The 475,168-nt window shown below is 33.0% G+C and overlaps 2 protein-coding genes across 4 annotated transcripts; one reads left to right on the top strand and one right to left on the bottom strand.

Annotated features, from left to right (window-relative positions):
- Positions 1-73,684: 73,684 nt before the first annotated feature.
- On the top strand, positions 73,685-409,136 carry ara (araucan). Of its 3 annotated transcripts, none has more exons than XR_011951429.1 (8): positions 73,685-74,240; positions 213,517-213,546; positions 282,403-282,741; positions 344,678-344,796; positions 373,069-373,382; positions 387,154-387,734; positions 389,763-389,839; positions 404,645-409,136. XR_011951429.1 is itself a non-coding variant. In XM_072537947.1 (8 exons), exons 1-7 carry the CDS (start codon positions 73,980-73,982, stop codon positions 389,800-389,802), a joined length of 1,680 nt encoding a protein of 559 aa, XP_072394048.1. In that variant the 5' UTR covers positions 73,686-73,979; the 3' UTR covers positions 389,803-389,839; positions 404,645-409,136. The 3 variants fall into 3 exon arrangements, 2 of the variants coding, with proteins under 2 accessions (XP_072394048.1, XP_072394049.1); XM_072537947.1 differs by having other exon boundaries at positions 73,686-74,240; positions 387,154-387,730; XM_072537948.1 differs by lacking the exons at positions 73,685-74,240; positions 213,517-213,546 and adding an exon at positions 257,595-257,902 and having other exon boundaries at positions 387,154-387,730.
- A 44,276-nt stretch (positions 409,137-453,412) lies between these two features.
- On the bottom strand, positions 453,413-458,689 carry LOC140446588 (uncharacterized). Its single transcript, XM_072539155.1, has 3 exons — positions 458,366-458,689; positions 455,909-457,663; positions 453,413-455,347 (listed from the first exon to the last, which is right to left on the bottom strand). Exons 1-3 carry the CDS (start codon positions 458,687-458,689, stop codon positions 453,413-453,415), a joined length of 4,014 nt encoding a protein of 1,337 aa, XP_072395256.1.
- Positions 458,690-475,168: the final 16,479 nt, after the last annotated feature.

Genomic DNA, 475,168 nt, shown 5'->3' with positions numbered 1-475,168 from the left:
TCACAAAATGGCAAATGGCAAGGGGTCCGATCTCGGTATTGGAGGAATGGGTGGAGTGCAAATAAAAAAACACGAATTACTTCACGGAATCCCTCAGGCGACACCGGTCATTTAGAGCATACCTTGAGAGGATAGTCAAGGCAGTATATGGTAGCTGTATGGAATGCCGATTAAGCAACATAGCAGAACACTGTGTGTTCGAATGCAATAAGTTTAATGACGAAACAGCGGAGATATATGCAAGTGTTGGAGCAGACAATTTCATGACCGTAGTGGGAAGGGGAGAAAATGAGTTTAAAGAAGAAATGCTGGAGGTCATGACAAAAATTGTTAAAATAGCTTTTAGAAAGAGAGAGACTAGAGGCGTAAAATAAGTAACATAAGTAACAGAGAGAAAAAAGAAAAGAGAATGGAAAGGATGGCTGTGTGTGCGAAAGAACTATCTGGATAGAAGTGCCACGCACATAAGCCGGCAGTGGTCTTAGTTGGTAAGCATAGTACCATGTATAGCACGTATTTCTAGTTAGAACATTTCTCTCAAGAAATTTTCTAACGTAATTTCATGCCGACTATAACTGTACCTACTTGGTTACCCATAAAAAGTGGTTGTAACCATTCAAAAGTAATTATTTATTGGTTAAGTCCTTTTGTTGATTTTATTGTGTTTTAAAAATATATTTAAAACGTGTATCGAGTATGAGACTTCATACTAATTGTTACCTTTCTCGTGATGATGTTCCAGGAAGACATTTTTTTTCTCTATCCATAATTTGGCACGTAAATGACTTAGACCTAAAATTGAATATAAATTAGTTTTCTAAAATATAATGGAGACTTAAATAGTTAACATAATTATTACGGTAAGTTTGACCGTTTTATTTAAACATGTTATAAGGTTACAATTATGGAAAACATGGAGAAAATATTTGCGTACAGAAAATTTCGTAATCAATCGGGCATTTTTCCGGTATGAATAAGGAGGGGGCTGCAAGCTGTTTTATAGGGCTCCACAGTTATGACGCAGCTGCAATTTCTGCGTAAATAACCTTGATAGTTTTTCCAGAGTTAGAACAAAACACTGCTACTGCTACCTAACTTCACATAGGTATGTCACTTTTTATGAACAAAAGATTTGTTTAATGATGTACAATACAGTAATGTTTTGTAGATTTATTTCTGTATTGTATTATGTAACTGTTGCAAAATCTAATTTGTAAGCGATGTATTAACTAAGCTTTAACTTAGTTTCTTGTCCATTAATGTAAGTATGTAAGTTTGGTAAAGTGATGCGCCAATTTAAACGTTTATTCGACTTTCAAAACAAGTTTAAATAAAATCTAGTGTCTGGTATCGATATCAAACATCATCGTGTTCTTTTAATTCGACAGCTTATCTTTTAAAATATTTTCAAACTAAAACTATACTTATTTTCAATGCCCTAAGAAAGTAGCAAATGGCGAAATAAGAAACTAAATTAATCTTACATAGAGAAGGTCGGTCAAAAATATCGTTTAGCAGACTTCTCGACCATCACTAATTGCAGGTGTCATGTACGGCTCAAGATACGTTCGTCGATTACAAAAAGGTACCCAAAATGTTTAATTAAATGCATTTCCCGTTGTAATATCATATTTTAATCAGATAACCATGCAACATGGCAGCCAATTTGTGCCAGTTGACCCAAAAGAGTTAGAGAAATCGTACCTATATGAAATATTTATTACGGCAATCGTGAAAATGATTCACGGCATAAAAATCATAAAAGTAACGAAACTATAACACACATATATATGTATATGACATATTATAATAAGGCAGTTGGAAGAGAAATCATTAGGAGGCAAAAACTGACCTATCTATGTTTCTTGGACCTTAAGAAGGCATTTGACGGGGTCAAATTAAGGGACGTTATCCACTTATTGTATGCAAGAGAGATACCTTTAGAAATAATCAAAACGATCGAAAATATCTACCAAAACAACACAATAAAAGTAAAAGTAGAAGAAGAACTAATTGACCCCATTGAAGTTGGCAATGGGATAAGATAGGGAGATTCCCTGAGCCCTCTATTGTTCAACCTGATTATGGATGAAATAATAAAAAAAGTAAGAACTGAAAAAGGAAAATAATCTGCTATGTAGACGACTTAACAGTGGGGTAGTTAGCATGGGTGACACCCGGGACGGTAATCGATGGTGTCACCCCAAGTCCTAAAAATAAAGATTGTTAAAATGAACGAAAATCCGATAAACGTATGTTTTGAATAATGAAAAAATTAAGAATTATAGTTAACGAAATTGAAGTAAATAGTATATAACAGTTTATTTTTTTTTGTTTTACAAAGTAAATTAGTGTTTTGTTTATGTTGTTTATGTTTTGTGTTGCTTCATGTTCGATAGTTCATAAACCGAGTTTATTTAGCCTTGTTTGCGTCATTGTTGCTCACAAGTAATTTTTGATTAACTTTAGCTTACTAAAACTTCTCTCACATGAAGCAACTGATACACAAATGGTCAAACAATTTTAATACGACTATTAAGTTTGGGAGGGATTCCATGAAATCCCATTCTACAGTGAATTTTAAAAAGTCTACAGCTAACCATTTAGAAGTTGTAATATTGGCCGCTAGTAAATGTCTTCTGATCCTTGGTATTTCTAGCAAGAGGTCTGCTTCTGATACCTTTTCATGGTAAAAGTCACAAAATGTTGAAACAGCTAATTTCAACTGTTCATAATCGGTAGAGATCGTGTCTAATCGTGCAATAGAAACAACATGCAACGTCGCATCGTGAAGACGGTAAGGAAGCAAACGGCACTGATTCTCGAGTATTTTCCAATTTAAGCCAGTGGAGTCCACATCTGAATCTGAATTGTGATTTTTCCGACAAAAAACTCGATTTCATGTATTTACAAAATAATATCGAATTGTATTTTGATTGTAACCTGAGTAAAGTTATAAATTAACGATTCATTCTTTGTGATCGGATCTCTCGGGTGTCACCCCAAACGGGTGACACCCGGGGCAGATCCCACCCTAACTATGCCACTGCGACTCAATACTACTCTCTCAAAGTGAAGATGATTTACAACGTATGCTGCACCAATTTAATATAACCACCAGAAAATTTAAGATGTTAATTTTCCCAAAAAAAGACAAAATGCATGGTTATAACAGCAAATTTACCAAGATGTAAATTGGAGCTGGAAGATCAGATAATAGAGCAAGTGATGGAGTTTAAAATCTAGGCACTACATTATCTACCTACGGAAAGCTCTAAACAGAAGTGGAAGATAAAGTGAGTGACAGGTTGCCTGAATGAAACAATATGGAGAAATAAAAATTCTCCTTCTTGACTGGCTTTAATACTCGGGGTGAGTCTTCGCCGCGTCCACTATAGCCCATTATCTTATACCATCTAGCGCTTACATTTTCCATTGTTGTAACCCAATCCTAGATAAATCAGCTTCAAAATCATCCCTCTATTTTTTTCTGGGACGGTCTACTGATCTTCTACCGCCTGGTCTCTAAAAAAAAACTGTCTTTAGCGCTCTGTCTTCCTCTGATCTTAGAAATAAAAATATCGGGAAAGAAATGAAAGGCAGAATTTACAAAACAGTCATCAGATCAATAATTACACATGCGGCAGAAATACGACCTGGCACAAAAAGGGCAAAAAGAATGTTAGAAACATCAGAGATGAAAACACTTAGAAAAATTGATGGTTAAACACTATGGGACAGAGCTAGAAGTACAGATATATGACTTAGTTGCAAGGTGGAGAACATTAAGGACTGGGTAAGAAATAGAAGAGTAGAATAGAACAATCATATAAGCCGAATGATAAGAAATAGAGTGATAAAGACGGCAAGAGACGGTTCCCCAAGGAAGACGATCAGTAGGAAGACCACGAAAACGATGAAACGACAACTTACTGGAGGATCATTGAAAAACAGGCAGTCATGTCTACATAAAAAGAAGAAGACGAGATTATACATAGTTTTGGACATAATGTGCCCACTTATCTGCCCACTTATAATTGTGAATTTAATCCCATTGAACATGTTTTGAAATATGCAAAACTTACTACGATAACTAAATTGGGCGTAACGGTTACAGTGACGCAGCAGTTTTAGGAACATGACACGAAGCATTGAATACTGCTACTTCTGCAATTTGGGAAAAAAAGTATGCGAAAATATGAAAAGTTAATAGAAGAATCTTGGATGTGTGAAAATAGGAGCAATTAACCCAGTCATCATTTACAATCCAAATGAAGGTACCGACGATAATGATTATAAGTATGGATCTAATTCAGAATTGAACTATAAGGTAATATGTTTTCATTTTCTGATTAAGAAAAATTTTGAGTCCCACTGTTATTATTTTATTAGTAAATATGTACCACTAGAATATAGAAACAATAGGTTTTGTAATTTTTGATACATTTTTGCACTAATAATTATATAATTCTCTAAATAAATGTCGAATACATCATCAGTTAAAAAAGTATTTTGGTTGTATTCGACAGTACTTTAAATATTGGGAGAATTTACTATCAACTTTCTCAGCACAGTGGACTGTTTAAGTCAAAGCTTTCATCCCCAATCTAAATTAGTTACCAAATTCATGAAATATACTTTGTGTAACAATAAAACACTGAAAACTTTGTTTTCAAAACTTCCACAACATTTATTATAAAATCTTAACACTACAGCTGTTTCGGCTGATTGCCTTTCTCAAGTGATCTATTTTTGGCATGCGTTTACACTGTATAGTCTTTAATGAAATAGGTTGAGGAGGGGAGAACTGTTTATCTCAAGTTGGTCATTCAGAATTATATATGTGTTTTTTAATTTGTAAATTTTCATAGATTCTAACAAGGATAGCTTAAGGCCTTTATTTTGAATGTGAAGAATTTAAAATTTGTCATTAAAAGAATGATTATGATCTAGAAGGTGAAGTGCGTTTATAGAATCTGTTTTTCTATTATTGAAAGCCTTTTATGTTCTGATATTCGTTTATTAAAATTTCAACCAGTTTGACAGATGTAAGTTTTTGGGCAGTCGCCACATTTAAGTTTGTATACACCACTGTGAAAGTGCTTTTTATTTTGGCTCTTGTTGTTTTTAATATATTTCCCAAGTTGTTATTTGTTCTGAAAGCTGTTGTTATTCTTTTCCTTTTGATGTGTTTGGCTATTTTTGTTGATATTTTGCCTGTATATGTAATCGAGCAGAAGGTACTGGGTTTTTTCTCTGGTGGTGGAAATACTAATTTCAGGGCTTTCCTGTGTAGTTTTTGATTTAACATTTTATTAATTGTTTGTTCGTTATATCCATCGTTTACTGCTATTTGCTTAATGATATTTAATTCTGTCTCAAAGTTGTATTTTGACATCGGAATTTTTGTTAATCTATGTAACATACTATGATAGGCTGCCAGTTTATGTTGTGTGGGATGGGATGATGAATTGTGTATAGTCGTGTCATTTTAGGTAGATTTGTGAGTATGTAGTAAGAAGTTTATGTAGTAAAAATTATCAGACTTAAAAACTGTTTGAATATGGGATTTTTGAAATCTTTGTCTCTAGATGATCCATAATATACTTTATTTGCCGAGTACTACATCACTTTCTCCGCCTCTAATTAATATTACTAGAGTTCACGTGTTACAAAGAGCATACATTGATGACCCTCCTAATAATGACATAAATGTAATAAATAATAAAATCAGATCCATTTACCGTTACCAATGTTCTCGCCGGAAATATAAGGAAAAGTTGCAATTTTTTTCACACAGCTAGCTTGTCGTGACACTATTGCATTATTGTACCAGTAGGAACACAAAATAATAGAAATCGCGTGGTGGATGCTTTTAAATAATAAAATAAATATAATAATTACTTATTTTTCCAGACTTATCGTGATAATAGATGATTGTTGTCAACTAATTATTCAGGACCGATTGCGTCTAATTAACTTAGACGTGCTTTTTTATAATAATTGTGTGCAATCTCTGTTTATTAAATCAGTGCATATTGCAACCAACATGCAATCTTGACAATACACTGTAATGTATGCAATGTACAGGATCGTTGTGCTCATTTTCAAAATACTTTTATTCTATATATCGAGCATTAAAACAATTTTTTTATTTCCGAAAAATTTTAAGGTAAATATATAAAGAATTTTATACCAATATCTGATAGGGTAGCTATGCTGAAAATTAATACTATTCCGCGAATTATTAATTTTATTAAATTAAATTCTCATATTAAGAGCTTTTCATATCCAAGTTTGGATATAGGATCCCTCTAACTTCTATTTTTCTCTATTCATTGCAATTTTTATCGAATTTGGACCAGCATATCCTTTTAAATTTCATCTGTGGTAAATCCGGAAACTAATTGTCGAAACCTGTCTGGATTCATGATCAGATGTCGCTATTGCGTCCATATCGAAGCCATTTTAGTGTTGCTTCTACTACGATAGGAAAGATTGTTTGCACGTTCAGAGCGTTTGTAAATAGCCGCTCCAAAGATTCCTTTTAGGATGAAATACGTATAAGCGGATATACAGACGTACTATACGTGAAATCAAATCTTAACTGTCTTTCCTATTATCTGTGGTCTTCGTTTGGGTTTTTTGATTAGGATTTGGATTTTCAGGGTCTTTAGTTCAGCTTTTGTTTGTTTCATCTATCGTGCTTCGGCCTAATGTTATGGTCTGCAAATTTCCACTTTCTGTGTGTTGTCTTTTTTACGACACATTTAACCTTAGTAACTACCTCTTATGTTTTCGGTCTCTCAAGCCTATTCCCAACATTCGTCTTTCCATTGCTCTCTGTGTCTTCGCTAATTTATCGTATCATATTTGGCATCCACATGTCATCACATACAGGCCCCATTGGTCAAAGAGTTTTGTTGTTGATCTTTTAAAGACCGTACCAGGTCGTGTCAAGTTGAGGATGCCCTGGCGTGTGTTGGATTCAGGGCGAAAAGGTTCATCCACACTCAGTCCTTCCAGAGGAGTTTTCTCTCTTTTTCTCTCTCTTAACTTTGCTGTAGACTCCTCTCTTATATTTCTTTCTTTCTGACAATTTGAGTTATTGTTTCCAGTATTGCGTTGGTTTCAGTCTTTCTCCTCATTGCTACATGCATTATTGTTTTTCAGCTTACCCTGACTACCTTCCTGTGCAATTTGTTTCTATCAGCATTGAGGATTCCAAATTCTATCACACAGTGCTCGGCCGTATCAGACACTCCATCTTCTGTGCAGTTTCCATCCGCTTCTTTTCCTTTCCTTTGGAATTAATACCCTCGTCCAGGCCACCCTATGCCCGTTTGTCGATTCTACCTGCTACTTCGTTATGCTGCTATTCCTAGCTACTATTTTCTCTTGCTCATCTATTCCATAGGTTTTCGCCGTTTCTTTCACCATCAGGTGGATGGGTAACAGAGCCGCGATCACTTGTATGGCCACTGTTGATGTTGTTCTACGTGATATCCTTAGCTTTTCTTTGAGCTTTTCTTTAAGTACTTGTTGCTATATGGTAGAGTGGACCTCTTCCATTAAAATGTTCCTTTTGGTAGTCTCTGGTTCTCTCACATTGAGCATAATTCTTGTCAGCGCTTTGCAAATGACGTACTTCACCTCTTCACCAAAGATTCGCCTCGTATCTAGGACTACCACCAAGTACTTCATTTTTTTGGCAGGTACGATCAGTTCTCCCTCCAGTACAAAAACTATGTGATCTCTGGCTGTTGGACCTTTGGGTACTCTGGCTCAAGTCTTCTCGGCGATCAGTATAAGGTCCCTTCTTCCCATTCTCGTCTTCACTTTGTTGAGGGCTAGATTCGCTCTATGAATGATTGACCAGTTTTCTTTTTGCTCAACCAGCTCCACTAAGTCATCCGCATATGTTATTGCCTGTACACTAATGCCAAAATCTCGTATAGAACATTCAAAAGCAATATCCTCAGGACGAAAGGCCGGCGGCACTCTCGCCGTGGTCTACATAGGGTTACCACTCGCAGTATTGAAGCAACTATCTGTAAAGTAGTTTCTGACCAAGTTTTAGAGATAGGGAGATATCCAGTCTATATAGGGTTGACAACGCCCAACAACATTATACATGTAGCTATGATCAACAAGGAGAACTTGGAATGGACCACATAACGGAGACCATGAAAAGATAGACCATACTTGAAAGGGCTAAACAAGCCAGGTGAGAGAGGTTTTTTCTCGGACTACACAAGGAAATACCCATAAATAAATTTATCTTTACCTCACTTTTTTCTGCTTTGAATATATCTATAGCAGGTACACTTGTTACCTACAAACAACCTTTTTTCCTAATTCTCTTCGACTTAATATACACAGAGCAGCTACATTTGTTACCTACAAACAACCTTTTTTCCTAATTCTCTTCGACTTAATATAGACAGAGCAGCTACACCGGATATATACGTCATACAAATTAGAATAATAATTAAATAGACAACAATAGTAAAAAATTACTTACGCATACCCCCATTCTTGGTACTCAGCGACAAGAACTCCTTTAGTGCGAAAACTACAGTGGAAAACTAATCTGTCCTAATCTTGTTCTGGTAGGAACCAGCTTCCATATCGACAGGTAACCAGAGACACTAAGGGTGCAGACTTTTCTCTTTGTTTCATCTTCCTCTTCTTCTTCATTCAATAATAACATCAGTTTTTCGAAGCTCTTTCCCCTTTTCCTTCCGAAAAGGAATCAGGCCCTCCCCTAGGTGTGTGCCGTTATTAGGTATACATCGTAGGACAAGTCCTAAGACCTTCTACAAGAACACCCTTCCAGACAACGCGAGATGTCCACATGTTTCGTTCTCTAATGAACTCGTACGGATATATTCACGGTCGAAGAGAGAGTGGTTTTAGTTGGTAGGCGACCTAACAGGGGCGCACGATAGGTGCCCGGATTTCGTGTGAACTATGTGCCGTTCTCGTGTGGTCCTGCCCTTTCTGGTTGAATCCAGCAGTACTAGGGACACCTTTCCTAGTCGGTTTCGAACTTTTTCACCTCATTCAAAAAAAAAAAGGTTTATTAAATCTATTAAATCCACTTTATTTTTTCATCGAGTGTTTCATTGCAAAAAATACGGTTCGTATTATGATCTGAAAGACATCAAATAAAGAATGTATTTTGTACTTACTATTGAATTATATACCAGAAGAAATAGTTTCAGAACCGTCTCTTAATACGGTCCTGAGAATAACTGATTGCCTATCGGAAACTTCTGTTTTTCCTATTTGTGATTAAGTGATAATTACTGTTTTTAACTAAAATATCATGGGAGTTTATCACGATATTAATGTTATTAAATAATTGAATTCATCTGCGGTAATTACTCCTACAGTCGAAAGATTGTTATAAAGGTTTCTCAAGAACTAAGAATTCTTAAATTCGTTAGAGTTAATTACGTATAGGACACAGATTTTAATAAACTGTCAACTGTTTAAGCACAGTAAACAGGAGATTCTATATCGATATTGAAAATTGATTAAATTTTGAGATAGATTTTCACTTCGCAGTTAAATCAGCAGTTATATGAATTGTCAGCAGCAGGTGATGAGCACCTGAACTGATTACAAACGCAAAACTCAGTTGGTAGCTATTGATTTGCGTATTTTGGAATGCTAAAGGTATTTTGTTCATTAATTACCTTGAGAAAGAAAGAAGCAGCAATAATAAAATTATATAGCGCATAAATTTAAACGAAGGAGTTTCAAAAAATCCGATAGATGAAGAAAAAAAAATATTTTTTTTCTTGTTCATTTGGGATAATAAATTATCCATCTGCCGAAACATCTCTCATAATCTTTTTGTTATTTTCATAAATCTAATAAATTTTGTAATGTATTCATTTTTTTATTTCAACCAACTGTTAATGTAATTATATATTTATATGGTATTATCCTATAAATAATAGGTTTATATCAATACTGGATTCATCGTTCCTATAAATCGTAATTTAACTGCGTAAATTAAACTGTATATTTTACTTTATCTAAACTATTTCCGTTGATAGTTTTCAAAATTTTGTAAGCGATATTCATTATTTATAGTTATTGCAAATACATGCTTTATTTTTTTTATGTTTGAATACTTGGTGAATTCTTTAAAGTATTAATATATTATTCGTATACATTACTAATTGAATCGGTGTAAACTAAAACGTCCTAAGTCATTTTTTTTTTTTCATTTTTGACATTTTGATGGAAAATTGTTCTATGAACAGAATTGCATCTTTTGGTTCAAAAACATTCTAAGTCTGCACTCTCCATATAATGTTAAATAGAAAGCTGAAATATATCATTGTAAACTAAAAGATTATAATGTCAGTGACTCAGAATCTTTTTCTAGACAACACTATCAACATCTACGTATTGTATTGTATTATTGCATTCTGTGAGTCCCTCATAAAATTAAATAACCATTTTGATTGTTTTTAGAGGATAAAGTTGTATTTAGCATCATTCTATTGTATTTTTGTAACAATTGCGATGGATGAAGAAACTAAGTGGAAAAGAAATGTCATAAGATATGCTAGACTCAAAGGTAAAAACTACATTGATTACAAAGATAGAGTTGTACCAGCTGTCACTGTTGGCCCTGATTGCAGGTAAGATACGTTTTGCAGTCTGTATAGCTTAATCATAAAATTATTATGACTTTGGTATTAAAATAACGTTCAATGAATATAGCCTATGTTGGCATTTTGATGTTTTTACGTAATAAACTAAGGCTTATTTCATCGAAACATTTTTAGATTTCAGATGTAAGGAAAGTGTACAGACCGCTTGTGCACAACCAAGCTGAAGAGGTATTCGTTCATTTGAGAACATTGGAAACTAAGAACGAGCAGGATATTTGTAGAAAATCCATTGTCTTTTCTACAATAGTTTGTTTATTAAAAAAACAATAATAATTTAATTATTTCAATTTTCCATTTCACTAAATTTAAGACCTACGATCAGCACGGCATGCCTTCTTCATGCTGTTTCGTGTCTCCTGCGCCTGTCAGTTTTTTTACATTCAAACCAAACTACCCTTAACTCGCTTCGTCTTTTTCGTAGTCAAACTCCCTTTTTAGCTTCTCAAATAGAAGCAAGTAAATAGTTCATCTTACGCTTCTCAAATAGAAGCAGATTTCAAATTAATTTTATTTTATTAAATAGTTAACTTAATTAAATTCAGAGTTATGCATCTAATATGTAATTACCTGAAATTATTCTTTAAAACAGAAGGAAATCGACAGTTTTTGTGCCAATATTTTGTAAATGTCATTCCGACAAATTACAGGATTGCCGGATATGCAACTAAATTTTTTGGTCTATAAATCGCATTTATTTATGTAGTTTTAAAAACATTTTATTTGAAGATTTATGCTTTTTATTATGATGCAAAAGGGTGATTTGCTGGCAATTCCGATACTGCTATCCCTTTCCGGTCGCGCGTATACGATCGTGCGTTCATTTTCGATAGTAAAAAATCAAGGTCATCAATCTAATTTTTGGAAACTGAGACAGCAAGCGACGATCATACGGTTCCTATTTTAAACGAGAGGTAAAACATAGAAAAACCGAACACATGTGTTCGGTTGTTCTCTGGTAAAAGTATTGCTTCAGTGTGCATCTAGGTGGCGACAAATAGGGATGCCTTTTTGACCAACAACTCGGTAAACATAAGTAAATATTTTTTACTCTTCTAATTCGAAATAATGAAAACTATTACATTTGTTTCATTAACTAATGAATTGGCGCTGGAATTAATAAATGATGGCAATAATTTTGAAATAGAAGACACGTTCGATGAGGATGTTGACGACCCGTCTGAACTTTTTTCGGTGCCTGATTATGAGTGTGATCGAATACCCGATACTGAAGATAATACTTTGTTGAATGAAGCTGCTTCGACTAGCAACATTCCTGTACAGAAAAAAAAAGAAAAAATGCCTTTAAAAATATGGAAAGAAGGCGTATTTCAACAAAAAGGTCATAGTTTTCCTAATCAAGACCTATAACCCGTACGAAAGCCGATGAAATATTCTGAGGACTACCTAAATGATGATTTTTTTAAAGACGCAGTTAATTACACAACCAATTATCACATGCGTAAAGCGGGCTATCTTCTCAATACTAATATGAGCGAATTAAAGATTTTCGTTGGTGCCCATTTGATAATGGTATGTATCCCAGATTACATATGTATTGGAGACAAGAAATGCAACTTGATATGATAATAAAACACATTACACGCAAGCGTTTTAATACTTTACGTACAGCTTTTCATGTAATTGATAGAGACTCTGGAAGATACAGTCGGTTATAACCAGAGTAAAGAGGGCTTGTGATAAACTGCTAAGAGTTCCATCATATTATTCCATCGATGAACAGATAATACCTTTCTGTGGAACATGCCCAAAAAGCTTACGCCAGGTAGTCAAAAATAAACCGCGTCCACAGGGGTTAAAAATGTTTGTAGCGACAACCAGTGACGGCATTATGATAGATTTTGAAGTCTACCAAGGAGTGAGAACACCTTTTCCTGATAAATCGCTTGGAGTAGGAGCTGCTGTCATACTGCATCTATCCAAGTCAATTCCTCCTGGAAGTTGTATCTATTTCGATAGATATTTTAATTTTTTACTGCAATTCCATTGTTGGAACGCATGTCAGAATTGGGAATGCATGTTTCTGGAACGTTAATGTTTAACAGATTGGCTGAACGAAAACGTATACCTTTTAAAAAAGACCGCCAGATGAATCGGGGTGAATTACAACAGTTTTTCTGTAATGATATGGTCATCGTTAAATGGATGGACAACAAACCAGTATTGGTAGTATCCAACTACACGTCAGCTGACGAAACAGTTAAAGTGAAACGATGGAATAAAAAGTAAAAACAATACATTGATATTACTATGCCAAAACTTATTAACAACTATAACCAACATAGGGGAGGCGTAGATGTGTTTGATCAATGTATGGAATACTACCGTACATACATAAAAACAAAGAAATAGACTCTGAAGGTAATACTTCATTTTATAGATTTATCGGTCGTGAATGCTTGGCGTCTGTACAAAAAGAAAATTAAAGATTTTTTTGAATTTCGACTTGAAATAGCTGAATGTCTGATAGGAGCACCAGCAAAAAAACGTGTTTTAACGGATGAAACTAACCTACAGATTGAGAATGTATATCCAGATCTAAATCCTAAAAGATACAGACCATGTCTTCAACCATCAGAAGTAAGACGATACGACGGATATGAACATTTTCCGCTGTTTGACCAAATTGATAGTCCCAGATCATGCAGACTTGAAAACTGTGGCAGCATAACTAAAATAAGATGTGAAAAATGCGATGTATATCTATCGTGCGTTCATGATCTATTAGCCCAGAACGCACGAACGTGGCATAGCTGTATTTGTGGAGGGGAGGACATGATATTTTTTTAAAGATTATTTTATGTTCTTTAGTGTTTAAATATAACATATAACAAGCAAAAAATATAATTTTTACAAAATAAAGTCTTGGGCCTGAAAGGGTATTTATGTATGTAAATATTAAAATAAAAATATTTCTACCAGAATTCTTATTTTAATTATTCTATTTTCAATTTTACTATTTACTACATTATTAATAATCCGTAATTTTGCGACCTATTGGCCGCTGGCCTTCGAGATTTGTATCTATTTTTTATCTACCAAATATAGGAAGGTGAGACTATAATTTTTTAAATATTTGCTTTTAAATCATCGAACCAGCTACTTATCATCCTTTCCCTTACAATATTTTTTTACAATCATTGATTACCTACAACAATGTAAAAACCCATAGACCCAGAAAAGAAAATGCAGAAGCGAGAGCTGCTCGTAATGTTTATTTTACATACGAGGTAATTGTGGGTGAAACCAGGGAAAAGGTATGTGTAGAAACATTTAAGTCGCTTTATGGCAGTAAAATAAGTTGTATTAGAAGGCTTCGCTCATTATTATTAATGGGTAAAACACCGAAGGATCTTCGTGGGAAGAAATTGGGCACTCATGCAATCAGTGGTCATACCAGGTAAATAATAAGACAACGTGAAAGTTATCAATTAAAAGCAAGTAAATACGCAGAAAAGACTATAAACTATTTTCACGCAAGACTGAACGTTACAATTTTATGCAATATGTTTAAAGAGAAATACCCCGAGTCAAAATGCAGCTATGAGTTTTTCTTAAGGTTTTTCAAGGACAACTTCAATTTCTAGTTTTAAGTCCTCATCTTAGTGATGCAGCAAAAAGAAATGTTGCTAGTGAATTGATGATTTACAAGCGTAGATCAAAAAATTCTACAATGAATTAAGAAGGGAAAATAACCAAGAAATATTCCACTGCCTATGATTCCAGTACAGTAAACTTTTTATTTGAGGCAACTAACCATTTTTGGCATTCATGATGTAAAAAGCAATAAGTCTAATATTTATCTATACCACGAAGGGACCGCCAGAAAAAGTCCTGATTAAGGTTATGCTAGCACAACTATGCTTCTCCTCAATTTACGGAAGTCCACGTTTATTCGGATAACTGCAGAGGTCAAAATAAGAACCATATAATAAACAAAGTGTTTTAGCCCTTACCGACAGTGGTTGGTTTGATCGAATTAAACAGTATTACCCCATTAGAGGACACTCCTACCTACCTTGTGACAGGGATTTTTCAATCGTCAAGAGAAAACTAAAAAGACATAATAGGGTGTACACCTTACACGAGATTATTACTTCGAGTAATATAATAGGTAAGTTTACAGTCGAAGAAGTTAGCACAGAAGATATACTAGATTTCCAATATTGGTGGCCAGCCTTCTATAAAAAGATTTGCATTTCTGAGGAAAAAAGAGGAAACAGTGTTCCTGCTAAGGATAAGATATCTTTTAAAATAAGTTCCTTCGTGCATTTTACCTATGAAACAGCTAAAGGTGTGATTGTTTGTAGGTCTTTTATTGATAGGTTCATGGAACAAACCCATAAACTTTCTCAAATCAACAATCAAACAATTGAATTTCAAACAATAATTTGTTATCCAAACGGTAAAGTAACACTTAAAAAATGAGGGTCGAAGATGCTGGTAAGCTGTTATCTTATATACCTGGTAGTACCAGACAGTTTTATGACGAATTAATGGAGTGGCCAAAAACTGATAATCCCAATGCTGGAGAAGATGAACACGATATCCAGTAGGAGGAAACATGGCATTTTGAAGCATTCAAAAGATGACTGAATATTTGAATATTTAATACTTTTATCTAAAATTGTATTTTTGTAGGTTAAATATATTTTTCTTGACCAAAATGAAGGTTTGTTTTGCCATCTTAAAAATGTAAACAGAAAAAGTCGACAAAATTTGAATATTTATATCATAAATATACACATATTATTTTACACTAAGAAATATCAAACGTTACATCTAAAAGTGTCAAAAATACTCCCAAATTGTTTGGTATTTATTTAAATGAGTAATACAGTTTTTTCCAGTTTTCCGAAAAAATCGGTTTCATGACTTAAAACGTTTTTGTTGACACCGATTTAATTATGGATTATACTACTAAAAAGATTATCATTTGGAAGGTATATAATTTCGAACTTAACACTACAATATATGCTAATTTTCTAGACTTTGAATTGCGTGTGTAGAATCTAAGTATGTCGCTTTAGAGTCTGTTTTTAAAGAGACTGTATCTTTTTTTATGCGAGATATGCTATAATTGCTAATTAGTCACATGATCTTTCTTATATTTGCTGCTGCTTTAAATTTGCTGCTATCTTCACATAATTATCGTAAATTTTAAAACGAAATTGTTAAAACTAAATAACTTTCTTTGAAACTGTCACCGCCTAGAGATTAACAAAAGAATGTTGCGATGTCTTCTCTATACATACGGCTATATTATTCATATTTCAAATGCCTCATATTTGTTACCACAACTCAAAACTGAAATTTCATGTCATAGGTTTTAAATATTGATCTCTAAACATGGAAATTTTACTACATGTCTTCTCTATACATACGACTATATTATTCATATTTCAAATGCCTCATATTTGTTACAACAACTCAAAACTGAAATTTCATGTCATAGGTTTTAAATATTGATCTCTAAACATGGAAATTTTACTACAACTGGTCAATGAAAAAGATCAATTTTATAGATCTCACCAGAATCGTAAAAAATGGCAAAAATCGCGCCACGTTTATTTATTTAACACCTGTATAAAATCTGCAAAATCCAAAAACTGCATAAGAAAGCTGCACTCTTTGCCTTTAAAACGCATCTTGATTTTTGTCGATAGGACATTTGGATCAAAAGATATCAAATTGTTACCGTCGAGCTGATACAAATTTTATTGAACATTGATTTCGCGCAAGTACCTGACATGCAAAATCGACGGTTGCTTCAAGCGTTGTTTTTAAGAGAACGGTTCATTCTTCACAAAAAATGCTTAAAAACATTTTTGTTTAAAATTATCTCATCTACATTTTTTATTTGAAACATTTTTTTCTACGGTGCGTGTATAGATTCTTGGTAAATTGATTTTTTTTGTGTTTTTGCCCCCCTGCGAGAGGGTTTTAGGGGGAAGCCCGGTGGTAAAAGTGGTTAACTTTTTTGCATCTTTCTTAGCTTCCTAAAATTGACATTTTTGTAAAATTCGGCTTGTTTGTATGATTTTTAGAGGTTCAGTGCTATTTTCGCCACTGACTACTGGAGTATATGTTCTATGGTCTGAAACTTTGACTATTCGGTCACAAAGCTCCAGAAAGTCGATGTATTTGAGATGTGGTGGTCGATGTGTTTGCGAACACGACGGTCATCGACTTTGTTCAGAGCCATTGACTCTACAAACACAAATATAAACATGGAAACCAATGAAAACCAATGACAGAATTTAGTTGACTGTATTAGGAGAAATCACGATCCTCAGTAACTGGGCAACGACAATAGACAGATAAAGATAGATATGTGTGATAGATATATATGAATTAATATTCTCTGCAAAATTTAGCTTGTTCGTATGATTTTTATGGCTCAACTTTATGACTATATAGATACATGTATATATATATATATATATATATATATATATATATATATTTATATACCATTTTTGGTTTTCTGTTTTGCGAGACATGCCATTACTTTTTACTTTTATTATTCACTCGCATTATCCTTTTCCATTTTCTATATATACATATATACACTAGCTGACCTGACCACGCTTTGCTGTGGCTTGGTTATTAATCGAATAATAATATGTGCAACTTAAATTTGGTAAAAGAAATAAAATTAAATAAAAAAGACATTAGCTTGTCAAATTTACTTCTAAAAAGTCTAGTAGACAACAAAAAAACTCAATTTTTACCAGTTCCTCTCCTACAAAGTGATGTACTGCCAATAAGTGCCCCCTGTTAAATTTAATGTCTGTTTTGTCCTTTTAATTGTGTTCTGTTTGTCCTTAAGTGTCCTTAATTGTTTTAGTTTTAATAATTTTAACATATCTGACATTACAATTTTCTGATAAAAAAGGAATCAAATTTACTTTATCAAAAAAATTTGATAATTACAAGTTACAGAAATTGCACACCCACAAAATTGTACATCTAATTTCGTTCATACAACTGTCGTTTTATTATAAAAAAATTTCAATAAATTAACACACATTTCTAAAATATATCTTTTGAATAAATATAAATAACTTTTAATAATTTTAATTATATAAAACATCACTTTCATTTAACAAACAATCACATAATACCTTATTCCTATTTCATTTGTTAACATCTCTCCCCTCAAGAAACTTCCCCGCTAATTCTCAAACAGTTACAATAAAAACCGAAGATCATCCATCATCAGCAATACAGGATAGTTTGAACTATGTTACCCGAATCATTAACTAATAATTCTTGTACCGACATGTAAGTAGTATTTTGTTTTTTACTAATTTATTACAATTCGATAAATTATCTCATACCAATTTGTGGGTTTTTACTTTGTCTACTTAATCAATTTTATTCATATTAATAAACACAGACATGTAATATTGGCATAATTACTGTAATGTTTTACCTTTATCTTTATAAGACAGCACCCTTATATGGGCTTTTTATAATTTCAGCATTTAATTTATTTTGTACCGTTTGACCTGAAGATGGTTTGCAAAGTGCAGAAAGCGAAACCGGTCGTTTTGGTAGTAAAATTAAATTGATTGTGAGTAAGTCTTATTTTATTTCTTTTACCTATTTGAAATGGACTCACACAAGCAACACATTCATGATGTTCAATTTATTTAACAGAGTTAAGTAAATATCATGAAATCCGTGATGGAATCCCCGTTATATCCAGAGAATTCAAAAATTCTTTACGATAATTTACGGCTTCGTCTTCATTAACAATACTGTCAACTGGTGTAAAAGATATCAGATCACCTGGTAACAGCTCTTGAATCTGGAAGTTAAGCCAAAATTGCGCCCTCAATAAGCCGATTATGATTCAAGTAATTATTCAGTATAGCCGGAAAGACACTTACAATTAATTATTCATGTTTGGTCTCAAGAAAAAGTACAGAAATTATCTAGAAGTTTGATGCATTGTGTATTTGAATGTACATAGTTTTATTTTACCGTTACCAATATTTAGCAAACGTTTGGAAAATATTTGCACCAATAGATCATTTTGCACTTGTACTCTTATCTTAATGGTCAATCGAACTGTTTCGACATTTCGCCACAAAAACGATTGTGTTAAATATGCATTAATCTCATCCGCATATGTAAAGAGAGGAATAACCGATAAGGATAACCTTTCTGTAAGAAACACGCAATTTGGAAAATTGTTTCCATTTAAAAATTTTCTTTATAAATTAAGCTCAAACGTTGTAGCACAGAGTGTAGGCATCTCTTTCCTTCCGAATGCGTTCTCACCTAATTTTCTACGCAGAGGGCAAGATCGCCAAGTCTTAAGCTATATTTGACGAGTAGTGCTTATTATGATCCCAATATAAGATCACTTTATCCATGTTTATCAAAACATAGTTTTTTTGGAAAATCCGCTATATCGAATGAGAGTAGGAAGATTAATAACAAACATTGCTGTTCTCACGAGGCCTCTGTAAATGATATTAATATTTTACCTCGTATATTCCGTCTGAGACGTCAGTATTTTTAATACAGTTTTATCAACGATGATGTATAATATCCTACATGTAATTAGTATTTTAAAAATATTTACAAGAGATTCCTTCAGATTTAAGTTTGCGTCGAAAATTTATCTGATAAACAATCCCATATTTCATTGTTTCCAGTTAAACAATTTCCTGTTAATTTGATTTAACAACGCAAGTGCCATAAATTTCTTTATATTAAAGAAACCATAAACATTTTATTCATGAAAGTATTTCTCGTTAGCGGCTTATGGTAAAAAAGTTGTAAATAAAATTTAAATTTCCGAAATGCTCTATAATTAAGATAACAGCCTTGTCAGCGAATTATTAAAAAATCATAAATTAACATAAATTAAAACTTCATCAAAAAGTGCACTCTGGATGAATAATAATTTTCGCGAAATAATGCACCATACACGTAGAGTGATTAAAAAAATATGATTAAGAAAATGTGGATGCAAAATTTAATTAAAAGTAACAACTATATATACGCAGATAATATCGGATTTATTCAAAAGCTAATTTAAAATTTTAACGAACCTGATATCCTGGATGCGTCTAAAAATAATATCTCACATCACCCCCACATAATCGACCACAAAGTGAAAATAATATGTATGTGGCTAATTGGTATGATACATAATATTTTTCCTGTCTATAAGAGATTTAAGGGTTTAGCAAATAATTTAGATGTAATAGGAAGCAGTAAGTACTGTCTGTAGAAGCCGATCTCATAGGGTGGTTAACCTGATTTGGATATCATTATCTACTATTTTTTTCAATTTGAGAACATATTTCTTAGATAGTTGTTAAAATTTCCCCGCTTATTAATCCGTAACCGGTGAGCTGGAGTCACGCAGACTTCTAGTATTTTAAATGTTGTTGTAACTTTTTCCCGTGACCTTGAATCTTGCGCGCGCTCATATACCTTCAAGTCATCCTTCAAATCACTATTGGTTTTGTTATTGGTATTCAGTGGGTATTTAGCTGGACGTGTACGAACTCATCACTATATAGCCCCTCATAAAATTATTAGACCCTCGGAGATATAGTAAACTGATCACCGGCATCCTTTGGAGATTGGTAAACTCGTCACCGCAGATAGGTAAACTCATCACCGGGATTTTTGCCTGGTTTCTAATGCGAAAGATTGCCTCTTACCTGTTATGCTTCTCGTTTATGTGATAATTTAATAAATTCAGAAATTATTTTAAGCAAGTTGCTTTAAAATTTAACTGAGATATTAATATGTCTCACGGTGTGGCCTATTAGACACATCTGCCAATCTAAATGGTTTTGAGATCTAAAAATTTAGTTGCATAGGATTTCGATAGTGAACTTTAAAATGAAAAAAATATTTGTCAACATGTGCTATTTTTGTTTATATCGGAGGTAGTCCCCAACTTCGTTATTTGATTTTCATTGCATTTTTATATTTCTTATTGAATTCTCGAGATAATTTGTTAAGCATACATTCGGTCTAAATCTTACCGTGTTGGCGTTATTTGACTATCTTAAAAATAATAGACGATTTTGGACAGTTAGTAAATATAAAATATCTAAAAAATAGGAAAAGCTGAAAACTTGAGTGTGCTATTAGTGCATAGAAGTCGAAGTTAAATTTAATTTTTGACACGTGCAAAGCTTTACATTTTATGGCATCATTGGCGGAAATTTTTAAATTTATAGTAATTAGCAATGCATTTATTGTGACAGAATGCATCAAAATGCTTAAGTACAGTTTGCTGTACTTTATCTTTTAATGACTTGTACAAAGATCCCACAACTACAGTGCTTTTAAAAGCAATTTTTTTACATTTTTTGGTTAGTTTTCGCCATTATTTGTAGGAGTCAGATGAGATGTCCAATTCATTTTATAAACATCATGACAACTAACCTCAATTAGGGTAAGATACAAAATAATTTTTATTCTGTAATTTGTACTAATTTTGTTTATTGTAGAACCCTGATGATGCAAATAAAGATTTGCGAAAGCTTGGTAGACAAAAAAGAGAACTTCTTTGTACTATCTTCGGCTGCACACCCAAATAGTCGTGTTTTGAGTAGTCTAACTGATCAGCGTTGACTACAAGCGTTTATCGCTTTTTCAGTATATATATATATATATATATATATATATATATATATATATATATATATATATATATATATATATATATATATATATATATATATATATATATATATATATATATATATATATATATATATATAAATAAGGAGTCCAATTAAGCCGGTACCAGTTTTATGAAAAAAAATTTAATCTCTAGTTCCGTCGTATCTCGTGGTTGAAAAATCTCCGACAATGGTTTGGGATGACCTCAGCGGAGCTGTTTCGCAGAGCAGTCAACAAAACCATGATAGCCTTGATGATCGCCAACATCCGGACCGGATAAGGCACTGAAGAAGAAGAAGAAGAAGTTCTGAATGATCTAGAACTTCAATTATCAGAATCAAATATTAGTATTCTTCAGTCATTTAGGCGGTTCGGTAAACAACATGAATTTTATTAAGACTTGAGAATATCCGCAATTCATCTTTTTTTGACAAACCGCGTATACAACTAAAAAAATTTAATATCTGATCATTGTATGCTAGGTTTTAGATCATTCAAAACTTTTTATGTAACATAATCATTTCAAATTCATAAAACTAAAAATAAAAAGGTTTCACATATGGTGCCGACTTAATTGGATACCCTATATATATATATATATATATATATATATATATATATATATATATATATATATATATATATATATATATATATATATATATATATATATATATATATAACAATGCGATTTTAATAATTTAATGAGAAATCTCAGAATGTAATAAATATCAGAAAAGGTAATTTACAGCAACAAAGTAATATTATGCCTTACCTACAAGAAACATCTTCTACAGTTAACTGATATTACGCTGATTTTTTTCTGTTGGATCAGGATGATTCGCGAAAACCAGTGCGAAACAACAAAACAATAACGGTATAAAATTTCTACTCACCAGTTGTATGACATTTAGCCTTACACCCTTTCGTCGCACAAGTTCACAAAAGGCAATTCGATTTTTTTAGAGTCTTTCGCAATTGAAATTTGAAATTATTCATAACCATCATTTTTTGTCCGCTTTCATTCACAACGTAATCAATTAGCAGTTCACTATCCATGTTGAAGAAACAAGGGCAAATGAAGAGAAATTTTTCTTTTCGCATGATTTTACGTAGCTATTAATAGAATTTTGTGGAATCATAAAATAAAAACCAATAAATTGCAGTTGCATTTAAGACATCTGGATTTGGATTATTCTGTGAAATTACCAGAAACTAGCCGTTTGCAAGGATTTTATGGTCTATACCTGATCCGGGGTGCAGGTAGGCCAGTGATCAGTTTACCAATCTCCTAGGGTCTATTTTGAAAACCCTACTTTTATGGCGGTGATGAGTTTGTACTATGTACGAGGGTATTTATGGTAATTGGTGATGAGTTTACGTGTACCCATTTAGCTAGTGTACTGTGAACACGTTCAAATTACAAATCTCTGAGTCTCAGCGACTCAGAGTTAGGGTAAGTTTAGTAATTGTTATAAAATTAAAGAATTTTGTGTAAAACCTGTTATTTTTAGATGGATTTGGTTCCTAGTATATCAAAAGAGTTAATCCATTAGACAATAATTTTGAAAGTACTGTTTTAAGATGGTATAATGAGGAAGAATCTGACCTGTCTGATACAGAAGATAGATATGATATCGAAGAAGAACATGAATATCGACCTTCAAGTGAAAGTGATGATAATGAACAATCTTTTTCAAATGATAAAAATATTAATGAAGAATTAGACTAAGAGAATGAAGATGCAATTGGTAAAAAGTACTATTATGGGAAAGATCTACAAAAGTAGGCGGTAAATGAACCTGTAAAATGTGCGAACTCCACAACATAGTATAGTCATAGCCCTACCAGTCAAGTCACTGCAGAAGATATATGGAACCTTCCCATCTCTAAAGCTATGATAAATACCATAGTGCAGTATACAAATATAAAGATTGCAGAAATTCGAACAAGGTTTGCTGTAGAGACACGAACAGATTTGAAAGATACGTATAGTACTGAAATACGAGCTTTGATGGGTCTACTAATATATACCGCGATTTATAAATCTAATGATGAAGATATTGACGCCATGTTTACTGCAGATGTAACTGGAAGAGAGATTTTTAGGACTGTTATGAGCAGAAAACGATTTGGTGTTTTGATAAATTGCTTGAGGTTTGATGATGCCACATCTAGGAAAGACAAACTGAAAGAAACACCAGCGGTTCATATTAATGACATATTTGAAATGTTTTTTGAAAATTGTCAAGATGTATTTACCATTGGGAAAAATGCATGCATTGATGAGATGTTAATCGGGGTTAGGGCCCGGTGCAAATTCTGGATGTACATACCAAATAGGCCACGAAAATATGGCATAACACTGATGTTGATAACTGATACTAAGACTCAATTTACCTATAATGGCTGTATATATAGTGGAAAAGATTCGGATGGAATTGGTCGTTCAAATTAAAAAAAAAATTAACCAAATCCACACAATCGGTAATTCGTCTATCAAAACCTCTATTTGGCAGTATTAGGAACATTACCGAAGATAATTGGTTTTCTTTTCTTTAGTTAGTGAAAGAGTTACAGTCCAGAGGCCTTACCTATGTTAAAACCATAAGAATATCAAAAAGGGAAATACCTCCAGAATTTCAGGCAAATAAACAAAATCAAGTTGGTTTTGCATTATATGGATTTTCAAAACATGAAACGCCAGTTTCATAGATTCCTATGAGAAACAAGGATGTAACCCCCATTTCCTCTAAGTATCACTGTTATGCTACGGATGTTGAGACGTTGAGAGTAACAAACCTGAAAAAATATCATTCTATAATTCAACAAGAGGAGTCTAGTGCATCAACATTCACGTTGATGCACTAGATGCAAAATGCATAATTTACAGCTCTACAAGGACATCTCCTACAGCAGACAAAACGAAGAGGAAATAGAACAATTCTATAATACTTTAAACGAGGTGATAAAAACAACAAAGAGACAACACATTAACATAATAATGGGCGATCTGAACGCCAAAGTAGGTTAGGGTAAAGTTGGAGAAAATGTCGGTGAATATGACTTAGGTAACAGAAATGAAAGGGGTGAACGTTTATTCAGTTTTGTCAAAGTGTAGATTTAATAATAACTAATACTTTAAATTACCCCCAAGGCGACTGTATACATGGACGTCACCTCAACACACTCAAGAAAAAGTAAGCAGAAACCAAATAGATTACATAATGGTGACAAAAAGATACCGTAATGCCGTGAAATCTACTAAAACTTATCCTGGAGCTGATATCGGTTCGGATCATAATCCAGTAGTATCTGTGATATAAGCTAGACCAAAGAAAATAAGAAAAACCATCATTCCAGCGTTAGACTTAAGTCAGCTAAAAAGTGAACACTTCCAACAAACAGTGCAAGAAGAAATAAACACCAACCTCAGAATAGTAGAATGTCAAATCCGCAGAACAGACAACATAGATGAAAAACTTAAGTATATAAACACTACAATAAGAACAACGGGAAATAAATACCTAACCAGATCTGCAAAGAAACACAAGGTATGGATGACACCCAACATACTAGAACTAATGGATGAAAGACGTAAAATGAAGAATAAAGCACAAAAATACAGAAAAGTTGATAAGAACATAAAGCAATGAATAAAGAAGGTCAAAGAATTATGGATTGAAGAACAATGTGTACAAATGGAAAATTATGAAAGAAAATATGACACATTCAATGTATATAAAAAAAGTAAAAGAAATTACAGGAACTCAAAGAAGACATCAAACAAGTTTGCTTAAGAACAAAGACGGAAAGATTATTATAGATTTAAAAGAAAAAATTAATAGATGGAGTGAATACATAAGAGAATTGTTTGAGGACAACAGAAATAATATTGTTCAGGTAAATGGTGAAACGGGACCTGAAATCCTAAAATGTGAAGTAGAAGTGGCACTTAGAAATTCCAAAACTGGAAAGACAAATGGACCTGATGAGGTTCCTACTGAATTGCTAAAGCTCTTGAATGATGACTCAATAGGTATAATATTGCACTTATTTAACACAATATACAAAACTGGTATTATACCTCAAGAGTGGCTGTTGTCTATATTCGTTACACTGTCAAAGAAATCCAATGCAAAAGAATGTTTAGAACATCGAATAATATCTTTAATGAGCCATCTACTAAAGATATTTCCAAAAGTCATCCACAACCGAGTTTATCAAAAGTGGGATTCAGATATTAGTGATACACAAATAGGGTTCAGAAAGGGACTAGGTACTCGAGAAGCTCTCTTCGGTTTGAATGTTCTTACACAAAGATGCCTAGACGTTAATCAGGAAGTACATGCATGTTTTATTAATTTTGAAAAAGCATTTGACAGAGTACGCCATGATAAGCTAAGAGACATTCTTGAAAGAAAGGACATAGATAATAAAGATCTGCGAATAATTCTCAAGCTATATTGTAATCAGAAAGCTAACATCAAAATAGACAATGAGATATCACAAGCAATAGAAATACGTAGAGGATTATGACAGGGATGCTTTTTGTCACCGCTGCTATTTAATGTTTATAGTGAAAGCATCTGCCAGGAAACCCTTTTGCAAGCAAACAAAGGAATCGTAATCAATGGAGAGGTTGTAAATAATATTCGATACGCAGACGACACTGTACTAGTTGCAAGAACAGTAGAAGAATTACAACGATTACTTACAAATATAAATGTTGCCTGCAACAATTATGGCATAAGTATCAATATCAATAAAACCAAGTATATGGTCTTCAGTAAAACCTGACACAACCAGCACATATTAGTATAAACGGCATTCAAATTGAAAACGTATCAAGTTACAAATACTTGGGGACCTTAATAAACGAAACTGGAGACCAAAACAATGAAATTGACAGGGCCACTTTCATAAAGATGAGGAAATTCTTCTGCAACAGAGATATAAGCATCCCTCTACGATTAAGAATGCTAAGGGGCTACGTATTTAACACGCTATTATACGGTGTAGAGGCCTGGACTCTCAAACAGAACAAAATAAAAAATATTGAAAGTTTCGAGATGTGGTGCTACCGTCGAATGCTGAAGATAAGTTGAGTTGAAAGATTCACAAACTTTGAAGTAATGCGAAGGATAGGAAAAGACTCAGAAATTTTGTCAACGATCAAACGAAGAAAACTCGAATATTTGGGTCACCTGATGAGCGGACATAAATACGCATAACTTCAAAATATAATGCAAGGAAAAATAGAAGGAAAACGGAATCCAGGCCGTAGAAGAATGTTATGGTTGCGTAATTTGAGAGAGTGGTTTGGCTGTTCCACTAATGAACTGTTTAGGTCAGCTGTAAACAAGGTCAGGATAGCCTTGATGATTTCCAATCTCCGATAGAAGTGACACAAGAAGAAGAAGAATGATATCTCGACGTTGGTCAATGGATATTTTTATTAAATATTAGACATGAGTTGTGTCAATGCATTTGTCATATCTAACTGTTTCTAGCGAAAAGCGTGACAGAACCTTTTATGAGGAAATGATTTGAAAATCCTTGAATTAGCTTAGATATAAATAAGACACTCGATAAGAAGAATACTTGCACTCGAAAAATCAGTAAAATGTCAACCCGAAGAAAAATGAGAGATTCGGAAATATTATTATATGCCCATCTAAACTTGTATATGTTTATCATGAAGTAAGAAAATATGCACAAAATGTGCTTCCAAATAATCGTAACCAAAATAAATGTTTAAAATTAGTGTAGTTCACCTGTTGTCAGAATTTTTTTACTGAACAAATTTGTTTTTTTTGCATAAAAATTAATTATTTGTATTCCCTCAAACCTTATATATACATATTCCAAACTTCTAAAAAAAACAGTTTTTATTTTAATTGATGAAATTGTGGAGGCTTGTTATAACAAGGAGACATTTTAGTACTATTGTAAAATAAAGGTATATTAATAACTTTTTTTATATAATACTTATATACCTATGAGCGAATAAAGTTCATCCAGTTGTAACTTATTTCAGTGAAATTTTTTCAAATAGGTATCTAAATGTTTTTTTTTTATTTTTTAAAAAGGAGTCCGTGGGACTCCATATCACGCAACAATGTAACTGAAATTGCACTTCACCGGTTACGTGTTAAGTTAAACCTAGGAGCTGTCTTAAGGTTGATATTTTGCTTGATTTCTAGAGATTAAGGTTAAAAATAAAAAGAGAAAAAAAAAGAAAAAGGCTAATAAAAACACAAAAACTTGTTCGACAAAAACGAAATATTACTCATGAAATGTTACATATTCATGTATTTGTCTATTGCTATATTTAATGACAAAAATTGTAGCCATATAAATCATTTGCATTTTATACCCATACTTAATAAATTACACAATATTGCCAGTAACTGAGAAATGTCATTCGTAACTCCCAAATTAAAATATTTTTGCTACTATTTTTATAGAGAGTCGCAAAAAATATGTAAATATTGAGGTTTGTGAATTAGCTGTTGTACTTACACATTTTGTAAAAGTTACTATTCAGGTGTTATGACACAGAAACATATTTTTTATATTATTTCCACACCCGAAATACATCAACCGACGGTCACACAATAAAAATATGTAACAGCGCGACAATAATTAGGAACCTGTTTGCCTCGTCTAGAATTTAGTTGATATGGTTATGAAATATACAATGGAAATATTGTCTTACAACTCATTAACATTGCCGAAAACAATGTTAATAGAACAACATTTGTTACAGCGATAATCCTGTTTTTTTTATTGCCACTCGTTTTGTTCTTTATTGATACCGACGACAGAACACTTTGTAGTTGATAATGTCAGGTAATGTTCGAACAATCAATAAAATCTTTTTACTGCTGCTATCATTAAACATTTTACTTATGCATATAATTAATTGCAATGGATATCTGCAATAGAGATTAGATGTGATATCGCATCTTTTATTGAATCTTTCGATAAGAAAGAAAACACCTAAGATGTGTTAATATTACTAAAGTCTGGTCACAGTTGACCAATTTTCAATTCTTCTTTGAAGTAAATTGAGCATTAACGATGTTCATTAATATTTTATTCTGGAATCTCTGGATGATCTGGATATTATTTGACTTGGCACAGCCCCAGAGTTGGCAACCGTACGTCCATACTCGTCTCAGTATTTTGTTTGTGTAGCAGTTGTTTATTATGTATGGACAATGCTGAGTTTCTTTCCATCAGCCAATACATTTTTTTGTTACGGATACCTAATTAGTCCCTTTTCTTTTTAATATGGACTTTCCAGCGAAGTCTTGCATCAAGTATGAATTTTAAGTATTTTGCGGAAGATGCATATGGTATTTGGGCATCATATACTCTAATTGGAATTTTTTGGATGTTTTATTTCTAAAATTAACGTGAATTGATTAAGATATATTTAATTTGATTTTCCATTTTTTAGTCCAATTATGGATTTTTATTTATCGGCAACTGTAACTTTTCTGCTGCTGCTTCGCTGCTATCACCTGCTGCTAGGAAAGCAGGATCATCTGGAAATGTGGCCATAGTATCATTTTATAGTCTGGTATATCGTAAGTGTATAATAGGTAAAGGACCGGACCTAATACGTTCGTTTAAACGCATGTTATAAATTATTTAAACTTCATTTATTATTAAAAATTTATTTTTATCCTTTCAGAAATAACGTGACATGATGGTACACAAAATGTAACGTCAGACTAGCAGTCCGCAAATCTAGAAAAGGTCCAAAAAACAAATATTTTCGGAAAAACAGTCTGGAAATCTCAGTCTCAGGTCCAAAACGACAAATGCCGATATGGATGGCAAGCCCAAGAAACTATCCAACATCTTACCGGGGACTGCCAGGCATTTGCTGCAACTGAATATAAGGAACGGCATGACTCAGTAGGGAAGATCCTCCATCAAAAGAAAGCTTTTAAACTGGGACTGTTACAAACAAACCATCTCCCATATTATCAATACGTTCCTGAGAGTGAGAATGACAACTACAAGCTATACTGGGATCCCACTGTGCTCACAGACCAAACTGTAGCACATAATAGACCAGATCTCGTGCTAGTTAATAAACTAACAAGACAAACAACGCTAATCGATGTGGCGATACCTAACAACAATAATCTACGTATTAAGTACAACGAAAAGATCGCCAAGTACAGAGATCTGGAAATACAAATAAGGAGACAATGGAGAATGGAAAGTACCCAGACGATACCTATTATCCTTTCTACCACTGGAGTCATTCCGAAGAACCTCCTAGAAAACATAAAAAAGCTGGGTCTAAATGAACATCTATATAAGATCATGCAAAAAGCTGTGCTACTTTCGACGTCCAGATGCGTGCGAAAATTTTTGGGAGATACACCGACGTACCAAGTCACTTAGGACTTGATAACATGGAAAGAGTCCCACCAGAGCTCAATCCTTTTGATACCGTAAGTATCTGGGATGAGTGAATTTTCCCCTTAGAGGGAGTGTGAGCCGTATGGCTAAATCTGGATAATAATATATTAATATTATTATTATAGACAAAAAAACTTGTGTTTAAACTCATGCTTTGAAAATAAAAGTTAACAGATATATCTTTTTTACATTTTGAGTACTATAAAACACAAAAACCCAAATTAAACAAATAAAAAACAACTATTTCTAAGAAATTAAACAAAGACTAAATACAAAACAAATTTTTGAGATGCGCAAAGTAGATACATGAATGAACGGAAATAAGTCAATCTTCGCTGTTGTCTTCGGAAATACCATCCAGTAGACCTAGACAGTCGGAGCAAATGCATTTGGAGTGTTCTAAGCATACAAATTTTTGGCATTTTTGACAGGTATATCTGGTTGGCCTATTTTTTGTCTACTACAGTAAAAACTACTACCTTGACGATTAGGCTGTGGATTTGGGGATGGAACAATTTTTCTTCTTCAATACGGCAAATATCTTTTATTCTTTACCTAATTGATCTAGGAATACGTTTATTAAAAAATTGACGTTGCAGATGATCGTTTACTAGTTCCATACCAAGAGCTTCTAGAAAATGTCTTCTAGGCATTTTATCTATCTCATTAGATTTATATTTGTTTACTACAAATGAATTGATACCGGCTACATTCATTGCAGCATAAAAAATGACCATAGGCCATCGGCAAGTGGCTCGAGCGCAATTGTAGGCGGCACACATTTTATCAATTAGATCTACTCCTCCTTTGGATTTAGTATAGTCAATGATGATTTCTGGCTTACTCTTTAATTCGTCTAGCAAATCATCGTGGTGCGTCGTTGAGAGTAAAATAACGTTTTGTTTTTTCTGGGTATATACGACACAATCGTACATTTTTCTCTAAAAGCAAACATACTTGTTTTTCTGGTCTCTTAGGATCAATAAATTGAAGTGGAAGCTCTCTTTTGTTTTTTCTCATAGTGGCTATCATAGTCAGATGATGCTCGTTCAAAAGAAGGTCGTCCAGGCAGAAGCTCATAAAAAAATTGTCCATTGTTACATTTCTGTGAGAACCAGAGTTTGTTTATTATCAAAATGGATTTATCTGAGCAAAAACTTGCACCGTGCAAGGGACATTGTCAATCTAAAAATCTCTGGCGACGAACCGTTTGTCCTAAAGAGATCTTCTGCATTTCTATGGTTATTTTTGGTTAAACCAGATATATATAAAAGACTTAATAGTGCCCTAAGTTCTAAAATATCTGTCCATTTGCAGATTTATTACTGAGATTTTAAGAACCGATTTCCATAAAGATATTCGTGTTGTCTACAATGCTTTGTAAAATCTCTTCAGTAAAAAAACAACTCCAAATCTTTGATGCGCTTTTCATATGTCGTACTTCGCTAGTTACCCCAGAAATTTTTACCTTCATTAAATTCTTACTGCGAGTTCGTATCCGGCGGTTTCCTACATGTTTCTTCCATTTAGTTGTTCCATCCTTACCAATGAAATGCGGTACTCTTTGTGGAACATTCAAGTTTATTGAGATTAGCTCCTCAATTTCTTTCTTTATTTTTAGCTAAAAACCCCTATTTTTAGCATGGCCATTCCATGATGGAATGCGGTTCTATCCATGCGCAAATAGAAAAAAACTCGAGATGTAGACATTTTTGATCCATCTGGTTGATATACGATTATCAGCACAGCCTCCAGAAATTTACAGTACAGAGTAATTTGATTTTAATAGCTTGATACAGAAAACTCTACATAATAAAAGAAACTAGGTACAAATGGCAACAAAATCAATTGGCTTAAAGTCGTTTGGTTTCAGTTTAAAAAAGGAAGCCCAAACACAGTGTTTTTAAATACGAAATGGATTCACAAGCTTTTGTAGAATTTGATATTTCAACTAATGTATCCCTAAGACGAAGCTTACGCACAGAACAAAAAGTAGAATTGTTTCTGGGAAGAATGTATACAAGTACCATGGCTATCTTCTCTGAAAAACATAAAAATCTTATGGAGTTTTGTCAAGATGTTATTACCAAAACATATTATGCTTGTATGCTTCTTTAAACGAGTGTCATGAAACAGACAGGCATGAAAGCATAACCGATCAAGACGATATTGATTAACCCTTTCTATCCTCGGGTTTTTTCATGCTTAGAATTCCATTGCTTAATATGTACGTCGCATATGAATAAACAAATAACTGACCAAAAAATGTTCTTTAATGAATTTTTTTTTTAACAAACTTAAACGTTTTCTTTTCAAAAGTACTCATCAGAGAGCAAAACGAACTTAAAAAATGTAACTAACTTAAAAAAAATAATGTAATGTAAATTAACATTAAATTTTGTGTGCTATTCCTTAAAACATGGTACTACGCAAAGGCCGACTCCGCATCTTGCACACATGTATCTTGATTCGCTTCTTTTTTTCTGCTCTTTTCTGTGGCTACAAACGACACATCGCTTCACTTATCAGGAACTGAACTAGGAAAATGTTGCCCTTTGAGCCTTTGAGGATTATTGATTAAAGAGTTTATACTTCTGTTTTTTACATGTTTATGTCTAACACAGGATGAAGAAACAAGTGCACAATAAAAATAAACAATTATTACAAATTTACCTATCAAAAAGTGCCCCTATAATGGTAAGTTAATAATCTGCAAGAGGTAGCCTTTCTGAAGATTGACTCAAATAGAGTGCATGTGCGTTGAGAAAACACAGATCAACCATGTGGAAAAATAGCTTTTTAATCCATTTTTGGTTCCAGCTCAACATCATATCTGATCGATCTATTGTACCCATATTTTCGTTGTAATCTACAACAACCGCTGGTTTTTGTATGGGTTCTTTCGTCTTGAAATCTAGACGATCTTCATAAAAAGTAGTCAGCATCATAACATCACGCCTATCCTTTCATTTCACCCAAAGCAGATATTCGGCACACATCGAGATAGATTCGCCTTTAAATAATTTTTGAGTTACGTTGGGCATCTGCTTACGATTAACATGGATTGTACCGCAGGAATTAGTCTTATGTTTATGCAGATAGGTACACAAAGTAGGGCTAGTGTACTAGTTGTCTGTATACAGGTTATGGCCTTTATTCAAATATGGTTCCATAAGATTTGCTACAACTGAGCCTGGAACAGAGTAATATCTGTCGATTTTCCAATATAGACAATAATACCTAATACATATCCTGTCTCGCAGTCACATATTAGAAAAAGTTTTATTCCAAAGCGATGGAGTTTGGTCTTTATGTACTGTTTAAATCTCAAACTCCCCTTGAAAAGAACTAAGCTCTCGTCGATAGCAAGATTTTGAAATGGAGTGAAGTACTTTTGGAACCGTGTTGTAATTTTATTGAACACTGTTCGCAGTTTATGAAAAGAATCACTTTCTTTTTGCTCAGCATTATCTGAAAAGTGTAGCATGCAAAGGATTGCTTGGAAACGATTCCTTGACATTATTTCGGAAAATATTGGTGTATGAAGCAACTTATCAGTTGACCAGTTTTCTCTTACTTTATTTTTTCCATGTCGTGAGGATAGGAACATCCAAATACCCAAACACACGTAAAATTTATTTACATACATTTATTTTTTTTATTTGCATAAACCTCGGAAGCATATTTGTTAGTTTTAGAGACAAAAATCTCAACTATCTCTGTGTCTATAAATAAAAGAAAATAACTTAAAGCATCTGATTTATCTCCTATGGAGTCCAAATATGCGCCGGTCTCTCTAGCATCAAAATCATGCACTACGGGAATAAACGGTGTTTTGTTCCATTTCAGAACCAAATTTTGTTTTAGTGCCAAATTATCTTGAATTACTTCAGGTGATTTATTATTTGCGTTTCTGTTTTCATCATCAACGGGATTTTCTTCGTCAGATAATTGATTATTGCTTTTTTCGACCTCATCGAATATAACTTCATTTATCGCGTCATCTTCGTCCGAATCGGGATTATACTCACTGTCACTAGAGACATATGGCTCTTCATCGGAGTCTATCATCGCGAAAATATCGTCATATTCCTGTTTTGATAGCTCACAAAAGTTTCCATACTCATCATACCATTTACGCTTAGACGTGCTTTACTCATATTCGCGCACGCACGATTGCGACTGTTATTCCCGAAATTATTTGGTTGATCGTGAACCAACACGTGAAATCGTTCAACTGACCTGCAGCAGAGAACTACGAACACACATATATATATATATATATATATATATATACAGCAATGGGTCCGCATGATCTGTCTTAGGTGCCAACATTTTGCGGCTTTGGGAACAATAATTGAATATTTTCGGACATATTTCTACGGCATTGGGACACCAATGGGTCTAAAATTTTATAAGCAACGCATATTTTCGGCTTTGGTACATTGACACCATAAAGGTACGTTTATACTAGAGATTTTATTCCTTACATTTCTCTCTGCAATAAAATATATCAAATGTAAACCTTGGTGATAGAAGTTAGCCGAGATTTATCCGAACAGCTGAAAGAAAATGATCGAGAAAAAATGTCGTAAATGTAAATAACGCTGAGACAAGTCTCAACTAGTTTCTGATAGATCTCGCAGAAAGCGCACTTTCAAATGATGAGTATGATATCTTCGGTTCGTTTATTGGTGAACTTAGGGCATGGCGTCACGATTTTTGAAAAGAAAATTAAAGAGAGGGATTTAGAAACTCGCTTTGGAAATTGCAGAGGAGGATGAAGAAATGAGTTCCTTGGTATAATTTTCAAATACCCCATCGACTTCCACTACATCAACTTTTGACTATAATCCTCCACCCAATTTAAGTCAGAGCTCTGTGTATACTTTGCCAAATGAGTATACTGAATAGTTTATTACATCAATAATAATTGATTCTAGTAAGCAATTAATGTAGAGTCCATTTAGTTTAATAAAGGTTTCTTTAATTTAAAATCACTTATCTTTAAATAATTCTTTAAGCCAATGGCAATGGCTTGACCCACTTCATAAACTATACCCGATATTGCAGACTTTGATATGCGAAATAGATAGCTCAAGCTAATGTAGCTGCCACCTAAAATTTATTGTTTTTTTTTTATTTCTGTTATCACAGAAAAATAAAACTTTCATACCTGTGGCTAAATATCTTAAGGTGACAAGCACCCTTTCATTAACTGAAATTGCTTCTCTCATTTTGGTGTCATTTTTTTGGATCAATGGCCCCACCAAATTTATTAAATTATCGATATCTGTTGACGACATTCTGGCGAAATTTTCTAATTGTATTGGATCTTCAACTTTTAGCTCATTAATTAACTGAGTGTAAGCCCGTGCAGTACTTCTTCTCAATAACCAGTTCTTCACTCACACTTTCTTTTTCCTTCTTTTTTTATCATCATCATCATCACCACGTAGCGCTACAACCTTAGGTGGGTCTTGGCTGACTGTACAACTTTTTTCCAATTTGTTCGGTCTTCCATTAACCTAGGGTCAAATGGAATGTTCATTTTCCGGAGATCTGCTTGGATGTTATCTCTCCATCGCATTCTGGGACGCCCGAGTGGTCTTTTGCCTGTGGGAATCTCTTTCCATACCAGTTTTACAAGTCTATCGTTATGCAGTCTGTGCACGTGACCTGCCCATCTTAGTCGCTGTGATTTAATTTCTTGGACAATATCGGCGTCATTCGTCATCGTCCAATAATAAAATTATTATTGCAGCAGCCTGACTTTTTTTTATAGCCCTTTTTCTATCCGAATTGTCGAATAACGTTTAACACAAGCTATATTAAAATTTTAACTGAAACTTGAGACGGTAGGCAGACAGAAAAAGTGTCGAGAGATCTTAATTCTCTTATGTGTCTAAACAGCACAGCAATATTTCAAATAAATGTATCAGGTATTTTATTGCGTGACACTTATGTCTGATACCTGAGATATCTACAATGATATAAATCTCTAGTATAACGTACCTTTACACCTCGAACGTCTATATACGGCGCCTGGGACTACAGACCCACTTTTTAAAAAACATATATATGCGGCGTTAGGACAGAAAGAGTTAATATTAATTTTTTTTTTTCAATTTTTTTGTCATTTGGCTTAATAAATACTTTTTATTTTTTTATAATTGATTTAATAATACAAATCAATTACTTAAGGTTAAACGTATCTACTTTTCTAGTGTAACAAAAACGTACCTACCTATAGGAGTAACTAAATAATACAAAAAAAATAAAATAATACATTTTAATACAAAGCCTATTTCTCATAACGTTGTTTCATACTAAAGAACAGTTTTGGCTGGTATAAATCCATTAAATATTTAGTAATTTGCATTTAATCTGTTTTAAAAGCCTTTTTTTTTCACTTTATTGAAAATTGTGTTGGTTTTGTGCCACTATGGTTCTAAACCATCGATTTATTTACCAGCTTTATAGAAACTGACTTCAGTTACAACAAATTGCAAAAATTGCATATGACATATGGAGTCTTCATATGGAGTCTTTTACCGCCGAGTTGATACAAATTTTATTTAAAAAATTGATTTCGGGCATGTAACTGACATTTAAAATCGCCAATCCCTTCAGGCGTTGTTTCTGAGAAAACGGTTCATTCTACACAAAAAGTGGTTATAAACATTTTTGTTCAAAATTATCTCAGCTACATTTTTTGTTTGAAATTATTTTTTTCTACTGTGTACCAATTTTTGGTAAATCAATGTTTTCCATTTCCCTCTCCTACGAGGGGCTTTTAAGGGGAAACCCGGGAGAAGGAGTGACAAACTTTTTTGCATCTTGTTTGGGATCCCAAAATTAATATTCTCAGCAAAATTAGGCTTGTTCGTATGATTTTTAGAGGTTAAATCTCGAGTGGACGGTAAAGTAAGTGAAGAATGTTGATGCTTTTATTTTATCATACACATACGGTATATCTTTCTCAACACGATAGATTACTAAAAGGAATAACGCTACTTCTCAAATATTTCTAGTTCTTCCTTCATGCATTATTATTATTACGATATATTTGGAACAGGTCTTGTTCGCTAGCGTCTTGAAATCCACACACAAATATTAAAAACTGGAATTTTTCTCACGGAACTAGCTGCCCAGTTATTTGCATAAGTAGGTACTATTTTTATTCGCGCTACCAACTACATCAAACTCGTTCGTATGACTGAGTAACCTATAGAAAAGTCCACTAAAATAAATTATAGCCATTTCCTCAAACTACATGACAATTACATTAAAAGTCAAGTACTTTTTCTAGTTTTTACTCTTAGCTGTGGATGCATTTCCGTAAGTGAGTAACAAACAATACTTAATGTCTCTGATTATACTGCCACTATCTTAATGATTTAACTTGTAAAAGGTTTATAATTGCTATGGAGAATTAGATTTTCTAAGTGATTTATTTTTTCATTATTTTTTGTCTTGATGTCCAATAATTGCACTTTGTTTATATGCACTTATGTAGAAAAGTTGTGTCCCGTAACCGTCATTCGTCTGTGAATACCAATTATCCTTGAATTTTTATTTCATTTGTTTGTAGGTAAATGGTTTGCAAATCTATATCCAAAGTGTATTTAATTTATTTTTATAATTTATAAAAAAAAAATTTATAATTTATAAAAAAAAAGCTCAGAAAATAAAAAATATAGAAACAAAGGACTTAGACCCTGAAAGTCTGTATGAAGTAATTAAAAAATATATTCATGAAGCGGCAAATGAAGCACTGGGAAAAGTTGAAAATCGGAAAAAAGGAAACCCTGAATGGTTGTCAACGGAACTAGAAGAGAAAGTTCTCAAGAAAAAACAAGCATATAACATATGGCTTCAATCCAAAGATCCTCAAGACAGAGAAATATACGCTAAATGGAATAGAGAAGTTAAAAAAGACGTGTATAAGGCGAAAAATATAAACTGGGAGGCTAAGTGTGATGAACTGGACAGATTTATGGGTGGAACAAAAGTGGCGCAAGCTTGGAAAACATTAAAGCAGTTTAGGAAAAATGAGAAAAATGAAGACAACATTTCTCTCATAAAGTTAAATGAATGGAAAGAATATTATACGAAACTGCTGAAAGAGGATAGAGTAGAGTACAGATGGGAAAAGATAAGGGAATTAATAGACAACAGAGACGAAAGACAGGAAATCCCTATAATAACATTATCTGAATTGACGGAAACCTTAAAAGAGGTTAAAAACGGAAAAGCCGCAGGGCCTGGAGACATTCCCATAGAGCTGGTTAAATATGGGCCGACTGAACTTTTCAATAAATGTATGTGTGGAGACCAGGAAATTCCTAAAGATTGAAATAAATCTTATATAAGCTCCATATATAAGAGAGGGAATAAAAGAGACTGTTCCAATTATAGAGGTATTTGTGTGTCGAGCTCTGTGGGCCGGTTGTACGGCAGAATACTAAAGAAGAGGGTTGAAAGACAGATACAAGATATTGAAGAACAAAGCGGCTTTCGTACCGGGAGATCCTGCCTTGATAATATATTTATCCTACGACAAATAATTGAAAAGCGTGTCGAAAGAAGTAGAGAGACCCATTTGGTATTTATAGACCTTGAGAAAGCATATGATAGTGTCCCGTTAAAGAAAATGTTTGAGGTCCTCAAAAGGTCCGGATTGGATTCGACGTATATCCGAGCGATATATAAATTGTACGAAAATGCAGTTAGTTGTGTAAAAATTGGAACCAGAACCTCAAATGAATTTAAAGTCACTAAAGGCCTAAAGCAAGGATGCTGTTTGTCACCGACACTCTTTAAAATATACGTCCAAGAAGCATTGAGGAATTGGAGAAATAAATGTAGATTTATGGGCATCGAAGTGGGACAAGAAACTCTGTATACATTGTTGTTTGCAGATGATCAGGTGGTGGTTGCAACCGATGAGGAAGATATAAATTATATGAATCGAGAATTATTTGAGGAATATGCCAAATGGGGGCTTACTGTAAATATAAGCAAAACAGAATATTTAAAAATTGGAGGAAATACCACAGATCTGAGGCTTGAAAACGCAGTCATAAAAGGCTGCAACCAGTATAAATATCTAGGAAGCATCATATCAGCAGATGGCAGAGTTAAGATAGATGTACAAAACCGAATAACCCAAGGGAAAAAATGCATCCGAATACTGAATTCATTACTGTAATCTAATAAAATAAAGATGCATACCAAACTTCGCGTATACAGAGCAATTGTAGAACCAATTACCACATATGTTGCCGAATGTTGGACGATGACAAAGAATGAACGAGATAAAGTAGACGTTGTGGAAATGGATTATCTTAGAAGGTCATGTCGAGTATCGAGAATGGAAAGAATCAGGAATGAGGAAATACGAAACCGTACAGGAATTAGAGATACTCTTTCAGATAGAATACAAGGAAGGCAATTACAATGGTATGGTCACGTGATGAGAATGGAGGAGGAGCAGTGGCCAAAGAAAGCCTTAATGTATGTTCCGCCAGAAAGAAGGAAAAGGGGAAGACCACCAAATTCCTGGAAAAGAGAAATTACAAAAACAATGCAATCTAGAGGCTTAGAAGAGGAAGGGGCTTAAAAAAAAAGGGAGAAGGAAAAAGACGTCACAAGAAGAGGAAGTTTTCGAACAAAACTGGGAAGAAATAAACATGGAGGAGTTGGAGGTGGGATTGTTTTTTATTATTATTATATAACAAATGAGGGCAGAGAAGCGAGCCCTATTTTGTCAAAAAAAAAACAAAGAAAAATATCCTTACATCATACAAAAATTGTGAAACAATAAATAAATAATGCGATCCTAAAATAACACAATCCTATAAATAAAATAAAGCGCTATTAAGTTTATTTTTAAAGATGTTAACACTAGTTGCCGATATGGTGTCTTGATCCAAATTGTTCCAGATATTAAATATTCTATTTGGCAAGAAGTTCACCCTGGATCTTGAAGTAGTTTGTTCCCTCTTTAATTTGTAACGATGGCCGCTTAATCTTTCGTCTTGATTTAAAGTGAATATGGTGTTTAGGTTCCCAAAATTATGTTTAAATATACGGAAGGACATAATTAGGTCACCTCGTAGACGTCGCTGCTCGAATGTCGTGAGATGAGCCCTGGATAGTCTATCTTCATAATTTGGTCTTACACGGCCGTATGAAGGTCTTGTGGCTTTACGCTGAACATTTTCAATTAGGATTTTATAGCGACTGAGATCTGGATTCCACACTGGCCCGGCAAACTTAAGAATAACGTAGAATAGGTCTAACAGAGGTTAGAGATATATGTGTAAAACATTTACGGATCAAAAACAGTTTCGAGTTTGCACGTTTACACACCGACACTATGTAATTAGAGCAATTTAAGCCATTATTAATTATCACTTCGAGATCGTTGTGGGAGGTTAGCGAGTTTGAGGGATGTCCATTAATAAAGTGCGGTAGTGATGGGTTATTTTTGCCGATATGTAAAACAACAGATTTTTCAATAAGCGGAAGTAATCATTCTGAGGACCATTTGAATAATGCATCAAGAACGTGTTGAAGAACATGTTGGGTGATAGTTGGATTCACATCTAATTTCTTATCATCAGCGTAAATGGAAACCTTACTTGATACAATGAGCGGAAGATCACTAGTGTAGATACAAAAAAGTAGCGCTCCAAGTGTTGATCCTTGTGGGACTTTACTCTTGACTTGCTTATCTAGTAAGTGGTCTTCCCCAACACGAACCCTGAAGTATCTGTCGGATAGAAAATCTTTAATCCAAATGTTTAACTTTCCTCGGATACCATAGTGATCCAATTTAGCTAATAATCGACGTTTTGGAACATGGGCGAAAGCTTTGGAGAAGTCTAATAGACTACATAGACCTGATGCCGATTGTTTAAAGATAATGACCAATCATTTACAATATAGTAAGTTTGTGATCGTTAAACGACCTTTGCTGTTGCCATGCTGTTGGTTTGGGATGACATTTTCTTGAAAAAGAAACTCAGACATAGCTTCCGAAATAATCGATTCCATGACCTTGCCGACAAAGGGAACCAGGCTGATTAAACGATAATTATTGCAATCAAGTTTATTTCCTTTCTTGAATATAGGAGTAACCGAAGCCAATTTCCAGGACGAGGGGAGAGAACCTTGATTAAAAGAAGCATTCATTATGAGAGATACAGGGATGGCTACAGATTCTGCACATTGTTTGAGGAAAATAGAGGTGAGTCAGTCTAATCCAGGTGATGACTTATTGCGTAGTTTCCATTTAATTGCATCCGTTGTGAAAGATATATTATCAAGAGATTTAGACAAACGTGGGTACATTATTTCAGGAATGGTATCGTTGGGTTCATTTGTAAAAACCTAAGAAAAGGATAACGATAAACAATCCGAATATTTGTTATTCGAAGAACATAAAGACCCGTCAGTTTTTTGAAGTAATGGTATGGAGACTTTAGAAGATAAATATGTGGGAATGTACCGATCAACTTTTTTACTATTAGCACTTGCAATGTTAGATTCTTCATGTTCTGTTCTTAACTTTAGCAACGATTGTTTGACTCGGTTAGAAAAATAACGGTGGGCGAGAAAATCATCAAGGGAATCAGCAAGTTTATATGTTCGCCAAAGCTTTCGCTTATGTCGAATTAAATGGGTAGCTGAGAGGTTAATCTAAGGTTATCAGGAATTAAGACAAAAAAAGCGATAAAAGCGGACGATATCGATCCTTAAATGGTTACGTGGATAGGGAAGGAAGGTAAAAAATGGCCACTAGAAATTCTGAGAGGGCCATGAAGAACAGTAAAAATACCAAAAAACTGGGAAAAGAATTTAATAGTATCTATTTACAAAAAAGGAAAAGAAAATTATAAGGCCATTTATTTGTCATCTATAACATTCAAACTCTATAAAAGAATAATATAAAAAAGACTACGCGTAGCAATAGAGAAAAAAATTGGACGAGGAACAAACTGCATTTAGACAGGGAAGGTGTATAACAGATAATACATCACATTTATAGATTTAAAAGCGGCATTCGATACAATAGATAGAAGGAGAATATGAAAAATCCTAGAAAAACAAGACGTCCCGAGGAAAATAATAAACTTAATTAAAAGCACTTTATGTACAAGACCAAATGAATTTAATATTAAAAAGGGAATAAAGCAAGGTGACAGCCTTAACCCAGTACTATTCATCCTATCAATGGATGAAATTCTGAAAAATACTAAAAGACTACTACACAAACACAAAGAATGAAAAGAGTAATGGAATCCAAGAGATACGGGAAGAGACGAAAGGGGATGGAAAAACTGAATGGACGAAATAGGATATATGGGTAGAACCTTAGACAAGGAAGAGAGTGGATGCGTAATCGTATGGAATTGACTGATGCCTAAACCGGCACCAGAGGGGTTGCCAGATCATAATTTATTACCGATACCTTCTACCTTTATTGTACTATTAACTCGCATTAACCTTTTTCTTGTTGTTTGAAGCGTTCTATACGTTTGACATTCCTTTCCTCAGGTAGCTGAGCTTCCTCCGTGGATGTGTTAATTGTTTCTCTGGAAACCTCGGAGTCTTCTAACATTATTGCCACAAATTGGTCGCATTGCTCCTGTAGTGATCCTTTCCCAAGTTAACATGCTCCTTTTCTAACATGACTGCACCGTACTGAAGACGACCAATAGTCAGAAATGCGTATATACGGTTGCCTTCCATCTTATACACATATTTTATTATATTTTTTTCCTTTATTGCGACCTATGCCGATACCTTTGTCCTTTATTTTATTATATATTTAAATAAATATATATATATATATATATATATATATATATATATATATATATATATATATATATATATATATTTCCCATATCTCCCAGATTTTATTGTCTACCTAAAATACATAAGCCCACATTGAGCATGAGGCCAATTGTTTCCTCCATTAATTCACCAAATACTAATATTGAAAAATTTTTAACTGACATCTTATCTAAATCTTATAATTATAATAACAACTTTAATATTGTTGATTCTTTTCACTTTAGTGAATTTATTAATAATTTTGAACTTCCACAAGGCTACATTTTAGTGAGTTTTGATGTGGTATCTCTTTTCACTAATTTACCTCTTTCGAGCGTTATTACCTCCCTAAGAAATCACTGGAACTCCATCCAACCAAACTGTCCTGTATCCTGGGATGTTTTTGCAGAACTTTTACAATTAATATTTGACACTAATTTTTTGGTCTTCAACGACAAATATTACCTTCAAATTTTTGGGACACCTATGGGTTCCTCAATCTCTCCCATCCTAGTTAATTATGTACTGGATGATTTAGTATCTGACCGTCTGGGTCTTTTAGATTTCCAAATCCCTTTTATTAAACGGTATGTTGATGACTTATTACTAGCCTTACCTCCAGACAAGATTCAGGCCACCTTGTCTTTATTCAATGAGTTTGATCCTCATTTACAGTTCACTGTTGAACTTGAGGACCCCAACACAAATAGTATTCCCTTCTTAGACATGCGTGTCATTAGAATGGGAGATAACACCCTTACTACAAGTTGGTACAGGAAACCAATGGCCTCTAATAGGTTTCTCAACTACCATTCTTGTCATCCCTTTAAATATAAATTAAACCTTATTAAAGCTTTAAGCTGCAGGCTAAATAGACTGATACATCCGATTAATCGAAGGGAATCCTTTCAATTACTTAAAAATATTCTGATTGAGAATTCCTATCCATCCTCCCTTATTAATAAATACCTTTTCGTTCAAAGCTATGGTTCTTCTTTAAATGATATACCCAATGGTGACCAACTTAGAATGATATCAAATAATTCAATTAATAACACTGTTCTGCCTATTACTGTACTTGGGAATCCAACTACCCATTACTCCTCTTTACCTTATTTTCCTCAAGTTACTGAGAAACTCGTTAAATTGTACAAACATAATAACGTACCTGTTAAAATTGCTATTAAGAATGCTAAGACTGTCAGGAATTTGTTCTCTAAAACTAAAACACCTCTGTCCCTTCTGGAACAAGTGAATGTAATATATCATATACCTTGTGCTGAGTGTGACTCATGTTACATCGGTCAGACTGGGAGATCACTGAGAGGGCGTCTTACGACACACCGCAGTGATATCAATTTATCTAAGCATACTTGTGCTCTTGCCCAACATGCCATTAACACTAAGCATGAAGTAAACTTTAATGAAGTTAAAATTCTTGGCACTGAACGCAATCTCGTTAAAAGACAGTTTTTAGAAATGTGTGCAATATTAAAACATCCTAATACTCTTAATAAGAGAACGGACATTAGTAATTTGAGCCAAATTTATCATGCATTAATTTTACAGAATTAGGCTTGATATGTTGTTTACTTAAATTTTGTCCCATTTTGGGGTTTTCTTTATCACATTTTCTTATAATAAATTTAAATAAAAATAAAAATAAAATATAAATAAATTATTCCTTCTTTAATTAAGATTTATCAACTTACTTTTTATTAATTACTTGTCAATATCACTTTTACATAATTAAGTAATTGTTCTTTTTGATGAACTTGTTTGATAAAATTTTAAATTGAATCTGATTCATAGAATCCTTTTCATTACGGTCCTTAATGTTTGAACCTTTGGACTGTGGAAATTTTTATTAATCTTCACCTGTTAGCTGGCTAACTAGTGACGTCATAATATTATAATATATGTTATATTGGATTGACTTCTCTTGCTTTGTTCTTTGTTGACAGATCAATCACTGTAGGGTAAATGGTGTTCTCAACCACCTTTTCCTTTCACTGCTTGGTTTTTTAACGACAAGTTGTCAACCAAATTTATCACATTCTTTGAATATACCGCCTTAATTCATAGAGGTTGGTAGCTTGCCTTGCTGTTTATGTCATTGTGACTTCAAGGCCACTTCTATTCACGTTGTTGTACGTGGGTGTCAAAACTTTTAAATTCATTTACTAACGAGCCTCAGTAAGCTAAAGACTGGTAACTTCATTTTATCTTTATTACTATTAATCTTTAATAACTTATAATGTTACCTAAAGTTAAAATTAAAATATAATTTTTCAAATAAATTTGTTGGAAGTGCAATCTAATGATCTTTCAAGTTCTTTACACTTTAAAATAATCCACAATGTTTTTTACTAAGTTTTTATAATAATTTTTTTATATATACATGTATTTTTATCACATGTTCTTTTGCTGTGCTAATTTTTGTCTAATTGCAAACTTTACCTAGTTTCAATTAATTGTTATATACAACGTTAACTCTAAATGTCCAGCTTTGTAAGCTTTTTCATATTTTTAACATCACTGACTGCTACATGTCTTTGTAAGGTAACACACTTTGGTTATAACTTTTCTATGGATGTTTGGTTTCATATTGTTCTTTTTAGATGAACTGATGATGCTTTCTGAGCAGAAAGCGAAACGTCTTCAATAAATAGATGAAGTAGCCATCTTCTTTGTCTTTTATTTCTCCACTTTGACCGAAAAACCCACCACTCTTCGAGTGTACCTTAGTTTATATTGGATTGACGGTCGTACTCCTTTTCTCTCTCTCTATATATATATATATATATATATATATATATATATATATATATATATATATCTATATATATAAAATAAAGTTTTATTTTGAGGTTGCAGTCATTAATAGGGCAGGAAAGTGAAACTCTTTGTTCTTCTATCAAGCTTTCGCAAAATTTATTTGTTTCTTTAGTATATGCTAAAATATGGTATCAGTAAATACAATGAAATTAGAATTAAATAACATTGTATAAAAACAAAGAGTTTCACTTTCCTGCCCTATTAATGACTGCAACCTCAAAATAAAACTTTATTTTACATAACGTGTCAGTCAATAATACCTAACTACTTTATGTATATATATATATATATATATATATATATATATATATATATATAAATATTTATATATATATTGTTATGATTGTTTATTTTGACTTTAATCTTAGTTTATTGAGCCAATAAAAAAGAATTAGAACTTATTTGTTATCAAAAATAAAATAATCCTTATATTACCTGTGTTCAATGGATTCAAAAGATTTTCTAGTCTTTTATCGGGATAGAGAAGAAAAGGATAAGAATACAAATATATTATATTACAAAGATTTACGTTTCTTTATTTTATATGAACGAATAAAACAATTATTAAATTCTGTCGTTATCTTATCAATCAGCATACAAGAAAATAAATCAAATTTTTATAATAATAAGATTATAAAGCTACATACATTTATATTACGTGAAAACCAATTTTACTTAAAATTTTCTTTACTTGAAACAAAAAACAACAAAACTTTAAACTTTTGATTAGCCTAACAAAACCTCAATTCTTAAATTTGAATGCTAATGACCATGATGTCAAACCGATCCTTCACACATATAAAATTCAATTGTACAAACACTTACAGCTTATTTTCTTCTTGAGTTGTATGTTGGAACATACCCAGAAAAGTCCAGTCTCCTCAACGATGTGATCTCTCCTCTTTGGCACCTCGGCTCCTTCTTAACGTCTCTGCACCTCCTGCAGACTACACAAAAAACACCTGATTCACTTCTCCAAACTCAGCTACTTATTTATGACACCAGGACCTTCTTTTGTCAACTTGATGCCGTAAGAATACTTTCACATATACTTTATAAAATGCCCACGGTAGATACAAGGACCTCTTTTAATCTACTTGTTATCTCCTTCTGCAAACTATTCACTTCTTTTCGTTACGCCGGTATCCAAACTCACGAACCACACCCTATCTTGAGACAAACGACTGTTTCCTTTCGATGACCAAAATATCACTAACCCCTCCGGTCTCCTCATCGGCTCACACATTCCCCTTTTAAAAACGACCGTCCAATCAAAAGCTCAAATTGTGTTTACCATGATTTTGGAAAAGCCTAATTTCGGTTTCAGAGAAAAACTAAATAGCTTACTTTAAAATTGGTTTTGTCAATACATCATTTATACATATTTCAAAAGATTAAAATATGGTCATTTAATACTCGACTATACAAACAATGAAAAGATTAACTTACAGGTAAAATGTCTTCTAATTCTAAACAAAAGTTTTTTGATAATTTTGTTTGAAACGGAAAAAGGTCGTTTGCCAAACAAATTTCTATTCTTATCTACACTAAATCTTATCTTAAATTACTATATACATTTTTGTTTATAATGATATCTTAAAATTTTATTCCGATGGATATTTTTATTTATTTTTCTTTGGTTGGGAAAGAAAAAGTATGACAAATCCCCGCCTTTGCATATGATAAAAATTACTGAATTATGCAGGGATTTTTCTCTATGCAAAAACAATACCAGTATTTTATTCATAATATTTGTAAACATCGTTGATATTATAAATTCCCCTAATCTTGTCTGATTCTATGTGCTTCAACTCATAACTATTTATCCCATTCTCATTGTTTACTATGTACGGACCCTCAAAAACAGGCATTAACTTTCCGCACACGTTGCTAGGTATGTTGAACACGCGCAATGCTCTCACCATAACCTTCTCACCTTTTTTGAAAGTAATTGGTCTTCTTTTCCTATTTTGGTCTTGCCTCTGGATATATTTTTCGTTTGCTCTGCGCAATCTTTTCTGCACATTTTCCATTATCTGTGTGTATTCCTTTTGTTCTCTATCTTCCCATGGTCTTAGTGGCATTATACCCTTCATTATATATTCTGGGGTCTCTTTCGTTACGGTGCTCGGGATGGTATTTAGATACGTTTCTACTTCGGCGACTTTCCTATCCCATCGTCGATGTTGACCCTCTGTTGTAATCCGTAGAAACTTCGTCACTTCCTGTATAAACCGTTCCGAAGGATTACTCTGTGGATGCTGTCTGATGCTAACAAAATTTGTCTCTATTCCCCGTTCTCGAAGTTGTCCCTTGAAACGATCATTTCTAAAATATGTTGCATTGTCTAGAAGAATCCTTCTTGGTGTTCCTACGGTGGCTATAAAATTGTCGATTTTTCTCATTATTTCTTCCCCTTTCGTGGTACGGCAACTGTATAATTTTACATATTTGGAAAACACATCTACCATGACTAAAACATGTTTATTCCTCTTCGTCGTCATAATTAGATCGCTTAACATATCTATTGCTACAATATCTAATTTGTTCCGGGATATAATATTTTTGTAACGTTTTCATTTTTGAAATTTCTAATTTTATATTTTTGACAGATCTGGCACTTTTGTGTAATTTCTTTTGCGATGCGGTAATCTTGTCGGCAAATATAATTTTCTCGAAAAACCAGCCAGACTTTTCTGCTACCGATATGTCCATTGTCTTCTTGTAAATTTTTTACAATCTTCTCTGCCAATGTTTGTGTCACCAAATATAGTTCCCTTCCGTCTATTCTCTTGAATTATATGTCGTTTTCTATATCCGCTCTTCTTTTTTCTCTTTCCTCCAATTCTCCTTGGTCTCTTCTTATTTCATTTAATGAGAATACACCTTCTTCTTGTGTCAAGATATTTAGTCCCACATGTAACGTAATTGCTTCCTTTTTTCCTGTGTCTTCATCCCGTGTTAGCGCGTCGGCTATGATATTGTCTTTTCCTTTGATATACCGGAATTCAAAATTGTACTCCTGTAGTAATAGAATGCCTCTATGTATCCGATTATTCACCAATCGGTTCTTCATGATGTGAACCAAAGCGGCATGATCCGTCTCGATTGTGAATTTAGCTCCCAGTAAGTAATATCTTAATTTGTTTACACAAAATAGTACACTGGCAAATTCCAATTCTGTCACACTATATTTTCTTTCGTGAGTTTTGGTCACCCGAGATATAAAACATATTGGCACTTTTTGGTCGTTTTGTATCTGTGACAAAACTCCTGCAAACTTTTGTATTGACGCATCAGTTCGGAGTATGAATGGTAGATTATAATTGGGGTGGTATATTTTTGTTCCTTTTGCAAATTCTTGTTTTAATATTTGAAAAGCCTTCTCCTGTTCTTCTTTCCAATTCCATTTTATCCCTTTCTTCAGCAATTTTATTAGAGGAATTTCCTTTTGGCTTAAATTGGGGAATTAGTTTTTTAAAATAATTGATCGTGCCAAGAAAACCTCTCAATGTTTTCAAATTCGTTGGTCTTGGATATTCATCAATGAGCTTGACTCGGTCTTCGGCTAAGCTAACTGTTGTAGTGTCCAATTGAAAACCTAGATAAATTACTTCCTTTTGGAGAAATTGACATTTTTCGATGTTTAATTTTAATCCCGCTCTGTCCAATTCTTCCAGAATTATCTTTATATGTTTCATATGGCTCTGTATATCTCGTGAAAAAATCAACAAATCATCGATGTAATGAACTATGAAACCTTCGTATCGATTTAAAATAGAATGTAGAGCCCGTACCAATGCTGCACAAGCGCTTTGTAAACCAAAAGGCACTACCTTGAACCTGTATACAATACCATCAATTGAGAACGCGGTATAGTTTCTACATTTTTCAGCTAAAGGTATCAACCAAAAACTATGCTTTAAATCAATTTTAGAGAATATGTGTGATCCTGTAATTCTTCCAAATATGGCCTCGATGTTTAGAGGTGATTCATATTGTGATACCGTGTGCTGGTTGATATTTCTGGCATCTAAACAGTCTTAATTCTCCACTACTTTTTTTTACTATTACAATTGGATTAATATACGGTGAATCACATCGTTCAATTATTTGATCTTCCAACATTTTATTAATTTCTTCTTTCACCTGTTGTCGATATTTATATGGGATCGGGTAAGTCTTCGATCGAAAGTTTCCCAAGTTTTTTACCTCAAAAGAATGTTCGTACTTTTTTGCCACTCTGTTTTCCTCATTTATTAAAGTTTCGTGTTCTTTTAACATCAAACGCACCTCATTTTCTTTTTCTTCTCCACATATCAATTTTCTTTCTTTTTCCTCAGATTCTTGACACATATTTATCGCACATTTTTCCTCCTCTTTTTCATCAATCTCTTCCATAAATACCACTGTTTCAATCATATCCTTTTCATTTTCCTTTGTTGACACTATTTCTTCTTCTTCTTCGGGGCTCATTCCTTCTTTTGAGGAATCTCCGGTATTGACTTCCTTTATCCTTTTCTTAAGTTTTCTTCCTTTTCCTCTTTGTCCTTGCTTCGTTGCCAAATTCATTGCCAATGTCCGTTTATTTGCACCCACCAAATTTACCCTTGGTATTTTGTAAATTAAATTTGTCAAACTCACTTCTTCTATTAATTTTCTGTTTACCAATGTTATTTCTGAACCGGTGTCTATCAAAATTTTGATTGGTCTATTTTTTATGAAACCATCTACAAATTTTAAATTAACTCCTCTTCTTTCCTCATTATTTCCTGCTAATTTAATGAATTCCTTCGGGTGACAAAAAATTCCTGCCTGGTTTTTTGGTTTTAGTGGGTGCTTTCGTGAAAAACCGTCTGTTGTTCTTCCGTATTTCTTCTTTCATCGCTGTGTCTTTCATTTTCATTTTCCTCTATTTGTGTATGATTTACCTCTCTTCTGTTTTCTTTTGGTCTGTCATATCCGTTCCGGTTTCCACGATATTCCTGTTCATTTCGTCTATTGTAATTTCTGTTTTCGGGATATGCGCGTGTGTTATTTCTGTTGTGATTTTCTCGATATCTGTCCTCATTCCATAGCCGATTTCTGAAATCATCATTTCCTCTTCTGTTTTCCCTATTTTCGTTTTCCCTCCTGGGAATAAATTCTCGTCTAGTGTAATCCCTCCTAAATTTTTGTCCTCTCTCTCTGTATTCCTGAGTTTCTCGGTGTCTGTAATTTTCTTGTGACCTTCTTGCTCTTTTTTCCTGTATCCGTGGTGCCCTTATTTGTAGGAATTGGCATAAACTATCGATGTCTTTGTAGTTTTGTAGATTGATTTGATCTTCAATTGTGTCATCAAAGTGTCTTGCAATCAACTCTACTAATTGCTCGGATGAATAATTGTATTGCAGATGTTTTGCGTTATTGTACATTTGCAATGCGTATGTTTTTTCTGATATACCCATCCTCTCATGGTATTTCCCATTTTGCAATTCCTTGTTTATCTGTAATTGCTCTGTCTTTCCCCAGAAAAAACTCAGAAATTTATTTTCAAATTCTTGCCAATTTTCAAATTCCTCCGCTTTGCTGTCGAACCATAGACCCGCCTCATCTTTGAGATGATTTCTGATCATTTCCTTAGCTGTCTCAAAGTTTCCCATGTATTGTATCTTCTTCTTTAGATTATTCATGAACGGTAAGGGGTGAAGTTTTCTTACATCCCCGCCAAACTGTAATTTTACCTCGCTTGTTCCCTGGATAAACATTTCCCTTCTCTCCCCGAAATTTTGTTCCTTTTTGATTTCCTCCATTTTTCTTTCTATTTCTCGCATGTCTTCTTGTAAAGCCATTTCAAATTTTGTTTCTAACTGTTCTAATTCCTTTTTCTGTACAGTCTTAATTTCCTTCATCTTATTTTCTACTTTCTTTTCTTGTTCTTCCATTTTATTTTTAATTTCATTAATCTCTTCTATTTGTTGTATCAGTTCTTTCTTTATCCCCTCAACACATCCTTTAATTTCCTGTTCATAGTTTTCCAAACGCTGCTCTATATTGCTCATTGTTTGTTTTGTTTCTTGTTGATTTCTATCCATTGTTTGTTTTGTTTCATCCATTTTTAGTGATGTTTCTTGTTGGTTTTTCTCTATTGTTTGTGTCTGTATTTGCATCATTGCTAATAATTTTTCTAACATCCCTGTTTCTTTTCTTTCCTCCATTATTGTAGCATTTCCTTCATTATCCGATCCTTCTTCAACACTTGTTTCTTCTAATCTGTTATCCTCCTTTCTTTCTTGCATTTTGCTTTGACTCCTTGTGGTCGACATGTTCGTTAGATTATTTATCCCCGCCAAATATGAAGCTTTGAAATTTGTGCAATAATATCCCCGCCAAATATGAAATTCGAGTAATTTGGCAAAGACGAAAACTTTTCCTCTTATCCCAAATGCAATAAATTCAAATAAATGCAATAAAATTTTAAAACTTTTGTCAGTTGTAAAAATCAATCAAATATCATAAATTATATCATGTAAAAATTTGTACCTAGAGAAATTTGAAATGAAATGTCATAAAAGCAAATATTATAAACTTTAACCATCGGCAAATAAATTTTCAATCAATCTGCTTTCTTTCTCTATCCGTTTAAATTTTAACTAGAAATACTTTCTACGCCTTACACGTTGGGGGCCATTTGTTATGATTGTTTATTTTGACTTTAATCTTAGTTTATTGAGCCAATAAAAAAGAATTATAACTTATTTGTTATCAAAAGTAAAATAATCCTTATATTACCTGTGTTCGATGGATTCAAAAGATTTTCTAGTTGTCTTTTATCGGGATAGAGAAGAAAAGGATAAGAATACAAATATATTATATTACAAAGATTTACGTTTCTTTATTTTATATGAACGAATAAAACAATTATTAAATTCTGTCGTTATCTTATCAATCAGCATACAAGAAAATAAATCAAATTTTTATAATAATAAGATTATAAAGCTACATACATTTATATTACGTGAAAACCAATTTTACTTAAAATTTTCTTTACTTGAAACAAAAAACAACAAAACTTTAAACTTTTGATTAGCCTAACAAAACCTCAGTTCTTAAATTTGAATGCTAATGACCATGATGTCAAACCGATCCTTCACAGATATAAAATTCAATTGTACAAACACTTACAGCTTATTTTCTTCTTGAGTTGTATGTTGGAACATACCCAGAAAAGTCCAGTCTCCTCAACGATGTGATCTCTCCTCTTTGGCACCTCGGCTCCTTCTTAACGTCTCTGCACCTCCTGCAGACTACACAAAAAACACCTGATTCACTTCTCCAAACTCAGCTACTTATTTATGACACCAAGACCTCCTTTTGTCAACTTGATGCCTTAAGAATACTTTCACATATACTTTATAAAATGCCCACGGTAGATACAAGGACCTCTTTTAATCTACTTGTTATCTCCTTCTGCAAACTATTCACTTCTTTTCGTTACGCCGGTATCCAAACTCACGAACCACACCCTATATTGAGACAAATGACTGTTTCCTTTCGATGACCAAAATATCACTAACCCCTCCGGTCTCCTCATCGGCTCACACATTCCCCTTTTAAAAACGACCGTCCAATCAAAAGCTCAAATTGTGTTTACCATGATTTTGGAAAAGCCTAATTTCGGTTTCAGAGAAAAACTAAATAGCTTACTTTAAAATTGGTTTTGTCAATACATCATTTATACATATTTCAAAAGATTAGAATATGGTCATTTAATACTCGACTATACAAACAATGAAAAGATTAACTTACAGGTAAAATGTCTTCTAATTTTAAACAAAAGTTTTTTGATAATTTTGTTTGAAACGGAAAAAGGTCGTTTGCCAAACAAATTTCTATTCTTATCTACACTAAATCTTATCTTAAATTACTATATACATTTTTGTTTATAATGATATCTTAAAATTTTATTCCGATGGATATTTTTATTTATTTTTCTTTGGTTGGGAAAGAAAAAGTATGACAAATCCCCGCCTTTGCATATGATAAAAATTACTGAATTATGCAGGGATTTTTCTCTATGCAAAAACAATACCAGTATTTTATTCATAATATTTGTAAACATCGTTGATATTATAAATTCCCCTAATCTTGTCTGATTCTATGTGCTTCAACTCATAACTATTTATCCCATTCTCATTGTTTACTATGTACGGACCCTCAAAAACAGGCATTAACTTTCCGCACACGTTGCTAGGTATATTGGACACGCGCAATGCTCTCACCATAACCTTCTCACCTTTTTTGAAAGTAATTGGTCTTCTTTTCCTATTTTGGTCTTGCCTCTGGATATATTTTTCGTTTGCTCTCCGCAATCTTTTCTGCACATTTTCCATTATCTGTGTGTATTCCTTTTGTTCTCTATCTTCCCATGGTCTTAGTGGCATTATACCCTTTATTATATATTCTGGGGTCTCTTTCGTTACGGTGCTCGGGATGGTATTTAGATACGTTTCTACTTCGGCGACTTTCCTATCCCATCGTCGATGTTGACCCTCTGTTGTAATCCGTAGAAACTTCGTCACTTCCTGTATAAACCGTTCCGAGGGATTACTCTGTGGATGCTGTCTGATGCTAACAAAATTTGTCTCTATTCTGTTTTTTAAGTAAGTACCGTTTTGGAATTAAAAAAAGACGTGCAAAGATATGGCAATAATTTTATTTTTACATGAAAGCTACTTGCTAAAGTACCTTAATCTACTTTTCTACATCATTTTCGTGAATATTGAGGCACTTGTCATAACGTGGCACCAGTTTTTGAATACCCTCCTGATAAAATTCTGCTGCCTGACTTGTTAACCACTGCATTACATCGCCATTCCATGAATTGTTGTTTCGATTCTGGTGTGACGTAGGCCACCCACGTTTCGTCACCAGTAACAATTTGGTCTAAAAAATCTTCACCTTCACTGTGGTACCGCTCAAGGAAAGTCAATGCACTGCCTAAACGTTGGATTTCAATCCGTCAACATTTTTGGAACCCAACGTGAACACAATTTCCGGTAATTCAAGTTCTCGATAACAATGCGATACAAAACACTACGAGAATACTGAGGAAAGCAGTCGGACAATGATGAAATTGTAAAGCGTCTGTTTTCTCTCACCTTTTCGTCCATTTTCTGCACCAAATTTTCATTAACGACCGAAGGCCGTCCACTCCGTTCTTCATCATGCTCATTTGTGCGGCCATCTTTAAATGCTCTCACCCATTTCCTTACCATTCCATCACTCATAATGTTTTGTCCGTAAACTTCAACGATCTCACGATGAATATCGATCGGTTTTACGCCTTTAGCACTAAGAAATCGTATAACAGCCCGTACTTCACAATCAGCGTGACTCACGATTGTTGGAGGCATCTTAAACACTGGAGTAAACAAGTATACAATGAAGAGTCAGACTGTTATGGCGTCAGTGCGTAGACAACAGATGTAGGTAACCAGCGCTCATGCGCGGAACGCCGACCGTAGCGCTGCGGCGGCGGAATCGCAAAACGGTACTTACTTAAAAAACATGCCTCGTATATATATATATATATATATATATATATATATATATATATATATATAATATATAAATATATATATATATATATATATATATATATATATATATATATATATCAATAAATGGATTTTTTCCAACATTAAAAGACAAGACTCCAACTCTTTATAGAAGTAATGTTATCTAAAAGTTGCCTTGTTCGGATTGTCAGAGCTGTTATGTCGGTCAAAGGTCACAATGGCTCAAACAGAGAATAGCACAACACAAAAGTGTTGTGCTTTATCTACAAAAAAAAAATTGCAGTTGACCAACATTTACAAACTGGACAAGAAAATAGTTATAAAAAAATTGGTTTTAAAAATGTGCCACATCAATAAAGAAAACGAGTCAATAAATTGCAAGGCAGATACGGGACAGTTAAGCAATATTAACTGTAATATTCTGAATAATTTAAATTAAGTTTACTGTATAAACAATAAAACGTTTTAACCATTATGTATATTTTTAACATGTATAAAATTGACTATTTCTATTGCTTGTTTAATATGTACTTGTGTTTTTTTGTGTTTGCTTTTTGTGTTTTTTAATCACTAATTATAATTATACACCCAAGTAATATTGTCTGTCAGTACTGTTGAAAATGTTAAAATACTCTTAATTTACTACAAAATTATCAAAATTATATATATATATATATATATATATATATATATATATATATATATATATATATATATATATTAAGGATCACTCAGAAGAGTGGTGGGTTTTTTCGGTCAAAAGGTGGAGAAAAAAGACAAAGTTGATGGCTACTTCATGTATTTATTGAAGACGTTTCGCTTTCTTAATCAGAAAGCATCATCAGTTCATCTAAAAAGAACAATATGAAAAAACCACACAAGCATGGAAAAGTTTTTACATGTGTTACCTTAAAAAGATATGTAGCAGTCAGTGATATTAAAGTTGTAAAGACGCTTAAGTATATATTATATAATATATATATATATATATATATATATATATATATATATATATATATATATCTATATATATATATATATATATATCTATATATATATATATATATATATATATATATATATATATATATATATATATATATATATGTATATAGATATATATATATATGCATTAACAATTTTACATTAATCGTTGCAACATCTATAAAAACTAATATATATGCTTTATTGCTATATCAACTGTAAACAACAAAAACTATCTAAAGAGATCTTAATTGTACAATAAATTGTTGCTGTTCAAACCTTGGTCGTTTTTTCCCGTATAACAATCCTTATATATTGTACCATCACCCACTCGTACGTGTAGTAGAGGTCTCGACATTTCTTTATATTTCTTCTTTTTAACCTTCTTCATTCATTATAGTGAAAGGACATGGAGCCAAATGAAATATCGTGCAGTATTATTTTCATGAATGATGGTCGGATTTTTTAATCAATATGAAGAACAATTTGGATTCGAGTTTAAATAATATACGTAGACAATTAAAGTATTACTACAAGTATATACCAAAGTTAAACTAAAAATTGTTACTTACTGGACACAAATTTTTGAAAATTAATTTGCACTAAAACTTTCAAAATTTTCAATCATAAATATGAACATATCTAAAAAAATAAACTTCTTTTAGAAATTTCTAAAGATTGGTGGTTGAAACGAAAGTATTCAGATAATCTTAAAATTATAATAGTGTGTATTTTAGTAAAACCTAAGGAACAACCTGACTTACCTGCCTTACTTCGTCCTACCTACCTATTTCATTATTATCTTGTATTACAAAAACTTTTGAAAGGTTTATAAAATTTAGACTCGACCATTTTGTCGAAAGCAGATCACTTTTATCAAAAAATCAGTATGGATTTCGTAGAGGCATAGGTACAATTGATGCAATCTCCCATTTAGTTACAGACGCCCAATTATGTCTATCAAAAAATAATTACACGTTATGGCTTTTTGTGGGCCTTTATGGGGCTTATGATGTGGTAGATTTGACAATACTATATTTAAAAATGGTGGCGTTTGGTATTAATAAAAGAGTCTCTATAAATATTTTAAATTTGTTTGCTAATAGAAAAATGTTTTTGCGAAATTATTCAATACGCGGACGATTTATGCATACACATGATAGGTAGCTATGATCGCTGCATGATAGACTTTCGAAAAGTTACAAAACTAGATCGTCGATATAGATTTTTAGTGTTTGACCAGAAAAGACAGTTCTGATGTACCTCACAAGGCACATCATATCAGTTAGTTAATAATTGCCCTTTACGTAAATACGGTATCCCTATGGTAAACGAATATAAATATTTAGGTATAATTATGGATAAAAATATTTAATGGACTAGTCACACTACGTAGGGTAGGGTGGCCTATATTGGACCGGCTTCTAAATTGGACCTTTGCAGATTAAATTAAAACAGTCCCATTTAGTTCTTGATAGATTTATTTTTTATTTCAGAATGTCTTCACGTGGTAAATACGGCAAATGGAGCACGGAAGGTTTAAGCAGTGCTATTTTTGCTTTTCGTAATGGTTCTTATAGGCTTATTGAATGTGCAAGGTTGTTTAAAGTACCTATAGCTACCCTAAAAAGATATCTCAAAGAGAAAAACAAACGGGCAAATAATGCAATTAAAAAAATGGGCAGGTTTATTGTACTAAATGAAGAAGTTGAAGCAGAATTGGCTAAGCATATTTTGATTTTCGAAGAGCGAATGTTCGGGATGGGCATACGAGACGTCCGCAAACTGGCATTTGAATTAGCAACAAGAAACAATTTAAAACACAATTTTAACACAGATAAACGTATGGCAAGCAAGGAGTGGTATTATGGCTACATGTCAAGAAATAAAGAAATATCGTTACAGCAGCCGGAGAAAACATCAATGGCACCTGCAGGATTTAGCAAGCACGAGTTGATAATTTATATGAACTTTTACAATGAATTTGTAAAGAGAGGAAAAATTGACCGCCACACGCATATTCAACGTCGAATAGACAGGCTGCTCAACCGTACAACGGCAATGTCAGAAAATATTAGCTAAGAAGGGAAAACATCAAATTTGGAGCGTTTCTAGTGGAGAGAGGGGGGTAAATATTACTGTGGTTTGTAGTGCTAGTGCAGCAGGGCAGTTTTGTACCACAGATGATAATTTTCAAGAGGAAACGTTTTTCAGAGGAACTTTCATTAGGTGCTCCGCCTGGCAGCATTGTCACTATTCGCGATACTGGACATATCAGTAGCGATCTGTTTGTTACATGGCTTAATCATTTAATTGAAACAGTTAAGCCAAGCCCTAAGGCCCCTGTTTTGTTAAACGGCCACAGCACCCACAGTAAAAACCTAAAAGCTCTACAAATTGCCAGTGATAATGGAATAAGATTATTGCAGTTACCAAGTCACACCACACACAGACTTTAACCGTTGGATGTTGGATTTTTCAGAGCCTTGTAAAATGTGTATGTATAATGCATTCAAAAATGGTTGCGGAATAACGTGTGTGAACTGAATCAATGTTTTAGGTTTTCTAGATAATTGCAGAGGCTTATGGGTTTGCTGCAATAATGAGAAATGAACAGAACGCTTTTCGTGCTAGTGACATTTGGTCTATAGATGAAATTGTTTTTAAAGAAACTGATTTTGCAGCTTTAATGATGTTTATCAGTGCATCAAACTCTAACCATGAATCCCAACAGAAATCATCCTCTTCTGAAGGGTTAATATTCAATTGGCAGAACAAACGAAGAGAGCAGCATTAACTTCCCTTGATATTATTTCAGTTCAGGATATTTCGCCGTTACCTATAAAGAAATCAAAATCATCAAAAGTTTGCCGCAGCCAGGATGCAGTTGAATTGACTAGTTCCCCGTACAAAACGAACTTGAAGCATGAGCTGAAGCATCTAAAGTAAAATCGGTTAAAACTACTTTCAAATTGTAAAAAAATTTTTGTGAAAAAAAGGTAGCAAAATTAGATGTAGCTAAATCTGACAGCTGGTATTGTGAAATATTCGAGTCTGAATCAGTCGAAGAAATGATCCAATGTCTTAAATGTAAAATTTTATTTCATGCAAAATGTGCCAATGTATCGTTAAGAACTAAGATATTTTATTTTTCAAATTGTAAAACTTAAGATTGAGATTCATAATATTACATGGCAATACAGATTTTTTACATTTAGCTTAAGTTTATCAGTTACAAAACGTTGAATATTAGTTTATGTTGTGTTAATATATAATATTTTTTACCGCTTTCCTCATGTTTAAATATAGGTTTTAACATCGGTCTAAATGTTCTATATATCTCATAAACTACCATGTATCTATTATTTGTGATTTTTTGGAATATAAACAGTATTTAGTAAATGATTTTTATGAAAAAATTTTATGTAATACAATAGGTATTTGAAAAGTGATCCAAATTAAAATCCCTATATCAAACAAAGATGTGAAAAGAAAAATTAATGTTCTGCGTGTTCTCTCCAAACGGAGCTGGGGCGCGGATCGACAAATTTCCTAATTGTTCTACAAGTGTTATATTCGCTCTATATACATCTAACACGAACCATTGGGAGCCATGGTATCTTCGCCAAACCGTGCCATTCTCAAGAACTTCCTCTTAGTTTCTCGAAGGCAATAACTTAGTTAGCTAATAAAAGTCTATTAAAATATAGATGTTACATCAGTGATTCGACCGCAAAAATTAACTTTCTTGTAATTGAAAAGTTAACAAATCATTATTGGAAAACAAACAACTCCCTTCCTTTGGCAGATGCATTTATTGATATTGTTTAACTTAATAAAATACCAGTGTATGCACAAAATTTCGATTCTATAATTGACAAACCTACCACCATATTCTCTCAGTATTCACATTGTGATATCTTAAACCAAGCGATGATAAAATCCATTCGGAATAGCCTCACATGGAACTTAACAAAAATGTATACAGATGGGTCAAAAACCATCGTATACATTCGTTCCATTTTTACCACCGATTCCTTTGCCATTGAACATGCATTAAAATAGTATGCAATTCCAACATGCACCAATGTAGCAATAATTTCAGACTCAAAGTCAACATTACAAGCTATTAGCGGTTATCCACTAAATCAATTCCGAAATCCCTTAATTTTAAACATAAAAAAATTATTTATAGAACAAGCAAAATAATTTAACTGTTTCGTTTATTTGGACGAATAAACATTGCGGAGTGGATTGGAGTGGACATTGTGGATATGACCACAAAAGGTATTTCGCAGTTGACATCATATTGACAAAGTATTTAACTTATAAGATTTAAATATTGCTCTTAAACCTAATATCAGTTGTATATGGGAAGCTAATTACAAAAAATTGCAAATAAACTCAAAAATCATTATTTTAGCATTCATCTTACACTTCCAATAAATTCCTCATTTGACCTATAATTATATTAAAGCACAATTGTCAGTATTGACTTGTTTAAAATTAAACCATGGTCTCTTATATAAAATTGGAACACTTAACTCTCCTTCTCTCTATTTGTGACAACGTTTCTATGGATGATCTAAATCATATATATTCCTCGAATGTTCTCTGAACTCTCAGTTCTCTTAAATTCTGTATTATCAACTAATTCATAATGAGTGTCCATTGCCGCTAAATATACAGCTCTCATGTCTTCCTCAAATAAATCTGTACTTGATTCCATGCAAACCAACTTCTGACGACGATTTAAAGTTTGAAGTATCTTTTAGCTAGATTTGAATGCATAGGTATTTAATGTTTAATGTTTTTAGTACTCAAATATACGTTGCACTAAGCTTGTAATAACGTAATAAAATTTTCGATTATCCTCTGTGTTATCATTATTATGTTCAATTACAATTGGGTAAGTCATATGCTTATTTCTCGCATATGAGAGGTAAGTCAAACAAATATTGCTTTAAATATATTTTGTTCCCAAATACTCAGCAAAAAAATGTTAACCCATTTAGGAAAAGTACATGTAATAAAAAAATATTAATAATTTAAGTAAATTATCATTCTAAACAACTGTAAAAAAATCATTTTTTGGTAAAATTTTAAAAAGTGTTTTTCTCGTTTTCAAGTTTTATGACTTGTCCCCGTTTTATGCGCAACAGCGATAATTTTTATGTTTTGTGGCAAATAGATTTTGTCTGATGTAATGATCCCACATAAACACATATGAACGTATAAACAAAAGTGAATATGTTATTATTATCATCAAATTATATATTTTTTAAATAATGTATTAATTAAATGCAACATTAAACTTTTAAATTTATAAATACGTTATTAAATTTTTGCATTAATGCAAAATACTTTAAAAATTGGCTTAATTTTGTTGAAATTGTAATTTTGAATGAAGTTCGTGTCATGTAATCACTCTAAAAGGCAACAGTTCAAGAAAAAATTAGACTTGTACTTAGGTTAGAGTTTATCATCTCTACTATTTAATTTATATTTAGGGAACATTTTTTTAACTATAGTAACAGAAATTATAAACCTTTTAAATATAGGAATAAAGTTCATTCGTTTAGCAAATTCCCATCTGCCAACATAAGCACGTGTTGATATTCGCCGTCTCATTCGTCAAGAGGCTATTAAATATAATTTATTGCCTTAAGCCAGACAGATTCTCATGTTACACATCCAAACTTGCCAGCATGTTTAAATTCAAATTGTATCGTGTTGATTTTTAAGTTAATATATTGTGTTATATTTATGTTATAGTTATTGTTAAGTTATTTACTGGTCGTGTTATTTTTTAGAGTTGAGTTTAATTGTGATTTAATAATTAAATTTCAAGAAATTCTTACACTAATAGTTTCAAAAGTAAATATTTTTAAAATCATATGATACACATCAGTACGACCCTGTTTGGCTTTCACGTGCTTCTATTGACAATTGGGAATATGTAAAATGAATACGGTTTACAGAATATAGATTTAAATTAACCCTCTCTCCGTCCATAAAGTTTTCAATTTATTTAAAAACCAATATTTTTTTTTTAATTATTAAAATAAATCAAATACATAAATATAAATCTATATTTTATTAAAGCTTGACAACTATGAATATCGTTTCTGACAAACGATTAAAGTCATTTGAATTACTTAAACTCAGTCGTCGATGTCTTGTAAAAGTTCATAAAGTGAAATATTTTTGGTTTTAAATTAGAAATTTCCAGACCGTTTTTTATCCGAACGAAATGGATCTTAAAAATTCCTGCTTTTTCATCAAACAATGATATTAAAAAAAATTAAGTATTCTGTAGTTTTCCAAAATTTTTCATTTACGACTTGCATTCAAAATAAATGGTAACTTTTAAAATAAAAAATGCTTCTAAAAAATCAATCAATTTCCTTAACAGCTATTCCAGCCATCGTTGGATGTAAGCCTCCCTTAGATGTGTCTATTATATTCGGTTCGTTGTTTTTTGCATCTATTCGTGACCAGCTATGTGATTGATGTCATCATTCCATCTGGTTTGAGGTCCGCCTCTACTACTCTTATTTGCTCTTGGTCCCAGTTTAACAATTCGCTTCTTTCAACGGCTATCTTTCATTCTTTCTATGTGTCCTGTCCAGTTCCATTTTTTCATGGCATTCTTTTGGATTGTATCTATTATTTTGATTATATTATTTCTTCATTGGATATGTGATTGCTGAGCTTAATGTTAAACATTTTTTTTTGTAGAGTATGTTGTTGTTATTGTTGTTAAAAATCCATGTTTCAGTTCCGTATGACAGAACTGGCAATATATATGAGAAATATTTTTACTTTTCGACCACTTTTGTAGGAAGAGATTCGCAGATTTTCACCAAATTTTAGAATAGCATTGTACCTTAAAAATGAAGCCTATAGCCCTATTTTCTTAGCCCTTTAGGTGCCGCTGGGCCTAAGAATTGCTTCTCGGAAGGGTCAAAAATAGCACTTTTTACCCTATAGTATTTGAAGAGATATGTCTCTGAGCCCAGTCGACCCGTTTTAATTCACAAGGTCTCATTTTTTTGATATAATGCCAACTTTTTGATGTAATAATTTACAAAACCACAAAAGATAGGTTTGATGTTATAGGTTAAAAGAAAACTTAAAAAATTTTATGATTTTCAATTAATTTTCAAAATTTAATCAAAACGTGGAAAAAAATTGTAGAACAGCTAAGTTAAAGAATTTTTAAATACCTTTAAAATGAGTATTCCTAAATTATAATCCATTTAGTAGATTCGAAGATACAGCTCAGACAAAATATCTACAAATACCACAAACAAATTCTTATGTACAAGTAAATACAATAGCATCTCCACTTAGGATTGACAGTAGAGAAGTAAAACAAGTATGTCAAATGTTGAAAAACGGAAAATCATCAGGTCTAGGTAATCCCAGCAGAACTACTAAAATACCGAACCGACAAACTATGCAGGCATTCTCTTTAATGATGTATAAAAAAGCTAAGCAACATCCAGTCCAGGATTCATACTCGTAGGGGGCGGGACATTGGAATCCGAGAGATGACTAAGATTAGACTGGCCGAGAGATTAGTTTCAATCGGTCAGTGGCAGCAAGAGTGAAGACGAAGTCAATAATTCCGAACCTTCGATGCTGGGTAAACTGTGGGCATAGGCAGCTGGATTATTATCTGACGCAAATGCTCACAGGCCATGGCTGCTTCTGCAGCTACCTTTTCAGGCTTAAAAGGGCTCAGTCCAATCAGTGCCTTTCGCCATATCGCCTTATTACCGGTCCTATCCTAAATTATTGACAGACTTATAAAAACTCGTTGTCCTTTCTCGTTAAAAATAACATTTTATCACAAAGTCAGTTCTTTTTATCTAATAAATGTACCAGTGATGCTTTGTTTTCTGTACTACATGAAGTCCATCAAGCACTAAACAATCATCTTTACACTGCCACTGTTTTTGTGACTATGACAAAGCTTTTGATTGTGTAAGTCACGACATTTTGTTAAAAATAACTAAATTTTTACGGAATTCAAGGTATTTCTTTGAATCGGTTTCAATCTTACTTGAGAAATAGGAAAAAACTAGTTAGAGCAAATTATATTGACTCTAGGCACAAAAGCATTGTATGTGGAGTACCATAAGTTTCAGTATTGGCTCCTCTACTTTTCCTTATCTTTATAAATGGCATCACTAACTTAAAAATCGATGGAAATATTTTTCTTTTTGCTGATGATACCAGTATCACCTGGAGGAACTTTAATATTGCAACTCTTCATGCAACTACAAAGTCTGATCTACTTAAAATAAAAACCTGGTCCGACTCTAATTTACTCTCTCTTAACGTGGATAAGACAGTAGCATTATCCTATAAAGGAGCTCTTCAACCCTTGCTTCTTAATAACAGCCAGAATAGTATCGTTGATTCTGTAAAATTTCTTGGTATTTTTATAGACTGTAACCTTAAATGGACCATTCATATCTAATTGTTAAGTAAGAAACTAGCCTCAGCCTGCTATGCAATAAGATCTGTTTCGAAGGAAATCAATTTAGCATCTTCCAAAATAACATATTTTTCATTGTTCAAGTCTCATCTTCGATATTGTCTTCTTTTTGGGGTTCTAGTATAGCTGCCCAATCTGATATTATTTTTAAATTACAAAAAAAAAGAGCAATACGGTATCCTTTTGGTCTCAGTAGAATAACACATTGCAGAAGCTACTTAAAAAATCACGGGATTTTAACTCTTTCCTCTTTATATATTTTAGAAACGGTTTGCATAATTCGTAAACACCTACATGTTTTTCCAGCAAGACCTAATCATGACTACTTCACCAGAAATTCAACCTTTGATGTGTATTTACCGATCCCGTTCACTGAATTAGTAAAGAAATCTATATTATATTTCGCAAAAAAATTATACAACCATCTCTCAATTCAAAGAATTACCTCCTTTTAAATGTAGTTACATTGGGTTTTTCGATTAACCTTGGGTAAACCTTTGCGTTTTAAGTTCAAAGCTACCATACATTTCCAACGTTAAAAAAAAAACTTTTTTTGCACATAGTAACAAAAAACACCACTATGTTGTTACTAGCAAAGTTTTTTAACATTCTAACTCTACAATTCTAAGTTACGGTAAGATCAATAATGTTTTTAATAGATAATTATATGGTAGCTAATTATAATTTATTCTCTTTCAGCCCTGAAGAAGCCAAATTAATTCTCTTTTGCGAAAACATTCTACGAAACAATTAATAGAGTCTTATTAGAGTCTTTCTTGCAGATTTCCCCAATATTTAAGAGTTTACTATTTAACTTATCTGCAAAGATTAAATTTTTTTTCTATATATATATATATATATATATATATATATATATATATATATATATATATATATATATATATATATGGGTAACACATACAGCAACTTAAACTTATTAGTGCGTAAGGTTTTATTATGTAATTTGCAATTTATTTAAATTTTGCAGTGGATTGTGTATTTTATTATCTTTTATTTTGTGATATTGACGATTTATGTCATTTCAGTAAATTTTTAATTGTTATTGTTATTTTTCTGCCTTTTTGTAAGCTTTGTCTATGAAATTGTAAAATTTTCAGTTTCAATAAAGCAAATTCTAGTCTATTTTATTCTATAGACATGGAAGCAAAATATGACCAAAAACGCAAAAAATGTTCGTACATATTTTAGGAGAATTTTTCCTTCTCGACAAACCTTGAACTTTTTAAAAGTAGAACGCAAATAGATAGTTTGGAACGTGACTGTTTACCTTACAATATAGTTACAACGTATAAATTACACATATTTTGATTGTATCAATTATATTCAATTATACTATAATTTTACAAGTGCGTCGTCGACATGATAGTTTTCTTTGTATTTGTCTAATAATGACATAATTTGATTTTCTTTATCAAATAACAACATAATCCATTAGTGGTTGGTTTCTTATCTGGAACATAAATATCTTGTTACGGTCACTTAGTATTTTCAAGACACCACATAAAAAGCTAACGTTTTTGCATAATTAACCTCTCCATCGGATCGACCAATGAGGGAAAGGCAACGGACTGTTGTTTTGCAAGAGAAACGGTGAATAGAGAGCACATATAACATATCATAGCTCGGGAGCCAGAACGTTTCAAGGATATATTTATGTTCATTTCAAATAAAACTGTACTTTATTAACAACGATAATAATCAAAAATATTGATTTTCTTTTATTTTGTTTCCTCCATTAATTTGGTTTCAAAATTAATGTACACACTTTGATATTATTAAACAGTGCAAATACCTGCTTCCTATTATATTTTTAGTCCTAATATTTTCTAAATTCCTTACTATTGTTCGATAATTTTACCACCTAATTAATTTTTGCATGTAGCATTTTTGTTTTTTTTTTTAAACGTTAAAATATTTGACGTTGCTAATTACAGATTAAAAGAAACAAATTATATAGCCACCAAACCAAGCAGATTCTTTTCGTTCTGTGTCTCCAACTTACTGTAATGTGTAAGCTTATAGAAAAAATTATAAATAAACGTTTACTATGGTGTCTAAAAGAAAATAACCAACTAATTAATGGAGAATCGTCGACAAGTACCTAATGATTTCGTCCCTTAAAATCGACCACCGACAATTTAGTAGATATAGAAACACATTAATAATAATTTCTGCAATAACCAAAAATGTATTGCAAGTTTGGCATCACAACATAATACCAACACTGGAACCATGGAGCTATAAAGGAAATATACTTGCTTTTATTAAAAATGATCTCCTAAATAGAAATTTCAAGGTAAAAGTAAACGGTCTTCTATCTAATGTGAGATACCAAAAAATAGCACACCTCAAGGCTCGGTAATCAGTCCTACGCTTTTCCTTATAGGTATTAATGATATGATAAATCAATAAATAAATCAATTCATGCTAGATTATATGCAGATGATCTTATAATATTCTTAATGGAAAATAATATACAGAGCATGGCCAAACTACTACAAGTTCAACTTGATAAATTTATAGCATGGTCTAAAAGGAGAGGTTTTCGCAAGTAAAACTCGCTGTATCATATTCTAAAAGAAACCCAAGCAGATAAAGGAAATACCTTCTTTAAAACTTGGGGATCAGACACTTGAATATGTAAAATCAATTAAATATCTAGGTTTAAAATTTGATCAAGCTCTAACCTGGAAGGACCACATCAAATATATATACACATCGGTTTAGAACGTCTTTCGACGTTTTCCGATACCTCAACACCATCTCTTCCTATCTTCGCAGTCGTTTGTTGTTAAATTTCTTTCGCTCATGGACTTGTTTACGCCGTGTTGCCATTCTAATCTGGGTCTTCCTCTTTTCCGTCGACCTATCGGTTGCCATTCTATTACTTTTTTGGGGAGTCTTGATGCTGGCATCCGTTGGCATCGATGTGGCAACCACATCAAATATATTTCAGCAAAATGTCAAAAAAGACTAAATATCTTGAAATGTCTTCCTGGTACGAACTGGGAAGCGGACGGTAGAACTTTATTGGCTCCAAGATCGATTATGAATGCCATGGTTACTCGTCTGCTTCAACAACAACTCCAAAATTTTAGACACCATTCAAAATAACGCTCTTAGAATAATATGTGGTGCATTTAAAATAACTCCGATCCATCGCTTCTAATATTCAGTACGCAAAAATCGTATTCCCTTTTATGAAAGATGCAGACGAATCATAATTGAATTAAACCTTAAAGTCCCCGAAATCTATCCTAGCAAGATACCAACTCTCTCTTCTCGGTTAATGTCTTTTCCTTGTATAAATTTGGATCTATAGTCAGAAAATAGGACAAATCAAAAATAACCGTCATTTAATTAGTTGTAAATATTAAGCATTAATTTCTCAATTTTCTTCCGATGGATCTAAGACGGAACATTGAGTAGAATCTGCCTTTGTAACAAAGGGTGAAATAGAAAAATATAAACTAGCGGTTACTATTACCATCTTAACAGGAGAACTTTTTGCGATAAATATTATTTGTATAAATCCATATGTTACGTTACAAAAAGTCCTGAAATTAACTTCCTAATAATTACTGACTCACTAAATTCTCTAGAAATTATCTTTAATATCTTCCCATGTTGTGGCCAAACAAATTAGATAAGAATTTCACAATTGATATTACAGAAACATTGCTTTTCTGTAGGTGACATCTCATATTGGAATCACGGGAAACAATCTGGCAGATAAATATGCACGAGAAGCCTTAAAGGATGCAACTATTAAGGTATATCCAAAAACTCCAGCAACAGATCTCAATCATATTTCCACAGAAAAATAGTTGACATATTATGGAATAGCACATGGCACAAAAACAGGCGAAATTACCTGAGATAAAGCCAACATTTCAACCATATTCTAATAGTTCGACTAATCGTTTTTCTTAGGTAATCATCACGCGAATGCGGCTTGGTTATAGTCGCCTTATGCATGGATAGCTAATGACACGAGATCCTCAACGGGAGTCTTATGCTTGCGAGACCACTCCAACAATAAAACACCTTTTTAGTGGAGTACCCGCTATACAGTGCAGAAAGAGGTGAATTGGAAATAATGGAGAATTTGAAAGAACTATTCTTAAAGTGCGGTGCCCAAATGATTATTCAATATTTAAAAGCAATAAAAATTTGATTGTTGTACTTCACTATGGATATTAATATTCTTTTTTTTTTGCTAATAGCCATGTAGGCTGTTGCGAGTATTTAAATAAAAAATATTAAAGCATGTTCGTACAAGACTGTCAATATTTACAAGACTGTCAATATATTAGTCTTTCAATTTCTAGAGGTTGCATATTCTTAAAGATCTTAAACATACCACGATAAATTTCGTCTCTTATTGGATAATACTCTGAAAAGACAAACTGCATCTTTCAAATACTACATTATATGTTTTTCCTTTTCTTCTTTAGTGAATTGAAGTGAATTTTTACATTTATTATTATTGGCCGACATAGGCATGCCTGAGGGATGAATGATTTGCCATACGTTTCTGAGGTATGCGTAACATAAACAAAATATTTGGAAATTACTAATACAATCTTTTTATTTCAAACATGTATCTATGTAGAGAAGTTTTGATTATTGTTTTTATCTGTAATAGAAAATTTGATGAACCTTTCCTTGTATAAGTTAATAGTAACTAATTAGACGTTTTTTTTTTTATAAAATTGTCTAATCTCTGCTCCCAATTAATGTTTTATACATCACTGCTGCTTGTCCAAATGAATTTCCTTGAGTGCTCGTTCAAAATTTTTCTGAACATCTCCCATTTTCTGTGTTGTATTTTTTTTGTCACAGGACTTTTTACATCATTGGCTCAAAGTATTGCTCAAATTCTTGTTACTGTTAATAGCATAGTTAGTCCATCTAGAAAAGTTCTTAGTTTATGTGTGGAATTTTTTTTTGCGTTCCAAAAATTAAAAAAAAGACAAAGAGAAGGGATGAAATCTCTGCAAAACTAGGCAAATATGGAGATGAATACCAAGCTAATTCAATCACAAGATGATAGCAAGAGTTATATGGGAAGAAAGGCAAATGCCCTTTGCATTTCATCCATTAGACAATCTATATATATATATATATATATATATATATATATATATATATATATATTCTCTAATATAAATGACACACGTCTGAGCCCATACTGTGAGAATACTGGTTAAAAATCAAAGTAAATACAGATCTTGACGACTAACAGTGGATCTTTCGTAATACATCTTCGTTTTAAAAAATAGATACTTGAAAAACCAAGAATTTAGATTATGACACCTTTCACCTGTTTGTAATTTTTAGAGTAGCATATAATACCTACTTTAAGTAGCTTACAAAGCTTTAACATCGGTTACTACAATTTTACGGTTTGTACGAAGAATGAAAAAAAGAGAAAGATAAAGCAATACTCAACACTATAAAGAAAAGAAAAATGAGCTACTTTGGTCTCATACTAAGAAACGAGAAATACGAGTTGATGCGGCTGGTCATACAAGGGAAGGTGGAAGGCGAAAGAGTAACGGGGAGAAGACGCACGTCCTGGCTGAAAAATCTGAGACAATGGAGTGGGAAAACGTCAACAGAACTTTTCAGAACCGCTGCAGATTGAGTCATTCACAAATCTCTTATCTATGAAGTATGGTTAACACTACAACCATAATATCAGAACCATAATATACCAGAATATTCTAATAGCGACCTCTATCGAGAAAAAATCGAATCCTCCTCGCCCAAGTTTATAACTCTTTCTATTTCTTCAGATATTTGTATACTCGTAATTTGCGAAAATTTCGACCAGAATAGAACTTACACAAAAAAGCTTTATTAACTAGCGTTCTGTATTGTGTAGTAGAAGTCTGTCATTGACCACACGTAAGAGTATTGAAGTTCTACGTCTGGTCCGTTTTGTTTTATGGATGTTAAAACTGTACAACAAAAATAAAACATCTGAACAAATTAGAAGCATTTGAGTTGTGGTTTTACCGTCGCATGCGCAGAATTCCGTGGATAGCAAACATATCTAACGATCGTGTACTAGAGACCATGCACAAATAGAGGGAATTGATCATTAAAATGGTCCAATACTTCGGTCATTTAATGAGATGACCTAAATATCGCTTACTCCATTTGATCATTTAGGGCAAAATCAACGATAAACGCTAGGTCAAAAGAAAACAACTGTCCTGGCTGTGTAACATTTGACAATGGACAGGTCGAACAGTCGAGGGACTGTTTCATGTAGCTGCCGACCGAGAAACATATTAAGACGATAGTGAACGCTTCAAAATAAGAACCGCACACAAAGAAGAAGAATATTTGTAGGTCATCTCAATAGAGAAGAATTTGCAGAAGTCATTGACAACCTCCATTAGAGATAGCACCTCAAGAAGAAGAATATCGCACAAATAATGACCATTTTTTAGACGAAATATTTTATTTAGGCACTTACATACTAAGATAGTCCACTTTAATCTTTAGTTTTAATTATAAGTACTTGTTCTTTTACAGTTTCTCTTAGCATATTTGAAACACTTTATTTAAAAAATCAATATATGCTATAATCTGATCAAACACACAATATAAACCTGAAAGGACATTTGACTTTTCGTTAATTGACGCTATAGACAGACCAATATACTAAGCATACTTTTACGTCAAATGCTTCTAATTTACATAATTTGATTGGTTGGAGACTGAGCATATTCGAATTGGTCATTCTCTCGTTCGTCCTTTATGCATTTGTACTACTTTATGTGCGTAGAACACCTGGAAACATACAAAATCGTCCCAAACTTTCAATTTGGATTCAGAACTGGTCACTCCATTCAAAACGCATTGTCAGAAGCAGAAACCTTAACATCTCAGGCAATTAATGAGCACAACAGGCAAGCTATAAGCATCTTTCTCTATGTACAAAAAGCATTCGAAAAGGTATGGCACGCTGGTTTGATCGAAAATCTTTGCTCTTACTTATCCGCCCGGAAAATACTAGTTAAAGTCGCTGATAAACTATCCACTTTGTTTACTTCTTTAGCAAGAGTACCACAGGGCTCAATATTAGCGCCAATACTCTATACAGTCTACAACAGTGACCTCCACACCTCGTCTGAAAGTATCCTGGTATATGCTGACAACACGGCCCTATTCTCCGTAGGTCCCCCAATGGCCAATTATATAGAACGCTCTGTATTCGAAAAATCATAAGATCAACTCGATTTAATAGTCAAGTGGTGCAAGAAAAAACTCTTAACCCAGCTAGAACACAACACATTTTATTAAGAAATCCCAAATGTTCTCTCTCAGTACTAGAACAGGACAACCACATCTTGCTCAACAAAGAACGGCTCGATTTCAGACCGTCAGTGTTCTACTTCGAATTCCCAAAGACACTCAACTGGAACGCCGACTTTTAAAACATCCTTAATAGGGTAAAAACAGAGCCAATCTTCTAAGTGGTAAATTGGGAACACTAACCACGTTACTCTTCTCCATACTTATAAAACGTTCATTAGGCCTATTATCGAATACTGAGCTAAAATCTACATAGAACTCAACAAAAGTCAACTTAATCAAGTTATGACTATTGAAAGAAAGATCCTGAGGAGAATCATGGGCAAATAACGTGATAATCCATCAGCATTAATACACCAAATAGCAAACACCTCAATATTTATGATATGATACTAAGCCTCAGCAAAAGATACGTTCTCTGCATTATACAAAGCTCGAGCAACAGAGCAAAGGAGATATTTAAAAAGACATACCACCGACGACGACAAGTCCTCATCAGATTTCCTAAAACTAAAGTTCCCTTCTTGTCACAATCAAAACAATCCTCCTATAAATATCACAGGCAATTGCCAAAAATGCTGATACAAAAGTCGCTCCTAAACATATAGCTGTGCGAAAATGTAAATGGTAACCAACTAACCAACTTCAACCTAAGCGAGTACTAAGAACTAAAAGCACACCCTCCCTAGCATCTACCACAATACACACATGTATTTTTACAAATGTCCTATCTAGATCCCCAGTAATAAAAAAAGAGCCTATAAAGTTTATAACGAGGTCATCATAACGTTTGCTACAAGTCTCGCAATAAGAAGATACTCATTTGATACTATCTACCCTGTGTAGTACTGATATTAATCACATTTAAGTAACATTGAACTAAGAAAAGGTAAGAACAAATAAAGATTTGAAACCTATTTTTACGATTTAAAAAAAAGCATTAGATAATATTAATCCGTTATGTAGAAAATCGCAATATCAATATAACACTCCGGATAAGAATGCTTTGATGTTATATTTTCTCCACTCTTTTGTATGGGGTTGAGGCCTGGACACTAAAACAATCCAATATTAAAAGTTCAATTGAACTATTTAGGCGCTTAATCAACAAAATTATAATTGCCAGAATGATTTCTCCAATCTCCAATCGACCGATTTCTGATAGGAGCGGAACTTAAAGAAAAAGAAGAATGTAGACAATACTTTCCTCCTTTAGGAGATCTGAATTTATATATATTAATATTACTACACCTCATTCTAAAAATAAAATTTATATGTCATTTGGGTTTTTATTCAATACTTGCATTTTCTTTAAAACTTGAGAAAAGATTATTATTCTTCAGTAATTAGAAATCACCTGCTGAAAGATTTAAATTTAATCGACGAATATATCAAATAGAAGAAGTAGAAAGAAAGATATTTGCTATTTTATTTGTGATCAATTATATGTAGAGATATAGAATTGTGTCGATAAAATTTTTTGATTGAATTTTTAAAACAAATTTTGAGTTTGAGTGTAATAGTTTGTTGCTGGAATATAAGCGATTTTGTATGTTTATGAACATGATATGTTATAAAAATGAAGTGAACTTGCTCTCGGTCTAATAGTAGGCAAAGACCCGCGGGGTCGCTCATGTACATCGTGCAGCTAATTATAATAGTGTTCGGGGGGTTGGCACGGTGCATCCACGGTGGGGATAGAGGGGGGCGGTCACCACCGACCTCACGCAGTCTCTCACGTTGCCTACGGAACCGCTGTCCTCCACACACATTGTTACACTGAGCCTTCCTCTACCCATACGCTCTGGACACGTACAAACTTCCGACCTCTACGCCGGTAACTCACTGTGACTCCAGTGCCGTGCTTGTGACTGTGCTCCCGAACTTCGGAAATTGTGTCTGAGGTGCCGTGCGCCCCGTCGAAGTGACACTAACAACAACAATAAGAGTTCGTGACAAAAATAAAGTTGTTTTTTTTTTGACAAAATGCGACACCGCGTCCATATCTAATTAATTGTTCACGGTGGGCCGATCACTTCGTGGGTGTTTTTCAAGATGGAGGATGGCTGGGAATCCCACGTATCCCCTTTGATGATGGGCGTGGGGATGGGTGAGATGCAAAATATGGGAGAGATGCAGACGCATGGACAGGATATGTCGGGAGATATGTCGATGCAGCATCATCACGAGATGAGCGCGCACACCGACATTAGCCAGGATTTACATCAGGATCTTGAGCAAGAAATACACCACGACTTAAGGAATCATCATGGTGACAGCATGGCAGGATCCAGTGGGGATTATTATTCTCACCAGGTAATTTTATGGTATTATTATTTATAAATAAGAAGTATCTTAATATGCACACTACAATTAATTTTACGAAACAGAATCATCGAAAAACACGCTTTGTAAAATTAGGTAACACTTTTGAGAAGACCCACTTATAAAATGTACTGTCATCAGTGATATGAGTATATATATATATATATATATATATATATATATATATATATATATATATATATATATATATATACGTGGATATCAGATCCTTTTTTTATTAGCGGGTATTTAATGATTACAATATATTTGTCATAAGTATAAATACGTCAATGTCCTTAAGACATTTAATTCTATTGGATAAGTTGTAGTTCAATATATTTTTAAACTGACTTAGTTCTTCGGAAATGTTATTGATGCCTTGGTCATACGAGTAAAGTAGTCATTCTGTAAGTATGTACTGGACTGTTTTTTGGCATCTAGAGTACGACCATTCTGGTAGTAGCTGTTTCGTTAATAAGTGTTTATGGGTTATTGTTGTATGACCAATTCTTAGACGATTTATAACCACCTATATTCTTCTTTTTTCTGGAAGTTGGAGGCAGATACCGATAGAAGGTTTAATCACTTTAAAATGTGAGGTATTCGAATCCCAACAATGATGAAAAACTTGTGTACAGTATTGTTTGATATTAAGGTAGATATCGGTAACTGGAATTTATTGATAATGTCACTGCGTTCGTATGAGGTTGCCTTATCTTCTAATGCGTCAACCTTTTCATTACCTGGAATATCTATATGAAGACCAGAGCAAATAACTTGATAAGTCACATTTTTTATTTTGTTCAGGAGAACATTTTTAAAGTTTAAAACTATGTGATTATGTTAAAATACATCTTACAATTAATCAGTAATAAAAAGATAAAAATTTGTTATATTTACTGTTGGTTTACGTTTTAAGTTTTTGTAATTTATATCGCATATTAATGGTATTATTTGTTTTTTATTCATCTACATAGACTTAACAAGTTTTGTCCTGTAAAGAAGGACTTATCACGATATTTCCCTATAAAATCATTGACTGTCTATTTTTACTAAAAAATAAAACAGAAATAGAGCAAATATATTTTTAATGCAAAAAGTATCAAAGGAAACATTGTCATAAAAAACTTTTATTTTACAATATAATTCCAATTTTCCATGTTGCATTCCATTGTTGTCAACTACTAGGATTACCTGGACTTATCATCGTTTTCCCCTGTTTGCAATGGACATGTCAAGTTCTTTCCCTGTACTGGGTTTTTTCAAACACTTATTATTTTTGACTTATCAAGTTATTACTCTGTATTGTGTTACTCTTAGAAACCATGTAATTAAAGCTATAAAGTGGTATTAAAAACGAGAAATGTCAAAAATTGGACTTATCAAGTTCTTTTCCTGTGGTCTTTATATGGGATAGTATCCCTAGGAAGTGAATGTTTATATTTTTGTTTTGCAGGTATAAAACAAGTCTTTGAATAGACTTGTTTTATAATAGACTTGTTTTATGCTTTGGAGTACTAATAATAAATCTAAGATAAACAAAAGATTAGTACCTATCTGTATATTTTTAACAAAAAAATACGCTGTAAGAAGTATGTATTCTTATGACATATTCGATAGCATCTGTGATAAGGCTGTGGCACTTTTTGCGCGTCTGTTTTTGATGCGTCGTAGAAAATAATGTCATATTTTGATAGAATTTCTTGATATAAGGTACTAACGAGATGTTAGGAGTATGAATTGCCCCAGGAGGTTCAGCTGCATATGTTGATAGCGAGTATGTCATTAAATTGGTGTTATCCATGATTCATTATGACTTCTTTAAAGGTTACATATTTTGAGTGTCTGCTACTTTTGTGGGAAATGTTATTTGTATATAGGAGCAGGTAGTTGGGATTGTTAGTATGGCTAGCTATGCAGTTAAGCAACGTATCATAGTTTGATATGCTGGTTTTTTATAAATAAAAGTCATTTGTTTAGTGCAGCTTAAAGACTTCCTACTGGACTTTTGTGCTGTACTGACTGTGCTTTTGATAATGTCTAATACCTTAAAAACTTTTTTACTAGCAGCTGAATAGCATATTGCGCCATGATTTAATTTACTACGGATAATTTTTTTTATGATCGGTTCATTTCAACTAACTGTCGAATATCAATCCTAAAAAGCCTGTTGAATCTACTTTTTTTATGATAATACCATTAAGAATTAGGGTACGTCTAGGGTACGTTTGCTATTGGTTTTACTTTTATTATATTTTCACCGGAAAAAGCAAAACCACATTTTTTGGGGCGATATTCCCAGTTTGTAAAGAAATGACTGAAGGATTTTTGTAGCAAGAGAGATATTACAACTTTTATTGTAAGCTATTAGATCGTCAAAATACAAATTTGCTTTTAATGGTAATTCTATATCTTCTTCTTCTTCTTCTTCTTTTTATGTAGACATGTCTGTCTGTTTTTCAATGTGCCTCCAGTAAGTTGTCGTTCCATTGTTTTCGTGGTCTTCCTACTTATCAGTTTCCTATTGATGAACCGTCTATTATTGAACCGTATTATGATCGTTCTATTCAACTCTTCTATTTTTTACCCAGTTCTTGATGTTCTTCACCTTGCATCTATGTCGTGTATCTTTACTTTTAACTCTGTCCCGTAGTGTCTTACCGTGAATTTTTTTTAGTCTTTTCATCTATGCTGTGTCTAACATCCTTTTTGTCCTCTCTGTGTCAGGTCGTGTTTCTGTCATTATTGGTCTGATGACTGTTTTGTAAATTCTGCCTTTCATTTCTTTCCCGATATTTTTATTTCTCCATATTGGCAGCCCGGTTTGCTCTATTCATCTGATCTTCCACTTCAGTTTTGAGCTTTCCGTAGCTAGATAACGTGATGCCTACATATTTAAACCATCACTTGTTCTATTATATGACGTTCCAGCTTCAATTTACATCTTAGTAAATTTGCTGTTAGAACCATGCATTTTGTATTTTTTGGGGAAATTAACATGTTAAATTTTCTGGGGTCTTATTAAATTGGTATAGCATACATTGTAAATCATCTTCAGTTTGAGAGAGCAGTATTGCGTCGTCTACGTAGCAGATTATTTTAAGTTGTTTTTCTCCTATTTGGTATCCTTGTTTAGTTCTTACTTTTTTATTATTTCATCCATAATCAGGTTGAACAATAGAGGACTCAAGGAATCTCTCTGTCTTATCCCATTGCCAGCCAATTCAATTCCATTCCTTGTGCCCTATTATTGATAACTAATAAGAAAAGTACAGGGCTTAAAGTGGAACCTTGTGGATTTCCGTTTTGTAAATGGTCAGCCTTTGAATTGATGTCATTAGCGCAGACTTAAAATATCTTATTTCTCATGAAATTTTTACCAAAGTCTAGAAAGTTTCCTTGTATGCCGCAGAAATTTACTTTTTTTTAATGCGATGTCGCCATGCAATATCAAAGGCTTTATTTATATCGAAAAATATGAAAATGACTTGTTGATTATTCCTAAAATATTCTCATATGTTATTTACGAAAGATATAGATTGTCATTTGTCGATAACTATTTTCTAAATCCATTTTGGATCGAGGGCAGTGGCAGGTTTTTCTCTAAAAACCAAACTAATCTATTAATGAATATAGATTGACACCAGATAGATCGTAAGTTCTTGTATTTTTTGTCACGGTTATTAAATTATTTATAATATCTTTTTTCTAATGATACTTCCATTGATTTTTATTTTTCATGAGTTTGTATTTGTCATGTCAAAATACATATATTTTATCTCCTGTAATTCGTTTTGTAAAATCCAGTCATGTATTTATAAAAAGTAGTATGAAAAAGTGGTTATTTAATTCCCGAAAAACCATTAGAGATTTCAAAAATATTAATTTCAATATCTAATTAATATATATATATATATATATATATATATATATATATATATATATATATATATATATATATATATAAAAGATTGATACATTTTTTTAGATAAGGTAGAAATGAACGAAAATATAAAAAAAATATCTAAAATGATTACTAATATTGCTTGCTAGAAAAATTACAAACTTCGACATGTGAGCAAGCAGGATAAGACTCCATGCCTCAATGACTATAAGGAAATAACCAAATTGGTTACAAACTAAACAACACCACGAATAGGATCAATAAAGTTGGACTGCAACCGGTATTTTGAAATGCTTTATTGTTTTACGGTACCTTATGCCGTAGTCTGGAATTATTTCTTCTTGTCGTTTAATCTTCAACTAGAACAGTCATTATCAACTTTAGGATAACGGTCATAACTGTGAGCAGCTAACTGACAGGTAACCGAAAACACAGGTAGCAATGGATCATTACTAATAAGGTACCATAACAAGTTTTTGATTAAGAGTTAATGAATAAATAAACGAGACGGAAATTACAATAGTTTAAGAAGAAGAATACAAAAAAAGAGTAAATGCTGGGGAGAAAAAAGTATAATCAAAGATTAAGATACTAAACCAACTACTGGATAAATCAATAAATCAATTAACTATGAAAGTATGTTAATCTATGTACAGCTGGTTCCTAAAAAACTGATACGACTCTTCAAGCGTATTTTGTAGAAAATTGAGCAGTGTATTTTGAAGAATAATACTTATTATTTACATACTGTCACTGTCACTGCCAAATTTTAGAATTTGTCAGTTAACTTATTCTATTTAACCTCAAAAAATTGCTCCACGTGCTAGCAAAGAACTAAAAACAAGAATTGTAACGAAATTAGAAGATAGTTGGTCACTATCTGCCGTAGCGAACCATTTTAGCGTAAGCAGAACAACAGTTTTTTTATAATATTAATAAAAGATGGGGAGAACAAGAAGAACAAGATGCAAAAATTGCAAGAATTATGTCACAGTTTTCGGGAGAAAAGACAACAACTTGCCACAGAATTAAAGCATCGCATCTTAGGTACCGAACTGCAGCAAAAAAATAAGTTCTTACACCACAACAGAAGCAATCAAGACTTATATTTGCTTTGAACCATCAGCTACAAAATCAAGATTTTTGAGACAGAGTAATATTTACAGATGAGAAAATTTTTCAATCTTCTAAAAAGGGCAAAATTGGGGAGTATAGACCAGATAATAATATATTTAATCCTCTATAATGTTGATAGATATCGAGCAGCTGGTCATTTTAGCGCCAATGTATGGGGATGAATTTCATCTAGAGGAATAGAAATGATATGGCGTATTGATGGCAAGTTCGCCAGTGTTAGTTATGCCTGTCCAGTTTTTTATGTTCCGTATCCACAACATTTGTTTGCGACCTACTCCTGTTGAGTATCCCATTGGTCATTCATCATCATTCCCAAGTATTTAAATATTTTCACTTGATGGATTGGAGCATTATCTCCTTGCAGTTATATTCTTAAAAGTGCGTTTTGTCTTATTGCTATGCATTTAGTTTTTCCAGCATTTATCTTCAAGCCATATATTTTTCCTACGGTGTTTATTTTATTTAACATCAGCTGCATATCATGTTCGTTGTCTGTTATTATCGCGGTGTCATCGGTGTAACGAATGTTATTGATCGGGAATCCGTTTACCGTTCTTCCACACTCAGAGCCTTTCAGTGCCTCTGCAAAAATGTTCTCCACATAGAGATTGAAGTGCATAGGAGACAAAATACACCCCTGTCGCACCCCTCTTAAAATTTAAAATTCTTCTGTGTTGGTTGATTTATTCAGTCTTACTCGTGCTTTTTGATTCCAATAAAGATTCTGGATAACTCTTATATCTTTCTCGTTAATGTTAGCGTTGTATAGCATTTTTATCATTGCGTCATGTTTTACGGTGTCAAACGCTTTTTCATAATCGAGGAATGTTATGACTATATCCTTTCGACCTTTATCTTTTAATTTGGTTACAATTCTTGCTTTGATATATTGTTGAGTTAAGTCGTTTGTTTTATTCATTAATAATAATAAAAATAATAACAACAACCCAGTTTTATGTAAAAACTATCATTTATATACTCAAAATGCAGGAATTCAAAATAATATCAAAATTTAGACCTTAATAATTATTACAATTTATGAATTAACATAATATGTAATCAATTGTTTGTTGTTTGTTTGTTTGTTTATTTTATTATTTGTCTGTCATAATAAATATAATATAATGTCAGACCAAATACACTGCTCAAAATGATCAAATCTTACTAAGAGTCGTATCAGATTTTTTTTAGGAACCAGCTGTCGTTGGCTAATGATTTACAGAAAAATATACCTTTTGAAAAAAAAAATGTGGCTATTGATCAACTAAAACCTATTAATTACAATATTGTTCTTTCTTAGAATTTTTTCAGAACTCTCTTCTGTTATATTATTTATCTCAACAGTTTCCGTTCTTGAAATTTATATATTATACTTTATTGTTTGTTTTTATTCCAAACAATTGCTTTATATGGGGTAATTATTTACACTAAACAACTTAATCTATCATTTTTGTAGTCTTTCTGGTATTTTTTATGTTACACATTATCAAATACAACTTTGTGTTGTAACTGTTTTTACTTATAGTAATATGTTTATAATGGTAGAGGTATCTAGGTATCTAATGGAATAGAGCTATGTAGGAAGCTTTCGATTTTAGTCGCCTTCTTGGTAGCTAGTGCCCATATAATAGTCGTTGCACCTCATTAGTTTCCTTCTTTTCTTTCGATGTTGGCCAAAGTAATACGTCTAATGCTCGGAGTTCTATACCGACCAAATATTGAAACTTATTTATTGGGTTTGTTCTTAAATATCCAGCAGATCGCAATTTTTCTGCAGATCTCGTTTAATGCCGTATCTAATTGTTATGCAGATTTTGAGAGATCGGACAAGTAAATTCTGCTACAGAGTAACATAAGACCAGTTAGCACTAACGGATTGGCTCTCCATTTACTTCCAGTAATCTTTCGGATGTTGTTAAGGGCAGCTACTTTATTCTTTGTTTTTGCACAGTGCGTTTTGTTTGTGAGAGTACGGTCCAATAACTCCTATTTAGGTATTTCGAGAAAAAAGTGTGTTTTAGTTCTACTCCCACGCAACTCTCAGTTTTCTTTGAGCTTTGTTACTTTTTAGATAGAAATCTGATACCTGAATTTTCTTGATAGTATTAAGTAAATTTACCAAACGCGATGCTGAGGTATTGTTCTACGGTTCGAAAGTCCTTTGCCTGTATCGCCGATGTCAGATCATAGCGTATTAGAAGCTTATTAAATTTTGTGGTTATGGTTATTTATTGGTATAGATTTTAAAAATATTGGAGACAGGAGTCTTTCTTACGGAAGCTTAATCTCAATCTGCCCTCTTTCAGTGAACTTGGTCAAATTAAGAATGCACTTAAGTTGACCAAGGCTACTCAATACAATTTGTGCTGTATAGTTTTTATTGTGTCTAGTACCTGCTTGTTGTGAGATCAACATTGTATCAGCTATGCTATTTAGGTGGTTGAGCAACAATCTCTCGGATATCTTGTACATGTGGCCAAGTAAGGAGATGGACAGTTTTTGGGTTTGTTTCTTTGCCTGAATTTATGACTATGAGCTTTATCGTTTTTGTCCATGCGTTTATTGTAAATCATTAAGATTTTTTGACGCTTCGAAAGTGTTTGCGCAGAGGGTCTCCTTGCAGTAAATCCCTTAAAAGTTTTGCATTTATATACCTTTATTTTCTGTTGCATTTAGCAATGTTCTTAGCAATTTCTGTTCCAATATTTGCAAAGTTTATTTCTCTCCTTGGCAGATCCTTTAATATTCGTTGGTAGATCTAAATCTCAAAGGTCCCCAATTTTTTCATTAATAATTTTTTCATATACATTTTAAAACCTTTTCAAACATACAGAAGATTTTTAAGTTAAATTGATGATTTTTTCACAGTTTGACTGGTGTATATTCAGACAAAACAATACACTATTTAAATACACACAAAACACTATTCAAACTATTTATGATTATTGCCAGATCGACGGTTTTCACAGTTGATCAAAGAAAAACTTTCCAGTCTCATATTTTCTGCCTATAAACAAATATTCCGTTATGACATTTTTAATTAGTGAAAGAAATTGCAGCTTGCTGTTTTTTCTTTGGCTCGCTGATTGATAAACTACATTAATACGATTAACGATAATAAGTCGAATTAAATAATACTTAACAATAACAATTATACTACAAGTTAAAATATTTATGTTTTAAAAGGAATGTTCTTTTTAATTTTTTTGTGTTTCATAAAAATGTTACTAAAAATATTCTAAATTATGTGGCAGACTTTTACTTGTGTATCTAACAAACGATCTAGCAGGTGTCTGGATGCGAAGAACAAGAAAAAATAGGACGAAGGAAAGATGAAACGATTTTGTTTCTGATATAAATACATATTGCCCGTTTTCCTCCCTAGCCGAGTCCTTTTGTTAAAGATATTTAATTATTTCAACCCAACCTTACTTAATGATTACCATGAGGATGATAAAAGAATATTTAAATGAGCAAATAAACCATATATATTATCCAGATAATTAGCAAGGTTTGTTTATGGTTTTCTTTTTGTGTCACACGATACCAGCGTATAGTTTACTAATAACATAAGTCTAATTTATTTTTCGTTAGAATATACATGTGCTTGTATTTATTATTTAAATGTTTACCATTTATAAATACATTTTTTATTGTACATATATTTATGTATATATCTAAAAAATACTACACCTAATTAGTAGATTTAAATTTCTATCGATTATTTGTTGCAAACGTAGATAATGGAAATAAATGAAAAATAGGAGGAAAATGGAGTCCAGGCTATAGAAGAATATCATGGTTGCGAAATTTGAGAGATGTTTGGCTGCTTCGCGAATGAGATTCTTAGATTAGTTATAAATAAGATCAGCATAGTCTTAACGTCTTACAATCTCCGATAGTATTGGCACAAGAAGAATAAGAAGAAGAAGAAGACACAAATAATCCTGCATTAAGATAGGGTATCCGCGTGATGAAGATCGGGGATAACGTGAAAGAAATAAAAAAAATGAAATGGCACTGGGCCGGTCACATAGCCATAGCAGGCTATGACGATAACAGGTCGATACGAATAATCCTAAAATGGGGACAAGGAGGACGACAAGAAGCAAAAAAGACCTCAAAAGAGATGGGTAGATGGCATAAGATCAGTGGCAGGCAAACAGTGGATTAGTTTGGCGCAAGTTAGGGAAAGATGGAAGCAATTGGGAGAGAGAGACCTGCATTCAGGAGTGGATTGAAAATGGTTGACGAAGAAGAAGATCCGCGTGGTTAAGGAGGTGGATTTGAAATTAATTGGAATCTGCATGCTCGTTTTAATCCCGTTCAAAGCGTAAACTTTTTATTTTTATTTTTATACAAAACTATTATATAATATTTAATGGCAAGGGATTCATATTTTTAGAATTACTAGTAATCCCGGCGAATACGGCGGCGAATAATACGGCGAAAACACAAAGACTACTGGAAACAACAGAAATGAAAGTCTTACGAAAAATAACAAACCAAACTCTAAGAGACAGAGTAATAAGTGAGGAAATACGAGCGAGATGTGGTATAGAGGAAATAAACGCGTGGACCAAAAGAAGAAAAGTGAAATGGAATCAACACATCGAAAGAATGACAGAAAATAGAATAGTACGAATAGCAAGAGACAAATCGCCAAATGAAAGAAGATCATTGGGACGACCGAGGAAAAGATGGTCAGACAACGTCAATTGAGGCTAAAAACCGAAGTAAAACAGAAATTAAGCCTATTTATAAAGTAGGAAGAAGAAGAAGACTAGTAATCCCATGTTGTATGAACTACTTATAAACTTTTATCAGTTGACAAAGTCAACTGATAAAAGTTATTGACAACTTGATTGTGTATCAAGTTGACATTGTCTTCCTTTAATCTATTATCCTGCTTCCAGTTTCCTAATTCATTGTTAGGTTTGAAACTTCTTCGTTTTTGAATTTATTATATTTTGGGTTATGTTCAATTTTAAACTAAACCTCATAATCATCAAATGTTGGAATATGGCGGATATTGTTTAATGCCTCCGCCAAAATCATAGTAACAAGAAAATAAAAACAAAAATAGTTGATTGAAGTTGTAAAATTGTTGAATTATAAAAATAGAAAAAAATATAGCAACATACGGTCCAACGGAAGACAGTCCAGCCAATGAGAAAGAACGATTTATCGAACAACTTCAAGAACAAATGGATAAGAGAAAACCTAAACAAGAAATAATAATAGTGGGGGATCTAAATGGAAGAGTCGGAAGAAAAGACAATGACAGAACAGTTGGTCCATTTGGAGAAGACACAATTAACGACAACGGAGAAAGATTGGTAGAACTATGTGAAGTAAATGATTTGAAAATTATGAACGGATTCTACAAACACAAAAATATACATAAGTACACATGGACTCAAGAGACAAGAAAACTAAGATCCATTATTGACTACATTATCATGAACCACAAAAGCTCCATCAAAGTGAAAGACACCAGAGTGAAAAGAGGGGCAGAGTGTGGAACAGATCACAAACTTGTGGTGGCATGGATGGAATTCCCCTATATCTGGACAAAACAAAAACATACATCGATTGTTACAACGGGAACGACAATAAACGAAAAGAGGCTCAAATTACATCTATTGCAGGAAGAATCAATAAAAGATTTATACAAAAGAAGACTAGACCAAAAACTAGAAGAATTCAGATATGACACGTTAGATGAAATGCATGAACACATAAAAACCTGCCTGATTTCAGCGGCCTTAAAAGCTCTTGGAGAAGACGACCAAAGGAACACCCATCAGAATATCAAATTAAGGGAAGACACATTGAAATGCATAAAAGAAAAGAAAAAACTACACATAAAATACCTAAACACCAAAAAACAGGAAGACTTAGACCTATATAGAGCGAAAAACAGAGAGGTAAAGAAAAGAGTAACAAATGAAAAGAACGAACGATGGGAACAAGCATGCACAGAGATAGAACGACATATCGGAGGAACGAGAAATTCAGAATCATGGCGAATATTAAAAGCACTTCAACGAAATAAGACATAGAAAACCCAGATCGGCAAAATTAGTGAAAACGAGTGGCAAGAATACTACGTAGAACTACTTACAGAAAACCGTCCCCAATTTCAGGAAGAGAATATAGAACATGCAGGAAATGGGGCATACGACCAGATAGAAATAAGCCTGGCAGAAGTTAAGAGAGCAATCAAGACATTGAAGAACAAAAAAGCCAAAGGACCCGGAGGAATACCAAACGAACTAATTAAAAACGGAACGGAAAAGTTATTCCGCATGCTACATAGAATGTTCGAAAGAGGACTAAATGGAGAAGAAATACCTGCGGAATGGACACAAGCATACATCACATCCATACATAAGAAAGGAAACAGGAAAAAATGTGAAAACTATAGAGGAATTAGTATAATATCGTCGGTAGGTAGACTTTACGGGAAAATTATTAAAGAAAAACTAGAAACTGAAATAATAGGAAAAATTGGAGAATACCAAGCAGGGTTCACAGTAGGAAAATCATGCCTAGATCATACGTACACATTAGAACAACTGATAGAGAAGAAAATGGCAAAAGGTAGACCGGTCCATCTGGCCGTTGTTGATCTAAAGAAAGCATATGACTCAACACCTAGAGTCAAATTATGGGAAGCAATGAATGATCTCGGAATCCGACAAACACTAATAAAAGCAGTTAAAGCACTATACAAAGAAAACAAAGTAGCTATTAAATGTGGAAATAAAGCCTACAATCCATTTAAGACGACAAAAGGACTTCTACAAGGCTGTGCTACGTCCCCTACTCTGTTTAAAATATTTTTGGAAAAGACACTCAAACCATGGAGAAAAAAGTGCGAAGGAATGGGCATACCAGTAAGAGACGAATACCTATACACCTTAAGTTTTGCCGACGATCAAGTAGTCATCGCACAAGATGAAGAAGATCTCAGCTTTATGCTCAGAAAACTAGAAGAAGAATATAAAAACAACGGAATGGAAATAAACTTAGAGAAAACCGAATACCTAACAACAGAAAACAAGGATATGAGAAACCTAGAGATAGACGAGGGAAGACAAATAAATGGAACAGATAAATTCAAGTATTTAGGAACCATAATATCGAACCAGAGAACAACAGAAGAAGATATAAACAACAGACTGAGACAAACAAGAAACTGTATAAGACAACTAAACTCAGTGTTGTGGGATAAGAACATTACGATAAAGACAAAAAAGAGAATATATAATACCCTGACAAGAAGTATCCTGACATATGGGTCCGAAAACTGGACAATAAACAAGAGAAATAGAGGTAGAATAAGAGCAGTAGAAATGGAGTTCCTGAGGAGAAGCTGTAGACTTACCAAAAGAGACAGAATTGAAAACGCAGAGATTAAGCGGAGAATGGGAGTGCAATCAGACATAATCGACTATATAGAGGAGAAGAGACTATCCTGGTACGGCCACGTCAGAAGAGCGGACAGAGGACGCTGGATAAACAAAATCACAGAATGGAGCCCGATTGGAAGAAGAAAGAGAGGAAGACCCCGAAGGTCATTCAGAGATGAAATCGACGAGGCTATGGAGAAAAGAACCCTGCGAGATGGAGACTGGAATGACAGGGAAAATTGGAGAAAACGGTTGAGTGAAGGAAGACAGTGAAAACTGTGGAAATCCATAGTAGTAGTAGTAGTAGAAAAAAAAATATATAATTAAATCTAACTATCTCGACCACATACTTCAAAACGACAAATACTCTCTTCTGCGCGTCATCATGCAAGGAAGGGCAGAGGGAAGAAAAGGCTTGGGAAGAAAGAAGAAATCTTGGCTGAGGAATATCAGAGATTGGACTAACCTCAGTGTTGAACAGATATTTCATGTTGCAAAAAAGGGAAGCGTTTAAATAAGTGATCGCCAAACTTCGTTAGAAGATGGTACAATAAAAAGAAGATATATGAACTACCATATGTAATGTCTGATTAAAAGTTTGTATTTTGAGAACGATTTCCGAAGTGGAAATTGAACGTCAATAAACGTACTTTAACTTTTAATTGTGGCTTATTCCCATTTAAATAGTAATTACTTTAAAATGCCACAAGAAAATAGCTTCAGAACAATATTAAGAAACCGTTATGGGCCCAGCGTTATTCAAAATTTTCGATTGGAAATTCTATACAAGAAACTGGCACATTGTCAAAATTCAATCAAATTTTTACGAAGATGTAGAGACAAAAACCTAATACCAAAGGGCTTGAAGTTACGTCCAGCATATTCAGGCAGAAGGTTGGAAAACATTCTACATAGAGCCAGCTTGTCCATGATCCGCGAAAGATTACAATATCATAGATCTAATTTATTTTTTGTTGAACAAGATATTGTAAGTATTGAAGATTTGCTTTTCGATGTAATATCAAATTCTGATTTTGATCAAATTATTTTTTTTAGTGTACATATAGTATATGAAAATTCATATATTAAAAAAGGGATATACATCTGATTAATTTGTATCAGTTTATGCGGATGACTTAACAATGGTTTATCGCGATAAGGACATTTAAAAGATAAAATAACAAATTCACTGAAGAACTTCTCTGACTGGTCCAGTAATCAGTCGCTCCTGTTCAATGTTTCAAAAACTAAATTAATATCATTTACACCCCGTGTAATCTTTACTAAACCTGATCCAAGTATTACCATCAATGGTGAGAGTATTTTGTATTCATTAGTAGTGAAGTTTTTGTGAGTGTAAAAACTAAATTCTAAGGGTTTTTATTAAGAAATTTGAGTGGAATACGTAGTCAGTACCATATTCGTCTTTTTTATTCTGCTGGAGAAGTTAACAATAAGTTATGGGGTACTATTTGGGGGAGCTCTTTAAGTATAAAGGACATTTTTAAAGTCCAAAAGCGTATTTAAGGTTTGAAATATATCGTGTATTTTTGAATTATTGATACTAATTTATAAGAATCAAAGAACTTTTTATGTAACATATGTGATATTGACTCACCCAACACAAGAAATCAGAGACAGTTTGTAGTACCCTATCGAAATTTAGAAATAAGTAGACAGTCATATAATGTCTGTGGCTTACTACTGTCTAATAAAATTCCTCAAAAATTTAAAAATCAATAATTCAACTACAACTTTTGTACAAGGTACTTTTTTACAAGTACCTTGTGACCATGTGCCTTTACACACTGGGTGAATTTTACGAGAGTGCATCTGTCAATGTCCAATTGAATTAAAACTATTTACTGCCACTTTTTGACTTGCAACATGTTATCAAAGTATTTTATTCTTAAATGTATGTAAAAATTTGAGTTTGATTAACTACGTTATGAACGTGGGATCTCGTACTAATAACTGCTTACAGATTTGAAATCAAAAATTCAAATAGATTATGTGAAAAGGTACAATCTAGCAGAAATATTTGATAAACTCGAGTGAATTCCATAAAATTTTATTTCATAAATAAATCACTAAAAGTTGCTCTTAACCCGCAACATAAGTTTAGAAATAAACTCAACTTTTGTAAAATCTATTTTTGAATAGCCTTTCAGCGTAAAATTTGAATTGTGTGGGTGTTCTCCTATTTAGTTCGGTATATATCATAGGCACAGGCAATATCAAAATAGCAGAGTGTGTTTTCCCATTCTTCCTACATCGGTGTAATACCTTACAAAGTCGCTGAATACATGGAAGTCCCAAATTAAAACCGACTTCATTTTAATACTTCTTTTAAAGATTGCTATATAGACAAGGCGAAAAGCTCGGGTTCGTTCGGAAAAATATTCCCATGAGATTGTTATGCATAATCAATTTTATGAGCCAATAGGTCGTCCAGGCGAAAAGTCGTTAAAAATTTTTTTTAAACAATTTTTTTTAAACAAATTGTAAAAATAAATTTTTTTGACCCGGACAAACTTTTTGGATTATTCTGAACAAACCAGGTCTCTTGTAGTTTTTCTGTAAACTCAATCTTTTTCGAGTTATGAATAATTTAAAACTAAGAAAAACGCAAAATTACGATTTTCATGTCTCAAAAATACAAGTAAAAAACATTATTTTTGAATTCACCAAGGCGCTAAATTCAAGTTCAAACTGTGTTCTATCATTTCTTGATAAGTATTTTGGGCATATTTCCATTAAACATTGTTTTTTAATCGTTAATAAAACGCTTATAATGCTCTTTTGGTGCATAAATAACTATTAAACCATTGTTTTTTAATTAAGAATAAAGTGCGCATGGCAGGGCGCGCGCTCATTTATACAATGAAAGTTTAAAACACCAAAAATGTGTGTCCTATATCTTGTTTCTCTCTCTTATACACGCCGCAGCCCGAGCGCCCGTTCTGTCATAAGCGCTTCGTTAACGATTAAAAAACAATGTTTTCAAATGAAATAAACCCAAAATGTTATCGGAAATAATAGAACAAGCTTTGAACTTGAATTTAGGTCCTTGGTGAATTCAAAATTAATGCTTTTTACTCGTGTTTTTCTTCTTCTTCTTCTACTTCTTGGAGATCTTCCGATCTGTTTAATTTTGAAGCTGCCTCTGGTTAATTTCCTGGGAGGTAGATTGCCAACTATCCCTGTCTTGAACCGGGCGGGTTGTTTTCTAGGGCAATTTTTGGGAATCTATTCTCATCCATTCGTCTTAAATGATTGTACCACATCCTCTTACGCTGCATTCCCCATCTTACAATATCTTGAATTTTGCACTGCTCTCTGATGTTTGTATTTCTCACCCTGTCTCTTCTTGTTTTGCCCACTATTGTTCTTAGGGTTTTCATTTCGGCAACCCTTAGCATCTGTTTCGTTTTGTTGGTATCTTCGCGCACTTCTATGCCATATGTCATGATCGGTCGTATGCAAGTCTTGTAGATTCTAATTTTACTATCTGTGCGCATATACGGATTTGACCAGACTATCTGCCGCAGACATCCCGACAATGCGGATGCAATACGTTAAACAAGAAGGGGTTTAAACTGTCGCCTTGTCTAATTCCTCCCGGTGTTGAAATATTTTCAGTGAATTGGTCTCCTGCTCTAACTTTGGTTACATTGTTGTTATTTAGGTTATGCACTATCTTTGTTATGTTGGTCGGTATTTTATATTTTCGTCAGATCAATGAAGCAAATATACGCTGGCATGCCGAACTCTATAACTTTTTCTTTTATTTGTTTTATTATGAATACTGCATTTGTTATAAAACCTTGTTGTTCATTAGTGATTTGCCTTTCCAATTTGTCCTTAATAATACTCATGAAAAGTTTCATCGTTGTATTTAAGAGGGTTATTCCTCTGTAGTTTTGTGGGCAAGTTTTTTGTCCTTTTTTAAATATGGAGATTGTGATGTTCTTATGCCATTCCTCTGATGTTTCTGTGTTGTTTAAGATTTTGTTAAATAGTTGTGACAGTTTACTTGTAAGTTCGGGGTCTCCATATTTTAAGAGTTCATTGGGTATACCACCTGTTACAGGTGATTTTCTGTTTTTTAGCTTCTTGATCTTTGCTTTTACCTCTTTGTCATTGATTGTAGCACTTATATCTGCTTCGTATTCATTTATATGCAGAGTTTCTTCTGCATCATATAGCTCCTTAAAATACTGTTACCATGTCTCTATAGGTACTCCCTTGGTCTGCACGAACTCGTTAACTGATTTTTTCCTGTTCCGATGCATTTTCCATACTTTCTTTGGGCACCATGTAGGTCGTAGTCCATGTCACTGGTGAATTTAGCCCAATGTTCTATATTGATTAATTTTATTCTTGCGTTTACTTCGTTTCTTACTTGGACATATTCTGCGAGAGCTTCTTCCTATTGTGTGCTTTTATATCTCAGATAGCATTTGCGTTTTAATTCGCAGAGTTCCTTTACCTCTTGACAAAACCACGGTTCGGTGTGGTTTATCACCCTCGTGTTAATTTTTCGCTTTCCAATTGCTTTTTCTGCTTCTTGGTTGTCGCATTTCCTGATTTTTTGTCAAGTATCTTCTATTCCCCATTCTGGTTGTAACTCGATCTCTTTTAGTTTGCTGGTTATCCTGTTCTCATAAAGGAGTTTTGTACTCTCTGTTTTTAGCGACTCTATATTGTATTTTTCGATGAGGATTGGGGTTTTCTGTTTCGTTGCGGACGTTCTAGTAGCATCTTGCATAAAACAAGGTTGTGATCGGTCCCCAGGTTAGCAGATGTTAGGGCTCTGACATCAAGTACTTGTGACGGTGTTATCACTCGATTTATGATTATAAAATCTATCATTGATCGCTAACCTCGATTATTGTTAAGAGTGTATTTATGTTGGTCTTTATGAAGAAAGTATGTGTTGTTGATTCTCATTTCATTTCTAGCGCAAAAGTCTATTCTATTAGTGCTTCGCCGTTTTCATTAATTATTTCTTCGTTGTACTTTTGTTTTATACCTGGTATGATATCGTTTCCGATCCGTGCATTAAGATCCCGAATACGATAATTTTGTGTTTAACATTTATGTTTTCTTCGGTGTTTTGTAGTTGCTGAGAGAAATTTTCAGTTTCTGCTGTCAGCTTAGTTATGTCTGGGGAATATGTGCTTATCAGGTGTGTTGTAATGTTACGCATTTTTATAGAGATTTTTAATAACCTATCGTTGATGTATTCGATATCTTTGATACTTTGCGTGTATTTATCGTGCAGCAAAATTCCGACTCCTCAATGTGCTCTTTCTTGTTTAGTTTTTCCGCTGTATATGAGTATAAACGTTCCGTATTTTGATGTTCCTTGGCCTTTTTTCTTTGTTTCGAAGATTGCGCAGATGTCAATATTGTGTTTCTTCATTTCTATTATCATCTCCTGGCCTCTTCCGTTCCACGACGTTATGTTCCAGCACGCGATTCTTGTGATGGGGTGTTAGGTTTTCGTTTACCAATTCGTTTCTCCGTTGTCATAGAGCAAGTCGTCATCTAATAGTTCCGTCCAGTATCCGAGGCTGTATCTTCAGTTCTGTGAACCAGTATGGATTCTTTAACCCAGATAGGTGGCTGACCTCACCTTAGGAACCCTCCTCCTTTATCCGGGCTTGGTACCGGCAGTGTCATCCGATGAGCTACTCAATCCACCCATTAGACAACTCAGGCACAAGAGTTACTTGTGTTTTTGAGCCTTGAAAATTGTAATTTTGTGCTGTTTTCAGTTTTAAACTATTTATAACTTGTAAAAAATCAGATCAAAAAAAATCAAGAGTCTTGTTCAGAATGGTTCGAAAAAATCAAAAAAAATTTGTCCGAGACAAAAAAATTGATTAGTACAATTTATTTAAAAAAAATTGAACATTTTTGCTCCTGGGCGACCTCTTGAACCTTATTATGGGATATCTCATGAAAGAAATTATGCAAAAAAGTCTCATGGGAATATTTTTCCGAACGAACCCGAGCTTTTCGCTTTGTCCAATAGAAACACAATGCTTTGTCGTTCTTTCAAAGTGTATCAATGTTTTACATTCCTTCCATTCAGTTGCAAAGGTATTTCTGACTATCGATTTTTAAACTTTAAAATTAAAGAAAGGTGTGTAATGCGAATTCCAATTGTTTAAGGCAAATTTTTTTAGAGTTTTGATAAATTGATAAATTTAAACTAGATAAAAGACAAATATTGCGTAAGAAATAAATACAATCACAAAAAACCGGTATAGGGTTGTACATTCCAACCCCAAGGTTTCTCTTACAAAAGAAAAATCTTTCCTTAAATGTTTTTGGCTTCCTTTTAATTTATTTTTATAACAACACACCAAGCATAGTCTTAACTGCATATTAAGCAGCACCAAGCATAGTTAAATTGCATATCCTAAAAATAGTACAATTAAACGATTTAATATGTTAGTACATTTTTAATTATATCCAGTCAATTAATCATTTATGATTTAACAATAGATCTTATTTCACTCATTTATTGTTGCGTATGAAGTAAGCGTAAATGACGAATTTCCAATTGGGATATCGAAATCAAGTCAAAGATGTATGAATAAAACAATGGGTACAGCTTTCACATTAGCATTTTCTCTTTTTGTAAACAGTAAAGTTGTGAAATTTAAAATCAAGCGATCTCTTTATAAGTATATATTTACAAGAATAATAGTAATTAAAATTGACTACATATATATTTAAACTAACCCTTGCGAAGTTTAAAACATAAATCAAACAAGGATATACGTTTTTCCCTAATTTATTGCCGTTAAATCATTAGAAGGGAAGAGGTGTTTTTGAATTTATTTTCTTACATATTGTAACTTTTATTTATTTTTATGATCTTACTCGACTAATTTAATGTATTTCGCTGTCGTTATTAATACCTACTGACTATAAGGTTTTTTGAATGTTATTTTGGACTTTCTTAGGACTATTTGTTAGGTCCATTTATTCACACATGGCATGAGAGTGCCTCACCCTCATACCTCAAGTTGTTTTAGTTCATCAGACTTTCCCATTCTTACTCCATACAATGATTTCTTTTGTTAAAGTCATATAAAGTATCGGAGATTTTTTTGTAAGTGCTAAAAATCTTGCTCCTAGGAAATATATTGTAAAAAGCGGATATGGTGATACGCAATTGGTTATTTTTTATTTGATCCATTGTTTTCGTGATTCTGTTACCTTATTGTATCAAGCTTTTGATATTCAAAGTTGTTGTATTAAGCTTCAACACGAAGATCCCTAAATACAGCAGTTTTAATATATGATTTATTGATAGATTTCATAGAAACTGTTGCAGATGATTTTGACAAATTAGAAGAAAATTGGGAAAAAGTTAAAGATATTACATATATTATATAATAATGATAAAAACGGAAGAAAATACTATTTTACTATAACTATTTTTTGATGGGGAATAATGGGAGACTTTAACGCCAAAATTGGAAGTAAGATTGAAGACTCTGAAAGCAAGATTGGAAATTTTGGATTCGGTACAAGAAACACAAGAGGAGAAAAACTCATAGAATTCCTGGAACAAGAAAACATGTATATTATAAATACCTTCTACAAAAAGAAACTTAACAGAAAATGGACATGGATACGGAACTACCAAAAATGAAATAGACTATTTTCTCTCGAACAACAAAGGTATATTTGAAGACGTCACAACAATAAACAACGTAACAACGGGTAGTGACTATCGTATAGTTAGAGCAAAAATAAATATTAACATGAAAGAAGTGAGAAAAAGGATTTTTAAAACAACAACGAGGATAGATGCCTTTAAACTAAGAACAAATGAAGAGCAATTCCGAGAGGTGTTAGCGGATAAGTTCCGCTGAGAATCTGATCCTTCACATAATCAAGATCAAATTGACGAGATTAATAAAAAGATAAATAAAAACCTTCTCGCAGCAGGACTACAGGTCGCAAAGAAAACAAGGACTAAAGAAGACAAAATAAGCAATGAAATTAAACAGCTAATGACGGAAAGATGACAACTACTAGCGCAAAACAAACGCTATACTCAAGAATACAGAGAACTTAATAAAACAATTAGAAAAGAACTAAAACGCGACATACAAAAATGGAACGAGAACTTAATAGAGCGAGTCATTGAAAACAACAGAGGCTTAAAATGTCTAAGACCCGCACTGGGAGTTCAAAAAATCATCAAAATTAAAGACGCCAACAATAAGGAAGATAAGGACAACTATAAAATAAAAAATATTGTCGAAGACTTCTACACATCCTTATACAGCTCGCCAGGCCAGCCTAATGAAACAACAAAAGAGAATGTCAAAAGAAAAATAAAAACGTGGGATCAGAAGTACTACCAAATATAAAGGGATTCGAAATAGAAAAAAACTTTAAAAGAGCTAAAAAATAATAAAGCTCTCTCTAACTCTGTACTAACAGAGCTATTTAATAGATGTCTCCATAATAGCAAGATCCCTAAAGACTGGAACGAGAGTCTAGTAATACTCTTACACAAAAAAGGGGACAAATGTGATCTACAGAATTATAGACCTATATCGTTGCTCAGTCAAGTATACAAACTATTTATGAGAGTTATTAACAACCAGTTAACCTACAAAATGGACAATTACCAACCGGTTGAACAGGCTGGCTTCCGCAAAGGATGTAGTACATCAAAACATCTGCTTACAATGAGAACATTGATAGAGAAGGCAAATGAATACCTACCAACTACCCGTATTTCTTGCCTTTGTCGACTATGAAAAGGCGTTTGATAGTATCGAGATGTGGGCCATAGAACAAGCCAAATCCTGAAACTTGACAAAGAGAACCAAAGTGCGGAAATTACTAGAAGAGCAAGACTAGCATGGGTAGGATTTGGAAAACTTAGTTGGATACTTAAGAACCGCAAAATACCCCAATACTTGAGGAGCAAAGTGTTCAATCAATGCATCCTTCCTGTCATGACATATGGATGTCAAACTTGGACCCTAACCAAGGCAAACATAAATAAACTAGCCACAACAGAAAGAACAATGGAAACCGCAATGTTAGATATACGACTGTCAGATAAAAAGAGGAACGACTGGGTAAGAGCCAAAACAAAAGTCGAGGATATAACAACAAAAATTGCCAAACTTAAATGGAGCTTCGCGGGCCATACTGCTAGACAAAAAGACCAACCTTGGAATAGTACAATACAACATTGGAGACCTTACAAAAGTAAACGACCAAGAGGAAGACCACAGATGAGATGGGTTGATGACATTAAAAGAATAACCGGAGCAAATTGGAAATATGTTGCTCAGGATGGAATGGACCGATGGACCGATGGAAGGAGTTGGAAAGAGTTGAAACATGGACGACAGAAGACTAAGAAGAAGAAGAAGATTTTATGATGAAATTCCAGAATATTAAAATAAGATTCAGTGGCAAAGACCTTTTGAAAGTTAATAATTTTTTGTTATATACGATTCTTTAATTAGCAACATTAAAAAAAGATCTAAAGAGATATAAAACTATTAACAATAAATTTAAAACCAATTTTTATATTGGTGATGTCATGGTGGTGTATTGGTGATAACTCTTCAATAGAGGAATTAAAATGTCGTGAACAAGATTTAAACTACTAGCAGAACTGAAAAATTTAGTATTACAATTTAAGATTTGACATTTTTCGCCTGTATTCATGTAATTATTTATTCATTCCCAAATTTAAACACGATTTTGAGAATTTTTTTAATCATTTCAATAAGCAATACCAACAGTAAAAAATAATTAACAGTAATGGTCGGAAAAAAAGTTATTTAAAAAAAAGGAATGAAATTATCCCAAAAAAAAAAGATCGACAGTAGTCCTAAAAAAATTAAATAGTTTATCATTACTTTATACAGTGTGTCCGTAAAGTATGGAATAAATTAGATATTTCCTAAATGAAAAGCCTTTTTAAAAAAATCTAAAACACGCCGATTTTTAAGTTAAATGTTTTACATTTTACAAAAAAATTTTATTATACAAGGTGATACACATTAAGGTGATGACGTCATCGGTTCTTTTTTTAAATGTAACAACCTGTATCTGTATCTGTAGAGTAGGGAGGGCGAGTTAAGTTTCACAGCACCTAGGCCACAATTGACCGATTGTACATCCTCCCAGGGAGCTGTTACCCTTAGCTCATTGTCCATCCTGCCATTTCTAGGAAGGTGGACAAGTCACTAGGAGACATCTCTCTTATGTGGGCAGGTGTGGGTCAGGACTCGCCGAACTCGTACTCTCGTATTAACGATAACTCTGGGCATTCACACAGGACTTGCTCTACAGTTTCGTCTTCTCTACATAGAGGTGTGTCTACTAGCCCCAGTGTGTGCAGGTGTTTGCTTAGTTGACAATGACCAGTTAAAAAACCAATTGACAAACGTAGGTTTTCCCCGGTCAATCCCAAGTACTTCTTTGATGTTGACTCTTCAAGGTTACTTAGTGTTACCCTGGCGAGTTTACATCCTTGCCGTTCTTCCCATCTTTTTACGGTTTGCGTATGGGAGTGACATTTGACAATTTCCGCGATTGCTGTAATTGACCAAACAAAAAGATCTCCAGGTCCTAAGAGTCTTAGGCCTGCCGCCTTCCTAGATAATTGGTCAGCAATACGGTTGCGTTTATTCCTATTGTGTCCTTTAACCCACCTCAGGATGATGGTATTACCATCCGAAGCTTGAGTTAGTGTAACACCCTGTATTTTAGGACATTTTTAGATCGATAAATATGAGCTCATTCCAAAAATGTACAATATTGGGAGTCTAACAGATATAATTTGAAAGATATGGGCTTAGAAAATTAATTGTTATTGATTTATAATATTAACAAATTATAAATAAATTATAATAAATATCTAAATAAAAAGTAATCCAATAATTAATACATGACTTTATCTTAAATATACGAATTGTAGCCCTTGTTGTATTTGACAGTAACCGAAACTTTGTACAAATCCTTGTACAAGCTTGTTTATGTTCTCTAGAGAAATATTGTTTATTCCTTTACAAATTCTTGTTTTTAAGTCTTCAATATTTGTAGGTTTCGTTTTATAAATAACATTTTTCAAATGACCTCACATAAAATAATCCAAGGGATTGAGGTCTGGCTACCTCGCTGGCTATTCAATACAGCATAATGCAAAAGTACCATCCTGTTGAAACCATAAACTTTCATCAAAACGTCCAGGATTAATTCTACTGGGGAATAAATTAACTAAAGTAGGTACGAGATACCTCCTTAAAAAATGAAGGTATGCTGACTTGTTTAAATTACCTTCGAAAAAGTAGGGTCCGATGATTTTACAATGCCAGCCCATTCGTTTACCTTTTGCGGGTATTGTGGGGGGTTTTACAGTTGGAGTTTTCTTTTGCCCAGTATATACAATTCTGATGTTTGACCTCGCCATTTAATATGAATGTAGCCTCATCAGAAAAAATAATATTTTGTACCAAGAGGGGGTTTAGAGGGTTTACGAACAGAAGTGTGCGCATTAGATTTTTTTAAAAAAGGCTTTTCATTTACAAACACTGTATAGAAAATAAGAATATATATATATATACCCGGTATTTTAGGCGTCACGCCCTTCCGGTAGGGATCTATGGAAGAGTATCACCGAGCCGCAAGCCCTTATCTCTTGCCGTACTGCTCCACCATAGGCCGATCAGACACCAACATATTCTAGTCTAAGATAACTCTTTTAATTATGACAAACAAATTGTCGAGTTAATTAAAATTGAGAATAAAGGCAATATAACTAATTAATCAGGGTATATTTATAAAAAATTATGTTTCTTTAATTTTTGTAAGTATATGTATATTATATTTTTCCTTTTTTTCTTGGAATCCGATAATTAAATAGAAATTAATACATACTTGTCATCTTGTCTCGGTTGTTTGCTCTGAAAGACCCCTAAGCATTCGTGTATCCCAGTTATTATACCTTATTAACTAATGATACAATTCAATTTGAAATTCCAATAATATCCAATTCCATTGTTGGGGTGTATATTCTAATGCGAGAATAAACCTTGATCATTTCTTTGGTAAACAATCTAGAGACATTTTGTTTTTTTTTTAACAAGCATTCGCGTATCATTCTTAAAACTTTGGCTATCCTACTCAGTGGAGCTATCCCACTGTTAGAGCATACCTGCCATAGAGCTTTTTCCCTGGACAAAACATTTTTTTAATGGCTTTGATTTGCTTGATCCAAACAGTACAATACATTGTACTGTTCGTTAGAATATTATAAAAACAATACAAAGTATAAACATAAGATCGACCACTAGGTATACCTACTCAGTATTCAGGGGCCTAACCAACTTAAATGTAGACAAAACTCTGCCGAAACAGTTTGAGTGATAAAAACATTATAATAAATTTTGTGGAAGTTTTGAAAACAGAAGATTTCAGTGTTTTATTGTTATACAAAATATTGATATTCGAAATTTCTTCTTCTTCTTCTGGTTCCTATCCGTTTAGGATGTTGGAAATCATATTGGCAATCATGATCTTGCTCGCTGCGGCTCGAAACAGCTCCGTTGAGGTTTTCTTAAACCATGTTCTTAAATTCCGCAGCCATGATATTCTCCTTCTACCGGGTCCCCGCTTACCTTTGACTTTACCTTGCAATATAGACTGCAGCAAGGAGTAAATTTGAAATTTAGAGCATACTTAAAATTGAAAAAATATAGCTGAATTCACTAATAACCACCTAGTTCTTTGTTAACTAAATTTGACACTCTAAAGACCCACTTGTGTCAGACGAATCATCTACAAAACTGTTAGTTAAAATATTAAAAAAGTTTAAATTATATATAATTTGATAGTATAGAAAATTTTAGTTACCGATGATTTCTTGATAAATGAACAAAAAAGGTGTCCTATATAAACCAAAATTCGAAACACGCTCATCGTTACCGGACATTGAAATGTAGTAGCCAATCACAGCCGTAGTCGAGTCTTGTCGTGAGCCAAAGCGTCAAACAGTGAATATTAATCGATTCACACTGTATTAAACATGTCACGCGATGTTCGATTTTTGTTTATTTGTTAGCTTGCATTATTGTCTCCTTTCAGGTTACGTTGTTTTTCAGACAATAGCGAAAAATGGTATTGTCAATGGAACATTCGAAGACTGTTAATAAGCTTACTTAACTTTAAAACATTATCTTGCCAATATTTTAGTGTTCACTGTGGTGCATATTAATTAGTACTTTATATAAATGAAATGATAAAATTCATACATCAAAAATGTCTAAAAGCACCATTATTATTCCACTTTTTCAATAAAAACTTTTTTGTCAATACATACAATCAATGCAAAAGTTACAACTTCTCAAATTCGTACGAATTGCTTTAAATTATAAAGAAAAAGTACTTCAAATTTAAAATATTATTTGCAGAATATTTAGAAAATATATTTACTTCAAATTTAGGTCCAAACATAAATGACTATGTAGTTAGCGAATATTTAGATGCACCCTGTCAACTATCACCTCAAATAAAAGCATTCTCCCCATTTGAAGTTCGCAGAATAATAATAATAGGTACCAACTCTCATAAATCCCCAGGATACGATTTAATCGATGGGAGAATCTTAAAACATCTAACCAGGAAAGCAGTTCTCATGCTTACTATTTTCTACAATAAAATGCAGTAGTTAAGCCATTTTCCAATCCAGTGAAAATATGCTCATATTTTAATGATTATAAAGCCAGGTAAATTGCCTACAGAACCTTATTCCTGTCGTCCGATAAGCTTTTTACCTTTGATGTCCAAGATATTTGCAAGACTCCTGCTAAGTAGAATAAGCGAAACTGTACCACTCGATAATATAAAACACGAACATCAGTTTGGTTTCCATCAAAAATATTTAACAATCCAACAGTTTTTTATCGATCGTACATAAGATCAATCATAGATTATGGATGTGTTTTGTATGGTTCAACAGCTAAGTATATCTTGGGAAAAATAGACGTATTTCAAAATACAATACTACGTATTTGCCAAGGTACTATGAAATCAACTCCAACCAATTCGTTATATGTTGAAGCACTAGAATTTCCACTCAAATGTAGAAGAGAATATCTTAGTCAAAAATTTCTGATTAATATTCGTCATAGAAACCTCTCTCTTTACTGCAGTATTAGCAAACTTAATAATGCAGATTTAACAAATAAATATTGGATCCACAAAAATTCTCCTCCACTTTGTGACGCTTTTAGAAATCTCTCAAATTGCAATAACACCAACTCATACACATATGATAATTCAAACTTTGAAGAATTTTATGCTTTTTTGCAAACTATTACGGTAATTAAACCAAGGTACCATGTAAATACTGCAATCAGCTACAATATTTTAAGGAATTTATTAGAAAACTGGCTAGCATCAACAGTTATTTATACAGACGCATCAAAGTCTTCTCTCTCTGAAAACATGTTTATTTTGGATCATAATTTTTCAATTTTTACTGCTGAAGCTATAGCAATTTATGAAGCATTAAAGTATTTTAAGAATTCCAGTAACAACTCCGCAATAATTGCATCTTATTCTTTGTCGGTTCTTATAGCCATTGAGACTATATCTTTTCCTAACAAAAGCACAAATATTTACATCCTTCTAATCAAAAAAATTATTTTTGAACTACATCAGGAACAAAGAACAGTTAGATTTTTGTGGATTAAAGCTCACATAGGGCTTGAGCATAATGAGTATGTAGATATATTAGCTAAGAAAGCCATTGATTCTGGTGCGAAAACAGATTATAAGCTCTGCATCCCAGATTTATTTGTAACAATCAAGAATATTGTAAACAATCAGTGGAAACAAGAATATCATGAATACAGTCAACACTCTAAATCACAATATGCACTCATACAACCCTCAATTCCGAGTGAATTTTGGTTTAAAAATTACTCTGTTCCACGTAAATACATTACATCTATTATCAGAATGAAATCAGGACACGCATGTTATCCTCTTATCTGGCAAAAACTTTAAATTGTAAATTCCAATTTATGCGAAGTTTGTCAAAAAGAAGCAAACTTAAACCACATTTTCTTTGAATGTACAAAATATATACAACAAACTGACGACTTAATAAAAAATTTAATCAAACATAAAATCCTTCCACTCTATAACATTTGTTACCTTTTGTCATTAAATAACAAAAATGTATATAACTAATATATATATAACAGAATTTATTTCGAAAAGTAATCTCAATTTGTAAGTTCAGTCAAAAAAATAGTAACCTTTGTTTTATTCCATTTGTTTTAAACCTATTATCCGTGACCCTGTCTAGTTTGTGTTTTAATTTAATGTCTTCATGGGTCCCAAGACGAGAAGCGAGTAACCATGTTTGTTCCATGGATAACCAAATAACCAATAATAAATATATTGTGATAATTATTTTCTTTTCTTTCCTTTGGGAAGAACTTAAAAAAATTGTGACTGGCTGAATGGCAAATGCCTATGCCAAAAAAAAAGTGTCATAGAATAGTAAATAAAATCAAGAAAAGTTTGGAAGAAAAGACCATGATTGACAAACAAAGACCCAGACATAGCATCTGAAAAGCTGCAAAATTAATTACTTGCATACGTTAGAGAATTGGTTGAAAAAATCAGCCCAAATCACATTTACAACAAGAAGGATGCACTTATCCACAAGTTAGTCTAAACAATGCCTCCATTCAAACCGCCTTCAGGTTAGCAAAAACATCTTTAACTTCAAAAAGTTCAGTAATGTCTTCATTTAGCAAATCATCTTCAAAATTGTTTTAATTTTGATTCCTTCCCTTGCATACAAAAAAAAGTTATGTTACAAATCTGGTTCTGATATGAAATTACTTATAGAAATTGAATTGTTTAGTGGACTTCTTAAAAATGGCTTTACTTTATAATCAGAATCTCCTTGTAAGAACCCATTTCTATTATCTCCATTTAAACTTTTTATCAAGAATACAGAATTATTTATTCCTACCTGGTAGGTACCTAGAAAAACATATTCAAGAAGTATTACTAAATTGTCAAAATTTTAAATCAATAATCCATATACTATATGGCAGATATATTGAAAGTTTTGAAAATTTCCTACTACACTATAGATATTTTGTATGCTTACTGAAGTCTTTTTTATATATAATTAAATGTATCTTATAATAATTATTAAAAGAATCTGACAACCTAGGTAATACGTCCATATTTTACATTTTGGAATCCGATACTACTATTATTGAATAAATAGCACCAATATCTCGTGCAAATGGTTAATTAATCCATTTTTTAATTATCAAGATTATGAAAATATTGAATCCCTAAACTAAGTAAATGAAAATATGTATACACCTACTTTTATAATCATTTATTAACAACTATTTACAATATTTTCGTATTACATAGTATTAATTGCGGAAACTGCAGAAAAACTGAAATACAACTTAGAGAAATGGAACCTAGAAGCAAGCAAATACAACTTAAACGTAAACAAAGAGAAGACTCAAATAATGAAAATATCAAGGAAACAAGGGACGGAAGATCAAATAGAAGTAATGATAGACCAACAAAAAATAATACAGACAAATTCATACAAATACTTAAGAACAGTAATCAACAACAAAGGAGACATCGAGGATGATCTTAACAACAGAATGAAAAAAAAAGAAAAATTATTCCAAGCACTAAATAGAGGATTCCTTAATAACAAAGAAATATCAACAAAGACCAAGATGACAATATACAAAACAATATATAGGCCTACAGTGACATGGAGCAGAAAATTGGATATTAAACAAAAGACATCAGAGCAGAATTCAGGCAGCAGAGATGAAATACCTCAGAAGAACGATAGGAGTAAAAAGAACTGATAGAATCAGAAATGAAGAAATAAGAGAAAGACTCAAAATCAAACCTATACTCGAGTCAATCAAAGAGAAAAAATTGGCATGGTTCGGACATCTAACCCGGATGGACAATAATAGACAAGTAAAAAGAGTGTGGGACGCCAAACCAATAGGGAAGAACAGAAGAGGAAGACCCATTAAAGAATGGAACAGTGACATCTCGCAGATACTGCAGAGTAAGGGTAAGACTTGGCAGCAAGCAACACAGATGGCATCCAATAGGAAGGAATGGAGAAAGTTCTTTAAGAGCTAGCACACCTCAGAAGACTGTCACATATTGGAATTAAATGAATTGTATTTTAAACGGTACAAATCACCAACACCGAAAGGTACAAATGGGTCTACTGATTAAGTAAAGTAAAGTACAATATTTTCTCAGAATATAGATCTCGATCGGTTTACTTAATTTTAACCTTTTAAAAAAGTTTCCATCATTACAAAAATTAAAATGTTAAATTCTGCATCAAATATTATATTCTCGCACTAAGTTTATAAACATTAAACATCATACTGATCATACTCTCACATTTCACTAAATCTTTTAATATCAATGTCTCCAATCTACACTAAACAACAATACACAGGTTAAATTTTTGATTTCGAGATAACTTACAACAATAACGAATAAAAATAAACACAATTTATTTTCCAGATAACTTTTTATTCAGTACTTTATTTGGCAAATAAATATTTTATATTTTATATGTCAGATATTTTTACTTTATTTTATCTGTCAGTTTATCTGTTCAGTTTTCTTTCCTAGGTGAAGCTAGAATTTTAAATCTAAACTAACATAATTTTGTATTAAATCGTAGCTTAAAAATATTATTAATATTATTTATTAATTATATTAATATATAATTAATATTTTTGGCCTTAATAATTAAACGTATCATTTCAAAAACAAGTGAATTATGATTGACTCGCAGGTGGAAATGTCAGTGGTTCAGATTTCTTTGTTCAGATGACGTTAGGATTTTAAATCTAAACTGACATCAAGCTTTATATTATTTTGTATTAAATTCTATCTTAAAAATATTATTAAAATTAATCATTAATTATATTAATAAACAATTAATACAGTATTATTATATGAGTGAAATGTCAAATGGTGGTAGTTCAGATTTCTTTCCTAGATAGCGTCGTTAGTTTACTGGACAAACGGTGTAACTTGTCATCATAACCTTTTATATACATAGATTAAATAAATTTGTATATTACTTCGATAAATATAAATGAGATTTTCTTCAAAATTCATTTCAGCACAAAGATTTAACAGCTAATATTTTAAAGCCGTTTGTTTAAAAGCCAGTGGTATATATAATTTTCACTACAGAGATACGTTGAGAAATTTGACGTAACTGTACCTCTAATTTCAGGCAGTTTAAATGCAACAACATGTATTCATAATTACCTTGTTCTTCCATACGTTAAACTCCAAAGTTGTAGGGAATTTTATTTAAAATTTAAAGTTCCCAACAACTTTCCTTGCTGAAGAGGGAATTAGTGAGGTTACCCGAAGGCATCACGTTAATTTAGAGGGGTTTCACATATTCCTCTGGAATTCTCGATACTGCGGTGAAACTTTGTTCGGTTTACATATTTCTTGGAATAGTGAAGAGGGTTCGCTTAGGTGTACATGGAATAGTTCTTATTATATAAAAGGAAATTGTGAAGTCATTTATTCTAAACTAAATGCAAAAATTAATCATTTGAGAAAGAGATTTAGATTAGGCGCAATAAGTATGTATTAAAAAACCAGAATGACTCATGTAACAAGATCCTTCCCAACTATTCAGTAGAATATGCTGTTAAGAGCATAATGGCAATCGTATTGTATCATAGATAGTGAACTAACTTACTAAGATGTAAACTTAGAACTTCTTCTTCTTGTAGTGCCTATCCGTTTCTGATGTTGGCGACCATCATGACAACCTGTATTTTGCAAACTGCTGATCTGAAAAGATTTGTGGTTGTTGTGTTAAACAACGTACGTAGATTTTTCAGACAGAAAATCCTTCGCCTTCCTGGTCCTCATTTTCCTTCTACTTTTCCTTGTAGAATTAATTGCAGCAACTTATATCTTTCGCTGTTCGTCATGATGTGACCGAGATATTCAATTTTTGCTGTTTAATATAACGTCCTGGTTAGTAACGTGGCTAGTATAGGATGTCTCCAGGATTCGACGATAAAGCCACATTTCGAAAGCCTCAATTTTCTTGCAGGTAGCGTCTGTGAGAGTTCACGACTCAACTCCGTACAACAGTATAGGAAAGATATCGTAGTAACCTGTTTTTTTATGGGTACTGATAAATCATGGCATTTGAATAGCTGATCCGCTTTTTTTAAATGCAGTACTTGCTTTCTCTATCCTACATTTTATTTCTAGAGAATAGTCCCAATTTTTATTGACCTTCGTACCAAGGTGTATGTTTTTACTTTTGCTATTGGTTGACCATTCCCACTGATTTGCTGTTCCTTCTTAGAGATCATCATACATTTTGATTTCTTAATGTTCAGTGAAAGTCCATATCTCTGACTCACTTCTGTGATTCTATTCATTAACTCCTGGAGGGCTTCATAACTGTCGGCGAATTCCACCGTGTCATCCGCGTATTTATATTATTGATACATTCTCCATTAATTCGAATTCCCGCTTCAACATCCTCTACTGCTTCTTGAAAGATTTCGTCAGGGTATATGTTAAACAGCAAGGGTGATAGTATACATCCCTGTCGGACTCCACGTTTGATTTTGATTAATTAATTAATTAATTTTGATTAATTATTGATTTTTCTGGAGTAAATCTGGCCTGGTATTTTCCAACTATGCCAACTGTGTACCCTTGTAGCCTTTTGTAGAGAATATTCGCTAGTATTTTGTAAGCAGTTATTAATACTTCTGTAGTTGTCACACTGGTGCTGTAGCTGTATGGTTATGTAACGGGAAACTTGAGGCCATTCACAGGGCATGGTCCCATTTTTTTTTCAGACAAGAACTAAAAGTTTATTCAGTGCTTGTAGCAGGTCGTCCCACCATTATTGTAGAGCTTACTACTTTGATCAGTTCATGGTGCTTTATTATTTTTAAGCTTTTTAACGGCTTGGGCAACCTCTTCAATGGTAGGTCGTCTTTCGCTTGGGTCGAATAGATTCCAATCATTTCGATCTGCTACTGTGTTATCTGATTCTTCGATATAGTGGCCGTTAAATATTGCATTGAAAAATTCAAGAGTTCAAGATTACGTCCTACACTTAGGATATTTCCTTCTCCATCCTCGCAGCTTCCTATTCTTGGCTTAAACTCTTTACTCAATTTGTTTACTCGAGAGTAGAACTCTCGAGTTTCGTAACGAAGAAATGCAAATTAGAAGTTAAACTGGAATGATATCAAAATAAACTAATGAACAGTGCAGGGGAATGAGTGGAATGAAATGAAAACAGAATGGTAAAACTCAATATTACCTAGAATATCCCCTATAGGAAGATCAATTGTAGAACAACTAGAATATTACATGATGACCTGTGCCCGATACAAGGCCCGAACCGGAACAAGTAACAAGCTGTATTATACAAGTTCAAAGAAGAAAAAATAGACTTTTGTTTTAGTTTAATTGTTCCTTTGCACTTTTTTATAAATGGCTATAGCAATAGATATACAGATTGAATATAATTGAGCAAAAATTTGTTTTATTTGAAATGAATACAGTATAGACCTAGTATTAGTAAAATTGTTCATTCAAGTAAATCTTGAAATATAAATTATGTTTAATATAAGCCAGAATTTTTTCACCTGAGAGTATTAATTTCAACAGTTCCCCAACCACTCATAAAATCCTAAAAAAGGAAAGTTGTGTGCGTTTGTCGGGCCACGCAGATTGTGTTTTGTTTCCATTGTGTCCCCATCTGTCATATTTAGCTAATTCCATATGCGTATGCCGTGCAGGCTGGACATAATCGTACTCAAACTGCGGCGCGACTGTCACGTTTTCTTTAATTAGTCGTCGGCTGACAGCTACTCTGATGGATTCGAGATTACCAGAACGCAAAATGTCTATTTCATTTAGCGGAAAAAGCGCGACGCTTCGGAATGCGGGTTAGAGTGGTTGAAAACAAGGATTACATAGTTGCTTTAATGGTGTTATTATTTTCTCTACATATTTGTTTCCCGAGCATTTTAACGAAGCACTATTACGCCATAAATATTTTGCTATTACTTCTACTCATCCTCCGATCGTCACAGTTGTCTTAATATTTGCATTTATCCATAGGGTTTAAATTATCCAGGTAACCATTACCAATATGTCTGTCCGGTTTTATTTATTATGAGCTATTTGAGGTATTTAAACCTCTCCATCGATTAGAAATCAACAATTTGTCTGATGCTGGACAGATCGCGGTTTCTTATCACGATTTGGTTATTTTTTTCAGCAAACGACCAGATTCTCTACTAATCGGGTACACCTTTATCTTTTATTTCTTCACGACTTTTACACTATTCTTATCACTTTTAAAAATGTAAAGGTAGCTGTTGGTATTCTATTGTTATTGTCTTGTTCTTGTTGATGTGAGTAAACTGTCAAGTCGAATCAAGTGTCAAACACAATTTGAATTGCGTTGATTTAATCTCAAGAATTATGGTTGTAAATCCCGAAACAGTGGCTGCTATTGTTGTGTTGCTTCAAGACACAAGGTTTCTTGGCAACCGAAGTTTACACTAGACGACTTGGAATCGGTTTCCAACAAAGAACTAGTGTCCATGATGATCGTTTCATTCTCTTACACAGTTTACGAGATCGTCGTGCAACTGTACAAATCCGAAATCATTTTCAGTACATCCAGAATACTAACGAAAGTGAACCTGCGAAGGAAAGCTGCAGCAGGTCTACAACTTCCCAGGTGCCATCGAGTTGCGCGACTTGAGTCCAGGTTTACCTTGCGGTCTCCAGATGATCGTGAGGGAGTATGGCGAAGACCACATGGGTGTTTTGCAGAATGTACCTTCAGTACCTGCTAGGGTAGGCTGTCAAGGGGGTTCAATTATGGTGTGGGCTGGAATTTTTCTAGAGGCACGTACAAAATTGAACATCGTTCCGATAACAGCTGCCAGGTACATTGATGATATTCTCTAAGATTGTGTTGTGTCTTATGCTGGTTTTGTTGGAAATGACTTTGTTCTGATACAATGTAACGATAAGACTACCAAAGAGAATTGAAGTAATATTATAAAAATAGTATCTCAATCAACCATGGGAGCTTATCGTCTATGCCTTACCTAGCTCAGTATCTCAAGTGTGAGTTCGTCTTGTCTTAAACTAGGAATTAAACCTGAACCCTTAGATGATAGCAAATAAAACAAATTTTAACCAATCATGTTAAAAAAAACAAGTAACAATAATTAACCCTAACAAAGCTTAACAATAAACTAGTGAGGACGATACTTATGGCTTCGATGGGATGCTTGTGTGTCCTCCCAATTAAATGTTATGTCCTCTGGAGAGCTGCAGTAACATGTGGATGTAGCCTCCTGATTAAGTTTAGTTAAGTCCTGTGGTTAGGTCCTCAAATGGTCAATAAACTTTCATGATTTTATTAGAATTTAGGTTAAGTCCTCTAATGGTCTTGAATAAAATTGTTAATCAACACGTGGATATAGTAAATACAATATGGTCTTGAATAGAATCGCCAATAAAGCCGCCAATAAACTAAAATATCAGAAACAGCTTGTATTAGAGACATGTCATAAAGGGTTTAATTTCCTTGCCATTACAAAATTACAATTAAACAAATAGCGTATGGCAAGGATAAAATGAAATATAATTATTATTACTTAGTTATATTCTGTTAACAACTCCTACATGCATATAATTAAGAACAAATCATAATCAAGAAACGTGGTTTCGAAAGAAGTAATGTTATGAATATTGAGAAGGCTGTCAGAATTATGGAATAAAAATTACAATGAAAGTACTCACCCCAAGAGAATGTTGTAGACCATAAAATGAAGCTTATAATAATTTTTGCCTTCTTTCATAAATTTTAATTATAGACAAAAAAACATATCCCACTATATCAGAAAAGCTGATAGAAACTAAGTAGGAGATTGAAATGAAGTTAGCGCAGATGACATAGGACGTAAGCCTATGATAGAAGTAGCTTTTCTGTCAACATGGAACAGAATATCTAGTCTACCGGACAGAAAGACAGAAAAAGAAAGACAGAGGGCGCCAACTATTTTTTGAAGAAAAAATAGTAAAAAAGAAACTAAATGTAAAGGAATTAATTAATTAATAAAGAAATTAAAATAAAGTAATTATTTAAATATAAATTAATAAAGATGTGAGACGTTTATAACGTTACAATATGATAATGCCAAACCTCACAGTGCGAGAATTACTCAATAGTTTTTAAATGAAGTAAACATTTCTGTAATGGATTGGCCAGCATTGAGTCCAGATGCAAACCCAATCGAACATGTTTGGGACATGCTTGGGAGATTTCTGAAGTTGTGTTCCTGTTCCTTTAACCTTAAATTAGTTAGAAGAAGCCCAATTAGAGGAATGGAATCTTATTCCTCATCAGGACATTTCTCATTTGATTTTAGGCATGGCACGGAAAATTCAGGCAATAATTCGAGCACGTGGAGAAAACATTCATTATTAAAATCATTTTGTCCGGGCACATGATTGAAGTTTTCGTTAATTGAGCGTCATTTTGTTACAACATTTACTTATGTTGTTTTGATTAATTTTTTAATTTGTTATCTACTGAAAGAGTTCTTTGTTAAAAAGTTAAATTTTTATTAGAAACTACTTTTAAGTTTTTATTTTAAAAATGCAAGTGCTCTGCTTTTCGTACCGGTGAGTGTATTTTTTATTTTTTTTTATTTATTCCATTGCTTTAATAACATAGTTACATAACAAGGGTAGTACAATTAAACAGCAAACGTACAAATATCGTTAATAAAAAAAATAAAGAAGAAAACTATGCAATAACAAGATTTACAATACAGAATAAAGTGCCGATATTATCCATTGATTATAAATGCCCTACGTTTAAGCACACTAGAGATAAAATTAAAAATTGCTTAAGCGGAACCAGATGTTGGATTATTAAGAGAAAGAACAAAATTATTTAAACTGGATAAACAGTCCTCACTTTCAGGTTTTATTAATACCTAAATTGGACAATTAAATAGAAGTTATTCGATTGTCTCAAATTATTTACTATTACAAAATAGTGCTAATTTCATTTGGACTGATGCCGTGAGTTACTCCACTAAGAGTAAGTTTAGGCCGAAATCCTGACTAACATTCTGGAAGTACAGAAAATTGCTCGCACCATGGCATGAGACGGTTATATAAAATGTGCATAAACACTTTACATTAGCAACTTTACTAACGCAATGCCTCGGTAATTATTAGGGTCTTCCTTTGGTCCTTTTTTATGTATCATTGTTGTGATTATATTACTCCAGGATGAAGGAACTTGCTTTTAGGAAATATTAGTGATTCGCATCAAAGAAAGATGTATTTTCTCTAATAATTATTTTTTGAGAATTTCTGAAAAATTGTTCCCATAAAACAACCGTTTTTTCTTTCTCCTTAATAAATTTGTATTCTTTTTTTTTTAAGAGACATGGTCAAACAACGCTGTTGTATTCGGTTATTATCATTATTACTATTTATTTGCAATGTACAAATTAGAAATACAGACGGAACTCATAGAAGCTACAAAAGCTCTGTATAAAGAAAATAAAGTGTCCATTAAAATGGGAACAAGAATCATAGGAGACTTCACCACAACAAAAGGGCTCCTGCAGGGTTGTTCCACATCTCCAACCCTATTCAAAATATACTTAGAGAAAGCCTTGACTACATGGAAAAGAAAATGCGAAGGCATGGGAGTACCGGTACGGAACGAATACCTATATACGTTAAGTTTTGCAGACGATCAAGTAGTGACTGCACAAGACCAAGACGACCTCAGCTACATGATGAAGAAACTACAAGAAGAATATACCAAGGCTGGCCTAGATATTAACCTCGCGAAAACAGAGTACCTATCTACAAGTGAAGAAGACATAGAAGATCTACAGATTGATGACAACGTAACAATCAAAGGAAAGGATAAATTCAAATACCTGGGGTTTATAATCACGAAAAAGGCAACAACAGAGGAAGAAATTACACAAAGATTAGGACAAACAAGAACAGCAATCCGACAACTTAACTCAGTATGGTGGGATAGACACCTAAATATGAAGACAAAAACGCAGATTTATAAAACATTAGTGCGAAGTATTATGACATATGGGGCCGAAAATTGGATCATAAACAAGAAAAACAGCAGTAAGATAATAGCAACAGAGATGGAATGCCTGCGAAGATGCTGCAGAGTAACAAGAATGGATAGGAGAAGTAATGACGAAATAAAGCAAAAAACATCAATAGAAACAGACATACTAACATATTTAGAACAAAAAAGACTAAAGTGGTATGGACATGTAAGAAGAGCTAGCGATAGCAGATGGATAAAGAGAATAACCGAATGGAGCCCCATAGGAAGGAGGAACAAAGGACGACCCCGAAAATCCTGGAGGAACAAAGTAGACGACGCCATGAGTAAGAGAGGACTAAACGATGGGGAATGGAACAACAGAGAGAGATGGAAAAGGTTGAGCGAGGGAAGGCAGTGAATACTGTAGAATCCCTAAATATATATATACTATTTATTTTAAAAATAAGAAGTTTCAGTTCAGTGGCAGTTTCGTTTACTGCGTCAAAAAAATTAATAAATGTAAGCATTTATTGTAATTTCCCCTTAAGATATGTCCCAGATAAGACATTTTCCGCATTCAGCATTTGTAATTTCCCCTTAAGATATGTCCCAGATAAGACATTTTCCGGTGTTCAACAGTCTTTTAAGTAATTTTAGTAAGTCTTAGTCTTAGTAGTCTTCGTAATTTTCTATATCTGTTGACCCTCCTTAATACTTCTTTGATAGCTTTCCTTGCCGTCCAAGATATCTTCAAATCAGTATATAAATCGTCATTTTTAATGCTTCAATTCTGTTCATGCTTGATAATTGTAGTGTCTGCACTTCTGCTCTGTACAAAAGTACAGACCGAACATAGCACTTAACCGTTCTTTGTCTTAGTTCTAAATATCTTCATTTTCAGAAAAATGGTTTTGGTCATTGCTATTTTACATTTTATTTCTACGTACGGATCTAGTTGGTCCGTTATATAGAAACCCCTGGATCTGATAGAGTTTACTGGCTTCAATTTTATGGTAAGGCAAAATTTAAGCAGCTTATGGACAGAAACGTCTATCACTGGGTAAACTGTAACATGTGTTTATAACTAACTTCAAACGCGTTTCGATTAGTGTATAATCTACCTGGTTTCTATAAAGGTCTGTTGGTGAGGTCTATGTAGAGAGATGGCGAAGATGATGTTTAAAGACTGCATTTGTGATGATCATTTGACTATCTGTATGACCTTGTTCTTACCAACTTATTTGTCGTAAAGCAGTTGGTCAATAAGTAATATATTGCTTATACTCGTCAGTCACTCGGTCTGTATCAACGTGAACAAATTTATTAGATGTCTTCTACGACAATAAGATGCAGACGAAAAAAAAATTTATTAAGGGTAAGACATTATAGGCATTTTAAAACCCCTCCAGAGCTTTAAAAGACGTTTCGATCTTTAGTAACTGGTCCAGTTGGTCTGTGTCGTTTTAACTGACAACCACGTGTTCAAGTCGAGCACTATCCATTGTCATCGACCTAGGGTCGCATTAGAATTTAAATTTAAATATGTAAAACCATATATTGATGTCTCCGCTACAATTTTAGTGTTAGTTTCAAGTACCATAAGAAGGCACTGAGGATGATCTGAGCTAAATCGTTACGTTACTTTATGCACCTGTAAATTTTGGACGACACTTTTAACAAGTTTTAAATTAAACTAGCGACCAACTCGACATCGAGTTTTGATGTAAGTTTTGCTGATATTTAAGAGGGGCGGAGTCTAACGATTCATCGTTTCCGTCGCCTGGTGTAAATTTTCCAAAAATCCTAAAAATAAACTGTATCGACGCCAATTTTTTTAAATTGAAAATCGATACAGTAGTTTTTTAGGATTTTCAGGAAGATTTACATTAGGAAACGGAAACAATATGATTGTTAGACTCCGCCCCTCTTAAATAAAAAACGGAAGTAAAACCGGAAGTATTTTTTTTTGCATATTTTAGATTGTAAAATGCCACGTTTAAGAAAAAGAAGTCGGTTTGAGAACTCTAACTAACTAACTAACTAAATTTATATTTAAATATTATTTAAATTTAAAAAATACAGAAAACAGTATGATGCTCCGCGCTAGTCTACACTACCGCCTACTGTTCCACCTTTTTGAGAATACGCCACAATTTTACTTTATAATAAGTTTATTTTTTATTTATTTATTTAAAATAAACCTAATTTAAAGTAAAATTGTGGCTTATCCCCAACAAAATTAATAATATATTTCTAACTAATAAATTAAAAACAAAGTAATGCTTACCTCATTATTTAATTCTTCAAGTATTAAACTCTAAATCTCTAAATATCAATCACAATACCTCACACACGCTGCACTTGTTGGAAACAGAATACTTTCTAACTAAACATAAAAATAAAAAAAATACCAACTCATCAGATAGTGTAAAACAGACCCCATAAATTAAAATCGGAGACAGGAGGATTCCGAATTTTGAGTGGTCATTATCGTTATTCCTTAAGTGGAAACACTTGTTGGTGCATTCCAGTATTCGAGAATTGACGCGTTGTTGCATTGTATATTTATATATTTATATTTTTCAATCAGTAAGTATAAGAAAAAAGTAGACGCGGGCATATTTTAAAAATACATTGAAAATTAGGACTTTAAATTTTGAAGAATGAAACCTGTAAAATTCCTATACTTTACTATAGGAAAAATTCATTTTATGGCCTCCATTTTTAAACCGTTTCGAATTTTTTAAATTTTAAACCTTAGGGGGAATCTACTCAACAATCTGTTTAATTATTCCAAAAAATTATTCTCCTATCTATCACCGTTTAGGAGGAGTATTGCGCACAAGAAAAGGGCTTAGCCTTTTAGTATATAAGATGTTTTTATACCAAGATACAAATTTGAAGTTTTTTACTTCTGTATAAGATTTTTAACTACGGTATACAGCCAATTACTAGGATTTTTCCATTAATTTTTGTGTTCTTTTTCTTTGAATGTTGTTCATAGAATGCAACTTTATCTTGTCTGGTATCTGTGGCATTTTCTATTGGTGCATGAACATTTATTACGCTTATATTTCGTTGATCACCTTTTAACCTGATTGTACACATTCTATGTGGTATCGGCTTGAAATTTATGACTCTGTTTTTCCATCTTTTCTGTATCATAAACCTTAATTACATACTCCTTCAAATAACATTTTTACTAATTATCGTCCATCCAAATATCCAATTTAGTCAGTGTATTATATAGTTATCGATTGTCTAGTTATTTATAGAAAATATTCGTATATAAATTCAAACGGTAACTGTGGTAATGATAATGGTAATTGTATGAAAAACTTCGATGGAAACAATAGATTGTTCGGCAGTGGCACGAACCACTGATTTTGAAGGAATACTAATTTCCTAAATTCATGTAGGTCTCGTGTCTGTGGTATAATGCAACTGGTACATGAAACGTGTTTGAATAATTTGTTTTGAAAATATAAATTCGTTTCCAAATTTGGAATGTTACAGGACTGAATAAAGAAATCGATTTTTTAAAGTAACTACTCAAAAATTAAAATACAATAATAAAATTAACGGAAAGAAAGAGAAAGATGAATACCAAGAGTATTGCAGAAATTTTATTACAGAGGTTTGTTATCTTATAATACCCAATTAAGTAACAGAGAGCATACAAGATTGAGGAAGAAAAAAAGAAAAAACAAAAAGTAAAATTGGACAAGAAAATATTGGCTTATACTCATAGGGCAAGAATGTCTTTATAAACAAGGCGTTTTATAACGAGAAAATTTTTGTGAGTCGGTTAAATCAATTATATCATTCTTTATGGGATTGATTTTCTACTTTAGATCCAAACTACAAAAACATAACATCACATACAAAAATATAATCGTCTATTAATTTGTGCGACTAGTTTGGATCGGTTAGTGATTTGAGGAGGACATTTGATAGTAGTCCGTCTGCCACGTCTTGGGTTTGGTTTTTGATTGTTTATAGTTTGTACTTATTTAAGCTGCTTTTTATTCAATTGGGAAGTCTGGATGTATTTATGATTATTTATTAATCATTTGATGCACGTATATATATATATATATATATATATATATATATATATATATATATATATATATGTATATGTATATAACGAGTTTATTACAGCTGCCGCCGTTTCTCGCAACCTAGCTTCCAACGCTTGCGATCGTTCCAGTCATCTACTTGTAGACCCCTATCTTCCATTGCACCTTTCATCCACTGTAACATTCTCTCTGGCCATCGTTGATCATTCATCCTTTCTACATGGCCATACCATTTCAGCCTTTTGCATTCTATAGTTTCCAGGACGTCAATGTCTATGCCCATACGCTCTCTGATTTCAGTATTCCTTACTCTATCTCTTCTAGTGAGTTGGCAACATCTTCTCCAATAATTCATTTCCATTGCTTTTATTTTGAATGCGTCATTTTTATTTATTACCCAAAGCTCTGAACCATATGTAGCAATGCTTTCTATGATACTTTTGTATATCCTAATTTTTGTGTTTCGGGTGATGTGGTTGTTCCAAAGTATACTATTCAATTGACGTATTGCTGAATTTCCTTGACCAATTCTAGTAGCTATTTCTTTTGTATTCCGACCATTGTTTGTAATGTTTACACCGAGATATTTATAGCTATCAGTATTTTGAATTTGTTTGCTTCCTAGTTCTAAGGGCTTTCCTTCACCTCCCACTACTACGTACTCTGTTTTTGATGGATTAATTGATAAGCCCCACTTAATATATTCTTCATCTATTTTTCGTAACATGTAGTGGATATCATCTTGATCTTCTGCAAGTATTACTTGGTCATCAGCAAAATGCAAGCTGTACAGTGTATGGTCTCCAATTTTAACACCCATAGGTTCACATTTTCTTTTCCAAATATCCAAAACCCCCTCCAAATAAATCTTAAAGAGTGTAGGTGCAATGCAGCAGCCTTGGCGAAGTCCTTTGGTCACTTTTATCTTTTTTGTCACTTTTTGTCCAATCTTTATTACACTCGTCATATCATCGTACAACTCCCTTACAGCATTAATGTAAATCGGTGGAATATTCTTGTCTTCTAGCACCTGCCATAGCTTGGCTAATGGGACACTGTCATACGCTTTTTGAAGATCAATAAATACCATGTGTGTCTCCATATTATGTTCCAAACGCTTTTCTATTGTTTGTTTTAGGCAGAACACATTGTCTATACAAGAACGACCAGTACGAAAGCCACTCTGATCTTCAGCGTCTTCCCAACAATCTTCAATTCGGCTTTTAATTATCTTCCCGTAGACTCTACAGATTGAGTTAGTTACACTAAGCCCTCGGTAGTTCTTACAATCTTTTCTGTCGCCTTTATTTTTGTATAGATTGCTGATATATGCAGTTTTCCATTCTGGAGGTAGCTCTTCTCCTCTCAAGAATAAATTAAAAGTATAGGCCAATAGCTGAAATAGTTTGTCAGGGCCATATTTAATCAGTCCAATGGGTACTCCCCCCGGTCCTGGAGCCTTTCCATTTTGTATAGCGTTGGCGTGTTTTTTAATTTCTTCTGGTGTTATTTCAGTTTCTTCGCGGTAGGAAATATCATATTTTTGGTAGCCAATATCTTGGAATTCTGTTCGATCTTCTGTCAGCATTTGTTCATAATATTCGACCCATAATTCTGGGGCTATTAGAGTTAACCTACTGCATTCTTTTCTATCTGTTCTACTACCTCTAATTATTTTCCAGGCTTCTTTACTTCTTGCTGTACCCATAAAATTTTCTACGTTATCGCAGGCTTTATTCCACATCTCATTTTTGGCTTTATTTACCTCTTTTTTTACTTCTTTGTTTAAGCTGTTGTACTGTTGTCGATCGTAAGGGTCCTTTGTTGCTAGCCATTTGTTATACATATTCTTCTTCTTCCCCACAAGATCTTCTATTTCTTTATTCCACCATTCATTTCTATTTTTTTGCTATCCACTTCTCTAACAGCTTCCATTGCAGCTTCGTCAAAAGCTTTCATAATTTCGTTGTGCGTATTAATTGGTGAGGAGTAACAAACATCGTACAATTTCAGATTCAACCTCATTCGATACAGAAACTGGGTAGACTCATTTTCAAAACCTTGTAGATTATATCTCTTTGTTGAAATGTCTTGAAGTATCATTGAACTTTCGTTTTCATTTTGTCGTTGGCTTCCTTTAAATGTAAATAGTAGTGACGCTTTAAGCAAGTGGTGATCAGATCCACATTCTGCTCCTCGATGGACTCTAACGTTATTAACCTTTATTGTGGAGTTTTCTTTGCATATACAGTAATCGATTATTGATTTCAAATTCCTCGTATGCACGTATATACGTATAATTAAAATATATATGATATTATTAACAACAATAATTTCATAGTGTACAAAACAAATAGAAAAAATGACGTTGACCGCCCGACAGGCGTTGATCAGCAGACAGAGTGCGAGTAATCTTTTTTTGCTAACATAAATTATGGAAAATAAACCAGGACCTTAAAAAATGGTAAAATATGATTCTAAAAAACACCGTAAACTAACAGAAGCTGAACTATCAGCTGCTTTGGAAAAATCGGACAACGAGATAAACCCCTTCGAAAATAGTAGCGATGATCCAGATTATTTGAGCGAAAGCGATAATGAGTCCGAAGAAGACTTAATTTTACAACCTTCACAAATTCCCGGTTGGTCATCTACCCCCACAGTTTTCTGTAGTTGTTCATCTACCCCTACAGTTTCCCCAGACATGAAGAATATTGCACAAAATGATTGGAGTTTTACTGAAATTACTGAGTTATTTTATCTTGATTTAACTGTTGTGCTTTATTCGTAGTAGGTACTGCACTACATTATCGATTTTCTCATATTTTTGCTACGTACCCAATTGTGACAATACAAAGTAGAAACAGACCAAACCTGGGCGGGACTTTATCGTACTCTCACGGCTGTCAATATCGAAGTCTCCGATGACAATGAAAGCGACCGTTTCTTACGGCCGCTCCCCCGAGAAGTGAAATCGTCACCAAAATCATTCTCCTGCCAGCATAAGCAGTAAGATTCTTATTTATTTCCTGCGTAATTATCTAGGGGGAACCTAGATCAGACGAAAGAGCAATTTGCTTATTATAAATAGACTCCAAATGTTAAGATTATCAATATCAGAAACGTAAACACATTAAAAATCTTTTTCAGTTTTTGTGATATTGATATAGGTGTGAAACGAAACTGCAACAAACTGTCGTCGTCGTCACCGGAAATCAGTCGAATATGTCTTTAATCTGCACGAATAGACTAATATATTTTAAAGGCTAAGTGAACAAAAGCATATTTTTTGATCATCGGCAGAGAAAAGTGCATAGCACCAGAGTACTCCTTAGCAGGAATTGCTATATCCTATCTCCTATTTTACTAAAGACGGGTAAGAAGATATTCGGAAAAACACCAACTGTCATGAAGAACTATCTAAATGAATATTAATACTCTCCTTATACTGAGAGAGACAGAGAGAGAGAGAGAGAGAAAGTGCGAAAGAGGGACAGGTAAAGGAAGAAGGAACCATGCATGTCAATGAAACTTCACAATTAATAAACTAATTAATTTCTTTAAAGTAGAAGTAAAAATCACGGAATTAAATGAATTTGTTTTTTATTCCATTTTATTTTTCTTTTCATAGATATAAATATCGAGAACAAAAACGAAAAAACTGGTGTAGATAGTTTAAGAATGTAGTCAACCCTAAGAGTCCGATATATTATACGTTGAAAGAATTATTGGCTTTATCCAAATGAACACAGACACATCGATGGTCTGCACATTCATGAAGAAATTTATTAATCGACAGTTGAAAACCTTACAAGATTATTAATTTAATAACTTCGTAAACTTGTTTGCGGATTTTAAATTTCATTTTGAGTTGATTAATGTTTCAAGCGTACTTCGATACGTACCGCTTTTCGAATTGAAGAAAAATAAAAGATTACAATAATTAAAGAGTTTATTTCAAAAACAACCAATGTCAAAAAAGTAAATTTTCAGAAATTAATAAAAACTTAATAAACTGGTAATATTCAAGCCAATGTTTTTTTTTGTATGAATTAGGATATACAAACATATTTTTTTTTTATTTATTTATGCTTGAACCTCATAGGGTCATTGGCGTTGTACAATTTAGAGTTTTACAATTTATTTTGAAGTTTCTCCATGCAATATAAAGGACACTCCAGTAAATATGGCGAACACTGACAAAAAAATATTATTTAATATACTAGGTGCCAAAATGGTATTTACTTTTTGAAAAAATAATGAAAAACACTTTGACATTGGCTGTTTTTGACTGAAATACAAAAAAATCCAACGTTTTGCTGTAAATAATTTATTAACCAGAACATAGATGACAACATAGTATGTTATTTTTTTAAATTTGAGTTACTCTCATCCACTGTTATGCCATCTTCATCAACGTCAACAGTTGGTGCCGGTTCAGTGATTCGAAATTTTTTATAAAAGGGAACGCTTTTAAGGTTTTTTAAAAATGCAGATAGTGATACAATATCCTGAATTTTCACAGAACTAATAGCAATCGGTCACTCATATAACTTATCCAAGTCTATAGCATTGGCCAATACTCTCTTATTCCGAACAGCACAGTGAGTCCATGGACTAGAATATGTACTACGCGTTTTAACGTATGGAGAATATATAGATATCTTAATAATACATGCTTCTCTAAGACCTAAACTTGGTCTTGGGCTCTTTAGAAAGTATTGGGAACATATTTTATTTATATCGAAAAAAATTTTCCTGAGTCTGGCTTTTATCTTGATTGACGTATGAGTTTATCCCAATCTTCTGGAACCTTTGGACTACATATTATCTTTTTTTTTTCTTCGGAGGGAAGGAATGGCCCCTGATGGGAAATATGTGGTTATTTTTTTAAAAATCTTTAAAGAATGCACCAGCATATATTGTAAATAAACCATAACATGGTTTTTGTTCTGGCCAGAATATCCATCACTAAAGATAACTAAATGATCATTAGATAGATCTTTATGATTAAGATAATGCAAAAGCATAGAAGTTACATCGTTCGACCCTTTCCTTGCAATAATTTCAGTATAGATGTACATTGATGCTGAATCATCCGTCATATCGTGAATGCCAAATAGATAGTATCACAGTTGACTTTTAAAAAATACATCGCTAGTTCTTATGTGTGTTAATGGTAGGTTTTGTTTTATAATTGATAATGTATTTTTAATTCAGTAAATTTACTGGCTATTCTTAAGTGCAACTCTTTTTCCAATACCAGCTCATTTTGAATAATATCATCACTACTGATTTCTATTTTTAAAATCAGTTCATCACAACGTGAACAAGTGTCTCTTCTTGGCACACCAAAGAAAATGTTGAAGTCGTCCGTAAAAACATTATAATAAACATGATGAGACACGTTAATTTGGATTTCCTGCAAAAACATTTTGTGCATTTTTTTTACACTTAGCTCCTCAGGTAAAAACACTTTGTCAGGATTATGTCGCCTTAAGTAATGAGACTGCCTGGCCCTGAAAGATTTAATGTGTTGTCGTATAAGGTATAGAACTGCATCTGGGGTTTTAGAAGGCATATTGTCATGCTTTCCACGTCCATCGGAAGGTGGTATTCCAGAAGTTTTAATAGAATCCTGAATTCTCCTGAGTCGACCTCTGGCAATACCACGGAAGCTTTAAAAAGCAGTGTGACACACCTGTTCTTCCTTATCTTGATTCCACACTTTATAATACAAGGCTACAGAATAATTAAAAGAAGAACCGTTGTCTTCATCTGCATTATGATCATGTCGCGGTCTTCTTTGTTTGCGTTTTGAACTGAAATAAGACCAGAAAGGTAGCAATCTTGCTCATGCTGTGAAGATAAGGAATTGAATTTTTCCATTATAAGTGTCCGTTATTCAGGCTCAATTTTCTCGAAGCACTTATAACGTTTACATATAAAACAAAGAAAGTATTCTTTCACTAAGTACGCAGTAAATAGGCTATCAAACGCCTGCATGTAAGTAAATATATTATTAGACCGTTAAAATTCTTATCTGCAGTCTATTCATGTAACTCTGGATCTGGAAGTCATTTCAATGCTCTTATGGTTAACATAAAGGTGGGTACACATATGCGAGCAGAACTGTTCGCGAACCGTTTGTAAACGCTATATTCGTCTATTTGTACGACGGGACGAACCGCTTGCGAGCTGTTCGTTCGTTGCTCGTCAGGAACCACGGCCTGTCGGTTTTTGGGACGAACACAAAGAATGTTCGCAGTTAAATTTGGACGGTGTTCGAGACTATAAATTGTTTCTGCTAAGTGTGCGATGAGATCATTCGGTTAAACAAAATTGCTGAACGAGCGCGGCTTATTCAAAACTAACGAGAGAAATTAATAACAGATAATGTAAACAAAATACCGAAATATTTAGAATAACGAAGTAAATTAATTCTCGGTTTGTTATTAGATACTTAGGGTACCCAATAAGATTCTTCCGATACCTTTTTTTTATGATACCATCACTTTTTCTCGGCTTTCTTTTACGTTTAACCGGCCACTCAACATTCGATTCAGGGTCTCTTGTCTCAACACTCTTGATAATATAGCGAAAATAATTCTTACTTATACTCCAAACAATAATATAATATGATAAACAAAACTATACATATGCACGTTATTACCTCAATAACTCAAGCTATACTAAAACAAACATAAACATTGCAAATTAAGAGCAAAGACTGCCGATGGCATTGCCGAAACATTGGTTATTGCTGACAAAATAATATACTGACATTGGTTGTTTATATAAAAACGGCGTTTTTAAAACTCGTCGTAATTTTAAGTTAAAATTCAATAAAATTGGCATTAGTTGTTTTTGAAATAAACAATTCAATTTAAAACGAAGACTATTGGAAATTTAAAAGTTACTTTAGACGGCAAGAGAGTTTAAAAATTAATTTTAGGTTATAGCTATTGCTACGCATTTATCTAACAAGGTTTAAAGGCCAAGGGCATAGAATTATCATCATCAGCCCGTTTTAAGTCCATTGCAGGACTGGGCCTCTCCTGTTTGTCACCAGAATATGTACACGATCTTTTGTAGTATGGATCCAATTTTTCGTCATCTTTCGCAAATTTCGTTTATTTGTTCTTGGTCTCCATTCGGTTAACTTGCGTGTTCGCCTTCCGTTCTTCATCCTTGCCACCTGGCCAGTTTATCTCCGTTTCAATCTGCAAACTCTCTCCACAACATCTGTAACTATGGTTCTGTTTAGTAGGTCTTCGTTTGTGATCTTAGTGGACAAGTTAGTTAGAACAAACCAATACACTTCGCTTTGTCATCGTGTTGGAATAACAAAGTTGTATCTGCTATTTTTCTGCCGTTTTTGCATCTGCAAAAATGTGTTGAATATAACATACCTATTTACAACTTGTATATCGATTTCAAAAAGGCGTTTGATGGAGTAGATCGACAAAAGATGTTAAAGCAACTATCTATGTTAGGGATACCCAATAAGTTGGTTAAACTTATACGAATGACTCTGGAGGGTTCCAAAGCTATGGTGAGAATAGATGGAGATATGACGCAGGCCTTTGATATTGAAAATGGAGTTAGACAAGGGGATGCCTTATCAACAACACTTTTTAATCTAACTTTAGAAGCTGTTGTTAGAAAACTGGATATAAACGGCTGTATTAATACAAGATCTATGCAAATATGCGCATATGCGGATGATGTTGCCATAATAAGCCGCAACAAAAGTGTATTAAGCGAAAAAGTTATAGAACTGAAACGAGAAGCTGCTACGTTTGGTCTATATATAAATGAAAGCAAAACAAAATATATGGAGTGCACAAAATCGAATGAACATGAGAATCTGAAGGTAGACAACCATACCTACAAATATGCCTCCACTTTTCCCTACCTAGGCTCAATAATAAATGACAACAACAACATCAGTCAAGAAATACAAGCACGGATTCTTAGCGGTAATAAGTGCTTTTATGCATACAAAGACTTAATGAAAAGTAAGTTACTGAATCGTGAGTCTAAGCTGAGAATATTTGAGCGCAAAATACTAAGGAAGATATTTGGACCAACCCAATGCAGCGATGGTTCGTGGAGAATTAAAATGAATCACGAGCTGGATGAACTAATGCAGAGCGCAGATATTGTCAGATTTGTAAAGTCACAAAGACTAAACTAGCTTGGTCAAATAGAAAGAATGCCAGATAATCGAGCTGTAAAAGTAGTCCAGAGATGGAAGCCTCAAGGAAACAGAACAAGAGGAAGGCCCCGTAAAAGATGGATAGACGACGTAGAGAGGGATCTTAAAACCATGAACATCAGGCAGTGGCGAAGGAAAGTATCCGACAGGGCAGAATGGAAGAACATTGTTAAGCAGGCCAAGACTCACAAAGGGTTGTAGCGCCATTAGAAGAAGAAGAAGAAGAAGATCTGCTATTTTTATCCAAAATGAGTTATTTGTAGAATATAATTTTAATTATAGTTTTGCATTAAGTATGAAGATATCAGCACCACCTACTCAACGATAGTTGTTTAAATAATTGCAAATTTTCGAGGAAGAGGCATAAGAGGCTTTTAATACATACTGCAGTTTGTCTCAAAACGAAAAATATATATATATTTGAGTCATGCTACAAAAAAAAGTTTAGAAGTCAGAGGCACTACGCAAGAGCATTCACGGCGGATGTATACATTTTCGTATTTTATGCTGAGTGGTGTTATGCTGAGGGCAAATTCGGGTATGTAAAAATTATCTTTTGAGAACATTAAGTATTTTACAAAAACCAATATACATGGGCCATGAAGAAGGATCCGCACCTAAGAAAGATAGGAGAGGTAAAACAAGTAGTACGAGTAGATCGATATCTGATGATAAAAGGGAAAACGTTAAAACCCATATTAACTTATTTCCTAAACAACGACTAAATGGAAACCAGTTTAAGTGTAGCAAAATTATATGACTTATACTTGAAGTTGTGTGAAGAACTAGGAAAAGATCCAGCTAAATTATCCTATTACCGATTTGTGTTCAACAATGAGTTCAATTGTGGTTTTCATATCCCTAAAAAGGACCCTTGTGTAAAATGTGAAGACTACGAATTTAAAAGTCGTAACAAACTTTTAACAGAAGAAGAACACCGGAAGTTTGAAGAACACATTGAAATAAAAAATATTATAAGGCTAGAAAGAAATACTGATAGGAAAAACAGAACACCTGTTCTGAGTTTTGATTTACAGAATGTGATAACGTGTCCAAGATCGGAAGTTGGCAATTTCTTTTATTTTCAAAAATTAAACATCTATAACTTGACTGTATATTACTCTATAACCAAAACTGTTTATTGTGTCACATGGACAGAAGAAAAACAAGTAAGGACCGGTCACGTGCTGGCTAGTGCTTATCATAAAATTTTGGATAGAGTTTTGGAAGATAATAAACTAATCTAGTCACATAAAGTGATTCTTGTATATCTCTGAATCGGAACTCATTTATTTCATTTTCTGTTATGAAAGCGCTGAGACAGCATCCGGAATTAGAAAGTCTTACAATGAAATTTTCTACGCCAGGTCATGGAGCAATTTAAGAAGTGGGTAATGTGCATAGTAACATTGAAAGATTTATGGAAAAAGTGGAATTTTATTCACCACTTTCATTTATACGCAATTTGAAGTCTGTGAATAAAAGACATCCTTATATTATTTTGCAATTAAAAGATCACGATTTTAAAGACTATGAAACCTATGAAAATTTAGCAGAAGCAGAATAAAAGGTCTCTCACTCAGAAAACATATTTACAAAAGTATCTCTACGGAATAGTATACCACAATATGTTCCTCATTCCAAACGCGGTGGTCCAAGAACTCGTGGCAGAAATGCTTCTCAACATGGCATTATTACTAATCGGAGAGAACACTGCCCTGTTTTCAATAATATACCAATGCTCTTACCTCCAAAAACTGAGCTCTCTAAAGATAAGGTGAAAGCAATTGAAAAAATGAATATGAGTATGCTCGATATTGATAAACAAGATTTTCAAGCGTTTCTGAATTCTTTAAAATAAACTGTTTCATGAAGCTGCACTAGATGAAAGCATCCCTGTGTCACACATGCTAACAAGAAACGACCATAAAACCTCCATTAAAAAACATATTACCAACTTATGGCAGAGTAACTGGAATTCCACATCCAACAAATTAAAAGATGTTATAGAAACTGTCGACACCACCTTACCACTCCCACTCAAACGTTGTGAATAAGTGATAATAACACGACTACGATTAGGACATACTATACCAACCCATATTCACTTAGTAAATAAAGAAGCCATCCCTTTCTGCCACAACTGCAAGATCCGAATCACTGTGAAACATATTCTGTTAGAATGCAAAACATACACCCAAGAAAGAAGGAAAAATAACCTCTCTACCAACATGAAGGATCTACTAAGCTGCCAGTTTAACCAAGTGCTGAAATATTTGAAAGACATTAAATTTTACAGTGTTTAATAGAATATATTTAAGTTATATATACATTGTAAGAAATTTAATACTTATAATTTGTGTTTGTACCCCTGCTAATAACTCTTAGTAGTTGATGCAGGGTCATTTTTGTTTAAATAAAAAAGTTTAAAAAAAAAACTGTTTCATTTTCAAATATTATGCATTAAGTATAGGTATAATAGTAAAGTATTATACAAATAATAAAATAAAGCAGTTAAACGCTACGATGTCGGTTATTCGTTCGATTCATTAAGCGCAGCAACGATATTCAAATGACGTCCTTACATACACTTAAAATTCTGAACAAAAGTGTAAAGAACTTTGAACATTTCGGACCTTAAGCCTTATCTTATCAACGTCCTGTACACAAGCTACCATAAAGCATTTAAAATTTAAATCGTTTCTAAAATGCCAATTAATTAAGGAACACACAGGCAGGTACACAAGCGAAAGGCACTACAATAAAATAAGAAGAGTGAGAAGAGTAATTAAAGCGGTTACGTGATTTTATGTTTTAGCTTTTTTCTTTATTCCCGATCGGTTGGTTAATGGTTCGACGTTTTTCTAGGTTATATTAAATTAAATATCTACCTTCCTTTTACCGGTATCTCTTTACTTACCGCTCTGCACAATTAACCGTATTTGTTAATAACATCTAGAATACTTTGGTATTTTATAATTATACAGCATTGAATTTTTTTTTATTTATTTTGCTTCAACCACTTAGGGTTATTAGCATAAGAAAAATATAAAAAGTGATAAAGACATACATGGGCATATACAAAATATCAATTACATTATAATGTATACTATATTTTAATTATTGATGTATTGTATTAAATTTTATTAAAAAAGTTTATAGATTTCAAGAATTCTATCAAGTCAGTTACGCATTTTGATTCTCCTAGAAGTTCTTTTAATGTTTTTGGAATGTGGTGATATAGTCTTTCAACTGAGTATATTGGACAGTCAATCAAAATGTGCTTCACTGTCACTTTACATTCACAAAAAAAACACACTGGTTCCTCTCCTGTCTTCAACAAGTATTCATGTGTTGTAGAAGTGTGTCCTAATCTGAGACGTGTTATCAGGACTTGATGTTGTCGCTTTGAAGGCCAGAAGTTCCATGGAAGGACGGAAGATTTTATTTCTATCAATTTAGTGGTTCTTCTACTCCATTGGTTTTGCCAAACATCGTGCAATTTTTATTTTAAGTAAGGTTTTAAATCTAAATGTACCGTTAGATTTTCCACTAATGCAGCTGTATTGGTTACTGCGAACCTAGCTAGACTATCTGCCTTTTCGTTACCATCTATTCCAACGTGTGACGGTACCCAGAGGAACTCACTGTCAAATTGTTTTGGTATATACGGTATAAAATTAACCTATTCTGCTGTAATGTTGGATGGGAGGGATAAATCTGAGAAATTGATGTCAGACAACTAAGTAAATCAGATATTAAAAGAGATTTGGGATGTTTGTTGTCTAGAATAAAGGTTAGAGCCTCATTGATGGCAAATAGTTCTGCTGTAAAAATACTTGTCTTGTCAGACAATTTATAGATGGAATGTTCATGTGATATCACAAAGCATGCTCCTACTCCATTTATGATCTTAGATGCGTCCGTATATATAAAATGGTAATTTTTGTACTGTGTGAGAACATGGAGAAAGTGAGTTTTAAAAAAATTGGGTATCACGTTATTTTTGATATATGCTGTAAGTTTAAGGTTACAGAGCGGAGAGAGAACAACCCAAGGAGAACATAAATTTATTTCACAGGTATGATAAATGGGAGGTAGTTCAATATTAAAATCTAATAAGTATCTATTAGCTCGTTCATAGAAAGGTACAGGACCCCTAATTCTTTTTTGATAGACCTTCTGGAACCTGTTAGCAACAACATGATGAAGAGTTGGATTTCTTGTGTTAGATTTTATATTCGAGACATACGATAGAGTTAAGTATTTTCTTCTTAGGTTTAAGGGTGGCTCTCTAGTTTCACAGAGTATACTGTCCACAGGACTGGTGCAATATGCTCCTAGAGCAAGTCTAACGGCTAAACTCTGAAGAGTATCCAAAGTTTTGAGCAATGCTTGATTTGCGGTGTTATACACAACACATCCGTAGTCCAGTTTTGATCTAATGTAAGCTCTATATAAATTTATTAGAGTTGGAAAATCTGCTCCCCAATTTTTATGTGATACAGATTTCATAATGTTTAGTCCAGCTTGGCACGATAGTCTTAGCGAGTGTATTTGACTTGTCCAACTTAATTTTGAGTCCAGTTGCATCCCTAGGAATTTTAATTCTTTTGTATATTCTATAGGAGAATTGTATAAAAATAGATTTGGGAGCTTTTGTGGATTTGATTTTCGTGAAAAATGTATAGCTTTTGTTTTTGTGGTGAAAAACTGGAGCCCAATATTGTTAGACCACAATTCTATCGACTTAAGAGCTGCAGCAATACGATTATGAGCAGATAATATGTTTTTATTTCTTGCTAGAATTGCCAGATCATCAGCATACAAAAAAATTTTAATTGTGCCATTGCAGTACGAAACAACATTGTTAATAGCAGTTAAAAATAGCGCTACGCTTAGATTCGAGCCCTGTGGAATTCCATTTCTCTGTAATTTAGATTCAGACAAATGGGTATTGATTCGAACTTGGAAATATCGTTGCCGTAGAAATATTGAAATAAGAGAAAACATGTTACCGTGAATCTTCCAATTGTGGAGTGTAGTTAAAATATCATGGCGCCATACTGTACTGCCTTTTTTACATCAAAGAATATGGCTAAACATTCTTGATTGCATATAAATGCTTCGTGAATTTCTGATTCCAATGATATTAAGTTATCTAATGTTGATCTATTTTTCCTAAATCCACTTTGTTCGGGTATAATAAGATGTTTATGTTCAATATACCACATGAGTCGATTGGCAATGATCTTTTCCAGCAACTTACACATTGCATTCGTGAGAGAGATTGGTCTATAGGATTCTGCTTAAAATTTAGGTTTACCTGGTTTGTGTATTGAAACTATGATTGACGAGTGCCATATGTGTGGGAATACCTTATTGATCCATATAAAATTGAATAGTTGCAATAATAGTTCTTGGCCTACTAGTGGTAGGTTCTGTAGAAAAAGCACAGGTATATTATCTGGTCCTGGACTAGTATTTCTAACGGAGTTAAGAGTTTCAATAAGTTCAGTAAAGCTTATAGGATTGTTTATTGGTGAAGTGTCATTGATTAATGGTATTCCTTTATTTTCTTCAAATCGTTTCTTATTTACGAATTCTATTGAATAGCTTTCATCACTAGAAGCGGTACAATATTGATTTGCCATTATTTTAGATATATTGCATTCGGACGTAAATGTCTGATTGTCTTTTATTAAGTATGTACTTTATAGAGTGTTGTGAATTTTTTCCAGATATACTTCTAATCATGTTCCAGATTTGACCAATTGGAGTAGATCTATTGATTTCTGAAACAAACTTTTGCCATGACTCTTGCTTGCTTTTTTTAATAATAAATCTACATTTAGCTCTTATTCTTTTAAATTCCAAATGATTTTCAGTAGTTTTATATCGTTTATATCTATTAAATGCCAATTTAGATTCCCTTATTGCCTGTTTGCACGCATCGTTCCACCACGGTACAGGTGAATGTTTTGGATGAAAAGCTATTTTTCCAATGGATTTATTCGCTGCATCAATGATGACTTGTCGATCGGATAGCCAAGCGGGCTGGGCGGCTGGCTTCTCCTTCGCTTCAATGCGAGAGATGTCAGTTCAAATCCCCGGCTCGGTGAACAGAAAACAAAAAGGCTAACGCAGTAGTTTAAAATTCTAAAATGAATCTGCGGCTTAGTCTAGAATATGCTGGTATCTGATCGGCCTATGGTGGAGCAGTACGGCAAGAGATAAGGGCTTGCGGCTAGGTGATACTCCTCCATAGATCCCTACCGGAAGGGCGTGGAACGCCTAAATACCGGGTATATATATATATATATATATATATATATATATATATATATATATATATATATATATATATATATATATATCAATGATGACTTTATTGAAAAAGGATGTTTTCTCATTAATATCTTGTTCTGAGCCTAATATTTCTCTAAGATTCATAGCTGATGAAGAAATCAATGTTGAGAACAGTGTCCAGTTGGCTTTATTTAAGGACTATTTGGAGATATGTGTATTGTGCTTATGGTACAACAGACTGTTGATAGACTAAGATAGGAAAGTGATCACTTTCATATAGATCAGGTAAAGCGTCCCACAATAAAATTAGGTTGCATGTTTGGTTCACAAATTGACAAATCCATTGCTGAAAACTCTCCTGTTGCTGCATTATATCAGTTTTCCTGCCGTCATTAAGTAGATTTAATTTTTTAGGATAGTTTCTATTTTTCTTCTAATTTTTGTCAATTTTTTTGAACCCCATAATAAATAAAATGTCATTAAAATGTGCATTAAAATCTCCCAGTATAATTCGAGGTGTAGGAATCTGACATAAAAGATTAGAAATGTCTGCTATACTTGGATCAGAATTAGGAGCGATGTAAAGACTGCAGATGTTAACTTTTAGTGGACCTACTAAGCATACCGCTGCAGCTTCTTGATTTGTTATTAGAGGAATACTGCAATATTCATAGGAATTCTCAATAAAAATTGAAACTATACCACTGGCATGTTCTTGATTTTGCCTAATTTTAGATACGCTTGTATAATTTCTCAAATTATGAATTTTATTATTTTTAAAATGAGTTTCTTGTAAACAAATTATAGAAGGAGAATTTTGAGCAATTATTAATTGTAACATTTCTAAACGGGTATAATAACCGTTCAAATTCCACTGTAGAATAGACTTGAATGTGAGCTTATGTAGAAGGTTCTATGGAGGAGTCGCTATCGAGATGAGGTTTTAGTTATCGAGTAATTGAATTAATTATTTTAGTACATCGCGATTTCATTTTTTTTATATATAATGTGGGGATAGATTTCTTTTAACAAATTAAGTAAGCCTAATGTGTCTTCTGCATAAGTTTTAGGTAGACTCAATTTATCTGGAGATACTAAAGCATTTTCAAAAAAATCAGTTAGTTGTTCAAAATTTAATATCGGTGTTATAGGTTTATTAGTAATAAAATCTTTTACAGGTTCCATACTTAGTCTTACCAATAGTCTTAGAATTATCAATAGTTTTGGATTTTTTAAGTTTTTGTATTGGTTTTGTAAAATTTTCTTTAGGTTCTTGTAAAGGTAGGGTTAAATTTTCATCAAGGCTGCGCTTAGCTGTGTTTAGTTCTTTACTAGGTGTATTAATTATTTCAAGTGTATCGGTGGTATCTATTGATATGCTATTGATAGGGCATGCAAGTGTTGAGGAAGAGTTTGGGATTCCAAACATTAGGTGTTGTTGATAATTGGGTAGTTGTTATATTTGTATCTGTGTTATATAAGCATAGAATTTTGTATATATATATATATATATAGAAAAGAAAATAAATTTAATCTTTGCAGATAAGTTAAATAGTAAACTCTTAAATATTGGGGAAATCTGCAAGAAAGACTCTAATGAGTATCAATTGTTTCGCCGAACGTTTTCGCCAAAGATAATTAATTTGGTTTCTTCAGGGCTAAAAGAGAAGAAATTATAATTAGCTATATATAATTTCGGTTTACAACGTTCTTCGACGTCTTCCGATTTCCAATCTCCATCTCATTCTATCGTTCCATAGATCGTCTTCCAGTTCTCTTTCTCTGATTTCTTTATCAACTCCTTCTCTCCAACTTCTTCTAGGCCTTCCTGGTCTTCGCCTACCTCTTGGTTGCCATTCAAGAATTTATAATTAGCTACCGTATATTATCTATTTACAAACACTGGAGATCTTACCGTAACTTGTAGAGTTAGGATGTTAAAACAAAAAAACTTAACTAGTAACAACATAGTGGTTTTTTTGTTACTATGTGAAAAAAGTTATCGTTGCAAATGGATGGTAGCTATGAACTTGAAAAGTAAAGGTGTACCCAAGACTGACTGAAAAAACTTCGAGGTTCTGTTTTACCAGAACGCATGCGCTGACAAGTCAAAGTAGTTCTTATGATTCCTTATAAAGTCATTAAGGTTCATTGGTATAACATTCATTGTTATGTCAGAATTAAGTATTTTCTTTTAAATGTAGTTGCATTAGCTTTTTCGATCAGCATTGGGTAGACCATTACTTTTCAAGTTCATAGCGACCATACATTTCAAACGATAACTTTTTTTACATAGTAACAAAAAAACCACTATGTTGTTACTAGTTAAGTTTTTTGTTTTAACATCCTATTTCTACAATTCTAAGTTACGGTAAGACTTTAATTTAGACTTCAATTGTGACAAAAATAGCTTCAGAACAATAAAAAAAACTGTTTAGTTTGCTCCCGAATTATTCATAAACAACAAAGATCAAGTGTCTTGTGAAAACTATGGAATTAAAACGGGGTTATGTGCTCCAACGACAGGTCACAATTTTTTCGCATACCATACCATATTTTTCATGGAATTCCATCCAAAAGAAAGCGTTTTCATTATAAAAGAAGTTCAGTCCATACTAGCCGCAAATTTTTCTCTACTCATTAACTTTTACGATTATTTAAATTTTCATTTTATTTCCATATATTTTGTGTTCTTAAAAAACCGCAACGATTACCTTAAAACCGATAAGCGCGCAACTAATAAATGTCTTTGTACTGCCGGAATCTTCTAGGGCCTGTTGGAAGGACAGATCATATAAAAATCGTTGAGTCCTTCTGCAGGACCTAACCTCTATCCAACTGTCCTGCTGGAAGCTTCTGGCAGAACAAATCACACTACGTTCTGTTATTAATCATATTTCGAACTATTTATATGTTAATAATATTTTTATCTTTTGGAACACTCTTCATTTTTATTTTTTTTTTTTCTTGTCATTTCTAGCCCAACCTAAAAGAATTTTTTTAACAAATCTAGAATACATTAATTAAGACTCTATGTTAGTATTAAACAAAACTTTATTGTTCAAACCGTTATAATTCTTTTTACGTATTGATACGGGCCTGATATTCCGTGCCTTCGTGAGCAATAAACAAACACCTTGTAATACCCTTTGTGCCCCATACTGACCCGCATATAACATTGCCAGTCGTGGCTGCTTGTTTTACAAAATAATAAAAGCATCTAAGTTCAAGAAAAGGAATGCAGGGAAAATACAACGTATTGTATTCATGGAGCCATAAAATTCAAGTAGCTAATTTGGCGAAAAGAAAAGAATGACTGTTGGCGATGATTTATTTCTTTTAAATTGTCGGTTGACTCAAATTTTATGAGCGAAGGTTTATGAGGTAGAGAAATTAATGCATAATCGGCAACATTTATTTAATTAAAAACTTATAAGTTGAAATATGAACTACAAGAAGAAATTCTCAGACAAAAAACAAAGAAAACTTGTAATTTTGAGGATGTATTTGAAATTTTCTAAACCATACCAATATTTAAGAGCAGTCTATTGCACAGAAGGAAACATATTTAGAATATTCTATCTACAGCCCATTATATATTCGAGAAGATAAATCAGAAATCGAATTCAGAATTCGGCCCAAATCTGTATTTTCTAATGTTCGCTCTCCACTTGCGATTTTTAGTCGTGGCGACAAAAAAATCACTGTCGTAGAAAATCTAGATGGTGCCTCCACTGCGATTTATAAATCGCTGAATTACATCAGTTTTCCAATGGATGACATCGAAACTACTTGTGTAAACGACGAAAGCATTCATCCTTTAAGAAATCAAAGAGTTTTTAGAGGATAGTTTTACATGTTATTTGAACAATAGTACTTAAAATCAGAATCAATAGTACTCAGAATGTACCCAACATTTCCTGCATATTCCTAGTTGTATGACATTAAAAAAAATTGAAAATTAAATATTTATTAAAATACACTATGCTCAGCTGGCGTAAGAATCGCAACAGAACAATCGTAAGTGGATACATGTCTATTCTTGTCCGTATGACTCATTGTGCTGGGCAACTATCGCGTCGCAGTAAAAATAAGACAGGTTGCGTTTTCTTAATCGCTGTAATTATTTAGTCGCAAAAGGATTGATCGCAAAACAATGTGTTCAATTTTTGCGACTAAACAATCGCGCGACTACAAATCGCAAGTGTAAGGCTAGCCTAAAGTTGCAAAACAAAAAGACGACGAATGCACCGAAATGCACTGGCACGGTGATTCATGATTTGTATGCACTTTATACACGCTGTAATGAACTAATGAACTAGCATAAATATTGTCCTTATAAATATCGAATATATAATGTATAAGATTTATTTGATACACCCCTGGCTGTTATGTATAAAAATTACTTGAAGTTTGTTTATACAAGTGTTTTTGCGACACATATGAGAGAAATTTTACTACGTAGATAACTAGATAACATTTTTAAAGCCCAGCGCTCTTAAGGTCCATAATCGTATAAAAAGCGTCATTAGTAAAAATTCCGATTGGCCAGGAGAAAAAACTGGTCGGGAGAGGTTACGAAGGTCTACTAAACCGAGAGGAAAAAAATAGTTAAGTTTGGATTGAGATTCAGAAGAATTAGCTTGCGGGTGTAGTCTTCAAAGAAGGCAAATTTTTTTTAATTTGAAAGGTGACTTTGTACTCATAATGCGATCACCGATTTGTTTGTGCTGTACTTTATCTGAAAGATTTGTAAGACGGCGTTTCCAACAATTTGAGAGGTCCATATGGTTTAGAGAAGAAATTAAGTGGCCGAGTTTGGAAGATTGCAGTTTTTTGTCATCCAGGATAATCCGAAGCTCGAATCAGTTCCAACTTCTCAAGAATTGGCCATTTATATGGTCCAATTGTCCATTTTTATGTTCCATTATTTGTATGGGACACAGTTGTGATTGTTGCAGTGTTTTGGTTCAATTCCGATCCCAAAAAACTAAAGGAAATATATCAGCCAGAGTGATAGAAGGTACTTTTTGTTAAATTTTTCTATATATATATATATATATATATATATATATATATATATATATATATATATATATATATATATATTACAGGATCCAACTTGTAAATACAATACATTTTGAAGACGGCTATCGCCGTATTCCCGTTCTCCTCCGCCAATCCTCCCGGTCCAAGGCATGCTCCTCCTCCAAACCTTTCGATTCCATCGCTCTTCTATTTCCTTCATTCCATGAGCGTCGAGGTCTACCTCTTTTTCTTCTTTCAGGGTCTTCCATCTGTGAAGTTTTTGGAGCCAACGTTCGTCAGGCATTCTCAATAGGTGTCCAAATCATTTTAAACCTCTTCTTTCTATTCTGTCAATACCCGTTTATGTAGCATTCATGTTATTTCTTATAGATTCGTTGGTCTTCCTTTCCAGCCTTGATGTTCTAGCACTTCTTCTCAAATAATCCATTTCAACTGCCATCTGCATCCTTGTCTTAGTCCTTTAGTTACTTTTATTGACTCTGATAGTCTATTTCCGATATTAGGTAGGTAGTGTTATCCTTGTATACTTCTGTGATTATTCCTGAAAGGTATTGACTAATGCCGAGTTGTGGTAAAGCTTGCCACAAAGAAATCATAGCAAGAAGATCATAAATAAAATATTTTTAAATCAAGTAAATAGATTAAACAAATAACATACATACACAAAATTATATATACATTTAATAAATCCTTTATATCTACAAATTAAAATACAAGTGGTAAAGATACAAAAACCAGTACCTATTTATAATGAATTGACGCAAAAAAACCACATTGGATTGGGCTCCAGGAAGGAGGAAAAGAGGTAGACCCCGAAGATCATGGAGGGATGAAGTGGACGAGGCCATGGAAAGATGAGACCTTAGAGATGGAGAATGGCAAAACAGAAAGGACTGGAGACGTTGGCTGAAAGAAGGAAGGCGGAAGAAACATTCTTTTGAAAATTCGGTTCCCCAGGAAGAAATGGCTAAGAAACACTACTATTTCTACTCCAGAATAATTTATTCAAGACGTACAGCTTCTTCCACAAAAACATGTACAGAAGATGGACCTGAGAAATTTCAATCGGTAGAACAAGGAACGAAATCGACAATATCATAAGTGACAAAAAACAAATAATTAAAGATGTAGCAGTACTTAACAAGTTCAATACATGCAGTAACCACAGAATGATACGAGCGAAAGTCCAAATCAACATAAAAAGAGAAAGGAACATAGTGATTAAAAATAAATCTCATGGCATCTTGACACCCCCATCAAACAGGAATACAAACAGCCATTTCAAAGAAGATCATGAATCAAGGTTCCGAACTAATGCCAGAGATAAAGGTAGATGAGATTCGACAAGCATTAAGAAAAATGAAAAATACCAAAAAGCCCCAGAAAAGGATGGAATTGTAATAGAAGCTATCGTAAATGGAGGAGATATGCTATTAAATAAATTAAGGAAACTGTTTAATCTATGTTTGCAACAAAGAGAGGTGGCCAAAGAATGGAACAACGCTATAACCAACTATTTGCATAAAAAAGGAGATAGAACGGACCTAGAAAATTATAGACCTATTAGCCTGTCGAACCACACAAGCTTTTCACTAGGTTAGTGACTTTAAGATTGGAGAAAAAATTAGATTTCTACCAACCGAGAGAGCAGGCAGGATTCCGTTCAAATTATGGTACCAATGATCACCTCTATACAGTAAAGACACTCATTGAAAATTTTATAGAATACAACATACTTTTTGCTTTTTAGAAATAATTCATAACAGTATTGTTCTGAAACTATTTTCTTGTGGCATTTTAAAGTAATTACTATTTAAATGGGAATAAGCCACAATTAAAGGTTAAAGTACGTTTATTGACGTTTCAATTTCCACTTCGGAAATCGTTCTCAAAATACAAACAATATTTAATTTACTAATGTTTGTATTTTGAGAACGATTTCTGAAGTGGAAATTGAAACGTCAATAAACGTACTTTAATCTTTAATTGTGGCTTATTCCCATTTAAATAGTAATTAATTTATAACAGTATTAGAATATGCCTTTAATATGGTCAATTGGGACCACAGAGAAATAACAATAGACGGCGAAAAGCTTAACCTTCTCCTTTTTGTAGATGACATTGTCCTTATCACAGATAATTTAGGAGAAACCATAGATATGTTAAATGAATTGGACTTTGCATGTTCGAAGGCAGGCTTTAGAATGAACTTGACCAAAACTAAGTTTATGTCAAATATGGTCCTCAACAACAGTTTAACTATTCAAGACAAAGTGGTAGACTGGTGGAGAAATATACGTATTTGGGTCATGATGTCATGAAATAAGAATCAGCAGAGATAACCAAACATGCGAAATCCAAACACGAATTACTCTAGCGTGGGCAGCCTTTGGAAAATTGCGAGACACACTTAGCGCCAACATATCAATTAGCCTCAAAAGAAAAGTATTTGACCAATGCGTATTACCGGTCATGACCTAAGGTGCGGAAACTATGATTCTAACCAAGACTACGGCTTCGAAATTGAGTGTGGCACAGAGATGAATGGAACGGTCTATGCTGGGTGTGACGTTGCGGGACCGAATAAGAAAAGAGGATCTGCTAAGAAGAACGAGTATGTCTGGTAATTTGCCGTAATTTGTATATCTGGTTAAAAAATGAGGTGATAATGACAACACTCTCATTATCTAATAGTTGTAACAATTCTGCAGGTATTTCGTCACGACCAGAAACCTTCCGTTAGTTCGCTTTTGAACTTCTGAACTTCTGAGATTAGAATCAGTGAGCTTGGATCTCGGTTAGATGTTATTCCTTGGTAGATTATTTGATTATCTTTAAATACTTCTATTATGTAATTTTTCCATTTGGTACAGCACTCTTTAATAACACTTTAACATTTCAATAACAATTTTACATCCAGTGTTCTTGTAATATATTTTGCCAGTGAATTTTGCTTTTGCCTGTTAATTATATTAGTTTTTTATGTAAATGGAAGCTATCATTTCGTTGCTCCAGTTTTTCGATTTCATCATTTATTCAGTGTAGCCATCGATCTTTTATTTTCCGGATTTCTTTATGTATTTCATTGTATTTTTCTCTTTTCCTTATGTATTTCATTGTATTTTCTCTTTCTACTTTTTTATGGATTTGTAGTGGCTTCGCATATCCATTAAATCTAAGATATCTTGTGTCATCCACTTATTTTTAACTGTTCGTTGTCTTAGCAGATTCTGAGCATGCGACGGTAACAATATAGATTGAGATCACTGCATCTTGAGATGCAGTAGTTATTGTCGTTTTCATTTGTTCCCAGCAATCATCTGTGTCTCTGTCTTTTGTCTAATTTCGTGGAACTTTTCGTCGAAATTTCGTGGAATCTAGTCTGGTGCTTTTCTATTATTCGTTCTGCATATGGTGTCATACGCTGGAATAGTACTATGGAGAATATTTTATACCTACGCTTCATTTAGAATATTAATTCCTCTGCAGTTAGAGCATTCAAAGATATCTTCTTTTTTGTATATGGTGCAATTTATTACAATATTCCAATAACTGGAGAGGAATTTCTGTGTCCATATTTCTGTGTCATACGTCCATGTTTCAAGCTCTTCTTCTTCTTCTTCTTAACATGCCATACACCAAAGTGCGTAGGCGACTATCTCATTACTAGAATTCTGTTCTTGGCGGCGTGACACAGCTCGCCTGTATTGTGTATTCCTGTCCATTCTTTAATATTCCTTAACCAGGATAATTGTTTGCGGTTGGCTCCTCTCCTACATTCGATCTTCCCTTGTAGGATTAACTGTGGTATTTCATATTTTGCTCCTCTCAATATGTGACCAAGGTAACCAATCTTGCGTTTTTTAATTAATTCAAAGAGTTCTCTTTCCACGCCAGCTCTCTTAAGGACGTCATCGTTTCGAACTTTATCCACCCAAGGTATGCGCATCATTCTTCTCAATGACCACATTTCAAATGCTTCAAGTTTGTTGATAGATGTTTTTTTCAAAGTCCACGTTTCCATGCCATAAAGCGAGATGGACCATATGTAGCACTTGACCATTCTGTAGCGTATTTCGAAATTTAGGTTTTGATTACATAGGAGCGGTCTGAATTTCACAAAAGCTTGTCTTGCCATTTGTATTCGGGTTTTTATCTCTTGTTGTGGATCCGATTGGTCATTGATTGTATTGCCAAGGTATTTAAAAGTTTTCACGCGTTTTATACGATCGTCACCTATGCATATTATCGGATTTTCTGGAGGGTTTCTGCTAATGACCATATATTTCGTTTTCAAAATGTTGATTTTGAGGCCATATTTTTTACCTATGCTATTCACCCTATTAAGTAATAACTGCTAATCTTCCAAATTATCAGTTATAATCACTGTGTCGTCCGCATAGCGTAGGTTGCTAATTGGTATGCCGTTCACCTTAATGCCTAATTCCGTGTCTTCTAAAGTATGCAGCCTTGGCGGACACCTTTCCGGATTTCAAATTCATCCGTATATTGGTCTTGATCAATCCTCACCTTTGCCATTTGGTTCCAGTATAGATTCTGAATAATTCTGATCTCCTTCTAGTCAATGTTGGCCCTATGTAGTAGTTCCATCATGATATCATGTTTAACATTGTCAAATGCCTTCTCGTAGTCGATGAAGGTGAGGTAGACATCTTTTCGTTGATCTAAACAGTTTTGTATTAAGGTGTTAAAACATAAAATTGCCTCTCTTGTTCCTAGTCCTCCCTTAAAACCGAATTGTGTTGACCCGCTAAGTTCTTCTAAGTAGTATCTTGTACATTCTTGAGTGTAATATCCTAAGGAAGAGTTTCAGCAAGTGACTCATTAAACTGATTAAGTGGTGTTCATTGCATTTTGTGGCATTAGCTGTTTTTGGGATCATCACAAAGGATGACTGCAGCCATTCTCGCGGAATGTAACCAGTATCATAAATTCTATTGAACAGCTTTACCAAGATTTCGATATTCTCCTCGTCTAGTAGTTTTATTGCTTCTATATTAATTTCATCTGGACCTGTTGCTTTATGCATCTTTGTGGTTCTAACTGCATATTCTATTTCACTTCGCATTATTGATGGCCCTGATAAGTTTTCGGAAGGAAGTTTGCGCGTTGGTTGTGTTGGTCTTTCGTCATTAAAAAGTCTTTCTGCGTATTCTTTCCAGGCCATTGCTATCTCCTCTTCTGACTCTATGTATTCGTTTCTGTCGTTGCGTATTCTTGTTCTGTGGTGGCTTTTGTGTATATTCGATATTTCTTTGATCTTCTTATGTAGTCCGAAACTATCTCCTTTTTCCTGCAATTGTTCTATTTCGTTGCACCTTTCCACCATCCAACGTTCTTTTGCTTTCTTAATTTTCTGGCGAATTTCTTTGTGTATCTGTTTGTATTTGTCTTGATTACGTTGTTCTTTATGTTGCCTTCGCTTTTCCATTAGATCCATAATTTCGTCCGTCATCCATTCGTTATGCTTTTTCTTTCTGATCTGTGTTTTAACTTCCCTATTTACTGCCAGAATCGTTCCTTTAATATCATTGACCATCTCTTGGATATCATCATTTTGTTCTATTATTCGCATTCTTTCATTAATTTGATTTGCATAACTCTTCTTCAGATTTTCGTCTCTCATCAGTTCTCTTGTATTTATAGGCGTGCTGGTGTTTGTATTTGTTCTCTTAATTTTTGCTAGTTTTAACCTCACATCTGCTATTAGCGGATTATGATCGGATGCAATATCAGCACCTGGATATGCACCTTTCAAGCTCTATAGTTCTGTTATTTTTCAATCTTTGGTTTTTAAAAGGTAATATTAGATTGGTATATTCGTATAAGTTTAATTTGTTTTTAGCATCCATCATATTACATCACAAAATGAAGTCGTTACCATGCTTTATCTACATCAATTATCCCATTACTACTGACTTTAACTTAATCTGAATTCATGGTGTGGGATTCACTATTTAAATTTTCAATTAGGATATTTAAATAAAAGTTTTTTCTCCCATCTTAGTAACGTGAACAGTGATTATTCCATTTGAAAAATGAATTTTTAATATCGCCCCAGTTAAACCTCATACACAGTATGCCATCGTATTCCGACAGCTGGCCACGTTGCTGTATAAACCTTATTAATTACAAAAATAATGAACTTAATTTATTTTCTTACTAATTAGACGAAGGTATTTTATCATAATAAAATAGATTCCGAGTGCAGATAATTTTAACGTTTATAAAATGTTTATTTCCGTAATTTCTGTTATAAAATACGCGCAGGGTTTTATAATTGGCCGGCTATTAATACTAATATGAGGCGTTAGTAAAATAAATGTCGCATTTTGTTTAACAAAATTATACACATTGTAAAATGTAATAAATCTTTTGTGGAAGTTATAATCAACCATATTAATATTTATATTTAATTAAAGCTGTTTATGGAAGTATTGACGTTCAAATAATGCAAATCAATTAAAATTATACACAAAAATATATATCTATCGCTGCAAGATATCGATAGCATCGAGTAACTGAAAGTCTAATGACGTGTTTTTTTACTGTCTTTATTACGAGTCTGATAGAGATACAGTACATTCAACCAACTTACATCTCTAAACGATTAATGGAATTCGTAGAAAACGTTTCGTTGTAATAAAAGGCACGGTAAACTGCACTGGAGTTCTTCAAAATTTTTTTAATTACTTACTTTGTTTAGAATATGTATGCCTTCATTATCAGTTAGAGTTAATTTGTATAAAATGAAGAGCAAAAATTTAAATGGAATTTTAAACATTATTATTTATTTGGCTAATAATGAATGTATAAATATAATGGTTAACCTGCTGTACAATTATTTTGTAAATAACATTATAATAGTGTATTTACTGATTATTTAAATTTATAAATTATCATCATCGTCACTAAATTCACTACCGCTATCATTATGTAAATCTATAATCACTGGAATAATTTCACTAATTTTATTTTCCCGGATCCACCATTCTTCTATTAACTTTTCACATTTATTCATAACCTCACGTGGACGAGAATTATTAAAAAGTATTAATGAGAATCATTTAATTCCTTTCTCTACTGGAGAGCCTACGTATTGGCCTACTGATAGACAAAAAATTCCTGATCTTATTGATTTTGTTATAGTAAAAGGAATATCACATACCTACCTCCAAATTTCTCCTTCATTTGACCTCTCATCAGATCATTCCCCTTTCTTCATAGATCTACAAAGCCAAATTCATAACTGTTCTAAACATTTAACACGCTCTAATAAAACAACAAACTGGAACAGATATAGAGAAGAAATAAAAACATCCATCAATATAAACTTGACTCTTAAAAATGATAGTGACATAGAAAATGCAGTTGCTCACTTAACTACAGTTATTCAGCAAGCTGCTTGGACGTCCACCCCAGAAATTTATTACAAACACAACTCCGAGTCCTATCCTGCACACATAAATATAGTCATATTGGAAAAAAGAAAACTGCGAAAGATATGGCAGCTCACTAGGCATCCAGAAGATAAAGCAAATCTGAATAGAGCTTTCAGACTACTCAAAAGAAAACTGATCCAACATAAAGACAGTGGAATCAACAAATATTTAAAGAACCTCTCACCTGCAGATGATACGAACTATTCGCTGTGGAAACTAACAAAAAAACTTAAACACAACGAACAAATGAATATGCCAATCAGGAAACAAAATGGCACTTGGGCTAAAACTGACATAGATAAAGCATATACTTTTGCAAACCATCTACGCGAGGTATTTCAATCGCATCAGAGGGAAGTCTCAGTTGAAGAAGAACAAGCTATCCATGAAGTCGTAAATGCACCATATCAAATGGCTCCACCTATTAAACCTGTTAAGAAATCTGAAATCAAAGAAATAATTGATAATCTGGAAATTAAAAAGTCACCTGGATATGACTTAATATCTAGTTTAGTACTAAAAAATCTACCCAACGAAGGCGTAATTTTAATTACTTATATATTTAATTCAATATTAAAAACAGGTTATTTTCCACTCCAATGGAAAGTTGCTCAAATTGTTCTTATTCCTAAACCTAATAAGGATCACACGGAAGTATCTTCATACCGCCCTATTAGCTTGTTGCCTATTATATCCAAAGTATTTGAACGGCTTTTTCTGAGAAGACTGGAGCTTATTTTATATGACAGTAATGTTTTACCGAATTATCAGTTTGGGTTTAGGAAACAACATGGTACTATCGAGCAAATTCATAGGGTGGTAAAGACTATCAGAAATTCACTTGAACAAAAAAATTACTGTACTGCTGCATTTCTAGATGTCTGTCAAGCATTCGACAAAGTTTCGCATGTAGGTCTCATCTCCAAAATAAAATGTATATTTCCTCATCCCATAAGTTCACTTTTAAGATCCTACCTGACAGATCGATTCTTTCAAGTCAAAAGAGGTGGGGAAATCACTAACCTGTTTCCAATTTGTTCCGGAGTTCCACAAGGAAGCATACTAGGATCCACCCTCTACTTAATATACACATCAGATTTCCCAACGACGACCAATACAACAATCGCTACATATGCCGATGACACAGTTATCATGGCTTCAAATTCTACAGCAGCTGAAGCAGCCCAGGTATTACAAAATCGCCTACTTAAACTAGAGAGCTGGCTTAAGCTGTGGCGAGTCCAAGTTAACAGTTTAAAATCAACACAAATAACGTTTACTTTAAAAAAAGGTGTCGCGCCACCAGTTTATATAAACAACACTCCACTACCAGTTAATACCGTCGTTAAATACTTAGGAATCCATTTGGATAGCAAACTTAATTGGGGCATCCACATCTGGAAGAAACGCCTTCAACTCAGCTTAATCTACAGGAAAATGTATTGGTACATGAGTCGAAAATCAAATCTTAGCCTGGAGAACAAACTTCTGATATATAAATGTATTTTAAAACCGGTATGACAATATGTAGCACAAATCTGGGGTACAGCAAGTAATACCAACATACAAAAACTGCAACGTTTCCAATCGAAAGTACTGCGCCAGATCTGTAATGCCCCTTGGTATATCACTAACCACAGATTACATCACGATTTACAGCTACCAACAGTTTGCGAAGCAATATCTGCTGTAAACTCTGTATACAAGAACAGACTATCCTGCCATCCAAATCCGCTGGCCACGGATCTGCTCAACGCGTAAGAAGATTAAAACGACCAGACCCTTTGGACTTCTAGTAAATCAGGAGAAATCGAGCATAGTGTCATGGTGCGGTGAAATAACAAGTTTCTATTCTGGTGTTTTTCTGAATCTTTCCTTAATTTGTGTTTTTTAGCCTTGTAATTCTCATATGTGTGTCAGTGATGTTTATCTGTAGTAAACTCTGTTTGTTAAGTGAAAGTTTAAATAATTGTTATATCATAGATTATATTTATATTATATTTTACCTGGGTGCTCGCCACTGGGCAGCTTCTCACTATGTTATTGTACATAAATTATACATATTGCTTATTGTTTGTAATGAGACAGATTGCAATAAACATTGGATGTTAAATAAAAAAAAACTGTATCCACTCCATCCAACGTAATTATCATAAAACGTTTCACATATACCCCAGATGTGTTCGATGGGATTAAACTGGCAGTGATACGACTGTAACCGTAGTACTTGATGTCCATAACTTGATACAATTTGGTCAACTATATAAACTGTTGGTTTTTCATTACGTTTCGAAATTTCCAGTAACTCTGATTTGAAGCCGTATTCCGGAAAATTGATATTATTTTTAATTAACCAATTTTTTATGCTCAGTACGTTCCACGACTGTTTTGGTTGTTTCTCTAAAATCTCCGAATGGTAAGGTACATTATCTAAAACTATACCTGATGGTTCACTCAGACTAGGTAACAGTTTCTCCTCAAGATATTTAACAAACATATCTGCATTCATGTTTTCATGGTAAACAGCAGATTTTGATTTTGAAGAAAAAATCAAATCTGCGTTTTTTATAAAGCCATCTTTCGGGCTTTATAGAAAGATTGTTATCGTTGATTTATACATAATAATGACTTTAAAGGTCCACCATTGCCTCTTTTCATGGTAAAGAGAAAACTTACATCTAGGCATGATGGTCACTTGAAACTACACGTTTGAATTACAATATATTGAGTTTAGATCAATATGACAGAAACTTTCTAACTGTTATGCTTGAGAGGTAAAATATAATAGAACCGCTTACAAAGATCCTAAACACATTAAGCAAATTAGCCTAATGATCATTAGGAAGGCCGATTGTAATTTAATTATGTTTGATATAAAGTTTAGAAATGGTTGAAAACCATACATAAACAAGTGAAAATGTTTCCCACAATTATTTTATTTTTAGTACAAGTATTTTCATTTGAAAATAAAAGTTAAATATATTTACCAAAACCCTAACTTTATCCGTAATCGTAGACGTCTCAAAAACGGTACACTCTAACAGATGGCCAATCTAATCACCATTATTTAAATTGACAAAATGTTCCAGGTTACTCCGAAGTATTTTTTAAAAAAATTTATAAGTCATATTTTAGTACTTTGTATATCTACTTTGAATATAAATTATCCTTAGCACGGTAGTATTTGTTGCAGAAAAAACTTGTTAAACAATTAGGTGAAAGAAATTTACGTTAAATAACATTATGCAAGAATACTATTTATTAAAAAAATGTAACAAAATATGCAAAACTATGAACATTATGGAGAAAACCAGTGCAGTTTACTGTGCCTTTTACTACAACGAAAGGTTTTCTGGGAATTCCGTTAATCGTTTAGAGGTAAGTTGGTTGAATGTACTGTAGTAACCTATCTATATATATAAAGCCCTTTTTACATTCAATCGCGAATATAGCCCTCCCTCTCTGACTTACATTTTTCTCTGTCCATTACGATTTTAATCCATCTTGGACCAGCATGTCTTTTTAAATCATCTGCTCAGCTGATCAGTGGCCTTCCTTTGTGTCGTTTTAATTCCCAGTGCAGCCCTTGTTTGTTTCAGCTATCGTCCTTTTGCCTAATGTTATATCCTGTAAATTTACTCCTCACCCCAAGAAATTGTTACACTTACATGTCATTTCCTAAGAGGTGTGCATGTCTCACAGGCTGCAATCGATTCTATTGCTTGCTTGTTTGCTCTACATATTTGTTTATGAAATTAGTCGATAAACTATACAAAGGGGTCCTCGAAACTATTGATAAAAAAATAAACTACGTCAGTAGTAGGCTATGCAGGACATGATTTAAAGATTGATGTTGATCAGGAATACTCATTCTTCGTGTGATTCCCTCTGCTATAGCTACAAAAAGGAAAAACACACACAGACTGAAAACAAATGTTTCGTTAAAGCATTTGAAAAGAATGGCACACAAACTTGTAAATAGATATCTAGAAGACAAATAGCTGTATATAGATACAACATTGTCACATATTCAGCTGGTAAATCTTTTAAAAAACATGGCAGTTGATAGATACTCCAACCCTCTAAATCTGATAAACGTTTCTTATACTGCAAATAAATAAAAATAATATGCGGTTTTAACGTAGGAAAAATTCCCATGAAAATATTATATCACACGTGTTGGTCACAATTAACTAACTTCCGGAAATTGTCAAGCTAAAACATCCCTTGCATGTTAACAAACTAAAAAGACACCTGTACCCTTCTCGTCAGGTCGAAGTAGCTGGCACTTATCGAACCACTTAACACACTTCTTTTTAACAGACATTCCGCTCTTGAGCCGTTTTTTATTCTAATTAGTATGCAAGACGGATAATTCCTCATTAATGTAACTATGAAACTCTAATTACCGGTCTATCAGTAAATGTATTAATACGTGAGAATATTAGATCGCTTTATTATATATTTTACTTCACTTGAAAAGTGAATTACTGTAGCAAGAAGGAACTTATTTGCGTTTTTGGTATTAGGACTTTTATTATAGAGACATATTGTATATATTAATAACCGAGTTTTTCTAAAGTTTTTCAATAATTACAAAAAAAGGGGTCAATCGTTTGGTATTAGATATCCGAGATGGTTGAGGTTGCTGAAGCCTTGACTGCGTTAAAACTTGTAGAAATGTACACAGTTCAGTAGGACGTACTGACAAATCCTACTTTTATGCCCTCGCCGTGACCTCTGCGTAATGCATGGCGTACAATAGCTAACGGAAGAGTAAAAAAGGCAAGCTTTTGGCGTCAAAAAACTGGAACGGTTCAGCTAAGGGAGAAAACGCTGACAAAAAATCTTGATCCTCCAAGTAGGGGTTGAAACGATGGGCCACTCCTCATTTTTCGGAAAAACTCTTAAATGATTAAAAACTTCAATCAAAAGCCTCGGAATAAGGAAAGATCAACGAAACGAAATTGGTAAAGAAAACGGACAATGAATAAGGTTACCCGGAGGTTACTAGGTATTGGTAAAAAAAATAGGCGGTATTTAAAGAGCTGCCAAGAATAGAATTTGATGTCGCAATACTTATTGAAAGGTAGAGGACATGAAATTATTGCCAATTATAGACACTTTTACAGAGGAGTAACTAAGATCGAAAGAAGAAAGAGTCCATTGCTATACAAAAACAATGCAAAAACAACATTAACAGTTGGAATGAGAAAAATGAAAGAATAATAATAACGTTAGAACTTAAGAAAAACCACCGAGACAAATTGTTATTTTCGGAGTATACTCACTTAATTTTAGGAAAAACTGACACAAGATCTAATATAAACAACAGAAGAAAAAAGGTCATTTTAGGAGATCTTAAAGCACAAACGAGAAAAGCCAACAACAGTAGAGTCATTGGAAAATGTGGAGAAGATATTAAAAATGACAGTGGCTAAAGATTGATATATTTATGTGCGAGTTTACTATTAAAAATTATGAACGGTTTCTTCCTACACAAACCTATTCATAAATACAAGTGGTGTCAACCACAAAAATTAGAAAAGCGTTATTGATTGTGCGATTTAAACGCAAAAATCACAGCTTATAATTAAGGACGTAAGGGTACATAAAGATTTTGAATGTGGACCATTTTATGGTAAGAGCTAATATATACATCCCATATCAAAAATAACATAACAAAGATAACCAATATCGAAGAAAAAAAAAGCTTACAGTACCCACAATACAGTGTGCAAATTATGAGTCAGTACAATTTCTTAATAAATGAAGACTGACTGCAAAAATAAATAACATTGTTAAATTTTTCTTCGGCTATGTGCCTAACGTCTGACATTTTAAAAAGACACATTTTTTGATGCAACGTGATTTTTGACTTAGAATTTCTCAATCGGATTTAGTTCAGAGTGGTATGGAGAAAGACGAAATACAATGTTTCCTTGTTTCGTCATTATTTTGTCTACATATATACCACCCGGCAATTTAACGTAAGATATAGAAAACACAGTTATCTTGAGAAATAAAAAGAGATGAAACTCGTAGAGGTGAGAAATAGTCGATAGAAACCTATAATTTACATTACATTACATTACCTCTATCGATAGTCTCACACCTTTAGACGTTAGCTTCGAGCTAAATCTACTCGGTCATAATTATTATGTGTAACGTCGTATGTGTGACGTGGTATTTACATTTTTTAATTTCGCATAAAGTAAAAACTGATTGACCACAATAAAGCAAAAATGTGAATAAAATAATTTAATTAATAGTGATTATTTAATCTAAAGTTTTAAATTATTAACTAAGAATAATTTCTACTATGATTTGAACAGCAGCAGAACAATAACCCAAACTGTCACTAAATAATTATAAAAGTCTGGTGGATCAGAGTTCAAGGCACGATGTTCTCATCCAGGCGGTCAGGGTTCGAATCCAACATGGAGGTTTTACTTTTTTAAAATTAAAATTTGAAATTATGCAGATAGTATATCGTTTTGCTTTAAATCACTAAACATTTATTTCAGTCTTTATTAGAAGTGTTTATAGTAAAACCTGAAAATCTTATTGAAAAAACAATGCACCTTCGAAAATAAAGTAAAAATTCTTCAAACATAAAAGAACGTTCTAAATAAATGTACTTACAAAAATATGTTTAAATAGGTAGAAATTCTATAAAAATATTCTAAATAAACGTATTTTATTCTAATGAAATGTATTTACAAAAAATGTTCGAATAAGCCTCCATTAGCAGCAGAACAATAACCCAATCTATTATAAAAGTTTCGTCTAACATTAGTTAATGTTTCTGGACTAATACCTCTCATTGAATCAAAGATCTTTTCTCTTAATTCTTGAAAAGAATTAGGCCTATCGTCTTCAATTCCATATAGTTTGGACTTGATATATCCCCACATAAAAAATCACCAGGTGCAAGATCAGGTGATCTTGCAGGCCAAAAAATATCTCCGTGACCACTAATCAATCGATTAGGAAAAGTCGCACTGAGATATTCACTGAGGATGCGAGAATTATGTGCAGGACAACCATCGTGTTGAAACCATATGGAATCGAAAGGTATTGGTAAATTACGAAGGGCTGGGACAATTTGATTTTGCAGAAGTTCCAAGTATTTCCGCCCAGTCAACATACCGTCTATAAAAAATGGACCAATAACATGATTCCCTAATATGTCTCCCCAAACATTTACTTTTCGAGGACGCTGGGTACGAGCGACATAAATCTGACGAGGATTTCCTCGAGACCAATACCGAGCATTCATTGAATTGTGACGGCCCTGCAATGAAAACGTACATTCAGCGGTGAACATAACGTTCTCTAAAAAATGTTCATCTTGATGTGACATTTCCATTGCAGTTTGACAAAATTCTAAACGTCTATATTGATCCCCAGGGAATTGTTCGTTGGATTTATGAAGTTTATAGGGACGATATCCATGTCTTTTCAAAATTTTACCATCTCTAAATCTTGAAATTCCATATTGTTCTCCGAGACGAGATGTTGATTGGGTAGGATTTTGCTCAATACTTGCACAAATCAAAGTGTCCCTTAGTTCCAAATCTGGATTTACCTCCCTTCGTCTACGAACTCCTCTTGGAGCGAACACTGATCCATAAGTAAAAAAAATTACGGATAATAGACTGAATTGTTGATCGTGCTGGAGCCGGCCTATTTGGAAACATATTTACAAATTGTTGTCTAATCATGTTGTCTGATAATCTATTCACATTCCAGACAACAATTTGCACTTTTTGCTCGGCAGTTAAAACCATTTTTACGAATTATTTTTTCAATAAAAAGTTTCTGTTTACCGTGCAAAAACACTTCTCGATATGTTATTATTTGATGGCTGAAGGCTTGATGATTTGGTTAGCTGTAAAGCAGGCGCATCCATTACAATGTTGTCAATTGTTTTGAAAATCATTACCTGTATAGAGGAATTGATATTATCACTGTGAATTTAGTGATGGATTTGACATTAAACAGTCTTCACCGGATTATTTTGCATTCACAACTAAAGACTGTAAAACTGGAATTGAATTTGAATTATTTTGTATTTCTATTTTATAACATTGGAATAAAAATAAATTGTAAATAATGAGTTTTTCGAAAACTTGTTACCTAATATGTATCATATTTTTTATTATTTTTTGATTGAATAAAACAAAAATTTTATCCTTGGTGTGAATTGAACCCCAACCTTCTTGTCAATAGACCACGTCTCTAACTATTACACCAATTCCACATACAATAATTGTTTTCGGACAGAACATACCTACCTTTAGTTTAGTCAAATATTTCAGTTGAGTTATTTTTATTATTAACTAACTTAAAGATTTATGATTTAAAATCGCTACTAATTAATGTTTTTTACTATAATATATCTTAATTTATTCAATCATTTATTCTAACATCAGAAACTATTAAAATAAAATATTTTCGAGGTCATCCGTATAATTATGACTGAAGTCAAATAGCCACGTCTATAACTAGTTTATCTCGTACTATCTCACAACTTAATCTATCTTCTATCCTTTCCGCTATTTTGCCGGGTGGTAAGACACTCATCACTGTATATATATATATATATATATATATATATATATATATATATATATATATATATATTCTTAGATAATCTGTTCTTTTGTCTCGAATATCCGTTTTTTCCATCGCCATTATTAATCAAAATTAAGAGTTGGCGCAATGATATGAAATTAGATGAATCTATTCATGTAAATTTTATTACATTTAAGTGACCTTTTATTTTCTATAAGATGTGTACTATCTCCTTTTCAGTAATATATTATTATAAAGTGATTAAATAATCGGCATTAACGACATTAACAAAAACTGATTACCATTCGCCTTTTTTATCCTTAAAAAGTTATAAAAATATAGCTGACTCTAATTGCTTTAATTAATTAATTTATTTATTTTAAGCAATAGCATTTATTACAAAGGAATAAGGAAAGAACTCTCAGTAAAAATAATATTATCTGTTGAGTCATGGTTTACAGTTTTACTTACAGTGAAGTATAATAATTGGACTCTTGAAAAAGACACGACCATCTGGGTGGTTACTTACTGTCAACTACGTGTGGGCTCAGCCTTACACTCATACATATTTAAATGTCTTAAAATCTTCAACCATTGTTTTTACTAATGCTTTCCGTTCATTTCTTAAAGTATTATGTCTATGTATAGATACCAAAAGCACAATACAATATATGGTTAAATATAAATTTAAAAATTCTTCTTCATTCAAATTTAAAAAAAAACTATGAGGTGTTATGTTCTTCTATAGAAACAGCATCCATCAGGTCCAAACAGATTCAAAACATAATAATAATTGGTTTAAAAGAATCAATACATCAAATAAATTTATAAAAGTTATGGATGCAAAGTGGAACAGTAAATAGATTCTGAGATGTACCATATGTTCGAAGCTATGTTTCTTTTGAACCGCAGATTGGATTTCAATGATTTTTATTTCACATTCAAGGAATATTTCTAAGGAATAACTGTTCCAATTCTTTTTGAGAAATGTCAACGTTTTAATCACATACGGGGTGTAAAAATAAAGTTGTGTTTTTTCATCCTAATTCGTAACATAATATCATCATTATTCTGGCTTTACAACCCTGCGTGAGTCCTAGTCTCCTCAAGAATTTCTCTCCAGTCGTCCCTATCCATCGCCTTCCTCCGCCAAGCACGTATTCCAATATTTCTCATGTCTTCATCGATGTTATCAAGGAACCTTGTTCTGGGTCTTTCTCTTCTTCTCTGATCAATGGGTCTTCCTCTTCTTCTCTGATCAATGGGTCTGTCAAGGAGCGTTTTTCTAGCTGGCTCATTTTGTTCCATCCGCATTACATGCCCTATCCACCTCAGACGTCCTATCTTAATATGTTTTACGATATCAGGTTCCTGGTATATTCTATAAAGTTCGAAGTTGTATCGTCTTCTCCAGGCTCCATTTTCATTCACTGCTCCATAGGTTCGCCTTAGTACTTTTCTTTCGAAACATCCTAACCTGTTTTCATTATTTTTTTAGAGTCCAGGTCTCTGAACCATATGTTAGGACTGGGCGTATTATTGTTTTGTAGAGTTTTATTTTTGTATTTCTCGATATAATTGAGAATTTAAGAAGACTGAGCCCAAAATAGCATCTGTTGGCCGTGCAAATTCTGCGGTTTATCTCTGCGGTAGTATTATTTTTAGTGTTAAAGAGCGCTCCCAGGTATACAAATCAGTTTACTGCTTCGATGATGACCTCCTTTTCTATAACAAGCGGTCGTAGGATTTCTGGTTGCGTGCTTATTTTCATATACTTCGTTTGGTTAGTGTTTATTACTAAACTCATTTTTGTAGCTGATTCTTTTAATGCTACATACGCTTCTCGTAACATCCTGCGCAATTTATTAGAAAAAAAAAAATCTAAATATTAATAATATTGTGAGATAACTTTCTCTTATCCTCATTATTTTCAAAAAAAAATTATTTAAAAATACTTATAATAATAAAGGAAAAGTACGTTCAAGGCATAACGTTATTTTATTGAATTGTAATACGCATTAATGGAATATAAGCCGTGGTTAGCTATAAAAAACGAAAAACTTTGATGAGACAGTTTTAGACTGACAATATTATCTACAATTCAATAAATTGTTTTGCTGCTTTGCGTATTATAGTCAGTTAACATGGACCTTATTTCAAGAAATATAAGCCACGATGAATGTGTACAGGCCATTAGTTTGTCTGATTTAGAATTAGGTTATCGTGAAATAGGCTTGAGATTAGGCCTCATACTACAATATCAAAAATCGTTGAACGTTTTCGTGAAATAAACGACCATACGATTCTGCCTGGACAAGGAAGAAGACTTTATTCAATGGAGGATCTACAATGGTTTGAGGACGAATATCTCTTATATCAAGAACGGAGTTGCCTTGTTGCTTTACGAAGAGATTACTTAACAAGTGAAAGGTATATTACAGACATTTTGTCTAACCATGTAGGTCCTTTTATCCGTATATAAGAAATTATTATTTTAACGCATCATAATGCACGACTATATATTACACGTGTAGCCCGTGATTATTTGGACGAGGTTGGTATTCAAACCATGAACTGGCCACCCTTCAGCCCTGATCTAAACCCCATGTAGAATTTGTTAGTGTTGAAATATTAACATACTTTGTTGCTACTTTAATTTAAGTCTAAATTTCGCTGACAAAAGCATTTTGCTATCGAACGATATAGACTTGTTTGAAACAATGCACAATAAAAGCCGTTGTGCTAATAGCGTATAGTTAGCGGTAGTGAAATCTGGACGTAGTTATAATTATAATCAAAAGACAGACAGTCTTTGTATAAGGTTACCTATTAATTAGAAAGAAATATATGTACATTGATATTTCATTCACTCGCCGACCGCCGCGCTGTTCAGAATATACACAAAATAACTTTTAAAATTATTCTCTCATTTTAACACACAAAGAAAACGTCTCTATTTTCCTGCGTTTAGTATTGTTGTTATAACATAGCGTAGTAGTAAATCGTTTGTTGGTAAAGTCAACGTAAAGATTTAATATTGTGCATTTTTACTTGTAGTGCATATTAATTTGGTAGAAGTTTTCCCAATCGGAGAAAAAATATTTCAACCCATCTTATGGTGTGAGATTAGAACAGGATCTGTAGTGTGGGATATTATTGATCTTTAACCTAGGAGCTATCGACCTTAGGGTGGGAGAAGTCTAAATTGTAATTGATCAAGATCAAATATAAAGCTTGATTTTTAAGTATGCCTAGTCGATGTGAAGAAGTAATTCGAAATACAGTCGGAAATACGTTTTTGAGAGACGGAACTTGTTAGAGATTACTTAGGTTATGTTTACTTAGGCTTTAGCTGTTTAAAATGTTAAAAAACTTTATGTTTTACTTACTTTCATATGCTTTAAATGTATATAAAAACTTGTTACATTTAATTTAATTAAAAATTTGTATAATCTTTGATAATAGTGATATCCAGATGATTTTTTTTTACGAAAAGTTGAGAAAAGATAAACCAAGATATAGATTGTTTCTAATACATTACACAGGGTGTTGCAAAATGAGATGAAAAAACACAACTTTATTTTGACACTCCGTATATGGGTAAAACGTATATATATATATATTTATATATATATATATATATATATATATATATATATATATATATATATAGTCTTCTAACTCTAATGCCACAAATTGGTCGCATTGCTCCAGTAGTGATCCTTTCTCAAGTTAACATGCTCCTTTTCTAACTTATCTGCTCCGTACTGAAAACAACCAATAGTCAGAAATACGTATATACAGTTGCTTTTTTGTTTTTCTGTTTTGCGAGACATGCCATTTATTTTACTATATATATATACTATATTACTATATATACATATACATATACATATATATATATATATATATATATATATATATATATATATATGTATATATATATATATATATATATATATATATATATATATATATAATCCTCTCTCTTTACCACCATCATTGTTAGTTGATAGAATATTTATTTTGTTAGTTTAGGAAAATCAAATAATTAATAATAATAACAGCCCTTTTCTAGATGGAGATTAGGTCGTAGGACCTAATTATTAATGGGCGAAGGTTTAGCCATGCGTAACATGTTGGCCAATGTGAATTGGTAGGTGGTCGTTTTATTATATGACTAATTCGAGGGGATCCGAATGTAATTTTAGGGCGGGATATGTTTTTCTTAGGTAAAAACATTATAAACAAGACCACTTTGTTGTTTTTTTATTAAATTTGTTCACCACCAGGAGCCAATTTGTGTCAGCTTTTTTATATAAAATTAATTTTTTATAAATAAAATACAAAGAATTGTTATTTGTATATGTATGGACGTTATAAATAAATACAAACGGATGAATATAAAGATATATGGACGGACTTTTATATATTTTACACACCATTTCCATTTATTTGACGTGTATAGATTGTTCTAGGTTTAAATAATTTGCATAATATTCGTTACCATAGATTTTTACAAATTTCTAGAGTGACAAGGAATCCCATCTGATTTTGTAATTAATTATAGTAGTGATGCATACAAGAAAATAAAAAGACCATGATTTCATATGGCATATGCCATAATAACCTGATGAAGAACAAAAAATGCGTGTGGTAGAAATAAGAATGTTAAGATGGATGAATGGAGGGATAAAAACCGATAAAATTAAAAATAAGTATATGAGTCTAGAGGTGTCACCAATTGATGCAGAGAGAAGACAGCATAGCTTAAGCTACATTTATGGTGGTCAGGACCACCATAAAATAATCATTTGAAGATGTGAACAACACTTTTATTTTTCAAAATAAAACAACTACCAAAAATAAGTGGATAACAGAAGAAATATTATAGATGAGTGAATAACGAAGGCATGTAAGATTAGCCAGGACCAGGTAGGGTACCGTAATATACACAGCAAAATTCGTAAAGAAATTAGGGCAGCCAAGGAGATCTGGATGACTACACTGTGCATCAAAGCTGAAAACCTACATAAACTAGGAGACAGTTTCAATCTACACCAGAAAACTAAGGAAATTGATTGGATTTTCAGTAAAAAACAACTCACTGGTATACATAATCACCTAGATGAACTAATAATGGACCCTCGCGATATAGTTAATACCCAGAAAATGTACACAGCTAATTTGTTCCACGATCACAGAACACAGAAGCCACCACAATTGGGAGATTATTTGAATGGCCAAAGTATTTTGAGAGCTGAGCTGAGGGAGTGTGAGCCGTATGGCTAAATCTGGATAATAATAATAATTAATTAATAATTGATGTGGCGATACCAACACCAATAATTTGCGAATTAAGTACAACGAAAAGATCGCCAAGTACAGAGATCTAGAAATACAAATTAGGAGACAATGGAGAATGGAAAGTACCCAGATAGTACAAATAATTCTATCTACTTTGGGTGTTATTCCCTAAAACCCCATAGAGAACATAAAACAACTGGCTACTCAACTCTACAACAACTCTAAATGGATATCTCTATAAGGCCATGCAGAAAGCGACCAGGTCCCGCGACGTCCAGGAGTGTACGAAAATTTTTGGGAGATACTCCAGCATACCAAGTCACCTAGGGCTCGATAACACGAAAATAGTCCCACCAGAGCTCAATCCTTTTGATACCGTAGGTATCTGGGTATCTAGAGTGAATTTTCCCCTTAGGGGGACTGTGAGCCGTATGGCTGAATCTGGATAATAATAATATTGTTTATTTAAGAAGCTAACATTATAATATAGCTTACAAGAAACGAAAAATGTACTAAATACTAAATAAACATAAAAACTCACTGAAGTAGAGCTACCATAAAAGTAGCACCCATTGTGCGTAAGACTTAAATTCAAACAAAGAAATATTTAACAAATATATAAATTTAAAGAGTAAGTTACATATGCGCACTTAACAAAAATACATTAATTTTGATATGTGTGCAAGAATCAAGTTACCTTATGAAGAAAATCTAAACATTATTGTGAAGCTCTTTAATATTATCCACGATATGAGCCAGATTCCAAAAAATTAGCTTCGCTCTACATTTATCGCTTTACCCACCTCCAAGGGAGAATAGTCATTGTTTTGTCTGACAAGGAAGCATCTATTGGTTAGGTAAGATTTTAGTAGGAGAAACTGGGGGTATATGAGCAGCTTCTTAATTTTGTAGAAGAGTCCAGTATGCCAGACCTTGTCGAAATCATCATGATTCTTGTTTACGATTCTTTGTACTTACTCAAGTTCTTAGTTTAAGATTCAGAGCAGGACTTGGAACGAGGGAAACACTTTTTAGTTTGCAAGTTCTAATACAGAGAGCCAGGGATGCCAACTGCAATGTGTATGCATGTCTCATTGATTTCGAGAAAGCATTTGATAAGATACACCATGGGAAACTAATCGATATTATAAAAACATCAGGATTCGATGGTAAGGATATAAGACTGATCTCAAACTTATATCTCCAACAAAAAGCAACCGTGTGATTAGAAAATGAATTGTCCGAGATCTTAACAGTCGAAAAAGGACTTAAACAGGGTTGCATATTGTCACCGGCATTATTTATCATATACTCTGAAAACATCTTTAGGCAGGTCTTGGACGAATCAGAAGATGGGATTACTAAATGGCCAACTTATAAACAATATTAGATATGCAGACGATACAGTGTTGCTGGCAGATAGTGCGCAGAGCTCCAAAGGATGATGGATAACATTATAGAAACATGTAACAAATACGGCCTAAAACTAAATTGCAAGAAGACAAAAATAATGATGTAGAAACACCAACATAAACGGCCAAATTATAATAGGCGATACACCGTTAGAAAGAATGGATAAAATATGCTATTTGGGCTACAATATTAAGTATACTTTAGATCATAGCTACGAAATAAAAACTCGTATTGAAAACGCCAGAAGCTCTTTCAATAACTTTAGGAAGATTATCTGCAACTTATCTTTAAGTATCAATATACGCATAAGAATTCTTAGATGATACGTCTTTAGTATCCTCCTCTAAAGAAAGCTGGAGCCTTACAGAAGATGCCATAAAACGATTAGAGGTATTTGAAATGTGGTGCTACCGACGTATGATGAGGGTCTCATATGTACACCACACAAGTAACATATTTATATTCCAGAGGCTAGGAAAGACAAAGAAATTATTAACACCGTAAAGAACAGAAAATTGGCTTACTTCGGCCACATCATGAGTAATAATAAATACCGACTTGAACAGTTGATTCTACAAAGCAAAATTGAAGGTAAGAGAAGAACTGAACATAAACGTATATCCTGGCTGGCCAATCTTAGGAAGTGGTCTATTCCAATGTCAACTGATCTATTTCGAGCTGCTGTAAATAGAATAAGATGGGTCAATGTGGTCGCCAATATCTCTAGAAGATAGGTACATCTAGAAGAAGTACTTCTTCTTCTTCTTCTTCTTCTTTTTCTTCTTAAAGTGCCTATCCGTTCCGGATGTTGGCGATCATCACGGCTATCTTTACTTTGTTTATTGCAGCACGGAACATTTCAGTGGTAGTCGTGTTATATCACTTTCGTAAATTTTAAAGCCAGGAAATGCGTCTTCTTCCCGGTCCTCTCTTACCATTTACTTTCCCTTGGAGAAGGCCGTAACGTTCTTGATTTCTCGTTACATGTCCTAGATATTCCAGCTTTTTAGTTTTGACGGTCATGAGAATTTCACATTCTTTCCCCATTCTACGCAGGACCTTCACATTAGTAACTCTGTCAACCCAGGATATACGTAAGATACGCCTATAACACCACATTTCGGAAGCTTCGAGCCGATTCATAGATGCAACAGTCAGTGTCCATGCTTCCATTCCGTAGAGCAGAACTGTGAATATGTAGCAGTTCAATAGGCATTTTGTTTTTAATGATATGTCTCGACTGTTGAAAATGGTTCTCATTCTAACGAATGCTGCTTTTGCTTTTATTATTCGCTGTTTAATTTCTGTTGAGTGGTCCCATTGTCTATTTAAATTGGTGCCTAGATATGTATATTGCTCGACTCTTTCGATATTCTGTTGGTTGATTGTAAGTTGAGCGTTTAGTATTGGTTTTTTACTAATTGTCATAAATTTGGTTTTAAAGCTTCCTTAAATACCCATTCAGAATAAATATTGAACAACAATGGAGACAAAATACAGCCCTGTCGTACTCCACGTTCTATTGCAATTTTATCAGTTAACTGGTCTTCTATTTTGATTTTGGCCGTTTGATTGTAGTAAATGTTTCTGATAATTCTAAGATCTTTGTTGTCAATTCCAATTTCTTGCATTAGAGTCATTAATTTGTCATGTTTTACTCTGTCAAATGCCTTCTGGTAATCTATAAAAATATGTTACAATTCACATCCCTGCATCTCTAAGAAGTACTTACTCACGTTAATATAAATGCAGACGAAAGTCTTAAAATACTTGAAAAGCTGAAGAACACAAAAGTAGCAGACGAAAGTCTTAAAATACTTGAAAAGCTGAAAAACACAAAAGTAGCAGGTAAAGACGGGATACAAACAAATTACTGAAATATTGTGGAGCAGCAATGGCAGAAAAATTAACAACAGTAATTCATAAAATTATAAAATACAATAAAATGCCGAAAGAATGAAGAACAAGCGAACTAATTCTGCTATTCAAAAAAAGAGATAAAAACAGCCAGAAAACTACAGAGGCATAAACTTGTATAAATACTATCCTAAAACTTACAACTAAAATTTTACAAGTACTAATTTATCACAGGGTAAGTTTAGCAGATGAACACCAGGGTTTTCTTAGTGGAAGATCGTGTACAGATGCAATATTCGTTATAAAGTAAATTACTGAGAAATCACTAGAGTATAATATATCAGAATTTCTCTATCTGGTTGACTTAAAGAAAGCATTTGACAGAGTAAGACTCAAATATGTAATCCATGTTCTGTATAATAGAGAAGTTCCCCTAAAGATTATAAAAACTAAAACATCTACCAAAACACAAAATAAAAGTCAGAATAGATGGACAACTTATAGAACCTATAGAAATAGGCAGCAAAATAAGACAAGGGGACGCAAGGGGCCTATGCTCTTCAATTTAATCGTGGATGAAATCATCAAAAGCGTTAACAAAGGAACAGAATACAGAATGGGAAACAAAGAAATAAAAATACTCTATTACACAGACGATGCAATATTGATAGCCCAAAATGAAGATAGTCTGCAAAGACTATCAGTCTATCAGACTATCAGAAGTGAGAGATCAAGTACAAAAAGCAAATAGACTGGCAGTATGCCTTAAAAACACTATATGGCGAAACAGATACATTAACACTGAGATGAAGTCAAGAATTTATAAAACCAGTGTAAGACCAATAATAACATATGCCTTAGAAACAAGACTTGACACAGCCATAACACAAAGGCTACTGAAAACGGCATAGATGAGAGTACTGAGAAGAATTACAGGAAATACGCTAAGAGATCGAAAGAGGAGTGAAGACATTAGAAGAAAATGTATTGTACAGTGTATAGATGAATGGACATAAAATAGAAAAAAAGAATGGAATAACCACATAAGTAGAATGGGCGAGACCCGTGTCGTCAAAATAGCAAGAGATAAGTCACCAATCGGCAGAAGAAGTATCGGACGACCGCACAAAAGATGGAGTGACAACCTTCCATAGAGGTATTAATTTGCCAATGAACAAGCAGAATTGCTTATAAGGAGAAAGAAGAAGAAGAATAAGAAGAAGAATATATATAATAAGGGTGGCTATGTTTCAACTGAAGAACTTAAGCAACTTAAGAACATCTATTGAGAATAATGAGATGAGATAAGATTCGACAAAGTATAAAGAAATATTCAGTTTGTGAGCAATAAACATAAAACTTTTTACCATCTGATAACAATTTTTCATTTTCTTTCTTCACGTTGGATACTACTTGTATATTTTAATGTCTACATTCGTAGTGACCATTTTTTATTACCAAGTAATTAGTTGTATTTTAACACTCGTGTATTACAACCCTTAAACATTTGTTTCAATTTGTATGCTGATTACAAAAATGTTTTGGTTTTATCAGATTTATCATCATTACGTGCAAGAGCGTACTTGTTTGGAGATTTAATTATCATATAGAAGTCATTAATAATCGTTTTTGTCCCGGTAATCTTATGGTAGATCTATGCAAATCGTAAAGGATTTTGTGTGTTGTGCTTCACACTATATAAAATAAATAAAAATTATAATTTACATAAAAAATAACACATGTTTAACAACAATATATTCACGGTCATTTAAATAGTATGTTCTTTAGAAATATTTACATCTTAAAATCTACTATTCATATTAAAGTTATAATTAGAGCTATGAATGCAGATAACATAAAACATACAATTTTATTGTATTTCTTTACATTTGAATACTATGCTGGAACAACGTTGTAAACGCCATATCATATTTTGTCGACAAATTAAAAAAAAAACATCTTATAATTGATTATTTTGAAAAAAAATATTTATGAGCGTAATATGATAGACTATAGGATGCATAACATTAATATTAACAAAAATAATCTTGTTATACAAAACAGGCATTTGTGAATATAAAATTATGCTATATTTTAATAAAACGACGTGTTAAATCCCCGGCGGTTAAAACGTTGTTGTGTGGAAGTAAGGCGGTTAAAACGTTGTTTTAGAAATAAAAATGAAGTACACGTGAAATTAAGAAACGTACATATTATTAACAAATTACTTATACACATGTTTTATATGATGTAAATACCAAAATAATATTATTCACTCTTAAGATTATGATAGTAGCTTACATACTGTAGTGGAATATATTCGGCAATATTTAATAAATTGGCACGTTTTTCTTAATTATTAGTGGCCCTTCATAGGCTTCTGTAAGTTCAGCAAGAGTGACTCGAGTTATAGGGGTCTTAGTTGACTTTAAAGAATAAGATGACCATGGTTCAATAGTATTGTGGGATTTTCTTAACCGAATAGTATTTGGATCATCTAAGCTAATTTGTATCCAAACTGCCTGAGTTATTTTGCACTTTGGATCTTTCCATACTACATTTTCTGCGTTGATAAAATTTTTAAAAGATGTTTGATGCATGCCGATAAATTTGAATGGGTTTTTAACTCTAGCTTTTGCTATTACATCTGTCCACTGAAACGGGATATAAACCGATGAAAGTTTCTTGTTGCGTTGTATGAGGGCAAAGTCTCGATTACAGGGCAGAAAGCTGCGCCCACTAGTTAGAAACTTTTGCTCAATTTGGGTGAAGTATTAGTCTAACAGTAGTAGTCGAAGTAATGTTATGACGTTCCAACTGTTATTTTGCCGACACATCTATCTGACCAAATAACAAGTTTTCAATCTTAGCCTGGATCAAGACGATTGAAGTTTTCTGTTACATAAAGTGGCAATGCTGATGGTGGCTATCTCAGTCAGTGGAGCTTCGATGCGCCATTACGTTGTTCCACAGCATCTTTCTAGCAGTATTACTCCCCATATTATGAACAGCGTAGTTATACGAAGAAAGTTGTCGCTGGTAGAAGATTGATGAGTAAGTTAGATTAGGGCAAAATAGAACTTGTTGCAAATCAGTACATAAAACGACATACTTACCATTTACTTTTGCAATTTCAGTTTCTTGTCTTAATGTTTTGTAACCTGCTTCCGCTTGCATATGATGAATTTTACTTTCAATTTCTATTTTCTTTCTTTCACCTTCATCGCTATCAGAAGAAAGTTTGATAAAGAGCTTGTCACAATATGAACAAGTATCTGATACCAAAAGTCCAAAACGCAAGTTAAATTTACTTTTAAAAATGTCATGATAGGTTCGTAGAGCGATCTTTGTATCAGGGTACATTTTAAAAAATAATCTGTACTTTTTTGGGACGATTAGTATGTTTGCCACGTTGATCATTTAGATTTACTCCTGCTTTCATTTTATCAACAAGGTACAAAAAAAATAAAGATGTGTTACTGTACTACCACGATGATATGTATGGTGGTCTTTTTGAGACTTGGTTTGAAAAACTCTTCTTCTAAAATTGACCAAAAATAGCGTAATTGGCATGAAGAATGCTTCATACCATTCCAGATTAATTAAAAAAAATTAAAAAAATACCGAATTCTACTTGGAACAAATCTAAAATCCAAAAATTTCTATCTGAGGTTACTCAAAGTAAGCAATTTTAAAAGAAATATATTTTTGATGACTGTGCTCTCAATAATGGACATACCGGGCTTAGACTAGCTCCTTATTTTTGTATGTTAAATCCAATATAATTAATATGGGTGCAACTAAAACGAAACTAGTGGCTGTTCTCCAATTAACTGCAGAAGAAGTAAAAAAATTACTGCGACAAGTTAGAAAAACTTATTTAATTATAACTATAGACAATACCAGTGATGAGAGTGATATACAGTATTGTGCGAGTTAATGAAATCATTGTAACATTATTCAATATTCACAGTTGGCAACACTGTCCACTCATTTACAACTGACCAAGCATTGAAAACATAACCTTACTTTTCTCTGCCTTTTATTTGAGGGTGTTTTAGGACATTTCCCACTAAGTTTATGTTGTTTTGTACTATTTGTTGTTTTCGGTAATTAGTGAGTGTGTTTCGTTTAATTCCACCATAGATATTACGCCTAGGTAAGATTATCATGTTAAGTGAACAAACTTCTATGTCACAAAGAGAAATCGCAAGAACATGTGAAGTGACTCAAGTGGTAGCAAGCAAGATTTTGAAGCGTAAACGAGAAACAGAATCAATTGATGTGAAAAGTTTAGGAAAATATGGAAGAAAAAGAAAAACAATACCAGTAGATGAAAGACTTTTACTTCGAAAGAGCAAATTGGACCCAAGAAGAACAAGCCAGAACTTCCAAAAAGATCTAGCAGCATCAGGTCTAGTAATTCATGACTCAACTGTTCGGAAAAGACTATTGGAAAATGATAAAAAGGCAATGCGTCCACAGAAAAAACAGCTTCTAACTGAACGAACGAAGAAACAAAGGCTGTTGTGGACCAAAAATACGCTAAATGGACTATAGACGACTGGAAAAAGTTCTAATATGATTCAAAAATAAAAATGATAGAAAAGATCATTCATCTGGGAACTGTCAGAAGCTCGTAAAATCTATGCCAGCCAAAACGGGTAAAAGCAGCAATTGCAGCCAAAAGGGGATATATTTTCTACTAAATGATGTAAGTTGACCTGTATAATTTTGTCAAAATATAATTTTTTTCTAAATAAACTGTTTATTCATTAAAACAGTCTACGATTTCATTAATTCGCACAGTGCTATAATGTGCGACAGTCATTCTGAATAGAGTTGTAAGTAATTAGATCCTTATTTACTGTAGCATTTATTCTTGGTTTAATATATTTTATATTTAATTGATTCGACCGTTACTTGATGGAAATTCATTTTATGTAACAATAAAACACTGAAAACTTTGTTTTCAACACTTCCACAAAATTTATTTTAAACTCTTATCACTGCAGTTTGTCTCAAGTTGGTTATTCAGAATTATATCCGTGTTTTTTAATTTGTTGATTTCCATAGATTATAACAATGATAGCTTAAGATCTTTATTTTGAATGTGAAGAATTTTAAATTCGTCATTAAAAGAATGATTATGATCTGGAAGGTGAAATGCGTATGTAGAATCTGTTTTTCTATTATTGAAAGTCCTTTTATGTTCTGCTATTCGTTTATTAAAATTTCTACCAGTTTGACCGATGTAAGTTTTTGGGCAGTCGCCACATTTAAGTTTGTACACAACACACAGTGTTGTGTATTGTGCATTGTGTTGTGTTTTTTATTTTGGCTCTTGTTGTTTTTAATATATTTGCCTAGGTTGTTATTTGTTCTGAAAGCTGGTGTTATTCCTTTGTTTTTTATGTGTTTGGCTATTTTTGTTAATATTTTGCCTGTATATGTAATCAAGCAGAAGGTACTGAGTTTTTTCTCTGGTGGTGGAAATACTAATTTCAGGGCTTTCTTATGTAGTTTTTGATTAATTTTGATTTTGGTGGTGGAAATTAGTATTTTCACCACCAGAGAAAAAACCCAGACCATGGGAAAAATCACCTACAGTTTTTCGTGCATGGGAGCAAGAGAACTCAAGTAGTAGTAGAGAAAGTGTAGTAGTCAACAATCTTTTAAGTGTAAGTGATACAAAAAATAATGACTGTAGAAACTGTCGACAACAACTGTAGAAAAGTTAGACTTCCAAAGAAAAGGATTGTTTTGAATGAACAATCTAAGAGAATTTGTATAAACGTTTACAAAAATCTTCAAAGTAATCCTGAAAATAGTTGTAAAGGCAGTAATTTAATTCGATATGAACTATCAGAGATTACAAGTGCCAATTTAGGACAAGGACAATTATTTTCAAACAGTGGACAGTGGACGTATTATTAATCTAGTGGATAGTGACGATGATGAGAGCTCGTCTGCAGGAGAAGTATTTTAGACAAGGTACGCTAATATGATGATTATTTCAATTAAAACAACTCAGTTTTTCATTATAAATTGCTAACTTTGTTTAAAACAATATTTTTTTAAATGTAAAATACTTTTCCACAGTTTCGTCTATGTACAACATCGTTAAACGCTAATAGGGCTTCTCATATATTTCAGGCACTTGTCATATGTGGTATAATTTTAATATATCTACGTCATACGTTATTGGTATATAGTATATACCAATAACTATACATACCAAAGACGTATGACGTAGATATATTAAAATTGTATGACATATAACAAGGGCCTGAAACAAATGAGAAGCGTTGAAAAGCCCTATAGAAGATGCAGTGGTAGAGTGACAATTTTTTTTAGATTTCACTTTTAACCGTTTAAAAAAAAAGAAATATAACGTTTTGTTCGTTATTCCAAAATGAGATTTTCTGCTCTTTGACTATAATATACACATTACACATTATTATTTTATGATTTAATACTTGCAAGTTGTGAGAAATGTAACAGAAAATGTAACAGTTGCAAGAAGTGAGAAATGTAAACGTAAGTTTATGTACATTTAGAAGGCGACTTCACGCTGATGGTTTATCTTCTCAAACTAGAGTAAGTGGGCCGTCGCTTTCCCGGCTGCGAATTGTTTTCCGATGAATTCAGATTCTCTCTTACAGGCTCAGACAAACGTGTACTCGTACGAAAGTGGCGACGTCCAGGCATGAGATGTGCTCAACCATGTGTTGCCGAGCGACTTCCATTGGGTTCTGCGACTTCAGTTATGGCACGGGGAAGCATATCGTTTGAAGCTTGCTCGCACGGAGTTAGTCTAATCGAGAATAAGACATTGCCTACGCATTGGTACTTGACACAGCTTCTAGAAGAGCATGTTTTACCGTTTATGGTTATTCTTGGAGACAACGTAATATTGATGCATGATAATGCACGGCCCCATACTGCTCGGATAGTTACTGTATCTTGGCAAGGTTCAAATCACATGTTTTGTGTGGCTTGCTCCCAGTCCAGATATCAATCCCATAGTCATATGCCGGCTACCAGAAATTTAAAAGAGTTTCGCGACATATTGGTGCAGGAATGGAACAATACTTCGCAGAATGTGATCCAAAATCGGATCCAAAGCAAGCTGTTATCACTGCCAGAGGAGGGAGCACTCGCTACTGAAATGTTTAGTATATCAAAAGAACATTGTTCATTTTCATTACTTTCAATAAACTTTGAAGGACAAAAACAATGTTTTATTTAAGCAATCCAGTAGTAAACGTTGTTACAAACGAAAATAGTTAAACTAGAATAATGTCTAAAATAAATACAAATTACGGGACGGTCCTAATTTGATGCTCAGCAGTGTATTATAAATATTACAATAAATGTTATCAACACATTTGTGTCGGTGAAACAACCAATATCGCGATACGTCCCTGGACATCGGTTACTCGAATTTCATAACATATAAATATTATCTGTTTGAATTTGCCGACGGACGAAATATCGATGGACCCGACTTTACCATAACTGCAATCTAACTGTGGCTTCTACTAGAGAGTTATTACCCATATCGATCTCAAAATTGCTGATTGTCTTTCTAAAATGGATTTTATTTAACCTCTATAATGTTCTATTACAAATTCTTTTGGACAAAATCGGCATCGCCGCGCTGAAAACTCCCAAGAGGAATGCATTGCCCCATGTTCCGCTTACTGTAAAGTCAAGGTAAGATAGACTGTCATTCCTATTCATTACCAACCATTCACAATTAAATAAATATTTTTTACAGTTGATTTAATATACAACTAATAATTACTCTACAAACAAATTAAAACCAAGCAACAAATTGAAGCATGTGTTCGGGGGTTGTAATACATGGCTGTTAAAATATGTTTAATTAGTACCTGTAATATATGTAGTTTGGAAGTTAGCCGTTTTGTTCCGGCCATTAGCATTTACAAACTACATAGAAAAATAATTGCCGATTGTCTATGTTGGTCTACAAATTATTCCAGCTTGTATGTGTATCTACTTATACACTAAGTATCTGCTAAAACAGGAAAAAAACGCATAAAAATTATAATAAGCTTAATTCAAAGCCGTAACGAAATGATAATAAATAATCCGTGCGGATGGAGATAAATTAGTTTAATATATTCATAGCTGCTTTGTTATATTGCTTCATTAAAAATTATACACTGATAAACATATAACGATACATTAGAATAAGATTTTTACAGAAGGATAACACTCCTTACCATAATACGGAAATTACTGGTCTACAAAAGACGATCAGAAGGCATAACTACTAACAGATAAAGACAATATAATCCATAACGTCTCTTATTGTTATGTCTTTTCAATGATCTTAAATTTCGTATTTTTGAAATTTAAATAAGCCCGGCCTCTTTTTTACTATCTACAATCTTATTCATCAGATTCTTCCATTCTTCAACCGACTCTGCGATTACTAACGTATCATCGGCGTATCTGATGTTATTTATAGGTTCTCCGTTGACTTTAATTTCACTTGATGTTTCTTTTAGTGCTTTCTGAACTATTTCTTCTGAATATAGGTTAAAGAATAGCGGAGAAAATTTGCGTCCCTGCCTTACCCATCGTTGTATTTCTATTTCGTTTAAAAGCCTCCCTTTACGAATGCAACTTGATTAAAGTAAAGGTTTGATATTATTCTAATATCTTTCGTTTCCAGGTTTTTATCTTAAAGTAGCTGTAGGAAGCGACTATATAGGACTTAGTCAAATGCTTTGATGTAATCAAGAGAGAGATTGGTTAATATCCATACGTTTTTGCGTCAATACATTAAGGGCAAACAAGGCTTTTCTTGTACCGATTGTACCCATACAAACTGAGTGTTACTAAAACCTTGTTCCAGTTTTCTGAAAATCCTTTGATGTATAATTTTCAAGAATATCTGTAGTGTGGCTCATTAAGCTTATCGTTCGGTGCATTCTCTAGCGTTAGCCTTTTTCGGTAAAGTTATGAACATCGACTATGACGCCTGTATCATAATGGTATTGTACAAGTCTTTTAATAGAACTATTTGATCTTCTGCGATTAATTTAATAATTTCTGCTAGTGTTTCGTCAGTGCCTGTAGCTTTAATATCTTTTGCCAATTTTACTGCATGTATAACTTCTTCTTTTGTTATACAGGGCCCAGTTTCTCTACTGTTGCATAGTTCTATGTTTCATGTTTGCCTTTCTCTTGATTGTATTGTTTCCATCTTTCTATTTTTTTGTTGTTGTCAAGGATAATTGTACCTTTTTCATCTAATAGGATACTACTGTGGTTTGTTTTTCGGATGCCGCCAGTTCTTTTAGCTTCCTATGTAGATTAAAGTCATTATGCCTTTCCAATAGTACTTCGATTTCCTCACACTTGTTTGAGTACCATTTTTCCTTGGCTTCTTTTATTTCTTTTCTAATTACATTATACATGCCTTTATACATTTCTATATCTGCGTTCTTAATAAATGGTCCAACCACGTGTTGGTACTGCTTAGTCTTTCCTAAGATTATAATTAGGTTTTTATACAATACCAATGGTATGCCCTTATCTGTTACTAGAGGGGCCTAGGATTCGTTAAGTGGATGCCGTACGGAACACCTGATACTCCAGTCGTCATACGAGACGAAAATGCCACTGCACCTCTAAAAATCATACGAACAAGCTGAATTTTTCCGAAAATGTCAATTTTAGGATGCTTAAACAGATACAAAAATTTTACTACTCTTACCCCTGGGCTTTCCCCTAAAATGCCCCACGTAGAGAGGACAAAACGGAAAAAATCTATTTACCAAAAATCTGTACACCATAGAAAAAAATATTTTAAATGAAAAATTTACTACGATAATTTTAAACAAAAACATTTATTAGCATTTTTTTGTGTAAAATGAACCGTTCTCTCAGAAACAACGATTGAACCGATCGGCGATTTTGAATATCAGTTACAAGCTCGAAATCAATGCTTAATAAAATTTGTATCAGCTCGAAGATAAAAATTCAATATCTTTTGATTCGAGTATCCTATCAACAAAAATCAAGATGCATTTTAAAGGTAAAGCATGCAGCTTTTGTATGCAATTTTTGTGTTTTGCCGCAAATGAACTCAGTTTTTATAAAAGTGATAAATAAATAAATGTGGCGCGATTTTTGCCATTTTTTATGATTGTCATGACATCAATACAATTAATCCCTTTTAGTGACTAGCCACTATGGAGTTTCCATAACTAAAATCTAATCTTCAAAACCTATATCATGAAATTTTAGTTTTGAGTTTTAGCAACAAATATGAGGCATTTGAAATATGCTTAAAAACGCTGAATTTTCACATTACAAACGGTCTAAAACGTTTCAAACTGCTTTTTTCATTTCCACTAGTAAGTTTTTCAAAAGTACTTAACTTCTACTATAAATTACACCCAAAACCGTCTTCTTGGATGTATTTCCCGTGACATGCGATTGTTTGTAATGTAAAAGTTTAAATTCTGCGTTTTTAGTCGTATTTCAAATATCTTAATCACATTTTCATATTATAGGTTTTAAAGACTGGTCTCCAGTAATGAAAATTTCACGACGATCGGTCAATGAAAGTAATAAATTTAATTGACCTCAAGAGAATCGTAAAAAATGGCAAAAATCGCGCAAAGTTTATTTATTGAACAGCTTTATAAAAACTGACTTCATTTGCGGCAAAACACAAAAATTGCATACGAAAGCTGCACTCTTCGCCTTTAAAACGCATTTTGATGTTTGTCGATAGAACATTCTGATCAAAAGATATCGATTTTTTACCGTCGAGTTACAAATTTTATTTAACATTGATTTCGCGCAGGCACCTGACATTCAAAATCACCGGCCGCTTCAAGAGAACGGTTCATTCTACGCAAAAAGTGCCAATAAACATTTTTCTTTAAAATTATCTCAGCTATATTTTTTATTTGAAATATTTTTTTCTACTTTCTTTCTTTTTCTGACATTTTCTGATATTTTTGCGTTTTTAGCCCCCTACGAGGGGGTTTTAGGGAAAGTCCGGGTTTAAAGTAGTAAACTGTTTTGCATCTTGTTTGGAGTCCCAAAATTGATTTTCTTGATAAAATTCAGCTTTTTCGTATAATTTTTAGGGGTCAAATCTCTGAGGAATGGACTATGAATAGAATTCCTTTTTTTGTAGAGCCATCTACAATCTGAATTGATTTAAATAAAGATAAAAATGCAATAAAATGATTTAAAAAAAAATTTGAAAGATAATGAAATGATTTAAATTAAAAATGATAATAAAATGATTAAAAAAAATAATTAAGACGATTAAATGATTTATAGCGGTACTTACAATGTGTTTTTCAAAATGCACGACAAACGATCCCATGCTTTCACTTTCACAAAACAAGTGACATACATTTTTGGGAAATAACCGAACGAAATTGATCATTCGTCGTGTTTCGGGGGTTGGGGGATGCGCTGTACCAATCATAATGATCTAATTGGCGACGATCAACAACGTGATCAATAACGTGCTTTGTTTTGTCGCGGGAACTAATAGTTTTAGCCGGGAATTTTAAATTTACGGGGTTCGTTCCAAATAGTTTAAGACAAACTTGTTAAAAGCAAATAACCCGATTTCTATTAGATTTTATCGATTTAATTTCGATGTTCAGTTTGACCGTTACACGTTGTGTATTTTTCCGGCTTCTTAAATTGCTTTAATATTCCAGGTAGCGATCTTTGCATCTTTATTCTTTTTGTAGGGTGTTTGCAGGTTAACGACCGGGGTATCCCTACAGTCTTCTGGTTATCTACCTTTGCCGGACCTTTGATGACTAAAAATCATGATAAGTAACTTGACATAATGATTAACATGGTACGGTGTAGTAGCCAATTTTTGTAATATTCAGATTCATCTGTAGCATACTTCACTCCTATATATATATATATATATATATATATATATATATATATATATATATATATATATATATATATATATATATATATATATATATATATATACAAGGATTTCCACAGTTTTCACTGTATTCCTTCACTCAACCGTTTTCTCCAATTTTTCCTGTTTAGCCAGTCCCCTTCCTGTAGGTTTCTTCTACTCATTGTTTCGTCCACTTCATCTCTGAAAGATCTTCGGGGTCTGCCTCTCTTTCTTCTTCCTATCGGGCTCCACTCTGTTATTCTATTTATCCACCGATTTTGGTGTGCTCTTCTGACATGTCCGTACCAGGTTAACCTCTTCTGTTCGATGTAGTCTATTATGTCGGAGTTCATTCCCATTCTCCTCTTAATCTCCATGTTATTTATTCTATCTCTTCTTGTTACTCTGCGCAGCTTCTCCTTAGGAATTCCATCTCTGTTGCTCTTATTTTGTTTTTGGTTTTCTTATTTATTGTCCAATTTTCACACCCATAAGTGAGGATACTTCTTGTCATGGTATTATATATTTTTTTCTTTGTTTTCATGCTGATGTTCTTATCCCATAGTACCGGGTTCAATTTTCGTATGCAGTCTCTTGTTTGTCCTAGTCTATTTTTTATATCTTCCTCCGTTGTTCCTTTGTTTGATATTATGAAACCTAAATACTTATACTTGTCTGTTCCTTTGATTTGTTTACCTTCGTCTATTTCCAGCTGTTTTATTTCTGTATTCTCCGTTGTTAGGTATTCAGTTTTCTTTAGGTTTATTTCCATCCCATTCTTTGTATATTCCTGCTCCAGTTTTCTCATCATAAAACTGAGGTCATCCTCGTCTTGTGCGATCACTATTTGGTCGTCGGCAAAACTTAGCGTATATAGATATTCGTTCTTTACTTGTATACCCATTCCTTCGCACTTTCTTTTCCATGGTTTCAGGGTTTTTTCCAGGAATATTTTGAACAGGGTGGGGGATGTGGAGCAACCCTGTAGTAGTCCCTTTGTCGTCTTAAATGGACTGCATATTCTATTGCCCGTTTTGATAGCTACTTCGTTATTCTTGTAGAGTACTTTTACCGCGTTTATTAATCTTCGTGGAACTTCGATGTCTTCCATTGCTTCCCATAGCTTGGTTCTAGGTATTGAGTCATATGCCTTCTTAAGATCAACAAAAGCCAGATGGACGGATCTATTTTTGGCCATTCTTTTTTCTATTAGTTGTTCGACCGTGTAAATGTGATCTAAGCATGCTTTCCCCGCTGTGAAACCTGCCTGGTCTTCTCCGATTTTATCTTGTATATATATTTCTAATTTTTCCTTTATGGTCTTTCCATACAGTCTGCCTATAGACGATATAATGCTGATTCCCCGATAGTTTTCGCAGTTTTTTCTATTTCCTTTCTTGTATATTGATGTCATATATGCTTGGGTCCATTCTGCCGGAAAGTCTTCTTCATTCAGTGCTCTCTCAAACATTTTATGTATCATACGAAATAAATTTTCCGGTTCGTTTTTTATCAATTCATTTTTTATTCCGCCGGGACTATCTGCTTTTTTGTTCTTTAGAGAAAATCAAGATCGGTCAAATCAAAGAAAACGAATGGCAAGAATACTATAAAAAAATGCTAACTGAAGACCGCCCCGAATTCAAAGAATCAGAAATAGACGGAATAGAAATCTACACACATGACGAAATCGAATTAAGCCTAGCTGAGGTAAAAAGAACGATCAAAACTCTAAAGAACTTCACTCCTAAGCCTAGGTAATTCTTTTTGGTAGAAATCAAGCACTGATCTCTTCGTTAAATATCACATTATCATTTTTACATTATTTCCATATTTACATAAAGAAATTCTTATTCCAATACACACTTAAAGACCCACTGGCTCAGATTACACTATATTTTAGAGGATCATTCGTCTAGAATTTCTTTTATACTGAATAAGAAATTGCTAATCGAACACTATCAGCTATATTCATTGGATATATTATCGAAGTAACTATATGTCATGTTTTCACGCTGGAATATGCATCTAACTTTAAAATACAGTTAAACAAGTTTAATGTATAATTAAATCTTGTAATATTAATTACATATGAAGTTGTAATGTAATTTGATGTATTACATTTTTTTTTTCAAGAAACAAAACTCTCACGAGTCATTACGTGGTATCGGAACATTGCAAACGTCATGTCAACTTAGCCTACTTTACCATTGTGATGGGAAACTACACAGGAATAATTAATAAATAACATCTACTTCATTTTAATCTCATAAATACGTTTGTAGCAGCCTGACGTTTCAAATAATTATTCACCATGAAAATTAAAACAAATTTCATGCATATTCATAAATACATTTACTGTTTTAATTGTGGTATAAATTTACCAGCTTCGTTAACCAACAATGATTGTATAAGGTGAGTTCATCTGGACTTGCAGAACCGTCTTTGGAAGAAACATAATATACTATTTACTACTATACAGTGATGAGTGCCTTAAGAACCGGCAAAATAACGCAAAAGATAGAAAATATAATACGTTGTGAAATAAAAAGAGATGAAAGTAGTAGAGGTGGGAAATAATCGGTAGAAACCTATAATTAACATTATAAATCGATAGTCTCACACCTTTAGACGTTAGCTTCGAGCTAAATTACCTCGGTCATAATTATTATGTGTAACGTATGTGTGACGTATTTCCATTTTTTAATTTCACATAAAGTAAAAACTGATTGACCACAATAAAGCAAAAATGTGAATAAAATAATTTAATTAATAGTAATTATTTAATCTAAAGTTTTAAATTATTAACCAAGAATAATTTCTATTATGATGTGAGGAGTTTCATACACTCTTGTCACGGAATAATCACTATCCTTCGTGGATTAGTGGTAAGAATTCGGCAAAGACGTCGCAGACGATTAGAGTTCAAAACCCACATGTGGTTTTCTTTTTTTTTTTTAATAATTTGAAATTATGCAGAGATCGTTTTGCTTTGAATCGTTAAACATTTATGTCAGTCGTTACTAGTATTAGAAGTGTTTAAAGTTAAACACAAATATCTTATTGAAAAAAAAGTATCGCCGTACTTTCGAAAATAAAGTAAAAATTCTTCAAAATTAAAAGAACGTTTAAAGAATGTTTAAATAAGTAAAAATTCTACAACAATAAAAAAAATATTGTAAATAAACGTATTTACAATATGTTCAAATAAGCCTTCATTAGCAGCAGAACAATATCCCAAACTGTCACTGAAGAAATATAAAAGTTTGATGGATCAGAGTTCAAGTCACGATGTTCTCATGCAGGCGCTCAGGGTTCAAATCTCACATGAAGGTTTTACTTTTTTAAAAATTTGAAATTATGCAGACATTATATCGTTTTGCTTTAAATTACTAGACATTTATTTCAGTTTTTATTAGAAGTGTTTATAGTAAAACATGAAAATCTTGAATGAAAAACAATGTCGTACTTTCGAAAATAAAGTAATAATTCTTTAAACATAAAAGAACGTTCTAAATAAATGTACTTCCAAAAATATTTAAATAGGTAGAAATTCTATAAAAATAAAAAAAAATATTCCAATGAAATGTATTTACAATAAATGTTCGAATAAGCCTCCATTAGCAGCAGAACAATAACCCAATCTATTATAAAAGTTTCGTCTAACATTAGTTAATGTTTCTGGACTAATACCTCTCATTGAATCAGAGATCTTTTCTCTTAATTCTTGGAGAGAATTAGGCCTATCGTCTTCAATTCCATATAGCTTGGACTTGATATATCCCCACATAAAAAAATCACAAGGTGCAAGATCAGGTGATCTTGCAGGCCAAAAAATATCTCCGTGGCCACTAATCAATCGATTAGGAAAAGTCGCACTGAGATATTCACTGACGATGCGAGAATTATGTGCGGGACAACCATCGTGTTGAAACCATATGGAATCGAAAGGTATTGGTAAATTACGAAGGGCTGGGAAAATTTGATTTTGCAGAAGTTCCAAGTATTTTCGCCCAGTCAACATACCGTCTATAAAAAATGAACCAATGACATGATTCCCTATTATGCCTCCCCAAACATTTACTTTTCGAGGATGCTGGGTACGAGCGACATAAATCTGACGAGGATTTCCTCGAGACCAATACCGAGCATTCATTGAATTGTGACGGCCCTGCAATGAAAACGTACATTCATCGGTGAACATAACGTTCTCTAAAAAATGTTCAACTTGATGTGACATTTCCATTGCAGTTTGACAAAATTCTAAACGTCTATATTGATCCCCAGGGAATTGTTCGTTGGATTTATGAAGTTTATAGGGACGGTATCCATGTCTTTTCAAAATTTTACCTACTCTAAATCTTGAAATTCCATATTGTTCTCCGAGACGAGATGTTGATTGGGTAGGATTTTGCTCAATACTTGCACAAATCAAAGTGTCCCTTAGTTCCAAATCTGGATTTACCTCCCTTCGTCTACGAACTCCTCTTGGAGTGAACACGGATCCATAAGTAAAAAAATTACGTATAATAGACTGAATTTTTAATCGTGCTGGAGCCGGCCTATTTGGAAACATATTTACAAATTGTTGTCTAATCATGTTGTCTGATAATCCATTCACATGCCAGACAACAATTTGCACTTTTTCCTTGACCGTTAAAACCATTTTCACGAATTGTTTTTTCAATAAAAAGTTTCTGTTTACCGTGCAAAAACAATTCTCGGTATGTTATTATTTTTGATGGCTTGATGATTTGTTTAGCTGTAAAGCAGGCAGCTGTTCGCGCGCATCCATTACAATGTTGTTAATTGTTTTGAAAATCATTACCTGTACAGAGGAATTGATATTAACACTGAGAATTTAGTGATGGATTTGGCATTAAACAGTCTTAACCGGATTATTTTGCAATCACAACTGAAGACTGTAAAACTGAAATTGAATTATTTTGTATTTCTATTTTTTAACATTGGAATAAGAATAAATTGTAAATAATGAGTTTTTCGAAAACTTTTTACCTAATATGTATCATATTTTCTATTATTTTTTGATTGACTAAAACAAAAATTTTATCCTTGGTGTGAATTGAACCTCCAATCTTCTTGTCACTAGACCACGTCTCTAACTATTACGCCAATTCCACACACAATTGTTTTAGAATAGAACATACCTACCTTTAGTTTAATCAAATATTTCAGTTAAGTTATTATTATTATTAAATAAACTTAAAAATTAATAATTTAAAATCGCTAATAATTAATGTATCAATGTATAATTTTACTATAATATATCTTAATTTATTCAATCATTTATTCTAACATCAGAAATTATTAAAATAAAATATTTTCGAGGTCATCCGTATAATTATGACTGAAGTGAAATAGCCACGTCAAGAACTAGCTTTATCTCATACTATCTCACAACTTAATCTGTCTTCTATCCTTTCCGCTATTTTTCCGGGTGGTAAGACACTCATAACTGTATAACTTTCGTTGTCCTCATAGAGCAGGTTTTTTTAAGAAAGTATCAAACTTTGCTAGATATCATTTAATACAAAAAACAAAAATTAATCAGTTGAAATTAAACTTTTATAAGACAATACGATAAAGAATAATTATAATGTCAAGAATACTTTAGCCGTACGAATAAAAGCCCAGAGTTAGATCAAATAGTGTGATGGAGCTGAACAAAAGTTGTTAGAAATTAAAGTCTGTCTTCAACTTTGTAAACGAACAGAACTAACATAATAAAAAACGAGTCTGTTCTGGTTTATAGAATTTGAACAAAAATTATATTTAATCATAATTATTCAGTAGTCGCCAAATATGAAGAATCAAAGGCGCGCATTTATGATACTTAGATCACGCCCACCGGTTGATACAATTGGTACATAGGTCACTTAGAACATTGTGAAATAGTGGCGTGCATATTTTGAGACACGAAATAAATGGGTACAGCTATGGAATAAAATAAAAATGCATTATTTTTGGGAAATATATTTTCAACCAAAATTACTATAATAATTTTATTTTTTAGCTTCACTTAAACCCTACTTATCTTAATCATTCAATTGAAAAAAAGAATATTTTATAACTTAACAGAAAAGTGAAAAGTGGCTGTTGTGTGGTATTTTTATAAAAAAAATACAGAAATTATATTTTCAAGGACTATTTAGATTATCTAATGCAGAGTTATATACTTTGTAGTTAAATATATTACAACACCCTCCCTAATATCCATCGATGTTGACCCCCAAGTAGCATCAGGAAACCTTCAAATACACCTGAACCTACTTCACGACTGGATGGATAGATGGAAAATCAAAGTTAACCATACTAAGTCTAATCGTTATCAAATTACATTCACCAACAGGAACATCATATGTCCGAGAATCAGACTGAACAACATATTACTACCAGTAAAAACAGAAGTCAAATACCTGGGAATGACACTTGATCAAAAGCTCACTTGGAAAGCACACATCTTGGCAAAAAAAATCCAAATCAACACGAAACTACGTCAAATGAATTGGCTAATAGGCCTAAAATCACAGTTATCTACAGATAATAAACTTCTCTTATATAAGTGCATAATAAAGCCTATATGGACATATGGAGTGCAACTATGGAGCTGTGCAAAGCCTTCTAATACCAAAAGCATTCATAGAATCCAATCCAAAATACTCAGAATGATTTTCAACGCGCCGTGGTACGTTAGTAACAAAACACTGCATTATGACTCTGGTATATCGTTCGTTGAAGACGAAATTAACAGACTAACAAGAAATTATTTAGAACCTCTGCCAGCCCACCCCAACGAGGAAACAAGACAACTACACCTCCAATTAGAAGTCAAACGAAGATTGAAGATACAGTGGCCAACAGACTTTATTCACTAATTTTAATTTTCATTTCTATTTTAGTTTAAATTATAATCCTACATTAATTTAATTTGTTAGTGTTAGTATTGGGAGTGTTATCAGTGGATAATTTCTCCTCTCATGTATTTGCAATACTCACATTTACTAATAGCTTGTAATAGCAGATTGTAAATTTGCAAATTTATAATCTATTTCTAATGAGTGTAGAGTAATAAAATCTCATGAAGTATTCAAAAGCGCTACAGGGTAATCCGTCAATAATCCGTCAATAAATTCCGTCCGCATTGCAAAATTCTGTCGTTTCATAAAGAGCAGGTAGGTATCACCCTGTTTTAAGGGATTAGTCCATTGTTATCGACAGATAAACACTGAGCCAGAGGCGCGCTAGTGGGTTAATTGACAAAAGAATATGCATTCTTAAAAATCATATTAAAGGAAATAAAAATGTAATACAGCAGAACAGTGTTATTAAAAAAATATAAAATGTAACAATAAAATATATACGAACCGAAATCGGGAAATACTCACAAACACACACGAATAAACTTTACATATTGAAACACTTGTGGGGAGTTTAAATCAATTTATTCACAAAAACTACAAAAACTTTACTGGATACGTTATTACAATTCTACATCACTATAGTCTTCATCCGAAGAACTGTCATCATCCCCTGGTGTTATAATTATAGGGTCAACCACCTGATCGACCAAGTTGTCCAGTTCCCACATTTTATCTTCCTCTTTTAAAACATGCTGGATTGCTTTTTGCCAGTTTTCTGATGTGATTTCCATAATGGCTTGATCAAACAATACCTTGACATCTTTCATTTTAAATGTGGTATTGTGCCTTGCAACATATCCTTTAACTTGTGCCCATATAAGTTCTATGGGATTTAATTCGCAATGATATGGCGGTAGGCGTAGCACAGTTACTTTATACTTTTCTGCTACATCTTCTACGGCATATTTTATGAAGCGAGATTTATGTTGTTTTACTACGGCTAGTAGTTCCTTCTTTATTGAATTCGTCTCAAACTGAATACCTTTATTTGACAGCCAGTTAATAATTTCTTGCTTTCTCCAAGCTGAAGTTGGTACCTTCTCTATGCGCCTTGAATGGTAGCTTGCATTATCCATAACCACGACCGAATCAGCTGGAAGAAATTTTAACATTTCCCCGAAGTAGTCTTCGAAGACATCCGAATTCATGTCCTCATGATAATCTCCCGTCCGACACGACTCAAAGCTTAACAAACCTTCTTTTAAAAATCCTTCTTCGCTTCCAATGTGAGCAATTATAAGCCTCTTCCCTTTTCCCGAAGGCACTTTAATACCCGTCGAAAGGCCTTCTATGAAAGCTTGGCGAGCACTTGTTACATTTTTATCTTGCCACATTTTTTGGACTATATCACCTTCGTTTATCCACGTCTCATCAAGATAAAAAATTTTCTTGTGCTCTCTGCGGTACTGTTTTATAGTTCTCAAATATTTTCGTCTCCAGCAAATGATTTCATCACTTTCCAGTAATAGTGCCTTTCGATTGTGCTTTTCCCAGGAAAAATTCATACTTTTTAAAGTTTTCCATAAAAGTTTTCTGGATATCAAAGGAATATCGTTATCTTGGCTTATCTCCATTAGTATTTTGTCAAGGGTGGGTATTTCCTTTTTAAAATAAAACGAATGAACTTTTCTTCGAATGTCACGTTTGGTGTCTTCACCTAAGATTTTTATTGGTCTTCCTGATTTTCTCTTGCATGGACTTAACTGGCCTGATATCTTTCTTTCTCGCAATAATTTAAAAATCGTGGACTGTCCAATTCCAGTCATTCGGGCACATCGCTCAACACTTTCTTGCACAGACAAACTAGGGTGATCGTGTTTTATGCAATCATATACATTTAAAATTATAACTTTTTCACTAACAGATAGCGGAGAATTTTTTACACCTCTTTTCTTTGGAGTAAATGTCGCCATTTTATAACTTTTTCACTATTTCTATATCACAATATTACTGTACGTTTAATTGGTGTAGCAACAATTACTAACTCGAATGTCGAATGTCGAATGATAATAATAAAATAAAAGAGGGATTATAATGAAAGTGTAAGTAAAACCTCATTACGCGTTATTAGTCTTCATGTTGATTTATTTTAGTTCTTAGTAATATTAGGAGGTGCGTCATACCCTTATCAGTTTCTTCTAATGCTTTTATTCGTTCAGTAAGGAAGTGAATTTGTTTTTATAAATAAAAATGTAATTAGCTTTAATGACCATATAATGGAATACGAGTTTGAAGAATAAGTTAATCGAAAAATTAAATAAAATTGGTTATCACAAAATATCCAAAATATGATATTTTGAGGTACATCAATTTTTGACGACGAAGTTGACATCCGTCCATTTGCCTACGCCCATGACGACACCGAAATTCAGGCAAATTTTATGACACTTCATGATTTATTACTCTACACTCATTTGAAACCAAAAAATATTACAACACAACTTGAAAAACTAATAATCATGTTTAAAAGCATAACAACCTAAATTATTTACAAGTATTAACATTATACATACTACACTAGTAATATTCATATGTCTTCGTCAGAAGAAGACTCACAGTTACTGTCACTCGAATAGTCCCCGAAAGATTAATGACGATAGGATTAATTTCCGAGTATAGATTAGTTTGTATTTCTCTTTCAAAATATTCATCTTCTATCTTTGATCTTTGTAATATGATTGCACCGTTTTTTCCATTCTTCAATGCCGATTTTATTAAATTCTTCTTCTGCCCAAATTAATTTGATTGGGTTCAAGTCTGGGTGATACGAGGGTAACCGTAAAGCGACGTGACCATATTCTCGGCACAACTTATCAAATGCGTATGTTACGTATCGGTCTTAAACTCGTTGGAATAAAAGGTATATTGTGTTGTGCCAACCATTTAATCATTTCATTCTTTAAACAATTGGAATTAGGCGCTCGATTTATCTGTACATTGTGATAACTAGCAATATCACAAACTATCACTGAAATAGGGGGTATGTTGGGTATTAACTTCTCTCTTAGCCATTTCTTGTAATTTACCGAATTCATTTCGAAATGATAATCTCCAGATGTGGTCCCTGATTATCTGAATGATGATTTGAATATCAACAAACTATTTTTATTAAAACCTATTTCTCCTCCAGCGTGAACTATTATAAGCCTTTGGACTTTAGAAATAACAAAACATAAACCTTTTGTGGAATCGTTTGTAAAATTTTTCGAAGAAGTATGTACGCTGTTTATATATGTTTCATCTAAATAAACGATTGGTCTATTTTGCCTTCTGAAATATCTGTCTCAAATTTTTTATTCGTAAAGTTCTTATTTCCATTTTTGGGATATTTCTTTCTACCATTTCCTGTTTTTTCCTTGCGTTGAGTATTAATTGCAGTATCCAGTATATGCTACCTCTCATTATATGTCCCAGATATTCAATTATATTTCTATTTTTTATCATCTTAGTCAAGTCACCGTCGCCTTGGCCTATTCTGTTTAAGACTACTATGTTTGAGATGCGTTAAACCCACCATATGACCACATCTCGAAAGCTTCTAATTTGTTCATCATATTAACCTTCATAATCCTGGTTTCACATCAATATATTACTACAGGATACACATAACATTTTAGGTTTTTTTATTGAATGTACAGGTGGTATTAGTATAAAGATAATATAAGCAGTACTTACTACATTCCGGTACAAAGTCTATCGTTAAGATGACGTGTTTTAAATGCTCATTTTTGCTAACGTATCGTCTGTGGGTTTTCAACATAATATACATCGACCTGAAAATGGAGGATGTTCCTTTCAAGAAAACCTCGATCTTTTTCTGGTTCCAAACTTCGTTTGTTATGGCAATCCTTGCGAAATTCATTATATCTAGATTTTGGCCGATATTTTCTTGTTCAGATCTTTCTAGCTGTTTTTTTTATTACGATTTATCTTATTTACAGCATTTCCAAGAGTCGATTATTAGGTTTCTTCTGAGTTTTCGTAGCTTTTATTCTTTTTAGTTTTATTTTGAATCCAGCACAGAGCAGATTATGATTAGTTGCTGCGTTTGCACATATATTTGCATATGTTTTTGTAGATGTAACACTGTTTCTAAACCTTCTATGAATGATAATGTAATCAATTTAATTTATGAGTATCTTTCCCTCTTGATCAGCTGGAGATTTCCAGGTATTTAGTCGTCTTTTAGGTTGCTGAAACAAACTAGAACTGTCTTAGTCTGTGCCTGCTTTCGTTTCTTTCTCCAAGTCCATACTTTCTGGTTATATCTTATGTGATTTCAGCACCAACTTTTGAGTTAAAATCTCCCATAATAATAGTAGGTTCATGTTTCTTTGTGCTCCGGAGAATTTGTTTAATTTGGCTGTAGAACTACTAAATTTTTTCATATGATTTGTAAGCTGTTGGTGCATAGACTTGTATTATATTAATATTCAGTAATTTATTTTGCAGCTGTATCATCATGATGCGATCACTGAAAGGAACTTTTCGAATACAGTTATGAATCTCTTTTTTAACAATGATTGCGATTCCGTTTTATCTCTTCTGCTTTTCCCGAGAGGTATGCAATGTATCCATTACTCTCAAATATGTTTAACCCTGATCATTTCGTGTCGCAGATACCTAGGATGGGAATGTCTAGTCTGGCCATTTCTAGCTGAATATTTTATAATTTCGGAGCTTCAAACAGAGTTGTTACTTTTCAGTTTCCACCTTGTGGACTTCCACGAAACGACATAGGGGTTTCGTGTTTATCATGAACATCTGTATTTAAGATATCCACAAGAATCTTTAATGTATTGGTTTCTCCTGGCCTTCTACATCCTGATAACGTTGACTATTTCTTGGTCCCTCCGCCTTTGAGATCGATTTCGCGGTCTTAGAACAACAGAGTACCCTATCACTCAACAACTTATCTGCTCGAAGCCGTTGTTCAATAAGAATCATTTGGTGAGAAGTAGTTATAGAAGAAGTGCTATCTATCTATCTATACAGCCCTTGCTGTTCAATTTTGGACATAGGCCTCCTCTTCCTTCTACCACGTCTCTCTATTGTAGGCAGTTTGTATGAACTTCGGGCCTGCGTGTTTCTTCAAGTCATCTGACCATCTCATTTGTTGCCTTTCTCTTTTTCGTTTGTAACTATATGGTCTCCAGTGTATATTTATCTTATTCCATCTATCGTCTTTCTGTCTTATGGTATTTCCAGCGAACTTCCACTTAAGTTTTGCTATCTGCGTTAATACATCAGTCACTTTTGTTTTGTTGCGGATCTGTTGCGAAGTATTTCTTTTCTTGTCTGATATCCTGATGTTAAGCATTTGCTTTTCCATGGCTCTTTAGGTCTTTGCTATTTTTTCCATGTTTTCCTTTGTACACGTCCAAGTTTGAGAACCGTAGATGAGAACAGGAAGTATACATTGGTTGAAGAATCTTGTTTTTAAATATTGGGGGTATTTTCTATTTATTAGTATATAGGAAAGTGTTCCGAAGGATACCCAAGCCAACCGTATCCTTCTCTTTATTTCTCCGGTCTGATTTATGAGAAAATCATACCGGAAATCAGAAGAAGTGCTAGAAGTAGAAAATAGTGACTCGTCTGCCATCGGAAACTAATTACCATTTGGGTTCGAAAATAGTAAAAATTGGCCAAGTGAGGCCTATAGGAAAGATTAAAGACATTTTACTTAAGGCAAGTTGAAGGAGAGGAAAATGTGAAGGCTTGATTCGTTAGATGTGATTCATGAAAGTATGAATATTTTTCACCTTTTGTTCCCGCTCATTCATCGGGGTGTTGACTACAGACTATATGGCTCGTCCAGCATGTCATAGCATGAGGTATCCAGATGTATGCCCTCCCATAGAATTTGGAGCCCACATACCCCGAAACACCATGGCCTGACCGATCTTTTTTTTGCTGAGATTATTATATTATATTTTTGTTTGTTGTATTGAAAATGTGTGTTAATCTTTGTAGGTCTTTTCGGTCTCGGCTACTAGTGTAACAGCGTCTACATAGGATATTATTCGAATCTTTCTGTTGTCCATTCCGTAACCGTGACCTTGACGTACTGCTTGTACTATTTCGTACAGGCTGTGTTAGTTTTCCATTTATCTTTCCATTCATTCGATTATGTGAGTAGATGTTTTCCATGGTTTATACATTATTAATTGATAAGACATTTCCAGCAATGAACACACGCCCTCATCTGGTCAATACTATCAAAATTAGAAAGACGTCATATCTAGGACACATAATGCGCCATAGGGAATTTAAGCAGCTCCAGGTAATATTAGAGGGCAAGATTGAAGGTAAAAGGGGCATAGGACGAAAGAAAAAATCTTGACTACGAAACATCAGAGATTGGACCCACACAAAAGGAAATGAATTAATTCATCAAGCCCAGAACAGAGAGAAATTTTGCCATATTGATCGCCAACCTCAACAGAGAAGGCACTTGGGAGGAGGTGGAAGACATTTCCAACTTGGATGTATTCTAAAAACTTTCTTAGGTCTACAAACCATAAAAATGTCAGTTTATTATGTTCAATGACCTTTTCTGTAAATTAAAAGTATAAACACGGCGTCTACGCACGATCTTCCGGATCTGAATCCTTGTTATTCATCTGATATTGTTAATAATTTTTTGATTCTGTTTGTTAAGACTTTTGCAGTAAGTTTGAGTGTGGTGTTAGTAGATTTATACTCCTAAATTTGTTGGTGTTTTCTTTATCTCCTTTTTTGAAGATATGTATCAATATGCTATATCTCCATGAATGTGGTATGTTGTGCTGTAATCTCAATCTCCTCTTTATCTAGGAAAATTGATGAAATGTAAATTCCTAAAAAGAGTAAAAGATGACGATCAATCTGTGAAGTAGATTGGTGTTATTGGATCCAAAAGAGAAACTTCTGGAGGTATATAATTAAAGGACCTTACCCAGCATAGTGATAAAAGCGAAGATAAAGGTGGTATGTTAGAGTAAAGATTTGGGAAATTAAGTTCATTGTTAGCCCTGCGTACACTTTGTCTCAAAAGAATTTAATATCTTTAGTTTAGTCTGGGTAATTTTTTATAATTGTTTAAATACTAAAAATAATATAACTTGATATGTTTGAGTTGGATTTTGAATTGACAAGTAGGATTACATCTGGATGGCAAACTGGATGGCAAAAGTGGCTGAAACATATTAAAAAAAAACCTTAATACTTTAACTGAATTATAAAAAGCTGCATTAGTTATTACTTATTAGGAAGAAGCTCACAACTTCTAATATCTTATTACTATACAAACAAATACTCAAACTAGCATGGTCCTAAGGTCTGCAAATATGGGGGTGTACTAGTAAGAGAATTTGCTTATCTTACAAGAGTTCAAAACGAGTACCAAGGAAATTAGTCAACGCTCCATAGTATCTTCGCAATAAAGACTCATATCGTGAACTCCACATGGAAAGAAATAAGAAAAGTGTAAGGGATGACGAAGAATAACTCTTTAACCATATAAACAGTAAAGTTTTGGAACTTCTAGATAGTCAAGTCCGCAGACGCCAACACACCAAACCTTTCAAACTTGTGTAGTGTCGGTTTAAACTCTGGCAGTGAAGCCAGCTACATCATTGAGTGTGCAAAATCAATCATAAGTTTCTAGGTGAACCATTGTGAATACCTATCGTAGGATTAGGTCTTCTTCTTCTTCCTACTTTATAAATACGCAAAATGCCTGTTTTACTTCGGTTTTTAGCCTCAATTGACGTTGTCTGACCATCTTTTCCTCGGTCGTTCTAATGATCTTCTTCCATTTGGCGATTTGTCTCTTTCTAGTCGTACTATTCTTTTTCTGTCATTCTTTCGATGTGTTGATTCCATTTCACTTTTCTTCTTTTGGTCCACGCACTTATTTCCTCTATACCACATCTCGCTCGTATTTCCTCACTTCTTACTCTGTCTCTTAGAGTTTGGTTTGTTATTTTTTGTAAGACTTTCATTTCTGTTGTTTCCAGTAGTCTTTGTATTTTCGCCGTATCTGCTCTTGTTTCCGCTGTGTACGTCATTATCGGTCTTATTGTTGATTTATATATCCTGGTTTTCGTTTCCGTTGTGAGGTATTTGTTTCTCCAGATTGTGTTGTTGAGACATCCTGCTACTCTGTCTGCCATGTTCACTTGTTTTTGTACTTCTTCTTCCACTTTTCCGTAGCTTGACAGTTTTATTCCCAAGTATTCAGTTTCCATCACTTGTTCTATTATTTTGTTATTTACTACTAGTTTACATCGTCTCGGTTCCGCTGATATCAGTATCGCTTTAGTTTTCTCAGTTGAGATCTCCATGTTGTATATGGGCGGCTTATCTTCGAATTCTTTAATTAATCTTTGTAGGTCATCTTCATTTTCGGCTGTTATTATGGCGTCGTCATTCTATATCCTCTTCTTTTTTTAACTTTCTTTATGATTTTATCCATTATCAGATTAGTAGGATCAGGTGTACGGTTTTATTTTAATAACAAAAAAATTATTGTGTTAATTGTGTTACGAGACGAGACAAGCAATGAAAAACACAAAAGAAATCTGTAATCTTCCAAGCAACAAGGAAACCTACCCTTGTCAATATTTCTTATACATATGTATTGAACTTTTGGTCAGTATTTTTATTAAACTCAACGATTTTTTGATTTCCATTTCAAAGCACCGTATACTTTAGAGACCACCTATTACCTCTACAAATTCTTATTCCGTCGGGTAAATACATGTTTATGTATATAAAAACGAAATTAATAATTCAATAAAAGTAAAAATGTTTTGTTGTTCATTAATTGTTCGTTTTTCAGAAGTTACCCGCACACGTGCCAATCAAAAATATAAAGTATATAATGCATTAATTTATATTCCTAACAGTCATATTCCATCGACCAGATGTTTTTAGGTTCATCGCCTGTCGGTATTTAAAAGAAAATTATGTAGTTTTAATTGAATATTTTAAGTTTGGAAGCTTTAAAGACTATTAATGGCGGTCTTAACTTTTGATGGTGTCAAAATATTTATTTTTACTATATTTTTAGAAGAGTTTTTTCTTATCTAATGGAGAATACCGATTAGGGATCTTCTGTTCGATTCAATCCTTTTACGGAGACCGACACGACGTAACTTTTAAGAACTGAAAACATATAAAGATAATTATATCCTTAAAAATATATTATGGAAACCACCTGATTACTATTTGCCTCACAAATCCTTATTTACTTGGTATTTTCATTACAAAAGGTGTGAGAGAATACTACAGTAATTGAAGAGATACTACAAAATATTTTTTTATTAAATCCTGTAAAATTAATATTACAATATGTGCAAAGTATAACAAGAATCTAGGAAATGCCGGTTTTCTGCTCAGAATTCGTTCTATATGCATGGATTTTGTTTGAAATTTTGACAGTAGTTAAAAAATAGCTCAAAGATCAAAATCTACCCTATGGCAATATGTGCTTTTCGACTGGCCACACCAACGAGGGTGGAAAAACTTTTAAAAAAATTACGGTAATAGCAAGAATAGGGAATTTTAAGATAAAATATCTTTATATATAAAGTTTTTTTCGAAAAGTTAATATTTTTGGAATTATTCGTGACTAAAAGTTTACAAACTATAAGTCTAAAAAGCATATTTTTAAACGGTTTTTCACGGAAACGGAAAAGTCTTTGAATAAAAAATTAAGCATATAAGACAAACATATTTGTTTTTGTTATAACAGTAAACTTGATATTAAAAAAGTTATGGTTGTTCGAAGTTAGAGTTTTATTCATAGAATACAAAAATCCAAATATTTATGATGTTGAATAACTGAAAAACGATAAGTTTTTTATTGAAAACCATTTAAAGTATCCACAAGGAAAATAATTCCTGTAGCTGGCTGTATACCACGTATAACAAAAGAGGTTAGTCTTTGTATGTGGGTATATTTTATTTTATAAAAACCCTTAAAAGGGCAACATTACAAGCACGAACGTTTTCGGAACAACTGTTCCATCATCAGGTTAAAATGCCTAAAATAAGTATAAACCATTTAGTTACAACAAACGTGGTTTAAAATTTTGACTAAGGTTAAAAACAATAAAATGGTTATACTTACAGGTTAACATGCCTGAGCCACCAAAATATTTGGGTAAAAACCCTTTAAATTGAAAAATGTTACCGAAGAATGTACATGATGTTTATAATATTATATGATGTTTAATATTTTAATTAGATTTTACTTCAGGTAACATACACCCATGCTTAAGTGAGTTCCAGTGTCCGGAGAGTACACCTCTTCAAACGGACTACGGTTGGCAACTGATTGATGAAATACTCATGAGCGGTGTCAGAAACAAAATGTCAATGAACCATGAAACAGTGTTAGTTAAACATTATATTACTACAGCCAAAAGATTAAAAAACTTTGATGATGTTAAAATGATAACAGTAATCCAGGTGTTGGAATTTAAAAATTTCTCTATAATTATTTAATATTGGATGTAAAAGATGTAAATTACTGGTGTTGTTGAAGGTCATGTTTAAGAAGATGACGTATGTATTAGGCAGCTTATTTTACTCTTTATCGTATGGAGTGTGGTCTAACAGGTGTAATTTGTGAAGAATTAGCTGAAATATATGGAAATGTCCTTTTATGTTGCTAACATCTAGGACAAAGGAAGAATAATTAGTATATATTTGTAGCTAATGTAAGACTTTTTTGAGTAGATGAAATTGTTTAATACTGCTAGTATCGTAAAAATTTTTTAATATAAGTGAGTCCAATAGTTTGAGAAAAAATGATTGAAAATCTTCCGGCTGAAGGAATTAAAGTTATAATTTATGTGATTAAATTTAAAAATTTTATGGAAAGACTGAGATCCTCAGAGACCTGGCAGGAGTAACAGTAAATGGAATGACTAAAGAATAAAGGGGAATGGGTTAAAGGGAAATGAATGAGTTAATCAACAAAATTAGAGATGATAGAGGTCCTTCATGCTTAAAGCATCTAGCACCCTGAACAAAATATATTTTGGTTATGTTAAAATCTGATACATAAGAGTTTGAAATTTTATTTGTGAGTATGGTGTACTAAGTTGTTGACTAAGAGAGGGGGGAGCAATGGTTGATTAAAGGTTTAGGTAAAGTGGGAGAAAGTGAATTCTGATGAATTGCTGGATTGTGTTTAAATGTTTACTGAGTTTGGAACTAATGGGTGGATGGTAGATATATGAAAAGACAGAGAACTAGCAAAAGAAAAAAGAATGGACAGGAATATGGTGCAAAAGTGGAGATTGTAAAATAATGAAATAGTGAGGTATAAAAGATATGATGTTAACAATAGGGGGCTGAAAATTCTTTTGGAGGGAGTGTTTTGACAGTAGTGTAGAGAGAATGGTTGTTTTTAAAAAACAATAATTGTTGAGAAGGATTAAGGTGTTGACATTTATAGAGGAAAGACGGATGAAGAAGATGGGGTAAATTTGAGAAGTGTGGGTTATGAAAAGAGTTGTCGGTGTAAGGGTTGAAAGTCACGGTTGAAAGATACATGGCGATTAACGCAGTTGGGGCTTCTTTGCTTTTCCTTGACTATTTCCAAGTCTTCATATAAATCTAATTTTAGAAAATTTTTTTGGGGTATATTATGTAACAAAGAGACGTCTTCTGGTATGTTGAGGGTATGTTTATGTTGTGCAAGATGTTGTGAGAAGGTGGAAGTGTTCTCTTTTTTAGTGTGTTCTTGGGAACGGGAAGTTAGTGATCTACAGGTTCTACCTATATATGTAGCATCACAATCAGAGCACTGTAATTTGTAAACACCACTACGATCCATGTAGTTGATGCAATCTTTTGAATTGGTTAAACATTGTCCTAGATTGTTCAGGACTTTAAAAGAAATGTGGGTATTCTCAACAGATCTTTTTAGAATATATCTGATATCTCCAGAAAGACGTTCTTGAAGGTAAGGTAAGGAAGCATAATGAGGTTTAATGGTCAAGTCTCTGGGGAACGCAGCCTCTCTCAAAAGTTTGAATTGTTTTTTATTAATAAGTTTGTTAATGAGGTTGGGGTCATACCCATTGTTGGATGCTATTTGTTTTAGAATATTGAGTTCTGTTTGGTAGTTAGATTGTGATAGTGGGATTGTTTCTAGGCGGTGAATATAACTATGGAAGGCTGCATATTTATGTGACATTGGGTGGTTGGAAGATAAAGGTATGATATGATCGGTTTGTGTAGGTTTCCTATAGATACTGAAATCGAAATGGTCGTTTAATCTGGTAATAGTAAGGTCGAGGAAATTAATTGATTGAGACGACTCTAGTTCCATGGTGAACTTTATATTTGGGTGGATTTGATTTATTTTGGAGAGTAATAGATCAGCTGAATTCGAGTTACCTGATATGAAGACTAAACAGTCATCAACATATCGAAACCAATGGAGAATTTCAGGATTTTTCATAATGTGTGTGGATTCTAAGTGATCCATAAATATATCAGCTAGGAGAGGGGAAAGGCAACTACCCATGGCTAAGCCATCAGGTTGTCTGTAAAATTTACTATTGAAAACAAAAAAGTCTTGAGCTAGACAAGTTTGTAATAATTGAATAATTGAGTTAGTGGTAGACATAGTGATAGAATTTGCTCGTAGAAGAGAGTGGACCAGATTAATAGTTTCTTGTTTGGGGACTGAAGTAAACAAATTGCTGACATCAAATGAAAGCATTGTGATGTTGGGATGAAGATTTATTTGTTGGAGATTGTTGACTAGATGAATTGTATTTTTGACTGAAAAGCGAGGGGTGAAGTTCGTCATATTGTTAATGAGATTCAATATGAATTTTGACAGGATAGAAACTGGAGTGTTTATAAAACTAACAACAGGACGAATGGGAATTCCCTCTTTGTGTATCTTAGGTAAACCATACAATCTGGGTGTTAATGGGTTGCTAGGTATTTTATAATATGGAGCATCATGTTCTGACAAAAATTCTGTGAAAAGTTTATTGGTAGCTTTGATTTTATTAATGAACTTTTTTGTTGGATCTTCGGGGAGTGGAGTGAAATTGTTATCTGAAAGAAATGTAGTGACCTTGTCGTTATATAACTTCTGATCAAGAATGACTAGACAATTGCCTTTGTCTGCTTTACTAATGATTAAATTATGGGATTTAATTTTGTTTTGAATAGACTTGAGGATATGGAGTTGTCTTTCTGTTTTTTGTATGAAAATTGTGGAAAAGGAACGTTGAATGAGTAATTTTGAGAAGTAGAAGGTAGGTTGATGGATGATGAGTTGTGGGATGTGTTAGATGTTGTGTTGGTAGTAGAGATATTGAAAGAAGTAGAAGTTGATGGGAAATTTTTGTTTTTGAATTTGAAGATGGTTTTGTAGCAGGAGTTTCTAATTGAAGTTTTTTGGTTTAGAGGGACTGAGAGATTCTGTATGATAACATCTAGCTCAATGGAGAGACTCTGAAGGTCCTTTTCAGAAACCTTCCTCGGAATTGAGTATTTGAGACCTAGACCAATAAGAACTCGACTTATTGAATCTAGGTCTCAAATACTCAATTCCGAGGAAGGTTTCTGAAAAGGACCTTCAGAGTCTCTCCATTGAGCTAGATGTTATCATACAGAATCTCTCAGTCCCTCTAAACCAAAAAACTTCAATTAGAAACTCCTGCTACAAAACCATCTTCAAATTCAAAAACAAAAATTTCCCATCAACTTCTACTTCTTTCAATATCTCTACTACCAACACAACATCTAACACATCCCACAACTCATCATCCATCAACCTACCTTCTACTTCTCAAAATTACTCATTCAACGTTCCTTTTCCACAATTTTCATACAAAAAACAGAAAGACCAACTCCATATCCTCAAGTCTATTCAAAACAAAATTAAATCCCATAATTTAATCATTAGTAAAGCAGACAAAGGCAATTGTCTAGTCATTCTTGATCAGAAGTTATATAACGACAAGGTCACTACATTTCTTTCAGATAACAATTTCACTCCACTCCCCGAAGATCCAACAAAAAAGTTCATTAATAAAATCAAAGCTACCAATAAACTTTTCACAGAATTTTTGTCAGAACATGATGCTCCATATTATAAAATACCTAGCAACCCATTAACACCCAGATTGTATGGTTTACCTAAGATACACAAAGAGGGAATTCCCATTCGTCCTGTTGTTAGTTTTATAAACACTCCAGTTTCTATCCTGTCAAAATTCATATTGAATCTCATTAACAATATGACGAACTTCACCCCTCGCTTTTCAGTCAAAAATACAATTCATCTAGTCAACAATCTCCAACAAATAAATCTTCATCCCAACATCACAATGCTTTCATTTGATGTCAGCAATTTGTTTACTTCAGTCCCCAAACAAGAAACTATTAATCTGGTCCACTCTCTTCTACGAGCAAATTCTATCACTATGTCTACCACTAACTCAATTATTCAATTATTACAAACTTGTCTAGCTCAAGACTTTTTTGTTTTCAATAGTAAATTTTACAGACAACCTGATGGCTTAGCCATGGGTAGTTGCCTTTCCCCTCTCCTAGCTGATATATTTATGGATCACTTAGAATCCACACACATTATGAAAAATCCTGAAATTCTCCATTGGTTTCGATATGTTGATGACTGTTTAGTCTTCATATCAGGTAACTCGAATTCAGCTGATCTATTACTCTCCAAAATAAATCAAATCCACCCAAATATAAAGTTCACCATGGAACTAGAGTCGTCTCAATCAATTAATTTCCTCGACCTTACTATTACCAGATTAAACGACCATTTCGATTTCAGTATCTATAGGAAACCTACACAAACCGATCATATCATACCTTTATCTTCCAACCACCCAATGTCACATAAATATGCAGCCTTCCATAGTTATATTCACCGCCTAGAAACAATCCCACTATCACAATCTAACTACCAAACAGAACTCAATATTCTAAAACAAATAGCATCCAACAATGGGTATGACCCCAACCTCATTAACAAACTTATTAATAAAAAACAACTCAAACTTTTGAGAGAGGCTGCGTTCCCCAGAGACTTGACCATTAAACCTCATTATGCTTCCTTACCTTACCTTCAAGAACGTCTTTCTGGAGATATCAGATATATTCTAAAAAGATCTGTTGAGAATACCCACATTTCTTTTAAAGTCCTGAACAATCTAGGACAATGTTTAACCAATTCAAAAGATTGCATCAACTACATGGATCGTAGTGGTGTTTACAAATTACAGTGCTCTGATTGTGATGCTACATATATAGGTAGAACCTGTAGATCACTAACTTCCCGTTCCCAAGAACACACTAAAAAAGAGAACACTTCCACCTTCTCACAACATCTTGCACAACATAAACATACCCTCAACATACCAGAAGACGTCTCTTTGTTACATAATATACCCCAAAAAAATTTTCTAAAATTAGATTTATATGAAGACTTGGAAATAGTCAAGGAAAAGCAAAGAAGCCCCAACTGCGTTAATCGCCATGTATCTTTCAACCGTGACTTTCAACCCTTACACCGACAACTCTTTTCATAACCCACACTTCTCAAATTTACCCCATCTTCTTCATCCGTCTTTCCTCTATAAATGTCAACACCTTAATCCTTCTCAACAATTATTGTTTTTTAAAAACAACCATTCTCTCTACACTACTGTCAAAACACTCCCTCCAAAAGAATTTTCAGCCCCCTATTGTTAACATCATATCTTTTATACCTCACTATTTCATTATTTTACAATCTCCACTTTTGCACCATATTCCTGTCCATTCTTTTTTCTTTTGCTAGTTCTCTGTCTTTTCATATATCTACCATCCACCCATTAGTTCCAAACTCAGTAAACATTTAAACACAATCCAGCAATTCATCAGAATTCACTTTCTCCCACTTTACCTAAACCTTTAATCAACCATTGCTCCCCCCTCTCTTAGTCAACAACTTAGTACACCATACTCACAAATAAAATTTCAAACTCTTATGTATCAGATTTTAACATAACCAAAATATATTTTGTTCAGGGTGCTAGATGCTTTAAGCATGAAGGACCTCTATCATCTCTAATTTTGTTGATTAACTCATTCATTTCCCTTTAACCCATTCCCCTTTATTCTTTAGTCATTCCATTTACTGTTACTCCTGCCAGGTCTCTGAGGATCTCAGTCTTTCCATAAAATTTTTAAATTTAATCACATAAATTATAACTTTAATTCCTTCAGCCGGAAGATTTTCAATCATTTTTTCTCAAACTATTGGACTCACTTATATTAAAAAATTTTTACGATACTAGCAGTATTAAACAATTTCATCTACTCAAAAAAGTCTTACATTAGCTACAAATATATACTAATTATTCTTCCTTTGTCCTAGATGTTAGCAACATAAAAGGACATTTCCATATATTTCAGCTAATTCTTCACAAATTACACCTGTTAGACCACACTCCATACGATAAAGAGTAAAATAAGCTGCCTAATACATACGTCATCTTCTTAAACATGACCTTCAACAACACCAGTAATTTACATCTTTTACATCCAATATTAAATAATTATAGAGAAATTTTTAAATTCCAACACCTGGATTACTGTTATCATTTTAACATCATCAAAGTTTTTTAATCTTTTGGCTGTAGTAATATAATGTTTAACTAACACTGTTTCATGGTTCATTGACATTTTGTTTCTGACACCGCTCATGAGTATTTCATCAATCAGTTGCCAACCGTAGTCCGTTTGAAGAGGTGTACTCTCCGGACACTGGAACTCACTTAAGCATGGGTGTATGTTACCTGAAGTAAAATCTAATTAAAATATTAAACATCATATAATATTATAAACATCATGTACATTCTTCGGTAACATTTTTCAATTTAAAGGGTTTTTACCCAAATATTTTGGTGGCTCAGGCATGTTAACCTGTAAGTATAACCATTTTATTGTTTTTAACCTTAGTCAAAATTTTAAACCACGTTTGTTGTAACTAAATGGTTTATACTTATTTTAGGCATTTTAACCTGATGATGGAACAGTTGTTCCGAAAACGTTCGTGCTTGTAATGTTGCCCTTTTAAGGGTTTTTATAAAATAAAATATACCCACATACAAAGACTAACCTCTTTCATTTAAAGTGGCCACTGGTAAAAGTGATTTGTATGAAAACTAAGATAATTTATAACTAAAATAATGTCCCATTATATTTTTTGGGACCCAGAAAGTAACAAAATCACCCCCACCAAAACCACCCTGGTTGAAACTATTCGTTGTTCATTTACAATTTACTTCATTCGAATACAAACATTATATTTGAAAAGTTTAAGTGGTCTTAGTAGTGTTCTGAATTTAGTATTGGTTTTAGGTTTAGTTTTGAAAAACTCCGAGTTTAAAGTAAAGAAAGACACTATTTTCGGAATTTCTCAAATAATCTACATGTTTAAAAAAGATAGAAAATATTTGATGTTTTTTATTTATTCTTTTTTTTTCTCTTTTTTTTATGTAGACATGATTCTGTGTGTTTTTCAATGTGCCTCTAATAAGTTGTCGTTGCATCGTTTTCGTGGTCTTCCTACTGATCGTTCTATTGGGTAACCGTCTCTTGCTGTCTTTACTATATAATCATATGTTGCCATTGTGTCCAGTTGTATTCCAGTTTTTAAGAAGCTGAGTGTCAAATTTTGCGTCCCACTGAACAACTTCCAGCCTCATTTTGTTTTTCCTAAGCCGTTTCATAATATTTCCGCAGTTTGGAGGTGCATTTGTTTGGTTTGCAGTGTACGTCCAGTTCCTAACCCTAGAAATTTTAAAGAAATTTTAGTGAAATCCAGGTAACTTCTTTTGTTGAACTTTTAAATAAACCATTTCTGATCATAATTGCTTTGTTACTCCCGTGCAAATTTCCGATTCACTCCCGTGCAAATTTCCAAAGTCGAACGCGCGTATAGAAGTATAACTTCAAAAACCAACAACTCGGATTACGTTGTAAATTTTCATTTTATTTTAAAATTTAGCATTTTTGCGTATATTACATATATTTAATAAAATTAACGTGGGGTTTTTAAATATTTCAAAAATAAAAAAGAAAATTCATATTGGTATTCGAACTCACATACACCAGCGTATGAACCAAACACGTAAAATATTTGCCAATTAGACATAACACAAACATATTTCAAAATTGACAGTTCTCGGTCATACAGTGATTTATTGAGATTTTGATAAAGAATATATATTTTGAATATATATACAAAAGGAACATTTTTATTCTCGAGAGAGGAAGAGAGAGAGAAAATATATCTTTTGTCTCTCTTTTACTCATTATCTTACATATGTAATGATTTCAAAGATTCACTCCCGTACAAATTTCCAACGTTGAGGACGCGTATAGAAGTAAACTTCAAAAATTACGGTAATAGCAAGAATAGGGAATTTTAAGATAAAATATCTTTATATATAAAAATTTTTCGAAAAGTTAATATTTTTGGAATTATTCGTGACAAAAAGTTTACAAATTATATTTAAGTCCAAAAAGCATATTTTTAAACGGTTTTTCGCAAATAACCTAAAATTTATACTTTGTCGGAAAAGTCTTTGGATAAAAAATGAAGCATATAAGACAAACAGTAAACTTGATATTAACAAAGTTATGGTTTTTCGAAGTTAGACTTTTATTCATAGAATACAAAAATCCAAACATTTATGATGTTGAATAACTGAAAAACGATAAGTTTTTAATTGAAAACTTATAAAAACTATTTTAAAGCTCTTTGAAAACCGTTTAAAGTGGCCACTGGTAAAACTGATTTGCATGAAAACTAAGGTAATTTATAACTAAAATAAAGTCCCATTATATTTTTTGGGACCCAGAAAGTAACAAAATCACCCCCACCAAAACCACCCGGGTTGAAACTATTCGTATTTTAAAAGTTTAAGTGGTTTTAGTATTGTTCTGAATTTAGTATTGGTTTTATGTTTAGTTTTGAAAAACTCCGAGTTTAAAGTGAAGAAAGACACTATTTTCGGAATTTCTCAAATAATCTACAGTTTTGAAAAAGATAGAAAAGATTTGATGTTTTTTATTTATTTTTTTTTCTCTTCTTCTTTTTATGTAGACATGGTTCTGTATGTTTTTCAATGTGCCTCTAATAAGTTGTCGTTGCATCGTTTTCGTGGTCTTCCTACTGATCGTCGTCTTTCTATTGGGTAACCGTCTCTTGCTGTCTTTACTACTCTTGTAGCATTTTTATATTCTTTCGTGTGTGAAATCACCCCGTTAAAATATCGAAAAAGTATTTTCAATCCTTTTTGCGTCGACGAGTTGATAATAAACACATTTTAAAGTTTGTTTATATATCACAGATGTGTATTTCCTTTTTTTTTCTTTGATCTTTAAGCCGCTTAAATATTGCGCCTGAAATAAACATCCACTTAGATCGCTGAGAAGGTTTTACTGTTTTCACAACTTTACTTACTAAACGAAAGAACGAGATGAACAATACATTAAACTTTATCATTAATAACAAAATATTGAAATGGTTCGGTCTAGTGTAAACTTTAAATTGTAATTGTAATCTCAAAAGATCTGTGAAGTTTCCCAAAGGAATTATAATTTTGAGCTGCATGTCATTAGTGGGTCTAGAAAGCTATGAGGTGGTGGAAGGCATAATTAACGCAGCAAAGTATCAAGAAATTTAAAAAAATAGTACTCAGGATCTCTAGCAGGACTTGAATTTTATATTCCAGCAGGACGGTGCTGCATGCCATACAGCTAAAACAACTAAAAAATGGTTTGAAGATAATAAAATTAAAGTTCTCTTATGGTTTTCGAACAGTCCAAACCTTGATGTTATTGAGACATTGTGGCAAAAGGTAAAACAGAAATTGAGTAACGATCCCCAGAGAACCGTCCCCGATTTGAACAGTAAATTTGGTGAATTAGGAAGAGTATTGACCTTGACTTGTGTAAATCCTTAGTACAAACAATGGCATACAGGATTGCCGAAGTTGTAAAGTCGATGTCGATGTAACCCCATATTAAAATAGTAATTTTTTTAATTGTCCGAACATTTAGTTGTCACGTTATGCAACATTTTCGTTTATTTTGCCGCCAACGCTGCAATTCAAAGTTTATTAAGCTAGAGCTATTTCATATATATATTTAGGGATTCTACAGTATTCACTGCCTTCCCTCGCTCAACCGTTTCCATCTCTCTCTGTTGTTCCATTCTCCATCGTTCAGTCCTCTCTTACTCATGGCGTCGTCTACTTCGTTCCTCCAGGATTTTCGGGGTCGTCCTCTTTTCCTCCTTCCTATGGGGCTCCATTCGGTTATTTTCTTTATCCATCTGCTGTCGCTAGTTCTTCTTACATGTCCATACCACTTTAGTCTTTTTTGTTCTATATATGTTAGTATGTCTGTTTCTATTGATGTTCTTTGCTTTATTTCGTTATTACTTCTCCTATCCATTCTTGTTACTCTGCAGCATCTTCGTAGGCATTCCATCTCTGTTGCTACTATCTTACTGCTGGTTTTCTTATTTATGATCCAATTTTCAGCCCCATATGTCATAATACTTCGCACTAATGTTTTATAAATCTGCGTTTTTGTCTTCATATTTAGGTGTCTATCCCACCATACTGAGTTAAGTTGTCGGATTGCTGTTCTTGTTTGTCCTAATCTTTGTGTAATTTCTTACTCTGTTGTTGCCTTTTTCGTGATTATAAACCCCAGGTATTTGAATTTATCCTTTCCTTTGATTGTTACGTTGTCATCAATCTGTAGATCTTCTATGTCTTCTTCACTTGTAGATAGGTACTCTGTTTTCGCGAGGTTAATATCTAGGCCAGCCTTGGTATATTCTTCTTGTAGTTTTTTCATCATGTAGCTGAGGTCGTCTTGGTCTTGTGCAATCACTACTTGATCGTCTGCAAAACTTAATGTATATAGGTATTCGTTCCGTACCGGTACTCCCATGCCTTCGCATTTTCTTTTCCATGTAGTCAAGGCTTTCTCTAAGTATATTTTGAATAGGGTTGGAGATGTGGAACAACCCTGCAGGAGCCCTTTTGTTGTGGTGAAGTCTCCTATGATTCTTGTTCCCATTTTAATGGACACTTTATTTTCTTTATACAGAGCTTTTGTAGCTTCTATGAGTTCCGTCTGTATTTCTAATTTGTACATTGCCTCCCATAGTTCTGACCTTGGTACAGAGTCATACGCCTTTCTCAGGTCCACAAATGCCAAGTGTATATCTCTATTTTTTGCTTTTTTCTTTTCCAACAGTTGTTCCAGTGTGTATATGTGGTCTATGCATGATCTTCCTGCCGTGAAGCTTGCCTGATCCTCTCCGATTTTGCCTTTTATCGCTTGCTCTATCTTTTCTCGTAGTATCTTCCCATATAATCTTCCTATTGATGATATTGCGCTTATTCCTCTGTAGTTTTCGCATCGTTTTCTATCTCCTTTCTTAAATATAGATGTCATATATGCCGCCGTCCATTCCTTTGGGAGCTGTTCTCCATTTATGGCTTTTTGAAATATCCATTGTATCATCCGGTGTAATTTTTTTGATCCGTATTTTATAAGCTCAGGTGAGTAGAGCTATTTCAATATTTTGTTATTAATGGTAGAGTCAGTTGAATATAACATTTTGTTATTAATGGTAGAGTCAGTTGAATATAACATAGATACACACCATCTCTTAGTCGACTTAAAAGCAGCCCACGACAGTGTGAAGTTAGTTAAGTTGACCCAACTAACAATGCAAAACGTAAGTTCATGCGCTAGAATTGAAGGAGAAAACTCTACGTTATTTGACATTAATAATGGTCTAAGACAGAGGGACGCGCTGACGTATCTCCTCTTTAATATTGCCTTGGAAAAGGCAATCAGACAATTAAATATTAGAATGAATTGAACTATTTTTAATAGATCGACCCAAATTCTCGCATTCGTTGACGATATAGTTATAGTGGGCAGAAGTATGAGATATATGGTGCAGTGTTTTACAAGGCTTGGGGACGGGGCAAGTGAATTAGGACTTGTGGTAAACGAGGAAAAAACCAAATATATGTTGGTTTCAAAAAACTCCCGAAATATCCAACATAGAATTCAAATTAACAACCATACCTTTGAGCAAGTCAAAAAATTCACATCTTAGATCGCTAGTAAACTGAACAAACACGACAAGCGACGAAATAAAAAGACGCATAGCAATAGTAAACAGAACTGTTCACGGTTTCCAGACAAATTTTAAAAATAACTTGCGGTAAAGCTCAATATAATATATAAGACCTTAATAAGACCGGTTTTGATATATGGGGTTGAAACGTGGACCTTATCTCAAAATGATGAAAGAATTCTTGGTAATTTTGAGAGAAAAATTCTTAGAAAAATTTTGGTGGCCGTATGAAAATGGGCTATGACATCGAAGATATAACTTTGAACTATATCAGTTATACATCGATCCAGATATTGTGGAATTCGTTAAAGTGCAGAGACTTAGGTGGGCTGGACACATTGCTAAGATGTCAGATTACAAACACACGAAGATTTTCAAAACCAGAGACCTTTGGAAAAAGATCTACAGATTCTAAGGGTCAGAAGATGGAGGGAAGTTGCCAGAAATCGACAGGAGTGGCAACTTCTTTGTGAGCAGGCCAAGATCCACAACGGATTTTCGAGCCACTTATGATGAATGATAGAATTTAATATATTATTGATCTCGTTCTTTGGTTCAACAAGAAAGATCGTGAAGATCAACGTTTTCAATAAATTTTCGTTTGTCCGAACATTTGTTACGGGTCGTAAAGTCGTCAAATTATATAGACATTGTCATGTTATCCAAGTTCTTTGTAGTTTCCCTTATGGTAAAGGAGCTTTCGTTAATCAGAGTCTATAAGATAATGTATACAATATTTCAATGATTCACTCAGTAAAATTTACCTTTGACTGACCTTTATTTTCTGCTTATATATTTATATTTTTTTATCCCATTATCTGTGAAAAAATCAGCTTATTTACGCCACTAAAACACTTTCGTTGTGAACAACATATTTTTTTCAAAGTAAACTTTCTTTTCTTGGCAATGGCTTTGTTCGAAAAGGAAATAAATCACTACCTGTTTATTCAAGAATTATCACTAAAATAACAATTTCCGGTTGTACCCATTTTGCTAATTCCTGTCATTTAACTTTTAAGACTTAATCCGACGAGAGGACGGACTTGGGTTGTCCCGTATTATTATTATCGTCTTGTACTACAAGTTTATGGTTTACCAACCACAGTTATCCTTTGTGTAAACGCAGGTATTTACGGTGGATAATGAGTTTGGTAAATATTTTAAGATGCTTTACACCTGTTCATTGATGCCAAAAAGGGAAAAGTAAAGCCTTATTCGCAAAAAAAACGAATATAAAAGTTATATTTACGTATAATTTTCGATGGATGTGTTTAAAATTCACATTAAAACTGCGATTCAAAATTCTATTTATCAAGAACAAAAACGTTAAAAAGACATTAATACTTGTAGTCGTTTTTAATGAATAAGTATTTAACCTAAAGTATATTTTATAAATTTGCGGCTTAAGCTGAAACTTAAACGGTTCGCTGTGCTGAGAAAGTTGATAGCAAATTCTCCCAATATCTGAAGCACTGTCGAAGACAGTACTTCATTTAGAGAAGTCATTTAAAGAAATATACAATTATTATTGTAGATAGAAAAACCGAAACTGAACAAGTTAAGTTCTGTGTGTGCTGTAATTTTGTTAAAATTTTCGGGTATAAACAAAACTGTTCTATCTAATATTGGAACCATACAGTTGATGGAATACAGTGACTCGTGAAATGATGTTATAACCGCCTCAAAGTGTACATTAGTTAAGTTGTACATTAGTTAATTGAGGCGGTGGCTAGAATAAGGGCCTATAGCATGATACTATAACAAACATATTTGTTATAATACCATAGGCCTATAGGCCTATGAGTCCTTCTTCCGGAGAACACAAAATTGAATTTTTTGTTGTTGTTCTCTGTCAGTGTCTACCAATTTTTCTACAGTATTACGTTTTTTTTTACGTTGGTAGAACACGTGAAGTGTTGGCACAGCTGAGAAAGATTTGTGCCTCTAACTCAACTCTGTTTTGGTGAATTTCTGACACTGTGATTACGGTTATGTTATATTTTAAACTGTAAGTTTAAGTATATTTTAAAGCAATGACTAGACGTAAAGCTATTTTAGATAACGCGGTATCAAAAGGTGCCAAAAAGAAAATTGTTCAGAAAGACCATGGGACAGAAAACGTGGCAAAATCTAAGAGACAGAGTGGACAAGAGTATGTGTCAATACGGAAAAAACTGTACAGAGTCAGGTATTTTCTGTTGTTCATAAGTGTTGTGTAGAAAAATGTTTTGCAAAAATAACTTCTCAAGATAAAAAGCGTTTACTTGACTCTTTTTACGATAATGGCTCAAAAAAAAAAGAACAAGACACTCTTCTAGCAGGTTGTATGGCATTCGGGGAGCCTGCAGAAAGGTATAGAAAGATAGAAAATCCCAAAATTAGCAGATAGTATCACTGAAAATACAGGCTTAAAACTTCTGTTTGTATTGTGCCCGTGCGCCGTTTTTTTTGCTGACTTATATGAAGTAGGAGTGAAGCGTGTATTTCATCATTATTTAACCCGGATCTAGCCACTGCTGGATATAGGTCTCCCTCAGTCTTTTCCATGTATTTCTGTTTTGTGCTGTTTGCATCCAATTTTTGTCGATCCGTTTTATGTCATCAGACCATCTTGTTGGTGGACGACCTCTACTTCGATGTGCTTCTTGTCTCGGTCTCCACTGTATTATTCGCTGTGTCCATCTGTTATCTGACATTCTAGCTATGTGCCCCGCCCAGTTCCACTTAAGGGTCATAATTCTTTCTATGGCATCTGTCGCTCCTGTTCTCCATCTTATTTCCTTGTTCGTGATCCGATCCCTACGAGAAATGCCTAACATCGATCGTTCCATGGCTCTTTGGGTAACACAAATTTTATTTCTTACTTTCTTGGTTAGTGTTAATGTCTCTGCACCATATGTAAGTACTGGCAACACGCACTGATTAAAGACTTTTCTTTTAAGACACATAGGCAGTTCTGATTTAAGAACATAGCTTAGCTTGCCGAATGCCACCCAAGTGAGTCCTATGCGGCGGCTTAGTTCGCACGTTTGATTATCTCTTCCTATGCGTATCTCATGTCCTAAGTACTTATATGAGGTGGTTTCTTCAATATGCATGCCATTTACTGAAATCTTTTCGCTTAACACAAGATTTGTCATGATTTGTGTTTTTGTGTGGTTGATTTTTAATCCTACTTGTAGGGAGGCTAGGTATAGTTTCTCCAGTTGCGATACTGCATCATCGATTCTGTCAGCAAAAGGGACAATATCGCTAGCAAACCTCAAATGACTAAGCATTTCTCCATTGACATTTATTCCTTTTTCACTCAGATTTGCGTTCTTAAACATATGCTCTAATAATGTTGTAAACAATTTTGGCGAAATTGTGTCTCTCTGTCGCACTCCCCGTTTTATTTTAAATACGTTGGTCTTTTTATCTGCCAGTTTCACACTTGCTGTCCCATTTTGATAGATGTATTTTATCATGTTTATATAGCGATGATCTATACGGCACTCTGTTAAGGCTTTTAATATATAATTTTCCGGTTTAATAACCGGAATGTATTTATATTACAGAAAAAAATTGTTGGGAAAACTCCACTTGATAAAAAACGTAGAAAGCACGGAAACCAAAGAAAAATGTCAGATGATGTTTATTCTATGGCTTTAGAACATTTAAAATCTATTCACCCTAAAAAACACATCTGAAAGTCATTACACATCTGAAAATACAAACAGATTGTACTTCGACAACCCAGACCTAACGATTAAGAACATTTTGGAGCAGTTTCAAAAGTTGTTTAAAGACACTAGGGAATAATCTTGCCATGAAATACAAAACCTATTTCAAGTTTTTCAGTGAAACTAATTTTATGTTCAAAAATCCGAAGACTGACACATGCGATTATTGTCGTGAGTGTGAAATCAAACTAGAAAATAACCGGAATGATGGATGCCGTGTTGATTACAATCTCCATAAAAAGAGATTCGAGGTATATTCCAGTCTAAAAAATGATTACGTGAGAAAGACAACAGATGATAGTGGCATGCTTGTCCTGGAATTTGATTACGCACAAAATCTACCGTTGCCAAAGCTCAGCATAAGAAAACAGTTCTATAAAAGACTATTATGGATGTACGTTTTCAATATACACGTGTATAATGATGGATCATCATATATATATATATATATATATATATATATATATATATATATATATATATATATATATATATATATATTCCTTTATAGAATTTTAATGTAAAAAGTAGTGTTGCTTCATTCATCTTTGACTGTATTTACAATAAATTAGCAGATTATCCTAATACCAAGCATATTGGATCGAAAATAACAGTAATATAACTTACTTATGCCCATCATATACAAATGTCCCTTCAGTTTCTACAGAGAATCTATCAACAATCGAAATACCATCCCCACCTGTCCCTAGAAGAAAGAGAGCCTTTTTGAATTCAGTGGATTCCGTTGTAATCAATGTGTCAGAAACACAAGAAGAAATTTAATCTGCAATGTTCCTACTTATCAAGGTACAAACAGAAAACCAATGAAACAAGCTAAGAAGAAGTTAAAAAAAGATTCATCTGACAGTTCCAAAATCACGGATACATTGAAAGAAGCAATAAAAGACTATTTTAGTAAGTCATCACACTCTTTTTCCACTTATGTAGACAAGTTTTCTTAAAAAGAGTTACGGGAGGCATCTAAACATTCCGTATATGTATTTGGCACCTAGGACTTTTCTATTGGTCTTTTGCGGCACGCGTGCATGTTTCAACCAATAGGCGACGAGGTGCCAAACACGTATATGGAATGTTACTTTGGTACGAAATTCATATATGGAATGGTATACATTAGCGAGACATTATTTCTTTCTGTTACTACATTTAATACATTTGTATGAAGGTTTCGCCTTCGCGGCATTTTTAAAGACTTGCACGTGCTGTTTAGATCTTTGTTTATTTACAGAATGGATTTGCCAAAAAGTTTCAAATACAGTGTTATTAATGAAAATAAGTACAGAGTAGATATTAGAAATGAAGAAAACATATATAAATGGCTAAATGAATATAAAAGTATTTATTTTTCAAGCAGGAGAGCTACAAATACGAAAGAAAAATCGCAGTGGAAGAAATATATTACTGAATATTGGAAAAGAAAGGAAGATTGGTGCCTCGCTTATACGGACGCATTAACACATGGCCACCAAGCCAACAATTTCAGTAAAATAACAGTAAGGATGTTTAAAGACGGAGTTAAATCCATTCGGAGAAACTGATACCTTACTTTAGCGATACTCCCAAACCGGTTGCAAATTAATGGTATCCAAATAAGTTTGTCATAGCAGTACTTGTGATTGGAAAGAGCTTTTTTGTGTATTGACAGCGAAAATGGCGAGACGTGTTTTAGGTATCAATTAAGTAATATTTAACTTGCACGATTATTTTACTTGTGAAAAGCCAATGGAAGCCCATTGAAACCAGTTTGCAATAATCTTTTCCTCTATCCCATTTTCCTTAAATATAAATTTAGAGCCGGTTTTTATTTATTTCTTACGAATTCTGTATGTAACCATACCAAAAGTATAGATTATTTTCTTTACTATTTGACGATCTTATATTTATGATCGATAATCTATATTAAAGATTATCCAGTTATCGATAGATACCCATTATATCGATATTTTATTAAAATAACATGTAAATAATTCATAAATAAAACACCAAGAAGAAAAATTTTCTATCGATTATACATCTTCACAAGAATAATATTTAAAAAAACATAAAAACATTTTATAATTCTTGCCACCTACTCAAAAAATATTCGTTTTCCACCTAATATTCTTTTGATTGCCGCTAAACACTCCCTTTATCATATTTATGAAGTTATACTTCAAAAACGGATAGTGTAATTTTAAAAATTAATAGAGGCGCGTCACCTGCCCCATAATGATGGGTTCTATCCTCCAGCTCTTTGGAGCGATCAACATAATCACCAGTTGGTTACCCGAGTGTCATTACGGCAAGAAGATAGTAGCTACTTGAAAATTATACGTTTTATGTGGTTTTATCTGATTCGTTTCAAGTCAATGTAATGAATACAACTGTTTTCGGGGACTGCACTTAAATATCATTTACTTTCTTAAAAAATAATTTCACTGATGTAAAGACTAGCAGTGTTTATTATTATCTATGTACACAAAAATGTCTGTTGATCAGATTAATCAGAAATATTATTTCACTTTTGTTCTAAATAACATTATTTAAAACAAAATTCTTTTAGCAATACTAAACATTTTGCAATTTTTTGATAACAAAACTGAATTGATAATAACTTTTTTTCTTTTTTTCTTCTTCTTCCTCTTCTTCTTTTTCTTCTTCTTATGCTTCTTCTTCTTCTACTTCTACTTTTTCTACTTCTTCTACTTCTTCTAATTCTTCTACTTCTTCTTTTTCTTCTTCTTCTTCTTCTTCTTCTTCTTCTTCTTCTTCTCTTAACACTTTTCTATTTTTTTCTATTTCTCGACATCATTTTCCTCTCTTTGTAGTACATACTTCTTTATTTACCTGCTTTTATTATTTCAGATATCCAACTTTTATTTGGTTGGCATTCGTTTATTTACTCTTTTAGTTTCTAATATGTGGGACAAGTAAGAAGTGTAATAAAAGAAAGCAAACTGCATGGTGAAATAAAGAAGTAAAACAATAAATTAAAATAAAGAAAATTGCATGAAAAATACACTTACAAAATAAAACACCAGAAAGCTTTGAAGAATATAAAAAATATAGAAGATTAGTAAAAGAATGTGTTATATATATACAAGCCCGAAGAAACTGAAGCTGTTTTCACTTAAAGATCCTTATTGTGTGGGGATCATCTCATTCTGGGTTTGGTTTTACAGTTTCTGGTGTGACTTCGCTGTTTCCACTACTTTTCTCCATTCTTCCCTCTCTTGGATTGTCCTTTCTATATTTCTAATTTCCATACTCCTTAAGTCTTTTTCAACTTGTTGTCTAGATCTCAGTTTAGGTCTGCCTCTGGTTCTTTTACCTGGTCGTATCCATTCCGGTATAACTCTTAACGGATTGATTGCTGTTCTCTCTTCTCATTTCCCTCTTTGATTCCAGTATTTTTCTGATAAAGTTCCTCTCAAAAACTTTCAATTGCTCTTCTTTTCTTGCTGTTAATGTAAATGTTACTGCAGCATATACTACTATTGGTCTTATGGTCGTTTTGTAGATTTTCATTTTTGTGTTACGGCTTATCTTCTTATCTCTAAACATTCTTTTATTTCTATAAAACGCTGTATTTCCTGCTTGAAATCTTCTTTTCATATCTACACTTTCATTTCTTCTGTTGACTAGTACTCCCAAATATTTGAATGTTTCAACCTCTTCGGAACTGTGTGCATCTATTGTCAGTTCTGTCATCTGTGTCTTCTTTTTCTTGCTTACGTTCATGTATTTTGTTTTATTTTCATTTATTTTTTAGTCCTCTCAGTTTGACTTCGTTTTCTATTTCTTGGAAGGTTTTCTTTAATACCTTTTTATCTGTTGCTACTATGGTTACATCCTCCGCATATCCTATTATTTGTACTGCATTCATGTTTATAGTTCCTGCGTTTGACAGCTTTTTTATTATCTTGTCTAGTGATAGAACAAATAGTACCGTTGAGGGCGCATCTCCTTGTCTTACCTCATTTTTTATTTTTATTATTTCTGTTCTTTCTTTCCTATTATTGCTTGGGAATCTCGCATTGTTATTTTTATCATTCTTATAATTTTCTTTGGTATGTTACTCTGTTGTAAGTCTTGGATCATTTTTCTTCTGTTTAGTTTGTCAAACGCCTGTTTAAAGTCTAGAAAAAGTATGTGTATTTCCTCATCTTAGTCATACTCGTATGTTTTCTCTATTACTTGTTTTAGCGTATGTATAGCGTCTATCGTGGATTTTCCTTTTCTAAAACCGTACTGGTAATTCCCTATGCCCTGTTCTGTATATATTGTTAGTCTGTCTCTAATTATACCAGTCATTACTTTATATGTTCATCATCATCATATAGCGGGGGTCCTACGGCGATTGCCGCTGCCCGCATTTCAGCCTCCATCTTTTCCTATTTCTCCAATCTCCCTCTTCCAAGCCTCTAGATTGCATTGTTTTTGTAATTTCTCTTCTCCAGGAATTTGGTGGTCTTCCCGTTTTCCTTCTTTCTGGCGGAACATACATTAAGGCTTTCTTTGGCCACCGCTCCTCCTCCATTCTCATCACGTGACCATACCATTGTAATTGCCTTCCTTGTATTCTATCTGAAAGAGTATCTCTAATTCCTGTACGGTTTCGTATTTCCTCATTCCTGATTCTTTCCATTCTCGATACTCGACATGACCTACTAAGATAATCCATTTCCACAACGTCTACTTTATCTCGTTCATTGTTTGTCATCGTCCAACATTCGGCACCATATGTGGTAATTGGTTCTACAATTGCTCTGTATACGCGAAGTTTGGTATGCATCTTTATTTTATTAGACCACAGTAATGAATTCAGTATTCGGATGCATTTTTTCCCTTGGGTTATTCGGTTTTATACATCTATCTTAACTCTGCCATCTGCTGATATGATGCTTCCTAGATATTTATACTGGTTGCAGCCTTTTATGACTGCGTTTTCAAGCCTCAGATCTGTGGTATTTCCTCCAATTTTTAAATATTCTGTTTTGCTTATGTTTACAGTAAGCCCCCATTTGGCATATTCCTCAAATAATTTTCGATTCATATAATTTATATCTTCCTCATCGGTTGCAACCACCACCTGATCATCTGCAAACAACGTATACAGAGTTTCTTGTCCCACTTCTATGCCCATAAATCTACATTTATTTCTCCAATTCCTCAATGCTTCTTGGACCTATATTTTAAAGAGTGTCGGTGACAAACAGCATCCTTGCTTTAGGTTTTTAGTGACTTTAAATTCATTTGAGGTTCTGGTTCCAATTTTTACACAACTAACTGCATTTTCGTACAATTTTGAGGACCTCAAACATTTTCTTTAACGGGACACTATCATATGCTTTCTCAAGGTCTATAAATACCAAATGGGTCTCTCTACTTCTTTAGACACGCTTTTCAATTATTTGTCGTATGATAAATATATTATCAAGGCAGGATCTCCCGGTACGAAAGCCGCTTTGTTCTTCAATATCTTGTATCTGTCTTTCAACCCTCTTCTTTAATATTCTGCCGTACAACCGGCCCACAGAGCTCGTCACACTAATATCTCTATAATTGGAACAGTCTCTTTTATTCCCTCTCTTATATATGGAGCTTATATAAGATTTATTCCAATCTCTAGGAATTTCCTGGTCTCCACACATACATTTATTGAAAAGGTCTACTATTAATTCTAAAAGTGCAGTCGGCCCATATTTAACCAGCTCTATGGGAATGTCTCCAGGCCCTGCGGCTTTTCCGTTTTTAATCTCTTTTAAGGTTTTCTTCTTCTTCTTCATCATCTTGTTCTGTGTGTGTTATTGTTTCTCTTTCTTCTTCTCTATCCGTTTTTTGATATATTTTTTCTAAATTTTTCTGGTTCTATAGTTATATTACCTGTCCGTTTTCGGTTACCTAGTTTTAAGTTTTGGTATAATGGTTTTGAGTTGTGTCTTTTATTTTCTGTTCCTATTTCGTTCATAATTTCTTCTACTTTTTGATTTTTTTTTTCGATTAAAATAATTTCTTTGTCTTTTTCCTTTGATTTTTGTATTTTTTTCGTTCCTCTTTTTGCTTGTGCTTAAAGACTGTGTTACAAAAGCAAAAAAGAACAAATGGGCAGAATTAAAAAAAAAAGGTGGAAACAAACAGTAAAGAGAGTTTGAGAGAGAGTATGGAGTTTTAAAATCAATAGGAAAAGAAAAAATGAAAGACATAAAAAACTTCTTAAGAAGAACTTCTCTTCTAAAGAACTTCTCAAAAATGAAAATGAAATATTCAACAGATTGAGAGAATATTTTCAAGAGATGCTACAAACACACTGCTATCAAGAAGAAAACAATCTGCTGAACCATAGAATAGAAGATGATAATGTATACGCATCTCTTTCATGCTTCTTTTTTGTCACTGATGGCCGCTTTTACTCAGTTCGTCACCATAATATATTATTTCTTTTAATTTCTTGCATTTTTCTTCTAGTGAGTTCTCTTTTCTAATCTTTGTGAATTTGTAAACTGTTTTAATAGCTTCGTCTGATATCAATCAAGCTCAATATTTAGTTATTAAACATCGTATTTTCTAGAATGAAAGTAAGATGTACTTTTTTTCTGGGCAATAACACATAAACTATGTAATAGTTTTTTATTGATAATGGTACTAACGTATTATGTTTTACGTTTAAAAAAATTGGTATAGTAGCTTATATAGATAATTTTTTACGTCAATATAGCAAAAAATATTTTATTCCTGACAGCTATTTGTTAAAACGTAATTATTTTGATTCACTAACCTTGGTACCCCTTAGTAGAGTCTGTTGTCCGTTTTCTAAAAGCTATGTTTTTTTCTCCGTTATAATTGGTTATAATATGTTGGATATACTTCTCGGTCATACATAATATATTATATTTCTTTAAAAAGTTTTATCATTACATTCTTTGTCTACCTTTCTGAACAGCGCCATGACAAAAAAGTAAACGTGGATTTTAAATTTAGAGCTTTGAGTTGATTTTGAGAAAAGTAAGGAAAAAAATATTGAATGTGACTTCGCTTCGTTTAAAATGCCACAACCCTTGTATACATTTCAGTTACATCTCTCTAACCTTTAAATTTGCATATTGTGACACACAAAAATACTTTTAGGTCAGATAAATTAGTAAAATGTTGACCTAAGAGAGTGTTTACAGGAGGATCGTGCTCACTCAATCATTGAAGGAAACATGTACAGCAACTGTGTACAATTAGAGCCACTGGAAAGGGTCAATTCCGAATGCCTAAATCACACAAATGACTAAAACTGATTCTGTCAGGAAGTGAACAGAGAATTGTTTTTTATGTATGTAAATGTATAAGTTGCACTGGATATTTTTTGTAATAATTCGGAATCTACATGAATTATAAAAATAGTTATTACCTTGGTTAACAGAGTAAACACACAAATAAAATGAAAATCAAGATTATTTTTATAAATATCTTCTCTAAATATATATATATATATGTATATATATATATATATATATATATATATATATATATATATATATGTATATATGCTGTGGTTTTTCGGGTTTGAGAGAATAATGTTGCGAAAGATTTCCGCGGTTAGTACAATTAAACCTAGAGCTAAGATTAATACTATTACAAAAATTAATATTAAACTCAACAGTCCTCCGGGTTGAACCCGCATCGATTATCATTGCGCCGAGCTTTCGACATCTTCTTTGATGTCTTCTTCAGGGCTTCCGAGGTCTCAGTCTCCCGAGCCCCTAAAGTACTACACTTACCACTAACCAATGCATTACTGTAATCCATTCAGTTAAGATTAAGGGATAAAGAAAAAAAGATGAGATGACTGATTAAAAAAAGCATAAATAAATTTTTTCCAGAATATAATTGAAGCGAAGCTTCTATACTGGTGTTGTTTACTTTTTCTCTATAGTAAAATGCTGATGCGAGCGTCACGGAAGTAGCACCCAGAAATAGTCTACCACCTGGTTTGTAGTCATAGTAAACAGTTGGAAGAGTCCATTTACTTGACGAGACGAGTCACTTATACAACATAAAAACTTTTTCTGTTTTATTAAAATTTATAAAAAATCTATAAAAAAATAATAAATTCGAAAAGAAGGCTCTGAAAAGAGCCATACACAACTAGCATTTGGTCGACATTAATATGATTGTATATATCTATTGTCTATGTCATGATTCATAAATTACTGCTTTATGGTAAGTAATTGGCCTAATCAACTGGTTTAGCAGTATCAATTTTTCTATAATGTATAATACATTATCTTTTTGTTTCATTCGCGTGACATAAACAATTTAAATCAAATGATTCATCAATTTCTATTGAGAATATAGCTATATCTTCTTATAAAATGACATAAGTAAATGTTTTTAATTTAATTCATATGATTGTGTAGTCTATTCTATGTATTATAATATTGTCTCTTTTCAGGATGGAGTATACAGCTACCAGAACAAAGAGGTAAGAGTTTTCGTCATTTAATATGTATGTTATTTTTACATAATATATATATATATATATATATATATATATATATATATATATACATATATATATATATATATATTTAGATGATATAAATATAATTTTTGTCATAAGTGAGTAAACTGGATCCAAAAGCAAAACTTATAATGTGATAAAGGTCGATGTGATAAAGGTTGGCACTCAGAAGGTTGCTGCTTCCTGTAATTCTTCTCAGGACTCTCGCCGTTTTCAGTATCCTTTGCGTTGTGGCTGTGTCGGGTCTTGTTTCTGAGGCATATGTCATTATTGGTCTTACACTGGCTTTATAAATTCTTGACTTCATCTCAGTGTTAATGTGTCTATTTCGCCAATAGTGTTATTAAGGCATCCTGCCAGTCTATTTGCTTTTTGTACTTGATCTCTCACTTCTTTGTCCAGGTCTCCATAGCTAGATAGAGTGATTCCCAGGTATTTTATTCCCATTAATTTTTCAATACTGATGCCATCAATTTCTATTTTACATCGGGTTGGTTCATTGCTTACTACTATTGTTTTCTGAGATGAGATTGTCATATTAAATTATTTTGCTCTTATGTTTAATATGTGGACCAGTCTTTGCAGACTCTGCGTAACGGAGTATTTTATTTCTTTCTTTCCAGTTTTGTATCCTCTTCCTTTGTTAATGCTTTTGATGATTTAATCCATGATCAAATTGAAGAGCATGAGGCTCAATGATCCCCTTGTCTTATTGCGCTGCCTATTTCTATAGGTTCTGTAAGTTGTCCATCTATTCTGACTTCCATTTTGTTGTTTTGGTAGATGTTTCGACAGTTTTTATAATATTTAGGGGAACTTCTCTATTATACAGAAGTTTTAAGTAGAGAAGAGTAAGACAGAGTCTTACTCTGTCAAACCTTTCTTTAGGTCAATCAGACACAGAAATGCTAGTCTATTATACTCTAGTGATTTCTCAGTAATTTGTTTTATAACGAATATTGCATCTGTACACGATCTTCCACTACGAAAAACCTGTTATCCATCTGCTAAACTTATCCTCTGATTTATTAGCGCTTGTAAAGTTTTAGTTTGAATAGTAGAATTAGTTCACTTCTTCTAAATTCTTCCGGTATTTTATTGTGTTTTATAATTTTATTAATTAATGTTGTTAATTGTTCTGTCACTGCTGCTCCACAATATTTTAGTAACTCGTTTGATATCCCATCTTTACCTGCTGCTTTTCTACTGTTTAGGTTTTAAGTATTTTCCGAACTTTCTGTACATTTATATTAAGTTCTTCATTTGTGGTAATTTCTGGTGTTTCCGGTTATAGCGTCGTTTGTTCTTCCTCTGCAGATAGCTCTTTTAGGTAGTCAATCCACGTAATTCTTTTCTATCTGTTTTGGTTCTATTAGATCCTTTACCTACGTTCTTTGACCTCTTATGAAGCGCCATATTTCCTTTTGCAGGTCGTAAAAATCATGTTCCATTTCTTTCGAAAAGTTTTCCCAGCGATCATTTTTTATGTTTTTTTTACAAATGCATCTGTTTCGTTTCTAATTGTCTTGTAATTATGGTATGCCTCTTGTGTTTTGGTTGACATGTATTTTTTAGCTATAAGCTTTTTTCTTCTCTTTACATTTTTCCTTCACTTCTGTAAAAAACCATGAAGTTCCCCGCCTTGAAAACGATTTATTTTTATTTATATTTCTTTCAACAAGAACTTCCTTGGTCGAGGCTAAGATATTAGACTTAATTTTTGCTCAGCTTTCTTCGACTCCATCACTTTCTGTGATATATGTGTTTCTGCTTTTTTAGGTTATTCTTTTTTGGAATAGGCATCTTGTGGAGTCATCCTCTAAGCTTTCGACTTTTAGTTTTGTTGTTTATTCTGGTATTTTGTTATCACATATATGTGTTTTCATTTGGCATGCACAAAAGTGAAGGGAGGCGAAAGAAAACTGGATGTCAACAAAATGCCTAGAAATCAAACAACTTTAGGAAAAATACGACACCTTTAATATTCATAATATTAAAGGTGTCGAGTTCGAATTAAAGAAATAATTATGGATACAGAAGAGAGAGAGAGATAGAGAGATGAAAAGAATACATACAAACTCTTTTTGACGACGATAGACCTCGTTCTCCACCATCCACAGATAACCGAATAAATGAAAAAGGTCCAGAAATAACCAAAGAAGAAGTGATTCACGCAGTAAAATCTCAGAAAGATGGAAAAGCCACCGATCCAGATAATATGTAGTTGCAGATAACGAAAGTAAAAGCTTAGATTTAATAACAGCACTATTCAATAAGATATATGACACAGGTAAAATACCAACAGACTGGCTAAAATCAACATTTGTAGCATTACCAAAAAAATCGAATTCCTTACAATGCGATGATTATCGAATATTAAGCGTGATGTCTCATGTCCTTAAAACTTTTCTCAGAATTATCCATACACGAATTTACAAGAAGTGCGAGTTCCAGATGAGTGACACTCAATTCGGATTTCGAAACGGATTGGGAACACGAGAGGCTCTTTTTGCTTTAAATATATTAAAGCAACGATGCAGAGACATGAATGTAGATATATATGCACGTTTTATTAACTAACAAAAAGCATTTGACTGCGTTAACCATCAAAATATGATCGAAGTTGAGAGAGGAAAGAGAGAAAAGAGAGGAAAATGCAATACTTGGGTCATGTGTTGAGAGGCGAAGTTATACTGGAAGGAAAAGTACAGAGCAAAAGATCAGTAGGAAGACGCCAGAACTCGTGGCTAAAAGGCCTGAGGAGATGGTTCGACCGCTCATACGCAGAAATCTTTCGCGCAGCAGTTTCCAGAACTACAATTGCAATTTGGATCGCCAACCTTCGAAAGGAGACGGCGTCATGAGAAGAAGATGCACAATACCAATTTATGATCACTTCCTATTTCTGCTCATGTTATTGCTCTTACATCCAAGATTTGAGAGGACTGTAACTCTATTCGACAAAATATAGTCTGTCATATATAGTTGTTCTCTACTGGTTTTAAAAGTGTATTTGTATTGTTCTTTGTGAGAGAAAAATGTATTATTAATACGTATCTCGTTTATGCTGCAGAGGTCCGTCAGAAGGTCTCCGTTTTCTTTTCTGATAATTTCGTTATATCGCTGTTTTATTCCTGGAACTGTATCGTTGCCAACACGGGCGTTGAAATGACCCATAATGATTATATATTCATCATTTGGGTTCTCGTTTATTACAGTCTGAAGGTGTTCGTAGAAGCTTTCCCTTGTGGTGGTATCTCTGTTGTTCTCTGATGCATAGATTGCTATCACATTCAGAGGTTTGACATCCAGTTTAACTTTTACACTTACTATTCTTTCAGAGGTGTATTTACATTCTTGTACTTGGTGTACTAACAGGGCGACTCTTTCTTTGGCTCTGGTTTCTTTCGCAACACCACTGTAAATTATCAGATAGTTATCTAGCATAATTTGATCCTTTCCTTTTTTCTTCGTCTTTTGTAGTGTACATATGTCTATATTTTTTTCTAGAAGTTCTTTTGTAATTTCCTGCTCGCTTGTGTTATGTTTGTCAAATATAAAATTGCTTTCGAAGGAAGATACTTTAGAACTCTGTTAGTGATTTTGTCTGGACCACTTGCTTTCTTTGGTGAGCTTTTTTTCATTTATTTCTCTTGGTGATGTGGGATTTATTATTTCTTCTTGTTCTTCGGGCGTTTCTAGTTTTGTTTCTTTGACATCTTCGATAAAGTCTATGTCTTCGTCTTAGTGATAATTCAGTGTACACTCTCTCTTAAGAGTCCTTCTCATCACCTTAGCTTTTCCTTCTATACGTAGACGATTTCGGTTTCTCCGTGTAGTGGGAATGGGTTTTCTATCGTTTGTTAAAGTTCTTTAAAGACTCCATAACTGACGAAAATGAAATGGAGGAAATTGTTTAAAAATTGGAGGACCGCTAAGGAGAAACTGTCCTTAAATAAACCACATCTTAGAATAAAAGTGTCATCTTTGAATAATTTTGTTTTGTTATATCAGCCACAATATGAACATGCACATGAACATTCTTAAGGTAAATGATATTACATAAATTTGTTAACATTGTTATCTTATTGGTTACTAAAACTGCAATTCACTAATCAAAATGAATTGTTTATTTAGGTATTTTAACCTAAAATAATCTTTAATGACTTAGTCGTCAGTTATCAAAATATTTTCAATTTCTACGTCCATCAATTTTCTAAAATGCTTGGAATTCTACTGTAAATTTCTCTTAATAAGTTATGAATGAGCAGATTTTTACTACCCCCTGAGACGACGGTAATCTTTAGTATTACAATAAGGTTTGTGGTTATTTAGAAAACCAGTGTTGTCATTACTTGTTACAACTGCTAAATCCAATATCCTTAAGGATTATTCCTAATCACCGAGAAGTGTTTGAAAACACAAGTTTGGGAATTATATTAAGAATTCACTTGAAGAAGTATTATCGTATTAAGGTAGTCATTGTGACAACACTTGCCTTATGAATTTTTTCGTTTCCAAAATTCATTAATGTGGTTTATAAGAAAATGCATTTACGATAATATATTTGCTTGACGGTTCATTAAGATAAATGAGTTTAGAAATAGCTTTTTCTTACCTAATGTCAGTGGTCCATGTTTATTAAGTAATAAGTATATTTAATTAGAATGATTACCTTGGGACAGAATTTTGTCTGGCCTTTTATTTTTAAGTTTTGTCAATCATTCTTTTTAATGTGTAGAAAATGCAGTACTTGAGAAGCGGAAACTTCTGTCAAGAACAACAACCACGAGATAACTGTGAATATTGGGATATTACAATAGCTATTCTTTACAAGCCCCTGCTCTCATCTGACCTACACATATCTTTAATCCCTACGAACACTCAGCCCCATACGTAGGGGATTTTAATAGTCACTGTGAGATATGGAAGTACTCTGATAGTGATAAAAATGACTCGTTCCTTTTGCAGTGGTCAGAAGAACACGGTATCTACCTCTTATTTGACGCCAAGGATAAAAGCACTTTTAGATCAGCAGCTTAAAAGAGGGAGGGAGTATAACCCCGATCTTTGTTTTCTTATCACTGACGACAAAGAGCAATCTCTATCAGCATCAAAGAAGGTCATATCCGATTTCTCTCATAGCCAGCACCACCCTATGCTGATCAAAATCGGCATTAGCATTCCAATTATAAGATCATTTCCATGCACTAGATGGAACTTCACGAAAGCTAACTGGCCTGCTTTCTCTAATAATCTTGATAAATGTTTGGTTGGATCCCTTCAAAAAGCATAATCTACAAGAGACAGGAGCAATAATAACGTCAGCAAAAGCAGCAATTGTACAAACACATTGTACAAAAATCCATTCTAAAATACAATTGCACAAAACTCTACTAAGACCCTTGTGACGTATTGAGTTTGATGAAGTAAGATCTGAAAATTCTCTGCAAATGACCATCACTGCTATAAATCATCATTTTGTGTAATTTTTTTAAATTACGCAAAATTCTTGATTTGAATTATTAATTGATGCAACAATACATGAATTGTTTTCCACATTTTAAACAATGAACAGTATGTCAGAATGCATTCGCACAATGTCCGAGCCTATGTGTTAACATTGGAACATTCCATACAGCTTTATCATTATTGTAATTCAGTTTTTAGTGTAAGGAAACTAGGTTTATTGTCTTAATCCCAACACCAACAGTCCGTGAAGAGACTTGCATCTCGGGACAGCTAGTGCAGACTGGGATTTAGTGCGTCTTTCAATGCCAGGAATTTAACGCTTACAAGTAAAACAACGCAAAATGACCCTATAGACTGTTTTGGTACGAGAATATACAAAAAAACTAAACTACAAACTTTAGTAAGGAAAGTACCCGGATAATCCCTATTATTCTTTCTACTACTGGAGTAATTCCAAAGAACCTCCTTGAAAACATGAAAAAGCTTTGTCTAAATGAACATCTCTATAAGACCATGCAAAAAGCTGTGCTACTCTCGACATCCAAATATCCAACCTTCGATTGTGAGACGGTACTTAAAGAACGTGTTAACTAGAACGTATGATGGGCTAAATTTGTAGAGCTCAAAACCGGTCGTCTTACTTGCAAGATCAATTGTAAGGGCCCAGTACACGTTTGGCCAACTAGTTGTGCCAATAGGTTGGCCTTTTTTATTGGGTGTACTGTGATTGTAGATGAGGAGACTGTGATGATTCCACGTTTTCACCTTGTTTAGGCTCTGTTGCCTCTTCAACGATGAGTTTTTTTTTATTTATTGGATAAACATTAATCTGCATATTGCCGCTCTCCGGGACTAAGTGGAAACTGTAAAGCAGAAGTGTCAGAAAGATTTCCTACCTTTTGGACGCCGGCTGGACCAAGCCCGCCACTAAGTACAAGTTCTATTGGGAAAAACGGTCCTTATCGGATTGTTGGTCTTTTTGTTTTGTTAGGTTTAAACGCGTGAAGGATAGCTGTGGCTGTGTCCTCACCTAGGATCAGGTATCGTTGTGCAATGAGATTGGGAAACCACAGTAAACCAATCTCCCCCCGCCCTTGTGATTTTGAATATGACTCTTAAGGAGTGTAAGGGTTGCTCGCTGTTTAGTGTTTGGTGTGTGTGGATGTGCGAATTTGTGTAGTTATTGGTTGTGTGTTGTTGGCTTGTTTCTTTTTTGGTGTTTGTATGTTTATGATTTGTAAGCTTGGTCAAGGTAAAGTGTGTGTGTGTGTGTAGGTAAATGATAAGTGTATATATGAATGTGGGTGTTGTATTGTGTATTTATGTCCAGAGTTGAGTGAAGGTTAGGTTTATGGAGTTATTGTAACAGGAGGTTGATATGGCGTACCCATACAATGCATTGGACATTTGATTTAAATAGCAGATTGAGTCATTCCTCTTTTCAGGGAAGACAATAAAAAGGATCATGGACATGAAGTGGACTAGGGATTTCATGTCCGAGGATAGGTCGTATGAGGGGATTTGTTTGGAAGTGTGTATGGGTTGTGTTTGTTTTGTGCCTTTTGATTGGATTCTTCGGTGTGGGCATTTTTGTGAAAATGCCGGGTGGCCTCCATTACAGTTGGGACATTTGGGAACACCTATCATAGGGCATGCAGTAGACCTGTGTTGTTATCCGCAGAATGAACAGATAAAGTGGAGACAGTAGCAGCCGCCGCAATTTATTTGTACAGAGCTGTTAATTTTTATTAAAAATTACACCAAACGAAAGTGATTAAACAAAAATGGCGTTAAAACTTCTTCACCATTACAAACCGCCATTTTAGCTCGTAAATAGACTTCTTACGTACCAAAAATATCTAACAGTACCGGAGAAAAAAAATAACTCAACGATCAACATGTGAACGGTGTTTGGCAGATCGCGCCAATTTCCTTTGATATCCAAAAACCGACAGCATTCGGTTTGTACTTGTAGACCAACATTGGCCACCAATCCCGAAGTTACTCCAAGTACGCCAAGTTGTTCTGTATACGTTAGCCCAAGTTGGCCACACGTCTGTGTACTGAGGCCTTAAGTCGTTTTTTTTTACCTTCCATAAGAAAACTTAGAAAAATTTGTATTTCTATATTACGATAGATCATTAAATATTCCTAGATTTATGTTCTCTTTTATTTTTATAGATTAAAAATTGCTATAAAGTAAAAAAAGTGAAGTGTGATTAATAAATTACTTAGATTATTATAAAATGGGATAAGTTATTCACTAGATAAAAGTGTTATTCTGCAAGATTGAAAATTTGCGGCTCTTTTGATGTTTTACCGCCATTTTTTTTATTGTTTACGTAAACTTTATATAAGATTTTGTTTTAAATGTTACTGATATCATATCTTTAAATTCTGAAGTATCATTAAACATGGCTTATTTTATTAACGAACATTATCTAAAAGTGTTACTATAGACACTTACAGAAATCAATTATCATCATAATGAATACTCCAATGTATAATATATATATATATATATATATATATATATATATATATATATATATATATATATATATATATATTATATATATATATATATATATATATATATATATATATATTTGGCTGGGTTATTCTTTCAAATGGGCTGAACTTAAAAATAAGTTTTCCAAACTTACTTAAATATGTTGAATATCTTCAACTTTCAAGAAACAAAGAGTTATAAGCTATCACTACCTTTGTGTTGTAAAGGTACATTATTATGAGTGTTTATGTGCCATGTTCTGGAATTATTTGTTTCTGATCTTTCGTCTGCAAGTGCGGCAGACATTATGATATGAAAGGCATTGCGGGCTGCAGGAGTGGACTAAGGCCTGACCTTGTTTCATTCCCACCACCATTGATGATATTACTGGAGAACTTGAAGTATCTGTAGCCGTAGTGTGTCTTTAGCGATCTGTCAGTTAGTCCAAGTTGATATTAAATGTTCGCTGCGCCTGGGAAAGTTTTTGTATTTCGTATTGTTGAGTCAAGCAGTTAGTGTAGATCAAGTATCCTAATACCTCTCTTCATAAAGGGGGACAAATCGGATCCGGAAGATTACAGAGGAATTAATTTATTAAAAACAACACTGAAATTAGATAACAACCAAAGTGATAACAAATAAACTGAATGAAATTATATCACTAGCAGAAGAACAAGGTTTTAGCTTGAAAAGAGCATGCACCGACGCTATATTTATAATTAAGCAAGTGCAAGGGAAATCATTAGAATACAACAAACCGGCATATCTATGTTTCTTGGACCTTAAGACGGCATTTGACTGGGTCAAATTAAAGGACATTATCGACTTATTGTACTCAAGAGAGATACCTCTAAGAAGAATCAAAACGATCGAAAATATCTACCAAAACAACACAATAAACGTAAAAGTAGAAGAAGAACTAACCGACCCTACTGAAGCTGGCAATGGGATAAGACAGGGAGATTCCCTGAGTCCTTTATTGTTCAACCTGATTATGGATGAAATAGTAAAAAAAGAGCTAAAAAAGGATACCAAATAGGAGAAAAACAACTTAAAATAATCTGCTATGCAGACGACGCAATACTATTCTTTCAAAGTGAAGATGATTTACGACGTATGCTGCACCAATTTAATATAACCGCCAGAAAATTTAACATCTTAATTTATCAAAAAAAGACAAAATGCATGGTTATAACAGCAAATTTTCTAAGATGTAAATTGGAGCTGAAAGTTCAGATAATAAAACAAGTGATGGAACTATTTAGATACGGAAACTGAAGTGGAAGATCAAGTGAATAGAGCAAACAGAGCCGCAGGTAACCTGAATAACATAATATGGAGAAATCAAAATAACGGAAAAGAAATGAAAGGCAGAGTTTACAAAACAGTCATCAGACCAATAATGACATACGCGGCAGAAACACGACCTGACACAGAGAGGACGAAAGGGATGTTAGAAACAGCAGAGATGAAAACACTTAGAAAAATTAATGGTAAGACACTATGGGACAGAGCTAGAAGTACAGATATACGACGTAGATCCAAGGTGGAGAACATCAAGAACTGAGTAAAAAATAGAAGAGTAGAATGAAATGATCATACAAGCCGAATGACAACAAATAGAGTAGCAAAGACGGCAAAAGACGGTTCCCCAATAGGAAAATGATCAGTAGGATGACCACGAAAACTATGAAACTTACTGGAGACGCATTGAAAAACAGACAGGATTCATATCTACATATAAAGAAGAAAAAGAAGTATTGTTGAGTAGAGACGGCAAAAATGATTATACATCGATATATTATAACATATGATACATCGAATGAAGATATCGATATACGATATATATCGGCGAAAATATATCGATATATGCAATATATCCAGTAAATCGAACGAATTTTCTTTAGGATTCCTTACAGAAAGAACGAGATATATAGTTGGAGCTTCCTCTTTTTCTTTGTGTTAACTACTTTTCTGTGATAGATCCATATATCTACATTTAACCTTCAGTCTTAGACGCAGATGCTGATTCCTCTATGAGTTTTATTTCATGTCTTGCGCATTGTATTCGCAAGCGTCACCGAATTTTGAGGACGTATGGTTTATATGTACTTTGCGCCCACTACTGTTGCAATTGCTGGAATTATGAATTGTTTAATGGTCCAAATTTGTCTTTAATTTCTTTTTTATTTCGGACTTTTGACTTTTGTGTAAGTTCACACTATATTTCTTGACCTTTAATGGTTAAAAAGACGGTAAAATAAAAAGAAAGGGCTAATGCGAGTTAAACTAAGGTAAAAAGTATTGACACATCTCGCAAAAAGGAAAAAACACCATAGGTATAAGATGGAAGGCAACTGTAAATACGTATTTCGAACTATTTGGTCAACATTGCTTTAAACGTTCTAAACGTTTGGTATTCCTTTTCTCAACGTTATAAACGTTTTCAGACGTTCTAAACCTTTAGTTTCCCCCGTGGATGTGTTAGTTGTTGCTCTGAAAATTCAGGGTCTTCTAACGTTATTGCCACAAAAATAGAGGAATAAATTTATAGTTTTTTTAATGTGTTAAAACTGATATTATACTTATTATAGACTGATACAACATTAATACCATATTTTGCCAACATTTTTAACATTTGTTGAACACACAAATACCTGCAAAGCAGTGGCGGATCCAAGGGGTGGTCACGGGGGTCATGACCACCCCCAAAACAAAATTAAATATCAATCAAATAATCCTAAAAAAATAATTTAAAACCCATCAACCCTATAAGCAGGAAGTCAAAGAGTTGAAATGATTCAAACTCATTTATTCTAGGGGTAAGTGTAGAATTATACGGAAGCCTTTTTAAATTGCTCTTTAAAAAAATCAACAATTCTAAATACAGTAATACCTCGACTAAGACTTCCACGAATTCAGAGTTACGCGATTTCAAATTTTGTCAATTTGTCATTTGAGTGCCAGAGGCTCGTATAGTTTCTCGTCAAACCTGTCGTCAAAACCAATCTGCTAACTCTTGCGCAGAATATTTCCGAAGATCCATTTATTTACCCCTTTTAGACAATATCTTAACTGATTTAGAAGAACGACTTTCACCGAAAGTTATGAATCTATTTAATCTTCAAGTCGTTTTACCTAAAACTGATAACACACCAGAATATAAAGTTGCATTAAAAAAATTGTTGACACCAGAATATTATTGAACCAACTACTTACTGCATATTCCACAGTAGAACAAGAGTTTTCACTGTGGATTCAAAAGTGGAAAAGAGTCGTGCAAAATAATGGAAAATTTGCAGATTGTTTTTAGAAGTATTAGAAAACTGCGATATTCATATGTATCCAAATATCAGAATATTTCTGCAAATATTAATTACACTGCCAGTCAGTGCAGCAACAACAGAGCGTTCTACGCTTAAGCGTCTAAAGACTTGGCTTAGAAATAGAAAGGTTAACTGGTTTAGCACTCATCAATGTGCATCCTGAAATTTCTCTAGATGTTGATGCAATCATAGAGCGATTTGCTAAATCGGATAGGCGAAAAGAATACATTTTTATAAAATTATATAATATTTACTTATCTTATTCTTTTAGTATTTTTAATCACTGAACTTTTATTTACCACTCGTTGCCGGCTATTGCTGACAATTCGTGAGAAAAATTTCAAATACCGAGTAAAAAATATTTTACTCACTTATAGCCTAATATGCCTAATTATAGAAATAACTATTCCTTAATTATATTATGTTTTTTGTTGAATACTACTACTACTTGTCGGTTTATAACGTTCTCCGCCGTTTTCCGACTTCCAATCGACATTTAGTCCGGTTGTTCCATAGGTCTTCTTCTATGGACCTCTCTCTGTTCTTTATTGATTGTCTACTTTGCCTCGGTCTACCTCGTTTTCTCTTTCCTTTTGGTCGCCATTTTAATATTTTCTTTGGTATTCGTTATTCACCCATTCTTTGTATGTGTCCGAACCAGATTAGGTTTTTTTGTTGTTAGGTAATCTGTGATTGTTCTTTGATTACCATTATTTCTCTAATGCGTTCGTTGGTAATCCTTTCTCTTCTAGATCTTCCTGCAGCTCTTCTCCAAAAATCCTTTTTAGTCGCTTTCAGCTGAATTTCATTTTTTGTTGAATAAATTAATTTAAATAAAATGCTGTTTACACTTATTCTTAAGGTTTCTTCATCATTGCGGAAGGGTGGCTATAACTACAGCAAATTGCTCTCTATCTTAAGCTGTTCTTAGTGTCGAATGTGTGTCCATGCCTGTCCAGTCTCTTACATTCTTCGGCCAGGAGCATTTTTTTCTTCCTGGACCTCTTCCTTCTACTTTCCCTTCCATTATGAGTCGTAGAAAGTTATATTTTTCTTCTCTGTAAATATGTCCTAGATAACTCGTTTTTCTGTTGTTTACAATATTTAGGAGTTCTCTCTCAGTTCTCATTCTTCTCAGCACCTCGTTATTGGTCACATGTGCTCTGTCCACGAAATCTTGAGCATTCTTCGAAAAACACACATTTCAAACGCTTCTATACGCCTCATACTTGTAATTCTGAGAGTCCATGTTTCCACTTCGTATAGCAATAAGGAATAAATGAATGTTTTTACAAATTGATATCGAATATCCAACGATAAGATAGAGTTTATTAGGAATGTTAAATACATTCATTAATGTTTATCCTTGGTTTGTCCTTGATTTTGTAGCTATAGAATAGGTGGGTTTAAATTAATTGTCTTTAAAATACCTAGTTTAAATTGACAGTCCTTGATTTTTCAGTATTTATATTTTAATAACTTTCCTTTGGTTTAATAGTCTTGTACACTTGATTTTACTGTCATAGCTTTAGAAATATAAAGCGAAACGTCTTCGAGAAACGTATGAAGTAGTTGACTTCTTTTTTTATTTGCCAACAGTGCTGCCAGGTCTACCGTTTTTACGGTAGATCTACCGTTTTCCACCTCGATCTACCGCTCTACCGTTTTAACACCTTATTCTACCGCATTTTTTTAATTTAAAGCATTTGACAAAACATAATATACATATACATAATATACAGGAGATGTATTTTGGTTCTGACATTTCTACGTCTAGTGTAGATAAAAATGATTTAGAGTTTGTAAAGTTAAAGTGTTTAGAATTTTATATAGAGGGTCTGGACCAATTATTAAAAAGTTTTCCCATAAAAAATAACATCTTGAAAGATTTGCAGTGCATATATCCTGATTTGGTGCGAAGTAGAAAAATTAATTCAATTGCACATAGTTCACCAAAATTGGGCAATATTGGGATAAATCAGGGCGATCTTCAATCATTAGATAATGAGTGGAGACTTTTACGAAACACTGAGTTGCCTGAATCTAATGATATACTAGCATTTTGGAGTCAAGTAAGTGAAATGAATTATGGTAGTGGACTAAATATGTTCCCCAATTTATCCCTACTTGTTTTTAATGTATTGAACTTACCGCATTCGAGTGCAAATGTAGAAAGAATTTTTTCCCATTCGAGTGCAAATGTAGAAAGAAGATACATTAAAAAATAAGCAGAGAAATACATTAATCACAAAGCCTCTTTAGGCACTACTACATAGTAAGAGAATAGTTGGCTCAGACGGAAGTTGCTATAATTTTAAGGTAGAAAATGATATAGGAAAACTTCTTAATAAAAACATTTACGAGCAGAACTCGGATATTGACGAGATCTAATGGTTGATTTTTTTATAATTGTGTTGTGTTTTGTTTTACCATATTTTTCAGGTTTAGTTTGGATTTCAATTAATGTTTTTAAATTTTATTTTGCTTAATTTTTTAATAAAAATTATGTTTTTAAACATTTTGTATGTATTTTCTGGTGAAAATTATTTACAAATGAACGTAGTGTTATAAAAAGGCATTTAAATAGACCATTGGCATTAGATAATGTAAAAACCAACAAATTTGACATTTTTATGGTATTTCTACCGTTTTCTACCGTATTTTTCAAGTTCGCCCTACCGCAAAATGGTTCATGTCACCTGGCAACACTGTTTGCCAACCTGAATGACCGATTAAACCTCTGAATTCACTAGTTGAATACTTTAGAAATATAAATTGACGGTCGTAGTTTTTTACAATATATATATATATATATATATATATATATATATATATATATATATATATATATATATATATATATATATGTATATATATATATATAGATATATATATATATATATATATATATATATATATATATATATATATATATGTATATGTATATATATACATATATATACATATATATATATATATATATATATATATATATATATATATATATATATATATATATGTTTGTTTTGAGGTTTCCGCGGGAGCTATATGTGCTGTCACTATTTTTCCGGGTTTGACTCCGCGTTGTAAAATGCTGGTTTTCTTGAAAACCATTGTTTTGGCGACGTTTCGGCAAGGTCTCACTTGCCATTCTCAAGCCTGGTGGAACTACTTCTCGTCGTTACTCGATTAGTACTAATCGAGTAACGACGAGAAGTAGTTCCACCAGGCTTGAGAATGGCAAGTGAGACCTTGCCGAAACGTCGCCAAAACAATGGTTTTCAAGAAAACCAGCATTTTACAACGCGGAGTCAAACCCGGAAAAATAGTGACAGCATATATATATATATATATATATATATATATAGCATATATATATATATATATATATATATATATATATATATATATATATATATATATAGCATATATATATATATATATATATATATATATACGTAAAATTTTATATTTTAAAATACTGTTAATATTTTCATTTTCTTCTCTTTATTTTTGTATACATTATCGGATTTAAAAATCATGTTTATCGTTAGTATATTGAGTTAAGTTACGTCACTGAAAGAAATCTACAAGTTCTATTTCGCATCTAACCTATAAACACATAAACAGGTCAGAAGACATAAAATTTATTGTGTAAAATTCGAAGCTGTCATTTAAATCAGTGTCTATGGCGCCAATGGACCATACGCTTCACTGGCGCCGTCGGAAGTACCCCATCAATAAATTGAAAAGTTTTACAGTTTTACTACTGGGATTTTGACCTACGAGTTTCAAGGAATCCTTAAATTAAGGGTAGTACGTTGACGAAGAAGACAATTTCGAGAAGTACCTGCCTTTTTCTTTTAAATAATTTACGCAGATGTTGCATAAGAACATACAGGTGGAATAGAAAAGTGCAACTGCAAAATCAGCGAAACTTTTCATTTTTACTTTTAATTAATATTTTTATAGAAAAATCGGTGAAACCAGCCTGTGAAAAAATTGCTGTCTGTTAATTATAAATGCATCATTATTTTAGGTATAATCTCTTTAATTACTTTTTCGAACATTATATTAAATACAACCCTTGTCAAAGAATTTCCGTGTTTTAAACGATGGTTGATTGATTTGAAACATTTTCTTCAATCATAACTCTATTACTGTGTTGATAAATCTCATTATAACTACTCGTAGTCGCAATTGCAGAAAAGTACATTTTTCTACCATTCCTAACAATCTCATTAAATCATAACTTATCATGTTCTGTTATAGTTCTAAGTCATAGGCTTGCTTAAAGTAGATAAATATATTTGGCGACTTTTAGCAACTAAACCCTTTAGGAAGCAAGAGACTGTTGTTTACGTAATTTATTACAAAAAAAACAATTGTTTTGAGGTGGGAAATATTTATCCCAAACAACTATAATGCTTTCTGCTTTCACATAAATTTCAGTGGGATAATAATTCCCCGATAAAAACATGGTTATAAGTTCCACAAGCTTCCCATATAAAGATATACACAAAATTACATGGATTTCACCAGACGGAACCACAACCAATCAAATCGACCATGTGCTGATAGACAAAAGAGCAGCCAGTAGTATCTCAGATGTGAGAATACGACGAGGAGCGTACTGTGGATCAGACCATCTTTTACTGCATACCAAATTTAGATGCAGAGTTAACAAAGAAAGAAACGAAAGACAACAAAGAACAAACAAACTGTACTCGGATAAACTGAAGATTCAGGAATGTAAAGAGATGTTCAACTGGCCGCTTATGCCGATAATATTAATATTATAAATAGAACATCTACAGGAGCACAGGAAACATACGCAGTGTTAAAAACGCAAACAAAAGGGCTAGGTCTGGAAATAAACACAGAAAAAAACAAAAATAATGATACAGACGAGAAGAAATATAGTCTCACAAAACATTATATATGAAGATGACATTGAAATGGTTATAAAGTTTACATACCTGGAAGTAGAAATATATGCCGACGGATCAGATGGAGAAATACGAAAGAGAATAACGCAGACAAACAGAGCTTATTTTGCCCTCTCCCATATATTTCGGTCTTAAAATGTCCACCGAAATACAAAGATGAGAATCTATAAAACCTTAATTCGCCCAATAGCATGCTATGGCAGTGAAGCATTGGTCCTAAAAGAAACATCCAAAAGTAAACGCAACACATTTAAAAGAATGGTACTGAGGAGAATACTAAGACCTGTGAGAGAAAACAGAATCTTCATTGACTCATCTATTGCTATATTCTGTGATGTATTGTAAACACGTGCAAATGTCTCCTTCAAGTGATTTGTGAGTGGACGTAATTTGTAAAGTTTGTCGAATCTTTTAGTCTTTTAATCTCAGTCTTTCTGTGGCATCTTCGTGTTGTCGTTTAGGTTAATAAACTTCATAATTTTCAGACATCTCTTTAGGGGAATAATTCTTCCAATTCTTTCGGAATGAAAGCTTTCATCATTGGACCAACATAGTTTCATACTAGGAAGGTAATTGAACCCCATGTATAAAAATATGCCAATAAATGCATTTAAGTTTTCTAATGAAAATTCCAATTCGGTGTTTTTTTGATGAGGATATAAGTGTATTTGGGTCACATAGTTGTTTTGAGCTGCATCCAAACCATTCTCTCGGGTTTTTAAGCCATGAAATTCGTCTTGCATTATGAGTCGCAGGATACCATACTTATCGCCCCGCATCACATGTCCGAGATAATGTAGCTTTCTTTCTTTAATTGTAAGTTTAACTTCCTTCTCTTTACCTATTCTTCAAGTACTACTATGACTTTATTAGGGTACCATTAACTTGCAACAAGTTTAAGAGTATCGCTAAAGTACTGTATCAGCTTCTCCAAATTGTCAAAAACTCAAGTACAGGCTGTGAGAGATTCAAGGGATTCACACTAAAATCGAATGTAGAGGACTCCCCGAAGGTGACTGGAATAATGGCGTCTGAGATACAAGAAGCGACATTAACCATTTAAGTGGTTTTGAGAAATAGTTTCCCACTTCTAATATCTTGCAAACGTTTAGGAGTTACAGGGAATATTGTATCCCAGTCAATAAGATTCATTTCGATAATTTACAGAATATTGTAAAATACGGTGTGGGTGATAATCTTCCCACAAGTTGTAAGTTAGTAATTTTGACCATCTTGAAAATTTTTCGAGTAAACATTGTCTTATTACAATGTCTCATATTACAATTGTCTCATTAACTATTACTTATAGTGCTTCTTACTGAACATTTAAATTTATTTGAAAGTAAGTACATAATTTTGGCTACTTATTAAAGCAATTTTATTAATAAAAAAGTTGTTTGTTAACTATTGAAAAGTTGAGATTATAATGTAAAATAGATACAATATACGTTTATGGTTATGTACGGATTTTCGGTATTGATTGTTTAAAATATTTTTTAGCAAAATTCATTAAAATATTTCAGTCTACAATTCACTTAAAAAAAGTGTTTCGGCTAGGACAATATTTCATGATAATTTCACGGCATATTCCGAATTTTGTGTAAGTCATAAGCTAACTCTAAGAAATATATATATATATATATATATATATATATATATATATATATATATATATATATATATATATTGTTATGATGTGTTTTTTGTTTGAATTATGAGCAATGAGTATTTTTAATATTATAATATATAGGGTTTTTATCGCGGTTCTCAAAGAATTAGCTTGTAAGTACTTTTTTAAATTATCTTTATTATTACTATTATGAAACACACATATATATCTAACCTAGTCAATGTAAATTTAAAATAAACTATCTTTAAACTGATATTCTTATAAAACTAATTAAATTCTATAGACAATCTAAAATTTAAACAAACTATCTTCAAAATTGAAATTGTTATGACACTAACTAAATTATATTAACAAAATTTTGTACCTTTCTTTCACTGAATGCCTAAATGAAATGTTTTCTACTATATAGATTCTAATCACCACTGAATGTCTTCGTACTTCAGTTATCCTTGTTTTTTTTTGTGAAATTACTTTTTCCAATTATCAGCTTCTACCAATTTAAGATATAGTTTTCTTCACCAGCATTTATACACCACCAACCAAACCAGCAAACAGCATTTATATTTATTCTTCTTTTCAATATACCAATATCCACTTATTATAAGTTGATTTATACTAATCTCCAACCATAATATAATTTAATTTCTTCCAATATACCTTTTTTAATCTTCAATAATTATTTGTGTATAATTATAAATGTGCATTAAATTATATGCATAATTTTTAATCTTCATTTAACTCACTATATTAAACAATTGGACTATCTCCAACTAACTTTCATATTTCTTATAAAACTGCTTGACTGATTTACTAAAACTGTGAACAATTGACTTCACTAATTAATTGTGTCTATCTTCTACTAACTTTCATAATAAACTGCTTGACTTCTAACTAAAAACTTAAAAACTCCCTCTTGAATCCAAATCACGGGTATTTATATGTTTTTGGATTTCTAGAACCATCTCGTAAGATATCATGTTCCAATTTGTTCCATTAACTACTTGTCTGAATTTTCTGGAACAAACCATTTCGCAAACATGGCCATCTCCGGAGATCCAGAGAATTCCATTCTTTTCTATTAATAATTTTGTTGACATTTAGGCTTTTCAGATCAGAATAAACATTCAAATTAGTAACTAACACTCTAATTTAATAAAATACACATTTCAAACAATATAACCCCACTTATATTCGTAATTATGATTCTTAATTTGACACTTGGAGTATGTATAGTTGGTTGCCTAGGCACATGGCTCACTTAAATCTATTTACAACATTAAAATTACTAAAATACAACTTTTTACAATTATTATATGCTAATTTATTAAAAATGCCCTCACATAAATAATTTTTATTAAATTCTCTAGTATATAACTTATTTAAAATAATCAAATACTTTTTTATATCTAATATTATGTAGTATATAACTTATAAATTATTTTCTATAAACCCTAATCGTATCAATACCTTAAAATAAATAATTTACTTATTATTTTTTTAAATATTAATTTTCTCATACCTTATTAAATTTAATAAATCAATTTTTTTTATTTAAAATGTGTTAACAACATCCCTGTTCGCTGTCTATGTCAAAACAGAGAACAACGGAGCACAGTTCGGCTATTCTATGGTCAAACTGTCATGTCAAATGGAGCAATGGATGCGATATCAGAGAATAAAATATAACCTTAATTAAAAATATAATAGATATGGTGTTCTGTTTATTTATAGACAAAATCTAGGAATTATTTCCATTCAAAATAACTTCATCAATATAAATTGGTAAGTTTTTCCACTTTATTATATTAGAAAGACATTTTTATAGCAATTATAGTATCTAACCCCAAATTATGATTTTTAGGGTACCAAACAATTTCCATATATACAAAATTCAACAAGTATGATGTCAAATTTATTCACAACAATGAAATCTACCATCTATCTATGAAATGGATCTATCAGTAAGTTATTAGTGTTATTATATTTGTGTTAAAGGTATAGAAATCATTATTCAATCTCTTCATGATATTGAAAAATGTCGTTGATATGAAATATGCCTCTTAGTCTGTTCTCTGCATCTATTAACACATAACTATTTAGTCCATTCTGATTTTCAATTGTATATGGACCTTCAAACATTGGTTGTAATTTCTTACAACGGTTTTCTTTAACATTACTTTTTCTAAGTGAACGAATTAACACTAGGTCTCCTTTTTGAAATGTGATTGGTTTTTTTATATTTCGATTTTGTCTTCTGATATATTTTTCAGCTTTCCTCCTAATTCGGTTATTCACTTTCTGCATTACTTGTTCTAACATATCCTGATTATATTCACTAATCCACTTTCTGTTTCCTATATGGCCAAACATTAAATATTCTGGTACTTCCTCTGTATTCAAATTATGTGTATTATTTAAAAAATATTCTACTTGTGGTATATGTTGCTGCCAAGTTTCGTGTTGATTTTGACACAGTATCCTTAAATATTTTATAACTTCTTTAATATATCTTTCTGCAGGATTTGCCTGAGGATGTCTGATACTTGTAAAATGAATGTTGATTCCCTTTTTCTCACAAAATGTCCGAAATTTTTGGTTGTTAAAATATGTAGCATTATCTATTATGCAATTTCTAAATGGTCCTATTTCTTCGAAAAATTGATTAATATATAATTTTAATGTTTTAACATTTGTTCTAGAGCAGGGATATAGTTTAATAAATTTTGTATATAAATCAACTATCACTAGTATATGCTTTTTTCCTGTTGGACTGAGAACTAAATTTGAAATAAAATCCATAGAAACTGTATTTAGTTTTTCATATACAACATTAGATTTATATGTGTTCTGGTTTTTGAAATTCTTTTCTTTGTTTAGTTGACATATTGGGCATTGGGTAGTAATTTCCTTTGCTATACTTATGTCATTCTTTGCAAAATAATTGTCCCTAAATAGCATCCATAGCTTTCTTGAACCAATATGCATATAATTGTTATGTAAATTTTTCAATATTTTCTTTGCTAAAGTTCTAGTTATTACATATACTTCTATGCCATTTATTATTTTATAATATACTCCATCTTTCCTAAGGACCTTTTGTTTTTCACTCAAATTGATCTGATCTCTTATAATTTCTTCTTTAGAATATAATCCAGTATTTTCTACTAATTGATTTAATCCAATTTTTATTGTTCGCTGCCCTTTTTGTGGTGTATTTTCTAACCTTGATAAAGCATCTGCCACTATATTGGATTTTCCAGAAATGTATTTGATTTCAAAGCAGTATTCACTAAGTATTAGACTCCACCGATGTATTCTACTGTTTCCATATTTGTTATTTAATATAGACGTTAAAGCTTGGTGATCTGTTTCTATTGTAAATTCATTACCCAACAAATAAAATCTTAATTTTGTGACACAGTGTATTATACTTGCTAGTTCTAATTCTGAAACTGAGTAACCCTTTTCATGTGGCTTTGTAATTCTTGAAATGAATTGTATTGGGTATTCGACCCCATCATGTATTTGCAATAATACCCCTGATAATCTCTCTATTGATGCATCTGTTCTTAGTATGAATGGCTGTGTATAGTCAGGATAGTATATTTTCAAATTTGACAGAAAAATGTTTTTAATTTCTTGGAATGCTAGTTCTCTTCTCTGATCCCATCTCCATTTTACACCTTTTCTCAGTAGTTCAAGTAATGGAATTTCTTTTATACTTAGATCTGGTATCATCCTTTTATAATAATTAATTATTCCAATAAATCCTCTTAAAGTTCTTAAATTGTGTGGTGTTTTATATTCCTGAATGACTTGTGTCCGTTCTGGATCCATTTCGATTCCCTTAGTGTTAAGTTTATAACCTAGATATATGACTTCTTTTTGAAAAAATGTACATTTTTCTTGATTTATTTTTAGTCCCACTTTGTCTAATCTATTTATTATAATTTTTAGGTGTTTCTCATGATCTTCAGCCGTTTTAGAAAAAATTAAGATATCATCAATGTAGTGAATTACAAAATGTTCATATTGATCCAAAATATCATGAAGACATCTACATAGAGCACTGCAAGATGATTGAAGTCCAAATGGTACTACTTTGAATTGATATACTACTCCATCTATCTGAAATCCTGTATACTGTCTACTTTTTCTTTCTAGAGGTATTAACCAGAAACTATGCTGTAAATCGATTTTAGTGAAAAATGACATTCCTGTAATTCTTCCTAATATTCCATCTATACTCATTGGTGCTTCAAATTGCTTTTCAGTAATCTTGTTAATATTCCTTGCATCCAAACATAACCTGATTTCACCTGATCTTTTTCGTACTACTACTATGGGGTTAATAAAACGTGTGTCTGCCTTCTCAATGATCCCATCTTCTAACATATTATTAATTGTTTTGTTTACTTCTTCTCTGTATTTATATGGTATTGGGTATGATTTTGTTTTAAAATCTTTTTCTTCTTTAACTTTTATACTATGGATATAATTTTTTGCAATTCTATTTTCTTTATTGACAAGTCCCCTGTGTTGCTGCAATATGGAAATGACTATTGATTTATATTCTTCAGGGCAATTTAAAACTTTCATTATATCTTCTTCTTTACAAATAAAATTATTCTTCATTATGTACTCATTATTCCTTGCTTCCAATTTTACGCACTCCGCCTCGTAGGCATCCATCTGCTTAAAATTTCCATTCCTTAAATATTCACTACAATAATTATTCTTTACATTCTTTTTGGACATAGCCCTATCATCAAAATACATTTCTTCTTCATAAACATCATTATTTTCTTTTAATAATATCCTATCAACTCTTATTCCTTCTTCTACCTCATCTTTCTGCATAAATTTAATTATTTGCCCTTCCAAAGTTACCATTTTTTCTTCAAAATCTATCTTTACTTTCTTCTTTTCCAATTCATCATTTCCCATTAATATATCAACACATAAATCCTTGACAATAAATCCTTGCATATTAATTTCTTTATTAAGAATATTAATTTTAAAATTGGCTAGTTTATCAATTTCACCCAACTTCTTATTATTTGCACCAATAATTTTAATTTTTGGAATCTTTATTATATCTGATAGTTTTAATGTATTAAAAATAAAATTCTCCGAGACTAATGTACTTTCTGAACCAGTATCTATCATAATTTTAATCATTTTATTTTTGGCCAAAGCATTTATATAAATTAAATTAATAGATTCAATAATTTTCTCTTCATCTAAAGAAATAAATTCAGAAGGTTTTTCATAATAGCAATGGCCTAACTTGTAATTCAGAAAGTTTACTGCACAAAATTTTGATTATTAGAATTGTCAGATTGTATCTGACCACTTGGATCTGATGTCCTATGTCTTTCCCTACTATGACTTCTACTCACATTTTCCTGCCTTGTACTATTTTGTTCCCTGTCTTCGCAGCTTCTATTCCTTCGAACACAATTTACCTGTCTGTTATAGTTAGGTCGCTCTGTATTTCTTCCATTGTTAAAATCTTGTCTATTATTATTAGTACTGTTATTAAAATGTTGTCTATTATAATTAGTATTATTATTAAAGTTCTGTCTATTTGGATTACTGTTAGTATTATTAAAATTTTGTAAATTATCACCATACCTAGTGTTATTGTTATATGATTGTCTATATTGTTGAAAGTTATTATTGTTTTTTCTGTTGTTATTATTACTTGTCATATTGCCTCTTTGTATTCTTTGAATAAAATTAATAAAACTATCTATTGTTTGAATATTTTGTACAGTTACGGTTTGCACAACATCAGCATCAAAATGTCTAGATACATTTAAGACTGTTTCATCCTCTCTAAGTGGTGGTTCTAAATATTTTGCAACTGTTATCAATTTCAATGCATAATCTACCATATTTGATTTTAAATTTTGATTATACTTTCCAAAATATAGAATTTCTCTAAACTTGGCTTGCTCTAATTCACCCCAATAATAATTTAAAAATTTATTTTCAAATGTTTGAAAATTATCTAAATCATTCTCAATACTAGCAAACCAAGTTGCTGCATTGTCATTTAATGTCACTCTAATATAATCTTTAATATCATTAATATTATTCACCAATCTTAATTTATGTTTTAAACTATTTATGTATACTCTAGGATGCAAATTTTTTATATTACCAGAGAATTTAATCCCAGTCTCATTTGTTAAATTTAAGTAAGGTCTCCCTATGTCTCTCATTTGTGAAATATCATCTATTCTCTGTTCCACATTTCTTATTTGATTACTATTTATTTGGATATTTTGTTGTATATCGTCTAATTTTTCTTCTGTGTTTCTCCTGTCTTCATTAATTTTTACTTCTAAGTTACATTTCTCCAACTCTATTTTCTGTTCTATATCTATTTTATTATCTTGAATAATCCTCTTTACTTCTGTCCTCTCATTTTCTATCCTTTTCTTGTAGTCATTCCGTATACTTTTTATTTCATTTGCTACTTTTTTCTCTGCAGTTTGAAGTTTTTTATCCATTTGTTTTTCTATTTGCTTTACAATTTTATTATTATTATCTTCTATTTTCTTTTCTAATTTTCTATAATTCTCTTCCAATTTCTGTTCCATTTTTTTTCATGTCTTCTTTGACTTCTTTTGAATTCTCTTCCATTTTTTTCGTATTCTCTTCCATTGTCTTGTTCATCTGCATCATTAATGACATCAAAGCTGCCATATTGACATTTTCCTCTCTTTCTGGATTCATTTCTGCAGTATCTTGTGGAACTTGAACTAAACTCTCCTCTTGTATAGGTTGTGTTTCTACTCCCACATCTTCTTCATTCTTTTTGCTTCTTGTACCTTTCTTTCCTTGAGACATTTTGAGACTTTACTTGTTCAAATATAATTAAAAATAAAATCTATAATTTTTTCTTTCTACTGATAATTAATTTAATTATATGAGAGCACTTATCTTCCCAAACTAATTCTTTTAAATAGAGAGCCACCGCGTTGGGTGCCAAATTGTTATGATGTGTTTTTTGTTTGAATTATGAGCAATGAGTATTTTTAATATTATAATATATAGGGTTTTTATCGCGGTTCTCAAAGAATTAGCTTGTAAGTACTTTTTTAAATTATCTTTATTATTACTATTATGAAACACACATATATATCTAACCTAGTCAATGTAAATTTAAAATAAACTATCTTTAAACTGATATTCTTATAAAACTAATTAAATTCTATAGACAATCTAAAATTTAAACAAACTATCTTCAAAATTGAAATTGTTATGACACTAACTAAATTATATTAACAAAATTTTGTACCTTTCTTTCACTGAATGCCTAAATGAAATGTTTTCTACTATATAGATTCTAATCACCACTGAATGTCTTCGTACTTCAGTTATCCTTGTTTTTTTTTGTGAAATTACTTTTTCCAATTATCAGCTTCTACCAATTTAAGATATAGTTTTCTTCACCAGCATTTATACACCACCAACCAAACCAGCAAACAGCATTTATATTTATTCTTCTTTTCAATATACCAATATCCACTTATTATAAGTTGATTTATACTAATCTCCAACCATAATATAATTTAATTTCTTCCAATATACCTTTTTTAATCTTCAATAATTATTTGTGTATAATTATAAATGTGCATTAAATTATATGCATAATTTTTAATCTTCATTTAACTCACTATATTAAACAATTGGACTATCTCCAACTAACTTTCATATTTCTTATAAAACTGCTTGACTGATTTACTAAAACTGTGAACAATTGACTTCACTAATTAATTGTGTCTATCTTCTACTAACTTTCATAATAAACTGCTTGACTTCTAACTAAAAACTTAAAAACTCCCTCTTGAATCCAAATCACGGGTATTTATATGTTTTTGGATTTCTAGAACCATCTCGTAAGATATCATGTTCCAATTTGTTCCATTAACTACTTGTCTGAATTTTCTGGAACAAACCATTTCGCAAACATGGCCATCTCCGGAGATCCAGAGAATTCCATTCTTTTCTATTAATAATTTTGTTGACATTTAGGCTTTTCAGATCAGAATAAACATTCAAATTAGTAACTAACACTCTAATTTAATAAAATACACATTTCAAACAATATAACCCCACTTATATTCGTAATTATGATTCTTAATTTGACACTTGGAGTATGTATAGTTGGTTGCCTAGGCACATGGCTCACTTAAATCTATTTACAACATTAAAATTACTAAAATACAACTTTTTACAATTATTATATGCTAATTTATTAAAAATGCCCTCACATAAATAATTTTTATTAAATTCTCTAGTATATAACTTATTTAAAATAATCAAATACTTTTTTATATCTAATATTATGTAGTATATAACTTATAAATTATTTTCTATAAACCCTAATCGTATCAATATATATATATATATATATATATATATATATATTACTATTTCTATCATTTTAGAGACTATGTCGTGGAAAGACAATCTGAAAAGACGGCTCACAGAATAAGAACTGAGGGACATAGTGACATCAATTGAATGTGGTGGAGATGATTTCGGGATACCTGACGTCATGGCCATCGATTACGATTTCTGATGAGAATTCTGAAGCGGAAGACATTTTACCTCAACTTCGTTTTCAACTCCAAATGTCTTTATAAATAACATTTTAGCGATGAGTTTTCTGAGGATTCAGATAATATAGTTGCAGATCCTTACCATAAGGAAGAAGTTAGTTCATGCAAAAGACGTGTTGGTACACTTTAATCGTCTGACATGGAAAGCGATTCTGACGAAGAGATGCAGCCACCTGCCACAAAATATGACTGAAATTGCTTACTTGCATCCAGAATATATCACGAGCGATATATTGAGCGAAGGAAGCCAAACGCAAGAGCTTTTGAAAAATTAATGACTCGTTTTGTTCGCACTGGGTCAGTTGTATATGAAAATAAAAATGAGAGAACCAAAACTGTTCTATGTGAAGAAAAGGAATGTGATGTACTGATAGCTACTACTGAAGATTCCCACATCAGCACTCGTGAAATTTTACGTCAACATGACATTAGTCAAACTTCGGCGGCAAAAATCCTTCGTAAACATAAACTGCATTGCAGAATGACGGTATTAGATTTTTGTTTTGATACAGTGCAGCAACAACCGCTGATACGTATTTCGAAGGTCGAAATACGTATCAGCGGTTGTTGCTGCACTGTATCAAAACAAAAATCTAATACCGTCATTCTGTTTTGTTATTTACTTCTTTTGAAGTACCAGAAACTGAATTCACTACGAATTTTGACCAGGATGAACGGCTTTTGGAATGCAATTTTAGATTCCCTTTCCGAGTAATTTATCCAGCTGTTTGTTTCGCAAATTTTAGGAAACACAGTGGTTAAGATTTGAATTCGGTTTCGCTAAGTAGAAATCGTTTGATTTCTCTTTTTGTTTTTAGATGGCGTAGTTACGTCCGTATATAGTTATTTTAATAACTATTGTCTAGGACGGGAGAGATTTTTGTTTTGGTTCAGAGCAGTGACTATACCGTTCTGAAGAGACCTAAGAAGGTCGAAATACGTATCAGCGGTTGTTGCTGCACTGTATCAAAACAAAAATCTAATACCATCATTCTGTTTTGTTATTTACTTCATTTGAAGTACCAGAAACTGAATTCACTACGAATTTTGACCAGGATGAACGGCTTGTGGAATGCAATTTTAGATTCCCTTGCCGAGTAATTTATCCAGCTGTTTGTTTCGCAAATTTTAGGAAACACAATGGTTAAGATTTGAATTCGGTTTCGCTAAGTAGAAATCGTTTGATTTCTCCTTTTGTTTTATAAACTGCATTCTCACCGCATACAGTTACATATAAAATTGACAGTCGATTATTATAAATGCAGATTAGCTTTTTGTCAGTGGTCAAGTGGTCAAGTGCAAAGAGACCGATTTTTTTCGATTATGTGCTTTTTGGAGATGAGGCTACATATCACAAAAATGGAACGGTGAATCGGCATAATTTTCATTACTATGCATCAGGCAATCCCTATTTTGTTAACACTCATAGTCAAACTAGGTGGTCTATAAATTTTTGGGATGGTATTGTTGGCGATTATGTAATTGGCTCACATTTGTTTGACGGTCGTGTCATATATCTGGATTTTCTAAATAATCATTTGCCAATACTACTGCTCTTATTCATAATCATCTAAATAATAACTTTTCTGAGAGGTGGATAGGCAGAGAAGGACCAACTGTTTGGCCACCGCGATCCCCGGAATTCTTTAACATTAATTTTTTCATGTGAGGCTATAAAAAAGAACTTGTATACCATAATCTGGTATACCTCCAACAACGCCAGATGATATGAAAAATAGAATAAGAGAAGGTTTTAATAAAATTGGCTTACAAATGTTAAGAAATGTGGCTCGGTCATTTGAATATCGGTTACAAACTTGTATAGACGTTGAAGGTGGGCATTTTGAACATTTACTTTAGACTTATTTCCTTAATATTACATTAACTGTTACATTCATTACATATTATTATGGTTTATATTTTTTGTTAGTTACTTATTGAATAAAAATAATTTTATTATATTATCACTCAATACTCAATACTTATTTCTACTTACAAAAATTAAATGCGTTCCCGAAATTTGAAGAAAACTAAAAATATCTCGGAAAATAATGAGTTTAGGTGTAGGGAATGCTATATAAAAATGAAAGAGTATCATAAATACAATATTTCTAAAAAATAAAATACAGGATGATCCATTTAAAAAAATTGAGAAAATCGTAATTTAGTTTTGTAGTTCACTCTGTATACAAATTTTAGTCAATGATTTTAATTAAACTTAATTTAAAAACTAAAATATATTGTTTACCTTGTATACCGACAATAGTGATTATGAGTGTGGATCTACATCTTTTAATTCATGATTGAACTGTAAGGTAATATGTTTTCATTTTCTGATTAAGAAAAATTTTGAGTCCCATTGTGATTATTTTACCATTAAAAATTTACCACTACAATTTAGAAACAATAGAATTTGTAATTTTCCTATATTTTTGCACAATTATATATTTTTCTAAAAGAACATAAGATACATTATCAGTTAAAACCGTATTTTTGCTTGTCTTTGATAGTGCTTCAAATATTAGGAGAATTTGTTATTCTTTTTTTCTCGTGAAATGTACTATAGAGCAGAGGACGCTCTACATAGCAACCATTATAATCCACATGCTTTGATTTAAAAATTCCACTCTTATCAAGGTATTTAATCGTGCCTTTGGTAAGTAGAGAAAGAGAGATAACAGGAGGATTTAAAAGATAGTGTTATCAAAGATAGAAGTAAATAGTTTAGAATTCTTTTATAAAAATGTTTCACATAGATTATGTATATAAAGTGCAGCATTTATGTTTTTGCTTAGGATATATTGAGAGTGTGCCAGCTTTACAAAACTTTACTTTGGTATTATTAAAAAGTTTCTGGTCTTGAACAAGACGCTCTCATTAAAAAAAATATTGTTTGTAGGATGTTATTTTGTTTATGCCCTTATTATATAATGCTACATACAAAGTTTTACTTTTGTTAAATATGTTTAAAGATATTCTGGGAGCGAAAGTTATTTTAAATCATAAATGTTTATTTTTAATTAACCTGATATTAATATTCTTAAGTACGAATGTCTTGTTCTAAGGCTGGTTTTCACGCTACGATTTGTTATACGTTTTGTAGGGTATACAAAATGTACGAGAAAATGTACGTTTTGTCTAGTATATACATAGTACGTGTTTTCTCTTTAGCTTTCTACCTCAATTTCAATCCAGAGTCTTGAGTTGTCTCTTTTTGACTGACATTGTTTTAATTATGGAGGAAACACGACTGCTTTATTATATTTTTTAACTATAACGATACACCGACTGAGGGAAAAGGAGATAAAGAAAGAAAAGACAAATGACAAATGGCGTGGCTTCTGAATTCCTAAGTCTCGTTACTGAAAAATCTGAGAGACTAACCTGATGACTAGCGCTAAGCCTATTGTCAATTGCTAGAATTGGTAACACAATACATACTGAAACAAGACACTTGCATGAGAAAAACCATTACACCCCGTGAAAGATAGCAACTCTCAGATATCGTCTGAGACTCCTCGTCATCGCTTATAGTTTCTTGTGGCGTCCTTAGTATATTTTGGTCGTTTAAAAATTGTATGGTATCTATATATGATTTGCTATCGTATCTATTCTTTGTATTTTTCCTCGTACACTACGTTTTTTTATTACGGTCACTACAGTCTTTATTTTTCACTTGCCACAAACATGGAAAACTTTTATATATTTCAATGAATTCCCCGAGAAAATCTTGGGTGCATTATCGCAAGTCTGATGTTACTAGGTTTTTTGGGAAAAATGTAAGCAAATTGGAATGGAACTAGCCGTGAACTGAGCCAATATCGGACGTATTTTCTGCATATGAGTCTACAGGTTTCGATTTATCCTACAAATTTCCGAAAAATGATTCTTCTACCATCAGTTGTTCAATCTGACCTTGGATTTTATTTCGATTCTACATGACGTACGTTTTGCTGTTAACACGCCAGGTTTTCTTGGATAGGCTTTGTCCTATCCCACAAAACGTACAATAAGATGTAGCCTGAAAACTGGCAAGGTTTTTCAATATTTAACAGAGATGAGTGTTGACTTAAATAAAATGTCCTAAGAATTATATTATTTATTTTACTAGTTAATTGTTTAAAAAAGCTGAAGAAATTCTAACTAAAGATCTAGAAGCTACAGGAAGCTTCATCGATGTGGCGGACCATCATCAGTGAAACATTTCGAGATTAGTTGAAATTTTTATTAATATAGGTGTAAAAACCTTTACATTACATGAAAATCATATTGTATTAAAAAATTGTAAGGACACAGGGTCGATGTTATAGGATATCACTTTAGGGGAACATATATTTTCCCTGCTAGAAAGAAAGACAACCCTGTCCAACAGTTAGAACCAGACAACTAAGGCTGGTTGGCAAACCAGGTTGGCAACTAAGGCTTCAGTTGGCTGGTTCTAACCGTTAGACGAAGTTGTCCTTCTTTAGAAGAATTAGAAGATTGACAAATTTGAAGAAAAAAAGGAGATGGCAAGGATTAAATGAATTTAATAATTATTAAACAAATTAGTTTAATCAAATAAAGATTATATATGCATATACAATTCATAAAATTAAAACGTGGCTTGGAGTTTGTGTATAAAAATGAAGTCAAAAAATACGACCTGGCGTTACATATATTTTGGAATTAGTTAGGCTATAAGCAGGTAGATTGTATAATAGGTCAGTTGTCAAAAGCTAGATCTGTCGTTAGAAGTGAGCTGTATGTAATAGCTTAGAATATATTGGTTTTATGTGATTTATTTTTTACTGATTCGATAAAAATCAGAGTACGATTTGAGTAAGTATTATAAAACCAATTTCTTTTTTACTTATGCAACATTATAAATGTATTTGTTAAGCTAATAGTTCTATTTACATGTTAGCTTAGATATTTTTCAAAACTGATGATCACGGAGGAATCACTTGAAGGTGGACAGCGCATTCCTCACAGCATCTGAGGACGCCATAGCTAGCATGCTACTTGTTGGAGTGCTAAATGAAGACAGGAAGACCCTTTATCGGCAAAGAGAATCAACTACAACACTACCTTGATGAACTGAGTAGAAGAAAACGACAAAACAGCGTGCGTCGATAGCAAATGTAGTGGGATTCTTCATCAACGGGCAGGATTGTCTTCTTAAATCACAGGTGAATATTTGAATGAACCGCAAGCAAATTTAGAATCAACTTTGGAGTAAAGTATATACATCATAGGAGCAAAGAATCAAAATAAGTGGAAATTAAAGTTGAAGAATAAAGATAAGATAGAATATTTAGTTGATAGAAGAGTTGAGCGTCAAATATTTTCGGAAGAAAACGAATAAAACAAAATAGGAAGTTAAGAAATGAATGAAATCGAAAGAAATTAAAATAAAATAATTATTTGAAGAAAAATAACAAACATAATGTTTATAACGTCAGATTCTCATTGTAAATGAAATAGTTATAACAAATTATTTTCAACTATATTTTTATCGTTATTTTGTATTTTAAAAAAACTACAATAAAATTCCATTCAACATTTTTTTACACTCTGCCAAATTTTGTTGTTGTGATTTACAATCTGTCGGTTTAAATTTTTGATTGTGTGTTTGATTTAATCTAAAATCTTTTATAAAGCTACGCCTAAATACCGCCTTCCCGTAATAAATTTCTAAAAACATAAAACTATCATTTCAATTTACACAACTGTTGTAATGAAAACGACTTCATCCTCTTCGTACGTTCTTCCTGGTATAGAATAATCTTTGTTTTGTTTTCTTGTACAGAAACTTATACCTTATTTATTACCATTATGGTGGGTCCATTTGCTGTAAACAATGAAACCGTGGCATAGAATTCAAATTACACCCAACTGTTTTTTAATAAGCGGTAAGTGGATGTAGTACGAAGACAATGCTTTCTTGATATATTCGAGAGTTTTATCATGAATTAGTAATAACAAGTGATTTATCATTGAGTTAATAATATTATGGACTAATCTATTATTAGTTTGGAGGCACTAATCCATGCTTTGCCTACTTTTTAAATAAACTAAAGTCCACTAAATTAGGTAAATTGTTATTATATTTTAAAAGGTATACAAGCCCTGACAACTGTGTATTACTACAAACTAAAATACATGCATACTTCAGATAGTTAACTGTTTATTTTTCTAATAATATCTTTTAATACTATAAACCTGTGTAATTAGTTAATTACTAATAATATAGGTTCAATCAGCAATACAAAACAAAACATACTTACCTTAATAGAACTAATTATTATTGTAATAATAAAAAATATTTATTTTGTTGGCAATTAAAGATTGAGATATACAACCAAAATTTATTTTTAAAACGTAGTAGGATCATCCTTTGGACATTATGACCGCCCGAATTCCGTTGGGCATTAATAATTCCAAAAAGGGTTTGCACTGTTTAAAGGTATTTGCTATGTCTAAATTCGGGAGAGCGACACCTAGTATCATAGATCAGCGAAATTATTAGCACTTTATATATATGACTCGTATGTAAACTGCAAATAAAATGACCAAAACTTGTTTATTTATACAATAATTATTGTAATTTATATCAATATTTAACTATAGTCCGACAATTTTCAATTAAAAGTGACTAATCTACAAATTAAACCAAGAGCTAACGGCAACCATGCGAAATCTCAGAAGTAAATTCTTACCGTGGTCATGTTTATTGTGTATGATTCGCCCATGTAAATAAGTGAAAAAGTAAGTTAGTTCCATAAAATTTGCCCCCGTAACAATATAAATTGGTGCAATTCACGAGCGTATAGTTAGACAAGTTTATTAAATAGTTTGAAACATCGATAAACTTATCAACATTTCGCTGGTCCATATATATTTACGTTTTCAGAAAGAATGGGAATGAGAGAAATATGATATTTTAGTTTATTCGTTCCACATTCAATATGTGCATAGGCGTAGTGTGTTATATTTCTTGGGAATATATGTATTAAATAGACTTTATTATTAACTTTAAAATAGTATTAAGGTAAGTAAAGTAAATTTGGGGTAAGTTTATCCTTTTTATAGTATTCACCCATTAGGGCTATATAATAAACAAAGAGCAATTTGACAATTCATTTATTAGATTGAATTAAAAACACATAAATTAGGACTAATTTACAACCAAAAGATTTTTTTTCTCATTTTCAAGGAAAAACAGTACAATTTTTAATGAAGGAACATATTATAATAATAGCGTTTATAATAATAATAGCGTTTATTGTCCAACAGAATCCATTTATAGGACAAAATACAATACTAAAATTAAATGATATATTAATAATTCATAAGTACTAACTAAATAATACATTTTTCGAGTATTTTACCTTAACATAAAGAAACTACTCAATCACCTAGGTAGATCTCAGCCATCCTAGTAAGCTGCTTTAAACTGCAGTGAAATATATCGCAGTAAGCACTTAAGGAATTATAATAGTTGCACATGAGAAATAGAGGAGAATTTAACATAAGATTAGTTCTAGCTTGTGTATTTCTGAACGTAATCGAATTTCTCACTGGATAAGATGGAACGTTAAAATTTATTTGTCGAAGAATATCAGGGCAGTCAATGAGATTATGTAGTAGCTTGTACAGGAATATTGGGGAGGCATTAATTCGTCTAGATTCTAATGATACTACGTCTAAACCGCTACACAACTCACTATTGCTGATGCCCCTCTTGGGATATATGCCGTTAATTTTGAAAGACAAAAATTTTTTAAATTTACGCTGCACCTGCTCTATAAGTTGGATATGTACATCATAAAAAGGTGACCAAATGACAGAGGCATATTCCAGTTTACATCGTACAAAAGTGTAATAAAGTAATTTAATTGCCTTAATATTAGTGAGATTTCGACTATTTCTAATTATGAATCCATAGGATTTAAGTGCTTCTTTAACCTTTAAATTTACATGTTCAACAAAGGTGAGTTTATAATCAAATGTAACTCCAAGGTCTTTAATTTTATTTAAACGTTCAAGTTCATTGCCATTGATAATATAAGGATGGTATAAATTAGACTGTTTCCTAGAGTAACTAACTACTTTGCACTTATTGGCATTAAGATTCAAATGATTTGCATTACACCATTCATGTACACGATTCAGTTCACTCTGCAAAAAATGACAATCATTAAGGTCACTTATCAATGAATAAATCTTTAAATCATCGGCATAACATAAACATGGTGCAGAAATTAGTTCACACAGATCGTTAATAAATAACAAGAACAATAATGGACCTAGATTAGAACCTTGTGGAACCCCTGAAGAAGCTAGGTACTTTTCCGATTTGTAACCATTATAAGCAACAAACTGCGTTCTATTTGACAAGTAAGACATCATAAAAGTCACGGCATCCTCAGAAAGACCAAAGAGACACAATTTAGAAAGTAATACGCCGTGGTGAATTCTGTCGAACGCCTTCGTATATATTGTATCTTAAATGTTAATTAAATTTTAAGGTGAAAATTTTCAAAACATTCGGGGTGTAGATGCACTCTACACCTTTTACATAAATAAATAGTATGTATTGCATTTGCACATCCGACATGCTTGCACTATTATCTCTTTTTGCAATGTGGCCAATATTGTCGAATCTGGTTTCATCTGGTAAAGCAAATTTAGATTGATGTCCATGTACTAAGTTTGACACTGATGTAGCGGTTTCTTCACTATTATAAATATAAATCTATGTCGGCTCGTGCTTTCTCTTATAATGTGTACTTCTTTATCCTCATCCTTCTACCAATATAATAATATATCAACTTAAAGCAGAGTGTAAACCAGAGAATATACATATGCCAATAAATTTTTTTAATCTATGTCATTCATTTCAAAATCGTGACGGTTATTCTGCGATGCATAAATATTTGTAAAATATAGAATGCTGTCAATTACTTGTTTATCAAAAAAGAGTGAAAAAACTTCAATATTTGTCTTGCCTCCATGGTTGGCTTTTATATTGTCTAACTAAATATCAATCAGACTGATGTTGAATTACTAGTGAGCACGAAGGAATATCTGTTGTTACAACTTGAGACAAATTTGGATTTACTATTTTTGCCTGGTTTTTTCTTTGGACGTTTTATCTGTGGTTCAGAGGAATATCATAATCAGAATCGTCAATCACTTGTATTTCATATGTACCTGCAATATCCGATTTTATTGATTATTCACAAATAATATTATCATCAATGTCTACATCGGAAATTTCGAATTCCGGCGGCAAATAACCCACATTAAATGAGTCAGCATTTTCACAATCTGAGTCTTCTTCTAACAAAGCTATTAACTCTTTAGTAGTTAGTGTCTAGTGTCATCTTCATTTCATATTTGAAAAATTTACTCAAACAAACAAATGTAATACTATATGCCCGCATTCACATGATAATAGTTTAGCTTACTTCATTTTAATTTATATGTTAAAGTTAAAGAAAAACAAATATAACGTTTACAGCACACAGCAATTCTAAAGTGCTTCGTTAAGTGCGATGTTGCCAATTAATCGCATTCAATTAAAAATTGTTTTAGTATACGAAAAAGTTTTTATTTAATTTTTCATTCTAAAAATGGATAAATATATCTTTTACGTTTAGATTTCATTTGAACATTAAAGATAGAGGTCCATTTCGGAAGAGGGACACCTAGTATCATAAATCGGCGAAGATTTTAGTAAACTGGAAATAAAATGGCCTGTTTGCTCAATGTAATAAACTTGTTTATTTAATACAATAATTATTGTAATTTACATTAGAAAACCACTTTTCTTTTTGCCTTAATTTTTTCTTATAATTATGAAATGAATAGAACTTCAATTGACTATCTCCTGTTCTATTTTTACAATTCATAATACAACTTTTATTGTGAAATCCCATTTTCTTCAATGATAGTATAGGATAGGGAATTAGGACCAGTAGTGTATTGTATTTTTATACCTCATACTTTCCAGTCACACAACAGTACGTACATTTTTTGATGATAACTCAATTTCATCAACACACGAAGATTTTATTGTAGCCACTTTAAAACCACTATATTTTTCTGATGGAAGATTGGATAGAAATTGGAAATTTTAAGTAAACATAACCAAATTAAAATATGTAACTTCTGCCTTAAGCAAGAAGCAGTTCCCACACCCTAAATAACAAATTAATTTGAAAAGTACAGTATGGACAAAAATGTACAGTACTGGTTTTCGCGTAGCCTCCATGTGCCACCCTGCCACCATATGTAACGTTATCACGTTGTGCTCTGTGATGAGCAAAGTGGAGTATTATGTTCACTTACAGCAACATACACTCTATCGTTACAAAATTTCATCGTATGGGTTTACGAGTAGTCTATAGAGTCAACGGAAAGAAATGAAAATCATGGACGTGTTCTCAACCAGATGTTAGTGTCACCAAAGCGAAGTCTTCCACGCATAGGCCTGTAATTAAACATTACAAACAAACAAAATTCCTAAACCAGATTAAAATTTCTAATGAAATTTCTAAATCCACACATAAATAAGATATGCCAAAATTTTATTAGATTTAGAGTTAAGTTGAGTTCTGGCAGATGAAACAAAGATAAAAATTATGTATCTTTTTAATTTATAAGAGCAAACGGAAATGTTTTTTCCTTTATTTAACTTTTTAATTATATTTTCAGGATCTGATCAGTCTATGATTCGTTGGTATAGCAATATTGCCCCATTTTCTACTTCTTGTAATCATTTTAATAGCTTTTTTAATATCTAGCATCACCCACGTGTACCTTTTTTAAACTATCAGTTGGTTTTTCGTCCTGTATTCATTGAGATTATCCACAAGCTAATCCAACTACTTTCAGATGGTACATGAAACAAACCAAGATAGAATGTGATTTTCCCAAATTAGGATGTATTTTTACCACATAATAATAATATAGGTACATGGTGATAGTAATAGGGACGTGTACGAACTCATCACTTTTTAGCCCCCCATTAAATTATTAGACCCTCCGAGATATAGTAAACTGATCACCTGCATCCTTTGGAGATAGGTAAACTCATCACCGCTGATAGGTAAACTCATTACCAGCATTTTTGCCACAAGACGCTGGTTTCTAATGCGGAAAATTACCTGTTACCTGTTACACTTCTCGTTTATGTGGTAATTTATTAAATTCAGAAATTATTTTTAGCAAATTGCTTTAAAATAGATATTAATATCGGGTTTCTTACAGTGTGGCCTATTAGACGTACCTATCTGCCAATCTAAACGGTTCTGAGAGATCTGAAAATTCAGTTGCATAGGTTTTCGCTAGTGAACGCTAGAAAACATTTATGAAAAACAGTTGGAAAAATGGGAATGAAACAATTCGCATGATTTGTGGTCAAATGTATATGGCTAGACTGGGATACACAAAGAGTTAGAGGGAAAAGAGACTCATTACTTATGTAATTTTCTACTATATAATCGGCCATTTTCATAAATGAAGGCAGGTTAGGGATATCCACATGATATCGTTGACAAAACAATCGCCGACTCGTTCTGGGTCCAAAAATTGCAAGCCAAATAAGTGGTGCAGTCACTTGCTGTTGGAATCTCCCCTCTTGTAAGTGGTTACCAAACCAAGTTTTTGGATTGTGCGATACCAACACACGATATAAGAAACACATAATGCTCATTTAATAAGCCATGGATGGTAAATAATTGCAAGAAAAATTTTGGAGCATATTAAAATATACCATCCATGTAATATGCCTCTGCTGTCGCCAAGTAATGTATATTTTCAAGAATGCCAAAAATAATAATATTTTATTGCGAATCGTTATGCAACACAAAACATTTATTGCGGTCCGTATTTAGATTTATCTGTCGGATTGTTTGATGCTCTTCCCCATTATTATCGGAGCAGGTGGCATAAAAGACAAACAGATTTTTGATGGCCTCTCCGATAAGTCCTCTTGAGTTTTCATCTTGCAGGAGTTGCTGATGACTTGACGGCTTAGTTTTCGAAGGTCGCTTAAGTGATTGTATTCCAACTAAAACAATTATAGAAATATAAACACATACTGGTCATTTTTAGACAACTTTTATTTATTCCATAAATTAAAGTCTTCTTTAGTTTTAAAATTTTAATAAGTTCTTTGCATATTTTTACGTTTCATGTCAAAAATTACTTTATTGAATTATAAAAGTGATCGATTTGTGGTTAAGTCAAAAAATATGTGGATATTCAGCTGGTATTGCAAAACTTATTATAAAAGTAATATTGCAATTATACACAGAAATTATAATCTATTTCTAATGAGTGTAGAGTAATAAAATCTCATGAAGTATTCAAAAGCGCTACAGGGTAATCCGTCAATAATCCGTCAATAAATTCCGTCCGCATTGCAAAATTCTGTCGTTTCATAAAGAGCAGGTAGGTATCACCCTGTTTTAAGGGATTAGTCCATTGTTATCGACAGATAAACACTGAGCCAGAGGCGCGCTAGTGGGTTAATTGACAAAAGAATATGCATTCTTAAAAATCATATTAAAGGAAATAAAAATGTAATACAGCAGAACAGTGTTATTAAAAAAATATAAAATGTAACAATAAAATATATACGAACCGAAATCGGGAAATACTCACAAACACACACGAATGAACTTTACATATTGAAACACTTGTGGGGAGTTTAAATCAATGTATTTACAAAAACTACAAAAACTTTACTGGATACGTTATTACAATTCTACATCACTATAGTCTTCATCCGAAGAACTGTCATCATCCCCTGGTGTTATAATTATAGGGTCAACCACCTGATCGACCAAGTTGTCCAGTTCCCACATTTTATCTTCCTCTTTTAAAACATGCTGGATTGCTTTTTGCCAGTTTTCTGATGTGATTTCCATAATGGCTTGATCAAACAATACCTTGACATCTTTCATTTTAAATGTGGTATTGTGCCTTGCAACATATCCTTTAACTTGTGCCCATATAAGTTCTATGGGATTTAATTCGCAATGATATGGCGGTAGGCGTAGCACAGTTACTTTATACTTTTCTGCTACATCTTCTACGGCATATTTTATGAAGCGAGATTTATGTTGTTTTACTACGGCTAGTAGTTCCTTCTTTATTGAATTCGTCTCAAACTGAATACCTTTATTTGACAGCCAGTTAATAATTTCTTGCTTTCTCCAAGCTGAAGTTGGTACCTTCTCTATGCGCCTTGAATGGTAGCTTGCATTATCCATAACCACGACCGAATCAGCTGGAAGAAATTTTAACATTTCCCCGAAGTAGTCTTCGAAGACATCCGAATTCATGTCCTCATGATAATCTCCCGTCCGACACGACTCAAAGCTTAACAAACCTTCTTTTAAAAATCCTTCTTCCCTTCCAATGTGAGCAATTATAAGCCTCTTCCCTTTTCCCGAAGGCACTTTAATACCCGTCGAAAGGCCTTCTATGAAAGCTTGGCGAGCACTTGTTACATTTTTATCTTGCCACATTTTTTGGACTATATAACCTTCGTTTATCCACGTCTCATCAAGATAAAAAATTTTCTTGTGCTCTCTGCGGTACTGTTTTATAGTTCTCAAATATTTTCGTCTCCAGCAAATGATTTCATCACTTTCCAGTAATAGTGCCTTTCGATTGTGCTTTTCCCAGGAAAAATTCATACTTTTTAAAGTTTTCCATAAAAGTTTTCTGAATATCAAAGGAATATCGTTATCTTGGCTTATCTCCATTAGTATTTTGTCAAGGGTGGGTATTTCCTTTTTAAAATAAAACGAATGAACTTTTCTTCGAATGTCACGTTTGGTGTCTTCACCTAAGATTTTTATTGGTCTTCCTGATTTTCTCTTGCATGGACTTAACTGGCCTGAAATCTTTCTTTCTCGCAATAATTTAAAAATCGTGGACTGTCCAATTCCAGTCATTCGGGCACATCGCTCAACACTTTCTTGCACAGACAAACTAGGGTGATCGTGTTTTATGCAATCATATACATTTAAAATTATAACTTTTTCACTAACAGATAGCGGAGAATTTTTTACACCTCTTTTCTTTGGAGTAAATGTCGCCATTTTATAACTTTTTCACTATTTCTATATCACAATATTACTGTACGTTTAATTGGTGTAGTAAAAATTACTAACTCGAATGTCGAATGTCGAATGATAATAATAAAATAAAAGAGGGATTATAATGAAAGTGTAAGTAAAACCTCATTACGCGTTATTAGTCTTCATGTTGATTTATTTTAGTTCTTAGTAATATTAGGAGGTGCGTCATACCCTTATCAGTTTCTTCTAATGCTTTTATTCGTTCAGTAAGGAAGTGAATTTGTTTTTATAAATAAAAATGTAATTAGCTTTAATGACCATATAATGGAATACGAGTTTGAAGAATAAGTTAATCGAAAAATTAAATAAAATTGGTTATCACAAAATATCCAAAATATGATATTTTGAGGTACATCAATTTTTGACGACGAAGTTGACATCCGTCCATTTGCCTACGCCCATGACGACACCGAAATTCAGGCAAATTTTATGACACTTCATGATTTATTACTCTACACTCATTTGAAACCAATTATAGTTATTTATACTAAATGATTTTCCAATCCTGGCACTTTGAATTTTGGTCAAAAATATCTAGCTAGAGAAATATAGAGTATTTCTTAACAAACTTTAAAGAACAATATTGACATATATTTGTGTTTAGATTTAAACTTCTAAATATGGAGGGTGTTTCACTGAAAATTGTGTCAAGTAAGAAAAATAGCGAAGTTCTCTAGAATTAGTGGTCTATCGCCAAAAATTATTTTCGGGTATACAAGATGTATACACTTATTATTATTAACGTACTTTTCTCAAAATCGATAATGCATAAGTAACACACATATTTTATATACATAATTTGGTTTGTATCTAACAGTTTTGTAAATATTAATTTTCTTATTCTTATTGCAATTAAAATCTAGAAAATTTAACCAACAATCAAACTTAATTAATTAAATGTTGTCTGATGTAAAACTGTCATAATAAAAAAAACCAAAAATCTTTTGCTTCACATCCATACGTAAAAAGTCAGGTTAATATCTAGCATACTTTTAGAGATATTCAATGGTTTAGTGATGTACCTACCTAAAATCTAAAACTGCGACAATGTGACTTTTGCAATTTAATTAGAAATTTAAAAATGTAATATCAGAAAGGGTAATTAAAGCAGCAAAGTAATATTATGCCTTGTCTACAAGAAACATCTTGTACAGTTGACTTAAAGAACTTAATTAAGCTGATTTTTTTCTGTTTAATTAGAATGATCCGCCACCAGTGCTAAACACCTAAAAAAACGTTATAAAATCTATTCACCAGTTGTATGACATTTAGCTTTACACCTTTTTGTCGAACAAGTCCACAAAAGGCAATTTGATTTTAGAGTCTTTAGCTAAAATTTGAAATTATTGACAACTATTATTTTTCGTCCGCGTTGGCTAAAAATCAATGAGCAGTTCACTATCCATGTTAAAGGAACAAGGGCAAATGAAGAGAAAGTTTTCTTTTCGCATAGTTTCAGGTAGCTATCAATAATATTTTGTGGAATTCCCAAATAAAAACCAATGAATTGCATATTATAATACACCTAGTTTAAATTTATTCTGTCAAATTACCAACTCTTAGAGGTTTGCAAGGGGTTTATGGTCTATACCTACCACGGAGTTCAGGTAGGGTAGTGATGAGTTTACCAATCTCTTCTGGTCTATTTTAAAATCCCTACTTTTATGGCGGTGATGAGTTTGTACTATGTACAAGGATTTTTATGGCAATTGGTAATGAGTTTACGTATACCCCCGAGGGACAGCAAACGATCACCAGCATCCTTTGGACTAAACTGATCGAACGAATAAGCCACAATTGAAGGTTAAAATAATATTATTGACGTTTCAATTTCCACTTTGGAAATCGTTCTCAAAATACAAACAATAATAAATTAAACAAATTTTGTTTTTTGTTACTTGGTGAAAAATTCTTCTAATGATTTAATTTTATCTGACTCATTTATATTGACTATTCAGACATATTATATTATACATTTTAAAGTAGACGACTTTAAAATGATATGCCAATATTGCTGAGTTGCGTTCCTGAGACGATTTTATTAGATAGTTCATTCGATTACTTGAAATCAACTTTATCAATTTAAGTTAACAATATGCGCCAGAAAAAATCATTGCATGTGATTCGTCTTTTTGCATGTCATTTGTCTTTAAAAAGACAACCGCATGCCATGGTGACAGTCAAATTCTCCTGTTAGTGATTCCATAGTAAATCATGAGGAAAACGCAGAAAAAAAACCTCATAATACTATCCCGAGATGGTAGAAGTATTTGTTTGGTCTTACATCTAACACTAAATGGGATTGATGTTTCACCTAAATAAAATTTAAGTACATGATCAAAGGTCATTTTATAGTTTTTACCTGTCAGGATGTCCAGTGATTAGTTTATAAATCTCTTCAGGCCTATTTTAAAATCCTCGTTTTATTATGGTAATGAGTTTGTACCATCTATGACATTTATGCTAATTGTTCATGAGTTTACTTATATCCAATAATAGTACCTACTACCTGTGAGACGGATCATTGATACCTAATGATCTTCCTGCTAGTGACTGTGAAGATCATTAGGTACCAAGAAGTGACCGTGTCACTAGCTAGAAGTGAAATGAAGTCAATTATTTATATTATAGTAATAATATTTATAATCGTCTTCATTTCACTTCATAATAAGTGTTAAAGGCGATTATTTCATACACATAAAAGTTTTATTTATTTTTTTATTTTATAATCAATAGCCTACTTCCTACAAAGATTTTTATGTCTTTGAAAAACTCAAATTATCGATAAGGGTATCGATAGACTAGGTCCGATCTAGATCCGACTAGATCCGACATCGAATCTTAAACACCTAAAAAACAAGCCTTATTGATATGACGCAGGTAACCAAACAAATCAGGTTTATTATCAACAAATTGAGTTTAATACCTTGTCCATTTAATAAACATATCTGAGCATATTCGCTTCTATCTGTAAAGACACGTGTGACAATAAGAGTCTAAGAGCACAAGGTGTAAAGTGGGTTTCCATGTAAAAACCGGAGCATCATTCGTCCGAATCAGAATACAAATGATGAGAGCGATTCATTCCGACAAACACCTTGTATCCAATAAATTCAGTTAGCGTTTTTGTTGCTCTGAAGTGGGATTTGTCCGGATCTATGGAGCCCCATAAACAAGATAGTCACGCGTGTTTTGCCCCCTCCATTGGCACGAAGGCGGGAAGACACTCCCTAATATAGTCAGCAAAATAGTGGGGCACCAATGTCGGCTGACGCTGCGCCGTAAGCTCCGGCTTTTCCATGTAGTTGTTGGTTGTAACGTTTGTCAACACCCCAAAGTGCGGGTGAAGGGGGCAGACCATTTCCGTTTGATTCTCCAGTCGCTCACGATCCCAGTCGCTATCAGATCGCCTCGGATCCAACCTCGCAAACCGTATATTCTTTATTGATGAGACGAACGAGGGGTAATTTTGGACACACCAAAGACAAAATTAGTGTGATTGTGCTTATGAAGGGATTACATTTTGTGTTGTGAGTGACTGTGTTAGCTATTACGGACTATTATCGGTATTTTAGACTAATAAGACAATTTAGTGAGATGGCAGCCTATGCTCAATTTGGCTACTCTTATCCGACGGCATCACAGGTATTTAGAATATTTTTTATCTTTATTAGAAATTGTTTCTACATGTTAACAAGTAAACTCAATTGTTCATTCAAGGAATATCATGTGCTAAATTGAAAATGTTTCTCCTTTTCTTAATATTTTGATTAGGTAGCTATCTGTTACGATTATAGATAACAAGAAAACTAATAATTTTCTGGGATACGGAATAATTAATAAATATGAACTTATAATAAATCTATCGATTACCTACATGACTAACTAACTAACTACATGAAAAATTATACTTATTCAAATTTTAATTAATACAATCTTCGGTTTCATGCTTTCATTATTTCTATTTTTAAATTGTATTTTGATAATTGAAATTAAAATAGTTTAAAATATGTATAAATAATTCTACCAGGTATTTTAAATTTTAAAAGCAAAACAGGTTTAACAGATAGGTATCAAAATATGTAGGACCTATGCCATACTTTGACTTTTTGTTAAGGTACAAAAAAGATGAATTACTTGTTAAAGTACTTGAAATAATTTTAATAATGTATACAACAAGGTATTGTTAAAATACTTTCCTAATACACTTAATGATTGAGATTGTCTATCATGTGAAATTAAAGACCTGTCCTGTCATTATTTTTTGAAGATTAAGGTAGCACCTTATCCCTTAACTACTCACTAACATTTTTACTACTTAATTGAACAGATCTAAATTATACCGTGTATCCCATTTTTTGTTTATATATGTTTGCGTCAGAGATATAACTAAGTTATAACAAAAGACTTTCAGTGTGTCATATTGGTGTTGTGATGTTGGCTAGATCACTACCAATGGGTAGTATTATTATATCCTAATTCGTAAGTTTTCGGTTTTTTACCTCAGTATCATCACCACAAGTATTTTTGATTTTGTTTTTAATTTTCTTTAGAATTAATCTTGTTTTTATGTTACTTTTGATAGTTTTGTTTCTTTTCTATTTGTTAATACTCTTGTTTTTTAGTTTTACCAACCAGTCATAACAATCTATTGTTTTGGTATTCTTTTTTTCGTTAACCGATATTTGTAATTGTTAATGTACTTTACATATTATTTCGTGTCAATTAAGAAGAGTCCGTACTACTACAGATTACCTACTTGTTCGTTTTTCATATCCATTAAGTATACATTTTTCCAGTATTTCTTTTGTTACAGCTCTATCGTCGAATTATTTTACATTGTATTTCATAACTAAATACAAATTTCAGCGCCTTAAACATATCTATCCTTGCTTTATAACAATTTTTATTTTCAGTAAACTGTACCTATATCTGTATATTTTTATCATTTTGGTGGATTTGAACGATGAACTATATATAAATATGTACAATGGATTCTACAAACTGCCGTAGCAACGTCTGCGGAACTGAATTATTTTTCTGGTATTGTTATTCATAATAGTAAAGGAAAAACAGTCAAATTAATATTCATATTGCTGTAGAAACAGCTATTTAAGCTGAAGCTTTAAGTCCTTCAGCCATTGTTGATATTGTTCTGAAGCTATTTTCTTGTGACATTTTAAAGTAATTACTATTTTAATGGGAATAAGCCACAATTGAAAGTTAAAATAGGTTTATTGGCGGTAATTAATGTTAATAATGTTAACATTAATGTTTGTATTTTGAAAACTATTTCCGAAGTTGAGATTGAAACGTCAATAAACTTATTTTAACTTTCAATTGTGGCTTAATGCCATTGAAATAGTAATTACCATTGTTGGTGTAAATGTATATAAAGTATATACTGTTCAACCTGTTTCTATTAAAGGAAGTATATTATTTGTTGCTGGTAAATATATACTCCATTGAATGGTATATTATTTGTAGAAGTTTTAATGAACAGCGGTTGATAATATTCCTTGTTGTGTTCAAGATATAGGTTAATTCCAAGAATTAGAAATACTAATCTATTCCTATACCCTGCACCTAAAGGTATTACCGTAAGTTTCATCAAGTAATTATCGCAAAAGATGAAGACGATCTTCTATGATTAAAATGAAAACAATAGGTACATAAGAAATGGAAAAGAGATAAAAACAAGAAAAAACCAAGTACTTGACAGCAGAAAGCAACTATATAAGGCAGCTGAATTATATAGACGTCAGAAGACAAATCAAAGGAACGGACAAACTTAAATGATCAGTTTTCATAATCTCAAACAGAAAAACGACTGAAGAAAGTATAAAAATAATATACATATTAATATAAACACAGGTTTACAAGAAAAGTCAGTTTGATCGAACAAAAAAAGCATTAGATATACCTACAGGAAATAAATTGGGAGTATACATATGAAAATAAGCTAAACAATCACAAATTAAGACCCCAAAGATAGAAAGGTTCTTAAACTGTTTTCTTGTGGCATGTTAAATAATATTTTGTACGAGAGTAAACCGCAATTTATTGTAATGAGAAGTATATTTTACATTTGTTTTGAAAAAAAAATTTAAAATATTTATTTATGACTGTTAAAATGTAAACCTGTAAATCTTTTATCTGTACAGATGTAATGGTACTCGTAAATCATCAATTAGCATAAATGCACTGGTAGATAGTACAAACTCATTACCACAATAAAACAACGGATTTTTTAATAGACCTGGAAACATTTGCAAACTGATCACTGACCTACCTGCACCCCGTGACAGGTAAAGACCATAAAATGCTTTGATAATTTAAAAGAATAATCCATGTCCCGATGTATAAAATGCAAATGCATGCAATGGCTGGTATTTGGAATTTCCACTAAATTCTATTGACAGCTGTCTAAAATTATTTGAACAGAACAATGTCTCTTCATTTGCCCTTGCTCGTTTAACATGTATAGTGAGATACCCGAAATAAATAAACATATCAGTTATATTCTAAAGCAAAATTTGCTTAAAATAGTTTTTGAATTTAATTACCACGTAAACAAGAAGTGTAACAGGTAACAGGAATTCTACCGCATTAGAAACCAGCGCTTGAAAAATGCTGGTGATGAGTTTACCTATCTGAGGTGATCAGTTTACGGGTCTCTTTACGAATAATAAAGTGATGAGTTCGCACACGTGCCAGATGTAAAACGTAATTTTCATGACATTCCATATAAAATAATTTTTAACAGAGATGGAATTTCTAAGGAAGAAGTAGCCGGAAGACGTGATAAAATAAAGGATGTAGAGATTAAAATACATATTAGTATGGACTCCAAAGAGCAGACTAAGAATGCTGGGTAAAGCAAAGAAGGACTCGACAAAATGAGAGTGACAGGATAGACAGAGCTTAAGAGAACCGATAAGAGAAGTATTTCTTCCTCGTAAAACGGTATAAAACGTTGTATAAACGTATAATACTTTAGTAGTAATATGTTTTTATGTCAAATATTTATTGATATCCTAGTATTGATAACAATTTTGCAATCTATGAAGTTTTTTCTGTTGAATATGCTTTATAAAAGTATTGTAATTTACTTTAAATAAATAACATTCTCATTAACCTTATGGAATGGATCGTAAAAATTAGAAATAAATGAAATAAAGGGACATTTTAGACATCAATTACGCTATATATTATACAATACTCATCACCCAGCCCCAAAAGTCCACTGCTAAACATAGACCCCTTCCTTGTGTTTTTTGTTCTTTGTTCCAGTTTTTGTTAGCCATCTTAAAATCATCGTGAAGATGGTCGACCGACGCTTTCATTTTTCTCCAGTCCAATAACCTCTGTGTGCATCGCTCATCTGTCATTCTAGATATGTGTCCTGCCCATCTCCATGTTAGTCTGGCTATCCTTTCGATGACGTCAGTCATCTTGGTTCTTCTTTGTGATTCTTAGTTTATTATTTAATAAACACTGTTATATTAATATATTATAAACACAATGTTAATTATGAAATAAATAAAAAAATAAATCCATCGTTCCCAATCATCTAAGTAATTGATCGATGCTCTAAATATGATGCAAACTTTAAATGCTTCAAAATGTGTAGTTATATTATAATATTAAAATGTCGCGGATTGTCGGAAAACTTTTTAGAAATGTATAAAGCCAAAAATTAATAAACGAAGTGAACATCATTTAAACGACAGAATAATTCTTCCGTGTTCCGTTCTTCCGTGTCAGAAATTACATAAAAAATAACTATTGAAAGTAATAATTAAAGGTGAAAAGGGACAAGAGAAAATATCGTGCTTAAAAAATTTGTGCCAAAGGTATGAACAACCACACTATGCTTGGTTTTATTAATTTTTTATATATTTGATCTTATGAGTGAATGAATTTGAATAACTGTTTTTAGACCTACCGCGTGTTGTAACCAAAACGTGTGTCACTACTACTGAAGATACTATAATATATCATGAGTGAGTAGTAATATTTTCAATATCTGAAGCTTTAATATCTAATATCGATTCGATAAGGACATTTTTCTTATTTAATATGCCGCTTTACAATATGATTGTTCCGCTTTTGACGACCCAGACTAAAAAATGAAAAAATGGTCGTGAAAAGAAGAAAACTGCAACTGGCAAATACCATATTCATCGTTTGACTGGTCTCTTGGGTGTCAAGTTTCACTGTCGATAATTATATACTTTGATTTATGGGTGTAAACTATTTAAATTTTATATGAACTTGAAAATTTGAGTGCTTTGCGCCTGTCGGTTGATTGTAAAAGAATCTAATCTTATAAATAATTTTTTATTTGAATTTCAATATCGAAAATAAAAATATTCTCCAAGTACATAGATGTGTACAAATTGTTATTGTAAATATTTTTGAGAGAGATTGTTTTTGTACGAGAAACCACCAATATCAGAAGGTAATTATCCCCAATTCATTTGATACTGTCTCGTGTCAATGATTCAACTTTTAGTGTTGTTTATAAACATTTATAAATTACCAAGAATTATTGCAATTATACTTATCACCATAAATATAAAAACAAACATATAAATTTAATTATTGAATAAAATATGCCATCGTTTATAAATAAAAAATTTAAGGCTTTAATCTAGAATTATAGAAGAAGAATATCACGCAGTTTCAGAAAAAGTTCTGTTTCATTGCAAGAGACGCAAATTAATATTTAATATATTTTTTGGTGAGTCATAGAGAAAATTTAGTATTCTATTCGCTAGTTTAACTGTGTGACGAAATGGATGATGTAATATCTAGGCACGACTTTTTACAAAAATGCCGTGATCAAAGAAAATATGTCTTTGCGTGCTTTGTGGATTTCGCAAAGACATTAGATTAACTGCAGTATGTGAAATTAATGCAGATGCTAAAAAATATAAGAATATATGAAGATTTTTGTGTTATTAAGAATCTGTAGTGGAAGCAAACTGTTATCGTGAAAATTGGAGATATCTACACCAACAAATCTCCATACAACGAGAAGTCAGACAATGTTGCATCTTGTCCCCAACATTCTTAAATTTTTTACTCTGAGCATTTTGAAATCTACGATTCCACTCTATCCGTTATAGAAACTTAACAAAAGTGCTATTTGTTTCTCTGTATTCTTTCAAAGCATTGGACTGACAACTGCGTTGTCCATTAAGCACAACCTTGTCGAAGACCCTTAATTGTAAATTCTCCGGTCGTGTGAACTTCAAGTTTAACTGTCCGTTTAGTTTCTTGGTAAAGCTTATTTTACGCATTATAAAAATGTGTTTATATACTGTCCATAATTTTGTTTTATTTGAGAATGTTCTACAATTTCTTTAGTGATATATTGTCGATCAGATTGATGAACCAGAACACTTAAGGTATTTTTGCAAATTTTTTGCCACACAAAACCAGAGAGGCAGTAGAGGCGCTGTTTTGTATGCGCGTTCTTCGACAAAAACTTTGTGAATTCCAAAAGAACGAATACGTCTGCTTCGAAAGGGCAATCAGCCGGTTCTAACCTGATACAGTTTTTAAATGCCTACAATTGACAACTAAGATTGCATTAAGACTGCTAAAATATCGTAAAATAATCAATCTTTTCAAATTAAAAACAGTCATACTCGAAAACTAACCATTAAATGTGGAGTACTACAAGGCTGTGTTTGTCAGTCGGTCTTTGAATATCAGTCTCAGTATTTATATGATAGACAGGAAGGAGTAAGAATAGACGGAGAAATATTTAACAATATAAAATGCGCTGACGATACAGCCATTTTCACACAGAACTTAGAAGACTTCCAAACATTAGTAAACCTGGTCAATGAAGCAAGTTGCCCAAGGGACCTCAAAATTAACATTTCAAAAATAAAAGTGGATGACAGTTGAGAAGGTGAATGTAGATAAGTGACAGCCTAGGTTATATAAATTGAGGATAGAACGCGAAAACCCTTTTTTATATATTGGCAACTGGTTGCATGTGAATGGTGAGTCTGATGAAGAGATAGGCCTTTATATCATGGAAATCTGGTGAGGAGGTCCTGATATGCTATGTGTAGTCAATCCTTTTATAGGGCTACGAGGCATGGACATTAAAAATTTCAATGCTGAACAAATTGTGATGCTATTCCTGGATCCTAAAGATATTTTGCGATCTCGAACATCTTCAATGAAGATGTTCTTTGAATGATAAATATAGACTAACTGCTCTTAAACATTGTAGAGAAAAGGAGAAACAAAATACTTCAGTTGTATACCTAGACAAAGTATATACCATCTACTTCGACTTGTACAAGAAAAAATGGAAGGAAAAAGATTGTGCGAAATAAGCTCTAATGGTTGCGTAATATCAGGCGGTGGTGTTGTTTTATGTTGGAAGAATTATTTCACCCAACCAATAAGCGAAGATTTCGGGAAACGGAAAAAATCGATTTACCAAGAATCTGTATGACGTGGAAAAAATCTTTCTAATAAAAAATTTAGCATCGTTCAGCATCATGTAGCATCATCTAAAATCATTTTGAACAAAAATGATTATTAGCACTTTGTGTAGAAAAAACCGTTCTCTTAGAAACAACGCTTGAAGCTACCGGACGATTTAGCGCGCGAAATAAATCAATTTCAAATAAAATTTGTATCAACTCGTCGGTAAAAATTCGATATCTTTTGATCGGAGTGTCCTATAGACTAAAAACCAAAGGCTAAGAGTGCAATTTTTAGCATTTTGCCGTAATTGTCACTTTCTATAAATCTGTTCAATAAATAAACAAGATTCTCATGAGGTCAATAAAATTTATCACTTTCATTGACAATCGTAGTGGAAGTTCTATTGTTAGAGATTAATCTTCAAAATCTATTACATGAAATTTTGTTGTTGAGTTTTGGCAACAAATATAAGGCATTCGAAATATGCCTAAATCCACCAAATTTAAACTTTTACATTACAAACGATCACACGTGACAGGAAATGCCTCCACGAGATGGTATTTACTGTAATTTGTAGTTAGAATTGTAGTCTTGAAAAACGTACTTTACGTACGTACCAAATATGAAAAACGGACCAAATGCGAAAAATGTCCCAAATTTTAGTTAAAATTGATTTGACATAAGTAACTGACATTCAAAATCGCCGGTTGCTTCAAGCGTTGTTTCTGGGGAAACCGTTCATTCTACACAAAAAGTGCTAATTTATATTTTTGTAGAAAATCGTTTCAGCTACCTACAATTTTTATTTGAAACATTTTTTTCGACGGCGTACAGATTCTTGGTAAATTGATTTTTTCCGTTTCCACCCCCTACGAGGAGGGTTTTAGTGAGAAGCCAGGGGTAGGAGTGGTAAAGTTTTTTGCATATTTTTGGGGTTCCAAAATTGACATTCTAAGCAAAATTTAGCTTGTTTGTATGCTTTTTGGAGGTTCAGTGGCATTTTCGTCTCTGACGACTGGAGAATTTTGACAAAATATTTTGTTATTTCCAATCTTTATAATTGTTACTTTCCTCTCAGACCAACATTTCGATTAGTATCTTCATCACTACAAAGAAAGAAAGTTCAATTGTTATCCCTCTTCCATTAGGAATCCTTTTGTATGACAGTGGCACAGGACCGACAATAACGCGAGGTAGTAGTTAACATGGTAAAGAGTTTTAATGCCATTGACGACAGTGATACGATGGATACAATGGACAATGCGCAAAAATAATTGCTTTTTTAACTATATTTATGATATTCCAATAAGATCCCACATTTATCATAGCCCCAGTAAACAGAAAAAGTCATAAGGTCTATTATTCACCAAATGAAACAAGAGCAGCTATGCCGTTGTGCGTAGTTACAGACTCAAAAAATCTTCTCAACAAGCCGTTTTATTAACGTTGGCTCATTTTTATTTTAAGGCAGTGTTTTCGCATTTTTAGAGGTTCAGTGGCATTTTCATCTCTGACGACTGGAATATTTTGACAAAATATATTATAATTTCCAATCTTTATGACGTTCCTCTTCTCTCAGACAGTTCTTTGAAAAGATCAGTATCTTTATCACTATAAAGAAAGACAGAACGAAGTCTTTCTACAAAGAAAGACAGTTCAATTGTTATCTCTCTTGGATTAGTAACCTATCTTTTTGTATTTCGTTTTTATTAATTATTTCATAACGTCTTGTGTTTTTAGATTTATCACTGCCATTTCACAATGTTAATGCAGATAATTTATATCTGTGAATTCAGTTCGTATTTCTGTTAACAGTTAATGCTAATTGCTTTTACTATTCTTATCCTGAATGCTTTTAGCGTTTCCACATTTGTCGTACTTTTGTATGTCCTATTGTCTTTTGTACACATTTCATTACATCTTCTGTCCAGTATTGATTTTAATTATATCTTTTTTAATCATCTTTGTACCTATTGTATAATAGTCGATTTCGTTGTCTGTTGTTGTATTTCGTTGTCATTATAGATGTCTTATCATTCCTTAAAAAGAAAAAAAGTAAAATAGTAGGTAGGTACCAATGCGGCTACTTTTATATACGAAGAAAAAACTAGATTTAAACAAAATCTACATAAAGACTTCCCCTCGTATTTTGTAGAAAACTAACTGAAGTTTTCCATGACTTGTAAAGTACCTAACCGAAAATACGACATAGTATTTCGGTGATTTACTAGCTGCTTTTCAGAATGTTATGCTCCAATTTGACGTAGTAAATTATTTCAAATGGCTGCTTTCATTTCAACCGCGCCGAAAATTATAAGGTGTTTATTTTCGTTTCAGTGCTTCGCCCACAAAGAAGAAATGTTGGCTTAACTGTTTAGAGTGACATTTATGAACAACAAATTGTCTTTAAGATTTCTCATCTAGAAAATTATTGGAATGTCTTGGTGTATATTATCGGAATGTTGGGTTAAAAACAATGATGATATATAAACAGTGGCGCACCCGGGGGCGTTTTGGGGGTTAAACCACCCCCCAGGACCCTATTCCGACACTGTTACTCACACATTTTAAGGACTCAAAATGGAGGTAGCATCATAAAAAAAATTCGGTGACCAACCAAACCCCCCCTCCCCCAGAGGCAAATTCTAGGTGCGCTACTGTATGTAAAGATGTGATTACAAATTTTAAAAGACTCAAACATCAAATAAAGAGTAATATCGCAATACACGAGGCCTGCGCAAGAGCGACGTATCTCAAACTCAAAACAATCTAAAATAACACAATAATGACAATTGCTGAAATGGAAATTAAAATGAATGATCAGAAGAGTAATTCTGCTAGACAGAGCTCCAAAAGTATCAAAATAAAATTAAAAGGTGAAAGTTGCTGCTAAATAGGTAAAATCAAAAGAGAAAATTAAGAAATATCGTAGCCAGAATGGACCCATTCAAAGAAATAAGCCCAATAAGTAAGTGTGAAATCTTGCGAAGAAATAAGCTTGCTGATTATAATAATAACATAATTTTAAACCCATAAGTTGAACAATAATTATAAATCAATAAAAATGGAAGTGGCTTATGTTTACACGAACAATCTTGAAAAAATATTTTATAGCGTGGTTCCATCATCATCCAGCCTCAAAAGTCCATTGCTAAAGATAGGCCTCTTCGTCGTGTTTCCCACCCCATCTTTGTTGCAGCGCTCTCATCCAGTTTTTATTTGGACTTCTTAAATTGTCAGCCCATTGTGTAGGTGGTGATCGCGGTTTCGCTTGTTTTTCACTGGTCTTCATTCTAAGTCCATCGCCCATCTGTCATTCTAGTCACCTTGGTTCTTTCCTAATCTCATCCATTTTTATTTTGTCTCGCAGAGTTATTCCTCACACAAATCGCTCAATTGTTCTCTCTGTAATTCTGTTTTGTATCCGAGGCTTTTGTTAAGGTAAGTGTTTCTGTTGCGTATGTCAACACTAGGAAGACGCATTGATCAAATGATTTTCTTTTTAGGCATGTCGGCAGCTCACTTTTAAATGTTTCTTTCTCTACGTTTTCCATATGCTGCCCATCAAAGACCGATTTTTCTCTTCAGTCCATGGGTCTGATTATCCCTGTCAATCATAACTGCATGTCCTAGATATTTGTATTTGTCTACGAGTTCTATTTCGTGCCCACCAATACTGATGTTCTGGTTGGGTACCAAATTTTTCATTATTTTTGGTTTCGAAACAAAAACTTTGTATTTATATTTAAACCTATATTTTCTATAGCCACGAGTTCCACTCTCTTGCCATTCCTAGATCCTCACAGCTACTATGACTATATCATCGGCGAAACGTAAGTTGTTTATCGATATTTTTTATCTATTGTTATTCAATTTGTCAGCCAATCTAAATTCTTAAAAGTATGTTCCAGCACCGTATTAAAAAGTTTACGTGACATTGGATCTCCTTGTCTAACCCCGGCTCTATTTTGATGTGATTACTAGTAGTATCTAATTTAACAGCAGATGTTGCCTGTAGATATATATTTTATAATAATTTTATATACCTATAGTCTAGCCTGCATTCTTTAAGCGCCTGTAGTATTTTGCTTGGCATCAACTGTCTCAAAGGCTTTGAGAACATCAGTAAATATTAGCGCTATAATTGTATTCCACTACTTTCTCTATTAGAGTTTTTATGCTTTATAGATGGTCATTAGTTCAGCAACTTCTTCGGAATCCTGCCTGTTCTCTTGGTCAGTAAGTCTCTAATTTTCTTACCATTCAATTAACTATTATTCGTGTAGGAGGTTAATCGGTCTGTAATTCTCTAAATTTCATGTATTTCGTCAGTCGTTTCTGTTCATCGCCAACCGTTTCCAGTTTGCTGGGTCTATCTTCCTCGCGTCCTCGTCCACACCATTTCTCTATCTCAGTCCTGGTCTACCTCTACTTCTATTTCCTACTGGTGTCGCTAATAGATTTTTTTCTGGGTGGGTAATTTTCATTTGATTTCGACACATGTCCAGCCCATCTAAGCCTACCTATTTTTATGAAAGATATTACATCTGTACCTTTAACTATTTCTTTATACTCTCGTACAATTCGCCTTCCCCAAATACCATTCTCATAGATTCCGCCCATTATTCTGCGTAATATCTTCCTTTCGAAGACGAGCAGTCGATCTGCGTCTGTTTTGGAGATGGCGTCAAGTAATATATCTCCTCCAATTTTTAGTACTACTGACACTATTCCATCTTCACCTTGGGGTTAGTGGTGAAATAGCGTGGTTTATATTCCACCAATTCTGTACATAATTTGTAAGTTTAGCTACAATTTGCAGCTAATCTGTTTAACTTTAATAATACTTGGTTTAAAAGTTATTTAACAAATTAAAGAAGCTTTTGGACGAATAAAAAAATAAGTGACAAATAAATATGAAATATATAAAATTACGGGTATGAGAACGCAAAATCACTCGAGTTAAATATGGTCATTGCAGAGTTAGCGTGACAAACAAATGAGGGTGCAGATAAGTCAAAGAGCTAGAGGATCTCTTCGGAAAGAACAATCTAGGGAGGTGCATAACGTCCAATAGACGAAATTGAGCAGAAGTAATGACAGTCTAAGGGAATCTGGTGGAAATAGGATTAGTGAGAAACAGTAGTACAGAACCTACAATAATGTAAGGTAGTAGTAAACGTCGCAAACAGTCACGAAGATTTATAATGCCACTGATGAGACAATACGCAAAAATAATTGCGATAAAACCATATTTATGATATTCCAAGAAAATTCCACATTTATCAACCGACCAAGCAAAAAGAGAAGTCATAGGATATATTATTCAGCAAATAAAAAAAAAAAGTAGTGGCTCTTCAGTATCTTCTTGAACTATACTTTGGACAACTGTGCACTTATGGCAGATCATTTGGAAGCTTCATTGTATTCGTTGGTATATAAATTTTTGTCTGGTTACAATTTTGAGACATGGTTGTTACAATTAGTACAAGATAATTGTGCATTGAATATCATTTATCTTGCAAAGGAGAAATACTAATATTTCTGTGATACTAGATGAAACATTTGACCAAATTAGTTTTTGGTACAACAGACCATAGACCTTCAATTTCTCCCTGTAATAAGCAGGCTTCTTGTATAAAAATGATCGGATCTTAATTAGCAGCAAAGATGTCAAATTGGCTTTACTGTGCTGAATGTTCGCCTGTACGACCTGATCAGGGTCATTGAAATATTTGGAGTTATCTTGAGAGCAGAGAGAGAGAGAGAGAGAGAGAGAGATTCCGCGACCGGGGACGTCCCTTTATATTTTTAGAAGTGAAGTCATCTCTTTTTTATCTTGTCTACTTGTCCGTTTTATTCCAACCAGTTGGGACAAAAACTGTCAGGAACGTCAGTGTGACCATAACGTGGCAAGGCTGTAATCTATCAGCGTTTGTCCGCTCTCTTTGAAATCGCTTAGGAAATACTTTTCCACTATAACTCATAGGCAGGATGGTGTTGTACCTCAGGATTATGGAACGTAGTAGCCGCAACATAAATCTCTCCGTTTGATCACTTCATTGTGGTGCAGCTGTCAAAAGATCTATAGTGAATACCATAGCTGCTATGTCATGTTCTGAATTAATCCGCGGATGTTTGTTCCGTTGTGGGTATTATCATATGTTCCTATGATCCATTGGGAGGCGTGTCAGAGTTGAGTTCTCCACATCTCCACCTAGTATGTCCTGCGCAGAGTACTGGAAAAGCTCCTACTCAATCCAGAATTTCCCAGAGCATTATCAGATCAACACAGCATAGAGAAGTTTGGAGGTAAAATGCTCTCAAAAATTCATAACTAGTTCCAAAAATGGATCTTTATATTCTTTATGGATTATTAGATAAGTAAAATCATATCAATTTACCAGATAAAAATATGATCTTATGATTAAAATTATGTATTATTATATATAAATTTTTTTTCGATTATTGATAATAAAAAAAAACCAATAGTAATTTTGTCGATCGAAAGTTTTTCATTATATTGTAATCTTTTCCTTTACGAATAAATAAAATCGAAAAAGTTCTGTATAATCAAACTCATATTTATTATAATCGAAGCACCGTTTCAATATTGATACGGAATTTTATTCGCTAGAAATTTAATAAACAGATGTTTGAACTAGAGTATGCGTTTTATCATTCATTATGTGTAATGTGACAGAAAGTGATGGAGTATCCTGCTCAAAATGGAAAATTGATGTATATCCTCTTCACATGATTCTCTCGAAATGTTTTCAAAACAAATATCTCGATGGTTGTTGGAATGTTTCCTAATGGAGGGATTTAGATAGTCTTATTTTCATATTGATAACTAATTTGTTGATAGTGTTGAGAGTACTTGACTTAATTTTACCCGACGGTGTGATTCTCATTATACCAGATACCAAAAAACTTAAAAAAAAGAAAAAGAGCGTTTCATTTTTTACATTTTTTAAATAAAAAGATATAAAGTGAGGGTAGAATTATTTAAACAGCTGTGAGGCTTATATTTCCAATAAAGACAAAAATATATAGGTATAAAAAAATTCAGGTTTACATCGTTCTCGTACAACTCATTCTTTCTTTTTTCTATTACTTACTTGATTTTCTATTTTTTAATATTCCGTATATCGTCCACTTCAATTAGTGTCTCATTTAATTCAATATTTCTTAAATCTTTTTTATTACTTTTTTATCTAACCCTCATGATAATACCCAAAGAGAGCAGGGCACAAAGCTACGAAGACCAGAAACTGTTTAACATTTTTGATAATTCAAAAGCTTTTTGGCTGTCCATCTTCTTTTTGTGTAACCTTTTGACTCAGGTTTTAGTGTTATTTATTACTTACGTAACCGGGACCTACGGGCCCTCCGTAGTACGGTAGTTGTTCATTTAAATTAGAAATTGAAAAATTTAGTGTCTATACAGGGAATCGAACCCCATACGTCTGGCCTGGTAAGCCAGTACCAGTGTCCACTGAGTTACTGCCACCACAAATTTAAAGAATTAAGCGAACATACCCAATTTGGTTAGAGACACACTCCACAGTGTTACCTAAGATGTCACAATTGTATGCCACAGAAAAAATATAAATTAAGATTAATACTTATGGGAAAATATGAGGCAAAAGAGGCTCTCGACGCAAAAAACATTTGTAACTTCGAGGCAGAAGGATCTTGGTGTGGAGTGAGAAATGTGGAGACTATATCCAGGACGGCAGAGGAAGCACATTTCGCATAGTTAACGAACACGTTAGTAAACGTCTACAAACTGTAAGCCTTAGACACTCAGAAGAAGAAAACTACCTTTTTCTGAAATTTTCCGTTGCGTTCTTTAATTTTTTAATTTTTTTTACTAATGTTATGTAGTTCTTTCATATTTTGATTTTTTTTAGATTGCAAAGTAATGAAACGACTCATATTACGCTACGCCAATGACTTTATTAAACGAAGCGATTCCAATATAAACAATATAAGTTTACCTAATTTAATAGATGATCTCTTTCAATTATCGTTATTTATTTTAACTAACAAACAATAACAAATTTTCTTTTAGAGAGCCGAATCACTTAAGGTTTTATTAGAAAAGTTTAATATAAATATTTTTGCTTACGTCATTGTTTAAACTCCAATGAAAATAATAAACAAATTTTGGACTCTATACGAACTTCGTTCGTTGTAATAATTATTAAATTCATACACTTTTGTAGTAATGCCTATAGAAATGGATAATAATTATATTTAACTCAGAAGAGAAGATTCTCACTTCTCACTCTACTCTATTTCAGTCTCAGTGTACTGTCTCAGCGGTTCTTTTCGGTAAAGAGCAATTTTATCATACGTCTTCTTACACAACTAATTAGATTATCAAAGTGATATAAGGTTGAAAGCTCGAATAAATGTATGTTAATCAAATAAAAGGCAGATATCGAGCGGTTTTTGTTCGGTTCGTTGAGCGGTTCGTGTTGTTATACATTTTATTTAACCCTGCACTGGTGGCGCCCCATATCGGAATACCAGTAGTGGCGCCCCATATTGGAATACCAGTAGTGGCGCCAAGTCTGACAGACCCAAAATTCAATAATTTATTAATTAGAAAATCAAAACAGTACTGGTGTATTATCTAGCTTTACTTCTTTATGAATATCATTTAAACAATAAAATGTAATTTGGGCCCAGTAAATAATAAAACCTTCCAAAATAATTAATAAATGATCATGAATTGTGCAACACATTAAAATATAAGATTTATGGGCATTAAGGGCATGTGTTTAAACAAATAAATTTTTTGCACATTTGACAAACATAACGAGTCTTTACTGTCTTTAACGCAAAAACTACATTGTTTTTTAATATTTTTCCCAATTTTCGGGATTACCTCTTGGAAGTCCACTTGAAGTTTCAGTTTCAGATCTAGAACAATTTTTGCTCTGATTAGTCTATGGTCGCTGCCTGTTTAAAATTTATTTATTACACTGACATCTTTTATTGTTGTAGCAATATTGTTGGTTAGAATGAAGTCAATTTTTTCTTAGTGATTCCATTTGGCGCTATCCAAGTCCATTTTCTGTTCGATTTTTTCTTAAAGAATGTATTTGCAATATATATATTAAATTAAATTTGTTATGATATTCAAGGGCCAACGAATTATTTCATGTTTAATGTGAGTATAATATGCGAAGTGGTTAACAAATTTGTAGACATTCCCATAACTCAATTACTCTTGTATATTACTTCCACTAACGACATTGACATAGTATGTACATTTATATCGACATGATGGTAGTATAATTATGACTTTAATTATTTTTTAATCTCGCAGCAATATGCAAATGTGGGTAATGTGAACATTAGTATAGCAATTTCCTGACGATTTAAAATTTACACCCGTATAGATAATGAGTACTTCTAGTTTGTTGTACAGGTACTAAAGAAGTGTTAAATAAAGATTGTTTAAACATAAAAACTGCATTTTATTTATAAATTATTTATAAGTTACATATATTTTCATAGTTTTTTTCAATATGTTTTCTTTATTTCTTTATCTCTTTCTTTGAACATAAATATTTTTTTATTTTTGTTTTTTCTGTGGATGCAGTTTTCATATGGTTAAACCCTAGCAAACAAAATATGAAATTAGTCATTAAAAATCACGCGTGGTAACTGATCGAAAATAGGCGAAATCACGTGTCAATTATGTATTCTCGGAAATTTTGAATTCTATCATTGGCAGCGCGTAAGAAAATATGTTTTCTTGCTGGTCTAATAGATTCTTATATTTATGCTTATAATAATAAAAATATAACATTAGATCTAGTTTGTAAGATAAGTTTTTATGAATCATATTGTTGAAAATACAATCCTCTCCGCAATTGATACGTATTCGGCAGTAAACAGAACAAACGGCCATTATCAACATTCGCAGTGTATTTCTGAGAAAACTTGAATTCTGTTAAGTGTTAGAATAACCGAGTTAGTCTATTTAATAGCAGAATTAATCAATGTCCTGACGTTATGTCGAAATGTGTTTACACAGCAACATAAAGAAACAACAGATCAATCAACAGCCAAATTAACAGCTAAACCAGCAAATACTTTCATTTTTTAAGCGTCAAAGGAATAATTGAAATACAAAGTAAACGTTTAACTTGCATGGTATGGAACAGAAATGATAACAGAGCCTAACAAAATGAAAAAATTTCATACTTGTAAAATAACGAATTTTAAATATTTTTGATATTCGAAAACCTCTACTTCCATAATCGAATACAGGCAAAGATAAATGGAAAACTAACACTGGGTATGCCAGTACAAAGCGGAGTCAGACAGGGTGACTCGTTAAGCCCACTTCTCTTTGATATAATAATGGACGAAATAGGACAAGCAGTACGCAAAGGTCATGGTTACAGAATGGGGAACAAAGAAATCCAAATATTATGGTTATGCAGACGTCGCCGCATTAATCGCCGAAATAGAAGACGAGCTCCAAAGATTACCACACATGTTCAATACAACAGCCAAGAAATACAATATGATAATATCAGCAGAAAAAACCAAATGTATGACAACATCTAAATACGCACTAATACGATGTAAAATGTGTTCGAAGTATTTGGTCTAGATATTTATTCCACATAGCCTCCATGTTCCCTGAGTCTGCCGTAATTTTAATATCGTCCAAAATGCCCCTCACATCACGTAACGTAAGATCAGACCACATTATGGTTTTAGGGAAAATCTTACTCAAAATACCACTAAAGAAAAAATAACCCCCAAAATATATGTAAAAAATAAATATCGAGAACCTTAACTCGATCAAAGATGGGAAACAATAAAAAAGAACGTAATAAACGATGCTAAAGAAAGCACGCGAACACGGAAGGACGGAAGGTTAGTGTAAATGGTGAAAGGAAGATCAAACCATGGTTCACCAACGAAATTCAAATTTTAGCCTATGAAAAACAAAAAGCGTATATCCACTATCAAAGTAATAAGACACCCACAAATTACCAGCACTATTTAACCAAACGGAATGATGTCAACTCGCAAATAAGAAAATTAAAGAGGGAATACTGGTCTACATTTAGAAATGAACTAGGACGTGATTTATAGGTTGCACAACGAAAAGTATGGAAGATGGTGAAAGGAAGGAAAAAAGCTATTAACGAGTATAACAACATAAACAGTATACAAGGAGAACTATGGAAAAAGTATATAGAACAGCTTTACAATGTCGAAAAAAGAGAGATCGATGAAGAAAACGGAGAGGCAGTAGACGAGCTGGTAACAATAACTGAAAAAGAGGTAATAAAAATTAAGGAAGATTAAAAAACCGAAAAGCCCCAGGTCCGGATACGATTATAAATTGAACTACTAAAATATGGAGGAAGAGCATTAACAGAAAATATTACGAAACTATTCCAAAACATATTTGAAGTAACAAACTAATAGAAAAAGTAAAAAGTCAGGAACAGGGTACAAAATGGGCAACAGAGCAATAAAGATTCTATGCTACACAGATGACAGATGATTCTATGAACGCAAATATCGTATTATGGAAACATCTCCGAAGGAACCCACATACAAGCTAATAAAGCAGCGCAGGTGTGATAGAAGGAAAAACAAGCATAACATAAGTTTTCTGTAAGAAACAGAATCCCTAATACACAAATCAGAGACATGTCTTAAGTACATGATATCGTCAGATTGGGACGCCAAAAAAAGCGAGAATGGAACCAACACATCAACAGAATGAAAACAATCGCAAATACTGCTAAATCAGACCGGAAACAATAGGCCAAAAATAGCAACAAAAAAAAATGACCCTATAGTTTATGCATTTTTTAACATTGTTTTGTTTTATAAACACATACTAATACACTGCTTCTCCATTCGTCTATTTGTCACACTTTTATAGCCGATGCTAATAATCATTATTATTATATCTTGGTGTTAGTGTTGATATTGTTTGGTAACATAAATCTTTGCAATAGTATTTAAAAAAAACTTCCTGCAGAATATTTTAAATGTCAAAAAGCAATTAATCAAATGGAAAACCGAATCTAAACACTTTAATTCTTAATTAACCCCTATTCTATCATTATACGTCGGCTTTCAAAGATCAGAAAGCTGATAATGGATATTGCAAACTAGCTTCAAAGTGCTGGGCAAATGTTTGCTACCCTTTACGTGTTCCTAGTTGCTTTGTTTACTCATCACTCAGACCACGTGAACTCGGTAGCATTATGACAAAGGTTAATATCTGCGTTGGTTTAAATGAAGACAAATGCAAGTACATATATATGCGTTCACATGCTATTTGTTTTATCTCAATTAAAAATGTTTTCTGTGGAAGTTTTAACGTCACCTATAAAACGGACAAAAGCCAACACCAATAATATCTTCGTATCTTTTGCAGTAATGTGTAATTGTTTGTGATCACGTTGTACTCTACCATAATAAATATGTCTCTCATGTTACATTGCAAAAATTACCCTAATTTTTTGTACTAATTGTAAACTTTGTTCACTCTTTTTCTCTAACATTTTAACAATAATACTTTACGATTTCCTACTTTCTCAATTCTTTTACGACACTCGTAGAAGAGTAGAATTGCTTAAACGATTGCACTTGTTGCATTTTTTTCCATGAGGGGTTTCCACTTTACTGTGGTTGTTTTGATCTCCGCTACCAGTTCAAGTTTTCCATATATATCATCTTCACTTTATGATTACTTTTTATAAGTCACAGACTCTGGTCATGATCGGGATAAATCTGGAAAGAAGTGGCAAGAAGAAGTCTTAGAGATGTGAGCCGATTAGGGTAGGTTAGGTTCATTATGAGTGGGTGCTTAACCACTCGACTGAAGAGGTCTATTGTGGCTAATGAGACGATTGTAAACCGTTAAAACAAGTATTGAACCGAGAGAAATCGTTACATTCTTGTAAGTTTCTGATTGTTATCAAGAGCACAGAATTTTTTCGTTAAGTTTAATGAAAAGCCTTGGTTTGTTACAAAGATATCACGAGTAAAAGAAAACAAAAATCATATTGACGCTGAGCCGCAGCATCAACAATCGATTGAGAGGTTTACTAAACACCGTATAAAGTAGTATCGGCACTATCTGATGTGTTACTATAAAAACTATATCCAAATATTTACACATTGTTGCAAATATTGGCTACCATACCTTTTTAATGGGAAGGAGATGCTAAATCTTCTAAAGACCATACTAGGCCATGACCTGTTGGGAGAGTACATATGTACGTAGTTCTCCCAGAGAAATCGTGCCTGCAGATGCATTGATAGTTCCCTACCTACCAACTAAAGTCTACCGCCTCAACTGGAATACACATGCGGTAGGTCTCCTCCAGACCGGTGAATCACATGAATAGCTCGTCTTTTCTCTTCCTCTCTCTCAATCTCTCTGTCTCTCTTTTTCCCATCTGCCTCTTTCTTCCTCTCTCTTTTTCTCTTTTCTCTCTTTCTCTCTCGTTCTTTTTTCTTTCTCTCTTTCTCATACCCTTGCTGCAAATTCCTCTCTACTCTTTCCTTCTTTCTGACGATTTCAGTCTTTCCCATCATTGCTAGTTTCAGTTTTATCCACGCCTACACTTTGTTGAGGGCTCGGTTCGCTTCATGAATTTTTTTGTGCTCCAACAGCATCACCACGTCATCCGCAACGCTATTATTGCCTGTACACTAATGCCCAGGCCGGCCTTCAAAATCTCGTTGTAAAGAACATTCCAAAGCAATGATCCTAGGACGGAGCACTGCGGCACTCCCGCCGTGGTCCTCTTAGAGTTACCCCTCGCAATATTGATGCACCTATCCTTGAAATAATTCCCAACCAAGTTCTGCAGACAGAGATATATCCCCAAGTTACCCAGTAGTTGGACGATAATTTTCCATCTAGCGCTATTAAAGCTTATATCGAGAAAGAAAGCCACCATCCACATATGGATATCTCCCTCTTGATTCTACGTATGGCGTCTACCGCAGATTTTCCTTTCCTGAACACATACTGGCGGTCGGATATGCCACCCTTTTCCGTTATCTCCCTCTCCAGCCTTGTCTTTACAAGAATGTCAAAGACCTTGCCTGTATTTAACAGGCATATAGATCTGTACGCTGCAGGCTCCTCTAATTCATTTCCCGGTTTCGGGATAAGTATGAGATTTACCGTTTTCTAATCTCCTGGGAACTCTTGACTTTTTAGCAAGTTGTTCCTAATATACTATGCACATTACACTTTCTCCTCGATGATGATTTTTATTATCTCGGGTGTTACCTTATTAGCTCCAGGTGCTTTTCCCTGCTTTGAGCGTTTTGCCAGCTTCTGTCACCTCCTACCTTGTAAATTCAGTCACGGGTGTCTCCACTAGGAGGAGCGTAAAGCTTACTTCCTCCCTCTCTGGAAAAAGAGCCTTGACCAGTTCTTCCCCATACCTGTTTCTACTGCTATCCCAGAAAGAACTTTTTCAAGCCAAAGAAGACTTAAAAACTACTTGCGCAACCCGACGAGTGAAAACGGCCTAAACGACTTTACCACTTGACACTCTGATTCGTTTCTCACGGCTTCATAAGTTCGAGCAAGCCAAAGATCTCACCCATTTAAAGTTTGAGGTCGTTTTGACCCCAATGCCTCTAATTATTCTCTTTACCGGATGAAACTCGTACGGAACGAGCGCTAGCTATCCTAAGGGAAACTTCGGAGGGACCCAGCTACTAGATGGTTCGATTAGTCTTTCGCCCCTATACCCAGTTCCGATGATCGATTTCTACATCAGAATCGCTACGGACTTCCATCAGGGTTTTCCCTGACTTCGTCCTGACCAGGTATAAGTTCACCATCTTTCGGGTCTCAGCGTGTACGCTCTTGATGCTCCTCTGCTTGCAATAAAAATGAGACACGCTGGGAGTGCGAAACGGCCACTTTTAAGGACAAACCGCTTATCGTGCCTCGGTCTACGCAAGGTAAACCTTTACTTTCATTACGCCTTTAGGTTTAGTTATATCCCAATGACTCATTCCCATGATAATTCACTTTATGATAGAAATTGATGCGAATAAAGTAGCAGATATATATATAAAAACTAATTCTGTAATGCGTACCTATATGTATATAACACAACTATTTTTTTTATATAGCCTATACTGTCCCACTGCTCGAAAAAGGACTCCCCCGAATTCAAGAGCTTTTTTTATATCTATTTTTTATATCTTCAATATTTTTCTTATGAATGCATGTAGTTAATTGTACCTATGTATTTTATATTTTATTGTCTTAAACACTTAATGCGATTGCGGTTTTTATAACATTGCAGTTACAATGTAGAAAACATATGTTTCCTTACGAATGATATATTACATTGTATGTATTATTCAAAAACAAATTATATAAACATTTATATTCATATAACATAATTTCAAATTTTCTCGTATTCACCTAATCTCAGATATCATTCGCCTATTCCAATTATGTAAATGTTAGTGCATTGTCTTTAAATGTCATGATTTAAAATAGTACGTTAATTTGATATTCATATCTTATAAATATATTAGGAACTAATCAAGTCATTCTTATCAGAATTTAGATCTGATTACTCATATTTATGACTGTCAAGATTCGAACAGTGCACATAAATAATCTGAAGGCTTTCTCTCAATGCGTTTAAAAATTCAATCATTGTTTTCTGAACTATATAAATTTAAATTGTTGTTGATAAACAAGAATTGTTCATTTAGATAGCAAATCGAGTTCATGCTTATATTAACGTTTGTAGATATATAAAAGATGTGGCTTATTTTTATGCATCTTTCGTAATTAAAAATGCAACAAGTTGTAGTTAAGATCTTAGTAATAAGAACTTAATACAAAAATAGTTGAGCCAGAAAGAGAAGTGGTTTTTATTGCTGCTACTTTCCGTTTAATTACCAAAAATTTTTCTAATTCTGCTAATAAAGATTCTTGAAACTCTGCTTTTTTGAAAGAGCAATTGGTTTATTATAAACAAACTCCAAAGTGTTTAGATTATCAATCTCAGAGGCACAAAAAGATTAAGAATCGTTTTCGGTGTTTTATGATATACGGGGTGAAACGAAAATGCTATAAAATAATGAAAAATGGAACATAAGCCTCCTCTAACAATTTCTATTCAGATTTCGTTTCGATTAGGTCATCTCGGGGGTGGGTGGTCTCCCCGGTTTCGTCTATCCGACATTTTATCTTGTATCACCATGTATTTCCATGTCATTGTATGACTGATCTAATGCCTCCCTTCACATGGCAGTTTAAATTTCTACTGCTTCTTCAATGTACGTTTTAAATCGTATTTTAAAGTAGTCTTAAGGTCCGATTTTATTTCTGATTCCTCTTTATATTATGTTTAACCCTTAAACTATTGATTTTTAAAAATTTTCTGAAACAAATGTTGATGGATCGCAGTTTCAGGAAAAACGAAAAAAATAATTAAAAAATTCCTAGGTATTTATACCAATGTTCATTTTCTCGGAAAATGGATATGTTGCCTGATGGACTAATGATATGTAGAAAATTATTCCAATGAACTGTATGATATCCGCGGAATTAAAAGAATCTTTTCTATTTGGATTACTTTGAACTACGTAAAGATTAGTCTCACCAGTGATGTTTGTTAACATTTCTTCAGTGACGAAATAAGTGAAAAATTGGTAATCTGTTTCTCATGCTAACATGCTTCATTCAGATTTGTTTCACCATGAAACTCTAATTGTTTTTCATTCAAGCGCAAGCCCTTCTTTTTCCAAACGATCCTCTGTCTGGGAACTTTTTTCATTACCATCTTAAAGTTATTTGAATTTGATTTGGAAGTGGAAGGCAAAGGTACAAAATATTTCAGTGGCCACAGTTGCTTCTTCTACACCATCTTCATTCTTAACTTCTATCTCTGAATTATCGCTTTAATCAGGACAAAATGGGGGGAGGTTTGCAATACTATATGTGTCTGACAGATCAGCATCGTCATTACTTTCCAGGCCAGTGAAATTCTCAAAATATTCTTTCAGTTCTTTTTGCGTTAAACGACGACTCAGTCTAAAAGGACTTATATGTATAAAAAGATGTCCGAATACGTAGTGTTGCCAAAAAGTAACAAAGCAAATGATAAATAAAATAGAAAGTTCACATCTTACCTTTTATTTAGAGTATTTTGCACTCAAAAATTCTAAATAAATTCACGAACTTCATCAACAATTAACAAGGCAGTAAGTAAGGTTAGTTTATGATATAAACACGTGAAACATTGCGAACGAAATAAAAACACATAGAACGCATCGAATGACATCGATGTTTTTCCACAACATCATGCATTCGGTTGCAAATAAACGCCGCCGTACGGGTTTTATATTAATTAAAATATCTGTTATCTAACGGCGACATGATGCATTTAAGAGCTAAGTCTTAATAGTATGCTCTTTTGGCTAAACTTACGAATCAGTTGTTGTGTGAGTACCAAAGAGAGTCTCAATTGCAATAGAATTTTTTCTAATCCAGTTCTTATATACCTTGTTTATTGTTTGATTAAAATTAAATATTCTTAAACAATTTTTTTTCTATTTTGGTTACAATGATTACCGATTTTGGCTGTTACTCAAATATGTACATGTTATATATTGTTTTTCAGCTGTTAGTTTCTGGTCAGCCGACAACCAACTCAGGTTCCTCCCCAGTCTCAGGTGGTGGATCACTTAGCCCTGGCGGATCAGCTGGTATTCCGGGTGCATTGTCTCCAGGTGGAACCTCTTCCACGGGTCCAACACAATGCTGCGAATCCGGGCGACCTCTAGTAACAGATCCAGTAACAGGTCAGAGCGTATGCTCCTGTCAGTATGATTCGGCTCGATTAGCAGCTCTACAGTATAGAAACGCTAGTGTAGGCGTTTATGGGACGCCGTATCCTTCTACCGACCAAAACCCTTATCCTAGTATAGGCGTGGAAAGTTCTGCGTTTTATTCACCTTTGGTAAGTTTATTTAACTTTTAATTTTTTTTAATGGTTTTTCACTAACATCTACCATACTAGAGTATATTATGGTAACGATATCTTTATCATTTGTTGAAGGTTGTTGATGCGTAAGTCAGTCATGAAAATTTAACACCATAGTTTTAGAGAATAGGAGCCTTCTTTAAGTTCTTTTTTTTTATATTTAGTTTGATGGCCTTGGCCGAGCCAATTAGCCAATTAGTTCTTCTTCTTCCTGTTTATAAGCAATTCTGCTTGTTCATTGGCGGAGTAATACCTTTATGGAAGGTTGTCACTCCATCTTTTGCGCGGTCGTCCGATACTTCTTCTGCCGATTGGTGGCTATTTCCTGTAATTCTTCTTAGTACTCTCATCTCTGTCGTTTCCAATAGCCTTTGCGTTGTAGCTGTGTCGGGTATTATTTCTGAGGCATATGTCATTATTGCGCTTACACTGGCTTTATAAATTCTTAACTTCGTCTATAATCTATTTCTAATGTGTGTAGAGTAATAAAATCTCATGAAGTATTCAAAAGCGCTACAGGGTAATCCGTCAATAATCCGTCAATAAATTCCGTCCGCATTGCAAAATTCTGTCGTTTCATAAAGAGCAGGTAGGTATCACCCTGTTTTAAGGGATTAGTCCATTGTTATCGACAGATAAACACTGAGCCAGAGGCGCGCTAGTGGGTTAATTGACAAAAGAATATGCATTCTTAAAAATCATATTAAAGGAAATAAAAATGTAATACAGCAGAACAGTGTTATTAAAAAAATATAAAATGTAACAATAAAATATATACGAACCGAAATCGGGAAATACTCACAAACACACACGAATGAACTTTACATATTGAAACACTTGTGGGGAGTTTAAATCAATTTATTCACAAAAACTACAAAAACTTTACTGGATACGTTATTACAATTCTACATCACTATAGTCTTCATCCGAAGAACTGTCATCATCCCCTGGTGTTATAATTATAGGCTCAACCACCTGATCGACCAAGTTGTCCAGTTCCCACATTTTATCTTCCTCTTTTAAAACATGCTGGATTGTTTTTTGCCAGTTTTCTGATGTGATTTCCATAATGGCTTGATCAAACAATACCTTGACATCTTTCATTTTAAATGTGGTATTGTGCCTTGCAACATATCCTTTAACTTGTGCCCATATAAGTTCTATGGGATTTAATTCGCAATGATATGGCGGTAGGCGTAGCACAGTTACTTTATACTTTTCTGCTACATCTTCTACGGCATATTTTATGAAGCGAGATTTATGTTGTTTTACTACGGCTAGTAGTTCCTTCTTTATTGAATTCGTCTCAAACTGAATACCTTTATTTGACAGCCAGTTAATAATTTCTTGCTTTCTCCAAGCTGAAGTTGGTACCTTCTCTATGCGCCTTGAATGGTAGCTTGCATTATCCATAACCACGACCGAATCAGCTGGAAGAAATTTTAACATTTCCCCGAAGTAGTCTTCGAAGACATCCGAATTCATGTCCTCATGATAATCTCCCGTCCGACACGACTCAAAGCTTAACAAACCTTCTTTTAAAAATCCTTCTTCGCTTCCAATGTGAGCAATTATAAGCCTCTTCCCTTTTCCCGAAGGCACTTTAATACCCGTCGAAAGGCCTTCTATGAAAGCTTGGCGAGCACTTGTTACATTTTTATCTTGCCACATTTTTTGGACTATATAACCTTCGTTTATCCACGTTTCATCAAGATAAAAAATTTTCTTGTGCTCTCTGCGGTACTGTTTTATAGTTCTCAAATATTTTCGTCTCCAGCAAATGATTTCATCACTTTCCAGTAATAGTGCCTTTCGATTGTGCTTTTCCCAGGAAAAATTAATACTTTTTAAAGTTTTCCATAAAAGTTTTCTGGATATCAAAGGAATATCGTTATCTTGGCTTATCTCCATTAGTATTTTGTCAAGGGTGGGTATTTCCTTTTTAAAATAAAACGAATGAACTTTTCTTCGAATCTCACGTTTGGTGTCTTCACCTAAGATTTTTATTGGTCTTCCTGATTTTCTTTTGCATGGACTTAACTGGCCTGATATCTTTCTTTCTCGCAATAATTTAAAAATCGTGGACTGTCCAATTCCAGTCATTCGGGCACATCGCTCAACACTTTCTTGCACAGACAAACTAGGGTGATCGTGTTTTATGCAATCATATACATTTAAAATTATAACTTTTTCACTAACAGATAGCGGAGAATTTTTTACACCTCTTTTGGAGTAAATGTCACCATTTTATAACTTTTTCACTATTTCTATATCACAATATTACTGTACGTTTAATTGGTGTAGTAACAATTACTAACTCGAATGTCGAATGTCGAATGATAATAATAAAATAAAAGAGGGATTATAATGAAAGTGTAAGTAAAACCTCATTACGCGTTATTAGTCTTCATGTTGATTTATTTTAGTTCTTAGTAATATTAGGAGGTGCGTCATACCCTTATCAGTTTCTTCTAATGCTTTTATTCGTTCAGTAAGGAAGTGAATTTGTTTTTATAAATAAAAATGTAATTAGCTTTAATGACCATATAATGGAATACGAGTTTGAAGAATAAGTTAATCGAAAAATTAAATAAAAGTGGTTATCACAAAATATCCAAAATATGATATTTTGAGGTACATCAATTTTTGACGACGAAGTTGACATCCGTCCATTTGCCTACGCCCATGACGACACCGAAATTCAGGCAAATTTTATGACACTTCATGATTTATTACTCTACACTCATTTGAAACCAATTATAAGTGTTAATGTGTCTGTTTCGCCATATAGTGTTATTAAGGCATCCTGCCAGTCTATTTGCTTTTTGTACTTGATCTCTAAGTTCTTTGTCCAGGTCTCCATTGCTAGACCGTGCAATTCCCAGGTATTTTATTTACATTACTTGTTTAATACTGATGCCATCAATTTCTATTTTACATCTGATTGTTTCTTTGCTGTCTACTATTATTTTAGTTTTCTGAGATGAGATTGTCATATTAAATTCTTTTCCTCTAAACTACAAATGCGATAAAACATATATTAAGCTTAGATAAACTTTATTAAAAAGTAATTGATCATAAACAGTTTACATTCCAGTCCACACGATAATCGATAATAAGAGCTGAAACGCGAATATTTCTATCATTAAATGACTGTTTTGATATGATATTCTTAGACAACCCGGACTACTAACGTTGGCATCGTTGGTTTCCTAAGGTGTAGAGACGATCATTACCATCGTCATGTCATGGTATTATTAACACATGTGTATTTAATGTATCTTAAAATGAAAGATAATAAAAAGTCTGTTAGAGTTTAATAATATTAGAAATATTAAAAAAATATCACCATTACAATGAATGTCATTTCAATAATGAAGCTTGCATCTTTAAAAAATATCTACGAATAAACGAAATACGATTTCTACCACCTGTGATAAAGCACAGTATTTGTACAGTGTAAAAAAGTTTTTAGTATATCGAATATAATGCCGCTCAAACACCGGACAGCTCAAAAATACAACTCTCTAGTTAAAAATAAACAAAACAAGTCGGTGTAGAACAAAAGACAAAAAGGGACCGAAAAAAGTAGAATCAATATTTTGTGTACGAGCCCCGAAAAGCCTTTCAAGTGGACAGGACATAATCCATTAAGTACCATACAAGTATAAAAGCCGGATACTACAAGTCTGAGCAAACTAATGTGAAATACGAGTATGCTACACTCGCCGAGGGACTCTGGGAGAAGTTTTTCTCCGATTTAAATTAGATTTATAGACAGGTACTTAGGGCTGGCTTAATATCTCGTCCCTACTATCTCTTCTTTGTATCTTTATACATACTTGAAAAGTTATATAAATACAGTTTAAATTCTTGTGTACTCAACGATTTGTTTTGGTTGTGTTCTGTTAGTTTTTAGTTTAAAACTTAATAACAGTCATTACTAAAGTTCTGTTGTAGTAAGTATCTAACTTTATTGCTTTTTTGTATTATAGGTGTTTTCGATATATATGTTACATATTCCTTTTATTTTTTAGTGCATTTTAAAAAGATTAACATTATTTGAGGCGATATAAAATTTTTGTTTTCTTTTGAGGAACATTTGTTTACCTCTAACTGAACCATTATTTCTGATCTCTTCATTAATCTTTTTCCTGCTAAAATGATCATACCATTTGGTTATTTTTCAAGCTCGTTTTCTTTATTTATCCTTGCTTCATGTCCAACCTCTTCCTTATTTATTTTTTATTATTATTTTTTAATGACATAAACATTAGGCATTCAGGCAGTTGTAATAGATTCTTTAATCAGACAAATACACAATCCTATCCCTAATGGACGGAATAATCTCTTCCATTTTGGTTATACTGCTTATCCATGTTATGCATTCCTTATCCTAATCCATCTTGTGAGTTTCGTATCTGCCAGTAAAGACCTATGTTCCATCACGCTTATTTTCCTTCAAGTTGTAATTCCTTTGCTCCTGCTCTTCATTATGAAAAACAGATGAATCAACAGCTGGATTAGTAGGTAAATCAACGATTGCTGCATCTACGCAACAAAGCAAATACTTTCATTTTACAAGAGTCAACAGAAAACTGAAAATTCCGCCAAAGGAAGAACTGGAATACAAAGTAAACGCCTAACTTGCATGGTTTGGAACAGGAATGGTAACAGCGGATAATTCAGTGATACTGCTATAAAATGCAAGAGGTTTGTTCAAGAATCGAACAGACTAGAGCATTCTTTTCATAATATCTACCAGTTTTGTCTAGTGATGAGTTTAAAACGAATATCAATTCAAGTTATTCTTCTATATTAAGTATTTATAATACGACATAAAAGCGACTCCGGCTGATGTTATGTTTATAAAATTATATAATTGAAAGCAATTGAGGTGTGATATTATCATATGATGTTTAAAGTATCATGAGTAGACCGAATATGACGATTTAATGAAAGGGGGCTCAGTGTTGGAGGCGTGTAAAAGAATATTCTTTAGTTTTATGGGGTCAGTCCAAAGATACCTTTAACTGGTACTAACGGCATTATTTGTAACCCATTTATCTTTCTATTAGGAGTAGCAAATCCGTAAATAGTCTTTCGCTCATTTTTAGCAGATTTTTCCTACTGGTTAATGTAATGATATCACAAACTGAATAAAATATTCAATTAATCGTCAAAACAAAAAAAAGCACGCCACAATTTTAATTTATTTGTTAAAAACATAAATGCATTATGTTAATTTCCGTTATATTTTGCCCTAATACAGACAGCTGCCTTTTTAAATAAAAACGATTTTAAAGGTCTTTGAGTAGTAGCTAAATATTTTGTCTGCGTATGTACAATAAGATTACTTTTGTGTGGTCTGGTATTAGATATATATTTTCATGATGGTAAATATTTGTTCATGTCGACTCACTGATAAGTTTCTCTTTTTGGGTCCTTTCCGACATTACTTCAGATCTGTTATCGATGTATTTGTTCAAACAAATTGTTATCCATCACGGTGACAGATTCACTGATTTTCTTCTAGTTATTATTGTGATATGCAGTTTATGTTACAACGATTACTGTTGACCTATTGCGGCAATACTTTGATGCAAATCTCGCGGGAATCAACATCCCAGTTTTCTTTGTTGGCATGGATTAACCACGTCTGTTTGCTTATTACCTAATATTTATTTTTGTGTCATCACTTTAAAAATCAGTTTTGCTCATATGTTTTCAGTTGGTAGGTTGGTGATATTTTCATTATTAATCCATTTAGTTACGTTTTTACATACTTCACGGCTATCCCCCTTGCTGTTCAGGTATTACAATTCATGGGAGCGAGGTGTATTAATTCGTGTAAGAACAGGAATCACTCCACCGCTCTCAAATGCTCCAGACAATCTATCTGCACAACTATCAGCCAAATGCTCTTCCAACATAATTCTCTAACCGATCAATGCAGGCTATCGTTAGGCGATTTATTCCTGTTATCTTCTTGTGACTTCCGCGAATCTGAATTGCTTGCTCGGTCCTCAAATCTTCGCTCCGGGCTACTCCCAATTTGGCGACTTGGTGCTCTAGGGTTTGCTCTTGGTTTGCTCTTATTTATTTATTTATTATTTTTTTTAAGGTTGTTAATATTTGTAGTATGATGCTATTTATTAGTTTTATCTTTGTTTTTGTTCTTAATTTGCTTTTTCTAGCTGCAAGTCCTCTTATTGACGCTTTTGCCATATTTGCTTTTTATTCTACATGTTTTTTGAAAGTTAGTCCTTTATCCATTATGACTCTCAGGTACTTAGCTTAACTTTTCCATTCTACGGGATTGTTTTGCACCGTTCTTCAATGTTGTCCAACGCTGTTTGTAAGTTGTTTACTGCACTGTCTACATGCCTGTGCTTGGCCGCTATCGCCGTGTCGTTGACTTTGCATGTATTCTTGGAACATCGGCGGTGTATATTGTATACAGTAGTGGTGACAGGATCGCTCCCTGTGGTACTCCAGCCTCCGAGGTTTCAAGTTCGGATAGGACTTGTCCTATTGCTCCGGTTGTCCAAGTGGGAAGAGATTAGTCTGGTCATTTCCCCACTGTATTCATAGGAAGGCTGCTCCTGTAGTTCTTGAAATTCTGAATTTGTGTTAATCGTTGTTCCTGAAGGAATATAGGAAAATTAAAACATTAATAAATGTTAGACAAACATTAATTTACAATAGAATAGAAGCTCGCAAGAAGAACTGGTAATAAATTAACTAAAATATTAGAACTGATGTTTTTAGCGATCTACACTATACGTAAAATTTTGTTAACGTAAAGAAACCGTGGATTTAATAACGCATATTGATGTATTGCCATTACGAAATTAATAAGATAATCTCGCGTGGTATTCATGCGAGCATTGCATTAAATTTTATCAAACCGTTTTATTCTACACGCCCAGTTGTTCAAAAACAACGACATATCGATTAGTAAAGAAGAAGCTAGCGAGATATCGCAGTAGGCAGAACGAAATATAAATTGTAGAATAATAGCCAACTTAGATTAAAAGAGCTTGTAGGTTGTTAATAGCTCGTCCACAAATTATATTTGTATTGATTGTCCGTTTGTTTTTAGATCGAAGATAATACACATGATTTATGTATGTTCAGTAACGTTTCTATATGGACTTTCGATTAATATCTACCTTTTATACGAGGTGAAACAAAATTTTTTTTATGATTTATATTAAAGTTTCTGTATTTTTTTATCGACATTTTATTCGACGTAATTTATTGTTGTTGTATTCTACATACTAATCGATGTCAAGTTTCTATAAAAATTAACTTACTAAAAAATTTCTTATATACACAATATAACCATACACGTACTGTAACATGTCAAAAAACCGGTTGTTATAGCCTGTTCAATTTTCGTTATTTTATTATAAAATACCGAAATTTTATTTTACCCTGTACATACATTATTATTCATATAAATATCTTCTCATGAAAATAGTTTAAAACTCATCTGAGTAACCATTAGGTCCGGTGGCACTTACCTTTGGGTGTTTTTTTACCCACGTCGCTGTCGGTTGCTTTTGTTTGCAAATAAAGAATATGATCTCTCAAAGACGAACGATAAATTTGAATCTTTTAGTTTTTATTAGACTGTCCAGCCCACAGATCTAAAGTTCCGTTAGATAAAGTTTACTTCCGGCCTACCTAATCTTCTTCTTCTTCTAGTGCCGTCTCCACTAATGAAGGTTGCCGATAACCATTGCAAATTCGTCTCTATTTTCTGCTTTTCTTAAGAGCGTCTTTGTGTTTAACCGGTCCAGTCGCGAATGTTTTTCAGCCAGGATATTTGTCGTCCTGTCGGATATTTTACCCTTCATAATCAGCTGCAACAACTCGTACTTATCATTTCTAAGTATGTGCCCCAAATATGCTGTCTTTCATGGTGGTCAAAAGTTCTCTGTCTCTTCCCATTCTGTGCATCACCATTTCGTTCGTAATATGATCGGTCCATGGATCCTTGTAATGACTTTGTCCCTCTTACTGATAACCATGGTTTTTGTTTTCTTTATGTTTATTGTTAAACCAAACTGTTCCCCAGTATCACAAATTGTGTTTAGTAACGTCTGCAGGTCTGTCTCACTTTCAGCGATAATGACTGTATCGTCAGCATAACGGATGTTATTTATATTTTCACCATTTATCTTGATCCCTTCTGTACAGTTTTCAAGTGCTTGCGTAAATAACTCTTCGGAATATATATTAAATAGTAATGGTGAAAGTACACAGCCCTGTCTCACTCCTCTACTTATCTGTTGCGCATCCGTTCTATTTCCATCTAATGTTACCACAGCCTGTTGGTTCCAATAGAGATTTCTCACTATGTTAATGTCATTTTTATCGAGTCCTTTTCTTTTTAGACATTCCAGGAGAATGTTATGTCTAACTTTGTCGAAAGCTTTCTCATAGTCTATAAACGCAACGAAAAGATCTGTTTGTTGGTCTCGACATTTTTGAGCAAGAGTTGTGAAACTATACAGAGTTTCCACTGTTCCGAAGCCGTTACTAAAGCCTAACTGTCTATTACTCATATCCGCTTCACACTTTCTGAATATTCTTGCATGTACCTATCTATCTAGTAGTTTCGTCAAATATACACTATCCACCAACCAAACAGAATTTGGGTAATTACCTATCAATAGGCCAACTTTGGTTGTCCTATTCATTTCCATTAAAATTTGAGTTGTGAAGAGTCGTTTTCGCCCGTTGCATATTGCAATTTGTGTCACGCCTCTGTTGGTTAAATTACCCAATTCATTTTGGTAAATTTGGTAAATTGAATTGGGTAATTTATTTCTTAATATGTCTCTTTTTTTTTCTTACAGCTTTCACACTTTTCCTTTATTCTTCGTCTCTCCGTCGATCCGAATCTCACTGTTATTGTATTAGAGGGTTCAAAATTTATCTGGTGTACAAGCCATATTCTTCTACAATTAATTACTATTTTAATGGGAATAAGCCACAATTGAAGGTTATAATAAGTTTATTGACGTTTCAATTTCGTTTCAATCAAAGTTAACAAATTTTATTTATTTTTTACTTAGTGAAAAATTTTTCCAATAATTTAATTTTATCTGACTCATTTATATTGACAATTCAGACATATATTATACGTTTTAACGCAGACGACTTTAAAATGATATTGCCATATTTTATTAACTTTTTTTAAGAAAGTTAATCCATTAAACAACGGACTGAGGTAGTTATATCTAAAGTGATTCTCTATATATCTAAAGTAGTCCTGATGTGTTACAGTCCAAACTAATCTGGATTTTAGAGGTTCCACTATAAGAATGAACTTTTAGGAAAAAAAGAATAATTTGGTAAAAAATTGCAGTTCTTTATTACAGTTCTAAGTAATCTTTTCACCAATACATCAAATGAATAGGCTGTGGCTGGTATGTTGGAATCTTTTACCTGTTTTTTAAATAAAACTCTCGGATTAGCGCAACTTATAAGATATAATAAATAAAAAGAAATGTTGTATTCATGACTATTTCTTTTTGCTTATATTAAAATCGTTTTCATATCCGAAATGTTTTATCACACTAATCACTTCGATCAATGACTGATTATACATCGTTAAGCTGATAAGTTGGGAAGAATAAAATTAGTATAGATTGGCCTTTTATTTAAGATACTGTCGATGCGAAACAAAGAACCGATTTCTAAAATTAACCAGATGGTTTCCGAGTGTCCCATACCTGTCCATGATCAATGTTGTGTAAGACTTGAGATTGCTGAAAAGGTGTTTGGAACTGCATATTTATGCTAATCAGCGATCTCGCGATATCTTTAAAACATTCAATACTAATGGGATGACTTTTGAAGCCACGCTGTTGAAATTTCAAATTTGGAGACCGCCAAGTTTTTTCTAGAAATAAAAAAATACCGAACGATATATATGAGGTGCGATAGATTCCAGGTATATGTGAAATTTTTTTATAATGTTTTGGAGAATACAAGAATTCTTGTTAAGGTGGGAATGAAAAAATGGGTCTTTTGTTACCAAAATAACGACGTTTATTTTTTATTCACCTGTGATTCCTCTCAATGAATTTTTTATTGATATAAGGTTGAATACTCGAATAAATGAACGTTGATCAAATGAAAAGCAGATATCGAGCACAGTTTTATTAATTAAATCTTGCCCAAGTACTTTCGCTTCCTAGAGCATCTTCAGGGGTATTTCGTCAATTTTGGCCTATCCAACAATCACAGAATGTCATCAACATAAAATTTTAAACTCTTTGTCCATGTGTAGTGTAGTGTTATGTACAATTTTATGTTTATGACATTCTGTGATTGTTGAATAGGCCAAAATTGACGAAATACCCCTGAAGATGCTCTAGGAAGCGAAGGTACTTGGACAAGATTTAATTAATAAAACTGTGCTCGATATCTGCCTTTCATTTGATAAAAGAATTTTTTATTGTTAAAAGAGTTAATAGAAGGTAATAAATAATATAAATAATATAAGAGCTTTATTAAAATTTAGTTGACATTGTTATTTTAAGATTTGACTAAGCTAGACTCCAACTAAATGATAATCCAACAAAAAAGAAAATATACAAAGTACACTTATCTACAAACTTTGAAGCAGAAATTACAAAAATATGAATTAGGAATGAAAACACGGAGCTAACGACATTAAAAAGTACTACGAGATGTGTTGGATATCTCTTCACCAACTCGAAAGGCGTCTTCTTGAATCTGATCAAATCACATTGTCTAGGAGCTGGATCGCCTCGGGGTTACTGTGATTAAGAAGTCGTTTTTCGTGACCTCCGGCAAATTGACCGACGGTCTAATTTAGCAGTGTCTATCTCCCTTTGTAGGTCACTTTTTATCAAATACCAAGGGGAATTTAAGGTGTTCCTTAACACTTCATTCTGAAAACGCTGGGTTATGTCTATATTGCTTTTGCTGACACAACCTCACATACCTTTGCTGGATACCATATTTATGTCCATACAGGTTTAAGAATTTGTTAGTACAGAAGAATTTTATATGAGAGCATACAACAAATCGGCATATCTCGTGGACCTTAAGAAGGCATTTGACAGGGTCAAATTAAAAGACGTTATCCACTTACTGTACGCAAGAGAGAGACCTTTAGGAATAATTAAAACGATCGAAAATATCTACCAAAATAACACAATAAAAGTAGAAGAAGGACTAACCGACCCTATTGAAGCTGGCAATGAGATAAGACGGGGAGATTCCTGAGTCCTCTAATGCTCAACCTGATTAAGAATGAAATAATAAAAAAAGTAAAAACTAAAAAACGATAACAAATGAGAGAAAAACAACTTAAAATAATCTGCTATGCGGGCGACTCAATACTACTCTCTCAAAGTGAAGATGATTTGCAACGTATGCTGCACCAATTTAATATAACCGCCAGAAAATTTAACATGTTAATTTTCTCAAAAAACACAAAATGCATGGTTACAACAGCAGATTTACTAAGATGTAAATTGGAGCTGGAAGGTCAGATAATAGAGTGTGATGGAGTTTAAATATCTAGGCATCACATTATCTAGCTACATAAAGCTCGAAACTTAAGTGGAAGATTAAGTGAATAGAGCAAACAGAGCCGCAGGCTGCCTGAATGAACAATATGGAGAAATAATGGGAATCAGACCAATAATGTCATACGCGGCAGAAACATGACCTGACACAGAGAGGACAGAAAGGTGTTAGAAATGGCAGAGAGGAAAACATTTAGAAAAATTGATGGCAAGACACTATGGGACAGAGCTAGAAGTACAGATATACGACGTAGATGCAAGGTGGAGAACATCAAGAAATAGAAGAGTAAAATGGAACGATCATATAAGTCGAATGAGATAGAGTAGTAAAGAGGGCAAGAGACGGTTGCCCAATAGGAAAACGATTAGTAGGAAGACCACGAAAACGATACAACGACGACTTACTGGAGGCACATTGAAAAACAGACAGAGTCAGGTCTATATAAAAAGAAGAAGAAAAAGAATTTTATTGCTGATTGACATGGTAAAACATCTTCCCGATAACCAATACATTTTTGTGTATCTCATACCGAGCTCTGTTTGTTTTTTCTTTACGTGGGCTTTCCAGCGTAGCCTTGCTTCGAGAGTGATACCCAAATATTTGGCTGTGTCTGCATAAGTTATCTGGATATTACTTTTGATAACCGGAATGTGTCTTTTATTTTTATTTGTTGAGTTGATAAGGACATACCTACAATAGTTTCGTTCAACTTAATTTGCCACAGTTTAGTCCATTCATTAATTTGATTAATGGAAGTTTGCAGATTTTTACTGGATGCTTCTTGGTGATCTTTGCCTCCAGCCAAGAGGGCAGTATCGTTTGCGAAGGTGGCTAGAGTGTCATGTTTTAATTTATTGAATATCACTCGTATAAAGCAGAAAGAGAACTGGGCACAACACCTGCATTAATATATTTTAATTCGAAATAGGCTTGTTCATGCTTGACTCTAAAAACTCGACTTATATGTATGATTCCAACAACTGTGTATATTATTTGGACAAAAGCTTACTTAATTTGCATATCAGCCCCTTATGCCATATCTTATCAAAAGCCTGTGCCACATCAAAGAAGACAGTGGAGCAGACTTTTCCTCCTAACGTTTTTTCAATTATGTCCGTTATTCTGTGGACTTCATCTATGGTCAAGTGCCTTTCTCTGAAGGCAAACTGGTGAGATGGAATTAAGTTTTTGTCCTCTATAATTATTGGTTGCAACCTTTTGAGAAATAATTTTCGTACAGCTGAAAGTTTTTCCAATTGGTCGGTTTACTAAAGAGTCTAGGAGCAAAGTATTGGGGAGAAAACAAAAAAAAATCCTAAAGACTATCAAAATTAGAGTTGCGTCAATATTAGTTGCAATATTTGAACTGCTGCAGGTGATCACACAGGAAAAAATACAAGGACAAAGAAGCCGAGGTACAAAACGAGTTTCATGGTTAAACCATCTAACAACGTGGTTCAATTGCAGTTCTACTGAAGTATTTAGAGATTTTAATCGCTATGATGATTAACCTTCTGAGAGAGGCGGCACGTAAAGAAGAAGATCTTGGTCGCTGTTCGAGTACAAAGTAAAACAATATAGCCTTTAACAATTTGCTTAGGTCTGAGGTACTGGTACTTAGGTACTGTAGAAAATAAACGGAAATCAGCTCTGAGTCATAACACACTTACTTACTGGACATTCCAGGCAAGGAACACTGCATACAAAACCTGAAACAGTTAATACTGCTAAGCACTAAATCGCATGCGGCAATCACTTTTTGGACTACCAAGTGACTTCAAAAATATATGATACCAATCCACTAGATCTGTAGAAGCTGGTACAGATGCAAAATTGGCTGTAGTAACACCGGCTTATAACAGATATCTTAAAAGAACAATGTGTCCACGTGGTTTGAGACTAAAATTTTAATTTTTGTTTATGTATTGTTGACCACAGTACTAATATTAAAGAAATCATCTTAACTAAGCTACAGATTCCATTCTCTACTGTATTCATACATAATAAACTTTTATGACCAGTTTAGTGAACGACCGAAACAAACGTTAATTACCAAATAATCGTTTCCCTTTCATATCTACTTTTTTAATAATTTATTGCAATACTTAATTTTTCAGCAGTTGTCAGCTTACATTCATAAAAAAGTTATAAAAACAACTCCGAAATTGTTTTAATTTCTGTTTCTCAGCAGGATACCTGTAAAAATTTATTTATACTGAGATAAAAAGCGAGTTCTAATAGATTATTTAAATGAATTTGTTTGGAACCACAGAATAAATAAGACAAGGATCAGTTAATTTGGTTATAATTATTATGAATTGCCGAGATATGATCTTACATATATGATATTAATAATTCACTATATATATTATTGACATTTGCTCGTTAAGAAATGTATTAAGGAATTTGTAATTAATAAATTACACTATTTCAACTTTCTCGTTTAATTAATTACCACCTGAAATGGCTACTGGAGCATTAGGAAGGCGTGCTACAAACAAATAGAAACAAGTCGGAATTTGTCCTAAATGATTACTTCCATTTTTGACTTATATGTAAAAGTTGTTATGTTAAGAATCATATAACTTACTCTCTGATTATGATTTTTTTTTAGTTGAAACAGTACTCAATAATATTGACAGCAGTATTCACAATAATATAAACTTATATTCTTTAAATATTCATATTTTTGCGTAGGATAACGGACTCAGGAGGACGTGAGTTTTAGCCTCAAGTATTTCTCTTCACTCATTCCCATCTATCGCCCTCCTATGGCAAGCACACTCAGTTGCTCTTTACTGCTTGCCAATATTTGGCAATCTCCTGCCACTGTGGCATAGCTCCGCTGTCCAGCCACTCATAGACTATGTTTAGATCTGGATCGTTTTTTTTTGCTCACTTCTTCTTTAAGTGCCATCTCCGCGACGAAGGTTGGCAATCATCATGGCTATTCTGACCTTCGAGGCAGCTGCTCTGAACAACTGCCTTGAGCTGCAACCAAACCACTCTTTATTGTTTTGCTCACTGTCTAGCTTTATATCTGGATCTTTCGTCGACTCGAGAACTAGCTTTACTATCTGTATCTTTCTTTTGCTCACGGACTAGATTTAGATCTGGATCGTTTTTTTGCTCACGGACTAGGTTTAGATCTAGATTTTTCTTTCCTCGTTACTTCCGCCCTCTATAGTTGTCGAATCTGCCCCCCCCCCCGTTCTTCTTGGCGCTCGCAGACTCGTTCTCGAGAGGGCTTAGTTATTCCCATGACTTCTTGCTCGGTGAGTATTAAGTCCATCGACGTCTAAACTGTCACTGGTTCGTCTTACTGTGGATATTAAGAATGTGGGACTGCGTTGTTGTTGTGAAAATGGCGTGCTGGTCGATTTTCTGTCCTCTGCTCTTATACTTTGTCTGCAATCACGTTGAAGGTGGCCTTCCAATTCACAATTGTAATACTTTGGGCGCCGTTGACGTTTTTGTTTTAAAGAATCAGCTATTGGGCCAAGATATTTCTCGAATTGTTCAGCTAACACCAGGGGTTTTACTTGATGGCAGGACACATTCTTCATGGCTTCATACTACAATGCTGCGACAATAGCGTTCTTCAATATTTGGTCCTAGTCGTAATGTCTGGTGGAGATCTACATCGCGCAGGCCATCAAGGAAACATTGAATGATGAATTGGTGTAGGAACTTGTGGTTTCGACATTCATTTTCTGTACTGAGTACGCATATGCTGTAATGATGTATATTTATTTTTTTGCTGTCTGCAACAATTATCAGAATAAAATATAAAGTCCAGTTCTCTACGACGGTATAGAGATTTCCTGCTCGCAATCCTCAGCATTTGTTGCCATAGCAACAACTAATCGCCCACGACTCGGGTATTGAACCTTAAAATGAATCAAGTAATAATATTAGATTAAGTATATAGGTAATTGATGTAAGAATGTCACAAAGAGTGGAAGTAACTTGTAACCTCGGAAACCTTTTTTGGATGGTGCTAGAAAGGTCACCAATGGAGACACTGCGGACGGCAGCCAGATGGTTGGTGGAGAGCGAGTCGTGGGTTCGAAACTAGCTTTTGGAACTAGGAATGGGTCCAACGGACGAAATAAAAAAAGGTACGATAAGAGATATTGGAAAAGATACAGAAATAAACAAAAAGATAGGTGGGTAAAATTACCAAAGATAAGATAGGGAACAGGGCGCCACTTAATTTTTTGGGGTTTAAGGAGAAAATTAAGAAACCTTAGAGAAAAAAAGAGATAAGGAAAGATATTTAGGTTCAGAGGTCAACACTCTACACAAACAAAAAAATAGATATATCAGGTATTACACTTACTTACCTACGAAACTTAATCAGCCTGATCTTTCTACTGGTCAAAGGTATAGTTATATTTAAAGGTAAAAAGCAAATATTCAAAGTTATGGTTATATCAGGGAACTTTGTTAGGAGTCGACAAATAAAATACATACATAAAACAATAACAATATATTCAACAACAAAATTATGACGCAGCTGAATGCAACACAAGTAATAAAAATACACAAACAACTATGAAATGGTGGTAGGTATACATATAAAAATAAGCAGAAATATAATTAGAAAATACCTTTACAAAGATATAAGTATAACACAATCATGCACAAATAAAGTTTTGGCGTATCTCGAGATATTACAGCAAAAAAATGAATAAAAAATTATAACAAACACCAAAGATAACAAAAATTAATAAAATCTAAATTTACAAAAATACAAAAAAGTTACTGAAGTGAAAACATAAAAATTTAACCAAACCGCACTTGGTTAAGTCGATTATTTGATTCGTAACAAAATACTTACTGACTGTTCTTTAAATTTAATGCAATTTAATACATTTGAAGACATGTATGAACTTTAGGTACGTCCAGATAATGGAAGATGATATGATGCCATACCATGTTACTCGCCAAGATAAGTGGAGATACTTAGATTATAGTAACTTACGGTAATTCCTGCCGACTGCTGCTTTAAGTCACTGAAGTTAATACTATACCGGTATTAAACACTGCATTTAATTACCCTTAAAGGTGCTTTACAACTATACTTAAGCTAATATAGTGGAAGATAAAAAACTCTAATAAACAAGTGTATACACAGAGACGGTAAGGTAGCAGATACAATAATGTGAGTTAAGCGTCTTAACTCGACGAATGCCCACCGGTAAGTAACTTGGTTCCTCTAAAATTTTACCAAACTATCCAAGAAAAGGTGAGGGTATCTCCCCTCAAAAATCATAGGCCAGTTGTATGTATTTCTGAGAAGGTAAAAAGTTCTTACTAACATTGAACATAACGGTATCCTTCTACCTACAAACGTGACGAAATATCAAGTCTCCTAGATTAGGTTTTTCCCGAAAAACATTACAACGGCGTTCGACGACAATTACTGAATTTAGAAAAAAGAACCCGGAAAAGGATTAACGAAGGATTCGCCAAACCGGCGTCTTTAAATAAATACTTAGGTAGATTCTTCAGTCCTATTTCGATACGTTTCCCAATAAAAATTTCTGATCATAAACACCACCATCAGCGTATCATCCACATGGGTAAAAGGAATTAAAAATAATTTAATATGTTAATAAAAAAAATGTTACAAACTCTAAATTTATAAAATAAAGTAGTTGGTAAGCTTTCTTAATAACACTGCAACACATTTTAAATGAGTTATTACTACCCGGTGATCGACAAATAGATAATGATTAATAAATGTTTTATAAACCACAACAAAAATGATTTAAAGTGATGATTCAACAATAATGTACCATGTCAAAAATAATGAACTGAACCAATAATAGTGTCGTTAGTAAAAATATTAATTTAAAAAGTGCTGGTGTAAATCAGTAATAGTGTAATACATAACTAGAATAACAACAATGTTATGGTTAGGTCCAAATCAACAAGACTCGAAATATAGCTATGGAAGTTACATACCTAATTCAGCAATAACGTGGAAACTCGAAGTGATGAGCAAAGCAACACGTGCGTTCCCGATCACTATTGGTCGCAACTAAAGATGACGCGATATTGTGAGGGGGGTGACGATAGTTGGTCAGTCATGAATAACGTCTTACGGCGTCATCTCTTATTCATTTATTGCACTATTAAAACGACAGTTTTATTGACTTATAGGGAATTGAATTTTACATGTGAACATAGTGTTATGTCAATTTCGAAACATTTTGAGTTGCGATACTATTGTATTATTAGTGCGATATATATATATATATATATATATATATATATATATATATATATATATATATATATATATATATATATATATATATATATATATATATATATATATATATACCTAACCTAACCGATAAACAAGCTCTGTACTGTTATCTGAATGATCACTCATTCAGATTTTATTTCCTTTACTATATTGTTTAAAAACGTATAGGTACAATAATCCAAAGCAGTGTAATTTGTAGTTATTCTAGAAACTCCAAAGAATTATCATGGCAAGTGCTAATTGAAATTACCTTTTTAGAGTATATTGTTATTAGCCTCACAGTATTCGCGAATATCGTTAAAGTAAAATTTATAATCGCGAACAAGGTAAATATTTATTAGCTTGACTTTACAAAAGCAGCAATTTGTAGTAGTTGTTCGCGCATGGACTTATAGGGCAATTCTTGGATTCATGAGAATTGAACGTTGGAAGTTTTCTGCTTAGTTTAAAGGTAGGTACGACTATTTTAAAACGTATTTTATGTGTTCAATGCGAAACTCGTTCTTTTACTTCACCTAAACACCTCTTATAGCTCTTAACAACAATTAATTAATAAAAGTTGATCATTATAATTATGAAAAGATACCTAATTACTGATACCAATTGCATAGCTTCAAGGTTAGTATTAGGGTTAAGTTTTATTTAAATATGCAGCTAATATTAGGGTTTTTATTTACCATCTATGCATACGCGCATTAGGAAATTAAGTAGAGCAATATACATTTGGTCGTTAAGAAAGATTCTTATATAGTAAAGGAATTACGGAAAAAGTATTCTTGACTATGACATATTATACTCTCATGGACAAAAATATATAATAATTTAAAACAAATTTTGTAGAAGTGTTGAAAACAAAAGTTTTCAGTCTTTAATTGTTAGATAAAATTAATTTCCATCAAGTAACGGTCCAATACATCACATGACGATGATATAAAAAACTTCCACATTCTTCAGCTATACTTGCATATTGCTCACAATGTTTTTAACAAATATTCTGACAGGAGACTCATCAATCAGCCAATCACGTCCACTGCTGAACATATGCCTCCCTCAGTTCTTTCCAGTGTTCTCTACACTGGGCTGCTTGTAGCCAGTTTCCCGCTACACGTTTTATATCATGGGTCCATCTAGTCGGTGGTCATCCTCGGCTTCTTCTATAGTTTCTGGGCCTCCATTCCATAATACGTCTTGTCCACCATACTGGTGTTCTGGCTAAGTGCCCTGCCCAGTTCCACGTAAGCGTCGTGGTTCTTTCGATGACGTTTTGACCTTCTGATCCTTGCCTGATTTGTTGGTTTGTTATGTGGTTTTGAAGGATCACGTTCAGCATTGCACGTTTCATGGCTCGTTGTGTAACTCTGAGTTTATTCGCAGATTTGAGTGTTAAAGTCTCTGCTCCATAAGTTCGTACAGGCAAAACACATTGGTTATAAACCTTTCGCTTGAGACACATGGGAATTGAACTTTTTAGATATGGCTTAATTTGCCAAATGCTGCCCATGTCAGGCCTATTCGCCTCTGTATTTTATGTGTTTGATTGTCTCTGCTTATTTTTATCTCGTGACCCAGATATTTGTGTCTGTTTGTTGTATGGTATTATTGTCTATAGTTATATTTCCACTCATTACGAGATTTGTCATAAGTTTAGTTTTCTCAAAGTTTATCTTTAATCCTTCTCTTTCAGACAGACTTTTAAGCGAATATATCATAGAAACTGTATCTGCGATTAATACAACATCATCTGCAAACCTTAGATGATTTAATCTTTCTCCATCTATATTGATGCCCATATCTTGCCATTGAGTGTTCTTAAATATCGACTCTAAAGCTGCCGTGAACAATTTTGGTGAAATATTGTCTCCTTGTCTAACTCCCCAGGAGACTGATCAGTAATTATTAGATAGTCCATGCACCCAGTCCTTTGGCATTCATTCGTCTCTCCAGACCGTACACATTAATGTAGCAATTTTCTTATGTAATTATTTTTCTCCTTCCTTCAATAACTCTGCATTAATTTGTTCAATCTTGGCCATAACTATTATAGTAAATCTAAAACTAAAACTAAGAGACAACTTTCTGGTAAAACTAATTCATTTCAGGTTCGTTGAACTGTCTAAAACAGTATCTGTAAGTTCGTAGTGTTATTCTAATATTTCAAATCCACGTTATCAAGATCCTAACTGCATCCATGATTCATCCAATTAAACATTTAATATATTTCCGTTTTACACGATTTAATTAAATGAGCATACTTTGGAGATAGTTGGTCCTAATTAGTCCATTGATTATGGAAATAAATTCTTGCTGGACATGCTTGATTACGTTTTTAATTTAAATTTCGAACAAAATTCTATAAAATAAAAATACCTGTTATACAAATTAGTCAAGAACAAACGTTGACAAAGTTTTTGTAATCGATATAACGATCATAATTTATAAACTCGGACGTTTGATCAATCTTATAGCTAATATATTTTTTAACACGTTAAAAAAGTTGTTCAAATGAGTATTTATGATTATTAGAAGAATATAAATTAAGGAGGCAACAGAACTTATATGATTATTGGTTGGAAAAGACGTAAATAGAGAGATGATAGATGGAAAAAATAAGCTGATATACAATAATGCGATTAGCCCTTTATGCTACAAATTTAATGTTCTAAACCTAGAAAATAAATTGCGTTAATTACGGAAACCAGACAGTTCAAACTGAAAATAATAAAACACCAATGACTTTTGAAATGTGAGGAACTTTGAAAAAATATAGCTTCGCTATATCTGGTCCTAGCCAGTGAACTACTTCTAACGCAGCACATTATGTATATAGACCGATAACTCTAGGTAGAGTGTAGGTCGCTCAATGCCGTGAGCGTCCGCATGTATACCTTAGGCTATTTTTCAAAGATTTGTAGTTTTTATCTGTATGTTACTAGCTGTTTCCACCCTCTCCGTGCTGAATTTTTTTTCTCCAGTTTGAAATTTCCATCTTTGATAAATATATCCTCTACCAGTTGGTCTTTCCATCGTATTTTTGTTGGTCTTCCTCCTATTTATTACTAGTTTCCATTTCTTTATCCAACTAATTAGTGCGTCTTATTCTCTTCTTTGTATGTATCCAAGCCATCTCAGTTTTTCTACTGTAATAAATTTTACTATGTCTTCCCTTCCGTTATATTTATTATTCCATGGTTCATCAGTCTTCTATATTCTCTTTGTTCTGACTTTATCTACCGTGTATTCTTCTCATAATTTGTCTTTCCATTATTTTTAGTTTTTCTTCATCTTTTTTCGTAAGATACATAACTTCCGCTCCATATGCTGTCACCGGTCTAATTGCTGCTTTATATATTTTTGTCTTTGTTTTTTGCTCAGGTTTTTGTCTTTAAGTAGTCATACTTAACTCTTGCTCATGAGTTCTTCATTGTCATTCTGATCAGCCTTATTAACTTTGCTGGTATTCCCATCCTTTTTATTTCCTCTAATAATTGTTGTCTGTATATGCTATCGAAGACCGGTTGGAAGTCAATAAAGTTGTATGTATGTAGTTCTGTCATCTTCGTAGCTTTTTTTGATGGTTTGCGTTAGTACGTGTATTGCGTCTATTTATATATAGGATGTTTCGAAAGAAAAATACTAAGGCAAATCTATGGAGCGGTAAATGAAAATGGTGTCTGGAGAAGACGATACAACTTCGAACTCTATAGAATATACCAGGAACCAGATATCGTAAAACACATTAAGATAGGACGTCTGAGGTGGGTAGGCCATGTAATGCGGAGCCATGTAATGAAGCAAACCGACCCAGCTAGAAAAACGCTCCTTAATAGACCTATTGGTCAAAGAAGAAGAGGAAGACCCAGAACAAGATTCCTAGATAACATAGATCAAGATATGAGAAATATGGAAATGCGTGCTTGGTGGAGGAAGGCGATGGATAGGGACGACTAGAAAAAAATTCTTCGGGAGGCTAGGACCCACACAGGGTTGTAAAGCCAAAATGATGATGATGACTAGGCAAACAAACATTTCCGCGTATAAATTATAGGATCAAAGGATTTACTGTAAATAACCTTTTATTGATACTGTAAACAAAAGTACAAAAAGGATTTTTTAAATTTAATTTAGAAATTACCTACTTGTTTCGTATTTTCATGACTAGAGCAATTTACTTTCGTACTTCTTATGCTGTATAGTAGAGTGGACCATTGACTGTCGAGTGTCTAGCCATAATCCAAAACGGTCACAAATTCGTAAAATACTGTATAACTTCTTACATTTTCCATAAGATCTCAAGATAAGTACGTAATACACCCAAGAAATTCAATAAAATGCCTTGTCTGTTAATATTATCGGATTTTTTGTCGCTCTTTGTTAAAGAACGGCTAGAGAGAGAAAGAGCGGGGGAAAGAAGGATCTTAGTTAATATTTACTTTGTCGGGTTCCATTACTGCATGGTGTAATTTTTTGACGAAGATAAGATAAGTGAAAGTCATAATTTAAGATTTTCACGTTTTAATACAAATAGGAGATTGAGATGTTGTTACAAAATGGCAGAATGAAAATGGCGGTATTTTTTCATTTTTTATACACTTATATTGACGGATTGGATTTAATAAAAAGTAAATGGTAAACTAGAAACATTTGGCATCAATAGATTACAGAAATAGGTACAGTTGATCCGCTTGATCTTTGCAAATTGTCATTCGTATTATAGGAAAGAAACCAAAACATGTGAGCCACACATACAACTTGTACGTGGGTTACAAAAATTAGAAAATGGCTAATCTTACAATGGACGTTGTTATACTTCTCTTATTATTTCACTTATTGCATTTTGAAAACTGGGTATACATTTATGTTTTGTGTAAAACGTACTGACGTCGCTGTTTAAACGATTAGAATAATAACGAAAAAAATGCGATAGTCTGTGTATAAATTAGCAATTAATTGAAAAATCACAAAATAATACATACTTTTATGTTTTTATCAAATAAATGACATTAAATAATAAATAAAAATACTTGCAATCATTTTTCATGCATTATAAATAAAAAATGATTGCAAGTATTTTTATTTATTATTAATGTCATTTATTTGCTAAAAATATATAAAAGTATGTAGTATTTTGTTATTTTTGTCAACATACCATTCAAATTTCCCAATCTCACAACCTCGTTGACAGCTGTCAACAGCATGGCATCGATGACAGTTGACAGCCGCGATCTGGTTGACTCCCGTCAACGAATTTACATAAGCTTGGCGCAATCCGGCAGATGATGTCCTGATCGGTGATAATTCCGCGTCCGACCAAGCAGATCTTGCAGAAAGTTCAGAAGCAGTCGTTGTGTCAGTGGCGTTCCTCAAAAGAGATGAATTTGGTGCCTCCGATACCGGTGATGGGCTTTATGGGCATAACCTTGGTGTATTCTCCACTGAAAATTAATATAGTAAATATAGTAAGCAAGATCTACTAGGAGATCATCACAGCTAGTACACTTCAATGACGAAGGGTTTGGGACACCGATTTTCCTAATCTAGGGGCAGCGACACTGACTATGGATAGGTTTTTGACAATGAGCACATATAATATTGGGCGAAGTGGGTTTTGCTAAGCCTAAGTCGAGAGCTACTTGGTTTCGTCTAGAAACAAAATCTTCTTGGAATTTCCTCAGAAGGCAGAGTGGAATAATATTGGTCTACCTGTCTAGCAATAGTAAGACCAGGAGGCACGAAGGTGTATCTAGCGTCTAGCCCATAATAGGTTGCTACGAAGCCGAGTGGCGATCGAGCTCCATGCTATCCACTATCTCTTATCCGTCTTTTGAGCACTTGCAACGATTGCATGTTTTTTTCGATTTGTGTTGTGTTGAAGACCTCTTAACACGATTATCAATGTTTTTTGCTTACCTCAGAGAAAACTGTATGAATCTAATAAACCCGGGAGGAATCATGGCGATAGATGAATGCCTTCTATTATATAAGGGACCCCTTCATTTCACAGAGTTTATAAAAACCGAAAGGTCGCGTTTTGGCTTGAAACTTTTGTGTCTCTGTCCCAGTGATCCTCAGTTTCGTGGTTAGACTTATAATTTTTCGTTGTATATTGGAAAGGACATTTATACAATAGACCATATTCCTAATACAGAGCATCTAATTATGTCAGAATGGGTTGTCATTTACTTGTTTTAAACTTTGTTGGATGAGGGAAGAGAAATTATTCTTGATAACTGATACATGTCATTACGCCTAGCCGATTTTCTCCTTCGACGAAATAAGTATGTTAGTGGTACGATTCGTGTCAACAGGGGAGTGCCAAAAGAGCTCACTCAAATTCCACTTGACATTTCAATCTTGTTTTATTAAAAAGGGCGACATTCTAATGGTACGTTTCAAAGATAAAAGGGACGTGTATGTACTAACTACAAAACAGCAGAATTTATCGAAAAAGAACGTTATCAAGCTAGAACCAGCATGAATATATCAGTCCTAAAACATGAAGTGATTGAACACTACAACCAAAATATGGGAGTAGAGGATGCTATAGATCAAGATATTGAGCCCTACGATATTACTAGAAAAAGTTACACGTGGTTCAAAAAAGTTGGTTTTCATATGATCCAACGCATGGTAGTAAATGCAAAAACGTTTTATACAATTGTGCATAACAAACAAATTAGTTTTTAGTGGATTTTGAGAAACAGTTAGTGAATGACTTCATTCACCGTCTTACCAAAAACTGAAAATAGCTTATAAGAATTTGGCTAAAGAAAAATCTTATAAGGATGTTATGGCTTCTCAGTCAAAAGAAGAAGGAACAAGACGAAAGAGAAAGTGTTGTAAAGTATGTTACGCAAATGAGAAGAAAAGGAAACTAACATCAAATTTTAGCACGATGTGTCCTGATTTTTCATCTTTTTATTCAAATGAGCATTTCAGTGAATTTCGTTGCAATGAATAAATAACTTGAAAACATTGTTAGAGTAAGATTTTTTTGTGATAAGATTGTGATTTTTTATTTGTATTAGAAAATTTGTTTATTTCTTCCCTTTATGAAACATTTGAAAAATTATTTTATTTTGTCTTATATCTCATTTCTACGCCACTGATCAATAAGCTTTTGCATAAAAATGTATAAAACTAACACAAAAATATAAAATCGCATCCAAAATACTCGTATATAACAAAAATGTTAACAGTTGTAATTAAAGGCAGGCATTTTTTATTTATTTATAATTTTTGTTTTTATATGGGTTGTCCCTTAGTACGGCGCCTATGGTAAATTAATACTTTTTTAAGTAATAAAAAATGCTCTCTAAGGCATCAAAAATTTAAATGGACCACGCAAAACAATGTTTTCAAAAAGTTGTTTTTTTTTTCGCTAAATTTGGTATAATACTACTGTGCAACTCATCTTCAAGTCTGGCAGCGAAGGGGTTAAATAACTTATGTCAATTTATAGATTAGAATAAATATTATATTATTCGTCACTAGCTAATAAATAAATTTTTTCCCTAATAAATCGAACACAAAGATAACGGTTAGTAATTATACCAACTGTTTGTTAAAAAATATAATATATTGTATGTTAAGTACGAAAAAGGATTGAATATTTAAATAAAACGAAAATAATTTATAAACACACTGTAAACGCTGTCAAAACAAAATTGAAATTGCGCCATTACTTGAATCAATCACGGATCCTCTTCCTATTGTTGCTGTTGTGTTTGCACAGGCGGTTTAAGTTGTTCGATTTAGTTTCTACCATTAGGAAAGAGACGTAATATAAAAAATTCGTGAATAATGTCATACTTGTGCAAAGATCTAACGGATGGACTTACTTGTATGTACATAATTAAAAAAAGTAATTATAAGAATTTTAATATTATTCTTGCTGATGAAATACACTCTGAGGAAAAATAAATTTTAGAGATAGCAATCAAGTGTTTGTGAAGCAGATAACATACGAGACCTACCAGTTGTTATTACCATATTTGAAGTAAAAACATTCGCTAATGTAAGCCTTATTAGTAACATCAGAAAAAAATTATAAAAGTTAACTCAACCATCAGAAAATCGTCAATATTGATTAATTCAATTTATAACCGTTTTTTAATAAATTGAATAAGCAATTATGTTCATTTATGGCAGAAACATCATTATTATTATTATAAAATTACCTTTTTTATGGAGACTATTAGTATTTAACGAGCAGAAGTAATATAAACTAAAAAGTAAGAATCTTGGTTGTTATGTTTAGTTATAGGTATACGTTTTCTTTAATTAATCAATTACGGTTTTTCAAACATATAATGCATAACAGCCTAGGTAAAAAGTTTTGCAAATTCTAATTTCACAGCTTTATCTTTACATAGTTAATAGTTTCTTATTGATTCCCTGAACTGAAAAGACTTTGAGAAAAAAGCCTAAAAAGGACAGGAAGGGAACACCCAAGTAAAATATAGATAGAAATAAGGTTGAAAATCTTGCTGGTCCAAGAGAGAAATAATTGAAATATTTAGTAATGGTTTTCGGATCTGAAGCCATGCTTAATGACATAATTACTGTAACAAAACATGTAAAAGAATAAAAGAACTCATTAACGCCCCAATTATTTGACTGCTTTATCGTTATATAGTTAATAGTTTTTTTTTCGCTTATTGTCGCTTGGGATGTGATATGTGATGTTAATGTATTCTTCGTTAGTTTGTGTGTGTCCTGTCTTAGGTGGCTTTTGTCATCTCTTCAGGACGTGGTTTGTTTCTTTGTGGTGGCACTGGTGCTGTTTCGGTGGTGAAATTTCGATGTCCTACGGAGGAGGTCGTCTTAAGAGGATGGTCAGGGAAAAGGCTTGGATGCTATAAAATGGTTCTTTTCTGAAATTTTGTTTTATTATTTATTATTAATGTAATATTTTTAAGGGATGTAGAGAGTTATTTCGCGTTTAGGGCAACTGTGGCTGTATCCTCCCTATTAACTGGTATAATTGTGCAATGGAATTGAGAAACCACAGAAACCTGATCGCTCCCTCTCTGTGAGCAAAGCTTAAAGTGAGCTATTAGTTTTAAACAACTTTGTTTAACAAAAATATTTCGTTTTTCGATTCTTTTTCCGTCCACAGTCACCACACCTTCCAACTGCTCCAGGAGCACGACATCTTCATCCAAATGACAGATCCCCTTTAGTCGAATCCTTATTTGTCTTGGGTATAGACATTGTGGCATCGATTCTTCTGGTGGTTGTACATAAGACTAAATGCTAAATTTGTCAAAACTTCTCGTCGGGTTTTTGTGGAATTTTGAATGTTACAATTGTAAATGACAAAGGAATTTGTTGCTGTAATATTTAAAAGACTGTACAAAAGAACCATAGGCCATCTTTTACTACAACGTGCAACATCATATTGTGCGCATAATTTATCTACGGTATCAACACCACTTTTTGTGCTGTTATTTGCTAATATGATTTCCGATTTTCCAGTTACCGGATCAACGTCGTCCCCATGATGCATAGTGGAATATAACAGAACGTTTTAGTTTTTTTTTTGGTTTATATGACACTAGTGTTTCTCTTGAACCAAATCCAAATGTACTAGAGCCAATAGGTCGTTCTTGATTGTTAGAGAAATATGCTTGTTAGATATGGAATTTATCTTCTATTTATTTTTATTGTTCCCAAGAGAGTTAAACCATTTTCAAGCTTATACCAAGATCAACGCTGGTGTCAATGTTACACAGTCGATAAATGTACCTATCAAAAGAAGGTACAGAGCCGGAGAATCTCGAAAGCTTCCGATTGCCGTTAGAATTGATCGTCATTGACTCCCGCCGGTCTCCTAGACAAGCTGCGTCTACTGAAAGGTTAAATAGTTTCTTTTTTATTTCTTCATTTTTTAATTAGTTCGTCATTGTGTAGTAATAGTGCTTCTTAGGAGCTTGTTATATATATATATATATATATATATATATATATATATATATATATATATATATATATATATTTCTCTTATATAACAGAAGACATTTTCCTATCAGAGTAAATTGAAAATCCAGAAATACAACTTTATTCACGTGATATCGATCAATCACTCTTTATCCCGTTCTAGAGTCAACAATTTCCTGGTCTATAAATTCGATCGAAGCCGTAGTTCCATGTAAAATAAAAAATTCGTATTGCTCGAACATTGTTCTACATATAATGTGAGTGTTGTCGCCATATATACCACTGTCGTGCCATCTGAAACTAATGGATGAAGTAACTAATTATATACACTGTAAAAGACTGTAGACGAATGCTGAAAAACTGCGAACAATGAAGTTTAGCTCGCGGCTAAAAATCGCTCTCGGTTTTAGACTTTGTTTACCGACGACCGACAGGAATGTGAAAATTGAATTTTTATTGTCACGCCGTTGGCTCATAACAATACTTCTCCGAAGAGTCTTCTGCTTTTTTGCGAAATTCTCGGCCGACGAAGCGAGAATCACAGAATCATAATTCACCGCGGTGATATAGTCACGTCAAAGGGGTAATTATAATGGAAATAATTCAAACATTTAATTTTCTAATTTTAATTTGCTGGAAAAGATACATACTTTGTCAACTGCATTACAATATCTTTTTCAATATAAAAAATCAAAACAAATCGAAAGAATATTGATCGATATGGAATTTTTGTATACCTTGACATTTTTCTACAGTTTTTTCCCACTTTCTTTTTTTCCTCGGTCTTGTAACATGTCAAAATTCGCTACGTTACATCCAACGTATCGGACAACCGCGTAAAAGATAGAGTGACCAGAATTGCTTATAAAGAGGAAAAAGAAGAAGAAGAAGTTATTTCATTGCATAGAGGCCCTAGTTCTCATCTGTTCAATTCTGTACCGTATCCATTTTCGTCTATATATAATCTTTATTGAGTTTCTTAGCTCTACAAACAACCTCGCCCATATTCTATTTAGTACTGAGCAACGGAGCCTTCGAGCCTATTGTTTACCGATGTCCTAAGATAAATTCCTCATAATCTAGATCACTAAATGTGATAAACCCTTAGTTACTCATTCCCCTTTAGTTTCCGTAAATCTTCCTAGGACAGGACCGGCCACATATTCCTGTTTTCATTTCACATATGACAACAACAAATCCTTGGTCCATTTTTCAGATGATCCTACTAACTCAATATTAAAATTAATGGGAAAATCCCAGTAGTTGGCTGTATACCATAGTTAAAAAACTTGTACAGAAGTAAAAACCTTCAAAATTTGTATATTGGTATAAAACCAATTAATTAAAACTTGTTAAAAGTGTCGTCCAAAATTTATAGATGCATAACGTTTTCGATCTAGCTCAGATTATCCTCAGTGCCTTCTTTTGGTACCTGAAGCTAACACTAAAATTGTAGTGGAGACATCAGTATATGGTTTACATATTTTAATTTAAATTATAATGTTACCCTAGGTCGATGACAATGGTTGTAAATGTTAATACTTAAAGAGCAACATGCTTCCTTGCTCGACTTGAACACGTGTTTCTTGTCAGTTAAAACGAATTGGTCTATGTCGTTTACATTTTTGGTCTCCACCAATCATTGTTTTTAAGTCTAACTCACTCCGCTTCCAAATTTTCAATATATTTCCTTCTTTTTTATTCGCAATCTAGGTTTAGTTATAAAGTTCTGTGAGTTGGATCACTGTTCGATATGTTTTTAATTTTGCCACCCTTTCCCTCGCGATAACTGTCTCACTTTCATGACTCTCTTTCTCTTTATTTATTAGGTTAATCCGTAAATACTTTTGACCCTTGTTTAAACAATACTCTAAATCGGAAAATCCCGGAAAAATCAGTTAATTAAATTTTTCCATAAAAAAGTTGAATTTTACTATTATTTCGTAATAAATACTTAAATTTTTATTGATTAACGTGTATTATTTATATAAATATATAATAATTATTATTATTTCGTAAAATTCAACAACTTTTTTATGGACAAAATTTCTGATTTTTCCTGCAGGAGAAAACATTCTGTATTCAATAAAAGGCGAGATGTGGCAAATTTTTCCAGCGCGCTTCAATTTGAAGTTCTATTTAAAAACAAACGGAGCTTGGAAAGTTCTTCCCTCCACTTTACGGTGGCGGTATTTTACGAGTACGACCACTTTAACGGTTTGTACCTTTTTACACCTCTGTACATGCCATCATGTAATCTCTTCAATTTTCAGCTCTTAATGTTAATTAATAAACAATGGAAGTATGATTTTAAGAAAAAATGCTATTTTGGTTCCTATTGGTTCTTTTTTTAAAGATTGTGTTTGTTCACCATCTTTTCAGTGAGCTTACTTACAAGCGAGTGACGTAAAAAATACCAAAGTTATTTTAAATTTTTAATTTAATAATTTAATTTAATAACCTAAAAAGGCATCAATTTTTTAAACGATTGTTTAATCAAAATATTAATAAATTGTTGATATCTTTTTTATATTTTTTAAAATTGAAGCCTCAAAAAACCGATTGCGATCTGCTAAATATCTCTAGAGTCACTGCTTGGACACGTACAGTTGTTTAAATAATCGCTTTCCGGGATAAACAAATTTAATATCCTGGATCTAGCTGAGATGTAGTAAACTTCAATAGCTCATTAATTGTCATAATTTCAGGTAGTTATGTTACATGTCATTATTCAAAAAACAAAACTATTAACATTTATAAATTACTGAAAAAATAAGGGTTGTTTGCAGTTATCTCGGTCAATTGGTTATACAGTGTGTAAAAGCCAAATGGAATAAATTCATTATTTAGGTTACTGTACATATTTATAAAAAATCCCGAAACACGCCAAATTTAAATTATAACTTGACATTTTTTAACGTGAAAATGCAACCCCTACCTTGAACCCCCTTAGAATGACAGGTACAACCCCCAATTTTTAAAATAGGAAGTATAGGCTTGTAATATATCGTTTAAAAGGTCTTTTCATTCTCCATTCAAAAATGTTGTCGCTTTCAAGTTTATTAAGATTAATTAAGATAAAATAAATTAAAATCATGTGGTTACCGAAATTCGCTACAATACAATCAAAAACTAAAATGTAATGCAAAACGTAATAAAATGTAGAACACGAAAAAGAACCATGAATGTTAATGAAGTAGATGTTCAAAATGTTCACCGCGAACGTCTTGGCAACATCCTAATCTCAAATAAAACTATCTTCTAACATTATTTAACATAACAGGCGTGATCGACCTAATCGCAAGCGTTATTCGTTCTTTTAAGTTATTTAAATCAGAAGGTTTAGTTTTGTACACATGGCTCTTCACATATCCCCATAAAAAGAAATCTGATAATGTAAGATCAGGTGATCGCGCTGGCCATTCAATCGATCCTCGCCTCCCTATCCACCGATTGGGAAATATTGTATCGAGGTACTGCCGGACATTAAGTTGGTAATGTGGTGGCGCTCCATCCTGCTGAAACCATATCGTATTCGCTGGAACTTGAGGGTTTCCTGGATCAGGATATAAATTTGCCAACGTTGGAATGACATCATTTTGAAGTAGTGCCAAATAATTGTTGCCATTCAAGTTGCCCTCAATGAAAAAGGGACCAATGATATTGTTTCCTACAATCCCTGCCCAACCATTAACCTTTTGAGGGTATTGAGTGTGTTCTTCTCTCATCCAGTGAGGATTTTCCGTGGCCCAGTAGCGGCAATTTTGCCGATTAGCATGACCGTTAAGTGAAAAAGTACACTCATCAGAAAACTTAACGTCTTCTAATTGGATAATATTGTTATCCAACATGTCCATCATTTGCTCACAAAAAAAAAGTTCTCCTATCAAAATCGTCTTCCATGAGCTCCTGAGTAGGTATCATCTTATAGGGATGCAATTTATTTTCTTTTAATATGTTTACTATCGATGTATGGCTAGCATTGAATGTAGTGGATGCCTGTCTACTCGATGTATGTGGATTTTCCTGAAACTCAAGCAACACATCTAATTTGAGTTCATCACTTAGTGCATTGGCAGCTGCTTTTTTATCTGCCTTACATGACCAAACTCGCGAAACTGCTTCTCTATTTTACTTATTGTTCGTTGGGATATAGGCGGTAAATTAGGAAATTTCTCATGAAATAGGCGAGTTACTTCCTGTTGTGTTCGGGTGTTACCTCCGTAACCAATCATTTGTAAAACTGTTATTTTATGCGTTTCCGTTAATCTAACCATTTTTCAGAATTGAATTGAACGAACTTTTTACTTAAATTAAAATACTGACAACTTAAATAAAACAATTTACTAATGCGTGTTAAAATAACGTTGCCACGGAAATTCTTTAAAGTTTTTTAATGGTTACCATCTAAAAACCACATTGCTATGGTTTTTGTTCATTTTCTCATTATCAAGACCTAAACGGGATATACGTTTTGAGTATATTTTAGCGAATTTCGGTAACCACATGATTTTAATTTATTTTATCTTAATTAATCTTAATAAACTTGAAAGCGACAACATTTTTGAATGGAGAATGAAAAGACCTTTCAAACGATATATCACAAGCCTATACTTCCTATTTTAAAAATTGGGGGTTGTACCTGGCATTCTAAGGGGGTTGAAGGTAGGGGTTGCATTTTCACGTTAAAGAATGTCAAGTTATAATTTAAATTTGACGTGTTTCGGGATTTTTTATAAATATGTACAGTAACCTAAATAATGAATTTATTCCATTTGGCTTTTACACACTGTATATTTTAATTTAGAAACTGGTAAATTAAAGAATTTTATAAGACCTACAACTTTTATTTGTACTATTTTTGTCTAAAATGTATGAGAAGGGTTTTATAGACAAAAAATGATTTTTTCACTTTTTTTGATTGTTTAAAAGAACAAAGCAAAATCAGCTGTACCTATGTATTCAAGAATTTGTCATATACCTTTTAGAAAAACCTTTATACGTGAAATCGATGATTTTTTCACAGATTGACTTGGGTAAAAGTGTAGTTCCGTTTATATGGACACAACATAAACTTGTGTTTTTATAAAATCCATTAGTCACTTAAAATTTAGCAACCTTCATATGTTTTTATTAAATTATATAACCAATTTTGAATGAAAACTATAAATACGTACTATAATTTTCACCGAGGTCATCACAGCAGTAGCACATTAACAATACAACCGCATTTTGATTTTATAATATCCTTAATTCCCTGTAATGAGCAATAATTAATAATTCCATTCAAAGAGCGTGCACGAGAGTGACAACCTGGCGTGCAAATAATTTTTATTTCACCGACACAATATTCGAACAATTATAATTGTGTTTACAATGCTCCAGCGATGTGTACTACATATCAAATTGCCTTATATCATTACATCGACATACAAGCTCGCCAGTTTCGTTTTTACACAGTAATAAAATATAATAAGCTTATTTTAAACAGGGTGGTTTAACTACCGACAAAAATAATTGAACAAATTACCTTTAATCGGTAAAACATTTGCATACATCAATAAAAGTTTATTACAGCATTTACTGACGTTCCCCTTGGTTAAGACTTTAAGAGAATTTAAAATCCAGTCGGTACTAAGCTGTTGAACAGTATCACTTAGAGCTTATCGTAATTTTCTTTGCCTAAATTTCCTTATAATAAGTTTTTTTTTAAATAATATTTCTCTACTTTACTCTAAACATTAGTATCACCTTGGTTTATAAACCTGTTTCATTCAACTATCTTGAATCCAAAATGTATTTTCTAGATTCTCTCATCTACTATTTTTATTAACTGAACCGGTTTTTTGTCCTCCTCCTCCTAAGTGCCTTCTCTGTTGAGGTTGGCGATCAATATGGCAAATTTCTCTCTATTCTGGGCTTGATGAATTAATTCATTTCCTTTTGTGTGGGTCCAATCTCTGATGTTTCGTAGCCAAGATTTTTTCTTTCGTCGTATACCCCTTTTACCTTCAATCTTGACTTCTAATATTACTTGGAGCTGCTCAAATTCCCTATGGCACATTATGTGTCCTAGATATGACGTCTTTCTAATTTTGATAGTGTTGAACAGATGAGGGCGTGTGTTCATTGCTCTCAGTACTTCTTCATTCGTGGTTCTGCTGGTCCAGCTTATTCTTAGCATTCGGCGGTACATCCACATTTCAAATGAATTTAATTTGTTGACGTCATACTGTTTTAATGTCCAGGTCTCACAGCCATGTAGTAATAGAGACCACACATAACACTTTAGTGTTCTCAATCTTATTGAGACTGATAGCTTGGGGTTACAGAGCATTTTACGCATATTCATGAAACCAGATCTTGCTATTTCAATGAGTCTTCTAATTTCTTTTGAGTGGTCTAGTTGACTATTTAGTTCTCTGTCCAGGTATATGAAGCTTTGGGAACTCTGAAGGGTGATACCATTTATTTGTAAGTTAGATGTAACTTGTTCGTGGGGGTTTTTGTGGAATACCAGAATTTTGGTTTTGGAAAAGTTAATGTCCAAGTCCAGCCTGTGACTTTCTTTCAAGCTCTGATTATATGTTCGGCATATACCTTAAATAATAGTGGGGATAAAATGCACCCTTAATGCACTCCTCGTTCTATGTTAATGTACTTTTGTTTCCGTTCTCTGTTCAACCGCATCCTGTGTGGTTCCAGTATGTATTACTTATGATAGCTATGTCGTGTCCGTCCAACCCTACTTCTTTTAGCACCGATCGATCAATTTTCCGTGTTTGATGCTGTCAAAGGCTTTTCTATAATCGACAAAGCACACATACAGCCGTTTTTGAACCTCAAGATACCTTTCCGCCATCAGTGTCAATCCCATAATTGCTTTTCTAGTGCTGTACCCTTTCTAAAGCCATATTGAGAACGACTCAGGTATTCTTCAGAATTATTTTGAATTCAGTTATAAATTATTCGCATAAAAATCTTAGCGGCATGACTCATTAGGGATACAGTTCGGTGGTCTTCACATTTCCTTGCTTTTTGTTTCTTAGGAAGAGCTATATATGTGGATGTTAGCCATTCATGCGGTATTATGCCATGTTCATATGTAATGTAGAGGGTTTTTGTAATTTTGAATAAATATTTTTTCTTTTAAAATTTAAAATACTTTTATATACCAGAAACAAATTTCGCAAAGAACAGTATCACTTAGAGCTTATCGTAATTTTCTTTGCCTATATTTCCTTGCGAAATAAGTTTTTTTAAATAATATTTCTCTACTTTGCTCTAAACATTAGTATCAACTTTGTTCACAAACCTGTTTGATTCAACTATCTTGAATCCAAAATATATTTTCTAGATTCTCTCATCTACTATTTTTATTAACTGAACTAATTTTCTTGTAACTTTCAATAAACATATTTTTTCTTTTAAAATTTAAAATACTTTTATCTACCAGAAACAAATTTCGGAAAGAATTGCTGGAGTGAGGCCATATTTACTATCTTCTTCCCGTGCCATATCAGAATTATCCTACGTTAGCGATCACCATTGCAAAAGGCTTCTCGATCTTCTGCCACATGGAATAATTTTATTGCTAAAAGAAAGAAACCTGTTTTCTTCGTACACCTCTAAGGCTTTCTATTTTGCCTTTAAGGATCAGTTGTATTCGATAGCTATAGATTTTCCCTAACTATGTCCCAGATAAGATATTTTCCCGTATTTAGCAGTCTTTAAGCATTAAAAAAACTTAAATACGTGAAGTAAAAACTTTCTTTTGTAAACATGTAGGTATAAAATTTTTTAAAAATTATCAAAAATGGATTTATACATTTTCAGAACGTTTTTGATTCTATCAGATCATCATCAGTGAAAAACCCACAAATAAGTATAACCACTTAAAAATGAAAACAAAAGAGTAAAATTTTGACTTTTAAATTAAAAACGCGGTTAATACTTACGTCTATAAAGTAGCCACATAATGAGGTCAGATACCCTTAAATTACCTAATTTTAGTAACGAACATTTAGGAACATAACGAATACACAACAAACTTAAGCAGGACATAATTTGGATGGACATGACACACAATTTGGATTTAGAAATGCACTGGGAACGAGGGAAGCCTTCTTCACTGTGAATGTACTTGTGCAAAGGTGCATGGATGTTAATCAGTCAGTATATATGTGTTTCTTGGATTACAACAAAGCCTTCGATAAGGTCAGACTTAACCGTCTTATCGAATTACTTGAAAAGAAAAACTTAGATATGAGAGACGTCAGGATCATTAGCGCTATCTATTATAATCAGATCGCTGTGGTAAAAGAGAACAACGTCTTTTCAAATGAAATACAGATTGAGAGGGGCGTCAGGCAGGGCTGTGTCTTGTCTCCTACTTTGTTTAATTTGTATTCAGAGGAAATAATCTAGGAAGCACTAGAAGAACTAACTATGGGAATAAAAGTAAATGGCCGACCAATCAATAATATACGGTTTGCCGACGACACTATTTTATTAGCGGAATGTCTTGAGGATTTACAACAAATGGTTGACAGAGTGTAGAAGTCAGTGAAGAAAACGGACTGTCCCTAAACACAAAAAAGACACAATTTATGGTAATTACAAAAACCAAACAGCGCCAAGAAAACATAACAATACATGGAGAACAAATTAAAAAAGTTGAAAAATATAAATATTTGGGTACAATAATTAACGAAAATAATGAGTACACAGAAGAGATTAAGGCAAGAATAGGACAGGCAAGAAATTCTTTCAACAAACTGAAAAAAGTACTCTGCAGTAGGCACATTTCAATTTCTTTAAAGATAAGACTTCTGAGATGCTACGTGTTCTCCGTATTATTTTATAGGTTAGAGGCTTGGGCTTTAAAGAAAGATGTTTCGGACAGATTGGAAGCCTTATGGGCCTACATAAGTATATTAAGAATAAGATGGGTATATAGAGTCACGAATGTCGAGGTGTCGAGAAGAATGGGAAAAGAAGAGGTTTTAAATACAATTAAAGTCATAAAATTGCAATATCTGGGACATGTCATGAGGGGCGAGCGTTATAACTTGTTGTCGCGTTGTTGTAAGTCACGGAAGAAGACGCATCTCCTGGTTAAATAATTTGAGAGCTTGGTTTAACTGCACTTCTGCTGACCTCTTTAGAGCAGCGGCGTCGAAAGTGCGAATTGCCATGATGGTTGCCAACCTTCTTAGAGGAGATGGCACGTGAAGAAGAAGTAACGAACATTACATTTCTTAATACGCTAGGTCGATGATAAAGGATTATATGATAAAGGGACCCAAGATATACCGTCTTGAAAAACTGTTTTCCTTTACATTATTGAAGATATTTTTACGTCAAAAAATCCTATTAGTTTCTTAAATTTATTATTTAAAAAATAAACTTTAGGTAGCTTAAGTAAGTACTAGCACTAATAAAATTCCGAGCATAACTCGGAGTTGCAGTTAGCATAACTCGGAATGATATATTTTTTAAGATTTTTTAAATGCATTTACTTCTGTTCTGCAAGTTGTGCATGAAGAACTGAACTGTATATAATGAGAACCACCATGTAACATCATCACATTATTACGGTTTGCCGCAACGTGGAAAATATGCATCAACAGTTAAGCGAATGCATTTTGTCGATTTACAAGACTGAAATAGCAGCGTCTGATCTTTGTCTGAATAGCAAACATTCTTACATTTCAGAGGGTAATATATACTTCATTGCCATGTTATAGCCATCATTTTTATCTAAACGGTACTAGACAACTTTAAATTAAGTCTTTCGTTGAAAGGGTTATTTTATCGTAGAATGTATAAACGGCAATGATTAGATTGTGATGACGGAGAATATTGAGCCGTGATTTTTGTGTTGTTTGTTTTCAATATATTTTTGTAGACCATGTGGTTTCATACTCTGTTATATCTTGAACATTTTCCTGTTATTTGTCTTTTAATATATGCGAAATGCATTTTTTTGCATATCTATATTTTGCATAAATTTGATATTTTTACAAGAAATTGCATATATCTGCATATTTTTCTAAAAAAAAGTGTATAAACCAATATTTTCTGAATGTGTCTAGCTTTTTTTGAACTATTTACTGTCGAGTTAACCCTGTACTGCCCATTTTTTTAAGCGCAAAAAAATTTGCTTCCAGAATAGGATCAAATTAAAACATTTTGGATTTTTTTTTAAATTCTTTATTACCTTTGTTTTAATAGATAGATTTAATAGTTTGTGACTATCAAGTTACAATGGGAAAAAAGTTTAATTTTTATGAAAGTTCACAAAGAAATTAGAATTAGGTGTAAAGCACAAATTTACATCATTATATACAATTACAGTAAAACACATATTACTTTTGGCACGATTAAGTATCCCAGTTTCGTGCAACGACCGCGTTTTTCTGAAAATTTAGGCCAATGGCCTATTCCGTTTTTCCGTATTTTTCTCTCCGGCGAGAAGGGATAGGTCCTCTTTTCCTTGTTTGCTTTATATCTTGTTTTAGATCTTTATATCTTGTTATAGATAGACTGGGCTTTCTCCTCTTTTGAGTCTCTCTTTACCCTCTTGACAAAGGCAAGCGGCAATAGATGCTTTGAAATCTAAAACACGTTGAGTTCATCGTTTTTTTTATACCAAGTAGGTGGGTGTCTCTTCTATAAAGTAACCAAGCATTCACAACTGCTAAGTCGAATATATGGAACACAATGCGGAGGTACCACTTTTTAGAACGAATCCTAGTTCTATATAAAGCCATCGATGAGTCCATTAAGTCCACTCCGCCCATACATTTATTGTAAAACGTTACAATGTTAGGACATTCTCCACAAGAGTGGTTTCTTTCTTTGCTTTGTCCCAACTTTGAACTTGACTTGTAGAATACGTGCCTACAAACGAACTCAGTAAATGTACCGGCTTGTTTCATTTGACTGCTCTAAGGGCTTTCTTGTAGTCAAGTTCTTTGAAACTTCCCCTTTCTTTTTTTTCATATCTTGGACGGTAGATAAATTACATCCTTTCAATCTGTTAGGATCCACCGTACCTACAGTGGTCATATCCAACTTGTCCAGTTCAATTTGCAATTGCATACTTGTAAACCAGTTATCAAAATATATCGTATGGTAAGCATTTCTTGGAATTATTGCGACCAATCGAAGAATTACAACATTTGGTAAATATTCTGGATGCTCTTCTTTACCTGTATACAGTTCAAAATTATAGACAATTCCGTTGGTATCGCATAGGAGAAACGCTTTATAGCTCCACTTTTTTTGGTTTTTTTTTTTTAATTTTTAGACTATATTTTCCTTTGAAAGGAATAACCTGAAAGGAATAATCCACTGATAGTTTTTCTGTCGTTGGAATTTTCCGAAATTTCGCTATAACTGGTTCTAAAAGCGGTTTGATTTTGTATAACTTATCTCCGGGAATTATCTGACTATTTTCATTGAAGTGGTTATTATTTTTTATTTGTTCCCAGCGATTCCGACTCATAATTTCTGCAACAACTGAAATTTGAGTAGACGCTTTCCAGTACATTCTAGTTGAGGGTAAATCATACACTGACATAAACAAACATACGCTGAAAAACTGTTCTATTTCGTTCTTGTCCACATTTAAAGATTTTTCGGTGTTGTTTTGGGTATAAAACAGATTCGTTTTATAAACGATATTGTCCAAAATATTGTCATCTATCAGCGTTCTAAAATACTTGATTATCCGTGTTTCTACTTTTGTAAACTACCTTTCCAAGGTTGAGTTGGCTGTGCAGAACGGCTATTAATTTGTTTCCATGTGATATTCTGATGATTGGGCACGTCATTTTCGTCGTCATTGTCATACTCTTTTTCATTATTATCTTCCTGGTTCTCATTATTGTCTTCCACATCTCTCACGCTCACTTCTTCCGAACAAACATTTTATGAAATATGGATATTTCACCATCGTCACTGTTGGATAGAATGGAACCTTCAGAGTCATACCCACACATGTTTCTAATTTGAACATTATTTAATTCTTTTTTGCTATGAAATGATTTTACACAATTTGGTTCCATTTCTCTTACAACCTGCAAAAAAAAAATTATATTATACATTATGGACCATTGTAATTTTAAAAAGTTACACATTTTTTACTCACAAAATACCTAATATTTTATTATCAGACCATATGTATATTTGCAACAATAAGAGTCACAATGTACTTACTTTTCCTTATGTTACTTATCTCATCAACGAGGGAGGTTTTAGTGCAAAGCCCGGGAGTATTCTCATTTTTTTGGGATCCCAAAATTGACATACTCATCAAAATTCAGCTGGTTCGTACGATTTTTAGAAGTTTAGTGGAATTTTTGTCCCTGACTACTGGAGTAGGTTATAGTATTGCCCAGATTTCAATAGTTAAAATGTCGATAAGTTGTTTTTACGAAAATAAATCTGATTTAAAATAAATAAAAATCAATTATATATAAACAATTTTCTACTACCTACTTTATAAAACTTCTATAGGAATATAATTTATGGATTATTAATTAACTCTGTTTACCTACTTTTACGATTTGGCAATAGTCACACGGGAATGTATGAAAAACCCAGTAATGACTTCCGTTTTATCCCCAGTGGACTACAATATGAACCTGGAATTCATACTCTAGATTTAATTATTAGTATTACAGTTTAGTAAAGGTAAGTAGAGGTATTTCTCTTAATTTGTACCAATACTAGTATGTTTTTTCTCGTCGATTGAATAATTAATTATTAATAAATAATTAATCACTGGAATGTGGATTTCAAATTTAATTAGCAAACTATGTAATGATTGCTATTTAAAAACCTTTAAATATATAATGATCACCTTAAACTATCCACTTATTACTACTTAAAAACTATTGAATATGTATTGATTACCTTAAACAGGAAAGTAATTTTAACAAGGTTTAATTTTGTAACGCCCTGCTAAAACAACATTCCTACATATTGGTAACACATCATTAAGACATAAAAAAATACAGTCTTAATACTTGAATGGATGTCACTAAAATCACGTCATTGCAGCAGATTATCTCAATTTCTAATTGCCACAAATGAACAGGAACTAATGTGTCATTTGTCCTCCAACATTTCGGCCTTCTGACTTAACTTCCTTAATATTTCTGTATAATTTTAAAATTTTCTTCAGTCTCTACAGTTTCGAGAGTAAAAGTTCTACAGTCTACAGTTCTTCAGTGAAGCAGAATGAAATGTCATTTAGAGATCAAATAAACACATACGAAAGCAGAGAACCGCAAAAATCGAGCGACAATTAATTCAAAGTGAAATATATCTGGTACCAAATGGGTTTTAGAAAATTGACGGGCTTAGGATTGGACAAGTTCTAGTTCATATATATAAAAAGATAGCTCTATCAGTCGCAATTAAATGGTGAACCAAAAGATTATCTTGACAAAATATCTAGAGTTATTTTTTTTTAATTTTCCTATTAAACCAAAAACTTTTGAACAGTAAAACTATGTATAAGGAAGCACCCCTTAATTAGTCAGTTATTCGATTGAAATATTAACCATAATAAAGTGCCAGCGATAGACGGAATTTCGTCAAAATTATTAAATCGTGGAGGATCCGCACTATGGAAAAGAATTAATTACCTAATAATATTGATATGGACCAAGGAGCAAATTCCGGAGGAACGGATTCAAAAATCATTTTAATTCGGAAAGCAGTAACTTTTATGCGACCTTGCATAAGGTTGCAATCTACGCATTACAAATCTCCGAAGAAAACATTTTAGTGTTTATTTTCAAATTATCTTGCCAACGCTTTCTCTTGGAGTCCAATAAGTGACACTTATGGTTGTTGTTAGGACTAATTGGTCAAAATGATCACACGATTAAGCCTACAGCGTAATTTTGGCAAGGGAGCGTAATTTTGGTAAGGTTTTCAACAAGACTGGATCATTCCATTTCGATACTTAAAATAAGAATTAATACATTGTGCTATCTGCGAAAAAGTTCATCATCATTCATCAGAAGGAAAAAATAAATATCTTTAAATATTTAACTGCTTGGGTTTTCTTCGTTAAAATTTCTTATGATGGACGTAACGTCAAATAGACGTCAGGTTGACGTGCGATATGGATATACTTAATATTCCGATGTATAGCCGGTTGCGTTAAAAACATTTTGGAGTCTTTTTACCCAAAGATGGCCATTTACCTTAACGAATGGCCGTTATAAGAAGCAAGATTTCAAAGTTTAATAACTCTTTAATTATTTTAATATTCATTAAATGTTTACTTTGTTATTTTAGAATGATAATAGATCCAAAAATTGAATTGCAATTTGACATGTTAATACAGAAATCACATGTTAAATAAACAGCAAATTTGCATTATCTTTTCCTAATTTATTTTACATATATGAAGGTTTTTCTTGATTTCTCGGCAAATAAAGAACAATTTAATTAAATTTAGTTTATACATAACACTTTTGTAAATGTAGGTCAGAGGTAAATATTTTATTAAATCTCTCTACCCAATAGTATATTTATTTAGTTTGCTTCGCTGGAAATATAATTATTAATTTCTTTTTAGAATTTGTTATAGAGATTGTATTTAAATTTAGGTACAGCTAGTTCCTAAAAAAACTGATACGATTCTTAGTAAGATTTGATCATTTTGAGCACTGTATTTCATTCTGACAGTATATTATATTTATTATGACAGACAAATCATAAAATCAACAAGCAAACAACAAACAGTTAATTACATATGTTAATTCATAAATTGTAATAATTATTATATCTAAATTTTGATATTATAATGAATTCCTGCATTTTATAAAGAGTATATAATTGATAGTTTTTACATAAAATAGAGTTGTAATTATTATTTTTATTATTACTAAGGAATAAAACAAACGACTTTATTAAACGGTTAATAAAAAATGGAGGAAACAAGAAACTCTCGAAAAAAGCGAGGGTCTGGAAGATCAAAACTATACTAAATTTAGGTATGTAAAAATACAATTAATATTTTGTAATATCTCCATCAGCATTGAAAACAGCTTGTAGTCTTCGGTTCATCTGCGTGAAAGGAACTATGAAATTGTCTTCTTCAGAGAGCTCTTCCAAATCTGTTGTATACTGTGCCACAGCTCTTCAGCATTTTGAGGTTGAGGTACAAAATTACGCCGATACAACCATTTTATAATAAACCCCCACACATTCTCAATTGGGTTTAAATCTGGATTGTGGCTGGGCCTTGGTAAGGTTTCGATGTTGTTAATCTGGAGCCACTGGTTTATTATATTTGCAGTGTGAACAGGACAATTATCTTATTGGGGGATAAAATTATTTTCTGGATACAACTGTTCTACACTGAGAAACATGATGTTTTCTAGAATATTCAGATAAGTCTGCCCAACAAACCTACCATTAATACGCCATACCATTCCCATTCCTCCAGATGAAATCTATCCCCATACATTGGCTAAAATAACCAGCTGCTCGATATCTATCAACATATAATGGATTAAATCTTTAATTATCTGGTCTATAGTCTATACACCCAAATTTTGTCCTTTTTAGAAGATTGAAAAATTGTCTCATTTGTAAATATTACCCTGTCCCAAAAATCTTGATTTTGTAACTGATGGTTTAAAGCAAATATAAGTCTTGATTGTTTCTGTTTCTGCTTCTGTAAGAGCTGCAGTTTGGTACCTAAGACGCGATGCTTTAATTCTGCGTCAAGTTGTTGTCTTTCTTCCCGGAAACTGTGTCATAATTCTTGCAGTTTTTGCATCTTCAAAAGGATTCTCTTCTAATCTCTCCAAAAGCATACAATCTTAATGAGCGGTAGATATTTTTGGTCTTCCAGAACATTGATTTGTTTCGAGAATTTCTTGTCCTTTCCATCTTTTATTAATATTAAAAACTATTGTTCTACTTACGTTAAAATGGTTCGGTACGGCAGATAGTGACCAACCATCTTCTAATGTCGTTACAATTATTGCTTTTAGTTCTTTGCTAGCATATGGAGCTATTTTTTGAGGTTAAACAAAATACGTTATCTGAGAAATTTTGAGATTTTGCAGTGACAGTGATAGAATGTAAATAACTTCAAAATACACTGCTCAATTTTCTACAAAATACGCTTTAGTCGTATCAGTTTTCTAGGAACCAGCTGTACAGAACATTAATTAAACCCGTAGTTGTAAGACCTGGGAAGTGACAAATAAACGATACTGAGAAAAGTATACGGTCCGGTTCAAGAGGAAGATGGCACATGGAGAATCAGGAATCAGAGAATGCTGTATGATTTGTTAACAGTCAAAGACTGTCATGGCTGGGACGTGTTTAGAGATATAAAATCAACAAAGAAAATATTACAATGTAGGCGAATATAAAGACGAAAAAAAGACTAGACGGTTGGATTTGAAGGCAACTTGAATACGGCAATGGAGGAGAAAACTATACGGAAGGTCTGAATGGAAGGACGCCAGACAGGCAAACAGGCAAAGTCCCATCCAGGGTGATGATGCTAAAAGAAGAGGAATAAGAATATTAACCATAATATAAACCAATAACTAATTTAATAGATGCAGTCTATTTCTTAATAATACAAAAAAAAATTGAACAAACAAATAGTGTTCAAATTTTTACACATTTTGTATTAAACATAACATTAAATAGCTTAAAATTCTACACTTAACCCTAACATAATAATTTTGTTTAAAAAACAATTTCTCCCGAAAAGACCCTGCTGATAAAACCCTCGCATCCGAAATCTCGAAGGTTTGATAGATATGATTTCGAAATTCACTTTATATAAGTGTTCCCGCCCCAACCGGATACCCGAGGCCTATGAAGTGAAGCTACTTCATAATAGAGGTGGCTGGTTATTCCTGACTAACTTATGATAAAAGCTGTTCCAACAAGATGATCGAAAATATATAAAAGCTGAGAGTTTAGAGAAAAAAATATACACTAGTCTCAGAACCCGACAAAAAAAGTAGCTAAAAATGAATCTACCTAACCTACATGAGGCATAAGGGTTATCTAAATAATTAGTATACCTATAGCAACTTTAAATAATACTCCATCGACATTATACTAATTTTGAAAAAACTTAAACAGTCACTTCTGATATACTTAATTACAGGCCTGGATCGCTTTGCAACTAGTTTATCGCATGTTACCTAACGTAGCGAAACTGGCGTCTAGCCTGGAAGAGGGATTATAGTTGTTAAAAATTTAAATGTCATAAAAATACTATATCTTGCATTACGTGTAGTTTTCGTTTCGAATATTGGCAATTCATCAGATATATTGTCCTACTTACGTGAAACATAATTGTTACGAGTACTTGTAACTTATATTGGCTGAAACTTTCCCACCTCTGCCCGTTGGTGTATTTATTCTGCGCGCGTAAATCTTTCTGCGGAAAGACGACTCGGAGGGCACTAGCGGTAAAAGGGAAAACCCTTGGAAAACCCTTAGGGATCGAGAAGATGGATGGAGGGTTTCGCGCCTCACGCCGACGTTACGGCCGTCTATAAAAAAGACCATTTCTAACCACTGTTCGCTAAATTACCGACATTATATTACAGTAAACAGCAGTCAATTGATACGTTTTCATTTTGTTCAAGTTACGCTGGGGTATTTATTGAGAAAAGAAAAACACTTGTTAACAGAAGTGGGATATTATTACCTTCTATTCAATTAGGGTGCTCCAATGACTGCTTAAGAGTGTTAAGTTTAAAAATTTAAAAAGAAAAAAATCGTTTTAGAAAATCCTTAACATGTATATAGAAAAGATAGAAATTGAGTTAGTATGTTAATTATTTTTGATAAATTGTTAATTAAAATTTCATATATCTTTTAACACTGTGACCTGAAAGATCTTTTATATATGCTCTACATTATATAGGTCGCTTTCAGATAGACTTTAGCAAATGTCGAGCCTCTTTTGGTTCACGGTCGCGCCTCAACAGGTGCTTAATGCTTTTCGTCGCTGCACCACTCAAGCTCGCTCACTGGACCTTTTCTATATCTTTCCTCTTTAGAAATACATCTTCAGAAGTCGTAACAGGATGCAGTTCTATAGTTACCGAATGGCTGAGGCTGCGTTGTTCTTTTTACTTGTTTGTTTTCTCTTTGATATTGGTGCGTTCTTGTCTTACGGGGCGCTAGGGAATGGATGGCTACTTCCGGCAAAGTATCGCACTCAGGGGTAAGTCTAATGAAACCAGGGTGTCGCCCAATATTTGGGAGTGAAGCTATCAGTAGCTTCCACTTGCTTGTGTTGACCTCAGTCGTGCTCTGCACCACGACAAGGACAATAAGAGATTTTTTTATATTATAATAACTAAAAACATTTTCTAAAGTAGACGAGAATAGCTCATGCTTAAAAATATTTTCATTAAAAAGTTAACTATCGAAAACCTATGCAGCTGAATTTTTAAAATTTTAAATCTCTCAAATTTAACTGGTATAAATATATCTAATGATGAAAATATTGCCAATGTGAGTCCATAATATCATTATATTATGGGAAATGGGCCAATACTCACAATTTTAAGTAGTTCTTATTATTGAATGATGGTAAATTTTGAACTACCGGTTTCAAAGCTTACAATATTTGCCCCACCATCAGGCCCCAGTACATTAGTCTTATTAAAAATTACAAGATATCTATTTAATATAACTAAGACTAACGTACTGGGGCATGATTGTGGGTCAAATATTGTAAACTTTGAAACCGGTATTACAATATTCTGCATTACAAACCAGCACTGAGGCAAAAATGCTGATGGTAGGTGATATTTTTACCTTTCTTGGGTGACGGATCTCCAAAGGATGCCGTGACCAGTTTGCTAGATCTCGGAGGGTCTAATAATTTGATGGGGGACTATAAAGTGATGAGTTCGTACACGTTCATATCTTTCGCCATACAGTTATGTCTATTCTGTAGACTCTATAATCTAAAAGCCTAAAACGAACATCAAAGATTAGAATATATAAAACGGTGATTAGACCGCTGCTCATGAATGGGTGTAAGACGTGGACTCGGACGAAAGAAACTGAAACAAAACTCCTCAGAAGAATCTTTGGGCCTTATCACGACATTAATAGCAACCAATACCGAATGAGAACAAGTGCTGAAGTCAAGCAGATGTATAGAGCGAGCGATATAGTCCAAGAGATTAAATCACAACGTCTAAGATGGGCCAGGTCCATAGACTCTCTAATAACCGCCTTGCCAATTTAATATGGGAGGAAGCCCCCAAAGGAAGAAGGCCCTTAGAATGTCCACGAATGCGATGGAGGGACAATATATGGTCAGATCTAAGAACAATGGGACTACCCACTGACCCAACTATTATGGACGACCGTTCAAGATGGAAGCAAGTTGTGCAGTCAGCCAAAACTCACCCTGGGTTGTAGTGCTACGAGAAGAAGAAGTTATGTCTATTATTTCCGTACTCATGCATTCTTCTCATGAGTTCATTGTTTTTTATATGATCAATCCATGACATTTTTAATATTCTTCTGTATAGTCACAATTTAAATGCTTTTAGTTTCTCTATTGTCGCCACATTTACGGTACACCCCTCTATTCCTAGGGTTTAGGTGTTTAGGGACTTCCTGTCCTGTGACAATTAGACGTAGGAAAAGTAGTTTGTCTGGCTTAATACTCGCTTTACCAGATTATATCCACCTTATGTCACTAAGTATTTTATATTAACAAATGACAATGTATGACAGTTTCTTTATTTCACATTTCCTGCATCATACTGCATTCACCCTACCATGGTTGTGGAGATATTTAGTCTTCTAATGGGTCATGTTCACCGACAACTAATTTTTGGCTGGATGTTCTTCTTCTACCTCGACCATGTTTGCCTTCGATTATTAATTGGACAATAAGCCAGGCAACGCTCGCGAAAAATCGACATAAGTCTGGCAATGCTCTTAGTCTGTCAAAGCTGTCAAAAAATATTAAAATTCAGACAGTTGTGTCGGTGTCATGATAGCACTTGGTTGTCGAGTAGACGTGTTTTCAGAATGAAAACACGTCACGTGTGCGGGAGTACCTAAATGTTCATTTTGGAGCAATCGTTAAGTGGCCCGCACGGTCATGTGACCTGACACCCTGTGATTTCTTTCTGCGGGGCCTTCTCAAGGACCGGGTTTTTGCAAGAGGACCACTGACCCTTCCCGACCTCCGAACTATAATTAAAGAAGTATTTGAAAATATTCGCGGACAGCTTTACGTGTTTCACCCGACCTGCCTCTCCGTTTATATCAAGATCGTTATCAATTTGAACACTTACAGTAACTCGTTTTCAACTCCCTTTTGTAATTTCTTTGAAAAAATTCATTTTAACGCTGCATTTTTCTTTTAATGCAAGTTTGTTACCTGACTGAATGTTATAATATCTTATTGCTTCTTATTGCGCCGTTTTCTTCTGAAGTTTGGCGATCCAACTGGCAATTTCAAAATTGCTGCCCGAATGATTTTTGCGGATAAGCGGTCAAACCATCTCTTTAGGTCCATCAGCCATGAGTTCTGGCGTCTTGATACTGCTTCCTACTACTTTAATAACTTTACGTAATAAATAGCAATTCGTGTATTCACTTGATACATATCCTTTTTTTTTCCTGATTTCGTACGGAATTGTTAACATTCTTGTGTAGATTCACATTTCGGAAGCTTTTTTTTACTTATATCCTGACACCATGTCCCAATTCCCTATAAAATTAATGAGTGTTAACCACATATTGAAAAATTTGAGTTACTTTATTCTACGTTTCGGCCTCCAGATTGGAATTCGGAGGGATTCATGTACGAAACCAATGGTTTGTCAATTGCTATGTTGCAATGCAAAAAACGTAGTTTGACTTGTACTAAATACTTATAATATTTTGCTATGTGTTTATAAACACATGTTTGTAGTTAATATATGTAAATTATATCCTTACATTTATATACTATTTAAAACAATTTGTATTATCTACGAAAAGTTTGTATTTTTTATCAAAATATTTTAATGCTTTTGTTTAGTATCACTTATAGGTAACAACAGCATTTTTAAAAACAACATTTTAATATTTTAAATTTATTCGTTGTATTATGTTCATAAATTACAACAATTTGGCCAATTTGCTACTATGTACTTATAAGCATCCCAATTTACGCAAAGCATTTTAAGTTTCTGAAGTCGAAATTCTTTTTCCGAGTCTAGCTCAACTACTTGGAATATTATCCTTCTTTTATATATTCGTTTTGCCTTCAGTATTAAAACATAGCTCCATAAATCTTCTTCATTACATCTTAGTTTAGTCATTTTAAAGCTCAGAAAGGAAAGTTCCTTCACCAAATGTAGACCTTAACTTACCTTAATATTTACATAACCCTTCTGAAATTAAACTACAGATGAAATCCTCCCCAGTGCTCAGTTTACAAACATTTTTACTCGTGGCTCCAAAAGCTGCAATGGAGTAACTGCTATCTCTGAAAACTAAATTTCTGTCACCCGCTTGACACAAAAATACATTTTCTTATAATATCAGTTCAAGACAGATGGAAAATATTGGCGAATACTTCAAATAATCATTATTACAAGATCCATCCTACGTTACCATCCCTAACAAAATTACCACACATATTCCATTATAATATATCTAAACGATCAGCAGCAACTATCACAAGATTAAAAACTAGTCACGGTGCTGTTCCTGCTCACCTGGCTAGATTAAACATTATAGAATCAGGAAAGTGTTTATGCGATAATATTTCCCAGTGTGATGTTAATCACATCCTGTTTGGATGTATTAAAAATAAAGCACTCTCATCTACGTTTTATGAAAACCTGGTTAAAAGTAATGTGCAACTTCCAGTAAACATAACCCACCTACTGTTTTGAATCAGAAATCTATATACGAACTCATATGTAATTACTTATATGCATCCGGATATATAATATAAATTTAGTACAATCAAGTTTTTAATTGATAAACATAACATAAATCATTTAAAAATCTGTGGCAAAAGGACTAGTTTCCATGCCAAACACACTATCATCATCATCATCATCTTACAATATCAGTTCTATAAAGCGCATTCTAACTTAGTACACATTAGAAATTCTTCACCATCTTTAAAGTTGTGGTCAAATTTGGCTTCTATTTCATGTAGCCATTATATTAATTATTCAGTGTGAAAGTTGTAAAAACAATTTCTATCTTTGTTTAAGCAAAGAACAACATTACACTTCTCGCATTTTATAAAGCTTTTGAACCACACGCATGTTTGCATCTTTGTCTTTCACTACACCATAACGGAAGATGTCCATATACATCTTTTCGTACATCTTCCATTGGAATATCGGTTGCTCTCTTTTCTTGTTTTATAAATTTTCCATAGTTCCACACGGACGACCCTTTTTTGTAGTAAAACCAGCTTTATTAACTGTGCATAAACACTCTGCTACTGTCATTTTGAAATCTGTCAGAGCTAAATTATTATGCTCATTGTCATTTCTTCTCCAAAGAATCCACGCATGGACAGAATAATATGGAAACATATACGCATGTACCATTTTTTGGATCTGAGTTTGATCCTATAATATCCCAACATTGAATCCAGGAGATCTACTTCCCCCATATACCTGTTGTAGATCGTTACAGCTTTTGGACATGGAACCATTATATGTGCCTTATCCTTTTTCGAAAACCATTTAACTTCAACTGTTGGCATACTCCCAGCATATGTTGATAAAATGTTTACTAATTTGTTGTCATACTATGTAACAACAGATATTTTTGTACCATCAATTGTGGCGACTTTCTCTACAATAGCTCCTCGACCGTTCTTTTTTAATTCAGCCTCTTTTGGCATATTACTGTTTGGCACTCTGTTTATTCTAACTGTTCCTAATGGCAACATACCCTGTTTCGTTAGATAAATTTGCTATGGTACGCTGTTGAACCAATTATCAAAGAATATTTTGTGATTTATAAGTGTTGGTACAGTTTTTGTTAGCCGAAGAACCATATTTGAACTTACCCCTAAATCAGGAAAACCATCGGGTACAACATTAGTTTGGCTTCGTACAAAAATTTCATAATTGTAGGAAAATCTGCTGACACCACTAAGAACAAACGCCTTATATTCCCATTTGTGGGGTTTTTGCGGATTATATTGTTTTATAGACGAATGAGCCTTTGGTGGAGTTACCTGCTCATCTATGGCTAAAAATTCCTCTTTCGGAACTTTGAGTAACTGATTCCTTAGTTTATTTAGTAGCGGTCGGATTTTAAAAAGTTTGTCATGGCCAGGATTACTGGCAGTAATAGCATCGTTATTGTTCGCAAAATGTAAAAAACGTTTTGTTTCTTCCCATCTATTGCATGACAACATCTAAGATCAATCGATGAATCAGGCTGGAGTTCCAATAACTTCTAGCGTTTAGCAATTGCACTATTTACATATAAATGTAGGTTCCTAAGAACTGTTCTAGCTCATTTTCAGAAATGTTCAAAGGATTTTGAGGTCTTTTTTCCACTGAATATAATATCTTTGATCATTTCATTTGTTAAAAAAAAATGCGTAAGGGGAATCCGCTTGTTGCAACTCAGGTGGCAGGTCAGTAGAACCAAGAAATCTTATATCATCATCTGATGTTACCAAATTTCCTTCTTTCTAAGTTGGATGATTTTTATTCCTATTCTTTATTCGATTACGTCGTAGTTTGTCCAAAGAAATATCATCTTCGTTATCCGAACTGCTTTCTAAATCCGTTTCTGGGATAATGATATCTGATTCATTATTATCTATTATATCATCTTCATAGTCTGACTCTGGGGCTAATATAATAGATGGAATATCATCATCTGATAACCCTTCGTCTTCACAACAAGCTGGTATGTCCACTACCACTAGAGTTTCACCTTAAAACTTTTTTGGATCCATTATCTAAAATAAAAAAAAAACTAATAATACCTAGTTCAGAACGCATATTGTGCTATATATGAAAGAGAGTTTTGCACGACAGTGCATATTGTGGCTTATATGGCACCAACACATTTTTGATCAAAAAATACTAAAATATAAAGAAATACGTGAAAATACTTAGAGAAATTCTTTCTTGAAGGTCTATCCTTGATGTCGCTATTTTTTTTGTACAAAAATATTTAGTAGAAACTTCGATAATTGAATATCAAATTGCACAATTCTTATGAACAGCTGTCAGATCGCGGTCATTTGCAAATTTTCATAAAAGTTCACTTTGCTGCATTGATTACCGGTTATACGAAATATGTGCTCTATATGAACATGTCGTGCAAAAATATTTTAAAATAAGCTTCTATCTCTAACGGTCAGGTATAAAACTAAGTATTGTGCCATATATGACCCACTATGCGGTAAGGGATTAAGAACAACTACCGATCCCATTTCAAAGACAACAATTACTTCAATTGCTGAGTCACAATCTGCCTCACTCATGGCTATATCTTCGGCAAGGATTTTAAATCGTTTTACCAAAATTACTAAACATTTCTGTCGATGATAGACAGATGACAGCTAATAAATCTGTAGCTAAGATATCACAAAATCTTAAATTGGTTTCGTTTTGTTTGTCTACTAAGAATGTCTTGATGGGCCCCTAGACGAGAAGCAAGTGACCCTGTAAGTTTCCTTGTCGTATATTCTTCTATTAATTATCCGTTAGTTTTCTATTAGGGATAGAGTTGTGTATTTGTCTGATTGGAGAATCTATTGCAACTGGCTGAATGACTAATGTCTATGCCATTAAAAAAAATTGGTTTCAGTTACCAAATTTAGCCGTTTTTTACCGTTTTTCTGTTCTTATAAAAAGTGTTACGATACTAGTGAATATCTTTGACTGTTAAAGTATTTAACTGAACAGGATTTAACTAATCCTCTTGATCTATCCAACTTCTCACAAAGGTCATCGGTTGCTTTACAATCTGCCTATTTATTTCCTTCTATCTAGTTCACTGCGCGTAGTCGAGCTTTCGGCACCCACAGTATAAATTTTAGCTTTACAGGAGCTAATCGCACATCTCCATCACACTTCACCACTTTTTACCTCTTTATGTCTTGTAAATTTCTGAGATTCTACTATTAATACAGGTATTCCGCGTTCACTAAAAATTTTAGAGCATTCCATAAGTAGATATTACAAAATAAAAAATAAACTTAATTTAAAATTTCTTAAACTCAAGTTGGTTTTCCCAGAAATTATAATCCTCTGCTAGGGGACCAGTTGAGTGGTGTCATTAAAGTACTGTAATTAGCATCGGCAGAAATAAAGGGTAGAATTATCTTCTGGTATAACACTATAGGGGTTAAGTTTGTTATTTCTTATAGTGATTATGTGCAGTTAGTAGTCTTATACCAATTCCAGACCAAAAAACCAAGGAAGTCCAAACACTAGAAGTGTATTTAAAATCCACGCCCATGACGAACAGAAATTGAATTAATTCAATTTTATAAGAAAGTATAAAACATCCGCCATTTTGTCTCTGCATTGGAGGCGTCTTGAACGAGACTTGGATTTATCTTTTGCTAATACACAATTTGTTGGTGATAATCGTTGTTATGTCGCCATTAAATACCGACAAAGGAATCAATCACAGGCCGATATCTAAACAAATAGTGATAAAAGAGACTCTTATCTTTGGGCGGTGTGATTATGACTCGCTCCAGGTGTTGTGTGCACTAATGTACACAATTTTGGAATGACTCTTTCTCCGGTTTGTCTACTATGAACGTTATCTGCGGTTTTACCCCGCTAAGCATTGTTTGGCAATTTGTGGTGAATTGCTTTTGGTATTTGTTTTGCATGAATATTTGAACGAATGAGTGGGTATTGTTAATTTTGGTTATCATATAGAAACAATCTACTTTTTTATTTTTGTTTGATATGCTAGATTTACATCCCGATTAAGTTTTTTGTGAAAAACTGTTTCTAAGACGATATACCTCTTTTAGCGTTTTTGATCCCTTGCAGAAAATACCAACTAAAAGGCACAAAAACTACATAAAAGACATAAATAATAGGTTTTGGAGACTGTTTAAATTGTTGATTTAAATTGACTGATCGCTGGTTAATTGTGGTGGTAAATAGTTGATCGATAGGGTGAAGAAATAAATTGTAAAACTAAATCTCTTCACACGTTCTTTATTTTGTGCTCTTATGGCATCATATGGAAACATACTGAAATCAGAGAACAGACGAACACACTGTGTTCGTCTGTTCTCTGCTGAAATTATAAAATTCTAACGACTTTGCCTAGGGCTGACAGGGTTGCCGTTTAGGCAAGTTAAAACTTAGGGCTAGGAATTTACATATACATAGAATAAAATAGTTTAAAATAATTTTAAACAGAGGCCAATCGTAGCTAGTTTCATAGTTAAAATTATTTTCATTGTAGGCGTTTCTACTAAATAATAGGCCATGGAGCGTACTGAATATCTGGTTGGAGTAAATCCCGTCGATTGTATTTTTTTCAATATCCCCAAACATTTTTTTTTTCGTTTTATCGAGTTTTTCCTATTGGACCTTTAATAAAACACTGTGGCTTGAGTCGCCTTTTTAAAATGTTTTTTTTTATTTAAAAAACGCCTTTGCTGCAACATTAACTCTCATTTCCTTATATTCAACAGCTTTGACTGCATTTTTCAGACTGTCCACAGATCATACTCCTCTCCCACAAGTGCCCTTTCTTTTATAAAAAGAAGGAATGTTTCTATAACAAAAAAAAAACAACTTCTCAGAATATGACTTTGAATTTGAAAAAGGTTTTTTATAAGTAATATATAATAAAAAATAAAGTTAAGACCTAACAGGAGATATATGATCCAACTATTCCTAAGTTCTCTTCTAAAATACACGTGAAAATAATGAGAAAGACTAAGCAAGAGCAACAACTCTACACTCCGACTTCAGCACTGTTGTATCAGACCAGCGAAATATTCGACTATAGTCTTACCCTACTTAACTTACTCTAAGCATTTTGGATATGCAGTATGAAGGACCCTACAGTCTTTTTTTAATTTTGTCTATGTCTGCCGCTCTGTGCGTCTGTTTTTCTAATCATCTGTACAATAATTCTTGAAGGAGAAGTCCTAGATTCCTAGTGGTCCAAAGAAAACTATTGAATTCTGGGTCAATAGGTCAAACGTCACCAAGTTTCCAGATAACTGCTATATAGTTTCTTTGAGACATAAATGCAAAGCATGGCAAATGTGGGTATAAAAGGTACATAAAGACAAAAAACTACACGTATATCATCAAATTTGCTAATATACAGAGACGTGTAAATTGTTAGTATTTGCAGATTAAAACATGTTGATTAGCGCTTGATTCGCAATTGGGACAACACTCAGTTGCGTCGGTTAATTAAATCCAAAGTTGTTACTAAAAAAACTTATATAGACTACAAATATAATTTAGCTGTGAAGGTCAAATAGGTGTCAGCAAGAATTATTGATGGAGGAAAACGGTCGGTCTATTGATGAAACTCGTAGTGTTTTTTTTTATTATAACCTACAGTGTAGAAACATTTCTCTCCGTAATTACGCTATGTATGGGAATATATAAAACTGGGCCTAACAGATCGATTAAATAGTGCAAATAATAACAGAATACTTTAGAAAAGAACAGGAATTAGCTGACAACACTGCTCACAATAGTGGAAGTAATATTAGTAATATGGTAAAAGAAAATAATAACATGTTTTGCATCAAAAAGTAAATTTTACTTGTTATAAACTTAAGATGTTTTTATATTTTGCCAAATAAAAACAGAGATAAAAAGCGACCCAGTCAAGCATTCTTTCTCTGCTCCAAAATGGTTTCATTGCCAGCAATTAGGGTCCTACGGCAACTTTAGAAGAAACTTATCATCTTTTTTTCTAACTATTCTCCCTCTTCTCCTCTTTTTCTGACTCTCACTCTCTTTCTCTCTCTCTCGTTGAAAAATGAATCAATAAACATTGCATTGTCTATATTCTATAATGATTAAAACTTACTACAAGTGTTTTGATTCCTCGAGGGTTCTATTCAAATGATAATTAAAAAAGCTGAGCTGTCGTACCTAATGATAATTTTTTATTGAACTTGATTCCTTATCAAATAATGACCTTGCACTTACACCATTATCAATTAATAATAACACAATTGTAAATACACCTTACCTACTGTTTATCGATTTTGCAATTCTTACAAAAATTACATTTACAGGATAAACAGGAAAGATATATCACACCCTGATTGCTTTGTTTAATATGGACAATATAACGCAGTCAGTGAGAATGGGGCTGAGACCCCCACTGAGATACACTCTTCTGTTGACTTCGCCTCTCACTGTGATTCTCACGAACTGTTTCTCGATCGATTAGTGACGCGATTCGCTATCCGATGTCATTATTTAACACTTCTGCTGTTTTGTTAGAGCAGTTGTTTACAAACCTTAAAATAGATTTCATTTTTTTATCTAATAAATTTTTTTCTGAATAATTGCTTGAATTTAAAAGATTGCTTCACGCTTCACTTGACGTATCCCAAATATAGGTCAAATAAAGACCATATTTGTTTATTAAGAATACTATTTTGAAGCAAAACTTCTATACTGAATTTTACTCACCAAAATGCTCTGATCGGAATTCTTTTATTAAAAAAACAGAAGTTTGGTCATTAAAAAAACCCTTTATCAAAAATCCTAAAACTAATGGCTTACAGAACACAATCCCAAACAATAACAAAAATAATCCCATCAATACACATAATAACTTCATATTGTTGCCCTAAATTAATGATTTAAAAAAATATATATCGAAGACGCTATGTTGATATAAATGATTGGACAAAATGAAAGGTTTGACATAAATCATCAAAAACATTAAATTATTATTTTTTATATTGTGCTGAAGCTATATTTTTTTGTGACAACTTGATACAATTTTCTAGTTTTAATGGGAGTTAACCACAATTTGAGTTATTTATTTTGACGTTTCAATTTCCACTTCGGAAATCGGTCTTAAAAAATAGAAAAAAAAATTCCAAAGTGGAAATAGAAACATCAAAATAAAAATATTGTAGAACTTTTTTCTTCCACTCTGTAACAGATTTACATTCAAAAGAGAAACAGCTAAGAATTGCGTCTCAAAATCTTCGAACGAGAATAAGTAAATGCCAATTTTTTATTTACATTGGCAAAATAGCCGCTTAGGATTCAACGTCACAGATTATTGTGTGAGAAGTGAAATCATAAAGCCGGCTAAAAGTTTTGATCTTTGTTCGCTCGCCAGAAATAGGAGTGGAATTTGAAGTTTGATTTTATATTTGAGAAATATATTATGGTTTCCTTAATTTCTGATTTATCTCTTGGTCACAAGACTAAATTTTTTTAATTATAAAGTGTGCAGTAGTGCCTGAAATGTTTTATAGTGTATTTTTATGTATGAGAGAGTAATAAAACAATAAATTATGTATGCAAATCCCTAAACTGTTGATACGGGTGACTCAATGAAAAACAGATATTTGTCAACAAGTTTACAGAAGTATATAGGAAAACAATTTTAAATTGACTATGACCACCAGGTATAAAGGTTGGAGCAGAATAGAATACAATAGTTGTAAGGGTTACTAATCCCTAAATAAGATTGCCAGTGTCGGAGTGATGGAGGTTAACAGGTACTAATGAATTTGCAAGAAATGTAAGATGTTTATTTTATTGGTTATATATAACCAATAAAAGTTTAATAAGTACCTACCTATTTGCAAAATAAAGCTTAATTCTTTAGATAAAATAAAACGTTTTATTTTATCTATTTGCAAAATAAAGTTTAATTCTTTGCCTATTTGCAAAATAAAGTTTAATTCTTTAGATAAAATAAAACGTTTTATTTTATCTGAAATGAGTGCATTCCACGGCATTCCAAGTAAGGGTTTCAACAATCAAACATTTAATTCTTTAATTCCAGGAATCTACGACAGTAATTGACTAGATAATTACCTTCTAAACTTATTCCACAGAAAATGTGATAGTGGGTTTTTCCATTTTGTATATAGGAAGGTCCAAGTGGCGTATTCAAAATTCTTAACAGTTCACTAAAAGTAGGTACTTCAGTTGCAAGGTGCAGTTTATTGTGTATACTGGTGTTATGGAAAATTTGGAAGTGCCGTGTAAACGCCGAAAAATTGGTCCTCTAACAGTTAATGAAAAAACATTAATATTTAATTGTTTTAAATCATTTACAGACAAACGTTTATGTGAAAGTGTTGATGAGACCGTTGAGTTAGTTAGCAGTACACTTGGTGTTGGAAAATCTACGATTTACAGAGTTATTAAATAAGAGAAATGTGGTAGTTTTCAAATGCCACGTAATACTCCAGGGAAACCAAAATTTCAAATAGAATATCATTTTAAAGAAGGACTTCGACGGAAAGTGCATGAATTCTTCTTTAGACAAGAATTTCCAACATTGGATAAAGTTCTTGTCTCAGTTCGAGATGATAAGGATTACCCAGAAATGAGTCGAAGTACGTTATGGAAACTTTTAAAAGAAATAGGCTTCCGCTGGAAAAAGAATTCCAGAAAGTTTATTTTATTAGAAAGAAGCGATATTATCATATGGAGAAGACATTTTCTAAGAACCATAAAGGAAATGAGAAACCAAAAAAAAAATATTTTATCTTGATGAAACATGGATCAACGAGGGTCATACACCAAATAAATTTTGGCAGGATGAAACTGTTACAAGTCAAAGGCACGCTTTTGTAAATAACTTATCTACTGGTTTAAACCCACCATCAGAAAAGGGACTCAGGCTGATAATAGTACACATTGGCAGTTTAGACGGTAATTTTTTAAAACCCTTTTTAATGTAGGCCAGTCAGTTCTAATATAGTGTGTGATAAAAGAGGTCACTTTTGTTTACATACACATAACACTTTATAACACTGAAATAATTCATTTATTTTTTACAATTATTCAAAGTAATTTTTCAATTAATCTTGAGCACGCCCATGGAGTGGTCGGAGCTACCAGTTAAAATTATGCTAATTACTCTCTCGTTCATAAAAATAAACTATAAAATTATATATTATCATTTTGTTTTGTATTTTTTTTAATGTCTAGTAATGTAAAACTAATGTCTATGTAAATAGACAGACATGTAACATAGTAATGTCTATGTAAAACTAAATGCATGTTAATTTACAAGATATATATTTAAAGGTATCATTTTGTAACGGATATTTCTATTTTTGGTAAAATGAAATTTAATAGCAATAGTTATAACATGTATAAGTTCTATTATTTTATTAAGTGTTCACATTTGTAAACTACTAGCTGGTTTACAAAAAATGTGTAGTTGGGTAAAGATTTAAATTTTAAAACCAACGCACCTATAACTACTTGTATTTAGTCTTATTGACAGAGCAATTAAGCTAGCTAGCCCACAATACCATTCCGAAAATCTGAAAAAAGTTAAAGATATCTTGGAAAAAAATAATTATCCACCAGAATTTTACAACCATCTAATTAAAAAAAAGTTGCATTATCAAAAATAAATCTAATTCCGATACCAATCCGAAACAAACCCAAATCATATATCCTTATCATACATCAATCGATTCTCTGAACAAATGTCAAAAATGTTTACAAAATATGACATCAATATTGGACATAAATCGTCAAAAACATCCGGAAAATATTTTTCAAGATGTAAAGCCAATGTTAATTCAGTCGGATGTTATTTATAAAATAAAATGTAAAGATTTAAATTCGAGATATATTGGGCAAACTTACCAATATCTATATAAAAGGGTTGTTGAGTCATTCTATTAATTTTTGAAAAAGAACATAACTATAACAAAAGATGCATATTGGAGATGATTTATATAAAGAAAAGTCAAAATTCTATCAGTAATAAGATCGATATCAAAGATCTATCCAATATGTATCATAATTTATTAAATTGAGTTGTTTTTTAAATGCACTATTGGCAGATATTTAAGATATGACCCTGAACCACTCCTTTGAACTACTGAACCATTTTTGCATTCCATTGTAAACTATCAAAATTTGCGGACATAAATATAAAGTTGTATTATGTAATGTTTATATAATTAAATTAAATTGCTTATTGAATATGACGAATAGCCGAAATGTGTAAACAATAATTGTGTTCTTGTGTTTTATTTACAACAGACCGACAAACTCAGGAATTAAAAAAGTTTCTATATCATATATGATAACTTCTCAGTAATACATACATCGTTAAATTCATAAAAACTGGACGAAGAGCCATGTGGAAAAGATATACAGGAAAACGAAATACCTACGAAACTGAACGGGCACCATATTTGGATACATGGAACAAGATCTAAAGATTTAAATGAAACCAATGAACAATAAATGACGAATTTTAATTTTGACTAAGATGAATTTTAGGTTTGAGTCAATGAAAAATGAAGATTGGTGTTTAATTGCCAGCTTTTCTCTGATAATTTGTGAATATTTTTATGCATAACGAAGAAAATCTAATATACTTAATCAGAAATCTAATAAATTAGTCTAGATATGTTAATGTTTATACAACTACATAAAATTATGACAATATGGAGATCAAATGAAAAAATTAGACATAATATATATTATAAGCATTTTAATATGTACATATTTAGGAGCAGTAATAACAAAAAAAAATGATTGATAAAATAACAAGCAGATAATTGAATAAGATCTAAAAAAGCAACAACCACGGGATAAAAAAAGCGAGCAAAGTCAAAGAAAAGAGTAATTTTAATACCCAGACAATATCGGTGAAAAACCTTAACGATAGGGCAAGGAGTAGATATCATCTATAAGTAGAAATATAGAAAGTTTATCATTAAAATGGTATAGACATGTAGAAATAATGTTCAAAGATAGATAACCTACAACACAGTGGAATAATCTACTGCTTTTGATTTAATCTTATTTTTTCGTTTCTATCAATTATCACTTATTATTCCTTATTCCATTCGAATTGCAGGGTGACTTTCCAACAATCCCTTTCGTTTTTTATTTTAAATTATTCCTGAACTCAAAAAATCATTCCTGCTTTGAAAAGTAAAATTATGGAATTTGTAATAAAGCTAACCGGTCGTGACAGCAACTTTAATGTGAAGCAAAAGTAAAACTGTCACCGTGGCGTCACAGCTTTTTTATACTGCATTAAATTCCGTAGTTCGACTGACTCCCTACGATAGCATCTACCAAGATCTGCCATTCACTGGTCGAGGCACCGAGTGCCGGCTATTTACCATCGATCTCGTTATTCATCCGGCCACTTCCACCTTATATATGTAAATACGACGTTTCGCTTTTGTTATTTGCACACCTCTCTGCGGGATTCAGGGGCGCCTCGCGGGGATATCGTCTTCATCTTTGGCCTGACTAACGATATATTTAAACTTTGGGAATGGAAAACACCAAATCACAAGAGCAATGAGAAAAATACAAAATGCATTGGAAAGAGTATGAAATACTGTAATTGCATTTCTTATTTAATGTTATTTTGTAAAATTTTGTACCAATCACCTTATTGCTAAAGAGATCATCATTATAGTTGTTATATTCTCAGAAAGGTTAGCGATAATCATGGCAACTGGTGGTTTATTAATAGCTATTCGAAATAAATTCCATTACTATTGACTTCCGGTGACCTTCAAAAAAATGTGATGGCAGTTCTACCCTTAGGCGCAAAGAGTTTTTGATAAGAGAATATTTTGAAACATTTAAGAGTGTACTCTCTTTATTTCAATATCATCATATCTATTTATATTATCAATTTATATCTATTTCATTGTCTAATCACATTTTACACATGCTTCTCTCGGACTTCTTCCAGCATTGGTTATTACCATGCACGGTTATTACCATGCCATGCCCTAATTGTATTAATCTATGCTCCTAACCGCAGTAATCTTTTATTTGGACACTAGACTAAATCTAGATTCTAAATCTAGACTTCTTTTTAACTACCTAACTTTTTAACTTTATTTTTATTTTTTTGCAGGGTAATCCATATGCGCTGAAGGATGCGGGAGGAGCAGCAGATATGTCGGCGTGGACGAGTGCAGGTCTTCAACCTACGACAGGGTATTATCCATATGATCCAACGTTAGCAGCCTACGGGTAAGTTTTCAATTTCCATTTAATTAGTTTTATAATAGGATTACTCGACATTATTTTATTTTGTTACTCTGTTCGACCTGAATTAAATATAGTCTTGTAACATTCAGTAATCCGAACTACTAGGTAGTAGATTCAGAACACCGATCCGCTTCTAAAAGGAACTAGATCAGATCTCAGTCGTTGAAAAAAAGCGGAATGGCAAAGAAAGTAAGAAACACGCAAAAGATATAAACAAAAAGCGAAAACGAAAATAAAAGAACAAAAATTCACAAAAAAATTGGCGGCACTGTTTGCTTGCGTATTGTTTGGAAACTTAACGTAAGTTTAGGGTCATTGGCAATTTGATTTTCTGATAATGACTAAATTCTCGCTTGTGGTAAGGATCATCTTCTATAGGGATGTTGCTTACTAAGGATAATCAAGCGCCAAGAAAGGGTTTGCGACCCCTAAAGATATCCTGTAAGTACACACAATATGGTACCTGACAGGCCAGGAAAACTGGGAATAAAAAGATAAGAAGAGATAGGTAAAATAAACAAAAGATAACACCCAATTAAAGAGGTACTAATTCGACTAACAAAGATGCCAGCTGCCAATACTCCACCTAATTTCTAGCTATATAATTGAGCAAATAAATTGAAGGTCGAGACAAAGGTCTATGTATAATAGCGAAAGATATATCTTTTTTTTTTTTTAGTTGACTGCAAACATCCAAAGTATATCATCTAGAGTGGCATACCTTATCCTGAAGCTGAACAGTAGATATCAACTCAAAATTATCCAAGTATACGCTCCAACAACAGACCATACAGACGAAGAAATCGAAATGTTTTATGACGATATATCTACTGCGCTTAATGACTCTCGTACTTAATTCACAATTTTATGTCATGATTTCAACGCAAAAATAGGTATAAAATAAGTAGAGCTAGAAACATCCTTGGGAAAATTCGGTTAGCCAGGAAAAAATGACCGAGGCTTCACTCACAAATGAACAGCTTCTTTTACAAAAAAATGCACAGAAGATGGACCTGAAAAAGTCCAAACGGTAGAACAAGGAACGAAATCGATCACATCATAAGTGACAAAAAACAAATAATTAAAGATGTAGCAGTAGTCAACAAGGTCACCACAAGCAGTCACCAGAGAATGATACGAGCGAAAGTCCAAATCAACAAAAAAAGAGAAAGGAACATAATGATTAAAAATAAATCTCATGGTATCTGGACACCCCCATTAGATATCAACCAATATCAGGCACATATCAATAATAAGCTACTACTGCATGAAACCTCCGAGAACGATCTTAACGACTTGAATAATTGAATCACAAACTCTCACAAGAAAGTCAACAAGTGCACTGTTCTAAAAGAAAATCAGATAGTAAAATAAGTCCATACACTGAAACGCTGGTGAATCAAAGAAGACAAATGAGAAGCGATAAAAATGCAGACAGCCACACTCTAAGAGAAATGAATAAAACTGTTTCGAAGGCAATCAGGAGAGATTTAAGGGAATTTAAAACCAATATAATAAACGTGCTATACCGGAAAATAACAGCCTAAAAGTTCTACTGAGATGAAATTCCAAGCGAAATAATCAAACTACTCGACGATAAGGATAAACATTCTCTTCTAAGCCTCTTCAATAAAATATACGAAACAGGACATATATACCAACAGACTGGCTACTGTCAACATTTGTAATGATACCGAAAAAAATTAATGCTAAACAGTGTAGCTTTCATCGCACTATCAGTCTGATGAGTCATGTACTGAAAATTTTCCTAAGAATACTGCACTCGAAAAATTGGTGGCAAAGTGGTTTTTGTGGCAAAACACAATTTGGTTTCAGAAACAACCTTGGCACCAGAGAAGCACTCTTCAGTTTTCAAGTCATGATTCAAAGATGTAGGGATATCGAACAATCGGTATATATGTGTTTTATCGACTTCGAAAAGGCCTTTGACTGAGTAAACCATGACAAACTTATAGGTGTCTTACAACAGGTGGGAATTGATGACCGAGACCTCCGTATTATCAAAAATTTGTATTGTCATCAATGTGCAAACATACGAATTGGACATAACACGACGGAAGCAGTGGAAATACGACGTGGGTGAGACAAGGATGTATTCTATCGAATCTATTTTTTAATATCTACTCCGAATTTATTTTCAAAGAAGCCTTAGTTAAAGATACAGGCAATAAAATCAACGGAATTAATGTCAACAATCTCAGAAATGCAGACGACACGGTACTTATTACCTCCAATGAAGAAGACCTGCAACGACTTATAAACAAGGTAACCGAAGCATGTGATGAATATGGGCTAAAACTTAATACTTCTAAGACAAAACTTATGGTTGTCAGCAAAATGGAGTTACAACCAACGAACATCAGAGCGTACGGAATAGGGTTAGAAAGAGTCCACAATATTACCAATTTGGGCGCAAACGTTTACGATAACTGGGATATAAATAAAGAAATAAGAATACGCATAAGGATCCGCCTTCTATAAATTAAAGAAAATTCTAATTAATAGAGATATTACGTTAAACCTTAAAGTCAGATTAATACGCTGCTACATATTCTCCACATTGCTGTATGGTATGGAGAGCTGGACCCATTACAGAGACGTTAATGAAAAAATTAGAGGCCTTTGAGATGTGGATTTATCGACGAGTATTGCGGATAAGTTGGGTTGATCGAATAAGAAATGAAATAGTTTTACATCGAATGAAAAAGAGCACAGAAATAACAAAAACGATAAAAATTCGAAAAATATTTCGGTCATGTAGTGAGACATTAAGAGAGGTATAACCTTCTACACCTCATAATACAGGGTAAGATCGCCGGAAGGAGAGGCCCAGGCCGACGAAGAACATCCTGGCTCCGAAATCTCCGAGAATGGTATCAGAGACCACCGCTAATTTATTTAGAGCCACCGTAAACAAAGTTATTATTGCCATTATAATCGCCAACGTTCGATAATCGGACAGGGTACTAAAAGAAGAAAAAGAGGAAAAAGTTCTACGTAGAAAGCTAACGAATGGGGAATGTGAAATTCATAAATTCTTCATACATTTCTTAATTTTCTTATTTCTTCTGCAGTACAATAAATACATTAATATTTTAACTTCTACTGTGGAATAATAAATACATACATTAAATCAATATAAACGTGAGGAAACAAATTAAGTTAAGAAGTCGTAGATATATATATATATATATATATATATATATATATATATATATATATATATATATATATATATATATATATATATATTTTGAAAAGTGCAATCACAGAAAAATGTGAAGAAAATTTATCATATCAATAATTGCAACTCAATAATTAAACTAGTAAAATAAGAATGGGGATAAAACCATGTCTAGATATGATTTTACCTAAAAAATTCTGTTTTACAAAGGTATATTTTATTGCCAGTTATGTACGATTCCATGTAATTTTCCCAGGATTTATTTCAGCATTTACGTAGTGTTCCCCATCATTGGTCGCAACAATTGAAAACGTGTAATGTCGTGACCAGTTTGTCACAGCGTTATTGTCAGAATGATTTTGTCGAACAACGAGCGTGTTATACCTTGCATGATGATACCTTGTGCGCGTCCACATTTCTTTATTCCGCACTGAAAATACACGAAAGATCTGAAACGACGATATCGTGTAGATAGATCAGGCGGACATGCTAGTTGTTGTGGTTTTATGTAATGTCCTCTTCCTGTTTGGTTCGCCATCATTGTCGCGGTCGTAAGGCCAGTGCATTCTCAGACGTTGCACATCGTCCGATTATATGTATACATTTTAAGCTGTAATTCTACCCATCGACTATTCAATATAAATAATTTTTAACACGCTCACTGCTGACAAAGTATTTTAACAAAAGTAATCAATGTCTCAATTATTTTTCGGCAATGATTGTCTACTTCTTCTTAGCGTGCCGTGCATAAGGAACGTTGGCAACCACTAGCGATCATGTACTTTGTTCATCACTAGAGAGCGACACATTATGCAACACTTCTTCTTCTTTTTCCTTCCTGTATGTAGGCTTTAAAGCTTGTTTCAATATTAGCCTCCTAAATTGTTTAAATTATCGCACCATTTTTTTCTTGGTCTGCCAATGCTTCTTCGTCCATTTGGTGACTTATCTCGTGCTATTCGTACTATCCTATCCTCTGCCAATCTACTAATGTGTTCATTCCACTCCTGTTTCCCTTATATTGCATGCTATTCTTATGTTTTTATTTCTCTCCCTATCCAACAGACTTTTCCCTGATATTCGTCGAAGTATTTTCATCTCTGTTATGTCTAGTAGTCGTCTCGTTTTAGATGTGTCAGGTCTTGTCTCCGCCGTGTATGTTAATATAGTTTTAATTGCTGCTTGATTTATTCTGTTTAGATGTTGCGTCGCTTGGGACTGGGAAAATTTTACCGACCGTGGGAAAAAGCGGCATCCTTTGATGTTTGCACCTGCTTAGTTGTTCGAGTTGACGTCACGCTTACTAACAAGTCGAATTATTTCTTCTTCGTCTTTTCTTTAGCTAATCTGTTTCTCGTCTCATGTTACCTTCTTCTATTCACTAATTGAACGTCCACTGCTTGACAGGGGAACCCAATATTTTATACACTGCTACATATAAGCTTTCGTTCTTTCGTCTAGTGCTCGACATTTATGCTTTAATTGATTCTTGTTTTTGTGTCTTGTCTTCAGTGTTTGTTCTTCCAGATTGTGTTATTAAGAGATCCCGCCGCTTTACTTGCTTTTAAGCTTTGTTGTCGTACTTCTTCTTCAATATTTCCATAACTAGTTATATCTATTTCCCTATATCTAAACCTTGCTTCCTGTTTTATTATTTTCCCATCAACTTCGATTTTACAGCGTAGTGTGTATTTAAATGTTGTATTTCATATTATAAATCATATTGTATATCTTGGCTGTTGTATTGAAGATGTGTGTTAATCTTTGGAGCGCGTCTTCTGTCTCGGCGATTAATGCGGCGTCGTCTGCATAACATAATATTTGGATTTCTTTGTTCCTCATTCTGTAACCATGACCTTAACGTACTGTTTGTATTATTTAGTCCATTTTTATATTAAAGTTGTACTCGATGGCCTTTTTTGTGATTTGTCTTAGTACAAATACGGCGTTTACGCAGGATCTTCCGGATCTGAATTCTTGTTGTTCATCTGATAAAGTTGTTAGTTTATTGATTTTATTGGTTAGGACTATTGTGGTAAGCTTAAGTGCGGTGTTCAGTAGATTTATACCTCTATAATTGTTGGGGTCTTCTTTATCTCCTTTCTTGAACATTGGTATCATCATGCTGTTTCTCCATGCGTCTGGTATCCTGCAGTGCAGTATTAGTTTTTGTATACGTTTTGTCATCTCTAGGGTTATACTTTCTCCTCCGTGTTTTAGAAGCTCGTTGATTATTCCATCTGGTCCTGGTGACTTTCTATTTTTGAGTAAATTTTTGGCTATCTCTACTTCCTGAAAACTGATTTTTATTTCGTGTCTTAATTCACTTACGTTATTGTGTTGATTATTATTTTCCTTTCCTTTAAACAGTTCCGTCAGATATCTTTCCCATTAGTTTGCTGGTATGTTATTGTATTCCTTCAATTCTGCCATTTCCTTCCGTTGGTTTCTTATCAATCTCCATATTTGTTTTTGTCTACCGTAGAAGTCACTTTCTATCCCTTTTGTAAATTGTTCCATGTGTTCATTTTTTGTTCCTTTTACCAACTGCTTTTTTTCATTTCGCTAGAGGTGTTCGGGATTCTGGCAACACAACATTTCCCAAATTTGCGCACACAAAAACTGATATTATAATAAAGAATCTAAAACATTATAGTATGAATTTATAATTAAATACTTTTCAAAATTTTCAACTAAAAACTTTTACCTTGTAACACTAAAAATGCATTTGGACACAGAAAACGTGCATTCAACATCTACTGACGTTATAGGGCAATATTTTAATTTATGCAGTAAACTAATTTTTCAAGATGTAAGATCTTCAGAAAAGTTGCCTTTAAAAAATACATACAACTTTCCTCAAAAAATCGAATTTCCCATTGTTTCCCAATACATTCCCTAATTTATTTCTAATTTTAATCCCTGTATTTCCAGTAATTTTTTGACAATAAACAGAAAAAGTGTTAACAAGATTAACCTAATTACTTAATTGTAATTTTCTTTATTCTAATGACTTTATTATAATTGGTTTCAAATGAGTGTAGAGTAATAAATCATGAAGTGTCATAAAATTTGCCTGAATTTCGGTGTCGTCATGGGCGTAGGCAAATGGACGGATGTCAACTTCGTCGTCAAAAATTTATGTACCTCAAAATATCATATTTTGGATATTTTATGATAACCAATTTTATTTAATTTTTCGATTAACTTATTCTTCAAACTCGTATTCCATTATATGGTCATTAAAGCTAATTACATTTTTATTTATAAAAACAAATTCACTTCCTTACTGAACGAATAAAAGCATTAGAAGAAACTGATAAGGGTATGACGCACCTCCTAATATTACTAAGAACTAAAATAAATCAACATGAAGACTAATAACGCGTAATGAGGTTTTACTTACACTTTCATTATAATCCCTCTTTTATTTTATTATTATCATTCGACATTCGACATTCGAGTTAGTAATTGTTACTACACCAATTAAACGTACAGTAATATTGTGATATAGAAATAGTGAAAAAGTTATAAAATGGCGACATTTACTCCAAAGAAAAGAGGTGTAAAAAATTCTCCGCTATCTGTTAGTGAAAAAGTTATAATTTTAAATGTATATGATTGCATAAAACACGATCACCCTAGTTTGTCTGTGCAAGAAAGTGTTGAGCGATGTGCCCGAATGACTGGAATTGGACAGTCCACGATTTTTAAATTATTGCGAGAAAGAAAGATATCAGGCCAGTTAAGTCCATGCAAGAGAAAATCAGGAAGACCAATAAAAATCTTAGGTGAAGACACCAAACGTGACATTCGAAGAAAAGTTCATTCGTTTTATTTTAAAAAGGGAATACCCACCCTTGACAAAATACTAATGGAGATAAGCCAAGATAACGATATTCCTTTGATATCCAGAAAACTTTTATGGAAAACTTTAAAAAGTATGAATTTTTCCTGGGAAAAGCACAATCGAAAGGCACTATTACTGGAAAGTGATGAAATCATTTGCTGGAGACGAAAATATTTGAGAACTATAAAACAGTACCGCAGAGAGCACAAGAAATTTTTTTATCTTGATGAGACGTGGATAAACGAAGGTTATATAGTCCAAAAAATGTGGCAAGATAAAAATGTAACAAGTGCTCGCCAAGCTTTCGTAGAAGGCCTTTCGACGGGTATTAAAGTGCATTCGGGAAAAGGAAAGAGGCTTATAATTGCTCACATTGGAAGCGAAGAAGGATTTTTAAAAGAAGGTTTGTTAAGCTTTGAGTCGTGTCGGACGGGAGATTATCATGAGGACATGAATTCGGATGTCTTCGAAGACTACTTCGGGGAAATGTTAAAATTTCTTCCCGCTGATTCGGTCGTGGTTATGGATAATGCAAGCTACCATTCAAGGCGCATAGAGAAGGTACCAACTTCAGCTTGGAGAAAGCAAGAAATTATTAACTGGCTGTCAAATAAAGGTATTCAGTTTGAGACGAATTCAATAAAGAAGGAACTACTAGCCGTAGTAAAACAACATAAATCTCGCTTCATAAAATATGCCGTAGAAGATGTAGCAGAAAAGTATAAAGTAACTGTGCTACGCCTACCGCCATATCATTGCGAATTAAATCCCATAGAACTTATATGGGCACAAGTTAAAGGATATGTTGCAAGGCACAATACCACATGTAAAATGAAAGATGTCAAGGTATTGTTTGATCAAGCCATTATGGAAATCACATCAGAAAACTGGCAAAAAGCAATCCAGCATGTTTTAAAAGAGGAAGATAAAATGTGGGAACTGGACAACTTGGTCGATCAGGTGGTTGACCCTATAATTATAACACCAGGGGATGATGACAGTTCTTCGGATGAAGACTATAGTGATGTAGAATTGTAATAACGTATCCAGTAAAGTTTTTGTAGTTTTTGTGAATAAATTGATTTAAACTCCCCACAAGTGTTTCAATATGTAAAGTTCATTCGTGTGTGTTTGTGAGTATTTCCCGATTTCGGTTCGTATATATTTTATTGTTACATTTTATATTTTTTAATAACACTGTTCTGCTGTATTACATTTTTATTTCCTTTAATATGATTTTTAAGAATGCATATTCTTTTGTCAATTAACCCACTAGCGCGCCTCTGGCTCAGTGTTTATCTGTCGATAACAATGGACTAATCCCTTAAAACAGGGTGATACCTACCTGCTCTTTATGAAACGACAGAATTTTGCAATGCGGACGGAATTTATTGACGGATTATTGACGGATTACCCTGTAGCGCTTTTGAATACTTCATGAGATTTTATTACTCTACACTCATTAGAAATAGATATAGATCTGGTAAAAAACTAAAATTAACTTTTATGAACATAAGTTCTTTAGCAATTTGTACGTTACTTTTAGAGTTCTTTGCTTCTTTACGTTCTTTACTTTCAATTACATATTGAGAGTCATTTTGAATATCTAACACAACATCTTTTATGGCATCTTATAATTAAGGGCTCTGGAGGCAAGCTGGTAATCTTTCTTTATAGATCTGCACACTTAAAGGTGCTTTCAAAAATACTTGTTTAACGTTTGAAATTAATTTATTGTTTAAATCAAATTCACTTCTAAGAACTTACGTTATTCTGTTTGTGTCATGTAGAAGACAAGTGACGTGTACCATATTTGGATAAAATATTTTCAAATTTTGTCCTAGCTCTAACGTATACCGCATGTGATAAAAATCTTAAAAAATGTTCACTTTTTATTTCTTTTGATAAAAAGAAAGCCGAGAATAGTTGCTGAATGAGGCGGCCCTATAATTGGTTTTCTCCAATTGGTTTGCAGCTATTACATAAGGTTTTCTGGTTCATTCTCTTTTAAGGCGCCGATTATAAGATGCACGATATCCTACAAAATCGACCTCGTGTCACCAAATTTATAACATTTAATACGTTTTAATCATACATCAGAAGTTTTTACTTTATTGTAACTTTTTAAGTACAGCCAAATACTAGAATTTTCCCTTTTAATTTGTTATTTACAATCAATACTTATGACTTAACCCCGTATAAACATAATATTCGATAATAGATAAAATAAAAACAGTATATTTCAAAAAAGAAACAATTAAAACCTTTCGTCTTATACTAGTAGTAACTCTGAAGTTGTTTTGAATATTAAAACATAAATTTAAATAATCTTCGACTTTTTCAACCCTTGCAAGCACGTCGCTGTAGACTCGAAAGTCGACAATAAAAGCGGAAAGCCGAGGATTATTCTGAGTACATCGAATAATCCACCGGTCGGCCGGCGGATTGCGGTGCCGCTAATTCCCGGTCATGGAACGAGTGCCACTGCCGGAATGGCTTTAAGACAAAATGGCTGAAGAGGGAGCGCTATTGATTGGAGCGTCGGTGCGCCGACAACGACGCGACGCAGGTGGCGACGTCGGTAGAAACTCAAATCGCAATGCACCATTCCGATTTATTGCTGATAAAATTGGCTACGTCCGCTGAGCTCAGCTACGTAAGTCTAAGAGCAGGTAAACAAGAAAGAAACTGTTCTGGCGTAAATAATCACATTCCAATCCTGTTTGAGCCTAATTGGTGTATATTATATATACATAAATATATATACTGTAAGGTCTCTTTTTATGCGGATTATTGGAAGGATGTTGAAACATCTCTTAATAAATAAATCTCTTGGACTACGTGCTTTAAAATGCAAAGATTTAGTTTACAAGTAAAACAAGAAAAAGCAAAAAAAATTATAGAAAAACATTATGATTTAAACTGGAAGAGTATTGAAGAATTAAGCTATTTTAAACACGTTTTAGAAAGAGACAACTTTGAAAAACATCCACCTGCAGAAAAAGTTCACAAATAATTAATTTACTTTCAACAACAATACTAGTAAAATAAACAGGTTCCCTTGTTTTCCTGTTTATCGACACGATATGAATAAATGTAAATAGTCACAAAAACGAATAGAAATATGGACCAGTTTTTTTTAAGCTTTTGTATGAATTTCTTTCAGATATTTGAAGTAATTTATCATGCAGCGTATTTCTTTTACTTTCTGGAAACTTTTTGTTTTTGTCTTGGTTTTATGTAATTTTGGAAGGCTACGGGACGTATCCTTGCTTTTTCAAGGCAAGTAATGTCTTTTTTTATGTAAGAAGAGAGACGTCCGCCTGCAGTGCATCCCTTGCTGACCCGTTATCCCCGGCCCTGTAAATACGGTAATTTTACTGGGTTTTAAGCAAAAATGCTGTTAGGACTTACATTATTACATACATATATGGTATTTTACTGGTTTTTACATAGTAATTTTACCTCGTTTAGTGAGGGTTACAATTTCTTACTGTCGACAGATTTTTAAAAATGTTTTGCAGTGTAGGTAATTTACAGCTCTATACGGACTTGTTTAGTGACTAAATTGTTAGTGAATTTGTAAAATTGATTTTTTATATTATAATTAATTTCTCAAAAATAAAAAATTATGTGCGCATGTTTATTATTGTCTGTTTTTATTGCTGTTTCACTTGACACGTTTCTTGTTGTCATATTAACATAATGCATTTATTTTTAAGCAACGCTTTAGCTTAATGCAACCTTGCAAAGAACAACTCAAATTTCTGTTCATGTGATTCCAAAGTGTTACTGTCTTCACATCACTTGTCTCGGAATTGAAAATGGTATAGGCGATCTTTTTACTATCTGTACTAGAATGTCTTCTATATACTACTATTTTGAACAGTTGTTGTCTTAGAGCAAGTTAAACCTCCAACTCTTGTTAGAATGTTAACAAAATATACCAAAAATATATTTTGGTGATTTTGATAAAAAAATTTGGACTTGGACCGTGTAAAACGCAGACTTGATCTCACTGATTTTGATTGTTCTTGGCAGTAGTGTAGCAAACAAGAGTGTCTTATGGTATAATTTCACTATTTGAGAGAGTGAGTCATCGTTTAAAGGCCCAGAAATGCGGAAAGCTGTTTGGAAATCCAGTGACGTACACTTACTTTTATTTTAACGTTAATTATATTTTATTTTTCAAATATTAATGTTCGACATAGGCCACAATATATTTATTTACAAGTTTTTACTGACGTTTCAATCTCTATATCCAAAGACTGCTTTTAAAGATATAAATGATAGTTATATTTATTTTATTTGTTTATTATTATATATTTTTATAATCTTATATTGTTTATTTTCTTTTTTTTCTATCTTTAAAACCGGAATAGAGATCGAAACGTCAATGTATTAAACATGTAAATAGATATATTGTGGCTTATGTCCAACCTTCTCCCTAAAAATACAGAATGCCACAAACAAGCAGCTATAGAAAAATAAATATATCTGTCATTTGTATGTTTGAAAACGGTCTCTTTATAGAGATCGAAACGTCCGTAAATTAAACATTTGAATAAATATATTGTGGCTTATTCCCAACATTATTTCTAAAAATACAGAACGACAAGCGAAAAGCCATAGAAAATAAATAGTACTATCATTTGTATAATTGAAAACGGTCTCTGGATATAGAGATCGAAACGTCAATAAATAAACATATGAATAAATATTTTGTGTCTGTTTCCCTACATTCCCCTAAAAATACAAACAAACAGCTATAAAAAAGAAGTAATTTTGCAGACAGTTTACTGATACCAACCGGCTGTCGCGGAAGTTACGCTAAAACGTCTTTTGACGTGACCCGTCCTTAAAGAGTTACACAATGAAATTTTTTTAAAACAAATTTTAAGACAGTTTCCACACAACCCCAGAGGTATGTCTTGTGGCGCGATACTTTTTTTAAATGGGTGTTCGCCAAGAGCCATATTGTCTTATTAAATAAAATGAACAAAACACTTAAACAGTATAAAACAAAACAAGATAAAATCCTATAAAACAAAATAAAATTCTATAAAAACAAAATAAAAATAATGTTTGATGTGTTTAAACACAAACACTATACACACTTACTATGTTCTTCTCGTTTTTTTTTTTTTGTTTTTGGTTTTTTTATGCTGATGTTCTTATTAAACTATTAGAAAATATTATTCGCTGTCTAAACCTGAAGATGCAGTGCTGCTATCGCTGTCATTATCTTCACCACCTGGTGTAATTATAATTAGCTCTAGTAAAACTTTGATATGAGTGTCAAGTTCCCACATACGATGTTCTTCTTTAATTATGTGGCCTATACATTTAGCCCATTTCTCTGGAGTTACATGGAGGATTGCTTTAATCAAAAGTTTCTTAATTTCGTTTAATTTGAACGTTTTGTTATTGCGTGCTACTTTTCCTTTCACTTGCTCCCAGATAAGTTCAATGGGATTAAATTCGCAATGATAAGGTGGTAGACGCAGAACTTTGACACCATAATCTTTTGCAGTTTCATTTACAGCATATTTAAGATATTCAATTTTCCTTAACCGTGCAATGTCAAGTAGCTAAATTTTGAGCATTGATTCTTCGTATGCAATCCCCTTTTCTGTAAGCCATTCTTGAATCCTCCCTTTCAATTTCTTTAATAATCACCTGTTTTTTTTTCGACTCAAATTGAAGAAAACCGTCATCAAGAAACCCTGTATCACTTCCTATATGGGTGACGATTAAACGCCGTCCCTCCTGATGGAGTTTTTAATCCTGTATATCAGCCTTCTATAAATGCTTCGCGTTTACTTTTGACATTTAAATCTTGCCAAACTTTTCCAACTGTATGACCTTTTCCAACCTTGGTTAATCCAGGTTTCATCCAAATAACATATTTTGCGTCCAGTGCTGCGAATTTTGCGTATTTCTTCTAAATATTTTCTTCTCCGTACAATAATTTTATTTTTTTCTAATAGCATACTTTTTCTGTTGAGTTTTACATATCGAAAGTTCATTTCACGCATGGTCCTGGTTAAGACTCTACGAGATATCTTGGGTAAGGAGTCATCGTTTTCGAGCTCTTGAGAAATATTTTTCAGTGTTGGAATTTCACTCCGAAAATAAAATGAATGAATTTTTCGACGTATAATATTCCTTGTCTCGTCATCCAAAACAATGCTTTTCCTACCTCTAGTTTTACCTTTTTCTTGCTTTTTATTTTCCGATGTATTTTTAAGTACACGATAAATACAGCTAACGGATACTTTTGTTAAACTGCTACAAATGTTGACCGCTTGGCTAACATTTAATTCCATTTTTCTGCCGACAATTCCTTCATAAACGTTTCGTATTATTACCTTCTCTTCGGACGTTAACATTTTCCGTCTCTTTTGCGGCATTTCATTTTTGGAATCAACTTCAGAATTTTGCAGTCTTCTCTTGGAACAACTCGGTTTTTCGTCCAACTCCAATAAAACTCAAACCAAATAATCACAGAATATAACTAAAAATTTACTATAAAACGACAAACTATAACACTCGTATTATCAATGACACGTTTTATTAATAACACAAACTTATCGCATAAAATACCCTACCTTCAGAAACGCCAATGTAAATAACCTATTGTTGATGGACACTTGCTCGACAAAAACTAGTTTTATGGTTTTCTGTGGATCTGAATTGAAACGGGGTTCCGTCGCTAATTCCAAAGTTGCCAAACGATTGAAAAATATTGTTTTAAAATATCGATTTTTATTTTATAAATTTAAATATGTAACGAAAGGGAACATATAAATAAAATTTATTTCATTACAATTTTGTGCTTAATTTTTACTATTGAAAAAATGATGTTTTTTGGTATTTTTATGACGGTAATAATCGCTGCGTGGAAGAATACAGGTTTTGTATGACCATAATTACTACTTGTGAACAAGAATTGGCTACACTGTACGACAACTTCTGGTCAAGTCTACTATAGAGAAGCACAAATAAATATACTACTTTATATATTCTGTAATTTCTTATGAGGTAACGCAAATTGCAATCGAGAAAACAGGCAGTTTTCGAGGGCCGCTGTGTACATTTAAATTTGAGGATATTCGGCGTTTAAACTATGATATCACTCTTCTAAATTGAGGGTTTCTACTTTTAGAGGTGAGAAATTTGAAGAATTATTGAAATTGATTTAAACATTGAAGAATAATGGAAGAGGTGTGAGAAACTGAAGTAACAACCTAGATGTTTGTCTAATTATTTAGTCTCTTTCTTTTTCTTCATAATCTTAATCGTTCTGATCCTTAGGCTTTCATGTTCAAAAATATTTAATTCAAAGACTGTTTTAAAACATTTGTGCTTTGTTCTAAGTAGTCAATTTGTGATTGTAATCATGAAACCAATTAAATATTATCGCTTCTTCTTATAAAACTAACAATTTTAGTTTGATTGCCATATTGGCCTAATTTTTTACGGTCATTTAATATTTTCAGCAATATCTGTCACGCTATCTTCAAACGTCGTATTATTTTATACGCTTCGCTTGATTCTTCGATATTTTTAATAACGTGAGATAAGTCGAAACGTATTAGTTTCACCTAAATAACTTTATACTTTGTAGCATTATACAATTCCACAAAATAAAGTGTTTCAGTCAATACCCAAAAGATTAAAAAATATATAGAGCATTCTTAAGAAAATAATTGCAATAATAATGTTTTGAATATAATTTAAGTATATAGGATGCACTGTTAATGGTAATGGTCTACAGTCCATCATCCTAATGAGTCGAAAAGAACCGTTTTTTAGGCATATTTCAAATACCTCATATTTTATAATGATATAGGTTTAGTTTTAGCGTAGTATTTAACAAGTTTACATTAGAGTATAATAGACCATAGTCATTTCTGTGCCTGATTGACCTAAAGAAAGAGTTTGACAGAGTAAGACTCAAAGATGTAAGTCATCTTCTGTATAATAGAGAAATTCCCCTAAATATTATAAAAACTATCGAAAACATCTACCAAAGCAACAAAATGGAAGTCAGAATAGATGGACAACTTACAGAACCTATAGAAATAGACCGAGGAATAAGACAAGGGGATTCATTGAGCCCATGGTCTTCAATTTGAACATGGATAAAATCATCAAAAGCGTTAATAAAGGAAGAGGATACAGAATGGGAAACAAAGAAATAAAAATACTCTGTTACTCAGAAGACGCAATATTGATAGCCCAAGATGAAGATAGAGAGAACAAGTACAAAAAGCAAATAGACTGGCAGGATGCCTTAATAACACTATATGGCGAAACAGACACATTAACACAGATCAAGTCAAGAATTTATAAAGCCAGTGTAAGACCAATAATGACATATGCCTCAGAAACAAGACCTGACATATCCACAATGCAAAGGTTACAGTAAACGGCAGATATGAGAGTACTGCAGAATCGGCAGTTATCTTCCATAGTATCCAGACAATAATAACATATATAGACAATAATCGGCAGAAGAAGTATCGGACGACCGCGCAACAGATGGAGTGATAATCTTCCATAGAGGTAATAATTCGCCAATGAACAAGCAGAATTGCTTATAAAGAGGAAGAAGAAAAAAATATAGGTTTAAATGTTTTAGATTTTGAAGATTAGGCTCTAACAATGGAAATTTCACAGAAATCGGTCAACGGAAGTGATAAATTTGATATGAAGTTTAAAGTGAAGCCAGGAGGTAGAAGTAGCAAATTTGTTTGCATCTTTTTTGGGATTCCAAAATTGACATTCTCATCAAAAGTTTGTTCGTCTCGTTTTTAGAGATCAAATCTCTGACGACTGGACTAAACAAAATAAAGTTAATGAAATAAAATATCGCAGAAACAATTCAGCGGGAAACATATGAGCTTCCTATACACTTTGTTTTTTTGTTAAAACGGCTGACTGGATAAATCTTTAGAAACGTAAGACTCACACGATGAAGCTAAAAAAGTAGGGTTCGATCAGCCAAAGTGTTGAGCATTAGTGGTAAAAATCGAAGTGGTCATAGGCGTTCCATGCTTTATTTTAAATATACAAAGGTGACTTGCTACTCTGAAAAAATATATCTTTATTCAAATTTATTTTCAAATAAACGATGTGCTAAATAGTCAGTCATTGAACAAAGTTGTTGATAGTGGGTCTCCTTCTATTCTAGTGGCATCTCTGTTTTACAAATAAACCCAATTAATTTAGCTTCTTACTTTCCTAATAGTTCTCCACCTTCTCTCAAAATTTCTGCACTTCCCATTTGCTCTAGCGCTTTTATTGTTCTCATAATAGAAATTTCCATTTGGAGATTACATGACCAGCCTTACTTAGCAGTATTCCTTACTAGGAAAATATTCCAGGCTGAAAGCAAGCTAACTGGCAATTCTAACTTTCTGCTCGCTATGGAAAAATATTTTTAGAGCTGTACTCTAAACTGATCACTGAGTAATCATAGGTATTCTCCCCGGATACTAGTCACTCAGCTGTCATCTCTGTAAAATGGGTAAAATGGATCAACATGCAGGTTTTACGATAATACAGAGGAAATGGCCCAACATATTTTCTACAACGTGTGATTATTTACCAACGCCATAAATACCTGAAAAAGTTATTTTTAATACCTGATCACTTGATCAGCTAACAAACGGCTCCTAATGTCAACTTTTACTTCTTTGAAATCTACAAACAACCAATATAAACAAGACCAAGACCAAGATTTTTACCAAATAAAGGGATCAGTGCAAAAAGTAGCTAAGTCCATTTTTTTCCTATGACTGACCGTGGCGACATCTATATAAAATCATGTGTACTATAAGTTGACGAAGTCAGATTTGTAACATAAATCATCCTACTGGTAAAATCCCATATGTTGAAATTTTTGTCAATCATCATTTCAGTGCAAGAAGTCGCTAAGTGTCAAAAAGCGTCTAAGTCGATATACTTAACAAATTTTTGCTATTGCCACCAGCTCGAGAATCGCACGATACGAGATTTGATAGCCCCAATAGGAAATACCTGGACCCTAATCTCAGTCACTAAACTACATGAAAATTTTGACACACGTTCTGATAATAAAGTCTCATATGGGATTTTTGCGAACGTATTTAATGAGGAATTTAACATTTCCTTTGGACATCCAAGAAATGATCTATGCAACACCTGTACAAAATTCCATTTTTTTTTTCGCAAAAAGTAGTTAAGTCCAGATTTAAAAACAGTTTTTTTCCATAAATAAATACATTTCTAAGTAGTGGTATATGTTTATATATATATATATATATATATATATATATATATATATATATATATATATATATAAACGACCAATAATCAGAAATACGTATATACGGTTACCTTCCATCGATATACCTTTTTTGGTTTTCTGTTTTGCGGGACATGCCATTACATTTTACTTTTATATAAATATATATATATATATATATATATATATATATATATATATATATATATATATTTGTATCTTACAGGTTTACTTTCTTTTTAAAACAATTACACGTGTTGGTTTTTACAAATGTAGAGGTGGGAACCATTTAAAACTTCCAAACACCTATAACTCATTAACATAAAAATGTGTCTTAACCACTTTTTGCACTCACCCCTTCAAATATAGAACAGCAAAAACCAACGTCAGCGTGCGTGGAAGAAATAAAGGAAAACTAATTGTGCAGGAAGCAATTAGGAAAAGTAATACAAGAACATTGATCCTAACAAGGAAATCATTTATGTATCTGAACAGTGGATATGGATGTCATGTCAAAATTTATGTTCTGGATTATATGCCATACTTTCTGGAAATGGAACACGTAATTAAATTTTAATTTGTCAAGAAAAAGTAATAAGCATAAAAGATTGGCAGAAACAAAAAAAATGTAAACAATAACAAGAATCAGAAAAATGGAAAAAATAAGAATGAAAAGAAAAATGAATTACATATTAAGATGCTTTTTCTCTCATTTACTGTAAAACAAAATTTTACCTAAACTTCATTGTTTTTAGACTTGCCATAAGTGCCAACCAACCGAGACATCACAACCCAACTAAGCATTTATTGTACTACCGAAAATAGTTTCCCTTTAGACTGTTGCTAGTCATTCCATCCAGATAGAGTGGTTTTTCCAACTGACGTAATTCCCAAATTGTCGCTTTCCCTTGCAACGCCTCTGCGGAGGGAGACTTTTATTTTTTTCATCAAAGTGACATCGGTGACCGCCTTTTCCCTGTCTATGACAAAAAGTAGCCAGTTTAATAGGGGTGAAACCACTCTAGCCGTAATCAAATCCCAGTGTAGGGAGAAAATCGTCACCGAGGGAGGGCGACTCTATACATCAGTCTGACAGTTTTCCACAAAGAAATCTGCTATTAAATCATTTTTTTCCGAAGTAAAAGCGTTGATTAATTTTCGCTCACGCGTTTATTGGGGTTATTTGTTGATTTATTTGAGAAAACACTCTTTATGTTATGAAAAAATTGATTCAATTGAACAATCGCCAAAGTTGGCATATAATAATGAAGCTTACTTAGTCAGTTAATTAATATACAAAAACTATTAAACATAAATTAAATATAGTCATTTTAGTTAGTGCTTTTCATAATTAAAGCCGTTAATCGTACTGGCTTTTTGACAAGTAGCGACAAACTTGCCAAGTCGAATCTACTGATCTCTTTACTTGCCCAGAGAAGTACACTTCTCTTTTCTAAGTCAGCTGCCATTGAACATTAATTACATTTGCTGCCTTTACGCTACTTAAAAATACTTAATAAAAACGCGATATAAACATTTGTACCTTGGTTTCTTCTTCTTCTTCTTAAAGTGCCTATCTGTTCCGGATGTTGGCCATCATCACGGCTATCTTTACTTTGTTTATTGCAGCGAACAGTTCAGTGGTAGTCGTGTTACATCACTTTCGTTAATTTTGAAGCCAGAAAATGCGTCTTCTTCCCGGTCCTCTCTTACTATTTACCTTCCCTTGGAGAATCAGCTGGAGAAGGCCGTAACGTTCTTGATTTCTCATTACATGTCCTAGATATTCCAACTTTTTAGTTTTGACGCTCATGAGAATTTCACATTCTTTCCCCATTCTACGCAGGACCTCCACATTAGTAACTCTGTCAACCCAGGATATACGTAAGATGCGCCTATGGGTGGATGGAGATAACTTGTTTTACAGACTGGTTTGAGACCATATTATTACCACACGCAACACGGCAGGAAGGTAAAAAAGTTATGATCGGTGACAACTTAGCGTCTCACCACATTTCGAAAGCTTCGAGCCGATTCATAGATGTAACAGTCAGTGTCCACGCTTCCATTCCGTAGAGCAGAACTGTGGATATGTAGCAGTTCAATAGACGGCATTTTGTTTTTAATGATATGTCTCGACTGTTGAAAATGGTGCTCATTCTAATAAATGCTGCTTTTGCTTTTATTATTCGCTGTTTAATTTCTGTTGAGTGGTCCCAGTGGCTATTTAAATTGGTGCCTAGATATGTATATTGCTCGACTCTTTCGATATTCTGTTGGTTGATTGTAAGTTGAGCGTTTAGTATTGGTTTTTTACTAATTGTCATAAATTTGGTTTTCTTTAAGAGCTAGTCCATATCTCTTGCTGACTTCTGTTATGCGATTTGTTAATATCTGTAAGTCATTCAGATTATCGACAAAAACTAGTGTCATCTGCATATCTAATGTTATTCAACCAATTATGTACCTTGGTTTATATACCTATATTTCTAAAACCGACCAAATATAATCCCCCTACACTAAACGCCATTTTCATTACGGCTGAGGAACGACTATCGAAATAATTCTAAAAAATGGAAACACTATATAACGCGACAGAGAGAAAGACCTAGACAAAGTTGCTGAGACTATATCTGCAAGAAAGAAAACTTAAGGTAGCCTATGAGAAAACGAAGCAATCAATACCAAAAATCGGAAAGCGACAAAAAAACTTTTTTAATTCCTGGGCTTGTCAATCTAATATAAATATAATATTGTTCTGAAGATATTTTTTGTGGCATTGACAATTCAGACATTTATTATACATTTTATAGTAGACTACTTTAAAAATGATATTGCCACTATTGCTGAGTTGCGTTCCTGGGACGACTTTATTTTAAGATAGTTCGTGATTCGTTTTTAAAAAGACAACCAGTGACAGTAAAATTCTCCTATTAGTGATTCTATAGTAAATCATGAGGAAAAAACCGTAATACTCTTAAGGCCATAATCCCGACATGGTAAGTAACTCGGTCTTACATTTAGTTTACTCTCAATAAACACCAAACTCTGATGTGATATGTATGTTATTTAAAAACATAAATGATGAATCTTCTATGTTATATACTTACTAATAGTGGTATTTTCTTTTTATCGATTTCCTCTTTTAATATGGGTAACCAAATCCGAGTGCATTCTGGCGAGAAATTTGTGACGCAATTGGTCTCATTTAGCATAATTAGAGCCGCTTCTTTGATTTTTCCCTTTTTATTAACGAGATTTTTCAGCATCCACAATAATACGAGGAATACCACAAAGGAATTATCATGAAACCGATAGGAAATAAATTCAACATTTCAACAACATTCTAAACAACATGTTTTGCGTAAGAGGTCACTGGTTAAATTAAATTAGAATAATAATCGAAAAAAAAATGCAATATTTTGACTGTAAATAAATTAACGAAAATAGCAATATTAATTCTTAATAAATTACGAAAATTAGCTGGGTTTAACTCATTGCTGTTATCTATACAAAGAATAGGACTTACCTTTTGTAATATCGGTGTATGAATTAGTGTAGCAGGCAGAAGACTAGTACCACGTTACGACGCTAAGGGACGCCCGGTGCCGAGGCTCAAAAGAGGACTTAACTTAAGTGTTTCGCATGTGTATAGATAAAAATCTGCACCTACACAAGGGGTGGTGAACGATTTGTGAGGCAAGTGCATCCCATAAATCAACTCTATTGTAGGGCGCCTTTGAATGGCGATAATCTAACTTAATGGTCACAGTAATATGATACTTTACAACGTTTTCTATAGTTTGCAAGGAAGTGACCCAACAAATAAAGTCGAATCTTTGAACTTAAAAACAGACTAAATGTGTTTAAGCCAGTTTAACAATGAGATTTTACTAAATAACAGGAAATGATATCTTTTAAAGCAAATTACTAGTTAAAATAGACCATTAAATAAGACAATATAGTACAGTAAAAGACAGTAAAAAAATGTAAAATAGGAAAATAAATACTACATACTTTCCCAAACATAACAAACATATTGAAATCTATTTTATCTAAAACAAAACCTAACAAGGAACAAGAAAGAACAAACAACTGTATTTATAATATACCTTGTGAATGCGATAATTTTTATTTAGGTGAAAACATCAAGACAATCAAATGTTACAATCAATCAATCAAAGTGAACATTAATCTTATACTAAAAATAGAGAATTTGATCGATTTACATCAAATATGTAAACAAGCGTGAGAAAATGAATATAAGCTTCAATGGAACGATTCAAGTATAGTCTTAAAAGAAGCAGATAATAAAAAGAGAAAAACCAAAGAAACGGTTCCAATTATGCTAAATGAGACCAATTGTGTCGCAAATTGCTCTGCAGAATTATTTATGTTTTTAAATAATATACATAAAAAATTAGAGTGTGGTGTTTATTGAGACTAAACTAAAAAATGTAAGACAAAAATTGAATGTTATTATGGAATTTCTTAAAGGGCTTTTAACATAAATCTTGTATTAAATCCTAAAACCTTAAATACTGAAACAAATGTTTTGATGTTGACTTTCTAAAGTAGCGTGCGCAAAATATTCGATTTTTAAGTATAATTCGACAAAAAACATGCAAAACAACAACTTACCCAGTCAAACATTTTTAAAGGCATCTTAATAAACATTAGAAAATGCGTTCAATATCGTGTCCTTAATATTATTGGCCGGTGGTACCCGGCACGGTAACTCATAGAGCATAAATTTCGACGAAAAATTTGTGGCAACTAAACGGCGTCTTTTATGAAAATGAGGTTATATTTATTTATGTTTGCTTTACTTCGGTGTTTTTTAAGTGTTTTCACGGAGTTAATACCGATTGTCACGAGATTTCGGAATAATTTTCCGATGTGGATTATGTTTAATTTACGATGTTCCTTTTTTTGGGCGAGACATTTTGTGTCGCTGCTTGTCATTCGCCTGATTTTAATAAACGTCCGATCTTGAGTGACATGTTCTAAGAAGGGTTTAGCGTTATTTTTTCTTCTATAAGCATCAATACTAACGAGAATTCAGGTGGAAGGATACTAAAATCAAATATATTCTTATAGTAAATGTACTAATTAAATAGTAAAATTAAGGAAAAATTTAGAACATTTAACATCGTGATGAATTGTACTTAATCAGTTGTTGAAAGTCATCAGAAACTTCTTCTTTGGTGTCTATACGTTTCGAATATTAGCGGTCATTCTGGCTATAATTATTTTATTGACTGATTCTTTAAATAGAGTACAACCCTCTTCCCTTATACGTTGTCCCAACGTTAGATTGATAAGGAAATTAAATTTTAGAGAACAAAAATAAAAGCGCAGCGTAAATTTTAGAAGTTTTAAAATTTTAAAGTTAAAGTTAAGTTAAAGTTTTAAAAAATGTGAAAGCTTACCACTGAGTTACATCCCCTTTATTTTTAATGACATCCACAATTCTTCGAGGCACAGTTTTTACCAAGTTCTAACAAAATTCTAATGTAAACCAATCTCTTATTTCTTGCAATTTTTCGTTCAATTCGTTGACGGACCTGGCAGGAAGTTTTCTCAAAGCTCTCAGAGCTTCTCAAAGCTCAAGTCGGGACTGTTAGAAACCCATTCCTGAAGTGGTATGCCATGGTCTTCAATCCATTTTAAATTCTTTTTTGAGGTATGACAATCTGCGCCGTCCTGTTGGAAGAGAAAATCTTCCGCTGATATTAAACGGTGTGAAATGTAACTTTCCCACACTTTTAGTGTGGACATGCTGTCCCAGATCATGACAGATTCAGGAAATTTGACTTTTCTCTTCAGATAGTCGGGATGGAAAGCTTCATTTTTCCTGCGAATGACGCACCTTCTACTGTCCCCAGCACACACTTCAAATCTGGACTCATCACTTCATTGTATTAAATCTCATTGCGACCGAGTCCAATCTTTAAGCTGTTTTGACCATCTTAATCTATTTTTCTTTTGCTGTAATGTTAAAAGTGGCTTTTCTTTAGCCTAAAATAAAATTAAATTTATTAAAAACAATTCGTACTAATTTTTTCAACTATAAAACTTACTTTGTAAGTACCAAATCCTAATTTGTTGGCGTCTCGGTTACATGTTGATCTAGAAACGTGTCTTATTGTTTCTTATTTGTAAATATTATTGTTTTGATGTAATTTTTCCATAGCTATTATGAAAAGATCAATGTATGTTGACATAAGTGAATGCATAGCCAGGATTTAGTAAAAATTTTTTATTGTTGAAAATAAATAAAAAACCATTAGGGTAATGTTTTTAATAAATATTAATAAAAATGCCATATTAATCAACATGGGAACTCTGTGTTGTTATCAACAGGTCCTCGAAGACACTTTGTCTCAGGACCATGTAACCTATGTAGAGCCATAGGTCGCCATGTTACCAATTCCAACGGTAACTTAAACATCCTAATTTGTAATAACATATCATGTAACATAACTATAAATTAAGAATATTTAACGAGTTTTTACCCATATATTTTAGTGGCTCATAGCAAGTATACATACTTCGTTACACTGATGATGTAAATTAACTTTCTGAAAACGTTCTGTAGTGTAATTGTGATGTAGCCCGTTTGGGCATTTTATTATATACCTTTTATAAAGGATTTGAAATAAAAAAAAATTGTGATACATGGTATACAGCCAGCTACAGGAACTTAGTTTCCTAGTGGAAGATATTAAAGGGTCATCTTATATTGTTTTTTTTTTATAAATCTCGACCTAAATTAATTGACGACTAGAGTTTGGTGATTTAAATATTGTGTAAATAGTGCATACAAAAATGAGTCTGAAATGCAGGTGCGAAGAAGGGTCGAGGTAAAAAATTGCAGGGATTAATGAGAAAACAAAAAACATTTAAAAAGTAATTTAACGAAAACTCGACCTTTTTGCGGTAAAGATACATGTACAAAAGAATATATTTACTGCAAATAAGTATAGTACAGTACCTATAAGTATAGTAATTATACTGTGTATTATCAATAAATAAATATATTAGATCCGTATTAAGATACGTTACAGGCAATAATATGTAACATTAAAGATTGGATAATTAACGCTTTATATAAAGTTTCAATTTTTTTTATTTTGAAATTCAAATAAACGTGACACAGGTCTTAAACGATACCAAACCCTTATCGTTATTGCTTTTTCATTATTTAGAAAAAATATCACCTAAAAAAAATGTATAAAACATCTCTAGGAAATTATAACATTGTGAGTTTTAAAGATGATTAAATTTAAAAAGCACTCCAATTCATGTAACACATAAAAATTCTAAAAGCCTTTACTTAGGACGTACTTGTCTTCAAAGAAAAATACCGAAATACTATTTACAAAATCGTAAAAATTAAGAGGATAAATAGATTAAGTATTAGTCAAATTAAGCTAATCGATATTTTTATTTATCAGACGAGTAAATAGACAAGTTCAATCAATATTTTATCTGTTTTTATGTTTTAAGTTTAAGATATTTGCGGCAAATCAGGTGATATTATCGCCTTATTAAAAGTTTTTGAGATATTTTATAGTAATAAATGTTTTTATAGCACTCAATCCAATAATTATAATAAATTATATTAATTTGTTAATAAGGCGAAACGTTCACCAAAAAAATAATGTGTACAAAAATAATTGTAATTAAATATAATCATGTCAATAATATGCCAAAACAAATGACACTTGACGTATACGACAGATGCCGTTAAATCCAGGAAACTAAAAGTCCAATGACGTATAATATATAGACCTAGCAGTCGGCTATGCTTGCTATATAATCGGGCGTCAAAGAGACATATTACTTGTAGATTAAAGGTACGTTTACTACAACAATGGCATGCTCATTTATTTTATAATAAGTTTATTTTTCTTTATCAAAAGGAAATCTATAAAAAATGATTTTAATAAAAAAAACCAAAAAATTTAATTTAAATTGTTTTGAATATTTAGTATATAGTATATTGTATAATGATTTATTTAGTAATTAAATTAAACGCCTTTACTGACTATCAACACATAACCTAGTATTTGTAAAACAATATATATTTCAAAAATGACTTACTTGAAAAGTGATAATGTTTCCATTTTCGAACTTCCGCGACAATATAAACAATACACCTAAATGGCATTTTACTAAAATATTAATCAAATGACCCTTAAAAATTTAATATAAAACTAGCGGACCAACTCGACATCGAGTTTTTTAAATGAAATTGTTATTTTGCGAGAAAAATATACAATATATACAATGACCGGAAGTAAAAATATTTTTATCAATAACTCAAAAACTATAAATGATAATTTCGTGAACTTACATTTTTGAACTCTACATTGAATTCTCTATTGATTTGACTAATAAAAACGAAACCGGAAGTCGACCTCAAAACCGGAATGCAATTTTTAGTTCATCAAATGTCGACATGGATATCATTTAGCAGTTAATTTTGCATGCTGATCACGAATTCGGTGTCAGATTTGCTCTATCTTGACGTTTTATGCGCGTTAAGGGTCACTTCCGGTGTCGGATCGCAACCGGAAGTACATATTTAGATTCGTCTCGACGAGATCTTTCGATCCATATATACATTGTGGGGTCTAAAACAAAGTAAATTTTAACTTCCGGTCATCTCAAAACCGGAAGTGAATTTTTGTACCAAAAGTATATCTTGACAATCTCATACGTAATACTAATAATATTCCGAAAAAATATTTTAATTATCTAATATGGTTTTTGAGTAAAGTGGTGGACAAGAAAAGGGCTTAGCGTTTTAGTATATAAGATTTGCTTTTGACATATGACAATTTTAAGTAATGACTAATGACGTATATATAAACAAAACGATCTTTTGATTACGTGACAACTTCGTAAAAAACCGTAAACGTTTCGTGCAACTTCGTATCAAAACAATAAGCAACAACAAAGAGAATCATGTTTGCGTCACTACATACATACATATGTCATTGAGGAAGTCAACATTGTGTTAATTGTTAAATTTATATGGTCCTACAATTTTTTTATCATTGTTAACATTAAGCTATACGTCAATAGTGTAGTGATCTGCATCAAAGACCTTCTCGAATCTTATTACGGTTCAGTGCTTTTTGCTATCAAACTAGTCAATATCTGGACCATTCAGATAGCCGTACTAAACTTGACGTTACACATTTTTTTTAAGTAGATGGTGTTGGTACATCTTTTAATATTGCTACTGATAATTGTATTTACGGGAAGAATCTACGTAAGCTACTTGGTCAAAAGACAACTCTTTAATAACCATTAGGAAACAAATTCCCCTGATTGTTTTTAAAATTTACAGTGAATACTATACGTACTCAACGCAACAGGTAATAGCTCGGTTTGTAAGCGAGTCTAACAGACACCTTGGTACTACCTTTGTCAAATTTTACGAATATTTATTTGCTAAGAGCGTCTGCTAAATCATTTAGGTACCTGAAAAGATGGTCCGATATAAGTAGAAAAGCTTACAAATTGATATGATATATATTATGTATAAGGTTACTAACCAGGCCACTAGATTGAAAGTCGGAAGATAAATGAGATATATGTAGATGTAATGCTTCAATTTCTATGTTGTATCTGATTTTATGAAAAGCTCTAACGTAAGAATATGGACATTTTGGCGAAATAATGGAAAACACAGGGATTATGGTGATAAATATGATTAACAACTAAAATCTTCTTCCTTCTGGTATGTAGGCTTTAAAGGCTGTTTCTTCTTCAATATTAGCCTCCTAAATTGTTTAAATTATCGCACCATCATTTACTTGGCCAGCCAATACTTCTTCGTCCATTTGGTGACTTATTTCGTGCTATTCGTACTGACCTATCATCTGCCATTCTACTAATGCGTTCGTTCCACTCCTGTTTCCGTTTTGTCAAATATCCATTTATGTCTTCTATATTGAATACTCTTCTTATGTTTTCGCTTCTCTCCCTATCCAACAGACTTTTCTGATATTCCTCGAAGTATTTTCATCTCTTGTTTCTAGTAGTCGTCACGTTTTAGATATGTCAGTTCTTGTCTCCGCCGTGTATGTTCATAAAGGTCTAATTGCTGCTTTATAGATTCTTTTTTTTGTGTCTTGTCTTAGGTGTTTGTTCTTCTAGATTGTGTCATTAAAAGATCCCGCAGCTTTACTTGCTTTTAAGTTTTGTAGTCGTACTTCTGCTTCAACATCTCCGTAGCTAGTTATATTTATTCCCAGATATCTAAACCTTGCTTCCTGCTTTATTATTTTCCCATCAATTTCGATTTTACATCGTAGTGGGTATTTAGATGTTGTAATACATTTGGTTTTTTCTGCTGATGTTATCATATTGTATTTCTTGGCTGTTGTATTGAAGTTATGTGTTAATCTTTGGAGCGTCTTCTGTCTTGGCGATTAATGCGGCGTCGCCTGCATAACATATTTGAATTTCTTTGTTTCCCATTCTGTAACCATGGCTTTTACGTACTGCTTGTATTATTTCATCCATTATTATATTACAGAGAAGTGGGCTTAACGAGTCATCCTGTCGGACTTCGCTTTGTACTTATATACACTGTATTAGTTTTTCATTTATCTTTGCCTGTATTCGATTATGGAAGTAGATGTTTTCGATGGTTTGTATAATATTGACTGGTATGTTTCTTTTATACAGTAGGTGTAAGACGTATTCGACTTGAATGCGATCGAAAGCCTTTGTCAGGTCTATAGAACATAGATGCTGGTTTAACTAAAATTAATTGTATGAAATGGTGTTCATTGTTAAATTTTTTCCCTTTTGCGATCTTTTTATTTGGCAGGTGTTAATAAAGTTACTAAATTGATTTGATATTTATCGAATTTTTTACAGATACGGAGCAGGGTACGATTTAGCAGCTAGACGTAAAAATGCCACAAGGGAATCAACGGCGACGTTGAAGGCTTGGCTCAATGAACACAAAAAGAACCCATATCCTACGAAAGGCGAAAAAATTATGTTAGCCATTATCACCAAAATGACCTTGACGCAAGTATCGACGTGGTTTGCGAACGCAAGACGAAGACTGAAGAAGGAGAACAAAATGACGTGGGAACCTAAGAACAAAACGGATGACGATGATGACGCTTTAGTATCCGACAGCGATGATAAAGATAAAGATGACGATGACAAGAGAGATGATACTGGTAAGATGTTTTCTTATTTTGATACACGATAAGAGATAAATTAAAGATCTTTAGTAGGAATTAGCGATATAACGAATTAGTATTATGTTTGTAGTTTTTATTTGGAACCGTTCCCGTAGAATTTTTTTTGCTTTCTACCTAACCTCTCCTATGTCGTATTTTTTATTATATATAACAATTTTATTGTTATAGTTGTATTTTTTATTATATACAGTCGACTTTCGTTAATTCGAAACTCGAGAGACTCTTAAAATATTACGAATTATTAAGTGTTTGAAATATCAAATGATTTGAAATTTGTGAGAGAAAGTAAATAAAACTTCGAATTATTAAGTGTTGATCAATTATTATTTATTAACTGCTATTCTATAACAATGATAAAAGTTTAGAGGTACATTCATGTACATACATGTATGTATTCATAATGTGAATTAATCAGTCTTTCGAAAGAACTGTATTATGCTGGTTTGCTTCAAAGCACGTTGCTACTGCTCAGTCTGCTCAATCATTTTTTTTTAAGAGAAAAAGTGCCTGAAATGCTTTTTCATCACTTTCGTTTTGTAGACAGAAAGTTTGTAATATATCGAATGAGGATCTTGCTTCCGTAACTGACACATCTACCAAAGGTTCTGATGTATCGTACTCATCTTTATCGTTACTTTTTTCATTCGTATCTGTAGCAGATATAGCCATCGGTTAGAGAACCTGAGACAGCAACATCTTCATCCACTTGAACAAAGTCAGAAAAACTCACACCGCCGATGTCAACTAATGGTTCTATTGCTGATTCTTCATCATCCATAAGTATTGGAAGATTTTCCTGATCTTCTTATAAGAAACCGGATTTTTTGAAGCAGTTGAGAATTGTTAGAGGTGTTACACCTCTTCCTGCCTTGTCAGTCAGTAAAATAGCTGTCAGAACCGTGATATTTGCAGTTAGCTGCTTGTCGAGAGATTCTAAAACGAGCTTAACAATTTCTTTACGATAGAACGTCTTAAAATTATGGATGATCCCTTAGTCCAATGGTTGCAATTTGAAAGTTGTATTTGGCGGAAAGAAGTAGAGGTCCATGTTGGACAATGTAGGAGGACTGTTGTGGACAGAGCAATTGTCTAAAAACAGTGAAATTTTCCGCTTTTGGAAAACAAAATCCAATTGTTAAAAAGTTCTGTCGTCATCCAAGCTTTTTTGGTAGCACGATAATCCGTAGGAAACGATTTCACACCTTTGAAACATTGCGGTTTGATTTTTTAAGTTTTTCCGAGCTGTCCATAATTACTGTAAGTAAATCTGTCAACCTCTCTTTACTATATTTACCCCCAATGACATTTTTCATCTTTAAAAGTAAGCGTCTTGTCCGGTAAACATTTGAAAAATAGGTCAGTTTTATCAGTATTAAAAATGTCTCGGGCATCATAGTTTTCAATCAAGGTGTTTAATTTACCGTGCCAATCTAAGCAAACTGCATCATCATTACTTCCACTTTCCCCACAAACTTTTTTAAACACAACTTCATTTCTCTTTTTGAAATTTGTAAGCCACCCTTCACCTTGTCGCAAAGTTTTTGATGCTTGAGAGTAGACGCGAACTCTTTTGCTTTTTTCCTTCAACAAGTTTCCGCTTATGTCCTCTACACTGTCTTAGCCAAATGACCAGAGTTCTTCTAGACGAGGAAATTCACCTTTAGTAGTCCTTTTCCGTACTCTAGCAGTTTAAGCAGCATTAATTTTCTCTTTGTGCTTTATTATGGTTGCGAGAGTACTCAGAGGAATTTTAAATTATTTTGCAACATCACTTTTCTTATCACCTTCCTCTACTTTTTGTATTAACTTCTTCTTTTCAACAATCGTAAAACATTTATACTTTCTAGGGCTCATGACTAACAAAATTTTAATCTGTATACCAACGAAAGAGTAACAGTAACTAATAAATAAACAAACCAATTCGTGAGAAGTTTGTGTCAAATATGTAGTCAAATTAATCATAACAAAAACAAAGGCGGGTTAATTTTTTTTTTTTTCGTTCGAATTATTAAGTACATAAAAATGTATTGATTTAGTTCGAAATATAAAGAGATTTTGTAGGGAACTCGTGATAATTTTGAATTATAGACAGGTTCGAATTATCGCAGCGTTTGAATTAACGCGAGTCGACTGTATAAAAATTTTATCTCTTTACCCATTCGTCTTAATAGCTTTGTATTAGGTATTCTCCGTGCAAAGGTATTCTCAGTATGGGTCAATACATCCATATTTCCAGAACTTCTAATTTTTTATAGTTGCTCCTTTCAACTCCCACCCTTCTTCTTCTTAAAGCAGCGTAGAGAGGGCGTAATGTTTTGTGACGTGCCATTGGGTCACATGACAAGCGCTTAACGCGCGCTAAATTTTTGGTGCGCGCCTGTCAAGTGTTGAATTTTGAGTTCTAAATTTTGTTGAATATGGATATAGAAACAGTTTTATCTGTATTTTATACCAACAGCGACAAAAGACAAAAATTTATTCTTTTCTCATTGCAGAACATGGGAATGAGTTCTCCCATGAATGAGCGTCCCAAGACGCTCTCCTTAACAAACAGTACTTGTCATGTCCCATATTTGAGGACGTTTTTCAATGCCATCTATAAATAATTTGGTATTAAAAGCTTCCGTTTCCGGAAGCGATTTCGGGCGATTTCTGGACGACTTGAGCGGACACTAAATACATCTATCCAATCTAAAGCGTGCTGTCAACTTAATGGTAACGGTAACACAGAAAATCAATGATCTCTAAGCACGCGTTTACGCATGGTGCTAACACTCCAGAACCAGCTCAGTTTATTAAAACACACGTTAGCATTTGTACGGCGTGAATAAAATGTAGCTAGTAGCAAATGCGCGTTATCAAAACGAGCGTCAAGCACTTTTTATGTGAACCTGTCCTTAGGGCCAATAGTACCGCCGTGGTTTACCAGCTTAGACGACAGCCCGTACATAGTGTACTGTTTTCACCAGCAAATATGTCCACCAGCTCTTGCCAGGCAGATTTTTTTAAAACTCTGTCCTTTTACAGTTCCATGTTCCAAATATATCTTCTCTTTTGTACTTCATTAATGAAGAGTTTCGTATCAAAATAAAAAATTTTAACTTCCATTGTAGACAGATCACTTTTCAATACGACATGGGGATGTCAAAAGGGCAAAAGGCGCACTTGACTCTGAACATGCCTCTCCTAAATAACGCCTTGTGCCTACGAGCCCAGGCTTTGACGACGTTGGTCTTAAACGCGCGCTTGCATGTGACCGATACCATTTGTTCCTTGGTCCTCGGAATGCGGCTTTAGGCAAACGCGGCATCTGACGCCCTTATGTGTACAGGTTCCAAAGATGATTGATTCCAATTACTTAAATATATTATTTTTTATTAATGCTGATTTTACTATTTCAATTCGGGTCGTAACTTCTACATTAAATGCATTCATTGTACTACTCCAGTGCCTCTAAAAATACTTGTTATTTGATTCAGATATTTCTGAACAAAGACTTGTTGGTTATTGATTAACACTGATCACATATAGTAGTCACTGAAGGAGGCGAAGAAAAATATTTCTACCTTTTTTGAAGGTACTAACTTAACCGATGTAATTTTATATGTTTCCAATCCAAACACAATTTGTTACTCTTTCAAATAACAAATTACCTTTGGTAAGTCCGTGTTTCTTATTCCTCGTATACAATGTAATTTTATTTAACTTCATGCTCTGTACAAATACGAATTAAAGTCTTTCAAATGCATGTTTTATATGGTATCAATCTTATTTAATTAAATCCGACATTTTATTTACAATCAATGTTGGAGTCGAATGGCAAATGCGATTTTGTTAATCAGTTTACATGCACGTCAAATAATCTGATCTAGATTTTATTTAGTTTAAATACAACTTATGTAATGTTAGGTATTACAAAAGTAAAAAAAAAATACATGTAGAAAACTATTATATCTACTGCAAATATTTTTGAAGTAAGAACTTCAATAAATGCACTTCAAATTAAGTCAATTGTTTAATAAATACACTTATAAGAGCCATCTTAGTAAGTTTAGAGACAAAAAAACCTCCTAGGTCACGAGATTCGCATCGGAAAGATAACCAGACCGTTGAGCTTTCCGTCATATAAGACTGACTTCGGCAAGTTGGACCACACTCTCAAATCGTCTAATATACCAATATTTCTTAAAACGTCAGTCAGTGTATTTTGCTAGTGTTGACTTTCGGAGAGGAAAAGTTGACCATGAGAAGGAGAACAGTGCAAAAGATCCGTATGGATGACTCAAACGGAGATGTAGCGTGCTATTTTGGTCGTTTCACTGCGAGACAAGATCCCAAACCGCCAGCTACGACGAAGATCAGAAGTGGCTGATACTGTAGAGAGAATAGCAACATGAAGTGGAACTGCGACAAATCACGTGGCTCGAATGACAGATAACAGATGGACAAGACAATGTGGATACTGGAATAGAGACCAAGAGATGAAGCCTACCAAAGCAGAGATTCTCCACGAACATGTTGGACTGGCGATCTAAAACGTTGCCATAGGAATTGGATGCAAGAGGCCCTAGATGGAGACAGATGGGAAATTATGAGGGACATTTATGTCTAGCAGTGGACAAACGAAGATTGAATTCTGACAATTGAATATTGTTTTATTAAAATGTATTATGACAGATGATGAAGCTAGTGCTTAATTAATTGAAATATCGCGATTTCATGGAAAAATGAAGGTAAACAATATGAAGGAGTCGAACAAATAACTTAAAGCTCATTCAACTGTTTCATCGTAAACTTTCGGCGTGTTCTTTGTTATCTTCAACGTTTTTTCCATTTAAAATTGAAAATCTTTATCTTTTGAAATCCTTTTGTTTTTTGTTAATACATCTTTGAGTTTTGTTAATACTATCTGACCAATAAAATTTTCGATATATTCGACGTAGTATAAAGCTGCATCTAAGCATGTACCCCACCTAGCTAATAGTGGTTCAGGTGGTAATGAGGTGTTAGGCAGTATTTCTCTAAAAAGTTGCACACTTAAAGGAGCTTTAATGAAAATTGTTTTCCCATTTTTTATAAACTCATTAACGGGTGGAAATTGCAGCCGTATAGTTTCAGCAACGCGATTTAGCCAAAAACTTTGAGGCTAAGCGATTTGATGCTATTTTCATGATATGCAGTTTCAGTTTCAGAAAGCATTAATACTATCTTATTGGTGGGCACAGCCCAAGATAAAAATTTTTTAAAGCTTCATTTAAGACTACTGAAACTGTATTGTTATTTGTTGCTTCCAGTTCTTTGGAGCACACTAAATAATCCTCTGTCAAGATTTCTTCGTGAAGTACGCCTATTATTAAACTAGCGACGTACCCTCCATAAATATTTGTAGTCTCGCTCACAGCAAAGCAGATGTAATTGTTTTCCATTACTGTTTCTACTTTTTTATCGTTTCCTTGTAAAAGAAATTTTATTTCGCACTATTAAACGCGTTATTATATCATATTCTATCTCTTGACCCTAATGTCAAATATTCGCGATCATTTTTTGGCGATTGTTTTGCCAGTATAAAAGTCAAAATTATAACAGTATCCGTTACTTCCACAAAGAATACAAAAATTGTACCCGAATGAAATAGGCTTAGCACGTATAAGTGGCTTTTAATGAGTTATGTCTATATTATTTCACAATCATTACATTTACTTTATTTTTATTATATTAGTTACTGCAGAATAATTTCTAAATATGATAGAATACAAAACTTTTTATGCAAATCGCAATAAACAAAATGTAAAATTAAAAAAAAATACGAGTTGTGCACAGATTCACATTCAACTGAATACTGAAATGCTGCACATTTTGATAACGCCAGTGTCCTATTTATAGATCAGTAAAAGAAAACTTACTGATGATTTAACAATTTATATTTCCGAGATTTATTAATGAATATAGTTTATAATAAACATGATATAACAAAAATAATGCAGTAATCTATAAAAAAGGGCCGATATGTTATTAAATGTGTAAATCTAAACTAAGCAAATTTGATCGATGTTTATAATTTTTTTATTGATAAGGATATTGGAGGATATTGAGGAGGATATTGGAAATATAATACAACAAAAATTATAATTCAGTTTACAGATCTATAAATAGGACTGATCTATAAATACGACGCGGGCCTATAATGGGTTAAGCTGAGAGAACCAGTGTCCCTAAACATATATATGATCTCTCAAATAATGCATTTTGCTAGATTTTATTGATTTTAAATTAATCTACTCTGCTAACATGTTTTTAATCAAATTAAACACCGGTCTCATAGAATCATAAAACCGACGAAAAATTAAAAACATTAATAGTTATTTTTTTACAGTAGTAATTTATGCAAAATGTTGCAATTCACACGTGTTCTTTTTACGAGCCGTAAATATTCCAGTAAGTTCGACATTTACGACAAATAAAAAACACTTAACTTGCAAGCTGGTTCATTGCATTTTTGATAACTGTTTAACACAATATACTATGTTAGTATTTTAGAGTAAGTTATAATAAAAAATAATTTATACAATTGAATTTTGACATAAAAACTAGACTTACACCTTTAACTACATTCTACATATCCATGGATTAAAAATGTATACTTCTGTTTTACAAAAACTAAGTTTAAAATGACAAATTTGCTTCTCAACGATATTCCAATAGAGGAGACTGTTTTGTATAAATATCTAGACCACCAAATACGTATTAGTCGAGATAATCAAACAATCAATTCTACCGGAGAATAGGGCTGACATGGGCCGCCTTTGGTAGCTTGCGAGATATACTGAAATCAGAGCTTCTCATATGTCTTAAACGGAAGGTTTTCAATAAATGCCTGACCTCACATGTGATTCACAAACCCTGAAAAAAAAAGCCAAAAATATACGAACACATTATGCTACAGACACTATACTATATTGTTGTAGACTGTAGATTAGAACTACTGAAGCAGAATGAACAGGAAACATCTATGTAAACTTAAATCCAAAGGCAGAAACGAGCGTAGAAAAACTCTACTAGAATTTCTATTACAACAAAATCTATACCAGATAGCAAGATCAGAAACGAGATAATAAACTACATAATCAGTGACAAAAAACATATATTCAACGATGTCACAGTCCTGAATAGCGTTACCACAGGCAGCGATCATAGAATAGTAAGAGCCAAACTAAAATTAGACTTAATAACAAAAAGATCCAAAATGATTAGGAAGAAAGCCAATCCGATATGGAACGTCCCAACGAATTTAAATGAATACCAAGACAATATCAATAAAATCCTACAACAAAATGAATGTATAAATAATGTAAATACTCTAAACGAAAATATCGTAGAAGCCATTAGGTCCACCGAACTATCATCATCATAAGTAGCTCGACATTCCGTTGTGGATCTTGGCCTGCTCACAAAGAAGTCGCCAGTCCTGTCGATTTCTGGCAACTTCCCTCCATCTTCTGACCCTTAGAATCTGCAGGTCTTTTTCCCCATCATCAATCCATCTCATTCGTAGTCGTCCTCTGCTTCTTGTGCCCTCTGGTTTTGAAAATGTTAATCTCTTCGTGAATTCGTGATCTGATATCCTAGCAATGTGTCCAGCCCATCTAATTAAGGTCTTGTATATTATATTAAGCTTTACTGCACGTTTTATATTTTTATTTTTTAAATGTTTCTGGAGACCGTGAACAGTTCTGTTTGCTATTGCTATGCATCTTTTTATTTCGTCGCTTGTCGTGTTTGTTGCGTTTACTAGCGATCCAAGATATGTAAATTGTTTAAATACTTCTGCCTACTAACTATATTGTCAGCGAATGCGAGCATTTGCGTCGATCTATTAAAAATAGTTCCGTTCATTCTAATATTTAATTGTCTGATTGCCTTTTCCAAAGCAATATTAAAGAGGAGACACGCCAGCGCGTTCCCCTGTCTTAGACCGTTATTAATGTCAAAGAACGTAGAGTTTTCTCCTTCAATTCTAACGCATGAGCTTACGTTTTGCATTGTTAGTTGGGTCAACTTAATTAACTTAGATGAAATCCCAAAGTCTATTATTGCATTATATAATGCAGTTATTTTCACACTGTCATAGGCTGCTTTGTAGTCATCGAAGGGATGGTGTGATCACTATCTATGTTTGCTCCTCTAAAAGACCTAACATCTAATAAGTTAGAGCAGTGTCTTGCATCGATGATTATAAATATGATCTATTTAGTAAATCGTTTCATTATCAGGAGATTTCCAACTTTGCTTATATATAAATCGTGTCTCAGCTATTACCATGCTCTTAAACACCGCAAAGTTTATGATTCTCTGAGACCGTTGTCATTTTTTTTTGACATAGACTTTTAGTCATTCGGCTAGACTCAACATGGTAGAAATGGTTATCTGAGTTTATATTAAAATAAATATACAAAACAATAAACAGGTAAACATGATCACTCTCTTCTCACCTAGGGACCTATCAAGGCATTTTATTTAAGGACATACAACACTAGCCCACGGTAAGAAAGGAATTTAACAATTGGGTTAAAAACAAAGGTTACGTTGTTAAAAACAAACTAGTGCATAATTATTTACATGGTTATGTTACTATCTTTTAAAAACATAACTAAGGAATCATACACTGTTCTCGAGTCTAGTGATAATAAGTACTGAAGGTTCCAAGGGGCTAATACATTGTGTTTATGTAAATTATTTATTATTCTGGATGAAATTATAGTATTTCTGGGGCAACTGAAAAATATATGATCTAGGTTTCCTTTTTCTGTACAAAATTCACATTGATCATTATCTAAAACCTTAAGTTTAAATAAATGTTTGGGGTAACAAGCATGTCCAAATCTCAGTCTAATGATCGTGGTAACATATTTTCTAGGTATATTAAAAAACTTATACCAAGGAGTTTTAGGAATATCTGTTTGAAGAGAAGTGTATCTATTTGGGCTAACAATGGCATATTCCTTCCATATATTATCCCACCTTTGGTATAATCTTACTTTTAAGGAAGCCAGAAAGTCGCAAGCCGTGATTTTATACGAAGTTTCTCTACCAGACAAAATACTTTCTCTTGCTAACCGTTGTCATTAGAGTCTACGTGTTGGCTCTCTTTTTCGATGATGGGTGAAAATATATTCTCTCTTTCGACTTTGGTATTAAAGTCTCCTGCTATTATTTTGACGTCAATTTTTGGGCACTCATCGTACTCTCGGTCTAGTGTCTCATAGAACATGTCTTTTTTATCATCCTCTTTTTCTTCCGTTTATAGCATGGATGCTAATAATTCTAATATTAGCGAACTTCCCTTTAAGTCTTATTTGACATATCCTATGATCAATAGTTTTGGAATCAATTACACTATGTTTGACCCTGCTGCTTACAATAAATCCGGTACCAAATTCGTGTCGGGTAGGATGTCCAATGTAGTAAATATTGCAGTTATTTTTTTCCAGGATGCCTGAGCTAGTCCACCTCATTTCCTGTAAAGCAACGATATCTGCTTTGGCTTTATTTATTTTTTGTACGACCAGAGCCGTGGCTCCAGCTTGATAAAGGCTTCTTACGTTCTACGTGCAAATTTTTAAATCATTATCCTTATTTCGTTTGCGAGTTCTTCGTAGGTTAGACAGTCCGGATTCTTTCTTTGTAGCTCTCATAACAAAAGGTTTTTTACAGAGTTGGGTACCCAATGCTAAACCCCCTTTTCGGAGGGCCATGGGTCGCTCGGTTTACAGGCGACACCAGCGTGAAGGTGAGCGTCGGGTTTGAGTAGAAGGGGCTAATTGGAGTAAACTGGAATCGACTTCATGTTTTCGCATTCTACCCCTTTATCCCCACTTATTATTTAGTTACTTCTTATTTTTATTTTCATCGCTGGTAATATGTATTCTATGTGTCCCTTTCCTTATTTTATAATTTTAACCTAACAAGATTTTACTCACTTTTATATCACGAAATATTTTAACTCTTATTGAAAAAGAATATACTTGACCTCATTTTCTACGTATTTGTGAAATATGTGTTCGTCTAAAAATATGACAATAAATACTCAGAGAACGTGAAAAACACAGAAATAATAAATGGGATATTTGTTTATCGTGTCTCCAAAAAAAATTACCAAATTTATTGGATTCCGTCAAAACTAAAATATTCAATTGTTCATCGACTATTTAAGACTATTAAGTTGATTGATGATAAAAAATATTTATTTCATTACCTATTCGACCAAAGGACAGAAGATTAATAAAGCGAACAGTCGCCGTTAATAAATCAACCGTTAGGAATATATATTGTGACTTTTATTTTCAACCATCAGTATATTAGAGGAGCGCGCCTGGCGGGAGATGACTTAATACTTCCAAATAGTTAAGATGTTTGTGATACGACTTTAACCAGCACTAAGCAGGTCCTTCACAAATTTTTTAAAACTTTTTTTTTAGCTTCACTTGTAATTTGAAAAATACTCGATAATTATTATTTACAATTTAATTGGTTAGCTAATCTCTAAAACACTTTGAAAAATATTTCACGTTCACCTTTTGATTTTTTTTATATTTGATAGATTTATCATATACATATACAAGACAAAGACTTTCAGTGCTTTGTTTGTCTTCAGTGGAGAACCATCTCTAAATAAAGCCAAATGTCCGTTTAAAATTTTTTAAATATGAACATTATAGTTTGTGTGTTTTTTGTTTTTTTGTATGTTAAGTCAGTTTTAAATAATGAGTAAAGTTTACAGTACATATATAATAACATCGATAATATACTACATATTGAGTTGTAAGTTATAAACTATTAACATCTGTATTTCTTATAAACTCTATGTCATCTGTTGTATTTTAGAGAACTAATGAAGCTCTTCTTCAATGGGTTGTGAATTTAACATTAACTCCTCGGTTTCAGTAAAATCTTCATCTTGCAATTCAAGTAACTCCTGAACGTCACTTGATTCTATCTGTTCGGGCCCATCTCGTCCTATTCCACTCGCAATTTCGACAATATTTGCAGTTGCGGCAAAGTTTAAACTTACACAGATCCTTCCTCATTTCCCGCAGTCAGAACAGGCCACAGGTTTTTTCAGCATGATTTCAATGTGTATGGCTTTAGTTCTTGCAATGATTCTTTTATGTTTACGATCCATTCTGCTATGTCAAATTTCTTCCAGGATTGCTAACGTTCATATCAGGATCACATTCCGTATTATTCAGTATCATTTTAAAGGTTTGACTAATGTAATAGAGCTTAAAGGCCTGAATTATTCCTTGGTCCATAGGTTGGAGCAAAGCCGTCGTATTGGGAGGTAAAAATGTCACTTTTCTATTTGGATGCATAGTTTCCAGTTCGCGAGGATGACCTGATGCATTATCTAAAACTAAAACTGCTTTAAAGCAGTGAATTCTCTGTTTTTAAGATTAAGTTTTAACTTCAGAAGCAAAACAATTCCGGAACCAGTCACAAAAAATAGCTCTTGAAACACACGCTTTCTTATTAGTACACCAAAACACTGGCAGGTGTTTGTTTTTGTTTAATAACACAATCTCCAGACTCATTAGAACGAAGCAACAGTATAACTCTATCCTTTGCTGCCTTAAATCCAGGAGCAGGGCAGACTTTTCGCTTTTAGAAATGAATGTTTTGGCATTCTCTTCCAAAACAGCGCAGTTTCTTCTGCATTAAATACTTGCTCAGGTATATATTCTTCACCAGCTACCAGGTTCACAAATTCTTCTGGGTATCTTTCCGCTACAGCAGTGTCTGCAAATGCAGCTTCTCCAACGATTTTTATACTATGCAATGATTGTCGTACCTTAAATTTATTAAGCCAACCTTCCGATGCTTGAAATGCTCTTTCTGTGCATTCCACCACTACCACCAGGTTCTTTAAAATGTGTGTAAGGACGCTTTGCCTTCTCCCGGACTATTGGACCACTTAGAGGCACCCCTTTTTGGTTAAGGTTTTTGATCCATAATGACAATGTCACTTTATTAGATATATACAGACAACCTTATTTTATCTTTGGATTTTTTTATCGATTGTACAGTTGATTCATTGACATTGTTGAATGCAAACGACTCTCCAGGACGTAAACGATCATCAAGCATATCTATTTTCACTTTAAGCGGCAACTCTGATTTTTTTTGCATCGAAACTCGCGGTTTTAGGAATTTCGGTTTTATTCTCTTTTTTGTAGTTGGTTTACTATGCTATTTGCTCTACCCCACTTCTGTCTCTAGCTGCTTTGGTAGCTAAACAATTTAACCTATATATATATATATATATATATATATATATATATATATATATATATATATATATATATATATACCTGTAATAAATCTGCAATAACACTAACGGAATTGACGGTGTGAAAAAGCTATTTAGAGGTACGAAAAAATATATTAAAGAGAACAGTTCAAATAATATAAACAATATTACTAGTTAATAAAGTCCTTGGAATTTCTATGTGCACTGTTGTCCATCCAAGTCACTATCATGCAGATATTGATGGTAAAGATGTGGAGTATCTAAGGGTACCCAGAAAACTATGGGAAAAACTTCTTATGCAAATTTTTTGGTTTATACAAAAAGGGTACTACAAACTTATAATTAATTGCTCTTATACCAGAAGCGAGACAAATCTTTGACAGATTCTATTTGATACTAGATATGCACACGAAACGATTAACACTGTTGTTATTTATAGATCCATACCGTTTACAATGTTAGCAAATTATTGTCAGAAGTGGAGTTAAGCTTCTATTACGAAAATAAAAATATTTTTCAATAGTTTTTGATGTTCGAATGGATTTATTCGAACATTGTTTTATTTTTAGCTATATATCTATCCTACATAATTGTATTCATTTTTTGATATTGACCTCTACTTTTTTACTCCTGCGGTCGCTGTCTATTTTCGTTGTAATCCATATTGTTTCAGTACGTGCTTTATTTTTCACAAGCATTTTCCAGAAAAAATATCATGTTATATCGGATTTTCCTTTCTTTGATTATTATCATTTTCATTTTTATTTATTATTGTAGCATCATTCTGGATTTTGTTTTCTTTATCTTTTTACCTGAACTAAATTTCTTACTGATATTTTTTTATTTTTCCTCGAGTTTCCTTTTCATATAAAAGTTACGTAGACGATTGATTGCTGCATATTTCCTTTACGTTCACCAATATATTTTGATTAGTTACTTTAACTTCAAAGATTTAAAATAAATAATATTCTGTTCGTGTAATTTTGGAAAAAGTTAATGATTAAACCATTAATAAAGATATTTTTAAGGGTAAATATTTGGACGTTTATTTCCAACGTTTAGTTTATTGAGTTAGCTGATAATGAACTCCCAAGTCAATTTGCCATAAGTGAAAGTTTGTTTCCCCCTAACGCCCTCTAATCCGGATCGTTTCGCCCTTCTCGAAATATACTGCTATCACCCACCCTATCATGACCCTTAATTACTTCACAGGGATACGCTCTTTGATTTCCATTAACTCAATTCAATTCACCCTCTTCGAGAGTCTCACCAACAAAACTTAACATACACACGTAAAAAGTAGACGGCAAAAGTCTTACCTTAAAAAACGTTTGTATAAAGATGTATAAAGGTTTTATGTTAACTCATTTATTGCTTTTTAGTATTTGTATTTGTATTATTTTTATTATAACCATTTTACTATTATTTTGGTTTTGATTACAGACATTCATGGTAGAATAAAATCGGAGAGTAACAAAGATTTAGATGACGACGACATGACCGACGAAGATAGAAAAGACGACATCCTTGGCACTAACATGCACCATATCTTAGGCAACGGTTTCGGAATGAAATCGGAAATGAAAACCTCCGACTGTGGAGTTCCATTACCTCCCTCGAAGCCGAAGATCTGGTCTTTGGCGGATACAGCAGCTTGTAAAACTCCACCTCCTCCTCCGTCATCCCAGCAGTGGCTCGGAAGCAACGGTTTCGCCCTTCCTAGTTCTAGGTACAGCGGAAGCGGCTTCCTCCCGAGTCATTGTCAACAGGGGTTTCCAGACGTCCAAACCGATACTCCCCCTCAGACTCCTCCTAGTATGAAACTTCCCAGTGTTGCGGGCAATCTGATTCCTGGACAAGGTCCGTGCATAGGGTCTTCAGGAAATAGCGGGTATTCTCAATCAGGTTTTCTAGGCGGGTTTAGCAGAATACAATCACCTCAGAGGCCTCAAGTTCCTCAGTCGAACCAAATGCCAGCTTCAACGACGGACAACGCTGCCTTCAAGCCTTTTTATAAAAGGTAGGTATGTTAAATATTGTTTTTAACCTACTCATATAAAGAGACGTGAAACTATTATGGGGTCGCTATACCAAATACCATAAAAGATAACATTAAAATTGTTGTCAAGGTAATTTTATTAGGTTAGTTATAAACTAACATAGATACAGCAATATATGAAATATAATCAGAAATGCTAAAACTAATATAAAAAACATTATTCATATCTTGTCGATAAACAGGAAAACAGGTGAACCTGTTTATTTTACTAGTATTGTTGTTGAAAGTAAACTAATTATTTATGAACTTGTCTGCAGTTGGATGTTTTTAAAAGTTGTCTCATTATAAAACGTGTTTAAAATAGCATAATTCTTCAATACTTATCCAGTTTGAATCATAATGTTTTTCTATCCATTTTCTAATAACAACTGTCCTAAAATTAATATAAAAAACATCGATCTAAGGGCTGATGGATTTTCCATACGACAAATTCCGAAAGAATGGCTGGAACCTACTTTTAAACCAATATCAAAACAACTAAAATTGAAGAAATGTTGTAAATATAGACTAATAAACTAAAATCAAGCTGTTAAAATTTCGCAAGAAAGTAAATTTAAAACGGTCAAAATAAAAAAATGTAAAGAAGAAATAGAAAGTGATCAGTTCAGATTTCTAAATAGTATGGGTACCAGAGAAGCCCTATTCTCGCTCTAAGTATTATGCCAGAAGTGTCAAGACTAACAAAAATATTCAATGCAGTAAGATTTCGAAAAAGCTGGTGAACGACAAAGGTTTAAGAAAGGTTTAAAAAAATTGTGCTGGCAATAAAATGCAAGGATTAGAGTTAAAGACCAAGTATCCAACAGTATTAATAGAACCAGAGGAGTAAGATGATTTAAAGCGAAAATATGAGATAGAAGGCTACATGCTCTCTCCTATGCTATTATCTATTCAGTATTATTATTTAAAAGAACACAAGTAAACTGTGGGGACTGCGGAGTACCTGCTGGACTAAAAAGTAATGGTACTAAATATGAAGCATCAGATGACACAGTACTCATCCTTATTTTTGCAGTAATTTATAATTGTTTTTTGCATAATGAAATGCAGTATAACTGCTTGGAATTATGGCAATTAATGAGTTTTGGATATGTGCTAAATATCAGCTAGATCGACCAAATAGTTTATAAGTTATTTAATTACTTTGACCCGTACAGCGATAATTTAATCAATTATACTGCCCACACGGTGACTCGAAAGGTATTTAGCAGATCATAATCGATTCATTTGAGGCTTCAATTTTAAGAACACAATATTAGTAACAATAACCTTCTGTGACCAATTGGAGCTAAGATGACAATTTTTTTTTTTTCAAAAAATCATATTTCTGTTGTTTATTAACATTAAGAGCTGAAAATTCAACAAACTATAAATGAAGATCTATATTTAATGATCAATTTTATAGAGGGTTAATACCAAGAAGGAGTAAAAAGGTGTAACCCGTTAAAGTGTTGGTACTCGTAAAATATCGCCTGTTCGAGCTCGGTTTTTTAGAATTAATTCTCATTAAGTTAATATTTTACAGCAACTTTTTTCTTGTTTCAACTTGTTAAATATAATAATTGAGACTTTCAGTTTAGGCATTTTTATTTTTAAAAGAAAGTCCCGATTTCTTATCCGAACTGTACATTAAAGAGCTGTAAAGAGATCTTATAGTTGTGGTTTCTTCTCAAAAATATTTGTTAAAAATCACAAATATGTACTTATTTACCGATTTATATGAACACACTCACATAAAAATTACAACGCCAAAAAGTTATTTTTAGATGACCGTAACATCTTGTAGATGTGCAAGATGTTTCCAATAAATAGCTCTTAATTTGTGAGAAAAAACCCAACAATTAAGAAGGGATATATCCGTCATCGCCTAAACTCAAACTTGTTGCCTTACCCCACGCAAATCGCGTTCGGGTCCATTTAAAATCTTCCCACAGCTTAATTGGACCTTCTTATCTTTCTGATATCCTAATTCACTTGTTTTTTTCTGTTACAGCTCCCAAAGCATGAACGGAGGGTTCGTGTCGCCAGTATGAGCCGCTCCCTTCTGGGCCCCGTCGATTCATCCACCTGGTAAGCACTGTTGTCAAATCTTTAAAATATTTTTATATCCCGGAAACCAGGCAACAATAAATAAGGTTTAATTTTTACACGATTGTGATCGAAACATGTTTATTGCTATCGGTCCTTTACAGCAGGGATTGAATGCTTAAGAGTATTTACCAAATTGTTGTTTGATTTTAAAAATATAGTTTATTATTTGTTACTGTTATTGATATTTAAAGTATTTTACGGAAACTTTTTCATTAATATCTTCTATAGTTATAAAATACATTTTTATCCAGATTTAAACCATTCGGTTTTTTACTCTTTCTAATGGGAAAACGCACTCATTTCAGATACCTAGGGGTATCAAAAGGATTGATTGATATCTGGTGGGACTCTTTCGGAAGCGAAGTTTCTATACTGGCGTTGTATTACTTTTTCTCTATAGTAAAATGCTGAGGCGAGCATCACGGAACTAGCGCCACGATAAGGCGTCACGGGTAGCGTCACGAAAAGCGGTTGATCACATCGATTCACTACTCTCGATCAATTCGTTTCTAGTAATCATATATCTATTCTAAGCAGGTTTAAATTGAAAACTGTATAAAAAATAACTATTTAATATATAAATATAATATATATTATGTTTAATAATAAATTTAATTATATATAATATAGTATAGTATTTATATAAAATTATTTTAAAGCGAGAATTGCCATAAAATTTCAAACATATGCTTCAATATTGTTATTAATTGGATGACATTTATGACTTTTAAATTCGGACAAACTTTATGAATCGAATCTTTTATTGACAGATATTGTTTTAATTTTTTACTTCTCATGGAATATATTTTGTTGCCATTTAATGCCTATAATTTAAACCTGTTTAGAATAAATATATGATGATTGGAAATGAATTGATCGATGTGAAGTACTGCTATTTCGTGACGCTCCCCGTGACGCTGTCTCTTGGCGCTAGTTCCGTGACGCTCACCTCAGAATTTTACTATAGAGAAAAAGTAATACAACTCCAGTATAGAAACTTCTCTGCAATAATTTATTCAATTATTCTAATATAATATAATTTGTTTAAATAAAATACAAATAATAAAAAACCTTATTCAATTTTAAAAATATTATTTATATTTTAAAAATACAGAAAATATAGTTTATAAAAAGAGTCCTCGTCTTCTTTTTTCTTTTAAAACGCTCGTGCTGCCATTTTACACAGCATTCTTTATCGAAGAAAATTGCCATTTCACGGCGGCATTAAAAACAAATTTACAACATGTAAAAATCGATCTTCGGTTTCCTGAGCCCACCTCCGTTGAGTCGGATTAACACTCCAATAGACGACGGTGGTCTATTAGAACGGGGTTTATGATCCAAAGGCTATTTATTACATAAAAAAATAATATACACATCTTGTTTTTTCAGTACCTTTTAGGCACCAAAACAAATGTACTTAATCTAAATCTAAATATTTTACAAAAATATATGCTTATGATTTTGAAATATAGATCATTTAGTCCTAATAGACCACTGTCGTGTGGTCATCTTATATACTAAAACGCTAAGCCCTTTTCTTGTCCACCACTTTACTCAAAAACCATATTAGATAATTAAAATATTTTTTCGGAATATTATTAGTATTACGTATGAGATTGTCAAGATATAATTTTGGTACAAAAATTCACTTCCGGTTTTGAGATGACCGGAAGTTAAAATTTACTTTAAGTTTTAGACCCCACAATGTATATATGGATCGAAAGGTCTCATCGAGACGAATCTAAATATGTACTTCCGGTTGCGATCCGACACTGGAAGTGACCCGAAACGCGCATAAAACGTCAAGATAGAGCAAATCTGACACCGGATTCGTGATCAGCATGCAAAATTAACTGCTAAATGATATCCATGTCGACATTTGATGAACTAAAAATTGCATTCCGGTTTTGAGGTCGACTTCCGGTTTCGTTTTTATTAGTCAAATCAATAGAGAATTCAACGTAGAGTTCAAAAATGTAAGTTCACGAAATTATCATTTATAGTTTCTGAGTTATTGATAAAAATATTTTTACTTCCGGTCATTGTATATATTGTATATTTTTCTCGCAAAATAAAAATTTCATTTAAAAAACTCGATGTCGAGTTGGTCCGCTAGTGTAACTTTTAAATATGTACTTCTATATATCGGCTGTGGATTAAACTCACGTTTGATGCAGAATATAGCCAAAATAGAAGGCTAAGAAATTTGTGAATTGAGTTAATAAAAGAATAAATGGGTTTCAGAGCCTCGACGTCAGGTTTACACTCATATATTTTATTCAGTCTGCAGTCTAGAAATCTAGTAGCAAGTAAAACTGTAGACAAGATGACGTAAAATCATTGTGTAATTTTGTGCTACTATATTTTCAACACCACTTTTTAATTTTGTTTATATTTTACGTTTCTTAATTTTATCAAATATACTTTTACTCATCCCCAATAAAAAAGTATGACCTTCACCTTTTTTGTAGCAAGATATAAACATACGCACTTATTACCATGACAGTCGCAGCCAATTCAATTTCCATGTCGAAAATGTTGATGTTGGCTCTAGAGGGAACATACTGATATCGTCCCAATACTCAACCCAATGTGTGGATGCCTCACCGAACGTGGGAACACAGTTGACCCAACTTTGGATCCCATGTGTCGAGGAGTTTTATCCAGTATAAGATCAGGTCTCTTAGGTGAAAATAGTTGTTCTGATTAACTCTAAACAGTATAGTTTGTAGTTGCCATTCTCAAGCATACTATCAGCGATTTATTGATAATAAGAGAGATGGATAGTTTTGAGAATTTCGGAAGAAGTTATTTATCACTTCTTATTTGCCTTATTTATTTAGAGTTTTATTTCTTTCATATCTTCACATGCCTGCCTTCATGTAGTACTACAACGCTATTGCATTGAGGGTATTAATGTATTATCCTCTTTTTGGTATTCATTTGATTGTGTGTCATAAATTCCTATAAACAGAAACCATTAATCTCTTTGGAGTTTAAATAAGTTTAGATTATTTTATTCCTTTATTGGGCATAACAAATCAAATAGTAGCTACAAATGCAATAACTTTTTATTGGATGTGCAATGCAGTAAATTGGGTAATTTTGTTGAAGCAACCAAGATTACAGTTTTGTCATGTGTTAAATTATCAACAGCAATTTCTATTATTGTTGTTCATGCATATATGCATTACCCAGCTGCTATGTAAGTATTTATGGAATGTAAGAGGAACATAGCGAAAATTGAGAATGTTCGTTAATCAAATAAGGAATAATTTTTAAAACCTTGGCTTTTCTCAAAGACTAATTATTCCTACTACTTTAAATATCTGGCAACCTTGTAAGTAAACATTGCCCACGCTTGAGAATCGTCCGCGGAATGAAGAATACCCTGCAGTCACAATCGCCACCTCTGTGACATTGACAAATGAAGCGAGATAGTGATCAGTGAATGGTCCTCGTGCGGTCCGGTCGCGGCCATTAACTAATACAGTATCCTACTGGCCCACACCAAAACAAACTTATTTTATTAACTAATTAAAGACAACAGTTAGAATTTTTTCGACTGCCATATACATCTACAGTTTTGCAAATATATTTAAATACCTTGGCTAAAGACAAGAATTAAAACGCTTGCTGATAGTAGAACTTACCGAAGATGACGTCCCAAAACAAGTTACAAATAATTAGAACTTATTATAATAATATAGAACTTAAATTTAAAAAAAGTAAAAACAGGAAGGTTTAGATGAAGATGGATATAATGATATGGTAACTTACATAGAGTTGGAAATGTATATTATGTTTATCTCTACTTTAATATCCGTTGCTCTTTAGGTATTTCTTTTACTTTAAGATTTTTAAAGGTAGGGTAACATTTAATGGCAAATACCTACTAAAAAAGTTTTTGAATAAAAGAAAATTATTTTCTTTTAAAGATATTATAGGATAACGTATTTCATAAAAGTAAAACATACGATCAAAGAATTTTCAAATTTATAATTATTCTATAATCATTTATACTTTTTGATTTAAAAATATAATTTTTTGATTTTTATTTAAAATTTCACATAGCTGGCTTCAACCCTGTCTACATACTTATACCTGGACCGTCCAGTAATTACTGGACTAAGATGGAGGAGGGACTTTTTTTGGGTTGTGTCTACGCGAGGAAGTTTTTTTTACCTGTAATTAATTAGTGACAGGAAGGAAAGGTTCATTCATTAAGTTCGTCTTTTTACGTTTAGTTTTAAAAATAGATCTTAAGAATCTCCTCTAGACCTTAAACGGAAATAGCCGAGTGATTTGTGAGGGTTAAACTTAGAAGTGACGTTACTGATCTTACGTTTAAATTTATATAAGTCATTATGGATTTGTTGGTTTTTGTTTTCATTTATAATCAACACAACAAACAAATAGTATCAAAACATAATAAAGATTATACATCCCAATAACTCACATAAGTAATAATAATTACATATGCATGCGAAAGTGTGAAGATAGAAAAAACACATTAATATAATACGGGGATGTTGGAAATGAAACATTTTCAGGGAAAATATGGACATATACTTAGAACAAATCCAAAGAAAATAATAAAAAAAAAATATTAGAAATGGAAACATTAATAAAAACGAAAGAGTATACCGAGAGGAAACAAATAATACAAAAATAGGATGAAAAACTATATAAATGAAAAACTAAATAAAATCTACAAAATAGTTAAGAAAAATGTTTAAACTTATTTTCTTTTATTCTCTATTTCATTTAAATGCATTAAATATGATTATTTTATCAAAGTTTGCCAGCAAGGTACTTGAAAGAAACATGAAAAAACTAGTTTTGATTCAAATCAGGTCTTCTTCTTCTTCTTCTAATGGCTCTACAACCCTTTGTGAGTCTTGGCCTGCTTAACAATGTTCTTCCATTCTGCCCTGTCGGATACTTTCCTTCGCCACTGCCTGATGTTCATGGTTTTAAGATCCCTCTCTACGTCGTCTATCCATCTTTTACGGGGCCTTCCTCTTGTTCTGTTTCCTTGGGGCTTCCATCTCTGGACTACTTTTACAGCTTCAAATCAGGTAATAAATTTATATCTTATAGTTTAACATTATCTGTCAACTCTATATATCACTTCTTGTGACCATATAAACTTCTGTCTTCCTTTCATCTTACCACATGATCTGTCCATCTTATCGAGTGAGATTTTATATACCTGACGATATTGTCAGTATCATAGAGATCAAAAATTCAGCATTGCGGGTTTTCTTCACTCTCCTATTACTTTTATTTATTCCGTTCTCAGAATATCATTCTGAGAACCTTCCTTTCAAATACCAGCAGCTTGTTTATTTCCCGCAGATGTATAGTCCATGTTTCACTTTCATATATTACAACTGGGCGAATAAATGACTTGAACAGTCTTAATTTAGATTGTTTTTGTAGCAAATTAGATCTTAATAATGATAATAGGAAGTTTAATTCTATATTCCCCGCAGCTATCCTTGCTGAGACCTCTTTTTCTATGTGGATAGCCAACGCTTGAAAAAAAGCATGGCACACAAAGAAGAAAGAAGACTACTTCGAGTTATGTTCGACTTAACTGTTGGTCTTGGATTTTTGGTTACTAGCATGTATTTCGTATACAGTAAAGCACCAAAATTCTATCGAGTGTCTCATGTTTTAATGATTTTTCAAAGGCCAGTAAAATTGGACGTTGACCCTTAAGAAACAAATATTTTTGTTCCCATAAAAAGAGAAAATTTAATTATTAGTTAATAAACATAGTAGTAGACTATTGCAGAATCTGTTTAATCTCTTAAAAATTGACAAAACCTTCTTCTGACCATTCAAAGAATATACGTTCAGATAGAAGAGATCATATTTTATGTGAAATGCATTTGAATAATTTGACTAGTCTATTTTTAAACTGTTCAAATGCTTTGGTTCAGATTTGGGTTCTAGGGAAAACGTAACGTTGTCAGCGTGTATAATTCAACTTGAAGTTATCTGCAGTGTTATAGTTTATATTTTTCTCTAACGGTAGATATTGTCCGAGACCAACAATTTCGTCGCATATGAAGGCGATGTAAGTGGCAACAACGCCAGTGTTTGGGTAGTTTTTTTAGTGTGTGCTAGGTGTAAATCAGTTTCATAAGAGCACTGACATAGGTTTCATTTTGTAGTGTGATTGGTGGAAGGTGCTTTTACGTTCACTTTTTTGTAAATTGTGAGTAATTTATATGACTGACAGTAGTAATAGTGAACCGTGTATTAAAAGAAACGTTACAATTTAACACAGAGAACAAAATATGAATGTAAGCGATGTAGTTACATTATATAGTATTTTGACAAAAGTTTCCGAAGCTAGTGTGTACAGAGTAATTCCATCAGATGATGAAACAAACAATAATAATACTTTGAAGATTGAGACAAGCAAAAGGAAACAAATAAAATTGAATGATACAACTAAACAGGCCACTCGTCGTGCTGTACATTAATTTTATTTGAAAAAGGAATTACCAACTATAAAAAAATGCTTCTTCTCTTTAATCTAATTAAATTGTTCCAAAAACATCAAGACGTGTTTTGTTTTGTACTTTACGAGAAATGAACTTCAGGCATATAAAGAGGTACTAACCATTTTGTTACGCAGAAAGTATCTAAAATAAATATCAGAATTTCGAAGAGATGGAAAAAAACATATTACACAGATGAAACATGGTTAAATAAAGGACAAACTGTAACAAAAATTTGGCAGGATTTAAATGTGAAAAACAAACAACAAGCTTTCCTAGATGGTTTGTCGACAGGTTTAAAAGCCCCGGAAAAAGAAAACGCTTTATTATTAGCCAGAAGTAATCAACAATATTCTTAATGGAGAGGAGATCGAAAGGGTAAATCATTTCAAATACCTTGGTAGCTGGTTAAATGTAAATTGTGACTCTGATGAAGAGATAATAACCAGGATAGAAATATCACGTAAGGCTTTTATGACCTGGAAACCAGTTTTATGCAACAGAAACCTGTCGATGAATATTCGTAAGAAGGTCCTGAAATGTTATGTGTGGTCCATCCTATTGTATGGTTGTAAGACATGGACGTTAAAAACCACAATGCTAAATAAGTTAGAAGCATTCGAATTGTGGTGCCATAGACGAATCCTAAAGATATCGTGGGTTTCGCACACTTCCAATGAAGATGTTCTTCAAATGATCAACTCAGAACGTCTGCTCATAAACACCATAAAGAGGAGAAACAGAGAATACTTCGGCCATATAATTAGAGGACCTAAATACCATCTACTTCGCCTTATAATACAAGGAAAAGTGGAAGAAAAGAGATGGATTGGTCGAAAGAAACTTTCATTTCTGCGTAATATTAGACAATGGTGTGGTTCCACAGTAGAAGAATTATTTTGCGCAGCAGCCGACAGAGAAAGGTTTCAGGAAATTGTAAACATGATGACGGCCAAAGTCTGAATACGGATACGGCACCCAAAGAACATGAAGATTAACCATATTGGTAGCAATTTGTTGAAGGTTTAGAGGCATTTGTTTCTAAAAAGACTGGAGTTTACCATGAGAAATAGATCATTATGGAAAATTGTTTTCAGATATGTTAAAAATCGAGCTAGGATCTGATATTGTTATGGATAACGCTCCATACCTCTGCCGGCGTGTAGTACAGATACCAACCATTAAATGGAGAAAAGCCGAGATTGCGGTTGGCTTACTACAAAAGGTACTAAACTTAGCACGGTGTCATAAAGACAAATATATTAAATATGTAGTAGATGAAATGGCGCGAGACCGAGGCGTAATTTTAGTTCGATTGCCGCTATACCATTGTGAGTTAAACCCGATAGAACGTATGTGGGCTCAAATAATAATGAAGTAGCGAGGAACAGTGTTACTTTCAAATGAAATGATGTAAAAAATCTGCTTAATAGTGCTGTCAGAAATATGACCTTGTTGTGAATAACATGTATCGAGCATGTAGTGAAAGAAGATCATAATATGTGGAACCTTGATTGAAATTACCGTAAAACCAGTTGTAGATCTAGACGAAGATACTATTGATGAATCTGAAGATGACATAGATGACTCATTAGTTTATATATAATATAATATAACCTATTTTTTATATTTTATGGAAATATTCAGTTAAGGTGAATCGTTAGTACTCTTTTTAAAGAAATAGTACTGTGGACTAGTAATGTTTCGGTTTACCAAGAATTGTTTAAGTAATTCAGTTTTACTTGTGCTAAAATTTACTAGACGACCATTTTTTTATCCCATGTCATTAAATCTCATTTGACAATAGGAATTAAATTTAATCCTTGAATCACTCATCAGTTTGTTAATTTGAACGGGTAAAGGGTTTTTCCCAAAAAAATATTATAGACCATAGTACCACAATTGTGGTACTATGGTCTATATGATCACGGTATTTTTCAAATAATTTCAAAATGTCGTTGCGTTTTAATATTTAAAAATAGTGCTTGGTTTTTTACTGTTTCACTTACGATTGTTGTAAGCACTGTGGTGGTTATTTCTGTGACTTTTCTGTATTTCCTATTAGTTCTCTGATATATTTCCACTTATACTTTGTGTTTGTTTATTTTTCTGCTATAGTTTCTTCTTCATGCGTTCATTAACTACGTTCGTGTATAATTCTTGGTCAACTACTTCGGTTTTCTTAGTAATAAATATTAGAGGTAATTATTAAACTAAAGACATTACTGTATTAAAAGTTTTATTGTTTTTAATAATATTATTAATGGAAAAAGCTTCAGTATCCTAGAAACACTCTACGAGAAAAGCTAATATTGTTGATGATGATGAATCTCTTCACACGTTCTTTATTATGCTCTTAGGGCTAAGAATTTACACATACATAGAATAAAATATTTTGAAACAATTTTAAACAGGCATTTGTATCGATAGAAACTTATATTATTTATTTTCTGCGTTATTGTATATGTTTTAGCTTCTTGATGTGGTTCTTATTACAAAACGTTATATTGCTCTTAAAATTACCGCAATTTCAAAGCAAAACTGCTTTCCCTTACATTAATATGTATTCACATGTCTTTTAAAACGACTTCACGCTGTGCTTAAACCCAAACATACATCGAGATAGGGATCGTGGAGCTAACGGTGGCTTAACCAGTTTTGACATAATAACCTCTTCAATTGTTTATATAATTGTTTAACGGTAATCTTCGACGAGGGAGATTAATTCGTAAAGTTGTTGAAGGATTGATTAATAAATAATAATAATGACTATTCATTTCTTCATCATTTTGTGATTAAGATGTTTTTTATTGTTGATTAATTATACGGTTAAATCGAGTTCGACTTAAGCTCGGAGAAAGTCATCTTTTATTGATTTTGTTATTGATTTGAATGAATTATCTACTAGGTATCAGATTGATGTTGATCTTAAGGCCGGACATGTAAATGAGAACAGGTGTTGCAGCAAAAAGTACATCTATTAATATGTTTATTTTAAACTACAATTTTGTTTCATCTATTCCATTTAATTGGCTACCTTTAAAAACATATGCAATGTTTATTTAAGAAGTAGTAGATAAAATAAAACTGTTTTATCCCTAACCTAAACATTAAAAAGTATAAATAATTTAAAAAAAAACTCGAACATCGAAGTAAAACCTTAAAACCAAACAGTGGTTGAGTTTAAATGGATTAAACCATACTTAAAAATTATTAAATTATCTGGCAATATTCCGATGGACCCGCCTACAGGGAACATAAGTTCCTACTCGAAAGAGTATTTTACATCCGAACTTTAGGAAAGTTAAATGCCAACTTCAGTTGGCATTTGGCAACAGTTGGCAACTCCTCTCCTTATTTTAATTTCTGAAGTGGGTTCGTTATCTACTATAATTTGTGTTCTTTGATTCCGGTAAAGGTTTGTTATGATTCTTAAGTTCCTTTTGTCTACGTAATAAACATTCATATCCATGCATCTTCACATTAAAAGCAAATAACGCTTTTTTAAGTTCACAATTAAGATACCAGGCAGGGAAGACTGGAATGAAGGTGTACCCATACAAGCTGCTGCAACCTGAGACACGGGTAGCTCAAAAACATCAGAGGGTATGGTAGCAGCATAGTAGGGATAAATCAAGGTATACATTCCCCAGGCTAAAGAATGTTATCTAGGAATAGAGGACTTAAATATATCTGAAAAGATCGGAGTGGAATAGGCCAAAAGGCCACCTCTATAAATCTATCTATCTATATATCTAACGTTTCTTTGGTTTCTGGTTCATTTCTGAACCCAAACTGACTATCATCTATTCCTTCTTTAAGTTTTTTATTTATACGACCATGTATTATTTTCAAGAATAATTTAACAACATGACTGATTAATGATATTGTTCTGTATTCACTGCAGTCTTTAGCAATTTTCTTCCATTAAATCTAAAATTTCCTCCGTTATCCATTGCTTCTTTTTGCATCTGGTTGGTGTCAGAATTTCTTTTTGACTTTTATCTATTTTTGTCTTTATTAATAACTATTTTGTACCCATTTCAGTATTTTGCAGAATTTTGTCTCTAACATTAATTAATCTATTATTGATGTCATCTGCCAGGCGTTGTCTGACAGATGAAATCGATACAGCATCAATTTCAAGGTCATTTGGCCTTACATATATTTCTCACACTGGAGACTAAAAGTATTTTGTGTATATCCTACATCTATATTTATCCCAAAAGTTCTACATCCGAAGATTAGAATACGTTATTACACTTCCAAGATAGGTACGTAAAGTACGACTTTATGGTGGAAATTATTTTATGCGGGATGTTTCTTAGCTGTAAAATTTTCCATAAACCAGCATGAGATAAGCTGTCAAAGACACGCTCGAAGTCAACAAAAACCATGTATAGGGATGTGTTCTATTCAACCGATTGTTCCATGATTACCCTCACTGTATTAATGGGGTCTATGAAGGAGGATTCTGGTCTAAAGCCTGCTTGACCAGCTCGAAATTCAATCTTGTTTGTTAATCTTTTAAGTATGATGGTCGTGAAAATTTTATTTATTGCGGTAAGCAAGGTTATTTCTCTCCAATTTTTGCAAAGTGTGAGTTTGCCCTTTTTTGGAAGCTTAATAATATTACCCCTTTTCCAGTCGGCTGGAATGCGGTTTGTTTCCCACACCTCTCGGATTATGGGGAACAAAAGTTCAGCAGTTAGATGTGAATCAGTTTTAAGTATTTCGGCAGCAATGCTATCGATTCTCGGAGACTTGTTATTTCTCAGAGATTTGATAGCTGTTATTTTCTCCGTTTTGGAAGGGGCCTCGCAAGATATACGCAAGTCTACATTCTGCGAGTTTTCGACAATTTCATCTGCATTTTCTTTCCATGTCTTTCCATGTTCTTTCCATTCTTTCCAAAAAATGCTCTTTCCATCTCTCTACTTGGTCATTTTCTGTAGTAAGTAATTCGCTTGTCTTGGATCTTACAATCTTTAGACAGTTGGGCTCATTTTTTGTTAGTAGTCTAGTAATTTGGTATAGCTTTCTAGTTCTGTGTTGTTGTGCAGGTGTCCTCATATGCATAATGTTTCTCATTATATGTCCTATCTCGGACACATAATGAGAAACGGCACTAAATACAGATTACCAAAAATAATCCTTTAAGGCAAAATATTCGAAAAGCTAGGAATTTAGAGAAGAAGAATATCATGGTTAAAAAACCTGAGGAAATGGTTCTTCACAACAACAACTAATCTATTTAAAACATCAGTTAATAAAATAGTTATAGCCAGAATGATCGCCAATATTCGAAACGAATAGGCACCAAAAGAAGAAGAAGCTTAAAAGCATGTATATATAGTATAAAAATACATATATACATAGTTCCTGGCTTTGGAAGCGTACATCTGTTCAACTACAGAAAGCTTTTCTTATAATGAAATGCTCTGAAATTTATTACTTAGGTGATCAACCATTGGTCGTAACTGATGTAGCCGATCTCGATCTGGATTTTTTTGAGTTGGTATTATCGTTAAAGTCTACATATTTTCATATAAATTCAAATATGTTTTCATTTATGACGTTCTTTATTTGATGATACCCTAATGATTGAGACCAATAACTACGGCAATTGGGAATATGAACCAACCTAAATACTGTTTTATATCAATTAGTCCAGTTGGTTTACTGTGATTTATTTGTGTTAAATATAGATTGGATTCTGTAACTATTTTGACTATTAGTAATTTATCAAAAAGGTAGTTGAAGAAAGCAAAAATGTAGACAACTCCAAAGATTATTGGAAAGTCTATTTTTTCCGTTGAAGGTCTTGATTTGATTGATTTTTTTTTCAGGCTATATTCTTACTTCGTATCGTAAGAGACTTTTAAGGGCCATACAGCAACAAGATTCCAGCTGACTGTTCTAAGTTTGCATTTTCAGGACTTTTTCAGATTCACTTATATCTAAATTATCGTAATTATTCCAAAAATTAGCTGCTATTCTTCTAATTCCCTTTCTGTCAGAGGTCTACTGGTAATCATAATTACCCTGCAGAAAACGCTATGTATCAGATCTGATCTTCTTTGGTTGGCAACCATCATGGCAATTCGCACTTTCGATACCGCTGCTCTAATGAGGTCAGCAGAAGTGCAGTTAAACCAAGCTCTCAAATTGTTTAGCCAGGAGATGCGTCTTCTTCCGCTACTCCTTCTACCCAGTATTCTTCCTTGCATTATTAATTGCAACAAGTTATAACGCTCGACACTCATGACATGTCCCAGATATTGCAGTATCAGATCAGTCAGATCTGATACAAACTTAATAATTATGGAATTTTGTCTACAATAGGGTAACATCAAAGTAAATAATAAAATATATAGCTTGCTCTTATCTTTACATTTGACAAACTTTCATCCAAAGTAGAATTACATTAACGATTTACTAAAAACAATGAAAATCTAGCGACACTTTTGATACATTCTCAATACAAGTTGAATATGGAGGATGTATCTAATATGCTACACATCGAAATAAAGGAATTGTTGTTAAATTTAATATACTGTAGCTGAAAATTGTTTTGTAGCAAATCTGCTACATTGTGCAGTAGAGTTATTATGTAATAATAATAAGTATCAACATAAATAATTTCTGCGACAGTCGATTTATAATCCACTAAAGACTGGTCAAATGATTCATATTATAGCCCAGTCGTTAGAGAGTTGACCCCTAAAAATCGTACGAACAATCTGAAATTTGCCGAGAATATTAATTTTGGAACCCTAAAAAACATACAAAAAAGTTTACAAGTTTTACCCCTGGGCTTCCCCCTAAAATCCCCCTCGAAAGGGAATAAAAAGGCATTCAAATCGATTTGGCAAGAATCTATGCCGTGGAAAAAAATGTTTTAAATAAAAAATGTAGCTGAGATAATTTTAAACAAAAATGTTCATCATTTTTTGCGTAGAATGAACCGTTCTCTCAGAAACAACGCTTGAACCGACCGTCGATTTTGAATGTCAGTTACGCGCGCAAATTCAATGGTCAATCAAATTTTTATCAGCCCCACGGTAAAAATTCGATATCTTTTGATCCAAGTGTCCTATCGACAAAAATCAAGATGCGTTTTAAAGGTAAGAGTGCAGCTTTCGTATGCATTTTTTGTATTTTTGTCGCGAAAAAACTCAGTTTTTATAAAGCTATCAAATAGATAAACGTGGCGCGATTTTTGCCATTTTTTACTATTCTCGTGAGATCAATAGAATTGATCACAATCATTGACAAATCATAGTATAATTTCATTTTTAGAGATCAATCTTTAAAACATATGACATCAAATTTCAATTTTGATTTGTGGTAACAAATATGAGGCATTTGGAATATGATGACTAAAAACGAGGAATTTAATGTTTTACATTACAAACCATCGCACGTCACGGGAAATGCCTCCAAGAAAACGGTTTTGTGTGTAGTTTATATCAGAAGTTTGGTTCTTTTAAAAAACGTACTAGTGTAACTAAAAAAAAATGTTTTAATAAAAGTTTTAGACCGTTTGTTATGTGAAAGTTTAAATTCAGCGTTTTTTAAGCATATTTCAATTGTCTCACATTTGTTGCCAAAACTCAAAACCAAAATTTCATGCTGTAGGTTTTGAAGGCTAGGCTCTAGTAATTAAAACTTTATAGTGGCCAGTCAATGAAAGGGATAGATTGTATTGATGTCATGAGTATCATAAAAAAATGGAAAAATCACGTTTATTTATTTAACACATTTATAAAATTTGAGTTTATTTTCGGCAAAATACAAAAGTGGAGTACGAAAGCTGAACTTCTTACCTTTAAAAAGAATCTTGATTTTTGTCGATAGGACACTTTGATCAAAAGATATCGATTTTTTTACCATCGAGTTAATACAAATTTTATAGAACATTGATTTCGCGCGCGTAACTGACATTCAAAATCGACGGTCGCTTCAAGCGTTGTTTGTGAGACAACGGTTCATTCAACGATTCTTGGTAAATCGATTTTTTACTGTTTTTACCCCTCTACGAGGAGTATTTTAGTGGAAAGCTAGGGGGTAAAAGTGGTAAACTTTTTTGCATCTTTTTTAAAGTCCTAAAATAAAAATTCTTGGCAAAATTCAGCTTGTATGATTTTTAGAGGTTCAATGACATTTTCGTCTCCGACGACTGGAGTATTACGTGGATATTCTTTTTATGTATTTTTTAAAATCTTATTTGTATCTAAACACAAACTTTCTTTGGTTGCAGGTATGGTCATTGGCTCGACAACAGTGGCAAATAATGGGCAAAGTGCAAGAGAAACAAATATACAGTGTGAGTGAAGAACTCTCGGATGCAATCTGTTGTACATTTGTGTAAATGCATTTATTTATATCTGTGATAAAGAACAAAAGAATGTCTTGACGACAGCGGAGATGAAGAATTTCGGCGACGAAGGAACCGTTCTAGAAGTAGTTTCTGAATTTTAGAAATTACTTGCACTTTAAATTTGTAAATTGTTGTGTACCATCACGAAACGGATCTGGGAAAGGACTAAAAAAGTAAATTAGAGTAACTAATGGTTACGTTAAATTAAAATATCTTTTTAATGAAAAACGATTTCCTCTGTTAAGATTTTGAAATGTTATGAACGTTCTCGAGAGTTTATATGAAATAAATAGGTTTTGAAGTACTCAAGTACTCTGTTCTTTATTATTTTTAATACCCATCTAAAGCAGTCAAGTTACATTGATCACAAATTTGCCATTCCAATTTGTTTACAATATGTGCAAGGGAACTGCAATATTCTGTAAGATGTATATCATTGTCAAACTGATATTCTCTCCGCGCCTCTTAAGTTTAGTGAAAAAAACGTTTTAATCATCCTGTCACTCTTGGTAAACTCACGATCTTATTGTAAAATCTAGTTATTTATTACTTTTGTATTTCTATGCCAGGCTTGGCATATATGATTTGATTAGTAATAATGCACTAGTAATTAAAAAAAAATGGTCTAAATATATCAACCATTTCATAACGAGATTGTTTGTCACATCAATTTCCAGGTTCACAGTATCCGAGAGACCACAGTAAAGGCACTGATCGGACTGAGTCCTCCTAAACCTGAAACGGTAGCTGTGGAAGCAGACATGGCCTGTGAGCATTTGCGTCAGATAATAATCCAGCTGCCTATGCCCACAGACCACCCAGCTTTGAAGGTTCGGGATTAGTGACTTCGACGACTTCGTCCACTCCGCCGCATCAAGTGTTGTTTCCCACTCTTACTGCCTTTGACCTATTGAAACTACTCAATGCCAGTCTTATCTCAGTCATCACTCGCTCTCCAATTGTCCGCCCTCAAATATTCTAGTATAAAATATTTAGAAAACTGATTCTTTGGAACAGAATCAATATAAGACGGAAGGGCTAAACTTAACGCTGGAGTTTAGCAAGTACATAAAATTCTTTTCAGCTTACGGCTAATTTTATGAAGGGTTTATAGCTTAGAGTCCTTGATAAACATTGACTTCCATCAAAAGATCCTTCCAGCATTCTCTATTCAGGGCTAGTCTTTTCTATGTCAGTCCCTATTCTCAGTAATTATATCAAATCACATTCTTAAATTCGGATGTTGATATTTTGTATTTCCCTTAAATATCTTGGTCAGTTTACCAGTCGCGAAGAGGCGAGCACTCTTCCTCCCGATAAGAGTAAAAGAAGAGTAAAAAAATGTTTGGTCTTCTTTGCTTTCTTTTCGTATTACCTTCTTGTTGAAGGTAGTACTGCCGTCGTATTTGTTTACGACAAATTACTGATCTGTAGTCTTTAGTGCCTCCTAATATTTTAGTCTCAAAAAGAGATAAATTTAACATAAACCTTGAATATTTTTTGTAATCTCTTACATTTAATTCTCTACACCTATAAACGTAAATGTTATGTTGTGCTGTGCATCTTCAATGAACGAAATAAAAAAGTAATATCAAGTGTTTATCTGATTTTTTTAATTATAGTAGGTACTCTACTTTACTCCTTAAACAAATAGTCCAAACTTGATCCAAAGATTTATAGCACGTAATGATATAATATGAAAAGTCTTTAATCTTAATTTTGTAGCTTAATCATAAACAATCTTATTAAATTAAAGCTATTATATGGTCATGAAACAAGCATAATTGAACACATAATTTACATATTTCTTACCAAAAAAATATTATGATACACTATTAGTATATAAACCAAAGGCAATCGATCAACTTTAAGTCAGCGCTAACTACTTTACTGGTAAAGATTTAAATAAATCGGTTTTATAAAAAACGTTGGGTGTGGTTATTCGCTTTAAGCCATGTGAAAGTCATTAAAAACGTAGGCTTAAGCATTTTTACAATTATATATTTAATTGCTTATTAAACATTTACAATTAATCAAAATAGCAGTTTATGCAAAATGGTAAAACCAATAATAGAAAAATAAAGTAATTTCAACGGTTAATTGCTATTTAAAGAATAATATCGTAACAGTTTTTAGTTTTTTTTATGCTATTTTTTCAGCTTTATGCTTCCGTCTCCTCGTCGGAGGTTGGAAATCAATTGGCGACTCTAACTTTATTTACAGCTGTTTCGATTGTTGTAAGTCCAAACCAATTTCGTAAGTTCTTCAGCCAGGATATGCTTTCTTCCCTTGGCACTTGACTGGCATGCCTTTTATTTTTCCTGATAATGATTTGCAGCATTATGGACTAAGGTTCTCTGATACCGTGTTCAAAGTATTCAAGCTTTCCTGTTTTCAGGGTGCAGATTATTTCTTCTCTTCTTTTATTCATATATTTTTAACATGCGACGGTGACACCACCTTTTTGGCCCCAAGGTTTTCGATTTGAATTTTCCTGATTGTCCAAGCCTCTGATACATAAAGGAGAGTTGGAAGAACGTAACAGCATTCTTATTCGGAGTCTTGCGTTGGACATTTCTGTTCCCCCCGACGTTATCCTTTAAAATGACCATCAATTCGGTTGTTTTAAAATTAATTTTCAATCCATAGGTTTTACGTAAAACAGTTGAATCTCTCTACAAGTGTTTTTAAATCCTCAAAGTTATTTGCTACAACAACTGTGTGGTCGGCGTATCGCATGCTGTTAAAAATCTCTCGATTAATAGATACACCCTCACTACCATCGTTCACCTATTCGTGGAAAATAGATTCATTGTATAAATTAAATAGAAGACGAGAGGGAACACATCTCTGCCTGACGCCACCCAAAATGTCTATTTGTTCAGAGAAGTTATAATTATTTGTTTCTTAATTATTCAAACATTTCGGCTGTAAATGTTCATGCCTTTTTATGAGTTTGTGGTGGCTTTATCGAATGCTTTTTCAAAGTTTATAAAGCACACATAGATTTCTAATTCATATCCAAATACCTTTGCGCCAATACATTATTACCAAACAACGCCTGTCTAATGTCCATGTCTCTTCTAAATCCTTCTTGATTTTCTCTGATTAAAAGACTCTACTTTCTTAAATATTCTGTTCAAACTATCTACAAGAAAAACCTTTAACCTTCTTGTGAAAGTTGAAGCTTCATATGTTCGTATTCTTTAATTTCTTCACATTTCCTGCGAATCTAGTCTTCCTTGGGAGATTTTTTAAACTAGTTTTTTGATCTTTTGGTGTGTTTCTTTGTATATAATTGGATCTTGTTTATTTATTTATTTTTTTTTCTCCATAAATTTAAGATTTCGTCTGTCATTCAGTTGTGTTTTGCTTGTCACTCTGTCAATTAATTTTCTTCTCTTGCCATTCTGTCACTATGGCATTTTTAATATCGTTCCATGCTTTGTCTATTTTGGAATCATCTTGACAGCTTCATACGAGCTAAATATTCTATTTATTTTTTTGCTGAGCTTCTTGCCGAATATCAGGATTCTTTAATTTTCTCATGGTATCATTTATTTTTTAGAGAAAAAGCACGGTTGTAAAAGTAAGTACTAACATAACACTAACCACGTTGGGGTCATTCGTCGAGGAATAGAGCCAAAAGAGGGGTGGATGGGATATGATTGGCAAGACAATTGAATCGAAATGCAAATACAAATAAGTTAGATCGTTTAGTTTTATAAGGATGTCTGTCCGTCAATGAATTAGTGCTGTCAAAACTATAACAAACCTTTATAGATTATTAACAGAAACTATAACATTTCTGACAAATGTCCAAAAAACTATGTTGTAAATTATGAAACTTAAAGTATTTACCTTCAGTTCCAAGAGAACTAGAAAGGTCTCCGAAGTATTATATAGGGAGAAAATAAATTTTGCCAGCAGATCCTTCACATGGCTGCCTTACTTCTATCCATAAACTGTGTTAATATGTAGTTCATATTATCGCAATCTTTAATTAATATGTGTTCTTGTTTTAGTATTCATTATTATTTGAAGATTATCAATACATATATAAATACTATACATGATGACACAATACATAAAGACTTAACATATTATATTACAAGTGCAAATCACAGAATCATTCTAGTTGTATTTCTGGTTTCACCTCTTTTATTGTTATGTTCTTTTTGAATAATTAGACAATTGTTGTGTATAAAGAATACCATATCATGGATTTGTAAGATTCTATTATTAACTAACATTATTTTTGTTGGCTTCGAGCCTAAAGTTGTAAATTATTTTATCTGTTTGTAAATAGTTCAATGTATAGAAGGATATTATGATTATGATTGTCTTAATTAAATCATTAACAGAGACTATATCATAAATGATTTGTGTTTTATTTTAACCCTATTTCCTTAAAAAAAATTTGTGTTACATTTTGTTAAAACAGAAGAATAAAATGTTTTCTACAATGAAGCAAATTAGGACGTACAAAAGTATCACCAAAAAGAATATTGAAGAGTAGTATGACGACACAGATTCGATGACGTGGTTTAATAACCATATTAAGATCTTCTTCTTAAAGTGCCTATCCGTTCCGGATGTTGGCGATCATCACGGCTATCTTTACTTTATTTATTGCAGCGCGGAACAGTTCAGTGGTAGTCGTGTTATACCACTTTCGTAAATTTTGGAGCCAGGAAATGCGTCTTCTTCCCGGTCCTCTCTTACCATTTACTTTCCCTTGGAGAATCAGCTGGAGAAGGCCGTAACGTTCTGGATTTCTCATTACATGTCCTAGATATATAGAGGATAATCATTATCATATTAAGATGATAATGATTATCCTACACATCGATGAGATTTTTTAACTGTTTTCTCTGATATTTGTCTGTTACCGCAATAATTACACTTGCATTAAATTCCGATTCCTCTTTTCTAAAAATTATTATACCTTATAATATGTCCACCTTAGTCTTCTTAACTGCTTGTTTTCCAGCACCTGATTATACGCATTTCCTACAATTATTTCCGGGACTATATATTGTATGCTACATTGTTTTCTACTATGAAACAAATTAGGACGCACAAAAATATCACCAAAAAGAATATTGAAGAGTAGTATGACGACACAGATTCGATGACGTGGTTTAATAACCATATTAAGATGATAATGCTTATCCTACACATCGATGAGAATTTTTAACTGGTTTCTCTGATATTTGTCTGTTACCACAATAATTACACTGGCATTAAAATCCAATTCCTCTTTTCTAAAAATTAATATACCTTATAATATGTCCACCTTAATCTTCTTAACTGCTTGTTTTCCAGCACCTGATTATACGCATTTTCCTACAATTATTTCCGGGACTATATATTATATTGTATGCATTTTGCCTTTCTCTTGAGAGTGTTATGCATTCGGCTTTCTCCCTATCTTGATCCAAATTAAGGCCACAAATAGATTATTTCGAATATGCCTTTTTACATGGAGTTCGATCTGCGACATACATTAGTTCTTCTACGCGTTTTATTGCCCATTCTAGATATAATAAAACAAAAATATTACTGCGAGTAAAAAAAAGTAATTTGCCTACTGAGGATGTAATATAAACAAGCACAGGGTTTTTGGAACATGTAATTAGATGAGAAGTAGATAAATAAATTTACATGGGTAAATTCTTGATATATTGGTAAAATAAAGATATTCTTAACATTGGCTTTCTAGTAAGCTTGGATTTACAGTTTACTTAAATCTCAATCGATCCTGACTACATGTTTTCTCGATAGAGACCGCTATTAGCATATACTGTTATATTATGTTATTATAATTACCAACTGGATACCGCATTTTAGTTCAGTTCTGTCTTCACAAGTCTCCCTGATGAGAGGTAGACCTCGGTGAGAGATTAAACCGAAACGCAACTGTCTATATATATTTAGAAGTAGATAAAGTTACTGCAATATCGATATATCATGAACATCCAATCTGGAAAAACCAGCACCTTAGTGCATGCTATAAGTCTCGTAATTTACAAAGCACGCGACCAATAGTATGGAACAGAGACAAAATATAACCTGGATTACCTTCTGGATTAATAAACCAGCACCTAGCCAAGGAACTATGGTTGCCAAAAGAGGTTGGAATCAGTGTTTCAGCAGAATGACAATTAAATGAATTTCACAGAAACTTCTTGTAAAGCATATCGGTTTGGAATGTTGGCTACCATCATGCCAATCTGTACTTTGCCCCCTGCTGCTCTGAAACTATTTGTGGTTGTTGTGTTGAACCACGTACGTAGATCCTTCTGCAAAATTAGTTGCAGCAATCCATATATTTGGCTGTTCCTCATGATGTGATCGAGGTATTCGATTTTGGCTGTTTCTATTGTGGTTAACAGCTATATTTATTTTGCTTGCTTTGGATTCGATTGGAGCCACATTTAGAAAGCCTTAATTTTCTTGCAGGTAGCATCTGTGAGACTCCATAACTCAACTCTTTACAACAGTATAGGAAAGATATAACATCGTAGTAACCTGATTTAAATGGATATTTATAAATCATGACATTTGAATAATGGAGCCATTTTTTGAAATGCAGATTTTACTTTCTCTGTCCTACTTTTGATTTCTAGGAAAAGGTCCCAATTTTCATTGACGTTTATACTAAGGTGAGTGTATGTTTAACTCTTTCTATTGTTTGAACATTCACACTAATCCGTCGACTTGATGTTTAGTGAAAGTCTATATCTTCTGTGATCCTCTTTATTAAACTTCGGAAGGGCTTTAGCGAATACTGCCGTGTATACATTCCTGTCGGACACACACAGAAACTGCTAGCATGAAATTTCCGTTGCCTTCAGGATGATGATGTTGATGAAAATGAATCCGGTATCTACATCAGCAATTGCACGTGAATCTCTTTACTTTCCTTGAAACGTTATGGGGTAGTACGTTATAAAATTTATGTAATAGATATTCTCACAAAACTGCATTTATCTACTTAAGCTAACGTTTATTTTTCAAATAGGTAAAAGAAATAAAATAAGACTTACAATCAATAAATTTGTTTGTTTTTCAGTTGGCATGCCAAATATTGTCGTTAAATTGTTTTGTTAGTTGTACGAGTAGTATTGATCTTCCAGTTATAGATAAATCTTTCTTGGCTTCACTTTAGGTTCGGGCCGCATAAGGATCCAGAGTATTTCCGAATTTTATATAAACGTAGACCTCCTAAAAATTTTTGTAAATCCACAAAACATATTGTATTTCATCAACTATAGGGCTGTAAAGTGGGAATATATTCTTGTTACATTACCACTTTAGTTTGTTCTGTATAATATTCAATATATTCTGGTAAGTAATTTGGTGTCTTCTTCAAGTACCGTCTGCGTTTATTGAATATTAGATATATAGGTTGGGCTCTTTTTCTTTTTACGGTTAATAATAGTTTTCTTTCGAATTTTTCTAGGATCTTCCTCACTTATTATATGTTTTTTTTTTTAATTTTTGTAAAATTTTTAAAATTCTTCTAAACGTCCATTTCAAATGTTTTAAATCTGTTCATGGTACCTAATAATAAAGTCCCAGTTTCAACGTCTTCTAATAGAACTAAGTGCATACATGCTTTAATAAATTGGTATCTTATGTTTAAATTCAAAGTTAAGTTAAATAGTAAATTCTGCATCCTTTAAAATATTGCTCTAGATTAATAATTTAAGTTCAATCTTCCACATCAGGATTAATCATTCTTACGATTCAACAACGAATGTATCTGAATTTGTCAACATTGTCTAATACCAATCAATATATAGCATCAATTTGGCATCAGTAGTTAATAATTAGGTAATAATGATAAATTTCTTTATTAAAAAAATATAAGACGATAGGGACAATATTATCCGTTTACTGAAAATAAGGTAATATCATTGATACCAATTTTTGCCGCTTCTCCATTATCATTCATTTTTGAAAGTTCTCAAACTAGTCTCGTAGCATTCTAACAATTAGCTGTATTTTTTGAAGATTCACTTCCATATATTTTATCTTATACCATTATTTGCATTTCCAACTTTCAAGGCCATCTCTTCGGTCCAAAGGAGCATATTATTTGGCGTGTTATGTGCATCCTTAATCTTTTTATTAATCATCCACTGTTTCACTAATGATACGTTTATCCTGCTGGCCACTCAAGGATTCTGAACATCGATCTCCAACCAAAGCTCCTAGGTCGGCTTCCTTAATAATTTGAAGCATAAATGAAAATACAGAAGACCACACATCTGATCATCCTTATTTAGATGTCAAAATATAAACAACTTCACTATTGATTCGTTTATCCTGCTTAACACTCAAGGATTCTGAACATGGATCTCCAACTAAAGCTCCTAGGTCGGCTTCTTTAATATAAGGTCTCCCAATAAGAATGTCCTGATGTTTTTTTTAAACGAAAACTGTAAAAATTGGCTGTAAATAAAAAAAAATTTATTGTAAAATATAATAGATAACAATTATGTTCCGAATAACACATCATTCAAATGTCCACCGCGACTACGTTTGCAGGAGCGAATCCGATGAACCCAATTTTCGGTCACTATGCAAAATATCCGCATTAATCTCACGAATGGTGTGCTCTATGTTCCTCTTCAAGTCTTCAATAGATTGTGGTTTGTTCACATAGACCAATGACTTAACATAACCCCATAAAAAATAATCTAACGGTATTAAATCGCAGCTTCTTGGAGGCCAAGCATTTGGTCGAAGTTGCTGAATTCTCCTGGGATCTCTGGCATTAAGAGAAATCAATGTTTCCGGGAACTTTTCCTTTAATAAATCAATGGTTGGGGCAGTAGTGTGACATGTGGCACCGTCCCGTTGGAAAAACATGCCATCAAAATCCATTTCATCCAACTAAGGCCACAAAAAATCCCTTATCATCGTTCGATACCTTTCACCGTTGACTCTTACAGCATGTTCGAAAAAATAAGGTCCGATAATGCCACCATGCCATAAACCGCACCATACAGTGACTTTTTCTGGATACAAAGGCTTCTCAAGAATCTCATGTGGATTATTTTCATTCCAAAAACGACAATTTTGCTTATTCACAATGCCGTTTAACCAAAAATGAGCTTCATCGCAAAAAGTTTATTTTTTTGAAAAAATCGTCATTTTCGAGTTTGTCTAGAGCCCAATCAGGGAACAAACGATGCTTATGATGGTCAAGTGGCTTCAGTTCTTGAGTCAGAACAATCTTGTAAGGGTGTAGGCCTAAATCTTTTCTCAGAATTCGCCAAGTTGTCATTCTGGTGGGTCCAAGTTCTTGAGAACGACGTTTACGGACACATTTGAATTTTCCGCTACACTGGCTCTTACAGCAGGAATATTGTCCTGAGTTCTTGCATTTCGCCGTCTAGTTGGTGGTTTCCACGATTCGACGAATTTCACGCACATCAGGACGATGATTTGGTCCATAACTTTCACGTAATGCACGATAGGTATTCACAAAAGAACGATTATTAGCATAAAATTTTAGGATAATTTCCAAACGTTGTTCAAGCGTATATCTTGCCATGGTAATTTGGAATCATCCCGTTTTAGATGTTAAAATATAAATAAAGACAACAATATAAAAGATAAGTAGTGAGTACATAGCCTCAAATATATGTGACTCATTTATTTAGTCTCCGTCAAAGATTTTCAAACTTAAGCGAGAAATAAATTCTCAGATTTTTTTGTTCTTCAAATTGAGTATTATTCTTTGGGCAATTTTTAATTTGGTATTCATTTCATGGTGTAAGTTTCCAATTGCATTTTATTGATTTTCTCTCAATATGGATAACCAATCCTACTGCACTCTGCCGAGGAATATGAGACGCAATTGGTCTTATTTAGCATAATTAGAGCCGCTTCTTTGAGTTCTCTCTTTTTACCATCTGTTTCTTTCAGAACTATACTTGAATCTTTCCACTGAACCCTATGTTTATTTTCCCATTTTACCTGTCCAAACTCTCCCACAAGTGTCCAAACCCTCCCTAATTTATAAAATTGTTACAGAAAACATGCCGTATAAATATAAGCGACTAACCTAAGGATGATTTCCCGACGAAGGGAAGAACACCAGCTTAAGTAATATTTTTGTATTTATTCGTTTATTGTTCAGACCCTCCGGTCAGTCGGGAGGGTTTGGACACATTACTTCAAGTATGTATATGCAAATATTTCATTCACATTGTTATATTTGTCCACAAACTATGCAAAGGTATAGTGAGGAGACATATATTAATCAGTATGATTTCATAATTTTAGATATTTGTTATTCATGTCCACGCCATAATTGTTTATTAAAAAATTGTCCAAACCTTCCGGCGCTCCCCTATACAGAACGATAGAAAAACGAGCAATAAAAAAAAATCGGTTGCCTGTAAAGTCGGTTTTACGGGCGAAAATTTTACGTGACAACGTCTTTTTCTCGGTAGAATATTTATTGATATGAATATTATTAAATTGCACAATAGGAACAAGGAATTTAATGAAAATAAGAATTGCACAAATTTTAACTATAGAAATATATTTTGTTTACTAAAACATTGTACATGTAAACTTAAACTTAACTAATTTCTATTTGAGTGATTTTGTTGAGGATAGGACGATGATAGGAGAAATATGAAATGAAAGGAAGTGTTTCTGCTGTAATGTGTCTTGAACGCCAAGAACGCTCGAGAAAGACAGAGACACAAGCACGGAAGCACGCACCGATTCAACGCGCCTAATTCTCTAGTGCTGAGCGCGCAGCGGACCGATCATGTTTGAGTGGGAAAGAGACGCAAGGCATTCGCCGGTCCGGCGGGCCTCTCTCTCGTTCGGTGACTCACTGTAACAGACGTGAGCGGGCGTTACACTTTTTCATGAATGACTCCGAGCCACAACCTAATTTAAGACGTTGTCACGTCAAAATGAGCTTATAGCGAAAACGTCGTTAAAGGTTAAAGTTTCTGATTAAAATAAAGTAATACTAGAAAGAGCATTCAACACCACCAATAAGAGCACTGGATATTTGTTAGTAATATTAATAGCCACTCTCAAACAATAGGAAACAGGTTATAATATATTATACGAATAGAGGACAGACAACAATTTAGGTACCGTTCTTATACTGAAGCTTCTTTACTTTTAATCAGCTATTATAGTTTATATTTTTAAGAATTTCTTTGGTTTGATATTAGGAATCTTAAATATAAATGTAATGTTAATAACCGTTTAATATATTTTTATTATCCAACAGAGAAACTATTTCTACGCCTAATAAATATCACACATTGCTCAACCTACGGAAACAAATTTATAAGAACTGTTAAATACACCTAATAAGCAACACCTGACAATTAAAGGTAAATATATTATGTCTGTGATGAAGGACGTACCTATTTCATGCCTTAAAAACTTTAGAAAAAAGGTTTGGAATCATCCCTAAATAAAATAACACATTTACATTGTCGATAAAGTTCCTAAGTTCTACGTCTTAATAAAGAAATTGTTCATTATATCTGCAAATAATAGTTTTAATAAAGCAGGTAATCGTTATCTTAAAATAGTTTTGAATCGTTCGTACCTCATCAACAAGCATATTAATTTTTTATTTAATCAAAATTCAGGCACACAATTTCCGTAATAATTATCGTCCGATATTTCTACTACATATTAGAGAAACAAAGAGACTTTCCTCTATCTCTAATCTGATGCTCAAAGTTTCGATTTCGAACGCGAAGTGAACAAATGTAATTCTTCTCTCGCTGGCAGAACAAACTGAAGAAGAATGAAAGATCGATCTTAATATTTACTTGGTCTTGTGGGTTAAATTCCATCACCTGGGATTATAAATAAAGCATATATGAGTGACACCTGTAATTGAAATATTGAACTAGACACACGCGACATCTGTTATTAAAAAAATGAAGGTTTATTGCATTCATTTACCTTCAGCGGGTACCTACCTGGTATTTGGTGGTTTTAATATAAAATTAATAGTGTATTTAAAGTTCTAACGTACCAACCGTCATACAATATTGACTAATACATACACTTGATTGTTAGAACAACCAATTAAAAGATAAAAGAGATTAAATTAGGTAAAAATAATGTATAAGATAGGTATATAAAGATAATATAATTAAAGTTAATAGGTACAGGTATTCTACTTAGTTTCCATATGCGAAAATAACTCAATAAATATACTAAGTGACAGAAATTCGAACACTCATTAAAAATTATTATATTTTGTATCATTATACAGGGTAGCAAAATAAACAAAGGATCAAAATTTCGTTGTAAGTTAAACAACTTAGATGGGTAAATCCAGGGCCGTTCCTAGGGTATCTGCCACCCGGGTGCGAGAGTAATTTGGTTGCCCTCCCCAAACCCAATTTTCCCAGAAAGTTTGTAAGCATTTGTAAATCAAAAAGTTAAAAAAATTTGTTAAAAAAACAAGAAGACGCACACAGAGTTTATTTAATATGATATAATTTTACTACTTCTTCTTCTTTGAGTGCCTCTCCTATCGGAGATTGGATATCATTAGGGCGATTCTAATTTTATTTACTGCTGTTTTGAATAATTCGTTATTGGTACAGCCAAACCACTCTCTTAAGTTTCCCATCCAGGACATTCTTCTACGGCCTGGATTTCTGGGTCCTTGGATTGTTCCTTGCATTATATTTTGTAGAAATGTGTATCAGGTGGCCTAAGTATTCAAGTTTTCTCTTTTTTATATTCAGTATAACTTCTGGATCGTTATTTATTCTGTGTATTACCTCTTCATTTGTAATTTTACCCACCCAACTTATTTTTAGTATACGGCGGTAGCACCACATCTCAAAGCTTTCAAGATTTTTAACATTTCTCTTTTTAAGAGTCCATGCCTTAACACCGTAAAGCAAAGTACTGAATACATAGCATTTTAACATTCTAGTTCGTAGCTGAATACTAATATTACGATTACAAAATAATTTTTTCATTTTTATAAAGGTAGACCTGGCAATTTCAATAAGTCTTTTTATCTCTTGATTTTGGTCACCTGTTTCATTGATGAGGGTTCACAAGTATTTGTATTCGCTTACTTTTCGAGTTGCGTACCGTTTATTGCGATACTAATGTCATGTATTGAATTCTTACTGAAGGTCATATATTTGGTTTTTTTGACGTTCATCCTTATGCCGTAGTTATTACATATCTCATTCATACTTTCAACTAGATGTTGTAGATCTTTTGCTGTTTTTACCATTATCACAGTATCGTCAGCATATCGAATGTTATTGATAACTTCTCCATGGACTATTATCCATTCGTTTGCATGTGAGAGAGCTTCTTGGCATATTTGTTCGCTGTAGATATTAAACAAGAGCGGTGACAATATACAACCCTGTCGTACTCCTTTACGTATTTCTATTTCTTCCGAAGTTTGGTCTTCTATTTTTATATTAGCTCTCTGGTTCCAGTACAGATTTAATATTATTGGTATGGCTCTGATGTCGATGTTCTTACCCTCCAGGATTTCTTTGAGTTTATTGTGGGGTACTTTGTCAAAGGCCTTTTCAAAGTCTATAAACCAGGCGTGTACCTCTTGGTTAACATCTAGACATCTCTGTGTTAGAACGTTCAAGGCAAAGAGAGCTTCTCTTGTACCTAATCCTTATCTGAATCCCATCTGTGTATCGTTAATATCGATATCTAACTTTTGATAGATTCGGCTGTGGATGACTCTAAGAAATATTTTAAGCAGATGAACATTGCATTGCCTTAGTTTTCTTCGGTATGGTGACAAATGTAGACAGCAACCATTCCTGAGGTATTATACCAGTACTGTATATTGTATTGAATATATGTAATATTATGGTTACGGATTTATCATTCAAAAGATTCAACAGTTCTATAGGAATTTCATTAGGTCCATTTGCTTTTCCATTTTTAGCGTTTCTTATTGCGTATTCTACTCCTTCTTTCAATATGTCTGGCCCAGTTGCATTGATTATCTGAGTTAAGTTGTTTCTATCGTCTTCAAATAATTTATTCAGGTATTCTGTCCATCTTTTTATTTTATTCTCTAGATCTACAATAAGATTTCCATCTTTGTCCTTAAGTTTACCTATTTGGCATTTATTTATGCTTCCTGTTATCTCTTTTACTTTTTTGTGCATATTAAACGCATCGTACGTTTTCTCATAGGTTTCCATTTCTTCAAACTTTTCTTTAATCCACGCCTCTATGGCTTCTTTTATTCTCTTTTTTATGTATTTGTTTATTTCTTTGTATTTGTCTAGGTAATTTATCTTCCTTCTTTGTTCCATCAAGTCTAGTATATCTTGTGTCATCATTTTACTACTTGTAATGATCTATATTTTAGGAATAGAAGTGGTTAACAACTCTTTTCCTTTTTGCATTCTTAATAAAACGTCTGGTTAGTAAAGTGGTCGGTGTAGTATATCTTCAGGATTCGACGTTAAAGCCACATTTCGAAAGACTCAATTTTCTTGCAGGTAGCGTCTGTGAGAGTCCATGACTCAACTCCGTACAAAAGTATAGGAAAGATGTAACATCGTAGTAACCTGATTTTTATGGGTACTGATAAATTATGGCATCTGAATAGCTTAGCCATTTTTGGAAATGCAGATCTTGCTTTCTCCATCCTACATTTTATTTTTACTTTTATTTTTATTTTTCACACTTATTATTTCAATTTGCTGTTCCTTCTTAGAAAACATTATACATTTTGTTTTCTTATTGTTCAATGAAAGTCCATATCTCTGACTCATTTCTGTGATTCTATTCATTAACTCCTGGAGGGCTTCACAACTGTCAGCGAGTACCACCGTGTTATCCGCGTATCTGATGTTATTGATACATTCTCCGTTAATTCGAATTCCGGCTTCAACTTCCTCTATTGCTTTTCGAAAGATTTCCTCAGAGTATATATTGAACAGCAAGGGAGATAATATACATCCCTGTCGGACTCCACGTTTGATTTTAATATATCGTGTTTTACTGTATCCAATGCTTTATGGTACATGCACATCTCTACATAGTTGAAATAGCAGTCGTATGCTAAAAAGAACCTCTCTCGTACCTAATGCGTTCCGAAAAGCAAACTGTGTAGACTGATTTTTTCTTCGCATAATATATCCTTTGATGTATGATTTTTAGAAATAAATTTAAAATGTGGCTCATTAAGCTGATGGTCCGGATATTGCAGGATACGGATTTTGTTTTCTTTGGTAGAGCAATAAACGTTGACTTCAGACATGATCTTGGTATTACTTCGTTTAAATATATGTCATTGAATATTTTTGTTTGTCGTTGAGTACCGTTAGTGTTAAACAGCTTTATGAGTTCAGCATATGCATTGTGTCAGGTCCAGGAGCTTTGCCATCTTTTAGTTGTGATATTGATTTTTCCACTTCATCTGAGTAGGAGGTCATGGCTAAATTAATTAATAGGGGAGACCTGGGAAACTATGGACGGTTATCAGACTTGTCAGTCTGAAAGCTCTAATTTGGCTAGTGAGATAATCTACTACAATGTTCCAACAAGCTTGGTTATCTAAGACCTTAGGTATACCTACCGATTAGATGCCATGTTACGTTTACGTTACCTGAAATTCAATATAAAAATAATGTTACATTTGGCCACATCCACTTTGCCATCAGGAGACTATGGACAAAGGTATGGGAAACAGTGGACAATCAGGTATTCTCTCAAAATAAACTTTATTTTTACAAATTATGTACATAAATGAAAATTTTATCTTTTAGGAAAAAATACCAAATAAAGCGGCAAAAACATCCGCATTAACATGAGATATATTCTGATATATCAGTCAAAATCAGAGATATGTAAGAGAGAGAATATGACATGCGGTGAAGTAGATGGGTTCACTTCCGCCATATTGGATAGTACTTTCTGTCAAAGTGTTAATTTCAAATAGTGGTGAGTGAAAAATTTTATAAATATTTTAAACGTTTGTGTGTCATTGTTTGTATCAGTTCAAAGTGACTTTAGCATGGCTTTAATATTATAATTATATAATTATAATATTATGGACCTGCCCGTCGCTATATTGGATAGTACATAGTGTCAAATTAGTGGTCCCATTTAGTAAATACAGAAATATCGTTTGTGCCTCTTTTACATATCTCTGATCAAAATAAACCATTTTTGTAAATTTTGTCTATTATTATTTATAGGAATGGGCAAAATAGCTACAATGTCTTTTAAATTTTCTATAGCTGGATCCTCGGAAGTAAAACTAACTCTATTCGATGATAAATGTTTCTTTAGAAAATTGACTTCACATTCTTTATTATAAACTTTATCAACGAGTACCTACAACATATTTTCGAACACAAGTCTTTCTATAAACGTTAGTAATAACGTAATCTGCTCTACAGGCTGTTGTTTCCACCTGTGTTTTCTCTAAATACAAACTAGCGTTAAATGAAGAATACTCAAGAACCCACCTCACTTTCAGTATTCAATGAACACTGTAATACTATTTTTGAAACTTTTTTGTTTTTTTTTGCAGCAGAAACTTTACCTGATATTCGTGTCAATTTTTCTTCCATAATAAGTTTTTCAGGCATATCTGTAGCAATCTAGTCTGTCTAGCGGGTGCCTTTGGATAGGGTTAAGTGAGTTCAGGAGGCACAAAATAATTTTCTTCATCGGAAGTACATAGACGGAGAGAAACGGTTGGTAGAGTGAAATGAACCATTGCAGTATTTGAATGAGGAATTCTATTAAAAGATATAGAGGGAGTGTCATTGCTTCTTAAAGGGCGGTCCGTGACCGAAGAACACACAAAGTCAGCATCGGTAAATATATTTTTGTCAAGACAAACGATTCCTGTGCACTTAAAATCAGATTTGATATTCACTAGGTCAGCTGCTCTATCCCGTGCTTGAATACACATTATGGGAAGGTCATAAGTGTTCAAAGTTTGCCCAGAATGGGATAAGATCCATGGCGTTGCTATTTGATTAAAACACGTTTTGAATCGACCGAACACAGTTCTGTCCAGCGCCAGCGGCTGAAGTTTATTAGATGTATGTGGAGGAAGTGTCAGTACAGCAACACCATTTTCTCTACAAAATTATATCGCATTAATGGATAAATGCGATTCGTGATTATCAAACATAAATAAGGTCTTGCTTTCATTGCTACATTTGACATTTTTTACAAAACATCGCGGTACTTTTATACAATTTTTACTGGACATACAACCACTAGGATATGATAGTCTCAAAGCACCTCTTTCAGCTAATCCTTTCATCATTCCAGCTTCATCGAATCTGTGCCTTGGAAAAATCTAAAAAGATGTACCTATTTCTATCTGGTGTTGTCCTTTTTGCACACAATTTTCGCACTTTTTTGTACTATATCGACAGACAGTCTGAAAAGAAACAAGAAAATATTAACTAAAGTAAGTGATTCAGACTTATCTTCAAAGCATTACTTGATAAAAATTGTGTTTCCGAAAATTTATTAGGTTACCTAAAATGTATAAAAATGTTATATAAAATTTAATTGTTACAACAATTGTGCGACTGTTTTCTTTAAATAAAAAAAAGCTTTTAAATTAGATTAGATCTAGATATTCCATTTTTTTTGTACAAACTTTTAGAATATTGTTTTATTAAAAAAATGATCAAGGTATATTATAATGGTCATGCATCATGTTTGTTTTTTATTGGATAGTTTGGTATTGGTTTAAGCATGGCGCCACAATAACTCTAGGTGCCTCCCTATAAACCTGCCGCCCGATTCTCAGTGTGACTAAAGTGTAGACTCCTCGGCCTGACTTTCTGATACACAATTTTTATGATCGTGAATAAAAAATAGCGGGGGTACACTTAACAGTGCCATAAAGATATTTGTATTGGTAATAGAAATAAAACTTTTATTCGTATAATTAATTTCATCACTAAAACAACAAAAGTATTTCAACATTGAGACGGTTTTATTGGGTAATAATTCAGAAAGGGACTATTAAAAACATCTCAGTGTGTCTACAATGTCGACGGCATTTTTCTACCGGTATCTATTTTTAATTTTAATTTTATTCTGGGTTGAACGTAGCAGGTGGCGAAGGAAGCTAATCAGTATGTTATGAAATTGTTTTCTAACAGGAAAACAGACACAATGTTTATTCATGATGTGATGACTCTGTTTTTTCGTTTTAAATAAAACTTTGTTATAGCTTTGGATTAATATCTTATTTATTATCGGTTAACCTTGACTTTTAGCTAAATAGGTGTGTAAAATTTGTATAAGTAAACAGGGAGAATGATCGGAACATACATTTTTTATCATTTGAGAAAATACTACGCGTTATGCTTATCTTCTTCTTCTTTTTCTTCTTCTTCTCTTCTTCTTCTTCTTCTTCTTCTTCTTCGGCTTTTTCCATTATGAGTTCGCCGTTTTCGTCCCCCACAGCACTCTGTTTTCCCAGTTAACTTCCCTGAGGTCTCTACTATATATCATAGCATTTCCTATATATGTTTTCCATCTTGTAGCAGGTCTTCCTCTGCGTCTTCTTACCGGCGGGTCCCAGTGCAATATTATTTTCGCCACCTGTACTATGGCATTCTTTGTACATGCCCGTACCACTGCCGAGCTCTGTTTTCCAACTTTTTTGTACTTGAGTATTCTACTTCCATTCTGTTACATATTTCCTCTGTTGTTATTCATCATCATCAACAACCCTGCGTGGGTCCTATCCTCCTCAAGAATTTCTCTCCAGTCATCCCTATCCATCGCCTTTCTCCGCCAAGCACGTATTCCCATATTTATCATGTCTTCATCGATGTTATGAAGGAACCTTGTTCTGGGTCTTCCTCTTCTTCTCTCACCGGCTGTTGTTATTCTATCCGCTTTGGTAATTTGTAGACATATTCTCATTAGTCCAGTTCCACTGTTCTTATTTTATGTCGTATTGATCTTGTCATTGGCTTTACTTCCGCTTGGACCGTCTCCTAAATTGGATCTTTGTAGGTTTGAACGAACCGACAACAAGTGGAGCCGTTAATACCAACTAGAACTACATCCCGAAACCTGTTAGAGTTTCAACATGTGTGCAGCTGTAAACAACGGTTGAGAATATATTAGTGTTTTCGTGATTATTTAACTTCCGATACATAGATAATACTACTTACCGTTTAAGTAAGTAATCACAACATTTATAACTTTATCTATCTTTAATTCTCAAGATTCGTTAAAGAGGCCATAGTTAAGGGATTGTTTTCGTGACCTAACCTTCAAATTGGTAAAACCCGTTGTGGGTGATATTTGATAATAATATTGTTTAGCTTTAGAACAAGGTTTCCTAAATTGGACCAGCAATTGACTTGTAAATTGAACCGGCCCAATTTAGGCAACCGTATTGTAAATTAAACCAGTCTCATTTAGTTTTTGATAGATTTATTTTTTATTTCAGAATGTCATCACGTGGTAAATACGGCAAGTGGAAAGACAGAAGATTTAAGCAGCGCTATTTCCACTTTTCGTAATGGTTCTTATGGGCTTAATAAATATGCAAGGTTGGTTAAAGTGCCTAAAGCTACACTAAAAAGACATTTCGAAGCGAAAAACAAACGGGCAAATAACACATTTAAAAAATGGACACTGGACAATGGTTTGCTGTATTTAATGAAGAAGTTGAAGCAGAATTGGCTAAGCATATTTTGATTTTCGAAGAGCAAATGTTCGGGATGGGCATACGATAAATACCGTTAAAACCGCAAAGGAAATCTGGATGAAAGAGCGTTGTGAAGAATTAGAATCACTACAAGAAAAGGGGGACAGCTTTGGACTACACAAAAAGGTTAAAGAAATTTCGAATATATACAAGAAACACCACGAGACAAACCTGAAAAATGATCAAGGCGACTACGTACATACCCAGGAAGAACTAGCTAAAATCTGGACAGATTATGCTTCGTCTCTCTTTGCAGACAACAGACCGAATCTGCCAACTACTAACCTATCTACAGAAACTTTGTCCGGTCCTCCGATTATTCGCGCCGAGGTGGAGTACGCTATAAAAATAGCAAAACTGGGCAAGGCCCCTGGACCGGATGGCATTACTACGGAAGCCCTAAAACTGTTGGATGATGACAACATCGACACTCTGGTAACAATCTTCAATGCCATATATGACACCGGCCACATTCCAACGGATTGGCTTTGTTCAACCTTCATAATGATCCCTAAATCACAAAGAGCGACAAGGTGCAAGGACCACAGACTGATTAGCTTGATGAGTGAGTCATTTACTTAAAATATTTCTTCGCATACTCCACACAAGAATGTTCAGAAAACTAGAAGAGCTGAGCGGCGAGACAAAATTGGGTTTCAAGAAGGGACTCGGGACGCGCGAAGCATCATTCTGCTTGAATACCCTGGTACAAAACTGTATGGACCAACGAAAAGATATACTCATCACATTCCTCCACTACGAAAAAGCTTTTGACACCGTAAAACACGATGAAATAATAAAAATGCTACACAATGCTGATATTGATGAGAAAGATATAAGAGTTATCCAGAATCTCTATTGGAATCAAAAGGCACGTGTGAGGCTGAACAAATCAACAAATACAGAGGAATTCGAAATTTTACGAGGGGTGCGACAGGGGTGTATTTTGTCTCCTATGCTGTTCAACCTCTATGTGGAGAATGTTTTTGCAGAGGCACTTGAAGGCACTGATTGTGGTATAAAGGTCAACGGGTACCCGATAAATAACATTCGTTACGCTGACGACACCGCAATAATCACAGATAACGAACATGATATGCAGTTGATACTAAATAAAATAAACACCACAGGAAAAACATATGGCCTGAAGATAAATGCTGGAAAAACAAAATGCATGACAATAAGAAAGGACGCATTTTTCAGAGTACAACTGCACGTAGATAATGCTCCAATCGAGCAAGTGAAAACATTCAAATACTTGGGAATGATGGTGAATGACCAATGGGATCCTCAACAAGAAATAAAATGCCGTACCGAACAAGCAAGACAAGCTTTTCTTAAATTTAAACCGCTACTTTGTAACCGCAATCTTTCCTTCAATCTCCGTTACAGAATGGTTAAGTGCTATGTATGGTCCATATTGTTATACGGCATGGAGACATGGACATTGAAAATATCTTCCATTAACAAGTTGGAAGCCTTCGAAATGTGGACCTTGCGAAGAATGTTCCGCATACCATGGACAGATAGGGTGAGAAACGAGGAAGTCCTAAGAAGAGCAAATACTGAGAGAGAATTGCTCAGCTTGATCAAGGCACGAAAGATTGGATACCTGGGACACATACTGAGAGGGGAAAAATACGCAATCCCTCAACTAATTATCCAAGGAAAGATTGAGGGCAAGAGTGGAGTAGGTCGCAAACAAATGTCGTGGCTGCGAAATATAAGGAACTGGACAGGCGTAACTAACACTGGCGAGCTTTTGCATGCCGCAAAAGACAGACGTCTGACCTTAAGATAATTCGCCAACGCACTATAGGTACACGGCACCATAAGAAGAAGAAGGGCATACGATACGTCCGCAAACTGGCACTTAAATTGGCAACAAGAAATAATTTGAAACACAATTTCAACACAGATAAACGTATGGCAGAAAAGAAGTGGTATTATGGCTTCATGTCAAGGCAAAGAAATATCGTTACGGCAGCCGGAGAAAACACCAATGGCCAGGGTTGCAGGATTTAGCAAAGCACGAGTTGATAAATTCTATGAACTTTGAAAAAAAATTTGTGAAGAGGAAAAATTGACCGCCACACGCATATTCAACGTCGCGTCGATGAGACAGGCTGCTCAACCATACAACAGCAATTTCAGAAAATATTAGCCAAGAAGGGAAAACATCAAATTGGGAACATTTCTAGTGAAGAGAGAGGGGTAACTCCACTGTGGTTTGTTGTGCCAGTGCAGCAGGGCAGTTTGTACCATCCATAATAATTTTCAAGAGAAAAGGTTTTCAAAATAAAAAAGCTAAAAGCTCTACAAATTGTCAGGGATAATGGAATTAGGTTATTGCAGTTACCAAGTCACACCACACACAGATTTCAACCGTTGAATGTTGAATTCTTCAGAGCCTTTCAAAATGTTTATGAACAATGCATTCAAAAATGGTTGCGGAATAACGTGGGTCAAACTGTATCAATGTTTCAGGTTTCCGGGATAATGGGAGAGGCTTATGGGCTTGCTGCAACAGTGAGAAATGCACAGAACGCTTTTCGTGTTAGTGGCATTTGGCCTATAGATGACAATGTTTTTAAAGAACTTGATTTTGCAGCTTTATTGATGTTGGACAGTGCATCAAACTCTAACCATGAATTCTAACAGGAAAAGATAATATTCCATTGGCAAAACGAACGAAGAGAGCAGCATCAACTTCCCTAAATACTAGTTCAGTTCAAGATATTTCGCCGTTACCTATACAGTAATCAAAATCATCAAAAGTTTGCCGCACCCAGGATGCAGTTGAATTGACTAGTTCTCTGTACAAAAACGAACTTGAAGCACGAGCTGAGGCATCTAGAGTAAAATCGGTTAAAACTACTTTAAAATTGTCAAAAATTGGTTTTGAAAAAGGTATCAAAATTAGGTGTAGCTAAATCTTACAGCTGGTATTGTGAAATATGTGAGTCTGAATCAGTCGAAGAAATGCTTAAATGTAAAATTTGGTTTCATGCAAAATGTGCCAATGTATCAGTAAGAACTAATATATTTTGTTGTTCAAATTGTAAAACTTAAAATTGAGATTCATAATATTACATGACAATACAGATTTTTTACATTTATGTTAAGTTTATCAGTTACAAAAGGTTGAATTGAATGTTAGTTCATTTTTAAACACGTTCCTCATATTTAAATATAGGTTTTAACATCAGTCCAATTTAGGGCTCTAATGGTCTAATAATTCAATTAATGATGCCGGTATCCCAAACTGGACTTTTGTTTATATTTTTTTCATTTGAAAAATAAAATAATTATTATTTGTGTTTTTTGTTATATAAAGAGTATTTAGTAAATGATTTTTATGATACAATTTTGAAATATTTATTAACATGTGTAATACAGTAGATTGTAGCATAATAAATTTCTTGGTTTAAAAATCTGCATAATAAATTTTTTTTGGGTTAAAAATTTCTAAAGACGTCCCTGGTCCGAAATATATTTTTCTGTTTAAATACTTGACACATTGCGTCTGAAACTGAAATCGGTAAACCAAAAAAATTTATTATGCAAATTTTTAAACCAAGAAATTTATTATGCTACAATTATAGCCCAATAACATTTATAAGTTATTTAGCAATGCCCACTTGTAAACAAATAGGACCCATATAAGTTTTTTTTGTTATTTCTATATTTACGTTTGTGGCTATAATTATAGTCTTTATGTATTTGTAACTAATTATATCATATATATTTTGTACCACTTGATATTTAGTAACTGTTTGTGTGAGACAGTAATAAATGTTTAATTTATCTCTCTGAACCATTTTATTTACTTGAGAAAAATCTCCTAACCCCTGTTTGTGTTGTTTATTTTAGGAAAGAAGAGCCTTTTTTCCTTTTTTTCCAGCAAGATTAGGATTCTTCGAAGCGGCGTCCGTATTTTAAATTGCTAGAGGTCTTTCTTGTTGTTTTTGTAACCCCTTGTCTAGGAGATTCATGTAAGTATCCATTTGTTTTATTTTGTAGTTGCCCCAATCCGACCCCTTGCCATTCAACTTATCCATGACCCAGATACTCCAAATAAACCCTGAGTGCCGTTCGCACAGTATCGTTTATTTTGCTTGCTCTATCTCCGCCCCAGTAACTTCTGTCGCAATTTTTAAACCCCTATTATATCCTATGTGGTAGGCAAAATAATTCGTTACAAGATATTTAAAAAGTAGTCCAAATTAGGAAACCTTAACCTATAGGGTAATATTCATCACTATGCTCTGAAAGATCCTTTTTTTTTTGTTTTCTTTGATTAGAGTGTTGTTCCATATCACTCCATGGAGTGCTTTCGCTGCTTGTTTTTCCCGTGTCATTTTCATTCCTACATCTTTTATACAAGTACCATCTCGGCTCATCATTGACCATAAATACTTAAAAGTCTTACAACTCTTAATAGTCTCTTCTTCTATAATTAAATTCAAATCTGCAACCTCGGATCCAATACATAAGTATTAGGTCTTACACATATTTACCTTGGGTCCCCATAGCTCATATTCTTCTTTTAATTTCCTTATCATAGTCTCTCAAAGTGAAGATGATTTACAACGTATGCTGCACCAATTTAATATAACCACCAGAAAATTTAACATGTTAATTCCCCAGAAAAGGCAAAAAGCATGGTTATAAACGCATGGTTATAAATTTGATGAGATGTAAATTGGAGCTGGAAGGTCAGATAACAGAACAAGTGATGGAGTTTAAATATCTGGCACCACTCTACCTAGCTGGAACAGAACTGGAAGATCAAGTGAAGAGAGCAAGCAGAGCCGCAGGTTGCCTGAATGAAACAATATGGAGAAATAGAAATATCGGAAAAGGAATGAAAGGCAAAATTTACAAGGCAGAAACATGACATGACACATAGAGGACAAAAAGAATGTTAGAAAAAGCAGAGATGAAGACTTTTAAAAAATTGATGGTAAGACACTATGGATATACTAGAAGTATAGATATACGAAGTAGATGCAAGGAGGAGAACATCAAGTACTAGGTAAGAAATAGAAGAGTAGAATGGAACAATTATATAAGCGAAAATATATAGAGTAGTAAAGACGGCAAGAGACAGTCCCCCAATAGGAAGACAATCAGTAGAAAGACCATGAAAACGATGGGGCACATTGAAAAATAGTTATGTCTACTTGATTTTAATGAAGCGGTAACTAAACTATATTTTTATCAGGCACTATAGCCTTATCAGTCTATAGTGTAGTTACCGCTTTATTAAAATCTTTTATCTTTAATAACAATACGTTTTTTGTAGATGTTAAGATTGTAGGCTATTACCAACTAGATTGATACTTAAGAGTGCACTATGAAAACTTCAGCTCCCTATCGGTAAAATTTGTCACAAATTTCTCTCTCCGCATTAGTACTAATAACTCAAGAATTCTGTTCAACAAGCGAAGAAAACAGAGGAGAAACTTTGATATACTTAACAGGTTAATAACTGAATTCTTCAAGTAGTCAGGAATGGGATACGTAGCTGCTTTGATTTTTCTGAACAGTTAGGTACATGTTCACCATAAACAGGCAAAGTACTCTATTCGTACCTTTCGATAACGGACATAGTGTGTAAACTGTATCTCGAAATATCAAAGCGTTGAGACTTAAAAAATCACCAGCCTAACAAATCCGAATAGTTGATTGTATCCATTGTTTTAAATATCTGAACAATACTATAAAGTTTACAAAACCGCTAAAACAACATTCCGAATATTCGAAATTTCATTTATTAGCTCATGTAACTGGATCTAATCGCTATCGAATTCCGCTCCGATTAAAGCCGTCGATTCTCTGACTTATGAAAGTGTGCACCATTAGTTATAGCTTATGCTAGCAGCAGCTCTTAATGATACGACGGGCTTGATCATTAATATACATTAGTGTCGAATAGTACTCATGGGTGTCAGGATCACACCCATGTGTACGCCATCTCGCTCATTTACATTAGAACCGCTAACATTCTAACTATTCGAATTCAAACTATTAATGAATGGGCTGTGGTCAATTAAACGCTGGCGATTTTGGGGAATTTAGAGTGCTTGTTACGGATTATCTTTAGTTTAATACGAAGAGTGAATCAAATCCCATGATATTCTAGTATTGTATGTAGATATGTTTACTAGAGCTTTATTTACAAATTCAGGCTTTTAAATTCTCCACCGCCATAATAATTGCAGAGCCATAATAATGGTTTTATACTGTAGGATAGGGATTGTAGATTTTCATATACAATATACAGGATGTGATATTTTCCAATAAACGAAACCAACTAGAAAAATAAAGTAAACGTATAGACTAGGTTTGGCAGTAAAAACATGTGAAATATTTGAGTTGCAACCTTCATTTTAACCTATACATTTTCTTCGTGTGTATATCCACTCATATCTTATTTCAGAATGCTCCTTAAGATAGTCACTCTCATGATTTTGTCGAATGATCGGTTCTATAGAGCCATTTAAATTTAACTATTTATTTAAGTATAATGTCTCTCATTTTTGTCAGTTCCCTAATCCAATACTTTTCTTTTTTTTAATATATAAATGGGATCTTCAAAGTATGTAGATGTTTAAATGTGCCCCTTTCTAAAGCTAACTTGTTTTACCTTTTGATATTCCTCTTCCTTTAGTGCTATGTCTGTTTTCAGGCATAATCTGTCTCCATACTCCTTGTCTGATACAATGTCTTATGTTTGTTAACCAGAGCTTTCAGAAATTTTTTTCGAGCTATCTATCTTTTACCCTCAACTTTACCTTTCTATTTGTAATAGTTGGTATCCATTTACGAAATGTTCTACGCACTATTTCAATCTCTTCATCGCAAAATCTTCCCATATCGCCCCGATCTTTTGGACTTTGGCATAACTCAACTAATTAACAACTATATGCACGCTGAGTCATATTATGAATTATCTTCCGATCATTTGTCAGTTATTATAACACTAAATAAAGAAATCCTTCACAGGGAAAAACCATGTGTATTACATAACCAAAAAACAAATTAAAACATCTTTAAACATCTAGTGGAGAAGAGACTCAAGAACATTCCCCTAAAGACCAACGAAGAGATACAACATGCTGTAGAACACTTTAACTCAGCCATACAAGCTGCTTGGAACTCAACAACACTCAGCAATAATGAAAAGAAGAGTAAATATACTTCGATATCTATAAGAGAGAAAATAATCCAGAAAAAAAACCTCAGGAAACAGTGGCAAGTAACTAGATCGCTACAAACAAACACGCAGCTGTAACAATGCTGTAAAGGGGCTAAAAGAAATGATAGCAACGGACAAGAATCTACAATTCAGTGGATACATAAAAAAGATACACTAGATACAACTGATCAAACAAACAAACTTCCTATGAAAGGCTACTTATAAATTAAAAAGACCCAAATACAATATATGTACTACCATTAAAAAAACAAGACGGGTGGTTAAAAACACCAAAAGAAAAAACAGACATTTGAAAACCACCTAAGAACTGTATTCATTCCCAATGAAACAACTGACCCCAACAGAAAGAAAAGAATAAACGAAGCACTGGAAGAAGCATATCAGCTAGAATTACCAGAAAAAAGATTAAAAAAAAATGAAATAAAAACCACAATAAGATTTAATATATATATATATATATATATATATATATATATATATATATATATATATATATTTAGGGATTCTACAGTATTCACTGCCTTCCCTCGCTCAACCGTTTCCATCTCTCTCTGTTGTTCCATTCTCCATCGTTTAGTCCTCTCTTACTCATGGCGTCGTCTACTTCGTTCCTCCAGGATTTTCGGGGTCGTCCTCTTTTCCTCCTTCCTATGGGGCTCCATTCGGTTATTCTTTTTATCCATCTGCTGTCGCTAGCTCTTCTTACATGTCCATACCACTTTAGTCTTTTTTGTTCTATATATGTTAGTATGTCTGTTTCTATTGATGTTCTTTGCTTTATTTCGTCATTACTTCTCCTATCCATTCTTGTTACTCTGCAGCATCTTCGCAGGCATTCCATCTCTGTTGCTATTATCTTACTGCTGTTTTTCTTGTTTATGATCCAATTTTCGGCCCCATATGTCATAATACTTCGCACTAATGTTTTATAAATCTGCGTTTTTGTCTTCATATTTAGGTGTCTATCCCACCATACTGAGTTAAGTTGTCGGATTGCTGTTCTTGTTTGTCCTAATCTTTGTGTAATTTCTTCCTCTGTTGTTGCCCTTTTCGTGATTTAATACCAATCCTAAAAAAGCCCCAGGGTACGACGTAATCACAGGACAAATATTACAAGAGCTGTCGGTAAAAGGATATACATATCTAACACAATTATTCAATTCAATCATGAAAATCAGCTATTTCCCATCACAATGGAAAGTAGCTGAAGTAACACTCATTTTAAAACAAGGTAAACCACCTGAAAGGGTGGAATCATACCGGTTAATCAGCCTACTAGAAGTGCTCCAAAGTGATCGAAAATCTGTTACTGACAAGAGTCTCACCTCTTACAGAAGACAAGGGAATAATTCCAACTCGCCAATTTCGATTCAGGTAGAAACATTCTACCATTCAACTAGTATATCAAATAGTAAACAGAATCTATAAAGACCTCGAGGCATCCAGATATTATTCCGCCCTGTTCATATATATATATATAGGACAAGTTTTTGACAAGGTATGACACCAGGGTCTTCTCTACAAGCTGATGAGTTGTTTACCTCTAAATTATTACAGACTGCTAAAGTCATACCTTACAAATAGACGTTTTAGAGAGAAAAACGACAATGAAATAGCAGAACTTCAACCCATAACAGCGGGAGTCCCACAGGGAAGTGTACTGGGTCTTGTCCTGTACCTACTCTATACTGCCGGCCTGCCAGCATCAGCTGCTACAACACCACTACATTTGCAGATGATACGGAGATCTTATGCTAAAACAAGAATCCACATATCGCATCAGAACTCCTGTAAAATAACATACATCAGGTCAAAAAATGGTTAAAAAAATGGAGAATTAAACCGAATGAGCAAAAGTCGATACATGTAACATTTACAACCAGTAGAGAAACATGTATGTAATGACCATAAACGAATACCACAGAAAGATGATGTAAAGTACCTTGAAATTTACCTGGATTGAAAACTAACCTGTAAAAACACATGTTTTCCAAAAGAAAACAACTGGGTCATAAAGTGAGAGACATACACTGACTAGTAGGAAAATAATCAAGTTAACAACTCAAAATAAATTACTCTTATACAAAGCGGCGTTAAAGCCAGTATGGACCTATGGGATAGAACTGTGGGGAACAGCGGCAAATTCTATAATAAAAATTATACAAAGGTTCCCATCCAAAATACTAAGGATGGTTTTAAATATACCGTGGTATATCACCAACAACGCCGTACATCGAGATGCAGAAATAACTTATGTAAAGGAAGAAATTACATATCAAATAAAAAACTACAAGGACCGATTGCGGGGACACCCTAGCAAGGAATTTGATGCAGATGCGTACAGTGCATCATAGGTTAAACCGTAAACTACCTAGTGATCTAGCAAGAGCATACAAAAAGTGTAGTGTTAATCGTGCTTTTCTCAGAACCCATAACAGTAATGAGCGCGCTAATAACCGGCAAAATAACTCAAACGATGGAAAACATATGAAGTTGTAAGATAAAAGAGATGAAACTAGTAGAGATGTGAAATTTAGCGATAGAAACCTATAAATTTACATTCTATTCACTGTTTTTCACCTTAAGACGTATCAGAGGAGGATGTCAACTAAAACTGTCACCGTCACAGCGGTAGCAGAGAACAACCGAACACATCGGTTATTCTATGGCGGTGATCGGTGTGTGTTCGGTTATTCTATGGCGGTAGTTTCCAAACTCTTACGTCTAAAGTTGGGAAACAATAAATGAAATGTAAATTTATAGGTTCTATCGCTAAATTTCCCATCTCCACTAGTTTCATTTCTATTTATCTCACAACTTAATATGTTTTCCATCTTTTGCGTTATTTTGCCGGTTATTAGCGCGCTCATTAGTATTATGTATTTTGAAAAATGTTAGTGATTGATTTAGAAATTATATTAGAAATTTTGAATTGTTTTTAAAAATTACTGAAATAATTTTTGTGCCTATTCTAAAATATAGGTATAATAAGAAAGCAATACAAGTGTAAAAACTAACATAATATGGGATATTCTCTACCATTACAAAATTAAACAAAAATAAATTAAAACGAGGCATTTATTTCGCTAGAAATCTAAATGAAATACACTTGACAAAATCAAATCTACTAATTTTATTCTGCTTTAATTCCGCTATTTTGTGATCAACAAATTTTTGACGCTCTAGAAGTACTTTTCGGTACACTTTTTTTGGTTTCACAGAACTTCGTATTTTTATATGTGTCAACTTGAATATACTTTAAAACTTCTAAATATTGAAATATATTAGGGTGCGGATTGTAAAATAACGAATTAAATTTAGAATGGAAACTTTCACAGGCATTGGTTGTACGCTCAGTAGTCAGCAAATTGTTGTAGGGCTTGGTGTTGTGCTGGTAATATTTCACTAAAGTCTAAAGCAAAACACTCACCTACTTCTAATGGATCTAGGAAAGGTAGACCAAACATATATCTAAGGTATTGTCCGACTTCATTGTCGTTTGAATACTCAGTAGCCAGACCAACTTTGTGAATTTTTCTTCACCATGATTGTCCGAGATGAAACCTACATCCTTTTATTTTCGCAGATGGAAACACTTCACTTACAGCTGCAGTCACATATGAGCTTGTTAACTTATTTGAAAGCAAAAAGAATGCCAACGGCACATAGTGTCCATTTTAGAGTCCGTGAACTGTAGATAGTTGAATAAAAAATTTAGTGCAGTATTTAAAAGTTCCATCAATTGTTTCTAATTTACTTAAAAATGTTAAGTTAGATACACAAGAAAAAGCAACAAATTTTTTTATTGGATCATTTTTCAATAAAAATTGTTCTTTTTGGTTGGTTGTCACTTCCACGGAGTTTAACGAGTCATGTACTTCCTGCGTGCACATCGGAATTTTGGGAATAACTTTTAACTCATTTTCATTTTTGTCGATAGGACATTTTGATCAAAAGATATCGAATTTTTACCGTCGAGATAATTAATTACAGAAATTAAAAAATTAATTTCGCGCTCCTAACTGACATTCAAAATCACCGGTCTCTTAAAGCGTTGTTTCTAAGAGAATGGTTCATTCTACACAAAAGGTGCTAATCTTGTTTGAAATATTTTTTTGTACGGCGTACAAATTCTTGGGAAATCGATGTTTTCCGTTTTCCCCCCTACAAGGGGGCGCTTTAGGGAAAGCCCGGGGGTAAGAGTGACAAACCACTTTGCATCTTTTTTAAGATCCCAAAATTGACATTCTCAGCAAAATTTGTTTTGTTCGTCTCGTTTTCAGAGATCAAATCTTTAACGACTGGACTATCAGGAGTGCTTTCATCATAATTAAAAAAAATATTCCTATATGAATAAAATTTGTCGTAACTTCCTTGTATATTAACGGATAATATTGAAATCCATATTAAAATTAATGGAAATGAATATTTATGACGGCTGTCAAAAACAGTGATACATAAAGAAGACAATGAGATCTACACGGAGCAATTCTTTCTCCTCTAAAATAGACTTCTACCTGGCGCGCGTGTGGGACGACTCCACTTCTCCACGAGGCTCATTTATAAAGCTGCTTGTCCTCACAATTAAAATATATAATCGTATTTGGACAATTTATATTATTGATGAACGATAAATGGCCGGCCAGTATCATTTATCTTGTTTGTTGTGAACACGGATTGCCAACCCGAATAAGAATACTATCACATATCTGTATTTATGTCTTCTTCTTCCACCACCACCTGCAAGCCTAAACATGAATAAAATTATAGTTGATGCTTGTTGTAGGAGGAGTAGTATCGAAGTGGTCATATTCACTTTGCTTTGTTTATTAAAATACACAATATTAATAAAGTTATAAATAATAATATGATTAAAACCTTTAAAATTTCATAAAATTATCAGAGTTCGAGCAATGAGTTATAATTCAAGTATCAAGTAGTTTTTCCAAGTAAATTTAAATGCAGTATCTTTAATAATGTTTCGTATTATCTCAATTTCCCTTGTGAGAGCAATGTACAACAACAATAAACAAGAAATTCGTGATAAACCATATAATTAAGGAAAAAAATCTACATCAGGATCGGAAAATCTCTATATGGATGCAGCTTCAATTAAAGATGCCCGCGGGACGCCCCGTTCCGCAGGAAGGGATGGGACATGTAACGGGACTGCGATTTTTGCTGCGAGACGGGATGCGGGCTGGGACAGAGATTTTTCTGCAGGACGGGAATGGAGCTTTGTCCAGCGGGACGTCTCGCAAAAACTACACGTTTATTATTATCGGAAGGATTTGGTAATTAAACTTATATAAGTATCTGCATTATGTTTGCAACGTAAAAATAATTATAGAAATTAAAGGGTTATTAAGGTTTTCTGTTTAAATAATTTATGTATTTTTTTTATTTACAAAAAAGCCCGCTTCAACCTTATAGGGTTATTAGCGGAACGGTAACAATTAATTATACCTTGCTTAATAAATTAAAGTCTTTTAAAAACAAAAGTAGGTTATCTATAGTGTTTTTTGAATTTAAAATGTCTTAAAAATTATTTGGTAAATGATATTTAATTCTGTGGCGATTGAACTTTTCGCACTTTTCCACTAGCACATGTTTTGCCGTAAGGGGTGAACCGCACTCATAACAAATTAGGCGTTCATCTTTCTTTAACAAATGTTCATGAGAAAACTGGGTCCAAGTCGTAAACGGGAAATAATTATTTGCTTTCGTCTGGATACCTCGGGTAGTTGCCACGGTCCAATCTTATTTTTATCTCCTGAAGCTTTGATGGTGTTGATTTCCATTTATTGTTCCAGTTCCCGAACAGGTGGTTTATGAAGTAGCTTTTTAGATCCATTTTACAGACTGGGGTGATATGAGAATACTGTTGTCGTTTATAGCTTCTTTGGCATTTTTATTTGCTGCTTCGATACTTGCTATTCCAACTTGTCATGGGACACAAAGAAACTTGATGCCTGTATCTTTAGTATGCAAGTTCTTCCTTTATTAGTAAAGCTGATGGATGCTACGTGTATGTTTTCCTGATTATTTGTAGTGATGACATAGAATCTGTCACGATTAATATTTTGTTCATCTTATCCTAAAGTTCTCCTGTTAATATAGTTGCAGTATCTTTAATTCTATGTTTGAGAATTTCTGTATTGTTAATTATTGCCGCTCCGACTCCATTTTTAGTTTTAGACGCGTCTGTAGTATACTGTGTAGTCGGAATGGGAATTCCCGTAATTAGATCTGTGAAAAGTTGTATGATACGATTAGGGTTGGTGCTATTTTTTTGCAAGTGTAGTAGACTGCAATTGACTGTTGGAATTTTTATAATCCAAGGTGAAGATGAAGATATATTTTTGTATTGATATAAGGGTGGAAATTGATTCAAGTTAAGTAGGTTCATTGCATGATAAATTCTGCGAGAATATGGGAGATTGAACTTTAAAGACTCGTTAGCCATGGATATGTCTAAAATGTTATTTATTGGAATTCTTTTATTTATAGTTATGCTAGAGGTGTAATTAAGCGTTAATAGCTGCCTACGAAGCTCTAGCCTGGGTTCACCTATTTCAGCTTGTATGCTGTACGCTTATATGTATCGGAGTTGTTCTATACGCTCCAAGTATAATCCTTAGGGAGGTGTTATAAAACGTATCCAAAGGTTTTAACCTTGTTGTGCTCACAGATGTATATGCAACACATCCGTAATCAATTTTGGAACGAATTAACGATCAGTGTAACTTGAGAAGTGTTTTACCATCGGCATCCCAAATTTTTGTGAGCTAGGTACTTTAACAAGTTAAGCCCATTTCGACATGAAAGAACTAACTGCTGGATATGATCCAATATTTCCGATATTTCCAATTTAACTGTTGATCAAATATCACTCCTAGAAATTTTATTTCGTTTGTATAGAAAAGATTTTCCTTTTCAAGTATTAGGTTCGGTTTGTCCTCATATGTCTTTTTGAAAACATTATACACTTTGTTTTATTAGAGCAAAATCTGAAACCGGTACTTTGAGACCAATTTGTTAGTTTATTTAATTGTTCTTGTAATATTGACGCCATATGATTAACGTTCTTGTCTTTTATGTATAATTAGATATATATGTATATATATATATATATATATATATATATATATATATATATATATATATATATATATATATATTGTTATGATGTGTTTTTTTGTTTGAATGATGAGCAATGAGTATTTTTAATAATATAATATATAGGGTTTTTATCGCGGTTCTCAAAGAATTAGCTTGTAAGTACTTTTTTAAATTATCTTTATTATAACTATTATGAAACACACATATATATCTAACCTAGTCAATGTAAATTTAAAATAAACTATCTTTAAACTGATATTCTTATAAAACTAATTAAATTCTATAGACAATCTAAAATTTAAACAAACTATCTTCAAAATTGAAATTGTTATGACACTAACTAAATTATATTAACAAAATTTTGTACCTTTCTTTCACTGAATGCCTAAATGAACTATTTTCCACTAAGTATATAGATTCTAATCACCACTGAATGTCTTCGTACTTCAGTTATCCTTGTTTTTTGTGAAATTACTTTTTTCAATTATCAGCTTCTACCAATTTAAGATATATTTTTCTTCACCAGCATCTATACACCACCAACCAAACCAGCAAACAGCATTTATATTTATTCTTCTTTTCAATATACCAATATCCAATTATTATAAGTTGATTTATACTAATCTCCAACCATAATATAATTTAATTTCTTCCAATATACCCTTTTTTATCTTCAATAATTATTTGTGTATAATTATAAATGTGCATTAAATTATATGCATAATTTTTAATCTTCATTTAACTCACTATATTAAACATTTTGACTATTTGTACTTGATTCACTGACTCCAACTAACTTTCATAATAAACTGCTTGACTTCTGACTAAAAACTTCCAAAAACTGCCTCTTCTGAATAAAAACTGCCTCTTCTGAATAAAAACTGCCATCTTGAATCCAAATCACGGGTATTTATATCTTTTGGACATTCTAGAACCATCTCGTAAGAGATCATGTTCCAATTTGTTCTATTTCATACTTGTATGAATTTTCTGGAACAAACCATTTCGCAAACATGGCCATCTCCGGAGATCCAGAGAATTCCATTCTTTTCTATTAATAATTTTGTTTACATTTAGGCTTTTCAGATCAGAATATATAATTAAATTAGTAACTTAACATTCTAATTTAATAAAATACACATTTCAAACAATATATTATTATAACCCACTTTATATTCGTAAATATTTTTAAACGTCACTTCAGAGTATAAATATCTGTCAATCTCCGAGAGTATTTTTGGTTGCCTAAGCACATGGCTCACTTATATATATTTACAATATTAAAATACAACTTTTTACAATTATTATGCTAATTTATTAAAAATGCCCTCACATAAATATATTTTTATTAAATTCTCTAGTATATAACTTATTTAAAACAACCAAATATCTAATATTATGTAGTATATAACTTATAAATTATTTTCTATAAACCCTAATCGTCACAATACCCCAAAAATAATATTTAAAATAAATAATTTACTTATTATTTTTTTAAATATTAATTTTCTCATACCTTATTAAATTTAATAAATTAATAATTCAATTTTTTTTTTATTTAAAATGTGTTAAATACATCCCTGTTCGCTGTCTATGTCAAAACAGAGAACAACGGATTACAGTTCGGCTATTCTATGGTCAACTGTCATGTCAAATGAAGCAATGGAAACTACGGAGAAAATAAACATAATCTAATCATCTATTATTGTGTTATGTTTATTTATAGACAAATTTTAGGAATTATTTCCATTTAACAAGCTTTCATCCATATGAATTGGTAAGTTTTACACTTTATTATTATATTAGAAAGACATTTACACAATCAATTCTGTATCTAACCCCAAATTATGATTTTTAGGGTACCAAACAATTTCCATATGTACAAAATTCAACAAGTATGATGTCAAATTTATTCACAACAATGAAATCTACCATCTATTTAACAGATCAAGTCTATTGAATAAAATGGATATATCAGTAATCTGTTATAGTAACAGTAAGTATTTGTATATTAGTGTTAAAAGGTATAGAAAAGATTATTCAATCTCTTCATGATACTTAAAGATGTCATTGATATGAAACAGGCCTCTTAGTCTGTTCTCTGCATCTATTAACACATAACTATTTAGTCCATTCTGATTTTCAATTGTATATGGACCTTCAAACATTGGTTGTAATTTCTTACAACGGTTTTCTTTAACATTACTTTTTCTAAGTGAACGAATTAACACTAGGTCTCCTTTTTGAAATGTGATTGGTTTTTTTATATTTCGATTTTGTCTTCTGATATATTTTTCAGCTTTCCTCCTAATTCGGTTATTCACTTTCTGCATTACTTGTTCTAACATATCCTGATTATATTCACTAATCCACTTTCTGTTTCCTATATGGCCAAACATTAAATATTCTGGTACTTCCTCTGTATTCAAATTATGTGTATTATTCAAAAAATATTCTACTTGTGGTATATGTTGCTGCCAAGTTTCATGTTGGTTTTGGCACAGTATCCTTAAATATTTTATAACTTCTTTAATATATCTTTCTGCAGGATTTGCCTGAGGATGTCTGATACTTGTAAAATGAATGTTGATTCCCTTTTTCTCACAAAATGTCCGAAATTTTTGGTTGTTAAAATATGTAGCATTATCTATTATGCAATTTCTAAATGGTCCTATTTCTTCGAAAAATTGATTAATATATAATTTTAATGTTTTAACATTTGTTCTAGAGCAGGGATATAGTTTAATAAATTTTGTATATAAATCAACTATCACTAGTATATGCTTTTTTCCTGTTGGACTGAGAACTAAATTTGAAATAAAATCCATGGAAACTGTGTTTAGTTTTTCATATACAACATTAGATTTATATGTGTTCTGGTTTTTGAAATTCTTTTCTTTGTTTAGTTGACATATTGGGCATTGGGTAGTAACTTCTTTTGCTATACTTATGTCATTCTTTGCAAAATAATTGTCCCTAAATAGCATCCATAGCTTTCTTGAACCAATATGCATATAATTGTTATGTAAATTTTTCAATATTTTCTTTGCTAAAGTTCTAGTTATTACATATACTTCTATGCCATTTATTATTTTATAATATACCCCATCTTTCCTAAGGACTTTTTGTTTTTCACTCAAATTGATCTGATCTCTTATAATTTCTTCTTTAGAATATAATCCAGTACTTTCTACTAATTGATTTAATCCAATTTTTATTGTTCGCTGCCCTTTTTGTGGTATATTTTCTAACCTTGATAAAGCATCTGCCACTATATTAGATTTTCCAGAAATGTATTTGATTTCAAAGCAGTATTCACTAAGTATTAGACTCCACCGATGTATTCTACTGTTTCCATATTTGTTATTTAATATAGACGTTAAAGCTTGGTGATCTGTTTCTATTGTAAATTCATTACCCAACAAATAAAATCTTAATTTTGTGACACAGTGTATTATACTTGCTAGTTCTAATTCTGAAACTGAGTAACCCTTTTCATGTGGCTTTGTAATTCTTGAAATGAATTGTATTGGGTATTCGACCCCATCATGTATTTGTAATAATACCCCTGATAATCTCTCTATTGATGCATCTGTTCTTAATATGAATGGCTGTGTGTAGTCAGGATAGTATATTTTCAAATTTGACAGAAAAATGTTTTTAATTTCTTGGAATGCTAGTTCTCTTCTCTGATCCCATCTCCATTTTACACCTTTTCTCAGTAGTTCAAGTAATGGAATTTCTTTTATACTTAGATCTGGTATCATCCTTTTATAATAATTAATTATTCCAATAAATCCTCTTAAAGTTCTTAAATTGTGTGGTGTTTTATATTCCTGAATGACTTGTGTCCGTTCTGGATCCATTTCGATTCCCTTAGTGTTAAGTTTATAACCTAGATATATGACTTCTTTTTGAAAAAATGTACATTTTTCTTGATTTATTTTTAGTCCAACTTTGTCTAATCTATTTATTATAGTTTTTAGGTGTTTCTCATGATCTTCAGCCGTTTTAGAAAAAATTAATATATCATCAATGTAGTGAATTACAAAATGTTCATATTGATCCAAAATATCATGAAGACATCTACATAGAGCACTGCAAGATGATTGAAGTCCAAATGGTACTACTTTGAATTGATATACTACTCCATCTATCTGAAATCCTGTATACTGTCTACTTTTTCTTTCTAGAGGTATTAACCAGAAACTATGCTGTAAATCGATTTTAGTGAAAAATGACATTCCTGTAATTCTTCCTAATATTCCATCTATACTCATTGGTGCTTCAAATTGCTTTTCAGTAATCTTGTTAATATTCCTTGCATCCAAACATAACCTGATTTCACCTGATCTTTTTCGTACTACTACTATGGGGTTAATAAAACGTGTGTCTGCCTTCTCAATGATCCCATCTTCTAACATATTATTAATTGTTTTGTTTACTTCTTCTCTGTATTTATATGGTATTGGGTATGATTTTGTTTTAAAATCTTTTTCTTCTTTAACTTTTATACTATGGATATAATTTTGTGCAATTCTATTTTCTTTATTGACAAGTCCCTTGTGTTGCTGCAATATGGAAATGACTATTGATTTATATTCTTCAGGGCAATTTAAAACTTTTATCATATCTTCTTCTTTACAAATAAAATTATTCTTCATTATGTACTCATTATTCCTTGCTTCCAATTTTACGCACTCCGCCTCGTAGGCATCTATCTGCTTAAAATTTCCATTCCTTAAATATTCACTACAATAAATATTCTTTACATTCTTCTGGGACATTTCCCTATCATCAAAATACATTTCTTCTTCATAAACATCATTATTTTCTTTTAATAATATCCTATCAACTCTTATTCCTTCTTCTACCTCATCTTTCTGCATAAATTTAATTATTTGCCCTTCCAAAGTTACCATTTTTTCTTCAAAATCTATCTTTACTTTCTTCTTTTCCAATTCATCATTTCCCATTAATATATCAACACATAAATCCTTGACAATAAATCCTTGCATATTAATTTCTTTATTAAGAATATTAATTTTAAAATTGGCTAGTTTATCAATTTCACCCAACTTCTTATTATTTGCACCAATAATTTTAATTTTTGGAATCTTTATTATATCTGATAGTTTTAATGTATTAAAAATAAAATTCTCCGAGACTAAAGTACTTTCTGAACCAGTATCTATCATAATCTTAATCATTTTATTTTTGGCCAAAGCATTTATATAAATTAAATTAATAGATTCAATAATTTTCTCTTCATCTAAAGAAATAAATTCAGAAGGTTTTTCATAATAGCAATGGCCTAACTTGTAATTCAGAAAGTTTACTGCACAAAATTTTGATTATTAGAATTGTCAGATTGTATCTGACCACTTGGATCTGATGTCCTATGTCTTTCCCTACTATGACTTCTACTCACATTCTCCTGCCTTGTACTACTTCGTTCCCTGCCTTCGCAGCTTCTATTCCTTCGAACACAATTTACCTGTCTGTTATAGTTAGGTCGTTCTGTATTTCTTCTATTGTTAAAATCTTGTCTATTATTATTAGTACTGTTATTAAAATGTTGTCTATTATAATTAGTATTATTATTAAAATTTTGTCTATTATAACTAGTATTATTATTAAAGTTCTGTCTATTTGGATTAGTGTTAGTATTATTAAAATTTTGTAAATTATCACCATACCTAGTATTATTGTTATATGATTGTCTATATTGTTGATTATCATTTTTATTATATTGAAAAGTATTGTTGTTTTTTCTGTTGTTATTATTACTTGTCATATTGCCTCTTTGTATTCTTTGAATAAAATTAATAAAACTATCTATTGTTTGAATATTTTGTACAGTTACTGTTTGGACAACATCAGCATCAAAATGTCTAGATACATTTAAGACTGTTTCATCCTCTCTAAGTGGTGGTTCTAAATATTTTGCAACTGTTATCAATTTCAATGCATAATCTACCATATTTGATTTTAAATTTTGATTATACTTTCCAAAATATAGAATTTCTCTAAACTTTGCTTGCTCTAATTCACCCCAATAATAATTTAAAAATTTATTTTCAAATGTTTGAAAGTTATCTAAATCATTTTCAATACTAGCAAACCAAGTTGCTGCATTGTCATTTAATGTCATTCTAATATAATCTTTAATATCATTAATATTATTCACAAATCTTAATTTATGTTTTAAACTATTTATGTATACTCTAGGATGCAAATTTTTTATATTACCAGAGAATTTAATCCCAGTCTCATTTGTTAAATTTAAGTAAGGTCTCCCTATGTCTCTCATTTGTGAAATATCATCTATTCTCTGTTCCACATTTCTTATTTGATTACAATTTATTTGGATATTTTGTTGTATATCGTCTAATTTTTCTTCTGTGTTTCTCCTGTCTTCGTTAATTTTTACTTCTAAGTTACATTTCTGTAACTCTATTTTCTGTTCTATATCTATCTTATTATCTTGAATAATCCTCTTTACTTCTCTCCTCTCATTGTCTATCCTTTTCTTGTAGTCATTCCGTATACTTTTTATTTCATTTGCTACTTTTTTCTCTGCAGCTTCAAGTTTTTTATCCATTTGTTTTACAATTTTATTATTATTATCTTCTATTTTCTTTTCTAATTTTCTATAATTCTCTTCCAATTTCTGTTCCATTTTTTTCATGTCTTCTTTGACTTCTTTTGAATTCTCTTCCAATTTTTTCGTATTCTCTTCCATTTTCTGTTCCATTTTTTTCATGTCTTCTTTGATTTCTTTTGAATTCTCTTCCATTGTCTTGTTCATCTGCATCATTAATGACATCAAAGCTGCCATATTGACATTTTCCTCTCTTTCTGGATTCATTTCTGCAGTATCTTGTGGAACTTGAACTAAACTCTCCTCTTGTATAGGTTGTGTTTCTACTTCTACATCTTCTTCATTCTTTTTGCTTCTTGTACCTTTCTTTCCTTGAGACATTTTGAGACTTTACTTGTTCAAATATAATTAAAATTAAAATCTATACTTTTTCTTTCTACTGATAATTAATTTAATTATATGAGAGCACTTATCTTCCCAAACTAATTCTTTTAAATAGAGAGCCACCGCGTTGGGTGCCAAATTGTTATGATGTGTTTTTTTGTTTGAATGATGAGCAATGAGTATTTTTAATAATATAATATATAGGGTTTTTATCGCGGTTCTCAAAGAATTAGCTTGTAAGTACTTTTTTAAATTATCTTTATTATAACTATTATGAAACACACATATATATCTAACCTAGTCAATGTAAATTTAAAATAAACTATCTTTAAACTGATATTCTTATAAAACTAATTAAATTCTATAGACAATCTAAAATTTAAACAAACTATCTTCAAAATTGAAATTGTTATGACACTAACTAAATTATATTAACAAAATTTTGTACCTTTCTTTCACTGAATGCCTAAATGAACTATTTTCCACTAAGTATATAGATTCTAATCACCACTGAATGTCTTCGTACTTCAGTTATCCTTGTTTTTTGTGAAATTACTTTTTTCAATTATCAGCTTCTACCAATTTAAGATATATTTTTCTTCACCAGCATCTATACACCACCAACCAAACCAGCAAACAGCATTTATATTTATTCTTCTTTTCAATATACCAATATCCAATTATTATAAGTTGATTTATACTAATCTCCAACCATAATATAATTTAATTTCTTCCAATATACCCTTTTTTATCTTCAATAATTATTTGTGTATAATTATAAATGTGCATTAAATTATATGCATAATTTTTAATCTTCATTTAACTCACTATATTAAACATTTTGACTATTTGTACTTGATTCACTGACTCCAACTAACTTTCATAATAAACTGCTTGACTTCTGACTAAAAACTTCCAAAAACTGCCTCTTCTGAATAAAAACTGCCTCTTCTGAATAAAAACTGCCATCTTGAATCCAAATCACGGGTATTTATATCTTTTGGACATTCTAGAACCATCTCGTAAGAGATCATGTTCCAATTTGTTCTATTTCATACTTGTATGAATTTTCTGGAACAAACCATTTCGCAAACATGGCCATCTCCGGAGATCCAGAGAATTCCATTCTTTTCTATTAATAATTTTGTTTACATTTAGGCTTTTCAGATCAGAATATATAATTAAATTAGTAACTTAACATTCTAATTTAATAAAATACACATTTCAAACAATATATTATTATAACCCACTTTATATTCGTAAATATTTTTAAACGTCACTTCAGAGTATAAATATCTGTCAATCTCCGAGAGTATTTTTGGTTGCCTAAGCACATGGCTCACTTATATATATTTACAATATTAAAATACAACTTTTTACAATTATTATGCTAATTTATTAAAAATGCCCTCACATAAATATATTTTTATTAAATTCTCTAGTATATAACTTATTTAAAACAACCAAATATCTAATATTATGTAGTATATAACTTATAAATTATTTTCTATAAACCCTAATCGTCACAATATATATATATATATATATATATATATATATATATATATATATATATATATATATATATATATATTCTGGGATTCTACAGTATTCACTGCATTCCCTCGCTCAACCGTTTCCATCTCTCTCTGTTGTCCCATTCTCGATCGTGTAGGTCTCTCTTACTCATGGCGTCGTCTACTTCGTTCCTCCAGAATTTTCGGGGTCGTTCTCTTTTCCTCCTTCCTATGGGGCTACATTCGGATATTCTCTTTATCCATCTGCTGTCGCTAGTTCTTCTTACATCTCCATACCACTTTAGTTATGTCTGTTTCTATTGATGTACTTTGCTTTATTTCGTCATTACTTCTCCTATCCATTCTTGTTACTCTGAAGCATCTTCGCAGGCATTCCATCTCTGTTGCTACTATCTTACTGCTGTTTTTCTCGTTTATGATCCAATTTTCAGCCCCATATGTCATAATACTTCGCACTAATGTTTTATAAAATAATTAGGTCATCAGCACAGAGTCTTGCCAGAACAGGTTTCGCAAGGGTTTTTATTATTGTGTTTATTGCTAATAAAAATAGAGTATGGTTGATAATCGATTCTTGTGGCATTCTATTTTGTTGTTCTCTAAGATGGGATATAGCACTACTTGAAATGTTCTTGGAGTTAAAAATTGTTTATGTAGGCCAAAATTAATAATTTATATTGATTAAACAAAATTAGCAGATTTAATATATACATGTGTTTTTTACAGCTTGGTGTTGTTTTCAAAGGTTGTGAATCAAGATCAACGACTTTTTAGGAGAACCTTGTAGACTAGCTGGCTTCTAAATATGTTTCATTTTCATTTTACGACGACGATGAAATTCAAGCTTTTTTTACATCGTTGGATAATATGATTAAAGCCATATCTTAAAAGGAATGCTACAAAGGCCATGGTTCTTAGACATTTTCAAACACTCCAAAAAGCTATGATCCTGTTCCTTGCAGCTAATTCGTCCAAAATATGGACTGTCGATGGATGGATCTCGGTTTTTGATAAATGCTTTTATGGGTTCACATCCCACTACATCGACAACCAGTGGACTCTTCAAGCCACTGACTAGATAGACCTGGAATTCTTCGTCTACCTTATATTCCAAGACTAGACTTTCATTATTGAAATGAATATGCTATAAGTATTGAAATAAGTCGTACTTTCTTCCATAAAAACGCCACTCTTATATTTGAACTATTTACACTGACACTTCGGTTTTATAGTCAACACTTTTGACAATCTATACGTAGTGCTTAATCCTGAAAAGAGTCACATTTAGAATTGTGACAGTTTTTGTGTGAATAATTAGTTATATCTGATAATTGCAATAAGTAAAATATTGTTCTTTTTTGTGTTGTGACAGTTTTTTTCGAAGTTGTAAACGAAGAAAGTGCTTTTACGTGGTCCTGAGTAGTATTACATTTTGAGTTGAGTCAGTTTTTTGAATATGAAAGTATATTTTTTCAAACTATTTTTGGAATATGATTATTATTTTCTTGTTTATGACTGCGTGTCATCCTTCCTAGTTTTTATTTATTATTATTTTTGTTGCAGTAAACAGGCAGGTTCCATAATATGCAAACTTCATCGAGTTCAAGGAGATGCAGAATTATGGCCATTGCAAAGAAAATAAAATCAGAGCGTTATGCACCAGATCAAGTGCGAAACTCAGCTAATCTGATATTAAATAATAAAAAAATAGCGTGCCTGAATAACAAAATTTTTATTTTACCTATAATAATGTTTTTCAGAAATCTCAGAAAGACATTTTTTAGAAGAGGAAAATGCTACATTTGTTACTTATGATAATGAAAACTATGTCATAACTACCGATAACAATAATAATAAGCCTAGTACATCATTATCACGGGTTGACATTTCATCAGAACTCAAAGATGACCTTCAAATCTCGGACATCGTAAGACATCTCGTCTTCTATATCAAGTGATAGTTGTAGTTCAAGCAGTAGTGATAGTCCAAGTTGCAATGGCTTCTTGTCGAATACATACAATGTATGCGAGGTAGCAGACACTTCACTTCCGGACTCTTAAGCAGTAAATACTTCAGCAGCAAGCATTCAAGTACCAGACGTTAAAGTTGCAGACACTCTAGCAGCAAACTTACAAGCATCAAGACCTGAAGTACCAGATACTCAACTAGCAACACCCAGTCAGCAAAGTCTCAACCAGCAGAAACCAAAATTCCCAGCCCTAAGAAAAAGAGGGAAAAAGCGAGTAGCAGTGGCAGAAAACTGGTTAAGTAACAAAGCCAAAAAATTACGAAACTCTGGCCAAGCATATACCTCAAGATCTAAATCACAAAAACCTATTGTTGCCAGGAGTATCAGACCTGCTTGGGGAGATAAATGCTGAAATGCTCAGCCCAAACCAGTCAAAACAGCGTACAGGTGCAGCAGTGCAGAGAGGCCTAGATAACATTATAATGCATACTATTTTCATATAAATAATAATAAGCAAGTTCGCGTATGCAAATACTTTTTTATAGCTAAGCTAGATATCGACATTCGAATTACAAGGACGGTCGTTGACAAAAAGGGTTCCTGGAAGTAGGCTTAAGATATAAACACAAAAACCATAAAAAAAGAGGATCTATCGATTAAAGACGGAATTCGTCAGCACATTCGATCGATTCTTTGTATTGAAAGCCATTATCTTCGCAAGAAAACCAATAGGCAATACATCGAAGGTGGAAAAAATTTAACTTATATATTTAATGACTATAGACAAAATTGCCAGGAAAACAATCAACAGTACGCAAATTTATTGATGTTCTCAAAAATTTTTAACACAGAGTTTAATATTAGTTTCTTTATACCCACAAAAGATCGCTGTGAGATGTGTGATGCGTATGAAAATGCCATAGGAGAAGCTAAGGAAATATTGGAATACAAGTATGTATTACATTTGGAAGAAAAAGATTTATAGAGAAAAGAAAAGGATCAAGAAAAGGCGAAGGCTAATCCCAATTACATTGTATTAGTCTATAACTTGCAAGCAGTTCTTCCTACGCCGCAAGGAACTGTATCTGTTTTTTATTATAAATCGAAGTTGAATTGCTACAACTTCTGGGTCTGATTTGAAAAAATGGTTCAACGGAATGCCACTTTTGGCATAAAGAGCATAGAAATAGGGAGAGTGATGAAACAGATTCATGCGTAATTAATTTCATAGAAAAACACTGGGTAGTTCTAATAATGAGAGATAAACCGCAGAATTTGCACGGCCAATAGATGCTATTTTGGGCTCAATCTCCTCCTTAAATCCACAATTATATTATCGAGGAATACAAAAATAAAACTTTACAAACAATAATACGCCCAGTCCTAACATACGGTTCAGAGACCTGGACTCTAACAAAAAATAATGAAAACATGTTAGGATGTTTCGAAAAAAAGTACTAAGGCGAATTTTTGGAGCAGTAAATGACAATGGAGTGTGGAGAAGACGATACAACTTTATAGAATATACCAGGAACCTGATATCGTAAAACATATTAAGATAGGACCTCTTAGATGGATAGGGCATGTAACGCGGATGTAACGAAAGCACCCTGCTAGAAAAACGCTCATTGATAGACCCATTGGTCAGAGAATAAGGGGAAGACCTAGAATAAGGTTCCTTGATAATATCGATGAAGACATGAGAAATATGGGAATACGTATTTAGAGAGATAATTTTAAACAAAAATATTACAACGTAAAAAATTAGAAACAACGCTTGAAGCGACCGTCGATTTTGCATTTCAATTACGTGCGCGAAATCAATCTTCAATAAAATTTGTATCAGCTCGACGGTAAAAGTTAGATATCTTTTGATCCAAATGTACATACTATCGACAAAAGTCAAGATGCATTTTAAAGGCAAAAGAGTGCAGCTTTCGAATGTAGGTTTTGTATTTTGAAGAATAAACTTAGTTTTTATAAAGGTGTTAAATAAATTAACGTAGTGCGATTTTTGCTATTTTTTACGATTCTCGTAAGATCAATAAAATTGATTACTTTCATTGACCAGTTGTAGTAAAATTTGTCTTAAAATTTTCATTTGTTAAGATCAATCTTTAAAACTTATGACATAAAATTTCAATTTTGAGTTGTGGTAACAAATGTGAGGTATTTGAAATGTGAATAAAAACCGCAGAATTTAATGTTTTACATTACAAACAATCACACGTCACGGGAAATGCATTTAAGAAGACTGTTTGGGCTGCAGTTTATTGCAGAAGTTTTGTTCTTTTGAAAACGTAATAGTGTAAATAAAAAAAAGTGTTTTAAATGTTTTAGATCGTTTGTTGTGTGAAAGTTTAAATCCAGCGTTTTTTAAGCATATTTCAAATGCCTCACATTAGTTGCCAAAAGTCAAAACCAAAATTTCATGTTATAGGTTTTAAAGATTAGGCTCTAGTTATCGAAACTTCATAGTGGTCAGTCAATGAAAGGGACATATTGTATTGACCTCGTGAAAACTATAAAAAATGGCAAAAATCGTGCCACGTTTATTTACTTGACATCTGTATAAAATCTGAGTTTATTTGCGACAAAATACAAAAACTGCATACGAAAGCTAAACTCTTTACCTTTAAAACGCATCTTGATTTTTGTCGGTAGGTTACTTGAATCAAAAGATATCGAATTTTAACCGCCGAGCTGATACAAATTTTATGACATCGCGCGCATAACTGACATGCAAAATCGACGATCGTTTCAAGCGTTGTTTCTAAGAGAACGGTTCATTCTACAAAAAAATGCTTATTAACATTTTTGTTTTAAAATTATCTCAGCCGCATTTTTTATTTGAAAAATTTTTTTACGGTGTACTTACAGATTTTTGGCAAATCGATTTTTTTGCGTTTTTACTTTAGGGGAAAGCTCGGGGGTAAAAGTCGTAAACTTTTTGCGTCTTTTTTAGGGTCCCAAAATTAATATTCTCGGCAAAATTTAACTTGCTCTTATGATTTTTAGAGGTTCAGTGGCATTTTCGTCTCTGACGACTGGAGTATATTGAGAAGGCTATAAAGAAGATTTTAAAATCTGGTCCTATTTATGTGTCAAGTCAGTATGCACAAATCATTCGTTTGACAAAAAAAAACGAAAGATCCCTACCATGTAAATGAATATGATTATTTGGATTTTTATTCGCTTAAAAAATTGTGTGACGATATAGGCATGAGAGGCATCAAATCTGTGAAGATAACTGAAGTAAAGGTTTTTAATTTAAATCAAGAAAATCCTACCACCCTCTATTATAAAACCTCCTATCAAGATGAAGAGTTTAATCAAGTAGGTCTCTGCTGAAGAAAAAACAATACAATTACAAGTACTGGTGGAAAGGGTAAACTTTGTTGCCAAACTATCCACATTTAAGAGAGGCGTATTTGAACACCTAATTGCTTCAAAATATTTATAAAGGACCACTGAAGCAATAAAACAATTAAGAGGTATTTTCCTTCGATTTATTTACACAATAGACTTAAGGGCTGGTTCAAACATTGACAATTATCGCAATTCTGATAGTTACATAAAGAGTTATACAAATATTAGCTTTACAGTGAGTGCGGGGAGGCAGTAACAGATATACATGAAATGATAAAATTGAGAGAGACCAACTATATACGTTTTAACACAAAACACCGGGTTTACAAGCGCATTTATCGCTTACGCACCATGCACATTTTCGAGATCACACACACACGGCCTTTTCTTGCCGAGAGGCAAATTGGCACTGTCTGTCTTAAGTTACATATATCGAGGGGAGGACGGGTCCCTTATGAAGGGCATCAGTCGCACACACGTTAACACGAGAGCTGCCGACCTGAGCTCACAATTTGATAAAATAACTATACTACGATTACAATATTATACAGGTTGTTTTTACAACATACTGCCCCCAGTTGAAGCACTAGCTTTAACATTATAAAAAGCATTAAAAAGAAAAGAGTACATAAAAAAAAACAATATGAGTAATAGTATACAAACAACATATGAGTAAAGGTACTAAACCTAATAACATTAACATAATCCTTCACTAGGAAGGGGACACAATTTTGTTATCGTGCGTTTGAAAATCCCATCCTTAGTTTTAACAGATGCAATTCTCACTCGGCCATCTTTACCCGGAAAGACTTCCATCACTCGTGCCAATGACCAGTAGAGAGGAGGGAGATTGTCTTCTTTAACTAGCACAAGGTCATTGGGTTGTAAATTTTTAAATGGGAGAAACCATTTTGGACGATTTTGAAGTCGATTCAGATAATCAGTCGACCACCTTTTCCAAAAAAGTTGCTGGAGCTTAGAGAGATTTTGCCAGATGCTAAGTCGATTTTCCGGGATAGATGTATACTCCTGGTCGGGTAGCGAGGTGAGAGACCTTCCAATCAGGAAGTGACCAGGGGTAAGATATGTGAAATCGGAGGGATCATTAGAGAGGGCACAAATGGGCCGAGAATTAAGTACGGCTTCAATTTGGGTAAGCACGGTACTGAATTCCTCGAATGTAATTTTGAGATTGCCCAACAATCTATAGATATGATGTTTAGCGCTCTTTATAGCGCTCTCCCAGAGTCCTCCATGATGAGGAGATCGAGGTGGTATTGTTTTCCACCGAATTTGAGAGGAGGCTAAAAATTCCTGAATAGAAGAGTTAGTTTCCTTATTTTTCAAGAAATTATAGAGTTCGAATAACTGATTTTTAGCCCCAAGAAAGTTTGTCGCATTATCAGAGAATATAGTCTGAGGGTGACCTCTTCGACTGATAAAGCGCTTGAGAGTAAGAAGAAACGCTTCTGTTGTGAGCCCACTGACTAATTCTATATGAACCGCACGTGTGGACATACAGACAAATAGAGCTATGTATGACTTTATCAAGGGACTTTTACGAAGTTTAGAGGCCTTTATTAGAAAGGGACCACCAAAATCCAAACCTACATGAGCAAAAACTTGAGCAGAGCATAAGCGTTCCTTAGGTAAATCAGACATGATTTGAGCTAAGGGTTTGGCATTAAACTTGAAACAAACATGACATTCGTGGACTATCCTCTTAATCTCACGTAGACCATTCAAGGGCCAATATCTGAGGCGAACTTGAGAGAGAGTATTCTGAGGACCTGCATGATGGAGCCTAAGATGTTCTTTTTTGAGAATCAGACGAACAACATGATTTTTCGAGGGGAGGAGGAGAGGATATTTTTGATCAAAGGTAACTTCGGAATACCTAAGACGTCCACCTACACGGAGCATTTCATTTTTGTCAAGAAAAGGAGCAAATTGTAAGAGAGACTTATTAGAAATAATCTTATTGCCTTTGAGATCAGCAATTTCTGAGGAGAAACTTGAGTTTTGCAATAATTTTATAATTTTCATTTCGGCATTTTGAAGTTCAGATACTTCAAGTGCACCGGATAATTTTTGAGTGCCAGACTTTGCGTTATTACCAAATCTGAGTACATAAGCTATAGTCCTTACATATTTCGTGAAACTGGAGAACCTTTCAGAAAGCATGACAAAGAAATCAAATTGAGCACTTCGAGTGTGAAGAACAACTTTTCTTTCTTCAGGTAATTTATTAGAATTAAACTTCGGACTATATTCAGACAAATTTAGGTCAAATGTTTGCAAAAACTGAGGACCGTGAAACCAAAGAGTGGAGTTGAGTATGTTAGAGGGCATCATTCCTCTGGAGAGGATGTCAGCAGGGTTGTCTTTAGACTTTACGTGTCTCCAATGAGAGTGAGAAGAATTTTCTTGAATTTGAGCTACCCTGTTGGCGACAAATTGATTCCATCTGGAGTGATGTGATCTGAGCCACGCCAAAACTATCTCAGAATCGCTCCACATGTTTATAGAGGTAATAGAGGGCAATTTATCCTTTTTGATATCAACCACCTTTGTGGTGAGCTTGCTAGCCAATAAAGCACCCATAAGTTCCAGCCTTGGAAGCGTTATGGTCTTTAAAGGAGCAATACGACTTTTCGAAGCAATGAGAGAGCACGAGACATTTTTTGATTTGTAGATAACCCGTATATAACAACAAGCAGCATATGCTTTCAAACTTGCGTCAGAAAAAGAGTGAATTTCAATAGAAGAAATTTCATGACATGAGAAAAGACATCTGGGTATGCTTATGTCTTTGAGAGCAGCGAGATCAGTTATAAACTTCAACCATTCATTTAAAATATTTGAATCCACGGAGTCATTCCAATTAATTTTAGAAATCCAAATTTTTTGCATAATAATTTTAGCAAGAACAGTTACGGGATTAATGAGCCCTTGTGGATCAAAAATTTGAGCGATAATAGAGAGTACTTCCCTTTTTGTGTAATTATCCTTTATTGATAATTGAGGTACAGAAATTGAAAATGTATCAGTACTGGGGTTCCAACAGAGACCTAAAACCTTATTAGAAGCATTCTCTGGTGAAATAACATAGGCAGAGTTTGTAGAGAGAGTAGAAACATTTTCTAAAAACATTTTTGAATTAGAGCACCATTTATGAAGAGAAATGCATGCCTTGTTGAGTAGGTCAGTTATCTCATTATGAGCCTTAAGAAGAGTTTGCGTGTCATTGGCCCCATATAGAATGTCATCTACATAGCAGCCTGTTAAGAGAGCATCGGAAGCCAATGGGGAGTTGTTTTGATGAGTTTTAGCTAATTCCATCAAACAACGAGTACTTTGAAAGCTTGCGCTTTTTGTTCCATAAGTTACGGTTTGAAGCTCAAGACATTCGATGTCCTGTTCTGGAGAATCCCGCCAGAGGATATTCTGGAGGAATGTGTGATCAGGATGAATTTGTACCTGCCTGTACATTTTTTGTATGTCGGAAGTGAATACATAGGTATACAATCTAAACCGAAGGAGAATGTCGAAAAGTTCAGGCTGAAGAGTTTTTCCTTTCAACAGGATGTCATTAAGAGAATAGCCACTGGAACTTTTCATGGAGCCATCAAAAACCACCCGTAATTTGGTAGTTAATGATTCTTCTTTTATGACAGAGTGATGAGGTAAAAAGTATTTATTTTCTAAGTGCACATTTGTGAGAGAAAGAGGAACCTTTTTGGCATGTCCAAGAGAAACATATTCATTGATGAATGCTTTATATTGAGAGTATACATTTTCGTGTTTTAAGAGTTTATTTTCTAAACTAATAAACCTTTTCCTAGCCATATTGTAAGAATTGCCCAGCATTTTATGTGCTGTTTCAGAAATGAGAGGAAGCCTTACCTGAAACCGACCAGAAGGTAGAATTTGAGTTGTTTCAGTGAATATTTGTTCAGCCAGATCCTCAGAGGAGGAGATTTTAACAGAGGGGGTCACTTCTTCGACTTCGAAGAATTGTCGAATTATATTATCGAGCTTATCTTCCTCAGATGTGGACTGGACAAATAAAGAGACATTTGAGTGTGTAGGAGACAACTGTGAGCGATAAATTCCTTTGTGAAGTGCGTAAGGAGGTAAAGAACCAAACATAATGTACCCTAAGTGTGTGTTCTGGAGAACAGGGAGTCCTTTACCTAAACGTATTAAACCATCCGATAACAATTCGCTATATATGTCACTGGCAAGAAGAAGATCTATATTTCCAGGGACAGAGTAGGTGGGATCTGCGAGAGTGACTGTAGAGGGGATATTAAATTTACTTCTGTTTATGGATACCTGGGGGAGTCTACAAGTTATGTTGTCTAAAATAGCACAGGAGATTTTGAAACCATTACCATTTCTTTTGTATGGAAAAATTTCTAGATCGACCATTTTGTTCGAGAATGAACTATGTTCAGAGATAGTAGAGATTTGTAACCTTTTGCTGTAAGGAGAGAGATTTAATTTTTGAACCAAATCTTTAGAGACAAATGACGACTGAGATCCACTATCTAAAATACATCTAGCGTGTATGGGTACGCCATGCTTTGAATAAATAGTGACTAGAGCGGTTGCCAGCAGAACATCCTGCTTTATTGACAGAGCAGAAAGAGAAGTCATTACATTTGACACCTGAGAGGTTTGAGATTCAGAGAGAGAGACAGAATTACTTGGACCGGCTTCACCATCAGACCAAGTGTTTTGTACATTGCGAGAGGTTGCGTGATTTTGTCGTTGAAAAGATCTACTAGAAGAAGAGCTATTTTCATGGTCATTGTGCAAGAGTGTGTGATGCCTTTTCTTGCATATACCACATAAACGTTGAGACGAACAATTTTGTGAAAAGTGTTTAGTTCCTAAACAGTTGCGACATAGTTTGTTTTCATTAACAAATTTATACTTATCCTGTACGAAAAGATTAGCAAATTTTGTGCATGCATAAATAGTGTGTGTAGCATTATTACAAAATACGCATGTTTTGGAGTATGAGTTATTTTTATTACTTGCCGAAGAGAAGAGAACCGTTTTAGAGTTTGTTTTAATAACTTTTTTATCGTTATTATCTGAGGAGTTTAACTTTTCCATAATGTCACACCTTTTTTCTAAAAAATCAAAGAATTGATTTAGCGTAGGAATATCTTTTGACCCTAACTCGTATTCGAAAGACCGGTGAGTAGTAAAGTCCACTTTTTGCAAAAATATTTCTATTAATAAGAGATCCCAATGCTCGATGGGTACATTCATATTTTTTAGCGCGAGTAAGGTCTGTTTTGCGGTGACCAAAAATTCACGTAAGGCCTTTGCATTAGTTTTGACTAAGGATGGAACTTTCAAAAGACGCTGTATAAGCAAACTAATTACGCGCGATTTGTTTTCGTAGCGATTTCGAAGAGTCTCTAACGCGATTTGGAAGTTTTCTTCTAAAACTTGGATGTTTTCTACCAACTGGAGAGGTTCGTTGCGTAGAAAAGATTTGAGATAAACAAAGCGCTGGACGTTGTTGAGTTCCGGGTTATTAATAATTAACGTCTCGAAGAGCTGATAGAATGCACTCCATTCTGAGAAGCATCCTGAGAAAATTTGAATTTTAATTTCGGGAAGAGTCACTTTAGCACTAGCTAAACGTGGAGAAGTGGAACTGGACTGGTGTGAAGGAGGTTGGAGCATCTCCATTCTATGTTGAAGACCTGCCAGAGTTGAGAAGTACTTTTCTTCAATTTCTTCCCTATCGCGTTCTTCAGTGTTGTCTTCGTCCAGTTCCTCAATCTGATCCATGAGGTCATCATATTTGGCGTAACAATTCGTTAATTCAGTACGACGGAGTTGGAACTGCAAGGGATCCGTTTCTTGAGTAGAGTTATCCCTTAACCAATTAGAGATACGAGAGATTTTTGATTTCAACGGTTTGCGTTGTTTCTTTAATTGATCCATTGCGGTTAGAGATGTATCGAAAGCTTTGCGAGATATTTATCTATGAGAGATACACGAAAAATAAACAATTTTAGAGTCTAAAATACAGCTTAGTCCACCCCGTATAATAAACAAGAGTCTCAGAAAATAATGTCTGTACGAATCCTGCGAAATATAAACTCGTCCTGTATACTAATAATATGCGTTCGAACTTTTGAATGTCCCTGTACCGTGATTATAAAAATATATTTTGGAACGAACTCACCAAATAGACATGAATCTAAAAAATCCATAAAAATCCATAGTCACATCACATGTTTCTTGTCAGCAATTTCACTTGAGATGCACCTCGAAGAGCGATAAATCTAACATCTAAGATTGTTGGGTGGAAACACTTCAAACACTTGCGTGGTGACGTACTGTTCCATGTGCCGTGAGATTGTTTATCTTATATCTTATACGTTTTATTTTGTGGAGTTTATTTTAATTTTTATGGGAAGAGAATTAAAATAAGAGAAAATTAATTTGATTTATGAAGATAAATCAGAACGGGAATTGCGATATACAATATATTCGGTTCGAAGAGACCACAAATGATGGAAAGGGTAAACTTTGTTGCCAAACTATCCACATTTAAGAGAGGCGTATTTGAACACCTAATTGCTTCAAAATATTTATAAAGGACCACTGAAGCAATAAAACAATTAAGAGGTATTTTCCTTCGATTTATTTACACAATAGACTTAAGGGCTGGTTCAAACATTGACAATTATCGCAATTCTGATAGTTACATAAAGAGTTATACAAATATTAGCTTTACAGTGAGTGCGGGGAGGCAGTAACAGATATACATGAAATGATAAAATTGAGAGAGACCAACTATATACGTTTTAACACAAAACACCGGGTTTACAAGCGCATTTATCGCTTACGCACCATGCACATTTTCGAGATCACACACACACGGCCTTTTCTTGCCGAGAGGCAAATTGGCACTGTCTGTCTTAAGTTACATATATCGAGGGGAGGACGGGTCCCTTATGAAGGGCATCAGTCGCACACACGTTAACACGAGAGCTGCCGACCTGAGCTCACAATTTGATAAAATAACTATACTACGATTACAATATTATACAGGTTGTTTTTACAACAAGTACCTTACAACAGGCCTACAAAAGTGTACTTAGCATTAAAGAGATCTTTTGGATTTAGTAAAGAATAATCACATTCCCAGTTGTTATTCAGCATTCTATAACTCTTTGTAATAATAAATACAAAAGTTTTTTCTGTTTTTCTTTGTGTTTAAAGTGTCACAATATTTGGCATGTTTCTATTTTTTCATTAGGAACTGCAAAAATTGAAATTTCTGAGAAAAATAATGCACCGATAACACTGAGAGTGACATTTTGTTATGAAACTGACAAATAGATGGTCAACTCATTTAAAATTTTTAACATCAATTTTCTCAAAACAACGTTTGAGTTTTGACTCTTTTCTACCGGAGGTACGATATAAGCCGAATGACAACAAGAGTGGTAAAGACGAGAAGAGACGGTAATTAAGTTTATTTTTGTAGACACTTTGTTTTTAAAAACTTTATTTTCAAAATACAATACAAAATAGTTATTTGCCGAAATATAAATACACGCTCTTAATACAATTAACTGAATTATTAATTAATGAATAATCGTTATAAACAAGTGCAGGCCTATTTATATCCTCTCATCGGATGGACTGTGGTCGGCGGATTCCAATGGAATTATTTTGTTTATATTTATATAATTCCTCCCTCCTTAAGCTCTGAAAACAAGGGACTTGGTTTTTCTGAGCCATTTTTTGTCTTCTGGGTTTTCCTTTTGGTACAGTATTCTTTGAATTTACTTTTGAACGCCTTAAAGATTGCTAAAACAAGAATTATTAGTACAATTATAATAATTAAACTTGAGTTGGTCCAGTTGTGATATGTTGGGACTTCTTTTAGTTCGGGCATTTCTATATTTTCTGCTATTTTCTGTATTTTCTTAATTTCGCTGCTATCCAATGTTTTCAATTTTAGTATGGGTAGATTCGTTATATTTTCTTTATATTCAAATCTTGGTAAGTCGAATATATATTCTTCGTGGATTGTTTCTTCTTTTTCATATATTTGATTGTTGATTGTTATCTGGCATTTTCCGATAGTGATGACTGATGGTTTGCTTATTTTATATATTCCATTTTTATCACAATTTGTTTCTAACGTTGCTAAATTAACAGGAATGACTACTAGTTGATTAGAATTAATAGTTGATATTGTGGTTTTCTTTAAATGTATATTTGTACTTTTACATTCATTTTTTTCCAGTTTGTATAAGTTTACTTAAGCATGGTTGAGAATTTTCTTGCAAAGTCTTCTTTAAACAATAATAATAATTTTCAATTTCGGGACATCTTTTGGCTGTCATTAAATTTTCTTTGCTACTGAGAAGTAGGAAAGGTTGGTCAGGAATAATTGTAAGGTTGTTTAGAGGTATAGGATAAATTTGGAAATATCTATAGGAATTACTGGCGATTGGAGTATGAACTTTAAAAATAATTAAATTCTTGTGAATTTGAACTTGAGTAGAAAAGAGATTATAATAATTCATAAAATTTTTAAGTTTTGGAATATTTTGTGTTCCATATACTGTATTTAGACTTGTAATTATTGATTCTAGTTGAGAAGGTTTAATAATAGAATTATGAAGAATATTCAATTTTGCCAATGATATTGCGGTCTCTATATTATTAATAACAATTTGCAAATCATGTAATTGATTTATTAGATTATCGATTACTATATTTAATGAGAAAGCTTTTTCAACATTTATTATTTCTTTTAATTCTTGTGCCATTATTGTTATTTGTTTACTAATCAGGTTTTGATTTTCTTTAAGAATATTAATTTATTTACTATCTCAACAGCATTTATGGAATTAATAGGATATGCTTGACCAAATTTTGAAAAAACTGTCAATGATTGTTAGGAAATTTTGACTACTAAATTTGAATGTGTCAATATATAGATGTTCTAGGGGAGAGTTTCCGATTGGTGTTGGTTTAAAAACAAGAGAAGTGGGATGCCTTTCATATTTTGATTTTTGGCATAAATCACAAGTGTTAATATAATTTGAAATATCTTTGTCCATATCTGGCCAATAAAAATGCTTTTTTAACGCAGCGAGGTTTTCGTTAATTCCTCTGTGACTTGTTTTAGTTTCATGATAGAATTTAAGTTTTTCTGCTTTTTCTTCTTCGTCTGTTATGTCTGTTAGAAATTTATTTGAAATAATAAGGAAAAATGCATTATTTTTAAAGTTATTTTCCATGAAACGAATAAATGGTATCTCTAGATTTTTATCTTTAAACAATAAACAATATGTTTTGTTGGGTCTTATAATTTCTTTTACTAAACATAAAAATTGTTTTTCTTCAAAATTTTCTTTAGGTATTTGCCAATAGTATCTATTTTTATCAAATATTTTTACATATGTGTTTTTTGGTTGTGTAGTATTACTAGAGGATATTATAATTTGATTTTTATATACATTTATAGCTTTTTCTGTATAAGGTATTTTTAATATAGGATCTTCTAGACTTGTATGAACAGTTTCTAAGTCGTCTGAATCTTTTTTATTTTCTTCTTTGTTAGAAATAACAATATCTTGTAGGATTTTGATTTTTGGACTGGAATTTACTTCAGGTGTTTGTTCAGGTGCTAATGTTTTATTTTCAATATTTTCTGAGACATTATTTGATGTTGGTAATTCTGTATCAATGATTTCATCTATGAATTCTTGTGTTATATCTTGATAAGGATTAATATCTATATTTTCTGATAAAATGTTATCAAAATTAAAAGGAGATCTAGATATAATTTCTTGAGAGTCTAAATTTCTAAGTTGCGTTTCAGTTTCATAACCAATAAACTCGCTAGGGTCTAGGTTCATTAAGACTGAGAGATTATCATCTTCAGTTTCGAGAGGATGAATTTCTACTCGTGAAAGAGCATCTGCATTCGTATTTAATTTACCTTTTTTGTAAATAATATTATAATCATATTCTTCTAATTTTAACTTCCATCTTATTAATTTGGAATTTGGTTCTTTTATTGAGAAAAGCCATTGCAAAGGTTTATGATCACTGACAATATTAAATTTTGTACCATATAAATAGGGTCTGAAATATTTGACAGCATAAACTATGGCTAAAAGTTCTTTTTCGATTGTGCTATAGTGACATTCGGCGGGATTTAGAGTTCTAGATGCGAAAGCAACAGGTAAATCATTACCTATGGGACCTTGGGAGAGAACAGCACCGATTGCAAAATTAGAGGCGTCGGTTGTTACGTTAAAAGATTTTTCGAAATCAGGATATTGCAAAATGGGATCATTCATTAGAATATTTTTACAAAGTTCGAAACTTTCAATAAATTCGGGAGTATGTTTAATTTGGACACCTTTTTTGAGGCAAGAAGTTAAAGGCTTAGTTAATTTAGCGAAGTTTTTAATAAATCGTCGATAATAACCGATAAGTCCTAAGAATGATTTAATTTGTTTTGCTGTTTTTGGAATTGGGAAGTTTTTTATTGCATATATTTTCTTTGGATTTGGTTTAATACCTTGAGGAGTTATAACATGTCCTAAAAATTCTACGTCTTTACAAAAGAATTCAGATTTATCGAGCTGTACTTTTAATCCAGCTTTTCTTAATCGTTTGAATACTTGTTTTATGTTACTAACATGTTCTTGAAGAGAAGTTGAAAATATGATTATATCGTCCATATATACGAAGCATATTTTATTTAATACGTCTTTAAGTACATTATCCATTACCCTTTGGAACGTAGCCGATGCGTTTTTAAGACCAAATGGCATCCGAAGATATTCGTAATGACCATTTTCTACATTAAACGCTGTTTTCAGAATTGAATTTTCATCCATTTCGATTTGTGTAAAACCGGAGGCTAAATCCAATGTAGTGAAATATTGGCATCGTCCTAATTTATCTAATATATCTTGAATTGAAGGTAAAGGATAGCGGTCATCAATTGTTTTTTCATTCAGTTTTCTGTAGTCTACTACAATTCTCCATTTTTGTTTTCCAGAAGCATCTAGCTTCTTTGGAACAATCCAAATTGGGGAACTCCACGGACTTTGAGATGGTCGTATTATTCCATCTTCTAACATTTTACTTATTTGTCTTCTTATTTCTTCTTTATGTACGAAGGGATATCTATAAGTCTTAGAGTATACAGGAATTTCATCACTAGTTTTAATTTTATGTTTTACTTCATTTGTAAATGTTAATTTATTACTAGGATGATGAAATATGTCTCGATATTCTCTAACTAATATCCGAAGTGCTTTCTTTTCCTCTTCGTTTAAGTGTTTTGTTCTAAAATTTTCTTCTATATTATCATTTATTTCTTCTACATTAAAATCATTACTACTTGTGGAAATATTCATAACTTCCTCCATGGAAAAGTAATTATATTTGTTTGTTTCAATATTTTCCACAAAATTGTTTAAAAAATTATCATCTATACTGATTAATTCAGTGTGGAAAGATTTATTGATGAATTCAATTTTGGTCTTTCCGTTGTTTATGTTTATTAAACTAGATGGAATTTTTATTGTTTTATTTTGGTTTTCTATTTCCTGTAAATAAAAATCACCACTAGGCAATGAGGTATAAACTTCTTTTATTATCGTAGATAAAGCGGGAATTTCTATTTTTTGAATATTAAAATTTTTCCTATAGTTCAGCGGTATCATTGCGGTTTTGTTAAAAAGAATTCCACTGTTTATATCTAAATTTAAGTGTAATTTTCGTAAATCTCTTATTCCGATAATTCCATCAAAATAATTATGAAAATCAAATAGTACAAAATCTAGGCAATCTAATAATTTATATTCTTTTAAAAGGGGAATTTTAGCTTTAAATTGTGCTTCTCTTGATCCTGCACAAGTAATTATAGGAGTAGTATGACGAGTAATTTTATCAGGGAAATATTTTTCTGCAACGTAAGGTCTAAGAAGAGATGGGTGACATCCTGTGTCTATTAATAATTTTATTGGAGTTGGAAAATTTATTTGAATGTATGGCAGTGAATTAGGGACTATATTATTTAGATCGATTTGTTTTGCTAATCGTTTGGACTTTGCTGAATACGCTCGGGAAAATTTGATTGATTTTGATCTTGAGATTCGTATTCGTAATTTTTCGAATTTGGAGAATAGGAATGATAATTTTGAGAACAGGAACATGAACATGGATTATTTTCAATTTCATCTTCCGATAGATTATAAAGTTCTTCTATTTGAAAATTAGGAGGAGCCCTTTGTTGGAATTGAAATTTTTGTTTAACGGAAGGCATTCTCGATGTGGTGGACATTGGTTCTGGCTGATATGTATTTTTTGGAGCATTTTTTGGATCGAAAACATGTTTTGGTTTACCGAATACTTGTTCATTAGTAAAGTATTTTTTATGAATTGGTTTTGATTGAATATTTATAGGTTGGCTAGGAAATGTTTGCCTTGAATGACTGGGATGGTTAAAATTAGGATTATGCGAATAAGAATGCATATTTGTATATTGATGATTAAAATTTGAAAAATTAGGTCGATTTTGTTGAAAATGTTTATTTGTACTATTTTGGAAATTTTTAAAATTAGAATTATGATTAAAATTGAAATTTTGGTTCGAATTTGGCATATATTTATGATTTTGAAAATTGGGTTTACTTTTATTAAATTTATTAAAAGGATTTAAAGATTGAATTCTTTGATCATTGTAAAATTGTCTAGATATAATATCTGAAGCTTGAATAAATGTTCTAGGTTCTCTAATTTCTAATATTGTTCTTGTTTTTTCGTCTACATTTGCTAATAAAATGTCGATAGAATTGCTTTCAGTTTGATCCATTAATATTAATTTTCTATCCGCATTTAATTCTGTTTCTGAATTAATCTTAACTTCTATTCTTGATTTAAGTTGGGAAATTTTCGCAACAAAATCAAGAATGTTTTCGTTTCTACCTTTCGTTAATTGTAAAAATTCTTTAGTGAGCGTTTGTCTATCAATTCTATCGCCAAAATTATTTTTTAACGTTTCTCTGACTAGAGGCCAGGTATTTAAATCTGGTCGGCACATAATAAAATTTAAAACATTATCCTGTAACTTTGAACAAATAACATTGAAAGTAAAATCATTTAATGTATTATCTGTGGTTTGTCCGTACGTAAGATAGTATTTGTCGCATCTTTGTACGAAACTTTCCAGTTTCAGAGAATCGCCATTAAATGTAGGTAAAAAGTCTGCAAGAGCTTTAGCTGCTTGAATAGTAGGTGTTTGATTAAGTGCCATTTTGTTTAGATTTACAACTAGATCCTCAATATCAGTTTGCATTAAAAAAATATTCTCTATAATATATATAAAATTTTCTTTTTTATTAAACTTTCAAATACAAATATATTTTAAAATAATCTACTCTGTAGAAAAAGAATTTCAAAATTAGAAATCTCTAACAAGAGTAGGTATATATATAAGAAAGAAAAATATTCTTGTTCGGCAAAAACTTAGTTAAATTCAAAATTCTATACTCAATAAAAAGAATAACCAGTAAAAGGAAAGTAAGACAGGAATATAAAATTTCTCAGTAACTTACTTTGTTATGCTGGTACGTAGATTCTCCAGACAAATGGTGGAAACCAACGATTGATTTTTGCTTTTCTTGGGAATTTTCTAATAATTCGCCTTCAGGAAACTGCTTCAACCTTCAGGAATCCGAATGACTGCGCCAATTAAGTTTATTTTTGTAGACACTTTGTTTTTAAAAACTTTATTTTCAAAATACAATACAAAATAGTTATTTGCCGAAATATAAATACACGCTCTTAATACAATTAACTGAATTATTAATTAATGAATAATCGTTATAAACAAGTGCAGGCCTATTTATATCCTCTCATCGGATGGACTGTGGTCGGCGGATTCCAATGGAATTATTTTGTTTATATTTATATAATTCGGTTCCCTAATAGGAACACGATCAGTAGGAAGACCACGACAACGATGTAATGACAACACTTACTGGGGGCACATAGAAAAACAGACATGTCTACATAAAAAGAAGAAGAAGGAAACCTAACTTTTTAAATCTTTGTATAAACTAAAAATATTTCTTGAGTTTTATGTTCGTGTTTACAAAAAAATTGTCTAGAATTCAATAATTAGTGTGCCCTAAAATTAAAACTATCCGATCTGTTCCTTCAAAAACACCCGTAGTTTTCCATTTCTATAGCCAAACAGGGGGTTAAGAAGAGAGTCAACCCCGAAAACCACTTGCAGCGTAATTTATGAGTTTTTGGAACTGACTACCGCATTGTTTAACTAACAACCCACTATAACGTTTGTCACGGCTATCTACAGATGTATCTCTTTATCTTCAGATGTAAATTTAGTGTTTAGGCCATTTAGCATTTTATTATATATTTTTTACAGGTCAAATATGTCTATTTTTCAACGTTGCACTTATGTCCTGCTGAGAATTTTGTTAACCGTCCACGTGAATTTCCATAAAATGATGAATATCGTATGAAAATATTTTCATGTATTCATTGTATAAACTTACCTTGATGTTTATTATTATGGTTTACCAGAATTCATGTTAAAAATTGTAAACTATATAAAGAAAGGAGAAGGTCTAGATAGGAAAATACAATATAAGAAAAGGTTTCCAAGAAATGAAACATGTAAAAAACTAAAACAAAAAAACTTTTATTAAAGAAGAAGAAAAACCACAAACAGGATGAAAAATAAATAAATAGCTACAGTGTTTTTTTAATAAAGAAGAGTAAATTCTCAGAACTCTCCGTAATCTCCGAGACAAAAAATACATTTTCTTTGATTAATTTTGATACTCCCATGATGTTATTGCAAGTTTCACCATAGCAATTAAGGTACATTGCAGTGCATTTGAGGCCTATTTTTCGGAACTATACATACTTCCAACGTTTTCTCTTGCATCTGCAGAAAATAAATGTCAGAAGTTGGAGGGTGCTGAAGTTTTGGAAGTTTGGATGGGATTCCAAATTTTTCCATGCTGTTTATAGCCTCAATATTCAGGATCACAGTGTTTGCCGAGCCACGACTGAACCTGGTGATAAACTCGGAAGCTGTGGTTACGAGTTGCATGCTGTGTTAAGGGGAAGCGATAATAAGTTAACTATACTTTTTGTCACAATCTTGACGAATCGTTTCTATCTCATGCTGTCCAGAGAATCATCTTTATTTTCACCATATAAGGAGACGAAGAAACGTTCACCAACGACAGTGAGCAAAGATGACTTGACTTTCTCACTGAGAAATAATGCTGTTCCGCTAGCTAACTCAGGATATTTCTGTAATTTGATGAATTTAAGTTTACCAATCTGGCCGTGTTAATGCCTTGAGCAAGACAATAATGTTAATGTCCTCTTCTACGATAGAGAATCATAGGATTGACATACAGCAAGTGCAGAACGAATGATGACTGTATCTGCATCTGATCCAGCCTGGTTAGTACTAAAACCCACCTCTGATGCATCAGTTTTAAGAAGATCTATTAAGATAGTTTTGTTCTTTACATTATTAAGACATTTATCTGGGGAAAATGTTGGTACGTTGCTGTTATTAAACTTAGCACTCCCACGACTTTTTCTGCGATATCAGGGTTTTCACCATCAAATATTATACTTGCAGATATTCCATAGTGTTCTTGTACATACCCAACCCTATTTCTTAAAAATGTTAGTCAAATATGAATTGTGATCCGAAACCCAAACCCAAATATGTGACACAAAACAACCATCGATAACAAAATGACTTCTGAGACTGTTATAAGAGGATCTTTATACCGGTATAAAGGTATTAAGCAAAGATTAATTGGTACCTTTTCTCATACTATCCTCAGCGAATAATGCCAATGGAAAAGGTGCTAATTCGTATGCTAGATATTGTTTGATATCGCCGACTGATTATTTCGAAATGCACATCTATTGAAATAAAAGTACGGAATTGATGACCACATGCGATTTTTCAACTTTAAATGTACTTGTCATAGCACTAAGGGGAAGAACCTTAGATTTGCAATGAAATGACGAGTCGTTGAAAATCAGATCCTATGATGTTACTTATCAATGCTTTTCCTATCTTAATGGCGCCTATTTTTATAGAAATGTTAAGAAACTGATAAACTATATGAATAAAAAATAAATTAAATAATTTTTACTACAAATTTGTTTTATTTTATTAATCTCTTTGGATTTTACAACGTTCCGAAATTGCCGGATTCCTGAATACTTGGAATCTTGGAATAAGGAATGGAAATGCTTTGCGCGCTGTACCTCGTAAACTAGCAACCCTACAGAGTTACTAAACAACAACAAAATTACTGAACATTTATGAAAAAAATTTCTTTGGGCCTTATAATTTTTTTAGGCATTTTACAATAAGATGATGTCAGAGCAATATTATAGAGGGTTTTTCAAAGAACATGTATAATTTCATTAATTTTTTTGAATTTTAAAGTGTTCCGAAGTTGACCGGTATGTTAATTACTCGTAAAAATACGATAAACACTATTATATATTTTTTATTCATATCATTTTAAATCAATTTATCAGTTTCCTAATATACTTATGTTATTATTAATTTAATATCGACCCTTTCTGTCACCACAAAACTTACCCCAACTCGTGCGCTTGGGTAGCACGAAAAAGCAACAATTGACAGAGATAAAGGTTAAAGAGAGCACCGTACCAACATTAAATCAAGATAAATTTCTTGGTAATCAAAAGAACAAAACAAACTTAATAGACCTTTTCAAAACTGCTCTATCGGATGTGAGTTTTAGTGTCGACGAGGCTGAATTTGATGTAGATATAGTCATCACGCTTGTTGCATTCCAATTCTATGATTTTTTGACTGTCGTAGCAGAGGACATTGACATTCTCGTCTTGCTCATAACATTAGGAAGGAACCTGTCAAATGTTGTGTGTCCAAAGTGTCTAATTTTTTTAAACCTGCCCTTTAAGTTTTATATAAAGCGACATCATTGCAGAGAATTTGCTGTTTTTCCATGCTTTTACAGGATGCAATGCGACACAACATAAGCAGCTTACAAGATTGGTAAACTCAAATTCATCAAAATCTTACAAAAAAATTCCTTAGTTAGCTAGCGGAACAGCATTATTTCTCAGTGAGAAAGCCGAGCCATCTTTGTTCAACGACGTTGACGAACGTTTTTTCGTCTGTTTATATGGTGAAAATAGAGATTATTCTGTGACAGCATGAGATATAAACGATTCCCCAAGATAGTGACCAGAAATGCTCTCTTGTTTATTTAACTTATCATCCCTTCTACCAACACAAGATGCAGCTCGTTTCCACAGTCTTAGAGTTTATCATCAGAAAACACTGTGATCCTACAGATTGGGGTTAAAAAAGCACGGGAAAATTTGGATACCAATCAAAACTTTCAAAACTCTAGCACTCCCCGAACTTCTAAAATTAATTTTCTAGAGATGCAAGGGAAACTGTGGAAGTATGTGTGGTTGCCGAAAAGCAGGCCTGAAATGATCTGTAGTATGCCTCAATTGTTCTGGTAAAACCTACAAGTAACAGCATGGAAATATCAAAATTAATCGAGATATGCGAAGAATTCGAAGATGAATTACTCACAATGAAGTCAATTCTGACTGGCGTTGTTGAGTAAACATTTACCTTCAATACTGAATTAGTTCCTAAACAGCAGCCTGGACCATCAAAGACAATGAAAAAACAATAGCTGGACAACAACTTTTTAAATAAATAAATATGCTCAATATTATCTCGCCTGGAAATTGTCCGTTGATTGGTCCTAACGGGGATACTACTTAAAAAAACGCGCCTCCAGACTCCATTTCATAGGTGGTCGGGAAAAAAGGTGACAATAAATTAATATTAACATAGGAATCACCAAAATAATAAATTAAATTAAAAATAAATAAATATATAGTATAGAAAACTAACCCTAATGGTTCGTTTTAATCGTATTCTTACGAGTACTCAAGAACCCGGCCAACTTTGGAATGCTGTAACACCCAGAAAAATTAATGAAATAAATAAAATTTGTATGAAAATTATTCGTTGAAAAACCTCTATAATATTGCTTTTATTTTTTTTATTGTAAAATGACCAGAAAAAAACTTATTAGTGTCTAATAAAATTTTTTGTAGGGTTGTTAGTTTACGAGATACAGCGTAAGCTTATTCTTACTCCCACAATACATCAAAAAAATAAAATTGCATCATCTCAAATATGCAACCCTAACGTAACTTTTCAATGGACTTATTCGGATGAAATGGTGTAAAGTTACATTTATATAGCTGTCTTTCTGGGAGTTGGAACCAGGTGTTTGTTATAAGACCAACTTCTTGACAGAATTCGACGAATCTTTCACCCCTTTCTTTTTTTTTTTTCTTAACTCTATATTGCCAATAATGTAATCTTCTTCTTCTTCTTCGCGCGACTAGGATTACTCCTGTTTGTCTGCTTCTTATTCTGTTTCAGTCGTTGTTGACTGTACATTATCTTTCCACCTTTTTGGCGGCCTTCCAACGGGTCTTCTGCTATACGGCTTGTTGTTTTTACAGATGTTCGCTAATCTATCTGGTCCCATTCGGTTTACATGTTCGTTCCAGTTTTTTTTTCTTGTTTTTATCCACCTGTTAATATTTTGAATTTTGCATTGTTCGCGTATACTTCTGTTGGTTTTTCTGTCTCTTAATGATATGCCCGCTATTGATCTTAATACTTTCATTTCGATATTGTTGATTTGTTGTTTCGTCTTTCTTGTAGCGGTCCTTGTCCTCGCTGCATATGTTAGGATTGGTCTTACTGTTGTCTTGTATACTTTCATTTTGCTTTCCATGGTCAGATATTTGTTTCTCCATATGGTTTCTCGGAGGCAACCACTTACTCTTGCCGCTTTTAATGCTTGCCTTGTGGTCTCTGTTCTTATATCCCTGTCACTAGTGATCTCTACTCCTAGGTAATTGAATTTCATTACTTGTTCTACAATTTTGCCGTCTATTTTTAGTTTGCATCTACGCGGCTCTTTACTGATCACTATACATTTAGTTTTTTCTACTGATATTCTCATATTAAGTTTGTTTGCTGTGATATTGAAGGTGTGGTGCTGCCTTTGTAGGTTATCTTTGTTTTCTTACTTCGTGAATTATTTGATTCATCACCATATTGAATAACAATGGGCTAAGCGAGTCTCCTTGGCGGATTCCTCCTTTTAGTTTTATGCATTATGTTTCCCCTGTTGGCATTATAACTCTGGTCTTGTTGTTCTTGTTAATTTCATTAACTGTCCTTATTATCTGATGGTCTATTTGTTCAGCTTGTAATAATTTTAAGATGTCATTTCACTTCACCCTGTCAAAAGCACTTTTTAAATCTACAAAGCACATGTATGCTGGTTTTCCATATTCAATAGACTTCTCTATTATTTGTCTGATAATAAAAATTGCGTCTATTGTGCTGCGGTGCTTTCGGAAGCCTTGTTGTTCATCTGCCATGTTCGCTTTTTCCTCGATTTTATCTTTTATGACTGCCGTTAACAATTTTAATGTACTATTCATCAGACTAATGCCTCTATAATTTTCAGGATTTCTCGAGTCTCCCTTTTTAAGTATCGGTAGCAGAAGACTTTCCTTCCATTCCGCTGGTACTACTCCAGTATTTATTATATCGACTAATAATTTTAGGAGCCATTTGCGTAGTGTTGTTCCTCTATATTTTAGCAGTTCATTGTTTATCTTATCAGGACCAGGTGCTTTTCTGTTTATTAATTTTTTTATTCGTTCTTGTAGCTCTTCTTTTGATATTAGTACTCTATCGTGAGTTTCGTTAATGATTATTTCTCTGTTCTCTTCTTCTCCTTCTCCATATAATTTCGTGAAATGCTCAGTCCATTGTTCCTCCGTAATGTCATCTATGCGTACAAATTCATTCATTTCTGTTTTTTGTCTCCTTATTATCTTCCACACCTTTTTCTGGAATCCATAGAGGTCGTATTCCATATCTTTGGTAAATTTCTCCCAGTGTTCTTTTTTGATGTTATCTATTTCTTAGTTTACTCTAGTCCTGATTCTCACGTAGTCTTCTCGTGCCTCCGGTGTCTTCACTCCTTTGTATGTTAGGAAAGCTTGTTTCTTTTCATTTGCTAGTGCTTTTACCCTTTCGTCGTACTATGGTGTTTTGTATTATCGTTTATTTCTGTTAACTTTTCTTTTACCTAAAGCTTCTTCCGCTGCTTGTAGGATACATTTTTTAATAAGTTTCCAGGGTTCTTCTATATTCTTTTTAGTCTCTATGTTATGGCTGTTTAGCTTTTCTGTTAGTCTGTTTTTATACAAATTTTGTGTCCCTTCTTCTTCTAAGCTTTCTGTTTAACTTTTTTTCTAATTTTGTATTTCGCTTGCCTTGTGTGGTGATTGCTATATTTATTTTTCCTAGTACCAGGCCATGGTCGGATCCTACATTGGCGGAAGATAGAGTGCGCACATCTATTATATTCTTGGGGTGTATTTGTCTGTTTGTTATAATGTAGTCAATCATAGAGTTACGTCCTCTTGTATCTGACCAGGTGATCTTATGTTGTATTGGGTGGTCAAAGTATGTGTTGTTAATTAGGAGGTTATTCATTAAACAAAGTTCTAGAAGTCTTTCTCCGTTGTCGTTGAGCGTTTCTTCGTTAAATCTTTGTGTAACTCCAGCCACAGGTATGTTGCCTACTCTGGCGTTTAGGTCGCCGAGAATTATTGTTTTACTACCGGCTATTTTGGTGTCCAGTAGATCTTGGAGCTGTCCATAAAAAGCATCTTTGTCTTCCTTGTTTTTGCTGTTATCCGGTGCATATACGGGGATAATGTTAAGTATCGTCTGGTGAAGTTTAAGGCAAACCAGCATCATGTGTTCGTTGATGTATCTTATTTCTTAAATATTGTTACTATATTTATTGTGCATTAAGGCCTACTCCTGCCTGAGCTCGTTTGCTTTTATCTACTCCGCTGTACAGGAATATAAATTTGTTTCTATTGCCACTTCCTTTCCCTTTCTTTTTTGTTTCGTTCAGAGCACATATATCAATTTTATGGAGCTCCAATTCCTGCACAACTTCCTGTTCCCGTTTGTTCCACGATGCGATGTTCCAAGTGCCAATTCGTAGATTATTTGGTCTCTTTGTTCTTTTTCTTGCGTGGTTCCTCATCTGTGTATCCGTCAAATTCCGAGGCTTCTGTTCGGTTCTCGAACATTCTCGATCATTAGTAATGTAATCTGTAGACTATTTTCTAACTTTAGTGTTAAAATCGCCCATAATTATTGTTATTTTGCGTTTCTTTGTTACTTTCTTGTTTTTAGTGCTTCCTCTATTTGATGGTAGAACTTTTCAATTTCTTGTTTATCTTAATCTGCAGTGAGAGCACATACTTGAATACTACATATTTACATTTATTGGTATTTTGTTGCTCCTTCTACCTTATTGAGAATATCTTTTACAGATAAGATGGAATTTCTCATGAGATCTTTGGGAGAAACTTTCTCTGGGATTTATCTGTTGCATCCAAAATTATATATATTTTTTCGAACAATAATCTTCTTCTTCTACTTGTTCTCCATCTTGCATCTACGTCGTATATCTGTACTTCTAGCTCTGTCCCATAATGTCTTACCATCAATTTTTCTAAGTGTTTTCATCTCTGCTGTTTCTAACATCTTTTTTGTCCTCTCTGTGTCAGGTCTTGTTTTTGCCACGTTTGTCATTATTGGGCTGATGATTGTTTTGTAAATTCTGCCTTTTATTTCTTTCCCGACATTTTTATTTCTCCGTATTGTCTCATTCAGGCAGCCTGCGGCTCTGTTTGCTCTATTCACTTGATCTTCCACTTCAGTTTCGAGCTTTCCGTAGCTAGATAATGTGATGCCTAGATATTTAAACTCCATCACTTGTTTTATTATCTGACCTTCCAGGCTCCAATTTACATCTCAGTAAATTTGCTGTTGTAACCACGCATTTTGTCTGTTTTGGGGAAACTAACTTCACGTACGTTATAAATCATCTTCTCTTTCAGATAGTAGTATTACGTCGTCTGCATAGCAGATTATTTTAAGTTGTTTTTCTCCCGTTTGGTATCCTTTTTTAGGTTGAACTATAAAAGGCTCCGGAAATCTCCCTGTCTTATACCATTGCCAGCTTCAATAGGGTCGATTAGTTCTTCTTCTACTTTTACTTTTATTGTGTTGTTTTGGTAGATATTTTCGATCGTTCTGATTATTCCTAGAGGAATCTCTCTTGCGTACAGTAAGTGGATAACGTCTTTTAATTTAACCCGGTCAAATGCCTTCTTAAAGTTCACAAAACATAGATATGCTGGTTTGTTGTATTC

Source organism: Diabrotica undecimpunctata, chromosome 7, assembly GCF_040954645.1.
Source record: "Diabrotica undecimpunctata isolate CICGRU chromosome 7, icDiaUnde3, whole genome shotgun sequence".
NCBI classification, from domain to species: Eukaryota; Metazoa; Arthropoda; class Insecta; order Coleoptera; family Chrysomelidae; genus Diabrotica; species Diabrotica undecimpunctata.
This window is presented reverse-complemented; position numbering and strand designations above follow the sequence as displayed.

What these genes read in the sequence shown, in the direction of transcription:
- ara (XM_072537947.1), top strand. Translation starts at nt 73,980, where the DNA reads ATGGAGGATGGCTGGGAATCCCACGTATCCCCTTTGATGATGGGCGTG. An exon ending in ACAGCTACCAGAACAAAGAG is followed by an intron (nt 213,547 to 282,402) that starts GTAAGAGTTTTC and finishes ATTGTTTTTCAG; the next exon opens with CTGTTAGTTTCTGGTCAGCC. An exon ending in CTGCGTTTTATTCACCTTTG is followed by an intron (nt 282,742 to 344,677) that starts GTAAGTTTATTT and finishes ATTTTTTTGCAG; the next exon opens with GGTAATCCATATGCGCTGAA.
- LOC140446588 (XM_072539155.1), bottom strand. Translation starts at nt 458,689, where the DNA reads ATGGATCAATTAAAGAAACAACGCAAACCGTTGAAATCAAAAATCTCT. An exon ending in CACGTTTAGCTAGTGCTAAA is followed by an intron (nt 457,664 to 458,365) that starts GTGACTCTTCCC and finishes CTTTTCGTACAG; the next exon opens with GATAAGTATAAATTTGTTAA. An exon ending in TAACTGACCTACTCAACAAG is followed by an intron (nt 455,348 to 455,908) that starts GCATGCATTTCT and finishes GCTCCTTTAAAG; the next exon opens with ACCATAACGCTTCCAAGGCT.